This window comes from Ambystoma mexicanum, chromosome 3q (genome assembly GCF_040938575.1).
Source record: "Ambystoma mexicanum isolate Mex_15411 chromosome 3q, UKY_AmexF1_1, whole genome shotgun sequence".
Taxonomy (NCBI): domain Eukaryota; kingdom Metazoa; phylum Chordata; class Amphibia; order Caudata; family Ambystomatidae; genus Ambystoma; species Ambystoma mexicanum.
Genome location: NC_090926.1, coordinates 378,392,595 through 378,908,292, shown reverse-complemented (window position 1 = coordinate 378,908,292; position 515,698 = coordinate 378,392,595). Strand labels below are relative to the sequence as shown.

At 46.0% G+C, this 515,698-nt stretch overlaps 1 protein-coding gene across 4 annotated transcripts; it reads right to left on the bottom strand.

Moving 5' to 3' along the window:
* Positions 1-70,326: 70,326 nt before the first annotated feature.
* Positions 70,327-505,537, bottom strand: TNIP1 (TNFAIP3 interacting protein 1). Of its 4 annotated transcripts, XM_069654021.1 has the most exons (19): positions 504,906-505,537; positions 504,575-504,780; positions 350,481-350,642; positions 302,366-302,506; positions 289,511-289,605; positions 279,002-279,085; positions 238,815-239,015; positions 230,653-230,747; positions 229,470-229,605; positions 224,982-225,071; positions 216,885-216,950; positions 215,490-215,621; positions 195,768-195,896; positions 186,529-186,657; positions 184,233-184,358; positions 162,332-162,412; positions 144,625-144,819; positions 117,981-118,071; positions 70,327-71,395 (listed from the first exon to the last, which is right to left on the bottom strand). In XM_069654021.1, exons 3-19 carry the CDS (start codon positions 350,599-350,601, stop codon positions 71,352-71,354), a joined length of 1,956 nt encoding a protein of 651 aa, XP_069510122.1. In that variant the 5' UTR covers positions 350,602-350,642; positions 504,575-504,780; positions 504,906-505,537; the 3' UTR covers positions 70,327-71,351. The 4 variants fall into 4 exon arrangements, with proteins under 4 accessions (XP_069510122.1, XP_069510123.1, XP_069510125.1 ...); XM_069654022.1 differs by lacking the exons at positions 162,332-162,412; positions 504,906-505,537 and having other exon boundaries at positions 504,575-504,712; XM_069654024.1 differs by lacking the exons at positions 302,366-302,506; positions 504,906-505,537 and having other exon boundaries at positions 504,575-504,712.
* Positions 505,538-515,698: the final 10,161 nt, after the last annotated feature.

Genomic DNA, 515,698 nt, shown 5'->3' with positions numbered 1-515,698 from the left:
CTGATAGAATTGGCTGGCCCGGTTGTGCCATGTCTGGAACATTTGGTTCATCTAGCAGCACGTAAGCGCAGACCCAGGTGCAGGGAGATAGGACATGAAACGACCTCACAACCCAATTAGCCCAGCATCTCTTTTCGCCCATGCCTTCTGCCACGAAATTGTCATTGTACTTGCCCTTGCAGAGTATCCTTGTCTTTGAGAATGCAACGGAAGTGAGGGCATGCACTAGAGTGTCTAGAACTCCAAGTTCAGGGTCTATTTCTATTCTTGGCTCACGTGACAGGAGACCACGATTTGGTCAATTTTTCAGCTTTTAAATGCTCTAAATGAATTAAAGTTTGCTATCCTTTGTGTTCTTTCTTGCCCCTTAATGTGAGAAAGTTCATCCTCCGCATACTCGTCCTTCTTCAGAATAGATAGCGGACCTCACTTTCTTGAATCTTGACTCCAGGGCAGGTAGCCTCGCCATGCAGCTCCATGAGCCTATCATTCTTGCTGCAACACAGTTTTCCATTCCCGCTTCATGGGTTCTGGTTTACTAAATTCATGATACCAATGTCCAGCTTCTGTACAATGGTGGCTTTGCCTGCACTCTATTCACTACTCATAGCTAGCTTCTGCGGTGACTTAATCTATCTTGCGTTTCAGCATCTGGACATTTATTGAACGGTTGTATTCTGCAGCACTTTGTGCACGTGTAATCTTTTTCACTTGGTCCTTACTTCACCATTAACCCTCTAGGATCCATACATCATCTTCGGTCAGTGTCTTGAGTTGTTGTGCATACTTTTTTTATGACATCAGTTCACCCGTCCAGCTTCTCCTCGTTCTCCTTCAGGGTATCTATTTTAAAAACACTTTCAAACACTTGCTGCAGTATTGGTATTATGGCTGGTGTCAGGCACGGCATATGCATGATCTCATGTCTCCAATACACGTGAGGCAGCAGGGGCGGGATCTCCTGCTGATGTACATAGCTGCTCCTCTACATTGTCTTCAAGTGCATACATGGACTTGTCCCTCCTTATCTTTCTTCCTTGGTTCAATCTACATACCGAATCACTCTTTGGTCCCCTTCGTAATTTCTTCCAAATGTTTCTTGTCCTTCTGCACAATCCCGTTTCCATTCAAGGCTCCTAAACCTGTGAATATTTTAAATTTTTTAAATTTTATTAGTATATCTATAGTTTACATTTACATTTTTTTATTCTATTTACTAAAAAAGAAAACAAATTTCCATTAAATTACAGCCAGAATAAAAAGGTATATAAAATCAAGAAATCAGAAAAAAGGAAGAGAAAAAAAAAAGTAATAAAAAATAAAATAAACAACAAAAAAGTAACCCTTCCTAACGTTCCAATAAAAGCTCTAAATTTCCATCAATTTTTCATCTTTTCATCTCATTTTAGTGAGTCTCTTCCTTTGTCATTAAAATGGTCTGTAGACAGTCTAATACCCTGATTCTGAATGGGGTGGATGAGGGCAAAATATTGTTAGGCAGAATTATATGCAGTACCCTTTGGGAACACCACACACAGTTAAGACTACACGTGACAGTACAAATTCACCTTTGGTACAAGCCTGTACTACACAGTTAAAGTGGTAGCAACGCTGAGCAGCCAGACCTATCTCAAGTGTAAGTGAGCAGTGTCAGATAGTTACACAAAGGACAGAAATTAATATGATTCAGGCAAACACTGACTCAAGGTTTTCAAGTAAAAGAATATACATTTATTTCAGTCTTTAGTTGTATAACATTATACTATTATAATCACTCTGAAAAATCACACTCTTAATACACCACACCAAGTCCCTTAAATTCCAGACAAGTTAAGCTCACAAAATGAAGTGGGAGAAAAATGGCACTCCAGCATTTTAAAAGGGAGGGAAAGACAAAGTTAATAGAAATTAAATCAAACCAACAGGTAAGTACTCATGGCAATTGAACAAGAGGAACTACAGTGATAGAATCAGGTAGAAAAGGCTTAGGGCCAAAGTCAATGGGTCAAAAGTCTTTTGCTCAAGATCACACAGTTCAGGGTAATTCACGGTAAAGTTCGTGGCATGGATTCTGGACGAGGTTGGTTGATAGAAAAGTTAGTTCAAAGAGAAAAGAAGGACAAGCCCTCAGATTGGAGAAAGATTTCAAACACTTTCACCGCGGTTGAACGAAACGCACAACCGGATTTGCACAGTACCTTAGAATGGAGAGGAAGCTGTAGCTGAGGCGGACGTTCCCGATAGTTCCTGCAGGCTCACGGATCCTGAAGCGAATGTTGGACTGACAAGAAGTAGGAAGAATGGAGGGTCCTGCACTACCCAGTGAAGAAACCAGCAGCAGAGCAAAGCAATGAATAAAAGGTGCGCTCCTTACAACCCAAGTAGGATCTTACCTTCCTGGCTATCCAGCCCACTGTAGCTCTGTACAGTGAATTCAACCAGAGGAGGGGTCCTGGGTTGCAGTTTGGGCGAACCGGTTGGTCCCACCAGCTGAAGGGAAGAAGTTTCCTGGGGGATCTTCTCTGTCATCGGATTCTGAAGATTTGGACCTGCAGCAGGGCTTCACCGGGCGGTTCAGTCATTGTAGGGGTCCTCTTCCATCAGCTACTCATTGGTTCTTTCGGTCCAGTGGCAACTCTGCCTTTCCAGTCCCAGAGACCTGCTTTTTATGCAGTTTTCCCCCATTCATACAGCCTGGCTGTCAATCACACAGCTGGGTGGCTGTCCTGGCAAGGACAGTCCCCTCAGCCAATCAAACAGGAGTGCGACTTGGGTTACAAAGGGAACCCATGGCAGGGGTCCGAAGATCCCTCCCTCACCTCCTGCCTACATAGACTTTCAGGCACCTAAAGGAGGGCTTCTGTGCAGAAGCCCTTGAAAAGATGGCAAACAAAGGAATCATCCTCGGTTTGGCATGCAGAGTAAAACACGAGAAAGACTTTAACAAAAAGAAATGGTGAATAAACCCAACCAGAGCCAAAATAAAATGTATTTGGTCAAGTGGGTTTATGTTCCACCCTAATATAACAGCCTAAAACAATACCATGGTTATATAAGATAACCGCGGTAGAAAAGCTAGGGTAGTTACCACTGCCACCAGCCAAGTCTTGATGTAAAGGGAGTGAAACAATGCTCCAAGAGACACAGACAAAAAGGGATAAGAATGAACCCTTTCCAATACTCCATGTAAAATGGGGTGTACTGGGTCTGTGGTTTAAAGTGACTAAAATAAAGTTAATGGCAACTTTACCTTTTCTGGGGGACAGTAGTCAGCCCCAGAAAATGGAGTCAGTGGGAAGTCCCAAAGACAACCCTGTGTCATTGCACTGAAGGTGCTGTGTAACACACATGACAATATGAGGCCATGGAGTAGGTGAGGCTCTGGTGCCCAAGATCACACATAAAGTGAAAACACACACAGCAAAACACATGTAAGAGTGGGAAAAGGGCTCACACACTTACCAGGTGAAAAAATAAATCCTAGAAATCCAGCAAAGCTGCTGAGGGACTCATTAGGTAAGGAAATTCAGCCATTTATGAGAATTCTCCCTAACAAATATGAAATAAAATGCTTTCCACTCTTGACTGCATGCACCTTATCCTAATGAGGATGCTGAAGAGATCCTACTGTACGGAACTCCTTGTGCCAAGATGCATGGATCAGAAATCTGCTTAAAAAATGGTCAGTACCATCTACCACAGTAAAAATTTTTGGAACACATTGGACAACACCCTCCCACTTGAACTGCAGGTCTGAGCCATCATCAGAGGCTGCTTTTTCCAACACAGCACTCGCCACTTCTTGCCTTTCTTAATGTTTACCTACAAAACCAGGGCTGTGATTTCACTATTAGTGCATGGCAGGGGGCGGGGGAAGGGGAAGGGGTGAGGGGTTTGGCCTCACAGACAATCCGGAGGCTCAGAACGAAGGAAGGGCGAAACACACGCACGTGCCTCCTAGCAGAGTTATGTTGGCACCACTCTAGGCACAACTGATGACCTAGGCACAAAACTATTGTAAAATGTGTGAATAAATGCACTGAAATAAATGCAATAAACCAATAAGTACTATTCACTAATAAGTGTCCATTGAAAATGATTGGAGTAAGAAATTTGTGAACACGGTATATATTATAACACACAGGCTAACATAGAATTCAACCTCCTACTTGACAACATGTAGTTCCCTTTTACCTGATCCATGGCAGCCATCTTGTTTTTTAGTTTGTTTTCAAGTTGAGAAATGGCAAACACGCCATTTCTCAACTTGAAAAAAAAAACGATTAGTATCCCGGTACAGCATGCCAGGATACTATTCTAAATAAACCCCTCCAGGTTGGCTCATTACCGGATCAGGCAATGCACTAGGCTAAAGCCCTTGTTTCGCTCAGGCTTCTAACTTGCCTGGTGCATTACCTTTCCCGGTAATGCCCCCACCCATAAGGGTTTATTTTTTAAGTGCTATCTAGTCTAGAGTAGGCTGACATCTTTTATTTCAGACTCTCTGGCTACCAGATGAGGAAACTACAAAATATTCCAAAATGCAGTGGCAAGCGTGCTCCTCAGAATGAAGAGATTCAAATATATCATGCTAGCGCTATATATTCTCCACTGCCGGCCCTTCAAAAAATTAATACATTTCAAAACATTGTGCATCACCCATTACTCCGACCATGGAAGGGCCCCCCTCTCCTTCAAAAGGAAGTTCCAGTACTACACTCACTCCATAACTCTGCATTAGTCCTAGTACTGAACTTCAATAAGAAGCAAGAAGGCGGATCCTTATTCATCTTTCTGCCATCAGACTCAGAAATGTGCCAACTAAACATCTCCACTTGGTAGTGAACCACCTGATGGTCAGCAAGCAGCTCAAGACCTGACTCTTCACCCAACCAAGTTGAAAAAAGGAAAGAAAACGGCAACCTATCAAGAACTACATAACAGAAATCCTGCAGAACCCGGCACCATGCTGGGTAGATGGACAACAAGTCCAGCAGGTTGCGCAAAGGTCGTATATTTTGAGAGCAACATTTTTGTCTTCCCCTTATTGAAGAGTATTCACACCATGCGGATGCACCAAAATCACTCAAAGAAATCCAAATCCAAGCACCAGAAGCAACAATAACCAAACCCCTCCCTGTCCACCTACCTCTCCTCCCTCAACTACATCCTAACTACTAAAATCTTGCAATCTTGCACTTCTCTCCCTTCCCACCAGGTGTAGTGTACTTAACATACTCCTATCCTTCTCGTATTCTCCCATAAATTACTCTCAATCTATGCGCCACAACATGGTGGGTGCCCTTACTGCTAAACTGTGCACCTCTATACACATCAAAAAGAACAATGATTTCATATCCCCACACAGGTAATGGCTACTTCCGACCTTCAACCATCAACACTACAGGTTTTCCTCACGGGCCTTTCCGCTATCCAACAAACATTTCTTACCGAGCCATGCTCAGCAAGTCCAACAATATTGGCAGAAGGGCGCTATATAAGACCACTTACCTTACTTTACCATAACATTATTCTACTGGATTGTACCTACTTTTCCTTCCTCAGGAAAAAAGCAAGCGCACCCATTGGCTCAAAGGTGCAATGACAGCCGCCATGTTTGCCATGGCAGCCATCAGTCCAGATTTCTGCAGTGCATATGAATGCACAGAGGGAGAACCTCAAAGTGAATGATGGGTGTGTTGGAAGGCATGGGAATCAGGTGGCCCATGCTTACTTTGTCTATCACGGTATGCAGGTGATGAGGCTGTGCGCTGTTACTGGTCAGAATCCCACTGAAAGAGCATGCCTGAACTGATGTGCCCTTGGCCAGGCTCCGTCACACAAATTGCCAGGGACATAAGAAGGAGCATGTAGGTATTCACCAGAAGTTCTCAGCATACAGAGATTTTCACACAGGCTGGCGAAAAATCAGACCAACAAAATAGGGTGCCTCCCAACTTTATTCTTGAATTAATGACCTTGGCTTTTTGTAAACATTTCTTCGAATTCAACGGCCAATTCTATTTACAGATCAAGGGAACAGCGATGGGTGCTACTTCCGCCCCAAGCCTTGTGATCCTATATATATGTCTACCTTTGAGTCAAATAACATTCCGTGCAACAAGAATCCGTATAAAAACTGGATCTCATATTGGAAATGATATATTGATGACATTGTCTTCATATGGAGAGGTTCAGAAAATGACCTCAATCTTTTTTTGATCTGGCTTAATAACATTGATAACAACATCCAGTTCACCATGGAATGCAGCAATGATGAAATTCCCTTTTTGGACCTCAAAATCAGACATGAACATGGCTCCCTGAAATGTTGCCTTTATCGCAAAACCACTGCTCGTAACACTCTTTTACATTTTTCAAGTAACCACCCACGACATTTGAGAGAAAACATGCCATACGGCCAGTTCCTCCGGGTAAGGAGGAACTGTACTAACCTAGCTGATCTTTACCAACAATCTGATGACCTTGCCAACCGCCTGATAGTAAGAGGCTACCCAAAAAAACTCATTTCTAATGCCAAGAAAAGAGCAAGGTTCACTGACAGAGACATCCTTGTAAGCCAAAATACCACCCAGAAACCAGAGTCAGAACCCACCAAAATGACCTGTGTGATCACACATGGTTCACATACCTTTCAAATCAAGAAATTAATTTGCAAATATTGGCCCATCGTCAAATTAAGTCTGCCTGACTCACCGACACCACGTTTTGCCTTTAAAAGAGCCAAAAACATACGTGACACTTTGGCACATTCCAAATTCAAAAAACCAGCTCCCAGAACAGGTCTCTGGGACCTCAGGACGACTGTGGGACATTTCCCATGTGGGTCCTGTTCAGTAGGTCAATTTACCTGCAAAATGAAGAATTTCAACATTGGGATAAGGACCTGGAACCTGAACTCAATGACAAACTGCAAAACAGAACAAGCAATTTATTGCATTGAATGTCCGTTTAGCCTACGGTATGTAGGCCAGACAAGCCGATCGGTTAACATCAGAATTTCTGAGCACCGATCTCGTATCAGGTGCAAAAATACTTCAGCACTGTTAGTAAACCATTTTTTGGAAAGGCACCATACTTCCTAATGACATCAAATGGTGGATCCTAGATGTTGTCAAGGAATCTGCAAATATACTGCGCAGTCTCCAGCTCAAAGAAGCAAGATGGATCCACAGACTTTCTAGCCATAGCCATGGTCTGAACGAAGAATTCTTGCCCCTACTTTGATGCACAGAGGCCAATCCCCAACATGAAGTCGGAGATTGAATTATCCTATGTCCTATGAGATGATGCCATGTTTGTCATTCCATACAATGACATCCAAAATATCCTTAGCATTGAGAGCGCATACATATGACATCATTTTTTGTTTTATTTCACATGTTCCGCTCCCATCAGTTCCACAAGTAGTCCCACAAGGGAAAACACTTGTTCTTTCATTTTCTGTTTCAACATATTCCGCGCAACAATGCGGATTACAATCTTATGATCACTCACGCATCCAAAAATAATTTATACATGCCTTATGCATGTGCCCTGCACACGTCGCGGCTTCATGGCTAGTGAGGCAATTTCAAACCCTCATTTTGAAACCCCCCTTTTCCCCCCCTTTTTTCTTCCCACCCTACACCCCCCATACCCCCGCCCCTAACCCCCCCGCTCACCCCTCCCCCTTCCCCAGCCCCCCTCTTTCTTTCCGCATCGGGTCTACCAACACAGACTCACCTTCTCACGTTCGCAATCCTGTACGCACACTACATAACATTATCTGACTCTGGCTGCCCTATCAGATTCTGCAATGACGAGACACACCTCCCAGTTACGGCAATTGAGAAAAGCCCTGGACCAATCTGTGCGGGAGTACACGGGCCCACCAGGAACTACTGCTTATCCAATCACACTCATGCGTTATGAGACACACCCACGGGAGCGACGGCGGTGCCTTAGTCTGTAACGGTGACTCAGCTCTTCGGTGCTTTGGAGTTGCTGCACCGCACGAAGAGAAAGCTATCCATTGTATTACGGTGCACATTCGGTAATGTTCACTTCAACTGGCACTTCAAGACGATTCAATGTTCGTCTCCTCTCTATTTTATTACAAAACCTTTTTTTATTTTTCTGTCTCCCTTTCCCCCTCTTTCCTCCCCTCTTCCCCATCTATCTCCCCTTCTCCTCCCCTGCCCTCACCTCTCCCCCTGCTTTTCTTTGTCTCATCTACTGTTTAGGCAAAACAGTTGAGCCACCACAGCACTTTCTCACGAGGCATACATCGTATGAGTGCCTCTACAAGCACGAGTCTTACCGGTCCTAGTGCCATACAAACATAGCCGGCGGATACACGACACCTTGACTCATCAACCCGAGGGCCCTCCTAATTTGGTTTTTAACAAGCCCTCTTCAAAGAAGGTATGAGCCTTCTCATATTGGGGATTACCCTGTGCAGGTGCTTAATGTTCACAACTTTCTTGATATAGCCTCGAACCTTAGGGCAATATTTTATTTTTCCAGTACCAGTCCGAATGCTGAGAGGCCGATTCCTGGCTGCCCGGGGGTACGTGCTGCGCTCTCCTTACCAGTGGAGGGCTCCAACCCCAACCTCTGTGGGCTTGTTTTAGTCCCTACCTACGACTTGGGTAAGATAACTGAAAACATTCCCTAAATATTTTATCGGTCTGCCTTCACACAAGGTCAAGTTGATTCTGTCTCTCTCTGTTCCCGCCCTGAGGAAGGCTTCAATTTAATCAACTTGCCCGGCAGGGGGCTAATCCGAAACGTGATATGGATGTTTGTTTCCACTACAGACAGGAAGAGTCTGTTTTTTTTACTATTTTTTTAGCTAAATTCTGTTTGAGCTCTACACATATAGGTTCCAGGTTATCTTCCAAACACGCACACGTCGGCAGTCCTGCATTCATGGAACTGCAGAACCTGTAATACTAATTTAGGCCGTAGTATTCCTTTCTTTCCTTCATTTCTTTACTTACCTTTTTTGCATTCATTCACTCCAAAAGATTTGGTGCTTTATTTGATAAGTTTTTTTTTGTTTTGGTTTTTCTGTTTTCAAATCTATTTTGAATGTATGTGTCCTGATGACTTTTTTGACTTCTTTGAATGTTGCCTAATCTTTTGTTTTCAAGTTTTCTCTGCACTTGTGTTTAAATTTGTCATATTTTCTTTCATGTGATTTTGAGTCAAAGAAATTCTTAGAAAGAAAAATATTCTGGAATTTGTCTCACCAATTATGTACTATTGATGGTTGCTTATGTTTATAAAGATTTCATTCAAAATCTTTTTCAAAAAGAAGGAATGTTTTCAGTATTTAGAGTGGCGCAAAATAAATGTGATATCCGCTGTTAGGATACACTATAATTAAAACTGATTTAAATTATACTAGATTTTCCCCATAACAGCATAGTTGATACCATTGGTATAATAATATATTAATTTTTGCATGTCCCAATCCACATTATGCTGTAAGGGACTATCCCTCCCTCTTTTTTATGTCTGAAGAAAAATCAGACAGCAGCAGCTGGGCCTGCTAAGAAAATATATCTTGTGGTGGTCTTTCTGTGTATTGAGACCTCGCCTTCGGCTGGCAAAGATCAAGTGGGGAGGAGGTGAAGAGGAAGTACACTTTAAATGTTCCATAGTGCTTCTCAGGTTTGTAATTTCTCAGTTCTTGCTACCATGTACCAGGGTTATCACCACTTCTACAGACTTTCCGGACAGACGAACAATGCAACACGTTTCTTGAACCAGTGTTTTTCCTCTTGATAGATGTGGTCTGCGAGTACTGCTCCAAGCCCACCTCACTCCCAATCAAAAAAACACTTTTGCTGGCCTTTCCGTGATGAGGCAAACATTTGTCCAAGCTTACACAAATACAGACTGTACTTCCCTTGACAAAGGAGCAGCTATTTTACTTCAGAGACTGCCAAAGTGCTCCCAGCTCTAGAGGAACTCCTAGAGCAGAAGAAATGTTGACCTTCCCCAGCCAGTCCATATCCAAATAGTACACTAGGAGTTGCACATAGATGTAGTCTTCATAGTCTTACTTACTATGTATCATGCTTTTTCAGAATACATTTGATGCTCATCCAATGTATAACCTTATTTCGCTAAAGCAGCTAAATCCTGGGGGAGAATTGTCATGTCACATATACTTTTTATAACATCTCTTCTGCTTCTACTGGGCCTAATTCACATTCATGAACTAAAAAGACATTAAATCCTCGAGGTGTTCCCTTGGCAAATGAGGAACCATAACCTCCCCTCCATAATTACCCTCCCAGCTTTTCCTATCAGCTGAAGGTGGACTTTGAGGCACCACCAGTGTCGATGCATGAAGAAGTAGCTGAACTTTGGTCGGCTCCTGAGGTACATCACAACTGCAGGCAGGGCAGATGCCTCTCGTTTTGCTGCTCATGCTTCTCAGAGAAGGCTCTCAACGTACCCTCCAGGATCTCATTGATGCTCAAAGAATCTGTTGATCCTAAGGTTGTCGCTTGTGTTGTGCTGAGATTTCACACCACTGTGAAACATCATTGAAACCAATGCTGTGGCAGAGGCTCAAAAAGCCTACCGCCATGCTCAAGTTCCTCAAAATACTAAAAATGTGGCTCTTTCAACAGTATCTGATGGACAAATACAAATCCGACCCTCCTTCCACCAAACGTATTGTGGTACTGTAATGCTCTCCTACTCGAGAGCTAGTTTCACGCTATAAGCAATACAATAAATTCATATCACTGAGGCTGTGCATGACATAAACTGAGCCTTTAGGTCCAAGTCCAACACTTCTGGGCATCAGGAAAAAGATGCCCATCAAGGTCTCCTCCACCACCTAATTGTGGCTTCACCTTAAAGCTACTGCGTGCAGGTACCTTGCGGTTAAGTCCGCTAAGCGAAGTATGAACCACTTGGGGCTGCTACTCAGAGGATCCAGGGGACCGGCAATGCCAATCCCCATTCATGAAAACAGCACCCCCAAACTGGCATGGAGACAAAGGGTTCTGCAGATGTCTTTGCCTGCCTTGCTTGAGACTGTCAGCTCTATGGAGGTATTTCCATTGAAGAGTAATCCTGCACTTTACTGCAGACCAGAACACACATATTCACCAGTGCCGGAAAGCTGGAGGAGTGACTTGTTATCCCGCTGTCTGGGCCCCCAGATAAGCAATTTTGTGGGTTTTGCTTCAGCCTCAATTACTCATTTTTGACCTCCCCATCAAGAGAATAATGTCACCGTTGACTAAAACGTGCGTTTTACTATTACACAACATGTATATGAAATACATGGAAAAGGCACATAAGCCATTCTGTACAGAGGGGGCAGCAAATATGGCTAAGGTTTATTATCAGAACACACACAAATGATGTACCTTGAGGGTGAAAATGTCTTTCATTGGGGATTCTTGCAGCAACGCAACTCAAGGACTACCAGTGCTCTCTGTTTGCATAGTCAACCAACAAAGTCTCCCCATGTTTGGCACCATGGAAGAGATCAACACACCAACCAACGTGTATTTCATTAAGTGCATGCACTGCTCAACAAGGAGAGATACAAATGTAAGTAGGACTTTAGTATAGGATTTAATATGAATTTCAGGCCCTTTCACAGCGCTGTGGGGTCGGGGAGACCCGGAAAAGGGGAAACAATAAGGGGAGATGGGTGACGTTGGAAGAACAAATGGGGGGGTCGCAGTGAAAAGAAGCAGTGAGTTAGACGTTAGTGAACAAAGATAGGTTTTAAGGGAGTGGTCGCAGACCTGCAGTATAACCCCGCAATACCTGCAGAAAGGTGCACCCTGGATCATGAGTTCTCTACACAATGCAGATATTTGCTAGAGAAACCTGAGCAAATGTTAGCAGATGGGCGAGAGCAAAGAGCACAAGCAGGGATGCGAACCTCATTTCCCTATGCAGACCTGGCTTCTGGGAGGACCGAGATAGGTTTTGATACTCCTTATGCAGCTAAACCAGTTGTAGGTTGAAGAGCAAGGCAGACCAGACTTCTGGGAAGAAAAGGTTGAGGGTGGGCTGTGACACTCCTGGCAGAGAACAGCCAGTTGTAGGTTTAAGAGGGAGGCAGACCGGGCGTCTGGGAGGACAAGGTTGAGGATGGGCTGTGACACCCCTGGCAGAGAACAGCCAGCTGTAGGTTGAAGAGAGAGGCAGACCGGGCTTCTGGGAAGACGAGCACTGGGATAGGCCGTGGAAGTCCCTTGGTGCAGATCAACCAGTTCTAGGTTGAAGAGCTTAGGTCCTGATTTTATAATTATGGCTGAACGATAAAGACTCTAAAAAGGGCTGTCAGTTTGGAAGAGTGGAAGTCACGTGAAGGGCAAAGGGTGCAGAACTCTCTGGTTTCTCTCCAGTCCTAGGCCCTAGCTAAGAAAGAAGGGGAAGAAGCAACTGCAAATGGAAAATTACTCAGCTGGCATTGTGTCAGGACAGGATGCCACTATGTGTTATGCCACTAGGGCGTTTGCAAAGAGCTGAACTTTCACTGGTGGGCAGGGGTGGACTGGGAATCAAAAGAGGCCCTGGAAATATTTTCAAAGTGGCCCCATGCTGTACATTTTAGCAAGCCCAACCCTTTTCCTAACGGAACATTTGAAAATATCACACAAAAGACGCCCAGGGTGCAAAGGCCCAGAGGGAAATTTTTCACCAGAGTTCCCTATGGGCCAGTCCACCCCTGGGAACCAAAGAATAGATGCACCTATGAGGTCACACACAGGGATTACACTTAAAGTGGGAGAGTTTCAGAGGGGGTGGTAATGTGGGAGTTCGGAGAAGCTGAAGTGGGGCTATGAACAGTTGGCAAGATGTTCCTGGAAGAGTAGTGTCTTCAGGTCCTGACGGAAGTGTAGAGGTTCCTTGTAATAAGAACCAACTATAATGTAATGTATAATGGTTTTAATAAACTTGCACAAGTAAGCTCGCCAACCAGCCCATCTCATACTTATTCATCAAAATGCTGCGCACGCTACAACCTTAGGTGTCGCGATAGCTATATATGCCATCCTCCTCCCTAGGGTTCGAAATGGAGAGGAGCTGGAAGCTATTTCAAGCCGTATTTTTAATAACTTAAACTGTATACATTTCTGCAGCAGTCACTCAACCAAAAATGCTCCTTTACCACATAAGGGACCTGTGATTAAACAAAGGTCTCTTCCACTGGTACCTTAATGTGCTGCTCCATTTTACTGGGACTGGGTCCATGACATGTAACCTACGCCAAGGTCACGTCTGCAGGTGCATTTACTCCCCGAGCTATCCTACAGGCATTAGAAACTTAAACCAGCAGGAATTTATAGGGGCACTACAGTAGATAACTACACCACCGATTTATCAGTTGAAAATTGATTAAATTTGAACTGTTGCCAATGACACCATTACAAAAGGCACGAGCAGTTTGTTAGTAATGTGCGTTGTGGCTAGTCAGTCTACAGGGCACACAATATAAACAGTCAACATCGCTTTTATACGTTGAGCAATAAAAGGTATTGCTGGTGACAATCTTATGCATTATAAAGCCATTATCTTAAGCGTCTTCTAAAAAACCTCCACAACAGCCAAACTGCAACGCCATCGGATATTGCTTTTAGTTGGCATGGGAAAGCATTCTAGACCAGCACCACAATGCTACCAATCCTATAGACAACAAGCTATTTTGAAGCCACTCCTCCACATCTCAGGGGTGCTCTGCTAGGGAAGGATGTGCACTTTCGGACACATACATCGCGGATCTTCCAATGAAAACCTACATGTTTAATATACCACTGCCCAGAGTAACGTGCAGAATGCAAAACCCCGGAAAGATCTTCCTGGGACACTGCCCGTCAGCTGCATGTACCACATGTGGAATCACACTGGAACAGCTGATGAGCACATCTGGCCTACAAATTACACAAAGACCTCTGCAATATGTGCTCAATTTACATCTATGGTGGCACGCAGCTTATTTACACAGGCCACACGTCCTAAATTAGACCCTGTCAGCATCGGCCCTATATAAGTAACCTTCAGGATAATTTGAGGGACTCCACTGTTTACACCCCAATTACAGAGCCAGTGCTTTCAATGCACGTTTCTCTTATGGAATGGATCGAGCTTGCCCCCTCCCATCCATAGCACTGTATGGTCTGTGTGCCACAAGACTCGTCGTGCATTTGTTTTTGTTTTTTTAAGCCATCCCTCCATGTGTTCAAAGTGGCCTGCGGCCAATTCTATCCTGGGGGCCCTTTTAAAAACCAACTTGCAATTCAAGGAAGAGGCGCAGGGCTTTAGCGATACATCATATTAGCCGGGTTTAGCTACCCTTGACAGGATGCAGATGGGGAGGACTCCCTGCCGCCAAACCACTACTGCCATCGATTACATAGGCACTCACGACAGTGCCCGGGCCTTCCACTAGGCTCTATAAAGGGAGTTAATTAAATCAGCGGCAGGACACAAGGGTCTGAAACCAACCGGGTGGATAGCTGTACTTGTGGAATTCGAAAAAAAGCAGCAGCATTAGAAGTGTGTTTTGAATGAGAGCAAATGTGCTAAGTCATTGTATCTTGTAAGTATGTGTCATTGTGTGCAGGTTTTATGTGTCATGTACGCTCTTTGATGTCATTTTGCGTTATTGGGCCACAATGTTGTTATGATCGTGTAATATAATTTGTGTATACGCCATAGTGCTTCCTGCCCTAGAGGCGGTTGCGCAGCCATGGGCGGGGAAGACGGCACGACAAGGGGTCAGCTCAGTGAGAAAGACACAGGGGTGCAGGGGGAGAAGATTAATGAGTGACGGAAAAGGCAGAAATTGAGGAGTGACAGCGGGAACAAAGCTGGATCATGGTCAGCGGGTGAGTTGCTAAAGGCCATGGAAGAGGAGACAGTGAAAGTGAAAATGGGTGGGAGGGAGTTATTAAACGTGCAGCATCTTGCTTCTTACCTCATGCAGCCCGGGCCAGCTACCTGTCTGCAGCCCCAGCCTGGCCTGCTGACCTGCACAGCCTGCTAATGTGTGCACTGTGTGCGCAGCCTGGGCTGCAGCAGGGCACGTGGGGTTCCAGGAGGCCCTCGTGCGCAGGCACGGGCCCAGCCTGGCTGCTGGCAAGAAAAAAAAAACGTACAGCACCTGCCTCAGTCGGTGGTGTCAGCCAATTCATGGCAAACCACCTAGGCGGAGCCAAGGCAAAATCATGCGATATGTTTCTGTGAATGTGCATGTGTATCCTTCCGCTCAAAAAGAGGCCCTACAGGCCAGAGGCCTAGCGGGGGATATCCCGGTGTCCCGGTGGGGCAGTCCAGCCCTGCTGGTGGGTGGCCTTGTGATTCTAAGCCCCTTCTAGAAATGCATTGCTGCATATGAAGGGACTTCAAGTAGGCATGTGTTAGGCATAACATGCAAAAGTACCAGTGCAATCACAACGTGAAGTGGCAGACCCAGAGGCGAGTGGGAAGCTTAGCTCTATGTTCAACATGGATGCTGCGTGTGCGGGGCCGTGACTAATCCAGCAGCTAATGTGGAGTGTTCGGGTTTTGAAAACATACAAAATCCCTGACATATCATGCGCCAATACTATGTCTCTCTCCCTGCACTCTTTCCGTCTCTCTCCGTTTCTCACTCTGTGGGTGGGAGTCGTGTTGTCAGGTGCGTGTTTACTAGAGCCACCCCAGTCATTGCTGACAGCAGCACAACCAGAGGCAATGACACAGATATCTTAAAGGGGTGGACGAGGCTGCGTTTTATTTATTGTTCATAGTAGACAGAGAGCGCAGTGACAGAGTCAGCCCCCAAGGTACAGATTGGCCTGCGTTCAGCAGTGAATTCTCAGCAAAAGAAACTTTTAGAAAAAAAAATGGAAATTGTTTAATTGTACTAACATTGTAAATTCGGTTTTCTTTTTTTTTTTTACAATGTTCATTTCTAATAATCACTTCCATTATATATGGTAGTCATAATAAGAATGTTACAGCTTCCTTACTGAGAAAAATACGCTATCAAAACCTTGATTAACCATAAACATTAACCTCTTTTTGAAGATTATCATTCCAAGACGGACAGTCTGATAAATGCCTATTGTACTCTTTCAAAATACCCCTATGAGAAATGGGAACTGCCAAATATCAGGGTTTCTGGCTGTTTTGCATTGTGCTTGGACTTCCTTTACTGTTTTACTACAATCACCATAACATTAAAATATTTGCAACCATGACCCATGTGTACTCAATAGGACAGCTTCAGGTTTCAGATGCAGGGATAAAATAGCTGCGATACCCAACACCCCATTGGGGTCTGAGGGCTTGCTCGTAGAAGTATAGAAGAGGGGCTGAGAGAGCAACACTAAGTGTGCACATGTCTAGTTGCCAATGTAAAGACATCCTTGGAGAATTATATGTATAGGATGACACTGTAAAATAATACCAGGAATGACACTAACACAATATCACCAATGAACGCCTAAACCTATAAAGCAATACGAGCAATGGCACTATAAAACATCACCAGCAAGGACAACATAAAACAGTGCCAAAAACGCCACTGTAAAACAATACCTCCAAAGAAAACCAAAAATAATACTATCAATGCCTCTGTATAACAACACCAGCAAGGGCAACCTAAAACAGTGCCAAAAATGCCTCTGTAAAACAGTACCTCCAAAGACAACCTAAAATAATACCATCAATGCCTCTGTAAAACAACACCAGCAAGGGCAACCTAAAACAGTGCCAAAAATGCCTCTGTAAAACAGTACCTCCAAAGACAACCTAAAATAATACCATCAATGCCTCTGTAAAACAACACCAGCAAGGGCAACCTAAAACAGTGCCAACAATGTCTCTGTGAAACAACACCAGCAAGGACAACCGAAAACTGTGCCAAGAATGACACTTTAAAACAATACCAGCATTGCCTCTGTAAAACAAGACGCAAGGACAACCTAAAACAGTGACAACAATGCCTCTGTGAAACAACACCAGCAAGGACAACCTAAAACAGTCCAACAATGCCTCTGTAAAACAAAACCTGCAAAGACAATCTAAAATAATACCAGCAATGCCTCTGTAAAACAACACCAGCAAGGACAACCAAAAACTGTGCCAAGAATGACACTTTAAAACAATACCAGCAATGCCTCTGTGAAACAACACCAGCAATGCAGTATTAAATAATAGCAGCAATTACTGAAACAAGCAACATGAGTTTTATTGGCAGGGTAGGAAATATAAAAGCTATTTATGATTTTGGAGCTGGAAAGGTCAATGCAGTGCCGGCTTAACCAGATACCCTTTCCCTTATTTCCTCCAATTCAAAGCAAGTACCAAAGACAAGTCTGAGGCGTGCAGGCTCTGAGGAAGGTGCAATGCCAGTTGATCTCTATCCTCAGAAGTAAAAGGTTTAGGGTAGGGTTGTGGGAAGTTGCAGACTTCACATATGTATACTTTGTGAAGTTTATTGAAAAACTTTGAAAACTTCATGAAATTATGTGAAGTTCTTTAGAAAGGCATTACTGTATGCATAAACATTTAACAATCAAATAAAATAGGCGACTTGCATATTTATGTTGTTCTCTGGCGCCAAGTAGAGGTATGCCTCTCGTTACAGTCCATTCATTCCCCCACACCCAACTCACAATCACATTACAAAGTGCAGAGGAATACATGGAAATCCTGCCTTCTCAAAAACAGGAAGCAGGAAACTGGAACCCAGGGACAGGAGAGATTGTTTGAGATTGGGTTTTAGGAAGAGGTCCAGGGGGTGGGTGCAAAGGAGTACAGGGGTTCTGTGGGCAGGGAAAGAGTGCACGTAATTTGAAAGGGAGATGGGCACACTTGTTAAAGCCACAATCTGAAAGCTAGTATTTATGAAATGCACATCATGTCAATACAAAAAGTAAGTCTACATAAGTGTTCTTATGCCACCTGGGCATGCAGGGGTTAAGAAAAGCAACACACACACACTTGGACAATTGGCAGTGCTCCTGGGACAGAACACACAGAAGGCAGCACTGGTGATAAAAGGAATGAGATGTCAGCAGCAATTGCAGCACAGGAGATAAGCAATGCAGGAAGGTAGGCAATGCAGGAATATAGGCAATGCAGGAAGATAGGCAATGAAAGGAAGGTAGAGTCAGCACCAGTGGCAGCTGCCTCTGGCATATGCAGATAGAACAAATGCAGAGGTACTAGTCAGCAGGAAGGCAGCTCGGTGTAAACAGGAAGAAGGCAATTTTGTTCTGGGGGTGGTCAATGTTGCTCAGGCCGTCACCCCAAGCACAGTAGCAGGCAGTATGGCAGTAGTAGGCTCAGCTCGTCACCAATGTTATGGTGGGACTTTCAGAAACATACCAGGGAGCACAGGTACAAAAGGAAGACTTGCATTGTTGCCGTTATAGGAACAAGACAGGCCCCAGCAGAGCAGGAGAAGTATAGGGAATAAGGACTTCCACGGCACACCCTCTCTGCAAGCCAGCCTCTAAACAGCTGTCGCACCAACACTGCAGCTCGCTCACACAACATTCCAGACATAGCACTCTCATAGCTTCTTGCTTGCAATCAAGGACGACAGAGCAGGTGGAAAGCAACACACAAGACTGTGGATGCCTGGGAAATGTCTCGGATATTGTAACCAAAAACCCACATCCTGCATCTATATGAAGCCTCTTCAAGGGCAGGGCCTTAAAGAAAAGGGAGAAGGTAAGCCACAGAAGCCCCTGATTTAGGCTGGGTGATGAGAATGGAGTTACTCTGGAGACTGGGTGACACCACCCGCTCTGTAATGAAGAGCCCAGAGCAAGCACACGGATGATCTCCAAGTTTGCCCAGTCCATCACCAGCCCAGATCACAACTACTGTAGCATGGACATGGCTCCAGCCCACAATATATGAATTCCAAGGAGAAGGGGAGGGACCAGAGAAAGGATTGACATGGTGACCGTAAATCCTAAGGCACTTGAAAAACATGCCAGGATCCCAGAGTGGAGAAGGGTCCAAGCAGAAAACTCCTGCCATTGGTCTCTAACCCTGGCAGGCGAGAAAACGCTGCTACCCTCTCTAGACTCCAATGTATGAACTCTAGGCACATGATAAATAGTCAATAGCTCCCCTTTTTTAAAGGACTGATCATATGTGTCCACATCGTACAGTGTCTTGGCAGTCCTGCAGAGAGGGCATCTAATTATACTGTAAACCAACTAGAACTATAAGAACTGGTGGCTGTACATGACAAAACAGAGACCCCCGTTAAGACAGGTAATCCTAGATCGTGCATAGAATAATATGGCAAGGACTTCCCTGTAGCAGGACTGGTGGTTTATGCACATTGTCACAGAGTGAAGCTGGCATGGTAACCCCTTAAACTGCTGTCATCTGTAAGTGAACACAAGTGAGTGCAAGACTCTGTTTGTGCGCATAGCAGCTAGCCCAAGCAGTTTTTAAGCGGAGTCTGGGGGAGTCCAGTTGAATGGTGGTACAGTGAGCATGGACCTGAGAGAGGCGGTGCTTCGCAGCAAATGTAGACGTATTTGAAACCAAGAGGGCGGCTGATCGTAATAAAGGCTTCTGCCATTGACCCACGCCCCAGAGTGGAACATGCCAGCTAAAAGCAGAATTCACACACTGATCAGCCATCCCACCGCCCCAGAGACACTGACGTAGACAATGAAACCAGTAGGGAACACGCCTGGAGATGGTGCCCCATAAAAAGGATGAGGAAAGGTTGGTTAAGATGGGAGTTAGGATGTGGTGTGTGCAGGAGAGCGACAGTGTCTTATGGAGCAGCGAGGTGGAAGGAATAATGGTGCATTACTGTTGGAGTGGCATGGAGGAGAGATAACCAGCATGGAGGGAGAGAAAGGAGGTGTGGCGGAGGAAGAAATATCTAGAGGAGGAGAAGGGGTGCAGCTAGAGGAAGAAGGAAACAAGGGAATACCAATAAAAGAACAAGGGGAGATGGAGGAAAATCACAGAAAACAAGGAACAATACTTAAATGGAAGAAGTATAGAAAGAAAGAGAAGTACAGGAACAATGACAGAGAGATACTCGAGAAGAAGCGGGAGACAAGCCATCCTGAACAAAGTGGGTTCCTGAAAGAAGTAAAGGAAGCAGGGGGGGGTGGCAGACCAAGAGAACACTGGAGAAGTGAGAGCAAGAGAGTGAAGAGGTGGAGGAATCAGAGGAGGTCTCAAGATGGTCCCCCAGGAGAGTAAACTTAAGGGATGAAGAAATGATCAGTCCTGAGAGGGAAAAGAGAGAGTGCCTGTTATAAGGAAAATTCAAGTAGAAGGACAAAGGGAGAAGGAAGAGGCATAGGGGGAGGGGCACCGAAGATGAAGACAAACAGTATGCAAGTAGGAACAATAGGAGATGGGGGTGGATCACCAACGCCAGCAGAAAACCGTCTCACTCTAGGACATGGCACAGCATCAAGGAGACGAGGTAGGTCATAATAAATGAGGGTGGGAGCAAGAGAAATCCCAGAAGAAAGTGTGCAATTGTGCCAGGAGAACCTCCCGGAGAGGGAACAACCACAATCAAGAAGTGTGAGGGCCAGGTCGCTCTTTAGAGGGGTTAAGCCAGAAAACACCAAGCCAGTAAGGTGCCTGGCATCAGGGAAGATTTCCACCAACCACGACAAGAAGCAGCTGCACAGTATCCTTACCACAAGTGATCATCATCCAAGAAAGATGCTCAGGACACTTTGAACCCCATGGACTTGAATGACTCTCTTGAACATCGCCACAGAGAAAAGTAAAGATTGAGGATGAAAGGGAAGAAATGAAGAATTACTGTCCGACAAGGAAGGTTGGCGTAGCTTTCTATTGCGGAACCTCCCACACGCTCTCCAGCCTTCCCTATACTCTTACCTCTATGTTCTTCAATCAGATCGTGCTTAACCATATCCCTGGCTGTGGGCTGCCCGTTGTTCCCCCAGCTCTGAATAGCAGTCAGACAGATCCCTGGAGGAGGATTTGGTGAAAGGTCTGAGGGAGATGCCTTTCATAAGAGGCTTTAGCAGCTGTCCCGCACAATGTCCAGATGTTTGCTCTCATCATGGTGCTGCAACCTGTGTAAGAGACCTGCCGGATACAGTCGGATTGGACTCATGGGCACGTAGAAGTGGGTAATGTTTACCAGTTATTCTGTGTCCATAGATATTAGATTAACTAAATTGTCAAAGTATTGTGATTGCAGCCTGGAGTGTCTGTTATTTCAAGGCTGAGCGGGCTCATTGGTGCAGCGAAGGCCAAGTAAGCCAATGGCAGTGTAAAGATGTACATACAGGTTGCTGGTAGATCAATACTGTCTTTGGGTCCGTGATGAGTGGAATAGCCATTTCTTATGGCGTTTCCTGAGGCTGAGCTGGTCCTCCTGCTTGTGGATCTCGAGAGAGGGTTCTGGAGCCTGCCAGTTTACACCGAGGAAGAAGCAACACCTAGAAAAATGTTTGGAAACCATAGGTTTTTGATCCATATTTCAGTTTTAGAGTGCAGCCTGGGTCCGGGCGTGGGCTGGTAAGTTTGCTTTGTAGAAACTTTGACCCAATGCATTCAAGTGGCTGGTGAGTAGTACTTTTCAAGAGTTACGGTGGGCATTCGAGCATCTCCAGTTCCAAGTAGATGGGCTCTCAAGGGCAAAGATGTGGCCAAAGTCTCCCTGATGATTCGCAGGCACGCTGTGGATTCTGGACATGTCATGGTACATAGATAGAGCCAGTTGCATGTAACGCGTCACAGTGGACATCGGATGCTTTGCCCCTAGGGGGCAAGGTGTAAACAATAGTAGAGCTATGTTCCCATCTGCCCGCCATGCTCCCCGCAGACCCCATACTCGCCCTCACCTCCCCCAATTCAAACACCACATTTTTAAAAACAAGACTAAAGAAGTTAAATAAAAAGCATTTAAATGACCACCATTACTGTCCCCCTATTGTCCCCAACAGCATGCAGGTACCAATCACTCACCATTCGCACCTCTTACCGATTGGGGGGGGGCACAGACACAGTCTCCTTCTTTCTCTCTCTCTCTCTCTCTCTCTAAAACAAAGGAAGTTCCCTGGCAAGTGGGAATGAGGGGGGACACACCAAAGAGGCAGCTGATGAACATGCCCCCCCCGCCCAGTCGAGGGGCCACATAGGGGGCTGGAGGCACCAGGGGGCTGGAGGATTGGGCAAGTGTGCAGTAAGAGGAGGCATAATATGCCTGATCTGGTGATTTTGCACATTGGAGGTAACGACCTGGTGCCGATGGGTCGGAATGTTCTGAGGATGGAATTGATCTCCCTCTTCGGGTGGGCGGGCAATTTTTGACCGAAAGCAATAATTGCTTGGTTGCAAATCATCCCAAGGACAAGATGGGGCTTGCTGGGGTCAGCAAGACCAATCAACATTTCAGCAAAGAAACTAAACAATGAGTTGGCCCGGCTGGCAGGGGGAAGGCTATGGGTGGTGGCCAACTTACTGGTGAGGGGAATGTACAATATGCACCCCAATGGGGTACATCTGTCGGACAAAGGCACAGACTTTTGAAATTTCTTGGCAATAATGGACATATCTCGAGCAAGGGGGAATACCCCCAATCGGTTGGTTGTAGGTCCTGGGGCAGGCAGGGGTGGACCATATGGTCAGTGATTTGCCCCTCCTGGGTGGACCCTGAGGCCAGTTAGGCGCAGTGATGAGGGCATCATTCGCCCCTCACTGAGTTGGCTTTTGCCCGGCAGCCGGGTCCGATGGGAAGGTGGACAGAGAAAGGGGGGGGGCGGGGTGAGGAGGTGGAAGGTCTAGGACAAGAGAAGGGTGCCTCCTGGGATCACCCTCCAACATAGGGTATGGCACGGAGGTTTGCAACAGCGCAGGGGGACCTCACCACCGTACACCACCGAAAGGTGGTCATGCAATGATCAAAAAAAAAAAACAATTGGGATGTAAATGTGAGATATGAATTACTCTGTGGTGGTCATGCACTGATTGATGTTGTGGTGTCCTGTTTTAAACATGTCTTTATGATGCGTAGTTGTATTAAACGTAGCCAATTTTATAAATCTAGAAAGGTGTTTGTGTGTTTTCCTCTGGTCAGACTGGTACTGCCTCCCTGCTGTGCCCACCCTGTCAGAGCCGCCCGCCGCCCAAGTTCAGGGCCAGTGCAAGGGGAAGATGCCTTACAGGGACTTTCACTTGGCCGTTTAATAAGCACAACACCTCTTTTGTAATGATAAGTGAGAAGAACTGAGGCGGTATTAACAATTTGGCATCGGGAAACCAAAATAAAGCTACAGATACATTATACAAGTCTGTGCCTTTTTTCAAGACAAAACCATTTTAACTGCTTCTCATTTCCACTGTGTCACACAACACAAAATGCGAATGAGAGACAGTTAAAATAGGTTTGGTGTCGGGCGTTAAGTGTTGGGAGTATGTTTGCAAAACCTACAGGTCATTTTGAAGCTTACATTACTTTGCATTCTGAAATGTGTATTCCTCTATTAAAGGGTGGCAGGGGGAGAAAGATACAATTATATTGTTTTTGCTTAACATTTTTCTATTTGGAATTCTATATTTGTCAACCTGTTTTATCAGATTTCTTTACTCCACCAGTCATTTTTGTAATATAGAATAGTCTTAAAAGCAAACTATTAACGCATCCTCCAACCAAACACACGTGAGAAGATATGCGGTCAAGTGCTTAAATTGCCGACTGGTCTGAAATCCCGGCTTCACCCCCTAATTCAAGTGTGCGATCCTGGTCAAATAATGGTATTGCCCTGTGCCTTACCTATAGCTTTTTAATGGAAAAATGTGTAAGACCTGCTTGTGCCCAGAATCGATGATGATCTAGTAATTGAACACATCTGTGCAGTTTCTAATTATTAACCAAACCAGAATATTTAAATGTACACAATTGAAAATAAATTAGAGATAATGATAGTAAATAGCAATTGCCGCCTTATTTTTTTCAGATTCCCAATACCAAATGTTCATTTGGCGTGAGCATACGTGAGTATATGTGCCTCCTTTTTTTAACTGAGGGTCTAGTGAGAGCGGTGTTTACAGTACTTACAGGTGCTGCGAGACATAGAAATCTCAGGGTAAGAAATCTCATGGAACAAGACCAGAATTATACAAAGAGTTGATTGCTTACACGAAAAAGAGTAAGGTTTCTCTTGTGTCAAAGGCTTTTCCATTAGTTGGAAGCCAGGGAGCGCGGCGGCCCTTTGCCGACTGGAGAATTCCACTGTGGGTGAGTTGACCCTGGGTGGGAGGAGCCTAGACATTTCTCCTCAGCTAGACTGACAGTTTCAGGTGGCTAAGAACATGCATGATTGGTCAGTGCCTGTGTTGTGCCTTAACGCATGCTGTGTAATAGAAGCTTGCTCGTTGAAATCAGTCCTTCTCTTTGAGTCATCCGATTCTGCTTTGGTTCTTCTAGAGTGGGGGAAACTCCCTGAGAGTCTCCTCTCTGAAGTGAGTAAAGTGTTCTGCCACATGGAGGATATTGCCCTTCAATACACCCATCATGTAGGTCCCCACACGGACTCGCTGGTACCAGTCACCCCCCCCCCCTCTTCCCGGTTGGGTGTACTCACTCTTGAACAACACAGGTGCCACCAGCCTGTGGAGCCAGATTTGCATCTATAGTTGCACTGGGGAAATAAGGGTTTCACCTATAGAGGGCTATGTTGGAATTGTATGTGAGGCAGGGTTTGACCCTCTGGCTATCAAATTCCTGTTCTGCAAGCCCAGAATAATAATTTCTTTTCATTTAACAAGAAACGTGACTATTTTACCATTCCATTTGATGAATGAAGAAACAAGTTACTTACCTGTAACTGTTGTGCTCCAGCATGGGTCTGGCATGGATTCACATGCTCACGAATATTCCCAGCCATCAGGCCGGGAATTCTCACTAACAAAAAGAAAGCTTGAAAACTGCCTTTCTCTCATAATCCAATCACTGGAGCCCGGGTCATACTGCACCCATCCAATGATGGCCGTCTCCCTGAGAACCCCCCCCCCCTCCGGCAGCCATCTTCAGATTCAAAGCACATGAGGTGCCAGTATGAACCCAGAAGAGCACCACAGGGCAGGAGGGAAGGTTTGCATGTGAATCCATCCCAGACCCATGCTAGAGAACAACAGTTACAGGTAAGCAACTTGCTCCTTCTCCAGCATGGGGTCTGGCATGGATTCACATTCTCATAAATATGATTATACAGCAGTACACATACAAAACCACGGGAGGTGGCAAAGCTCAGACGTACAAACACTTACCCTTGGAACCGACTCACCTCAAGCAAATAGGTTGCACAGCACCACTTGGCTGACTCTGAACTCCTCCCTGGAATCCCGGTCGACAGAGGCGTAGCCAGGATTGTCTATCAAGTGGAACCTGACGCTAATGTATTTGGGCCCACCGCAGTGACATTTACAGCTGTAAATGCCCACACAGAGCTGCCGAGTGGACATTTACAGACTTTGGGTGGGCCTTGCCCGCTCACGACCTACCCAGTATACGCCTCTGCTGGTCGACACAGTAGAACCTGGTGAAGGTGTGCGTAGGCCACCATGTAGCACCCCTGCAAATGTCCAGCAGGTGAACCGCAGAGAGAAACACCATCATTTCAGCGACGGCTCTTGTGGAATGAGCTCTAGGCCGGACCGGGAGTGGTCTGTTGGCTGGACAATGACAGTGCATGATGCAGTCGGAGAGTCATCTGGATATGGAAGCCTTTGACGGGGCATTTCCCTGATTCACAGGACCAAAGCTCCCAAAAAGCTGAGAAGTCTTCCGAAAATCTTTTGTGCGAGCCACATAGAAATTCAATGCCCGAGCAATGTCCAGCATATGCAGTATTGAAGCTTGATTCGGGAAAAAGACTGGAAGCACCAACGGTTCGTTAAGGTGGAATGCAGATGGAACCTTAGGCATACAGGAAGGGTGGGTCGGAAGCACCACACTTGAAATGACAGGTATAGGCCTTTGCAGGAGAGAGCTTGCATTTCCCCAACCACCAGGGCCAAGGTGATGGCCACCAGGAATGCTGCCTTCCAGGAAAGAAACTTCAGGGGGTCCTGATGCAATGGTTCGAATGGTGGTCCCATGAGCCTGGTGAGGACGACATTGAGCTCCCACGCTGGGGCATGGGCCTTCACTGGTGGGAAGGACCTGAAGAGGCACTTCATGAATTCTTTGATGAGCCTGTGGGGACCACAAGGATGGTCTGTCCATCAAGCGGGTGTATTGTGATATAGCCACCAGATGCACCCTGATGGAGGCGTTGGCCAATCCAGCCTTGGCTAGTGACAGTAGGTATGGCAAGAGCTGTGGGGACATGACGCACAGAGGCATGATCTTCTGGGACCTGCACCACACCATGAGCTGCTTCCACTTGTGCCCATAGCACGATAGTGTAGATGATGGCCTGGCCTTGGCAAGAACCATCTTACATTCCATAGGAAGATCATAGTAGGCAAACTGTACGGCTGCAGGAGCCAGGCTGTGAGGTTCAATGATGCTGGGTCGTGATGCAGACTGGTCCCCCCTTCTTTGGAGAGTAGGTCGGGAAGAGGAGGCAGAAGGATGGCTGGTGCCACCGAAAAGCGAAGCAGGTCCGGGTAGCAGATCTGGTGGGGCCATGCTGGGGCAAAAAGTATCATCTTGCAGTGACCGAGTTTGAGTGTGTTGATGGCAGGCAGTATATGTGGAATTGGGGAGAGGCATACAGAAACCGTCCTTCCCATCTGAGCGAGAAGGTGTCCCCTAGGCTCCCCGGCTGGGGAAACCTGCTGGCGAACTCCTTGCATTTGGAATTCGCTGCCGTGGCGAAGAGGGCGATCTGGGGCCGGCCCCATTTGCTTAAGAGGAAAGACACCTGCTCTTGTTGAATCTCCCATTCGTGGCAGTACTGCAGCTGAGGGCATCCGCTACAGTGTTCTTGATGCCTGCCTGGTGAAATGGGATGAGGAACATGCCTTGAAGAATCTCCCAGTGCCACAGGGCCTGAACCTCAAGCAAAAGAGCAGGGGATCATGTCCCACCCACCCTGCTTCCTAATGTAGAACATCGTGGTGGTGTTGTCTGTGAATATGCTTACTACCAGACCCCTCATAAGAGGCAGGAATGACTTGAGAGCCCAGAATACAGCCCGTAATTCTAGCACATTGATGTGCAGATTCTTCTCCTCTGCCCGCCAGAGACCTGTGGGACTACCCGCTGTGAGCTCCCCATCCGTCCAGAGAGGCATCTGTGGTGACTGTAGCCTGGAAGAGTGGGACTTGAAACAGGGAACCCCAAGTAAGGTGTGAGGACACTCCCCACCATTGCATGGACTGTCTGAATTCCAGGTTGAAGGTAATCTTGTCTGTCCATTTCCCCGTGACTTGGCACCATCTGGCATCTAGAAACTCTTGAAGCAACCTCATCTGCAGCCTGCAGAAATGGACCAGTTGGATGCAAGAGAACATCATGCCCATTAGTGACTTGATTGCTAGGATGGTCGCGGATCGCATCATGGACAGCCGATGTACCATCCCCAGGATGGCCCCCAATCTCAATTCCTAGGGGGATGCCATTGTGTTGAGGCGGGCTCCTAGAAAGAGAGAAACTTGTGATGGCTCTATGCAGGATTTCAGATAATTGATAGAGAATACGAGTTCAGTCAGCACACGTATGGTCTTCTCTGTGTGTTGTATCGACAGGTCCCGAGAGCATGACCAGATGAGCCAGTCTTCAAGGTCAGGATACACGTGTAGCCCTTTGAGGCGAAGATGAGCTGCCACTGGGGCCAAGCATTGTGTGAAAACCCTTCGCACGGATGTTAGATTGAAGGGCTCGGAACTGATGGCGAAGTCCCAGAACTAAGAAGCGCAGGAAATGTCAATGTTTTGTGTGTATAGGGACGTAAAAGTAGGCCTCGTCCAAATCCAGCATCGTCATGTAATCTTCTTCCTCCAGTTGGATGAGCACTTGCTGCAACACGGAGGACATAGCAAAAGCACACTTTTTTGCGGAATATAACATCAGCCATAAAGTAAATGAATTACGTATTTCTTTGAATTCAAAAAAGTATATACTTTGTATTTGTTCGTCACAACAAAAACGATATACATAAATTGTTCTATCCGTAACTTTGCATAACTAATCATTTGATAAATACACATTTTAGTATTTATCATGTGTACATTTCAATGTCATAATTTCACATAAAAGCAAATTTCACATAGGTCTGATCAATTTCTAATCACATATGTAATATAATGTATTGACATATTCATTAACTACTGTGTTGATGCTCAGTGATCCTATCTCTAGACCACTCTTTTCTATTATTCTCAATCTAATTCAGTGCTGATATCTTGTGATTGATGTGAGACTGATGCTCAAAATCTGAGCCTCTAGGGTTTTCAGTACGTGTTTCGGGCCAACTGTCTGCCCTTCTTCAGGTGACAATATCAGTATCTTCCCCTCAATCTACACAAATAAATATATTTAAAAAAACTATGAGTTAGTCTCTATTTCCTACTCTGATTTTTCTGGATATGTAATGCACTGACGCTATACTAACCTTAATGAACAAGTGTAAATCGTGGATCAAGCTCTCACACGTCTGGATTGGACCACCAGGTTCTCTCATGAGTGTGTTGTGTATTTATTCTTCTCATGTGTTCTTACCTGTGAAGATAAAGCACTACTTTAATAGTCTGCAACTTCATATCAAGATAATAACAGTGTGGTGTGATCACGAGCGGGACCAGTTGCCAAAAAAGCGCTGGGTCCCACTCTGTGATCACGTGTATGTCAATACTCAGTTCTAATGTTACAACACTTACCAGAACACAAAATCTGGCTTCAACAAATTCTATGAAGTGACTCGCCGTGATGTTGGATTCTGAGTCTCTCTGAAAGAAATCATCAGGGTAAACTGAATTCATTATTTTCTCTATCCTGGTAACATTCTAGTCAGTTTGGTAGTAGGCCAAAATGTCTCGTACCTGTTTATACACGTAGTTCTAAGGGAACTTGTTGGACGCTTTAAGCAGGACTATGTTGGACACGTCCGGCAGAGCAAACGTCATTAACCAATCATGTGCTTCAATTCAGCGTGAGGCTCTGTGTGTGCTAGATACTTCTCGTGCGACGCCGTCGCTGCAAGAAGATATGTCTGTGTTAGGTTCTATATACTGCGAATTCAGGCTTATTTACAAAACCGCGGTCACCTCTCATCTATACAAAGATTCTTTACCTTGTCGGCTGTATTTTCGATCCGACCCGCTCGAGCTCAGCGTTCACTCTGTCTCTCGCGTGCAGCATCAGAATGTTGCTAAGCAACATTACGCACTATTCTTTCTGTTATGCTAATTCTGCTAGCGTACCTCTCGTCTTTTCTGTCCGCCATCTTGAGTGTATATATGTATTAACTTCAACCCTATGTTTAACAGTGTCGGGTAAACTTTCGTAATCATACTGACTAGTCGTCCTTAAGTTTTAGCAATTATATCGTAAGCAACACTCTGCCGCACACAAGTTAATACAATCATGCTCACATTTAAACAGATTGTAAATGTCGTAATTTGTAATGGTCTCATTCTTCACACATTAAGGTGTGTAAAGTTACAAAAGGAAATCGGACAGTCATAATTCTCAGTATCCTCTTATAACATTAAAAATCATTGAAGCGACCTTCCAAAGGTGATTCACATTGCATGATTTTACACAGTGCAAGGGTTCCCTTACATTTGTTTGACACATTTTATCTGGATCATGTGTTTATAGTCTTAAGTTCCCGCTTACAGTTGATCTAGACCCATTACTTCAATAAACACTCCGATCTCTTCTCTTATGTTGTAATATTCAGTAATGTTAGGCATATCGCCACCTTCAGAACAAATTTTGACTGTATGCGTACTCGTCTCATAACCTCAAGATTACTGAACCCTATTAATTGGGTAAGAACCCCTAACTCATAGGGTTTATTATGGATGTCAATTCTTTCCATTTTATGGAGTGAATTTGTTCTCCTTTTCTTCTTCCTGGTCCTAATGTGTCAGTGACTTTGTAAGTCAGTGCTAGGCAGAAATCTATTCTGACCAGTTCCTTCATAGGAAGCAATTCAAGTCCCATTCCATATTCATGCCTCGTGGATGCATACGGTCCAATTTCTCTATCCAATGATCTCTCTTTTTTGGATTTTTTTGGTCAAATCACCTTCTCTTCGTGGTAGGGTTACGTGTTCAAGAATCACAAACTTGATTTGTGCAATTGTGTGTTTGTTCCCCGAAGTGTTGTGTGACTGGTGATTTAGCGGATTGTTGTCTAATGTTTGATTTGTGTTCACACCATCTTGTTTTAGCCTTCTGTCCTGTTAATCCAACGTAGTAAATGCCACAAGGACATTTAGTTAAACAAATCACATTTGTAGTGTCACATGTCGAAGTGTGTAGTAGTGGTATTTTGTTTCCATTCGGTGGATGATTTGTTGCGTTCCCTTTGATTATATTATTGCAACAATTGCATTTATTACATGGGATGGTACCCTTGTGTGTTATGTCACTTTTCCTCTTGTTGTGCCCAAGGTCAGATTTCATCAACTGGTCACGAATCGATGGACTCTTACCATATGCAAATAATGGTGGTTTGGGGAATAGAGCTGGTAGAATAGGATACAATTCTAGTAATTTCCAAAAATGTTTTATTACTTTTCTTATGCTGTTACTTTGCTGAGAGTAAGTAGTCACATAGACACGTTCTGTTGCAGTGTTTTTTGTGTAAGGTTTCATTGCTTCAGTTCTTGGGGTCCCCTTCTCTTTAGCCACATGTCTCGATACTGAATCTGGGCTGTATCCTCTCTAGAAACTTCTTAGTAAGTTCCATCGCCTTCATGTCATGTTCTTCCTCCTTTGATATTTTCCTTCTGTATCTCAAAAATTGACTTAAAGGGATACTCTTCAATGTCGTTTTGGGATGAAAACTTGATGCGAGGAGTAGGCTATTCCTGTCTGTTTTTGTAAAGATTGTCTTCTCAAGCTTGTTGCAGTCAAGATAGATCATCACATCGAGAAATTCTACTGACGTGTTACTGCATTTGTGTGTACATTTAATTCTAGGTGCAATAGTGTTCATAAATGTAAAGAACTCTTTTAATTCTTCTTCCGTCCCATTCCATACTCCAAATAGATTGCCTATAAATCGCACAAGACATTTAAGTGTGTTCTTCCATCTAGGATTCTGAAAGACATGCGTCTCCTCTAGATACGTCATATAAGTGTTAGCATAACTAGGGGCAATTTCAGCACCCATCGAGGTCCTTGATATCTGATCAAACTAACGATCCTCGAACATAAAGTAGTTATTGTTCAAAATTATTTATTTTATTTATTTGCATTTGTTAAGCGCACTTGCAGCCCATAAGGCATCGAGGCACTGTTACAAAGGATACACAGATTTAAGATTACAGGAAGGTGCCAGGAGGGCTCTTAGTTACAGATTGGCAGGCATATATGCAGTAGATGGTACAATTTCGGCAAGTTAGGCAAAAAGTCTAGTTTTTATAGCCTTACGAAAGGCTAGGTGGGACTCAATGAGTTTTAGGTGAGGTGACAGAGCGTTCCAGTGCGTGGAACAAATTATTGTCAATAGTTTCAATATCAGTAATCGATCACTTCTGACAACTTCTTCCATATTTAGTAAGAGCCATTCCATGGCTTCGAGCCCTGCTTGATGGTTAATATTGGTATAATATTGGTATAAAGGCTTGTTACATCCATCGTGAACATAATATCTGTACTTGTCACCAGTTGCACAACACTTCGGGGAACAGAAACACACGATTGCACAAATCAAGTTTGTGATTCTTGAACACATAACCCTACCACGAAGATGAGGTGATTTGACCAAAAAACTCCAACAAAGAGATCCATTGGATAGAGAAATTGAACAGTATGTATCCACGAGGCATGAATATGGAATGGGACTTGCATTGCTTCCTATGAAGGAACTGGTCAGAGTAGATTGCTGCCTAGCACTGACTTACAAAGTCACTGACACATTAGGACCAGGAAGAAGAAAAGGAGAAAAAATTCACTCCTTAAAATGGAAAGAATTGACATCCATAATAAACCCTATAAGTTAGGAGTTCCTACCCAATTAATAGGGCTCAGAAATCTTGTTGAGGTTATGGGATGTGCCTGCATACAGTAAAAATTAGTTCTGAAGGTGGCGATATGCCTAACATTACTGAATATTACAACACAAGAGAAGAGATCGGAGTGCTTTTTGAAGTAATGGGTCTAGATAAACTGTAAGCGGGAACTTAAGACTATAGACACATGATCCAAATAAAATGTGTCAAACGAATATAAGGGAACCCTTGCACTGTGTAAAATCATGCAATGTGTATCACCTTTGGAAGGTCGCTTCAATGATGTTTAATGTTATAAGAGGATACTGAGAATTATGACTGTCTGATTTCCTTTTGAAACTTTGCGCACCTTAATGTGTGAAGAATGAGACTATTACCAAACTACGACGTTTACAATCTGTTTAAATGTGAGCATGATTGTATTAAATTTTGTGTGGCAGAGTGTTGCTTATGATATAATTGCTAAAACTTAAGGACAACTAGTCAGTATGATTACGAACGTTTACCGACACTGTTACACATAGGGTTGAAGTTAATACACATATACACTCAAGATGGAGGACAGAAAAGACGAGAGACACGCTAACAGAGTTAGCATAACAGACAGAATAGAGCGTAATGTTGCTTAGCAACATTCCAATGCTGCACGCGAGAGACAGAGTGAACGCTGAGCTTGAGCGTGTCGGAACGAAAATTCAGCTCACAAGGTAAAGAACCTTTTTATAGATGAGAGGTGCCCCCGACCAAGATTTTGTAAATAAGCCTGAATTTGCACTATATACAACCTAACACAGACATATCTTCTTGCACCCATGGCGTCACACGAGAAGTATCTAGCGCACACAGAGCCTCATGCTGAATTGAAGCACAAGATTGGTTAACAAAGTTTGCTCTGTCGGACGTGCCCAACATAGTCCTGCTTAAAGCATCCAACAAGTTCCCTTAGAACTACGTGTATAAACAGGTACAAGACATTTTGGTCTACTATCAAACTGACTAGAATGTTACCAGGACAGAGAGAATAATGAATTAAGTTTACCCCGATGATTTCTTTCAAAGAGACTCAGAATTCAACATCACAGCGAGTCACTTCATAGAATTTGTTGAAGACAGATTTCGTGTTCTGGTAAGTGTTGTAACATTAGAACTGAGTATTAACATACACGTGATCACAGAGTGGGACCCAGCGCTTTTTTGGCAACTGGTCCCACGCGGGATCACACCACACTGTGATTATCTTGATAAGAAGTTGCAGACTATTAAAGTAGTGCTTCATCTTCACAGTTAAGAACACATGAGAAGAATAAATACACAACACACTCATGAGAGAACCTGGTGGTCCAATCCAGATGTGTGAGAGCTTGATCCACGATTTACACTTGTTCCATTAAGGTTAGTATATCGACAGTGCATTACATATCCAGAAAAATCTGAGTAGGAAATAGAGACTAACTCATAGGTTTTTTGTTATATATTTATTTTTCTAGCTTAAGAGAGGAAGGTACTGATATTCTCACCTTAAGAAGGGCAGACAGTTGGCCCGAAACGCGTAGTGAAAACCCTAGAGGCTCAGATTTTGAGCATCAGTCCAACATCAAACACAAGATATCAGCACTGAATAAGATTGAAGAATAATAGAAAACAGTGGTCCAGAGATATGATCACTGAGCATCAGCATAGTAGTTAATGAATATGTTAATACATTGTATTATATATGTGATTAGAAATTGATCAGACCTATGTGAAATTTGCTTTTATGCGAAATGATGACATTGAAATATACACATGATAAATGCTAAAATGTTTTTGTCAAATGATTAGTTATGCAAAGTTACGAATTGAACAATTTTTGTATACAGTTTTTGTTGTGACGAACAAATACAGAGTATATACTTTTTTGAACTCAAAGAAATACGAAATTCATTTACTTTATGGCTGATGTAATATTCAGCAAAAAAAGTGTGCTTTTGCTATGTCCTCCGTTTGATACGGATGACCACCACTACTATTTTTGTTTAGATTTTAGTCTGGTAGCACAGACTTAGCAAATAGCACCTGAGAATGTACACACAATATAGAAACTTATGATACCCAGTAATAAGGTAACCTATAATAAGAGAGTGCACCACCCCACCATACCTTCCACTTGCTGCAACACGTCCATCCTGAACTTTTGGGATTTTAGAGATTTGTTGAGGCGTTGCAAATACAGGATCGGGTGCCACACGCCCAATTAACTTTGGACCAGAAAGTATCTGGAGTATACTCCAGAGGCGCAGAGGGGCGGGTTCCATTGCCCCTTTTGCCAGCATGTCTTGCACTGTGTGGAGCAGCTGGGCCATGTGTAACTCCTTCCTTGCTACATGGGAATAAAAGGGCACCTGTGTTCGAACTCTAGGGTTTTTCCTTGAAGAAGTATGTCCAGCACCCATTCTTTGGCTGTGATGTCCTTCCATGCGTTGATGAATTTGATACAACCCCCAACCTGGATGTCAAAGCGCTGGTCCTGGCCTGGGGCCATGTCAGGCTTGCTTGTGTGTTTGCATCTTGCCTTGTGGGCGTCAGCAATGCTGCGACCTTCCTCTGAAGGTTTGCAACCGGCCTCTGTATGCTTCCTGCGCTGGGGAGCGAGAGGGCTGATGCTAGGAGGTAGAGGTGTATCCTATGGAAGATCTGCTGAACTTTCCCCTTGAAGATCGTAAAGAAGAGGACCAACGCTGTTGCAGGGTCCTTAGGGATCTTGCTGTCTCTGTGTCTGTCTCAATCACCTGCAGCGTATCATCCACTACCGTTTTGAAGAGGTTATCCCTGTCAAAGGGCATATCGACCACCTTGGCCTGGTCTAAAGTTGGTGGCCTTCAGCCATCCTTGGCACCCGAGTGCCACACCATTAGCCATTTGGCAAACACCTGAATCTCCGACATCCATGGCTACTGTGATGGCGTGGTCGGAGGCACCTCTCATTCATGAAAAAGGGCAAGAGCCTCGATCTTCTTGTGATCCGGTAACTCCCTATCATGCCGGGACAGAATGGCCAGAGCGTTAGGGGTCTTGACGGTTGATCCTGTGGTGTATATGATCCGCTTTCCCATTGTATCCAGTTTCTTTCCTTCTTGATATGGCAGAACCATAGACTCGGAGGACGGGTTCGCAAACAGTTTGCTTGCTGCGGCTGAGACCATGGAATCTGGTGATGGCTGTGATCCAAGACACTTGGGGGCTGAGTCCGGCACCCTGTATTTTGTCTCTAGCCTGTCCCGTTTTGCTGGTGCAGAGCTTGGAGTTTTCATAAGCGCAAGGCCTTCCTCCCAGACCTCATCAAGTAAAGGGACAGACAATAACGTCTTCCTGGCCGATGTGTCCCTCGGATAAAGGAAACCCTCCTTTTTCTTTTCCTAAGGCACTACATTGAAGAGGGTATGTCAGGTGTATTGACCCACGTTTGAGTCATTAAGCTGCAACATTTGGTGCTGTGGGCTTAGAAAATCCAAGATGGCCAAAAAGCCCACATGTGCGCCAGAATCCAGGAGAACCGCGCAGTTTGTGCACACACCAAAATGGTCGCCTAACCTTCCACCCACCACTGCGAGCGTGATGGGCCAGGGGTGCCATGAGTGGAATGTGTGCCAAAGGAAAAACAGCAGTGCCTGTTAGCTTAAAAAGCCCTTTGAAATCACCTTGGTTTCTCTGAATGCAAGCTTTCAAACATTGCAGGATATTCAAAAATCCCACTGAACACCAGCAGACATTTGGCAGAATGAAGTTTTGTGTGCATACAAAATCTGGAAAGAAAAAGAGCCCAAAACCATGTTCATAACAAAACTGGCTGAGCTGTGGAGGTCAGCAGCTTAAGTTAAACTGAACTGAAAACCACTAAAATCGAAATGTTTAAATTAAATGAGGGACCTACTTTTGAGTGTCACATAGTTTGTAACTGTTGAAATGTCATAGTTTTGAACTTAGAATCAGCACTCTATCTGCATGTGTAAAAATTGTCAGTTTGATTTGAATGTAGAAAACTGGGAACAAAAAGTGACATTTAGCTGAAACCTGGCTTAATGAAACTGGATTCTGCCTGACAACTACCCCCGACAGGAGTTGAAACTGGATCAACAGCTGTGTTCCCAGGCCTGGCTGCATTCTGCTGCCCCACAAAAAGGAGGTCACATGGCCCTGTTGATTGAAAGGGATGTGGCAGCTGGGGACTGCAGGAAACTGAACAATGGGCCTTCTTTGGCTCAGGCAAATGTTGTATTGGGGGGGGGAGCGCGTAACGTGGCTTCCTGTTGGGGGAAACTGGGAAGGGCAGTGCCTCAGCTAGCAGCTGAGCTTGGGGGAAGTGGATAAACCAGTTATTCCACCCTGTGATGTGGGAAGCCACACCCCATTTTGACCAGAGCATAATTTTAAAAAGATAGATAACGCATAGTGCGGACTGGTCAAAATTATATAATTAATCTCATTGTTCTTGTGATTTTTCTATGCACGTTTTAAGAGGCGTTCGGACCCTGTGGTGTATTCCGGGGGGTTGCTAGCGGAAAATAGGGTCTCACTCCAAATGTATGCATGTTAAACATCTGACACTTTATCATCTGAAACCCATTTCCCTGGTGCACATTTGTGTAAAATCTGGAAAGGTTTAGAGGTCGTTATCTGGATGAAAAGGGGAGAATTCTGTCATCAGTGGACACGACATCGTACAAAGACAGGGATCGGATGGTTTGGTGCTACAGAAAATATGTAAACTGGACCTATAATATGAGAAAAATGGTACATAGATAAATATGTATTTGGATCAGAAATAGATTTGTGTGCAATTTGACAAGGGGAGGTTCCTCTGACCATAAAACCTACAGCATCACTCTGACACTCCATTTCTTCCTCCCAATCAAGGGAGAGAGGAAAGCTTGGCCAATGATAAGTGAGAGGGGCAGGCTTAGCTAGGTCCAGGCACATACCCATTTTCAAAACACATAAAAAGGGCCACAGAAACCCCGGTAGAGGACATTCAATTCCATTTTCTGCGGGACGCTCTGCCGGGAGACTCAGACTTCACATCCATCAATCTTCAGAGACCAGAAATTTACTTCAGAACTTAAAGCAAGGGCCTAAACCCACAAACTGAGACCTCTTCTCAGCAGGCCTCAGCATCCTTAAAATCATTTGCAAACTATTCCACAGCCGGGCGAGCTGTTTGAATTCTTTGCCAAGAACAATTGCCAGAGACCAGACCAGAGATCCAGAGAACCACAGGCCGCTGTATCCAGAGAGCTGACCCAGACCGCTGTGAGCGGAACCAGAGATCCGGATCGTGTGAGCAGAACCGGTGCCCGATTGACCCGCCGAACAGAGAGAACCGAAGTCCAGTCCAGTTGACCAGATCAATGACGAGGCCCATTAATTTCAAAATTAGGAGTGAGTATCCGCCAGAACTGTGCAGAACCCAATCTCTTAGTTAAAATAATCTAATTCAAGCTATTTTAACCTAATTAGAACAGCCTCCTAGAAATCGTGTCATCTGTCATTTTTAAAGCTGCACAACTGTCACATGTCAATTCTGCAGCTGCAAGCTTGTCACCTGTCATTTTGTGTTTTACTTTAAATCCGAAAATCTACCTTTATTAAATCATCCGTATCTCCGGAACCATTTGTGCTAGGAACGACTTCCTACTCCCTATACTTTTTCCATAATCGCGAGACACGCACTCGCGAAATTTACTGCGATTTGGCCCGATTTCTTCATCTGTAGAAATCAGCAGCTTTTTGCTTCTCTTTGCTAAAATTCGTTTGCAATCTGCTAATCATTCATAGAGTATTGTTAAAGTGAGCCTGAACTAAAATAAAGTAGCCATCACCTACCCTGAACCTCTAGAGGGAATTAAAAGCAATTTTAGCACCTTTTCACTTCCTTGCAAACCACATTAAAGTAATTCGCCTGTGTTTAAAACTCATCCCTGTTTTCCCTAAGCTTGCTGGTAGAACTGGAACTGTGTATTGCATTATAAAGTGTGATTTGTTGGGATTCTTGAAGACTGTGTGCTCTCCTTCCATTTCTTGTATTGCATAGGGGGCGGGGGGTGAATTGTCAAAGAAAAAGTGATTATATTACCTTTTGCTAAAATCATAAGTTATTTCTGTACTGCATTTTATTCCACCTTGCATTTCCCTGAACCATATAAAGCATTCTTTCCCACCTTATTCTTCTGTTCCTATTCATAAGTTACCACTTGCTGACTACTGCTCATATTCACAAGTGTAATATCCATTATCAATTTATTTATAGAAGTGTGGCTCAGTGGGGTCAGGGGGATTCTAAGAGGGGGGTGTTATACAAGGGTTGTCATCCAGAGTACTGAACTGGATATAAAAATACATCAATAAGGGTTTTCCTCAGCATCCCAGACTAGGCATTGACTTAGCCGTAGTGTTGATTGAATATCGCCTACAAAAAGTGGGGGCTCGGAGCCGGGATATTCTGGGTTAGATTTACCACTTGTGCAGATTAATACAGTGTGCCAACTGACCAGATACACATATCCAGTTAGATCACCATGCTGTTTTACACTGTGAAAGCATCCCTCAAAGGAACGCTCTAAGGAAACGGTCTGTTTTGCAAAATAAAATACAAACTTCTCTAAGTCAGGAAGGAACTCAAATTCCAGAATGACGACCTTGGTAGATATGAAAATAGCCAGAGAGCACTTCTTACATAAGCTATTTGTGAGAGGTGAGTGGACTCATCAGGACCAAACGGTCTGGTTGCAGGCAATCACGCAACAGGTCACTGAAACAGGGTCAGATACATGGAGAGATCAGGGTCCATTACATGTGGCCCTGAGTGAATTATATATGGCTTCTAAGGCCAAAGATGAACACAATAAGATTGCCAGGATAGCGGCATATTTGTATTTATGTATGGGAGCCATGCAGGACAAATGTGCTGAAGGCCAAGACCTGGCAAATAGGCAACGGATGGCGTTAGAAGAGGCCCAATCTGACCTGGTCTCTTCTGAGCAGAGGCTGCAGAGGAGCCAGGAGTCAGAAAATGATAGTAGGCAGTATATCATTAAAATAAAAGAGGACATGGATATACTGCAACACGAAAAGACAGACCAGGATACCAGAATTCTGGCTTTGCAGAAGGAGCACCAAGACAGTTTGGACTCCTTACTGCAGAGCCAGAAAAAGCTGGAGCAACAGATCAATTTCAACAGGGCATGCACAGAGCAGGTAGCCACCCTGCAAATCCAACTAGACAGAGAGAAAGAGGAAAGCAATAAATTGATTTTGAAAGACCTGGATACCCAGGCAGAGTTTGATGAAGAACGCCAGAAAGCTGGTGCCTTTCAAAGGCAGAGGGACGACCTGGCGTCACAAATGCAGGCTCTTGGTCAGGAAAGAGATACCTTAGGCCAGGAAGTCTGCTATTTAAAAAGAAAAATTGAAGAAAATCACGTGGCCCTCCAGGGGCTGGGTGACCTCCAAAAAGAGCATCAGGGCTTGCTAGATCACACCAGGAGGGTGGAGGAGACTCTGGCAAGAAAGGAGCAGGCCAGTAGGGGTGGGACTGAGGAGGTAACCCTCCTGCAGCAGAGACTGGCCCAGTACTCCAGGACCAATCAGGAGGCACAGAGAGAAAACGAGGCTCTCTGTCAGCACAATGATAGGCTCCAGCAACAGGTAGCCATGCAGGAGAGACTGATAGAGTCTAGTAAGGCCTTAACTGAGGAACTGAAAGCGCAGGCTCTTGCATTGCAACAGGAAGCAGGGGCGGATAGAGATGAGGTTCGCTGGGAAAGAGAAACTCCTGAGCATAACCTCAGGAGCCCTAGTACCAGAGGCCTTCATCTCTCCCAGTCCCTGGACTCTGCCACCCCAATGTCCCCTCGCGCACATGAGCCCAGGGCCACAGGGATGGCAGATTACTATCCAGCTAGAAGTATGGGGCTCATAGGCCAGTACCTCCCAGGAATGGATGGGCGGGCATCCGGGTATGGGCACCCAAGCACAGTGCAATTTAGTGGGGAACCCCAGGAGAGTAGGCCCACTAAGGGCATCCTGAAAACCTCTGCCCAGTTAGGTCAGTGGGGGAGATACCCAGCAAATCCTGGTAGCAAGGAGGGATCTGAAGACTCCTCTGAGTGTCACAGGACACAGGAGACCAGGTCCCCACATTCTGCCAGCCATTCCCAGGCTCGCAGAATCCAGGAAAACATGGAAGATCAGACGGGCACCTCTGGGAGCAGTGCTTCCGAGTCAGAGGATGAATGGACCAGGGTTACCCGAACCAAAAAGGCCAATAAGGCAAAAAGGGCCTTGCTTAAGGACCCATTGAAACAAATAAAGGCAATAAGGAGTGTCATCACGCCTTATCATAAGAACGCCAAGTATTCTGTTTGGGAACACTTGGAGCTCTATGAGCAAATGATGGAGACTTTCCATTTGAAGGACAGCCAAAGCTGTATTCAATATGTAAAGTGGACCTTCTCACCAGAATACTCCAGTTTCTTTGTGGGGCTGGAGGATCAAAACCATTCAAGGTGGTCCACATACAGGGCGGCCATCTTGAAACATTTTTCTGTGCACAGAAATCCTCAAGAGGCTTGCAAGGCAGCCTACAATTTGCAATGTGGGGAGGATCAGGCCCCACAAGAGTTTGTGCAAGAATTAAAGCGTGCTTTTGCACAGACCACCAGAAGGGTGCGCACGTATAGCAGAGAATTTATCAATACGTTTTTCCATGCCTTACCCAAATACATAATGACCCAGCTCGTGAGGGATTTTCATGAGAAAAGATCTTGAGACTGGTTCATTGAACAGGCTACCCGGATCTATGAGGTGCAGAAGCCCATCGAAAATAAAAATAATGCGCCGAAAAACCCCAAAACCAACAGCACCCCTGCTGGTGGCAGAGGTAAAGGTTGCCCCCATTTTAGATTTGGAGATGGGGGGGCCTAAAATCCTGCCCGCACCAAATAATTCACAGCCCAGAAGGCCCTCGGGCCAGTCACAGACAGGGAGTCGAGGAGGTAGTCCCACAAATGGGGTCCCCCGCTCCCCTGACTATGTAAGTCCCCACTACAAGGGAAACCGACCAATCCTGGGTTATGTGTGGACTCCTCCAGCCCAAGGGGGGTGGGATCCAGCCAAGCACTTAACCAAGGGAAGTTCCCTCCCAACTTCCCACAGGAGAGCAGAAATTCTGCAAATCCTGGGCAGAACTTTTTCCCCAGGTATCCACCCAATTTCCAGCCCCAAAATCATCCATCCTTCTTTCCCCAATTCCCTGAGCCCAGACAACCTAATCCGGGAGAGGGGAGGCCAAGGGTGGAGGGGTACCAAAATCTTCCCAACCAGGGGTACTACCAGAGAAGGGATAGCTACCCTTCCCGGGATCAGCCCAGGGGAGAAAACAGAGCCCCGTATCAGCCTGAGCGGGTTTCACAACTTGAGCGCCAGGTCTAAAATATGGCACGGGATCTGGGTCACATACTGAGGGCTCAACAGAACCCTCAGATGAGCATGCCACCACAGAATGCCCCAAACTCTGGACCTGGCGCTCCAGAACAATGACGGGGGCAGCACCCCGATAACCCACCGGTTCCCAAGGAGGAGGCACAAGGGGAACGGGGGGGGATGTAAAGCCTTGGAGGAAGCTTCCTTCCCAACTTGTAAACAGCCCCTGGAAAACCAGGAACCGGAAACAAAATCTCCTGCCCCTGAAAGCCTGCCTCCCAAGGAGCAGAGGGGGGGTAGGAGAAACAAAGGACCAAAACAGACCCACTTTGTGGAGGAGCTACAGGTCTTCCAATTTGAGGGAGAGGGATCCTCAGAAGATCCTGGGAAAAGGATCTTCTCCTTCAGAGATGGGAACTCCTCTCAAAGAAAAATGGGTCCCAAGGGATGCCAATTCAAACTGGGGAGATATGGAGACTGAGCTACCGACGCCCATCATCTCATCCCAGAACCCACAATACCGAAAACCCCTGGTTCAAACCCATCCTGGTGACTGCCTCCAAAAAGGGGGTGGGGGCGGCCCAGAACCGGAACCAGGGGAACCCACAATGGCTCTGATCTCCAGTTGCCAACTTTTTCTTTCAGATTCCCCAGGCTCTTCACAGAATTCTGCCCAAATCTGTTCGCTAGCAATGTCCAAAACCAGAAAGTTAGCCCACCAGTTGTCCAAAAATGTGCATTATCTGTGCACCCTTGAGGAGAAGGAGGGAAGATATTATGCCCCGGTACAAGTACAGGGGCAGGGTACAATTTTGGCACTGGTGGACACTGGATCCCAAGCTACCCTTCTGTCCAAAAGGGCATTTGATGAACTAAATGCAGGAAGGGGGGAGAATTACCGTATTCCTCTCACCTCTCTTCGTCGACAACTGCAGAACTTTGACGGGAAGGAAATTCCTGTCGAGGGGACTGCAGATTTGGACATCAAAATTGGGCGACACAAGGTGAAACACCCAGTCATAGTAGTGACTCCAGAGGGCATCCCTTGTTTACTAGGGAATGACCTCCTGAGAAGGTTGTCACCCCTAATAGATTGCGTAAACAAGATCCTCTGGACCCACACTAGCCGACCAATAAAATTAAAACAGAGTGTCAACCATGTTAGTTTAAATGGCACCTGCCACATGGTTGAACACAAATCTGACCAAGTAGAATTTCACTTCCAGAACAACCAAATTCCAGACGTGACAGTAATAGCAGTAGGACAACAGACTGGTGATGGGGGGTCCTCTCTATTTCTGAAAATCAACCTTCCTTCCAGTTTAAGGTGGTATTCCACGCTGGAAGGAAACACCCTGAAATTCTTTACTAATCCACAATCAGAAACTCCCACTCCTATAGTCCAGAAAGATGTGAAATCAGCTCAGAGCCTGGCTGATATTCAGTAAATTGGAGAGCAGTTGTTCATCCCTGTTCAGTTAAATGATGGGAAGGACTCTGTTCTCGCTCGAGTGTGTGTGAACAACGGTAAGAGCTTCATCAGCGAAGCCATGTTCCGCCAACTCCCACAAGATCCAGCCATTCCCACATTCAAACTGATAGACAAATGGGAAATGGATCTGGAAACACCCAATTCCAAACATCTCCTGCCAAGCAGGTGTATGCTCAAAATCTCCATTGGCAACAAGAGCATAGTCCATAATTGTTGGGTCGTGCGAGACGTCACTGCCGCCTTTTACTTAGGCAGTGACATTCTCAATCGCTTTGCCATTAGTTTGGACCTAATAAACTTCAAAGCTTGGTCCAGATTAACGGATAATCCCATGGGCTTTGATGATTCAAAAAAAGCATTTAGATCAGCTCAATTGCTACCTTATGCAGTTGAAATTCAGATTAAAGAGGAAGTCACCATCCCAGAAAGGACCCGACAATTCTCCCTGGAAGTGAAAGTTAAGAGGACAAAAATTGAAAAACCCTGATGCTGACATACATCTAAATGCTTCTCTCCAGCAGCAAGGGTTGGGGGTAAACCCAACACCATTAGTCAACATAGAACATGACACCATTCCAATAGAGGTGGATAACAGCAACTTAAAGAGTATTACTCTAGCTGCAGGCACCATTATTGGAATGGCAGTTGATGACTGACATTTTTTCCATTGATTTAGGAAATGAACTGTTAGGACTGATCCCTAAGGACTGTTTTGACAGTGACAGTGAGGACAATACAACACCTGACAGGATTTTCATCCGGCATGGGGGGGAACTTCCTGGTGTACACTTCTTGCCCTTATGGTAAGGAAGATGTGACTTGTGACTTCAGGAGGGATGAGGTGATTTTCCAGGTCCATGAGGGCTGCCTTTCCCACCTGAAGCCTCCAGTCCAAATCAGCACTCTGACCAGGGACTTCTCCACCCAGCTGGAGGAGGCCGCTGAGATAGCCAAACCAGAAGTCTTTCCAGGCTTCAGGCAGATGGTGGAAGAGAGAGTCAACCTAGCTGATGCCTGTGTGACTCTGGAACAAAAGCAAAAGTTGAAACAAGTTTTCTTGGATTTCCAAGATCTCTTTGCGGTAGACTCATATGACTGTGGTCGCACTGACATCCACACAACAACAATCCCCACGGACCCTGGCATGACTCCTGTGTTTGTGAAGCAATATCGCTTGCCTCTCGCATCAATGGAGTCCCTTACTGAAATAATTAAGAACCTTGAGTCCAGGGGAATAATCCGTCCCATCCACAGCACCTTCAATAATCCGGTGCTGGGAATATTAAAGCCAAACGGCCAGTGGAGACTCTGCGCTGACCTTAGGGAGCTCAACAAACGGGTCCATACTTCCCGATGGCCTCTGCCCTACATTGACCAAGGGCTGGCCCAGATCCAGGGGTCACAGGTATTCACTGCAATAGACCTGACCAATGGATACTGGACCGTGCCTGTCAGTAGGGAGGACCAATACAAGCTGGCTTTTACCTTTGGGGGCCAGCAGTATACATGGAACCGGACTCCCTTCGGATACCTTAACTCCGGTAATGAGTTCAATATTTTCCTACGTAAGACCATGCCCGACCTGGGTGCGAGGGGTAACCTGGCTTATGTAGATGATGTCCTCATCAAAAGTTCATCTGTGGAGGAACACATAGCGGAGATCCGTTATGTTATGACCCAGTTGAAGGCCGCCGGAGCAAAACTTTCCTTTCAAAAAGCACAGTGGTGTAGAACCCGTGTTAATTTCTTGGGGCATGAGATTACTCCTCAGGGTCTCTGTCCCCAGGAAAAGAAAGTGGAAGCACTTCAAAAATTGAAAGACCCCACAACTCTGCGGGAACTAAGGAGCCTCCTTGGACTGACTAATTACAGCAGAAAGTTCATTGAGGGCTACGCAGAGATCACCAGACCCCTGATTCATCTCTTGAAGGGGGGGGTCAAGTGGGAATGGGGTCCAGAACAAGCCGAGGCAGTAAAACAACTCAAAAGAAGCCTCTCACAAGCGCCCTGCCTAGCTTACCCTGTCAGAAACAAGGAGTTCTTCCTGGAGACGGGGTTCTCTAATACGTGCTTGACGGCAGTATTATACCAAAAGCATGACAAGGTCAATAAAGTAATCTCTTATGCGAGCAAAACTTTATCCTCTGTGGAGGAAAAATTCAACGATTGTGAGAAGGCACTCCTGGCAACGGTGTGGGCATTGAAGAATTACCGCCCGTTTATCCATGGGGAACACATCATAGTGGAGACTCCACACCAGCCTCTGCAATATCTCCAAAGTGACAGAATCCGGGCCGGAAATGTGAGTAATTCCCGAATTACTTCCTGGATTCTATCAATGCAAGGCTTTCCTGTGGAGGTCCGATATGGCCAAAACAAGAAGAGTCCCCTCGTGCAAGGTCTGGCTGACTTGCATGATTGTGCCAGAGAAAACTGTCTCGAGGACGAAAGTCTAAAAATCAAGGACAACATGGAGGCATACCTTAATTCCCCACACAAAGTCTTTGAAGAGGACAAGTGTGAGGGAATGCCCACTGTCTATGTGGATGGATGCCCTTACCATGTTGACAACAACGGGGAGAAAGAGCTGGTGGCTGGCGTAGGGAATGCATGGGTGAAGGAGTTCCCAGAACCCTCCGCTGGATACAAAATTGGTCCCCGAAGTAGTCAGGTGGCAGAATTGATGGCTGTGTATCAGGCCATCCTCACTGCTGTCCAGCATCAACTCCACGAACTGGTCATAATCACAGATTCGGATTATGTACGGAACGGGTTCGTGGAGCACCTGGTTAATTGGAAAACCAGAGGCATGTTATGTGCTAATAACAAACCCTTGAAACATGGGAAGTTGAACCAAAACATTGATGATCTGGTCACCTCGAATGAGATGACCATCCATTGGAAAAAGATCAAGGGTCATTCCAAAGTAGAGGGACCAGACAAAACTGGAAATGACTCAGCTGATCAGCTGGCCAAAACCGGGGCCATCCAAGGGGATCTAATAGAAATAGAGTCCCTGTTGGGGGAAATCCAGGTCACTGCCATCACTAGGTCCCAGACCAATGCTCACAATGATCTTTCAACTGCACAATGGAGTAAGGAGACCCCTGATGCTGATTTGATTACAGCTCAGAAGGGGGATCCAATAATTGGTAAGTTTTACCAACACATTGAGGACCCTGAGAACTTTCCGATAACATTGGGAAGGAGGCTCTTAGAGTGTTGATGAAATGTCCAAAAAGGTTCCGAATCCAAGACGGTTTGTTGGTAAGGAAATCCCAAGCTGGCCATGATCAGTGGGTGGTTCCTACCTCATTCCGAAGCCTGATGTTAAGTCACGCCCATGATGCGCCCACCGCCGGTCATAGGGGCTTTCACACAACACTGGAAATCTTAAGAGAGGTTGCATACTGGCCACACATGGGGCAAGACCTCGACCAATACTCGAAGGGGTGTCTTGTGTGTGCACAATTTCAGCCATCATCCCTCACACACCGTGCGCCTCTCCAAAAGAGGGGGATGACACTGCCATGGTCAGATTTGCAAATCGACTTTGTAGGCCCTGTAATCCTCTCGTCTTGAGGAAACAAGTACATGTTGACCGTTACATGCTTGTTTACCAAGTGGGTGGAATGTCTCCCAGCCCCAAACTGCAAGGCAGAAACAGCATCTGCCCTGATGATTAACCACATCTTTTCCCATTGTCTACCTCAAAGGATTGAGTCAGACAGGGGTAGCCACTTCACCAGTGAAGTAATGACAAAGATGTGGGAGATACTGGGGGTCAAAAGGAAGTTACATATTGCTTACAGGCCAGCTTCTTCTGGAGCAGTGGAGAGATACAACCGAACCATTGTGAGGATATTAAAAAAGTTTGTGGCAGATTCTGGGCCAAGTTGGGATATCCGATTACCTCTGGTCCTAATGGCCATCAGATCTACCCCTTCATCTGCAACCAAAATGTCACCATTTGAGTTGATGACTGGACGCAAGATGGTGCTTCCCCAGCATTTGCTCTACAGGACCCAAGAGCACACACTGATAAATGCCTCCACAACTCATGAGTATGTGGAGAATTTAAGGAAACACCTCCAACATGCTTTTGCCTATGCTCAGCGGAATCTAGAAAGATCAGCTGAGAGTATGAAAACGCACTATGATTTGAAAACCACCAGGAAGGAATATGATGTGGGAGACCGGGTCTATCTATACAATTTCCAAAGGAACCAGGCCAAACAGCGAAAATTCTTGCCTACATGGAAGGGACCGTTTGAAATTATAGACAAGATCTCCCCTGTTGCCTACAAGATCCGCATCCCCAAAGGCGGTTTGGCGGAAGGGGAAGACAAGTGGGTACATATAAATCAGCTAAAGTGTTGCCATCCCAGGCACACTCTGCAACAACTGGAGGAGTCCTCTGCAATACCAGAGGGGACCGCTCCAGAGTAATTCAATTCCAACCCTAAAATATCCCACATATAGTCTTTAAAATATTATGATTTGGAAAAAAAAAAAGGCGGGCCATACGAAATCCACATGTTTGGGAGCCTCCAATGTCAGAGATTCGCTGCCAGAGCTGTAGAAACATCAAGGAAAGCAAAATAGCCGCCAGCATCTGCAAAAGGGAAGCCGAGCTGCCGTCGGGAGCAGAGACGCTTCAGAAGTGCCAGCGGGGCTCACGGTGTAAAGCAAGCCAGCATGCAGAGCAGAAGGAAAACAATGCAGCTTCCCAAAAGGAATGCAGAGAACCAGTGAGTGAAGGGGAATGCCACTCAAAACCAGGGCGCTCCTAGTAGCTGTGTGAGAGGGAGACGAATGCCGAATGACCGGAATAATGTGTGCAGATTGCAACAAACCCAAAGCCACGGGTTAAATGAAAATTAAGTGGCAAAGAAAAAAAAGTCACTATTATTGAATACTGAACTGAACGAAAACTTTATGGGGAAAACTATGATCTGATGACAGATAAATGGGAAACTACCCACTTGAAAGCAATGCACGAAACAAGAGAGCAAGTGTGGAAGTTTGTGAAAGAGCAGGACAGAAAGGTTGGAAGACATCAAACCAGCAGCAATAACTGCATTGGAAAAGATGTTTGCTGTACATGGACTTCCTAACAAAATAAAAAGTGATAATGGGCCACCGTTCAAGGGGAAAGAACTGCAGGGATTCCTTGACAACCTGAACATACACTATCACAGGATTATCCCATGCTGGCCCCAAGCCAATGGGGATGCAGAGAGATGTATGGCCTTGCTAAACAAAGTGGTGCAGATAGCAAATGACCAACGCGTCTCGTGGCTGCCAGAGGTATACCGGTTCCTCCGAACATACCAGCAAACACCACACTCGTTGACACAAGTGAGTCCTGCAGCCCTCTTGTTCGAGGTGCCGATACAGGTGGGGCTACCAGTACACCCTAACTGGGTAGCTGCAGATATAGATCATGAGCAAGTAGCACGGTCCAGGCAAATCAGAAGTGAGAAGGAGTGCCTGACAAGAAGGGCCTACCCCAGTGACCTTAGCCCAGATGGTACAGTGCCAGCGAAAAATAGATCCCTGTCAAAGAAGATGGCATGGTCATATGAATCACAGCTATGGACCGTAACCGAAAAAGAACATGGAATGGTGACAATGACTCAAGACCATGAAACTGTGACGACAAAACGCATTGCATTTTCGAATGGTGACACACACAATGTTGAAAGAAACCCCCATGACGACACCAGAGATAACACCCTGCAGAAACAAACCCCTGGAAGAGAGGAGAGCAGACACGAGGACAGCCAGCAGACGCACCACAGCAGACTCGCCCCAACCCCAGGTCCCAGTCAAGAAGAAAGTCATTCCTGATGAGCCTCAAGATACCCACAGGGAGAACAAGTCGAGATACTCACTGAAGAATGTCCGCAACGGTCGACGAAACTGAGGGGCTTCGTCCTCCACAGCATATATCAACGAACTGTAAACTAAACATTGAAACTGACTCATTATGGTTTAATCTTATCCAAATTGGAGCAGGATGTGGTCTAGAGAAAAGGGCCCTGTGAGTGTCATGACTTTTGACTTAATGACGCAAATGAAATCACCCGATTTTGGTTTTGGCGGGGGAAACGCCCATTGGAATGAATGGGCGGGCAGGACGCTTGGCGGGTGATTCAGAACTTTACAAGGCGGGTGAGACCCGCAGAAAGCTTGTGAGTTGAGAGCTATGGAACAGGTCAGAGCCAGTTAGCACTTCAGTCTGTGTGCGTATCCTTTATGGAGCAGAGCTGGCCTTAGCAGGCCTCCGACCTGCGCCACTTCACAGTGAGTACTGACGTTTTGCTACAACTTGGTAGGACGGAGGAAAAATGGCGTCATGTTTCTGGCGAACAGAACATAAGTGTCCTGTCAGTATGGCAACGCCAAAGCCACGGGTTGTCTCTTCCAAAATGTCGGGCACGTGCTTCCCACTCCATGTGGTACTTCCAACATGGCAGCCTTGTGACACCGCTCGATGTGGTGACATCGGCTCTGCTAGGACCTCACACACCTATTTACTTGCAGCTAATCTCTGCATCTTCGCATCACATTGTCAAGTTTGTTCCCAGTTGTGCGTAAGTCGTTTCCCTGTTCCCCAGGCTCCGCTCCCTTTTTCCGTTCCTCTCTTGTCTGATTCCCAGCGCTCCTTGATCCCTGTTACTTCTGCACTCCGTGCTTTACTGAACCCCTTTTGCTTTGCTTCCTGCTTGACCCTTCTCCGATCTGGAACCGGAGTACCAGAATGTTCTTCAGCTCTCCCAAATCCACTCTGGCCTTCCTCTCAAGCCTACATCCCACTATCCCTCTCCTTTGGACTCGTCATCTGTGGGGTTTTCGTTGCGAGGGGCATTTTCCATTTTCCCAGCCACTTGATTTGCCAGATTGTGAGTTCTCTGCCATCACAGTAGCTTCCCGAAAGGACCTGCTTTTTGTTCTCATTCACTGCATTCCATTTCAAGCCAGGTGAGGCCATTCGCTGACAAATAGGGCAGAATCTCTACTAATTACAACCAGGACAAATGGTAAATTGTGAATATTCTGTACCAGTTACACGGACGAATTTATCAGAACGAAAGGCAAATATTGCAGGACCTCTACTATTAACCTATCCAAAGGGTAAAGAGAGCAGAATCTCTGCTATTTGGCAGGGCATGCGGGAAGTAGTGTAGGTTCTCAGCTATGTACCAGGACGTCACTGTCCTGCTAAATAGTGTAGTTTTGCTACCATTCACCAGGATGAAGGGTAAACTGTAAAAGGTCTACATGTTACCAGGATGGACGGTAATAGTGCAGACTCTCTACTACAGGATGAAGGGTATACAGTGCACATTTGCTACTATGTGCCAGGACGCCGTGAAAGAGCCTAGTGCAACTAGCAAGGAGGCTGGGTGTATACAAGAGCAATGGAGAGGCAGAAGGAGCCAAGGGGAAAAGAACAAGGCCCGACAAAAAAAACTCACCCTGGACGGGTCAGGGCTGCTTCCCGGTGTAGAGAAATAGTTGGGTAATACTATAATTGCAGGGCCTGGCAAATATCTATGCCAAGGCCATGCAAAATTCAAAACTGTTGGCTTTGCCAATGCTTGTTCCAGGATTGTTTGCCCCTCTGCTATTAGTGGCATGAAAGCTTTACATTTTGTTCTGTCCTTTCTTTGGCAGGATGAGTCTTGCTTTTTGTAGGAATTCTTAGCAATAACCTCTTTCCACTGCCTGCAGTGACAACTTGTCTCTGTTAATTCCATCCCCACCTCCACCTGTTGGCATAGTTGGTTATTCTTCCATCAAATGGGGTGTTATGGGTGGATACGTTGAAATGACGGTTATGGTCTTGCAGGGGAAGAACCCCTATAGCGCTCCCCTCCGTCTCTGCCTCGATATCCTTGATGGCTTTGTAAACCCTGTTGATGTCCTGTAGCCCGTGTCCTGTGTGGTCTGTGAGGGCAGGGCACATCTTCCATTATAAGGCCTGCCTGCAACAGCTCCCAGCGACCTACACGGCTCCTGTTCCTACTTTAGTTGCTCCAGTGTGTTATCCACATGGGGACAAATAGATGTTCTCGGACATAGAGCATATGACTTACCCTGGCTAGGGTGTCTGCTTTAAAGCCTGACACCCTGAGCCATGCATGACTTTTTACAACCAGTGCAGCAGCTGCTTGCTTGGCGGGAGTAGTGGTAGAGTCCAGGCTGCAGAGGCGGCTGTCTGGGCTATAGCCCCAGGTCCTGTGTTTGCAGCCCCAGATAGAAGCTCAGGGGCTCCAACCAAAAGGCTAGCCAGCCCGGAGTCCTAACATTAATGTAGACCCTTTCCCAGAGCTGGATTAAATTAGTGTATTTGACACCACCTTCCCCTCCTGAAGGCTTGCCTGTGCCTGGAGTTGTGCTTCCCCTCAATTGTTTCCGAATGGTTTCCAGTGCATCCTATTTTTCTCTGTCTTATAAGGCAAGCAGGGTACTACAGTTGTGGATGCATATACTGCATGCTGCTATAGTAGCAATGTTCCCTCCCCATGCATGCATGTGCTTGCTCTCCCTGTAAGGTGCTTCTACTGTTGATGCAGAATGTCCAAATGTGTCCTTGCGGTTGTGATGATTAGTGAGTCAAACGTATGGTGATGTTTTATCAGAGGGGCATCCGAGGGTGATGGGCAAGATTCCTTTTTGATAGGAGTATGCACATGCCTCACAGTACCGGGGTCTGCATTGGTTGTAGCCACTGCTTTTTGATTTGATCAGGACTGTAAATGCCAGGGTATCTTCCTTTGCTCACCAAGTGTCTCCATTAATAAATCCTCATTCTTCACTTCAACAGGAGGTTGGGCCAAAATTGGTCAGCTACTCCTCACATCATAGCAGGATTGTGATGAAATGACTACTGCTCTACAGGAATACGTGGGGGCTAAAGCGCCTACTCAGTCCCTCACTACTACTAAACCAGCAGTGATTCCAGTCAAAGGTAAAAGAGGCACAGCCCAATAGGTATACCTCCTTTGCCTCTTTGATAACATAGTGCGAGGGTCGGCTCTACTCCTCAGGAGGGATTGTACTAGTAGAGAAGAAATCCAAACAACAATGGTACTCTTACTCAACTTTTTTTAGCATTTTTGCTATAACAAAATTCAGGTAGGAATACAAACTAAAATAATGTACAAACAAGGAACTTTAAAAATAGGATCTTTTATTACACTAAGAAAAAGCACACCGCTAATAAAAATACTACTGGCCCACGCCTGTAACGGAAAACAAAGAGAAAGTAGATTTTAAAAGAAAGGGCACTCTGGTTTGGTAGACATAGGTGTCCAGGCAGACATTTCAGTAGCAAAATGTCAAAGTTAATGAATACGTCTTTCAGAAGGCAGAAAAGATGGATTGGGGCTTAAAAGTCACTAGGGTCCTTGAAGGGAGACAGGGACTCTTCAAATACCTTTCGTTTCTTGTTTATGGGGCTCAACAGCATCGAGCTAGGCTTCTAGATGTGTTACTGCAGTCTTGCTGGGGTTGAGATGGTTGAGTCACTATCAAGGCAGTTCAAGGTGAGGGTTCCCTGTGAATCAGGTGGTAGTCAAGACATATCGATTCAATGTCTCCCAACAGTTGAGTCCACACCGAGATGAGGCTTCTGCTGGATCGAGTCAGTGTTCAAAAGTCTGCGAGTCAGTGGTTTCCATGGCGTAGCAGTAGCAATCGTGTCGAGTGGAGGTGACCTGCTTGAATGGGTTGTGTTTGTGTCTGGACAACTCGAAAAGCAGGTAAGTAGTACCAAAGCAAGCATTGGTGGTCCTCTAGCAGCTCAATGTGAGCCTAGCATGGTCGAGAGAGATCAAAAAGCATCTTGAGGCAGTAAACAGGCCCTGGGCTGCTTTTTATTAACATGGTATTTATTGAGCACAAACCTAGCTTCTAGAAGCAAAGGTGTGCTTTACAGAGGTATACACCAATACAGATACACAACAGAAAGCTATACAGAGGGTATACAACAGTACATCTGCATAACGGTGCGCTTTTCAGAGGAAACAACAAAACAGATATAAGGTGGGGGTTTAGGATACAGCGGGGCACAGAGGAAGGGTACAGCTGTACAGGGTGTCGTGGATGGGTGGGGCAGAGGGTGTCTAGCCAGTCAGGTGGCATGAGGGGCAATGTGAGGGCCTAGATGTTGAGGAGGAGAGACTCCTTGAAGAGGTGGGTCTTGAGTTCTTTTCAGAATTGTAGGAGCGTGGGGGCGAGTCTGATGTTGACGGTGAGAAGGCTCCATAGTCTTGGGGTGTAGGCTGAGAGACTTGTTTTCTGGTCCTTTCCTTTTTGCAGCAGCAGATTTCAAGTCTGCATGTGTCCTGGGTTCTGGTAGTGCGCTGTCCACCGGAGATGCAGAGTTTCTCTACAAGGTAACTCGATGACTGAGTGTGACTGCCTCATAGATGATGCAGCAAGACTTGAAGGTGATTTGTGTGTGCAGTGGGAGCCAGTGAGGTTCGATGAGGGCCGGATGATATGGTTGTTATCTGTGTAAACCCTTGATGAGGTGCAACTTTCCGCAGGAGGGAGAGCCGATACCAAGCAGTCTGGGTTTTCTTAGCTATGTGTGTCTTGAAGAAGAGGCGTTTGCCAATGTGGAACCCTAGGGACTTGGCGCAGCAGGTGAGCTCGGATGTGAAGTTCTCAGGGTTCATGGTTGATAGCCAGGTCTGTAATCTGGAGGTTTGGTGGTGTTGGTGAGGAGTAGGAATTCGGTACTGGAAGGGTTGAGCTTCAAGTATGCACTGGAAATCCAAGACTGGATCAGCGCATGTGTGGGGTATATTTACCCACTCAATGGCATTGTCTTACATTACTGAGCTGCCTGTGCGCAAGAAACAGTAGCCTGCCTGTGCTGGCTCTTGTGCGAACCAGGACCTCAAAACTGCTTTTGGAAGCAACAACAGAAAGAAAAATGGCTGCACCATTTTGCCTCACACACTTCGGCAAACAAACAAGGGAACACACTGAAAAATATGCCAGGGTGTTCTGAAACATATATGGAATCAAGTGAAAAGGAAAGACTGCCATTGCTGCAAAAGCCAAAATCCCCTTAAAAATGCAACAGTTTTCACCCTTTCAAAATGCTGCTTTGATGGCAATTTCATCTGTCATTCTGAAACCACTGTGAGTAAAAAGGCCCAGTTAAAACCAACTCTCAGAGAAATCAAAAGCAACTTCATTTTCACTCGCACAGGAAACATGCGTTTATCTTTTGACAAAATGTATCCAGGCGCAGCAGTTCAAAGAGACTTTTTACCCTCTGAGCCAGGTCAAGGAGAATTGTATCTATAGTACAGCTGCAAGGAAAATGTCTACAGCTACCAAGACAGTGGCAATCTGAGGAGCCGCAAACCGAATTAAAGTAAGAAATTAAACAGTTTAAAACACATAGGCTGGAGTTTCAAGCTCTCAGAAACCTGTAATTCCAGTTGCCAGCTATGAAACTCCTCCTAGGAAGGGAGATGCACCCTAAATCCAGGACACTTAGGTGCAAAGTACCAGCTTGAAAAACCTTGAATGGGATAGGACAATGACAGTTTACATGCTCATCAGACATTCATCTTTGCTCCAGGCTGGGACAATAGCAGTCCTGGGACACTCACCTGGCAAGTGTAAAGGGCAATAAAACCTTCAATTAAGAGAGGCCCTCATCCTGCTTGGAAGAAACTGCCAGTTTGTGTCAGCTGACAGGAAGAAAAAAAAAAAGGTCCAGCCCCTGCCATTTGCTTTTAAAGATTATTTCATGAAGAAACTTTAAAGACTTATATCTTTGCAGCAAGACTTAGAAAAAGTGTGAAATTTCCCAGTTTAAAATTGATCGTGTGGGCTGTGTATGAATCCTGCCCCTGTCATATACTGTAATTATGTCCTCTGGCATTATAAATAAGGGCCCCTGACTAGCACTCAGACACACAACAATTCCCGATTCCTACGCTGGCGTCCTGTTCCTGTCTTCATCTTGCATCTATCCCTCTAAACTCCAGATCCCAACCACAAGACCAAGCAATTGCTGATCCTGCTTCAGTTAGACCTCAATTCTAAAATAATCCCCATAACCAAGGGAAGCACTGTGGTGTTTTTGGGAAGCATCCTGAATTTACCTGGCTTGCTGCCACTCACTGCATGCTGCTGCTATCCTGATGCCCTATAGTATCCAGTAACCAGAATTGCTAGACCAGAAGAACTATCCTTTGGTATCCAGTCCCTGCCCAGATGACTCTGCCCCGCTGAGTTTGTCTGGCTGCCCTGTGTTAAACCAGATCCGTGTTGTGATCCAGAGCGCCGACTGTCCCAAGATCCAAATTAAAAGTGGACTGTGAGTATCAATAGGAACCATAGAAACATAGTAAACCTTGCCTTGCTTTGTTCCATCCCACTCTCCAAGTCATCCTATCTTTATCCTGATAATCGTAATATTGTCATAATCATTCTTGCTACCCAGCTTTGATTCCTTGTGCTAGCGCCAATATCTTTAATAATTTTGTCTTGTGAAATCCTCGGGTAATCGGACTGGGTCAGCCAGGGCAGCCGTGGAGGTGCTCGGGTTGATTCCGCGGATCAACCCAGGAGCTTACTGTGTTTCAATCTGGTCACCTAGCCTGAATGCCCTAGCGTAAAGTAAAACTGTCCTTGTCAAAATTGACTTCTGTTCCTTTTTTGCGCCTTTATTTTTCCAAAACACACCTCATTCTATCTGGCATAACTCACTCAATGTAACAGCTAGAGACCTCATTTCACTTTCATATTGTACCTAGGATCCATAGCTACACCCCAATCCAGATACAATATTGCACCCGTTTTTATTAAAAACCGTTTTGGTAAATTCAGGCAGGATTTGCAAAAGTGTGTAATTTTACATGTCATTTTGGTTATAAACGGTTTTCAATCTTCCATTCAATTTCTAATTGTATGCTTTTGCTCAATACATTGCTTGTGATTGCTAGTATCTTTCCAGTGTTGCTCCATTAAAGAATTGTTTTTGTTTCAAGAGTTTTAGACATTCATTGTTTATCCATCCATTTCCGAGTGTCATTTTAGCATTGCCAGGGTTTAAATTCGTTTTTCTCTCTTGTTTGGGGAGGGAAAGTCAGATTTCTATTCTGTTTCTCATTTGTCATTCCGATTACCTGCTGATTCTGTTTATCCACTTAAAATTGATTATTTGTGGGTTGAGGGAACGTTGCAGGGGGAAATTCTAACTCCAGTGCTATCTTACCTAAAATCAAAAGTGCTCCTATTCCCTGGTGTTTTGTAGGTATCTCAATAGAAGGTTAAACTAAGTGCATTATGTACATTGAACAAGTTACTCTCTTACCTGGTAACGTTCTTTCGATGGGATGGTCCGACGACGTATTCCATATCTATGACAGTAATCACCACAGCTGTGCTGCTTCGGAAAATCTTTCTGCGTCTGCGTCCAATATGCTGTCCTCGAGGGCCTCCATCGAGCCGACGTCACCGGATGTTATAAGTAGGACGCACGATGCCCGTAGCCTCAGTTGTAGTTTTTTCCCAGAACGTGTGGCACCAATATTCTGCCAGTATCACCACAGAAAGCCTTGTGGAAACGTAAGCTGCAATCGCATAAGAAATTCTGTAGCGGGGAAGGCAGGGAGGGAGCGATATGGAATACGTCGTCGGACCATCCCATCGAAAGAACGTTACCAGGTAAGAGAGTAACTTGTTCTTCGAGGGGATTGGGTCCTCCGATGTATTCCATATCTAGGACAGACACCCAAAGCAGTACCAACGTAAGGTGGTGGGAAAAGAATTTAGAATATACAAATTTAGAATGCCCAATCAAATTGCAGAGTAAAGGATCGCCTTGCCAAAGGCCAGATCCTGCCCATGGCAAGAATCTAGGGTATCAGGTAATATTAGCCTCACATATATATATAGTTGCTGTATATAATATCGCCGGGAAAAGGTTGCGGCGATATTGTGTGGGTGACCATATATATAGGGGCAGCAATAATGTCCCCACAAAAAACGGACATTTTTCGGTGACATTTTTGCATGGTGATATTTTTGAGGGGGCATTATTACATGGATCCGAATCTAGGGAGTAGTGACGTACAAAAGTATGGACTGAAGCCCAAGTGGCTGCTTCACAGATGTTACGAATAGGAACACCCCTCTGCAGAGCAGTAGAGGCAGCCATACCCCTAGTCGAATGGGCCCATAAACCTACCGGAGGGTCCTTAGCCGCCAGGCGGTAACATTCAGAAATTGGCAAGATAATCCATCTAGACAAAGTCTGCTTAGTCACAGCTTGTCCCAAACGCCTTCCAGCATAACCAATAAAGAGCTGATCGTCCACTCTGACCCGGGACAAGCGTGAAATGTAGAAACTTAAAGCTCTCCTAGAATCCAGCCTATGGAGCCTCACCTCTTCTTTACCAGGATGTTGTAACGCTCACCTGATTCCCGTAGAGGCGCCGGTCTTGACTGGGCGTATACCGTATCTTCAAAGGTGATGTGTAACGCACGGCTGGCTCTTTGGGCTGGACATCTGTGCACTGTATGTCTGGCTTGAAGGGTAAGATGTCTGCAGATAGAAAATGTGGGATTACTGAACTGGGTTATTGAATGTCTCTCTCTTCTTCCCTTTCTCTTCTCCTGTAGAACCCCAAAGGTTAACGCTCTCACCTTAGGTAAGTGAACGCCGTGCTCTCCATCTGCCTCGAGGCAGGGTGCTGTAACCAGTTTCTTCACTGGATAAGGGGAGCAGGCCTCTTGACTTCAGAGGACTGCTGTCCGTCGTTTACTGCACGAACTGGAAGTTTCGAGTAATTCTAATGTCTTTAAAGTCTTTAATAATGATGTCTCTTGTTTTGCAGGGTTCCGCCGATGGCGGATGGCGGGCTGAAGTGAGTTGAAGATGGAGCCCGTGTGATGAATAGAAGCGCCTGGAAGCACGTAAGTAAGCGCTTGTTGCCTGCTTCACGATGCGCTCTAACTGTCTTTTTATTTTGCAGGTACAAGTTCGGGGCGGCTGCAGGGTGCCGGAATACCCACTGGGTTAGATGTGGAAAGGAGTAATGGCACGTGAGTATTAAAGTTCCCCAATGTCTTTAAACGCACCTTGTTTTGTCTTTCAGATGCGGGATGCAGCGCCGAATGCCTCCGCAGCGTGCGAAGAGTTGGTAAGCTTTTGTCTTTCAGATGCCGGAATGCAGTGTGAAGACCTCCGGAGCGCACAAAGAGTAGGTAAGCCTTTGTCTTTCAGATGCCGGAATGCAGCGCGAGGCGTTGGTGACAGCCGATGGACCAGGTAAGTGAAGAGCTGTCACTGAAGACCGTAATGCTAACCTGTTCTTTCTTGTCTTTATAGGCGTTGCTGAAGACTAGATTCAGAATGGTAAGCCTTTTTCCTTAGGCCCAGGATCAGATGCAGAAGACACGATGAGCGTTCTGCTGCTGAGGATGCAGAATAATGCAAAGCAAGATTCATCCATCGGGTGTGGTTTAAATAGCCTCCTGTAGTGCTTAGGTGTCTCCTTCCACAGCCACGCCTAAGAAAAGAGTTCCTGCTTTCCAGAAGAGTTCCAGTGTTCTGAATCTAGGGAGTGGCTCCTGCCCCACCCAACAGGAAAAGTAGTTCCAAACAGAAGAGGATCAGAGACTCAACTGGCAGGCAAGTAAGCAGCATGGTCTGCTGCAGGTAAGTCCACCCAAGCATTATGAGCCCGGCGCTTCCAGCGCTGGGACTGGGCATATTTATGAGCCTGGTGCCACTGGCGCCAGGACTGGGTCCAAAAGGTCCCAATTGGGACTGGTTGGCACTCGGAACCTGGGTTATGGATCTGCTTCCAAGGGAGTTGGGAAAACCCTGACCTTTTGGAAGCAGAGATCATGACAGATGTGGAGGAGGATAAAACACCGGAAGAATAACCTTCTGGCTTAAATGAAATTCCGACACGACCTTCGGAAGAAAGGAACGACGAACTCTAAGGACAACCCTGTCCTTATGAAACACAGTGAAGGGTGGCTTAACTGAAAGTGCCTGTAACTCACTCACTCTGCGAGCGGAAGTGACCGCAACTAAATACAGTTTTAAGGGTTAACAGTCTCAAAGGACAAGAATGTAAAGGCTCAAATGGAGCACCCATTAGAAACTTGAGAACAAGGTTCAAATTCCAACCGGGCACCTGGAAAGGTGACGGAGGGAACACATTAGTGAGCCCTTTCAGAAACTGAGAAATTAAGGGCATTTTAAAATAAGAACACTCCTCAGACGAGCACTTAAATATGGACAGGGTCGCCAGGTAACCTTTAATGGTATCCACTTGCAAGCCCCTGTGGGCTAAAGAAAGCAAAAAAGACAGAACCACAGGAATGTCACATGAAAAAGGATCCACATTCTTAACCCTGCACCAGTCGCAGAACTTTCTCCAACGGCAACGGTACAACGACTTAATTGCCGGCCGCCTGGCCGAAAGCAACACCTCCATCACGTCTTCAGGGAGGTCCCAATCCTTATACCTCAACCTTTCAAAAGCCAAGCGTGAAGGTTGAGGGATCTGACCTCTGGATGGAGAACCTGACCCCCCCCACTCCCGTGAGAGCAGATCATCTCGGTAGGGAAGACAACGTGGAGGGCAGATGGACAAGTCGAGAACGTCCGGGTACCACATCCTCCGGGCCCATGCTGGAGCAATGAGGATCATCCGGGAACCGAACCTCTGCAAGACTTGCGGGATGACAGGGACTAGAGGAAACTCGTACAGCAGTGGGAAGGACCACTCCACCACAAAAGCGTCTCCTAAGGCTCCTCTTGGAGGAAATTCCCGCAAGCAGAACCTTTCGCACTTCCGGTTGACACTGGAGGCAAAGAAATCCACTTGAGGGGTCCCCCAAAGCGCGTAGATCTCCAGGAGAATCTCCTGAGCCAACTCCCACTCGTGAGAGATCGCGCTCTGCCTGCTCTGAGTGTCCGCCGTCTCGTTTTCGTCTCCGGCCAGATGAACTGCAGAGATCAAAATTTCCTGCTGGATGGCCCAGAACCAGAGCTGCATCGCCTCCCTGCACAGAGGAAGTCACCTTGTCTCCCCCCCTTTTTGTTGAGGTAGTGCATGGCCACTGTGTTGTCCGTCAGAATCAGGACATTCTTTCCTCGCACAGTCGGCAGAAAGGCCTTCAGGGCAAGCCGGACGGCCCTCAGCTCCAAAAGATTGATATGGAGTCTGGACTCCAACGGAGACCAACGACCGCTGTCAGCTCGTTGGCATGAGCTCCCCATCCCGTGAGGGACGCTTCTGTCACGATCGTCACCTCGGCCAGGGTAGCCAAAACGGAGGCCCTCCTCATCAGATTGCCTTCGACGGCCCACCACAGAAGGTCCTGGGCGACCGAGGGCGGCACCTGAACGGGGTCCGACATCCTTCCGGAGGACTGTGACCACTGGAGCTTGAGAGCCCATTGCAGAGATCTCATCTGCAACCTGGCCTCTGGCACCACTCGAACACTGGGAGACTCTGGGCATGTTGAAACTTGTGCACCATCTGCTGAATGTAGTGAGCCCTCACCTGGTGAGGAAAACACCGCCCCAGGGACGTGTCGAGCACTGGTCCGATGTACTGGAGCCGCTGAGTAGACGTCAAGTGGAACTTCCTTAAGTTGAGGGAGAAGCCCAGCTTGTGAAGGGAGTGGCAGGTGACGGACAGATGATCGAGGACTTGCTCGGGAGAGCGCGCCCGGATCAATCGTCCAGGTAGGGGTAGACGTGAATCCCCCCCTTTCCTGAGATACGCTGCCACCACCACCATGAGTTTGGTAAAGACCCTCGGGGCGGAGGTCAATCCGAACGGCAGGACCCAAAACTGAAAGTGCGAGTCACCAACCGCGAACCTCGGGTACTTCTTGTGCTTGGGATGGATCGGCACATGGAAATAAGCGTCCTTGAGGTCGAGAGACACCAACCAGTCCTGAAGTTGAAGGGCCTGGAGGACTTGCGAAAGAGTAACCATCTTGAACTTGTCCTTCCTGAGGAGCCTGTTCAAACCGTGCAAGTCCATGATGGGTCTCAATCCCCCGTCTTTCTTTGAAATAAAAAAATAAGGGGTATACCATCCCTTGTTCCTCTCCGCTACAGGCACCAGTTCTATGGCGCCTTTCTCCAGCAGGGATTGAATTTCCTGCGCAAGGGGACGATCCGGACTCTTCAAAGAGAGATTCCCTGGTGGATTGTCGTGAGGCCTCTGCCGGAAAGGAAGACAGTAGCTGTGGGCTATGATCTCCAGAACCCACACATCTGAAGTAATGGCACACCATTCTACCAGATGCTGCGCCAGCCTTCCACCAACCGGAAAAGCATGGGCCTCATGACTGAGCTGAAGCGGCTGCGGCAGTGCCTGAGGCCAAAGAGGCAACTGCTTGCGCGGCCTTGGCACCTCGAGTACCTTGTTTTCCACCTCTGGCACTCCTACAGTTGCTCCTTTGACTTGCAGCTCCTCTCCATTTACTTAAGGACGAGTAATATCAAAAGGAACCTACCCTCCATTGCTGTCCCCTAGGACGAAAAGGCGGAGGTTGGCGAACTGCAGCGCCCAACCACTTCGCTCCAGTTTTGGAGGTCTGCAACCTCTCAAGACTTTTGTCAGCCTTGCTGCCAAAAAGATGTTCACCATCAAAGGGCATGTTGAGGAGGAGGGCTTGCACATCAGGAGCAAAACCTGAATACCGCAACCACGCAAATCTGCGTATTACGGTGCTCGCCGCCATGGACCGGCTGACGCAATCGACCATGTCCAGACTCGACTGAACGGATTCACACATAGCATCCTTGCCATCCTGCACAATAGCAAGGAAACCATCCCGTTCCTCCCCTTCGGGAATATGATCAGCCGCTAGGGAAATACAGTTTCACAGAGTGTGCGTGAAACGAGAAAGCGCAAATGGAGTTGGCAGCCTGAAGCGCCATACCCCCAGAAGAAAATACCTTCTTCGTCCAGCCGTCAAAATGTTTGTCGTCCCCATCAGGAGGGATGGTAGGGTACGACGCCTGCTTTGCTGGGGCTGTAGCTGCCTGCACCACCAAACTCTCCGGAGTAGGGTGCGTGGTCAAGTACAGCGGTCGCCACTGGCTGGGCGATATTTCTTCGGCAAGGACTTGCTCACTGCCGGGAGACTCTCCGGAGAAGTCCAAGCCGCCGCCACTCTTCTCTGCAAGACCATATGGAATGTCAGTTGGAGGACCTTGGTCCAAGATATCAGTCAGGTCATCCTGCTGAAAATCCCCGGGGGGGGGTGGGGCAGACCACCCCAGGTAATCCGTGACCCTTGACATGAGGCGCCGGTATGAGGAGACGGCATGCGTGCCAGGCTCCGGCCTACCAAACTCCACCTCCGTAGAGGTGTCTAGACCACTGGCGTCGTCCAGCAACTGACGCAGGTCCTCAAGTGGACTGTGACCAGAAACAATGTCATCAGGAACCCCTGCAGGAACCTCACCTTCCTCAGACCCCTCATCCACCTCAAATATAATCCAGAGGCTGGAAGGAGGGTACAGAAAAAGACACAGACATGTTTAGCCTTGGCCAGTGCCTTCCTGGGGGGTGCCACCGTGCACCTCCGACAAAGCCACCTCGAGAGGCGTCGATGGAATCGGCGTTGACGTTGAGCGTGGCACCGACAGCTTTGACGGCGTCAACACAGGCCTCGAGGGCGGAGCCCTGAGCGTGTCTCGACAGCCTGGGCACCGATGACTTCCTCAGAGGCGGGGCCTCGAGAGTCCGTCGACGACCTCGGCGTCGATTTCTTCCTCGAAGACTTCACAGGTTCTCGTGGTCTCGAGGGCATCGAGGACCGGGACCTGGAACGGGCATGTCTAGAGCGACATCCTTGTCCAACCGGGACCTCAAAGGCGCCCGGTGGTCGCGACGACTGCTCGCGCCCGAAGGTGGACGAGCGGTGTCTCTGGCACGACATAACCGGCATCCTTAGATGGCACGGACGGACCGGAGCCCTGCGATTGAAAAATCACCAACATCTCCATTCGGAAGGAATCCCATTCCTCAGGAGTGGAATGCTTGTTGGGACAAGCAACCCGCCGACGGGCGGAATCCTCGGAAGAGGACGGGGAAGGCGACCTGTGACGGCACTTCCTGGAGTGCCTCGAAGAGGCAGAGGAATGGCGGGACTGACTCCCAGACCGAGAACCCCCAGACTCACAACGACGATGCGGAGAGTCGCCCCTCGAATCGTCCATCGAAAGACCAGTGGAATGCGACTTCTGGGGCTTGGCCACCTTACCGACCGACAGCTTCTTCTTACGCTCCCGCAAGGCCTTCGATGTGAGCAATTGGCAGTTGACACAGTCGTCCGTATCATGGTCCTCCCCGAGGCACCAGAGGCAAGCGTTGTGCGTATCTGTCAGCGACATGTTGGACCCGCACACCCGACACTTCTTAAACCTGGACCGCGGGGTGGAAGAAGCTGAAGACATCATACAATAGCAATGAAGAAACTGGTTTGAAGAACCGAAAGAACAGGATTGAGTAGAATCGATGCGCGCCGAGATCTCCGAAGCGAACACGTTCGCGGAAAAAACGGAACTTAGGCTACGGGCGTCGTGCGTCCTACTTATAACATCCAGTGATGTCGGCTCGACAGAGGCCCTTGAGGACAGCGTATCGACGTCATCGACGCAGGAAGATTTTCCGAAGCAGCACAGCTGTGGTGATTACTGTCATAGATATGAATACGTCATAGGACCCAATCCCCTTGAACATATTGTTCTTATCACCCCATTGGTGATTGCTGCCCCACATTAAAATTTTTATTTTTTTATTTTAAAATAAATATTATATTTTATCAACCAGCCTGGTTCATGGTCCATTGTGACACGGGGTATTTGAAAAGGGGGTATGATAGGAGTGGTGTATCATCTCAATATAGAATCTAATCTATCACACATAAGCATTTCAATTGCGCGCTACATACTGGGCTGAGGTGTGTGTCGCCTGATTGAAATCCTAACACAAGACAGGTTTTGAGCCTGTGGATGTCTTCGATGGAGTTGATCTTGACGTATAGCTGTGGATCATCAGCGTATTGGTGGATGTGGAAGTATGTGGCTAGGAGGGCTCCCAGCGGCTCCATTCATAGATAGAACATCACTGGTGAGAGGGTGGAACCCCGTGGGATTCCAAAGGTGACATGTAGCATTGGCGATTTAGAAGAGTCCATCAGAACAAACTGCTGGTGTTTGCCGAGGTGTGATTTGAACCAGCGTAGGACAAGGTCACAGATCCCCATGCGCCAATGTAGGGTGTCTGTGAGCACCTACCTGGTGGTCTACTGTGTCGAATGCAGCAGAGAGGTTGAGTAGAACCAGGAAGCAGGGGTGGCCGTCATCAAGGAAGTTGAGGGTGTCGTTGACCACCTGTATGGTTGCTTCTCCATTCTGCATCTGGGTCTGAACCTGGATTGGTAGGTTTCTCGATGAGCTCACCTAGGAAGGCAAGATGGGAGATGGGGCGATAGTTACCTAGGTTTCGGGATCCAGAGTGCGTTTCTTTAGTAGAGGGAGGATTTCTCCTGTCTTTAGGGTCGAGGGGAAGCTGTTGATATTCAGGTAGGGAAGGAGTGATTCTGCAGGGAGGGCCTTGGGGATGGTTTCTCGGCTTTGCAGTCATTGGGGACCCATCCATGGGCCTATAATGCAAGGGGAATCCTTTCTTCTGTCCTTCCCAACCAGGAAGTTTGTAGAGGTCATTTGCGGGGTTCCCACACCTCTAGAGAGCAGTTCCAGAGTACCAGAATCTCAGATGCAGTAGGCCTTGTCCATCCAGTTGGTCACCACAAATGCGCCCCTGGGATAATAAGAACTAGCCTCTAACTTGGAGCTCTGCGTCTTCACCTCCAGGTCAGTGGACTTTGAAGCAGACTGTAGCCCATCAGAGTTCCAGGTGAATCCTACTTCAAAAATGTTCCAAATATAAAACTACTAAGGTGAGGCCACCTCTCGACCCCTTATGTAAGCAAAATGCTACAGAGGACTGGAACAGTGCAAGCCTGTTAAGGGTCAAATTTAGGCCGTTGAAACATGTGTCCTTTGCTTGCTCATGTCATACCCATAGTGGCATACCTGGAGAAAGTAGGGGAGGAAAGACAGGACATTTGGGAGTCTTCGACAAAAACAAGAGGAGACCTTCTGTGAACTAAAGCTTTCCTCCTGGCTATTATAACTCAACACCTTCTTCGGTTTGCCTACATCAAAAGGTCTCCAGTAATCGAGGACTCCGATGTGAGGTGGTCATTGTAACAACAGGGAGGACTATGAAGCACTGGTTCACAGGGAGTGTTCCTGTTCACTGGAGAAGGGGACAACCCCACTCAGGGGTAATCAAAGAGAAGGTGTCCTGGGATGATACAATGTAGTGGTTATTGGGTAGACCCCTGCCAAAACAGCTTAATACACACCGGGCCCTGCAATGAATAAATCATGGTTCAGCAACCAGACAATGACACCAAAAGCTTGTGGCTGTACAATTGTGTGAGCTCAAAAGCCAACATGGTAAAGCTAGACATGGCTTATATTTATTTATCTGCCACCAGACATCAAGGGTATACACTTATGATATTTTGAACCAGTGCTGCATAAAGTTACAAAGTGTCTGCTGGAAATGTGTATTACAGCCCCTCTGTTCAGGGATAGACACCTGTAACATTTGAAAATAAGCTACTGCCACTGCATGGCAGCCAATGTCAAGAGACCGCCACAAACAGATCCATGTGCATTAAGCTTTTTGGCAACAAGCATATTGAAAGTGGGGGTCTGAGTAGCAGATCTTACTTTCCAAAACAGAATTACCTGCATGATATTATTAAAAATGAAACATTTTGGCTTTCTCACCATCCCAGATGGCATTCCCTCACGATATTTTGCCGGTCAGTTTGTGACGATGACCGAGTTAAGCTTTATCATCTGAGGAATACATTATATAGTCAAACTAAACCATGTTTCCTCTTCTCAGAGCAGTTCTTCCACCGCTGGAAAGTAAGGCTGGTTAACATTTTCTAGCAAAGGTTCCACGGTTTTGAATTCATGGAATTCTGAAAGACGTTGATGCACTTGGTCCAGCTCCCTACCTTCATGGCATTTGTAGTTTCTCTTTCATCACAATGTTTGGTTTCAGTTAGTCTTGCTGGAAAGTGAGATTTTCAGACCAACTGCTCTTTGCTTTGTGTCTCTTGGTGTTCTAGAGTAGAAAATAAGGGTACCTGAGATACTGTATGGTCCTCCAGGTAAGAATATGGCATATACAAAAATATTGACTGCTAGGTCGAAGCCAGCAAGAGACTGGTCAAATATTTTCACAAAAAATATATGTATTCTAAGCTGTAACAATCATTAAGTGGTACTGGACAAACATAGGTTTACAATAATCATGCATCCATCGCACTCAATCATTCATACGCAGCTCCTATTTCTCCAAAGGATCTCCACTCGGGGCGACGAGGGCACCCGCCTCCGACACAGACCTCCTACCATTCCAGTCCACCTGCACCCATCCTAGTGCCCGCCTCGCTCTCGAAGCTTTAAGCTGCCTGTCCGGAACACCGGGAAATCCATGCCCTCCGGCTCTCCTAAAAGAAATACTGTCCTCAACTTGTGCAGGAAACATGGCAAGATCTATCATGAACTCCATCAACCACTGCTTAAGAAAAAACAAAAAAACTCTCTAGACCCCCCCCTTCTACCGTCCAATTACAGACCCATCTCTAACAACTGTTTCCAAGCCAAACTAATTGACCCAACAGCCTACTCCTAGCATTGCCTCTTCACCGAATCCAACCTCCTTCCGATCCCTCGCATGGTGTGGCTTCAGACCCCTGCGAAGAACAGAATCGTCCCTAATCTCCATCTGGGATGACCTCAAAAGAACTGCAAACTTGGATGGCTATGCCGCACTTGTCCATCGCCACCTCTCTGCAGCTTTTGACACTATTGACCACCGCATCCTCACGGACAGACTCCATTTGCTCGGAATCACAGACAGCAATTAATGTGGTTATCGCCCTTCCTCACTAACTATTCACAAATTACCCACTTACCTCTTCTCAACCCCACGCCCCGTCACCAACTGAGTGCCAAAGGCTGCCTCCCTACTCCACCTGCTCTTTATCCTCTACCTGTGACCCCTCCCTGCATTTATTCACTCACATGGCTCAACGTGCAACAACTGTGCAGATGGGGAGGGGTCAGGGGAGTCCTTTTATGTGCAGGCACCCACTATATGGAATGGAATTCCTCTTAGCATCTGCTGCTTAAAGGATCACTTTGTCTTCTGGAAAGGGCCTGAAGACCTGGCTTTTGCCCCCCGATTCTTAATGAACCCATTGCAGCCCTGGTGTTAATGTAACCCCTTGTCAGATAGATTGGGGCAGCAATGTACTGGGCGACGCAGAGAAAGGACTCCAGCAGACCGCAGGACGGATTGGCGACAGGTCAACGAAACAAGAAACCATCAAGGACACTTGGTACATATCACACCATATCGATGGAAGATAGCCTTAAGCACAGCTATCCACCCACGCTCACCTGCAATCATACGCTAATTGAAGACACACTACACACCTCCACCATTAGAATGCATTTAAGTCGCATGACAAACATGCAGTCTAGCTGGACACAATCAGTCTCCTGGACTTGCCTACTCTCCCGATAACCTCACAGCGCCCACCCACAAGCCAGCTCAAGGTGGGCCGCTAGCAGGGACTTGGCCACCCTACATACATTAGTACTGACTAAAATGCACACATGCATTCTTAACTCCTCTTACAAATCTCCCACACCATGGACTTCGGTCCCCTGGAGGGCGTTCCCCCTACAGCGCTTTGAGGACATACCAATGGTAACAGGCACGATGCAAATTCCATATTACATTACTTGTTTCATATTCGTCATTGTTTTCATTCAAGTTGCTTGTGTGTGATATCTCAGTATCTTCCCGTTTTGATGGAGAGAGTAAATATCTACGCACTATAACGTTTTCATTTGAGAATGTGACCCCTGGCTAACTACAACCAAGCAATCTCTTATTTTAAAAAAGGTACTTCCACAACTATACATGGACAACTTTTTCATCCGAACTTTTTTTTTGTAAGTGTGATACTAACCTCTAAAGCTATAGAAGTTTAAATACTTTTTGCATCTACACCCATTTGACGGCGTATTCGGCCAAACTCTGAGCACCCGCATTGTGGGCTATACCCGGTATAACATGCCTTCCGAGCCGAAAAGGGGCGCATGCATTTGGGTTGATAGTTTCATGGCAGCTGCAGCCTCGTTAGAAATCCAGCAGAGGGTCGGTCAAACGACCAGCCCCTTCTGAGCCAGAGGAAGGAAACCAATTGTCACGTGTAATTCACTCACTTCACCCCAAGAGAATTGCTCTACATGGCACTCATGTAAGGAACGTTAGGGGGGTGAACCACAATACAAGACTAACTTGTCCCCCACTCCTATTGGCATTTCTGAGGTATATGCCAAACAGCAAATGCACCCTGATGTATTGTAACCATACCAGCCTCGCTTTTGTTTTAAATTAGAAAGCTGAAACATTGTATTATGCAGGCTCACCAGTCATAATATTTACTCGCCTTAAAGGCCAATACGAGGTGTAGGTCTGATGCACTCTTTAGTGAATGAATACACACCTCAATGGTGCTCATTTTACTAACTTGTAAAAAAGATGCAGAGCAACCCGAGGCATGCCTGACCCGTGATGGACTGTCCTAGACCTGGAGGGGTGCAGATCTGCCATGAAATCTCACAATTGCTCCCCAATCATACTTCTTTCATGGACTGCAGTAGAATGTGGACGACTCATTCCTAACCAGATTCGAAAATGTGCAGTGCAGAGTACATACCAAAATCCGACAATGCATTGAGCTACTGGGATAGCGGTCTGCAGAGGTCAACACGAGGTCTTACCTGGTTAACATTCACAGAAGCACAGTACCCCCTTTTCCGCTTGCTGATCCACCCATCAAGCCTCATGGCTCACCTCCCTTCTTGCACACGTTCCTCTCTTTCTAATATAATTCTCTAGGTTGAAACTCGTACTACCTCAAGCCTCCGATCATCATGCAGGGATACATAGCTCCGAAAGGCGAATCGGGAAGATTCGGGCTGTACAAAGATTTTGTAGGTACTTGCAAAGGAATCTTACTCAGATTCAAAAGATCCGAAAAACACGTTTAAGCAATATAACCTACGTGCAGGGCCCTTCCTGGGCTAGCCAATGCCCCAGGCCAGTTAGAAGACCGAGCAAAACAACGGCTTTAACGATAGCTTGGGGCAGTACATGCCCCGGAAATGCCCCACCCCCGGGAGGGTTATATTGAACCGGGATACTAATCGTGTTTTTTTTTTTTAAAGTTGCGAAACGACAATATGCCGTTTTTCAACTTTAAAAACTACAAAACATGATGGCTGCCATTGATCAGGGAGAAGGCAAGTACACATAGTCCCTTCTCCCCTTCCATGGCAGTTATTGCAGCGTAAGGGATGCACTGGGAACACTAGTGTTCCCGCCGCTGGCAAGGGATCGGGCAGTGCACGGTAAGTGGTGGTGGGGTGATTGAAGAGGAGGAAAAGGGGGGGTGGGGAAAGGGGAAGGGACTCGGGAGAAGAGCACACTTACAATTTCCAGCTACAGAAGATAGTGGCCTCCGGATCAGAGGAGGCTGAAGGCAGGGATTTTACCACGTGGTAAAGCCCGTTCTGAACCTCCTGATTGACTGAGGCCAACAAACCCCCTTGGTACCAATTTAAAATAATGTCCTGGTACTCAGTCAGTGACCACGAAACAGTCATACAGAAATGACATTCCAGTTTGGTTATTTTAATGTTCTCACTTTCAGTTTGGGGGCGGAGAGGGGAGGTGGGGGGTGAGATTTCCAATATAGCAATCAACAGAAATCATCCTTCTGTTCTCCTGGGTGCTTCCTGCCCTCCAAAAGCCTTGAAACCTGGAACACTTCCATAAATTCAAAGCCTAGCATTGGTGCGGAAAGTTAGGAGGGAAAATGTCGCCATTGAGAGGGGAGCATAACCTCAGAAAAGTTCAAATGTGCAAGGGGGCACGTGGGCTCCCAGACCCTCTCTCTGTCGCAATGCTTTGCTCGTTGGCCGTTACCCGCATGCTTGTTCAAAATCACAAAACAGGATTCAATAGCAAAGGGCCGTTTAATTTATTTATTACATTTAACACACATTTTTGCCATCCATCCTGCTTTCGAATTAGGATTTTTGGGTGGTAATGTCTGTTGCAGTTAAGAGAAATACACTAAGAATATAAAATATCAACAGAGTTTTAACAATTAAATCTTAGTATAAAGAGTAGCAGTCCTCTTCCTTGCACGCAATGAAAGCAAAAAACAGCCAGACACACAGGATTGATTTCTTTCACTTGACACAATCTAAACGAGCTTCAGACCACTTAACATATAGTCATTTCTCCAATAACTAACAATGGGCACGTACAGTACCTTACTGGATAATCAGACGACCATTTTAAGGGGCAAACCATCTACACAACTAAAAGAGCAGACAGTTGCATTCTACAAAATGGAAAATAAATCACGTATTTCGCCTTTGAACTGCAAGGGTTGTGTTCTTGCCGGATGTGCTCAATGCCTTGCCTCTGCCAAAGGGTCCAAGTGGTAGACCGGCATGGGTTATACAGATCACAAGGCAAAGCAGGGAATCCCGATGGAAAGGATGCTGGGAAACTCACCTGCACCCAAGAAACAGCTCTTATTAACCCCAGTAGGATGGATTGCTGCGCCACAGGTTCACAATTCTCTGCCAATCTTTTCAATTTCGTAATCTGGTGGCAAAGTACTTGCAGGCCTCATGACGCGGGATGCATCAGATGTCCTGTTATGGGTACATCTAAAGCCCCCAAATGTGCTAGTCCTTCCTTAGCGAGCCAGTGACCAGCTCCTCATTGTAGAAAAAGGCTGTTCCTCTTTTCGGTTTGCCGGCTAGACAGAGGAACAGCTCTGCGCGGTACTCCAATGTTACCAATGGATTTAAACTGTGAATTCATGTGTGCACAAGTAGAAAATCACATTGTTCTATAATCTTTTGTTGGGGGCATTTCAGGAGAGGAAATATAAATATTTATATATAAGTACACATAGAAAATCATCACAATAACGTTCCTCTTCCAAGAACTTGTCCGCTGGCCTCAAATTGGCTGCTGGTTGCTAGGTGTTGCAACAGCTGAAGAATCTACGGAAAAAGACAGAGGGACAGATCAGAATCAGAAGCAACAGCAAATCCCAGAACAATTATTACACATACATTAAACACAACTCTTAAAAGGTAAGTGCTGCACAATTATCTCTGCTTTAAAGTCTTCCCTCTGTCAACTTCCTGGGGCTAATCATTAAATACCCTTTAAACCAGGGAGTGTTTTCAAAAATCACTTTTACACCCATTTGGTGCAGCTGTTGAGTGTTGGTGCCAGGGTTTAGTCACAGGTTTTTTCGTTAAGACACAAGCACAGTTTATAAGCAATGGATCCGTTTTCGCCATCAAATTGCCAAGGCTTTCCTTTCTCAAAATGTAGCATCCACTTAAAACAAAATGAGTGGGACTGGGACGAGTGCGGCCGTGTATGCCTCGAACATCACCCTGGGTTCAATTTCTAACACTTTAGTAACTCGGATGTTAAGCTTGTTTTGTTATTTGGGATTTTGTACAGTGCCCCCCACACCACTGCCCCAATGGCACCGATGACCTTTGGGTGACTTGTAGTTCTGTCTGGAAGTGTCATGGTGTGGGTGGACGAGTGCTGGAGAAGGGAACTCTCCGCCCGTCTCCCCAAGTGGAAGGGGTATATGCCCAGACATGGGTCCAGAGGCATTGCTACGGGGGAGGGGAGAGGGCGAGGGGGCTATAGCCACGGGTCTTTTTGGTTGTAGCTCCGGATAGAAGCTCAGGGGCTACAACCAAAAGGCTGGCTAGCACTGCATCCCGCCAGTCCCGACATTAGCTTAGCCCCTGATCTTTTCCAGACCTAACACCCCTGCATGGATCCCTTGCTCACTGTGCCTAGGGAAAAAAGCTGTTCCTAACGGATGCCTTTCAACAAGGCTGAAACATGGCATGGCTTACTTGTATGCCTGCTCAAAGGGGGTGTGGCATAGCAGTTCATGCTTGTCTGCTCTAGCTGGTGACAGGACCAAGACTGATTTGCATGTGGGTGAATCTCTTCCGCAGTAGTACAGACTGGGCTAAAATACAATGAAAGGGGTGCAGCCAGTAGCAATGCCAGTGATTGGTATTAAGTCATACCTTTTTATCAATCGCTTTCTGGTGTATCCGGGAAGTTGGGAAGTCATGGCAGGTGGGGTGGGTACCTATAGACCGCCCCCCCCAGTCCCAACAGCCCGCGTGTATTGAGCTTATTCATGAGCATCAGAGAATTTTCATCTATGCTATCCAGCAGGTGGGTCTTGTGTCCACTGGCCCACTTCATTTTCTTTCTGTGGGAGGATCATGGTGTATGTTCAGGAAGCTAAAGGCTCTTCCCATCACCTACCTGTCCAAGTTAAGAGCAGATTTGTTTTGGTCAAGCCACTAAGCCGCCCTGTTCTCCCATCTAAATGGGTCTGATATTGTAGGGTATTGGAGTGCTCGGTGGAGGGTTAGTTACATTTTGGACCGGCCCAAACCCCGATCAGTCGGGAATTCTTGGTAGTTATTTCAGATTGATGTTGTCAAGCATGCGGACGGAGTGCATAACTGCCTGTCCTGGAGTATGGAATGGTCAAGTATTGGAGGTCTGGCACATATAGGAGCTTCATATAAAACAGGTAGTGGTACCAGAATCAAGAGAGCAACTGAAGGATAAGGCAAGAGGTATCACATTAAATCAACAAATTCTTTTTATTATAAATTGAAGTAAACAAGTCATTTTATACATCTTTAATTAATTCATTTTTATAAAAAGCATCCTAAATCACATACATTCATACATTCATTCAGCTAAAACAACTCTAAATATAATGCATTTGGGTTATCTTAAGGAAATGTGAGACAATGCAACAACAATCCCAAAAGTGAACAAAAACGGATTATTTCGTTCATTCGAAAAGACAATTAATATGGTCTAAAACATTCGATTTGTATTTTTACGGATATAATTCCTATGTAAAAGAGAATACAAATACATTTCCCGTATTAAATGGTTCACTCCAGACAGAAAATATCAACTATTAGTGCCCAGACTATTAGTGCCCATAAACATGAATCTTCTTAATTGAACAGGCTTCTTATTAAATAGTTTCGACTTGATTGGTAATCTAGGTCTTCATCAGGATAGGGATGAACCTAACAACACTTCTAGAAGAAAAAACAGGATAGAATAAAACAATTAAAATATAATAAAAATACACAAATACCTAAATACCTTCATTCTCTCAGTTCCTCTCTTTTAATAACAGTAGTCCAAATAAGGGGAGAGAACAAATGAAATCTCTCTACAACCCATTCAAAATTTGGCTAAATGAAGGGAGCATACTCCTATTCATTTTGGCTCTACTGCCAGAGGAGCCGTATAGAGTCCGCAGGCCTTACATGCCCTCTGGACCTCCATCTCCCTCCAAGCATAAAAGGAAGATGGAAACAGTTCACTACACTGGAAAAGAACAATCATTTTCCAAAAGTGGAACACTGATTTCGTGCCACTGTGTTTCACCCAATCTGACAATCCACTCCCTCCATGTCTGCATTTAGGTATTAACTATAATCATACCTGGAACCCATATAGAAAAAGGTTAGAAATGGTTGGATGGTCCTCAATCAACCAGCGTCTCTTCTGAATTCAAGGTACTAGGTCAAATAGTGGATCGCGTCATAACGCATACGTTCCTATATGCATAGACGATTTCTACAAAACAAAACAAAAGAAATGAGAATAAAATGCCCATATAGCCACTGGGTCAACCTCTGGCTTTAAATATATTAGGCTATGATGGAAAAGATGGCACGGCCTGTGCCGCGAAAAACTATTGCCAGAGTTACCTCAGTGTCGAACAGAAACGTTTCCTTGGCTTTGTTTATACAGATTATGCAGATTAAAAACACAATCTGTGTCTAGTTGTGATCACCAGGTTTGTCATCAATTTCATAAACCTCAGGCAATAGACTCACTCTTTCTCTGAAAGACAGATATAAGGAAATATGTCACTTTAAGTGCCTTTTCTATTAGAAGAAAGGCTATAGCTGTGCCCCAAAGGAAAGAATTAGAGATGAAAGAAAAGAGAAAAAGGAAAGAAAAAGGCCGTTATATGAGGACGAGACCGGATCTTCTTACCCCGTATGAATATCTTAAGCTCTTCAGGATATCATCCGTGTACACCGTTTTAGACAGACTGACGGCATCCCGCGGGTCATGTCGCCTTCAATACGACCGCTACTATTCCATATGCGTGGCTATTTTCCTAGCAGAGTCAAAATCAACCAAGTAATACTAATGTTACTTCGGAAAGCAATTCCATGCGTACCACCATGACCATGTCACGATGAAATAATCTCTGCTCGCAAAATGCTTACCTCGCACACACTAGACAGAACGGACGCCGCCCGCGGTGACTTCCGGCTAGTAGAGGAAACCAAGCGTAATACGCTAGTGCCCCTTATTTCGGAAGTCTCAACGACACAAACAAGGGACCAATGCCACAAGCCTAACTCAAATGACAAACAACGGACCAATGTCACGTATGCGGCCAGGAACTAGAGAAGAAAAGGGAAAGAATCAAAAGGTCAATTCCTCCCTCATTTAATCTGCATGTAACTACTGGTTACTTATGATTTTCCGCATTCTTGGTAAAAATGGCAAACAGAATGCAAAAATCAAAGAATAAAAAATATAAAGAATATATATATATGAGAGAATAAAAAACGAAAACGCCCAATGCGAAAAAATGCAGAATAACAAATGAATATTATAAAAATGGTAAGGAATATTAGGGAGGCGCATGTATCCTGTACCCTAACAGAAATGCGAATGAAAACAGAGGCATTTCACATTTTCGGGCAAAGCGGATGCTGGAATAGAAATATATATCCTATAGCCCATTCAAAGGGCTCCCGAAGCAGTTGGATGTATAAGAATCCGACACTTCCCATAGCCATTCACGACTTGTGGGGTCTAAAAAATAGAGAGATCGGGCACGAGGAAAACAGCGATGAAAAAGATGGAATAATGATGGATCTAACTCCATTCCTCCTGCTGGTTCAATCCTATAGTAAGACTATTAGTGTGGTATATCCACCACTGTTCCTTTTGCGTAAGGCGAGCCGCCACATTAGCCCTATCTGTGACAACTACTTTTTCTACCACCCACCATTGCAGATCTTCAAAGCTATGGTTGAGTTCCAGGAAGTGTGTGGTCAGAGGGGCATTGTGTTGCTTTGTTCTAATCTTAGAACGATGTTCCCCTATACGTAATTTAACTGCTCTAGTGGTCTTACCTATGTACGCCTTCTTACAGGGGCAAATTGGTACTGAGACACGTGGTGTGTTGTCTAAGTTTCCAGTCCCTCTCGTGAATGTTCACAATAGAGGTGACTGAGGTACTGGAACAATTACAACAGTTCCCACATGGAAAATGCCCAACAATTGGGGGCATACCCCAAGATGTCGTGATAGAAGTTTGGGTCTCTTGAAGAGGATTCCTATCTGCTTTAGATACCCAGTTTTTGATATTCTTGCCTTTCTTAAAGGCATAAATCGGTCTGGGTAAATTATGCATATTTAATTGAAGTAAATGCCAATGGCTAGAAATAATTTTCTTGATTTGGTTATGCTGGGTATTAAATGTAAGTGCACAAACTATTTGGTCATCCTTCAACTTTTTGTCTTCTTTTGTTTCTTTTTCCAAAAGGGTTTCTCTGTGCTGGTGGCGTGCTCGTTTTTTACAGCGTCTAAGGAGTTGTTTGGGGTATCCTCTTTCCAATAATCTCCCTTCAATAATGGAGGCTTGCTTGGTATAATCTTCTATTTTGGTACAATTCCTACGGGCTCTAAGGAACTGCCCGTAGGGGATATTAGATTTCAGAGACTGGGAGTGAAAACTCTGATGGTGCAGTATCGTATTCCTATCGGAATCTTTTCTGTTCAGGTCCACTGCCAATCTCCTATTGTCCACCTTTATCAACAAATCCAAGAACGCAATCTCTTGGTTACTAGTCTGGATCGTAAATTTCAAATTGGGATTTAAGTTATTAATCCAGTCGAAAAAGGCGTTATAATCCCCTCTCGAACAGTCCCAAATAATGAGAATATCGTCAATATACCTCTTATAGAGTTTCAGAGCCGATTTGAATGGATTGGATTCTGTGAGGATATTAGATTCTTCAAAGTCCCACATATATAGGGTGGCATAATTTGGGGCAGAGGCATGCAAAGGGGAGGAAGGAGAGGAAGACGAAGACAAAATATCTTTTTTCAATACCCTCCCTACTTTTACCCGCAAGGGTTTGCCCCTCAGGGGCAGATGCAGCCTTATCCACCCCCAGAACTTCCTTTTCCTCCACCTCAGACAGGCCCTCCTCCGTTGGGAAACTTTTTCGAGACAAGAAGGAGGGCGTACAGAAGATAAGCCCTCCTTCTGCTGTATATAATTTGTCGGATAAGATTCTAACAACCAACGAAGTTTCTATACTAGAAAAAGGTTTTTCTTTCATTCCAATGAAAGATCCCAGCAAAATGGAAGTAGAAGTTGAATTAAGGAGCCTGTTCCGCAAGATTAGGCTTAAAGACTTCTTTGGTAACATCCAGATTCCCCTTTTGGAACCTAGTCCCAATACACCTTTTAAACCTCCTTCCAAATTCACTCCGTCATTGAATATGATTTCAAAAGAAACAGCCACCTTTGAGAAAGCGGTGCTCAGAGATTTTCATGCTATTTATGAGAGCAAGGATAAGAATAAGCCGGCTAAAAAGCACTTCAATTTTACCAAACAAGATTGGGCAGTACTTAAGCAATTACAGTCAGATAGAACGATTGTGATAAAAAAAGCCGACAAGGGCGGAGGAGTCGTAGTCTGGGATGCCTTGAAATATGACCAAGAAGTTATGCGACAGCTTGAAAATAAAGAGGTCTATGTGAAACTACAAGGGGATCCCTCGCTTAAGATCTGGAAGGAAATTGAAACATTGGGTAAAGACGCATTGGAAAGAGGGATTATCACTCAAAAAGAATTTAATTTCCTATTACCCACTAACACTCGGACCCCCCTTATCTATATGTTACCTAAGATACATAAAAGCATGAGCGCGCCTCCAGGCCGACCCATTGTGTCCCTTAGCGGTTCCATTTTGGAACCTATCGGCCAATACTTAGACTTTTTCTTTAAACCTTTGGCAAAGATCACCCCTACTTATCTTTCGGACTCAACGGATGTCATAAGGATGGTAGAGTCCTTCCCTTTCAGTAAGGACAATGACATACTGATCACATTAGATGTTGAGTCATTGTACTCCAATATCCCACAAGGGGATTCCCTTGGGATCATGAAGAGATTTCTTCAAACCAGGACGGATATTCTCTCTGTGCCCAGTGAGTTTCTGGTAGAACTTTTGGAAATTGCCCTTACCAAGAATTTTTTCAGATTTAAAAACACATATTACATGCAAATAAAGGGGACTGCAATGGGGGCATCCTTTGCCCCAAATTATGCCACCCTATATATGTGGGACTTTGAAGAATCTAATATCCTCACAGAATCCAATCCATTCAAATCGGCTCTGAAACTCTATAAGAGGTATATTGACGATATTCTCATTATTTGGGACTGTTCGAGAGGGGATTATAACGCCTTTTTCGACTGGATTAATAACTTAAATCCCAATTTGAAATTTACGATCCAGACTAGTAACCAAGAGATTGCGTTCTTGGATTTGTTGATAAAGGCGGACGATAGGAGATTGGCAGTGGACCTGTACAGAAAAGATTCCGATAGGAATACGATACTGCACCATCAGAGTTTTCACTCCCAGTCTCTGAAATCTAATATCCCCTACGGGCAGTTCTTTAGAGCCCGTAGGAATTGTACCAAAATAGAAGATTATACCAAGCAAGCCTCCATTATTGAAGGGAGATTATTGGAAAGAGGATACCCCAAACAACTCCTTAGACGCTGTAAAAAACGAGCACGCCACCAGCACAGAGAAACCCTTTTGGAAAAAGAAACAAAAGAAGACAAAAAGTTGAAGGATGACCAAATAGTTTGTGCACTTACATTTAATACCCAGCCTAACCAAATCAAGAAAATTATTTCTAGCCATTGGCATTTACTTCAATTAAATATGCATAATTTACCCAGACCGATTTATGCCTTTAAGAAAGGCAAGAATATCAAAAACTGGGTATCTAAAGCAGATAGGAATCATCTTCAAGAGACCCAAACTTCTATCACGACATCTTGGGGTATGCCCCCAATTGTTGGGGATTTTCCATGTGGGAACTGTTGTAATTGTTCCAGTACCTCAGCCACCTCTATTGTGAACATTCACAGGCGGGACTGGAAACTTAAACACACCACGTGTCTCAGTACCAATGTTATTTACGTTATAATTTGCCCCTGTAAGAAGGCGTACATAGGTAAAACCACTAGAGCAGTTAAATTACGTATAGGGGAACATCGTTCTAAGATTAGAACAAAGCAACACAATGCCCCTCTGACCACACACTTCCTGGAACTCAACCATAGCTTTGAAGATCTGCAATGGTGGGTGGTAGAAAAAGTAGTTGTCACAGATAGGGCTAATGTGGTGGCTCGCCTTACGCAAAAGGAACAGTGGTGGATATACCACACTAATAGTCTTACTATAGGATTGAACCAGCAGGAGGAATGGAGTTAGATCCATCATTATTCCATCTTTTTCATCGCTGTTTTCCTCATGCCCGATCTCTCTATTTTTTAGACCCCACAAGTCGTGAATGGCTATGGGAAGTGTCGGATTCTTATACATACAACTGCTTCGGGAGCCCTTTGAATGGGCTATAGGATATATATTTCTATTCCAGTATCCGCTTTGCCCGAAAATGTGAAATGCCTCTGTTTTCATTCGCATTTCCGTTAGGGTACAGGATACATGCGCCTCCCTAATATTCCTTACCATTTTTATAATATTCATTTGTTCTTCTGCATTTTTTCGCATTGGGCGTTTTCGTTTTTTATTCTCTCATATATATATTCTTTATATTTTTTATTCTTCGATTTTCGCATTCTGTTTGCCATTTTTACCAAGAATGCGGAAAATAATAAGTAACCAGCAGTTACATGCAGATTAAATGAGGGAGGAATTGACCTTTTGATTCTTTCCCTTTTCTTCTCTAGTTCCTGGCCGCATACGTGACATTGGTCTGTTTGTGTCATTTGAGTTAGGCTTGTGGCATTGGTCCCTCGTTTGTGTCGTTGAGACTTCCGAAATAAAAGAGGCACTAGCGTATTACGCTTGGTTTCCTCTACCAGCCGGAAGTCATCGCGGGCGGCGTCCGTTCTGTCTAGTGTGTGCGAGGTAAGCATTTTGCGAGCAGAGATTATTTCATCGTGACATGGTCATGGTGGTACGCATGGAATTGCTTTCCGAAGTAACATTAGTATTACTTGGTTGATTTTGACTCTGCTAGGAAAATAGCTACGCATATGGAATAGTAACGGTCGTATTGAAGGCGACATGACCCGCGGGATGCCGTCAGTCTGTCTAAAACGGTGTACACGGATGATATCCTGAAGAGCTGAAGATATTCATACGAGGTAAGAAGATCCGGTCTCGTCCTCATATAACGGCCTTTTTCTTTCCTTTTTCTCTTTTCTTTCAACTCTAATTCTTTCCTTTGGGGCACAGCTATAGCCTTTCTTCTAATAGAAAAGGCACTTAAAGGGACATATTTCCTTATATCTGTCTTTCAGAGAAAGAGTGAGTCTATTGCCTGAGGTTTATGAAATTGATGACAAACCTGGTGATCACAACTAGAGACAGATTGTGTTTTTAATCTGCATAATCTGTGTAAACAAAGCCAAGGAAACGTTTCTGTTCGACACTGAGGTAACTCTGGCAATAGTTTTTCGCGGCACAGGCCGTGCCATCTTTTCCATCATAGCCTAATATATTTAAAGCCAGAGGTTGACCCAGTGGCTATATGGGCATTTTATTCTCATTTCTTTTGTTTTGTACAAATCGTCTATGCATATAGGAACGTATGCGTTATGACGCGATCCACTATTTGACCTAGTACCTTGAATTCAGAAGAGACGCTGGTTGATTGAGGACCATCCAACCATTTCTAACCTTTTTCTATATGGGTTCCAGGTATGATTCTAGTTAATACCTAAATGTAGACATGGAGGGAGTGGATTGTCAGATTGGGTGAAACACAGTGGCACGAAATCATAGTGTTCCACTTTTGGAAAAGGATTGTTCTTTTCCAGTGTAGTGAACTGCTTCCATCTTCCTTTTATGCTTGGAGGGAGATGGAGGTCCGGAGGGCATGTTAAGCCTGCGGACTCTATACGGCTCCTCTGGCAGTAGAGCCAAAATGAATAGGAGTATGCTCCCTTCATTTAGCCAAATTTTGAATGGGTTGTAGAGTGAGATTTCATTTATTCTCTACCCTCATTTGGACTACTGTTATTAAAAGAGAGCAACTGAGAGAATGAAGGTATTTAGGTATTTGTGTATTTTTATTATATTTTAATTGTTTTATTCTATCCTGTTTTTTCTTCTAGAAGTGTTGTTAGGTTCATCCCTATCCTGATAAAGACATAGATTACCAATCAAGTCGAAACTATTTAATAAGAAGCCTGTTCAATTAAGAAGATTCATGTTTATGGGCACTAATAGTCTGGGCACTAATAGTTGATATTTTCTGTCTGGAGAGAACCATTTAATACGGGAAATGTATTTGTATTCTCTTTTACATAGGAATTATATCCGTAAAAATACAAATCGAATGTTTTAGACAATATTAATTGTCTTTTCGAATGAACGAAATAATCAGTTTTTGTTCACTTTTGGGATTGTTGTTGCATTGTCTCACATTTCCTTAAGATAACCCAAATGCATTATTTTTAGAGTTGTTTTAGCTGAATGAATGTATGAATGTATGATTTAGGATGCTTTTTATAAAAATGAATTAAAGATGTATAAAATGACTTTTTTACTTCAATTTATAATAAAAAGAATTTGATGATTTAATGTGATATCTCTTGCCTTATCCTTCAGTTGCTCTCTTGATTCTGGTACCACTACCTGTTTTATATGTATTGCTTCACCTCCAGGTGCCAGATGTGGGAGGTTCCCACAATTTTTTTCGGTTTACATATAGGAGCTTCACCAACTCATACCTGCAGGAGGGTCTTGCATACCTTCTGAGACCCTTCCCATCTTTAGCAAATCATGTATATTAAGCAACATGCCGGTGTCAAACAAAAACTATAAAACGGTGACCTTGTCACACAATAGCTTTTGTTGTGCGAGTCCTGAAAGCACATTTGGAAAACCCAGACAAATTAATTTAGTCTAACACTGGTTTGCATTATGAGAACCGTGGTCTTCCTTTTTATTACGTTTTAATTGTTTTATGGTGTTTGGTTGGGGAAACAAACCCTTCACACTCATACAGACGTCAAAATTATATTTTAAAAAAGCATGACATTAAATCACATTGAAAAAACACAAACAAAATATCGATTTACCATCAAATCAATTTACAGTTTATAAATGGAAATGTCATCATAAATTCATTGATAACAATCAAAAACGAAACAGTCATTGCATTTGTTTAATAGTTTATATAAATAATTTAAGATTGCTTATAAAATACTCCATTTAAAAATCTAATAGTGGCTAATGCTGATCTGGTAAGAGCCCTCTAGAGCCAGCAATCCTTTGGAGTCAGGCTTTCATATAGTCCCTGGAAACGCTCAAAATGTAGTTGTTGCAAGGAAGTTAGACCCGTACAATTTAACACGTCCCAAGGTTTCAATAGAGTACACAGTTACAACATCTACAGTTGTTAAGATTTCTCTAAATTTTTAGTCTCGCACCCTGAACTTCCTGTTTCAATCCAATCGTTTAACCATACTTTCCGTTTTACTTCCGCTGGATTTGAAACTAATAATTCAGCTGAAGTTCCCCTCTGTCGCGTTACACCGAGACACGCGTTTCTCCAATTAGCCAGATATTTGCCTTTTTTATTTAGATGGTTTTGCATAACTTCGAATGCATCATTTCCCTTTGATATCACACATTTTCGATATAATGACCATCTTCCAGGCATTTTTAAAATGCCTTTGTTGCACAACCTTCCTTCCTCCCTCCCTCCCTCCCTCTACCCACCACTTGCCAAAATCAGGTCAATGGACCAAAACATACACATTCACACAGCACCCATCACCATACACTCACTCATAACACAAGCATACACGCATCCATACATATATTTGAATACAAAATAAATTAACATAAACGTACCTTCTGCAGGGGCCTGCGCATGGGTGCTGAAAAGCCCTGCTCCAGGCTGCTCTGTCCGAATTTGTGAGGAGGCGCAGGAGCTCCCCCTTGCACATACAGACATGCAGTGCCACAGCCAGCATTTCCAATGAGCTATGCAAGGCTGGCGAAGCAAAACACCCCCAGCCTTGCATGGTTTAGTGAACATGTGCAGCTGGGGAACTGAACTGTCAAAGGGAAACAGTGTTTGATAGTTCAGCCAGCCCAGGAGCACTCCTTCAGCTGGAAAAAGCAGCTGAGGGAGTGCTCAGTGTTTCACTGGTTTGGCTTCCTCGGCTCCTCCAGAATAGGTAAGGGGGCCACTGGGTGCTTACATTTAAACAAAAAACACCCCCTTGTTTTACTATTCAAACAGTCTGTGACTAAAGGAATGAATATCCATTTGCAAGTGTGGGACACTTTTTCCAATGGTGCCCGAGACAGTTGTATGCTCCAGTCCCACCATGTGCGCCACATTTCATGCTGGGCTCTCGCGCCACCCCAGGGGGGAAGCACACCCACAGTTTGAAGACCTCTGCTCTAGTCTGTTCCTCATGACATCTGGAATGTTAAAAAATTTCAGCGCCATAAATTATCAACGGCACCATTTTTAACTGGTACAATTTTGGAATTATTAGTATTGAGAATTTGCCAAACTTCACATTTAGAGCGCACGCCTGGGATGCTTAAGCGTTAACTTTTTGCTCCAAACAATGATAGTATTTGGACTAGCAGTTCCTGAAAGGCAAAACCCCAAATAAGTAAAGGTGTTCACTCTTTCTAGCAAATCCACATTTCTTCCTTTCAGGAGGGGGAAACAAAGCTAGTCACGCTTTTTTTGCTGAACATATTGAAGGAGGTATACATGTCTTAGGCTGGTCTATACAGTGTCCGCCAGGTGATGCCCACCAGGGATTGTTGCAGTACTAGGCGGAGAATATTGGATCCGTCAACTAAATAGCTACGCAATTTGGATTAGAAAGTGTAAAAACGTCACAGGAGCTGTGAGGCAGGAAGGAACGTTATCAAACCGTTCTTCCAAGTTTCCCATTTTAGAAAGTAGCAGCCAGTCGGCTAAAGAGATAGGGCCCTGATCAAACTACAACAAAAATGACCTTTAACAAACGGTTTTGCGCGACTGTATATTGTGATTGGTCCCGAGGATAGGGTCAGAGATTAACACTGGTCTGCAGTGCCATTTATAATCTCCAAACTCCACCGGATATGCACCGAGGGACGGACAGCCTTCACGCAGAATGACCCTACAGGAAGTGCAAGAAGGGCTAACCAAGAACAACATCACATGATCCCACGTGCCCTGGCAGTTTAACTAAGTGTCGGTTTGAGAAAACTGCAACGTGTGTGTCACCCTGGCCGGGTTAACCGCAACCGTGTCTTTGCTGTTCAAATAGATGTGTTTGCAGGTTGTTGTACTCTCTATGTCCCACCATATGTAAAGCTGGTTCGTGTGCTCCTCTTCTACCTTTAAGTGGGCCGGGGCCTTTCCAAAAGGTGGGGCTGAGCCGGGACGGACCGTACGCAAAGCTTTATAAAAGATGGCTTGAATTGTGCAATATCCTGCTTCTGTGAAGGAGCGCCTTTGAGAACGCTACTATTGTGAACCATTTTTCAACTTCCTGCACTCCGAGCCAGGCAGGCTCTTGCTGACTCCCCAACCGCTTCCTGGAGGAGGCGGAGCTTGTGGGATCCACGTGTGCTGTCACGTGACTTCTGCCGTCCATAAGACTGCGCTCGAGTCGCCTGAGCGCGACATATCCTGCTTTTGTGAAGGAGCGCCGTTGAGAACAGTACTATTGTGAACCATTTTTCAACTTCCTGACTCCGAGCCAGGCAGGCTCTTGCTGACTCCCCAACCGCTTCCTGGAGGAGGCGGAGCTTGTGGGATCCACGTGTGCTGTCACGTGACTGCTGCCGTCCATAAGACTGCGCTCGAGTCGCCTGAGCGCGACATATCCTGCTTCTGTGAAGGAACGCCTTTGAGAACGCTATTGTGAACCATTTTTCAACTTCCTGCACTCTGAGCCAGGCAGGCTCTTGCTGACTCCCCAACCGCTTCCTGGAGGAGACGGAGCTTGTGGGATTCACGTGTGCTGTCACGTGACTGCTGCCGTCCATAAGACTGTGCTCCAGTCACCCTCGCAGCGTTAAGCCCGGCGGGGACAAGCCCATAGGCTGTTAAGCGGCTGTTAGGCGTGGTTTGTACGTAGCCCTTCAACTGGATTGTAAAGAGTTGCAAGTAGGCTCTACCAGGCAGCAGAGGGGCCTAGGTGAGGAGACAAGGACTTGCGCGGGGACCAAAAAACTACGCAACTTCTTAACAAAAAATACACTCACTCAGTGATAATCCCCCACAATGGACGCATCTGCTTCGCACATCCCGAAAAAAAAAGTCCTTTGGGCAGAGTGCTGAGAAACAGATTCGTGCAAGTGCAAAACCGAAAAGAAATGCTCAAAAACTCAAAACCAAACTTGAAGGGCAGCATGGAGAACGACGACAAGATCCACCTTAGCCCTTGCCTACCAGTACTGAAAACAACACTCACTGTCTCGGCACAACTGTGCCCCACTCATTCCGAGTGGACGCCTGGCCTTGTGGGGGACAATACTACAAGTTCGGAGGACATGGAGGAGGAAGGAGAGGAGAGCTACGAGGTTTCCAGCGGGGAAGATGTCTCCGCCTCTCCATCAAAGCCTTGGACATCCGACTCACCATCGCCTCAAACCCCCTCCAGGGCCCTGAAACAAACAACTGTAACAGTGCCCTCATCCTCAATTGCAGATGGAAGCTTACCTGTAGATTCTTCTCCGCCGCAACGGCTGCCATCGGCCGAGGTGTTGGCGGAAGAGCTCCTTACCACTCAAATCTCCCCACCGCTGCTCGCTCCTGGCCTGCAAGCCGCCGTTGCGGCGAGTGAGGTGGGACCAAACGGTGTCGAAGGACGCCGCGGAGCCGACCTCAGCTTGCGGGTCAAAGACACCTCAGGGGAGGGGGGACTTGGTACTATTCCGTGCATTTGCCCACAAGCTGTGGCCGGGGCAGACGAACTCAGGAACCAGAATCTAGACCCGTTTATGGCACCGGAATCGAGGGAAAAGGTGCCACGCCATGACCAACTGGCAGAGCTTTGCCCTGCTCTGACGGGAAACCCATCACAGAAGCACAGTACCTTAACAGAGGTGCCTTCTGCTGGCGCAGAAGACTCACCACAGTCCTTTCAAAATAACACACCGAATCTGGACGGAGAAATAATCTGTAGCCCATTGAACGCTTCTACAAATAATTTAATTCGACAAAAAAGAGATATAGCCCTCGCACTGTTAAAAAAAAAGAGCATTAACAAAAAAAGACTCAAGGAACAGGGAGAGCTCCTGAATCAAGACCGTCAACATCACAGAAAAGGGCCTAGAGCCATAGTACAAAAGGGTGATTCTGGTAAGCCATTTTTGCAAAACCCGTTGACGGCTCACTCACTGAAAGACTTTCTTTAAGCAAGCAAAAAGGAAATTGGATTCTGAGATCGAACTCTCAGATGCCGAAATATTAGATGCCACATCCGAAACTCCCTTAATCCCCTCAGTCTTAAAACAAGGGGAAAATACATCGGGACTATCTCTAGCCCTCGCAGAGCCCACCATCTGTGCTCAGGACCTTAACCCTGTACCTGAAACTCCAGCTCCTAGGAAGGAGAGGAACAACACCCAAAATCCATCGTTCTGAGGTACTCCCCTCCCTCAAACCAACCTGCTTGATGACGACGTTCCATTGTTCTGCCCAGATAAGCCAGGACTTGGAAATTAGCTACTTACTCCGTCAATCAACGTCTCAATTACAAATGGACGTAACCAGAGAAGTCCGCACTTATCAACCCAGGCCCAACCAGTTTCGGCCCAGTTGGAGCAAAGAACAAACAGTGACTCCCCACTCAGAAGACCTCTATCCCAAAGTGGCCTCCAATATAACATCTCAACCCCACTCAGGAATGAGAGACCTACCAATTTCGGGACAGTGAACAAAGAGACTCCATCAAAAAAACCAGATCTTGTCACTATTATGCCAGCAATTACGGTGGGTTTGGCCCCCTTTGTTAAGCTATACGAGTCAATCCACGACTCAATGAAAGACTTGCTAACTATAACTAACAGCCGCAATAAACACCAAAGTGATCTTTCTTGAGGGCTTCATCACAGCGCTAATCCAACAAAACGTCGAGAAAGAAAAACAACAGGATGCCAAATTCACCCATCTTCAAAATTTAATTGAAGCCAATTTCAGTGTCTGCTCCTCACAAGAAGCACTCCCGACGGCCCAAAAGAAATCAAGATCGCCGTCAATCGCAAAGGAGCGAAAAACAGTCAATGTAAACACCTTTTCCTCCAAGGCGATCCAACGTCCTGACTCAAAACGCCAACATGGGGGAAAAAAAACAAAACCAACTTAAAGTAGCGACAATTTTTAACATTGCAAAGCCAACTCTGCTAATTCTAAACAAAACAGCACCTATACCTAAAACGTCCAAGGCGTCCGAAGGTCTAATTGACCAAAACCTACCAAGGGAACAAGAAATAATTGAACTGGACAATTCTATTGCATCTCTAGCTGATTCATCTGGAAACTTATCACTCTTGGATTTAACAACTCACATGGATCCTGAAGAAGCTCACGACCCACAAGATGATACCAGCCTAAACCAAGATTTGCCAACCAATACGCCAAGTGTCACCGCTGTCCAGGAGAAGCCAAAAGAATTTCCTACAGTTATGCCTACACCTGAATCTCAGTGCCTCGAGGCTAATTTCTGTGAAGAATTAGCCAAAGCTCCTGTGGACCCGCGAAAGAAAGTTCGCCAAAACGAGAACCTTACCACAGACAAAATTGAAATCCCTAGACAAAGGCAGAAGCCGAGAAAGGAGCAAAACAAGGCCGCATCACAAACAGACTCAATAACGACTTCGAGACTTTCCCAAGCTCGATTCTTTAAGATGGTGCAACTGGCGACCGGAAAAAACTTTGTGATACTTGACAGAAAAACCATCCTCCAGATCTTAGCCAAAATTCCAAAACTGAAATCCCTGGATACGGCTGACCTGGTGCTAATTGAACCCTATCACAGGCACAAGAAGGCAAAGGCGTATCTCCACGTCACAAAGGCAGCAAGCAGCAAACTTAAACCTGACGTGATTCTAACCTTGAAGGAAATGGGGTTTGCCTTTGAGGAAATTACTACACCGCTATCACCTGATAAAAGCATACACGCCACAAGTAGATCAATAGAAAACTATCCGGCCCATCCAGTGGGTGTAGAGGTTCAGACTATAAAGAAAGAGATCACACAAACAGGAGGTATATGGAAAGCCGGGGAGATTCCCTTCAAGCAAATCAAACTTCCAAAAACAACAACGTAAACTTTAAGAGATCTAATCGCTCAGAATATATAAGAAAGAACGACAGATGGGTGAACAAGCGAAGGCTCAATTCTCTGAGCAAAGCGCTGATTGGACCCATAACAAAAAACGTGAACCCGTTGGCCCATGGAGATGGCTGAAAAAGGTGCTCAACCCAAATGCTCAAACATAACAACGAAATGCCGCATCAACGCCAACTAAAGAATTTCAAAATACCTCTAATCGGAAAGAAACATCTTTGTGCTCATGGAACACGAGAGGTCACGAACATCTAACGAAATCGAACGCATTTGACCTGGCCCAGTTCAACATCATCTGCCTCCAGGAGACCTGGCTGACGGATTTACCAACGATCGACGGGTACGACAACACATATCTCACTGGCAAGTAAGGGCCTGTTTGGCAGACCATCGTCCGGTCTTTTGACTGCAGTCAAACTGGCATCAGGCATCTCTATTAAAAAAAAAAGGTAACAGAATCCTACGGTATTCTGGCGCTGCAAAAAGAATGGACCCAAATAGAAAATTCTTCACAAAAGAAAACAAAATCCAGTTTAGCCATCATAAACGTCTATTGGAACCCGCAAAGAGCAACCACCACGGAGTTCTGCAACGCCGTTGCCGGCACCCTAGATAAATTTACTATTGGCCTGGCCACTGATCACATCCTTATCTGTGGAGACTTAAACGCGAGGTGCGACCAACTCACGAAAAACCTCCATCTATCGCCATCCCAAGAACGCGGTGAAGTATGGTCGAACCTCATGGACTCCAGAAATTTCCATAACGTGGCAGCTCTGCGTGGTCGTCTCCCAATGATTCCAACTTGGGAATGTCTGGACACCTCAGCCACACTGGATTATATTTTTGTTTCACACTCCCTTCTTTCATCTATCGATTTCTACGAAGTCTATCGAACCAAAGCCAGTGATCACAATTTGCTGTCAATGAACTTCGCGTCAGCAAACACTCCTAAAGAACTCTATCCTTTTGAGTTGGAGGTTTCCCGAAACTCCTCCCGAATCCATCTCTCAGCAGCAAACATCACGGATATCTCCCGGAAATTCGACGAGACAGATGTCAACAGCATAGCTTCACAGACTAGGCCAGACTATCTCCCATTATTCGTGAAGTATAGGAAAAAACAAAAACCAAGTTCCATCGACAGAATACAAGACCCATGAATACGACCTACAAGTGTGATGAAAGAAGAGTAGTCCGCAAACAGACGTCTGGCCAAAGTTTCTGATAAACAAAAAGAAACCGCCATTGCGGCTGCATAATCATACAAAACATGGCTGAAACTTCATAAAGCGACAATGTATCAGAACGACGCGGAAAAAATGCTGAAAACCCTAATGTCTAAAAATTCAAAAGACTTTTGGGCACTGATCAAAAACAAAAGCACTGAGTCAGCTAGCCAACTAGCAAATGTGATACCAGACCTGACTTGGACTTCCTTTTCAGCCCAATTTGCTCCACTGCCTGAAACAACTGAAGAAATCACTTTCCCTATGGCGACCCCATGGGTCGATCTCACAGATCAAGAAGAGATTTTGACCAGGATACTAAAATTGAAAACATCCATGGCACCGGGCCCTGACGGTCTCACCAATATGGACCTAAAACAACATCCTAAAGAATGGTCCTTCCTAATCTCCAAAATTTTCAACCAATGCCAGGCCAAGAAACAGATCCCTAAAACTTGGACAGAAGCACTTATAGTGCCTATTTTCAAAAAGGGAAGTAGAGATAATCCATCAAACTATAGGCCTATAGCCCTTTTGGACATTATGGGAAAAATGTTCGCAACTCTTCTTCTAGCCAGATTTCACAGATGGGCAAGAACAGCTCTATGCCTTGACGAACTCCAAACAGGCTTTGTTAAAAGCGCGAGCACAAATATCAACATTATGATATTAAATATCATAAAGGAAAAAGTAAAGAATGGCGCACCAAAAGTCTTCATCACATTTGTAGATTTGACACAGGCATTTGATAGAATTGGGCGTCGTAAACTCTGGACAAAGCTACTAAAGTGGAACTGCCCGGGTGAAATTCTAGGACCTGTAATTGCTCTGCACACAGATACAAAGCTACGAGTTCGGCTCAACAAACAAGGCCTGATGTCAGAGCAATTTCCGTCAGAACGTGGCGTGAAGCAGAGGTGCCCACTCGCACCGGCCCTCTTTATTACCTTTTTGGGAGATTATCAACACACTCAACTGGCAATCAGAGCTTTTCCGCCTAAAGTAGGAGACACTGCTATATCCAGACTTCTCTACGCGGACGATCTAATCCTCATAGATCAGACCCAAATTGGCCTTCATCGCCAACTTAACAACTTGGCCAAATACATTGAAGACAACAATTTGGAAATAAACACCAATAAATCAAAAATCTTGATCATGGGAAAAAAGTGTTCAGCTGCAAGTCACTGGTTCTTGAACAACAAGAAGATAGAGCTTGTCTCCAGTATAAAATACTTAGGAATAATGTTCGACGCAACACGCTCAGAAAAGGCTATTCATTTGGCCCTGTGGTCAAAAATAAAAACATTGACCACTCAGACCAAGCTTGTAGACCGGAAATATGGGAAATTTTCTCTTACCAGCGATCCAGTTTTATAAACAAAAGGTGGTTCCATCAATAACCTACGCAATGGATGCAGCTTTAAACATCCAAGATACGATCTGGCCGAAACTGGAAGGCTCTCTGTGGAAAGCAGTTTTGGGCCTCCCGAAATCAACACCAATTGCAGCTATCAGGCGCGAGCTCGGCCTCTTATCAATAAAAGCTTCTGTTAAACAAAGTCAAATAAGACTTATGTGCAAAATCATCTCTCCAGATGCTTTACCACTGTTCAAAGCAATCCGAAAGGAACTTATCCAAGGTAAATGTAAAGCGCTGAATAAATGGGAGCAAGAACTGCAAAAAATCCTGGCGGACTTAGCCGGCACATCTGAAGACTTAATCTACAACCCCGCCAAGATAAAAAGGAAAATAGCTCAGGAGGACTGGATCCAAACATCGAGGCAGTGATGGCAAACAAATTGCTCACTCACTTACCACCGACTACAAACCAGCTTAATAGACCTTTAAACTACTGCATAAAGTTTCCAGAAAAAGGGCTTCAGAAAAATTTCATGAGACTAAGGCTCAACCTCATGTTAACCCAAGAAATTAAAGCTATTCGGACAAAATCCACTTCCAAAACATGCAGACTATGTCCAGAAACGCAAGAGGTGGAAACTGTATAGCATCTACTACTGAACTGCGATAAAACGGCATTCCTGCGCGAAGCTTTTCTACTACCTCTAATGCATGGCGCAACGCTTCGTGAGGAGGAGACATGGTGGTACCGTTTGGTCGCAGGCGAAAAGACGAAATGGTCCACGGCAGCGGTAAAGGTTTTGGAGGCAGCTCTTAGCAACAGAGAGTGCAACCTCTCTTGGTACTCCATAACAACGTCCCCTCCTACAAGCTCTGTTCGGCTCTGCTGTCTTCCTTTCTCCTTTCCTTTTGAGAGACGATTTCTTGTAAAAATCACATTTTGTTTTGATTACAAACAAGTAGATAAAAAAAAAAGATGGCTTGAATTGTGTACTTTCAAAGCCATCTTTTATAAACCCGAAATGTTTTTTAAAAAATGGCCTGAAAAGTAGGCAAACTGTAAGGTATGCACATATATATACACATGTTATATATCTGTGTGCGTACCTTACTATGGTTTGTGTACTTTGCAAGCCATCTTTTCTAAACCTAGAAATATGTTACATTATAATTATATATAACATATTTCTAGGTTTAGAAAAGGTGGCTTGCAAAGTACATAAACCATAGTAAGGTACCCACACAGATATATAACGTATATGTATGTGTGCGCATACCTTACGATTTGCGTACGTTTTAGGCCATGCCCCCCCCCCACAAGTCACGTCCCCAAATGAGCCCCCCCCTCGATTTCTTTCCCCACTTAAAGCCCTGAACGAACCATCTCTCACGCTCACCTATAAACTTGCTACTACCGTACACCATATGCACAAGTCCCTACACACGCCAACACTGGCCCATCATTAATCTACTCTACCCACATCAGCAGCTAACACAGGTCCAAACTGCTATAAGCCTAAGCAGATCATGGGCCCGCTCTCCCCTCCAGATAAACACATAGTTAAGGGCCTTGCCAAACCCAAAGAACTGAAGGTGCAATAGGGATTCGAGTACTTCCGACCTGCACCCATCAACACAGGTATTTTGTTATGTGTCCCTTCTCCTATACGAATAGCTACTACCCATCACACTATTCTTACAGGGCAAAGCACATCAAGGAGAAGGCAGAAGGGAGCTAAAGAAGAAGAACATTACTTATATGAGCTTGGAAACTGGAGTTTGCTTTTAGCGCCATCTGGTGGCTTTTGCTGGTGCATTGTGAGAATCTGCGAGGCTCGGGAACGCGGCCGGTAACAAGACTTCAGAGAGTGCAGTCCAGGTGACATGCCAGAAGACGGTCACCCACAAACGCATTAATGGGAACCCCAAGGTGGCGCCAAACAGGCGGTGTGCTGCGTCAGTCTGATCAACGCAAACTACAGAACTGCTATTGCTAAAACAATTACAAAAAGAGCACATTCCGCCCACGGAATTCCCTCCAAAGGCGTTGACGCGACACATCTATAACACCAGATGTGATGCAGTTCTATGGTTTCAACTTCAAATTAAAATCACTAAGGGCTTATTACCTTAACCGGTGTAAGCTAGAAAAAAACGCCTTTAATGTGCGAGGGAGAGTGCGCCAAAGTGTGTGGGAGTGCACGTAAACGTGAGGATGTGCGAGTGTGTGTCAATGTGTCTCTTTGATAAAAGACATGGGGGGCGCTGATACAGCCCCTTTTGTAGCACTGCTCAGAAATAATGGTGCAGTTTAAAGTGCCCCAGCCGTACTTTAATGATGCTGTTCCATTAAAAGTGTATTTGCTGAGAAGTGCTACAACCATTTCAAAAAGAAAAACCCGGAGATGCAGGTCACCCGACGCCCCGCCCACATGCACACAAGACTCCGCCCACTTTCAGCACCCACATGGCGGGGAAAAAAAAGCAAACACCACGGTCTTATGATATGATATGATATGGTATTTGTAACGCGCCTATACACAAGTGTTTCAAGGCGCGACGAGGCGGGGAGGGAGGAAAACAAGGGGAAGACGGACAAGCGATCCTACTAGGCCAGGTGTCATTCAGATCGTGCAAGTGCAGAGGTAAGGGGAAAAGGAGGAAGTGCAGGGGGAGGAGGAGGGGGGAAAAGTGCAGTACAAGGTAAGTGGCGTAATAAAATAATAAATGATAAATAATAAATAAAAAGGGCCAGCTGGTGGCAAGTGCGAGGTAAGTGCAGAGCAAGTGCTGGGTAGGGGGCTGTAGGGATACAGTGACAGTCCCACAGTGCAGGGGGAGCCAGGGGGGGAGCCAGGGGGGCAGTGCAAGTGCCAGAAAAGGGGCGGGATTTGGTTGCTATGCTCTGTATCCGCCCATACCTCTATGTGATTGGATACAAACATACAGCTAGTGACAATCACATGAAGGTGGGGGGGGGGGCTATAGACCAGGCGAAGAGCCTGTAAACCCAGAGTCTCCATGAAAACCCTGGACTACAACTGTTATATTAAAGGGATAGCAGCCCTGTTGAAAAGGGTAGTCGTGTCTAAACAATAATAGTAGGCCTCTTGACAGGGTTGTAAACAGGCAAACATGTCAGGGGTGTGTGGTTGCTAACCCTTCAAATGTTAGGGGACTGTTGGGGAGGGGCCAATTTACTTGCGTGGAGGCATCCAACATTCTAATGAGACTATTCTACTGCAGCTTCAATGTTACACGCAGTTAACTCTCTCCATGACGTCTGAAAACACACGGACTGCAGTGAGAACGAACGGTCTCCAGACCATTTTTAACAGCGCCCTCCCTAATAGGTATACATGTTGGCAGCGACTTGATAAGACCGCGCAGCCCCACTACACTCACGGGTGAGGCATACACCCTTATCAAGGAAATCAAACAGTCGACTGGTACCAGCCAGGACGCCTGGGGAGGTAGAGGTATTGACAACAAGGACAACGATATCTTACATAGCAGCGGCCCTAATGGCAGCAGTGTGTTTAACCTCAGTCCGGAGCATGAGGCTACAGGCAATCCCCCAGCCAGCGATGCTCCAGGCAGATCAACGTCCGAGTGTCTGCGTAGTGCTGGAGGCGGCCTCAAGCTCTGTGATGGTGGCATAGGAGATTATAAGCCAATTACTCCAACTATTATACCCCCCTCCCACCCCTGCAAGGTTTCCTTTTCAATCAAGTATCTGGTGAATAGTATCGCCGACTCTGTCACTACCCACAGTAAAACTGTCAAGGACGACGACAATCTAGTCCCCGAGATGGACACCAACAAACATCCTGAACAGCATGCCATGGAGATGGGAAAGATAGACATTACAACAAAACATTAATTGGTGCACAATGAAATCAAGGGCCACTCTATGTGCTATGGTCAAACATTTCTACACCGTACACAAGCTTTTAGGCACAAGGATTTTGTCAAGTGACCGAGGCCACTGAGATGGAATGTCGTGTGAGGATCCAGAGACAACGGGAGAAAAAAACATGACTTCAACTTGCGAAAAGCAAAATGCATAGTCCGAAATGGATGCTTATTCTACTCTAAATGCTTTTTGGAAGTTTCTGGCTGCATTGCGAATTTAAGCTGTTTCAGAGCAGACTAAAATCAGTGACTCACCCCCTAAAGTGTGCCTGAAACAAACCTTTAATGAGTCTATCAATTATTGTATAGAATTCCAGAAAGGCAAATTATTTGTTATTTATTCCTCTCCTTTCTTATTTAGGGTCACTGCTCAAAATGATACACTTGTGGAACGCCCTGTTTTTTTTTTTTTTTTTAAGAGGCCGGATCAAGAATGCCAGCCATTTTGGAGACAAAGAGCCACATGCCACAGCCCATGAGCTGCCATTAAATGTAGTATTTTTTAAAATGAATATTTATTAGGGGTAGCAATGGAGACCACAGGGCTAGCAAGGGAGGCCTCAGGGGTCGCAATTGCGACCCCTGGTGACCCTCAAATGACATCCCTGGGATGCCCACCATGAATTTTACATTTTTATTTAACATTTTTTTTAAAGCACTCACACAGCCCGCAGGCATCGAGGCGCTGTTACAGGAATCGTTTGTTTTGTAGCTGCATAATTCTTTTTCTCTTAGTTGCGTATTTATAACGTGCTTAAACACCCAGTGGTTTCTAAGTGCGGACCTGGAGATCGAACCTCTGTTGCTTCGTGTTGTCTTGCTTCTAAAGCAAGCGCATTGCCGCTGAGCTATCCTCCTGGGACAATACTCCCAATCAGGTTGCAGAGGGAGTCTCTGCATCATGCAGATTAAAGTGTAATCTTCTTTTGGCAGACCTAAAGAAGCTGCTTCTGGCCCTTTTTGAGGCTCTAAGAAAAGGGGGAGTTATGGGAGGGCCATCCCCTCAGAATAGAGTTCTTCATGGGGGCCTGCCAACACTCAAGAGAGCTCTGCAATTCGGAGGCCCACCCAAATCCTACTGGCTTTAACCATGCAAATGGAGTGAGCTCTGGCCCCAATAGCGCTCTGGTCAATGAGGGGCCCCAGGTTCCAAATCCCCCAGGCACCTCTGCCCGATTTCCAAGTTCATCGAACCATGCTGTTCAGTCAACGTTGCAGACTGCTACCTGGCGGGGATAGGGTATCCAGGTCTGATCACATGGGTGCCAAGCCAGTCGGAGGGGCTGACTATGCTGACCCAATTTCCGGCTCCCAATGGTATTCGCCCCAGGGTCCGTAGACCAAGGCAGGGGCAAAGCATGGAAGATTATAAAGCAAGAGGAGCACATTAATACGTGTTCCCACTGGTTGCGAGATGTATGTGGCTGTCTGTCCGCAATCAGAGGACTTTACAAACTGTACCAGATGACATTACCAGGGGAAGAGTGCCTCCGATTTCATACAAATTGAACTATACAGATGCCAACGGCATCGACCTGAGACGCCGCCCACTAGTAGGATTGAAATCAGAGCCCACCCCCTAGCATACTAATGACGATCCTCTGGACATCAGGCCACAGCGTCCATTGCTTTCAGGGGCACCTGCAGAGCCACTGGGGATAAGGACATGGAGAACCATGCATGGAAGTGGGGAGTCTGCATACCTGGCTGACTCGAACAGAACTTCATTCAGCCATGGGCCTGCTGCCATTAAGATGGCAAGGCCACACCCCCTTGCTTCTTCATTTCATGGAAAGATGTAGTTTGATCTGTTTTGCTCCTATTGTGTATGCTTTATGTTGTTCTTTTATGGCCGAAATAACGTTACTAACGTGGCGTTAAACATGTATGCATGTGAATACAAGTGCCAACAACAAAACACTTTATATTAGTAACTGCAGGGCCTTTGTTAACTGGGCAGGCGCAAGCAATGTTTATTGTTTGTGTCCAGTCTTATCCTTTCACGGCCCTGTGTGTCAGCCAAGTCAACATAACACAAAAAAACACTTTGGGGGAGGTGGGTAGGGGTACGGGATGGTAGGGCGGAACAGGCTAAAGCCCAACAGTAATTACACCACTGCCCGTTTACACGTGGCAGGCATTGTTCCACTGTACCGCTGCCTTGTAGCTATGGGAGGATACTGTTCCATACAGGTGGAGCCGCTCCGCTGCTCAGTGGCATCACTGGCCAATGGGAGGTGTAGCATTTCCATCTCGAGGCATGGTCACTGCTCCATTTAAAATGTACTATACCCGCCAAGCTGGAAAAAGACAGACTCCTCCCAGATCCAGCCGTCTCCTTCTCGGTGTATAACTCGTTTACCAAATGATCTCCATTTATTTATTTATTTGTAAAGCACGCAAAGGCAACTAGGCGCTGGTACAGACTTAAGAAGACGGTTACAGGTTTATGGAACTTAATGTGTAAACTTGTAACTATTGTAACTATGTAAATTGCTGTAATGTGTAAACTTGCATTTACATAGTTACAAGTTTACACATTACAACGATTTTCATTTGCATTTCTTTTCATTTGCATTTCTCTGTACAATAGGTGGAGTCGTTGATCCATGGGTTAGGTGACTAATGTGGGGGGTATGTCCTGAAGAGTAGGGCTTTTAGATTTTTTCTAAAATGACCAGAATGCGGTGCCATTCCTCAAGTGAGTAGGGAGGCACAGTTTAGGAGATATAGTTGGGAAACTAGATCCTCCTGCTTTCTGTCTTTTTGTACTTTTGTACTTAGGAGTGATAAGAATATGGGTGTAGGGGGAACGGGTCGGTCCGTTGTATTGGACTTTGCGGATGAGGTTGCGGTCCATGTCGGGATACTTCGCTCCTCAGGGGATCTAACCACAGAACTCGTAGGCTGCATTGTGATATCGTACCTGTGATTAACCCAATCTATTCCACCGTATTTACATTCTACTGACTGGCTCAGACTGTGTATCATTACTATAGTATCGTGTTCTTTGTAACACCACCGTTGAACAGACTATTCATTTATTCGTGTAACATCGCATCACCTTACTGGCTGCCCACTTTGGTTCCTCTCTAACTAGCTCCGCTGCAACATTACGTCTTGCCTTGAAAAGGACCCGTTGTTCAGGGTCGAAACACGTGTCGGCAGTTCTGTTCAAAATTAGATTATAAAACTTCTTGCTTAAAATATTTAGGCTAATGACTGGACCATTGTTTCTCAGTACTGACATTGGTTGGGTATATTTGTATTTGCTTTAGCTCAAGTTTGGGTTGCACAACGTAATAGAGGTGACATTCTTTCTTTTGTTGCCATTTTTAAATTAAGTAGTTTTGGGGTAACTACCAGTCCCTCAAACGTGCAGCAGCCCAGGGTTTTCCTTGATCACCTTATCAATTGATTGCGAATTGTAATTTCTTCACAATTTCTTCTCTAGCCAGGGCCTCCTCCGTACGGCATACCTCATTTCAGTTCTCCTAAGGTATAAAGGTGCCTGGTTTGCAATACATGTGTGAGTGAGTGTGAGGATTTGGGGCCTTGCGCCTCATCTTTTGCCACCCCTGCAGGCCACTTTCTCGTCACATACCTCATCCACCACATACTTGCTGATCCTACGCTCCCGCTTTGTTCTTCCTTCCAAAATTCAATTTGGCTACCAAATGCCCTTTTTCCTTACTTAATGCGGCTTTGCTAATTTTATGTTTTTATCCGTTTGTTTATGTACAGATGTACCCCTACTTTCCCATCTTCTTCACTTGTTACGCAAAGTTGGGGTCTTAAACTCTATGGACCTGATTCATACAAGTGTTTTATAATGGTGCAATGCCATAGGAAAATGTTCTGTGAACCAGGCCCTATGTGTCGTATTCAGAAATGAACCTTGGCCAGACAGGTAATAAAATTGTGCTTTAGTGTACAACTTCGTTTTGCATTAAAGGGGGCGGCTCCACCCCCACACCCCACCCGCACCTTTGCTAGACTTCCACCTCTTTCCATTCCCGGGTTATAATTTAATACTATTTTCAAATTTAAATCATGTTGCAAAATTGAGATTCTTATTTTCTATCCAAATAGGAATAAGCAGAAAAGTGTTTGCCATCAGATCCCATGGGCGTTGCTTGAGCACACACAGGCCGTGCAGAAAGGCCTCAAAGCCTGTGCCCAAGGTGGCAAAGAGCATGTGTACACAGGCCTAAAATGGGCAGTCTCCCTCCTAGAGGACTGCCCTTAATGTGAAGGTCTCCTTTGGCCTAGTGAGCCAGCCATGCATTATTTTCTAACGCTAGCTCGAATTTAATCCTCTCAAACTGCACTCCAGTGGCTACTTTACCAATTCACACGCCAGAGGCATCGTCAAACTAACCGATTTACTAACCCACTTCCTGCTCCTCCATTATACAGGCCACTATACAGGAGTAGAGGGTAGCCACACTACATACACACACACAAATAACTTCATGCTCACACCCTGCCAACTCTCTGGAAAAACATTAGAGGGAACGCCCTTGCACATAGTCCTCAAATCCAGAGACTCCACAGAAACGCACACCGACAATACATTTAAACACCAAACGGTCATCCGCGACTCTGGACCCCTTATGGCTACAATTAACCAGTGCACACGACCACAACCCCCACCCTAACATCACACGACACACACACAAGACAAACACTAGCACACATCAGAGGAAGCGCTCACAGACACCAGTTCCTCCTGGTCCTGAACCGATCCTATTGCCAGTAACATACCCTGCCCTCTTTTCTTGCAGAACCACGTGAACGCCTGGAGCCTACACTTGAGTGGTAGCAGTGTGCGGTATAAATCAACAGAACACAACTACAAATAAGGTTAACACTCTTTCTCTCTTCTCCATCCTAGGCCAGTCTGGCATGGCTCGGGTGGGGGAGACCTTTTGTCAAATTCTCCTTTGCCCCCCGAACCCGAGAACACAACAGACAATTCCTGACTCCGACATTAGCGTGGCTCGGATTTACCAGGAGGGAATCCAATAGGATTATTTGATCTGTAGCCCCCACAATCCCTAGGCACCCCTGAGCACAACTCAAGGCCACACATTCACAACATGATTTAATGTAATATCACCCCCAAACCTTTAACTTCCGACAAGAAAGTGCTGCTGGCCAGTAAAGAAAGCACTCGCCCTTTCTTTTGATTAAATACTCTTCTGATCAAAACACAAAAAAACTCATCCGAAGGATCACCATCTCTCACCTTTATGTCATTTTGCGAGTTAAGGAACCTACCCACCTCACTGCAGCCAATTCACCGCATTCTCTGCTGCATATTTTGGGGGTTTAGGGGGTTAGGTAGTGGGGCTGAGGGGCATGGAGGTATGGCACCCCCCCACAAAAAATGCAGTGAACTGCCACTGTTGTGAGTCCTTCCTTCCTTCCTTCCTTCCTTCCTTCCTTCCTTCCTTCCTTCCTTCCTTCCTTCCTTCCTTCCTTCCTTCCTTCCTTCCTTCCTTCCTTCCTTCCTTCCTTCCTTCCTTCCTTCCTTCCTTCCTTCCTTCCTTCCTTCCTTCCTTCCTTCCTTCCTTCCTTCCTTCCTTCCTTCCTTCCTTCCTTCCTTCCTTCCTTCCTTCCTTCCTTCCTTCCTTCCTTCCTTCCTTCCTTCCTTCCTTCCTTCCTTCCTTCCTTCCTTCCTTCCTTCCTTCCTTCCTTCCTTCCTTCCTTCCTTCCTTCCTTCCTTCCTTCCTTCCTTCCTTCCTTCCTTCCTTCCTTCCTTCCTTCCTTCCTTCCTTCCTTCCTTCCTTCCTTCCTTCCTTCCTTCCTTCCTTCCTTCCTTCCTTCCTTCCTCCCTTCCTCCCTCCCTTCCTCCCTTCCTCCTATGGCTCAGTGCTTTAAGACAACTGCAGTGGTGATGTGCACAGTATAAAAGTCTTAATAGATAGGATGGCTTCAGGAACCGAAATGTTTACACCACCATCAGGGGCATCAGCAAGGTACATCCAGGGCACCACTGGACAGGATGTAGCCGAAGTGTGAAATGCTAGTGACCTATGGCTCACAGAGCAAAACTACACAGGTCTAATGTGGCCTTAATGGCACAGTTCCACATGATAACATAGGTTGTGCAGGTGCTATAATAAGAGCACAAGACTGGTTCCAAGTATTCACACTACCTCGATCAGTCGAGGTTTCGGTTGGATGGTGATGGGAAATTTGTGGGAAGATCTACCATGAAAAACAATAGCAAAACTTAATCGATTTCTTCTTTTTGTAATAGACACCTTCCTTCCACAGATTCCTCACCATTTTTTGAAAGATTTCCAAAACAGTACCACACAGACAAAGTTTGGAGACCTTAGGCAAACCAACAAAGGGGTTTAGTGGGAAGGAATTGGGAAACTGCTTGGCATTTGGAATCGCAACCTTGATCAGTGCGCCTCTTGAAAGCATCTAGGCGCTTCGTATTGCTTAATTGGGCTTTCATTAAGCCTCTGTTGACCAACGACAGCAAGCGCACTGGGAGAGTAGCAAGAGTTGCTTTTTCATACACAGAACCAACCGGAAACCTACTTGCAGCTACAGACACAGACCGCCTTAGACAAGGGCACACATGTTGGGTTTCACCACCTACACACAGCTTCATAATGACCCAAATCTTAGTACCACAGCCTCTCAATAGCACGACTTGAAGGTTGTGAGAAACCTGAAGGTGTCCCCTAGCTAGTCCCCGGGGATCTGTCATCCAGGTGGCCAGGACACGGCCATCGCCATTGGATCCAGTTCCTGGAGTAGACTAGTGAGGAAGGATCACCTGGCTAGGGGGTACCTGGGCTGTAGGACACCGATGGGCGAGACTCATCCACCTTCTTTCAACACCTTTTCCCCAGCCTACCACGTAGGATATTCCAAAACACTGCCCCTGACCCCCATTCCACACTAACACTGTCGCACAACGTGAAAGACAATGGATTAACACCAAGGCCGTTTAACTGACGTGTCCCAATACCAGGGTCAGGCAATTGACCAGAATCAGGAAATGGGCAAAATGACAGAGTTGAAAAGTCTGAATGCGCGATTTGGCTGAATTTCAGCCGTTCGAAAATTCTGAAAGCCGAAAGGTTTGACCAAATCACACATTCGGTACTGGGGGCTGTAGGGGTGCCCCCCGCTCCCTTGCTCACTATATTGTGAGCAGGGGCTGCAGGGTTGTCCCCCGCAGCCGTCCCCCAAAAAAAATAAAATAAAAAAAAGGAAAGGATTCTGCAGCACCGGTTCCCGGTCACAGAAGTGAAAGGGAACAGGCGTTGCCGGGACACACAGTGAGTCAGCAGCAAGGTAAGTAGGGTGTTGGGGGTGTGGTTAGGGGTGTGGGCCAAGTCGGAAATGTTCAGGGGCGAAAAGACCAAATGTTATTTCGGAAAGATAATCTTCAGTCTTTTTTCCCTTTAACATTCCTACCTCGGTCTTTCAACCCAGATTCCCAGAATTACACACACCTGACGACCCTTTCCCTTCCCCACAGGGATAAAAGATGTTGCACAAGAGCACAGGACGAGCAAGCAAACCGCATAACGTGAGAGCTAACTCAGCACGGCAGTTCAAGAGGAGGAAAAAGACTGTGCATACCGAGGGGGTGACGAGAGAAGCGACCTTGCCCTTTCTGACCAAAGCCTGTGAATTCTCCACAGAAGGAAGCCTAAGACCACAAACATTAGCCAGCGTACGTTGCAGAAGATGTCTACGGTACGCAAGACCGTCCTCCGCAGATAATCGAGCTGGGCAAGGACGCTGGTCTCGGTGGTACCAACCTTGACTCCAAGGAGGGGTCCTTGGCGTCATCCTTGGAGTCCTCTCGAGCCCTAAAACACTTGTGTATAGGCGTGCTATAAATGCCATATCATATCAGGGATAAAGAAAGGCACACGGTTCATCACAGCCGGTGAGTTGAGGGCAGAATCGATAAGAAACCAAACTGTGTTCAGCGAAAAGTAGCCAACGGCTAATTTGAACTTTGAAAGGCATAATGATACATTGATAAAAGAAGGGGAAAAACAAGAAACAGAGGAGTACGGCACCACATGGGTCCTCAAGCAGGAAACTCTGGGCGACTACCCGAAGGTAGAAACTACTGTAACCAGAAGTCATTGGGAAGAGGCGAAGAAAGGTCAAAGTGGTCATACATGAGTCTTGTAAAATCTTCTGTACTGTTGAAAGTCTTTGACCGGTAGATGATTGCGAAAGCTAAGGGAAGTGAATCCTGCATGGTGACAATGATTACATGAACTGTATATCGGAAAAGTCTGCGAGAGTAAACCCGGCAGAGGGAAACCGACAACGAGGGGAAGTGTCCCCCTTGTCATTTGGGATCGGAGCCCAGCTGAAGGAGATCCAGGGGTGGAAAGCTAGTACCCAAAGTTCATTGAGAAGGGAACGGTCTTGTGAATTTGTTGAATGCGATTTCTGAGGGGTCTGTGCCAGAAGAGGGGGACCCGGAGGTGAAGCCATCACCTAAAGTGTTTGTAGAACAGAACTTTTGTGTTTGTTGAGAGCATCAGGCCTCGAAGGTGAGAGACTTTTATTGAGGAGACTTAACCACCGAAGAACATGATAGCTGATACAGAACTATTAGCTAGTGCTTGGAAGGCTCAAGCGTGTGCTGTGCTCCAAAGTCCCACTTTGTCCCATGCTAAAAACGTGGGAAAGGGAGACCTCGAGGCAATCCCATCCTGACTTATTATTTGAACACTGTTTCCTTTGCATTGATACCCTATCCCACACTCTTTGTGATTAGTTGTAAGGATTTGGCAATAGGTTATTAGTATAGGCCCTTTTATTTTGACAACGCCACTAGGACTGCCTTATTTTTGATATGTTGGTTGACGCTTGATCCCATCTTAGATTTAGGCTTAAATTAGGCATTTTTCTGACTGACATTAATAGTTCAATAAAAACCCTTGAACTGTGATCACTTGCATCTGACTTTACCGTTGCCACCATGAGTTCCTTACAAGGTTCAGACTGAGCAAGATTCAATGAAGAATCGGACACTGTGATTGGCAGGAAATCCCATCTTCGTGGAAGCCTCATTGGATGTCAAAACGGCAGGTCCAGGATCTCTGAACATTCTCACCCAGTGTTGAACCAGAATGATCTTGGCATCCCTATACCATCTTAAACATATCAGGTCCAGTGGAATTCGAGGCACCGGTGGAAAGGAATACAAAGTATAAAATTCAAAATACCAATCCATAAGCAATGGTCTTCCCTCCCCACCCTTCAATAGATCCCCTTGGGGGAATCTGCCATAAGATTCTGGCTGGAAGTAAACAGACTGACCTCAGGGTGAGTCACACTCAGTTATTTAGACCACAAAGGCAGTCTGTAAACACCTGGTGCAATTCACAGTAAGTCATTGCACGTGTCTCATTGCTTACTCAGGCCATCAGCAAGGACCATATCCCCTTCCCTTCCTGATGGGTCACAAAGGAAACCCCCACCTGTCCCCCCTGCTTCGGGCCAAAAACAGAGCGTGCACACACTGCTCCACTTATTGGGGTAATGCATTGTGGGTTGTGTGGTTAGCATCTATAGAAACCCTCCTGACCTACACATGTTGGGAGGCGTGGGAGACAAGGACAAGTTGGTTAGACCTCAGTTGCAAGAGCTTTTTGTGGATCTCTGTACTGAACCTGATCTGCCCAATGCCGACTGTAAGGTCAGACAGATGGGCTCACAAAAAAAAGAAGCATATGTCATTAAGGTGGGCTGAATGGCTCCCAGCTGAGCTGATCCGAAGGGCAATGCCATGAGAGCAGCTCTTGATGCACACTGGTGCTAACAGTAAGGAGGCAATGCGGATCAGCAGGCAAGTGGCACCACTGAACCTGAAATGGCCATTGCAGGGATCTCATCCACAGTTACGTTATCATTGAAAGGAAGATGCACCAGGCCATAAGATCCAACAGGCAGAGGAACTTTGAAGCCTGCAGATGAAAATCTGGCTAAAACCGAGAAATGGTTTGCGAGATGTCTGAGCCATTCTTGATAGTTGCCAAGGTCTCCCCTTGCTGAAGTGGAATATCACTTCAATGAACTGGATGCTCTTCAACATACACAGATTGGAGGTCTTGACTTTCAGTATTAATCCCAAGAATGTGAGGGGAGTGCACATCCTCCTGTGATGCAGACAAACCAACTTTGAGGAGTTCACCTTACAGCAATCCGAGTCGAGAGACATAATGATCACTGTCCTCAGGTAAGCAGTCACTAGCACCAAGACCCTTATGAAGACTTGGAGGCCTGTGATAGGCCAAATGTCACTGAGTTACATGCATAGATGATTCTCTGCACCCCAAATTCCTAATACAGCACGCCATTCACATGGATAGGTAGAAAAATACATCATGGAGGTCCGAGAACAAATTTGGAAAGGACTTGGAAAACCATAGGCAAATGCATATTGACAATTTCGGTATGAATAAAGCAGCAGTTTTCCGAAGGAGCCCACCTTCTTAAAATGACATGCATTACTTACCGTAAAAGCATTTCTGATGATTGTATCTGCTTAGATTCACATGCTGTGCATACGGTCCGACATCCAGTGGTAACCGCGGAGTATTGCATCTTGTCTTTCTGGGGACCGAAAGGGGACATCGGCATAGGCGTGTCTGAAACACTATCCCTATCGTGACATGTGTAGTACCCAAAATCCCTCACACGCCGAGGTGCCTCCGATTGTATTTTTTCTGCCATGAGGGAGGCCAAGGCTATAGTGAGCGAGTACATGAAGAGAGAAAGTAGTAAGAAGTCTATGTTCCTTCCACCCCGAGTGGAGAGGCAGGGAGGGCGCATGTGAATCTAAGCAGATACAATCATCAGAAATGCTTTTACAGTAAGTAATGCATGTCTTCTGATGCTTGTTAATCTGCTTAGAATCACATGCTGTGCATAGACTAGCGAGCAGTACCCGGAGTTGGAGGTGGGTTGTGAGAAGGAACAGTAGAAAAAAGATGTCTTAGTACTGCTTGCCCTACTTGAGAATCAGACCTAGAATGAGTGTCTAGGCAATAGTGTTTTGTAAAGGTGTGTACAGAACTCCAGGTTGCCGCTTTGCAAATGGACTCGAGGGGAACATTTGCAATGAATGCTATGGATGCCCGAGTGCCTCGAGTAGAATGTGCTCTAGGCTTGAAGGGCAGTTCTCTCTTTGCAAGAGTGTAACATAGTGTGATGCATTTGACAATCCACCTTGATATTGCTGATTTAGAGACAGGGTCCCCTTCTCTACCAGCTGCCACAGAAACAAAGAATTGTTTAGTTTTCCTCAGTGGTTTGGTTCTATCTATGACATGACATGACTGCCCTGCGCACATCTACTGTTTGAAGGCTTCTTTCGGCCATATTAGTAGGTCTCTGGAAGAACGTGGGTAGTTCGATTGACTGGTTCACATGGAACTTCGAAATAAATGTTGGCGCAAATCTGGGATGAGTGCGCAGAACTACCTTATCTTTGTGGACTGTAACAAAGGGGTCCAAGACTGAGAGGGCCTGTAGTTCGCAAACTCTTCTGATAGAAGTGATAGCTACTAGAAAGGTTGTCTTGTAAGTCAGGTCTTTCATGCTAGCTTTATGCATAGGCTCAAAAGGGGGTCCCATGAGCCTAGTTAAAACCATATTTAGATCCCACCCAGGGGCTGGGTGAGTGATGGGGGGATAAATTATTTTAAACACCTTCCATAAAGACTTTAATCACAGGTACTTTCCACCACGACACCTTTTGCTGTGACGTGGTGTAGGCTGACAACGCCGCTAGGTGAACCTTTAAGGAATTGAAGACTAACCCAGAGTCCAACAGATGGGTTGGATATAACACAATGTGTGAAGGCGAGAAATCGTGGGATTGACGCCTTTGGAACTGCACCAGATGACAAAACGTTTCCATTTGCCTGCATAGCAATAACGTGTGTTGGGCTTTCTTGCCTCCCTCAGTATGTCCATGCATATTTGAGGGAGTTGCAGATGTCCAAACTCTATGACCTCAGGAGCCAGGCTGCTAAGTTCAGAGTTTGTGGGCATGGGTGCAGAGTCTCCCGCCCGTCCTGAGACAACATGTTGTATGGGCAGGGCAGCTTGACTGGTGGGGAGAGGGACATTTCCATCAGGTGCACGAACCAGGGTTGGCGGGCCCACATGGGAGCCACCAGAATCATGGTGACTGGTTCCTGGTACATCTTGTGTACTATCTTGTTCAGAAGGGGAGTCGGGGGGGGGGGGGGGAAGCGTAAACAAATTTCCCCGACCAAGTTATCCAGAGACCGTTCCCCTTGGATCGGTTCTGGGGGTACCTGGAGGCGTAATCTGGGCATTGGGCGTTCTCCTGAGTAGCAAACAGGTCGATCTCTGGAAACCCCCATTCTGCGAAGGCGTTGGATACAATGTCTTTGTGCAGACACCATTCGTATTCTTCTGGCAGAGGAAAATCTCTGCCGAGTACATCTGCCAGAAGATTGAGTTCCCCTGGAACATGTTGGGATATCAGAAACATCTTGTGTTTGAGAGCCCATATCCAGATGTTTTGGGACAGCTTGGATAGCCCTGGAGAGTGAGTGCCCCACTGTTTGTTCAGGTAATACATTGCTGTTGTGCTGTCGGTTAGGACCAGCACGGTCTTCCCTTGCAGTTGCTCCTGAAAGGCTTTCAATGATTTGAACGCTGCCAGTAGCTCCAGTAGGTTTATATGGTTGGACGCTACCGGAGGGGACCACACTCCGTGTGCTGTCTATTGAAGCAGGCGAGTCCCCCACCCTGTGAGAGATGCGTCTGTCGTGAGAGTGGCTTCCACTGCAGGGGTGGTGAAGGTTTTTCTCCTTCAAGAGGTTCTCCCTCGACCACCACTGCAGAGAGAGAACGAGGGCTGGCGAGACAACTAACAGATCTTCCCATTGTCCGTTGGCCTGATACCACTGGCTGTTGAGCCACTCTTGCATGGGACGCATGCGCAGCCGCGCGTGGGGGCCAAGTATATGCATGACGCCATCATTCCTAGCAAACGCATAGCTTTGCGTACCGTCACCTCCCGACTGGCTACATAATGAGGAACTTGAGAGAGCATGTTCTGGACCCTCTCGCTGGAAGGGAAGACTAGACCGTCTTCCGTACGAATTAGAGTCCCCAGGAACTGTTTTACTTGGCTGGGGACTAAGCTGGATTTCTTTTCGTTGATAGAAAACCCCAGGCTGAACAGTAGGTCTACTGTCTTTTGGGTGTTCGAAAAACAAACGTCGAATGAGTCCCCCGTGATGAGCCAATCGTCGAGGTAAGGGTAAACTGGAACTGAAAGTCTGCGCAGGTGTGCTGCTGCCACTGCCAGGACCTTGGTAAACACCCTTGGCGCCGAGGCTATGCCGAAGGGGAGTACCTTGAACTGGTAGTGTTTGTCCTGAATCACGAACCTTAGGCATTTTCTGTGCGCTGGCAGCATTGAAATATGAAAGTATGCATCTTTCATATCCAATGTTGTCATGAAGCCCCCTTGTTTTAGCAATGGGATCCTCTCTTGCAGTGTTACCATGCAAAACATCTGAGGCTTTATGAACTTGTTCGCTGGGCGCAGGTCTAGAACAGGGCGCATGGTGAGATCCTTTTTGGGTACAAGGAAGTATATTGAATAGATACCCTCGTTTACCTGAAGAATCGGGACGGCTTCTATGGCGTCCTTTTCCCAGCAGCGCCTCCACCTCTTGGACCAGGATCTGCAGATGTTCCAGTGAAAGGTGTCGATGTTTCGGCGGTCTGAACTGTGGGGGTCGGGCGAATTGTGCGAGAGACCTATCTGCTGTCTCTGCGGAGTCCAGGGTATTCTTTACAACATTTTGATTGGCAAGTTTGCCCTCCGAGACAATGGCGAGAAGCTTGGCTCTGGTTGGTTCCGGAACCTCCTGAAGGCCTTCCTGGAGTAGGTTCAATTGGGCGTCGACGTAGCTTGCCAGTAACGTTGTGTTATTGGCAATCCGGACGGTATAAGCCGCCGCCGACGTGACTCGTTTGCCTAAGGCATACAACCTTTTGGACTCCTTGTCCGGGGGTGACTCTCCCGTGGCAAGGGGACCCCCTGCTCTCTTGCGAGTGTTGGTCACCACCAGCGAGTCTGGGATTGCGTGCCCTTTGATATAAAGCGGGTCGGTGGGGGAGGGCCGGAAAAGTTTTTCGACCCTTGGGTTCACAGCCCTAGTCTGAGCGGGTGTGAGTAAGGAAGGGGCCAGCCGTCTCTTTACAGAGCTCAAGAGAGGGATAGACTGGCTTGCCGAAGGCTTGTCAATAATGTTTTCCGCGAAATCCTGTTCGGGCAAGGCTTCAAGCGTGGCAATTTTAAAGAATTCCGCTGCTTTTTTCAACATGTTGTTGAAAGCCATTTGATCATCCACCGGGGGAGCTTGTCGAACCAGTGTGGATGGGGGAGTGTCGAGGCAAACGATATCAGAATTGTGATCATCCTGCTGGGTGTCCTCCCAGTTTTCCGTTGCGCCTTGATCCTCCCCATAATTGTCCAGAAAAGAAGCCTCCTCTTCTTCTGTATAGGTGTCTCTATACGTGTCTTTCTGGACATCTTCTTGATAATCAACATAGTGTTGAACATCTAGGTGTTGGGCAACTTGTGTTTGAGGGTTAGGGTCTACCCGAGCTTTTTTTGGCAGAGGTTGATCAGAAGCCCTGAAAAACTGCTCCAGCCGATCCATATACCCCTCAAATTGCTCCGTGGTCCACTTGGATGACCCAAATGGACCCAGCTGAGCAGGAACCGGGTCCTCTGCCCTAAGGCATTGAGAGGATCTCCTCAGGGTGCTTGAGAGGGGTACCTGGCTTTCTTCGTAAGAGTCTTTGGGATCGTCTTCCAAATTCGTGGAAAACCTTTCGGCGGATTGGCCCATAACTGTGGGCGAACCGGTACTAGGCCCACCGCCGTAGCAATCCTATTGATGCTCTTACGATAGTCACCGAATCTTCGGGAGACAACGCCTCCGATGATGGCTTCTCGGGTAGAGGCCTACTCGTAGTTTTCGGGCCTGCACGGGCCTTGGAAACCTTGAAACTCGAAGTTTCTTGTTCAGAAACTTCGGCATGTGTAGTTTGGGGAGTAGCGCCCTTGTTATGTTTGTTAAGCCCAGTCGTCATGCGCTGCTGCAGATGCGGGGAAGGCTTCGGATTAGATCGATCCGATGGTGCTTTCGCCTTCTTCGACGAAGTCGTCGAGGAGGGCACTTGGGTTGTGTGCTTTGTGCGGTGCGATTGTACGCCCCTGTCACCGGGTGTGGTCCCTGTAACAAGACCGGAGTCGAGCCTGGAAGGGTCGGGGACGGGCGTGGCGGCTCTAGAATAGTCCGCCTCAAGGTCTATAACGTCCGCGTTGGACGTTTGGTCATCCGATGTACCCCCGTCACTCTCGGCTGGTGTCGCGGCAGGGGAGGGAGGCTCCATGCGTGACATTCCGTACGCGGTCCACCGCTTCAACCGGCGCTCCTTAAGGGTTTTAGGTATAGGAGTTTATACGCCGAACACCGCTTTAGTGCTCTAGGGGGAGACAAGCGTTACACAACGTGTGCTCGCCTTTTCCACAGATATCTGACCCTTCACACAGGGCAGAATCTAAATGGAGTCCTTTCCATAGCAGAAGGGAAGGGTGGCCAGACCAAAAAGGAAAGAAGTGGAAAAAAGGAAAGACATAGCAGTATCCAAGCCCACTCTCCCTACTGTGTAGGCCAGCCAGAAGGCCCGACCACGTGGAGGTCCGAACGCCGGATCTTAGGTGCCGGAACCCACAGCCGTAGACGATTCCCCCGTAGTCTTCATCGAAGATGTTCTTGATAGGCGAAGTGACTTAACGGGGATTAAACCGACAATTCGTTAAGATAAACAATGTCTCATTCTCATTGGCGACCAGTTATCTGGGTGGAAAAAAACAATCGGAGGGACCTCGGCGCGTGAGGGATTTTGGGTACTACACACGTCACAATAGGGATAGTGTTTCAGACACGCCTATGCTGACGTCCCCTTTTGGTCCCCCGAAAGACAAGATGCAATACTCCGCTGTTACCACTGGATGTCAGACCATATGCACAGCATGTGATTCTAAGCAGATTAACAAGCATCAGAATTTATGTTATGTTATTTCAACTTATAAAGCGCACGGTCGCCCAAAGGCATCATGGCGCTGGAGAGGAATACTGCTAGGTAGGGAGAAGCTAGTGAAGGAGCCAGGGTCTAGAATAGATTAGTTTTCAAAGCTCTTCTGAAGCTCAAATGCCTGTCCTGAAGCATATTAGGATATGCATTGGGCTTGGACAAAACACTGGAGGCCTGGATTACCATGCACACTTAGGGGTGTGGTGATCCAGGTCCTCTGTTATGAAGTTCATGTTATGTTATTGAAACTTTTACAGCGCACGATCACCCGAGGGTATCTTGGCGCTAGAGAAGCAAGGCACGGCCACAGCCAACGCTACTAATACAAGTGTGTTTTAATGGCTTTCCTGAAGGCTAAGTGATTGGACAGTTTTTTTATTGGTGAGGGCAGTTTATTACAGAGCAGAGCTGCTGCTATTGAAAAGGCTCGGCCCCCAATCCGCACGGCGGAAGGAAGGTACACAGAGCTGGTCAGCAGAGGCAGGACCAAGACAGCGGGTAGGGCAGTAGCGGGTGAACTTTCTCTAAGAAATTCTGCTCCTTGATCGTGCAGTGCACGATGCACAATACACAGTGCTTTGAAATCGATGCGCTGGGCCACCGGGAGCCAATGAAGGGAACAAAGGACAGGGGAGAAATTAACCCCATAGGGCGTACCTGTAGTAGCACGGGCTGCAAGATTTTGTAAACGCAGCTGGCGAATCAGCCCTTTAGGCTGTGCCAGGTTAAGAGAGTTGCAATAGTCCAGCCGGGATAGCACCAAGGCTGCTACCGCAGGCGGACGAAGGGCAGACTGAATCATGGGAAGTACTTTTTTTGTAACACTTTCAAGTGAAGGTGGCCTGACAGACAGCCGTCACTAGTTTATCCATAGATAGGGATGCCAACAGAACACCACCCAGGTTTTTCACCTTCTGTACTGGAACCTGGGAGAAGACCAAGAGAAGGGGGCCAAAAGGAGGATACCCAAAGTGAGGGGGCAGGAGGACAGTCCACCACGAGAATCTCAGTTTTGTCTCCATTCAACTTTAGCCAGTTGTGGTTCAGCCACTCTCCCACGGCAGTCAGGCATCTCCGCAAACACGACACCTCAGCCTGATCCAGATCCTGATCAGTTTAGATCTTGGAGTCGTCAGCGTAGGAATAGCACCTGAAGCCGAAGGTGTGGATGAGACATCTCATCGTTAACATACCCGACTAAATGTATCATACTGACTCTGTATGAGGGTCATTGTGTAAAACACCATCAAAACCTAGAGGTTTCTATGGTCACAATTTTTAGATGGTTGTCAATTTCTGCACTGTGGTAAGGAAATACATTCTGTCTCTACTTTGGCTGCTTATTGGATAATATGGTGTTTATTTGGGCTTAGACAATCAGTTGCCATGACTCTGATTCATCATGTCCAGCTAAGATGGAAACAGAAGTAGCGGACTGCTTCTTCTCGAACCAGTATGTGGACACAGAAGATAGATAAGAGGCCTCAGTGAAACCTCCACAAGATTTTTCAAGGGAGCATCACCCATGAAAGTGGTTTGTTTTCCTTTGTAGGCTTCACGAAACCCTGAATTATTTAATTAAGGACAGGTTGGTTAGATGCAGGAAGGGCAGAATAAACTAAACTAGGTTGGTTAACATACTGAGGGCTTTGATGGGATCAATTGAGAAGACCAAAAATACAACACAGACAATACGTTTTGAGATTCTAGGCAGGCACAGAAATTAGGCAGAAGGGAGCTGGGAGCAGAGCCAGGAGTAGCAAAGATGAGGGGGAGAGCTGTTAGAAAGAAAAATCTCCTTTTATTTAGATTGGGTATACCATGACCGAGCAGAATGAAATCATTACAACAGTGGAAAGGGGTAAAATGATTAGGGTTTAAAAATGGTAATGTACCAAAGAAGCCTAGAGCTCCAGAGACGAGTACAGCTGCATACCTTGTGTAAATTAATTATCAACCAGATGGCTGCAGATACTTCGAGAAATGGAGATGCATGGCGGGAGGGGAAAGACGGCATCAATTCCCAGCAGAAGGGACATCTGACCAGATTAAAAATGCATCATAAATAAAAGCATTTAAAGACAAGGTTGAGTAGATAAGACTAGCAGGGTCGGAAGTCTTATTGAATGCATTTGTGGAAGAGCGAAGGCGTAGCAGAGTGGAGGCTCAGATGAGTAGAGGATAACGACGTAAACAAAATAAAAATAGAAAACTATCAAAACAAAAGAGGGGGCAGGAGAGGAGAGCGAAGTCTAGTATGCTTCCTCCCTATAGCCAATTACATCACTAGACCACAAGTGACCGAAAAGGCCAAAGCTGGGCAGGAGGACAGACGAGGAAAAGGACCATTTTAGAGATGCTACCTGTGTCAAGGTTGATAAACAGAATGCTGCATGCTCGTCCCCAGCACAAGCACATCCCTATGGTCCCCTGAAAGTGAAGTTGCAGAGGGCATCAACTACAGGTATGCCACATTAGATCCAAGCTCAAGCCCCAAATGGGCAAACTTGTACGGCTGCCACTACAAGTCTGCCCCATACCCATGGAGGTGCAATCTACGGCGCACCAAACATGCAATTGAAAAGCCCCCCCGAGACAGTTAGCAGGAGTGGGTGCAAGTAGCCTAGAAACAGTACATGCTACGTGGCCATATGGGTATTTGAAGAATTTTTCAAAAGATTTTTTCCAATGTTTGGGAAGAACCAGAGCAATGTACTGAGAAGTTAAGGATGGTAAACCAGTGTTATATGAAGGTGATCATGCCAGCCGAGGTACACCAATGTTTGACTCAGTGGTCAGTGGCTGCTTCTGCACTTACAGTGCCAAGCTCAGATAGTCCCAGGATCGTGCCTCATCATGGCAGTGCCACATATGGTAACTGCACTGTTGCTCAAAACAAACATTGGTCAACATCCAGACGTACTAACTCATCTTACTGAATTCAGCCCATGTAACCCTTTCCCAATGCACATTGTTACATGAAGTCTCGGTTGCCATGTTGGACAGATGGGGAGCCCATGATGGCATGTCAACTACATCACCGCTCAGCCATGTCAAGGTTTGTTAAAGGTCCTGTTACCAAACTTCGAAGAGGAGTAGTATGCAGATGCATCTAACCAGAGGCCTAAAGAGGTGGCCTGAAATCAGGGTAAATGATCTGCACATCACACGAGAAAGGGCAGCTCCCAGATGTGTTCTTGGAACAAATGGCAGAACTTGTTACCTTGACATAAGCTTGCACTATAGCAAGCAACAAGCGGCTAACTATTTTCACAAACTATCCCTATGCATTTAGAAGAGTTCACGATTACGAGATGCTCTGGAAAGAAAGGGGATTCTTGACAGCTGCAGGCAAATGAAAAAGGCACACCATCAGTGGAGTAACTTTGCTGAAAATGTTGGGGGGGGGACATGCCATCTGAAGAAAAGGTGCCCCAGCCAAATGAATGGGGACAAAATGGTGTGCCATGAAAGTTAGGGGGGACAAACACCTCTGCCCCCCCCCTAAAATTACGCCCATGCACACCATGTAAATGCCTTCTCGCATCACTAGTGTTACCCAAAGAATTCGAAGTGCCTAGGGCAACAAGCTCCAAGAGAGGACACCAGCCAAGGAAATGCCCTTACAGATAAGGCAGTAAATGGGCTGCTCTTTCCCCTTCTCTCCTGGCATAAAAACAAAGGCTGCAACGTAAAGTGCAGTCCAGTATTCCGCCTTACACCATCAGTGATATTCAAACTCTTATACAGCGCGCCCCATTAACTAACCCCCACCCATAAATACAGACATTCAGTTACTGCAATTCCTTTTTACAGAGCTTCATGCCCCCCGAACATCCTTCGGGACCCTTAGGGGAGCCAGCTCCACAGTTTGAACACTACACAAGATGAAGACAGGAAGCCATTTAGGCGGCAGCTCCAGATACTGAGAAAAACGCATGGAGCAGAGCAGGGTGTTCCTGTCACAGCAATAACGTTTAGTTGATCCCAAAGTGGTTTGTTGTTTTATTTCTCATGCGTGTTCCACAGCGAAGCGCATGTTGCGACGGGGAAATATTTTATACTAACTATGAAAAGAGTGGCATGTCAGGTTTTTCATAAGGGCACAACAGTTACACTGCAAGTGTTTAATCAGCAGCAGAATGTGGGCAAAAGCAGGAAACATTAGAATCAGGGGAAGGCTCTATGCTTGATAACCTTCCTCACTAACAGAACGAACAAAAACTACTATTGGGCCCCCATAGACATCAAAGCCATAACGATTGGATTGTGGTGTACCCAAACATTCCACATTGTCGCCACTTCTTTTAAACATTTATATGACAACTACTAGCACTGCTCAGCTTATCTGGACTCACTTACTGCAACTAAGCAGACAATACCTAAATAATCTACAAAGTGGCAAATAACTCCTCAAGTACCTGACCAGGCACAACAAGAGGACAAACAGACTAAAGCTCAACACCTCCAAAACCTAACTGATGCTTTGCAGTGTGACCCCAGCAAAGACATTCCTAGTCCCTGGCCCATGCCTAGTACCGTGCTCAACAATAAGGAACCTTGGAACAAAGGAAGGCAGCCTCATTCTAGACCCACAAGTCAGAGCAATCGTTAGAAGTGGTTTCTACCAACTCTGCCTGCTATGCTGCATACTACGAGACCTTCTGTTCACCCACAGTACCATGTCCGTTATATGGCTTGCCCTAACAAGAATGGATTACATAAACAACCTTTATCTAGATCTCCCAACCTCATGGGAATGTTAAAGGGTACATAATGCTGAGGTGAAACTACTCATTAGGATGAAGAGGTTCCAACGCACCCCCCTGCACTTCGCATGCTGCACTTGCTCTACATGAAAGAATAATTCACTTCAAAACCCTCTTCATTGCCCACTACAGTTATCATGGAAAGGAACCAGCTTGCTCCACAAGAAAGTTTCAGGACTACACTCCCACCTTGTCTCTCCGATCCAAGATATGCTGCCCTAGTACTTGTCCCCAACTTCAAACGGAAAAGACAAAAAGCATAGTCTCTCGTTGTTTGCTTCCACATTTTTTCAAATCTCTACCCAAACATTGTTGCGTGGAAGCAAACAGCCAGACATTCAGTAAACAACTCCAAATATGGAGAGGGAAAAGGTGCGAAAACATCTCCACCAAATCTGTCCGATCAACCCCACAGAATCTAACCATAGAGATACAAAAGGCATAAAACAGCTGATCCACTAACATTGTATACCTCATCCAATGCAGGAAATGACAAGGAACATATGTAGGGGCAATTTACCAGGTGCTGCGTGAAATGATACACATTCATAAATACACTCTCTTCAACCACAAAACAATCACCAGTGCGTCAACACTCCACACAGGATAAGCTGCACATTTTAGTATCCATCTGTGATGGTTTTAAAAGATAACCTCTTGAACACCACACGCAAAGAAGAACACAGAGCTCAAGTACATAGATTTGCTGAGGCGTGACCAATAATCTAGGTTTTATGAGACACTATGACCAACATTGAGCCCAGGACTAGCAGGACATTGACAACAGAGGTCTTGTGCAACTAGGCTGACACGGTAGGCACCCATTAGAGCATGATGCACACGGAGACCAGTAGACGCGGCACCATTCAAAAAAGGGAAACATTTTGCATTCCCCACATGGAAAGCAAGTGAGGCAGCCATTATGAACCTTGAGGCATACCAAGGTAATATTGGAGGCTGCGTACCAGTCGAACCTTGAGAACATATGTTAGTGTTACATTGTATAAAAGTCAATAAATCTTAGCAGCTGCACTGAAATCACTACATGATCCCGACACTGTAAAGAGGCTGGAAAACCCACTTTAAACTGTGTGCGGAAAATGCTAAATATGCCCCCGGCTTTCCAATGTGCGTTTCCAAATCTTTCACTTTAATAGGTTTAAAAAAGAACATAAGTAATTGCAACAACTTATCGGGGCTCACTTTAAGACTTCCTATGCCCAACTCTGAAAACATATATTCAAATGTTTCATTTGAAAATGGTTTGTTTATTTAAAATGCACCCATCAGCTAGGCATATTCCCCGGTGTTATTCCCATATTCTCAGTTTCCAGCAGGTTTATGATCCTTTCAATCAGGCCGCCTTTTTAGACCTGCACTCCATGCATATTATTCCTTTACCCGGTGGAATTTGAACTGAAAATGCTAGGCTTGTTTTTGCTTTGAGAATTAACTGACTAGTAGGTGTTGCTTTTCAATGATTTCTGTCTGCACCATCTGATAAAAGTCTACGGAACTTTGAAAGCCAATGCATTGTTCCCTCTCCACATAGCAGTTCCAGGTAGTCCAATAAAAAGGTATCAAAACCAGCATTTTTTGGGATATTGGATGAGAGAAAAGGGTAAAATCTGCTTCCAACCCCCTAAACTAGAACAGCAGTACACCGAGTCACAAACGTCTCTGAATGGTGCACAACACAGTCTGGGCCAAAGCTTTCTATACTCCCAGAAACTCTACCCACATTACGCCAATAAGAGCTTGTCAAGATCATACAAATGGCTTCCTCATTGCGCAGCAAATGAATCGGAGGGAGACAGACCTGAAACAGGTCAAAGGACCAGAAGACGTCAACAAACCAGACATCTCACTGAGGAAACAAGAACGGCTACATTCTGAAAACACTTTTCTCTCCTTGCAAGACTTCACTCAAATATTGACTTTGATGGGTAGGAACCTTTATTTTCATTTTAATTTTTACATTTGTATAGCGCAAAAACAGCCTTGGGCATTGAGACGCTGTTACTTGCAGGGAACTTAGTTACAGGGGATGCAGATACAGGTGGTTAATGCATTTGAATGTTATACAATAGTACAGTAGGGTGCATCATATAAACATTTTGCAGGTTATCAAGAGATGCCATGCGGACTACCGATTTGACCTTAGTGTTTAAGTATGCACACTGGACAGCACTGAACTGTCTTCAGCAGCTCATGGTACTCCATGAATAAGGGGAGAGAGAGGACATGCAATAAGCAACCACTTCTGGGTTTGGCATACAACACTAAACATGACATTCTCTCCAGGGACACCTGGCAGGGGATCCAGTGTCGGAGACCTTTAGGTATGTAAATATGGCATTTGTTAGTATTGCCAAACAGTTTTCAGATCACAACAGTAGAACATTTCTTCTTACCAGAATCCTTCGGTGGTCCTCGTGCCATCTCCCCTCCAGGTGTGGGCAGATTCCGGGGAACACGACACGGCACCCACCAGGGGTATTCAGGCTGTGGAGAGGCAGTGATAAAGAAAACAGAGTTTCCGGTTAAGACCAGCTAGCAATCTCTTGAAGCCTGATATAGGGAAGACAAATGTACAAAGCTTTGTTTTAGTCCTCCGTGAACTTTAGGGCAAAATGTTGATGCGAGTAGAGGATGACAAAAGGAGAGAACCCATGTGTTGTGTTGGTAAAATGAACAATCTGCGTCCAATGAGCAGTCCTGCTGCATTTGATAGGCTGATCGGAGCATGCAACAGCATTTTATAAGCTAGGAAAAGTTATCCCCACCACTGTATGAGACAGCGGGCTAGAGAGCACCGAGACAGAAACAATGCTAAAGCGAACAATCTATGCATGCATCAAGGGGTGGGGAGGTAGATATTCAAATCTTTCCACTAAGCAATAGTATAGAGAGTGTCTTGTTATGGTGTGTTATTCATGCAACATTATCTGGTCATTCTAATGTGGCATAATGGCAATGCCCTGCCAGGGCGAGACAGCCTGGTGGGAGCATGTTGTCAGCACGAACTTGGATCAACCACTCCTGCTATGTGCACAGAATAAGGGGACGGGCACGGTCAGTGCAACACAGGGAATGGAAAGAATGTGCGAGTGATCTATGGGCTAGAGATACTCTGCACTGATGCAGCAAGCAAACTGAAGAATGTGGTTAATGTTCTATAGCCCAAGAGGTGCCCTACTGGGGTGTGAAACTATAAGCATTCCGTTAGTGCGCCAATAGCATCGAAAAGGAGAGCTCCGTCATGGTGTTACATTCGAGCCAAGGAGAGAAAGACTAGTACAAGCATGATGTCGGAGTGCTTTAACAGTGCCTGCTAGCAAGCGATATCCCCATTTAATTATTTATTTATTTTGGTGGTTAGTTGAGCGCTATATGCCTTGCAGCCACTCCAGAGTGCTTGTCCACCAGCTCAAAGAGCGGGATGAGGGCACGGTGACCCTTCCAGCCTAGACAGTGCTCCCCCTCTATATATCCTCTCCACGTTTTGCCCCATATTCCACTACGATGGGAAGTTGAGCAACAACTAATTGCTCCATTAGTGGAAGCGATACAGGGACTTTCTCAATGACAGAATAGCGGAGTTTTGGGTCCATACTTTGAGGCCACTGCCAGTCATAGGACAAAATCCACACTAGGCCCGGGAATTCCAAAAGAACTGAAACCACTGGTGCCCCTTGATGGACACCTTTCTAAGTGACAATGCCGGCAATGGAATGCCAGTGGGAAATCATGTTCAACTGAAAGTGGCACTCCCATTATAGGGGGCGGGGGTACCATGAGAGGAATATAGATTGGGGTCGGGGTGGGGGGGAGCGGGGGGGAGTTGCACATGGGGGAACACTCTCTGTAAATAACACTAACCAAACAGGAATGCGCCACTGGCATTTAATCCCAGAACCTGTGCTTATGCATGTGTTGTAGGGAGTTTGTTTAGGAAAAGTTAACCTTCGGTCAAAAAAACAGCCCCAGTTCCAACGATGGTTCCAAGACCATCATCCCAAACAGCTATTGGAGACACACGTGTGCCATGGTTGCCTCTAAAGCCAGGACCAAAGAAACAGTATACAGCTATAATTGAAGAGGTTTGGCAGCTGGATGCCCAGACCTGTGAAATAATGCATGGGCACATAGTTAAACCATAGAGACCTTTACTGGGAAAGACCGTCCCTCAAACTAAGTGGCAATACCCTCTTTGAGCTCACTCAAAATAACCCAGCAGCGACAAATGGGTGGATGGTACATGAAAGCACTGGCTCAAAGATGGACAGCAATGCACGAGGTGAACATATCTGCCCTATAGCTGGTAGCAGAACCCTCAAAATGCCATTCACTCCATTTGGTCACTCAAAGGCATGTCCCTCCAACAGAGGTTGTTGACTGGCGGTCAGATTTATCATCAGTAAACAAAAAAAAAGAAACCTACAGCCGATTCCGACATGGAATCTCCTTCATTAGTTGCACACTAATTCCATATCATGCAGTTACCTTTATTTAGTACAAAAAAGTGTTGCAACGTTTTAGGGTCTGTCCCGTTGTGGAAGACCAATACAGGGAGATGAGGGCGGGAGAGGGCAGTGGGGGGGGCAAATAGACATGGACTAAATTAAGAAGGGCTTGGAGTTCAATTTCCATTTATTAATCAGAGTTTATTTATTCCCTGTTTTGTTGCTTCCCCCACTTTGCTCAAGTCCATTCTTTCTCTTTTTAGAATTCCTTTAGATGTGCCCTATTGCAGTGGGCTGTCTCGGTATGAGAATAATAATTTTGCTTTAACAGTATTTTTGCAGCATGCATCTATTTTGAGGTCTAACGTTTGCATAGTCCACCATTAATTGGGTGGTCGAGAATTACATTTCATTTACTAGTAACTTCGCTGTCGACAGGGGTGGATGAGTAATGGGATCCATGTGGGATGTGCACATGCTACTCACAATGGTGCACCAAGTCAATGCCCTTCACAGAGTTTCTTTTTTGCCTGCATGTACTTATAAAAACATATCTAAAAGATACATCCATGGAAATGTACAAATTGAAGTTATATAATACATTACTCACCGCAATCGTATTTCTGATGCTTGCATCTGCTTAGATTTACTATGCATAGGCCGACATCTAGAGTATTAAATTTTTTGCTTACGAAACTCGAAAAGACGTTGACAGGGTGTGCCAGTAATACTATCCCTAGTGTGACGTCTACTGTATCCATGGACCTTCATGCATCGAGGTCCCTCAGATTGATTTGTTTCCGATATGAAGTAGCATGAAGTGTAGCGCGAGTACAGATGTAATAAAGCACATAAGAGTAGATAGAGTCAGATAACATCTATGCATCTCCTACTCCACAGGGGACGAAGGGTGGGCTCATGTGAATCTAAGCAGATACAAGCATCAAAAATACGATTACGGCGAGTAATGTATCCCTTCTGAGGCTTGTGGATCTGCTTAAATCACATGCTATGCAGAGATTAGCGAGCAGTGTCTGGAGAAGGTGGTGGGTTGTGAGAAGGTACAGCGGCAAATAGATGTTTTTGCACCATTTGTCCCACCTGTGAATCTGCTTTAGAATGTGTGTCAATGCAGTTATACTGAGTAAAAGTATTTATGGAACTCCATGTAGCTGCTTTGCAAATGGCGTCCAGAGGGACATTTGCAATAAAGGCCCTTTGGCCTTGTGAAAGGCAGGGTTTTGTTCGATAGGGAGTAGCAGAGCTGTATGCATTTCACTATCCATCTGGAGATGGCGTACTCTGAAACGAGATCACCTTCCCTGCCAGGTGCTATGGAGATTAGTTGGTCTGTTTTCTTAGTGGCTGTGTCTTGTGTACATAGTAAAGGACCGCCCTCCTTACATCTAGTGTATGGAGGTGTTTCTCAGTAGAGTTTGAAGGGTTTTGAAAGAAAGCAGGTAGTTCAATGGATTGGTTAACATGGAACGTGGATATGAACTTAGGTGAATACCTACGGTGTGCTCTTCGTACCACCTTGTCTTTGTGGATAATAAAGAAGGGTCTTGCACTGAACGCTTGTAGTTCACCGACTCTTCTCATGGAGGCGATGGCCACCAGAAAAGCTGATTTGTATGTTAGGGGTTTAAGGCTGGATTTGTGCATACGCTCAAAAGGAGGACATGTGAGCTTTGTGAGTATCAGATTGAGATCCCACCCTGGAGGTGGATTTTAAATGGGGGTGGGGGCAGGGGGGTAAAGCCATTTTACTCCCTGCATGAATGCCTTAACATGGACTTTCCACCAGGACACCTTGTTTTGAGAAGTGGAGTGCACGGGTAGAGGAACTAGGTGAACTTTCTTGGAGTTGAATACTAGGCCAGAGTCTAGGAAGTGGAGCATGTAATGAAGAATGTGTGATGGGGTATTCAATAGGGTTTACATTTTTTGACTGGCAGCATATTATAAATCTTTTCCATTTGTTAAAGTAACAGTGTCCGATGTTTGGTTTACGTGCCTCTTTTGAAGATTTCCATACAGCTTTGAGGTAGTTTTAAATGTCCAAACTATGACTTCAGGGGCCAAGCTGCCAAGTACATAGATTGAGGATGTGGTTTAACGTTGTCCCCCGTGTAGGGTGAGCATGTGGAAGGGGCACAGGAGATTGATTGGATTGCACATCGCCAGTGTGCGCAGATGCGGAAACCAAGTTGTCTCGCCCACATAGGAGAAACCAAGAATAGAGTTACGTGTTCCTGGTGCATCTTGTGCACTATCCTGATCAGGAGTGGCATTGGTGGTAAAAGCATAAGCCAATTTCCCTGACCAGCACATCCAGAGGGCATACCTCTTGGATCTGGGTTGGGGAAACCTGTATGCAAAGTCTGGGCGCTGTGTGTTTAGGCTTGTGGCGAACAAGTCCAAAGGAGGATAGCCCCAAAGGGAAAATAAATAGTTTAAAATATCTCTGCTCCACATTTTTTGGGCTACCCTGGACAGATTGAGAGGGTGCCTCCCTGCTTTTTTATGTACAACATGGTAGTGGTGCGGTCTATGAGGACTTGTGCTGTTTCACTTGTTAGGTGCAGTTGAAAGGATTGTATGGCTTTGAGCACTGCCAGCAGCTCCAAAAGGTTTGTGTGATTGTGGGATGTGATCTGTGTATACAGGCCATGCGCTGTGCGGTGAAGGTAATGGGTTCCCCATCCGTAGAGTGATGGGTCTGTTTTAACAATCTCTTGCACTGTGCGGTTGTGAAATGGTTTACCCCTTTAACAGATTTTCCTTTGTCCACCAAAGTAGCACTTGAATTAGGGTTAGAGAAACAACCACTAGATGGTCCCACTGACCGCTTGCCTGAGACCACTGTTTCGCTACCCACTCTTGCATTGGGAGCATGCACAACCGTGCGGGAAGAACCAGGTAAATGCATGAAGCCATCATCTCGAGTAAGCACATTGCTTTGCGTACGGTTATTTGGTGACCGGCTAGATATGGAGGTATTTGCAGCAGTATGTTTTTTACTCTTTCGTTTGACGGGAAGTCTAGCCCTGCACCCGTCTTTATGATAGCTCCTAATAACTGTTTGGTTTTGCTTGAAATGAGACTTGATCATTTCTCGTTGATTGAGAATCCCAGTTGGAACAGAAGATTGTCCGTCCATTGGGTATTTTGCTTGCAAATTTGAGGGGACTCCCCTGTTATCAGCCAGGCGTCCAGACAAGGGTATAATGGGGTTAATCTTCTGCATAGGTGCGCCGCCACTACCGCTAATACCTTGGCGAATACCCTTGGAGCGTAGGCCATGCCGAAGGGTAGCACCTTCAATTGGTAGTGTTGATTCGCTATTTTGAAGCGTAGGAATTTTCTGTCCGCTGGGAACATTGAAATATGAAAGTAAGCATCTTACATGTACAAGGTTGCCATGTAGCCCCCCTGTTTTAGTAGTGGGATTACGGCTTGCAGTGTTGTTATGCAAAATGTCTGAGGCTTGACATAAGTGTTCGCATGGCACAGGTCTAGTACAGTGCGCATTGTTAGGTATTTCTTTGGCACAAAGAAGTACACTGAATAGATACCCTTGTTTACCGGTTTTGCCGGGATGATTTCTATGGTGTCCTTTAGCAGCAGTGCTTTGACCTCTTCCAGCAGACTGCGCTGTTCCTCCTGCGTCGTTTGTCTTCGTCTTGGCGGGTGGTTGGGTGAGTGGGTGGTGTTTGTTTGAGTTGTATGCAATAGCCTCCCGCCACAGTGGAAAGTACCCAGTTGTCTGAAGTGATCCCCTCCCAGCCATGAGGAAACTGAGAAATGCAACCTCCTACTGGAAAGGCATGGGAGGGGAGTTGTAGTGGGTGGTCATTTATTTGGTGGAGTGGAGCCTCTGGTGGAGGAGGATCTGCCTCTACTTCTGTACCTTCTGTGCCCCCGTTTGAAAATTTAGTTGGGGGGGCTACCCCTGCGACGAACACCAAGATTCATTTTGTACGCCTTGGTTGTAGTTGGAGGACTGCTGGGAGTATTGTCCTCTAAAACAGTGTGTATTAAACCCGCCTCTCTGCACAAAGGGTTTGTTTGTGAGTTGTCCCAGCAATTTGAGGGTGTCGTACTCCTTAGCACTTTTCAGTGCGCCCTCAACCGCTTTATCAAATAAGGAGTTAGGTTCAATTGGCATATTTAAAAGGGTGGATTGGGTTTCCTGATTGGCATAGCCATGAATGGCGTTTGATGAGGGTACCCTCAGCTACTATTCAGCCTGCATGGTCTGCTGCATCGATTGTTCTTTGAATTGCAGTTTACCACCTGTTTACCTTCAGCTACCATTTGTAAAAGCTGTGTCTGTAGGGGCTCTGGGGCCGAGTATCTGTTGTGAGAGGTCATCCCACTTGGTGCAATTACAACTCGCCAGTAGCATAGTGTTGTTGGCTATCTTCACTTGGTAAGCTGCAGAGGAAGCTACTTTCCTACCTAGGGTGTACATCTTTTTGCTCTCCTCGTCAGGAGCAGCTTCGGCAGATGCAAAAGGTATGCCCGCTCTTTTCCTTGTGGTGGTCACTACGAGAGAGTGTGGCTTTAGCTGCCCACTGATGTACAATGGATCTGATGGGGCTGGTCTAAACATCTCCTCAATGCGAGGATTGACTGCCCTCGTCAGATTGGAGGCGAGTACAGAAAGCTGAATGCGCCTTTGAATAGATTGGAGCAGTGGAATTAACCGTGCTGCAGATTTCTCATCACAGAGGATGTCCTCTACAAAGTCTTTATCGACTTGTGCTTCCTGGGCATACATTTTAAAGTGCTCTGCAGCTATTAAAAGAAGACCATTATACTGCAGCTGGTTATCCACAGGGGAATCAGCCACTGATTTGTCAAAATGGTCTGGAGATTGAATGATTTTTACATTGTCATAGTATTGGTCTGTATCCTTCATGTCCTCTTGGTCTGCTAATGAGCCAGGGTTTTGCGAACATGCAGTGTCATATTAGTATAGGTCATCAGACACGTCTTGGTAGGTAGAGGTACTAGGTTGTGTCGTATGCATGCGGGCTCTTTTGGCGTCAGGCTGCCTGGTAGCTGCTTCCCCTTGAGGGGGCCCATGGAGGTTGGTAAGGTAATCTGGGTGCTGATCAAAAAAAGTTAACAAAGTTAGACATTCTCCTCATAACTCTACGAAACTGTTCCGGGGTCCATTGGGAGGAGCTTGGTAACACACTGGGAGCAGGGGCAGTGAAAGGTTCTGGAGCAGGGGGCTGTTTGTGGCGCATTGCCCCCGTGATGGTATCAGTAGGGGCAAATTGTTCCTTATCCTTTGTAACCTGTGATTTCGAGAATAGGGACATCGACGATTTTTGTTTGAGTTTTTTTACGTCTATGCTTTGAGGCGACTGAGATGTGTATTTTAATGAGTTCACTCATGTTTTAATTTTTTTTACAGGGGCCGTTGATCGGTCTGACGCTTGTTTGGCAGAACCCAAGTACTATCCTGATTTGCTCAGGGTGTCGGAAACGGACTTCGGCATCTGTTTCGGGAGCCTGTCATGGGGCAATTTTCAGACCTTCCCTTGACACTGCGTGTTGCTTATCGGTCGACAACGCTGTCAACTGTCAGCCATAGGCGAGTGGGTGCGGGGGGGGGGGTTAGTGTGGCATGCAGTGAGAGCTCCTGAGCTGCCAAGTGTCGTCTCCGTAGCAGAACCACTGGGCTGCCTGTGGAGTCAGGGGCTCGCACGCAAGAATCCATCAGGTCCCGATCGCCCTTGGTGCCACTTAGGACGCTGATGTGCCATCGATGGAGGCTCCTAACGCCCATGGCGGCCCCAGCGTGTGTGGCGTGGTGTGCCCAGCGTTTCGTTTTCTGGTCCTTCAAAGTTTTTGGCTGAAAAAGACTGCAGGACTTGCACTGTTTTTCAGAATTATACCTAGGAAGGCAGAGGTTACACACCCTGTTTGAATCCTTCCAGGGATTTACAGGAAGGACAGATTTTAAATGGTGTGATTTCCATAGCATGGAAAAATGGCAGCCTGGCGGGATAAAAGAAAGTATAGGGAAACGAGCATTCTCTAAATGAGATGAATTAGGACCCCCTACCCACAATACTCTGCAGTGCCGAGCCCCATTGGGGCCTAGGTAGGCAGCCGACAAAATTAATCGAGACGGGAGTCGTTGTCGACAAAGGTCTTGTCCTCGAAAGCCGTCACTGCAGATCTTGCGGTGTACTGTCGTCGAAAGGACAGAATGAAAGTCTAAATTTGAAACTTTGTATAAGTAATGACATTAGCCAGAAAAAGTAACTCTGCAACTTGCGTCCGACTATGATGGTGGAAAAAAACTATCTGAGGGACCACGCCACATGAAGGACCATGGGTACAGTAGACGTCTCACTAGGGATAGTATTACTGGCACGCCCCGTTGACATCCTTTTTCAAGTCTCGAAAACAAAAAATGTAACACTCTGTGGCTACCACTAGATGTCGGCCTATGCATAGCATGTGATCTAAGCAGATCCACCAGCCTAAGGGGAAAAATATATATATGATACATTACTCACCGCAATCGTATTTCTGATGCTTGTATCTGCTTAGATTCACATGCTGTGCATAGGCCGACATCTAGTGGAAGCTGCGGAGTATTACAGTTTGTTTTTTCGAAACTCGAAAATGGGCGTTGACACAGGGCGTGCCAGTAATACTATCCCTAGTGTGACGTCCACTGTACCCAAGATCCCTCACGCGTCTAGGATCCTCAGATTGTATTTTTTCTGACATGAGGTAGCATGAGGAGTAGCACGAGTACAGATAATCCAAGCAGATAGACAGAAAGGTAAGACTACAAGCAATCATGCGCCTTCTCTCGGAGGGGAGGAAGGGTGGGTCGCATGTGAATCTAAGCAGATACAAGCATCAGAAATACGATTACGGTGAGTAATGTATCCCTCCTGAGGCTTGTGGAATCTGCTTAGATCACATGCTGTGCATAGATTAGCGAGCAGTACCAGAAGAAGGAGGTGGGATGTGAGAAGGGTCATGAGCAAATAACCGCTTGTCCCACTTGTGTATCTGTCTTGGAATGGGTGTCAATGCAGTAATGCTGAGTAAAAGTGTGAATAGAGCTCCAAGTAGCTCGTTTTGCAAATGGTGTCGAGGGGAACATTTGCAATGAAAGCCAGAGTGGCCCCAATGCCTCTAGTAGAGTGGGCCCTTGGCGTAAAAGGCAGAGTCTTTTCAGAGAGTGAGTAACACAGCTGGATACAGTTAATAATCCACTTCGAGATGGCACCTTTAGAGACGCGATCCCCCTCTCTGCCTGTAGCTACGGAGACAAACAGTTGATCTGTTTTCCTTAGCGGTCTTGTTTTATTTACATAGTAGAGGACCGCCCTACGCACATCTAGGGTGTGTAGGGTTCTGGAAGAAAGCCGGAAGCTCGATGGACTGGTTTACATGGAATTTTGATATAAATTTAGGTGAGAACCTAGGGTGTGTGCGTAAAACCAGTTTGTCTTTATGGATAGAAAAGAAAGGATCCTGCACTGACAGAGCCTGAATTTCACTGACCCTTCTTATAGAAGTAATAGCTACTAAGAAGGCCGTTTTATAAGTCAGGTGTTTGAGACTGCTTTTATGCATGGGTTCGAAAGGGGGGCCCATGTGCTTGGCTAGCACCACATTAAGGTCCCACCCTGGCGGTGGGTTTGAAATAGGAGGGTGAAGTCTCTTTACTCCTTCCATGAAGGCTTTAACTACTGGTACTTTCCACCACGACACCTTGCTATGGGAAGTGGTGTAAGCCGAGAGAGCTGCCAGGTGTACTTTCAGTGAGTTAAAAACCAATCTTGCATCTAGCAGGTGGAGCATGTACGTAACAATAGTGGAAGGAGTGCAATCAACTGGGTTGATTTGTCTACTTTGGCACTAGATAACGAACCTCTTCCACATGTCAAAGTAACAGTGCCTTGTGTTTGGCTTCCTAGATTCCTTTAAGATGTCCATACACCTCTGTGGCAATTTGAGGTGTCCAAACTCTATGACCTCAGGAGCCATGTTGCCAGGTTCATTGAGTTGGGTTGCTGGTGCACTGTTTGACCTTTGACCTTGGTGCTGGGACAGTAGGTTGTACCAGGCTGGAAGTTTGATGGGCTCGCACACCGCCATCCTGCGTAGGTGTGGGAACCACGGTTGTCTTGCCCACATGGGAGCAACTAGGACGAGCGTCATCGATTCCCTGTTCATCTTGTTCACCACTTTCCTGATGAGGAGTTGGTGGAAAAGCGTACGCAAACATCCCTGACCAGTTCATCCACAGGGCGTTCCCCTGGGAGTCTGGTTGGGGGAACCTGGATGCAAATCCTGGGCATTGTTTGTTTTCGCTTGTGGCGAATAAGTCTATAGTGGGGAAACCCCACTGAGAGAAGAGATCTTCTACGACCTCTCTGTGAAGAACCCATTCGTGTTCCTCTGGGAGGGAGTCTCTGCTCAGAGCATCCGCTAGGGAATTGAGCTCCCCTGGAACATGTTGTGATGACAGGAAGATGTTCCGTCTGAGTGCCCATATCCAGATTTTCTGGGCAAGCTTGGACAGATTTGGCGAGCGAGTCCCTCCTTGCTTCTTCAGGTAGAACATGGCTGTGGTGCTGTCCGTCCGGATTTGCACTGACAGGTTTAGTAGATGGGGCTCGAACGCCTGAAGCGCTCTGAATACTGCCAGAAGCTCTAGCAAGTTGATGTGGTTCTTGGCCACTGAGTGAGACCAGAGACCCTGAGCTGTGTGGTGGAGATGGTGAGCTCCCCACCCCGTCAGACATGCATCTGTAATGACTACTGCCTGTACTTTGGGATCGTAAAAGGGTTTCCCCTTTGCGAGATTCTCTCTTGTCCACCAGTGAAGGCTTTGTACCAGTGTTGGCGAAACGACCACTAGATCGTCCCACTGACCACTTGCCTGAGACCACTGTTTCGCCAACCATTCCTGCATGGGACGCATGCGCAGGCGCGCGTGGGGGACCAGGTAAATGCATGACGCAATCATGCCCAGTAAACGCATTGCTTTGCGTACCGTTATTTGTTGACCGGACTGATAATGCGGAATTTGCAGAAGTATATTCCGAATTCTTTCTTCTGAAGGAAAGGTCAACCCCTCCTGGGTATCCAGGATTGCTCCTAGGAATTGTTTTGAGGTGCTTGGCACCAGGCTTGACTTCTTCTCGTTGATTGAGAAGCCTAATTCGTGGAGGAGGTCGATAGTCCTTTGAATGTTTGTCCTGCAAATTCCTGGGGTTTCCCCCGTTATGAGCCAGTCGTCCAGATAAGGGTACACTGGGATTGCCTCCCTGCGTAGGTGTGCAGCCGCCGCCGCCAGTACCTTGGTGAATACCCCTGGTGCTGAAGCTATCCCGAAGGGCAGTACCTTGAATTGGTAGTGGCGACTGTCCACTTTGAAGCGCAAGTACTTTCTGTGCGCTGGGAACATGGAAATATGAAAATAAGCATCTTTCATATCCAAGGTTGCCATGTAATCCCCCTTTTTTAGGAGGGGGATTACCTCTTGTAGCGTGGTCATAGAAAATTTTTGGGGCTTGACATACTTGTTGGCAGGCCGTAAGTCCAATACTGGGCGCATTGTCAAGTCTTTCTTTGGCACAAGGAAGTAAGTTGAATAAATACCCTTGTTTACCTGGTGTCCCGGGACAAGTTCTATCGCGTCCTTTTGTAGAAGAATGGCGATCTCCTCGAGGAGAATCTTCTGATGTTCTAAGGAGTGTACTCTGTCGTGGAGGATGGTTCCGGGGACGCTGCAGTAGCTCTATACAATATCCCGTGGATACTGTTGACAGCACCCATCTGTCTGATGTGATCCCTTGCCAAGCCTGGGTGAAGTTTGAAATGCGTCCCCCTACTGGGGTTGCGTGAGAAGGGACCCTGAACTGAGCGTCACTGCTTTGGTGGAGGCGTGCCGCCTCCCTTGCTGGGGCTGCCTCTACCTTTACCATGACCTCTCCTATTACCTCTGCCGTAACCCTGGGTAGACTGTTGGTTGTTGTTCCACTGTGTACCCTGCCCCTGGGAATAGTTTGATCCTCTCTGGGAATTTTGGCCGCATGGGCGACGAAAATTACTATTCCCTCTCTGGTTAGGGGGTTTATTGGTTAACTGGCCAAGGGATTTGAGTCTCGTATTCGTCCTTGGCATTTTTCAGTGCGTCCTCGACCGCCTTACCAAACAACAGATCGGCTTCCACCAGTTTGTCTAACAATGATGACTGAGTTTCAGCCTTAAAACCAGAGTGCCGTAACCACGCATGTCTCTTGATAACAGTAACTTCTGCTATCAATCTGCCTGCGTTATCCGCGGCGTCGAAGGTTGCTTTCAAAATGCAACCAGACATGGCTCTACCCTCTGCGGAAATCCGAGCTAATTGGCCCTTTAACGGTTCAGGAGCAGAGGCTATGAGAGCCTCAACTTCTTCCCACTGATGGCAGTTGTAGCTGGCCAACAGGGTGGTGGAGATAGCAATCCTTGCTTGATAGGCGGACGTTGAGGCTACCTTCCTGCCGAAACTATCGTTTTTTGCTCTCCTTGTCGGGAGGAGCTTCTGACGAAGTCAAGGGTGTTCCAGCCCTCTTACGAGTGTTGGTAACAACTAGGGAGTCTGGCTTCAGATGCCCTCTTATATAGAGAGGGTCAGACTGAGCTGCCCTGAAAAGTTTTTCAACCCTGGGATTGACTGCTCTGGTGAGGTTTGGGTTCACCAGGGACAGATCTATTCTCTGCTGAATGGATTTAAGGATAGGGATGGTCTGGGCAACCGGCCTCCTTTCTCCCACTAACTCTTCTGCGAAGTTCCTTTCCTCCTGTACACCGTGGGTGTCAATGTGGAAATGTTCTGCTGCGCGAGCGAGAATCTTATTTAGGAGGGGCTGATTATCGACCGGGGAGTCGGTAACCGGGGCTTCGTTCTCTACCGGGGAATCTACTCTGTATGTTTCCGGGTTATCCTCTTCTTCTTCCTGTTCCTCATCATCCCCATAGTAGCACGTCCCGGTTTGCTCTTCTATCATACCAAATTCTTGGTCTCCACAAAAGGAAGCCTCTTCTTGATACCGTGAGTATGGTGTTGCGTAAGGTTGTACCTCGAAGGGTTCAGACCTCATCGGGGTTTCAAACCGGGCCTTCTTACTCGGGGGGATAGGATCAGTAGAGCCTGAGGGTGTGGCCCCTTGTGGATCATACGAGAGGAAATGTTCAGGATTTTTATCATAAAAATCAGCCAAAGAAGACATTCTTGACATGACCCTATCTATGTCTTCACTAGACCATTTTTTGGAACTGGGAATGACTCTCTCAGCAAGTCTATGGGATTTATCTTGAGTAGCTTTGCTGGTTGTGGACCTATCAGCAGACCTGGGCTTGTCTGTCTGTTTAGGGGGGGTGGAGTGTTTCACAGGTGTGGAAGAATGTACAGGTAGTTTATTCTGCTGTTTTCCCCCCTCCCCGTGCGTAGAAAAATGTTTTCCCTGTCCCTTAGTGGCTCCGGAGTTTTTCAACGCCTGGCGTCGAGGATCGGAGAGGTGTCCCTGTCCTTCGAACGTGGGGCCTCGCTGGCTTTAATTGCGGGCTCCGTCTCCTGGAGCACGGCCTGGGGGTGGAAGTCGTCTTCGTCTTCCGATCGAACTTCTGTTAGCCTAGGGAGCGAGGCACTCTTGGCAAGAGTGGATGATTGCCTGGAGTCATGCGGCGATCTTGATCGAGAGCGCCCAGAGGACACCGAATCGGACCGTTCTGTCTGTGCCTCTTTCCGAGAACTCGACGTCGTCGAGTCTCGGTTGGACTTAGTGTGTTTAGTGTGTGTAGTATGTGAAGCGCTTGCGTCGCCGGGGGTCTTCCCCATAGCCGCCCTGCCGGACGACCTTCCGAGGTCGGGGACCTGCGCTCGGCTGTCTTTCGACGCCGTAATGCCCTCGCCGTCTGAAAGTACGGCGTCGCTGCCATCGCTGAAGGCGCCCTCCGCTGCCATGGACGCCTGCCTGGCGTGGTGGGCCCAACGCTTCGTCGAACGGTCCTTAAGTGTCTTAGGTTTAAACCTACTACACGCTCTGCAGTTCGCTTCGGGGTGGTCCCTCGGCAAGCAGAGATTGCACATGGCGCGCCTGTCGACCCAAGGGTATTTGCGGTTGCACTTGGGGCAGAATTGAAAAGGGGTACCCTCCATACGCACCTTGAGGCAGCGGGCTGTTAAGTGTAGGAAATGTATAAGGTGTACCTATATACCAATAGTGTAGAGTATGTACCACCCCCCACTCTCCCTACTTGCAGGGCCGAGGCCAGCGGCCTACCATGCCCGGGCCGAGGCCAGCGGCCTTCCGAGGCCCAAATCCGTCGTGCAGCAGCCGACGGTCGATTTCTTCTCCAGCCGGCGTCGAGTGTCGAAGTTCGACGTTGGGGTGGGGAAGGATGTCAATAGATTAATAATTTTAAATTTTAGCAAAAGTATGGCTAAGGCCAGGGGACTCCGCAAGATGCTTCCGACCAGTATGGCGGAAAAAAACAATCTGAGGATCCTAGACGCGTGAGGGATCTTGGGTACAGTGGACGTCACACTAGGGATAGTATTACTGGCACGCCCTGTGTCGACGCCCATTTTCGAGTTTCGAAAAACAAACTGTAATACTCCGCAGCTTCCACTAGATGTCGGCCTATGCACAGCATGTGATCTAAGCAGATTCCACAAGCCTCAGAAATATATATATATATCCAAACATCTAATTGTATAACCCTGCAAAGTGTTGTTTCACTGCAAATATAAAAATGAATACTGCAGAAATTGTGGCAAACTGAAGGATACATGGTACTATACAATATACATATTACATAGGGAAATTAGAAAATGTTTTCCCACTGAAAGTTTCTGGACTTTAAAGGTTCCCTAATTTGGCAAGCAATTCATCTGGTAACATTGATATGATATGGCGCACATATACACAAGGCAAGGAGAGGGGAACAGAGGGAGGACAGAGACAACGATCTTCCTAGGCCAAGCGACATTGAGGAAATCAGCAGGGAAGAGGAAGATCTTAAGGTGCTTAAGGAACTGGAGATGGTTCTCCTCATGTTTGAGAGAGGCAGGGAGGCCCCAGCCGAAGAAAGATCTACCACCAACTCGTTGCTTGGAGAAGCGACTGACCCTGAGGGAGTTGGAGGTGGAGGAGCGAAGAGCTTGACTAGGAAGGTATTTATGAAGAGAGAGTTGGCGGTATTGAGGACCCAGGCCTCAGAGCGTTGTGGACAATGCAGAGGGTGTCAAACTTAATCCTTGCAGCCACTGGGAGTCAATGCCGGGATCTCAGTGTTGGAGAGATACGATCCCTGAGCTAGAGGCCAAGGACAAGTCTTGCAGTCCTGTTTTTAGAATAGTTGCACAGAGCAGAACCAGTCAGAATTAGAAAGAGGTTCTTGCAATAGTCCAGCCTAGAGAGAACCATAGCTCTGGAGACAGTGAGCTTCTGTGGGAAGGAGAGGAAAAGAAGAATACCTCTGAGGAGGTGCAGTTGGTAGTTTGACTTCATAGACGTCAGAGATGTGAGGAGAAAAGGAGAGTATGGAGTCGAAGATGACCCTGAGGTTCTTAGCCTCACAGGTGGGAGCAGGAAGAGGGCCAAGGGAGGCTGGACAGAGTGTGACCGGAAAGGAGGGAACAAGTGTGCCGATGAGGAGAATCTCCATCTTACTGGCATTAAGGCAGAGATCGTTGGTGGCACACCACTCCTGGATAGCAGACAATCATAGATGAGGGAAGGAGAAGAGGTGGCAGAGGGGAGCCTGAAAACGAGCCGAGTGTCATCCACATAGCACTGAAAGTTGGAGCAGAGACCGGCAATGTGGTGGGCGAGAGGTGCCAGGTATTGGTTGAACAGCCAGGGAGAGAGTTTAGACCTCTGGGGATCACCACAGGTAGAGGGTGAGATAGAGGAGAGGAAGGACTCAAGTTGGACCTGGGAGGGTTGATCAGAGAGGAATGAGGTCAGCCAGGCCAGGGCCTGATCGGTGATACCCAAGTTATCATGGAAATGATTGAGCAGGATGGCATGGTTGACCGTGTCAAAGGCAGAGGAGAGATCGAGTAAGATGAGGACAGAGGGAAGATTAGATTTAAGGTTAGAGAGCATATCTTCATAGGTCTTCAGGAGAGCAGTTTCCATGCTTCTGGCTGCTCTGAAGCCAGACTGATGCTCATGGAGACAACCAGCAGATTCAGTGTGAGGATTAAGCTGGGAGATGGCCAGCTTTTACAGGAGTTTGCCCAGGAAAGGAGTGATGGACATCATTCTACCCATCACCATATCACTTCTTTGCAGATGAATTATCATTTTTGTTCTACACTAAGAGAGTCCATTTTTTTAAATGGCTTGTTTTTCAAAGGATTTTGCTCTGAGTGCATCTAATATGTGTGGAGCACTTTGCGCACTGTAGACTGTTTCACAGGAACACTGGTCATTTTAGATAACACGAAATTCAGAAATACATTTGGGGGAGAACCTTGCATGTGTCCTAAACACAAACTTAAACATGTTTATTGCGAGGGAGGGGTCTTCCCCGGAGACAGCTTGCAACTTATTTACCCTTAATATGAATTTGTTTTTGCCACACAAAAAAGCCACCTTGAAAGTTATACGTTTTATAAAGCACTTCTGTATCCGTTCAAGGGGTGGAAGAATTTTAGTATAAAATATTAAATCTCTGCTGCTTTCCCGTTTACACATGTGAGGAGGTTTTTTCTTTATCTCTTTCATAAACGATATTACCACGGAGGAGGTGTAAGCCGCTAATGCAGATGGCTAAACATGGATCTTAGTGTAGTTCAGAATCCATTACATAATATCCTTTTATGAACATTTAAAGTGTTCAACATAGGGAAATGATGCGTTTGGATTGCCTACAATCTGATGTGGCAGCCGTTTCATTGGTAATGCTACCACCACCTGTTAAAGCTGTACCATGAGGGTTCAATAAGTAGGACTGCCATGTGGGACCTGTGCATCGTATGTACTGCACTGTGTATAAAGGGTGCCAGTAGAAAGGTGCAGGCAAATATCCCCGATGAGCTGATCCAGAGCACAGTGCCCAGACACCTTGGTTGTGGGAATCTGGAGGGGAAGGAGAGGCATTTTGCAATCTTTCTTGTGACAAACATCTGTATGGGATTGCCCAATTTGGGAAAGTTGTTGACAGATTTTGGTATGAATCGCTTATTAGTGTTCCCGATGCATTTGTGGTCGGTGGTCGTCTGCAGGGCAATTCTGTATGCTTGGTGTGCGCTGTGCCACCAGGGGGATCTTTCTCTTCAGACACCATTACCAATTTGATGCACTATTTGAGATAAGGGTCGGAAGCGCATTGCACTCTTTTGATGTAACATTTCTGTTGTAATGTGTGTCCTGATTACTTATTTTTCTCCTTGACTTGTGTTTAGAACTTTTGAAGGGCTAAACCTATTGCCATTATTTCTAATGCATTGATGTGTAACATTTGTTGCAATCTACCCAAACCGAAAGATGTGCTCTCCATCCAGTGAGATGACATGTCGTTTTGGAGGGCTGGGGACTGAAAAGGTTGTCTGCGTCACAGTTGCTCTTTTCCACCACCCGAGGCCCACTTTGTCTGCAAGCATTGCGCATGGAGCAGTTCCTGGATTGGTCTCAGGAAGGACACTAGGTGGCTTGCTGCCATCACACTCAACATCCTCACATTGTTCACTGATACTGTGGCCTGTGATCAAGAGGATTCATTGCCACAAAGGCTTGTATCCACTAAGAAGGACAGGCCCATGCCTGTCAGGAGTGTAATATTGCTCCCAAAAGTGGCTTGGCCAGTGTTGGGGTTACACTTGATTTTTCCATAGCAATTGCGGAATCCGAGTAGTGCAGGCGCTGCACTGTGGCATTTCTGTGCATGCTGCATCGTGTAGCCGCGTTCATCCTCATCAGCCAGTCGTTCAGGTACGGGTGCACATGTATTACATTTGTGCACAGTGCTTCTACCCAAAGATCATGGCCGTCTTTTCTCTTCCTGCACATTATGTTGAAACATTTTTGCGTCCTTCCTTTGGCATGATGATGGAGTCTCGTCTTTGGAGTCCATTGTATAATCAGTTCACGTGCACTCTTTTGCCTCATGCAAGCGATCTGCAGCATTTTGCGCTTCGAGCATTGGAAAGTGACTTGGGGCGTGAATCATGAGCTCTGCTATTCTGGTCTCTTGCCCAGTTTTCCTTCATTAGGGAATTTAAAGTGTAATATGGTTGCTGAAGCACATGCACGTGCTGCTTTAGAGGTGGTCCTTCTTTTTTATGGCAAACAAAAATAGAAGCCTCAGTCGGAATCCTTGCAAGTTGGAGACATGCAGGACTGCGGCTCCGAGTATTTTTCTATTGAGGATTCTTTGGTGTCTGCATCACTTCGACATCATGTGTGTTATGTCCAAAATAGGTTTCCCCCAATACCCGATTTTGATCAAGCGTGTCCACACTGCCTTTTTTTGCAGAACAGGTTCTTTGAGTGCCGAGGGTGCTTTCGGGACCTAGCAATCCTTATGTGCAATGTGCCATTTTAGAGTTTGATGACTTTCATTGGTATGTTTTTTGTGCCATTTCTGTCTCGTAGGCGCCATGCCATCTTTTGGTGGCTCCATATTCTTCCTTTTGTGGATTGTTTTGGCGGTCTCTTTTTTGGACACCATACTCACTGGCAACCACCTGTTGACCGTGATATGCTTTCAGGTCCTTTGGTGATGCTACTTTTAGATGTTGAAGTCACCTTCTTTGATTTTGTTAAACCCCCCATGTGCTCCCTCGTGGGCTCATTTGATTCTCCACGCTGTATGTCTTTTCACAGAGTTCCTTCAGGATGTCCAACTATGGAGTGAATCTTTATTGGAGCACTCTGAATGGCATCTTGGCTGGCACTGGTACTATTCACCAGTCACAGAACAGTCTCTAAGAAGTAGGCTTCTGGCTCATACACCATTTTGTACTTCAGCTGGTCCAACTCAGTGAGTTGCTCAACCAGCCTCCTTTGTGTATGTTCTACAACCCTCTGCCTTCTGAATGTCTTGGGATGAAACCTTTGACGAGCTTGGCACTTGCTATTGCTGTCCAGAGAAGCACACGGTTTGCAGACCCTGTGTCTGCTTATCCACTGTCCCCTGTGGTTGCTGCATTGAGAGCATTTTCCTTACAATGGATTCAAGGCAGTGAAAGCACATGAGTAAACTAAAATATTTACGCTCCTCTTTTACACTACGGGCATACAAAAAGTCACGTGCAACACGGATTAGCGTATTGAAGGCTTGGAGGTCATGGCTTTACCACTTTCTTGTATAATGATGCCCACAAGATGGTTAGTGACTGGTTAAGGTTTAATCACTCAGTAACAGGCAATTCAATTCTCAGTTAACTAAGGAGAGAATGATTATAAAGGCAGTCTCTGCATACTGTTCTTGGTGCTGCGAGAGTCTCCTGCTTTATGAGACTTATTAGAGGAGCGCCGGGCAACTGCTCTTGCTCTGGTTATCACCCACTCCAGTCTGCGTGTCTTTTTCAGCTTGTGCTCTTACCCTGCGCTGAGTCTTGCGAGATCCCATTGGTCGCAGGCTCTCTCAAGACTCGCTCACCAGATACCTCTTTTTGTTGAGCAGTGTTGTCCCAATCCATGACATAATTTTCATACTTGACTGGTCTGTGCTGGTCTGTGCTTCTCCCGGTGGGGGTGGGTCTCCTGGTTCTCTCCACCTGGTGTGTCGGCAGCTGGTGTACTCTTGCTCACTCTTCTCAGTTCCACCTGGTTCTCCTCTCGGAGATTCTCGCTCCCACCTCTCATGCAGATTCTGTGTTTTACATTTTTTGGGGCAAGTTCTCGTAGTAGTTCTGGGTTTGTTCCGTTTGGTGCGCGGTCGCTGCATGCTCCCTGCCCTCTGAGCTTACCTGCCTGGGTTTCTCCTGGCACATCCCAAACCTTTTTACGTTCCAGCATTTGCCGTCCTGGTTACATACATAATTCAACCCTTTCTGCACTACTTGAATTGGTCTGCTGAATCTCGAACCAGCGTCTTGGTCTTCGTGGAGCATTTGGATTTTGACCATGTCTCCCATCCACACTTCCATTCTCCGGCAGCTCTTCTCATCACTTCTGCTCTTCATGGTTGCCCTGCTCTTTTGGATTCTCCATTTTATGTCCTCATGTCTACTGCCTCATCTTCTCTTATCCTGTTCAGCCATGGGGGTACTAGTGTGGACACCACCTTCCTGCCCTATAGCATGAGGAAGGGAGACATTTGTGGTCCCATTTGAAGTGAGGCGATGAGCTGCAATTGCCTCTTTTACAGTTTTATATGGGTCCAAATTTGATACCCTGACCAGCTGCAGCGCACCCTTGATCAACTTACTGGTTCTCTCAACCAATCCATTTGCTTGAGAGTGATATAGAGAAGCCTTAACTTGTTTGATATTGTTTTCCATCAGAAATGTCTCCTTGGATACTAGCTGAATCCCATTTCCTGCGACTATCAGCTTGGGCAATCCTTCCCTTTGGAACACTGTAACCAATACTTTGATGACCGCTGTGGTGATGTCCACTACGAACTCGGCTTCCATCCATTTGGATAAGTAGTCAATCATTACTATCCTGTATCTATGCTCCAGCCCCACGAAATCTAATCCAACTTATGCCACACACCCACAGGTATCTATATTGGAATCTGAAGGGCTTGTCGCACCTTCAGGCATTTGTCACAGTTTATGCACTTGTGACACCGGTCCATCATCATTTGGATGTTGTTATTCATACCAAGCCACCAGTATGCATCCCTGATGCAGTGTCATGTCATGCTGGTCCCAAGATGTCCTGAGAGAGCCCTGTATAAGATTATCTTCCGCATGCTCGCTGGCAGTTTGATTTGGTTGCCTCTAAAGAGCAATCCATCTGCTTTGTATATTTCGTCTTCTACTGTCGAACGGTCTCAGTCCTTCTGGAATTGTTTTCCCACCGGGCCATGCTTTGCAAACCCAGTCGGTTATCTCATGTGTCGCAGCATCTTTACCTGCCTCATCTCTCCAGTAGTTCTCACCCCCCCCCCCCTACCATCCATCTCCATGTACATCCTGCAGTTCAAGTCTTCCATGGACGCCACTACACACTCATCTTTCAGGAAGGGTGACCCCGGACCATCTGACTCCAGCAGTCTCGACATGCTGTCGGCCTGTGAGTTCCTCCATCCTGCTATGTGTCCAATGTTGTATGTGTACTCTTGCAGCTTCACAGCTATGCATGCTAACCTGGGCTTGGATGTTTAGGTTCTTCCTGGACTCGGCATGTGTACAAGTTGTTCTTTGGTTGGTAAGGAGCATTTATCTGATGCCCCACACGAAGGACCTAAATTATTGAACAACCCAAGCACAGACCAACATATCTTTTTCAATCATCAAGAAATTATTTTCAGCATCTGACGGAGCTTTTGATGCAAAAGCTACCACTTTTTCAGCGTTACCCAGTTTCTGGGCGAGGGTCACACCTAGACCAAATGCACTGGCGTCCGTAGTGATGACAGTGTTTCATTGGGGATTGAACGGTCGTAGACACGATGTACTTAATATTCTGTCTTTCACTTCTTTGAACGCCCTTTCTTGGTTCGAGTTCCACTTGTACTCTGCTCCTTTTTTTAGCAGCCCCCATGAGGGTTGCTTTTTCTTCTGAGAACCTGGGCACAAACTTGGTGTAATATTCTGCAAGGCCTAAAAAGGATCTCTGTGCTTCCTTATTGGGTGGTGAGAGCTTTCACTATGGCTTTCAGTAAGTTACTCTTAGGACCAATACCCTCTTTGGATTTGGTGTCCTAAGTATTCCACTTCCTCAACACGGATTGCCGTACCCCTGCGTCTTGTAATAAGGAGTACTTCCATTGACATCTTGCCATGCCTCTACGTGTCTTCTGCATACATGAGAATGTCATCTTGGAAGTAAGACTTCTGTATTTGGGCCCTAGGTGTGGAACCGTCCTTGCTGAGCTCTGTTACTTGTTATGATGTCCTTTTGTCTAGTGCAAGGTCACTGGATGTGTTTTTGAGGTGAAGCCCACACCTCCTTTGTTCTATGATCAAGGAGTATCCTGGATACCTCATGGTTTGTTAATTTTTCCAGAAAAAGATTTTCCACACCGTTTATTTGGTGAGAAGTGCAAAGGACATTTTTTATTCATCAGGTTGTTGCTGCGGGGGCTCATGGTCCCAGTTATAGTCAGCCGACACGTGTTTCGATCCATGGGTCCTTATCAAGGCGGATACATATAAATAACACACATGTGAACACAGTAAGTTGTGGAGGTGGCATATGTGACATAGTACATGTGTGCCAGTGCCAGGTGCATTGGGTGGTGCGATAGCATAGTTATTTAGTTCAGTGATGATAAAAATAGTAGTTTTCATAAATCACATTCGGTTACATATGGGTTTGTAGAGGTAATACATTTTTAACTTTCCGCACGCAACACGTTCTTACTGTGTTAACATGAGTGTTATATATATATTTTTCTTTTTAAAAAGGCTTCAGCCTTGGCTGACTATAACAAGGACCATGAGCCCACTCAACTTGATTAATACAAATTTCCTTTGCACTTATCACCAAACTGTGTGGAAAATCTTTTTCTGGAAAAATTCCACAAACTGCGAGGTATCCAGGATATTACTTGATCATCTTGGAAGTAGGCTACATTCCCCATGGTTTTCATAAAGGAGTCCATCATCTGTTGAAAGGCGGATATAGCCGAGGGCAATTCAAGTGACATTCTTGTGTATTGGAACGCACCCAACACGGTGATTAATGCCGCCAGTGTTCTTTCCTTGTGTAGCATGATTTGGTGGTACGCATCACGCATGTCCAGCTTTGAAAAGACGTTCTCTTTCATCATTAAAATTAACTCATTGATGCTGGGAAGCGGGTAACTATCAGTGATGACTTCTAGGTATACACTGCCAAAGTCTACGCACAGTGAAATCATTTGAGCCTTGATTCTTTATGGGCACCACTGAGCTTAACCATTTGGACAACTCTGGTCTCTGTCGTGCCCTCATTGACCATCTTCTGCAATTGCCATTTTAGTGCTTGCCTTGCTGTGGCCGGTACCGGCCTGACTGTTTGACAGGGATAGCATTTTTTGCTTAGCCTAATTCTGTGTAAAAAGTTTTTAATTCTGCCCAATCTCTTCTAGAAAACCTCTGGGAAATCCGATACGGTCACCCCTCAACTTGTCACCGATAGTACCTGATCATTTGGGCTGGGGTCGAGCTTTATTTCCAACTTTGCTTGACCATCCCACCCAAACAAGGCAGGGCCAGTCTCAGCAAAAAGTATTCCTTCCTTTGAACCCCACTGTCTTTAATGTACCCTAACAGACTAACGGATGTGCCTCCAAACACTGTGGGTTTGTTTGTCAAGACTTCCACCTTGTCTTGCTCGGCCCATCATCTCTTTGTACGTGCATAGTGGCAGAATAGTCAAGTCCAAAGAAGAGTCAGCCACGACTTGTTTCCATTCTGTAAATTATGTTTGTTTAGTGTGGCTTCTCGCTTCTTGCTGCAGTGCTATTGACCATGATGACAGTTGTCTGATTCCTCGCTTCTTGCACCGCTATCAACGTTTGCAAGCAGCCACTATGTGTCCGAACCTGCGGATGTTTGATCACTCTTTGTTCCTTGCTGGACACTCCCTATCGTTGGTTAATTGATGGGTGCTGGTGCACCTATGGCTTTTCAATTGTTCACTTCTGCTGGCTTGGTCATCTTTGTTATTCCAACTAGATTTCTTTGTGGCCACTGTATTGCATGGCATGCACTTCTAGGTTTGGGGCACCTCCCACCATTTCTTTGTGCCTGTTGGCAGTTTCCCTTAACAGCTCTGGCAATCTGAATTGCTTTATCGAGCGCTAACTCCTATTCCACAATTAATTTGTCTTGGATCTTTCTCGAGTTGGTGTGAACCACAAGCATATCACAGATCATGTTCTCTGTGTTTTTGCCAAACACACAAAAAGCTGCCAACTCTCTCATTCGTGTATCATTTGTCCACTGGCTCCAAAATTGCTTGCTTCCCATTATAGAACTTAATCCGGTGTAGGACAGTGTTCTATTTATTGGAAAACCTCTTTATTATGTGTCTGATGGCTTCTTTAAAGACGTCTTCATAGTCATCTCCCCCCCCCCCCGTTGAGGGTTTAAGCCCACTAATATCCTCTGCTCTTCCACCCCCATGGCATTCAATAGCATGGCTATTTTCCTAGTGGGGGTAGTCTGTGCCTCCCACTGCATCCAGGTAGGTGGTGAAAAGGGCTTCCCACTGAGGCCATGAAATTGCAGGCCTACCTAGCAAGTGAAGAAAAGCAGGGGTGGATTGGCGCCTTGCATCTCGACTGTGTGGAGATTCTCCTGATCCTAGTTGCCAATTATGTTATATAATGATGACCACAAGATGGTTAGCGTGACTGGGTAAGGTTTAATCACTCAGTAACAGGCAATTCAATTCTCAGTTAACAACTCGGGTGAGTATGATTATTAAGGCAGACTCTGCATATTGTTCTTGGTGCTGCGTGAGTCTCTTGCTGAGTCTTATTAGAGGAGCGCCGGGCTGATCATCTTGCTCCGGCTATCACATGCTCCAGGCTGCGCAACCTCTGCAGCTTGCACTCTCTCGCACTCTCTCCCCGTTGGTCTCGGAATCTCGAGACTCGCTCGCCACACACTTCTCCACTGCATGACTGAAATCTATGACAGAAAGACATATTCTGAGGAGGTACTGTGGGCCGCATGTACAGGTCATCCATGGACACTATTGCTTATCCGTCCCGGTCGATGCCTCACTTAAAGTTCTATTGGACTATGCACAGCAAAAACAGTTTCAAAAGCAGAAAAAACTTTTCCTACAGGAGTTATGGCAGAGATAATGAATTTCAATGGCAAAGAAAGGGTCTGCACCCATTTTGTGAAACAGGTTAAACAAGAACTTTTGGAGTGTGGACTCATCTTGCTCTTGGTTATCGGTGGAAGGGTAATGTAGAGGTGGTCCGACCACAAACATTTCTAGCGTAATAAATATGTCTGGCAAAAGTGAGGTCGAGGAATTGGCCCAAGGTTTTCCGAGGTGTATAGCAGTGAACTGGCTAAATTGTAATGTAAGCAGCTCACTCGTATATTGCTGCAGGTTGCCAATCATCATTTGGTTATTTCAGTGATGACGGACAGAACTGAAATAAGGGCATTAAGGGCTTCTTTGTTTTTGACTGGAAATTGTGAGATTGTATGCAGCATAAGAGTTTGTGCTCAGAGACAAAATGTATTCTTGAAGCAGTAAACTGTCAGAATTCGCAATTGGTGGGAGTTGGGTGCTATTTAGCCCCTGCTTAGCCCTGGAGAGCCTGGTAAGCTTGACACCAACAACTACCCGGAGCCACATTTGGCTCGGAAGCTGCCAAAACAAACATACATACGTGAGATTAACTTTGTGTTTGGGAATGTCTAGAAATAATCATTAGTACCCGGCACTCATGTCCACGGGATTACACTGAAAGGTGATTGGCTCATTTCCGAGCCTTACCTCAGTGTAATCCCGTGGACACACGTACATGCACTGCCTGCGTTCATTCCCGGCAGGGGCGTGGCAGCCCCTTAGCCAATGAGGAGGCTCGAAACGGGGCAATCCCCGCTCCGAGCCTCCCCATGGCTGGAGGCTGCCTTCGTCCCCCACCGGGGACTCGGGTACTTTTTTTTTCCACCACCCCCCTCCCCTGCAAACTATCCCCTTGCTGCCCTCCCAACCCCACTACCTTCTTTTTTCTTTCTTTTCTCAGTAGGGAACGCGCTGGGAACACTTCTGTTACCAGCGCGTCTGCTCCCGATGGCCGCCATGGAAAGGGAAAACGGACTACGTTTTCCCTTTCCCGGCGGGCATATTATTGGACATATTTTTTTTTAAAGCAGCAGCGTTTCGGAACACAAACAATGCTATTAGTACCCCGCTCTAATGGGACGGGGTACTAATGACTATAAGCACCGAGACAGCGGGCCAATACCGCCCACGGTAATGTCCTCGGGGCCTGTAGTTACAGGCCCGATCGTAGCAAGGGCCTGTAACTATGGGCCCCGGGGGCATTACCTGGGGTGGTTTTGGCCCGCTGTCTCTGGGCTTATTGCCACATTAGAGATTTCTGGAAGATCGTTAAAGCATCATAGATGTATATAACGGACAAAAAGTGCACGTTTGCATCTCAGATAAACTGTTAGATATGCAACACACTATGTTCTAGCTACTGCCTACTAGGTGATGCGAAATGCGCAGTAGCCGGTTTTAGCTCCTGTTCATGAAATCTTAATTTCGAACCCCGACTATAGATACCATAATAATTACTGAAATCAATTTCTTGTCGGCTACAATCAGCGTTGACCGAAACCCAGGGTCATTATTAAATATGAATAAAACGTCTCAGGTGACAAAGCACAGATCCCTCACACCCAGCGCAACCCTCTAAGCCATAGTTCATTTGCACATGCAGAGTTGGCACTTACCGGAGGCAGGTGCCTGGAATCTTGCACTGGCGGGCGCTCAGCAGGCCCGGCCCCAGGTGGGAAATGGATTTGCCAGTCCTCAAAGCCCTGGTACATGGGATGAGGCATGTGCTGGGTGAATGGGTACTGGTACGGTGGGAACATGGGGCCCAATGTGCCCGGGTGATGTTCCGATGGTAATCGCTCCCCAATGGCCTGCGGGTGTAAGGGAGTCAAACGTCAACCAGGTGTGTTGATTGTACGCATTGAAAAACAAACATCATTGGTAAATATCCCATCACTAATTATTGCACATGGAGGCAGAGACCACGATTGGCCAATAGAACCCCTCGGAAGAGCAAAGTATATAACCTTCGTCCAACACTAGGGGCAGCAGGGAATTGTCGCTACAATGCAAGTTTCAACGAAAACTTAATTGCAATCTAAAACAGCAGTTTGAACATAAACAAGAAGTTACTAAGTGGTTACACTAGTGATGCAGCACAGCATCTTGCATGCGTTCACATGCTGAAATCTTTGGCTACCTTGAGCCTGGTCCCAGTATGAAGGGCAGTAGGGCTAACTTAATTGAGTCTAGCGACAAGATGGCAGAGGAAATTAAAAATGTGAATCTTGGAAAGAGCCATGCAGCAGAAGGGAAAGCACCTTATTTGGCTTAAAAAAAAATAAGTCAAGGAGTTCTGCAGATTGGCATCTGTCACAATTTCACATGCTAGCATATTTTGCCAACTTGTGACTGGATCCATACACGAATCACCCACAAGAGAGCAGAAGTATGAAGCATGTGATCTATGAAAGTCACGAAGCAAAATAATGAGCTGGTGCCCTGTAACACTGGTTCTTCAGCTAACTATCTAGGGCCAGATGCTCTTCCCTGGTTTAGGAAATAAGTAACATTGGGCTTGGGGTAAAAGCATTCCAGGGCCTAGCGGCCATTGCTTCCGTAATGGCCACTATGCAAACAGTTACCATTTTAGTCCATTCCAAAGACTCGCACGTTTGCATTGTTCTGCAAACACATGGCTTAGTTTAGTCATAAGCTGGAGATTCACACCATCTTGCAAGCTCTTAAGCCACACCAAAGCCGCGTCAAACAGCTAGGAAATGGATGGAGAAGCGTACTATGTGCTTTTGTGCATCACACAGACTCCAATTGGTGCATGGATCAGTTTTTTGGAGAACATTGGTGGTGGTGTGTGACCCTGCTGATGGCTATCAGAGGCGTGGGTTGTGTGCTGCGAGATGATATTTTAGAAGCAACACGAGGATATGCTGTGGAGAACATTGGTGGCAGTGTGTGAATATGTTGAAGGTTATGTGTGGGAGGGGGGGTTCTGTTTACCATGTGATGCTATTTTTGAGCCAGTGCAAGGGTGGACTGAGGAGAACATTGGTAGCGGTGTGTGAGCCCACTGAAGGTTTTCAGAGGCTGTGCTGTGTGCTATATGATCATATTTTAGAAGCCGTGCAGGTATAAGCCGTGGGGAACTTTGGTGGTGGTGTGTGAGCCTGATGAAGGTATGGAAGGCTCTGTTGTGTGCTATGTGCAATTTTATTTTTAACCAACTTTATTTTCATTCATTTTTAAACGTAAGACAACAATTAGCTTTCGATTACAGCAGTATTACAACCATTATCATCTGTGCAAACATATTATTTGACCTACCCGAACTTTGGCCTTGAAACTATTATTGTCTTCCAACTCACCCCCTCCCCCCCCCCCCCCCCCCCCAAGTGCAGCCACCCTCGCCCGCCCTGTCCCACCCTTTACCCTTAGAGTAATTCTGAACCAAACTGAATCAAGGTTACAACCAAAGCAAAGCTGTTTCCTGAGCTCCTCCCTCCTCAATGTCTTCTGCTGTCATTATCTGATGTGAATGTTTCTTAAAGACCTGGGTTTAAAGAATTGGACCTCCCTCTCCCCCACATAATACCGAAGTGGATCCCCATATGGCTAGGAATTTCAGGCATGTCCCTGACTGTGGTGCAAATGTTCTCCATCGCCATAACTCCCCACACTTTCATCCACCACCATGGGGTTGTAGGGCCTTCCACTGTTTTCCATCGTTGGGCGACTGTCATCCTTGCTGCAGCCAGTAGGTGGGTGATGAGGGCCGCACTGTTCCCTGAAGCTGCGTATGTCCCTTCTGCCACTTCCCCCAACAGAATGACCTTGGGGGATTGTGGTAGGTCACTATGTGCTATTTTAAAGGCTGTGCATGGATCCGTTTCGAAGAATATTGTTGGCAGTATGTGAGCATGCGAAAGGTTATCAGAGGCTCTGTTATACGCCAAGTGATGATATTTTAGATGATAAGCCATGGGGAACATTGGTGGTGGCATGTGAGCATTCCGAGGGTATGGGAGGCCGATGTGTGCTACGTGAGGAACTGTTTGAGGCTGTGCATGGATCACTTTTAGAGAACATTGGAAGAGGTGTGTGAGAATGTTGAAGGTTATACGAGAGGCTCAGTCACCTGCTTTGTGGTGATCTGTTAGGGGCTAAGTAAGGGTCTGAATTTTTATCACAAAGTAAATTGTCACAAGGTCCTACAGTAAGGCGTAGACCCTGCAGTGCACGTTGAGAATGGATGAAAGGTCTGGGGTGTCTGCGGTGACCGGGAGAATCATCAGAAGTAAGGGATGTTTTAGGAGGGCTGACGTGAAAAACACTGTAAAACAGCAACATTTTCACCAAAGTAGGGGCACTCTTTTCCTCAAAAGAAAGAATTTCAAATATGGTCAGAAACGCAGAGTGACGGTATACATCAGACCTCCAGATCCGGTTCTATGATGTTTGCTCAAGATAAATTTGCTGGAGGCCCATTGTTTTTATTTTTTAAAACACATTTCTTCGCAAAACAAAATGTAGGGAGACCCCCCTATCCCACAACCCCCTATAATTAAATACCTAAACCCAACCCACTTATATTGGTGAGGAAATGGGTTTAAAAAAAGAGAACAGATGGGCCTGCAAGCAAATGGGCTAGAACGCAAGATCCCACCACTCCCACGCCATTCCCAGGACTTTCTCAGATGACTTTTGCCAATCTCTCGTGCACACTTCACAGGACAAACAACTGGGAATGATGGGAAGGTGAATGGGGCTGTTCTCCCTGGGGTTCAGAGGCACAGACTTGGCATACGTTGCCAGGGCTGCCAGTGATAGGTTAAACCTATTGGCTAGCCTCACCCTGCTTGGAAGGGTGCCCGGATGAAGACCTCAGCAGTCCTAGGAATGGGAAAGTTGTGCTCTTCCGTGGTGAAACAAGTATCGCAACTGGCGCAACCCAGACTTGCATCATCCTCCCCTACATCTGCTGCTTCTGAACCAGCATATAAGAGACAGCCTGCAAATCCAAAGTTCTGCTGTAAAATAGCCACAGTGGGTGAGGAGAGTACAGCAGGGAGGGATGGGGAGCATGGCTTTAAGAAACACAGCAAACCTACCCGTCACACCACCTACACAGCCAAATTAGGGCTGAAAGCATGTGCCATGCCACACTACACAGTCCCCCCACTTTTAGGATGCCCTGCATCATTGCAAAAAGCAAACCCATATTTTATTCTGCCATTTTGGGCCCCATCAATGAGGTGATGCTGGATTCCCTGAATCATGGATAATAAATAAAATTATCTAAAAGTGGTCAGGTCTTAAACAGTCGAATGGAACAGCACAAAACAGACAAACGCCTCGGGCTGAAGTTTATGTAAAAACCGAGACAGGAAAAGCAAAAGGTTTAAGAGTCTATGGTGGGCAAATGGGGTGTGGGCCCCTTTCAGGTTCTACTAGCTTTCAGGTGGTCACTGGGTCCATGTCCTTGGCCTCATGGTTCGGGAGGATAGCTCAGGGGCAGCGCGCTCGCCTTGGAAGCAAGACGGTGCAGAGCGACACAGGTTCGATCCCCGGGTCCGCGCTTAGAAACCTCTGGGTATTAAGCGCGTTATAAACAATGAATTATAATTATGGTTGCCCTATCCATGCTGCGAACGCACACATTCCAGCTTAGCGGGCTCAACCTAAGGTTCTCCCTGTTGTCATAAGCTTTTAATGATCACACATTTCTCCAGATGGCTGCCGCGCAGTCGTACATAGGCAGATCCTGCAGGTCAGAAGCAGGGACCTAGTGTGCCAGCTCACAGTCCTCTAATACTAGAACGCAGTGCAGGAAAAGGATTTTTATACTGGGCGATACCTCCAGGCACCAGAGGGAGGTGGAGTTGGGGGCTAATCTGTTTTATGATGGCGAAATCCCATTGTGAAACCATCTGTAAATCAGGCCCTAAATATTAATCATGAGTACCTGCAAAATAGCCAGTTTATTTTAATATTCTCAGCAAATATAAAATATGCACACCTTTTTAACCTAAAAAGATGTATTTCAATATTTCATGTAGAGTGTAATATTAACTAGGGATTTCCTGCTCAGACCTTCAAGTGGTCTTGTGGGGGAAGTGTCATGCCCCTGATCCTAGCGACCACGGTTCAAATCCTGGCTCTGTGGCATAGTTTAAACCAAACGCACCGCAGGATCTTTGAAAGGTCTTTCCACCTCCAGCAACAACAACTGCTCCCAGAGGGCACCGCTCCCAACATTCCTAAGGACCCGCCTCCATACTAACCACCAATTTGGGGCACTGGTATCAGATCACGTGACCGGGGTCCCGTAGCTAAAAGTGGCAGACACCTTAAGGTGACTTTGTCCCCCGGAGAGCCCAGTAACAAATCCTGCTCCCAGCCAGCACTGCTCCCAGTTTCCCACGGACCAGCCTCCATTCTAACCACAGGTTCTGGATTCAAAAGCAGTGGTCACCTTAAGGTGACTTTTCCCCGTCGCATAGTTTAGTAGCTCCATATGGGCTTGCAGCCCCCAGCCTTCTTCCCTCAGCCTCCTGCTTATCAGCCTTTGCTTTGCTGTGTTCAGCTACTGGTCTTCAAGTACCTATTAATGCTTCCTCTCAGCCTCGGCCTCACCATGCAATTCTCATGGTATCTGTACATTTCCATTCTACCTCTCTCCGCTCTCCTCCGCTCAGAACCATCTCAACTCCTCCCATCTATATCTTCTCTTCGACGCTACCCCTTCTCGCTCCACTACTCTCTCCATTCACAAAACCTACTCCTACCCCAGCTTTCATTAAATTTCCTATTCTTGCATATACCCCCAGTGCCTCTATTTCTCAGACTATGTCACTATGCTTCTACATCTCACTCTCTTTCTATTGCTATTTGGAATGCACAGACTGTTTGCAATAAAACCTCCTTTACCTCTGACTTCTTCCTTTCTCATTCACCTTCTCTTGACCTCATTACCCTTGTCGAAACCTGCATCTCCCCCTCCGATTCTGCAAACCTTGCTGTCCTTCATGATGCTGTGTACACCTTCACCCACTCTCCCCCACCTCACTGGTAGGAGTGGTGATGTAGGACTGCTTTCTCCTTCCAATCTTCCTATCTCTCCTACTCCACCTTTCTCACGCCAATTCTCACGCTTTCGAATACACTATCTCCACAATCACTGCCCCTTAACAGCACTCATAGTATCTCTCGATTGGCCACCTGGTCTGCTAGGTCAATTCTTCGATCACTTTTTCCAACTAAATGACTCTCTCCAACTTGATTACTACCTCATTGTCATTGGTGACTTAACCTCCCCTCGCTCTGCTGCTCTAGCCACTGACTTTAACTCTCTTCTCCTTAACCACACACTCGCCTATTCATTCTCTGCCAAGCCATTCAAATGGAAACTCCCTTGACCTTATTCTCATCTTCTCTCAACATCTATCTCCATCGCTCCTTCTCCCTCCAAACACCATTCTCTTTGTCTCAAACGCCATTCCTGCTTTGTCCTCACTCTCTCCGCCTAATTCACCCATTACTAAGAACAGGTTTGCTTCCTCCAAACTCCCTCACTATCTCTCTGACACACACTATTCTCTCACATCCTATGGTGAACTCACCTTTCCATCCACTGAATGAGTCTTCACTAACTTTAACACTGTTTTTAACTCTATTCATCTCTCCCTTCCCTCTTACCATAATTACTCCTAAATCCTCCCCTCCACGGCCTCAGATTACACCTTTCATCCGCACCCAGATAATGATCTGGGGAAAATGTTTCACACTTGTCAAATGGCAAGACAATCCTCAGATCTCCAACTCTACCTCACTGCTTTGTGAAACTACTCCTCTGCTCTGCACTCTGGCAAACAGGACTTCTATCGCTCTCTCGTTTCGTCTCAATCTCCCCCCTGCTCCCCAACACATAGGCCTCCAAAAATCACAACTCAATTCGCTCCCCTCCTAAACCCTCCTCATCTCCTCCACTCTTCTACAAACTATCTCACTCTCTACTTTGCTTCTAAAATTCTTCCCTCCTCTCCTGCTACTAAGTCTTCTTTTGCCTCCACCAACCCCAATGAGCTCCTTGCCTTGTTCCTCATGGCCAACTCTTCCTATGCCCCCACTGACCCTGAACATTGTGAAGCACATAGCTCCCAGTGTTGCTCTACATCTTACTTCCCTCTTCAATTACTCTTGATCATGGTGCTTTCCCCTCATCCTAAAAGTCAGCTACTACCATCCCATCCCTCTCCTTAGGAAACCTGGTCTCGATCCAAACAGTCCTGCCAACTTTCATATTGTCTCTCTTCTACTACACCATTCCAAAATACTACAGCGAGTAATATTCAATCGACTGAGTTCCTAGATACTCACAACCTCCGTGACCCTCTTCAATCTGGCTTCTGGCGTCTGCATTCTACCGAGACAGCTCTCCTCAATGTCAACAACATAATCTCTTCGGCACACCATGCGAACCGTTCATCTATTCTTATTCTTCGCAACCACTCTTCTGCCTTCATTACTGTCGACAATTCTGAGCTTCTCTCTACATGATCTCTCCTTTGCATCAGAGATGAGGCCTTTCCTTGGTTTGCTTCATGCATTGCCCCTAGACACCTTCAGGTGTCCTGGAACAGCTATAACTCCTCACCCACCCCCTCTCTTACAGCTTCTCAGTTCAACGTAAGGTTTATGTTTCCACCTTTCCCTGCAACATCTGGTTTTGAAGTCACATTATCTCACCCCTTGGACCCATGTCCTTCACTCCGTTATCAGTGTTACATTTTGTAAGGGTCTTGTGCCAAAAATGCATTGCTTTCCTGTGATTTCTATGATTAAGTAATTAAACAAAGGATAGATTAAAGCAATGCGAGCATTCTAAAATAAATGCCGAGTGCAAAAGTGTTTTCCTGTATTGGGGAGCTGCATCTGTGTGCAAAAGTATTTGTCTGTATTGGGGAGCTGCATTTGAGATCTGGGGAGACATTTTTGGCCCGATCTGGCACAATGCCAGCAGTACTAGAGCTAGCATTTGGCCCACCTTCACTCAGAAAGAATCCTTGAGACAACAATAAAAATATTCCAAAACGCTGGACCAACACTATTGAACCAAAAGGTTCTCTCTGGCGTAAACATTTCTCCTCTGACTCACTTCATCTCTCTCCACCTTACTCCAAATAACACAGTCGAACCGTAACATATGGCACAAAACACCTACAAAACGTACAACATTAACTGAGCCACACCGCCGCTTGCTTCTCTACTCCCACCATCACACCCTAAGCCCACTGCTAACTACTTTATTGAATCCATCAAATCGATCTTGGGTGCTTCTTTCTGGATGAAACGCACATCCGCAGCTGTCTCTGCCACTACCCACCTACGATCACAGCAACACACAAAACCTTGGTACATCCGGCATGCACACAACCACCACAGGATTCACAGAAGCATCTCCTCCTTTCTTTCTCATTAACAATCACACTCATTTATCTTTGGAGGCCTTACTAAATGATGCCCAGCAAGAAAAGTGGCAGAGGTCTGCTGTACAAAACTACTTTTCATGACACCTAGAAATCAGGTACTACCCACAAAGCTGCCAGTATCACCTGCATCATTCCTCTTGTCGTGGAGAGCTTCACCACCAACTTTCTGACCAGTGGCCTTAGACTTTTATGGAGCAGTGGTTTGGTTTGTGGGAACACACCAAATCTCTTGGAACTTCATAGGTTAATTAATTTGTTCCCTTCATTAATTATTTACATTTTGAATATTGGACGCAAACCTGGGTTCTGGGAACTGAAATGATGTATATCAGTAGAGGTTCCACGCACAAGTTAGATTAGGGCTCTTTAACAGGGTTGTCTTAAGGGGTGATTGAGCAGTGTGGCACACAGAGGCACAAGACAAAGGGTGCACTACATCGCCCCTCATGCCGGCCCTGTGCTTTCTGATATCGGCGCGCATGCGCTCCAACTTCAGAAAGTAACGTTATAGTTGCAGCATGGCGCTAGGCCACACTGCCCGGAACAGGAAACTAGCTTCCTGGTTTCCTGTCTGTGGAGCATGAGAGCCTGCTGGAGCAGAGGCTTTTCCTGGTGAAGACTGATTTGGATCCCAAGCAGATGAGAAAAAAAAGTGTGCGTACAGTTATGATGTATGCAAGGGTGTGTATTGTAATGTGGGTGAATGAGTACTATCTATGGGTGGGTGGGTGCAAGAGTGAATGGTTTTGAGTAAATGTGAATGGATGAGCGCATGTGAATGTGCTAAGCAGGGCCCAGAGGAGCAGATTTTGGCGGGTGGGGGTTCAGTGGCGTTGTGCCATAATGGCACTGCCATTTTTTAATGGCCAGCCAATAAATGATAAAGCAAGCATGTGATGTGGTATTGTTTGGGTAGACTGGCATTTTGGGGAAGCCACTCTAGCCCTTTCCTACTGTGGCAGAACTTGTTTGGGCATCTATGATCAACCAATCACGGTATGTTTTATTACGTGGCTAGACTGGCATTTTGGAGCAGCAAGTTAAGCTGTTTATCATGGCATGGCATTTTATTCTGTGACTACTATGCACACATTGGCCACAATGGTGCGAGGAGCACACCCAGAAATTTTGCACAGGGTGCTGGAGACCTGGGGCCGGCACTGGTTTTAACCTTTGGCTCTCCAGATATTTTGAACTACAACAACCATCAGTTCTACCCAGCATATATTGAATGGTCAGGGACCATGGGAGTCACAGTCAAAAAAATGTGAAGAGACAAAAGTTGCAGATCCATGCATTAGATGGTTACAAGGGGTGCAGGCCTTTTCTTTTCAAAATAGTATGATGATAGTCCCATTTCGAATAGCAGGGAATAGTTAATACTTAAAGTTTGTGGAGATCACAGAATACTATAGAAAGAGAATATTGGTGGTGGGGCAGTGGTTTAGGCAGCATAGGATGGTCATCAGGAGGGATAGAGGACTGTGTGCATAGGGGTGGGGTGTAAGAGTGGTAGGCAGCTATTTCTCAAAGAGGAGGCTCTTGATTTCTATTAAGAACTGCAGTAGAGTGGGGGTGAGTCTGATGACTCGTATAAAGTTCTACAATCTGGTTCAAGGCTTTTTTCCATAGAGATTGTAGGGGAAGGTGCCCTGGAATGTGTGTAACATTACCAGCAAGATTAGCAAGTATAACACTTTACTTTGTTGAACAAGAACTTTGCTGTGTGGAAGGGGCTGGGGGGAGAAGAGAGAGAAGTGACAGACCTGAATAAAGTCCCAGGGAGTGTAGAAGGTGAAACCATCACGATAGTTCCAGGGATGACAATTTTGTGTTTAGAATCGATTAAAAAGAAAACAATTCCTGCAAACCTTACCAGGCTTGATATTTTCTGTTGATCAATGCCCATATGACATGACGGAGGGTAGCCACATAATGCTAGTTTCTTGGCACTATTCTACGTGCATTTCTGTTGCTACGGTCTGGCCAGGACCTGCCTTCTGTCTGCAAGTGGGACCGGATGCTGAAATTTGTCACTGAAGGGGTATCAATATTTTTCTACTAAGGAGCATAAGCAACAGAGCGTAGCGAGGGTGGCGGAACAAAAAGCAGAGATTGCGGTGGGCAAGGGTTCCACCACAAGACTAAACGATGGAATAAAATTGCATCTTCTACCGCAACCTTTGTATGGAAAAAAAACAGGCAAACATCAGTTCAGAAGGATAAAACATGAACAATTCCATAAGATGTCAGGTCACAAACAGTGCATTTGTGCTCAATACTTAGCACTTAAAACACACTTAATGATGCATGTGTCAGAACATGTACCAGTATTCTACCACTGTGAGAGAACACGTATGCTGGTTGTGTCAGTATATGCTAGTATTAGCACTGTAAGGAAACAAAACTCCTGTTAGATGTGCCTAATAAGGCCAGTATTGTCACTGAGACCACATTTGTGTTAATTGAGGCCAATAACTGTCATGGTTACAAGTGAATGGTCGGAAAGCATTGTTGGCCATATTCTTCATTCTGTGATCAGCCCCACCGCATATCTAGATATCGTCCAGGCATCAATTCTTGTGTGCATGTTAAGTTCCGTGGGGTAGTCGACAAGGAACAGTCTAGATCCAGATTGTGTTGACATCTCCCCATATTATCACTAACTCCCATAGGAATGGGTGCAGTCTATCGGGGAGCTCCTCATAGATGGTTGGGCTGTCAACACTGGGGACATTTACATTCACTAGTGATACTCCCTTGCCCATCAGTATCCCTGCAACTATTCGAAACTGGCCTGGCGGGTCCGATATAATTTGCTCACATTACTTCTTGCGTGCGAACCACCCATCTTTCCCCCATTGTTGCCCAAAGGGAAGTGCATCTCCTGCAGCATCATAATGTGGGCTTAGTACTTTCCTAGCTTTGACTGGATTGTTTAACCCTCTAACATTCTGGGTTATAAATAAGATGTGCTTATAACTATTGTTACTCTATTTTCTCTTGGCCATAGTGATACTGATCCAAGCTTCACTTCGAGTGAGGAAGGTGGCAGCACAAAACATCCTCGCTGCCAGGCCTCTTTTTGCCCAAGCTTCTATCCATTTTAGCTTCGTCCGTCATTGCACTGCATAGAACATGGTCAATTAGCTTGCAGCTAAGGTGTTCACCAAATAAAAAAGTATCGTATGTATCCTCCACCCTCCCCAGTGATCTCTCCCCAGCTACCAGCGAGACTACCCTTCCCTTAGAAACAAAGGTGAACAATAAGGACATTAAAATATGAACATAGTGCATTGCAGTACTTAATAGAGTTGTGCTTACACCTCTAGATACCCCTCTCCCCCCACCAAGAATGAATCCTCTCTATTTGGGGGGCGGGCAGCCATCAATTTCACCAAAAGATGCATTTTGCAGGAGTTCGCCTGATTAAACACAGTGTGGGCAGTGGTCTACTTTGTCGGCTGATATAATGGCAGCACAGTTTCTGTACCCAAGGTCAGCGGGGCAAGGATGGGCCTCTGTCCTTCAAGGGCGAGGGAAGGTTACCGTCTAGATAGGCAGCCGCTTCTGCTGCATCTGTAAAGAACCGAGTCTTACCCCCATGGATTAGGAGTCGACTGGAACCGCATTTTGTATTTTATGCCAAACTCTGCCTCACCTTTTGGAAGGTCTTTCTCACTGCTTGCACGGCATGGCTGAAGTACAGGATTATGAAGATTAGCGCATTACCTAATTTCTTGTGCCACCTTTAGGATTACATCCCTGTCCCCCATAGTTAAATATACAAGCAATGATGTGTTTAGGTGGGTCTAGGTCGGACAACCGGGACAGGGCGAGCAGCGCGTACGCTCATTCAGAAAGTGGTCAGCACTGGTCAATCCAGGATTTCTCATAGGTTTTTGGTAGATGTCACTGCTTGTTCGTGTTTGGATCGGTCCTCCGTGTTGCTGATGTGCTTCTAAATAACTGACATGCAGCCACATAGCTGAGTATTTTGTGATGTGAGGCCTCAACCTTAATTGTGAGCATGTCCATTTTCTTATCTAGGGTTGAAGCATACTTTTCATTTCATACCTTCTTCTGCTTGTTCCATCTGCGTAGCCATATTGTGGTTGAGCAGCACTACTTCATTGCTTTCTGCATCAGGTCTTGGTCTGGCTACTAAAACAATTATCAAGTCTTGCTTAACCCAAGTTGTTCTTACAGTTCTGTGCCGTGCACCATCTTTGGCCTGCTGGCACAGGTAAGAGACAAAACTAAGATTGTTTTAAAGTTTTAGGCAGGATTTACTGCCAAACATATCTGATTTATATGTGTTACTGGAATGGGTTTCTTCAGATGTTTAGCAAATATTTAGGCTTGTCAGACTATTCCTCGCTGTGTCACTCTCAGGCACCTGAAGTGGAGTGGTGTCACAGCTTGAACTCCCCTCCGTTCTGTGTCCACTCCGGGGCTGATTTGGTCAGCTGCTCTCCAGCAGCCCAGGGCAAGCCGAGTGCTCAACCCGCATCTCAAGCCACTCGCCAGCAGCCCACCGAGCAGTACAACAGAGGGAGGAATCAGCGTTCCCTCTCTTGCGTCCCAGTGACGTCGCAACTCCACTCACCGCCTGGGGTGGTGACTAATCAGACACAAACTCAAGTTATCTAGGTCTGGTCTTTTGCGGCTTTCAGTCTAGTCCAGGCAGCCTACCGGCTGCTGTGGTTGGACCGATCACACCTCTTCAGGCATTTCTCCCATCAACGTGCTGCTTATCATTTCACCACTGGGAGCTTGGCGTCACCTCTGCATGGCCACTCTTTCTGCTCCAGTTATTTCTCAGCCAGGCCGCCTCGCGGCACGGTTACAATGGTGTCACGTGCATCTAGATGCTGCTTCCACCTCCACCCAGCCTATCTCCAGAAACCAGTGCACCCACATAGAGTTCACAGGAGCCACAGATAGTGGTTACAGGCTTAGGGCGGGACTGACATTTTTTGCAATAGAGGCAATAGAGCAGAGCATGCAATTAGGCAGCCATCTTGGTCACTTGTACCCCCCACTTCCCCAAAAGGAAAATGTTAGTGGGTGGTGGCACCCTGAGAGATCAAGACCATTTGACAAGTGGCATTCGTGATCATGAGACACCAGTAAAAGTCAAAAACATTACTGGCACAAATGGCAATGGCATGTGTATGTCAGTAAAATCGCCACAGTGGCTCAGTCACTACTACAACCATTGGTTTCCCAGCCACACATGCCACAAAACAATCATGTTCCACTTTTCGGTGTCAGACTTGTAGCGGGAAACAAATCATCATCATCATCCCAGCTGGTGTGTTGGTTATGGGAAGATGTTTCCTAGACTTCCACAAGTGAATGCACATTTTCATAAATATCAGTTCAACATGCGCAACTACAAGGTCTCTTCTGAAGTAAGGGACAATGATCTGGCTATACTCTTTGACTGCACACTAGTGTGGTAGAGGGTGGGGGGGAACGTCGCAGCTCAGCAATTTAACAGCAACTAGAGCAAGTGCTGCTGGCCGGCTTACTGCAGGCTTGCTGTGTCATTGCAGTATTGGGTAATCATCCCTTCCCATGGGTGAAGTGTCCAGTATCTAGACATCAAACACCTATTCAGATGATGGTCTGCTGTCTGTTCCTGTTGATGATTGGTCTTCAAGATGATAGAATTACAGAGGAGGGTGTCCCATAGTATCTCCTCTATGCAGGCTGTACCTGTACTGCTCACAAAGCCTTCAACTGGTGTCGGTGATGTACTGCCCCATTGATGGCATCTATTATCTTGAGCTTGACATTTCTGGTGTAGTTGTCAAAATGCGACATAGTTGGTGCTGCCAGCTTTCTTTTTCACTGATGTTGCAAGCACAGCAGATTTGCACAGTGTTTCCTCATGTGATGTTTGCTGTGAGTCCTCCTGCCCGACACACGCAGGTGACAAGTGGCCACTTTCACCTTAAAATTCGGATTCATAAAATGAAGCTGGCAGATACTTATTACCTTTAAATCCAACTACTGGTAGATCACCACACAAGGTTCAACACATGCCCCTCACCAAATGTGCTGCATTGGCACCACCTGAAAAGGCACGGGCCCAAACCGTGGTCATCAAGCAGATAAACCAGGGGGGGGGCCTCATTCGGACACATTGTGATGGCTAACCAGCTTGGTGGCCTCCGCGAAAGCTAATATTTCATAGACATTAGACAGCCACCGACTTAGCACCAAATCATAGGGCAGCAATGAAATTTGATCCACAGCTGGCTGCAACTAATTCCAAATGAAAATCACCGGATCTTAGCACCTTCATTGCCATGTAGTCAATGCTCCAATCACTGGCCCACAGCCAGTATGAAATGGAATTCTTTTCTTCCCAAAAACGGCTGTTTTACCCACCCCACTCTAGACATAACATTGTTGTACACATCCAGTGCCGCGTGGGGGTAGGGGGGGAGGGAAGAGTCTCCGCTGGGCTCAGTGATCAAACGTTCCTGTTAGCTTCCAGACTGTAGTGCTTTTCACAAAAGAATAGGGCAAGAGGTGTACTGCCAACATCAAAGCCAGGTTAGCATCAAGTAGGCACTGCTTTGACTTTTGACATTTTTGTCCATACTAAAACGCTCCCACAATACTGAAATGATACACAGCGTGATCACTGGTGCAAGGTTTGATGTACCAGTCCAAGCAGCTGCAGTACTTTTTAGAGGTGCAATTGTGCAGACTGGTGGAGGTATACTTCTGTTCTGATGGTATGTGCAGGGATGCACTTGTGATCTTTTGAGTTTTTCCACAAGTCTGTGCATGGTGTTGCTGCATATGAGACTGCCTAGTTGTGGTACTCGAATTGATCCATACCCACCCTCAGGACAAGGTTTTCCTGCATAGTGAGCAAGTGGAGGGATGAGGTTGCAGTTTATTCTGTGTGAAGAATTTCCTTAACCGGCATTCATTGTGGGCTAAAACAGGCTGGGTTAATCTGGGTGAAATAGTGCTGGCAGTGACTGTGCACACGTGGAGAGTGAACTTCTATTACTACTGCAACCTCGGTACCTGTGGTGCCATTCTCTTCCTCCTCAGTAGCCCCGCTTTCCAGCACCATGGCAAAGTCCAGTCTGGATTCTGCTGGATCATAATCTTTGACTGGATCATCATCATCATCATCATCTTTCTTGTAGAATGTATCCGTCAATGCGTGCGGCAGGGATAGAAATCCAAAATGTTCAAAATCCTCTCGCTGTTCAACTACACCATGTGCTTTTCCCTGATCTTCATTAGTCAGGGTCTGCAAACCTCCCACTTCTACCCCTGAGATAGCGGAAGGAACAGATGGTTCAACCTCCTATTCAGGTCTGGGTAGATGTGTATCTTTGTGGTCAATACCTGGGCATTTACTGGAACTAGAGATGTGCCCAGAGAGACATGCGATGAGTAGTGTGGATCGTGGGTTAATTGACCATATGCAATTCTTGCATCCCCTGTGGGCACAGCACGTGCTGCTTCAGAAGTGAAAAAAATCATCAACAGGGAGTCTCCTCCTGCCTGTAGGTCGATTTTGTTCACACGTCTCAAATGTGTTTCTCACTCACTGATTGGTGTGCCACCCACACCGCTCTGCTGCTCCTCCGACCAAAATAAGGCGAGCAACACTCTCACACAAGTTGCCCCCAGAGATTCCCGTTTCCTCCGGTTTCTTCTTGCAGGTGTGCCCGATGGGACATGCTTCATCAGTCACTTCAAGAGACGGACACCGACTGGCGTGTTGCATGCCTTCCTAAATTTCTGCTGCTGCTCCCACCAAAATTAGCAGTTGTGAATCTTGCACAAGTGGTCTACAGAAAAATCGAGTCTAACTTGCATGCGACTCTCACAGTCACACAAGCTGCTCTCCCTCGAAGGGATTCCCCCTACCTAAACTCACACCAGATGGCACTTGTCTGTTCTCCCATTTCAGAACACGGAATGCATTACTGTGCTTCTTAAGCACAACTTACACGAAGTGTAACTGAGTCCCCAATCACTCACTACCTCGCCCTAACCTCCTTTCCACACCACTCCTCTAACTTCCAGTTTTGTCCCCATTTCCTAAGCAGGCCTCCAGCAGCAACCTCTACTCTAAAATCCTCCTACAACTCAAAAGAACCTTCATGTTGTTTCCCCCTTTATGCCATATGGTTCAACTTTGGACGAACTAAGCTTGGCGGGCTCAAATCACCCCAATTTCAGACGATTCAAGGTTCTTGCAGTACAGTTCATCCAGGCATTGTCATACATGGCATATGATATCCTTGTATGACTCAAGGTCTGTCAGTGGCCATGAAAGAAATGATTGTGTTCGAACAACCAGCCAGGGCTAGATAAAGGCGACTGACCAAGTCCTGCCGACACCCCCGACTAGTAATATAATTTCTCGATACCGAAAGGTTAATCATTTTATCCACCACAGAAGGAAGAACACAGTCAGAGAGGGGGCTTCCCTCAGAGATGGCAACTCGAACACAACGGCTCATGGGAAGGCCTATTGTTATTTTTTGTAATAGTGGTTAAACAGACATTAACAGAAGGGTCTCACAAGTGCTCACAATTTGGCTGATGTTATCCTAACCCTTAGTGTTCTTACAGGGTTATGTTTGCAGTTTCACACACACCTAACAAATATCAACATGCTGGTGTTTCTCAAACAAATACTTAGCATGATCAATTATGACTATTGGCAGAACATAATGTGTAAAACGTAGGATCAGACAGAGGAAGGTTTCCAGGCTCGTCACACATCATTCTGAACCTTGACTCATTGCGAAGTTACTGGCCCCTCTCTGGTACACTATCAAAATAAAATACCATCCCACCATTTTGGTGCCACTAGCAAGAGGATACATCTTTCTCAATGCGGATGCTACTGGTGCTGTGGACACTTCAATTAGCACTAGTTACACTATGTTAATCAGCATTTACACCACTACCATTAGCAACGTGGGGGTCCTACGGAACTGGGGCTTGTATGCAAAGTGGCGTATTGTGCCCCTACCCAAGGTAAAACCTGGCCATGGTTGTGGGGAAAAGGGAAAACGAGAGGGGCTAAGAGAAGCAATTGTATAATAGTGACGAGCAAATAAACAATTGGAAAGGTAGAAGGGGGTTCAGAGGAGGGTGTATACTTGTCAGAAGGGGTGTTCGTTTAATCATTGGTAGTGGCTTAAACAAATGTTGATGGGGAAAAGAAGGACTAAAAGACACTCATTACAGCAAGCAATTGTCTTTGAAGGCAGTTTACAATAAGTGGAACTAGAATGTGTCGATGCATGCTTGCATGATCGACTCAAAATGTGCTCATGTGGGCCAACGAAGTGCAGACATTTCTTCACTTGAAAAACATTTAAACGCCCCTCTATGGCAAAGAACTAGTCAATACCACTGGGGTTATCACTCCATACAAGCATAGGGTGACATGATTTTCCACTTGAGAAAGAGCCATAAGGCAACCTCTTAGGCAAAACCCCCAAGTTCCATTACTCAGTAGAACCACAACACCGCCTCCCCCTCCCCACTTGGAGCCACCCAATGACAACTCCCGTCAGTTCCACACTGGCTCGCACACTCCTGGCAGTGCCACACCTGGTCACCAAGACGCCTAGTAAAGCCACCTTTCCCCACAAATCCCTGGCACTGAAATGCCAGCCTACCGACATGATTGGCAAAGCCAACCCCATCTCCCCCACTCTCCCGGCTATGCCAATTTTGCCTATACCCAACTCTAGAAGAGTCCCCTCTGACCCACACACCCCTTGGTTAAATCAGCCTTACTCGCATACACCCGTTTGCAGCCACCCTCTGCCCCCTGGCCCCTCAGGTGACAGATGCAGCTCTTCAGTACCTGCTTGTGCTGCCTCAGCAGCTTCCGTAGCTTCTCCTTCTCCTCCTTCTCGTGCCGAAGGTCCTCCATGAATGCTCGCAGCTGAGAAAGGCAGGTGCAGGCAGGTAAGACAGTAAGGAGGAGAGATGGCAACAGTAAGAAATGGACAGGGGATGGTGGGAAACAAAAGCAGAGGTCCATTGGAAGACAGGAAAGGGCCAAAGAGAAGAGGAAAATCGGTGGATGGGTAAACGGGGTGGGGGGGATGAGGAAGAGAGAGAAGCAGCACGTAAGCACACAGTGATATAAGTAGACAAGACTTCAGGTTCATCGTACACTCATCAATATAAAAACGAACTAGTACTAAAGCGTAGTAGAATACTACATAGTAACTAATACATTTACTAATTATCCTGTGATTCAATTCCATGATGGTTCCCAAGTGCATAGGTATTGGGCAACGGAGACTTCCTGGTGGAAACGTCACTGCATGCAACCCAGGAATGCACCCCACAAGGTGGCATGTGCTCTGCCAACCCCCCTCCTAGTCCATGGCCAGTAGAAGAGTCCCATAGGATGAACAGACTTTACCAGATGTATACCTTTGGCGAGGCCGGCAAAGTCCTGCTGTGAGCTGTTGCCCGTTGATGGTAGCTCGTTTCTCCTAGTGCTCTTCCCAATCTTCTCTCGACTACCTTGGTTTTATCTTTTCTCTCACGCTATCTGCACCCTTTTTCTGCCTGGATTGGATTTCTGCCCACTTGTGCGCTCCTCTGAACAGAGGTTGCACTCCTCTGTTTACATTGTGGCGTCTCCACATTCTCCTCTGCCCCAATAATTTCGGTTCCTCCCTTTGCACCTTATCTGCTTTTTTGTTCCATATGCCTTCTTATAACTCTCTGTCTCATTCCAGTCACTACTCTTCAGCCTACTCCTCCTCTCATAATTATATTACATTATCTATTTTCCTTCTGCTGACCACTCCGACTCTCAACGTGGCTCTATGAAATTCTCTCCCTTAACAACAAAGCACATCCTGCTCTTCATTTATCACCTCACTTTCATTTGTACTTCCTCTTCCTTACAGAAACCTGGCGCTGTTCCACCAACACCACTATTCCAGCCACTTTATCATCTTCCCACCCTTTTTCTCATACCCCCAGCGCTTCTGGTCATGGTGGAGGTGTGAGCATTCCTTTTTCTGTACCTCCTGCGTCAGCTACCTCGTCAGTGAACTTACCTGCATTCCTGGCTTTTGAATATCATTATATATAGCGGTGCAGACTAAAGTCCAGGACTGTCATTGGTCTGGACCATATGTCGCCTCTTCACTTGACTTGCGTCATTCTCCTTTTCTCAACCACAAAGTACTTTAATTGTCCCTTGGATTCCCTTTCTTCTCATCCCTGTCATTTATTTCTAAACGTAACTCGTATCCTTTCGCCTTCCCCTCCTGATCCTGCCTCTTTCTAGTCTCTCCCAGCAGGAGACTTTGGCAACAATTTTTCTTCAAAGATCTCCCTTCTTTGGTCCTCCTTTCTCACTCTACTCTCTCCCCCTCTCCATTGCCTGTCCCAGTCTCTTCCCCCTGTCTATCGATGTCCTGCTTTCATCAACAATCTGAGTCTGGTATGTCCTCGGCCCTTGCTATAGCGCACCCCATTGCCACGCCTCTCCCTACCTCTAATTCCTGCAGTCTACCATGCTCCTGTCCCTTATCTTGCTGCCCTTTTAATTTGGAACTTTCTTCCTATATTGTTTGTTCTCCTTCAAGCATGCCTCCATTCCACCCAATCTTCAAAAAGCTAACCTAGATCCTTCCCTTTTGAAGAGAGGGTCCAAGGAATACCCCTCCTCACGCCCATGAACATGACAGCCCGAAGTCAAGAACGCAAGATGCAACTCACTGTTTGGACAGCCCCCAGGAGGGCCAGTGACTTCACATATGCAAACAGATATTCTCTCAGATAACCATTCAAACCTTATGCAGTCAATGTCTTTATGAATGCAGGTGCCACTGCACTGATCATGGATCCAAATGCCTCTATGGATCAGCTGGCCTAATAACGGAAATCTGTTGTACCAACGTCACTCATGACACCACGACATAGTAACGTTCGTCATGAAGCAAACTCGCACCCATACAGAAAGTTACGACACACACGAAGCACATGCTTACACAGTTCTGTAGATAGAGGACAGATACATATACATACTATCGAAAGCCTTTATTATTTTTCTCATTAGCCAAACACAGAAACGCAGAACACAAGGCAAAGGAGAGCTGCAGAGTAAGCTTGCAGACGCTTATTGCAACTAACCATATAGAACTAGAGGGTCATGGAAGAGCCACATACGACTAACTTATAAGAAACATAGCACGATATAGATATATATAGAAATCATAGAATAACTATAGTGAGGTTACATGAGGCCACAGGCCTAGGGATGAGAGGCAAAGGAAAGCAGAATTAGGCTGCACGAAGCAGCATGGCCCGGGCTTGCAGCCAAGGTCAATGATGAGCAGAACATTCCTGGGCCTCGGACATGGAGCAACCTGCAAAATGCTAGCATAAATCCTCACACATTGCAGGCCAGAGAGCTCGATTTCGCGCCCCTCAACCATGTGGTATGGCCGAGCCAGACAATGTTCATTCACCTGTGGTGGGAAGACTAACAGTTCCCAGCGACACAGACATGAAGTGAAACATGGACTAACAACGTTGCAACCCTGTGGGCGCTCTCAAAGACAAAAGTGGCAGCATTGATGGTTACATTGGGAACATAGTCTTTCTCATCACCTTGATAAGGTGCACTGAGGGCTGAGAACAGAGCTGGGTCCCAGGCCTTGGGTGATCAGCTCCAGCCAATCGGGGAACACAAATCCAGCAGTGTATGGCATAGGGCAATGTCAATCCTGCGACCCTGCAACAATGTAATAGATCGTTTTTGGGTAAGGGTCCGGCAAGCTACCTGTCATGCAAGTACCAATAGAATAATCTCTTTAGGTGACGCGTATAGGCACTACCACCCAAACTACCCATTCCAGTAACCTTGTCGTTTTTTTGGTGACGAGCCCCATGTTGTGATGCAGCAACTGAACAAAATTGCCCAGCACGAGCCTGGAGCAGTGATTTCGGCAGATGCTCAATGTCCTGTATGATCCCTGTCTGTGTAATAAACAACAGTTCTAACTTGCCCTTGGCGGAGTCCTCAGTCTATGTACTGGTGGGAGGGTTTGTTGGGCCCGGGAGCGTGAACGCTGAGCTTGTAATTTGAATCCCAGTCCCTCTAGTATACCTAAACCAACACCTTCCATTCAACTTTCGTACTATTTCTCTCCTTCCTTTTCTCCCTAATCTACTGAAGCGCATTGTTTATGCTCAAGTCGTTTGCTGCCTGAGTTACTTCTCTACCCTCGTTGTGCTAAACTATCCTAACTTCTTGTTCTTTTAGACTTATCGACTGCCTAAAACACTGTAGATCAATCTATTCTTCCCTCTGGTCTTTCACGCCTTGGTTTTCGTGATTCAGTCCTGAATTTGTTTAATTCTTATCTCGGCAGCCACACATTTTCTGTCTCCCCGGCTGGTCAGTCCTCACCAGTTTTCCCTCTCTCGATTGTGTCCCCAAGACTAATTCAGCCTTGATAAAGACCCTGAGGGGTCAAAACACGTGTCAGCTGACCAATTAAATCACGCAAATAAAATGCACGCAACCCACTACAAACAAGAATGTGAAGATTCATTCTTTAAGTGCAAGATATACGGGCCCACTACGTTCAAGTCCAAGCACCAAGTGTGTGAAACACTGCCCCCTCCTGTGAGCTTGGTGCAAATATAACCATTAAAGCACCAGAAATATTCCAGTGCTGCACAACATGGAGTCACAGCCTAGTGCCCAAACATCTCTACTTACAACAGCCCATGTATTCCACTTGGAAACATAGTGTAGGTAAACCAATGTATTGCGCGTGGAAAAGCATGTAGGTCAGCCCTGTATGGCTCTTGAAGAATGGTGTAGGTTAGCCCATGTATTGCACTTAGAAGATCTGTGTAGATTGGCCTTTTAACTGTGCCTGGAAGAACAGGAGAATTGTATAGGTTAGCCCAAGTGCCACACATGGATGAACTGTGTAGGCTAGCCCATTTATTGCACTTGGAACAAGTGTGAAGGGAGCCATCCCATTTCAGTTACAAGATTTAAGGGTAGCCTATGCGCTGCACTTAGACTATGATGCTAGCCTATATGCCGCATACAGCATTTCCATGAGGATAGCATATACACTGCACTTATACATAAAATGAAGGCAGCCAATGTATTGCTCCTGGAAAGGTATCAAGAGTATTCTATGTATTGCGCTTGGAAGGGTTGGGAAGGGTGGACTATGTATGACAACTATTGTAAGGTTGGCCAAGGCACTGCTCCTAGAAACATGGAGAGTAGCCACTGCACTTAACCTTTGTGCCTTTAGAATTAGGCTGATCAGCATCTTGGCATATAAAGAAGGTAGCTATTGCATTGAAACCAGCAGACTGTGAGAATGTAGCCATACACTACATCTAGTTGAAGGCTGAATTATAAACTATGTATCGAATCTAGGTGGACGCTTGTTGTAGCCAGTGCATAGAATCTAGATTGTGGTCAATTTATTGAATGTAGAACTAGCAGAACCAGAATTTGCTAGTTCCAAGTTCAATATATGTGCTCTAAAATGTGACCGCTACAGCATAGCTGACTGCGTGCAGATTGAAGCCACTAAACAAACTAACTCTAGATGTCGCAGAATTTGGCGAAGGTTAGCAGGTGGACAATGAACTTAAATCCATCACACTCCATCCTTATGGAACTTAAGCCTAAGGCACGGTGACCATCCCGCACGCGTCTGCTCGTCTCACACACAACCCGAAAGACACTTTGCACAACACTTCTGCCATAAGCATGCAGCTACCTTTCACGACAAAGCATTCGAACCATAGCTACACACACAACTATCCTCTCAAATACCCCACCAAACCACAGTCTACCTCTCTCCACCAATACACATGCCAATTAGACAGTGGTAGCTAGCAGGGACTTGGCCAGCCCTTTTTATCCCCGTATTGGCTTTAATGCACACACGCATACCAGCACTACCTCACATTTACCGTACATTGGACTTCGGCCCCCTGAAAGCTGCAAGCTTAAGTTTTAAGTAGGTGTGCTGCCCGGGGTTGGGGCGATACAAAATAGTCATTGTGTACCGGGTGACTCAACACCCTAAAAGTGTGTTTGTGTCACCGACTAGTGACAGCTTTATACTGGTTTGGCTGTACAGCTGTGAGACCGTTACAACTTATTGTTAGTCACCAGCTCTATGAACAGGAGCAGCAGAGGTACCGGGGGGTTGGGGGGTGTGTGGGTCCGTTCCGTCCATCTGTGTGGTGTGTGATCATTATTCACAGGTTTTTTTTGGGCCTTTTTTCCCATGGAGGTACGCTCCAGAAATGAAACATGAAGAGTTGAAAACTGAAAAAGATACCATTTGTACTACTTTTAGGTCTGGTAATGGCTCACTGTCCTCTTCCCCCCCCTCCCAAGATCCCTACAGATCTGGTGAGCAACTGAGTGGTATATTAGCTTGGTTGTGTGCTTTTTAAATGGCTTGTGGTTTGCATGGTGTGACTGGAAAGAGCCTGGCGGTGGGCCTTCTGAGTAGACTTCCCAGGAGTACATGCGAGACTCTTCTGTAACGATATAGGCCTGAGCAAGGAAACTGGGAGCATGAAGACGGATTTAATGCCGACATGTTTTTGCGTGGGATATGAAGGAGGATAGTATACGCTGGGTGACCTCTACCTTTGGCCTGCATCAGTACATAACCAATTCTAAGGTTTTGGATCAAAGAGGCTAGTTACCCTTGCTGACAAGTGGGTGTCCCACAGATTACACCACAAAGAGAAGGGGGTTCTAAGAAAGCAGAGGGGGCATAGAACTTTGGTCATGACAAAATTATCTCCACACAGCTCCCTAAAATAGAAGTGGCTAAGCTGCAAGGGAGTGGGTCCCGTAAGGTTAGATTTATCACTACCAGTACAGACACCCCCAGGTTTCCAAGCATTTGCTGGGACTGTGGGAGTCTGACCACCCCAGGACACCCAAGTAGTCACGACTGATTGTGCAGAGGGATCCAATGGAGACCTCTGGAGTGAGCCTCAGCCTCCATTCAAGTTAGAGAACAAAGCCCAAATGTGGAAATTGAGAAGTCCCCCACCCTCCCCCCCGCCCCGTCCACATTACTAGATTGTACCTATACACCCCCTATATAGATCGTCAAATATGCACTGGTGTTACAAGGGGTTTTCTATACAACCACCAGTGTGGAGTTTAGAAGGACCAACCTGTAGTGGCCTGCAGGCTTCCACCAAAGGTTAGACCAACTATAACTGTAAGTGAGAATGACAGCTAGGCTTCATTCTTAGGGGAGAAAGACACTGGTATAGTGAAAAGATAAAGACCAATTAAATGTATCACTACACAATACAGGCTGGACATTATAATTACTTATTTAACCAGAACAATGTGATTTATGTTCAAATTGAACTATAAAAAGGTAAGGAACACTAAAACTATATATACAAACACAGCTAGGTGAACACCACCCACACTTTAAATGGGAATCCATATACAATTGTAGCACAAGCAGTTACACTGTTCAGATGTAAAAGTGGGGAGGAAAAGAACAGTTACCAAGTATCACAGTCAGTCAAAATAACTGTATTCTGCAATCAGGCCATCAAAGTACATCCTAACAGTAAAACAATTACTTAATTTAACAATACATCATATCAAGGGAGAGAGTACGCCATTGGTTTTGGCCCCCAGGTCCCTCAGCTCATTATCGGGCGCAATAGTAGAGGAATCTCCTTTTTTAGGATTTGCATAACAGTTCTGGATCCCTTGAGTTTAGAGCCCCCATAGTCACCATTTGACTTTGGCCCCATGGTTGTAGATCCACACCAGATAAAGCAGAATTGTGTGGGGTTTCCAAATAGGCCGACGGATTTCAAATACTGATAAGGGTTGATTGCAATCCTATTATTAACAGTCCTGCCAACATTTCTAGCTCTGCCCGGCCACTCTTTGGTCCCAAAATTCCAGTTTAACAGAGCAAAGGGAGTGGTCCCCAGATTTGCAGGTATCATGGGGGGCGATGTATAATGTGCATCTATGTTCTCCTGCCGTTTCAGGTGTAATTTATAACGACCCTTTATATTCAGTGGGTCATTTTTATAATCCTCCGTGGGTCCCCCACATCCCCTCCATTGAGGGGATATAAAGACCAATAGTAGCCTTTTGATGTGAAGTTCGTAGGGTGCTTGTTTATAGTTGCAACCCTGAACAGAGCGATCCTCTTTAGAGAAAGAGATTTGGTTTAATGTGTTGGAGGGTTTGCTTGGAGCCCCTTAATGGTCTGAACAGAGAAAATAGCTGTTCCCTGAATACGTGCTCATTGCGCGCATTTCAAAGTGCATGCTAAGTGCTGTTGGCTGTCCTGCTGTGTACTGCTGCTATTCTACACAACTTAGAGAAGATATCCTTTGAGTGAAAATTGGAAGAAGCCCCTGCCACTTACCCACAACCCCCTATAAAGCACAGGCAAGCATGCATTTTCATGCGCATTTCCAAGTGCATGCTAAGTGCTGTTGGCTGTCCTGCTGTGTGCTACTGCTATTCTACACACCTTACAGAAGATATCCTTGAGTGAAAATTGGAAGAAGCCCATCCCACTTACGCACAAACCCCTATAAAGCACAGGCACGCGCGCATTTGCGCGCGCATTTCGAAGTGCATGCTAAGTGCTGTTGGCTGGTCTGCGGGTGCGCCTGATATATTGTCCCCTGATTTACGTTCTTTTCTGTCACACAAATGTCTGTTGCTTACACTCTGACCACGGACATACCGCCGACAAAGGATGCGTCTAATCGCCTTAACAATTCAAAAATCACTCCATAACGTTCAACGCATAGCTTGAACCTCATAAGGAGCGGGAACAGGGTGATTCGAGCCCGCACAATTTCGCTACCTACAGACATTCAAAAATATTTTTGTTCCAAAAACAGTGCAAACGCGAGCCCGACTGTGTTGTCTGTAAAATCGCTGCTCCCGTACAAGGTAAATAAACAAGGTGATAACATCACGCCTCAGTCCATCAAGCTCCGCACGCCTCCGGATTCTCTAGTGGCAGCGGGGTTCTCTTTTAAGAGGATGTGATCGAGAATGCCGCCCCCACCACCACGTTGGAGACTACGGAGGAAGTGCAAGTGAGGGCACAGGTTCATAATCCCTCTTCCTTGCCTTTTGAAGTGTTGCAATCTCCTGCTAACAAACAAACGAATTCCCTTTCTTCACCAAGCATCGCATTTGAAGGTGCACAGGGTCGACACATTATCACCCATCCAGTTTCTACCCTGCTACCCTTGCACGACAAGGAAATCAGAGACGGTGGCTGAGGCCCTGCCTCCGTATGCAATTCCCAGCAAGCTCGCTCAGTACCCGGTCAGGATTTCCAACTCGGCACAAGAGTCTTCACTTGTCAATTTCTTTCACAGACCCGAAGCCTAGAAAATGCACTCGCCTCGGCTGCGTCCAGTTCAACAGAAACAAGTTTGCCTTTGGGTATCAAGACTACATTCCAGGCGAAGACTACAGCATTGGATTCATTAGCGAAAATATTGACACAAAACGCTATCACCAGGCAGATATATTAATACACCCGATGCAACTGGGAACCAGTCATTTGTAGGAGTGATGATTGCACGTCGAAGACTGCAAATTAATCTCTTGAAGAAACGCATAGTGTTCAGGACTCATAATTAATAGCATTTCACAAACGGTGGCTCTGAAGGCTATGGTGCCGCCACACCTGCTTGGTCAGACACATGCTACCTCGCCCTCGAGTTCTTAGGTGACACTGTCTAACAAAAAGAATAAAAACAGAAAAAAGAATAAACATGTTGCTCAGCAAATTAAGAAACTCATGGTTGATGACACTCAGTTGCGAAATACTTTGATCACCTTGGCATCTGCGGAACAAATACACTATACAATTTTTACAAAACATAACGCCACATCGGCCGTAATGACGAATATTATTAACAATAATAACGAAGAATAGAAAAGCAAAAATGTTAAGCAACTGATTGCCACCAAGCGGTTGAGTTCTCGCCATTTTATCATCAACTCTTTATCGATGCCAAAGAATAACGCACAAGTAGCTAGTGCGGCAGTTACAAAGAAATATGCAAACTTAAATCGCAATAAGAGCGAATCGCAAAAGAAGCAGACAAATGCAGTGGACACACTACAAACTGCACTGAGTCTGGCATATGAACCCCTAGACAATCTGTTAAATGTAGTTGAGTCCAACCAGAGTACTAAGGTTGCTCTGCAATCAACACAACCAAATTGCAATATGTCATCAGGGGAATCCCAGTCTTATTCCATCATAAGGGGCTTAGAGGATAGGAAGTTCTGCACATTGGAAGAAAGACGAGAAGAAATTGCCAAATCCATTGCATTATTTCTGGCTCGCCCGCTTCAAGTAATTCTATTCCAATCAATGAACCAATCAGATATTTAAACAGAAATCCACCCGATTGCACCAACATCATACATAGGAAAATAAATGACAACTCATTGAGCCAATAAATGAACAGTTTGCATGTAAAAGAGGTGGGTGCCCGCAGAGTGATATAGGCTGCATCACTATTTGATATTACAATGCATAGGTGGAATGTTTCCGGTATATGATCTCAACAGGACTAGCATTGAGAACATCCTGGGGGATATTCCGCTATTGGAAGACCTTTGCTCGGGTGATATCGAACAGATCAAATTCATGAATGAGCATGACTCTTCCATTCTTAAACTATGGATGCCGTCTGGAATTGTCATGAATATTATCTGGCAGGCTCGGGGGGACATTTACAACTTGGGCTTTCTATTGAGTCAACATTCAGCTTTTAATCACTCAATAGCTCCTGCTTCAGATAATAACAGCTGTCATTTGAATTTACAACCTTCAATGACAAGTCTCAAGGTAACATACTCGCAAGTACCACTTCAAACCGAGAGACTGGTAGCACACGTCCCTTCTTGTGAGCCACTGCATTATTCGAATTAACAACTCGCGTGAAAGAAATTGATCAGATGTTCTCTAGCCTCGTGGAATACCAGAGGCTATAAAAACATCCAACATTGAGACAAACCCTTTAAACCTCTATGATATAGTGGCGATGCAAGCGATACGGCTCACAACCCCTCCAATTTACTATAACTATATTCTTTCCTTAATACGGATTGCTGTAAAATCCTCTTCAGAATTACGAATTTCCCCATGGACCACTCCTAACATGTTCCTACAGCTAGTTCAAATTAAAACATATATATATATATATATATATATATACACACACACACACACACAACAGCTCCTGTGAATATATATTGGAATTATGCCGGCATTCATGATGATTTCCTAGAAGATCTGGAGTCTACAATGGATCTAATTTTCAGTGACACTTCAATTCATTATACAATCTTAACAGGAGATCTTAATATCAAGTGCATTAAATCACCACCCGCCAGATTAACTAAACTGGCTCAGCGGTGGTTTCTAATCATGGAGGAAAGGCAGTTAGTAATGGATCTGTCCCAGATGATATACCGCCATCCAATACCTGGCATAGAGGCAACGAATCAGCCCTTATCAATTATATTTACGTTGATTGAAATGTGTTTGCTATGGTAGACAAGTTTCAAGTCAAAACACAGACCCACAGCGATCACAAGCTCCTATCGTTATCTTGGTCCTGGGCAACTTCAAACGATAGCTCGATTGAGTTCTGCGCCCAGAATCTGTCAGGAACAAATGGTAAAAATCTGTTCAGGTGGACCCCAAATCTATTGCAAGTACTAAATATGCAGCTTAAATATCCCTCTAATATTCTCTATCGAGAGGTAATTTATTCCGAGGATCTATATGTTGCGGCCTTACATACATTTAAGATCAAGAAGGGGCGTCTTCCCAACTCCCACATTAAGCATTCTCACGTGTATGATCAGGAAGCCGTTAACATAATAGCAAGATATCGGGCATCTAAGCGTGCCTTGAGTAATCTGCCATTCGTAATGAAAAATGAGATGTTCTAGACATTAAAATTCAGATAAAAAAACTGGATCAGAGCTAGGAAAGCACGAATGATACAGAATGATGCTCAAGACATTTCTCTGGGCTCTAACATCCAAAAGCTCTGCCTTAATATGGGGCTTATTGAACAAGGCTAATAACATGCAGATACCTATTCAAATAAATGCAGTACCGGAGGAAACCTGGGAAATCTTCCATAAAACTATAGATGCAGCGCTTCCACTGTCCAGCCAGACTGAGAATAATATGCATAAACATATAGATATTAATTTTGAAGTAAAGGATATAGTCTACCAGATAGCTAAACTAAGTACATCTAGAGCCCCAGGGCCAGACGGCCACTCCAAGGCGATGCTAAAGTCACACCCAGAAGCATGGGCTAGAATCCTATTCACTATATTTAATCAAGTTATATATACTTGCCAGATTCCACCATCTTGGCGCAAGTCTACCAAAGTGCCATTTATTTAAAAAAGAGACCGTCAACTTCCAAGCATTTCTAGGCTTGTAGCGCTTCTGGCTTTCCAGGGAAAGCTATTTTCTAGATTAATACTCAAAGAATTCAATAAATGGACAGATGGGTTTTGTGCCTGCCTTAGGAACGGCTGTAAATCTCCAAGCATTGCATGCCATAAAACTGCATGAATCTCAGATGAAACAACCTGTATAGTTAGCCTTTATAGACTATCAGATTGCATTCGATATCCAGAGAGCTGCTCAGGGTAAAATTATCTAAAGCATCATGCCCAATGCACCCTCGTACTGCATACACCAGTCTCATTCGAATACGACCGTCCAAATAAGACTATCACTGGATGGAAAGCTATCAGCCCCCATTTCGGAAATAAGGCTTTGTTTTACTAAAATTCTTTCTGGCTGGCCAAAACTTGGCAACCATACAATCCCCTGGTTGTTTTATGCCCATGACCTTGTTTTGTTGGCAAAAACCCACAAGGGATTACAATTGCTTTTGCCTCAGTTCGCCATCTATATTGAAGCGAATTTGCTTAAAGTGAATCAATCGAAGTCTAAGATATTAATAAGTGCAACCAGGCAGCAAAGAAAGTCTTTTACATGGTTCCTCCAAGGGAAATCACTGCAGATTGTTGATGAATATAAGTATCTTGGACTGAATACCAACAATCATATATTAGACCAGCCGTACCTCTTAGACTTGCAGAAAAAGATAAGAGCGACTGCCCAAGCACATATACTACAAGAAAAGTATAGAAAAGTGTGCTTATTGCCAGTACTGATCTTTTATAAACAGAAGGTCGTCCCTATCATCTTCTATGGTGCAGAGTCTAGAACATGGCGACCTGAATGTTTATGGCTGCGTATGGAAGGATATTTTTGAAAACACGTATTGAACCTACCTCAGAGTCTATCGGTGTGTGTCCTGAGACATGAATTTGGTCTTTTGTCTTTAAATGTTTTATACATGTGAAAATTGTGTTAGGAAGTGTATATTGCCTGTGAAGAAGGGCTCCTTAATGGACACTCTTTCAACCTATATAAACACTACACCTCACAAAATGATGCAGTTGTGGGAAATGAAGGTGCAAGTTACTAGGCAACATGCTGCTAGATCTCAAGATCTGTTAAAAACTGACCCAGAGAGCAAAGAAAAGAAATGTGGCAGACATATTGGATAACTACAAGAGACCAATGCATGAAACATCTTTTACAAGAACATGTGTTGCTACCTAAGAAGTTGAATATTGTAGAATCGTACCTGGTTAAATTTCTTGCTCCAAAATATAGAGACCGATATTTGAGGTTTCGATTACGCTTATGGCACACTAATGATGTCTATAATTTTGCGCCTTGCTAATACAAGGCACAAAATATTTGTAGATTTTGCCAGAAACCAGACCAACCACAGACCATTAGACATTTGTTAACCTTGTTCACGCCTTTGGTAACAAGGCAACACATTTATTTTCTGTGATTACTATATATTAACACCTGATTTTCTATGGTATATGCTTTTTTAAGTCAACAAACCTCAATGAAGCTGGCAGTTGTGAACTATCTAGAATCACTGAAATTACCATAACTCAGTTCAAATTTAGGTTTAAAATTGTATATGATGTACCTCAAGGGAAAACATGCTTCGATAAATATAATTTTTCTTTTTTCAAATATGTTTTATTGGTGAACGTGCAGCGTTACAGCATACTTAAACAGTTTCTCATTTACTATCATGTGTCCACTTTATGGATTTTCTGTTTTTCAACCCCCCTCCCCTCAACAATAATTGAACACCCAACCCATCCCTCCCCTAACCCCCGTCTTATGTCCTTTCTGCGTATATGTCTTTTGTGGCTCCAGGGCTGCCACATCCGGTGCACCTTTGTATACCAACGTAACGTTCCATGTTTTCAGGAAGTTCACTACTATCTTCGTCAAGAACTGTCCTACCGTGATCATCTTTGGGGTCTCCAACCTTTCAGACCCCAGAAGGTTGCTGGAAGACAGCTGCTTAGACAACCCCTGCCCAAGCCATAAACTACAAGGCAAAGCTCTGTTCGTCTATGGACAATGGAGTCATTCCACAGTGCCTTCCTTCCTTGAACTGATGAGCCTAACCAGTTCAGAGTCATGCATGGTTGAATTCGTCATCGTCCTGGAGCTCTGGAGAGTAGTGGGCCTGTAGCAGTCTCTGAGCAAAAGTAGGTATGTTTCCTGTTGCCTGGGTCTGTGAAACTCGCAATGCATCATCCTCGTGGGTCCAGGCCATCACAGCTCTGCTGAAGCTCTCTGCCAAGGAGAGGAGCCTTATCAGAACCTGAGTCCTGTGGTCCTGAGTTGCCATGCCTGCAGTGCCCATGTGGGGTAATTCCAAATGCTCATAACGCTTGGTGCGTCTAGTGGCTACTCCAACTTTGTCACATATAAAGTAGAGCCTCTTTAACTACTTCAACCTGGGCCTAGCCTGGTAAACCTCAAAATCATTTGATTGCTGATGAAGACAAACTACTGAATCACTGGACCAACACATGCACCACTAAATGCTGGAACCTACTGTATAGCAGTTGTCTCCAATGGCCAGACTTACCTTGGGTTTTCGTTTGTTCGGATTAGGGTAGAAGCATAGGGTTTGCTTACCTATTCTGAAGTAACTCTTGTCTCCATTAGATAACAGGGTGTAAAGTCCTTCCCTGTAGCTACGCTTTCCTTGCCTTTGGTGGTGGAACCTGGACACAGGAATCCTGACTGGGGTCCCCCTGGATGAGAGATTTGTAGTGGCTCCTTATCTTTGCAGGAAACTTCCAAGTACTACTAGCTACCACACTGATCCCATTATTGCCTATGGGAGAACTTGGAATAACTTTTAAACTCCCTCAAGGCAGCCAAACTTGGGTACTTACCTTTAACTTTGTGAAAGACTTGCTCGTAGGTTAGGGATTGGACATAAAGTTTATCCACTGTGTACTGGAACAGCCTTATAAATCATAATACCTATAACAATCTGTATAACAAGTACTTCCCTTTAAACTGTGCAAATACTAAAGTGTGGCATGTGTTCAGTTTTGGGCACCAAACTAATTATGTAGATGTATATATTGATTTACTTACCTTTTAGAACTTTGAATTAATGCATCTGTGTTGATAAATTAAATGTTTGACAAGCTCTTCTGCATGCTAATCGTACTATACATCAAATCCCTGATCTAAGTCCAAGCCTTGCTGCTCAGCCACGTTACCAAGTCAGAGTATGTTTATACTTTTGTGATAAACCTTGGCAGATTCACTAAGGTTTATCACAAGCCTACACCAGTAGTGGTTCTGAAAAATAATGTAAAACTCCATACAGGTACACATTTCTCACCAACAGCCACGCTTAGCCTCACCTTTGGTGGTAGAACCGGGATGTAGGAATATTATGTGGGGTGCCTGTGAATCCCCGGATTGGCCTGCCCTCCCTTTCTCAAACCTGTAAGCTGGGGTGTGGCTAGGTCTGTAAAAGATCTGGGGATACGCTAATGTCAGGACTGTCGAGACTCTGTGCTAGCTAGCCTTTGGTTTTAGCCATTGAGCTTCTATCCAGGGGTACAAGCAAAATACCCGGGGCAATAGACCCCGCCCCCACCCAGCTACGCCTTTGCCTGTAAGTACATACCATTCATAACTGCACTTAGCCATTTGCTTTTCCATATGTTAGCCTAAGGGAGAGCCTTTCTAAATGAACTGTGTTCACCCTGATGAAGAGCGAGGCCTAACTGCTCTGTCAAATGTAGTAGCGAGAGTTTAGTCTAACTTGGTGGTAACCCCGCATTTCTGCTGCAGATGCAGATTGGTCTGTACACCCCTCACCAATGGAGGTATGGTAAATCACTCCTAACGCCTATACACATTAGAAATGCAGGAATACAAGTACAAGGATGTTATGTTAGTGGGATTTATACCACGCACCACTCCCATTTGCATGGTCTCCAGACGCTATGGCGGATCTGAAAAAAACAATGGGGCTTGTGTTTTCCTGGGAAGAGAGGAGGAGGGCACAAGTGCTTTTGCTGTGGTGTTGGTTGATTCAGATGGAAGAAACAGGTCACTATGTGTGGGTTTGCTTCTAGGTGGTCTGGGTTGGTGAGCGTGCAGTTGTTGAGGCCCTGTGTGCTAATGGCAAAAGGATGGATTGGTTGTGTTGAGATAGTGAGAGTTGTTGAAGGAGGTGTGGAGTTCTGCTGGTTGGTGTCTGGGGTGGGTTGGTTCTAGAGGTCTTGTGAATGTGGCATAGTTGGTTTGCATGTGGTATGTTAGCGGGAGCATGGAGGGGTTTTGTCTGGGTTAGTGTGGGAAGAGACTGAGACCCTCAGGGTGTTGACTTAAGTCTCAGTTGAGCAGATAATTGAAACCCAGTGTGTCGTGGTCAGCTATGTTTGGTCTCTTTGACAAAGGCTTCTTCTGCCTTGCGAAATTATTGGTCGATAGGAAATCGCTCTTCATAGCACCTTTCTCTCCATTTTTATGGACCCCCAAACATTTTTTAATCTGCCCTGAGCTTTTTACAGTGCGGTGAAGTCTTCAGCTTTACTACACTGGCTTTTGCTCATCTGTCATGGGGAAACGTGGATGTCCTTCAGTTTGTCAGCACAGGGGAAACATTGTTTCCTTTAGTCTCGTTACATTGTTATCCCATTTGGTAACATTTTATCATTGTACAATGCATCTTACAATGCAGTACAATGCAGTACACTTTTGTTTTACCCTAGACTAACGCGGAGAGGATTTTTGGTTACTCTAGGTGTGCCTAAGGGACAAGCTGATGGCAGCTGTTACTTTTTGCTATGTTTTAGTGTATTTTATTTTAGCCTTACCACGTTTGGCTACCTCCTGTGGCTACTGTCCAACCATGGCCGTGCCACAAGGTTGGTTTGTTTGTCCCTTGATCATCTTTTCACTAACCCTTCTTCCTGGCCTGTGAGGACAGTTCAATCCTTATATGACTTCCAGTGACCGGGAAAGCTGAGGCTTTTCGCAGGCTACTGCAGGGTCATGTGTGTTTGCTGCCAGGAGGTGAGCCTGGGCTGTCTGGTCCCAATCCACAAACTGATGTCATTGTGTCTGAATGGCATGCATGAGCTGTGCCACCAGGTATCCTGATTGGACCACTGCTGGTGAATGTGTGTGGCCAAGATCTTTGATTGGCTAGTGAGAGGTTCAGCTCGTACCTATTTTTGGATAAGAAGAGGACCCTTGCCCCCATTCCAGAGAGATCCTGGAAGAAACCTGAAGGAGCCAAGTATCCTGTTCAGCTGCAAGACGTGCAAGGAGAATGTGGACCTGTTGGAAGAAGGCCTGGCGACCGACTTCTGCTGCTGTCCTAGAAGAGCCTTGTCCGATAGGTGATCTTCAGAAGTCCTGCAAAGGAGCTTCAACCCTTGGAGTGAAGGGAACATCCAATCTCGAACTCAGCTCAGAATCCTGCAAAGAAGAGACGTCAGGGATGCATCTGGATCACCAAGTGGCTGCCCAGTGCAGAGTTTGGACTACCGTGCTCCAGATGTCGCCGTTCCGCATTGAGGCCTGAAACCTTGGGGATCGACAGCTAGTGCTACAGGACTAATCTCTGCCGAATTTTGTGGTTTCAGCATCAAGAGGACCCGAGACAGGAGACGAAGTCCGACTGCAACAAGTGTCCCCCAGTCTCAGAGTGCATCAGTGGCCCTCGTCCAAAACAGCTTTCTTGCATCCAGTCCTGTATCAAGTTCTGCACTCTCCAACCTGAAGACTTTGAACCAGCATTTGGTGCCGACTGAAGTGCTTGTACCTGGAAGCCCTGGGCATCAATGACTGTGGCTGACGGTGAGAAAATCGACCTTGGACCCTCTTCTGAAGATCTGCCAAGTCCTCAGAAGAATCGGAGTATTGGGGGTGGGGGGGAAGAGTTGTAACAGTACTTACCTGAACTCCTATGTCCCATTTTAAAGGTTTTGTAACTTTTAGAAACTTTTAGAACAGTTTAGCTTTGCCATTAATTGTCAGTGCAAGCATTCTGAAAGTGGGGGACAAATATTAGATAGAATAACTTGTCCTCTACCCCTTGGAACTCTTCATTGGTCCCCAGAAGCGCTCCACTAACTTTTTCCCATCTAACAAATCTGCGTGGAACTTTGGTGAACATTTGGTCACTAGGGCCCATACATCTTAGGGGTGGACTTTTAAATGTAGTGTTGTATCTCTGTGGACCTGTAGTGCTACACACTAATACTTAACCTTTCTTAGCAGGGGTTTGTTATGTATTTTGCCCTACTCCAATGATTGTATATATGTATCTTATATTTAGTCTTGTGTGGTTATATTGCATGCTAGTAGTCCTTTTTCATAGCGTTATATGGCCATAAATAACTATTTTTATAACTGTTTGCATAAGTGTGTTCCTTGACTTTTCACTGTGTGCACTCATTGAGGACACCTTACAGCTTCACCACCTCTTGAGACATAGCCTTGACCACTCACCTTGCTACCTTGAACTGGGTTAGCTCCCAGAGTTGAACCAGTCTCTAAACTAGGTTGACCATCTATACATCTGTCCATCAGGCCAGAGTATAGAAAATAAGTCCTAACTTCGGTATATTAAACAGAAAAGTTTTAATCGCTTTCCTGAATGTCAAGTGTTCCTCTGTAGTGCGTATTCCCTTGGGGAGGAAGCTCCAGTTTTGTCGACGCTTGAAAATGCTGATGCACCATATTTCATTTTCACTTAACGTTTGGGTTTAAGGAATAGGTCATTGCTAGACCTCGGGTTCTTTTTCGTCTGTCCATCGTGAATAATTTCTTGCAGGAATTCTGCTTCTTGGCAGTAAATTGCAATGCGAACGATGCAGCATGTTTTGAAATGGATCCTTTTCTTGACTGGTAGGCAGTGTAGTGATGTTTGTGCTGGTGCTATATGTTGTCTATTGTTAAGTGTAGCTGCTGCGTTCTGGATTTGTTGTTTTTTGGTGAGGTAGTCGGGCATACCACTGTAGATGCTGTTGGCATAGTCTATTCTTGACATAAGTGAGATAAATGAAACAGTTCTGTGTGTGAAAAATCATAGGGCAATATCCATCTGATCGATCGCAGGTGGAGAAGCCTTTCTTTACTATTATTACGTTAACTTGAGTTTCCAGTGTTCGCTTATGGCCCATGCGGATTACACAATTTTTAATGATTTTAAAAGCTTCTGGTCCAATTCGCATTTATCTAGGCCACGGGATGGGCGGTTGGATAGAAAGGTTGTTGGGTGTGATTAGGATTTCAGTTTTATTCGGGTCGAGTTTAAGTTTGCTGTTGCTCATCCATGCATTGATTTGTGAAAAGCAGTTGACGGTTTGATCGAAGTCCTTGCTGTTGGCTATTCTGTAGAAGATTTTAGCGTCATCTGCATCGTTGTTGCAGGGAAGCCCATGTTTCATGAGAATACAATGTGATGTGCATTAGTAAGCCAGGGCTGGTTATGTCACATCAGATATTATGCAATTTTGGATCACTGCAAACAGGCATATTGGTTATACTATTTGCGAGATTTAATGAAAACAGACCCCAGAAGAGCATGAGTGTTAAACATGCCGGCTTGTGGTATTGCGTATTGGGCAGCAGGTGCATTCATTTCCTCATACCCTCAGATGTTCCCTAGCACAACAATTGTTTGCCCTACAACCTCTGTACCGCACCAGTCAATCCTTTAGCACCAGGCACTGTCAGGATGTCAGCCATGAAGATAGCATGGCTGCAGATTGATCCAGCCAGTTTGCTTCTAGAGCACCAGTTAACCGCTAGTGACAGTCAAAGATCAGCAAAGACCAAAGTAGCAAGGGAGGAAGAGAATAGAGTCTGGAGTCCTAGGCAATAAGGTAAAGACAAAGAGAGAAGGCTAAAGAAACATAATACAGAAGGAAGACAGGCATGGAAGACAGTGGAGGGGGAAGAACAGCAGAGAATAGATAGAGAGGGGAAGAGACAAGGAAGGTGTGCAAATGGAGAGAAGCGAACAGAGAACGGGGCAGAGGGCATATACTGGAAAGGTTGCAAAGATCTGGAGATGAGGCAAGGGAGCAGTGAACACACAGAGGTGCGATAATGGAGAGATGGGAAAGAGCAAAGATTGGCACAGACAATGAGGGAGAGACAGAAAGGACAAGCAAATACAATGAGGCAGTTAGAAGATTAAAAAGGCAGTGAGGAGGGTGGAGAAGCTGAACAGAGGGGAAAAGGGGAGAAGAGATGAGGCAATTAATATGCAAGGAAGGTGGGTGAGAAGAGGCACATCCGGCGTGGGGCAGAACTGAGGAGGATGAGAGATGAGGGGAGACAGTGAGCAGAGGAAGATAAAAGTGGAGAGACAAGTATGGTTAGCAAAAGGAAGTAGAGAGGACAGATTACAGAGAGGGAAAGAGAAGTGAAAGAGGAGACAATAAGGAGCCTGAAGGATATAAAAAGGGGGAAGCAAGAGCAGGAAGTGTATAGTGCAGTGGGAGACAAACGGGTAGCAAGAGGAGCAGTACTTAATACTGACATTGAGCAGGTATACAGCGAAGGAGGGTCAGACTAGAAAAGAAAGGTGATCAAGGGGAGTGAATAAAAGGAGAGCGGGAACAAAAGGACATGGATTCAGAGACAGAAGGGGCACACTCCGGAGAGAAACACGAAAGAGGCCGGTGGAGGAAGAGTTACCTGGCAGGTGAGGCAAGAGACTGAAAGTTGAGATAGTGCTTAGGTTTGCAAGAAATGTTTGAGAGTTTGCGGTATGACATAAGAGGCTGAAATGGGGAATGTGAGAGAATTATTAGCTACACTTATTGGGTTAATGACGGGAAGGCGAGAAACTGGAAGCAATAAACAGGCCTTGCAGAAACAGTTCTAAATTACAGGAAGGAGCAGTGGCTGAGGAGTGGTGGCCCACCACAATTCTGGACAGCAAAGCCTCCCTACCTGGAGGCGCAAGGCTCAGGAGGATTGCACAGGGAAAAACGACCCAGAAATGTTCGCAGCACAGGACAGCCGATCCAGTCAGCAAGGAGTACCTGTGTGAGGAAGAGGAACTACCAAGGAAGGCCATACAGTGGCAAAACGACGAAACCAGGTTAAGAGACACAGGATTCAGGGTTCAGCCGTAAAGCCAAACTTGGCCCAAGAATTCAGCAGCTCATGACAAATGCTCCAGCAATTCAGGGAAGAATAAGCCGACCTGGGGAATGCACAGGGACTGCCATAGACATTCACATTCGCTCAAGGGCTGGCCTAGGTCAGCCCTCCAATAATACACCAGGCATACACACAATGGTTCTGGTGGCCAACCAATCATGCTGGCCCTAAAAATCGCCAAACACTCAGGTTCACCAACACAATGGTTATTGTGGCTGTTTGGAACAGGGACGAAACCAGTTCAAACCACTTTAAAGGGTGCATTGCTGGGGTGGGGTGAGAGAGTGTGTGAGAGTGTGAGAGTGTGAGAGTGTGAGAGTGTGTGTGTGCGCAACACAGCTTTTTTGGGCTTTCCTCGTTGGTCCAATAAAAAATGTCAGTGAGTAGGACTTAAAAAATACTCTAGTACCGCAATGGCTACCATACTGTTACACTGGACTATTAATGCGGTGAAATCTGCTGCACCCATGGTGAAGTCAAAACTAAATTGCAGTTGCCACCAGCCTACAACACAGCGCAAGTGTACAACCAAAATTTGGTGCTTAAAAAGCACCCCTCTTCTGGAAGCTGTAGGGCCTACAATAGGCTAGTTCATCAAAACAGGTTGCGGTGTCAGGGAGAAATTCCTCTGGCCACAAAAACAGGATGAAAGATTCACCAAAAACAAAAGGAACAAAAACATTAGAGGTCCGATACATTGGGACAGAGGAAGCCCCAAACGTGGAATTCTGCCATAACACTCATAGGGGTGGGTTTTTGATTAAGGTTTAGTTAATGCAAATGTAACAATATTAACTTACTATGGCAAAGAGTAATTCTACCAATAGCTTGTGTTGTGAAGCTGCCCTTTTTCTGTAATGCTGTGGAAAGCAGACATGGTAAATGGGAGGCTGCAATTTAGAGCAAGACCATGTGACAGCCTCAAGGGACCATCACAATGTCCACCCTTTCCATAACCCATTTGAAAACGATTTTTAGCCCAATGGCTTTGCAGCCCCTTGTGTATTTCAAGTCACCCGTTACATTGCGATGCGCCCTTGTAAACATGTTTGGGGTCTAGAGTAGGAAGCTGCGCAGCTGCGCATGCGTATCTACCTGGGCATTCTGCTGCGTGAATTGCGTCTGAAGCTTCTCCATCTGATGCTTGAGATTTTCCTTTTCCTCACTCATGCGCTCTCGGTCGCTGCGTTCCCGCTGAAAGTCCTCCTCAAAAATCTTTACCTGGGAGAGGTGGAAAGAGAAACGCAGTGCTGTTGGTGTTTTGTTCAAGAGCCAGAGCGCTAACATAATTCAATACTCTCTTCCTGTGAAAGGGGGATCTTTTACCAGAGTCCAAGCTTCTTACCATTCATAGGGATTTAGTGCACTGCTTCCACTGGTTAAATCCAGTCTCAAAGCACTTATTCTGGTATGCCTCGTTTTAAGGCCGGGACCTGGGGCTACTCTGGTTTTCTAAATATTACATTTCTAAACTAAGCACCTCAGGTACTCACCACCCCCCTTCTTGGGCAAAAATTACAGGTCAATGCCACTGAGCTGGGCAAAGACCGTTCAAAGTCCAGCATGGAAGATTTGGGGCACTCCATCACCTATAGCAGGTGTCCACAACTCATTGCTAGGATGGGTGTCTTGCTAAATAAGGGAAAGACTGCACTGCAAATGCTCTCACCAGAGGAGGGAGGCTCATTAAATGATGAGCACAGGGTCAGGGGCACTGACTTTCAATGAAAAAGCAAGGACTGCTGGGAAACGGGATAGTCAAAACAAGTGCTCCTTGCAGGTGAGATTGTCCCAGTGAAGGTTTGGTATTGCCCTGCTCTAAGAAGTCACATAAAATCCAATGTCTTGGAATTCTTTCAAAACATGAATAAGACTTTAACAGTTTGAACTTGTGTACATTTCTTAAATAACTTCTATAGTTAGAAAGATTTTTCTTTAAATTATCATTGTTTAAAAGATAAAACCTTTAAAGATGTGGGTCTGTTCTTTAACTACTCATTTATGGTATTATTTAAAATGCACCAACCCTTTAGAAAGGCTGACCAGATGATGCACAATAAGACGAAACCTACAAGGAAACCGATTAATACATGCAGTCCAAACGTTCATCATCATGCTTGTTCAAAAGCTATAAAAGAATGTATACTTGTAAAAAAGTTGGCATTGCTAAAAAGTTCAAGATGTTCTACAATCATCCCCCACTAATTAGAAACGGACACTCATTTAAAGAACACATTTTCAAGGTGAGATTTTCACTACTTAGATTCACAAATGGCGCCCGTAAAGGAACCCTTCCAAAGGATGAGGGTTCCATGTAATAATGTCGCCACAAAAATATCGCCGGAAAATTGCCGTTTTTTGTGGCAACATTATTGCATGGAACATGCGGGGGACACCCCCGCAATCCCCAAACTTGTCCCCATGTATATGGTCACCCATATAATATTGCTGCGACCTTTTCCTGGCGATATTATTTACGGCGACCATATGTATGGGGATAATATTACCTGATACCAGGATGATCGTGGACAGAGAGGCCCAGAGGGATCGTTGCCAAGTAGAACGAAGTCCCTTGCAGCAGCTGTTCTTACGGATCCACGTGTTGGCCAAGATCATCGCCGGTGAGGGTTTGAACAGCGTTGCAGCAGTGATGCTGTTTTGCATCTTTTGAATGAAGATCACCAGTCACAGAAATCGAGTTTGATGGGAGACAGCTGATTCTCTTTGAAATGAGGCGAGCTTGCTCCAAGTTTGTTTGAAAAATATGTGCATATATTTCGCAAGGCTAGTGAATAGTGTTTTAAAGATGCCTGATGTTAGAAAATTGCACACATGTTGTGAAGGATTGTGTGATTAGAAAAAACCACAGGGTTAGAGATTGAAAAAATAATGACTCTGTACCTTAGTAAACAGAGCAATACAAGGGAGATTGAGGCGTATGTTGGACAATTGGGATATGGTCCTAGAGTTGGTTACAGTAGGTGTAAGGCCCACACACAGACACACACACCTCAAGAGGTGATTTTTTTTTTGGGCAGGCGTAAGCCTGATTTGGTAATCAGAGGGTGCATTTATGAGGGCATTCAGATGCCCTTTGTGAATTGTGCACACATTTTATTTGGGCGAACATAAAGGCGACTCACTAGCACATCTCATCAAATACACCAAAAATGCTTTTGAGAATCAGGCTTTGTAGGTTTTCTGTAGACCTGAGAGGAACGTTCCCTCGTGGAGAAACAAATTAAACCAATGGTCTCATTCTATACACCTGCTGCTGTTTTCTTGAGGAAAGTAGACTGTCCCTTACTCTGACACACTGGCACCTGCACTAGGAGAGAAAGAGAGATCTCGCGTGCACAGTGGGGCTTCTCCCTTTCTGCCTCGCTCTTACCTGCTGCTTGAGAAGCTGTATCTGTGTGAGTTGTTCCTGGCGCCTCAGGTTGCCACCTGCTTCTGTCGCGGGACTGAACAACGAGGGTGGGGGCGCCGAGGCCTGCACGCTCAACGCCTCCTCCAGGGCCTGCAGAAACACGACATTCATAACAACTCTGCACCTTTTATCGCAAGCCCCACAAAACAGACACTCACCTGAAACGTTTAATATGGCAGATTTGCATATGTTGCTTTACTTGGCTTTCTTTTACTCAATTTGTTAAACTTATTTGCATCTCATTTACGATTCCACCCAGAATATTGAGCTCTCCTTTCAAGGTTTGAGTTGAACAATTGTGGCCGAATCTATGTTAGGATGCCTTTGTGAGCTGCCATAATTTTCTCAAAACCTCTGCAACAAAATCCAAGGAGGCCTCACAGAGGAAGAGGCTGAACTCACCAGCAAATCAACAATGGCGCTACCTGCCTCGGCCTCTGCAAACAGAAACACACGTACAAGGCATCACAAACTCCTCACTGGCCCCCACCTCAAAAATTAGACCCAGGTGCTACGCATCACACGCCGAGCATACTTGCAAATTTGTCTCAAACTAATCAACCAGCACAATGATTGCACTCCAGCTAGAGAGGTCTGCTCGTTGTACCCAGGCACTCAATCAACCAACACATTGGAAGAAAACACTTGGCGCCAAGAGGATGGCCATCTGAGGCCCAGAACTTAGAAGTAAATCCCATTAAGAGCTCACATGCAAACCACATCTTCCATTTAGGAAGGATCTGAAAATTTTGCTCTCCCGAGAGACATTCCCAAGCTGAAGACCTAACTAAGCTTATAGGTCATTTCAGAATCCTGAAAAGATTTGGTTTGGGATTCCAGAAGGCAACTAGGAAACTGTTCTGCAAACTTGGTTTCATCTCCTCCCATCCTTCCCACGCCTCCCCTTCCACCGAAATCCCACAGCCTCCTCTTGCTTGGCACTCTGAAGCAACTCGATCATGCATGGAGCACATCAGAAACACCAAAATAAATAAGAAATGCTCTTTTGTTGCCAGGGATATTCTAGACATGTGGGGGAAGACATGCATTACTTACCGTAATAGCATTTCTGATGATTGTATCTGCTTAGATTCACATGCTGTGCATATGGTCCGACATCCAGTGGTAACCGCAGAGTATTGCAACTCGTCTTTCGGGGACCGAAAAGGGACGTCAGCATAGGCGTGTCTGTAACACTATCCCCATCGTGACATGTAGTGTACCCAAAATCCCTCACGCGCCGAGGTCCCTCCGATTGTATTTTTTCTGCCATGAGGGAGACCAAGGCTATACTGAGTGAGTACATAAAGAGAGAAAGTAGTAAGACGTCTATGTTCTTTCCACCCCGAGCGGGGAGGTAGGGAGGGCGCATGTGAATCTAGGCAGATACAATCATCAGAAATGCTATTACGGTAAGTAATGCATGTCTTCGGATGCTTGTTAATCTGCTTAGAATCACATGCCGTGCATAGACTAGCGAGCAGTACCCGGAGTTGGAGGTGGGCTGTGAGAAGGAACAGTAGAGAAAAGATGTAATACTGCTTGGCCCACCTGAGAATCAGACCTAGAATGAGTGTCTAGGCAATAGTGTTTTGTAAAGATGTGTACAGAACTCCAGGTTGCCGCTTTGCAAATGGAATCAAGGGGAACATTTGCAGTGAATGCTATGGATGCCGCAGTTCCTCGAGTAGAATGTGCTCTAGGCTTGAAGAGCAGTTCTCTCTTAGCAAGAGTGTAACAGTGTGATGCATTTGACAATCCACCTTGAGATAGCGGATTTAGAGACAGGATCCCCTTCTCTACCAGCTGCCACTGAAACAAAGAATTGTTTTGGTCTTCCTCAGTGGTTTAGTTCTTTCCAGGTAGAACATGACTGCCCTGCGCACATCTAATGTGTGTAGGCTTCTTTCGGCCATACTAGTAGGGTTCTGGAAGAAAGTGGGTAGTTCGATTGATTGGTTCACATGGAACTTAGAGATGAATTTAGGCGCAAACCGGGGATGTGTGCGCAGAACTACCTTATCTTTGTGGACTGTAACAAAGGGGTCTAGAACAGAAAGAGCCTGTAGTTCGCTAACCCTTCTGATAGGAGTGATAGCCACTAGGAAGGCTGTTTTATAGGTCAGGCCTTTCAGACTTGCTTTATGCATAGGCTCAAAGGGAGCTCCCATGAGCCTGGTCAAAACCACATTCAGATCCCATCCAGGGGCTGGGTGAGAGATGGGAGGATAAATCCTCTTAACCCCTTCCATAAAGGCTTTAATCACCGGTATTTTCCACCACAACACTTTTTATATACACATAGGAGAAATGTCTACACAAAAATGTGCTATTTGCACAAAAAAACTTGTTCACAAAAATATATGTTGACTGGAAATGAATTGTCTTATAATTGTTCAGAAATGATGTATTTTATGAAATTGTAACAGAATAAAATGATATATTTTTAATAAGAACACACTCTCTGGTCCTCAGCATGCACTTTCTGAAACACATTTATTGAATTTTTCAGCACATAGGGCATCCTCTCTGTTTAGTGTAGGCTGACAGAGCAGCCAGATGAACCTTTAGGGAATTGAAGACTAACCCAGTGTCCAACAGATGGGTTAGATACAGCACAATGTGTGCGGGTGAGCAATTGATGGGATTGACGCCCTTGGAATTGCATCAGATGACAAAACGTTTCCATTTGCTGGCATAGCAATAAAGTGTATTCGGTTTTCTAGCTTCCCTGAGTATGTCCATGCACCTCTGCGGGAGTTTCAGGTGTCCAAACTCTATGACCTCAGGAGCCAAGCTGCCAAGTTCAGAGATTGTGGGCATGGGTGTAGGGTATCCCCCCCACCCCCTGTCCTGAGACAACATGTTGTACGGGCAGGGTAATTTCACTGGTGGGGAAGAGGGACATTTCCATTAGGGGAGCGAACCAGGGTTGGCGGGCCCACATGGGGGCCACCAGTATCATGGTAACTGGTTCCTGGTGCAACTTCTGCACTATCTTGTTGAGAAGGGGAGTCGGGGGGGGGGGGGAAAGCGTAGACAAATTTCCCTGACCATGTTATCCAGAGACCGTTCCCCTTGGATCGGTTCTGGGGGTACCTGGAGGCGTAGTCTTGGCATTGGGTGTTCTCCTGAGTTGCGAACAAGGCGATCTCTGGGAAGCCCCATTCTGCGAAGACGTTGGACACAATGTCTTCGTGTAGCCGCCATTCCTATTCTTCGGGCAGAGGAAAATCTCTGCTGAGTACGTTTGCCAGAAGATTGAGTTCCCCTGGAACATGTTGGGACAACAAAAACATCTTGTGTTTGAGAGCCCATATCCAAATGTTTTGGGACAGCTTGGATAGCCCTGGAGAGTGAGTGCCCCCCTGTTTGTTCAGGTAATGCACAACTGTAGTGCTGTCCATTAGAATCAGCACTGTCTTCCCTTGCAGTTGCACCTGAAAGGCTTTCAAAGCCTTGAACACCGCTAATAGCTCCAGTAGGTTTATATGGTTGGACGCTACTTGAGGAGACCAAACTCTCTGCGCCGTCTGCTGAAGCAGATGAGCTACCCACCCCATGAGAGATGCGTCTGTAGTGAGAGTGGCATCCACTGCAGGGGTGGTGAAGGTCATCCCCTTCAAGAGGTTTCCTCTTGAACACCACTGCAGAGAGAGAATGAGGGCTGGCGAGACAACTACCAGATATTCCCATTGTCCGCTGGCCTGACGCCACTGGCTGTTGAGCCACTCTTGCCTGGGACGCATGCGTATCCGCGCATGGGGAACCAAGTATATGCATGACGCCATCATTCCTAGCAAGCGCATGGCTTTGCGCACCGTCACCTCCCGACTGGCTACATATTGAGGGATCTGAAAAAGCATGTTCTGAACCCTCTCGTTGGAGGGGAAGACGAGACCGTCCTTCGTCCGAATTAGAGCGCCCAGAAATAGTTTTGACTGGGAACTAAACTCGATTTCTTTTTGTTGATTGAGAAAATCAGACTGAAGAGGAGATCTACTGTTTTTTGGGTGTTCGAAAAACAAGCGTTGAATGAGTCCCCCGTAATGAGCCAATCGTCGAGGTAAGGGTAAAATGGGACTGATAGTCGGCGCAGGTGTGCTGTCGCCACTGCCAGGACTTTGGTAAACACCCTTGGCGCCGAGGCAATGCCGAAGGGGAGTACCTTGAATTGGTAATGCCCGTCCTAGATCATGAACCTTAGATCTTTCCTGTGCGCTGGCAACATTGAAATATAGAAGTATGCATCTTTCATGTCCGATGTTGCCATGTAGTCCCCTTGTTTCAGCAATGGGATCACCTTCTGCAGTGTTACCATGCGAAACCTCTGGGGTTTTATAAACTTGTTCGCTGGGCGCAGGTCTAGAACAGGGCGCATGGTGAGGTCCTTTTTGGGTACAAGGAAGTACACTGAATAAATATCCTCGTTTACCTGAAGAATAGGGACAGCTTCTATGGCGTCCTTTCCCAGCAGTGCTTCCACCTCTTGATTCAGGATCTCCAGATGGTCCGGTGAAAGGCGCCGTGAGCGTGGCGGTCTAAATTGTGGAGGTCGGGCGAATTCCACGCGGTAACCGTGGGCGACCGTCTTTATGACCCACTGGTCTGAAGTTATCCCCTCCCATGCCATGAGGAAAGATGTTAATCACCCCCCGACCGAGGTCAAATTGGAGGGGACCTGGATTTGGTGGTCATTTCTGACCAGAGGCTGTGGCTCCTCTGGGATTGGGGCCTCTACCCCTGCCTTTCCCGTGTTTCTGACACCTTGACGGTAGTATGCAGGGTTTCCAGAGGTTTGTCTTGAGTTTAAGTTTCCCGTGCCGTAGTTGTTTTGACCAGCACGGGCTTGCCCTCGAAAGGACCGCCGAGAGTTATTACCCCTCTGGGTGGAAGGTTTCTGTGTGATCTGTTGCAGAGACTTCAGAGTCTCATGCTCCTTCTTGCCTGTTTCCAAAGCCTTATCCACCACTTTCCCGAAGAGGTTAGATTCCTCAATGGGCTTGTTGATGAGGGAGGCTTGAGTTTCCGGTTTAAAACCCGAGGTATGCAGCCAAGGGTGTCTTTTCAGTAGGGTCCCATGGGCCAGAGACCTGCCTGCAGTTTCCGCAGTGTCCAGGGTGTTCTTGATCACATGCTGGTTAACTTGTCTTCCCTCCATTACAATGGAGAGAAGCTTTGATTTGGTGGGTTCAGGAACCTCTTGGAGGCCTTCCTGGAGCAAGTTCGATTGGGGGTCAGCATAGCTTGCCAATAGTGTTGTATTATTAGCAATCCGCGTAGTGTATGCGGCCGCTGACGTGACACGTTTGCCAAGGGCATACAGTCGCTTAGATTCCTTGTCCGGCGGTGATTCCCCCATGGAAAGGGGTACCCCTGCCCTTTTCCGAGTGGTAGTCACTACCAATGAATCTGGGATGGCGTGCCCTTTGATGTATAGAGGGTCGGAAGGGGAAGGGCGAAATCATTTTTTGACTCTTGAGTTCATTGCCTGGGTTTGAGCTGGTGATACCAATGAGGGGGCCACCCTGCTCTTAACAGAGTTAAGGAGAGGGATGGCCTGGGTAGATGGAAGTTTCTCCTTAAGGATATCCACTACAAAATCCTGCTCAGGCACCGCCTCCTGAGTGGAAATATTAAAGTATTCAGCTGCTTTTTTTAACATGGAGTTGAATGCCATTTGGTCATCTACAGGAGAGGCCTGGTGAGCCGGGGTGGACGGAGGAGAATCCAGGCACACAACATCAGAGTCCTGATCTTGCTGTGTCCATGGGTCCTGGCCTTCCTGCTGGGTTTCTTCCCAGTTGTCCGTAGTATCCTGTTGTTCATCCTCATAACTTTGTAGAAATTAAGCTTCTTCTTCTTCTTCATTATAAATGTCCCTATATGTGTCCATGTGGACAACGTCCTCCTGCTGAAAGGCATGAGACTGACCTTCTTGAATTTGGAGATTAGGGTCTACCTGAGCCCTAAATGGGGGAGGATGATCAGAAAAACTGATAATCTTCTCCAACCGATCCATACACCCTTCAAACTTCTCTGTAGTCCATTTAGTGGACCCAAACGGACCTGCGGGTGGAGAAACGACATTCTCTGCCCTGCAGTGTCGGAAAGAGGCTCTTGACTATCTTCGTAAGCGTCGTAAGAATCGGGATCTCAATCAGCATCTGAAACCTTTTCCGCGGCTTGTCCCATAACTTTAGGCAGAACTGGGGTAAGACCCACCGCCGCCGTAATTCTTTCGATGCTGCTTTCGATAGTCGCTGAATCGGCGTGAGACAGTGGCTCCCATGGTTTATCGGTAGGTGGACTACCTTCCGCGGCACTAGAGGGCCTAGCGGTTGGTTTTCCGGGTAGAAGCCTACCCATAGTTTTCAGGCCTACCGCAGCCTTTGAGACAGTCGAAGCATCGGATTTCCGCGCGTTGACGTGTGCAGTTTTTGGAGTACCGCTCTTACTTGATTTAGATTGCCCAGTCGCAAGACGCTGCTGCGGATGTGGGGAAGGCTTTGGATCAGAACGATCCGACGAAACTAGTAAAGTTTTCGGCGGCTCTGTTGGCGTTTTAACCTTTTTCGGCGAAGATGTTGAAAACGGTGTAGGGGTTGTGTGCTTAGTGTGATGCGCTTGTACGCCCCTGTCGCCGGGTGTTGTCCCTGTAGCGAGACAAGAGTCAGGCCTTAAAGGGTCGGGGACCGGCATGCCGGACCTAGAAGCGTCCGCCTCAAGGTCTTTAACATCCAAAACGGATGTTTGGTCATCCGAAATACCCCCGTCACTCTCAGCTGGTGTGGCGGTGGGGGAATGGGTTCCACCCGCGACATACCGTATGCGGCTCACCGCTTTACACAGCGCTCCTTAAGGGTCTTAGGCCGAAGGAGTTTGCAGGCCGCACACTGCTTCTCGTCGTGCTCTAGGGGGGAGACAGGCGTTACACGTCCTGCGTTCGCCCTTCCAAGGATATCGAACCTAACACTTAGGGCAGAATCTAAAAGGAGTCCTTTCCATAGCTAAAGGGAAGGATGACCAGACCAAAAGGGAAAATAGGGGAAAGGAGGAAAGACATACCGACAATAGGGCCACCCCTACCCCACTCTCCCTTCTGTATAGGTCGGCCAGAGGGCCCGACCACGTGGAAAATCCGGCCGCTGGATCTTAGGCGCCGGAATCCACAGCTATAGACGAATCCTCCGTAGACTTCGTCGAAGATGTTCTTTCTTAACGGGGAATAACCGACAATTCGGTAAAAATAAACAATGTCTATAGTAAGAGCTTCGCTATAGGGTGACCAGTTATCTGGGCAGAAAAAACAATCTGAGGGACCTCGGCGCGTGAGGGATTTTGGGTACACTACATGTCACAATAGGGATACTGTTACAGATACGCCTATGCAGACGTCCGCTTTCGGTCCCCGAAAGACAAGATGCATACTCTGCGGTTACCACTGGATGTCGGACCATATGCACAGCATGTGATTCTAAGCAGATTAACAAGCAACAGAAATAACGTGTATGGAGCGCATGGTACAGAAAAGGTGCCCGTACCTTTGTAGGTTTACCCATTGCTACGATGCTGAAGGAGTGTGGGGGGTAGAAGGGGGAGGCCGACAGGAAGTCAGTTGGATCAGAAGATGTAGTTGGAAATCAGCCGATTTTACAGTGTTGGTGTTTAAAGTTCATTAAAAATAAAAGCAATCCATTCATTTTGTTGGAGGGATCAAGACCATGACTGGCTTGTGAGTGACGGAGGATGGGCGGGTGGGGTTGGAAGGTTATTTGGTCTTGTGGGAGGAGTTTAAAATCAAGGCCGGCCAGCCGGTCTGCCCTGGGAGTTAGGCAGTCCTTATTGTTGGGTTTTTGTTCAACTGCCTACACTTGAAGGATGTGCTGCACCTCAAATGAGCTCATTTTGGTGCCCCTCCTAAATCTGTGGGAACCTGTCGCGTGTCGACATACACGGAGGTGGATCCCTGCTGCTGAATTTTATTCATTTGCTCAGTGGAGTGCAAACGGGAAGGGCAAAAGGTGGTGTACAAGCATGTATGCCTTTTGCCCTGTCCTTTGGCATTCCACCATGCAAATTGAGTAAACACTGCCTGCCATGTATGCATGGATCCCTTTGGGGTTGGTCTGCTTTTTGCTTGAGCAAAAGGGCGTCTGACACCATAGGGATTCTGCAGCATTTGCACCAACTTGAAAATGCAAACCAGCGACAATGCTGGAGGATTTGCATGGTGAAATACTTTCACTTTTATTGACATGAGGTGAACTGGCAGGTGTGAATGCACTTCCTAAAGGTTCAGAGCAGAGGATGTTCGCTATTAAAAAAGTCTGCTATTCTTTGAGATCATGATAAACTGACACAATGAATGCACTCTCATAAAGGACATAACTGTCACAGTTGTTGCCAGCTAGGGCGGAGACATTAATGAATGTGTGGGATAAGGTGGTCTAAGGAGTTCCGAGGAGGGGTGCAGAGATGTCCTCACTAATGAATTGCTGGGGGTCCTAACATCTGTGCAAGATCTGTCAGTATCAGACTTGCACCTCATGACTTCAGTTACTTTTCTTGATGCTTAGTTGGTTTGTCACTTTGTGTTCGGTACACTGGCTTCCCTGTGTTCTGCTCTTGTATTTTCGGTCATCCATTTTAGCATATGGGACACAGTAAATAGTTTAAAAGTTATGGTTGGTAGGGAAGGGCCAGAACAGCACAGCGGGAAAAGTGTGGGGGCAGTTCAGGATGTTAAAAATGGTAAAGCAGCAAAACTGGCGCAATGGGGCCAGGTCAAAGGGATGGTTGAAGAAGTGATGGGATAGCATAGAGGGGGGAGATGGATGTACTTACAATGTATTCAAAGAATTGTCAAAGAATAACGTTTTTGGGTGGACACAGGTCAGCACTGCAGCGTGAGTAGAGAAGAGAAGAGGACAACATGGGAGGTGGAGAATGGTAGGAAGAGCTCGATGGTGTAGAAAGGTCAGGAGTGTAGTGGTAAAGAAAAAGGAACAGGCTAGGAAGCGCAAGGGCAGCATGGTGCACGGACAAGGGCTGGGGCAGCATGGCGCGCGGACAAGGGCTGGGGCAGCATGGCGCGCGGACAAGGGCTGGGGCAGCATGGCGCGCGGACAAGGGCTGGGGCAGCATGGCGCGCGGACAAGGGCTGGGGCAGCATGGTTGGCAGGCAGTAGGCAAGTCACCTTATTGAGTCTCTGAATCTCCTTCTCCTGGTATTCACGCTGCCTGCTGACTGGGGCCAGCTGGTCCTGCAGAAACCTGTTCTTCTGAATAAGTTCCTGCACTTCAACTTCCAGCACTTTCTTCTCACCCTGGTGAAGCAAATACAGTGGCTGGTTAATGGTTCCCGTAGTGCTCCTTTTGCCCCTTTCTGTGACTTATTTCTGAGAAGTAATACACTGGGCTTTAGCCACCACCTCTCCTGTAGACAGTGGTGCGGTGCTAAACTTCTATCACACTGTCCGGGTTCATGCTAGAGCCATATCTAAATCACATGCATCATATCAGTAGAATCGTTACTTTATGCAAAGGATCGGCTCTACCTTCACCCTCCTCCTACTCCTTGTGGTAAAGATCCTACCTGAGCAGTTGTGCTTTCCCCAGCACCCTCCCGCACCCACAGGAGGTACCAACACATACTCTACGGTTCTTCTAATTTCTACAAGCACAGGAATACTAGGCTGATGCAAGGCAGAGGGAGAAGGGTGATGTGAACATTACTATTATTTATGTTTCTTTAATTGATGAATCGAGGCAGTCACATTCCTCTGGGTCCCAGAACTTTGCACTTTTTCTCCATCCAAAAGTGGATGAGCCAAAGAGGAAAGTGCTCTTTTCTCACTGTGCCTGAACACAACCAGGAAGGAGAACATAACAGTCATTTGTGACCACCTTGCTATTGCCCCTAGCTCCTCTTCATTGTCCCAATCATCCTCCAAACCCCATATGAAACACTCTCGAAGAACCCAGGGCACCAGGTGAACTACACCCCAATCGAAAGCCTTTCTCTTTTTACCGGCATTGCCAAGGGAAGGTTAGCTTACCAGTGATGAACCTGCAATGCACCATGAGAAGTGTTAGACATGGTTTGTGGAGAAGGGCTGGGTTTGTCAGGGTCCAGTGGTGGCTTGGTTTTTTCCTGCCAAACCGTATGCAGACGGGTCTCATTGCCTCCTTTGTATGCCCCCCTTATCCCTACCTTGTGTGGTGTTCCACAGGGTTCATCCCAATCCCCGCTGCTTTTTTATTTTGATCTGCGGCCGTTGTCAGACCTCATTGCCTCGTCTGGTGTAGGTTTCTATACATACGCTGACAATGGAGGCATAGACAGGGTAGGGCCTGAGTGGGCAAGGACCACCCAAAAGCTGTAAATACCCACCCAGCAGCACTGCGTGGGCATTTACAGATGTCAATATCACTGCGGTGGGCCCAACTACATTAGCTTCAGGCCCCACTTGTTAGACAATGTTGGCTACGCCACTGGCTGACAACACGCAACACATTTTCAGGCATAACTCTGGTCAGTGGATGTCTCAAAATTGGTTGAGCCAAGGGGCGAGAAAACAGATTCTGGTGGTTGGTCCGCCGAAAGTCCATTCCTTCTGCCACTCTGATTTCTGGCCTGAATCCTTGGCACCCTGTCCAGCCCTTAGCCCTTCTTAAGAGCTTAGCGGTTAAGCTTCTCCCCCTCTGGCTCTAGAGAGGAGCAGATAGCAGCAATCTGTAAAGCACCTTTTTTTTTTTATACAGACCTTTGAGGAAAGTGCTCCTGTTCGTTCCCTCGCAGCCTTAGGCAAACTAGTCACAGCCTCTATAATGGAAACGTTGGACTACTGCAATGGCACTTATTTGGGTCAACCAGACTTTTTGATCAAACGGCTCCAAATAATGCAAAATTCGGCAGCACGTTTGGCGTTGAATGTTCCGGGACGCTCCTCTGCCTCACTCATATTAGATAGACTTCAATGGCTTCCGTTGAGAAGCTGCATAAAGTTTAAGGCATTGTGCATTGCACATTTTTTTAAATTTTTTATCACCAGGCCTATTTTTCTTCAGTCGAAACATACTTGTTACACGCCTCCTTGCTTCCTGCGTTCAGCCTCTGCTAATTTGCTGTAAGTTCCACGCTTTTGTAAAACTCAAGCAAGGGGGCACTCTTCTTTGGTCTTGGCCCCTACACTATGGAATTCACTGCCTGTATATTTGCAGGAGATCACGGATCAACTGTGTTTTCGGAAAGGCTCTCAAGACTTTGTTTTGAGGAGGGTTTGTGATTCGTTTGGCTCTTAGGTTGCTTTTGGCTGTTAGCACCCAGATGCCTTTTTGGCCTTGGTTGCGCTCAAGACATTCTTTTACATTACATTACACTGAGGAGCCACTCTTATGTGGCTACACCAATGTTTCCCACCTGCGAAAGTTCCGGAGACATAGGTCGGATAGACAGGTGCTCATCTGCTTGTAAGGAAGGCATGGTATCAAAGTGAGAGACACAAGTGATCACAGTTGAAGGGTGTGTATTGAACTATCAGGGGTGGGAATAAACTCCCAATAAAAACCTAAATCTAAGATGGGAGCAAACTACGACCATTAAATAATAATACAGTCCTAGTGGAGTCAAAAAACAAAAAAAAGGACCTATACTAAAAAAAAACTTTGACAATCCTTACTGCTATGCTACAAAATAGTGTGGGATAATGTTCACAAAATGATAAGTCAGGAAGTTTAGGCCGTTGACCTCCCTTCCCCACGTTTTAAGCACGGGACAAGGCGGGTCACTCCAGCACAGCACACTCCTGGGCTTCTCTGGCACGAGGTCACAGTTAATTTCACCAATATCAGGGCTTCTGTGTCCAAGTCTCTTTTGTGCAACGCCTCTAGCCTCAGAGGATTCGAGGTACCATAAACAACAAAGAAAGTTCCTTTCTCAATATTGAAGTCGGGCGATTAACTCTTCACCGTGGATCCCCCCTCTCAGCCGGGCATCGAGCCTTCTTTCACCTTTAGCCTCCCTCAGTCGGGCTCAGACCAACTTCAATTTTTAGGGTTCACATTTGCCACAACAATCTTCTTGGGTGTGTTACTTTTCACCCAGGATCCCCCTCTTCCAGCCACAGACCCCTTTTTGTACAATTAGTCCCCCTCGGCCGGGCTCAGACAAATTTCAGTTAAAGGCATGGTCTAGTAAAAATTTTTATTGTCCCAACGGGTCGGCCATGTTTTTTTAAGCTTAAGTGGCTCAATTTTAGAAAACTTTCCTAGGACCTTACCCGGGTTTTCGTCCATTAAACGCACGTGAAAACAAGCACCAGGGAGCCGCCATTTTCTGATAATCCTATCTTTTCCCTGATCGCCCTGGCTGACCTGCTTTTGCGGCACTAAATCAATTCCCCCGCCCCTGAGCCTGACATTATCAAAACATTCAAATTCCCCGCCTCTCCCCGTGACGTTACTGTGCTGCGTTGGCAAACGCGCCCAGTCGTCTTCTGCGCGACTCCACACAGAACCCGGAAACCAACACAGATCAACTCACAACACAGCGCGCCACAATTCGGAATATGAAACTGTACTTTAAAATGAAACAGCAACACAGTACATTTGGTAAAGTACATTTATTTGACATTAAATGTTTAGAGAATATTCAGCAATTGACATATGAACTCTGGAAGCCATTTATTTTCTTTTATCTGTATCCGCAATAACTGTTCCGTTTCATCTTGAGTCACGCGCTGTTCCTTTATGGTACACAGGGTGTTCATTTTCGTAAAAAGAATCACTTTGGAAGCACGGTGAACCGCAAGGCTGTTCCATCAACTAGGCATTAGTCCAGCCAAAAGGTGGATATGTTGCTTCTAGCCACTAGTACAGCATAAGGGCATGTGGGCCCTTGGCGATCGTCCCATAATATGGTGATCGTGCTCCAGTTGTTGACACGAAGCTGCAGGTGTCTGCTGAAGAATCCATCCGCCGGTGTCTCAAACAGATGGCAGTGGCAGTAAGGGATCAAATACCTGTTATGAAAACAAAAAAATGATAATTAGTCTCGCTAGCCGAACTTCATTAATATTACTCATTTTATTTATTACGGCCGATCAGAAACTATTTGCTTGCAAGGGTAGTTCAATGGAGTATGTTCGTCTCTAAAATCAATGCAAAAAGTAACGAGATAAATCGAGGCCAACACAATGATAAACGACAGTCTACATGCGTGAGGAATGATATGATATATGATATGGCATTTGTAACGCGCCTATACTCAAGTGTTACTAGGCGTGACGAGGCAGGTGGGGAACAAGGGCAGACAGACAACGATCCTACTAGGCCAGGTGTCTTTCTGATCGCGCATGGGATGGGCTGTACAAGGTTAGTTGAATACAAATTAAATAATAGGGCCAGCTGGTGGAAAGTGCAAGGTAAATGCCGGGAGAAGGGGCTGAAGGATACAGAGACAGTCCCGTAGTGCAGGGAAAAGTGGCTGGGCCAAGGAGCGAGATCGGTGAGACCAGTGGACCTGCATGCCCATGTGCCCACTACGAACAGTTTTACTTGCTTTTCCTAGCTCTTCATTCATTCATTTATTCATGCATCCATTCATTAAATCTTCATTCCGGTATAAAAGCGTGTAAAGATTTACTTACATTATATTTGAAATTTCCATTGTGTCTCTTCGTAATGCAGTCTGTAAAACGGACCGTGCTCTTAATGATTTTTCGTATACTGACCTAAAACTGAAACTCGGTCTAGTTTCTGAATTTTCTTCCTTATCGTCTTACGTTATTGCGCACTCCCTTCAAATGTAGTTCTTTCGGCATGGTAACTGTCTCAAGGTCAAAAAACAATAGACCCTTATACTTCCAGTGCGACTTGTGGGCCTCATCTGGGCGCAGTCATTCGCATTCTTTATTTGCAACATCACGTAGTATTGGCATCTGTGAGAACTTGAAGTTTAGAATCCGTCTATGTAGTGCGCCTCAATGTGCAAATGCGAACTGGCTTCTCTCCCAAATGCCACGGCCCGCTTGGCTGGCGCGTTCTCGTTCTAAGTGCCCCAATTTTGTCCCCGTTGTCTGCGAGCTTTGCAGCCCAAATTGAGACATTTAATTTTTGGCGGAAGGTCAGGGAAAGTATAAAGTACCACAGGAGTGGAGTTAAAAGTGAGATTTATTGTTTGTTTGTTTGTTTTATTATTTGCAATACGCAAGCCTCCCCTCCATTAACAGTGCGCAGCATTTACATTTACATGAGATGAGACATGAGAAAAATATATACATACACATATGTGAGGTGAATAGAGAGAATTCAAAGATGACACCCAGCTTGTTCGCCACCCATGATGGTGAAGGTAGGGGTTAGGTTTGCAGGTACACTGTACAATAACATTTATTTACAAAAAGACAATCATATTGCAGTTATTTAAACCGGGATTTGTACTTCACAATCAGCTGTGCATCGGGTGGGCATGGCACAGTCACAATGTTCGGTGGCAATGGATCACTGCTCTGCACAGAAACGTCCAAAATTCCATATCTGTGCTTCTCTAACACAGCAACAATAAGGCCTTTCACAAAGTCGAACCGCATTTCATCATAGACTGGTTTGATCATCCATTGCTTACTTCGTTTTGAAAACACCTTAGTGTAGCGAGGCAGCCTTACTTTACCCGTAGTCCTAGATTGTTCACGTCCGACATTGCTGTTATGGGCCAAGACCGCTAGTAGAGTGCGATGTTTCATACCCCGAAAGCTAAAATGCAAGCGCTTTGGCCTGTACTTTAGGCACATATTGTGGAACACCTCCAAATCTCCTGTGTGACAGAATTCTGTCAGTCCTCTCAAATCTCTTGATAGAGTTTTGTCGAAAACAATCTTCTCAATGGCTTTGTGTGTCGGTGAAGATGGAGTCAACCACTTCTTCTTTCGTGCCTCCTCTGGGGACAAAGGGCCATGTTCACATTGGTGGAAATGTTCATTTGCTGTCCAGCGGTGAACGTTGGTACAGTGGTGCATCAGTGACCGCCATTTTTCAAGTAGTATTTCCACTGACCCCTCACAAGTTTTTGAGCTCCACCAAAGATGGTTGGTGATAGAATGTGACCACTGCAAAATACTTTCAAAACCTTTTTTTTTCCTGCAGCCGAGATTTTCTTATTGATTGATTTAGCAAGATGCCATACGTCAAATTGATGTTTAATATGTGGGAACTGCTCTCATTGTCTTGGCAATTGAAACGTGTCTATCCGTGGCTATGAGGTCGATGTGCATTCCCCTCGATTGTAGATATTCCACTGATTTTATAAAACCTAGTTTCTCCATGGCCACTGACGATGTACATTGTGTTACCTGCACGACCACCGAACTCACAATTTTCTTACTATCTATGTCCTGAAAGTGGTGGCAGAAAAGCAAGGGCTGTCGCACTGTCCATCGCCGGCTAGCCTGAATCGTTTGCCTTCGAATGTACTTGCTAGAGACAATTGTTCAATTTTCCAAGCATCACTAATGGCCGGAAACAGATAATCAAGTTGGTATGTGTAGTACAGCGCTTTAGAAACGAAATGGGGTCCCACAAACTGAAAGAAAGCCTCTAACTTTCTAAAACTGGAGCCACTAAAAAGTGATGCAGCTGCACACAGTAGATTGCCTGCTGGCATTTTCCCCAGCATTGGTTGTGCAGACCATGAGAACCTATGATTTAATCTACAGGCGGCATTTATTTTGACGTTACTGCCTTTTATTTGACGAGTCACATTAATCAATGGCTTCCCACATACTTTCCCTCTAATGGAATGCACACATTTCAGCATACTTATAATTTCCATCAAACAACTGTCGAATACAATGTATTTGCTCTCTTTCATTAGACTGTCATCCTGCGTCAACGTTGTTTCGGCCTTTGACGTTGTGGAGATTTCAACACATTGGAAAGTAATATCGCTCATATCAAGTTCTGATGCGTCTATGGATGCTGCGGCTGGTTCTTTCACTGTCATTTCAACATCTATTACTTCAACATTGATGGGAGAATACAATAATGTCGACAGGTTTTTTGGTGGCAAATTTTTGGTGGGTGTAGATTGTGTAAATTGATCTGCAACTACTTCAGAGCTATCTTCAATACATTCAATAACATCTTCTTGTGGTGGTGCAGTCGCACTGTAGCTATGGTCCAATGCAACTTTGCTGTAGTCTCCAAACACAATTAATTCATGTTCTGGCCATAGGACATGAGCATCTCGAGCCTGAACACGCCTCGCCTCAATTAATAGTTCCTCCATAATATACATGGTCTGGCAAGCCACATCTCTCATTCGCTTCACTGTCTGTGTGTGTATAGTTCTGCCACACACGGGTAACTGGAGGAGATATTGGAAAAGGGATGTTCAGTTTAAACACAAGATGGAGTGTAGTAGAATTGACTGGAACAAAACATAAAATAGTCCCCAGCACAAACATTTTTTTAAAGTTATGAACTGTTTGTAACTAACCTTTTTTTGTTTTTTTTTCTTTGCAACTTTTTTGACTCGACCTTCAACATCTGCACGCTGTAGCTCTGATTCGTTTCCGCATGTCCTCCCTTCCTCTTGCGCTGCAAGGACTATATTTTCTGTATCCGCATAGACAGCACGGAATGAGGCTCCATCGTCTCCCTGAAACATAGTACTTTCATTACTATGTATCAAAATATTGTTAGCATAAAACACACGTGAGGACGAACACACAGGTACATCTCAATAGCCAAACACGATTTAAACATTGTGTGCAACAATCAAAGGACAAGTATTCGACCAGTGATTATCTATTTCGATGGAACTGTCAGTATCCATACCTCTGGCTCTGCATGGACTGCCATGAATGGTTGTATTGGAGAGGAGGCATCCGCATCTCCCTGAAACACAGTACTTGCATTAGTATGCTTTTCAATATTGGAAACAACACACACTTGGGGTCGACGGCACAGGTACATATAAAGAGATAACCGCAAATGATGCATTGTCCAAAAGAATCAAGGAAAATCCAAATATGATCACATTTCATCGACTTATTTCAACAATTCCTTTACATCTGCATCATCTAAATGAGATGTTGTGATTGTGGTGGAAGCTCCGTCGTCTCCCTGAAACACAGCACTTGCGTTAATAGGGAAGAAAGTATAGCAAATGGAATCACGTTATATGGTCACGCATGATGGAGCTGTCATTATCCATACCTCGTGCTGCTGAAGAATATCTATGGATGTTGCAAATGTAGTGCGCACTTCCGAAAGCTGTTGCGCCGATTCGTATACTTGAATGTCAGGCTCTGCATCAAGTGCAGGGGTTGACGCTCCATCAACTGCCTGAAACATAGTACTTGCATTAGTGAGGATTACAATTGTGAAAACATAACACACACCTGGGGTCGACAGCACAGGTACATATCAACGGCTAACCACAAATTAAACATTGTGTAGAACAATCAAACAACAAGAATTCCAGCTCTGATGATGACGCTCGGTAGAGCTGTCAGTATCCATACCTCCTGATGTTGAAAAACATCTAGAAATGTTGTAGATGTGGCGAACGCTTCAGCATCTGCCTGAAAGACAGTACTTGCATTAGTATGGATAACACTAATTATAACTGAAAACAAACACCAGTGGACGATAACTAAGGTGTATATTAATTGGAAAGCAGCAACCAAACATTCGGTAAAATAATAACACGATAGAATAAAACTATTACTTGACATGCATAAAACAAGTATGTAGCGGATTAGCCTAGTAAGATTACCTGATGCGCGCTAGAAGTGGTTGATAACTGCGACCAAGTCAAGGATGTAGAATGTTCTTGCTTCAGATTCAAGGGATAGTCAAGAAGTTGTAAAGGTCAATTAATGATTGATAATGAAATGCCAATATTAAAAATAGCCATGTAAGCCGACAGAATACTTGAAAAATGCTCAATACAGCACAGTTCCCTGTCCCCATATATATATATGGGATACATTACTCACCGTAATCGTATTTCTGATGCTTGCATCTGCTTAGATTCACATGCTGTGCATAGGCCGACATCTAGTGGAAGCTGCGGAGTATTACAGTTTGTTTTTCGAAACTCGAAAATGGGTGTCGACACAGGCGTGCCAGTAATACTATCCCTAGTGTGACGTCCACTGTACCCAAGATCCCTCACGCGTCTGGGATCCTCAGATTGTATTTTTTCTGACATGAGGAAGCATGAGGAGTAGCGTGAGTACAGATAATCCAAGCAGATAGACAGAAAGGTAAGACTACAAGCAATCATGCGCCTTCTCTCGGAGGGGAGGAAGGGTGGGTCGCATGTGAATCTAAGCAGATACAAGCATCAGAAATACGATTACGGTGAGTAATGTATCCCTTCTGAGGCTTGTGGAATCTGCTTAGATCACATGCTGTGCATAGATTAGCGAGCAGTACCCGAAGAAGGAGGTGGGATGTGAGAAGGGTCATGAGCAAACAGGTGTCTTAGAACCGCTTGTCCCACTTGTGTATCTGTCTTGGAATGAGTGTCAATGCAGTAATGCTGAGTAAAAGTGTGAATAGAGCTCCAAGTAGCTGCTTTGCAAATGGTGTCGAGGGGAACATTTGCAATGAAAGCCAGAGTGGCCCCAATGCCTCTAGTAGAATGGGCCCTTGGCGTAAAAGGCAGAGTTTTTTCAGAAAGAGAGTAACACAGCTGTATACAGTTGATAATCCACTTCGAGATCGCGCCTTTAGAGACGCGATCCCCCTCTCTGCCTGTAGCTACGGAGACAAACAGTTGATCTGTTTTCCTTAGCGGTCTGGTTTTATTTACATAGTAGAGGACCGCCCTACGCACATCAAGGGTGTGTAGTTTCACCTCAGCCGAGCTTTGCGGGTTTTGGAAGAAAGCCGGAAGCTCGATGGACTGGTTTACATGGAATTTAGATATAAATTTAGGTGAGAACCTAGGGTGTGTGCGTAAAACCAGTTTGTCTTTGTGGATAGTAAAGAAAGGATCCTGCACTGACAGAGCCTGAATTTCACTGACCCTTCTTATAGAGGTAATGGCTACTAAGAAGGCCGTTTTATAAGTCAGGTGTTTGAGACTACTTTTATGCATGGGTTCGAAAGGGGGGCCCATGAGCTTAGCTAGCACCACATTGAGGTCCCATCCTGGCGGTGGGTTCGAAATAGGAGGGTGAAGTCTCTTTACTCCTTCCATGAAGGCTTTAACTACTGGTACTTTCCACCACGATACTTTGTTATGGGATGTGGTGTAAGCCGAGAGGGCTGCCAGGTGTACTTTCAGAGAGTTAAAAACCAAACCTGCGTCCAGCAGGTGGAGCATGTATGTTACAACGTTGGAAGGAGTGCAATCAACTGGGTTGATTTGTTTATTCTGGCACCAAATAACGAATCTCTTCCACTTATCAAAGTAACAGTGCCTTGTGTTTGGTTTCCTGGATTCTTTTAGGATGTCCATACACCTCTGTGGTAAATTGAGATGCCCAAACTCTATGACCTCAGGAGCCATGCTGCCAGGTTCATTGAGTTGGGTTCCTGGTGCACTGTTTGACCTTGTTGCTGGGACAGTAGGTTGTACCAGGCTGGGAGTTTGATGGGCTCGCACACCGCCATCCTGCGTAGGTGTGGAAACCATGGTTGTCTCGCCCACATGGGAGCAACTAGGATGAGCGTCATCGATTCCTTGTTCATCTTGTACACCACTTTCCTGATGAGAGGAGTTGGTGGAAAAGCGTACGCAAACATCCCTGACCAGTTCATCCACAGGGCGTTCCCTTGGGAGTCTGGCTGGGGGAACCTGGATGCAAATCCTGGGCATTGTTTGTTTTCGCTTGTGGCGAATAGGTCTATAGTGGGGAAACCCCACTGAGAGAAGAGATATTCTACGATATCTCTGTGAAGGACCCATTCGTGTTCCTCTGGGAGGGAGTCTCTGCTTAGGGCATCCGCTAGGGAATTGAGCTCCCCTGGAACATGTTGTGATGACAGGAAGATGTTCCGTCTGAGTGCCCATATCCAGATTTTCTGGGCAAGCTTTGACAGATTTGGCGAACGAGTCCCTCCTTGTTTGTTCAGATAGAACATGGCTGTCGTGCTGTCCGTCCGGATTTGCACCGACAAGTTTCGCAGATGGGGCTCGAACGCCCGAAGCGCTTGGAATACTGCCAGAAGCTCTAGCAGGTTGATGTGGTTCTTGGCTACTGAGTGAGACCAGAGACCCTGGGCTGTGTGGTGGAGATGGTGAGCTCCCCACCCAGTCAGGCATGCATCTGTAGTCACCACTGCCTGTACTTCGGGATCGTAAAAGGGTTTTCCCCTTGCCAGATTCTCTCTTGTCCACCAGTGTAAGCTTTGTACGAGTGTTGGCGAAACAACCACTAGATCGTCCCACTGACCACTTGCCTGAGACCACTGTTTCGCCAACCATTCCTGCATGGGACGCATGCGCAGACGCGCGTGGGGGACCAGGTAAATGCATGACGCCATCATGCCCAGTAACCGCATTGCTTTGCGTACCGTTATTTGTTGACTTGACTGATAATGTGGAATTTGCAGTAGTATATTCCGAATTCTCTCTTCCGAAGGGAAGGTCAACCCTTTTTGAGTATCTAGGATTGCTCCTAGGAACTGTTTTGAGGTGCTTGGCACCAGACTTGACTTCTTCTCGTTGATAGAGAAGCCTAATTCGTGGAGGAGGTCGATAGTCCTCTGAATGTTTGACCTGCAAATTCCTGGGGTTTCCCCCGTTATGAGCCAGTCGTCCAGATAAGGGTACACTGGGATTGCCTCCCTGCGTAGGTGTGCAGCTGCCACCGCCAGTACCTTGGTGAATACCCTTGGTGCTGAAGCTATCCCGAAGGGCAGTACCTTGAATTGGTAGTGGCGACTGTCCACCTTGAAGCGCAAGTATTTTCTGTGCGCTGGGAGCATGGAAATATGAAAATAAGCATCTTTCATATCCAAGGTTGCCATGTAATCCCCCTTTTTTAGGAGGGGGGATTACCTCTTGTAGCGTGGTCATACGGAATTTTTGGGGCTTGACATACTTGTTGGCAGGCCGTAAGTCCAATACTGGGCGCATTGTCAAATCTTTCTTTGGCACAAGGAAGTAAGTTGAATAGATACCCTTGTTTACCTGGTGTCCTGGGACGAGTTCTATCGCGTCCTTTTGTAGCAGAATGGCGATCTCCTCGAGAAGGATCTTCTGATGTTCTAAGGAGTGTATTCTTTGTCGTGGAGGGTGGTTCCGGGGACGCTGCAGTAATTCTATACAATATCCTGTGGACACTGTTGACAGCACCCATCTGTCTGAGGTGATCCCTTCCCAAGCCTGGGTGAAGTTGGAAATGCGTCCCCCTACTGGGGTTGCGTGAGAAGGGACCCTGAACTGAGCGTCACTGCTTTGGTGGAGGTGTGCCACCTCCCTTGTTGGGGCTGCCTCTGCCTCTTCCACGACCTCTCTTGTTACCCTTGCCGTAACTTTGGGTAGACTGCTGGTTGTTGTTCCATTGTGCACCCTGTCCTTGGGCATAGTTGCCTCTTTGTGAATTTTGGCCGTGTGGGCGACGAAAATTACTGTTCCCCCTCTGGTTAGGGGGTTTGTTGGTAAGCTGGCCAAGGGATTTGAGAGTCTCGTACTCGTCCTTGGCATTCTTAAGTGCGTCTTCGACCGCTTTCCCAAACAATAGATCGGGTTCCACCGGCTTGTCTATTAATGAAGCCTGGGTTTCTGTTTTGAACCCCGACTGCCGTAACCACGCATGTCTCTTGATAACAGTACCTTCTGCCATCAATCTTCCTGCGTTGTCCGCGGCGTCGAAAGTTGCTTTTAATATGCAACCAGACACGGCTCTCCCTTCTGCCGAGATCCGAGCCAAATGGCCCTTTAACGGTTCAGGAGCAGAGGCTATGAGCGCCGCGACCTCTTCCCATTGATGGCAGTTGTAACTTGCCAACAGGGTGGTGGAGTTTGCAATCCTTGCTTGGTAGGCGGACGTTGAGGCTACCTTCCTGCCAAACCCGTAGAGTCTTTTGCTCTCCTTGTCGGGAGGAGCTTCTGACGACGATAAGGGTGTCCCCGCCCTCTTCCGAGTGTTGGTAACCACTAGGGAGTCTGGTTTAAGATGTCCTCTTATATAAAGAGGGTCAGACTGGGCTGCCCGAAAAAGTTTTTCGACTCTGGGGTTGACGGCTCTGGTGAGGTTAGGATTCACCAGGGATGGATCTATTCTACGTTGGATGGATTTAAGGATAGGGATGGTCTGAGCGACCGGCCTCCTCTCTCCCACCAACTCTTCTGCGAAGTCCCTTTCCTCCTGTACACCGTGGGTGTCGATGTGAAAATGTTCTGCTGCGCGAGCGAGAACTTCATTAAGGAGGGGCTGGTTATCAACTGGCGAGTCGGTAATTGGGGCTTCGCTCTCTACCGGGGAATCTACTCTGTAAATTTCCTGCTCATCTTCTACCTCCTCCAGGTCCTCATCATCCGCATAGTATTCAGTCCCGGTTTGTTCCTCCATAATTGTAAACTCCTGGTCCCCTTCAGGGAAAGGCTGTCCTTGGTATCTGGGGTGTGGAGTAGAGTATGGAGTAGAGTAAGGCTGCACCTCGAAGGGTTCAGGTCTTTCGAACCGGGCCTTTTTACTTAGGGGGATAGGATCAGAGGAGCCTGAGGATGTGGCCCCTTGAGGGTCATACGAAAGGAAATGTTCTGGGTTTTTGTCATAAAAATCAGCTAAGGAAGACATCCTTGACATGACCCTGTCTATGTCTTCACTGGACCATTCTTTGGAACAGGGTATGACTTTAGTAGGCAACTTAGAGGACTTATCAAGGGTACCCTTGCTGGATGTTGATGTCCCAGTAGATTTATGTTTGTCTGTCTGCTTAGGGTGGAAGGATGGGTTTACAGGAGTGGAAGGCTGTGCTTTCCGCTGTTTCCCCCCCTCCCCGTGCGTGGAAAAATGTTTTCCCTGCCCCTTGGAAGCCCCAGAGACTTTCAACGCCTGGCGTCGAGGGTCGGGAGAGGTATCTTGTTTCGAGCGTGGGGCCTCGCTGGTGTTAACTGCGGCCTCGGTCTCCTGGAGCGTGGCCTGGGGGTGGAAGTCGTCTTCGTCTTCCGACGATCGAACTTCCGTTAATCTAGGGAGCGAGGCACTCTTGGCAAGAGTGGATGATTGCCTTGCGTCATGAGGCGATCTCGATCGAGAGCGCCCAGAGGACACCGAGTCGGACCGTTCTATCTGTGCCTCTTTCCGAGAAGTCGACGTCGTCGAGGTTCGGTTGGACTTAGTGTGTGTAGGGTGTGTAGCGCTTGCGTCGCCGGGGGTCTTCCCCATAGCCGCCCTGCCGGACAACCTTCCGAGGTCGGGGACCTGCGCTCGGCAGTCTTTCGACGCCCTAATGCCCTCGCCGTCCGAAAGTACGGCGTCGCTGCCATCGCTGAAGGCGCCCTCCGCTGCCATGGCCGCCTGCCTGGCGTGGTGGGCCCAACGCTTTGTCGAACGGTCCTTAAGTGTCTTAGGCTTAAACCTACTACACGCTCTGCAGTTCGCTTCGGGGTGGTCCCTCGGCAAGCAGAGATTGCACGTGGCGTGCCTGTCGACCCAAGGGTATTTGCGGTTGCACTTGGGGCAGAATTGGAAAGGGGTACCCTCCATACGCACCTTGAGGCAGCGGGCTGGTAAGTGTAGGAAATATATAAGGTGTACCTATATACCAAGAGTGAAGAGTATGTACCACCCCCCACTCTCCCTACTTGCAGGGCCGAGGTCAGCGGCCTACTAGGCCCGGGCCGTGGCCAGCGGCCTTCCGAGGCCCAGATCCGTCGTGCAGCAGCCGACGGTCGATGTCTTCTCCAGCCGTCGTCGAGGGTCGACGTTGGGGTGGGGAAGGATGTCAAATAATTTTAAACTTCAATAATTAACAAAAGTATGGCTAAGGCCAGGGGACTCCGCAAGATGCTTCCGACCAGTATGGCGGAAAAAAACAATCTGAGGATCCCAGACGCGTGAGGGATCTTGGGTACAGTGGACGTCACACTAGGGATAGTATTACTGGCACGCCTGTGTCGACGCCCATTTTCGAGTTTCGAAAAACAAACTAATACTCCGCAGCTTCCACTAGATGTCGGCCTATGCACAGCATGTGATCTAAGCAGATTCCACAAGCCTCAGAAATATATATATATACATTGTGTTTGTGGGTTATGAAATCGAAAAAGAATATATTGATAAATGGCATTATTCAAAAAACTATACACTCATATCAATATCGAAATTATTACAAGGCATAGAACACCTACAATATCTATTAATCCATTCGGCCACATACTACCGCAAGGCCTAAAGCTAAATCCGGACACTTGACTCACCGGTGGCGGAATGTGGATGAATAGAGTGGGAATAGCGTTTTCGCGCAATTTCCGTGTCGTTCGCCGTTTATTCTTCTTTGTTACCCAAGAAGTTGTGTACATGTCCAAGGAAAAGTGCCGGCTGCAATTGATTGATAATTGATGTGACTGAAATCTGAACATGTGACTCATCCCTTGGATGTTCTGTCTTGCACGAGAAGGAAACATGCTAACATTATTGACTGGACCCCCGAAGGATGCAATTCAATCACAATAGTCACAGATGAAAATAAATAGATCTATTGATAGCATAGCAATGGAAACTCAAGTCAATACCAATGAGACCAATGAACATAGCACTGTTGTGTACTCTACTCGAAAATAGATAGAAATTTAAAAATCTGCGCAATATGACCAGGATACATGGCCTTACCTTGACCAACAAACAGTTGGATTCAGCAAGCAGAGCAGTATGTTGCGGGAGAATAGGTGGATGGCCACAGGTAGCGCACTGATGGGTATGCTCGAAGCGGTCACAGAAGTTCACGGATAGCACGACGACGAGCAGATTAGCATAGATCTCAGTGGTTCCCAGGTAGCACGTTCAAGAGTTGACTTGCAAAGCACAAAGATGTTCTCATGAGACATATTGAGTGGTTTTTAAAGTATTAGAAACTGGGGTGTGTTTGTGAATGAATGACGTATGTATGTCGTGGTATTAGGGGGACGGCCTGCCTCAGGGGAGGGCTGCCTGGAGACACAGGGTCTGAGGAGGCCATGTGACCGATGGCCCCTTGGCGTGGGACACCTTTTGAAGTGTACATGCAGTTTGGCACCTTGGCCTTTCGCGCCCCTGACAGCCCCCCATGCCAGCGCTCATCCCTGGGTGTGAACCGCCTTTGATAGAGGGGGGTGGGATGGATGGCCCTGGGGCGTGCAGATAAGGCACAGGAAGACTGCTGAATGGAGACACACTTATGTGGATTGCAGGGGGGCGGCCTGCCTCAAGGGAGGCCTGCCTGGAGACACGGGGTCTGAGGAGGCCATGTGACCGATGGCCCCTTGGCGTGGGACACCTTTTGAAGTGTACATGTAGTTTGGCACCTTGGCCGTTTGCACCCGTCACAGCCCCCCATGCCAGCGCGCACCCACCGGCGCGAACCGCCTTTATATCAATATACAGTATATCGACTTTATATCAAGAATAGTATATCGTTGCTTATCAATAACAAATGCCACATACCGGAGATTCTTGTGAGCACAGACCCACACTTCAACCGGTGTATTATAGTGGTCAAGACCCTAAGGCCTGTATAATCCAATGGTAATTGTTAGTATAGATATATGTGTGACTTTTATAGAGACATAACCTACTGAAAGACTTTGAACAAGTGTTATTTAGTGCATGCATTATCGAGAATATGTTATGTTAGCTTAGATAGATAGTGACCACCCTGCTTCACATCAACCAGACCTTCACCCATTGGGAGCACAGATGTCTGACGTCCATCCTTGAATGGAGACACACTTGATTCATTTAAAAAATCGAGACAAACATTGTTAAAATATATGTGGTGTTTTATTTTGTATCTTATTTTCATGACACAAAAATACAAGACTTTAAAGATTATACAGGTCAGGTTGCATGCAGCACAGCGAGAGAAAATCCCCTGTACTGACCGCTGTCACTCGGGAACGTTTCTCTAATGGCACGAACGACACAGGCGGGTATCACTCTTCGAACGCGGTGTCCAAGCCTCCCGTGAAGCCACCATGTAAAGGAACGATAGGCCACCAGCCTGTACCACCTGTGAAAAGGAATGAAACAAACTGTTTTTAAATGACCCAGATTAGTTTAATAAACGTTTGTTGTCAATGACAATTCTTGTAACTAATGGCATTTTACCCGGACAAATGCTATCTAGACAATGCACACTATTAAATGACTTACATGCGTTACAGTGATATGTAGATGTAATTGTGGATATAGTAGAAGAACATGAAATAGGAGTGGCATGACAAGCAGAGTATACTTACTCGTTACTCGGATTACGAGGACGAACAGTTGCTCGAAGTTCGTGCATAAGCACCATCATTATTCTCAACACGGCCCGTGTGAGGCAGGCTGCCCTGAAGTCTGGCAGCTTGGTGATGCATTGCGGTCGTGGCTCGCCTTCCGAAATGTAGGCCAGGCATCCCGAGTTTTCTCGGCAGCAGCAGTTCTCGTCCTCAGTTGGCATTAGCTCGCACCGATTGCATGTGCACTAGGTGGAGACGCCGTCCATTCGACTAGGCCCAGGCTCTTCATCTGTTGATTGGTCCTGCCAACTGCCGTCCGAATCCCCATCGTTTTCGCGTGCTTCCCTTTCCAGTAGTTCCTCCTCGGTATACTCGGGCTCGTACATGTAGGGCATTATTGTAGCCATTGTGTGTTAAACAAACTAAAATAATTGATAGCGGTGGTACTTGTATCTGTTCACACGGGCTACAAGCGGCGAAGGTAGCTGACCAGAGCACTGAAACGAGTCACATAATACTCAAAGTAACACAGAGAGAGGAATGGAATTGAAAATCGGCTGCTGTGTGTTGTGAAACGGTCTGTTTATACTTACTGAGGAGAGAGGCGTCCTGCCATTTCCATGGCGACACGTCATTAGCTGAAGCGCAGCAAATGTTGACACGAGACGTGCTTTGGCGTTGGGAAATGGGCGGTACGAGTCTGCTGATGACAGGCTCCGGGGCGGGGGAATTGATTTAGTGCCGCAAAAGCATGTCAGCCAGGGCGATCGGGGAAAAGATAGGATTATCAGAAAATGGCAGCTCCCTAGTGCTTGTTTTCGCGTGCGTTTAATGGACGAAAACTCAGGTAAGGTCCCATAGGAAAGTTTTCTAAAATCGAGCCACTTAGGCTTAAAAAAACATGGCCGACCCGTTGGGACAATAAAAATGTTTACTAGACCATGCCTTTAACAGACAATCAAAGACTTTCGAATGTGCACAAGGTTGAACGTTCCCGCTGCAGGACCACTTCTATTTCACAGTTCAATAATTCTTCCCTGTTCAGGGGAAGGGGGCACCAAATAGACCTTTGAGTGAGAACCCACATGGCGTCGGACCACTCTCTATCTGGTACCTATCTTGTTTTCACTAAGTTCATCAGTATTCAAGCTCTCTTTCTTCATACAAAGTTGCCGCTTGTAACCTTGAGCATAACACAGTCCGGTAGACTATCAGTTTCTGTGCTGAACTCGTTGCTGATGCTTTGCTGTCAGAGTCAAGAACAGTACCACAGTGGTAATCGCGACTCCCCACCTTGGCTATCAATGTATTAATGCGCGAGTCCCCTGTGTACCTTTGACACACGCTACACCGTTCGTCTGCTGCAATTCCTGGTCTTAAGTTTCTTTTCCTTGAGGTTTCTTGAAAATCACGGCTCTGTGTTGAAAAGGGCAAGGGCATTTCCCTCCTTGTCGTCCTCTCCGATCCCGCCGCCTTGCTCCTCGGTTTAAACTGCCATTCCCAAATTGCTGCTTCCTCATGCGTTTTGCCTTGTTCAGAGTGTGCTTTCATGCTCCGCCTTTCAACCATGTGGGGAAGTGTGATGTAAGTCAGGTGTGTGTAATTATCACTAATTGCCTGACTCTGCCTGACCCTTGTCTGGGGAAATGTCAGGTATACGTCTCGTTGTCGCTCACGATCAACTGGCCGCGAGAAGTGTTAATGTCGGGAAAAGGGGGGGGGGTTGAGCTTTTAGGTATCCTACCTGGTAGAATGAGGAAAAGGTTACAGGGAAGGGGACACCGCGTCTCACCCTTTGGTGTCCCACTCCCTGAAGAACTCACACCACCCCCCCACCCAGGTGATCCTCCTGCACTGGTCCACCCCCAGGAACTGGATCCAATAGCGATTGCCATGTCCTGGCCACGTGAATGACAGATTCCCGGGGACAAGCGAGTGAGACACCTTCAGGTTTCTCACAATGCCACACTACAGATGGGCAAGCAGCAGGCGCCTTCATCCTTGGATGAGTGGCATTGAGGCTCCTCTACTTGCCCACCCTGTCTTAGATGCATTTCTCCTCAGATCTTCCAAGGTAAGAAAATGCTATGCACCGTTCACAAACCTTATAAAACCATGGTTTGTCAAAGATCAAAAAAACGTCTTCTCGGTTCCTCAACCTTGCCTGCCTTTTCCATTTTAATCCTAACCTCTCCTAGTTTTTCATTCCACTCCTTTGAATCTCAGGTTAACCTAGCCTTTAAAACACTTCTATCCCTCGATTTCCATGCCTTCCTACTTCTTGTAGCCTTGGGATAGCTACTTATTCCTCTCTCCTCTCATCTCTCCATCTATTCAAGTCTGCCCCACCTTCCCCATTTCAAACTCTGATTAGCTCTCTCAATGGTATATACTGATCCCCCTCAATTTCGCCCTCTTACTTTTCAACTCCATAATCCTCTGAGTGCCCCCTCCCTCATTGGCTTTGCACCTTTCCTGCCTGCATCCCCCCTCTCCTTTGTCTTTCTCCATCTCCTCCTCACAATGATCACACCTCTTCAGTCTCAATTTTGGACTTGGCAAGAAGCAGCTTGCGTTCAAAGTCCCTCTGTTTCTGTTCCCGCTCTGCTTCCAAGTCAGTGACAAGTTTCTGGGAGTCAGACAGCTTCTGGCGCAGTGAGGTTATCTACAGAGGAAAAGAACGACAGAGGAAACCATTAAAGTGGTATTATGGCTCCAACTTAATGGGGCAGGAGAGAGAACATTGTGCAAAAATAAAAATGCATTAAAAACACATCAGCACACTATCAATATCGAGAGGTAATAGCTACACCCAAAAACACTGGTCTACAACGGACAAACAGGGACATAGTTTGTGTGCAGCCAACAGGGGAGGCAGTGCATTCCGGATCTACGTTGAAGGACCGTATTCTAAAAGCTTGAGTTACAAAATAGCGGAGCCAAATTGGCCGTATTTTGTAACTCAAGCATTTCCAAATGTCCCTTTTTGTGCCCCGCTTTACTTTTTATGTATGGGGGGGGACACCCCTGCAGCCCCTATTGCCAAACTAGGGGAGCGAGGGACAACCCTGCATCCCTTAATCAGCATTTTGGCTTACTTTTTTTTTTTTTTTTAACCAACCCAATGTGCACTAAACACACATTCAGCTTTTTATTTACGAGCTTCCGGTGCGATACCAGGCTTCCCACAGCCCTGGGGCTCTTTGACGGTGGACCCTGGGCAGAGAAAGGCACAGCTCCTCTAAGGGACTGGAGCCGAATGCAGCTGCACTTGGACCATGCAGGACACAAAACTCAATAGTGCATTTCCTTGCAGACCACAGCTGTCAAGCAGGTGTCAGTGTACAACATGGTAGAAAGGGGATAAGGAACTTGATTCACAAAACATACTGCAGAATTCGAGAAGCCGCTGTCAGCACCAGCTTGAGTTTCCTTGCTAGACATGTGTGGGGATTTGTGTAATTTTCCATTAAAAGCAATATTGAAAGGGAGCCAAAAAAAAAAGCAGAGGAGCTGGGGCAGTGGCACATGGTAGGGCATTTTATGCATTTTGGAGCCAACTGCATGGAGATTCGCCAAGTGATCTGGTACTGCCCTTCAGTGGTGGGACTTTTCTTCTCCAGGTTTTGAATAGAGGGATGTTGGGCAGAGGACGCGAATCAATTTAGCAAAGTTTTTTATTGTTGCTGCAATCTTTAACTTGCCAAGGTACCCCAATGTTGCATTCAGCTCAGTGCGCGTTCCAGAGGTCGCCATCTAACTCTGCTTTCTTCACTTTGTCCATGTGGCTGGGCAAGGATGAAGGGGCATTTTGGTAGGGATGGTTACTCTTCCCTCCCCTTCTCCCCCTTCCGTACCCACTCATAGCATGTGTGGAGAGTAGGGAGGGGAGGTTCGCTTCTGCAGCGCTACATAGAGGGAGACTCACCTTCTGTTCGTATTGCTGCTTCATGGAGCGGAAATGTTTGTCCCACTGCTTATTCACCTCCAGCAACTAGAAAACAAAATAAAACGCAATCAAAGACCCCTCCGATGCCCAAGGAGGCACTGCTGCCTGAGAATGATGCTATCTTCCACAATCACCACATTCAGCGAGAGGCGGGCGGGGAGGAGTGAGAATTCACGGTCAGCAAGAGTGTGGATGGGGAATGTGGGGTTTGCTTGGCTCTAAGAGCCAAAGACGACCCAAGATAAAAGTGTAAATACTTAGCATCAGGCTGCCACACAACACAAGACCAACACCTGGTGTTCCGCCTCCTCACCCTGCACAACAGAAGACTCAACGGTTGTCCTGCATCTCCAGCCTCACCTAACCCGAACTGGAAGATTACAGATATCAGATTGTAAAGTGAGCATAAAGTCTCTCTGCTAGGCTATGAAAATGTACCTTATAGGTACACAAATACAAAAAAATGCCTTTTGTTTTATATGTACTCCCCCATACCAGCTCACACCTCGCCGATTCATTTCCGCTACAAACTATGGTCTGAATATGTTTCTTCCAAAATGGCTTCGGCACCAAGAGACCAACATGGTGGCAAATTGCCAGGGTTTTCAATATTTCAGACATAATATACGGTAACCTACTACAGCTTATTAATAGGCCTGAGGTCAAGAAAGGAACAAGTTACTTACCTGTAACTGTTGTTCTCCAGCATGGGTCTGGCATGGATTCACATGCTCATGAATACTCCCCGTCAGGCTGAGTCATACTGCCCCCAATCAATGACTGCCCTCTACCTAAACCCCTCCTCTGGCAGCCATCTTCAGATTTGGTAGCATGTAAAGTGGTAGTAGGACCAAGAGAAGAGTCACAGAGGGGTTGGAGGGAGGGTTTGCATGTGAATCCATGCCAGACCCATGCTGGAGAACAACAGTTACAGGTAAGTAACTTGTTCCTACTCCAGCATGGGGTCTGGCATGGATTCACATGCTCATGAGTACAAGAATACATAGCTGTACCCACATGCACAACCACGGGAGGTGGCAAGGCTCAACATTAAGCATTTCAACAACTGAACATGAATCATCTCTTACCTTCTCAACAGGCTCACCTTCAAGCGAACAGGTTGCGCAGCACTGCCTGGCTGACTCTGGACTCCTCCCTGGAATCCTGATCGATGCAGTAGAATCTCGTGAAGGTGTGGGTCGACCTTCATGTAGCAGCCCTGCAGATGTCCATCAGGGGCACACCAGACAGGAACGCCGTAGTAACAGTGATCGCTCTGATTGAATGGGCTCTCGGACGGCCGGGCAACAGTCGGTTTGCCAACCGGTGACAGTGCATGATGCAGCCGGAGAGCCATCTGGAAATGGAAGCCTTCGAGAGGGCCTTCCCTTGGTTCACAGGGCCAATGTTCACAAACAGCTGTGATGTCTTCCGAAAACTCTCTGTGCGGTCTACGTAGAACTTCAGCGCTCTAGCCACATCCAGCGAGTGCAAAGTCCTCTCAGCCAGCGACGGGAAGAAAACAGGTAACACCAAGGGCTCGTTGAGATGGAAGTCTGATGGCACCTTGGCCATGAAGGAGGGGTGTGTTCTTAGCACTACCCTCGTCTTGTGGAATGTCAGGTATGGAGGTTTACATGAGGGGGCCTAGACCTCTCCCACTCGTGCTGAGGTGATTGCCACAAGAAACGCTGTCTTCCACGATAGGAACTTCAGTGGTGCCGAGTGCAAGGGCTCGAATGGGGGACCCATGAGCCTGGTCAGCACCACGTTGAGCTCCCACGCCGGGGCCGGAGCCTTCACCGGCAGGAACAAGCGGAACAGTCCTTTCATGAACTCCTTCAGCAGGCGGTGAGACCACAGCGACAACCGCCCGGAGTTCTGGTGTAGGTAGTGGGAGATAGGCGCCAGATGGATCTTGAGGGAGGCATGTGCCAGCCCCGCCTTTGCCAGCGACAGCAAGTACAGCAACACTTGAGGGGCCGTAATCCATAGAGGGTTGATCTTCTGTGCATGGCACCAGACAGAGAACCTCTTCCACTTATGTCCATAGCACTTCGAGTCAAGGACGTCCTGGCCTTTGCAAGTACTTCCTTGCAGTCCGCCGGGATATCGTAGCCTCCGAACTCTAGTGCTGCAGTATCCAAGCCTGTAGGTTCAGTGATCCTGGGTCGTGATGTAGGATGGTGCCTCCTACCTTGGCGAGAAGATCCGCGTTCGTCTGCAATTTGACTGGGGGGTACGCTGACAAGTCCAGAAGGTCCAGGAACCATATATGCCTTGGCCACGCCAGTGTGACGAGCATCATCCGGCACCGGGACCGTCTGAGTTGACTGATGAGTCGTAGAAGCAACGGCAATGGTGGGAACGCATACAAGAACAGGGCGTCCCAGGGGAAGGAGAATGCATCGCCCATACTCCCCGGCTGGCGAAACCTGCTGGCGAACCTCCGGCACTTGGTGTTCACCGCTGTCGCAAACAGGTCAATCTGGGGACTGCCCCATCGTTGGAATAGGAGATCCACTTGATCCTGCCAAAGCTCCCACTTGTAGTAAGAGCACAGCTCCCTGCTGAGTGAATCGGCGACAGTGTTTTTCACTCCTGCCAGATGAAAAGGTACTAGGAACATCCCCCTGGGTGACGGCCCAATGCCACAGATCCTGCGCTTCCTTGGATAGGGCTGGGGATCTGGTGCCCCCTGCTTCCGGATATAGAACATTGTGGTGGTGTTGTCGGTGCATATCCGTACCACCTTGCCCTTGAGGGACAGAAGGAAAGTCCTGAGGGCCCAGAACACGGCACGGAGCTCCAGGATGTTGATGTGCAGGGACCTCTCTTCAAGGCCTCTTGCGTGGAGATCTCTGGTGTGCGCTCCCCATCCCTCCAGCGAGGCGTCCGTCGTTACAGTCTCCTGGTGCGTTGGGGTCTGGACGTCCATGCCAGCCGCGAGATGCGTGCGGGTGCCCCACCACCGGATTGCTTGACGGAAAGTCTTGTTGAAGGAGATCTTGTCTTCGAAGCTCCCCGCCACTTGCATCCAATGGACGTCGAGGAACTCCTGCAGTGGTCGCATCCGCAGTCTGCACAGGCTCACGAGGTAGATACAGGATGACATCATGTTGAGCAGGGACTTGATGGACCTCACTCTGGCCACTTCCATGGTCAACAGCCGTTGTACCTTGCCCAGGATGGCCTTCGTCCTCTCTTCCGACTGTGAAGCCAACCACGCCACTGTGTCGAGTCTGGCTCCCAGGAACAGGGCGTCCTGCGACGGTACCAAGTGGGACTTCGCAAAGTTGATAGAGAATCCCAGCCCCTTGAGCAGGCGGATGGTCTTCACTGTGTGGTCGACGGCGAGTTCTCTTGACTGCTCGAATGAGCCAATCGTCCAGGTAGGCGTAAATGTGGATCCCCTGCAGGTGCAGCCACGCCGCCAGGCTCTTGGTAAAGACCCTCGGGCCGACTTCAACCCAAAGGGCAGGGCCTTGAACTGGTAGTGCCGCCCTTGGACCACGAAATGTAGGAACTTTCGATGTCCTTTGTGTATGGGGATGTGAAAGTAAGCATCCTCCAAGTCCAGCGACGATAGGAAGTCGCCTTCCTCCAGCTGTCCCAGCATGTGCTGAAGGGTAACCATCCAGAACTTCTGGACTTTGATGTATTCATTGAGGCGCCAAAGGTCCAGGATGGGTCGCCAGCCACCGGTCTTGACGAGGAAGTACCTCAAGTATACTCCTGAGCCCCGCAGCCTCTTTGGGACGAGTTTTATTGTGCCCTTTCTCAGCATAGCTCATACGTCTCATCTGGTTCAATCCTGTTTCGTCGAGGTCTTGCCACCCTGGGCTCCTTGGCGACGACGACGGTATCCACCGGTCTTGCTGCGGCCTCTGTAAGCTTCCTGCGATGAGGAATGGGCAGCTTGGTGGTACGAGGAGGAACTGCCGCCGAATCCTTTGGAGGCACCTTGAGACTTGCCTCCGGAGGTCCGAAAGGACGGCCGTCATTGATGGAGAGAACCCAAGGCCCGGGCTGTCTCGGTATCCGCCTTGATGGCCTGCAGTGATTTGACCACTGCCTTGCCGAACAGGTTGTTCCCGTCGAAGGGCATGTCCAGTACCCTGGTCTGCACATCCTGATGGAAATCGGTGGCCTTGAGCCAACCGCGCCGACGAAGGCAAATGCCATTGCTCATCTGGTCTCGGAGGAAGTCCAGGAGGGGAGCGATCTTGAACCACAGCTCCCTGTCGTAGCGAGCCATGATCGCAAGGGTGTTGGCCACCTTGATAGTCGGCGCTGCCAACGAGATGACCCGTCGTCCCAGGGCGTCCAGCTTTTTCCCCTCGCCGTCAGGTGAGGAAGTGGAAGTTGATGCCGTCGCCCCTGCCGATTTCTTCTTGGCCGCCGTGGAGACCACCAAGTCTGGGGATGGCTGTGCCCTCAGGCACATAGGTGCGGAGTCTGGGACCCAGTACTTCTTCTCATACCGGTCCCTCTTCGCAGGGGCTGTGGACGGGTTCTTCAGCAGGGACAGTCCTTCGTCCCAGATGTCGTCCAGTAACGGGACTGAGAAGACGGTCTTTCTCTTGGCCTCCCGTCGTTGGTAGAGGAAACCTTCCTTCTGCTCTTTGGTGCATAGCTGGAAAAGCTCCGATGCCCTGCCGATCATGGCGTGAAAGGAGCCAATTTCGTCAGGAGGGGAGACATGGGCGGGGCGTGATGGGAGAACCACTGTGTCGTCACCACTGTCGTCGTCCGTCGCCATCTGTTCTCGTCTCATCTCTCGGTGGAGGGGATGGAGGTGAAGGAGTGGGGAGGATGGATTCACCTCCTGCTTGTTCGGTGGGCTCCTCGACGGTCCAGGCACCGACGGATCGTCTGCTGGGGGTAAGGGCAACCTTGTCTTTATCTCCGTACACAGGGTCTGCAAAGCCATCAAGATTGCTCCTGAATTGTCCTGTGGTGTAGGCCCCGGTTGCGACGGTTAGGGCGCGGGGTCCTCCGTTTCCTCCACTGCCCGCGGCTCCTCGTCAGTTCCACCGTTGCTCTCTACGTACGCCTCCTCCGGATCCCTCCTGTAGCCGTGAACTTCTTGTTCAGGATAGCTTTGACGCCAGCCAGCTCATCCTCGGAGGTGGTATCCGTGTCTGTTAGGGCTACCATGCCCCCTCTTTCTCGTTCCAGGGTTTCACGGGGATCTTCTCGATAGGTTGGAAAGATGATTCCCTCTGGGATGGCAGGGAAACTCTAGGCCCGGCAGTCGTATCCACTGGGGTAACCTCCACAACTCCTTCAATCGAGGCCTTCGCTGGGTGAATCATGGCCTTCACGACCTTGGGCGCATCGGAGGTCTTCACCTTAGCGGGAGGGTCACCGCCTCGCCCCCCCTTAGCTTTCACTGTCGGGATCGACCGGGGCTTCTCCTGAAGCTTACCCGGGTTCTCAGCCTTCCTTTTCACCCAGCCAGAGCGTTGGCTCATGGATGATGGCGTTGGTGCCTGGCAGCCGAGGAGCTGAACCAACGGCGCTCCCGGACTCGCAGTGCTTTGCCTTTTGTTGGGCCCCCGTCGCCGGAGCGCCCTCAAAGGTCTTAGAAGACCACTCAGATGACTTCTTCTCAACTGCTGCTGGGCTCTTCGCCTCCAGCCAGTCCGCGAGAGGTTTACAACAGTCCTTCATGGTCCGGACGGACATGTTCTTGCAGAACGCACAGTCCTCCGCCACGTGCGACTTGTTGGCGTGTAGGCAGTAGAGGCCCCAAGAGTGCTCAGCCTCCTTAAAGACGTTCTGCAGTCCACATCCTGGGCAGTTCCTGAACAGTTTGGATCCCTTAGGCGTCGAATCTCCTTTGCCTTGGGCCATGCCGGACAGGGTAGGCCTCAAAGGTCTTCTGGAATCCTCCAAGAAGTGTAATTCGACGACAATCCACCCTTGAGGGGCTTAGAAAATTCCGAAACGGGTCCCCTTTGATTGGAAGAAGAATCAGTGGAGCTTGAGGCTCGAATTAACTGAAAAATAAGAGTAAACTCTTCGAAAAAACGCAATACGCAGTAAAAGCTCGAGAGCTACAGCGCGAGGACTCCCTACACTTGAGCGTGTGGTAAAAATCTGAAGATAGCTGCCAGAGGAAGGGCTTAAGTAGAGGGCAGTCATTGACTGGGGGCAGTATAACCCAAAGACCAGTGATTGGTTATTAGTAGAAAGACAGTTCAGAAACAAAACTGAAACTGATTTTTTCTTTACCGAGGATTCCCAGCCTGGCGACAGGGAATATTCATGAGCATGTGAATCCATGCTAGACCCCATGCTGGAGAAATGTGATGCTCCACAAAAAAAACGAACCCTTTGTGGGTGTTAAACGAGTAGATATCACTGAAATAAATTAAGAAGTTCAGGTTGTTTTGCGGCCCCTTTTGTCTTGAAAGCGCGGCTAAGGATTTGCAGGCTTTCCTCTGCAAATGCACCCCTAAAACCCATCCACAAATGTAGTCACTCGAATGTTCAGTGCCCGTTGCCCAGAACATTGATGGATATCACTGGCATGATGACCTTTTTATTAAAGATCGGCAGCAATGGATGGCTGTAGACGCCACGAACATAAGACTAGCCATTCTTTGCGCAGGGGGTTCAGGGTGCGGGAGCAGAGCCGTTATGTTATTAGCTTTTGTAAAGCGCAAACCTTCACCAATTAAGGCAACATGGTGCTACAGAGAAACCAAGTTGGGGGGTGGGGGGGGTACAGCCAAGCGAGAGAGAAAGGAATCTACAAAAGAAAGGTTTTAAGATGGCGACAGAATAAGAGGTGATTTTCTGTCGCACAAAGGGGACGAGAAAGCTCTTCCTCCTACACATGAGTGGTTCAATCTAGGCATCTGAATCAAGAGTGTATGCTCAGATCTTAGAGTCCCAGAGGGGACCTACGGGCGACATTTTTCCTTGAGGTATTCTGCACCAGTTCCATAGAAGGCACCCATAGAAGACACAGTGGACAATACATAGTGCCTTGAAATCGATACGATGGGCAATTGGAAGCCAGTGATGGGTACAGGGGGAATAGATGTGTGCAAAGGGGGAGGGGGGGTTGTGGCCACTCTCGCTGCTGAGTTCTGCAGAACCTGCAAGCGATTTAACAAATACTGGGGCTGGGCTAAGTAAAGTGAATTACAGTAGTCCATAAACCCTATGGATTAGAAGGGGGAGGAGGAGAGAAAGAAAAGGCAGCTGAATTTGTCATTTTTTTTGAGGGGCAGGCTGCGATAGAGGTGCTTGACCAAGGAGGCCATGGAGGTTGAGCCGGGGGAGCTGCACCATCAGCACCTGTGCAGGCATCTTGTTGGTGATGCTGGTGCAGGGAAGGGTGTGATTGCAGTGTGATCCTGGTCAATCAGCCACTGCCAGGGATTTTACAAGTTCATGGGCAGGAGCAGTGTAGGCATTGGTCTGCACCAATGCAGTACTTTCTACTTTGCGTCCGAACGGAGCACGCTCATGGCAAGGTTTATCGTTTACAATTTACTTTTCTGCAAACGGGCAAGGCGCCATGTTGGTCCAGGTAGTGGCTTAAAACTCAAGCCGAGCTCGAACCAGCCTGTTGTCCTGAGCCTTGCCTGGCTTGCCCATCTCTACAATCAGGAAGTGGGTGAACATCAATTACAACAGGCAAGAAGCCAGACTTCATGGTTTCTCCTGCCTCCTTTGAAGCTCTAGTGGGTTGCGACGATGCACCACAAACCAGACGGGCAGAAGCTACTGCTGTTCCAGGAAATCCTTTGCTACTCCAGTACTTCCACAACAAAACAGAGCCATGCCAACAAAGCAGCCCTTCTGCTATTCCATTTCTGGAAGGCACTCGCCCACCTTCACCAAAACATTTAATTCTTGCCATGAGGTATCGCGCCTCTCTTCTAAAACTATCTACAGCACCGCTAACCCCCTTACTTGGTACCCCAGCTTTGGGACCACGCACTGCTCTCCCAGAGCAGAATAGAGCAAAGCGGCAGAACCATGCATGGGTTTAACTGGGAACTTTTGAGAACACCCCACCGTTCCCCTCTGGGATTGCTTGGTTAGTTTCCATACCTCATTCCTCTGATGCTCCAAGGCCTTTACTTTCTTCTCCGTTACCCCCAGAACATCTTTCACCGTCACATTCTCTGCCAACTTGCCAGTCTGCAAAGGAATAGACAAACACGGCATTCACGCCAAGATTTGCAGCATGGAGAGGTTTAAGAAGTCCTCACGGTGAAATTCAGTAAGCTGTGTTAGCACATGGACATCATATCTGACCTCCTTTTAGCCACTCAGAATATTCAGAATGCAGTCAATGACTACTGGCACTGTCTGCATTCTGAATTAAGAAGCAGCCAGTGAAACCGAACGCGCTGCTCTGCATTCCAGAAACAGCAATGCAATTTCCCAGCAAGAGGTCTTTCAACAAGACATTGAAACCTAATTTAACATAACCAAGCTTAAACAGGAAACAATGCTTTCACTTTTGTCAAGAAAAAAAAAAACGTTCACATTGAACCGAAAGCAAGATCATGCTAAAACAACCTGCTTCTTTAAATATTAAAAACTAGTGTAGAAGAACCCTGTGTGCACGGGCCAAAGTGCATGTTTACATTGACACAGTAGGACCACTATACATCCTAAGGCCACAGCTCCCTCTAGCGGACACAACAGGCGAAGCTATGCAAATTGGCATGAACTATATATTTATTTATTTGGATTTGTAAAGCGCAAGGGCATCGAAGCGCTGTTGCATGGAATTGTCTTAGTTGTAGTTGGATATTAGGCTCTTGGTTACAGTGAGCATGTCTCCTCGCCATTGTAATACAGTAACAAGGAACATACAAGGTGATTGCTTTACATTACAATGAGACATACAGGCAATAATACTAGATAATACAGTCTTTCCTATGACAGTGGTGTAAAGAAACTTTTTAGACGAACAGCAAGCTTTTTATTGCTTTCCTGAATCCTAAGGCAACAGCTCCCCCTATACAGCACAAACATGCATCTGGCCTTTTATTTTATTATATTGTTAGATCGGATACATTAAAGCCACATTTAACTGACTAACACCATTTGTGCATTTTACTTTTTTATTTATTAAACTAACATGTTTTGCTTCAACCCTGCATCTCCAAAACTTTATTGCTACAAACACCGTGTACTAATTGCCTTGTAAATCGAGGGAGGGGTCATTGTCAGTTGGTATAATGACCCTTTGCCAACATGTGGCCTTTGGCTTCACCTTGGGAGCGGGTCATTATCCGGTGACAATGAACCCTCCCAGAGGTCATACGGCTATACTAATGCCAGGCTTTAAGGCCCAAACAATTATCACTAAACTGCTGCGTGTTTGGGATGCTTACCAAAAGTGGTGCTGTGTCTATTGGTGCACTATGCACCATCTTTGCCACGCCAATCATATTAATTATTTAAGGCAATGGTCTTCACCCCTGAGGATTTCTCCAAACAAACCTTTATATCCATTATCGTGGAAGAGACAAAACTAGAGGAAGTTTCCTGGTAGGACTACCTTGGAATTCGCTTTGCCTCCAATGGTGGTGGGCTGTCCATGTGGACAGGGTTGCCAGGGGTTTTGGCACAAATGGTGGTCACTGAAACAATTCTTCACTCAGGGAGGTGGTAAAGTCGGACCAGTGTTGGAAGTGCACAAAGCGCAAGCAAAAGCCGCCACTCTGTGGACATTTGGGGTATGTTTAGGGGCAAGACTGCCAATATAATTGAAAATAAGTTTGTAAAAAGCATCTTGGTACCAACCCCAAGGTGCCCTGGTCTGTATGGAATGCAATCTGTGCACTTTGGAAGAGGATCTTGCCATGAGACCTGCCTTCTGTTGGTTTAGAGTATGGGGGAAGCCAGCATTGAGTGCATTTCGTGATGCTCTTGCACGGGTGATTAATCTGGAAGGGTGGGAGGGGGAGGGTCTACTGTGGTTTATCCATGTTAAAAGCGATTGGGCAGCCCTAGATCTATGACGCTATTGGCTGAACCCAGGTTTGATTACAAAATCCACGAAACCTGAGATGAAAATAAGCCTGGGCAACACGGAGGGTCAACATCATGAAAGGATCGATGTTTGTCTCCATCTCGCTGCTTGGATTAGTTGGCTCTTAAACAGAGGCCTGGGTATGAACCCTACCCAGATTTGATTGCCCTAAATTATGCCCGGGTACTGTACAGAGAATTTAGAATGGGATATTTGAGGGTACGGGCATACACAAATGTAAAGATTAAACGGGGAGTGACTGTCAATTATGTGGTGCAACTAAGGAAGACACTACGCACTTTTCATATGTTTATATGCAAAGGGTGAAAGACCCAAGGATTAAATACCTCAAACCACTGCTTGTATTGCTAGACGTTCGCACTTTAAGCGAGGCCAACCAATTGTCAGAACATCAGATTTAGTAGTAGTTTTTTTGTGGCTACATACATTCACCGAGCCTGGTTAAGGACACGCGTAATGCAGCAAGCACTTTTGACGAAAGGGCACCACGTTTGTTATAGTTTTCCGCTATCCATGTCCACCTCAAGATGACATAGCTAGAGAATGTTTTATATTTTGTATGTAATGTAACTGAGAACCTTGATATATGGCATTTATAACGTACCTATACACAAGTGTTTCAAAGTGTGACGAGGCAAGGTAAGGGGAACAGAGGGAAGACAGAGAACAATCTTACTAGGCCAGGTGACATTGAGATTGTGCAAGTGCAGGGGGGGCGGGAGGGAAAGAGCGCGTAGGGGGAGGGTGTAGTGGAATACATAGGATAAGCAGTAAAAAATAAATAGGATAAATGAAAAAAAGTAGGTGAAAGTGCGGCCAGCTGGTGGCAAATGCAGGGGTAAGTGCAGACATCAAGTGTCAAGAGCTGGTGGGGACTGTAGGGATACAGAAACAGCCCCCAAGTGCAGGGATTGCCTGGGAGGCAGTGCAGGTGTGCACCTGACAGGGGAGGGGACCTGGGCCCGAGATCAGAGGGTAGCCAGGTGACCAGTGCAGTTTCAGTAAGGAGTTCAGAAGGGGAGAGGAGGAGGGAAAACAGAAGCAAAGAGGAAGGTCTTGAGGTGCTTCCGGAACTGGAGATGGTTCTCCTCAAGTTTCAGGGAGGCTGTTTCAGAGGGAGGCCCCAGCCGAAGAAAGCGATCTACCACCAACTCGTAGCTTGGAGAAGCGACTGACCCCGAGGGATTTGGAGGTGTATGAGGGAAGAGCTCGAAAAGGAAGATATTTAGGAAGAGAGAGTTTTAGGTATTGAGGCCCAAGAATGCCTTGTGGACAGTGCAGAGGGTTTTGAACTTAATCCTCGCAGCCACTGGGAGCCAATGCAGAGATTTCAGTTCTGGAGAGATATAATCCCTGGGCTTGAGGCCAAGGACAAGACTTGCAGTCCTTTTTATCGCTAGCCATGTAGAACTGGAAACATTGTTTTAACTGCTGATTTGAATGATTTAGGAGAATAATGGATTTTGTCTGTGTACACCCGGTGCAATGGCTACTCATGTAGAAATGGTAAAATGAGTTTTAACTGCTGTATTTTGGGATTAATGGAACAATAATTTTCATGTAATTTAATGTTTTTGATGTATTTTTCCTGATGACTATAGTTGCATAAAGGATTATCAATCATTCATTGATGTCAGGCAGCCTGATATGGCTCACTACACTCATGGCTAAGGTGGGTGAATTACAAATGTGCAGTGGGAAACATTATTTCTAGCCAATCCACATGCACACATTACGTGTGCTTCTAGGAGGCGGAACAAGGGTGGCTATGCCAGTGCCACACTGCAGTTGTGTGCCCCTAGTCAGCATAGGATATCCTTGGCCCATCACCTGTAGGTTTGTGTGGGTTCAGCGGCTTGTTGACACATCCTGGGACTATGTAAAGGACATGGCCATGAGATGGGGTCGAGGGAAGTGATGTGACATGAATGACGTGTCGAGTTAGGGCCAAGGCAGGGGCTGCAGAACCATTAATATAGGTTTCAGTCTGGGGTAGTGGCATACTATCAGGCACTGCTTTGAAAATGTGCCAAAAAAAGGGGGCCATTGTGCTTCCAGTATTTATACCAGGTGAGCAGTTTTCTGTTGGGAACATAAATGATTTGCGCCACAGAATTCCTCAATGCCATGTGCTGTGGCAGCCAGCATTGCCCTTCTGAACTGCCTGTGAATCTTAGGTTTTTTTTAAAAATCCAATTCCTTCAAGTGCTGGAAAATGACTATTTCAGTCCTTGCATTGATTCAGGGTAGCTATTTATGCCACATCCGGGTAAAAGGCCAATATCGACACTGGTAGCCGCTATGCATGTTAAAACCAGTAGGAATCCGGCCACGAGCTTTAAGATTCTGGAAAAGTAAGGAGATGGCAGCAATTAAATGGGCCAGTAGCTCAAGAAAATCTCATCGAAGAGGCAAAACCAAAAACACCAAACATTCTGGAAATTAAAACTAGCAATATAGTGGAAAAGGCAACGGGTGGCGGTGGGGTAGGCCATGGTAGCGGGCCTTGAGTAACCGTAGCAACGTACCTGCTGCAGCTGTATACGTTCCAGCGCCATTCCATCACCACTTCCTGGACATTCACCGTTCAAATCCATATCCACTTTCCTAAGGATATCTTTTCCAGCAAGGGTGACCTTGCGCTTCAGCTCCATGTTCTCCACCCTGCAAGTGTGGAAGAGAGCGGGAAGGCTGCATTACTCCAGGACTTAAGAACCAAGAGAGATGTCATGCAGAGGCTGCACTTGATTAAAGTGGCTGATTTTGGAATGCAGGGGACAGAACTCTTCCAGGGAATCAGCAGCCAATGTAAAAGGCCTCAAGAGATAGGTTGGCACTAAATATGGGTCAGGTGCTACACATAGCACCCAGCAAGCCAACGTGTGCTATGTGTAATTCTGACTTCATATGTCCACACTGCAAACCTAACCATAGTAATGTTGCGACACGAGGTTCAACGAGAAGGTGGGTTTAAGCTCAGTCTCCAGGCAGAGTAGGCACTACAGACATGGTAATGATGGTTGTGTGTACATGTTGCGGGACACACCCTGCACGGTGCAAAACTAGCACAATAACAGACCCGTTCAGGAAAAGGATCCTGCAGCGTGCCACCACCTGGCATGTAGGCGTAAGACCAGATTGAGCCACTATCAACATGCGTCTGGTCCCACAGCAACTTGGGCAGAAAAAAGGAAGTGGAGAAACTGTACAACCAAACACATCTCGATTACATGTATACTACATAAATATAGCATGCATTTCTCACTACAATGCAAATAGCCCATAAAGAGGTCAGCCACAAACAGAATCCAACTATTGAGGATGGTCACTGGTGACATTCGTGGTACAGCGGAAGTAAAGGGTCTAGATAGCGGAGCAATCCTCCAGGCAAGGACCTACACGCCGTGCCGATGACAGCAGAGCTACCCTTGATGATACACAATCTTACAGGGTCAGATCTAATAAAGGGCTTTCCCCATCAGCGACACAGATTTTACAGGCCAGGGCCTCATACAGGCACGTTAGCCCTCAGAATACACTGATCCCACAGGTTACAGCCTCACGCAGCAGAGCTATCCATCAGGCACCCAGCATTCCAGGGCAGCTATCCGTGTCCAGTGCAGAACTGAAACTGAAGACCATCATGTGCCCTGTAGGGGCTCTGGGGGTCTCGTCACTGGTTGACCTCCAAGAAGATTAGCTGGAGCTCACCTTAGGTTCTCAGTGTCATGACTTCTCTGCTCCAGATCCTTCTCAAGGTTCTTCCTCAGATCCTCGTTCTCCTTGCGCAGCTGCTCACAGAGGGTCTGCAACACAAAAACGGAAACACTAGAAGGAGGTGGTTACTGTGCGATTGCTCTGCAGAACATGACCAATCGACACTGGCATTGCAGAAGGAAGACGGGGAGGCGGGTGATTGGGAGCCCAGATGCTGAAAGCGGTTTCCTGCCTCAGCAGATCAATGCAGTGGTTCACTGGTACAGAAGTATGTAGGTTCCAACAACGGGGAGGGTGGTCCAGGTAGGATAGACGTGCACAAGCTGCAGGTGTTGCTGCATAATATGATGGAGGTGCACTGACCAATCCCTATGTACGGTCCAAGTACTGTGATAGCAAGTGGGTGCGGCCAGTCATTAGCAGAAATGAGAGAATGGCATGAGATAATGATAAAGGTGCAGCGGGGCAGGATCAAGGCCCTTGTGTGGTGGTGTGCAGGGGCCTGCAATAGGAGGATTCAGGGGTATAATGATGTTGTCTTCACCTTATGCTTATCACTCACCCGTAGCATGTATATTAGACCATCCACAACACACCCTCCCTTCAAATGCCAACTGGCTAGTAGGACGGAGGTTGTGGAACGGGTACATGTAAAGACCATTGTAAAGGGCTCCTGCCATTCCAAGTAATTCTATTTTTTGCTTCCGCTATTCCCCATCTGAATATCTGTGTGGCTGACACCTGTGTGGGGAACACCATGAGGAAGTGCAAGTCCATATCACTATGGACACAATGGGCTATAGTGTCCTTCAAAGTCTACATGAAACAGAATCTCATGGCCCTTACTACACTCTAATCCCAGAGAGTATTACTTCCCCCAAGTCCGTGCAGTCTTGGCCACTTGCTACAATCGTGGTGGAATGGGGAGAAATGCAGTTGTGCCTACAACCGAAGTATGGGCTGGTAGAGTATGACATTAGAGGGCGGGAAATAGCCTATGGGCATCAGGCACCATTTTAGAAACCTAGTTAGCTACAATGAGCATCCTTGTTTAGGTGGTCATGGGGCTTCGCAAGACTGATCATGTTTCCGTTGCAAGGAGATCCCTACACTGGCTTCCAATTGGAAAACGGATTGTTTTTCGGACCCTGTGTATCGTTCATGCCTGCCTTTACGAGAAAAGTCCATTCTACCTTTCAAATCAGCTGTCCTGGCTCCCTTCCAGGCGAACTCTGAGGTCAAACAATTCTGGCCTTTTACAAACGCCAATGTCCAAACTATCTCTTGTGTTGGAGGAATGTTTCCCTGTGGCAGCTCCATGCTTGTGGAATGCTTTGCCCACCCTCCCATCAGAGATCTTGCCCGTCCCGAATGAATGGTTTCTGTCCTATTATGCTGATCTATTTCTTAGTTTTCGACTCCCATTCTGTTTCTTGTGAGTTTGTCTTTGTTGTTAGCACTTCTATGCCTGAGGGCCATGTTCCATTGCTATAGAAATAAATTAAATAAATGAGTGGAGATCACAGAGAATTCTGAGGTGCTGAGGCATTTCTAGATCCCTGAAAACGGAGCCCCAGAAACACCAGAATCACTGCCTGCTTGTTTCAACCAGAGGTAGAGCTTCAATCCGGGCCCAGCAAAGACTGCCTGCCTTTGTCATTATGGGCAGCCATCTTGCAAACAGGCAATCTCCTGAATGGCCCATGTGGTCAGATGACCAGGGACCTGACGGAGGGGACCAGCTCAAGTAGCCAGATAGCGCCCCCAGTCGCTGCAGACCTTCACCAGCCCCAGAAGTGCCCCCCACTCCCTTCAAATGGAGCTGGGTACACAGAAGCCTAAGATGGCTGCCTGTGTGGACAAAGGGTAAGTAGACTGTCCCTTGATTGGCATGTGAGTCACACATCATTTGTCACACTCTCCCCACTTAGGTTGCCCATCACTTGGTAGCCACAACAAAGGCCTTTCAATCCAAAAGCAAGGTCTGTTAGGCCCTATCATTATCTAGTAGGTCCCAGGGCTATGCATGCTGCCCTAACGGCCACCTTAATCAAGTCGTCATCCGTGCAAAACTACCATGCAAGTCTCAGTTCATGCACATATACAATATGCGTTTCTTTTCAATTCAACAAAGAATTTATTTCATGTACCTTGTAAAGCTCCTTCTTCCCTTCTACATTTACAACAAAATGTATATTTGTCACATATGCTAGTTTTCTTTTCTTATTTTTAAAAAAAGCTTTCGGGTGGCTCAATCCCTGCACTTCTTAAATTGCAATCTTCGTTAACTATCGCTCTGTGCAGTAACTTCACTGTTCCTTCGACCAAATCCATATCTATTAACTTGCATTTTCTGGTCACCTAACACACCCATACTGCATTAGATCCCTAAACTGCATCTGTGCTCCACCAAGCCATCACTACATCGTCTCCCCTTTGACCTGCTTGCTTAACATGTTACTATAAATATCTCTCTCTCTCTCTCTCTCTCTCTCTAAAATAGCCTCCGTACACCCCTCCACACTCCATCCTACGCTCATTCTTCCACCGCAGTCACCATTCTCCATCAAAACAACTCTGGCTGCTCCTCTTTCTCCCATCCCACCCACTCCAAACGTATGTGCCCTAACCATTGCCCTTCATCTACCTCTCGTTCTGCCTTCCCTACGGACCTCAAACCTGATCTCTGCAACGTGTAATCCTCTGCAACAAACATTTCTCATTAAGCACTTCTATTTCCATCACCCCAAACTGACTTTGACACCCTTATATGATATGATATTGTATTTACATCGCGCTCAAACACAGGTGTTTCAGAGCGCGACCAGGCAAAGGGAGGGGAACAGGGGAGAACAAAAAACAATGATCTTACTAGGCCCAGTGACATTAAGAGTATGCAAGTGCGTGGGAAAGGGAAAAGTGCATGGAAGGGGAGAAGTGGAAAGTGCGGAACAGAGGAGAGAACAGAATAAATAATAATTAAAAAATAAGGTGATAGACAGTTGTAGTGTAGCCAGTGAGTGGCAAAGTGCTGGGTTAGTCAGATGGGGTGTATCTGATAAAAGCAGGAGAAAAGTGGGTGGAGGACTGTATGGGTACAGATACAGATCCCAGTGCAAGGGGTGGCCCGGAGGCAGTGCAGGAGGGAGACAGGGTGGCCAGGTACCTGGGCCCGAAGGACAGAGGGTGGCCAGGTGCACGATGCCGAGAGACCAAAGCAGCTCAGCAGGGGAGAAGAGGGGCAGAAGCGTAGAGGAAGGTCTTGTAGCCCCTTTTACAGGTTTTGCCTTTCACTCTCCTCATCTCCCATAAACAGCTGCTAATATTGATCTCATAATCAGCAAGACAGTTGGCATCCCTCCGATTTCACTCTATCACCACATCTCTGCCCAACTCCCTCTTATGATCATCACTACTGCCCCACCGTCAACCCTCAACCTCCTCCCAGACCTCAACCACCTACTCACAATTCTCTCAGCTAATGTCACTGTTGTCGTATGGGCAGCTGCATGCCTGCCAGCTCCAATTTGGCTCCCTCTGACAACTCACTATTCAACCTACATAACCTTCATAACCACAACCAAGGCAACTCTCTTGCTCTCATCCCCAGACTGCACCCCTGTCACCACTAACGCCTTCTCCTCCGACCGCTCACTCATTCATTCAATTTACTTTCTCTAACCCCCACCAACATCTGTTGCCTATCAAACAAATTCAAGGACGACCAAATCAAAATCTTGGTCCAAGCTCCTGCGCTCCTCCTCTAGCTCACTCCTTTACACCCACCTTTATCTACATCTACTATGCACTGTTAACCCACGCCTTGATCTTTCACCTCTCCCCGTGCCCTCATCCGTTGACCTCTACAGCAATCCAGCAGCTGAAAAAATGCATGCCCCACTGTCTAAGCGATTGGTGCAAAGACTGGTCCCTCCACTCTCCTCGCAGCCTACAAGGACTTGCTACTGGCCTGGACCACAGCTCTCGACGCAGAAAAATCTTTTATACCAATCTCATTTCCTCTCTCCGTTCACACCCTTTAAAACTACCAATGACCCACCAGGCAATGCTTTCCCCTCTAAGATTTTCTCCATTTTCTCCTCTGCCGTCACTAGCGACTTTGCCTTAGACTTCTCCAAGAGAACCAAAATATACATCCTGTCGACCCATCTTTCCCTCCAATCCCCCCCACATTGTTCCCTCCTCACATTTATTTAGTTATTTATTGTGTGCTTGCTAGGCGCTTATACAATAAGAATATACTGTTTCAAAGCGCCCTTCTCTCTCTCACACACTTCTCTTGATCCCATTTCTCCAACACTGAACATCTTCCCATCCTTCTGTGTGCCAAACCATCCTGTGCTTCAATCGACCACTTTTCAAAACAGGCCATTAAGGTACTTGCACGGGTCACCTCTACTAATCTCTCCACCTTATTCAACCTCATTCTGTGAACTGGCATCTTCCCAGTCTTCTCCAAAACAGCCACAGTCATATTACTTCTAAAATGGAATCAAGTGCTGACAGCCTCCATTTACAGACCCGTCCCTCTTTCCTCACCAATCTAAAGCGTCCCGAGGATCACCTTCAACCTAATAGTACATTTTCTTGAGGTGCACTCACTTGCACACCCCTCCTATCAGGATTCCGGCCCAGACCTTTGTGTTGTTGGCTCTACTGTTTGCAGACTTTACTTTTTGTTAGAGTAACCTTAACTCATTTTAAAAATAAAAAAAGGATTTTTTCAATTATATATTTATTTAGTCGACTCACTCAAACTGAGTTTACCAAATTGATCCCATTATAAAAAAGCACAATTTAAGCACTGCAAACCCGGGACTCGCATCACGGAAAGCTCAAAATCAAGGTGCTCTGTGATGTGCATTAGTAGAGCAGGTGCGGTGCTGGCGTAAGTTGTTCTGTGCATCTTATTTGCAAAAGTGCACAGGCAGTCACATCTTGAACCAATTGCAATTTGCTAATTGGTATTTTTGGTAAGCGCAAAGCTACATAATTACAATATGCCCTACACATTCAGCAGCATTGCCTCATTGGGGTAAAAAAAGAAGCAGGGATGCCTTTAAGAAACAGATGTTCAGAGAGTTTTAGGGACCGAATAGGTGGAGGCTGTTTTTTGCCGATGCGGTCCTGCACTATGAACATGTTTTATTTGGGGGGGTATTTTTCTTTGGTTAAGTGAAATTGGAACTTTCTGAACAGTTTTTGTTGGGTTTAAACGTTTCCTTCACTGTCCTACATGGGCTGGGATGCTTTCCCAAACCGCCAAGTTGCCCTGCACTCCCCTCCTATCCGCCACCCTTCCTTTGACCCTCCCAGCCCTACCTTTATCCCATTCATCATTGACCTTCCTAAAACCTGCTTTTCCTTGTTTGGACTTTAGAGAAGGTGTTTTTGCACAACAGTGTTTTTCAGAAGGTGTTTTCAGGTTACCCACCAGCCCAGTTGGATGTTCCTACCATCTCACAATCCACCTTCACGATGGACTTGTCAACCCCCTGCATTCTCGACTGTCCAGTCTGCTCTCCCTCTTCACACCTGGAGAACAGACATCCCATCCCACACACTCGTTTCTCACATACAGGAACAACACCCCACCGCCCTTTGCCTCGGCCTTGAGCTGGATGGACGATCCTGCCACTAAGATGGTTGTTCCACCCCTTCGTATCCACCGGCAGGGCTGCTAATCCCGTTCACCTGCAGCATGGCATCCTCTCCCCCTCTCCACAGGTTGAACATGCTGGGGGTTTGTTCTATCCCAAAGCAGTGTTCTATGGCCAACCAGGACGCCATATACAATTGCACAAGCTTGGGCCTCACTCTCCAAACCTGCCCCCATTTTAAACGAGACCTGCACCAAAATGGCACTTCTCATGGGGTGGCATAAATCCTTACGCTAGCAAAGATTCGAGTCGTTTGGATGAAAGAGGAATACTGTATACCAACTATGCCGACGACACACAGGACCTTATTCCCCAATCTCAAGGGACACGGTGGTTATCAATGAGATCTATACCCTCCATCATAAATCGATGGTTACCAATGGGATGGGACTGAACGACACGAGAACTGGGCTGATGTTGGCTGGTACAGTGAACCGACTGGCAAAACCTAGCTGCGAATATAACCGCTTTGTTGTAGCTGAGTGTTAGATAGCGATGCAAAGTAAAAGTCAAAGCCTTGGGCGTTGCCCCCGACTCCGAGCTAACCATGAACGCTCAGGTGAATCATGTCGTCTCTGCTGCCATTTACCATCTTAAACTGCTGAGGCAACTGCGTCATTGACTAAACAGAGCTGATCGCTAGTGGCCAGAGCGATTATTGGTGCCAAGTTGCAGTAGTCTGCTACTTGGGATCAATACCTAAGAAATCAGTAAATTGCAAGTGATCCAACACAGCGCAGTACGTATAAACGAGGGTCTAGGAAAAAGGGAATGTGTTTGAGAAGCCAGAGAGGGGCTACACTGGTTACCAGTGGAAGCTTGCATCGCTTTCCGAGTCCTGACTGCAACGCACATATGCCTGTTCGGCAGCAGGCAAGGGTATCTTTTTCAACAGCATTGCCTGTCTACCACCCCCTTTCGCAGGACGCTTTGTTCCAACCATAACAACCAGTTGATAGTCCCTCGAGTGAAAGTCAGGGCGCTTTCTTTGGTGCAGCACCCAAACTTTGGAACACTCACTCACCAGATCTGAGGGGTTGCAGTTCACTAACCATGTTTCAAATGCAACTTCAAGACGTATTTATTTGCATTAAGTATTTTTGATTCACTCCTCTTGGATTTCTGGCTAAAGTATTGATTCATTTGTGTTGTATGTTTTGAGCACCTTGATGCACCCCGTGCTTTGTCTTGGCGCTATATAAATAAATAAATGCCCCATCCTCTCACACATTTGCAGAATAGACGTCTCTGCCTCTAGCTATGAGGTAGAAGAGCTCTCTGGGTTGACGCCTAGTGGAGGGCTTCTGTGTACCATGCAAGCTGGCCCACCAGCATCTACAGATCAATATGCTGACCTAAATGGAAGAGGAAGAAGCAGTCTTCAGGTCCTTTGACCCCCCCTAAAACCGCTCACCCCTGCAATCTAACTCACCCAGAGATTCTCCCAACTCCATGAAAGGAAACAACTCCTCGCCTGCATAAAGAGATGCTCTGCCAGAAGTAGGTTCCAAAACCATGGAGGGGCTGAAAACAGCTAGCAGAGAAAACAGAGTGCTAAATCCACAGGAGTCCTAGCCTCCTGGTAGAGCGTGCAGAGAGTTGACCACCTGGCAGAGCGAGCACAGTGCTGTAGCCTAGAAAGCCTGCTCGATCTGTGGATCTCATGGTGTTTATTCATCTCCAGTTCAATGCCTAGAGTGGGTTCTCTAGAAGGTCTTTCATTTCCAACTGCTATAGTTGGGCTCAAAATCACATTCATGTATTATGTTGGTGTTCTATGTGCTCTGCTATATTCATGCTGAAAGTATGTCGCAGAAAGCAGGATGTGTGTGCGAGGCACCAGGTGGTTCACGTTGTAGACTTCAAGGCTTACACAGGGAGCAATGGAGTATGGAAGATGGGGATTCTGGTTGTCATCTGGACGGGAGGATTCTCAAAAGATCTAGGTCAGGTGGTCAGCGTGTTGGGGCCATCTGCATCAACAAAGGACTATTGCAATGTTCTGGAAAAGGCAGGCCATCTCTCGGACATTGGATTATTGTTTCTCATGCCACTACCCTAAACCGATTTCTGTGAGCTCTACACTGGACAGAGTTAGTATTGGGCTGCATGCCTAGTACGACAGAACAGCTGGAAGAGCAAAAAGCATCCGAGGCTTTATCCACCAGTCAGAGCGAGTAAAGGGATATCTCCCTAGGAGGCCCTACCACATGGCAGGACAAGAAGGACTCTATATACCCAAGAGGCCTGGTGAACCTGCCAGAGCAAACTGGGTGCTGTATCAATGGGTCCGAGTAGCCAAGCAGTGAATTGGATGCTATATCCCGAGGACTACGATTCCTGGGAAATACCAATCCCCATCCCTGCCCTAGTCTAGCAAACCTTCAGGAATCACGTGTGTGGCGGGCGGTGGTTCACTTTGTCATGCTGTACTTCACCTGCATACAGAACACCTTCACAGTCACACACCCTTACCTGCAGAACAGAGGTCTTCTGCTCGTTCTTGTGCACTTTGGCTGCCAGCCGGTTGAACTCCAGGGCCATTCGCCCAAGGTGTGTGAAGAGCTGGTTCCGGTCTGGTTCCTCTGCAAAATCACTGAGTGAGCTCTCCAGGCGCTGCAGCTGAAGGAGCAGAGCGCTGTCAGCATTCTTCGGGTATTGAGGGGGCTCCAGGTCCTGGAAGGCACAGAGACAAACACCAATGATATTATAACCAGCCACCAAACAGCATGGCCTCAGGCTACAGCAAACACATATGAACCGCAAACACCCCACACTGCAAACTATTCTGAGCAGCAGAAGTCACTCTCCCAAGGCCAGCTTTATTCACTTGAACACTCATGGAAGAAGGCGGCTTGATCAGCGTTCTCACAGTGTCTATGTCCTGAAATGCATTCGGACAGCTACCACATATTACAGTGGGTGCTGGGTGGACTGTATTTTTGCACCCCAAAATCAGCAAGTGTTTACCTCACTGAGCTATGCCCCGCCCATATTCCCAGCGGGCTCTTGCCGACTGTTATGATGCCAGTCTCGGCTTTCACATTTGTGACATCCCAGAAGAACAACGTGCCCAAGAGGAAGGTGGGGGACCCCTCTAATGGGGGCAAGGAGACTGAAATGGTAGTTTCTTCAAACGTTTAACCTTGGACATTAGTAAAAACAGAAACAAAGGAAGACGACACTTAAAATACGAGACTCTTTGTTAGGGAGAGATTTTCACAACCCTCAAGTAAACAGCACGTTATCCAAAAGAAAAGACCAGACTCTCCAATGTTAGCTCCAGCGGAGCAGTCAGGCTTACCTTTCGGCGGGAGAAAGGCTAGCAAGGAGGTCCAATTATTCCCAATAGTCACCGCAAAAGAATTCACCACACTGGTACACAACAAGTATACACTTATTACAAGATTACACGTATAATCTATTTCTGAGGAAAAATAAGTACTTGCGTGATACTACATACAGAGCATAGCGCAGACATAAAAACAGTAGATGGCCATTTAAGGCCTAACTCACTAACTTAAAATGGAAGCCCCATACCTAGTGGAAGACAGTATACACACACTTCCAGAAGAGAGTTAAGAGAGTACTCAAAGACAATAACAGAGGACTTATCATTTTCAGGATACAAAGATGCCACATTACACCTCGACTAGAAGGAAACCTGTACCAGGTAGCTAGCACTCGTAATACATGTGCTCACAGTGGTAAAACGGGTACACAATGCCCGATAAAGCCAGGAGTGCTACCAAACTCCAGACTACATTTCAGGTTTACTCTATCTCGATCCACGTGGGCAAATGACACTCCCAGGAGGGACACCAAAGTGACACACATTGGTAGAGAGCATCTATTTATCCTGAGGCAAAAATGGAACCCATAGTTTTAAAAGTCCCTAATTAATCATGGATAGTCCCCAAAAAAATCCAGGACTTGATAGAGAAACTCCAAAGACCCCAGGAGGGCCTGAACAAATTCCACAGTTCATTTAAGTACTCCACAGTGTCACTTGTAGGAGTCCTAATATTGTAAAAGTTCCCCTTAAAACCAATGGAAGCAAGCCTGTGGGCTGACATGTGGTTTTGATGAAAGCGCACGTTCCTGGCTGCAGTTGCTGAGATGAAAGCAACCATTCTGGTGACACCAGAGAAAGCCCCCGCGTCCCCCATGCCGCCCCCACTGCCAAGAGAAAATCCAGGGCCAGCGTCCACACCCAGCAGCCATGGGACAAAACAGCCAGGCATGGCACAGCTCCCAATACAAGTCAATGTGGAAATGTGGTTGCGGTCCACCTGCAAGCACCACCAGGACCCCTTAAAGTATCGGGAACATCCCTTGGAACATACTCTAAGAGAAAATGAAACCAGTCTTGCTAGTTTAAGTGGGGGTACAAGCAAGCCAAGAGGGGGGAGTGGATGGTGGCGGGGTGCTTTCCGTCCGTCCTGAACTATAATGATATGAGTTAATGTAACGAAGCGTTCAATGGTGCCATATTAGGAGAAATGCTGCTAGTATCCTTTGATCAACACTACAACTCGAAACATGCTTTATTTATGCCCTTGCAACCAATCTGATCCATTCGGCAGAGGCGTAGACAGAGTAGGGCCTGAGGGGCAAGGCCCAGCCAAAATCTGTAAATGCCCACTCAGCAGCGCTGTGTGGGCATTTACCGATATTTTTGTCAGTGCAGTGGGCCAAACTACATTAGCTTCAGTCCCCATTTGCTAGACAATCCTGGCTACGCCTCTGCCATTCGGTATGGTGGTCAAAAGCTTGCAGTTACTAGAAGTATTAGAAAGTAAAAAAAAAAAAAAAAAAAAGCAGAGTGTAAAATGTAAACAGTATCATCAGGGCACTCACGCCTCTGGCTTTCCTGGAGCTAGACTTCGTTTCTAAACACCCAGGAGCGCTCAGATAGCCAGTGGTTTTCTAGTTGCTGTTCACTTTTTTGCTCACTAGAGGGCACCGGCTTTCCACGAACAAGCTTGACGCGGCTTTTCACTGGGTCCGAGGTTCCTAAATGTTGACTTTATGACCAGGAACAACAGTAACCTAAAGCCTAACTGTACCTGGAAATGCCCTTACATCCGACAAGACTTGCCCGAGAGGTCTATAAAAAAAAGCCCCTCACACCGGATACCTATGGTAAGAAAGGGCATTTACATTGAGGAAGTGTTGGAAGTGTAAAGAAGGAACTAGTGGTACTCTGGCTCCATCCAAAAAACAGGGAGTGGGATGAAAAATGAAAATGATATTTTATTTATATAGCGCTCGTACACACGTGATGGTGCGAAGAGCTGCGGGGAGGTGGGCAGGGCAGGGCTTAACCTTTGGTTTGCAATCCTTTAAGGCTCTTGTTGCATTGGGGGTTTAATGAGAAAATGCCTAGAGTAATGTTAAAATGGCACTAGATTGGTTCTCTAGAGTAGACAGACATCCACACAATACATTAATAAATACAAAACTTTTATACAACTGTCCATGAAAGCTAAACATACTCTGACACACACATCTCTTTAGAGCACGTTGATTAGGATTATCTTTTATTCATCATGTACACACAAATACAATAAGGCGGCTTAACTATATTGCGATTGGCATTACATTAGAACCACATAGGGCTCTAGACCGTGCCCGTATGTATACGGGATACCTTCCTACATTCTCCGTACAGGACGTCCACCCAGGACCGGTGACTGGTTGATATTAATTTTATTACTGTACATTGATCTCTAAATAAAAATGTGTTCCTAACACTAAACAGAAATTCAAACCCATACATTCAACTCTGTACACTTTGCAGGTGCGTGTAACCTGGATTGAGTAGGAGTAGGACCCTAAAAGCAAAGCCCGGAGCAGAGTAGGGTGCCCCTCGCATGGCGTCATCTGGCAGCCCGAGCCCCTTGCGAAAGGATCCTCTGGTCCGTGGCCCCAGTGTTCCTTTGCTCCCTTGGGGACTCGCTCTCCCTTGGGCCATTGACCCTCTGGCCCTTGGCTGCCCTAGTCAGTCACTCCTGTGGTGCCTGACATCCCTCAAATTCGGATTGGAAAAAATACATGGCACCAATCACCATGTTAGAACAAACCTTAATGACCTCCCCATCCCCCGCCCCTCCCCACGACCACAGCCGACATCACCCGGCCACAGAGACCTACTCCACCACAGCTACACCAACATAACTCCGTAACCACAGCTCCGACAGTCACAACACCTTAGCAACCTGGAGCGCACATGAACCACTGCTCTATACAGCCACAACATAGCTAAACTTACACGCCACAGAGAGCCTTACAGCCGTGGCTATTCAGATCTGCACACCCTGTCTGCGCCCTGGGCACTTCTTCTCACCAATACTATGTTTTGCTGCATCGTTCCTGTTGTCGATACCCTGTGCCCACTCCCTAGTCCACTGTGATTGCTTTATCCCTTCCAGCCGTTACTCCGCTTTCCGTTGCACTCACCATGTCGTTTCCTAGCCCCATTCATCACTCTCCCCGCTCTCACCCTCTGCACCCCCACCCCCTTCTCGCACTGTTCAGCCTTCCCATTCTCAGTCATCTTGGTGGGCCTCTGGAATGCTCCATCCATTTGTAATGAAACCCACTCTATTCTCGATCTATTTTTCCACCTAAATCGTCCATTTTTGTGCCTCGCAGGAACCTGGCTTACTTCCTGTAGCTCCTCCATTTCTGCTCTGATCTCCTGCTGCCAGACTAGGTTCAGTCAAAACCTTGGATCCTGTGCTCAGAGTGATGGCACTGCCATACTCGTTCACTCTTCTCGGCCTGCTTCCCCTACGCCTACCAACATCTCGGTCGTTCCCTCCTTTGATTATCACAATGCCTCCTTCCCTAAGCCATACCCTCAAACATGTCTTACTATTCACTGTCTTCAGGCTCCGCTTCTTCCTTCGATGACCATCTAGATACTCTCCCATTACTACTCTTTCACCTTCACCCTCAACCTTCTACTAGAGGACTTTAATCTTAATCCTGCCTCTACCCACTCATCCTCACCTCTTCTGCCCCTCTCAACTCTTTCTCTCACTCCTTTGCCTACCCACTCTTCTCCCATCTCCAGGTCTTCTTTAGACTTCATATGTTCCTCTAATCCTCTTGAATCTTCTATCTCTTCTCATCCCATTTATTCCTCCCATCTTCTTTCCTTCTCTTTTCTCCGCCCCCCTTCTCCGGGCAACATCTCCTTCTCTACCTCATTTGTCCAACGGGATCTGTGCTCCTTTCCTTTTTTCTCCCTCTACTCAAATCTTTCTTCTCGGTTGTATACGAATTGTTCGTTTTACAACTGTTCGAATTACAATTGACCTTTTCACAATTGACCGAATTGTGAAGGTCAATTGTAACATATATGTGGGGGGAAACCCCCCACAACTCCCCACCTAACGCCAAACCCCCCAAAACCCTTATATATATAAATAAATATATATTACCAAACAGATATTTATATATATATATATATATATATATATATATATATATATATATATATATATATATATATATATACGGTCAATTGTGAAAAGGTCAATTGTGACCCTTTAAATTCGGTCAATTGTTCATTTGAACAATTGTAAATGAACAATTTGGGTAATACCTTCTTCTCAGGCACTTTGATCAAGCCACTGCTTGTCTTCACAAGTCTTACTGCCACCCTCAATTCTGCTCACCCTCTCTGACCCTTTGTCCCTTCTTGAGAACCTCCTCCTCAGCCCTGGCTGTCCCCCTTTCGCTTCTCTATTCACACTTCCCTGCGCTGTGCTGAACAGCACTTAAATACTTTCTACAATTCTTCTCTACTTGCTGCAAAAAAAAGAGCATAAATTGTATGCTCTCTTCCCCCCTTCTCCTGACCCCGCCATCACTTCTAATCTTTATTCCCCTGGCTTTGCTGACTTCTTTCCTTCAAAAGTTTATTTTCTCCATGCTGCCTTTCACCCTACCTCTCACCTTCCACCTGCATTCCCAACCTCCGACTACTCCTCATACCCTTCACTGTGGATCCTGACTCTGACACAGCTTCCATTCTCGCTTGTGCCCACCCTATAGCTCCCCTACTTTCCCCCAACTGACCCACTTTCCTCACTCCCTCCATCTATCCCGGTCCTATTCCTTAATTAATTGGACTTATCAACCTCCCTCTGTCTACTGCAACATTTCCTGCATTATTTAAATATGCTCTTGTCATACTAATTCTCAAAAAACCCTCCCTTGATTCCATCTAATTTCAGATCTCGCTCTTTGCTTCCCTTCCTTTCTACAGTCTTAGAAAGAGCGGTCTACTCCCAAATCTTATAAAACTTCATTCTCTACTGCCGCTGACCCAATCTTGTTTCCAGCCTGGTTACTCCACAGGACCGGTTTTCTTCAGGTCACTAACTCTTATTTCATCTTGGAACAATATATCTGCGTCTATACTCATTTTGCTTGACCTTTCCACTGAATTGACACCCCACAATTCTCTCTGCCCTCACTTCACTAGGATTTTCTAACCCCATTGTTCACTGGTTCCATTCCCATCACTCCGATTGCTCTTAGGCGGTTTTTTAGGCTGGCCAAACCCCTTCCCCCCTCATCGTCTCCTCAAGCTTCAGTGCTTGGCCCATTGATTCTCTATTTACATGGTTCCACTTTTTTCGCTCATTGAGTCCTTTAACCTATGATCTAATGTCTACACATTTTCTTCTCCTTTCCATCCTTCTCTGACCCTCTCCATTATACAATCTCGGACTGCCTTTTCGCTGTGCAATCATGGATGTCCTCTTCTTACATCTTAACCCCTCTTAAAATAAAGTTATTCACCTTCTCCTCCCTTGGACTGTACTTTCCCCCTTTTCTTGTAATATTTATTCCACAGGGTGCACTTGTCACTTTTATCTATACACTGGTTCTATGTCCCTTTGCGGACATGATTTTTTTTCGCAGTAATTTTTACCAACAAAATAACTTTGAAAAAACATAGAATTTCATTTTTTTTTATTTGGACCTCCAGTCCCCTACTTCCCCACCCTCCTACCTCTTTCCCAATGCTATTGCCCCTGTTCCAACCCCCTCCCCACCCCTTTCCACCTCTTACCCACCCCCTATACATTTTGGTGAGTTTTAAAATTCTCATAACATCCATTTTTCCCCAGTCTCGATTACTGCTACGCTCTTGTTATGGGTCTTCTTTCTCATCTCACATTCCTTTGCTCAGTCTATAACTACACTATTCGCTTTCTTTTTTTCTGCTTTCTTTGGTGGTTTTGCTGAGGACCCAAACGGATGAAGGCATCACTGCAGAGGCCCATACTGTGTGACCATTTTATGGGCGAGCAGGCACTGTCAAGGCCCTTATTGTGACTATTACATGTGGTAGTCTGGGAGCACACCATAATGTGGGGAGGCTTGCAGTGCAGCTGGAGGCACAAAAGAAGCACTGCAGCAGCCCATGCTGTGGCTATCCTAGCGAGTGGGACAGGTGTTACCAAGGCCCATATTGTGACTGTTGAACATGGCAGTCTGGGAGCATAAAATAATGATGGTGGGAGGTTTGCACTGGACATTGATACATGAAGGGAGCACTGCAGAGGCACACATGGTGGCCATTTCAACTGAGGGAGCAGGCATTACTAAGACTCACATTGTGAGAATCATATGTGGTAGTCTTGGAGCACAACATGATGTGGGGATGTTTGCAGGGAACCTGGATGCATGAAGGGAGCACTGCAGAGGCCCATGCTGTGGCTATTGTACATGATGAGTGTACTGCTGAGCTACATGCAATGCCTGTTACATTAGAGGGACACATGCACTGTGGAGGCCCATGCTACGTATGTTCTATATAGGCAGCACTTGAACTGCCACTGCGTATACCACTGTATTTTTTGTTGGTGAAACATGGGCTACAAGGCCCATGCTGTGAGGGGAGCAGGCACTACAAATGCCGACACTGTGATGAATATATATGGGGTGTGATTGCACTGCTGAGGCCTATACTGCACCTGTTTCACTTGTGTGGAGCCTACACTTGGGACTCACTTGCTGTTTTACATAAGGGGGGCTTGCACTGCTGAGGCCATTCCTACTATGACGGGTCTTCAATGCAGTTTGTACTGCTAAGGACAATGCTAAGACAATTGTGTGTGAGGGAAGCTTGCACTGCTGAGCCATAATGCTTGCACTGCTGCTTTTTCCTGGTTCCGCGTTGATGGGAGGTTACCATGCACCAGTGCAGCCCGCAACGTCCTTTCCTATTTGAGGGGAGATTTCACTGCTGAGGCTGAGGCGGATGGGGATTTCTTCTGTGCAAGAGTAGCTTGCACTATTACAGACCATGGTCATTTGTTCATGAGGGAAACATTTCCTTCTGGAGCTCATGTTCACATACTTGTTTGAAATAACATGCACTACTGAGGCCCATTCTGTAACCGACCTGTTTGAGGAAATTCCCTATTGAGGCTCATTGTGACATACTCTGTGAGGAACGTTCATGTTGACACATTCTCTGGGTGAGTGGAAAATGCTGTAGTTCTGCTAATGATGCTGTTGCACATGATGTGACCAGTTGTTCCGTTATTAAAACATTTGCATGTTGCTGCCCATAAGGTGCCTCTTCTGGGTGAGAGAAACGTGCCCTGATGCCCCACTAAACCCACTGCAATATACAAACGTTCAAAACTGCTTAAAGTGTGAATTGGACATCCAGGCCCACCACCCATTTAAAAGACAATTGCCACAGCCTCCATCAGCCCAGTCACACATGTTGGGGAGGATTTAGGCTAATATCATTAGTTGCCAAGGAAGAACACCACAGGTGAGGCTGACTGTTTCTATGTGAGAGAATCATGTAGTGTTGCACTGATGCTGGACGAGTTCTACGTGTGTGAGAAGTCTGGATTGCGGAGGCCCACATGGTACCTGGTCTATGAAGGTTGATCTGCTGCACCTGTAACTTTACCTCTTATTTGTGAAGTAAGCTTGCATTGTTGTTGCATGTGTTCTACATGTGCGAGATCCTGGATTGCTGAGGCCCTTGCAGTGCCTATTCTGTACCCCGAACTGGAAGATTGAGCTGCTCCACCTGCAACGTTACCTGTTACTTGGGAAAGAAGCTTGCTCCGCTTCCCATACCACGTCTGTTCTATGTGTAATGGAGCATTTATTTGCTAACCAGTTCGTCCTCTACAAAGAAGGTTGCATTTGTGTTGCTTATTCTGCATCTGTTTTATGTTCCCTTCCCAACTGTCCATAAAACCTAAACCCACTTGGCCAATGCATTTAGAAAATTATACTACAAAATCAGCCATTATGCCCATGGATATGAAACCTCTCAAAAGCTTCTAGAAGAAGCGAGTCTTGCTCGCTCACTGCACTCGCTCATGCGATTTACCCCTCCATCTTTTTACATGTCCAGCAGTTGTCCCTGCCTTTACTATGGCAAATATTATTATCCTTTTGTCCAATACCCACAGCAGGTTTCCTTGCGTGTAGGGCCACACTTGTGACAAAGAAAAATGTTGAGCACTGGCACTTATGTGTTTTTAGAAATTAAGCACTGCCTAGCCCCTGCCCATCATGCTGCTCTCCTCTCATCCTACATTCCTTCTCCACCTCTTCGATCACTGCACCGCCACCTCGTAGCCAGTCCTAAGCCTCTGTGTGCACCCTCTCGTTTTCTCTGCTTGAGCCTCAACTATGGACCTCTGCCCTTGAGGTGCGCGCTTCCTCTTCTCACCACATCTTTCATTCTCACCTAAAAGCTCATCTTCTCTCCTCTACTTTTTCACCCTAATCATTTATTGATCTCAGTTATTGCTTCATTGACTATTTCATTGGTTTTTATGTAAATTGTTTGTGTAGCACTTTGGTGAAAGCGCTTTCTAAAGCCCAATAAAAAACAAAAGACAAATACACACATCAATAGTATAACAACGTAACTGTGCCCCGCTTCTCCTGCTACACAATTAGTCCTCTACGGCCTACCACTTCCAGATTATGGAGCACCCAGAAACCAACCTAGCATAACAAAGCATTGACAAGTCTTCATTTTCCTCTGGGGGAGAGCCCTGGATGTCCCAACCACTTTCAGTGACTGGCAGAAATAGAGTAAGAAATTCCTATTGGCTCTGCCACAATCCAACCACAACAATGGAATCTCATGCATGGACTGGCTGATGAGACTACATAGCTACCAGTCAAATCAAGTGATATAGGGCCTGAGGGAAGGCTAGTGTAACAAAAATGCAGTTCCAGCCGACCGCTTTGGGGGGCCACTCACAGAGATGCATGAGGGTACACCATTTTGTCCTTAATGGCCTGGGGTACGGTTTGGGGCAAGGGACAGAGCAGTGACAGCCTGTTAAATCTCCCACCTGCGAGTGAAGCGAGTCTTTGCGTATGAACAATCTACAAGGACAGATGCAGGGGACAGACCTTGTCTGCTTAGCACTGGTACCTGTTAATGATGCAAAGTATTAAGCCATTGGCTGCATCGTGGGGTGGGGCAAGTTGGTCTGCCCAAACCATTTCCATCTACCACCATTGATGCAGCCATTGGGTTAAAACTCTACTCAGAGTTTATGAATTCTCCCATCTCCCAAATTAGCATCTCTCTGTGAAACTAAACACTCTTTAAGCTGTGCTGCAACCTTGCAGTGATACTTGCAACAGAGCATTGGCATGCCAGACTGTAGAGTTGGGTATTATGGTTTGACAAAAGAGGCTTTTTTCTGGCTTAATCGAGGGCTGAAGACTGCCAGCAGGAGTGGCAGGTTTTAGGGGTGGAGGGCCACATTAAATGGCCGAAGGAAGGCATTATTTATGAGGATGGAAGGAAATGACATTCATTTATTGTCTTGTAGCAGCTGACAAAGTTCATTTTCTTGTATGTGTGATTCTTGAGTTATTTTTAAAATCATTGCTTTCTGGTAGGTTAATCCATTTGAAAGAAAAAATACAAATGCATTGATCTGTTACATACAGGCCCAGGACCGGAGAACACGTGTTCAGGTGCGTCTCCTTCCCAAAACACGCAGTTTACTGGGAAGCAAAAAAAAAAAAAAAAAAGGTTTGTGCATGTGGTGAAAAAGCGAAATGGTTACCCCATTATGTTTATTCCTGCCCTTTAGCAAAGCAGGAGTTGAAAAATTGAAGGCTGAATGCATAGGGGACTGTGCATAAGGGGTTTACTTCCTTTGTTCTGTGGTGTATGTGTCAAGCAGCAGGTATGTGCGATTTACTGTGAGAAAATACATGTTCAAAGGTAGAAAACATGCATTAGCAAAAGCCAATAATTTTCACTTATGTGTAGGTCAAACGTTTTCTTTGTTGCTACTCTAGGCATTGAAATCGCATCCCCATGTACTTTCATGTTTTGTCAAGTGTTACAATCCCATATCCAAGTTAACATCATTTAATAGGTTTTACGTAATAGGTTAACAATGTCATACTACTGTACTGTACATTACAACAGTGCATTTTTGCTGAAAATCCTGGATAAGGCTGCCTATCTACAGATACAAGCCTACCTCGAATCTCACAACACCCTAGGCAAGAGACAGTCCTGCTTCCGTCAACGCCATGGCACAGAGTCAGCGCTACTCGACCTAAAAAACCAACTCCTAAAAAATATGGATAAAGGCAAATGTGCTATCCTCCTACTCCTTGATCTGTTGGCAGCGTTCGACCTAGTCGACCATAAAACCCTAAAGACACACCTCACCAATACAGCTTACTTCTCTACTGAAGCCACAACATGGATCTCATCCTTCCTGGAGGGCAGAGCTATGAGGGTCTACTCAGACCAAGCGTCAGCCACTCCCTCCCCCATCAACTGCGGAGTACCACAAGGTCCCTGCACCTCCCCCACACTATACACCTTATTCACACTCCCTCTATTCAACGACTTAGAACATTCACCTATTTTTTTCCCATTAACTGGTGATTACGAGCATGACCTAAAAACCCTACAAAACACATATGCCATCATCCAGGACTGGATGGCAGCCAACGGCCTCCGTCTTAATGGAGACAAGACTGAGATCTTACTGGTGGGCGCTAAAGAATCCCTCAGCAAGCTAGACAACGAGTACAGCACCTTCCTAATTGAGAACTCGGTAATCCCAGTCTCCTCTGCTGTAAAAACGCTGGGAGTATACCTAGATTCTACCTTGTCCATGGATAGACATGTTACATCTCCACTTCAGCAGCCCTAACAACTAAAATAATCAACGCAGTAAAGCCTCACCTATCCACTATAAACTGCCTCAACATCGCCAGGGCCACCACAGGTGCCAAATTGGATTACTGCAACGTCCTCCTACTAGGCACTTCTGCCAAAAACAATAATATACTTCAAATCACTCAGAACAACGCCTTGAGAGCAGCCCTAAACATTCCTAGGAGGGAACACCTCTCTCCCTAGCGAGACAAAATGCCCACTGGCTCCCAGTCAAAGAGCGCATCCAGTTCAAGACTCTCACCATTACCCACAGATGCATATCCCAATCTGCCCCTAGCTACCTGTCTGAACGTATACAACCAGTTCAGACACTCAGACCCAAAAGGGACCTGTACACTAACCAACTCTCAGTCCCCAACTTCAACAAGAGCGAAAGCTGGAGGCCCGAGTTTCGAAGTCCTAGCGCCAAAAGCCTGGAACCCCCCATCGCCCAAACTGAGAGCTGAATCATCCCTAATGGCATTCAGAAAGGCACTGAAAACCACTTTAAGTGATTCCTACTTAAAATACTACTGCAACGTGAACAATGTCTGTAATATACAACTGTACCCATGCTCACTGTTCCCTTGTAACCCCGGAACTTTAGCTATGTCTGTAATTATGTCTCCATCAACTTCGTGATACTCACCCATGCCAAGTAAACTTTCTTGTAACAGCGCCACAATGCCAGAGGGCAGCTGTGCGCTTTAAAAATGCAAATAAAAAATAAATAAAAAGGTACTCACATTATTGTGAGGCCCCAACACAAATTGCCAGATCTTGCCAATACAACAGCAATTAGCATAATTTAATAGTCCTTTCAATAAGTTGGAATTCTACTTGCATCAAGTTAGTGCTTTTTATAGAGCTTCACGTAGATGGACCACTTCTAAGCTCTGTGTGATCAGTGTTATTAGAACCCACTGACGGTACTATATTCATCACCCGCATCATGATAAATGGCCAAGTCGGCCCAACCAGGATTAAAACCTGTCCCATTTTCTAGATATTGCCATGCTATACTCCGGTACTGTCACTATATACCAGGATTTCACATTACATGCTCACGCACTCGCACCATTTGGCAGGTGGTATCATTTGTCTAGGTACTCCGATTATATGGCAAGATGAACCTCGTAGCCTACCTAATTCTATGGACGTCCTCTCTAGTGCTTTGAAGCAGCTTCAAGGCACCCTTTGTAACATAACCTTATTAAATATAGCTGGTAAGTACGTCCTTTGTCACCACCACCTAACTCTTTCCATTTAATTCACAACCATCTTCCATTCTTCGATTGTTGGGTGTTAAGCGCTCTATATAGTGCTCCAGATCCAATTCACAATGAGAGTATTTTACAAGTGGGTAAAAATGTTTTAACTGGAAAACAAATGTTTTTGAAATAATTACTTTGCACGTAGTTATTCATAAAGATCAAAAAGATACACGTTTACTTCATCCAATTGGGCAGTAATATTAGATTCTTCCTGTGTTATGTACATGACTGGCCCAGAAAACATGTAGCCACGTGGGTAAAAGCAGGGCACAAGGTCCTACGTGTTTGTTTCCTATTTTCTGTTGGGAGTATTTCTACTCCCCGTTTTACTTTTTTGGGTTATTTACCTATTTTTATGGAGTAAAAGTGGCTGATCCACCCCTTATCTGTAGGGCTGGCTGTATAAATAAAAAAAAACAAATACAAATTCTTCCACCAAAGCATTTTGAATAGCGCTGTGATCACCAATTTTGCTATGGATTACGCTGCAGCTTAGACACTTATGCGGCAGCAACATCTAGGAGAGTTCCTTTTTTTTTCGACAATTAACGGATATTGGATAATGAAAATTAATTCTTGTAATATTAATTTTAAACAAAGGTACATATGTATTGAGTCATTTGTATAGCGTCTTTCACCATTGGTATGGTCACAAAGTGCTGTAGGTTGAACGCCCTCAGGGGACCGATGTCGTGGTATGGGAACATTTGTGAAGTGCTAGTATGCGTGTGTGCATAATGGCCAGTACGAAGATATGAAGGGGTGGCCAAGTCCCTGCTAACCAGCCAGATCGAGCCGGCATGTAGACAGGTGCTGAGAGGCCGTCTAGAGAGGGTAGGCAAGAGCGGGATAGTCAGGTGTGCAGCTATCCATCACATTTTTGTCGTAACAGTAGCTGTATTTTTATGGCAGAAGTGCTGTGCGAGGTGATTGGTGTATGATAGCAGATGCATGCAGGTCAGCTGGCGTGCCTTTGGCTAATTTCCATAAGCATGGAGTGTGAAAGGTTCGATACATTGGCTACATTCTAACGATTACCTAGATAAATGCAAAGGCTACAATTAATACCCACTTATATTCAATACAATGCCTACCTCTATTCAAAAACCAGGCCACATCCTGCCTTCACTTGAATAACAGCGCGATGGCTACATTCTACAATAACCTAGATTAAATCCATAATATGATACAAGAGTAATACCATGGGTACCCTCGGAGAATCATCTTAGTGCAATATGTGGCTACCCTTGTAAATTCTCTGAGTGCAATATATTGGCGAACCTTCCCAATTCTTCTAAGAGCACTAGAGGGGATCACCTTCACAACTCTTCCAAGTGCAAACATTTGCCAACCTAACAAGGACATCAAGCGCAATACAGTGGCTAGACTGCACAATACCCCAAGTGTTATACCTGGGCTAACCTTCAAGTCAACAAATCATCATTTAATTTGCAATGATTTTGGAGAGAATGCAGTGTGAGATCGCAGAGGGAGTGCAGTGCGGAATAGCAGTATAGGAGCAATGTGGGGTGGGGGTATATTCTGGTTTCACCCCTGGCAAAATATCTAGAAACTACCCTGGAAACATGTAATGACAAACTATAATTATAGCTTTATTTTCTACATCCGGAAAAACAAAAGTATATGTCCCACAATGCAAAATAATGCACATCTAAAATATTTAACACCACTGCACTTTCAACACTTTAAGATACACCCTAAAATAAGTTGTGCAATACATTCAGTTAGGCATACACAAACTTGGTCACAATCTTCCTGCATGCTGCTATGCATGACATTAAGAACATTTGACTATCGACAGAAAGCAAACCTTTGTTTGTTTTGCATGTCAAGCACATGGACATCATGGATGTAAACAAATCCTTCAAAGTGTGGTGTATTCCGTTCCTTTTCTTTTTTATAATTATTTTTATAGATTTTATGGTAATAACAAAAAGGTAAAACTTGTAACAAAGAATCAAACAATTATAAATAAAACAATCAGTCGTATTAATGCATACACAGTTCATCCTGGTAAATTAAGCAAGTAAAAGCAAATTAAATCTAGTACATAAACATGATCAGCTTGCTTGCTGGTAGATCTTGTCAAATTTATAAGGGCACCCGCAGGATCTATACACCCGCTCCTCCAGTTTTCAAAATTGTGTTCCCATTCAGAGATTTTAGGTGTTTTAAAAAAAAATGTATTGCGATTTGGTTTACAAAAAACCTTACACAAAGTAGAACAGAATTCATCATCCAAAAAAGATAAAATCAAATAAGATTACATACACAATCAATCCAAATAACTTACAACATGACTTAAAAACTGGCATAATGCAATAATTAAAGACACATGTTCCCCTCACATAAATCTAGCCAACAACAGTTCAATGTATCAAAACATTCAGGATACCTAAAGAATCTAGCTCTACTCTGCTGGAAAATTGCAGTCCAAAACCCAATTGTGCAATGTCTCCAGGGAACCAGGTAGATTGCAAAAACTGCAATTCAGAGAAATCTCTAGTTACCTGGGACCCTCAATATTTAGTCCGTACTCTAGTAGGCAAGTGATTTAGTCTACATCACATATATAGTGATCTATGTTTACTATAAGGAAACCGGATAAAACACAGATAAAGATAGTCAATTTTCCTCATAAATTTTGCGTACTCACTGAGGGAGGAATACGATTTGATGACGCCGATTGTCTGCAACCAGTCATGCCTACAAAGTTAAAATTTTGCCCCTTCAGGACGATTGAGAAGTTCCTCCTCTGTGGAACTAATGGATAGATTTAGATCCTGCATCCTTAGAACATATGTATTGACTGAGGATTTGCCCCTTGTCACCTTACCTAGGTCGCAGTCAAGCAAGTTTTTCTCTAGCCTAAGAAATTTGGAGTAATTTAATAATTGTCTCCACCACCAATAAGCTTGTAGAGACACAAAGGCCAGCTCGTGACTAATTTACTGCATTGGGAATAGACGAGGCAAGACCAAAAGCTTCCTTCCGCAGAAGCCCCTGCAGGACATTCAGAGAATTACCTAGCTCCAGGAGGGATAGATCAAGACCATAAAGTAGAAAGATAACGTAGGACTGGAAGAATGGAAAACCACACACACTCGGGACAGTATGCGTTTCATGTGAGATGAGGATGCAGTTTAATCTTCAGAGACTCCTTACACATAGCTAAAGAGGCTGCGTTTGGAAGATTATACACCAAGTACCTAATAGAAGGAATATGGTCTATCCTCTCATTTCCCAAGGCCCACGTCATTACCTTTGGTTTAGGGCTACTCGAAAAGACAACTATCTTTGATTTGAAGCCATTGGACTGGAGATTGTTATTTGCATATTGGAAAAATAGGTCTAGTTTACACTGCAGGACAATGGGCGTACAATCCAAGAAAATCAAGTCCTCGCGAAAGCGAGCCAGTGCAGCTTCAACTAGCCTATACTAGCAGGGTAGATGTTATCCCATCAACCAAAACTCATCAATAGCAGTCAAATACAAATTGAAAAGTGTGGGGGGCTAAAATACAGCCCTACTCTAGACTAACCTGGGAGGGGACAGATCTAGAAAGAGCACCCTTCCAGGTTAGGCAGATATTTAATCGATGTATCCCCATGTAGAAAAGCAATGAGCTATATCTGTGTGGGATGAACTCTACAGCTTAGACAAGAGTTTTTCACGTATCACACAGTCAAAAGCAGAGGACATGTGCTTTTTCACTGCACGTCTGTACTGCACAATTTCAGTGCATTTGTGCCTTTTTCATCATGCGCTCAAATTGCATTTCTTTTGTTGTCCCTTGTTACTACTAGGCCACCTGTGAGATTAGGCCAGAACTGTGCAGTGCAGTCACCCTTCTCCTTTCAACTTCCCTGAGCCACCCTAATGGCACTCACCATCTCTCCCATCTTCTCCAATTGCTACTCTATCTCCTACCCTACCCTCGTTCACCAAGTCTGGAAGAAAAAAAAAACATCCTGCATGCACACACTTATGTCAGCGCAACCTCAGCGAGGTCTTCATGGATATCCTTTTCTCTGTCACCTCATCTATGGACTCCTAATCTCTACTCTCTCCCCTTTCACTGGCACCAAGTGGGAAGTCCTCTTGGCTGGCCTCTCATCCTCGTGTTGCATCGTTAAAGGTCTACCACACTGGCACTATCCTGGTTCAGGGTCCTCAACCCAACCTTCTCTTTGGCCGCACCCTGCCTTCCCTCATCAACTTCCTTACTTCTGCTGCCTCTCCCCTCACCACTCTTACTGTCCCTCCCCCTCTGACCAGAGTACCACGCCCCTGTACTCCTCTTCAGAAAACCTTCAAAGGCAGAGACATCCTCCACCTGGCGACTAATGCCCGCTCAGCCAACAAAAACTCTGCTGACATCCGCCTCCTTCTTGAAGACACTGACCTAGACATTCTCGCTCTCACCGAGACTTGGTTCACAGCCAGCTCAGTCACTGCTTTTGACTCCCTCTGCCCTAATGGCTTTAAGATCATTTTCAAGCCTCTGATTCACTGTGCTGGTGGTGAGGTCACCTTGATCTATCCTGAGTGGGTTCCTTCTTCCATCGTACCCACCAGACTCTATTCTTCCTTTGAGAGCCTGGTTTGCAGGTTGGTTATCTCTGCCTCCTCCACTCTGACCATTGTTACCATTTACCAGCCTCCAGGTGCTACCACCCTGTTCCTCTGAATGGGCTGATTTCTGCTCCTCCTCACTTTCAACCACCTCCAACCTCCTCCTCTTGGATGTCTTCAGCATCCGATTGGACTCCCCTGCGTCAGCATCCACTCTTTTCATTAACCTCTGTGCCTCTCTTTCCCTCTCCATTGTCCTCTTCCGGTCCTACCAACTCGGCTGGACACACCCTGGACGCCATCATCCACTCGGACCTCTCTCATGCTCTGCCTCCGGTCACTACTCTTGGTCAAACCATTCTCTCCTCCCCTCCCACCTGGGTCCCTTCGCCCCTTCCTACTGTACCCTCAAAAGCCCTGCAAACCTCATTCTCGAGCATCCGCCCGATGAACAAGTGTTAGCTGCTGCCTTTGCTTCTACCTTCATCCCATCTGCCCCACTACCACAGACTCTACCACTGACTCTGTTCTCAGTAACCTTTACTCAGCCATCACCAATAGTCTTGACACCAGTTATGAAAAACCTGACTCTAAGTTTAACACCTGGTTTGACTCCGAACTTGCAGCACTGAAACGAAAGTGGCAAACCTCAGGTTTGACAACACTCCAGTCTTTCAGACTTCCTGCTGACTCACTCGCACCTTCCTTCATCCCTGACTGCCTAGCTGCGATCCAGGCCTGGTGCACTTCAAATGATCTCTGCCTCAATGCCGGCAAAACTGAGATCCTTCCGATTGGCACCCGTGCGCCTTCTTCTGAAGCCAGAAACCTTGTTTTTTAAAGAAAAATCTTTTATTGGTTTCATAGTCAAACAACAAAAGTTAGTAAAACAAAAACCTTTAACATTAAACCACCATGTAGTCATCCTCAAACCAAACACTATCCAACATAATGCATAATCATGTAAAAGAATCCCCCTGCCATTCATAGCCCGAATCCCTCCCACATTGCCCAATTAAAATTCTTCCTTCACGTAGATTCAAGTACCTTCCCAAGATTATCCAATCATTCCAGTCACCGACCTCTCTGAAACTAGCCTAGTACTTACTCACTCCCTCTATGGGCAACACAAATTCCAACATTTTCATAACAGCAATTACCATTCGGGTTTGATCACCATTTTGTACCCATTTCCACCACTCCTCTGGACTAAGAATTTGTCCCATAGATTTAAATTAATCTAAAAAAAAAAACTTCTGGTCTGCAATACGGCTTCACATTCGACCACTAAATGCATCGGAGTCTCAATCGCGTCTCTTTCGACACTGTGCATTTTCCACCCCTGGTGCTTTCCTCAACCATTGAACCTCCTTTGTACCTAGAATGTTCAAACGGCATCTTAATAACACATCTCTATAGCTTGGGGACGGAAATGTTTTCGAATATTTAGGTAACATATTCAAACCATTTCCTTCCACAGTTGGAGATTTCCTCAATTTCAAACAAGAAAATTGCTCGATGGTAGTGATCCAATCACACAGCATTAGCTTCTTTTTCACCCTTAAGGTATCCTGAATCAACATTCCCAACTCTATATCCTTTTCTTTCAAGACACACTCCACTTTACGAGTCCATGTTTCCAGATGTTTATCTAGCGGTCTCTTACATAGATTCAAAATAGCAAAGGGCACCGTCATGGAGTCCATGAGACATTTCCTATATAAGGAGATTGTCTTCCATAATGCCATCGACTCCAGTGACTGCAGTCCGATTTCATATGTAATAGCACAGGATGGCAAGCTATTGGGGAGGCTCAACACCTTCCTCCAAAACTGTCCCTCCAGCTTCTCCCACCACAAACGTAAGTGAAGGGATGATTCCGCTACAAAAGTTAACATTTGGGCCACCTTTTGCTTATAAAAGGAGATTACTGGAATTAATGTAAATTTCCCAAATTTACAGTGATATAGTCTGGCTTGGTTTGTTAGCGTTACCAATCTCGACCTCAGATATAGGAGCTAGTCCATCTCATTGCAGTTCTTATTTATCGTTACCAGATCTACCATGGAGTCTATATTCAGCTGGGTCCCCTCCACCCACCCATGGAATTATTCATTCCTCTTCATTCCAACCCACTTCATAATCAAAATTAAATATTTTGCAGTATTGTTTTTCATACCATTATCATTTAGATAGACTTCATAGGCTCCCAAAGACTCCCAATCTCCTATGTAACCCAATCTGATTTTGGTCTAAAAAGACCAAATCATCTGCAAAGAGAATCCATGGTACCTCTTCTCCATTTATTTTAGGCAGAAAAGCTCTTATAATTTCCTGTGAATCAGCCAAATCCGCTATGTAGAGGCAAAAAAGCAAGGGCACCAATGCGCATCCCTGCTTTAACCCCCTGAATGTAAAGATGTTTTGCGAGAGCAGACCTTTAGCTGACAAAAGATTTCTGACAGGTGTCAGTGTACAAGGCTTCCATAGTCTCCACCAGGTCCCAAGGACAACCCGTGGTGCGTAATTTGGCCCAAAGTTTCTTTTTGACAACACTGTCAAAGGCCTGCTCAAGGTCCATGAAGGCCAAATAGAGAGTTTTCCCCTCTTCAAATGCCCTTTCATTTAGTAGATTGATAATAAAGAGGTTTAGGGCGGTTCCCACCGCCTTTACAAATCCCGATTGACGGGGATCCAGAATCCTGATCTTTCCAGCCCAGTTTCTCAAGTCCCTTAATAAGACCGTGACAAAGAGCTTGCCAAAAGAATCCAAAAGGGCAATAGGGCGATAGTTTCTAGGCTCCGCCGTACTGCCCGTTTTGAAAATGGGAACAATGTTCGCCTCCCTCAATGATGGCGGGATCATTTTATTTTTCATTATTTGGGTAAACATGATTACCAATATGTTTGCCCACTGTTCTTTGTTTTTCTTTAGTTCTTGATTAGAAAAGCCATCGGGCCCGGCCGCTCGAGATGCACTAAGCTTTCCGATCAACATAATGGCATTGTGTTCATCAAAGGCAAAATTCCATGGCAGCAAACACGTTTCCTTTACCCCTTCTGGTTTCCATCCTGGCTCAGCAAACAGGCTTGAGTAATGCTGAACCCAGTCCTTCTCCGCAACCATTGCCAGTGCTTTGGCTTGGCGAAAAACTCCACCATAATTAATAAACTCTCAAATGTTTTTGGAGCAAACCACTCTGAGTGTGGCCTCAGCATCATTCCAAGCACGTATTTGAGCTTTTGCACCAATTCTTATAAACCTGGCAGGTTTGCCTTATCTGTTCAGTTTTATACTCTAGATCATCTCTTCCAATCTTTGCTTATCATCCTTCTCATCAAACCCTTTCTCTTCACCACCTCTGGATCATATACATCATTGCGACTCCAATTTATTTGGGACCTTGGATCACCCTTCCAAGGGAAATCTTTCAAGAGATTCAAATGGTCAATATGAAGGGGATCTTCTCTAAGCTGGACCTGATAGTGACTACTAACTTTAGTGACCTCCTGTGATTTTAATCGTAAGCAAATTCCACATGAGTTAAACTCAACCGAATCCATCTTTTTGGGGCATCCCCCGCCGTCCATCCCGAGATGTGTATGGCCAACAAATCATGATCATGTAATTTCTGCAGCAGACCCGAGAAATTCTCAATTCTCCCTTTCAAATTGTTGGAGGCAAAACAATAGTCTATAGAAGATTGAAGCTCACCACATCTCCAAGTTGGACAACCCGGTTTGTCACCCTCAGTCTGGGCATTCAACATGCACATTTCTCTAATCCTCAGGTTGGACATCTATTCAGCTTCTCCTTCATTCCATTCTCTCTTTTTTTTAGCAACTGACCAGTTATATCCAACAGTCTATTATTTAAATCACCACACACCGCAAGCTTAGCCCCTTCCCATTTAGACAGTGCTTCGTCCAGGCAGTTCGTTAGAGTCCATAAATGTTATCTTTTTCCCCCATGTTCACACGCCAATATACATTTATGAGAATCAGCGACACATCGGAGGGGTCAATCTTTTCTTTCAGGAAAAGAATCTGCACATAGGGTTTAGGACAGCTGACTTCCACGGCAGACCATCCAGAGCCAATCTTAATCAATGCTAGAAGGTCAGCAAAGGGGCGACCCATTAGGCCCTTTGGTGCAGGATTCAAAAAAGCCGGATAGCCATCACATTAAGGTGGTTTCCTTTGCCAAGTCTCTTGGAACAATAAAATAGCAAATAAATCCAAGTCCGGACCTATCTCACTACAGAGGGACCGAAATTTCTAGTATTCCAGCAACCGATCTTCAAAGGGCAGGTGCCCTTTCCTCAGTAGTCTAATTTTTGTTAAGGCAGCTTAGGGCTCCCGCCAGCCAGGACCAGGAACTCCCCTCACAGGCCCCCTTACTTCAATTTCCACTAACTTCGTGCAATGAATTGATTTCATTTGCAATAGTAAACTTTATGGATACTAAGTTCTCTTTTGACATTTCCATCACCTCTTCATTCAAGTCCTTTGCCAACCTCAACTTTCCCTTTGCATCTTTACTCGATATACTGCAGTGGATCCAACCATTTTCTTCTTCCTAAGATCAGTCACCTCCGACCAATTTGCTTTGATTTGATTGTGGCAGTCACTGGTTTCGTAGCCCAAGCTTGATACCAACACCAGATCTTTTTTGTATTGGGAAATTAGATGCAAAATTACCAAATCGGTCTTTACCTCCTCCACAAATTTGACAATCTTAATGTCTCTAGTAGTGAATTTATGCGCTGGTAACATACAATTAATCAATTGCAGAATATTCCTTCTGTTTAGCGCCATCATTTTTTGGTCAGTCACAATTCTTTTTACACAAATTTTGGCGCTCATCCCTTCCATCGCCTTTATACTTTCTTCTTTGGGATAGGATCTGTTCTCCGCCAACATCATATTCTTCTCCTTGCCCACCACACTACTTTTATTCCCCAGTTTTGAAATCTTTTTGGAAGAGGGATAAACCACACCATTTCTTTTTTCTTCCAATCTTAGAAACTTCACTGGGGAACTATTTGATGTTACCACAGCCTTCACAGGGGCTAGGAGGCCACCTTCCTTCCTTTTTACTCCAGCTGTCCATAAATCCTTTAAATGGGAGTGCTTGATCCTTCCCCTTTCTTTTTTTCTTCCAGCGACTCAAATCTCACAGGATGAGTTTTAAAGCCTTCCAGTGTCTTTCTAGGGGTTGGGTGGAAAGTAACCTTCCCTAGAGTCCTTGGAAATGGCAGATGGTCTTCTAGGCCTTTCCATAACCTTCATCCCCCCCCCCCCCAAGGCTCCCCTTGATTTAATCGCAGTGTTGGGGGCAATATCCAAGAGGCTCTCTATTTTCCCATTCTAAGTTATTTACTTTTTTCCATCTATCATCCTCCTCCACTCTCTCGATTTCATCAATCAAGTCACTTAGATCACCCACGTGGGACAACCCAATCCCTGACATCTTCATTTCCTCCAGGGCAGTTGTCACCTCTGCTAGCACTTCTTTAGGCAGACAGTTCTTTTCTAGCCTTTTTAGGAGCAGGGAAATTCCTCAAAAAGGCCCTGGAGCCATTGGCTTTCCTCCTGGAATTTGACAGCATATTTTTTGATTTTTTCCTTAACAGGGCAATTTTATTTTTCTCACCATCACCCTGTTCTTTGTTTGGTACTCCACCCTTTGCAGATTTAAACAATGAAAACAATTTTTTTTTCCGTGGGTGCCATCAGTGATTTCACACCAACCACTCCCTGCATGTCATCCTCCGGCTCCTCACTTGCCGGCTGTGGTTTAGCCAGATTGATTTCCTCTCCACTAGCTTTGCGTGAGGGACCCTTTGCTTTTGTTGAAGCTTTAAAGTGGGCTCTCATCCATTGACAATCTTGGAGCAAAGCCTCCATCATCAAAGATTAATCAATGGTTTCACGCCTCGCCAGATGACATAACCTATTTTGCCAGACCATCGAGGTTTCCAGACATTTTACCTGATAGTCCTGGAATCAGTGCACACTGATCCTGGAGGTAATTTATTCCTTCATATAATTTCATGAAAGGGGCTAAGGACATTACTAAAGATGCAATCACTAGTTGTTGCAGCTGCATCTTGTCCTCGGAGTCCAAACCCCCCCCACAACTTCAGTACTTCTCGGAGTGCTCCCGGGTTCGGATGGAGTATACACCGAAGAAGAGGAGGAGGAAGGAGAGGCCCCAGAGCCAGTCCCAACCTTGAGAATTCGGGCATACCCCTTATCATCCGAAACCCTACTCTGATCCACCGAACATGTGCGTACAGTCGCTGATTCATTCCCACCATGTAAAGGGGATATTTCACTGCAAGGGCCATCCCGTCGGACCAACCACACTTCGGGATGGGCTTACAGGGTTTTGGCCCCGTGATGAAATACCTGAAGCTCTCTCTGTCTGACTTTCCAGATCTTTCTGGCTGGCGAGGAGCCCCCCTTCCTGTTTCTCCACTGCAGCATCTGCCTGCAACAGAGACACATCCAGCATTCTTAAACAGTCATTTACTCTGGATAGACTTAGCCTCTTTTGCCGTGCTATTTTCATTGTACGGTCTGCTAAATCTTTAGCTAGTTTATTTGCTAAACCTTCATTTATACCAACAGTGGTTGCGGAACAGTGCGAGATTTCTTCCACCCTGGTGGTAGACTGGTTTAAATCCCATACCTCTGGGAATAGATCACACTTGTCCACCATACCATCAGTAAGCTCGGAGTAGGACCCATTTTTTTCCTGAGAACCCCCCTCCCCCACCCTCCCAAAGATTGTAGTTCCTCCGTTCCACAAACACATGCATATTTCCCACGGAGGCAAGCTCAGATCGAAAAAAAAAAGTGTCCCTAGCTTCATGTTGCAGGAAAGTTAATAGCGGCTCCACCCGGTCCCTCCTACCCTTCTCATCACTCCGAATGGACTCATGTGCGAGTGGAATGGGGAGCGTAACCGGCGGAGAGAGATAGTCCTCGAGCAGAGATTCAGAGCCCACACCCCCTCTCCTTACCTGCAGCCGTGTCCTCACACTTGGAGGACAAGTGCCAGAGCTCATTTCTAATGTAGGAGACAGCAAACTTATGCCAGCAAAGGTCGCACACCCGGCACACACAGTCCCGCAACCCAGCAAACTCTAGATAACTCCACGTGCTTCTGCTTCGTGGATGAATGGAGGTTTTATAGAGGAAGTAGACACTCCAATCCGGACACGGTAGGGAGGGGAAGGGCTCACCAGGCGTTTGAGCCACAGCATGTCGTTACCGCGCCAGAGTTCCTTCTTTTTCCAGCGCTGCAAATGATAGAAAGCAGGAGCAGTAGAAGGCACACAGCGCTCAGATTCCTCCAGATAACTCCACTTGCCTACACTTCCAGCCAGAAACCTTGGAGTCCTCTTTGACTCCCCTCTCTCCTTCCTCCCTCACACTCAGGACATTACCAAGAAGTCCCACTTTCAACTCTTCCTTCTCAAAGGAATTCTCCCCTTTCTCACTTTCCCCCAGAATCTCAATGTTTCCCGAGCCCTGGTTCTCTCTAGGCTTGACTACTGCAACAGCCTCCTCAATCTACCTTATTCCACTTTGCAACCCCTTCAGCTAATTCAGAATAAAGCAGCAAGACTTATCCTTGGCCTTAAGCCCAGGGACTGCATCTCGCCTGCCCTAAAAAGTCTCCACTGGCTCCCGGTTGCTGCACGGATCAAATTGAAATCCCTCTGCATCATCCACAAGGATATCTGGGTCCGGTGAACACACCATCTGCAATTCTCTCTTACAAAATACTCTCCTTCTAGACCTCTACATTCCCCTGGCACCAACTCACTGTGTGTAAAGCATTTTGCCAAACAGAGAGCAGGAGGTAGTTAGCTTTCCTCAGCTGGATCCCTCCTATGCAACAGCCTCCCCCGTCCTTCTGCATCTGGAGCAGGACCACCTTGGGTTCCAAGAGCACTTCAAGGCTTTCCTCTTTTCCTCCTCTTTCCCTTCTTCCCAACTTTGCTAATCTCACAGTTGCTGTGATTGGCGTATTGGACACTTATGCATTCTCGGGGCCCCCGACCACTCAGTCCGAATCTCCACAGCTTCTGTCTACCTCAGCACTTGCCTCGGCACACCCTCGGCACTGGAGACTCACACTTTTCTACCTAACGCAGCTCCTGGTTGCAGAGCACTTACAATACCGTGCACTTCACCTGTGTCTCACCCTAGAGCACGGACACCTCAGCACCTACCCCACTGCCCTCTTCCTTGCTGCGCTTGCACGTTCGGAACACTCACAAGGCATAGTAGGTTCCGCTGTCTCTTCTCCCACTCTATTTTCTGTATATTTTAATTGTATTGCAATCCCATGTTCCCACCTAGTTGCCCTGCGGGCGCTTTGAAACAGAATTCATTTGCTGTATAAGCGCATAACAAGCAAACAGACAAATATAAACAAGTGAAGTCTCGGGGGAAAGGAACCCTGAGACTTGATGAACTTTAATGCGTTCTTGAGGACAGAGCCTTCAAGACCTTTTTCTTTGGAACTGTGTTGCCCTAAACGTGGAAAAGAAAACCCAAAGGAGTTGTGGAACTGTTTTGAATCAGAGAATGGTAATCCTGAGACTTGTGTGGAACTTTCTTGAACTTAACAGGAAGCTGAAAAGGAAGCTATGAGCTGGAAGAGGCTCGGAACTTTGCTTGATCACCATTTAATTTATTTCTGACATTCCTACACTTTTTTTGCTTTAATTGCGAGGGCAAGGATAGGTTTTGGACACAGACAGACTTGCGTTGAACTTTCTGACTCAGACTTTCCTTAGTTGGCTCAGGTAGGGAAATCCCACCTTAGCATAAGGCAGGTTAGGCCTTCAACCATCCTGACATTTGAGTTAATAAATCATTTCATTTTGAACTTTGATTCTGTTATCTGTGTCTTACTTCGTGATCTCTGCACACTTTGAGGAATGTTACCCAAAGAGTATGGCATGGAAATCACTAAGAGCTCCATTTTATCCTGCTTCTGAACTAGACGTTTTTCAGCAACCATTTCTCAATGTCTTGAAAGAGCAATTGTATGCGAGATTGCAGATTGGTAGTCTACATCTAGGTTGAAAAGCAGTGTCAGCAACATACTTCTGAAAAAACGTGCCTGGAGTTATCAGCAAATCATGCATATACAGATATAACATGAGGTAGGAGAGATGCAAGATCCCTGTGGCACCTGTGACATGGTCAGTTAACTGACCCTGTCAAAGGGGCATGGGGACCCCTTTCAACCAGAGGGAGGCTTACCAGGCTGGTTACCAGAGTCAGTCTCTCTACTGTTGCAGAACTTCAATCCAGAGATCCTTGCAGCAGAGGATGGAACATACAGACCACTGGCGAGAGGTGGGGAGAGCAGCACAGAGCCAGCTGATCGTTATTTGCATCAGAACGGCAATTAAGATGCTCCCTCATGGCAAACTACTAACCCTGGTATTGAAATTGCCTGTACTGGGCGCCATTGCCAAACACAAGTGCATGCACAGTGGGAACGAGAGTGGTGCTTAGAGCTCTTTATTTCTTCTGTGGTGAACCAGAAGGAGGAGTCGGAAAACTTAGTGACATGTTAAAAAAGAAATGTATTTAAATTAAAAGAACTCTCCCAACTTTCCATTTTAAAACTAAGGGTGCACGTCGAGTTCAAACAAAAAGTCTTCTGTCTGAAACCAAAGTACCTAACTGGCCTTAGCACTTTAGAAAATTAACTGAAAAGAAAACGGAGGCTTGCATAATAGGCTAAGTATGGGCTTCTCCCTGGCCCACTTGTATTCGACTTGTTCCAAGTCTCACAGTTCTTGCAGACTGTATTCGCAGCTTTAGTATCAAATCCTTATGGAAAATTACCAAATATCGCTGGTCTGGGTTTCACTCTCCCTTTGATAAGGAAACAGTTTCTGATATTTAAAATGTTCCTAAACCTCCAGGATGCCTTGAAATTACACTTCTTCCCTTCCCACCTTCGTAGTATTTGGACATCCCAAAGTCCAGAAGCTCTGGGAAGGTCTTATTTCTCGGTACAAACTTAGCTTAAGGCATCCGACCAGACAGGGAATACAGCCTCCCGTGATTTCAGGCACTTTGCGGTCAGGGTTCCAAAATATTCTCCTTCCCTTCATTCTGTATTAACATAGGCCCTGTGTCTGTGCTTCCTTGAAACTCTTAGCATTTATTTCAGCTTGGATACACTGTGTCCATCTTTTCCACTCTATTTATGGCAGTGTGCCAGTTTAGTTTCATGCGTTTGGCAGCTAGTCCATCTTTGCATCACATTCTATGACAAGACTGGAGGTGAGCATTATGCTTCAACTTCATTTATTTACTACTCTCCAGCAGTTCTACAAACTTCTATATATAAAACTCTGAACAGTGCTCAACAGTAACTTTTCCTTCTTTCAAAACTACAAAACCCAATAGCCTCTGTAGTCCATTTCCTCTTATCCAGTCACAACCCACTTCCTGTGCTTGGACTCCTCTTCCTTTACTGCTTTTTAAGCAGATAAGTATTTCATTCCCCTCTGTATGGCAGTTATTAGTTTGACTGTAAATTGAGTTGAGTGGACGTAAGGGTTTAGGCACTGATTAGAGGTGCATATATATATAAGCCTTTGTGAGAGAATGTATAGTGTGTGGCGCTTTGAAAGTCTCAGTTTGAGGTTTCGGATATAATATGCGCGCACATGTGAATGGAGGTTTTATCAGGTGGAGACACTCGTTACAGGTAAAGTATTAGGAAGGTTTCACACAGCAACCCGAGCGCGAGAGGTGCAGCACTCGCGGCACCAGGCCCCCACCCTTGGGTAGGTGGAGCATAGCATTCGCGGGGAGATGGGCGCGACGCCAGCCCCTCAGCGCACGAGGGGGAGTATACGTGCCGGGCCCCCACCCTTGAGAAGGCGAAGAGAGGCAGGCGCGGGTATCAGTGCATGACGCTCCAGCGCTCTGGCCCCCACCTGCAGGGAGGAGGAAGTCGGAGCGCTACGAGCGCAGCGCACAGGATAGAACGTCGCTATTAAGCGACAGAGGTTTTGAAAGGCAATATACGCACGGAGGATCAGCAGAGTTGTGCAATTCAAGAAAAAAAAAAAATAAAGCGATCAGAGCGATCGCTCTCCAGAGTCAATAAGATACAGATCAGCTGCTGAAGCGCAGTAGCCCACGAACACTATAGCAGCAAGAGCAATACAACAGAGCTCCATAGGCTCCCAGGCTGCTTGAGGGCAAAGAACAGAGCGCAAGTAAGTGAGGGTTCTCGCTGTAGCCTTCTGAAGGCAGTGAGACATTACAACAGGTGCAGCCACTAGAAAAAAAAAAATGTATATATATATTCAGTAAAAAAAACTTTGTTGTTAAAAGGGACGTTATGGTTAAGTTGCGCTACTAAAAACCTATGAAATTCAGTGAAAAAACGTTGTTAAAGGGACGTTATGATTCAAAGTAAAACCGAAGAACCTTTGAAATTCGGCAGTTATGTAAAGATAAGCAACCATAACTCGCGTCACCGTGCACTAACACTAACACCCAGGACATCAAAGATGACATCACAAATGTCATTGATGACATCACTGATGACATCACATGTCTGGCTCTCCCTTTTTTCCCCCTTTACTGACATATCTAGGCCACATAGTTTTCTTCAGTAACAGTCAGGAAGTAAAAATTGAAAAGGTACTGTATTTGTAGACTTAGGGTCAAGTCACATCATATGAAACATATACATAGCGGAAGACACAGGCTTGAAAGAGAGCAATCCTTTCTGTGCATGAAGATAATCATTAGGGTTATCAGCACTTTCTCAGTTTTATTTTTATTACTTTACCTTCCCTGTTTATGCTCATATTTGTATACATTGTACTCACTCTCATTTCCTTTGGGTGCAGTCACATCATGTGATACACATACATATGGTAAGTAGCAGCTTCGAAACAGCAATAGTTTCTCTGCATAAAGACAATCAGTTAGGTTATGAACTCTTTCTGCTACTACTTCTGCATTTTTGTTTCCTTCACTGTCCCTGTATATACTCATATTTGTATGTGTTGTTGTCTCTGTGTTTTGTATGTAATAATTATGTATTAAGTGGGTTTTATTATTTATTACATGTTTCACAGTACGCAAAACTCTAATAAGAAAGCAGTTATCATTTCACTATTCAACATGGCAAGATTATGAATATGGCACCTTCATCATATATGCTGCACACACTGCCTATGTTTCTGCACGAGTAGCTTAGTATACTGGATAGAACTTCATAATAGAATGCTATTTATATCAATGCATTGCGTAATGCACTAATTAGCTGATGATATTTATCCCAATGATCCTGGACAGTTTTTGGTCAGCATTATAAGAATCCCTTGTACAGAGTTTTCATGAAAAGTAAATGCACATGTGATGTCATCAGTGATGTCATCAATGACATTTGTGATGTCATCTTTGATGTCCTGGGTGTTAGTGTTAGCAGTGCACGGTGGCGCGAGTTATGGTTGCTTATCTTACCACAACTGCCGAATTTCAGGGGTTTTTCGGTTTTACTTTGAACCATAATGTCCCTTTAACAAAGTTTTTTTACTGAATTTCATAGGTTTTTAGTAGCACAACTTAACCATAATATCCCCGACTTTAAATACATGTAACATAGAACATACTGAACCCCTAGCTAGTGATTTCAATGTCCGCGGACTACCGCCATGTCCGCGGACATATCGAAAATCTGAGCGTGGTGAATGTAAATTTAAATAGTGTGCCCCATTTCCCCTTTGAGGTTGGCTCTGAAAAGAGATGTTTTTTTGGGTTTTTTGCAGATGCTTGACAGACACCTGTTATTTTGTATTTTTTTCTTACTTTACTCCTAAAATCTTCACATAACCTTCTCCAAAGCAACCCTTAAATTCCAAAACAGCATGGTATTTCCCATAAAAGATAAGGAAATGCCATCTTCTTTAAAATAAACAGCATTACTGGAATCAATATTCTCATTATTACAGAAGGACATACTGGCTCCAAGCATGAAGGCACACATGCCTCGGTTGATTACACACCTCGCATTGTTTTGCTGAGGACAAAAAACTGAACTATTGTCCCATATTGCCCTAGGTAGTAATCCAGAAAAAATTACTTTGGCATTTGGAAGGATGTTAATTACTGCTTGAACCAAGTGTTCCAAATCTGCCAACAGTAGGGGCACTGACATAGCCCAAATGGAAAGCACCATAGTGCAAAACTACCACATGGGGACTGTTCATCCTGCCCATATCTTCACAAACTTGTACAATTCCCTGTACATTGCAATCAGGCACAGTGCTCCACACCTGCTCCACTCCTTTAACATCAAAATACTTTGCAACATGCCTGCATTGAGCATACTGTTGTAAACCATGCACAAACATATCTCCAAGCACCAACACCCTGACTTTCTCCACTTCTGCCATCTTCACTACACACAGTCTCTTTCAACACAAATCCACAACCTCAACATCTGATTGGCTGGTCCCTACAGTCTTCTTTCCATGCTGGATTTGCTGGAAAACCCCGGATGTAGCACGCCCTGTCCACGGACAGCCGCGGACCGCGTAACTCTTGGACAGCCCTTCTTCCATTTCCACTTCACGCTCTGTGCCATTCCCTCATTGCATACAGCTAAGCAGTCATACAATACGGAGAACGTCTTCACAACACCCCCATTTTCTTTATGTACGCACATTTCAGGACACCGCGAGTGTTCTTCTGGCTCACTCTTTTTTCTTTTGCTGACATATCTAGGCCACATGGTTTTCTTCAGTAACAGTCCGAAACTAAAAATTGTATTTTATTTGTAGACGTATCCTACAAGTAGGTTCTTATAGTAATTCCCTTAGAGTTCAGTCACATCATATGAAACATATACATGGGGGAAGACACAAGCTTTAAAGACAGCATTATTTTCATGCAAATAAATGATGATTTCTCTGTTTCAAAGCTGCTATTTACCCTATGTATATGTATATTGGTATGTGTTCTTGTCTCTGTGTTTTCTCTATAGTAATGCAATTATGTAATACATGGGTTTTATTAGCTACTTATTACATATTTCACAGTACACAAAAATCTATTAAGAAAACAATTATTTCATTATTCAACATATTAACACTACGAATATTATACCTTCATCTTGTACGCTGCACACAATGCTATGTTTCTGCATTAGTAGCTTAGTATACTAGCTAGAACCCCATAAAAGAATGCTATGTATATCAATGCATTGTTCAAAGCACGAATTAGGGTATGATATTTATTGCAATGATCCTTGACACTTTTTTCGCAACATTATAATAAGAATCCCTTGTACACATATTTCATGAAAAGTACATACACTTGTGATGTCATCAGTGATGCCATCAATGACATTTGTGATGTCATCTTTGTCGTGGGTGTTAGTCTTAGCAGTGCACGGTGGTGGCACGAGTTATGGTTGCTTAGCTTACCATAACTGGCGAATTTCAGGGGTTTTTCGGTTTTACTTGGAACCATAACATCCCTTTAACAAAGTTTTTTTCACTGAATTTCATAGGTTTTTAGCAGCGTAACTTAACCATAACGTCCCGTTAAAGTTTTTTTATTAGCAGGCAAACAATATACAAAGATGGAGTGTAAAAAGCAATTTCTCAGAGATGGCTGTACACAGAATGTTGCAAACTAAGAATTTATGGTAGTTTACAGTGAAGGTCAGCTGCTTCCATTTTTTGCTCGCGTGCCGGAGAGGCCCACGACTCGCCCTATAAGGTTCTATTGTTTTTTGACCTTGACAGACAGGGATCGTGCTAAAAGACTTCTTTTGAAGGAGTGTTGCAAAAACGTAAGACACGATAAGGATGACATTTCTGAAACAAAACCACTTTTATATATTATATCACTATGAGAAAGATCGTTGGCACAGACAGTCGTATTTTGGGACTGCACTACGCTTAGACAATGGAAAATGCCAATATAATGTAAGTAACCCTTTAGATTATTTTATACTGGAATATAATAACAATAGCGTGGCGTTAAAGCCCGGTTAAGTTGTACTTGTTGGTTCAATGTGGCATAGTGTTTTCTACCGCGCACTATCACCGCCGAATTGGTCCACTGTCGCTTAGAGGGCTCTGAAAAAGGCAGAGGACAGAGGGTGGGTTAATGGGAATAAGTTAACATACTCCGTTGCACTATCCTCGCTAGCGAATAGTTTCACGTCCTAATAAATAAAATGAATATTTTTAATGAAGATCGGCTGGTGAGACTAATTATGTTTTTTAAAACAGGTACGTCCTTCCGTATTGTCAATGCCACGATTTTCAGACCCCAGCCGATGGTTTCTTTAACTGCCAGGTGAAGCTCCATGTAAGCAACTTCATGGCCCTTACCATTTTATGGGACAATCGCCAAGGACCAATATGCCCTTACGCAGTACTAGCGGCTAGAAGCAACATACCAACCATTATGGTGGTCTAATAGCTGAAGTAACTGCGTGAAAAGGCTTCCTACGCGCAATTAGCAGCTGTGTAGTACTTACTGCTCTGCTCTCTGCTGTCCTGTTTTCGTACTCTCTAATGCATCTTGCTACGCACCATTTGGTATTACTTGGAAAATAGGGGTAATGGACCGTAGTCGTCCCTGTCTTAGTCCGCCTGACTATAGAGACGGTTACTCCCTCCGGCCCAAAGGACCGTTTGTTAATCTCCAGGGCCTTAACGTCTGACACCAGTTTACATGAAATTAGGCATAACAGCATCGCTAGCTTCCCTGATAATTGCTTAAGGGAAAGGTACCTATCCGCTGGCCAGTTCTCTAATAAACGCAGTACTGCTGACACTTCCCACATCGTACTATACCTGGGCTCTGGTGGTATCTGTATCTCGCTCCTCTGATGAGCCTCACTGCTGCAGGATGTTCTCCTGCTGGGCTGCCTTCAATTGGCAGATGCCCCACTGACATTGCTGACCTGTACACTCCTATCGTACGGTAAGCTCTTCTGTTCTGCAATAGATTTGCTAGGAAGTTCAGTATTTCCACTACAGGTGCTGAAACGGGATGAACGCTTCTCCCTTTGCACCAGCTTGTCCACTTTGCCCAAGCTGCGTCATAGCTCCTCCTAGTGGATGGAGCCCAGGATTCAGCGATAAGTTCTGCAGCTTGTGCCGAAATTGCTCTAAGTGCCCAACGTTTCCTGATATCTTCCACACGGCTAGCGGGAGTGTCCCTCTCACTCTGAAGATGATACGACCCAGCTGGGTCCGTGAGCAGTTGTTCTCCTTTTGGGAGGACTCTGGTTAGATGTTACTAGTTCCATCAATGTTGGGAACCACACTTGCGACTTCCACAGTGGTACTACTAAAATCAACTCCGCCTTCTCCCTCCGACATTTCGCTAGAACTCTGCTCAAAATCACGAAAGGAGGAAAGGCGTAGTGAGGTCCTCCTGACCAATCTTTCAGGAAGGCATCGGTCCCTTGCGCTCCCGGGTCTAGCCTCCAGCTGAAGTAGTGGCTCGTCTGAGCATTGAGCAGGGACGAGAAGAGGTCTATGTGCACTGGCCCCATCTCGTGTTCAGGATCTGAAACCCTCTCGGATCCAGTCTCCAGTTGCTGGAGTCTTTTAGGTATCGCGAGTTCCAATCTGCCACTACGTTCAGTGTCCCGGGCAGGTACTCTGCCATCACCGATGTCTCTGAGTGTAGGCAGAAATGCCAAAAGTCCTTCGCTAGATCCGTCAGCATCTTGGACTTCGTTCCTCCTAGGTGGTTTATATATTGTTCTTCTGATATGTTGTCCATTTTCAGCAGAACACATGATTTCACTCTTCCTTTTGTGAATGCCTTGATCGCGAACGATCCTGCTAGGAGCTCTAGACAGTTTGTGAAGATGAAGCTCCTCTTTGCTCCACTTGCCTCCAGTCTCCAGTCTCCAGATTCCCACATCTGGCTCCCCAGCCCCTTCGGCTGGCGTCTGATTCTATTATCAGATCCGGCCTGTCTCCAAATATGGCATGCCCATTCCAAGCATCCATATTTTTTAACCACCATTCCAGTTCCGTAATTGATTCTTCATCCAGGGGCACTTGCTGGTGATACCTCAAGCCCTGCTGGAGGTGCTTTATCTTCAAACTCTGCAGTGCTCGGTAGTGAAGGGGACCTGGGAATATGGCCTGGATAGATGCTGCTAGTAATCCTACTATCCTTGCCAAGGCTCTGAGCGAAACTCGCCGTTTGTCGAAGCACGCTCTGATCTCTCTTTTGATCTCTTTTATCTTCCGGGCCGGAAGCTCTAGTGTCGCCTTCTTGGTATGTAGTATGAACCCTAGTAAGTCTAATCTCTGTGCTGGCATGGTATCTGACTTCTCTATATTCACAAGGAACCCCAGTGATCCCAATAGGTCCTGAACCCATCGTGTCTGGTACACTAGTACCTCTCTATCTTCTGCTAGGTTTAAGAGGTCGTCTAGGTAGATAATCAGCCTGATACCCTTCTCCCTGATCGCTGCCGCTACTGGCTTCATTAATTTCATGAATGCCCAGGGTGCTGATGCAAGCCCGAATGGCATCGTCTTGAATTGCCAGAATTGTCCTTGACAGTGAAAAGCTAGGAACGTTCTGTACTCCTTCAGTACTGGAACTGTAAGGTACGCGTCCTTCAAGTCTAGCCGTGACAACCAGTCTCCCTCTCTCAGGGAGTCTCGAAGTTGATGGATGCCCTCTATCTTGAAATGTCTATGTGATCCATCCGTTCAGCTCCTTGAGATTTATAACCGGGCGCACTTTTCCTTCCCTGTGCACTATGTTGCTCACCAACCTCGGGGCTACTTCGCATCTCTCTATAGCCCCTTTCCGAACTAACTGCGCTAGCTCGCTGTCTAGACATTCCTGTTCTGCTTGCGCTACCCTTTGCCTCTGTGGCCTGCGCAGCTGGACTGGGATCTCTATGAAATCTAGCTGCAAACCTCTGACGGTTTGCAATATCCAGGAACCGCTTGAAAGCGTGCGCCAATTCTCTAAAAATATGCGTGTCCTCCATCCTACTGGGGGATACTGAATCGCTCTCACCTGGTGTAAATCCTTGTCCTCGTCCCGAACCTCTAGACCTGCGGCCTCTCGGGAATCTCCCTCCCTCTGGACGGGAAGAATGTGTCCTGCTGTTTATTTTCACAGTATTGTGCTCTGGGATTGGGGGGTCTCCTGCCTCCCTGACTGCGATTGGCTGCGCGACCCCTGAAGCGGCCGGTCCCGCCAAAAACTCCGCTTGGGAATATTTTGCGGATAGATCCTGCGCTTTTTCTAGCAACGTGTAGGTTCCGAAGAATCGGCCCATCTCCTTCCCAAAGGTTTCTCCTGCTTCGTAAGATGCCAGGTCACTAAGTTTCAGGTATATTTTCAGCAGCAGACCCCTTCTTCTTTCCAAAGCGATTGCACAGTTTGCATTCCCGAGGAGCAGGACTGCCCTCTGCGCCCAGCCAGCGAGAGCATCAGGGTCCACTTCCTCCCCGCTATCTTTTGCCCTCTCTGCTAGATCCATGACCTTAGCAAGGGGTCCTGCCAATGTCCAACACCTTCTCCTGACAGCTCCTCCATGACCTGTCAATACCCTTGTGGGGGTCCTTGATTGTTTTTGACACGAAGGTCTGCATCTTTGGATCTAGGTCGTTACTGAAGAAAACCATGTGGCCTAGATATGTCAGCAAAAGAAAAAAGAGTGAGCCAGAACTTGCGGTGTCCTGAAATGTTCGAAAATAAACAAAATGGGGGTGTTCTGAGGACGTTCTCCGTATTGTGTGACTGCTTAGCTGTATGCAATGAGGGAATGGCACAGAGAGTGAAGTGGAAATGGTAGAAGGGCTGTCCAAGAGTTACACGGTCCGCGGCTGTCCGTGGACAGGGCGTGCTACATCCGGGGTTTGTGGAGCAAAGAGGAGCTTCATCTTCACAAACTGTCTAGAGCTCCTAGCAGGATCGTTCGCGATCAAGGCATTCACAAAAGGAAGAGTGAAATCATGTGTTCTGCTGAAAATGGACAACATATCAGAAGAACGATATATAAACCACCTAGGAGGAACGAAGTCCAAGATGCTGACGGATCTAGCGAAGGACTTTTGGCATTTCTGCCTACACTCAGAGACATCGGTGATGGCAGAGTACCTGCCCGGGACACTGAACGTAGTGGCAGATTGGAACTCACGATACCTAAAAGACTCCAGCAACTGGAGACTGGATCCGAGAGGGTTTCAGTTCCTGAACACGAGATGGGGGCCAGTGCACATAGACCTCTTCTCGTCCTGGCTCAATGCTCAGACGAGCCACTACTTCAGCTGGAGGCTAGACCCGGGAGCGCAAGGGACCGATGCCTTCCTGCAAGATTGGTCAGGAGGACCTCACTACGCCTTTCCTCCTTTCGTGATTTTGAGCAGAGTTCTAGCGAAATGTCGGGGGGAGAAGGCGGAGTTGATTTTAGTAGTACCACTGTGGAAGTCGCAAGTGTGGTTCCCAACATTGATGGAACTAGTAACAGATCTAACCAGAGTCCTCCCAAAAGGAGAACAACTGCTCACGGACCCAGCTGGGTCGTTTCATCTTCAGAGTGAGAGGGACACTCCCGCTAGCCATATGGAAGATATCAGGAAACGTTGGGCACTTACAGCAATTTCAGCGCAAGCTGGTGCAAAGGGAGAAGCCTTCATCCCGTTTCAGCACCTGTAGTGGAAATACTGAACTTCCTAATGAATCTATTGCAGAACAGAAGAGCTTACCGTACGATAGGAGTGTACAGGTCAGCAATGTCAGTGGGGCATCTGCCAATTGAAGGCAGCCCAGCAGGAGAACATCCCGCAGTAGTGAGGCTCATCAGAGGAGCGAGATACAGAGTACCACCAGAGCCCAGGGAAGTGTCAGCAGTACTGATTAGAGAACTGGCCAGCGGATAGGTACCTTTCCCTTAAGCAATTATCAGGGAAGCTAGCGATGCTGTTATGCCTAATTTCATGTAAACTGGTGTCAGACGTTAAGGCCCTGGAGATTAACAAACGGTCCTTTGGGCCGGAGGGAGTAACCTTCTCTATAGTCAGGCGGACTAAGACAGGGACGACTACGGTCCATTACCCCTATTTTTCGAGTAATACCAAATGGTGCGTAGCAAGATGCATTAGAGAGTACGAAAACAGGACAGCAGAGAGCAGAGCAGTAAGTACTACACAGCTGCTAATTGCACGTAGGAAGCCTTTTCACGCAGTTACTTCAGCTACCATCGCGTGATGGGTCAAGGAGACGGCAGGTGTGAATGTTAGCGTGTATGGGGCACATTCAGTGAGAGGAGCAATGGCTTCTAGAGCCGTGACGGCAGGGGTAACATTAAGAGAGATCATGATAGCAGCAGACCGGTTGAGCGATCGTACATTTAAAGAGTTTTATTTTAAACCAACAGAATGTGTAGCAGGAACAGTGTTGGGGGAAGCTTTGAACAAGCATAATGCTCGCGTCCAGTCTTGTCGTAGGATGAAGATTACCCCTGCTAGCTGCACAGGGAGTATTCATTCTATTAAAGACTAGGAGGCGAGCATTAAATTCCCGCCCGATTATGTACTGTCTCAGATTGTATTATATCATGTAATGAGTATGCTACATAGACACCACCCTAAAATCTTTCCTTGTATGTTTCATAGGGGAAGATCAGAAGAATAGCTGAAGGCAGAGTAAGAGGCAGAGTGGCTCAGGAGACCGGAAGAGCTCCGACAGTTGACTTGTCAAGTTCAAGGAATACTTCGCACCATTAGCGAGGAACAGTTATGGAGTTTTGATGGACTTTTCAGAGCGAGTTAAAGCAGAGGAGTCCAAGCACAGGAAGTGGGTTGTGACTGGATAAGAGGAAATGGACTACAGAGACTATTGGGTTTTGTAGTTTTGAAAGAAGGAAAAGTTACTGTTGAACGCTTTTCAGAGTTTTATATATATGTTTGTTGAACTGCTGGAGAGTAGCAAATAAATAAAAGTTGAAGCATAATGCTCTCCTCCTAGTCTTTAATAGAATTAATACTCCCTGCACAGCTAGCAAGGGTAATCTTCATTGTTCATATCCCTTTCTCCCTGGGTTGGTGGTGCAGGCTGCCAGTTCCATTCACTTTGTCTTTTGTACCTGCATAGGTTTCATTCCTTCTGGAAAACCGCAGTCCTATGTCTATCTTGCCTCCACACGTCCGGAGGGTCGCTTTTCCCATCCGTGCCTCTTGCGGCAGGAAAGGCGCTTGTCGGCAGGAATTTTGGAACCTCAGGCTCTTCTCTTCCTTCCGGTCTGGACGTTGGTTGCTGTCCACCAGGCCCACCACTGCTCTTCAGTGGTCATACCACCCACGAAGATGGTTGACTTTCCGTCCTCGCCTTCCCCTTGACCAGAGCAGCTTGCTCAGTCAAGGAACCCACTTCCAGCCAACAGGTTTCTCCCTAGGCATGTAACCACTGGCTCTGCAGCTCTGCCCCTCCAGGACATCGTGCTCCATGGGCTCGCTTCTGCATAGCACTTGCTCTCCTCCCAGCAGGGGAGTTGTACCCCCATTTACAGTTTGTTCTCCTCTTAGATACATCATTAGAATCAATTAAATGATGTCAGTCTTCCTTGATCTGAAGGTGAAGTATTGGTTGTTGAAAATAGTACGTGGGTTTGAGAGTGCATGTGTGATGGATAGGCTAAGTGAGATTTAGTGGGAGAGTATGGGAGCAAGTGACACTGACTGAGCAGTAAGTCTCGAAGGAGGGAGAGTGTGAGAGAAGGAGAGGTGGAGTGTGGAGTAGAAAGGGGAGAGTAACAGAGTGGTGGGGAGTGGAGAGTATTAGAATAGTGAGACCCACCATGCCTCGAAACTGAATATCTCATGATGCTTCACTTCGAGTCTCTGCCCACAGCAAATCTGCATAATACCTGCGGCGCAACACCCCCTTGTATATACTGTTGCTAGAGGTATCCATACATCCGATGTACTTCACATTTTAATGCATCAATATTTCCTTGCATCCTCTGCTATGTAACCATAGCTTAATCGTAGTTTTCTTTTTGCCAGTAAGACAGATGAGCCCACTAAGTAAATGCTTCAGAGGTCTGTGTACAACCTGAAATCACATGCTCAAATTCCAGAAGGGCTGATTTCATCCTTCCGATATCAATACTATGCGTACCATTAAATTGTACTTTTTTTTATTGATCGTTTATTAGTATAGCACCTATACACAATGTGTTTCAAAGCGCTTCAAGGAGGGAGGGCACATGGGAGAAAAACAAAACATTCTAAACATGTCCTTGAAGCAGATCAGAATGAAAAAAACTATCAATCATAACAGATAGTACAAGAAGATCTATTATTTACAGAGCTTGGATTGGTGCATGCATTGAGTGCAGGAGGAAGCCAACATGAGGCACTATGTAAACATTTGACTGTACATAAAACTTTGCTCTGTCTAACGCTCTGATGACCATCGCGGTAGGTTTGAGATATTTAAATAACCAAAACAACCAGAGTAATTAAAATCTGCTACCACAAACACTCACCAATTTCCCACTGCCAGGCGAGCACCCTTTCTCCCTCCTTTCACTCTCATCTGCTGGCACAATTTCAAAGTCTGAGGAGGCCCCCTGCGGAGAAAGCGAGAGTCAGATATTGTAGTGGAGACTGTCCTACTCCCACTAATTTGAAATACCCAGACAACTGCGGGCACCGGCGTTGACAACAGAAGATATGAAATAAGTCAGTTGCGACATCTCTAGAAGTCTATGCTTGGCAACTCCTGCCCTTACTGAGCTGGGATGCAGCAGTGTACTGACTTCAGTTCCGCAACTGGCCTCACCACAGAGCTCCAAAGTGCAGAAAACCCTGGCATTTCAGAGCGGTCAGGGACATTTCTCTCTTTTGGTGCCTTGCCAGGAGGGCCCTGCGGTTGGGAGAAAGTGTCACGGCTGCTCATTCTCTGGCATCTTGAGCAGCAGTTTTCACACTTGTCTTTGGGCCTCATTACACGGATGGCGGTGGACGGTAAAATACCGGCACCGCCTTGGTGGAAAGGGGAATTACCGCCCTATTCCAAGGTTGGTGGGGCGGTAATTCCCCCTTCCCCCATTGCCCTTCCCCATTCCCATTTTTGCCCCATAGGGCTCTATGGGAATGGGGAAGGCGCTAATTACGGTCCCGCAAATTGCGGGACCGTAATTAGCTCCGTGGTCCCTTTGCGGGTTGGTTTTTAACGCCTGCAAAAAGCAGGCGTTAAATTCCGCAACCCGCAAAGGGACCTCGTAGTAAGGCGGTAAGGGTTTACCGGTAAAATACCGGTACCGGTAAACCCTTACCGCCTACCGTGTAATGAGGCCCTTTGTTTCAATCAATTCCGTGCTATTGGGCAGCTGTTTAATTTAATGGCCACCCCATTTTGGGGTGTTGAACGGACATGCTCACCTTCACAGTGGTCATGAGAAGGACAATATGCAGATGCCAAAAGGCACCTTAATAATGGCCTCACAATAGCAGCACAAGCTTAAATTGCCAGTGTGATGGGACATTTCAAAATTTAAGACCTCAAACTACCCCAGCTACCTACCAAATCTGGGTCTGCTACAAAGACCAATTACATCAGGCAATAAAGCACCTTTTAAAGATTACTTTATATCGATTATGTCGACCAGCTTGACATGCCAAAAAAAGGTTTGCTTTTATGAGGATATGACCAATCAACCTCCGGGGCACCAGTGATCCAGGGATGAATATCGGGTTCTAAGCCATCATCAGCCCCACACCTCTAGTACACTAGAAGGGATCCAAACAGATTGCAAACAAGCAAATTATGAACTTCCTTGTCCAATTTTGTTAACGTGGACTGAACGGCAGGCTCATCTCTGAATGGTCGTGGATCGTTGGTTAGTTGCACCACAGCAAAAACACTATTTCCCAATGAAAAAGGGACTGTCCAGTAAAGGTTGTACAAAAATATCTACTTTATTATTATTATTCAACAGACAGTTCTAGCACACTATAAAACACAAACCACCGTGTAACGGAATGCAGAGGACAGAGTTTCGAAAAGGGATGCACTCTGAATACTGACAGGAGGGCAGTCGGTAAAGTAAGTAATCGCAATAGTTCAAGGATACTTGGTTCCAGCAAAAAGGGCACAATGGGTCGTAAAATGTCACTTCAGAGAAGGAACAGGGGCACTGAACCACAATGTACCTTGTGCTTGTAAAAGTTTTTGCTGCTCGACAGGGTCGAGTCCATTTCAGGGCGATTTGTGGCTTCTGCGATAGAGTTCAAGACGGGAGACAGCTGTGATTATCAGGCAGTTCGGCAAGCGAGGCTGGGAGGACGGCTGCAGGCTGGCCTACACGGCAGCCCGGGGTCAGGAATCATTGTCTCAGTGCTGGGTGGTGGGTCTGAAGCACTGGTCGACGCATCTCGGATGACATTGGTGACTGCAGCATGACAACAGTCACCAGTGCAGGCGGTTGTAGCTAGAGTGGCTCAAAAACATGCTTTAAGGTGGACGCTGGTTGATGCTGGACGATACACTCCTCCTAGCTTCTCCACTGGGCTGGTTTCCTCCTTTAAGGCATACGGCTCAAAGCTGAGGAGTGTTGCAGGCATTGGCCCGGTCCTGGGTTTGGTTCAGAGACTCTCTGGCACTTACCACCTAGGAAGTGTGAGAAAGCACATGGTGTTTTCACCTGCTAGTCCCCGGGGATCTCTCTATCAGGTGGCCAGGGCACGGCCATCGCCTTTGTATCCAGACCCAGGGGGTGTACCAGTGCGGGAGGATCACGTGGGTGAGGGGTCTTTGGGGAGTGGGGCTGTGATACAGCCGATGGCGAGACACAGTATTCCCCCCATTTTGTTTATCCAACCCATCCTTTATTTCAGGATGCTCTGAGGTCCCAACCTCCCTCCCCCCTTTTTACACAAACACTGGGCCGAGGAAGAGGGTGACAGAGTAACATTAACTTTCACACATCGCACTGTCCATGTCCGCTAATCGGGTCAGGCACTTAATTCTAAGTGCATACACGAATACCAATTAGCCCTCATCACACAAATAAAAGGCATAACCCAAACACTCTGAGGAAGGCGGAACACCAAAACGAGCAGGGATTCCGGGATGAAGGCAAGCCTATTGAAGCAGAGTGATGGACCAAAGGACAAGAGCAGCGGGTTGGAAAACCCCAGCGTTCCCTGCTGGAGGTTGTTGCCTCCAACAGGCACGAGAGACATGTGGAGAAGGGCAGTTCCTGCAAGTGAAAACTGCAGTGTGTTTCAAGGAGACCAGCGACCCTCCCGAGTGAAAGGCGAGTAGGGGAGGCGAGGACAAGCCTGTGCCTGTAGTACTAGCCTCGACTCATGCATTGGAAATCGTAAAGCAAAGAAGAAACACACAGCAGTTGAGTTGGCATACGACCTGAAAGACCGGTGTGTGTTAAAATTTTAAATAGCAACGTTTTATCACAATAGAAGTCTGCACGCGGGTGAATGAGACACGAGGTAAGGCAGACGTGTGAATGAACATTGAATAAAAGGCAGCTGCGAGTTCAGTGAAACTAAGTAATGGAGTGGTCTGGCGAAAAGAAATAGCCCACTCGAAAGTCTCTCTGAAAGGCAAGTTGTGTGATGCGAGAAATCTAATTTACAGCAAATATGATATGGAAAAGTTTGACTCCTAGAAAGGGGAAAGTAAAAGTTGAACTATACATTTTGGGTCAAAGTGGTCCTGCAGTGGTCTGAAGAGTAAACCACGCACATTCAAAAGCCTTCAACATACAAAAGTGGTCAGACCCACCACCCCAGGCAAGTTTGTGTTGAACTTTATCGTGAGAGGTCTGAGCTCGGCAGAGGGGGACCTTTGTTCGGTTGAAACATTATTTTTGGAAGTCGAGAAAAGAGACTAAAATGTGGAAGGCCAGACAGGCCATGATCCAGAACTGTTTTTGCGTTGGAAGCCGAGCCAAAGTGCGTCATCCTGCCTACAGGGACAGCCTTACTCTGTGAGGTCTAACGTGGGAGGAGAGCTGGTTCAACCACATTTGAACACTGGTCTTTTGCTTTTGCATACATTTCTCCTTTTTACACTTTTTTCTACAAGAGATGGGGCAGGCATTAGGTTTTGTTAGCATAGGTCATTTTGATTTGACAGACTCCACTAGGCCTGCGTTATTTATTATGTGATGGGCAAGACTACTCCCATCTTAGTTATAGGGCAGACTAGGAGTTTCTCAAACCCCAAACATTTCAATAAAGGTTTTACAAATTGTACCCATTGTGCCAGTGTCATACTTGTGATACCATGCCTCCCCTAAGTATGGTGTCAGCAGTGGGCTATAACTCAATTGAGACAAATTGAGGGACCTTAAACTTCCAGAAACTTAGTCACAGAGCCTCAGACCCCTCTACCGCCACTAAATAATCCCTAGGCTTTGACATTTGTAGAAGCAGAGAAGCAACTATCCCTCCAGGGAAAAGAGGGATGATTCCCACGGACTTAGTCCCAGTACCCCCTGCGGGTTGTTGTAAGATTGACCCCAAAATCTGGACTGGCCTGGAAGTTTGATCTAGATGGCAGGTGTCATAGATCCAGACTTTCGGGGAGACAAAGGTTCTCCTACAGAACCAAGGCAAACATGTGAAATACACTGTGGGGACACAATTGCACAGGGAACTCTGGAGAAGGCCCTATTTCCCAGTTTTAAGGAAGAAAGTGAACCAGAGGAAACAGAGCGGTAGCTTAAGCTTTGGAGAGGCTGATGAAACACCTATCCCTGAGGCAAAGAGGGAAGAAGAACCTATCATCCTTTCCGATCTAGCCTTCGCTCAGTAAAATGATCCAGCACTTGCAGAGGCTTTCTTACAAGTGATTCCTGAGAGAGGAGGACAAGAAAAGGGGAGCCCCTTTTTCTTCCTGAAACAGGGATTATTATATAGAAAGGAAACCTCCTGAGATGGCCTAAGTAAAACTCAGTAACACCCCAAACCAATCGCAAGATCATGCTAGAGATTGCACATCCTCATTTGATAGGGGGACATTAAGGCCAATCTAAAACCCAAGCTCACATCAGTGGGAAATTCTACTGGCCAGGTATCCATGCTGACATAAAGAACTTCATTCAGACATGTGAAGTATGCCAGAAAACCAATGCACATATTCCCTTTTACCTGCCCCTCTAACACCTTACCGATAATAGAAGTCCCTTTCTCCTGAATTGGGATGGATAGCATTGGACCATTGGAAACCTCTAGACTGGGTAATAAATATGTTCTCGTAATCGGTGATTACGGTACCCAGAGGCTTTCCCATTGGAAAACACAACCCAGCACATTTAAAAATGAATACTACCATTCCTTTCTAGGGTTGGTTTCCCCAAGGAAATTCTAACAGACCAGGGATCCAACTTCATGATTAAACTTATAGGTGAAGTCAAGGAATGACTACACATTACCATCTTAAGAACCTCAGTTTACCACCCCCCAAATGGACGGATTGGTAGAGAGATTTAACAAGACCCTTAAAATGATTTTGCGAACATTGGTATATGAGGTTAGGAAGGACTGGGATTGCATGATTTCATGGGCCCCATTTGCAGTAAGAAAGATCCCTCAGGCAACAACCGGATTCGCTCCTTTTGAATTACCTTCCGGCAGAGAACCAAGAGATTTTGATTTTTTATTATTGTTTTTTTGAATTTGTAACCCCGCACAGAACAGAATTAACTGTATAATGGCGCAGATGTCAATCATAGGATAGGAGATATTGCAAATCATACCAAGTCCTCATCCCATGGACAAATGTCTATTTGAACAGGAAGGTCTTCAGTGCTCGACAAAACTGAAAAAGCGAGCTCAAAGTCCTCAATTCAAGTGGCAGAGAATTCCACAGCTTTGGGCCAAAGACAGCGAATCTTCTATCGCCCTGTGACTTGTAAACTGAGTAAGGAATAACCAATTGCTGACAATCACTGGAGCGGAGCTGCCTTGCCGGATGATATAACTGGATTAGCTCCCTCCAATATGAAGGGGCAATACCATTTACACACTTGAAGACGATACAAGCTATCTTAAACCTGATACGGTCTTCAATTGAAAGCCAATGTAGCTCACGGCAAAATGGAGATAAAGGAGCTGTTTTCCTCAACTTAAATATCAGTCTGACTGCTGTGTTCTGTGCCTTTTGAAGTTGTTGAAGCTATTTAGCGGGAATGCCCAACAAATGACTATTACAATAGTCTAAGTGGGCGCTGGTTAAGGCTCCCACCACAGCCACCTGATCTTCCATGGGTATGTAGAAAAGCACTCTACGCAGCAGTCTCAGGACAAAATGCACCATTTCATTCTTGGCTCCAACCTGGGCTTCAAGCCCAAGGTCTTCCTGCCAAATGCAGGCCAGATTGTTTACTTTAGATGTGAACTTAAGGACTTTGCCCATAAGCAAAGGAATAGGTAAGTTCCTTGCAGTATTCAACAAATGCCTTGGCCCAAAGAGAATGAGCTCAGTCTTTGAAGCATTGAGCTGCAAGTAGTTATTGGACATCCAGCAACTCACTTCTTCCAGGACCTCCAAGAGAGATCTACGAAATGATCCAGGAGACCTGGGAAGAGAGAAAGAGGCACCTGTTCCTCTCTCACAGACAGCTAATCGGGTTGCGAGAACACATGAAACTCGTCCGGAGTCTAGTCCACGCTCGCATGGAAAAAGCTCAAGCCCAACAGAAGTCCACCTATGACAAGAAAGTGAATTTAAGATCTTTTTCAGTAGGACAGAAGGCATTAGTCCTCGTACCTACATCTGACAACCTTGTCTCAAAGTAACATGGGCCATATAAGGTGCTAGAGCAAACGGGAACCTGAACCTATGAAATCGCCCAACCGGATAGAAAACAAAAGACCCACCTTAACCACATAAATAGCCGAAAGGAGCGGTAAGAAAATCCTTCCGCTGCCCCCTCCTCAATATGGTCTGGTTTGGTACCGGAGGAGATATTGAGGAATAAACTCAGAGTTGTCCATCTAGAAAGAAACAAGAAGATTTGAACAACCTTATTATGGCATATCCCGATGTATTCTGCGAGAAACCAGGGAGTATGTTACTTATTATATCAGAACTCCAAAGGGAAAAGTGGTCCATTTGAAACCCTATATACTCCCAGAAGCACAAAAACAAATAGTGGTTGAGGAAGTGAAAAAAAGGCTGAAGGCAAACATTATCGACCCCGTTCAGGTCCATGGTCCTCCTCGATTAAGTTGGTAACTAAACCCGATCATTCTTGGAGGTTTTGCATAGACTTCAGGCACCATCTCCGCCTTCGATGCCTATCCTATGCCACGCATCGATGAGTTAATAGATAAACTTGGAATGCCACATTCCCATCAACCCTATTTAAGCAAGGGATATTGGCAGGTCCCAGTATATGGACCTGATAAGGAAAAGCCAGCTTTCTCAACACCCCTAGGACTATGCCAGTTCAAAGCCCTCCCTTTTGGCCTGCATGGGGCCCCAGCCACTTTCCAATGACTTATGGACAGGATATTACAGCACTACTCTGATTTCTGTGGGGCCTATATTGACAACAGTCATTTATAGTAAAACTTGGGAAGACCATCTTTTTCATCTTGTTACTATATGAGGCTCCTCAGAGTCCGGCTTAACTGCCAATCCGCACAAATGTAAGCTGCAATCGGCCATGAAATACCTCGGCTTCTTTGTAGGGAATGGCACTGTCCAGCCCCAGCAAGAAAAAGTGAAAGCTGTCCTAGATGCCCCCACATCCAAGTCCCAGAGAGTCCTCATGGCATTCCTAGGATTGATTGGTTATTACCGTAGGTTTATCCCAAACTTCTCAAACAGAACAGCCAGTTTAACAGAAAAACTCAGGAATGCGGAACCCCAGAAGATTCATTGGACTGATGAGGACGAAGCATATTACAACAACTTAAAACAAACCATGTGTCAGAATCCAAACCTAAAAGTAGCAGACTTTTCAAAAGAATGAGTCACATACTGAGGATCTCTCACAGGTTAGGAGCCATTTTTAATCACAAATATATGATAGGTGAGAACATCCCATCCCATTCACTAGTCGTAAACTCTTCCCACGTGAGAAGAACTACTCTGTGTTGGAATTTAGAGGCCCTTGCCATCAAATGGGCAATCGTCCATCTCTTCTAGGGAGAAAGTTCAAACTTGTCACCGACCACTCACCTTTAGCATGTATAAGCCAACGAAAGGACTCAAACCCGCGAGTGTAAAGCAATGGTTCCTAGACCTGCAACCCTACTGTTTCACTGTGGAACACCGAAAAGCTGAAGAACAGGGGAACGTCGATTTCCTTTCCCGGTTTCCCAGTGAAACCGATGCTGCAACATTGCATAGGGGAAGGGTATGTGAGACCCCAGAGGATGTCTCACCTGCTAGTCCTCGCGGATCTCCCTCTTAGGTGGCCAAGGCACAGCCATCGCCTTTGGATCCAGACCCTGGGGATGACCAGTGCAGGAGGATCAGCTAGGTGTGGGGTCTTCGGGGAGTGGTGGTGAGACAGCTGACGGGAAGCTGCGGTATTCCCCCCATTTTATTTATCCAACCCATCCTTTATTTTAGAATGCTCCGAGGTCCCAACTCCCCCACCCCCTTTTTACACAAACACTGGGCCGAGAAAGAGGGTGACAGAATAACAATATTAACTTTCACATATCGTACTGGCCATGTCCTGCTAATCAGGTCAGGCAAAGTCAGGCACTTAACTCTAAGTGCATACACCGGATACCAATAAACCGCCCTCACACAAATAAAAGGCATAACCTGAAGACACACTGAGCAAGGCAGAACACGAGAACGAGCAGGGCTTCCGGGACGAAGGCAAACCTATTGGAGCAGAACGACGGACCAAGGGACGAGAGCAGCGGGTCGGAAAAACCCTAGAGTTCCCTATTGGAGGTTGTTGCCTCCGACAGGCCCGAGAGACACGTGGAGAAGGGCAGATCCCGCAAGTGAAAACTGCAGTGTGTTTCAAGTACGCCAGCGACCCTCGCGGGTGAACAGCAGAGTTAGGGAGGAAAGGCCAAGCCTGTGGTACTAACCTTGACTCGTGAATGGAAATCGTGAAGAAAAAAAAAAAAGCACACAGTCAGTGAGTTGGCAAGAGATCTGAAGGACCGGTGTGTGAATTCGCAACATTTTAACACAATTAAAGGCTGCACGTGTGTGAGACGCGAGGAAAGGCAGACCTGTGAATGAACTTTTAAGTAAAAGGCAGGTGCGAGCTCAGCGATACTAAATAACGGAGTGGTCCAGCGAAAGGAAGTAGCCCACTCGAGTAGTCTCTGTGAAAGGTTAACTGTTCGATGCGAGAAAGCGAATATACAGCAAAAGTGATGAAGTTGAACTCCTAGAGGGGAAAGTAAAAGTTGAACCATACATTTTGAGTCGAAGTGGTCCTGCAGTTGTCTGAAAAGTAAGCCATGCACATGGAAAAGCCTCCGACATCCGAAAGTGGTCCGAGCCCGACAGAGGGAGGCCCAAAGTGAAGAAAGCTTGGGGAAGGGAGCCCCCCTGGCACGTTTGTGTTGAACTTTATCTTGAGAGGTCTAAGCCCGAAAAAGAGGGGGGCCTTTGTGAACTTTTTGGTTGAAACATTATTTTTGGAAGTCGAGAAAAGCGACTTAAATGTGGAAGGCCAGACGGGCCACGATCCGGAACTGTTTTTGTGTTCAAAGCCGAGCGAGAGTGCGTCATCCTGCCTACAGGGACAGCTTTACTCCAGGAAGTCTAACATGGGGAGGAGAGCTGGTTCAACCACATTTATTCATTTGAACACTGGTCTTTCCTTTTCCATACATTTCTCCTTTTTACACTTTTTTGTACAAAAGATAGGGCAGGCATTAGGTTTTGTTAGCATCGGTCATTAGCTGGTTCAACCACATTTATTCATTTGAACACTGGTCTTTCCTTTTCCGTACATTTCTCCTTTTTACACTTTTTTGTACAAAAGATAGGGCAGGCATTAGGTTTTGTTAGCATTGGTCATTTTGATTTGACAGACTCTGCTAGGACTGCGTTATTTATTATTTGATAGTCAAGACTACTCCCATCTTAGTTATAGGGTAGACTAGGAGTTTCTCCAACCCCAATCATTTCAATAAACGTTTTACAAATTGTACCCATTGTGCCAGTGTCATACTTGTGATCCCATGCCTCCCCTACAGAAGCTTGCTTGCAGAGCCTACCAGGGCACGTTGTGTGCTGGCTGGGTACTGGAGCAGCTGGAGTGTCCTCCGGATTCAGTATCTCCCTCCGTTCCCTGGAAGATGTTAGGGGAGGGTGTCTGCTTCCCTCTTTGGAAATCCTGGCCTTCCTTCACTGGGAGAAGCTGTAAGGCAGACTGTACCGTCAGGTAGGGTCCAATGCAGAGTTCGTCTTGTTACTCCTTGCAAAATCTTCAAATGATCTGAGGGTCTCTGCCCTCTTTTTAAGCTAAATGGGCCACAGTGATTGGTGTAGGCTAACCTTACCTTAATGAACCAATCCTTGGTCCCCACCAGACTAGCCTGTCAGTATCCAGAGTGCATCCCTTTTCCTTCATTGAAACGGTCTGTTCTCCGCATTCCTTTACAGGGTGGGTGGTATTATGTAATGTGCTAGAACTCTCTGTTGTGATAATAATAAAGTAGATATTTGTATACAACCTTGACTGGACAGTCCCTTTTATCATTAGATAAAAATTGGATAATTGTTGTGTTGCAACTAACCAACAATCTATGATTTATTGTAGTTGAGCCTGCAGTTCCGTCCACGTTAACAAAATTGGACAAGGTGGTTTATAATTTGCTTGCATTTCCAATCTGTTCAGATCCCTTCTGGTGTACTAGAGGTGTGGGGCTGATTGATGGTTTAGAAACCGATATTCCTCCTTGGACCACTGGAAGTTGATTTGTCACACTCCTGCTACGCTGAGTACTCCCCTGATGGGAACTGTTAAATGCAAGCCTTCCATTCCCCCTCATTTCCCACCCGCACGCCCCACTATTCCCTCAAGACTCACACTGCCTGGGGACTTCTGGTCATTCTTTGCATCCTGCTCCTGCGTCTTCTCATCTTGGTCAGGGAGGGTGAACGAGCCGACAGTCTGATCCTTTCCTGTAAGGGAGAAAACACCTGTAAATATATTGCAGAGAGGCAGTGGGGAGGAAGAAGAGCACATGGGAGGGGGTGGGGGGCCTTGAAGCTGAAGGTGGTCTTGGGGGGGAAACAAGAATAAGTCAGCCTCGGACTTGCTAAAATTGACAGCCAAAGTGTGATACAGGTTTAAAAAGAGTAATTAGCACGACAATGTCCTCACAAGAAAAAGCAACTATGCCCTTTGACTTATGATGCCCCAGGAAATGAAATCATGATGCACGACCCAGCTAAGACGACAAGAATGATTGTGCGGCCTCTGATATAAATGACATCATGAGGAATGTCATTAAAAGGAGCGAGTTGTGAGGAACGGTATTAAGCAAATTAGTTCATCATCTCATTAAAAAAGCATGTCAGTGCAGTAACCAAATAAATAAGTTTGCTGTCTGAAACGCCCCACTAACTTTGGGTGGCATAACATATGAAGGATTAGGAAAGCTCTGCTGATCTTTTAAAGATAATCATTACTTATACTAACCCTGCCTTCCCCCCAACTGACCTTTCAGAGGTACCAGCAGTTACCACTGTGAAAGAAGAACTAAAATATGTGCCCTAATTACTTGGGTGCGTTTCTAGAGCTCAAATGGTGGGCCACTTTCTGCCTAAAAGATAGAGAAACATTAGAAGGCTAACAGTAACGGATACTCATCCATCCCTTTGTGGTGCCCTAAATTGATATGGTTTTCTAGCTTTTCACTAAGTGTCATTCAAAAGATCACTATGTAGCGTGTTCCTGCATTGTTACTTTACTCTGGTGCTGGACACGGATCGGATCTGTAGAGGAAAACGTTGGTGGATTCAAAAAAGTTTAAAATAATATGAAAGAATAAAAAAGGTAATTTCAATCATTGTCATCCAAATGTAGACACTTCGCATTGAGGATTGTCAACCAGTGTCTGTTGGAACCAAATCACCAAATTTCATCAGGACCAAGACATGGTATATTGGACTGGGCTTGCTTTTAAACTTGGTAGTACATGTCACTTCATTCCGTCTATCCTGTGTAAAGGTTTAGGAGGCTCACCTGATTTGGGACTGGTCAAATGCCAGTCCCCCTCACCTGTCATGGGCATCAGCCGGAGGAGGAAGGCAGCTAATTTCCCTTTTGATAAGTACACATCGGTATGCTCCAGTTAACATTGCTCTGTTGGTTTCAGCAACAGCTGTTCAAGCAGTGGTATAATGAGGTTCAATTAAAAAAAAAAAAAAAAGAACTGGTTATTTCTTAAGTTTCGTGTTAGCTATGGCAGGGGCCGCTTGTTGTACCAGTTTTGTATTTCTGTAATATCTCTGAGAAATATAAAAGCGCTCTGGTTGTGTGTGTGGCAGATTCAAATAAAAAGGTTGAGGGACATTTCATATAGTTATACAAGAAATCCTCTCTTTCTAGGCCTCCCAAAGCTCTGCTCTCTAGCCTCCTAAGCAACAGGTACATCACCTGCCTGACCTCTCTAGCCAGTAGGACTTGAGAGCAAGGAAATGGCCTGGAAAGGCTGCATGGCCGGCACGGACAGACTCCTTTGTTACATGATCAATAAACTCACGAATAGTATTTTAAAATCATGACAGTTCCATAGTTTAGTAGCCGAACGTAGAGATGTCAAGGGGGCAACATTGGGCAAAGGTCCAACGCCTGCGGTGGTGGTGGTGCGAGGACTGTTGCTTAAGGGTGATGCTTTAAGGGGCGAGTTGGAATTTCAGCCTGAATTTAATAAAAAGTTCATTAGAACTAAAGTAATAAGAGCAGAGAACAAGCAGGAATGAAGACAAATAATGATGTATTGTATTATTTCACAGTGTCTCTTGGCTAAGGAGTGTAGTTCTGACCCAGTTATAGGGGCTACCTTACACTCCGACATTACTTTAGTGATTTTGACTGTAAGCCCACCTATAAAAACCGAGACTGATTCCCCCCCCCCCCCCTCCTCCGACAGCAGCATTATCCAGGAGGATAGATCCCTCCTTCTAGCACCTTGCTGCTCATCCTTACAGGAGAGTGAGGATTGGTGACTCAAACTCTGGATCTGTGACTTTACATCCAAGTTTTAGTAGGGAACTTACAATGCCTTTTCAAACGTCCCCCTATTAAGATCGTAAAAACTTAAAGAATGATGTTCGGTCTGAAATTTCGGGTACCATCCAACCACAGACCCTAAGATGTGCCTTACCGAATACCAGGACACTTAATAAGCATGCCATCAACATCCATGATTCTATCCTGGAGTAAAATCTAGATATACTTTTTTTTTAACTGAAACCTGGATCACAGATGCCAGTGGCTCCTTGACCTCTCTGTTAACTCCCGATGGATATTCCATTTTTTGCCCGAATCGGGTACTGGGACATGGTGGGGGGTGTTGCAATTATTGCAAAAACATACTTAAATCTCTTTAATGCTTCTAGTTCTTGTCACAATTGCAAAATTCTTCATTTAAAAATGACTCCAACTCCTTGTAGTTGTGTTAACTCTTCTAATTTATCGACCTCCCGTTGATATGCCTAGCTTGAACGACGATCTCTTACTAGTTTTAGGAGACTTGAATGGTCCAAACTGTTCCACCTTACTAGTTGGTGACTTCAATCGATGGCTAAACAATAGGTCTGATGAAGAGGATACCACACTTGTTGCAGTCCCAAATAATATTTACCTTTGCGTCTAATCGCAATCGTACCACAGTTAAAGGCAATGCTCTTGATTGGGTTGTTGCCAGGAACCTTGACGTGCATATCAACACCACCACTCCATGTATATGGTCAGATCATTATGCCATTGATTTTCAGATTCAGCTACAGGAAGTCAAAAATCCTTTAACGAAAGTAACGAGTTGAAATTTCAATAGAGTTTGCTCAATGGATTTGCAGACTTGTATTGAGCAGGTCATGATCTCTGCAAATGATTTAGATTATCCTGTTAACTTGGTCACGACTTTCAACTCAGTTATCGTTAATATGCTGGATAGAGTGGCCCCGTTTAAGCCCAAAGTGATTAGAAAGAATCCGGGTCATCAAAAATGTTTCACCCATGAACTTAGCCTTTTGAAAAAGGATAAAAGAAAAGCAGATGTCAGGTGGCTAAAAGACCTCTCAGAAGCGTATAAGAGTAATTGGAAGAACCTGGAAAAGGCCTACCGGACTGCTAATCCGGAAACTAAAAAAAACGTATAAGCATTTAGATGAGATGGATAATGACTCCCAAACATTTTTGCGATCCTTAATCATCTGGAGAAACCAAAAGCTCAACTGCCAACGGTTATCCCTACTGGTCTGGATTGCACTAGTTCAGACTGCCTTTGAAACGAAGATCTTGAAAGCTTGTGCAAAGATCCAGACTTTGTCAAAACATAAGCCTGACACCTCCTACTCCCGTTGCTGTGAAATCCTCTTTCGTAGGGCAGCAACATTTTGATTTTCATTGTCTCCATCCTTGACATGGTTTAACTCTTGTCCACAGTGCGCCCTTATTCCTGTCCAGAAAATGTTGTTGCGCCTAAACTAATCCTCGATAATAAAGAGATCTTTGTTCCCTTTTTTGTTAGATTAGTTAATTTATGTTCCATCAAACTAGTGCTGGAAGACATTAAGGTGGTTACAGTTACTCCTTTGTTGAACAAATCAGACTTGATCCTAGGGAGGCTGGCAATCTGAGGCCTATTACTAACTAACTTCTTGTTGAAGATCTTGGAGAAAATTGCTACGACCCAATTTCCGAAATGTGTGGCGTCTTCGGATATCTTGCATCCCAGACAGTCAGGATTTAGACCAGCTCATAGCACTGAGACAGCCTTGCTAGATCTCCTGACCCATATGTCGGGTATTATTGACAGGGATCATATGGGTATATTTATCCTCGGCAGAGTTAGATTTGTTGGATCATGAATGCCTGCTCCATACTCTGAAGGATGTGGGGCTATGCAGACAGGACTCAATCGACCGGGTGCATTCCTTTCTATCGCATCGGATGCCCAGAATGTGTTGGACGAAGGCGACTTCCTCTGATCTCCTGAGGTGTCCCTCAGGGATCCTGTAGGTCTCCCTTGCTTTTTAATCTGTACATCAGCCCCTTGTGTAGCAAGTTCGAAGGTATGGGTGTCTTCTTTACAAATTATGCTGATGACACCCAATTGGAGTTTGAATTATCCAGTGACTACAATCTTGACTCGAGTCATCTGGAGTACATCTATTCCTCGATTGAGTCCTGGATGAACACCAATTGGAGGTGCCTTAATGGCAATAAAACTGAGCTTCTGATTTTTGGTTGGTCTCAAGCAAAGGTTAAATTAAACCCCAAATAACAGTCCTTCTCCTGGACAACTAACATCCTGGTCGCTGAAAGAGTTAAAACGCTTGACATGTATCTCGACTCTTCGCTTACTGCCGATTTCCATGCCAATCAAGTGTCCAAAAATCTTTCGCACATTGAGGAAAATACAGCCATTCTTGTCAGAGAAAAATTATGCCTCTATTGCTCGGGCCATAATTCTGTCTAGACTTGATTATTGTAATTCGCTCCTGATTGAAGCCAACAAGAAATGCCTGTCCAAACTCCAAACCACTCCGAATGATGCAGTCTGAATTGTAAAAGGCAGATCAAGCGGGAGCACATCTCTACGAGTAGACAATATCTTCATTGGCTACCCATTGCTGCTCGTACATCATTTAAAACAGCGGTGTTGGTGCACAACTGGCTTTATGGTGCTTCACCTTCCTACCTTAAAGCTATGACTTTTCTCTATGTTCCGACTAGATCACTTTCTTCCTCCAGCACAGGTCAGGTGAAACCTCCATGTTTTAAGCAGACTAATGGTTTAGGTAAATCCTTTCCAGCCATATCGCCCAAAATCTGGAATTTACTCCCCCTCAATTTGAGACGAGAAAAATACTCTCCGATTCTGCCTCAAGCTGAAGATGGTCTTATTTGAGTAACTTATAACTGGGCACCTCCGTTTATATAGGTCTTCTTTTTGTCTTGTTTCCTGTGTTTGTGGCCTTGTGTTCATGTTTTGGTGCGCCATGATGCCTGCGGGTTTCTGAGCCTTATAAATAAATAAAAATACATTATTGCATAATTGTGCAGCTGTTTGTCTATTAATGTGACATCGGTTTCTTTTGTATGGAGAGATGCATTCTCTCTGGATGACAATATTTTCGAAGTCATTTTATTCAGTCACACAAATAAAATTATATTGATAAATTGCTACGTTTTCGCTGTCAAAATGTAAATCTGATTTGGAGAGTATTAGCATGTCTTCTTGTAAAAATAGATAAATGGATTTTCGACAGTTAATCCCAGAGCAAACAGATACCTTAATCTGTGGCAACACCTCTTTCCTACCTGATTGGATGTCTTGGCCACAACAGTCAGATACCCTAGTGCCCCTTCCAAAATGGTACACAAAAATCTCTATCCTTGACGCAGGTGTAACACGGACGACTACTATTAAAGCCGTAGCCAAAATCTCTTTCTTCCATCTCCAAACAATCAGAGAAATCCATCCTTCCATCGCCTTCCCATATGCCACAGCAGACACGGCATTAGTATTGCAATAAGCACAAAGAGGAGTTCCCACTGGGAATTATTCAAAACTTATTTATAAACTTGTGGAAGACTAGGCTTCCTGTACCTCTAGACAAAAGTTACGAGCTTCCACCCGTATATTGTTCCATATTGGAGAATAAATCAAAACAAAATGTGAATAACAAGCCAGAAGTAAACAGCTGTTTAGCATATCAAAATGATAGTTATGTACATCAAAGTATGGATTTTTGCAGGATTTAATCAAAAGAGATAAATTAATAAATACTACAATGGCATCAAATGTAATCTTCATAACCTGAGATGCTAACGAATACAAAAACACATAGAAGATACAAATTCATGAAACTTAACAATGATACAAGAATCAAATGACTGCCAAAACTAAATCAAGGACCATCTACTCGTATAGGTATGCAGGAGTAAAATGGCAGGCAACGTCTGTACCTACTGCTGAATAACAGATCAACTATATAATCTAAAGCAGAGATGTGGAAAAAATAGGGTTTAGGGTATTGGGATTGTGGCACCATCATAGAACTCCAATAGAGGTATAGTGAACTAACTATATAATAAAGGCATAAAGAAATGTGGGAAATGAAGGGGATTGGAAGACCCTAGCAGTGGGTTTGGGAGGATCTTGCTTGACAAAAGAAGAATCAGTAAGCAGTATTTTGGCAGACCTAGTGCTGAGTTGAAGCTAAACTATGGCACGCTCTGCCGATGGATCTCTGTAAAACTGACAATCTCGCCACTTTCCGAAATAAAAACTGAAGACCAAAATTGTTCCAATCTAGAGAGACTACTTGTCATAGGATCTCTAATGATGTTTGGGTCAAGCACTGTGAAACCTATGGTGGTAGTGCCTTTGTTTTTCCCAGCGTTCGCTCCACAGACCGCGGTGGAAGCCACACATAAACGGCGTCCTACCGGCTCGAGACCTCCAGGATCCTAATAATCCAGATCTACTGCATCCTAAACTACATTACTGTAACACCAAGAAGACGAAGTGTCTATTCGAAATCGAGTTACGTGCAATGAACCCCTGGGGACTGCTGCACTGAGACCCAATGCAGCTACCTAGAATTGCTTACTGACAGTAAGACGGTTTGGCCTGGATTCACCTCCTTGTGCTAAAGACAGGAGACTGTGGAACGTAGACCTTATTGAATTGTCCACTGGAAAACACTACTTAAACCATCACACTGCAACAACTGCTTCAACTTGTCAAGTCTACTACAAGACCATCACGAATTGGCTTGTGGGCGTTGGTCCACCCCAATTTACATATTCCCCTGAAGAAGTTCTGGAAACCAAACCCTAAGGGACATAGGAACGAAACATGTTGGGCATTTATAGATACTAATAAAAAGTATCTTAAGTGTTAGAAATACTGTGAAAGGTGCACTTTAGGTACTTTTTCGACTAAGGCATCTAGATTTGAGTCATCCCTTAACGAAGGTCTCGGATATTGTATTTGTGTGGCCTGTTTTAACAAAAAAATCAAGGTATAAATAATCTGATGTCATGTATATGTACACTTGATGTAATCAGAGTATCTAAGAGAGATACAGATTTACCGCATATTTTTCACATTGTCAGTTGTTTATTGATTAACACTTAGCACTTTTCTGAGCACTAGTCACTTGTTAGCTTTTATGTATTTGTTTTTAAACATTACATCTTTTATTAAAAAATATTCGTTTTAACAGAACTACCAATGAAGTCAGGTTGTATTTTCAGTGAACTTCTACTTGCTATTGTTTGAATTGCTTTTGCAATTGTGATAACCCAAGCACTATCCAGTGAATTGTATGTCCAAACCGATTATAGGTGTGGGAGCCTCGTTGTTTTTGTTCTTATTCAAGATATGTCAGGTTTGATCCCTCGGAACCTCTAGTTTCAATTGATTTCCCTCAAGTTATTTCTGGTAGTGCCTTTGCCACATAAAAAATAGAAATGTTATTTGGACTGAATATTTTCTCATATGACATTTCTTACACCGTGCTAAAAGAAATCACCCTCTGTCACTAGTGTTTATTACTGTCCTTTAAAACCCAGCAGACTTTTTGTTTGGGTACTCATATTTGTATGGCGCCAGGCAATGCCGCTAGCCAGCATGAGTGGTGCAGCCACATCAAAAAGTGACTCTGGTCTTTGAGCGTGTCCCAGGTTACTGGGGCAAGGTCGCTATCTCAGTGCCAATGGATCCAACTGGATTGAACCAGATCACAGAATGAGGCCCTTTCCCAACACCAGACACCGTCAAAGGGGCGCAGGCCAACGCCCCTGGCCTGAGGACTCCTCTACCGGCAATAGATCACAGGCACCATGTTTTACCCACACCTGATTAATCATGTGCCCCATCATGGACACAAATAAGGGATTTATCCACATTGCTAAATGTGATCATTGTTTTAGGAGAGGTGGGAATAAGAGAATGGATGGCCTGGCAAGCGCTTTTTAGGTCAATTGTCAGAAGCAAACAAAATCATCTCTCCTGGAGGGTGGAGCGTGTTAATCAGGGTTTGTGGGAGAGGAGGTGGTCAATGCTAGGATGTTGACAGTTTTCTCTTGCCAAAAGAAATTTGCAAAAAAATCTTTTATGCTCATCCTAATGAGAGAAATGAAGTATCATCTTTCCTGGCATTGACCGTATTCACCCATCTCGCTATGCAAATGGTCTATTCCAGGAAGTCACGGCCTACTTACCACCATCTTCAAAACACAGTGGCCATTGCTCCTGTTTGTCCTAGCGACTGCATCTCCCCAGCTCTTTATGTCTTTCTCTTGCTCCGAGTCTCAAACAAATTTTCAAGACACTTTGTTTTACCCAACAGTGCTTTCACACTTTCAACCCAAATTTCGGACAGGACCAACCTGGCAGTGATCAGCTGAAGTGTGATCCCCTTATAACCTCATGATGTGACTGAGCGGGTCCGGTTTCTTGGTAAATCTGTGGAACACTTTGCAAATGCGTATTCGCAGCACAGAAGCATGCCTCATTTTAGGTAGAAAACTGAAAAGCAAACTTCCAGCTACAGGGCTTCAATTTTGGCTAAAATCTAAAGCCAGAGGTGTTCTGGATACTGGATTCAGATTAGTACAGCAAGGTCAGCATCAATAACAGAAATAGGATAAGCCCTTCCTTAAACTTGCCAAACACTTCCGGACATGCAGCTCCAAACCTTCAGGGGTTCAGAGGTGGTCCGTGCAAAACCACAGGCCCCCAAATATCGACTGATACACTACCTAACAGAGTAAGCACACCAGCAATACAACTGCCATCCCTGATACATATTCATCAACTGAAGCAACACAATAGTCTGCAATGCCACAGAACCAAGCTGATCAACATGCAAGACACCCTTACCCTCCACAACATACGGCACACTCCTTCAAAGCACATCTACATCCCCATAGAGCGGCCATGGTGGCTAGAATATGCCCTATGCTATAATCACTGATCATTTTTTGCAGAATCCTGGTCCATGCCACATTGCAGACCATGAAGCAAGACAACCAAACATCAGCCCTCCTAGGACACACTAAATGTTTTCACTCTTTACAACTATGCATCTAAGCTCTCGTCTACTGGACCCCATCACGGTTCAGAGAACTCTACCAGACGTAAAATGCTAAGAAGTCATGACCGCGACCGATGTGCGCAATAAGACTTGAGAATGCCAAAAATAATATTTGTTGCTAACCTAGTAACAGGTTCAGAATATAGGGATTGCCAATGTAAATGCCCTCCTGTTTTATACATTTATTTTTTTCGTCAGGATTGACAGTGCTCATACAACTTGACTCGGCCCTGCTAAGACTGAATTAAATGGTAGCGCGACAAGTCTGTATAGTAACTCCTCCATTAAATGAGGCCTAGTGGTATACATCTACAAAAGGTAAAAACCCTAACAATGGTTAACAAACCTTTGTCCAACGGGACTCACGTGAAGGGCACCCAGTGCCCGTAAACAGAGACCAATATATAGTTGAATGCTGCACAGACATTACCAAAAGTCAAAAGGAACTTGTGAATAATCAGAACTAACTTCATGTGGCTATTTGAGGAGCGGAAACTTTAAATACATGAAGATTCATGTCCTTAACTTCCTGCAGAAGGTGTGAATGGACGCTGGCCATTTACAAGGAGACGGAAAATCAACGCTGGTGCCTTCATTGGATGACTGTCAGTTTAACAAAGCAAGTGTGGTCCTTGATGTGATCCTTCTCTGACAGGACGACTAACACCCGGTTGGCTGAGAAATGAATATCGTTCGCTTTTTACTGTACAGATAAATGGTAATAAAGCGTGCGCCTATAGTTCATTTCTTGGTCTGAAGTTGCTCCGTACAGCTCTTGTGTCAGTGGATAAACCACTGACCTATTTATATGTTAATTATACCCCTTCCATGTGGGCACCGCATCACTGCCAGAAAGCAGTCACCATTTTGAATGAAAAAAGATGCAGAAATTATATGACTGTTTGAAACCAAATCACGTATCAAACGAGTGCGCATTCAACGCACTTCCATACTCTGCTTTTCATGCCTCTGTGCGCCTCCATCTTAGCCGGATGGGAGAAGGGATGTAAGGTACTAGTTTGCCATGAGGTTCTAGGGAGGCAAAGGTAGTGCAATGTGGCGACAGAGAAAGACACGCGAGCTTCACTCTCACTCCCCCAGTCCTCAGGGGCAGTGGTGCCAAACATAAGGCCCGGGGACTCCATTATGCCACTGAAGCCACTTCATGAGGCCCTCATCACATGCGACTCTGCTGCATTGCAGTGCAAACGGCCTGAAATGGATGGGATATTAATATTGCGTTAACATCCCGTTCCGAGGGCTGGAACGGGGGGGGGGGGGCTGGAACGGGGAGGGTAACAGCGGGCCCGGCAGTCCAAGTTATATGCCGAGCAAAGAGCCTATAACGAGGGCACCGGGACGCTCCCCTGGAACGGGGCGGTAATGCTATTAGCACCTCGGGTTACCAAAGCGGTAACTGGGGTGCAAAAAAACCAAAAAAAAAAGTATTTTCTTTCATTCAACGGGACACTGGGCCTCATTAGGACCCTGGCGGAGAGGGTGTTACGCCAGCGTAGTGCATGGCGTACCTCTCCGCCATACTACGAGTTCCCGTAGCGCCATGGCGGCCTTTTCCGCCTGGTTTTACCAGGCGGAGAAAACCATGGCGCTACGGGACCTCGTTGTTAATTACGCCACCGTATTTTACGGTGGCGTAATTAACTCCTTCCCCACTCCCATTATACCCTATGGGGCAAAAATGGGAATGGGGAAGGGCAGAATGGGGATTGGGGATTTACCGCTCCGCCGAGGTCGGAATGGGGCGGTAAATCCGCCAACCCCCATGGCGCTATCGGCGGCTTTCCGCCATGCTTCGCGGTGCATTTAGCACCGCGAAGTCCGCCTGGGTCCTAATGAGGCCCACTGTGTGTGTGTCCCATTGAATGAATGAAAATACTTTTCCAAGATGGGCGCCATGGTCATAGAAGACCATGTGGAGCCCCTCTTCTATGACCATGGCAGCCAGAAAAGCGAGGCTGCTGCTGCAGCAGGTGGCACAGCTACCACAATCAGCTAAGTGGGTTTGGGAGGCGGTTTGGGATTTTTTTTTCAAAAAAGATTTGGGAATGTGGAGGGTAAGATGGTGCTGAGGGGCGGGGGAGGCTGCCAGTGGGTTCTGTGGAATGCATACTGAGATCAGAGGTTTCAGTTTGCGATTAACGGAACCCGATTGGTTTTACCCAAACCCCCACTCTAGGTGCTAAACACCACAATGACAAGCGGACATGTGTCCAGTTGAAAAAATATTTAGAAATAAACAGTCACCTTCCCGTTTATCTGTAGTTTTCTGGATGTGTGCGTTTCTGCAGGCACCTCTTAAGAATTTAGTATTAATAAAACAGAGAAAACGATTTTTCTAACCTAAAAAAGAGGCACAAAAATATCCTATAAAACATGAATGGTGCCTTGGACATAACACAGCAATGAACAAAGTCTGAAGCCTGTTCATTAACTAAATAAAACTGATCTACAATCATTCCATCTGGAGTTCAGCGAAATGTTGTTGGTGCAGCGTCATTTTTCACCCTTACATTTTTTTTTAACGTGCTTAACAAGGTCACCTTCCATGAAAAACTCACATCATGCATTAAAAGAAAATTAAAATAATGCTGCGGTTCAGGGAACAGGTTTTCCAAACCCTGCAACATTTTAAGACGGTATAATAATATTTTTCCACAGTGTGGTAATGACAACTGGATCAGGCACTGCTCTCAGTGATAAATGGCAAATCTTGATTTTTCTTCTATACATCCATTGTTTCTATAGGACGTACAATTTTCTGATCATCACATCCGCTATTTGCGGATGTGAAAAGTTCCTTTTTTGGAATGGCAGTATGGCATCTTAAGTACTTCAATATTTCATGTATTAGCCTAGAATAAAGTTTGGTAAATCCTATAGCATTTTACCCAAATTCTCCCGAAATGTATGCCCCAAAAGACACAATATCGACATGGTATATTAAAAATTTCCCCGAAAAGCAAATCCCCTCTCGAATGGTTTCAGGTGGGCTCAATTTGCTTGCTCACTTGACCTAATTTTGGGGAAACAATTATGCCAAAACCCTTTAAAAAGGCTCCAACCTGCAGTGTATATTGTTAAGCTTTCACTTTCATAGATCTAACGGTGTGGCCCTCCCTTGAGAGATTACTTTAAATCCAAAGCGCCCACCCCCTGTGCGGTTGCGTTTGACACCCGTACTAAAAAAGTGCATGCGATGGTGTGTATGCCATGGAGCACCAGAAGCGAGCTGCAAGCACCGGAAACAAAAGACTGCAGCAGGGCGAAAGGGTGTCCCAGAACACTGAGAAGGTTCAGATAAGGGGTCGGGAAGCAAGGCCTTGATGGGCAAGAGAGCACAACATGGTGGCAAAGAACAAAGGAGCAGGACCTGCAGTGGAGACAGCATCAAATAATGGAAGAAGGAAGGCACAAGGTTCAAAGGTGACAAAAAGAGCACAGGCAATCCATAGGAAGGAAAGAATTCCTTGATCAGGAGTGAGGGGACAGGTTGTGTCCAGGAGAGGCAAGATCATACAGGAAAATAAAAGGCGAATTCCAAGATATGGCATCCACAGATGGTTTGGAAGCTGCTCACCTATAGGGAGGGCTGCCTGCTGGGTGTCCTTGCCAAGTGAAGAATCTGGAGAGGAATCCAAATCTGTGTTCTCTTTAACGAGATCCTCCACCCGTTGGCGCAGCTTGGAAGCCTCTTGCTGGGACTCCTCCAGGAGCTCACCTACAAGAAGGAGGAAAAGGTCAAAGGTTACAAGACACCCTTCCATGTAGAACATCCCCAGCATTGAGAGGTTATTAGAGGGGTGTAGAAGACTCATTTATATATATTGGGGTTACTTGGCTTTGGATTCAAATCACCCTTCCAATCAAATCTGACTCGCAGCACAATACGCCTGAAAATTATTTAGATAATGTGACGAATCGGAGGATGTCGTCCCTTCTTCCCTAGGGGGAAACCTCTACCATGTGACCAGGATGGTGCGTCCACAGTACAATAGTTCCCCTGGGGGTGGTGCAGCGAGGAAGGATCGCATGGGGAAGGAATCCCCTTATGGGATTGGGGACGACCATGAAAAGAGAATGTGGTATCACCCCGCTTTACCGTATGCAATCCCTTCTCCAACTCTAAATCCTCCTGCCCCCTCCCTGGGTAGAGCAGATATATTTTGTTGTCCAGTCAGTCAACCTAACCTACATGACAACACTGAAAACCCAGAAAGTACAGAACATCACATATGTAGCTTTAAGGCCGATACTGTGACGAAGCAGATAGCCGAGAGTTTAAAGATCACTCGCAAGAAGCAGAGCGAGCGGTCTAGTTTCTAAAGGCCAGTGATTGGCCCAAAGCAATACACCAATCCCATGCAGGAGTTCGAAGTCAGTTCAAGCTCAAGCCGAAGCACAGAAGAGATGCGAGAGAGCCGTCCCACGAAGAGGAATTGTGGAAGCCGTCCATAGAAACAGCTGGCCCGAGCCGGAGCAAAGGGAGAACCGGAGCGTGGACCATCAGGAGACTGCTACTCTGGTTCGTGCCGAGTGAATTCTCTCTGCCTTCCAGGGCACTGCGAGGCATGGAAGAGACAGAACAAGCAGCCAGAGAAAGGCATCAGACTGCAGAGCCGCTGCAAACCCTGCTGGCTACCCAAAGGTTACTGGAACCTCCTGAAGGGACACCGCTGCCCGGGAGCCAAAGCAAACAGGTACACGGGTTGCCGGGAGCTGTTAGAGGTCAGGGGGAGCAATGGGGTGAGCTTTGGAATTCGAAAGAGGGTCCGGGACCCTGAAGCAAATGAAACAGTTGTATACTTGGCATGAGAGTGAACCAAGAGGATACAACACATCAGTGCAAGTCTGGGAGCCGCACCCATATGAGAAACCAAAGTTGAAAGCGAAGAGGTCTGGGACCCTGTGAGAGGGAAAGAGACAGGCCATGGGAGAACACTTGCTTGGCAGGAGAGTGAACTAAGCCGTGTAAAGTATTGTGAATATGGCACCCGCAACCGCATGAGAGGATAAGAGGGTCAAGAACACTAGGACTGATAAAAAGGAATCCTATGCTTGGTGGCAGAGCCTGCCAATCTGGTAGGATACACGATCTGTGAAGCTATAGAAACAGTTCCTCATGAATTATCCAGTGATTAAAGATAAGAAGTCTAGGGGAAAGGAAAACAACCCTAGCATTAGACTCTTGTATTTTGGAACATTATTTTGCATCACTTTTATTACCAGTAAAACTGGGAGCTGTTCTGTTGGTTGAAAACAGGGGAACTTTTTACTTTGAGAAGAGACCATCCTTGCACAGTGGTCCCATATTGTTAGTGTTAGGCACAGAAGTAGGTTTTGGGACAAGACAGTGAGACTTTAGTTCCAGACTTCCTGACAAATGTACTAGTTTATTCTGAGGTAGGGAAACCTGCTCTTAGATTTAGGGATAGAGAGGCATTTTCCAACCCTCTTTTTATTACTAAAAGTCTATATCCATTGTGTCTGAGCCTTACTTCTTCACCCTTACATTAAACATACATGTAAAGTCTTTACAATGTATACAAATAAACAGAGTAAGTCAAGGGCAAAAACATTGACACGTGCAATGTATTTTTGAAAATTATCGGTGAGCCTGAGATATTTTTGGTGTTTGGCATGCAACTAAAGAAGACCTTTTCCTATTTCGACACTACATCAATCAGATAGGTATACGTAGTCAGTTTACCGCAGATATAGGTGATAAATCAGTAAATCTTTAGATGATGAAGTAAAGCATGAAATACACAGTACTTGGTACAACACTTTTCCGGAAACCTTGCATAGAACTCGTTTTCATCCTTCCTGTACAGTTAGAGGTTTATCATACAGCCACCTACTACTTGTTAAAACCAGAGTGCAAGATGAGCAAAAAAGCAACATACGCTTAGATGAGATGTCCTCTAGATTGTTACAAACAGGATACTCTGAACAAGATGTGTCAAGGGCTAGAGCATTTCTGAACAATCAAGACAGACGCTCTTAGAAGGCAAGAAAGATAAGAAACCCCCATCATTGGTTTAGGGTTCCAAACGTTCAACACATACTTCTAAAATTAAGAACATCATACGTAAATATTGGCCAGTTCTTTCACAAGATAAAAATGAGAAGACTATTTGAGGAATTTTGAGTATTTGCATATAGAAGAAGCAAAATTCTTAAGGACATGTTGTTACAGAGTGAAATTGTGGTAACGTCCTCAAAAGGGAATTTGATATACCATCCGAACTCTGGAGAGAAGAGATCATCCTAAAGGATTATGAGACTTGGGACAGTATGAATGTGATTGGTAGTATTGCTTACATATGTGCAAAATATTATGTTGGACTCTTCTCGGAAAGCAAAGTTACGATGGGATGAAAACTGCCCTAATTGCATGCTAAGAAGCTTAAATCACCCGTAGTTCAACATTTCCTAGAAAGACATCAAGTATCTCAATTGAAATTCCAGATTTTGCAAGTAATACGTCCTGGTAAGCGGAACAGATATTACTAGGATAATCAAAGAGAGACTTAGTGGATTGACCAATTTAATTCATCATTCCCAGGAGGAATAAAGAATGCAAACTTAATTGCTTTCTGTGAAGTATTTTCTTCTTTTACTAGAGAGGCTTACTCAATGTGTGCTTCTGGTTGAATGTAATGCTTTTTACTGATCATCCTAGAGTGTTTTTTTACAAACTCTATTGTAATGCAGAATGAATTAGTTATAATTAATGCAGCACTATATTTCAGAAGAATTATCATGGTGCCATCATATTTAGCAGGAACTTTAGGAATGCATATTATGTATAGGATGTTTCTTGGTTATTGTTCATGGATCTAATTTACAGCAGTAGTTTGTGACAATAAGAGGCTTTGTCTGTATCTAATTAGTATAGCCAGCTCTGGCGTTTACACAGCTGATCCGTACTTCAAATGATTACATCATTCTTTGCATGACATCAACACGGAACTGAGCATCCTCTAGGTGCATTTAACCAGGAGAAAGCGTCTCAGTGTTTGTACAAGCATTCTTGCATATAGGGGGCTTTTCACCACCCTCAAACATTGAGGTTTACAGTTATGAATGTGCAACACATGTTTTCTTTACATTGCAGTATCTATTTTAAAACAATTGCAGTATCTATTTTAAATCACACCTTCAAAAAGGTATGTGGTAACCACATTAACTGTTTAAATTATATTTCACTATGCAGATCAACAGTATATGTAGATGGTATGAATGTTGTGATGTTTATAAATGTGTTTGACACTTCAATTTGAGAGTTCTATATTTCAGTTGGATTAGAAGGAGGCAGGTAGAACACACTTAACTATTATGTTGTCCAGGAAGAACATTTTCAAACATATTTTTACTTCTCTTCATTTTGTTGTAATTTTGATGTTTCCCGGAAGATGGACATTGTCCAGAATGCATTGGATTAGTATCAACACCTCTTTCCTGTGCTTTAAAACCAATGCACGTATGTATATTTGGTTTGATCTTAATACAAAACTTGATTTTACTTTTTTGTGACATTGATTTTTGAGCTTCTAGCCAAATAACTAACAACCAAGTGAATTTATCGCAATCATTTCATGTTATTTCCACGAGGGGTACTTTCAATTTCCTGACACGGATTGTCCGGAATATCAATTGTTTAAGGTTTTTCCCCCACTTGCAGAGGGTGTCGTTTTGGTCATAGGAGCCCATATTGATACTTAATAGTTCAGCAATCGATATCCACACCTGGTGCCCACTCTATCCTCAGTTTGTTTAGATGATTCTGAGAAGTTACCTTGACGTTTTGCCAATATGCTGCATTTGGCCACTTCCCAGGACTTAATACTAGAGTAGAAAGCTGAAGAACTTCACCTTCACACACAAAGCAAAACTCTGCAGAGTTCATGAAGTTTTAGGTTTTTTCGTCGTCACCAGTAGATAACTGCAAGCCAGGTTTTGCAGGAATATAAATACTCCTGTGTAATTAGCACAATAAAGGTATACTCGAGAGGCTTCATCTTTACCCTCCACAGACAGATGTAACCAAAGAACTAATTCCACCAACGTTACCCACGAATGAAGCGGGTTCATATAAATATTCCTACAAAACTCCGATTGGTAAAAATATGTATCATAAATCTATTCATTCCAGGTCATAAGAATGGCAGAGATGAACATGCCATGCATTGTTAAGCGGCAAGCAGATTTACATTCCCGTTTTTCTCTTGTGGGTAGCCCCCGCTGTGAGATGGCACTACATCCTCATTATATGAAACATCTTCTACATCATCCTTTGATCTGCTCTGTGAGCCTCACATTTTTCCCATTCAAAAACACAGGTAATTACTTGCTAACTGGCAATCAGTGATGAACTTTTATTTTTTTAGGTTTATGGATGGTGGAAGTGGAGGTGGCTACGGCCCCAAAACATTTTATCTTGCCTTTGCAAAGTAAGGTTTGAGTTTTGCACAGTGTACAGCACAACATTGGAGGTAGGGAGTGCTGTGCAATGGCAGACATGGCTGGGTACTGGGGGATTGGGAGTGGTAAGGAGTCATACGTTGAATTCTGAATTGGAAGTGAGATACTAGAAAACATTTTGTTTTAGTCATTTTGGTGTGCTGGCAGGCAGCGTTTTGTTTTCCGTTTGGTGAGCCGAGGCCTAAAAGCCGCAAAATTAAAGTATATAATTATTTAAAAACCATAAAGTTGTGCAACAATCAAATATGCAATAATGCATTTCTAGGATCTTTAGATTTTTGTGAGCCAAGAAAAATGTGTACAATTACAATACATCTGACATTTTACACTTTGCAAAGTTTTTTCATTTGTCAATGAACATGTGCGCCTAATGTAAAAAAGTTAATCTATTTTTAAAGATAAATTATTCATAATGTATACGTTTTTCTTTAAAATTTTGAATAGATAATATTGTTTTGCATTCTTTTTTATTACTCGTTTAATATCTGTACACACATTACTTCTGAGCAACATTAATATCTTTTGTCCACTGTGGCAAGTAGCTTGAATTACTACATTTTTTGTTCACCTTGATTATTATTTTTACTGATCAATATCTTTTAGTAACTTCTATTTTTCATGAATTTACTAAAACGAATTTTCACCTTTATTTCTGATCAATTGTCACAGATGTTTTATGATAGGCTACATTGTCAATTCACATAATTTCTGATGCATTCATTTTCAGTCGCTGTTACGTTTCATGAATAACATCTAAAATGAATGGCTACATTTCTGGACTTATGTTGGTGTAGTAAAGAATCACGAGAGAATGGCACTGAAAGAGCAACACAGCACAAGATTATGCAACGATTGCGACATCAAAAGTGAGATAAAAGAAAAATCCTGAGTGCCAATTTAAGAAAAATTTAACATAGTGCACAGTGAATACACAAAATGATCGCAATCAGAAATGCTTCCATTTTGTCTTTCATGCCACCTTTGCTCCATTCAAGTCCACCAGCTCAGTGAGATTCACCGGCATATGTAAAACATTTACCCCTTCAACAACAAACCCCTTCAGAGAAACTTTGTAACGACCTGGCAGACCACTTCAAGAACAAAATCAACGACATCCGACTAATCATACAAAACAGACCAACCAACCAACCAACCAACCGAATCTAACACATAACCACAGCATAAACTCCAAAACTATCCCGAAATATCAGTACATGCTTTCGTCTTGCTGGTGAAACACAGCAAGAAATCAGGTTCATCCATGGATCCATGCCCGCCTGACATCTACAAATCAATCCTCGCACAAGGAACACCATCAGAATATTACAGATACCTCCTAAATCTCTCACTAGCAACAGCAACCGTACCAAGGTCCTTCAAAACAGCATACATCAAACCACTATTAAAGAACACAAGTAGAGAAGGGGAAGACCTCTCCAACTACAGGCCGATCTCAAACATTCCCTACGCAGCAAAACTCCTGGAAACCTACATATACAAATTAACCCAAGAACACATAGAAAAACACCACCTGCTGGACCAAGCACAAGTCGGCTTCGGACCCGCAAGAGGAACAGAAACAGCTCTACTATTCATCTGGGACGATCTAAAGTGAGTGTGGCGATTACAGAAATTGTGGTGGCTGTCCAAGCACAAGAGGAGTTTGCAGGGAGAAAATGGCCCGAGATTGGCATTTTCCTAAATCAAAAAAGCCAGTCCCGGGAATTTGATTTTCGCAAAACCTGCCTACAGGAAAAAATCATGGACCACAACAAATACTTTCTGCTCACTCAGTGATCAAAGCATCAACCCATCACAATCTTTGGGAAAAGAAGGTGACTGAATTGCTTGAGCCAACCTTCAGTGGTGAGATTAAGTCCCAGAAGGAGGAGCAAGCTGTGAAAAAAAATAAATAAATAAAACGACGACTGTATAATACATGGCTGTGAGGAATTCGACCATCTGCACAGGGAGAGTGCGCTCGCCTGAGCTTTTTGATTTTTGTTTATTTTAAAATAATGAATGAGAAGGGAGAAACCTCTGGAAAGTATGTGGGGCCACTCCCAGACACAGCTTACCAGCGCCACCCTCCCCCGTCATGTATAGCAGACACCTGACAGATACAGGTACATCAAAAGCCTCTGGACGTAGGCAGCCTGATTAGCATTTCAAGGCCCCATGGATTTGCATCTCCATAGCTACGCCTTGCTGGTGGCGGCGAATACTGAAGAATGTTAATTAGAAGGCCTCAGGGAGGCCTGGCTGCAGGAAGTGACAATGGAGACCAGAGACCAACACCTCTTTTTAATGCAATGTAGTAACACCTCTCATGGTATGAAAGGGCAGTGAATGTCCTGTCTGGAACCACTCCTTTCAGAGCAGGGAAGTATGTGAATTGTAGGAGACGAAAGTGTGCCTGCAACCCCCTACTTCAAAGGAGGCCCATGTTGTGACCAAGCACCAAATAGGGCTCCGTTAATTACAGAGAAACTTTGATGTACAACTTCCCCTGTCTGTTGCCAAGCGCCCTGGTTCTAACCTGAAGCATCACTGAAGGATGTTGGTGAGGACCCAGGATTGGTCCATTAAGGTGGGCTTAGCCTACACCAATAGTTGGGGCCCATTTGGCATTAAAAGAGCGCTAAATTCCTCACTGATCAGATCATTAGAAGACTTCACCAGGAGTAAGGAGGGCTCATTTGGACCCAAGCTGAAGGTACAGTCTACCTTACATCTTCCGCCAGTGAAGGAAGGCCAGGAGTTCCAAGGGGCAAGCAAGACCCCTCCCCTAAACATCTCCCAGGGAACAGAGGGAGATACCGGACTCAGAGGACCCATCCAGCAACTCCAGAACAGGTACCCAGTCAGCACTCAGAGTGCCCTGCTAGGTTCCGACAGCAAGCTTCCTAGGCGGGAAGTGCCAAGGAGTCTCTGGCCATCCGCCTTGAAAGGACACAAACCCTGCGAAGAAGCTAAGGAGAAGTGCCACACAAGGATCATCCAGCGTCCATCTTTTGAAGGACAATTTTGAGACCCACATCCAGCTGCACCGCTGACTGTCATACTGCAGTCACTAGAGCCGTCTGAGACGCCTCAACCAACATTCCAGATCCGCTAACCAGCAGAGAGATAACAATTCTTGGCCCGAGCCGCCGCGCCGGCCAGCCTGCAGACTACCGTCCAGCCTCGCTTGCCGAACTGCCTGCCGCCTGGGACCCGCAGCTGTCTCCCACCACTAACTGTCTCAAGAGCTGCAAAGCACCCTGGAACCGCTTTGATGCGGTCGAGCACCAAGAACTTCTTCAGCACCAGGTACATTGTGGTTCTGCCCCCCTGGTCCTTCTCCAAAAAGCCCCTAGAGACAGTTAGAACCCCTTACCCCTTAGGTGCTGAAAACAAATAATCTTAACTATAAGACTGATTACTTTACTAACTACCCTCCTGTCAGTATCCAGAGTGCATCCCTTTTGTTTGTGAAACTGTCCGTCATCTATGTTCCTTTACAGTCTGGGTTGTAATTCTAGTGTGCTAGAACTGTCTGTTGTAGTAACAAAAAAGTGGATATTTCTATACAACCTTGACTGCACAGTCCCTTTTATCATTGGGTAATAATTGTATTTTTGCTGTGTTGCAACTAACTGACGATCCATGACCTTGCAGAGATACGCCTGCCGTTCCATCCCTGTTACCAAAAGTGGACAAGGTCGTCTTATAATTCACTTGTATTCCAATTGTTGGGATCCCTTCTGGTGTAGGCGTCGGGTTGATTGATGGTTTAGAAACCAATACTCATCCCTGGACCACTGGTAACCCGGAAGTTGATTTGTCACAACGGCAAACCTCTACATCTGCTTTAACACCTTTATTTCACCATCAAGATAGTCAAAGTGGGGATACACAAAAAACCTAAAGGAACCAAGGCAAAAACTAAAAGGAGTTTCACTATAGAGTATCAGGATGGGCTAACAAAATATTTAGTTCTACAGATCCAGTTCTCTAAAATAACTTAACTCAAACTAATGCCTAATCTTCAAAGGTCCCTGTGCCTCCTGTGACACAGTAGGCTACAACGGGAATGTTCCAAATATGTGGCCAATAGAAAGTCTTCAAACCTAGTCCAGCGTTCATAGCCTCCTGGGTACCCTAAGCGAATAACTGTCACATATCGCCCATGGAAAGTATGGAGGAGATGGTCGATAAGGAAGAATGACCGATTTATTCCATGCAACGCACAGCGCATTCTAGTCTTCCAGTATTAGCCGCCTTAAAGACCAGCAGATGAGAAGCACCTGTGCGTTGCAACTTCCTTACTTTGTTCCGCGAGTAAGTTTGCTTACGCTCCCTCTTGTGTTCCCTTCCCGGTTTCTGCCTACCTTGTTGGTTGTTTGTTAGTGGGTTGTTTCCCACTCGATCGGCTCCTTGCCTCCTTCCGTTCTGGACTACTTTCCTCTCTGCTTGTACGGCGTCTGTCGCCGTAACCTGTTTGCATCTCTCTCAGCCCCTCCTGCTACTGCTGTACTCTCTCCGGTGCTAGACGGTTCCCCAGCTTTCATCGTTTTCTGTGAGCGGTGTCTACTGTTGGAGCTGTGTGTTCCCGACACACAGTCCTTTCCTTGTGTACCACTATCTCTGCATGTTAACCGCACGCCAGCTGGACCTCTACCCGGACAACAAGCAATCGCCTACTACGACAACAACCAGTGCATTCTGGTACTTGTAGGCAATACTACTCTTGCCTTCATTCTTACTGGATTTCTCTACGGACTGCATCAACTACCATCCATATCAAGATCTACCAGGGTTTTTTCATACGGTTTTTCCCTGGTTTGGGGTGGGCTCCCTGGAGTCCCCCCTGCCGGGCACATAGCCTCTTTGGCAAAGTGGACACTAGGCGAGCCCGTCCTATCTTCAAATCCAAGAAGATCGAAACCAAGTCCACAAGAACCACCTGGAGAGAAAAGAAGAAGGAAAGTTCTACAGACGAATCTACTGCGTCTCCAACAGATTCATCAGGTGAGGAGTGGGCTAGTGGGGCTAGTTGTGTAGATACTGTACTTGATCAACCTGTCAAACCTGAGAATAACCTAAAAAGTTCTAAAGATTGGCCAAAGCAAACAGTACTTGCATTCTATTCTTAAAGTCCATCCCCACAAAAACAGACTTGCTCCTTAGTTTTCACCAAATTTACCACAGCTTCCTCCTGTTCCTTGAACTTCACGCTTCACACCAGGCCTCTACCCAGACCTTGATTTTAGGTATTAGGATTCACAGTAGACCTTTCTCATAGGCCTGAAGTTACAGGATTCACAACATGGCTCTTTCATAGGCCTGGATATCCTGAATTCGCAGCAGGCTTCTCCTAGACCTGGCGCCATCATGATTCACCCGACTGTACTTTTAACAGAGTGGCAAAATCTCCTTTCTCACCTCTTTGTGTCACGGTATTTGGCTTCAGGACTTGGCTCAGTCTCTGGTCCTTACAGGGCCCCTCAAGCATGGGCTGTATACCAGGCAGCTCTCGACTCCTCAGGCCTCCTCCCTGCAGCCAGAATCTCCTGGTTATCCACTACACCAGCTGCTTCCTTGTGTTGGCGCAGCCTGGTAAAGGTTCCCCTTTCTCAGCACCAAGGAGTTGGAGCCTTCTCTTCCCCTTTCAGAAACTTGAGAACTGGAATCCCACTACTCCATCCCGGAGCAGGCTATAGTGAGGTGTCCTTCTGCGTGTAATATATTTCTCTCACCCTTTGTTCCCATTTTAGATTTAAAATTGTACAGAATCCATTCCGGGGGTTTACTTCCTAGTAACTGGTGTCAATCTGGAATCCAATATGGAATAGTTCCATCTTTTTGACTTAAAGGCGAATCGGGCATAAGCTACGGGGGTTCCCCCACTACCTCACGGTCATGTCTCCCCCACCTTCAGGGACATGGTCAAACCGAGTTTCATGCACCGCTTACTGCTTGAAGCTCATTGAACAGGACTCCCCCCCCCCCCCCCCCCCCCAAAAAAAAAAAAATACAATTCAAAAACACAGCGGTTGCCAATGTACTGGCCATGGTTTATAGTCAAATGTTTGAATACATAGTTTCGAACTACAATACATTCGAACCAAAAGGATCGGAAAAATTAAAAAAAAATTAATGCACTTTTTTGGGGGGGGGAAGGTGTTCCCCCACCAAACCCCCGTTTCTGCAGGAAAACCCACAAATTTTTCCTATACAAAACCCAAAAAATATAAATACATAAAAAAAAAAAAAAAACATTCAAACTTTTTTTTCGATCCTTTTGGTTCAAATTTATTGCATTCAACCCTTTTGTATTCGAAATAATGACTGGACACCACGGGCCATATGTTGCCAAATGTGTGTCTATTTCAGGCATTCTTTGAAAGCCCAGAAAAAGATTGGAAATGCTGAATTACCTTCCGCAGTTTAGCCCCATAGATTATGTTTGCACCAATGCAGTGGAGCAGGGTTATCTATGCTGGGACTCCTAGGCAATGGGGTCTCAAACCAGATCATCCATCTTCTAGCACATTTTGAATATGCTATACAGGTTGTCATAAATGACGAGAACTATCAATGAAATTATGTGATCCCTGCGCCTCATCTGCTGAAAGACCAGCTCGAGGACATGGGGCAAGTTTTTAGGGAAGAACATGATTTTCAATGTCTAGATATGCCCAAAATCATAGACCAGTGCCGAGAAACAAATTCTGGGATCAAAACAGACATAGCTGACTCAGAGGAGCCCACCCATCCCACAATTTTAATATCCAGGCTACAGATCTCAGTTGGGTGATCTGCTTTTTTTCCCCCAGTGAGTGATATGGCAAGATACAAGAACATGGACCAAATAGCAGAACACAAGAGTGAGATTTCTCACTTGCAACTGCCCAGCAAAGGAACTGGAGAAATACCCATTTCCTCCACTTCCACAGAGCAGCCCCAGTGGCACCACCACGCCAGCCACCACACCCCCAAGACAGTGGCAATCACGGACCTTTCTGTTTGCTCCATCTGCTACAGGGAAACACTGCAGTTCATTTTCAAGTCTGTTATTTGACAGTAGCTTCCCAAGGTCAGTCCAAATTAGAGGCTTATCTGAATTTGGATAGAAAACAAAGCCATCAAAAGAGTTGCCACATCAAGAAATGGCAAAGGAACTGCTTGTGCAGTTTCTTGCAGATAACAAGCGGCTGACCAGACATGGCAAGTCTCAGCTTTATTGGCACAGAAAAATTTTTGCAGGGGTTATATTAATCAAATATCTAGAGTGCCATGCTGCCAGCGTCAATATTGAACAAGCATGTTTTTAGTGAAACCGAATGTAACGCCTTATCCGAGAGCTTGTTGGGACAACAGCGGTCCTCATAAAGGATGTAGCCAAAGACAGAAGTGATCACCCAAACTCCTAACTGGGTCTAGATGCAGCATTGGGATAGCCGTGCTTGCACAGAGCCTCCGGAAGGTGCAGGATTAAGTTTGCCAACCTTCTTGCGCTGTGTTCCGAGCTCTGATCCCCGCCGCCCGCAACGATTTGCCTAGTGTCATTTCGGCAAAGGGTTCCAGTGTCATGCTGGACAGCACATGGGAATTCTGGAGGGAAATTAGACCTGCCACGATGTAAGGTGGTTCACACAATCCACGCCAATCCGATGTTACGTCACACTGAACTTGGATATTGGGATATAAGTTCCTGGCCAAAGGTGGTATGTGTTGTTTTGCCTTAGCTTTTCTCAGGTAGTTCATTCATAACTAATATCCTCATGCGCAGATGAAATGCCCCCAAAGACTCATGCACAGCTAAATTTTGTTTTTTCCTCGTGAATAATTATCCAGATCTACTTTCCCTGCACTGCTAATGTGAGTTAGCCATGGTTTTCATGCACTGGTAAATTCTTGTGGTTGAATGGTGCACGCCGTTAGTTGTGGTAGTAATTTCCTTATGCTTTCAACATGCAATGTGTTCCATTAATTTATAAATCATGTCACTGCCACAGTGCTTCTCGCACTTAACTGAATGTTTTCGTCTTGCGTTTTCAGGGTCTGATCGACACCCTCTTGTCAGCGTACGTGAGCATCAGAGGGCCAGCGGGGAAACACGGAGAGACAGCAGATGCCCAGGAGAGAACTTCACCAGCTAAGACGTCCTCTCGGGAAACTGAATGGAAGCACGGAACCGTGGGTGGGTGTGGCCTTTATAGGCTTATCCCAAAATTGCAATCAATTGCGCCTGCTGGGTTATGTAGTTCTTTTCGTGGTTGTGAACTACTGCAGCCCAGGTTCTCACACATAGAAACCCTGTGCCTCCTGTTTGCATACAGATGCCTGAAGTGTGCAATATTGCTTTCTTGGTCTGTGGCCCTTGCGTACTTGTCCGTTCCTTCTGCAAAAGGTGAATCGTGCGTCCCTGCTTTTGAGCCTTCTGTGGGCCCAAGTGTGTGGCTGAGCTTGTATCCTATGTGCTCCAACCTTCCTTACGCGCCCACCCCTGACACAGGACAAGTCGGTCAGCCAAAAATGGATGCATCCTAACAATGCTGGAAATGAACCAGCCCTTCCAAACATGCAGGTAGTCTTCTCAAGGTGCAGGGGATTGGAGGAAGAACATCTGGGAGACTTAGAACATGTTCATGACGCAGAGTTAGAAAACTTATGCAGAGGTCGGCCCCATCATGCACTGGTGCTGCTTTGGTCTGCTGCAGCACTCTGCACTGGAGCAACCAGGGTGCAGCAAATATGGTAGGAGTTGTTAACATCTACATTGATTCAACCCAGATGCATACGTCCCCAGGTATCGTTGTTACATATAAATCATTTACATTTTAAGAAATGCTTAATTCATCTAGAGAAACACAGGGAGTAATCAGTGGTCAAAGTGTACAAAAACTAGTGGAACTATGTTCCCCAGTGGCCTGCACCCGCTCCCAACAAACCAAATTGCCACGCCCCCTCTCACGCACAATACAAACATACAAACACATACACCTGCTGTTTAAGGGAACGTTCAGTGCGTTTAAAGTGAAACCATTCAGAACAGTTCATTTTAAAATTAAAAGTATAGGAACAGTAAAACTTAATTAAAAGAAGTAGAGGAGCACCACTCCCAACAAAAGAGAATCGAATACATGACCTAGCGTGTATGTCTTACTTCAACACGAGGTTAAAGGAGGACTTCCTTGTTCACTTTATTTTGAACATGGTTCCAGAAAGACTCATTAATGCACTTAATTGTGTTCTACATTGAGATCATTTGCCTGTCATTTCTTTTTGATGATTTTTAATGCACTCTGCATTTTACCCTCAGGCAAGTATTTCACCTGATATACTGATGTTGTGCAAAAATAGAACTTTTGTTAGTAGCCAGCTTGCAACAGGGGCATTTTAGCCTTGAGAAGCTACAAAAGAGACCGTATAGACTGCTAGTGCAGTGCTGTAGCCCACGTGGCTTAGGCCCTACATGACCCTGGCATTCTACTACCACTCATCTGGACACTGGTCATGGGACTCCAGTGAGCGAAACAACATAATGTGGTAAATGTCTCAAGAGGGGGTGCAACACATTGGTCTTCCAAAGAATTGAATACATTAAGGATGTTCCTTCACAGCAGAAGAACAAGTTACTTACCTTATCTGGTAACATTCTTTCGATGGGATGTTCCTCCGACGTATTCCACATCTATGACAGGTAATGACCACAGCTGTGCTGCTTCGGAAAACTTTTCGGCAGAGGGCGTCCTGCGTCGATGACGTCGATACATTGTTCCTCGAGGGCCTCTGTCGAGGGTCGACGTCACCGGATGTTATATATAGGACGCACGCCGCCCGTAGCCTCAGTTGCAGTTTTTTCCCCAGAACGTGTGGCACCAATCTCCCGCCAGTATGACTGCAGAAAGCCTTGCGGAAACAGAAGCTGCAATCGCATAAGAAATTCTTAATAAAGGGGCAGGCTGGGAGGGTTCGATGTGGAATACGTCGGAGGAACATCCCATCGAAAGCACATTACTAGATAAGGTAAGTAACTTCGAGGGGATGGTGTCCTCCGACGTATTCCACATCTATGACAGACTCCCAAAGCAGTACCAACGTATGGAGGTGGGAAAAGAATTTACAAATTATCATTTTAGAATGCCCAATCAAATTGCTGAATAAAGGACTGCCTTACCAAAGACCAAATCCTGCCCATGGATGGAGTCCAAGGAATAATGTCTCACAAAAGTATGGACCGAGGCCCATGTGGCTGCTTCGCAAATATTGCGAATCAGAACTCCCTTCTGTAGGGCAGTGGAGGCAGCCACACCCCTAGTAGAGTGAGCCCGTAAGCCTACTGGAGGGTCCTTTCCCGCCAAACGGTAACACTCAGAGATCGTCAAAATTATCCATCTAGACAAGGTCTGTTTGGAAACAGCCTGACCCAAGCGTCTACTAGCATAACCAACAAAGAGCTGATTGTCCACTCTGACCCGGAACATCCGCGAGACATAGAAACTCAAAGCTCTTCTAGGATCCAACCTATGGAGCCTCTCCTCTTCTTTACCAGGATGTGGAGGAGGATAAAACGCCGGAAGAATCACCTTCTGGCCCAAATGGAATTCCAACACAACCTTCGGAATAAAAGAAGGACGCACCCGCAGGACAACCCTGTTCTTATGGAACACAGTAAAGGGTGGCTTGGCGGAAAGTGCCTGCAACTCACTCACTGCGTGCGGAAGTAACCAGTACTAAAAACACAGTTTTAAAGGACAACAGTCGCAACAGACAAGAATGTAAGGGCTCAAACGGAGCTCCCATTAGGAACTTTCAAACCAAATTCAAATCCCATCCCGTCACCTGGAAAGGCGACGGTGGAAACCCATTAGTTAGCCCTTTCAGAAAGTGAGAAATCAAAGGGATCTTAAAAGAAGAACATTCCTCAGACAAGCGCTTAAATATGGACAGCGCTGCCAGGTAACCCTTAATGGTACCCACTTGCAGGCCCTTGTGGGCTAAAGAAAGCAAAAAAAAAAAAAATAAGGCAAAGGCACATTGGAAAGGACCCACATTCTGTACCCTGCACCAGTCACAGAACTTTCTCCAACGGCAACGGTACAGGGATTTTGTTGCGGGCCTTCTGGCCGAAAGCAACACCTCCATCACGTCTTCGGGGAGGTCCCAATCCTTATACCTCAACCTTTCAGATACCAAGCATGAAGGCTGAGAGACTTGACTTCTGGATGGAGAACCCGACCCCCCTCCCGTGAGAGCAGATCGTCTCGGTACGGAAGACGACGTGGAGGGCAGATGGACATGTCGAAAAGGTCCGGGTACCATGCTCTCCTGGCCCATGCCGGAAAAATGAGGACCATCCGGGAACCGAACCTATGTAACCTCTGCAACACTTCCGGAACGACGGGGACTGGAGGAAATGCGCACAGCAGTGGGAAGGACCACTCCACTATGAACGCGTCCCCCAAGTCTCCTTTTGAAGGAAATTCCTGCGAGAAAAATCTTTCGCACTTCCGGTTGACACTGGTGGCGAAGAGATCCACTTGCGGGGTTCCCCAAAGGGCAAAGATCTCCAACAGAACTTCCTGAGCCAGCTCCCACTCGAGAGACCGTGCTCTGCCTGCTCAGAACGTCTGCCACCGCGTTTTCGTCTCCCGCCAGATGAACTGCCAAGATCGAAATTTGCTGGATGGCCCAGAACCAGAGCTGCATTGCCTCCCTGCACAAAGGAAGTGACCCTGCCCCCTCTTTTTTGTTGAGGTAGTGCATGGCCACTGTATTGTCCGTCATAATCGGGACATTCTTCCCCCGCTCAGACGGCAGAAAAGCCTTCAGGGATAGCCGGACAGCCCGCAGCTCTAACAGATTGATGTGCAGTCTGGACTCCGACCGAGACCAACGGCCGCTGGCTGTCAACTCGTTGGCATGAGCTCCCCAGGGATGTGTCCGTCACGATTGTCACCTCCGGCCAAGGTTGCCAAAACAGAGCTCCCTTCATCAGATTGCCTTCGACGGCCCACCACAGAAGATCCTGTGCGACCGAGGGTGGAATCTGAACGGGATCTGACATCCTGCCGGAGAACTGTGACCACTGCATCTTGAGAGCCCCCTGCAGAGATCTCATCCGCAGCCTGGCCTCTGGCACCAGGAAAATGCCGGATGCCATGAGGCCGAGCAACCTCAAGAACTCTAACACCGGGAGACTCTGGGCACGTTGAAACTTGTCTACCATCTGCACAATGTGATGAGCCCTCACCTGGGGAGGCGAACACAGCCCCAGGGATGTGTCTAGCACTGCTCCGATGTACTGGAGCCGCTGGGTAGGTGTCAAATGGGACTTCTTTAAATTGAGGGAGATGCCCAGTTTGTGAAGGGAGTTGCAGATGATGGACAGATTATCTAGGACTTGCTCGGACGAGCATGCCCTGATCAACCAATCATCCAGGTAAGAGTAGACGTGAATCCCCGCCTTTCCTGAGATACGCTGCCACCACCACCATCAATCCGAACGGCAGGAACCAAAACTGAAAATGCGAGTCGCCAACCGCGAACCTCAGGTACTTCCTGTGCTTGCGATGAATCGGCACATGAAAGTTGGCATCCTTGAGGTCATGAGACACCAACCGGTCCGGAAGTTGAAGGGCCTGGAGGACTTGAGAAAGAGTAACCATCTTGAACATGTCCTTCCTGAGGAGCTTGTTCAGCCCACGCAAGTCCATGATGGGTCTCAATCCCCCGTCTTTTTTTGGGATACAAAAATAAGGGGAACACCATCCCTTGTTCCTCTCCGCTACAAGCACCAGTTCTATGGCGCCTTTCTCCAGCAGGGATAGGATTTCCTTCACAAGGAGCGGATCCGGATGCTTCAAAGAGCTTCCCCGGTGGATTGTCGTGAGGCCTCTTCCGGAAGGGAAGACAGTAGCTGTGGATTATGATCTACAGAACCCACACATCTGAAGTAATGTCACGCCATTCTCCAAGATGCTGCACAAGTCTGCCCCCAACCGGCGAACCATGGGACATGGCCTCATGACTGAGCGGACGCGGCTGCGGCAGTGCCTGAGGGCAAAGAGTCAATTTCCTGAGTGGCTTTGGCACCTCGAGTACCTTGTTTTCCACCTCTGGTACTCCTACAATGACCCCTTTGACTGGCAGCTCCTCTCGATCTACCAAAGGAAGTGTAGTACCGAAAGGAACCTCCCCTCCATTGCTGTCCCCTAGGACGAAACGGCAGAGGTTGATGTACTGCAACGCTCAAAGACCTTGTTGCAGCTTTGGAGGTCTGCAACCTCTCAAGGCTCTTGTCAACCTTGCTGCCAAACAGATGGACACCAACAAAGGGCATGTTGAGAAGCCGGGATTGCACAACAGGAACAAACCCCAACTACCGCAACCATGCAAACCTGTGTATCACGTTGCTCGCAGCCATGGACCGACTGACACAGTCTGCCATGTCCAAACCCGACCGAACGGCTTCACACATGGCATCCTTACCATCTTGCAAGAGGGCTAGAAAACCATCCTTTTCCTCCCCTTCAGGAATATGCTCAGCCACCAAAGATGCACAATTCCACAGAGTGAGAGTGAATCTTGCCAAGGCACAAATGGAGTTGGCTGCCTTCAAAGCCATACCCCCCAGATGAAAATACCTTCTTCCCCCAACCATCAAAGCGCTCATCGTCCCTATCAGAAGGGACGGTAGGGTACGCAGCCTACTTTGCGGGGGCCATAGCCGCCTGCACAACCAAACTTTATGGAGTAGGGTGCGTCGACAAATAGCAGGGGTCACTACTGGCTGGACGGTATTTTTCGGAAGCAACTTATTCACTGCCGGGAGACTCTCCGGAGCAGTCCAAACCACTGCCACCCTTCTTTGCAAAGCCATATGAAATGGTAACACCGGGTCAGTTGGTGGACCTTGGTCCAGGATGTCCTTCAGATCATCCTGATCAAAATCAACAGGTGGAGCAGATCACCCCAAGTCTCAGACACCCTCGACATGAGACGCCTATAAGAGGATTCGGCATGTGTCCTCGGCTCAGGCCTACCAAACGCCACCGCCGGATAGGCGTCAAGACCACTGGTGTCATGCAGGGACTGACGGAGTTCCTCTAACTGACTGTCCCCAGACACAAGGTAATCAGGAACATCAGGAGGCACAACCATCTCCTGCTCAGACCCTTCCTCCACCTCTGAAATATAATCCAAAGGTTGGAACAAATCCAATCTGGGAGGAGGAACAGAATAGGGCTAAAAAACAGGCCTCACAGATTTACTGAGACCCTGCCTCGGAGATTCCACATCCCTCCCAGACACCTCCGGCAAATCCTCCACAAATGGCGTTGAGGGTGCCAATGGATTTGATGTCAACCGAGGTGCTGAGGACGTCTACAACCTCTTTGAGGCCGGAGCCTCGAGAATGTCCCTCGATGGACACGGCGCCGATGGAGTCGACGCCTTTCTTGAAGGCTTCACAGGTTCCGACGGTCTCGATGGCATCAAGGACCGGTAACTGGACCTGGCACGGCTATGTCGATCTTCCTTGTCCGAGCGGGACCTCGATGGCTCCCGATGATCGTGCCGACGGCCAAGCCCGAAGACGTGCGAGTGGTGGACCAAGCCTGTTCCTTTCTGGCTTCTTTCGAAGACATGGACGGTACTGTGCTCTGCGACTCGAAAATCACCAACATCTGCCGGCGGAATTAATCCCATTCGGCAAGCGACGAAGACTTGGTTGGACAAGTCAACCGTCAAGCGGAGTCCTCCTCCTGCGAAGACTGGAAAGGCAACGGTGCTTCCTAGAATGCCTAGACGAAGCAGAGGAATGGCGGGAATCACTCCTAGACAGAGCCCTGGACTCGCTGACACGGAGAGACACCCCTCGAGTCATCGGTCGAAAGCCCAGCAGACTTTCACTTATGGGGCTTAAACACGCTACCTACCTTCAATTTCTTCTTCCGTTCCCGCAAGGCCTTAGACGTCAGGGACTGATACTCCTCACAGTCGTCGGTGTAGTGGCTTTTGCCGAGACACCAAAGGCAGATGCCGTGCGGGTCCATGATGGACATCTTTGACCCGCAGTCCCGACACTTTTTAAAAGCTGACTTCGGGGTAGCAGAAGAAGACGAAGACATATTCGCACAGAAGAATCGAGTGCGCCGAGATTCCGAAGCAAACACGTTGAGGAAAAAAATGGAACTGAGGCTACGGGTGCCGTGCGTCCTATATATAACATCCGGTGACGTCGACCCTCGACGGAGGCCCTCGAGGAACAACGTATCGACTTCATCAACGCAGGACGCCCTCTGCCGAACATTTTCCGAAGCAGCACAGCTGTGGTCATTACCTGACATAGATGTGGAATACGTTGGAGGACACCATCCCCTCGAAACACAAACGATAAAGCAAAAGGAAACTATGAATAGCCCCACAATCCAATCATAAACAACCATAAACAATAAATTAGAAACATGGGATAAGGGAAGCAGAAATTATTTTTAAAAAGGCCACCTCTGCGTAAGGCTCTGTGCAGTCCCTCCTCAAGAACACTCAATCATGGTCTCTTTATGGTCCCGCTGGATTTTGAGTCCCTAGAACTTCCAGTGTATTTTCTTCTACAGCCCATGAAGGGTGTGCAGGTGGCGGGCCCAGTAGGTTGGTGCCGGTGCCACTTGGGCAGGGGTCACTGCAAGCTGCGGTTTGTCCTGAAGGTACATTTCCTGAATGTGTGCAAATTTAATTTGCTGCAGTGACGTCAAACTCACCACTGAACCTCCATCTAAGAAAAAACAACTGGTATATAGAGTATAGGTAAGTATATATTCCAGATGAGTATACAGCAAAGTTTTGTTTAAAGTAAGTTACAAGTTAAATATGTGACAGATTTTACAAGTAACTTGCTCACATTGCCTTTTACTTCAGCTACAAGCCTGGGTTTCATAGCCTCCCATTTAGTATTTAGATTTCTTCTTTTAATCGAATTAGCCCTTTTGCCAACGTGCAGTATATACATGGACAATACAATTAGATGAAAAATAAATGTGCATGTTCAGATCAAAGAAAAGGATTATATTTTTTTTGTTGTAAATTTGTTTTTATTAGCATTTGTCAAAGTCAAGAAACAATCAAACCAAACAATATGGGGTGATCCGCCCTTTGACCATCTTAGTGACTACAATTCCCAACTTTTTATTAATCCTTCCCCCCACTCCCTAATGTAAATGAAGTCTTGGGTTGAACAGATCTGGGAGCAAAAGTTACTCTACTACCTGGGGCCCGAACCGGGCGTTCTAGTATCAATCAAATTACGACTCTTTCAATGTCTGGCTCCCTTATTTGGAATGCGTATCTAGCGGCCCGAGTCCCTGTCCCTTTCTTCCCCTATTGGCTCTTTCCTGTGGCACAAAAGTTATGGAACTGCAGCCATTCTGTCTCCACCGGTGCACTGTTTCCTTGAATCGCTGCCAAGATCTTTTCCTTGAGGTATATGTCCTTGGCTGTCCCGGCCCATTCACGCACCGTGGGGAGGAGCCCCCTTTTCCAGTGCCTAGCTCTGCAGGCCCGCACTGCTAACAATAGAAAGTGCGTCAGTAGCGGCAGCGTGTTCCACTGTTCGTTGCTTCTCTCCAGCCCAAACAAAACTAAGAAGGGGTAGGTCCACCAGATGTGCCAGTAGTAGGCTCTTTCTCCACATCCGTGCCAAAAGTGGGGGTCAACCCTGGGTAACATGAAAGTGATACTGGGTCATATTGCCAACTGTGTAGCAGTTTTATTGCGTGCATTTTATATTGGCAGGAGATTGACGTTTTAAAAGCCCTTCCATGAAGTCGTCCCCACAGCTCCAGACCCAGGCCTCTCTCCCATCTCGCTCGGAGGCCTCTGGCAGCCCCCCCCCCTCTGGATTCTAACAGGGCTTTATAGAGGAGGGAGATGAGCCCCCTCATGTCTACGTGAGTGTCCAAGACCTTCTCGACTGGGGTGAGGTCCCTCTGGATGTATGGCTTCCATCTTTCGGACTTGAATATCCCCTTTAGCCTCAGGTATCGGAGTGGAGACAGTGTACCAATACCCAACGCTTCCTCCAGCTTCTGAATGCTAATTAACCTTTTCTCTTGTATCAACTGGCCCACCCTACAGAGACCTGCGTTGAATCAGGTCCGATACTGCCAGACTACTGGGATTATGTCCCAGACCGGCGGTGCCCAACTGTGACTCTTCAAAGAGGTCCTTCTCCCTTTTGCTCCCCCTGGCCAATGCTTCCCACATGGTCCCCAAGAATGGGCGCCCCCCTAATGTGTTTCGGGAGCCTAGCTAGCTGGACCCAGAGCCACTCCGCCACTGTTGCTGGGCGCAGGTGTTGGTTCTCTAGGTAGACCCACCGTTTATCCTTGTCCTCCCGTAGGTGGGGCATCAGAGCCCTGAGTTGGGTTGCCCTATAATACACCTGCACATCTGGGAGGCCTACCCCTCCCTTCTCCTTTGGGAGGGTAAGTGTCACATATCCCACCCTGAGTTTCCTGCCCTGCCAAATGAATCTCACGATACGCTGCTTGGCTTCTTTCAGGAACTCTTCCGGAACTTTAATTGGAAGCATTTGAAACAGGTATAACACCCTAGGAAGAGAGTAAATTGTGATTGCATTAAGTCTCCCCATCCATTATAACTGCCCTTTGTTCCACACCTCCATTTCAACAAATGGCCTATCAAACAGCGGGGGATAGTTGGCTTGACCCAGGTCCCTGTCTGGTCTAACAATGTTTATCCCAAGATATTTCACCCCTTGAGTCTGGATTCAGAGGCCCATGGGTTCCAACTCTTCTATGTTCCTGTCCGAGTCCAGGGCGAAGGGAAAGATCACTGATTTACCTATATTTACCACAAAGCCGGAGAAGTACCCAAAGTCCTCGATCACCTTCAGGGCTGCAGGGACAGACTTGGTGGGGTGTTGCAGGTGCAGCATTATGTCATCTGCATAGAGCCCAATTTTAAATACTCCATCCCCCACCTTAATACCCTTCACATCGACAAAACCCCTCAAGTACTCTGCCAATACCTCCATTGTCATGGCGAGCAATAGAGGGGACAAGGGGCAATCCTGTCATGTCCCTAGCTGCAGTCCAAACGTCCGGGACAGTCGCCCGTTAACCATGACCCTGGTCTATGGACTCACATAGAGGGCCTTGATGGCCCGCCAGATTCCTTCGCCAAAGCCACATTTCTCAAATACCCCATTGAGGAACCCCAAGTTAACTGGGCCGAACGCCTTTTCGGCATCTATGGGCACTAGGACCGAGTTTTCCCCTCCAGCTACTGCTTTCCTCATAAGCTCTAGGGTCTTTCGCATGGTGTCTGCTCCTTTTCTGCCCTGTATAAAGCCCACCTGGTCTGAGTGGATGAGTTTAAGCATAACAAGAGCAGAAGAGAAAAAAGGATGACAGATCAGACAGAAAAGGAAAGTCTGTTCCAGTGTTTGAGGGCCAGCAAGGGGAAAGAACAAAAATCGGACTTGGCACAGTGCGTGAAGGACAGATAAAAGAAAGATTAGGATCCAGGTACAAGCTGGAGAGTAAAAATATACCAAAGAAAAGTATGGTAGAGATAGAAGTGCTTGTTGCTTATTGTTTCAACTGTAAAGGTTATCAATGTATTTTTAACAATTTCTTTCCTGTATAATGTGATGCTATTTGCACTTGTGTTTTATGTATATGTAGTTATCCAAAGTAACTTAATTGGATTGGTATGGTAGAGCCAGTCAGTGAAGGCATTAGAAGACAATGCAAAGAAATGAAAGGCTAGATTCAAAAGTGAGCCAGTGAGAGCAGAGCGGGAAGTGTAGAATCGGGAGGAGTCATATGAATGAATGGGGGGCAGTTGGTAAGCATCTAGGCTAAGACAACCAAAGCAACAAGACAAAAAACATTAAGAGCTGATAGAGCAGTTTGGCAGCATGAAATGAAAGAAAAGAATGGGCTTTTTCGAATATAGAAAATACCAATAGATAGATATTTGAGAGGAAAAGGAGAATGTCGTATCAAAGATTACCCTAACGTTGCAAGAAGAATATGCAAGAGGAAGTAGTGATGAACTAAATGGCAGAAGGAGATGGGGATGTAGTAGCATGGAAGAAGAGAACGCTTTAGAGCTATTAAGATTCAGGTAATTATCAGACATCCAAGAATGAATAGCAAGTATAGCAAGTATGTGGTGGGTCAGAAGGAGAAGACAGACCAGGATTTGCCATTTCAAGAAAAGTTTATTATAATAGAATGCCAGACCTTTCCTGCCCTAAGGGTTTCCCTACCTAACAACTAAACTATGGTGCTAGTTGTCTGCTCTGAAGTCTAAAGTAAAAGGCTGTCCTCCACCCCAAACTAATCTTCATTGACCCCACCACTTATCTTAAATAACAAAAGACCAGGAGAAGAACTCTTCTCCTGGGATTGCTTTTCAGCAAGTATTTCTCAGTATAGGAACTTAAAATAGCTCTGAGATATTTCTTGCAGCATTTCATTGTTCTTTTAGTGGACTTTTCTGCGTCCCTTGGTTTAGCTCTCCTTGGCTTCTCAAGTGCCTCTCTCTAGGCACCTGAATATTCTTTTACTCTGCTTCTCTCAACTGTAGTTGACAGTTTCTTTTCCAAAAACCAGTTTCACAAGTTGTACAGCTTCTCTTTTATCGCTTAACATACCTTGCTGAGTTCTTGTCTCGTCATTGGGATCTGTGTGATGTACCCAGTGACCAGTCCCACTTTTATGATTTTTCCCCCATTTTTTGGGACAAGTGGGCCGAGTCCCTGAATGATTCCCACGCTTCTTAGTATATAAGCATTCACTGGGATGAGTAGGCTGAATCCCTCAATGCATCTAACCCTTCTTAGGCTTTAACCATTCACTGGGACAAGAATGATTATCCCAATCATTATATTTGTTTTTTGTACTGTGATGAAAATATGATTGTACCACTCGTTATCTGCGCCTCTTTCACCTGGTCTTACCATCTCCCAGTTACATGCAATGCAATAGGGCTGCCGCCTCATCGGGTCGGCACCCGACTTCGGTGTTTCTCTGTAGTTTATCTGAACAGCAGTCTTACTCACTTCCTCTTCTTCCGAATGCTTCGGTGTCGTCCTCTCAGTGTGGTTTTGGCCTGGGAAGGGGTTTCCACTCCTTCTCCTTCCCAACAACCACTTCTCTCTTGTGGTTCCCTCCTGGGACATCCTTCAGGTAGATAGGCTCTCACAGTTACTTGCTGCGGCTCGGGCACTTCCCCCACCACAGCTTCTCTCCAGCCTTCCTTTAACGTCCCTCCTGGGACTGTTATCCAACTGGCAGTCTCCTCTGGGTCTGTCCCGTAAATAGTGCGACTCTGGCACTTCCTCCTCCCAGCTGCTTGCCTGCATGGAAAGCAGAGTTCTCTCCGGGTTACTAGCTTCCCTCCTCCAGCTGGTTTGAATCTCTCAGGTCTCTCTCGACCTCTCCCTCAGTGGAGTCGTCCTGTTTCTCACTTGCATTCATTAGAACTCCACTGGTCTTCATCCCAGTATTTTCTCAAGTTACATTTGTTATCAGTCTATTGATCTTTTTCATCCCAGTATCCAATAGGAATTGGTGGGTGTCCAAGGCATCACAATAGTAGCTAGAAAGGGTCTCTTCGTGTTTTCTCTCAATGAGATTGTTGCCCTTGGTCTGTTGAGGGTAAAGGGAAGGGATTTCCTCATCGGGAACAGGAGTCTGTCCCCAGGGTGTGGGGGAAATCTCTCCCAGTGAGGTCCCTCTTGCTGCAACCCCTAGGGAGGGTATCACATTGCGGGCACATTACCCTATCCTCACAAGGAAAAGCTCCCCCTTGGGAGAAGTGATTGAATCCTGTGATTCCCCACATCCCTTTCCCTTATGAGATTGGTTTCTCCTTCTTGAGGTTTTATTTCTCTTTGTTGATCGTTTTCCGGGGGTACACAGATTTTTTTTTCCTTTCTTACTAAGGTCGGTCCCCTTTTTGTGGCTGCCATAAACTAGGGTTTTTATCTAATGGTCTATCTGGGTGACCCGAGACATCCACTGATGGAAATGCGTGACGTTGCTTTCTATGTTTAACTGGACAGGTAGCTTGGGAATTACTGCAACTGTTCTCCATATTTCTTTCCCCAGAATGACCAGATCCGGGGGTGTCAGTGTGCCTACGGATGCACCAAACTTCTTACTTTCATGTTCCTTTCCATCCCAAGGGTATTCATTCTGGACGTATAACACATCCTTTGCTTCCACCATCTAGTTGGGCCCAGACTTTCTTTGTTGGATGATGGATTTTTGGTTCCCTGTATAGAAAACGGTCCCCCCCCCATTGTCCTCTTATTTCTACCCGTGGGGAAAGGATAATATGGTTCCCTTTTCCTGAAATTTAGGTTAGGGCTGGGCATATAGGGCAGTGGCAAAAGAAAGCAGGGGTGGTTTGTCTGGCCTTCTTTGATCTTTAGGGGACTTTGTCTGGATGGTGAGGTAAGAGGAGAGCTCAGATTTAAGGGGCAGTGCCTTGTATGAGGATCAATTCTCTACACTAATAGCATGGGTATCCCTTGATCAGTGCGGGGTGCCCCCATGCAGAATTCCACGGGCGGTGCCAGCAGTTGCCCCCTAGCAACATCGCTGTCTCTGCTGGGCAGCAATGGGCATCATGGCAATTATGGACAGCGGGCCGCCCTGTGTGTGCAGTCAGTGCTCATACATGCTGACAAAAAGGGCAGACAGTGGTAAGGTTGCTGCTGTCAATCAGTGCACACGCTTCTGGGGAGGCTACCACACCAGGGCTGCAATAAGTGTGGAAGCTGCAGGAAATGGCGCTTTTTCCTACTTAACATCGTGGACTTCAAACCTGAATCAAATGAAGGTGCCTCCTTACAAATCACCAGTGCGGAGATTACCATCATTTCCATAAATTATACCATAAAACCTGAACCGCGTATTGCTAAGCAGTAAGCCCAGATGCACTCCTAAACAACCTAAGTTCAATTGTTCAATTGTTCAATTCATACAACATTAACTCATTCTCTGCCACCAAGGGCTTGCATTAACGCGGCTAACTTCAAAGATAATGTTTCAAAATTTAAGTAAACATTTCGGAAGTGTCTTCAAAAGAAATTTTAGGTTCAATAGACCAGAAATGTCAAACAGCATTTAATATATAAACAAACGGTGTGATGAACACATTCAAGAGCATGACATAGGACTTCACATAGTCATACAAATGTTACAGTGTGTCATATCAATAAACAATAAATACACTTTTCTCATGTGCATATCAGTTCCCTATTCGGGAAACTTTTTTTGGGGAGTTTTATGGAATAACAGCTCCCTCCATGGAAGCCCTTACTTAGATATTGCAAGTGACCAACGAGTTTCGGATCTTAAAGATCCATCTTCAGGGTGGGAGCTTCGCTGTTCTTGTATTCAATTGGTAATTGGCAGTGGGTATATTCTTTAAATCTTTTCCTGTGGGCAATTCAGAAGGGACAGGTGTTTTAGTCTGATTAATTGGATGGGTTAACTGAAAGGCAAAGAGAGGTTACTGGCACTAACCTCTCCTGGAGGATTGCAGTGGTTCAAATTCAGACCTATCAAAAGGAAGGCAATAGAGTACCTCGAATGAGTAATTTCAATACAAATGAGCTAATTGCTCACAATTAAAATGCCCAAAATGAACTAGATCCAAGCACTCACCCAGTCTTCACGTGAAGCTCACAGGAGACTGGTAAGCGGCGCAGTACGGCAAGAGAAACCCTAAAGGGATTCAATGTATAACAAATTAATGTGTTAAGTTCATCATAAGTAACCAGGGAACAGGCTGTAAGGCCGATCCGAGGTAGACAGAATGGGCCGCGTGCATCACGATGTCAGGGGCACGTCAGGCGACTTCCGTGGAAGATCACTCTTTAAGATGCTGTCAAGCAGAGTCAAGAAACTAACCTGTAACCAGAGGCTTCGCAGTGCGTGCCAGCAGCTACAGAGTCCGCGGCCCGAATGCGGGTAGCGTTCAGTGTAGTCCCGGCAACCTCGCGTCTGGGAGTCGGCCATATTGGTGTGGGAACTAGGTGTTGTCATAGGGACGCCTCAAGCTTCTTTGTACAGCGAAATAGGTACGGTATGGTCCGCATCCATCTATATTGGAATGTACCCGGTCACAAAGTTCCAGATGCGTTCCAAGGACTTTTTTTTAGAAAAATCGGGACTCATAGTAGGTTTTAACCAAACACGATGGTGTCATGCGGTCCCATTAAGGTCCAAACACAATGCGGAATAACTTGTCTCTGGACTGAAGGTAACTGATGCGAGTGGGGGCACTACCGCGGCTCATTATGAATCCGCGGGGTGCCCCCATCTCGCATCCATATAGTAATCGTAAAAGGGGGGTTTCAGAAGTGCTGTTAGACCGTCGCTAGTTCAAGTGGTAGGGGGTCTGTCATCCAAGGGCAGATAATCTACATAATCAAATTTTACATCTGAAGTACAATATTCCTATAGCAACATTCAAGTAGGTTACTTCACACCAACGTTAAAACTCAGACAGTAATTCGAAAACAGGAAACAACAGTTAAGATTGAATGGGATCACAGGCCCAGTTAGCTCAGTCGTTGCATGGTATTGAATAGCATTCTAGTTGACCAAATTCACAAGCAGATAGCAAACATAGCTGATCAAGGTGATGTCATAAGAGATATGAATCTCTGTAAAACAAAGAGGGAATTTCACAAAAAACACAGGAGGTCAAACTCGGAGTTCATGCCACTAGGATTCAAAGAGTCCAGCAGTTCAATCCATAGAATTTCTCATTGGGCTAGTTTACATTGTACAACGCCCCCTCTGCTACCCGGTGTGACCTGTTCTAGAATAACGCATTGTAGCTGTGCTACTGTGTGTCGTGCCTCTGTGAAGTGAACCGCAACAGGAGATTTTGGACTCTTGGTGCGAATGTTGGATTTATGCTCGGTCCATCTCGTTTTGGCTTTTCTAGTAGTCATTCCTACATAATAGAGTCCACAGGGACATTTCAGTGCATATATTAGATTTTGTGCATCACAGGTACAGGAGTGTCGTACCTGTATGCGTTTCCCCGAGTGTGGATGTGTAATGTAATTGCCCTTTATGATATTGCCACAATGCTGGCAATTGTAGCACAGAATTGTTCCTTTGTGTTGGGTTAAGGTGCTTGGGAAAGAGATCTCTGCTTTCACAAGACTCTTACGTAGGGATTTACTATTTCTGTAGGCAAATGTTAGAAGGTCAGGAAAAAAGATGTTGTAGTTGTGGGTCCAGTTGTAACATTGGCCAGTTCTTTTTATCGCTCTCTTAATCCTCATTCTCTGAACAGAGTAGGTGGTGACGTATACCAATGGTTCACCGGATTTCATTGGTTTAGGTACCAGTAGAGTATCTCGGTTAATGTTTCTGACCTTTCCTGCCACACCAGTAATCAATGTCGGATCGTAGCCTCTTGTTGTAAATTTGGTTTCCAATGTAGTCGCCTGGCGTTCATACTCAGTGTTTTCAGAGATGTTCCTTCTATAACGTAAAAATTGACTGAGAGGTACGCTGTTGCAAGTAATAAGCTGTTCCTGTCGGTTTGTTTGGTGTAGATCCTAGTCTCCAATTTCGCTTCAGCTACATAAACTTCTACATCGAGGAAATGAATAGTTGTCATGCTTGTCTCTGTTGTGAACTTGATGCGCGGGTTCATCCCGTTCATCATTGTGAAGAATTCTTCCAATTCGTCATGGGGGCCTGTCCAAATTCCAAAGATGATATCGATATACCTCACGTATAGAGATAGTTGTCTCATCCATCTAGGTGATGTTAGGAAGTGTTTGTGTTCCAAGTAATACATAAATGCATTAGCATAGCATGGTGCCATAGCGGCCCCCATGCTAGTGCCGGATGTTTGGATAAAGAATCTATCCTGGAATTTGAAGAAATTGTTGCCGAGTACCAGTTTCAAGAGGGTAAGGACAAATAGTCTGTCACCTTGGCATTTGTCAGTTTTAAGTATAAATCATTCAATTGCCTCTAGCCCGGCTTCATGGGCTATGTTAGTGTATAGAGACGTGACGTCCATTGTGAATAGTGTGTCTCATTTACAAACTGTGTATTCTTCAGATGTTGCAAGAAGTGCATCGTGTCCTCGACGTATGTTGGTGTTTCTTGGACCAATGGTTGAAGAATTTTGTCCAGATATTGTGCTAGGGGTTCAATAATACTATTGGTGGCTGCTATGATCGGGCCTCCTGGAGGTTTTAGCAACCTCTTATGGATTTTCACCCACCAACACCCCACCCACAAAACCTAGATTACCCCAACAACTCCACCGCCCAGCTCACCTCTCCCTCTCCACAAGCTCACCCAGCACCCCCAACCCATTACATTTCACCCCACAACTTCACCTACCCAACTCACAAACCCAGGATGCCATAAAAATGGAACAGCAGTCGAATGGGTTAAGTAACTGAGCATATGATGGCAGTGGTTGTCACATATCTAGAAAATTAATAATGCCTCTAAAAAGAGCCCAAATTATTAGATCTTCTAATGCCGGTTTCTTTAAAGGTACAGCACATGCTGTCAATAGCCACTCGTACTCAAATGCACTTTCCAATGGACCACGCCTGGCTTTGTTTCTGTATTCATGTGGCCAGGAATCCCCACTACATATTGAATCGTCTGTGCCCGATCACACGCTGAGCAAATGTACTGCATATGCTCCTACACTACTGTGCTATTCTACCCCTATTACCACCATCATTTGCTCAGAAAGATTATTGTATTCCTTGAAATCTGTGACAGAGTGGAAACTGTGGATGTCGTAGCGCTAAGGTGTGAGGATAATTGAAAATATGTGCACGCAGGGCTCCCCAAAGAATACCTTAACGCAAATCCAGTTGGTTCAGAACCGAGCAAGACACCCGCTCCTTGGCTTCACAAATTTGAAACATATCTCCCAGCACTTCCATCCCTACACTGATTCCCTAATAAACAATGAGCAACCATTGAAATCCTGTGTATGGTACACAGGGCAATGTGGTATCCTTGCCCCATGTATATATTAACGTTGTAGTACATAGACAACCCAACTAGACCACTCTGGTCATCTGGATCAGGGCAGCACTGTATGGTCAACCAGAAAGAAGCACAAACTAGTGGACACATGTTGGCATGTGTCAGACACAAGCTGGGGAACTCCTTACTGGAGATACACAGGCTTTAAGGAGACTGCCTTCAGTTCAGGAAAACACAGGACATGCACCGGTTATTTGCCTCCCAACTAGTGTCTTGAGCAATATGGTACCTAAAAGCCATACTTCTCTTAAATGAAATGTTCTCATGGCTAAACCAATGCAACTCCTAAAATAAAAAAAAAAACTTTAAATCCTGACTCCCTCTTCCAATTCCTCCAAATTGCAACCCCAACCTTCCCACCTAGAAGTTAATTGTCCATCAGGTCTCCTTCCATGCGCTAGCACAAACAGTTCACTCTGACCCCACTCTAACTTACCTCTACCACTTGGAAACCCCACTATTCTCCTCGGTGCATGCACCATATCTGCCAAACAGTGTTAGTTTAACATTACTGAAAAATATCCCATAACAACCAACTCTTCTCTACAAGTAATAAATCACCCTTTTGCAAACATCACTCAGTGAAACCTTAATCTTATATATATTCTCCTGCCCCACAACTCCCTCTACTGCCTCCTCCTTTTTCCCCCAGCACATCTACTTCCAGCATACAGTGCGTATTCCCATTCATCTATATACGTACACCACCCTAACGAAACATTGGCATAGCCTCATGTGTTTGATCTCGGGTGCAATCTCACTGTCCCATCCCTGTTTGTGGGTCAGAGTCAATACCAGTTAGCCAGTGGATCTCTTGAATTGGCTTAAACTTAATTTATATGCCAATGGAGGGCATGGAGGCTCACACCACCCTCGTACCCATCCTCCCCAACAGACCCCACCACGCCCTACAGTGCCACTTAATGATGTACTTTTTAATATGTATATTCCTCTTTAGTTTCAAGTAATTGCTTCTCCCAGTTGTTGTTACCTTTTTAAAGACCTCTTCTATATGTATTTTTGTTTTGTCCCTGATGTATGTTCCTCTCATCACGCCCTCATAAAACTCACCACTTGTGGTATTGTATAGGCATTCTTTAGGGGAATGCCTCTGCCATCTGTAAATGTGGTGTTCCAAGTTATTTCTGATCGAAATTGACATTCTAAACAAAAACAAAAAAACAATCAACCCAATATCAAGCCAATCTATACTGATCAAGTACCTCATGACTTTTTTTTATCAGTGCCACTCAGCTCCCCACAATTCTCCCTCAGGTATCTGATTATCAATGATGGTTTACAGTGACCTCCTCTCATCTGCAACAACTAAGGGATCAACTGAACCCATTTGATTCCCCTATAGCAGACCCTCTCATCATTGAGTCCCAAATAATAAATTATAACTGCTTGACAGAAAAAGTCCTGTCTGCTTGATCCACTACCCATTTCATCACTGAATGGAAGTAAATGAAGGAGTCCGGTATCCTGCCACTCCATTTACCTTCATGCCCCTCTTTCCTCTTCACAGTACTTACTCAAGAATGGGTGCTGCCCTTTCCCCGCCGAAATACCAAAACGACTGAGTGGAGCAAATGTTATGGGCGGGGCATATGGTGGTAGGCGTGGTCTAATTTGGTGGGCGGGGTGGAACTATGTTGTGGTGAAACCTAGGTGGGCCCCATATTTTGTGTTACGCCACTGCCCTGGTGGGAGATAGAGGTGGTGATGCTATTATCTGGTCGCCCTTGATTTCTCCATCAGGAGTATCAGAAAAGGGTTAATTGTCTGGCAGGCTCTCCAGGGGTTCTATTTCCCCCAGCAGTTTGGAGGTTTCAAACCCCTTTGAGTGTTGTATGGTATTCTCTGAGCTAATTTGTTCTTTCCCTGCTTCGTGTGCCACAGGAAAACTATTCCGGTGGGATGACAAGAGAGGATGTGGACTAAAGAGTCCCATGGTTTTTTTTCTCTGTTGGGTAGGAGATTTCCCTGGGTACCTGGGAGTTTGAAGAAGCTACATTTCTAAAGGAGATGGTACACCCGGTCTTAATGGTAACGGGGTTAGGGTCTAGCTCACGCTCCAGCTTAGAACGAGCTGAAAAAACAGTGGCCCTGGCCTTTTTCTTAAAGTCAGTTTCTCTGGGTCGTTTACACCCCTGTTCTTCCGCTTTGATTAATTTTTCAGGAGAACCTCATTAAATACCCCACCAAGCCTCTCCTCTGAATTTAAACAGAAATGGAAGAATAATTGAAGAGTATAAACTTTAACTCAACCTCACAAAACAAAAGGGGTAACACCATTTTTCCTCCCATAATTTCCAGGTGAGGTCCAGGAAGTTCCAGCTTCCCGACTGTGGCAACGATCAACTGGAATGCCCTCCCACATGCACGAAGAACAGAAACCTCTTACTGGCCGTTCCACAAAGCTCTAGAAACGTGGCTATTCAACCTAAGACGCAGTATGACAAGCAGAACCTGGGCCAAGACTCAGATTTAAGCCATAGGAGGATGGACGGTGATCCTCAGTACAGGGAATATACTCTGTCATATGTTTGTATGCTCTAATGCTTGCATGTAAGTGGTTCCGCAACAGTGCCCTGATGCCCCCGGGCAGAGGCGCTTTAAAAATGGAAAAATAAATAAAATATGTTAATCAACAGGTAGGAACGGTCACATGAAGAGCTAACGAAATTATAGGCTTATCTCCAACAGGGATCAAGTAGTCACGAAACTAAAGAGTTGATCATTATTCCCACTCTACATTTTTCCTGACAGGGAAGATATCCTCAGAGGTTAAGGGGAAGAAGGTGAGCCCCAAACTAGTACCAGCGATAATATGGTGATCATAAGACTCATGATGTCAAGGTCCTACATTCACTGGGAATTTTACTGGGTCGGTCTGTCCCTACTCTATCAGGTTGTCGCCATCCCACCACGGACACCATATGTGGTAGGTCAGAAGGGTGAGACAGACCAGGATTTGCCAAATAGATGTTAATAATAAATAGGAAAATGCCAGACTTTCCCTACTATAAGGGTTTCCCTACCTAACCACTAAACTGGGGTGCTTGTTGTCCATTCTGAGGTCCAAAGTAAAAGTCTGTCCTTCATCCAAAACTAAGCTTTACAAATGGAAAAATAAATAACCCCACCACTTATCCTAAATAACAAAAGAACAAGAGAATTACTCCCTTTTCCTCGGATTGTTTTTCAGCAAGTACCTATCAGTATAGGATCTTGAAATAGCTCATAGCCATTTCTTGACCCAGTTCATTCACTTCTCTTAGACAACTTCTCCACAACCCTTTGTTTAGTTCTCCTTGGCCTCTAATGTTGCTCTCTCTAGGTGCTCTGGCACCAGAGTATTCTTTTACTATACTCCTCTCCATTGTAGTGGACAGTTTCTCTTTTCCAAACACCAGTTTCACCAGTTGTACATGGTCTCTTTTGTCACATTATACATTGCTGAGCTCTTGTCTCCTCACTGGGATCTGTGTGGTGTACTTCGTAACCAGTCTCACTCCTTTCATGATTTTTCCATTCACTGGGATGCGTAACAAAGTCCCTGAATGAGTCTCACTCTTCTTAGGCTTTAAATATTCACTGGGAAGAGTAGGACTACTACAATCATTATATTCGCTTTTCTTACTATGACGAGAATAGGATTGTACCACTCATTATCTGTGCCTTCTTTCCTGGGTCTCCAGCTCTTCCAGTTACCTGCAATACACAAGGGCTGCATCACCAGGTCGGGGTTTCTCCATGCTTTGTCATAACGGCCGTCTTGCTCGCTTCCTCCCCTTCCCAGACATCACTTCTCTCTTGCGGTTCCCTCCTGGGACCTCTGTCAGGTAAGTAAGCTCTCACAGTTATTTGCTGTTGCTCGGGCACTTCCGTTTCTGGCTTGTATGCATTATATCTCCACTGTTCTTCATCCCAGTGTATTCTTGAGTTACATTCATTATCACTATTGATCTTTTTCATCCCAGTTTCCAATAGGAATTTGTCAGCGTTTTAGGCATCACAATAGTAGATAGGAAAGGCTCTTCATGTGCTCTCTCAATGTGATAGTCACTGTTGGTCTTAAGGGTAATGGAAAGGGAGTTCCTCATTGGAACAAAAGTCAATTTCATGTGGGCCAGGGGCGGGTTTGTCTCTTCCGTTGAGGTCCCTATTGCCGCAGCCACTATATCACGCGGCGGGCTTGGTATTGAACAAAAACACTGTATCTAAAATCCTGCAACACCCAAAGATCCGCATTTTGGGACTACAAAGATCTTGTATTCCAAAATACTGAATTAGGTGTAGCGGGGTTTCAGGGGTGTCCCCCGCTCCTCCAATTCAATATTTTGGTCTGTTGGGTGTCCCCCGCACACACATGTGTTGCAGGGGACCAAAAAAGTAATCTCAAATTACAAAATGCAAACCTATTGTGTTCGTGATTTTGTAGTTTGAGATTTTCATTTTCTGGATATTAACGTACATCCAGCGGGCTCACCTCCCTAGCCTCATAAGGAAAGGCTGCTCCCTGGGAGAAGTGACTGAATTCAGCAATTCATCACAATAGGCACAAAGAGCTACATCAAGAAATTCAGAAAAGGGTTGTCAGCAGAAAAGCGATAAAGACCAATGGAAGGGATAATAGAAGACAACAGAAAAGTGTAGAAAGAAAAAAGAAATAGTCCATGAACAGAGCCTTGAGGTAATCCATATTGCAGAGGGAAAGTTGGAGGACTGGCCTGCCAGGAGACTGATCAGCAATGTAGGAGCAAAACTAAATCAAGGACAGACCCTTTGAGACGCAGATAGAAGAAAATGTAGGGAAGAAGGGAGCGATCCCTGGTATCCAAAGCAAGAGGTGTAAAACAATAGGAAGGCTTAGTAAACAATCATAACGAGCAGAATGAAAAATCCTCTCTTCATCCTTCTTGATTTGTCTGCTATTTTCGACAGTTGATCATGACATTGTACTTCGTGCTCTCTCTTCTCCTGGTTTTCTGGATTCTGTACTCTATTGTTTCACTCATTTGGCCAATCACACTTACTCTGTCTCATGGGGTGGACACTCTTCCTACATTGTCCCTCTTCTCTTTGGTTCCTCACGGTTCTGTTCTTGGTCCTTTTTTTTACTTATGCACGGTTCAACTTGCTTTGATTATTTCTTCTTTTTGTAGTTCACATTTTTACATGGATGACTCAAATCTAGCTCTCCTTACTCGAACACAATTCAATCCAGTGTATCTGTGTATTTTCTGTCTATTGATTCTTGGATGTCAGATCATTAACATCATCTCAATTCATTTAAAAATAAAAAACGAGCTTGTCTGTCCTCCTACCACTATTCCTCCTCTACATCCTCCTTTGTCCATTTCCTTTCCTCAATCCCATCCCCCCGCCCCATTTCTTCTACAGCCCGTAATCACGGAATCTTCTGTCTCATCATTACGCTTTTCCTCTCACATTTCTTCTGAGAACCATTCATGCCGCCATCAACTTTACTAGGTCTACCGTGCCCAGCCCGGTCTATCCATTCATGGCACTTTTATTCATCTCATCCTTCATCTTTTCTTACGTATTCCATTTTGCTTGGTCTCCCTGCCTATCGGCTTGCTCCCCTTAGGTCAACTTCGGATTCTTCTAGCTCTTTCTCCTCATGGCTATGCTTCCTGCTCTCCAATCTCTTCAATTATGCTTTTGAATCCTGGATATGATTTCAATTTTTGTATTGTGTTTAAAAGTCTTAAAGGAGCAGCCCCTTATCTTTCCTCTTTGATTTATTTATATTCCCCTTCCTCTTTCCTCTGTTCCCAAACCCAAGTTTGTCTTTTTGTTCCTCATCTCCCCTGTACTTCTTCCCGCTTTCACTAATTTTCTCTTTTAGCACCTACATTCGAGAATATGATCCCAATGCACATTTGTTCCTCTCTTTCACATTCATCTCAAGACACATTTGCCATCTGCCTAATGTTTGGTTAATTGATTCAATTTTACATATTTGTTTGAACAGTTTGTTACAGCATTCTGGCGTATAGCGCATTTAACTACAATCAGAGAGTAGTCAGTTAAGAGACAAAGTAAAGTGTAAAGGACGAAACCTAGAGTTGTATAGTGGTAAGAGTGAGAAATGATGTAAGTGAGTACATAATTGGATGTAAACCACACGTTTAAAGCTTGGAGAGAGATGGAAGAAGTGAGATTGGATGAAAGTTATAAGCTAAGGAAGGATCGAGTGTTGGTTTCTTTAGAATAGGAAGAATCAAGGTAGGTTTAAAAATTCTGAAAGAAACTTAAAAGGAGAAGTTACAGAGGACAGATGGATAAGAGAGCAATAAAGGGTAGTCTTTGGGAATCAAAGATGATGATGATGGGGGATAGGAAAGGGAGCCTGAAGTATGGGCCCTGAAAAGATAGAAAGCAGCATCTGTATCAGAAAGAGGGAGAAAAGTAGTCATAGATGTGGGAGAAAAAGGGAAGAGGTAGGAGAGGAATAATTAGATGAAGTCGTGGACTAGAAAATTAGCAAAGTCAGGAGCAGAAATAGAAGAGGATGGAGTGGTGGGAGTAGGATGAGAAAGAACATTGTTTAGCAACTCTAACAGACAAGGCCCTTGCATGCCGAGGCCAGTTAGCAGCTCTGGCTCCCAGCACGACACATTGTCCCACTTATGAGCCCATTTGAGGGTGGGTTTCATGCCAGCCGTCTCCTCCATCTTGAATACCGCCTTCCCCCACACTACCATAGTTACCGAAGGGGAATGGGAGAGGGCGGGGATTCCCTCCTATGCCACTCCAGCATACGTGGCATGTAATGTGCAACATAATGCACAGGAACATCTGCATAACTAAATTGTGTGTTCCTAGAGGCCATCTCCTACACCACAAACACCCAGTAAGTTATCAAGAGAAAGCTGAAGGCAGTCGGATGCCAACATTATGTGCGTTGTATGCACACTATCCATGGATACACTTCTGAAAATGTAGCTGTGCGTTTTGTTTGCTGCTAAATTTATTGTAGCCAGTAATAATGTCTGCAAATGTAGTTGTGTGTTTATTATCTTTTGCTAAATGTAGTTTTGCATACAATACATTCAAATGGGTGTATACTTCCCAATTCTTCAGCACATCTCTATTGTTAACTACTTCAGCTGCATAGACAATTGACAAGACATTTGTCTGCTAAATGCATAGTGCAGGCAAAATCTTTGCCACTGTCATAAGTGACAGCCAGTAAACTTCGTGTATGAACCAAGTTTGGGAATTTGGCAGAACTCCACCAGCAGAATAAAAACCTTGCACCCCCTACTTGATAACCCCACAGGAATGAATGCGGCTTAGTGTGAACCCAGATTGCATGGAGCAGAGCGGGTGGTGTTCAGTTGAGTAATCCAATGGTTGTTAGTGGGTCCTATCCCCCAGTGTTTCACTTTAGTCAACAGACTTGTGTTCGATGAGGCACCAAGCTGTTCTCCAGTGTCTCAAAGGGATGTAAAAGTGGCCTACAACTTTCCTGAGGTCCCTACACTTCACCGGTGTGATCAATATTTAGTAGTGATTGTGTTCGCCAGAATTATAATATTAGAAGTGAAGTGCAGTCACTTGTAGGATGAAAGAAAAAAAAATAATAAATAGCCAGTGCATATTTGTTTTGCCCTCCAAGCTAAACAATTTTTTAGTTTGAAAAAAAAAAAAATGAAGTCACACACTGGAAACGTCCCAGCGAGCAAAGAATGCAGCATGGTTTCATTAAGCAATATGGCCCGAGCGGCGGGGACATTACTGACTCAGGTAGTGCCTCGGGCCCATAGTTATAGGCCTGAGCAAAGCGTGGGCCTTAACGAAGGCCCCAGGGCATTATCTGAGTCAGTAACGCCCCCGCCGCTCGGGGCATATTGCGATTAGTACCCTGGCCCACAATATCTGCGTGACCAGGGCACTAAAAGCATTTTTTTCTGTCCCAAAACGCTGCAGCGTTTCGTGAAAAAAAAAAAAAGGAAACGACCAAGAAAATGGCTGCTGGGAAAGTGAAAACAGTCTGTTTTCCCTTTCCATGGCAGCCATATGGAGCGGACATGCTGGGAACAGAAGTGTTCCCAGCACGTCTGCACCCAAAAAAAAAGGAGCTTAAGGTAAGCGGGGTTGGGGGAGGGGGCGGTCGGAAAAAAAAGAAAAAAAAAAGCCTCCAGCCATTTGGAGGTGCGGAGCGGGGATGGCCCCGCTCTGAGTCTCCACACAGCTGGAGGCTGCCATCGTCCCCCACCGGGGACGAAGGAGGAAGAAGGTAAGTGGGGTGGGGTGGGGTGGGCAAGGAGGAGGGGGGAAGGGGGAAAAAAAAAGATGCCTTACCCGAGTCCCCGGCGGGGGGGGCCAAGGCAGCCTCTCAGCCGTGGGGAGGCTCGGAGCAGGGATGGCCCTACTTCAAGCCTCCTCATTGGCTGGGGGGCAGCCACGCCCCCCACCGAGGACAACGCGGCTGGAATCCTGGCCGAAAATCGAAGGATTCTCGTTCGGGTAATGACCGGCGACAGCCGATCAGAATGCGTGTTGCATTCTGCCTCACTCTCGCCGGGTATTAAATTGCAATATTTGGTGGCAAAACGATTTTGTATTTACATAGCCATAAGAAAGCTCCAAAAGGGTCCAGAACTCTGCAGCTAGGCTCATCCTCACCCTCAGCCTCAGAGAGCCCTCAGTGTCCCCCACTGGCTCCCAGTCGGACGACGAGTCATTTTCAAAGTCATGCGCCATCACTCACCGAGCAATACACAAGACCGGCCCAAATTTCCTTCAACAGAAAATCACCCCCTTCTTTCCCAATAGAAACCTGCGGTCAGGCACTGTCCTCCACCTAGTGATGCCCTCTTTCAAATCAAACAGAACTGGAGGATCCACCTTCTCCATCTAAACCCCCCACTATGTGGAATTCAATGCCACTTAGCATACAGTGCCTAGAAGACCACCTGGCGTTCCGGAGGGCCCTCAAGACATGGCTAGTCTCCCCTGGACCCTAACACTGTCCTCCCGAGTTAGCTATTCACCCCAGGATGACCAGGGCAGGAACAAGCTTTCATTCACTCACCGAAGGACGATAAGAATTAAGAATGAACCTGTTTTCTCCTGTGTTCTACTGAATATTGGTAGAGTCCACACCACAGAACCAAATCCAAAAATCCTGCAACAGCATACGGGTATGTCTCCCTGCACACTTACGGAAGTTAGCCAAAGGCAAGGCCACTCTCGCGCACACCCATCTGCAACCACACACCTTTTCCAACGACACATTGCAGAACACCTCTGCCATTAAAATGCAGCTATGGTCTAGCTGGACACAACTTATTTCTACTTCCCTCACACGCTCTTATTTTTCAAAGCACCTATCCATACATACCTGCCTAAAATTTAACTTTGGCTAAAACGCACACACGCGCATTCCAAATGGTATTGCCCAAAAATGGCAAATTTAAAAATGGTCAAATAGACCACGAATGAGAATATAGCCTGCATGAAAATATTGTATTTCCGAAAAAAATGCAGTTTACTTTTTAATCCTTGCCCGTTGCTGCTTTCATTAAAATACCTTTAATTTCCAATCTTGTTGCGTTCTCATTTGATTGCCACTTTTGCATTATTTATTTTTTGCCAATGTCGTGTTCACATTGCAGCTTTCATGTGAATAGCTTTCAATTTCAATCCAGACGCATTTACTGATTAAATGCTGCTTTCTATTCTACACTAATTGCTGTATCACTATGTCGAACGGAAGTTGAAGGGGTGTCCCCTGCCAAACGGGAGTTGCAGGGGTGTCCCCCACTCCTCCTGTTCAGTAAAATGTGATTGTATTTTAAATAGGAGGTACATCAGGGAGACTTGTTTCAACGGAACCATGTTTTTTTCATGGATGATCAGAACATGGTTAGTGGAAGGGTACTTTGTGCATTACTAGGCAGATGGACGCGTCAGACGTTCCGAGTAACAGAGAATCGATACAGATGCGTCAACACAATGTCTAGCTGATCCGGAAAGGTGGGAATCAACATTTTCACAATGCAAAACTTTCCGCTTGCTAAGGATTCCAAGGGGGCTACACTCACCAGACCAGGACTCTTGATGTTGGCCTAGGCTGCAGCGCACAATCAAAACACTTTTACTTTATTTACTATGGATTCAGATTGAGATGGCACTCAACCCGTCTCACACCCCCTGTTACAAACATGCCGGGCCACAATGGACCATGAACCAGGCCGATGGATGGTAATATAAGATTTATTTTGAAATTCAAATGAAATCACCCAAAATTAATATTGGGCAACAATCACCAGTGGGGTGATAATTACAAGGTAGATCGATGGAATGCAGTTACTTAAACTTTTTCATGTAAGATAAACACTACACACTTGAAAGAAAGCAACATTCACTTTTGAGTGGATTTTAAAAATGGTAACACAGGAATGATATCCCCTGCAAAACTCTAAAACCCCCATTAATCAAACTTTGCATGTATGGGGAGGTATAGCAAGGAGTCAGGTACCTATGCAGCAATCAGAATTAAAATCCGACCTACCCCCCACTGAATAGGCGGCAGAACCCCGGATTTAGCTCCTCGAAAACTGACCAACACGGACTGTGAAATTACTAAATGTTTATTTCCAGGCGCGGTTGAATGAAAAGAGCACAAATTTGGTATAACCGTATCAGGACACTAGCACACTATCAATCAATGTCCTAAGCAGTTCAGAAATCGACTTAGAAATAAAAAAAACACAGTGCAGCCAAATCACACGTTGAAAACGTGCATTTTCTTATTTTTACAGGTTGAACGGTTTGAAAAACGGTTTGAATAGGCAGAGTAGGAATGTGGTTTTTATGCTAAAGAATAGATACACATCACAGGAAAGATAGGCAAGTAAAAGGGTAACTCTAGCTGAATGCAAAGATGAGATTCTTAGTAGGAAAGGAAATTCGGCTTGAAAATAAAAGCAGTGGGCAAGGAAAAATTGGTTTACAAGGAATTACAAGTTTTACTTACACTAGATTTTAGTGACTATATTGTTAAAGAAAGACACAGTACACCCAAAGGTTACTTTGCAAGGTTAACCTTCACGCCACGTTCAGCTCTAAATGGAATTTCTTACATTATTCAAAATATGACTAAGGATTTAAGCAAAGAACGGTAAGGAAGGGAAAACCGTCAGCCCTAGTCCTGTGTTGCCATGGAGTTGCCTTTGAAGCTTCCCAGTTTGAGTTTCAGGGGAGGTGCTGCTACAAAAGTCACACCTATGTGTCCCAGAAATCCATTTTGCCAGGCTGGAGCACAGCCACAGAGTCTGACGAGGGTGCGAGATCCACCACCATTGTCTATTCATATGCCTAGGGGGCTGGTCCACTGGGAAGCAAATGTCCTTTGAAACCAGGCCAGGAAAAATCTGTTCTTGGCTTCTGCACAGTAAATGCCTTTATTTATTTATTATTTTTTTCTGAACCAGAAAGCAAATCTGTTGGAATTAAATAACCCATATATGTTTTTCTGGTATCTTTATTCTGAGCATTTCCATGTCCATGGTTAATTTCTACTACACAAGAATCTGTTCCACACACGGATCCTTTGAAACTGACATGCTAAGAGAGAGAGGGCTTCTTATGAAGAATTTAGCTTTGATATGTTGTTGCAAAGTAAAGCGTTTTTGGTTTTTGCGTGTGGCTGAAGTGAAGTCACAGATCGTGCCTGGCACAGCCTGTCATTCAGTAAGACATGCCCCCTTTTGCTGGAGCACAACCTGAATATGAATGGACCTAGCTGGGTCTCACTGAATCAGAACTGTGTACTGTTGAACAGATAAAGGGCATCAGGGCGCAGTCATTTTAAAAAGGCAGAATATTTATTTTTAGTGAAAAGCTTTGGGCTGGCAGCTCTGCCTTTGAATTATTTTCTTTTTGGTGCAAATGAACTTTTCTATGGAGCCACTGAAGAAAATACTGGCAACAATTCTCCGGATATTTGGTGTTTCATCTCGCCCAATGTGTGGCTGGTAAGACAGCACAGCCATTATTTTGGTGACTGCAAAACGCAGTTTAAGGCAAGGCGAGAGTGCTCAACAGCGCCAGCGCATTCATTCTGATGGTGACTGCGGAGATGTGGTTTGATGATGTAGGGGAGTTTTGCTGGGCGATAGATGTATCCCACACGCTCCACAGTACTGCTATTTGTTGTTTTCGGTTTTTATCATTTAACATACATTCTTCCAAACTCCTCAGACAAATCTTCCCATACCTAGACTCCGGTCCCTCAAGGGTGTTAAACCTACAGCACACGTTGGGACTTTATCAATAGTGAAACATGCTATACAAATGATAAATTACAAAATTGGCAGAAGATTTCTGTCCAACTTGGATCACCTGTTCAGCAACCGATGGAAGACATTTACAACCCTCCTCAGATTCCCTGGATCCAAAAGAGAAGACTAGTCCCTCATTCTGTGACTGGATATCCTACCCTTCCCTTCTCTTCTAAAGAAATACCTATTAGCAGAAGTCTTTCAATTACTGGAACTTCCCAGTTGAATTGTAATTTGACATTAAGACCAGCTTTTTCATCCTACAAGAGTGGCTACCCAAACCCCAATTGGTGCACACCACTGGCGTAGGATCTCCCATCCCAAACGTATTGTTGGGGGATAATTATTTAACATCAACACATTCTCATACGGGGATTCTAAACCCTACACAAATGCAGCTAAAGCTTCAAAAAGAGATACCCTTCTCCTAGCAGTGAGCCGACGTTGTCCCACTTTTAACTTTGCAACAATGGAAAATAGTGTTTACTTTCAATTACACGTGGTTCTGTTCTTTTTGGGGTTCTTCTAATCATCTTATAAAAATGGAAAACTGGTGTTTCTTTAAACAGACTGTTGTGTTACATTCCACCTCAGAATTAAGAGGAGGACTTCCATACGGCACGCGTTTCCCTTCCGACTTTGGGTATACCCACTTCCTGTGCTGTAGCGCATTCTCCCCAAACACCCCTTACTTGGAGTCATTGCTCGATGAGCATTTCCTTTCCTTGTGGGTCCGATTTAGGCCAGATCTTTCTCCTCTCAAATGCCTTGGATTCCTGGAGCATGCGCCTCCTTTTCGATTGGCCTCAGGGAATGGACCAATTCCATGTTTCGGTCTTTCCATCTTGAAAAGTAAAAGCTGGCTTTTATTGGTGTCCAACGCAGTTTGTACCACTTGAATTTTCTTCAGCGTAGCTCAGTTTATGCCGGCTATGTTCCACTGCCACTTCGGAAAGGAGCACTTCTCACATGAAGGGCGCTGCGGACTTCAGTTCTTCCTTGCAGTCAGACTTTGTACTTAGAATTTCTGTGAAGTCAATCTTTGGTAAAGTAAGTGTAATGCAGAAGGCCCCATGTGCATCTTTCAGGATCACCATCATATTCCCATGCCCAGTTGTTGCATGCTATGCTGGGCTAGTTAGGTATTGGAAAGCATCTGAAGCGGACTGTGCAGTTTTCCTGATGCAGAGAACACACATAACATATCCATGGATGGGGCGAGTAACTTCCCCCAAAATAAAAAATGTTCATGGCGGTTTCCTGAAAAGTTTATGGTATTTGAAAGTGTGCATGGAGCCAAGCAATTCTTTCCAGTGTACTCACTTAAACCAAATATCTTTTGCCTCCTGGGTAAATGCTTGCAGGTGTCTAGCAGGAAAGGTATCCGTGTAAAGGGGTTGTGAGATGGTCTACAACAAGGAAACATAGTGCCATGAAAAACAGGCTTTACCCCATTGGAAGCCCTGCACATTACACTCAAATGAAAAGCAATATAGGTTATATGTCTCTGGGAACTTGTTGCTCGTCTAGGGGCTCACCCTGGGTTTGTCTGGTCTGATGAATCTTTTCCCTTCCTTTATAAGTGTGTCAAATAGTTAGCATACCTGCAGATTGTGGCATGGTCCGGTGGTCTTCAAATGTTTTCCTCAAGGTGGGATTGGCATGAAAAATGTTCAAGTCGGGTGCCCTTGTTCATGAAGGTTACTGGTAGTGGGTTGGAGAAGCACAGTTTCGCAGAGATCAATTGAACATGGTCAGTGAGGATAGCAGAGACCAGGTAGCATGCCAAGAGACCAATATGCCACACTTAGGCGTGCCACTCAAACAGTTCAGTCTTCAAGGGGGAGGAACAGGATTTTAACCTCCTTTCATTGGGAGCCAATGAGGCTGGTAGGGTTAAACGAGTTCCCCAGTCTATCCCATTCTTATCTATGTTTCTTTCACTTTTATGCTCCCTTAGAACTTCACTTTTTCTCCCGTCTTGTCCTCTCACTTTACATCTTACACGATTTCTTCCATATTGTCCTCTCAAATATCCTTCTTAGCCCCTCAGATTTTGTCTCTTATTTTTCCAATCTTCCTTTCCATCTTTGCTTTCACTCTCCCGTTATGTCCTACTCTGGTTGGCTCTACTTATGTCACCATCCGACTAGGTCTCCCTCATTCTTGATGGTCTCATGTTTATCTCCTTCTGGTATCCCCTTCTTTCCACCCATTCCCTCCCTAGTTTGTCTCCCATCCTGCATGTTCTCTCTTCCGGTTCTCGACTCCCTCTCTTATTCTCCATCTCATTCTCTCATGTCCATCCTCTCCACCCTCAATCTCGTTTCCTCTTTTACTCCTCCATTCATTTCTATTTCACAACCAGTCGGTCTTTCTCTTCTAATCCTCCTCGCCATCTACTTGTCCTTCGCTCTCCTACGTGTTCCTCCTCTTCCATTAGAGATGTCCTAGTCCTGTTAGAGCTCCTCCTCTCTCCTTTGCTCTCTTTCATCCTCTGCTTTCCTTCACATTTTGCAAGAGCATCTGGTAATTGTTTTTACTGATGTGTGTAAATATTTCCCACAAATGTGCATGCGCAAGCAAGCCTTGCGAGATATCCCAAACAAAGAAAGGAGTATTAACAGGAATGCACGCCGAGAATTATTTTCAGTGTGTTAAAACAGTAGATCATACAGCACAGGGTCTGTGAAAAACTGGGTAAATAGCTAAGCTACTTACAATTAGTATCATAGGGTGACACAAGAAAATAAATAAAATGGATGCAATGCCACCAACTGTAGCCAGACATTGCCCAACAGATTTACATGATGCCTTGCGCCGCATCTATGCAAGTTACGACCCAGTGTAACAAGACATTTTCAAGTTTGCTTTAGAATAATGCCAGTATTGCCACTGTATGAAAACATGTCCCTGCCGACAATGACATCATAGGATGGTATGTCCAAGTAATAACTCTTGTTTGGTTGACGCAAGCTGGTAATGCCACTTTAAACAAAATTGGCCTTGCTAGGGTAGCTAATAAAGGCCAGTTTTCCCACATAATTGCACATTCACATTTGCTTTGCCCTTAATGCCACTGAAAGAAAACTTGTCCATGCTGTCTGCACCAATATATGCTGATTTGCCCAGCTAAGTATGCACTCCTCTTTATTTTGGCCTTACATTTCAGTTATTCTATAGTAGAAACAGATGTATTCCTCATCTTCCAATATATGCCTGTATTGTCCCTCACTGTGGCACCTCCTTTATGCACCTTTCCCATCCAGTTTACCATCCCTCAAACCCCAGGGCTCCACCACATTCTCCAGCCTCCCCCACTCCCACCCAAACACACACTACACTGAATAAACCCAGTGCCTTGCATGCACGAACGCTTGCTAAATTCAATGTTTTTTTCTTTACTTAACTGCTTGGAGTCGCGATAGCTCCGGACTGGTGCAACCTCCTTGCTCAACAACCAGATCACGCACATCATGTATGCTTATGTCAGAGAACAAGGGGAGGGCCTCAGTCAAATGGCTGGACTGGAGTACTGGTTCTTAGCGTGTGGAGGAGCACCAGGAACTCACCACCCTAGACAGCCCACATCTACAGCGATGTGCAAGAGCATCCCCTATATGATTTTTGCCAGACGGTACCCCAGCAACTATGACCAATGCAAGACAAGGGAAGCAAAATGGCCCCTGCCTTGTGTGGCTCCTTGGACATACACAACTGGGCATCTTCAAGCACAGAATCTTCTCCCACAATATAGCAGCCCATGAGCGCTTTCTAAGCTGCTCGCTGAGGGCATGCACAGGATTTTCATTGAACTGGCTTTGACCCCTCCATAATAGGTGGCAGGTTGGCACTCTGTCACCCAATACAGACAAGCCATCAATGATGTTCTATGTGACATTTTGCTCTGTATAGCATTCTGTGGCTCGGTCAGATTCCGCCAAAGCAAGACCAAGAACATCCCTCGCTAGGTTTGTTTTTCTGGGGCACCTTCCAGTCCACATCAGAAGCGGCCTGCCATGTATCCTACTGCTGCATTTTTGCTAGAGCGAGTGCCAGAGCGAATGTTCAATTTTAGTATGCGCCATTCTACCATCAACTGCAAGACAGGCCTCGCCAATATCGCCCAAAAGGGGGAACTCAAGTGAATCACATCTGTATCTACTGTGTCAGATGAAATGATGAGTTAGGTTAGCCAGGATCTGAAACTGGGACCCTTAATGTACAGATCGTACAACTAAACTCGCCCAGCCAATAATAACCTGGATGGACATATGCAACATTAAGTGTTCATTGTTCGAGGGGCAAGAAGTGAAAATAAAATGGAGAGCCAGCTGTGATACAAGTGGAAGAGCCTCTAGGAGTTGCATTACCTGTAACTGAGTAAGGGTGAGCAGTGATGTGGAGCTTGTCAATAGGTTAGGTTCAAGAGAAATACACAACCAGTGGTAGAACTGTATCAAAAAAGTAGTGGAGCTGTGTGTGACCCTGGCAAGGGACAGAGTAGGCAGGAAGGGATCAACATGCAACACATTTTTCAATGGTTGCAGCCCTGCTGGTTGACAGCCAATTGAGTTGAAAGAAATCTAATTTGAACTGCAAATGCTTTTGGGTGTTAAAGTGGAGAAGTGTGAAAATAGTGGATCTAGCGCAGTAAAAAAGAAAAGTAGTGGAATGCCACTCCCAACCATTCCCTCTCACTTTGACCACTGTACACAACCATTACAAAAGCTGTGGTTATTTTTCCCCAATGCATAATACATACAGGTGAAAATAAAAGGCTATCCAGTGTTACCCAAGCTCCGAATGCCTTTCATCTTCTCCTTCAGGGCCGCATTCTCCTCCGCCAGCCGATCCAGGGCAGTCTCCCTCGCTCCTCCGGGGTCATAGATTCGATATGGCCCTTTACCTTCCATAGAAGCAGAGCCTCAGACATAAATTTCAAGGACAGCCATCTCTGCAAAATAGACAACAAATCACATTATGTTGTGGCAATACGGCAAGAAGTAGGACTAATCTCACTCACACCGAGCCATCCCCGCGAGATGAAAAAATAAATAAACTCGATTTCTAAACTCTGACCTGGTTGTAAGAAGTTGAGGAGGCCATACTAGTTTAGTGGAACAGGAGAACCTTCTGGACAAGCAAAATCAATCTATTGTAGCTTGGCAGATGGTCAAGACTAAGTCTCAAGAGGGGTGAGTGATCGGAAGCCCACAATGAGCACACAGTAAAACTCCACAGATTACTCTCAAACAGATGCATCAAAAATACATGTCTTATAGGCCTTTTAATCAAAACACAATTAAACCACAGTTATGAAGAAACAATACCACACACGTTCATATACTATGAAACATGCCTAGACGACAATTACAAAATCACACTCCACAACTGCCTCCCTGACAACTTCAAGAGCTCCCAAGCAAACAGAAAAAAACAGAAGAGGAGGAAGACTACTGATGGCATACAAGGAAGACCTGAAAATTAAAACTGAAGAACCACTAAACATTGTAAACTGCGAATCCTAAATGAGAAAATAACCGTCTACCATCCGACAAGACCACTCCGATCAAGCAAAGACATTCGCCTATAACCAAAATTATACAATAAAAGAAAATACAGAGGATCATTTTTCTCTCACCTAGCTGCAATGACCTGGAATCACCTACCAAAAAATATACGCAACACGAGGGATCATCTGCAATTCAGCAAACTACTCAAAACCTGGCTCCTTGCTCCAGAACCAGAAGGAAACGACTAGGAACATACACCCAGCGGGAAACAAGAATCCCAGGGAGGCACCCATGACACCTACCTTAACCTTCCCTAACCGGATGGTGGGGAAGGACCTCCTGACCACCCATGTCCACATGCCGCTAGTTCACAGAGGAAAGTTGGGTAGATAAGGACCCAATGCAGGATGGGCAGGGAGGGACCAGAAACCTCTATCCTAAACATCAGCCAACCCCAGGGCGGGGAAGCACGCCTGCATCAGCCAGATACAAATAGCAAAAGAGAAATACAGAAGAAAACTGCCACTCCTCAACATGCCCGCCAACTAGGCGGACACACTACGATACCAAACACACAGGATAATCAGACGTTTGAGCACAGAAACGCAAAGACAAAAAGAGGTAAGGAAAACAGCCTAACCCACTCTAAAACATCAAGTTTCTGCATACACTTCTCGTACAGAAACTCACACAACCAGCTCTCTGCACAGCAATCTGGACAGCAATCTGGACAGCAATCTGGACAGCAATCTGCACATACTTCACCACATTGCAACAACAGACTAACACATAACCCAGCACAACAACACATGGGAATTTGCACCGACCCAAAAACTGCACTAAAGCTTAGCGAACGGTGCAAACCGAACTGAAACTACCAACAGGTCATCACAACACTCACTCTCCTATTCCCACTACGCCCTACTAACCCCATCACTCCCTCCTTTTTCCATACCCTCCTTTTCAGATCCACCGGAGTACCTGGGGACCACTCCAGTGGTGACGGCGTGCAGTACAAATACCGTTAACATTAAAAATTACACTGCACAATTACAAGTGTTGAGCCATGCCATCAGCACAGTACCAACCATGCAAGGCAGACATATCGTACTTCCATTGTACGACTATCTTTGCGAGCTGAACACAACAGTCAATCCATCTTGTGCCTTTGCTGTAGGGAAAACAAACCATACCCACAATGTACCATATGTGCAAAACAGACCCCAAACTACAACTTTACTGTACTATTCCAGCTAGAGCAACACACAGTGCAATATCCACAAAACGAATACACCTACACTGCAGAATATTCAAGATTAACAAGAAATCACGCCCACACCAGGTGAAACCAATACAAGACAAGCAGACAAGCAACAACTAACAACCACTACCAATTGTGCACGATTATCAATCGTACCATTCCTGCCAGATGGATAAAAAGTTCAAACTTCATTCCACAAGAGAAATAAGTTAGTCGCTCTATGCTATCCGAGCAAGACATTCATAAGAAATCACTCCCATACTGTATAATACCACTGCCCCCCCCTTCAAGATGCTAACACATCCCTTCAATAACGTGCAATACATTTTCACCGTGCAATTACATTAAAACGAATGACCAAACACAAGCTCCCACAACCACCCCATAACACCTGTGAAATAGCATCAAACTACAGCTGAATTGTTAATTTATGCAAAACACATCACAAAGTCACATCAGGAAAACCGCGCCTCGGCACCTTATGAAAAAGAACCGGTCGGACCACGTTACAATCACACTGTTTCCCACTACCCAAACTTATTACAGTTGAAGCAATGTTCTGCAGCAATCCATTAACCGGAACTACATATTCATCCTACCATCATAGTACCACTCTGTCTATGTCGATGCAGGATGAAGTGTGGAGGCTGGATAACAGGGTCTAGATGGTAGGCTGCTGGCAAATGAAGCATAAGGCTGGACAGTTTTCTTCAGGCCTTTTGCTCTGTTCTCGGATTCTCACTAATCAGGATAAGCAACATTTGGTTAGCTGCATATTTGATAATCAATGTACCTTTTGGGACGTGTATGCCCAGACGTGGGTCCCTGTGCCTGATGGGCCTATAAATCCAAGCTACTCCTCACTGAAAAAGCCCAACAAGGGCTGAAACATGTTTGGGGATGCCTGTGGTCTCGTATAGAAGGGATGTGACCAAGCAGTGTGGGCTGCCAAGCCTGATTTGCATTTGGTCTTTCCCCTTTTGCAATGGCTTGGCCTGCGAAGAACGATGGTCTGGAGGGTTGCTCAGAGCAATGCCAGAGGTTAAGATTAATGCTAAACCGTACAGCCATCACCTCTAGTTTTCCTGTTCATTTATTAAGCCTCTGCTCTGCGTAATTACTCAGTTCCTCAAATACAGCAAGCAGCCCTTTATCTAGAAAGCATCCAAGGTCCTGCCTTTCCTGAAGTTATGTTAATAGATGTTTAATACCACGCCAGTCATGACCTACATGGTCTAGCAGCACCAAGGCTTGCCTGGTGTGTTAAGTATGGTGCTTCCACCTGGGGTATCCAGAGCTCGACCGTCACAGATGGCCTCAAGAAGACATTAATTCTTGCAGAACGCTCAAGGGTTTTTATCAAAATGCTTGAGAAGAGGCTCAGTAAGGGCTGCCGATCCCTCTGTGGTCTCCTGCAGGCTTTTACCTCCTGAGCCGAGGTTTCCATAAACCCCAAGATGGTTACTGGAGATCGCCAACCACCCCCATTATCTAAAACTCTAAATGACTAATGATTATGGCATTAAGGTAACCGCCTTCTCACCAACTCCCTTCAGGGCCAATGTAGGTGGATCTTTTCCAGGTACCCACAATACGAAGTGGTACCTTCCAGTCCTCCAGGTGCCACTCGATCTTCATTTACCACTTCCTCATCTGATGTTCTTTCCTGCCTTTCCCTTCCTTCTACTCTCCTCCCTTTTCTTCTCTTCCTCCCACTTTATTCTTCCTCTCCATCGGTCCCTCCGATATTCCTCCATCTATATTTATCCTCCGTTGCCCTTCACTTCTCTCCACTTCCCCTCTGATACTCTGAAAGAGCTGTAATACTGGTCTCCCCCTCGTTGTGCTGTGTAGATTTTAAAATCTGAGGACTGAATGTGTGGCTTACATAAAAAGAGGCAATATAATATTGGTGAGACATGGAATTTCTCAGAGCATGGAACGATCACCCTAAAGGTGACAGAATTCCTTTCAATGGGAAAGCAATTCTGTCACTTTTAGGGTGATCGTTGCTTGCTCTGAGAAATTCCATGTCTCACCAATAGTACAAATCCTCTTTATGTAAGCAATGTAGAGTTCTCCTGCAGAAGACAGCTTGATTATTGGATTATTCTCCTACTGGTTAAGTGGAGCGGATTTCCCCTCAAGAGGTTGTGCTCCCCTTTAAGCGGGGGCTGGAGTGGTTGTTCATTCCAGATAGTTGGTGCCTGGCATGGCAGCCTCCTCCCAAGGGTGTAGTGCCATACCTCAGGCGGGTCTCTCCTGTGTAACTTGGTGTTATAAACACTGTGCAAGTAAGGAAAAAAAAGTTTGTGCTAAAACGGATGTCACTTTAAAAATAAATAAAAAGTTAGTCGTGTTGTACCACAGAAGAGGGGTGCAGTGGGGGGGGGGTCTCCTCCCATAGAGGTGCCTACATAGGCTGGCTAAAGTGTGTGTCACATCCCACAGATTAGGTGTATTCTGGCAGGTGTGCACTGTGGCTGTCTCCTATATACGCAGTGTTTCCGGAGACAGAAAAACTAGCGGAGCGCAGCCGATACACAGATGCACCCTGGCCACTAATGTATCTTTTAGATCAATTGACACTGGAGATCTACATATATTTAATTGCCATGACAAGCAGCTTCGGACTGGGACAAGAAATAGGCCCGGTCACCCAGAAAAAGTGGCCCACCCCTCGCCTCACGACCCCTGGACCTCTGATGACATCACCGGAAGTGATGTCATTTGATCCCACCCCAAAGTGACATCCAGGGAAGCGATGAAACACAACCTTTCATCCCTTCACAAAACAAAAGTGGCATCAAATAGGAACAGTGCTGAGTACACAAAGTTACTGTGAATCCAAGCAGACGTCCCGTGTCAAATAATGATATGTTATTGTATAGCACTTACGCTTAAGCTCTTTTTATAGAACAAATATTCATACAATATCACCCAACCTGTGTTGGTACTCATTTAATCAACCTAAGAAGGTTGAAAGGCTTTTTGAAAAAAAGCAACAAAAAAAAACAAAATGTGAAAACTAATTTAATTTAATTTTATTTTTTTTTCTTCCAAACCAGCCCGGGCATGGCCAGAAACCGGCCCCCACTCCCTATTGACGATTTCGGCCACACAGAAACAGAACCACTAAGGTATTCAAAGACGTTTATGCCGAGCCACTCCCCCTCCCCCCTTTTCGAGCACCCCTCCCTGGAGTTTAAATAAAAAGAAAACAAAAAAAAAGGTTTTGCCAGTTCCCCCGAGCTGCGATTTCTGCTCATATTTTCTATTGACAGTCATCATCCCCCTACCCCCTTCTCCACTTGTAACCCCCCGTAGCCCCCCTCAGGGATGGCCAGCCCCTCGGTTTCAATACCACTGCCCTAAGGGAAGGCAAGGCACTAGAATTAACACTCCCCAGCAGCGGATATGTTTTTCATCTATTCTGATTTTTTCAATTAAAAATATTGCTATTGTTCCCTTTCTCCCGTCTACAATTATTCTAGCCAAATACAAGCTCCTTACTCCCCCCTTTCCGTGACAAAACCACTCTCCCAGGTGCTTCAGAATGTTGGTATGTAGGCTATTGTGTTTTGTGCTATGTTGGGATTTGCATGCCAGGCAAACAACAATTGTACAATATTAAACTCGCATCAGAGCATTATCCAAACCCCGTTGCCTCGGATGAAGAGTTGAGGGGACAAGTTCAAGGAAGGGCCCTAAACTGTCCATTAATATCCAACAAACGCCCACACTACCACTCGGAAAACCTTTTGTCTCAACTATAAAAATTAAATTTAAAAAAACGGTCAGCAACTTCGTTCTCAATTTCCCTCGGCGAGTAACGTCATTGTGATATGCGCCTTGCTCAAATGTCAATTCATCGCCTGTTCACCCATCCCTTACACACGGAGTGAACAACGATTACAACACGCGGGCTCCATGTTGAGCAAGACTGGAGTATCCCTTCACGCTGAGCGTAGCCCTCCCTGCAGGACGTGGACGCGATCAACACCGAGTCTTCGTTGCCCTGAAAGGGAGCCAATGAGGACGAGCATTGGGCGGGATTTCGGTCATTGCACAATCTATTTGGAGATGACGAAGTTTTTGTTCTTGAAAAGCTGGAACTACTGTGGTAAACCACAGAGCCATCTGAACGGAAAATTCTCCTAGATTACGTCAAGCAGCGCGAACGGCTTGGTAGCGCAAGCCAGTAATGTGTGGTGTGTCCCCCCCGCCCAGCCGTGCCGCAACCCCCCCCTTCTGAAGACTAAGTAAAAGACAAAAGATTGAGCAAATCAGGAAAACACTTAAAATGTGCCGTTTTCCAGCATGCGCAGCACAGCAGTTGTGATAGAAGCCCAATAGCAACGCTTGTATTAAGCAGGGTTTCCTCCTTCCATTACTTATAAATTGAGGACGCCCAAACCTCTCTGCATAACATTTATGAACGAACAATGTATCGTCTCCTCTTTGAACCTTTCAGGCTCTGCCTCATCCAACTCCTGTTGTAGTTACACCCCACTGTGAAGGCTTGGAGCCGCAGGGCCAGCCTTAGAAGCGACAGCACCCTGGGCAGCAAATCAAGAATGTGGAGCACTTCCCATCCCCTGCGTGCCCCTAGTCATGCGGCAAGGGTTTAGAGGGGGAGCTCCACATATTTCAATAAGCACGGCAGGTATTGTTATTAAATACGCTCCGCTCCAGAGAACACATTTAATTTCAATAGGGCGCCTGCCATGCCTTCTCCCACTGCAGCAGCTAGGGGGAGATGCTAAAAGATTATCCCGAGCTGGTGTGGCGGGGGTCTAATGGCAGGGTGCCCGGGGCGGTGGCCTGGCCCACCCTGTCCCAAGGCCGGCTCCGCTTGGAGGGTCGCAAATACTTGGACGAGGAAGGAGACTGCGCAATGGTGATTGACATGAATACTCAAGGCATCTTTCCTTTTCGAAATCCTCACACATTGAGGCTATACCCCCTTATAAATCTATGTGTCACCTCACAAGACTTGCAAGTTGCAACTGATTTTATTCCAAAACCCTGTATTTTAGGGGTGAGAACACTTCTCAGCCAAGTATAGGAGATCGACGGGTCAACCAGAAGCAGTTATACCCCGGAGGTGGATGGTGGCAGAAGAGAGGACCCAATGTCCTGTTGCAGCCCCCTTGTGCTAACATGTTTGTTTGCAGACCCCGGTCTTCAGCCATAACTCAGATAATGGCTCTCTTCATTTCCAGAGCCTACCAGCACAGAGACGAAAAAGAACAGACAATCCAAAAAGGAAGTCCGATTTAGCAGCCCACAAACAGAAAGGAAGAATAGAGCCCAGAGAAGGCACCAGAGGAGGAACACCAAAAATGGAAGCCAAAGCCCCACAGAGACCGGACCTCAACAGGGCATTGATTATAGAGAGGCAGCCATATACAAACAGCACATGGCAGGACCGGAAAAACCTCCTAGCGTTCTCCCGCACAGATCACCTGCTGCACCAGACCACCAAGTACAACTATTCGGACCCTCCCTACCAACAAACATACCCAAGGGTGCCATGAGATAAAGTCCCTAGACACAAACTTGAACACTGAGCCTCATGGAAGTTCCCAGCGTACTGAGAAAGTGGGTGTGGCGAACGGAAAATCATATCGTGCCTCCTATACTGTATGGAAATCCGTGTTGCAAGGTCTTGACCTTAGATAGGTGTAAGCTGCCATTTTAGGTCTATCCGCCATTTTAGATTCTCCCTCTAAAGTCACCCTGTGTTCTAAGATGGTGGACAGTGTCATTCTGAATGTAACATGGCCGTCTATACCTCTGTGTACAAACTAATATGTAACTTGCCTGCAGGCCACATGTTGGGGTCATGAAATGAGACCTTGTCCTTCGTTGACCTGTGTGTAGAGGATTACCTGCGCCAACAAAGCTAATCCGCGAACATATGTTAAACACAATACATTCAAATACTGTAATGTGAGCACTTGTTTGACTACATTGTATAAAACTGTTTGAGAAGGCTTAACGAGAAATCCTAAGACATACTGTTGCCATTGTGACTTGTTAGTGAATGTATTAAAGGTAAACCCTAAATGTATAAATGCATGAACTCGGCACGAACCCTAGATCCGTGATGTATTAACTCATAGGTGGGTTGAACATCATGTTTTCGATAGTATAAAAGGTGCGACTATTCTAATGTACAGTCCCACTCACTGAGCATACCGAACCAAGCTGGAGTTCGCTTTGCTGTACTGAGGGCCGATAGCTATCTGTTGCTTTGTCCTTTGAAACTGTACAGTATAAAATAACGATCTTTTTACCTTTCTTTGTAACCCGCGTTTGGTGCATTTCCTTTTGGGGTACTCAGCCTCGATATCTTCTTTTTGTTTTCACAGGTGGGGATTAAACCACTTTTGATGCCTTGCCATGCACATCCACTTCTTGAGAGGAGGAGATGGAGCAGGATTGGGTAAGGAAAGGAGATCAAACTCCACAGAGGTGGGCCATAAAAAGAGGGAACAGGAAACAGGCAGTTTGGGTGAGGTCAGAGGTGGAGGATGGCCAACAGACCAGCAAGACGGAAGGGAGCGGTGGCTTGTGGAGGCGATTCATGGAGACAGTGAGGGATTGGTTTAGGTGTGGAAGTGGTTCTGCAGTGCGATTGTTTGGGGTTGGGGAATGGGTGATTAGAATTAATGTAAGTTGAATTGAATGATACAGGCAGAAAGGAGGGTGCTGGAGTAGTTAGTGGGTGGAGAGTAGCATTGGAAGGAGAGTAGCAGTGGGAAGAGGGGGAGAGTAGCAGTGTGGAGAAGGAGGGGAAGTAACATCAAGGGTAGAGGCGAGACCACCAAATGGTGGAGTAGAGAAACACTGAAGGGACATCGGAGAGGAGGGAGGAGTATACAGGAAGTAAAGTAGAGAGAGACGTGAGAGTGGACATGCAAGAGTAGGCTAACAACTCAATTAAATACAAGGCACAATCCCCATTCCCATTAAAACACTAACCCCCTGGAAAAAATAGAGGCAGGAAGAAAGTCCTGAGGGAGATCAGACCACCAGCATTTCAGATACCACCTGGACCGGAAGGCAGTTTATAAGCTACAAGGAATCAACATTCAGTAGCACTAACCAGGTGTTACAGATGCCTGCGTAGGAAGGAGGGCCATATTCAGACCAGAGCAGTGGGGGCAGTCCTAGGGTACACAAATAAGAAATAAAACCCCTAGAACTGTCTACGACTCAGTTATTTTGCGCTGTGACATTAACCAAATTCAACTAGTGTACCCAAGACAAGCATTACCATTTTAGGGCTATTACATACTGATGCTCATCCTCCCAACAAAAATGCTACTTTAAATGGGACATACAAAATGTGTTCTGGATGCCAATGTACCAGCCACACACAAAACTTCCAGAGGAAAATGCAGGGCCTCTCCCAGGATGCTCACTACCCTGGTGGATCTGCTTTGTAAATGGGTGTACATCTCAACTAACAATCAACCACATCCATGTGCTTCAAGCCCTTCCTATTCCTGCCACGGAAGTGGCAAACTGATTGTCATACTTCCTGTATAATGCCTCTCTCCATTTGTAGACCACCATGGCCGTCTAACATACTTCTATTCCCAAACTCCCTTGGCATGATTTCCCGAGTTGGAGTTAGTAAAATTAACTCATATAGGAGAGTTTGAGGGTTGAACAGATCTTGTGTAGGAATTTTGGACCCGGTCAAAGGATAAACTCATCTACATGAACATAGAAGTAGGAAGGAGACAGCAATTCCTCCAAGCTGCCTAGACTTCTAATGGAGGATATAGGCACTAATCGTAGCCTTTTACCGCCCAAGAGTTAGATCAGCAAGAGGCTCATAAGGAAGGGAGGTGAGGGGGGGGAGCTTGCAAATCCCATAGTTTAAGTTTGGCCATAGCAGGAGGATTAAGAAGCGAGCAATCCTTCGGAAGTCTAGGCACTTCCGATTCTTCTGCTTCCCAACCACCACCAGGGGAATCCAATTTCTTGGATGTCTGCCTCTGAAACCTCATAATGGACACCACCTTACACTTGTGGAACCCATCAAAGAGGACATTTAGGATGATAGAAGGAGAACAAGGGATGCCTCTGTCTGAGCTCTACCCTTGAATAATGCCCAATGTTGGTTCTAAGATGTCTGGTTGACAATCTTCTGGATAATTGAAAAGCCTCTGCAACGCCATTCAACAACCAGTGTCACGATGCCCGCTCCCGGGGAGCCGGCTCAGGCCCTGCATCCCCGAAAGCGGACATCAAGTCCCCGGGGAAGGTCCCAGCAACCCCTTATAGGGGCCCTTTGGACAGCGTCCTGGCGCCTATGGCGCCAGGCTCATTATGAAAGTGTTTGGGTGCACTTACCTGATGCAGACCATGCTGCAGAACCCCGGCCTCCTTGAGGCCTGAAAGGAACTACTTTACCTGTGGGACTCATTTACCACCCGGGCGTGGTCGGGGAAGGATACATACCTGATTGGAGGAAGGACACATTCTAGGAACTTCTTCCAAGGCTATTTAAACCACACCCGATCAGCCACACGGGCTTCGCGTTGTTCTGCATCTAGCAGCTGGACGCTCACCGTGTCTGCTCCTGCATCTTGACTTCTGCCACACCTGCCAGCATCCTGAATCACCTGCAAAGGAAGGGAACAAGAGAACAGAAGAAGGAAAAGGCCTCACCTGCTAAATCTGCATCCCAGAGACATTTCGCCGACAATCCTGAAAAGGAAGACATTTATTATTAAAAGCACATCGCATCGATCGCTGCAGCGCCGCATTCTACTCCCCTTTACAGGGCGCCTCCATGTTCAGCAGCGACCATCCAGATTCGCAGTCGCGCCCCCGCGCCTAGGGAGAAAAAGACAAGAACAAAGGTGAGAGAAAGAAGGGAAAAGGGAAGCTAAAACTCCATGTCAAGACTTACCTGTTGGGTCATTCCCTTTTCATTTCGGGTCCGCGCCGCATCCAGGCATTTTCGGACCCCAGCCCCTAAGGGGAAAAAGACATCAGCGTTAATGAGTGAATGAAAAGACATTACCAAAACACTCATTAAAGACTTACCTGATTTCCACAAGGATTTCACTGCTCACCTCGGGTCGGTGCCTGTTCCCCGGCATTCCGTACCCCGGCCCCTATGGGGAAAAAGACACTAGCATTAGAACATTAATGCATGGACACAAAGGGAACCACTTATAGAAAAACTTACCTGGAAGCCAAGCAAGTTTGGTTCTCACCCATCCGACAATCCAGTGACGTAACTGGATACCAACGCGCCCCTGCATCAGAAGCAGGATGGAGAGCTTTTCCTTCCAGACCCTAAGGTGAGACGCTATGGGGAAGCACGGTAGGGTTTTGAGGAGGGTGAGAGGGGTAAGTGGGAGGTCGATTGCATTACCCCGCAGACAGTTAACCCCCTATTCTCACCTACAGAAGGATACTTCTGCGAGTCAGACAAGCCAGATCTGGGGCCCGGTCCAGTCCGTCTTCCGAACCCTGCGCATCACTCTAGACGAGGTCACAGCAGCGCGAACCAGGCCAGCGCCCCCGTGGGAGTCAGGTGAGCATTACAACCAGATTCTCAACAGGCCCTGCCTTACAAGCTCCAGACCCCCAGCCTGAGAAGATACAGTGCTCCAGTTGTCAAAGGTGGGCTGCAATACGGGTTAATTGCATACCCCCAGAAGCCATAGCCATACTGGCCCAGACTTCCAATCCGGTTTGATCAAAAAGCAAGGACTAATGGTCTAAAAGGAGGGGACTTTCTGCATTTGTCAAGGCCCTTAAACAGCAATGGAATTGAAGTAGAAGGCATACAAGAAGGCTTCCCCTACCTCAGAAAAGGGTATCTACCCCACATGCCAGATGGTCACTGAACCTTCAGCATTAGATGGGAGACTTGACATTGAGTGCTCTGCAAAACAATTAATCAAGGGGATCCCATATCTCATTGAGCACCTTCCCCTTGAGAATATAATCCAGAGAAGAGGCGAAAAGCAGACTCTGGCGATCTGTCCCTTTGTTGCATATGCCCAGGATGCAGACATCCTGGAGGGCGACAAGGTGTCCTGCTGCCCACTGTATGTGCTTTGAGGATTGAATGCCCAGTGAGTGAAACCACGTCCCTCCCTACTTATTGATGTACGTTTGGTGACCCTGGTCGGTCTGGACAACAACGGAGTGTCCTGCTGGGCTGGAAATGGAGTAGAACTACTACATAGAGTTTCTTCCAGTTGGAAGGATGCGGGACCTGATCAGGGGCCCATCTGTGGTAAATACTACTGACAAGGGGGATGCTACCATTATACCTCTCTCTAGAAAGCCACCCCACCAACCACCACTGGAGTCTTAGAAGGACTTCTTGGAATACCAACATCCGATGGTAAGTGTCTCACTGTAGGGGTTGCCATTGGTTTATGAGCCCTGTCCCCTGCTGATGTGGAGGACACAAGGAGTCTTTGCCGCCTGTGTAGCTTTGTAAGATATATTTTGGTAAATGTATGGCTTCTACACTGAACAGGCACCCCATATCCAATGCCTCCTAGTACGAAGTCCCACCTCAAAATTTTGGGCATGACACATGCAGTTTGATCAAAACTCAAATTTACTTAAGTAAATTAATTGAAAGGTGGTTCCCAAGCTATATGTAGGTGAAGTCACCACAATATTTCACAATGACATGCAGCTTCTCCACAAAAACGAAATTCGTCACGCCTGCTTGAATCCCTCCGTCTCATAATATATATATCTCCGTAATCGTATTTCTGATGCTTGTATCTGCTTAGATTCACATGCTGTGCATAGGCCGACATCCAGTGGCAGCTGCGGAGTATTACAGTTTTTTTTTTTCGAAACTCGAAAAAGGGCGTCGACACAGGGCGTGCCAGGAATACTACCCCTAGTGTGACGTCCACTGTACCCCTGATCCCTCACACGTCTAGGACCCTCAGATTGTGTTTTTTCTGACATGAGGTAGCATGAGGAGTAGCGCGAGTACAGATAATCCAAGCAGATAGATAGAAAGGTAAGACTACAAGCATCCATGCGCCTTCTCTCAGAGGGAAGGAAGGGTGGGTTGTATGTGAATCTAAGCAGATACAAGCATCAGAAATACAATTACGGTGAGTAATGTATCCCTTCTGAGGCTTGTGGAATCTCCTTAGATCACATGCTGTGCATAGATTAGCGAGCAGTACCTGAAGAAGGAGGTGGGATGTAAGAAGGGTCATGAGCAAATAAATGTCTTAGAACCGCTTGTCCCACTTGTGTATCTGTCTTGGAATGAGTGTCAATGCAGTAGTGCTGAGTAAAAGTGTGAATACAGCTCCAAGTAGCTGCTTTGCAATTGATGTCAAGAGGTACATTTGCAATGAAAGCCAGAGTGGCCCCAATGCCTCTTGTAGAGTGGGCCCTAGGCGTGAAAGGCAGAGTTCATTCAGAAAGTGAGTAACACAGCTGGATACACTTAATAATCCACTTAGAGATGGCACCTTTAGAGACGCAATCCCTCTCTCTGACTGTAGCTACGGAGACAAACAGCTGATCTGTTTTCCTTAGCGGTCTGGTCTTGTTTACATAGTAGAAGACCGCCCTGCGCACATCTAGTGTGTGTAGTTTCACCTCAGCCGAGCTTTGTGGGTCTTGGAAGAAAGCCGGAAGCTCGATGGACTGGTTCACGTGGAATTTTGAAATAAACTTAGGTGAGAACCTAGGGTGTGTGCGTAAAACCAGTTTTTCTTTATGGACAGTAAAAAAGGGATCTTGCACTGACCGAGCCTGAATTTCACTGACTCTTCTTATAGATGTAATTGCTACTAAGAAGGCCGTTTTGTAAGTCAGGTGTTTGAGACTGCTTTTGTGCATGGGCTTGAATGGGGGGCCAATGAGCTTAGATAGCACCACGTTAAGGTCCCATCCTGGTGGTGGGTTTGAAATAGGAGGGTGAAGTCTCTTCACTCCTTCCATGAAGGCTTTAAATACTGGTACTTTCCACCACAAGACCTTGTTATGGGCAGTGGTGTATGCTGACAGGGCTGCCAGGTGTACCTTCAGTGAGTTAAAAACCAGTCCTGCATCCAGCAGGTGGAGCATGTATGTAACAATAGTGGAAGGAGTGCAATCAACTGGGGTGATTTGTTTATTCTGGCACCAGATAACGAATTTCTTCCATTTGTCAAAGTAGCAGTGCCTCGTGTTAGGTTTCCTAGATTCTTTTAGGATGTCCATACACCTCTGTGGTAAATTGAGATGTCCAAACTTTATGACCTCAGGAGCCATGCTGCCAGGTTCATTGAGTTGGGTTGAGGATGCACTGTTTGACCTTGGTGCTGGGACAGTAGGTTGTACCAGCCCGGAGGTTGATTGGGTTTGCACACCGCCAATCTGCATAAGTGTGGGAACTACGGTTGTCTTGCCCACATGGGAGCAACTAGGACGAGCGTCGTCGATTCCTTGTTCATCTTGTTGACCACCTTCCTGATTAGAGGAGTTGGTGGAAAAGCATACACAAACATCCCTGACCAGTTCATCCACAGGGCGTTCCCCTGGGAGTCTGGTTGGAGCAACCTGGATGCAAATCCTGGACATTGTCTGTTTTCGCTTGTAGCGAACAGGTCTATAGTGGGGAAACCCCACTGAGAGAAGAGATCTCCTACGACTTTGCTGTGTAGACACCATTTGTGTTCCTCTGGGAGGGGGTCTCTGCTCAGAGCATCCCCTAGGGAATTGAGATCCCCTGAAACATGTTGCGATGACAGGAAGATGTTCCGTCTGAGTGCCCATATCCAGATTTCCTGGGCAAGCTTAGACAGATTTGGCGACCGAGTCCCTCCTTGCTTGTTCAGGTAGAACATGGCTGTAGTGCTGTCCGTCCGGATTTGCATTGACAGATTTAACAGGTAGGGCTCGAACGCTTGAAGTTCTCTGAATACTGCCAGAAGCTCTAACAGGTTGATGTGATTCTTGGCCACTGAGTGCGACCAGAGACCCTGAGCTGTGTGGTGGAGATGGTGAGCTCCCCACCCCATCAGGCATGCATCGGTTGTGACTACCACCTGTATCTCGGGATCGTAAAAGGGTTTCCCTTTGGACAGATTCTCTCTTGTCCACCAGTGAAGGCTTTGGCGAAACGACCACTAGATCGTCCCACTTGCCTGAGACCACTGTTTCGCCAACCATTCCTGCATGGGATGCATGCGCAGGCGCGCGTGGGGGACCAGGTAAATACAGGACACCATCATGCCCAGCAAACGCATTGCTTTGCGTACCGTGTCTGGCGACCGGACTGATATTGCGGAATTTGCAGCAGTATATTCCGAATTCTTTCTTCGGAAGGAAAGGCCAACCCCTCTTGAGTGTCTAGGATAGCTCCTAGGAACTGTTTGGATGTGCTTGGCACCAGACTTGACTTTTTCTCGTTTATTGAGAAGCCCAATTCGAAGGGGAGGTTGATTGTCCTTTGAATGTTTGCTCTGCAAATTACTGGGGTCTCCCCGTGATGAGCCAGTCGTCCAGGTAAGGCTACACCGGGATTGCCTCCCTGCGTAGGTGTGTTGCCGCCACCGCCAGTGCCTTGGTGAATACCCTTGGAGCCGAAGCTATCCCGAAGGGCAGTACCTTGAACTGGTAGTGCCGACTGTCCACCTTGAAGCGCAAGTACTTTCTGTGCGCTGGGAACATGGAAATATGAAAATAGGCATCTTTCATTTCCAATGTTGCCATGTAATCCCCTTTTTTTAGGAGGGGGATTACCTCTTGGAGAGTAGTAATGAGAACATTTTGGGGCTTGACATACTTGTTTGCAGGCCGTAAATCCAATACTGGGAGCACTGTCAAATCTTTTTTGGCACAAGGAAGTAAGTTGAATAAATACCCTTGTTTACCTGGTGTCCCGGGACGAGTTCTATCGCGTCCTTTGCTAGCAGATTGACAATCTCCTCAAGGAGGATCTTCTGGTGGTCCAAAGAATGTATGCAGTGCTATGCAGTAACCTGCGGATACTGTGGACAGTGCTATGCAGTAACCTGCGGATACTGTGGACAACACCCATCTGTCTGATGTGATCCCTTCCCAAGCTTGGGTGAAGTTGGAAATGCGTCCCCCTACTGGGGTTGCGTGAGAAGGGACCCTGAATGGAGCTTTACTGTTTAAGTTGAGGCGTGCCGCCGCCTCTACCTTTACCACGTCCTCTTATTACCCCTGCCATAACCCTGGGTAGACTGCTGGTTGTTATTGTTCCATGGTGTACCCTGCCCCTGGGAATAGTTAGATCCTCTCTGGGAATTTTGTCCGCATGGGCGACGAAAATTGCCATTCCCTCTTTGATTAGGGGGTTTATTGGTTAGTTGGCCTAGGGATTTGAGTGTCTTATACTCATCCTTGGCATTTTTCAGCGCGTCCTCAACCGCCTTCCCAAACACATCCGGCTCCACCGGTTTATCTAACAATGATGCTTGGGTTTCAGCCTTGAATCCAGACTGCCGTAACCAAGCGTGTCTCTTTTTAACAGTCCCTTCGTCTATCAATCTGCCGGCGTTATCCGTGGCATCAAAGGTTGCTTTTAAAATGCAACCGGACACGGCTCTTCCCTCCACGGAAACTTGTGCCAATTGGCTCTTTAAGGGTTCTGGGGCAGAGTCTACGAGTGCCGCGACTTCTTCCCACTGGTGGCAGATGTAACTGGCCAACAGGGTGGTGGAGTTGGCAATCCTTGCCTGGTAGGCGGAAGTGGAGGCTACCTTCCTGCCCAACCCATATAGTTTCTTGCTCTCCTTGTCGGGAGGAGCTTCGGACGATGACAAGGGTGTACCCGCCCTCTTAAGGGTGTTTGTAACTACCAGGGAGTCCGGCTTCAGATGCCCCCTTATGTATAGTGGGTCTGATTGGGCTGCCCTGAAAAGTTTTTCAATCCTTGGGTTCACTGCCCTGGTGAGGTTGGGATTTACGAGTGAAGGGTCTATTCTTCTCTGAATAGACTTAAGGATAGGGCTGGCCTGTGCAACAGGTCTCCTACTAACTCCTCAGTGAAGCCTCTCTCTTGCTGAGCACCCTGGGTGTGAATGTGGAAGTGTTCTGCCGCTCGGGACAGAACTTCATTCAGGAGAGGTTGATTGTCGACAGGGGAGTCGGTAATCGGGGATTCTTTCCCTACCGGGGAATCTACTCTGTAGGTCTCAGGGTCTTCCTCTTCTTGGTCCTCATCATCCCCATAGTAGCCCGTACCAGTTTGCTCTTCCAACATGCCCAAATTTGGATCCTCACAAAAGGATGTATCCCCTTGATATTGAGAGTAGGGCTGTATATAGAAGGGGTCTGAAGACCGTGTTGGGGCTTCAAACCGGGACTTCTTACTTGGAGGTATTGGATCCTTAGAGCCTGAGGGTGCTGACCCGTCGGGAGTATAGGAGAGAAAGTGTTCAGGGTTTTTCTATGTCATCACTAGACCATTCACTAGAACTGGGAATGACCCTTTCTGGGACTTTCTCCGCCTTATTCTGACTAGACTTACTGGTTTTAGCAGGAGTCCTTGGGATAACAGAAGACTGGTACTTGTCTGTCTGTTTATGTGGAGTGGAAAGTTTTAGAGGTGTGTAAGGAGGCTGAGACTGCTTCCTTTATTGTTTTCCCCCCTCCCCGTGGGCGGAAGAGTGTTTTCCCTGCCTTTTCGCCCCTTCGGAGCCTTCCGACGCCTGGCATCGAGGTTCAGGGGTAGTGTTCCTATCTTTAGAACGTGGAGGTAGGGACTTGGGAGCCGCCGTTATGCGGTCGCCGACTCCTGGAGTGCGGTCTGGGGATGGAAGTCAGCTTCGTGTCCCGATGATCGAACTTCCTTTAACTTGGGGAGCGAGGCACTCTTGGCAACAGGGGATGATTGCCTGGAGTCATGCGGTGATCTAGATCGAGAACGCCCAGAGGACACCGATTTGGACCGTTCTCTATGTTCCTCTTTCCGAGAACTAGACGTGCGCGTCGAGTCTCGGTTGGACTTCATGTGCTTTGTGGAAGTGCTGTGGGTAGCGCTTGTGTCGCCGGGGGTCTTCCACATAGCCGCCCTGCCGGACGACCTTCCGAGGTTGGGGAATTGCGCTCGGCTGTCTCTTGACGCCACGTTGCCCTCGCCATCTGAAAGCACGGCGTCGCTGTCATCGCTGAAGGCGCCCTCCGCTGCCATGGCCTCCTGACGCCTGGCGTGGTGGGCCCAACGCTTGATCGAACGGTCCTTAAGTGTTTTCGGTTTAAACCTACTACACGCTCTGCAGTTCGCATCGGGGTGGTCCCTCGGCAAGCAGAGATTGCACGTGGCGTGTCTGTCAACCCAAAGGTACTTGCGGTTGCACTTGGGGCAGAATTGGAAAGGGGTACCCTCCATACGCACCTTGTGGCGGCGGGCTGTTAAGTGTAGGAATATATAAGAATGTACCTATATACTAAAAGAGTGTAGAGTAATGTCCTCCACCCCCTCTCCCTAATTGCAGGGCTGAGGCCAGAGGCCTTTCCGAGGCCCGGGCTGAGACCAGAGGCCTTTCCGAGGCCCGGGCCGAGGCCAGAGGCCTTTCCGAGGCCCGGGCCGAGGCCAGAGGCCTTTCCGAGGCCCAAATCCATCGTGCAGCTGACAACGGTCAATTTCTTCTCTGGGCCAGCGTAGAGTGTGGAAGTTCAGGGACTCGACGTTGGGGTGGAGAAGGAACAAGTTACTTACCTGTAACTGTTGTTCTCCAGCATGGGTCTGGCATGGATTCACATGCTCATGAATATTCCCCGTCTTTCGTAGCAGTAACCAATCACTGATCTCTGCGTCATACTTACCACAGCCAATGACTGCCCTCTCCCTAAGCCCCGTCTCTGGCAGCCATCCTCAGATTTGGTAGCCCGCGAAGTGGCAGTATGACCAAGTGAAGAGCCGCAGAGGGGTAGGCGGGAGGGTCTGGCATGTGAATCCATGCCAGACCCATGCTGGAGAACCACAGTTACAGGTAAGTAACTTGTTCCTTCTCCAGCATGGGGTCTGGCATGGATTCACATGCTCATGAATAAAAGAATACATAGCAGTACACACATGCACAACCACGGGAGGTGGCAACAGGCTCAACATTAAGCAATAAAACAACTCAACATTAAGCATCTCTTACCTCCTCACCAGGCTCACCTTAAGCGAACAGGTTGCGCAGCACTGCCTGGCCGACCCTGGAGTCCTCAGTGGAATCCCGGTCGACGCAGTATAATTTCGTGAAGGTGTGCATCGACATCCACGTAGCAGCCCTGCAGATATCCAGCAGGGGCACACCAGATAGGAACGCAATGGTAGCTGCGATCGCTCTGGTGGAATGGGCTCTCGGAAGGCCGGGCAGCGGTCGGTTTGCCAACCGATGACAGTACATGATACAGCCGGAGAGCCATCTGGAAATGGAAGCCTTTGAGAGAGCCTTCTCCTGATTGACAGGTCCAAAGTTCACAAAAAGTTGTGACGTCTTCCGAAAACTATTCGTGCGGTCCACGTAGAACTTCAGCGCTCTAGCCACATCCAGCGAGTGCAAAGTCCTTTCAGCCGGCGACGAAGGCGAGGGGAAGAAAACGGGCAACACCAAGGGTTTGTTGAGGTGGAAGTCCGACGGCACCTTGGGCATGAAGGAGGGGTGCGTTCTGAGCACTACCCTTGTGTCGTGAAAAGTCAAGTACGGGGGCTTGCAGGAAAGGGCCTGGATCTCTCCCACCCGTCGTGCGGAGGTGATGGCCACAAGAAACGCTGTTTTCCACGACAAGAACTTCAACTGAGCTGAGTACAGAGGCTCGAACGGAGGTCCCATGAGCTTGGTCAGCACCACGTTGAGCTCCCACGCCGGGGCCGGAGCCTTCACCGGCGGGAACGATCTGAACAGTCCCTTCATGAATTATTTCAGCAGACTATGAGACCACAAAGACGTCCGTCCCGTGGTTCTGGTGTATCGGGAGACCGCAGCAAGATGAATCTTGATGGAAGCGTGCGCCAGTCCAGCCTTGGCCAGCGTCAGTAGGTACGGCAGTACTTGAGGAGCCGTAATCCGTAGAGGGTTAATCTTCTGTGCGTGGCACCAGACAGAGAACCTCTTCCATTTGTGTCCATAGCATTTAAGAGTTGAGGACGCCCTGGCCTTTGCAAGAACCTCTCTGCAGTCGGCTGGTATGTCGTAACTTGCAAACTCTAGTGCTGCAGGAGCCAGGCCTGCAAGTTCAGCGACTTCGGGTCGTGATGGAAGATGGCGCCTCCTTCCCTGGAGAGAAGATCCGCGTCCACTGGCAGCTTGACTGACAGGGATGCTGACAAGTCCAGAAGGTCCGGGAACCATATCTGCCTCGGCCACGCAGGTGCGACGAGGATCATCCTGCACCGTGACCTCTTGAGCTGGTTGATGAGCCGGATCAGCAACGGCAATGGAGGGAACGCGTATAGAAACAGGCCCTCCCAGGGGAACGAGAAAGCATTGCCCATGCTCCTCGGCTGGGGAAACCTGCTTGCGAACCTCCGGCACTTGGAGTTCGTCACCGTCGCGAACAGATCGATCTGGGGTGTGCCCCACCGTCCGAAGAGGCAGTCCACTAGATCCAGCCGTAGATCCCACTCGTTGCACGAGCGCAGCTCTCTGCTGAGCGAGTCGGCGATGGTGTTTTTTACTCCTGCCAGATGAAACGTCACCAGAAACATCCCTTGGGCGACGGCCCAATGCCACAGATCCTGCACCTCCTTGGACAGGTCTGGGGATCTGGTACCGCCCTGCTTCCCGATGTAGAACATGGTGGTGGTGTTGTCGGTGAAGATCCTCACCACCTTGCCCTTGAGGGACGGAAGAAAGGACCTGAGGGCCCAAAACACTGCACGGAGCTCCAGGACGTTGATATGGAGGGACTTCTCCGTCGGAAGCCAAAGGCCTCTCGCGTGCAGATTTTTGGTGTGCGCTCCCCACCCTTCCAGGGAGGCATCCGTGATCACTGTCTTCTGGTGGCCCGGGGTCTGGAAGTCCATGCCCGCCGTCAGATGCACGCGGGTGCCCCACCACCAGATCGCTCGTCGGAAACTCTCGTCGAGTGTGATCCTGTCCTTGAAGCTGCCGTCATCTGGATCCAGCGAGCGCCCAGGAACTCCTGTAACAGGCGCATCCGAAGCCTGCACAGGCGGATGAGATAAATGCAAGAAGACATCATTCCGAGGAGGGATTTGATGGACCTCACCCTGGCCGAGTCCGCAACCAGCATCCACTGCACCTTGCCCAAGATGGCCCTCGTCCTTTCCTCCGACGGCGAGGCCAGAAGCGCCACTGTGTCGATTTTCGCTCCCAGAAACAGTGCGCCTTGCGCGGGCACCAGGTGGGATTTGGCGTAGTTTATGGAGAATCCCAGGTCCGTGAGTAGTTGGACGGTCCTCGCCGTGTGCTCTGCGGCGAGCTCCCTTGTCTTTACTCGGATGAGCCAGTCGTCCAGGTAGGGGTCAACGTGGATCCCCTGCAGGCGCAGCCACGCCGCCACCGGTGCGAGGCACTTAGTGAACACCCTGGGTGCCGACCTCAATCCAAAGGGAACAGCTCTGAACTGGTAGTGACGCCCTTGGACCACGAATCTGAGAAACTTTTGGTGTCCCTTTAGGATGGGGATATGGAAGTAAGCATCCTCCAAATCCAACGACGACAGGAAATCGCCGTCCTCCAGCTGACCCAGGACGTGCTGGAGGGTGACCATCCGGAACTTATGTGCCTTGATGAATTTGTTCAGTGGTCGTAGGTCCAGGATGGGACGCCATCCTCCTGTCTTCTTCACGAGGAAGTATCTTGAATAAACTCCGGAGCCCCGAAGCCTCTTTGGGATGAGCTCGATGGCGCCTTTCTTGAGCATCGCCTTTACCTCCAAGCGAAGTTCAGGGACGTGATGTTCCTTCCTGGCCACGGGGGGGACGCGCGGGCACTTCTTTTGAAACTCGAGCGCGTGACCCTGGGCCAGGGCGTCCAGCACCCAACGGTCGGTGGAGATGGACTCCCACACGCTGACGAAGTTCGCCAGCCGGCCTCCCACCGGGGTGCTTCGGTGGGGGCCCGACCCCATGGCCGGTTCAGTCCTGCTTCGACGAGGCTTTGCTGCCTTGTCCTCACTGGCGACGACGGCGGGGTCTGCCCGACTTGCCTCGTCCCCTGTAGGCTTCCTGTGACGACGAACGGGCCGCTTGACGGTAGGTGGAATATCCACCGCCGGAACCTTTGGAGGCACCCTGCTTGCCTCCGGCGCTCCGAAAGGGCGGCCGTCGCTGCTGGAGAACACCAAGAGCCCGGGCCGTCTCCGTGTCCATCTTGATGGCTTGCAGGGAATCGTCCACTGTTTTCCCAAACAGGTTGCTCCCGTCGAACGGCATGTCCAAAACTCTGGTCTGCATGTCCTGCCGGAAGTCCGTTGCCTTGAGCCATCCACGCCGTCTAAGGCACACACCGTTGCCCAACTGGCCAAACCCAGTGTCAGCGATGTCCGTCGCTATCGTAATGGCGTGGTCCGACGCCACTTCTCCTTCTTGCAAGATCTCTAGGGCCTCCGCCCTCTTGTCGTCCGGTAGGAAGTCCAGCAGGGGGGTGATCTTGTACCACAACTCCCTGTCGTAGCGGGCTACGATAGCCAAGGCGTTGGCAGCCTTAATCGTCGTCGCTGCCGATGAGATGACTCTGCGTCCCATCGTGTCCAATTTCTTTCCCTCGCCGTCCTTGGGGAGGTTGACGTAGAGGCCGATGGCCCCCGCTTTCTTCCTGGCCGCCGCGGAGACGACCGAGTCCGGGGTCGGCTGTGCTCGAAGGCACAAGGGGGCCGCATCCGGAACCCGTTCTCATACCGATCCCTTCTCGCAGGCGTTGTGGATGGGTTCTTGAGGAGGGCGAGACCCTCATCCCAGATATCATCCAGTAGAGGTACAGCGAGGACAGTCTTCCTCTTGCTCTCGCGCCGTTGATAAAGGAAACCTTCCTTCTTCTCTTCCGGGCAGAGCTGCAAAAGCTCGGATGCCCTGGCGATCATGGCATGAAACGATCCAATCTCGTCGGGCGGGGAAGCCTGGGGAGGAGGTGACGACGGAAGATCCTCGTCGTAAACTTCGTCATCTGTACCCGTTGCGGCCGTGTCCGTCCCCGTATCATCCCCACGGGTAGTGGACGGGGAGGAGGGCTGAGCAGGGCGTGATGGCTGAAAAGGAGGTGGAGGATGGATCCTTCTTCTCTTAGGAGGAGGGCTCCCAGAAGGGCCTGGCTCCGGGTCCCCCGTCGGGAGCAGTTCCTCCGTTGGTGGTAATGGCAATCTCGTCCTCATCTCTGAGCATAAGGACTGTATAGCCAACAAAATGGCCACCGAGTGGTCTTGCGGCACTGGTTGAGGGGGTTCCGACGGGCGGTCAGGAACCTCGTCGGCACCCTCGACGTTCTCGTCGTCTCCTTCGTCGGGGTCCCTCCCGACGGGCTGGTCTTCTTCCACGCCAATGCCATGGCTTAAGACTTTGATCAGCTCCTCTTCAGAGGTTGAGGCCGAATCCACGACAGCCTCCTGCCCCCCCCTTTTTCTTCTCCGTCGGAGGTTTCACAGGGGTCCTGTCGATGGGCTTGAAAGAGGACTCCCTCCGCGGTGGCAGGGAGACTCTGGGCCCCGAGGTCGCCTCCACTGGTGTAGCCTCCACAGGCTGAGCCAGGGCCGCCGCGACTGTCTCGATAGAGGCCTTGGCAGGGTGGATCAAGGCTTTCACCACCTTAGGTGCGCTCACCGCCTTCTCCTTGGGGGGAGGGTCACCGCCTCGCTCCCCCTCCGATGGGGCCTTCGAGCTCGACTGGGGCCTCTCCAGAAGCTTCGCCGGGTGCTCGGACATCCTCTTACCCGAGCCAGAGCGTTGGCTCGTGGTTGATGGCGCTGGGGAGGTTGCACCCTGACTGGCAACCTAAGAGCCCGACCGTTCGGCGCTCCCGGTGCCAGCGGACTCGCGGTGCTTGGCCTTCTGTTGGGCCCCCCGTCCTCGGGGTGCCCTCAAGGGTCTTAGACGACCGCTCGGACGCCTTCTTTTTCTTGCCTGACGGGCTCTTCCCTTCTAGCCAGTTGGCGAGACGCAGATGGCGGTCCTTCATGGTCCGCTCCGACATGTTCCCGCAAAACGCACAGTCCTTCTCCACGTGCGTCTTGTCCTCATGCAGGCAGTAGAGGCAAAGGGAGTGTTCGTCCTCCTTGAAGACATTCTGAAGCTGGCAACCAGGGCAGACCCTGAACAGCTTTCCGGGCATCGAGCTTCCCTTCTCCTGGGCCATGTCCGAGATGGGCCTGAGAAACTTCTGGAATCCTCCAAAAGCGTGGCTCGCCGAAATCTTCACCCTTGAGGGGCGTAGAAGAATCCGACACGGGTCCCCGTTGATCGGATAAAGAAACGGTGGAGCTTGAGGCTCTTTTGACCGAAAAAGAGAATTTTCCTATGAAAAAGCGCGAAAACGCACTAAAGCTCGAGAGCAATAGCATGAGGATCCCAACACTTGAACGTGCGGTAAAAATCTGAGGATGGCTGCCAGAGGCGGGGCTTAGGGAGAGGGCAGTCATTGGCTGTGGTCAGTATGACGCAGAGATCAGTGATTGGTTACTGCTACGAAAGACAGATCAGAAACGAAACTGATACTGATTTTTCTTTACCGAGGATTCCCAGCCTGACGACGGGGAATATTCATGAGCATGTGAATCCATGCCAGACCCCATGCTGGAGAATTGTTTTTTCAATGAAAAAACTTAGTTAAGGGGACGTTATGGTTAAGTTGCACTAATAAAAACGTATGCAATTCAATGGAAAAACGTTACAGGGATGTTATGGTTACAGGTAAAACCGAAAAACCTCTGAACTTCGCCAGTTATGGTAAGCTAAGCAACCATAAATCGCGCCACCAACCTTTGTCAAGATTTGGCAAATGGCTCCACATTTACAATCCTTTACATTATTTTGGATCCCCCAATCCCCCTGTCTAATTTCGCCCCACTTTACAGAATACCACCAAACTTTGCAAAGACTTTCAGTACCAGGTCTAGAAAAGAACTCCAAAATTCCATGCAGTTTCATGGAGTGGTTCCAAAGTTATAAGCCATCCAAGAACTGCTCCCGAACATCTTAAGTGTCCCCGAACTTCACAGGACTGTTTGCGAACATCCGGACCATTTGCGCACTTTTACGGTGAAACACACCCGTTTCTGGCTTCTTGTGGCCATATCCCATCCCATCCACATCACCCCAGAGATTGCTTGATAAGTTTGACAAGTGTAATGTTGTGTAAGTGCAATGTTGTGTTTTTTTTATATGTTTTTACCGTGATGTCCGCGGACATTGGCCAAAGTCTGTGGATCCAACATGGCGGGCGCTTCCAAAAATCCAACGCACTGCACGCTTTTCACCATACAATCAGTGGATGCATCCGATGTCCGTGGACATCACGTCACCCTCTAAGCCAATCGGATGCCTGTCCGTGGACAAACCAGGGAAATGGGTCCGCAGCCCGAATCCAGATTCACAAATTTCTTTACCTACATTTTGCCTCTTTTTTAGAATACTACCAGACGGATTTCCCACAAATCTACAAAAGCACGCTTTTGGGACCAAGCTGCCACTCCTGCTGCAAATCTGGTGAAAATCCATCTAGTGGTTTGGGCTGTATGCGTAAGAAAAGTTTTTCTCCATTCAGTATATGGAAAAAAAAGAAATTGGGACCCCCTATAACTTTGCCCCCCTTGACGAAACCTCGCCATACTTAGCAAAATAATTCAGAACTTTTTGCAAAGTTTGGTGAGGGGAGCCAAGTTATAGGCCGCCCAAAAAGTGCTCTATGAGATCAGCAACTTGGCCACTACCGCAGGCTCTGTAAAGAATCTTTTTTTTTTTTAAGTTCAAGAATAGGTCTTATTTCACTTCTGCCACATGTTGGTTAATAGCTCAACACTTCCTTATCCATCAAAACTTGACTAGACTACCCATACATTTACATCTGCAAATGATATGCAGACATTTCTTTACACAATAACAGCAATTTATGGAATCAGAATTCATTACCCCTAGTGTGTTTGGGTTTCTAGCTTGTGTGTGTAACTTAGGCTATTAGGCATTGCATGCATGTCGTACAGGTTGGGTTTGGGAAGCAGTGTTATCAATTTAGAATGCACAGACTATTTTTGACCTACCCAACCTGGGAGAATGGTTTGATACTTGTATTAAACAAATTGAAGTGTCCCTCCCCTCACACCTCAATAATAGTGTGCCACTGCGCAGTTTCAATAACGAGGGGTATATGGAATTTACATTTGCATGTGTATGGGAGTAGAAATGGCATAATTAAACATTGCTCTCATTTCCCATTCCTTATCAAATAGCTATGACCTTCACAGAACTCATTGTATCAAGCAGATCTTCATTCGGATATGGTATGGATGTATTTATATCACAGCTTAATGTTAACTATTTCTGTGAACTATTTCTGACTACACAAAAATGTTATATGTATCCCTGCGCAGACAGCTCAAAATGTATTTTGGCATGGATTGAAAGGACAGCTCACTTGATTTTAAATGCACATTTCCCATTAAATCTTGAAAAAAAAAGAAAAAAAAAAAAAAGATCAACTTCCCAAATCAACCCGTTCCTCGGTAACAAGAAAAATATAAATGGTGGAGGGAGACCAGATATGTGATTTTGGGGAATTCTCATACTGGTCGATTGATATTTAATGGCGTGGAGCCAGCCGAAACCCAGTCTCAGTCAGAAGATCCCTCTTGGTCTCTTCCTCCTTTTTTCAGGATAGAGCAGGCCTGGCTCAAGTTAAATTGGATCCCTCAGACAAGGCTTTCAACTGCAAATAATATCCACATTCAGCACTCATCCAATGATGAAAGGTAGCATTCTTTCCTGCAGCTTTCCCAGAATCGGCCCTTCTATGCCCACCGTGCTCCCACTTTTTAAAGTGGGAAATATTCCCATGCTCATAACACAATTATTGCACTGTGATTGGCCTGATTTTCCCATTAGCATTTCTCAACATCACACTTCTATTGAATGCATACCCTCAATCTGCATTGGATGGTAATTTCTCCATTTGTGACCCCAAAAAATGTGGGGCCCTATCTGTTCTTCAAACATTTTAGTCTAAAAACATGTTACTGCAAATTTGTTTTTGATCCATAATTTATGGTAGCAACTTGCTACCTTAATCAGATATGGATTGTTGTACTCTGTCAATACAGACATCTGGATATGCAACATAGCATATTCATAATGTTATGAATTTTTATAATTCTAATAAATGTAATGAATGCACATATGGTATCCAATTAAAGAGGAGTGGATTAGAAACATGGCACTGGGTGTGTTTCGAAGGCAAGTCATATGGTTTAAAAGTTATGAGCAAAAAGCATTTAAATAAATAATGTAATATTTTAATCTTGCCCTGCATTTGAACTGTGGGCTAAAGCCTCCTGGCTTCTGCACCTCACTCACAATATGTAATAGTTTCAGTCAATGATTGAATCAAAACCAGATGACAGGTCTGCTTTATTCAACTTCATTAACCCAACAGGTAGTCAGTTGTATTGCTATGCAGAATTCAAAAGGTGCCTGCTAGTGGAGAGTCGTCTTATAAGGCTGGCAATGAAAAGAGAACAGGATCTAACCATCCGAGAAATTTAGATGCAATGCATCCGGACTGCAAATCTCCAGTTTTTGATCTATTTAAAGAATCCTCAAGAAGTTCCTCTGAAAGGTGGGAGCTGGATTGCTCTGGGTTGAAACCCTGGTCAAGTTGAAATCAGCACAATATAGGGCCTTTGAAATGAATAGCAGTGTTATTTCAACCCATACAGAATCATTGTTTTTCTATCATAAACTTTGTAAAATAATCTGACAGTTGTGGGAGAAATTAATACACTGTTACATTAGAGAACAGTTTTGACTCATTGAGGCTTTGAATACTGTTGCGAAGACATCGACAGGCACAGGTAAGTCTTCAGAAATAAGTTTATTTAAGTTAACCAGGGAAAAGACCCCCAGCATCAACATGGGCTCCCTACAGAAACACTAAGCAAGATTAACTGACAAACTTAGAACACTCAGAATAGCGCAGTCCATTGCACACTCTATGACCTCATCAGAACAAGAGGCATACAACATTCCATTCCACCCAGCTTTATCATGCCAGGTAGCTTAGGCTGCTGTATGAGCAGCAACATCATAACACACATCTCCCTTTCTTTTTCTTTTATAAAGCTTCCCCGCAACAACACGTTTCACACATCACCTCTTTTCACTGTGGTCACTCTATTTTTATTCCAAACTTGGCCACCAGCCACTCGCACTGCACCCTTCAATACAGCCACAACTCTAACTGGGTCGGAGTACAACATGTCTCCCTTCTTCTTTACCAATCCTTTCCTTATCCTCACCCAGTCGCCACACTCCACACGCAATTCCTTTCTTCCTCTCTTCTTGTTTTCCCGCATGACCCATTCACTCTTCTTTTTGAGAGACCTTCTCACTTCGTCAACCACCACATCAGACTCCCTGCTTCTGCCCAACCAAGGTGGACATGCCATGGAATAAGGTTTCCGACCTCTCATAAGCTCAAATGGACACAAACCAGTGGTGGCATGGGGTGCCATACGCAAAGCCCACATTCTATTCTGAATGGTTGCCAACTTGCCAAAACCACACTCTTCCCCCAATGCGAATACTCTCCATCACACATCTATTGAGTCTTTCAACAACTCCATTCGTTTCAGGGTGGTACAAAGCTGCCCTCTTATGACTCACACCACATTTTTCTAGATACTTAGGAAAACATCCACCTGTAAATTGTGTGCCATTGTCTGTGAGAACACTTCCTGGAAGTCCCTCACTTGCAAAAATTTCTTGCAGTACCTTGACCATACTTTCACCCGTTATCTCCCTTACAATTCTAAAATCCACCCACCTGGAGAATAGATCAGCAACCACAACAACACATTTTCCACGACCATATCCCAAATCAACAGGTCCTAGTATATCCATGGCAATATCCCTCCAAACTCCTGAAGGCACTCCAACATCAACCAGGGGTTGCTTCTTAGCTTCAACTCCCTTACAACTTCTAAGGCAAAATTGACACTGCCCAAACGAACTTCAACTTCCTTGTCAAAACCTGGCCACCAGTAATCCGTTCTCAACACTCCTTTTGTTTTCGCAATACCTATATGACCACTGTGCGCCAAATCAATAATCCTTCCTCGAATCCCAGCGGGAGCCACTGCTCTTTCCCATCTAAACAATATCTCATCTGCAACTGATAACTCATCTTTTACCTCCCAATGAGGTTTTTCTTCCTCTAGTAACGCTGATTTACTTGGCCAAACTGCAGAGACAACATACGAGATCACTTTTCTCAATACCCTGTCCTTCCTCATCTCATCCAACCACTCTTGCTTGGAGACAAAACCTTCTGTACTCACAAACACCATCTCCATATCATCATCCTCTATCCTGTCCTGGGAAAGAACCGTTACTCGCGACAAACTATCCGCTAACGTGTTCTCTTTCCCATGAATTACTTCCATTACAAATTTGTGGGTTTGCATCCTGGTAACCCATCCAGCCACTCTGCGTGATATTTTGTCAAGACCTTTCGTTTCAAAAATAACTTTCAAAGGCTTGTGATCTGTACGAATCACAAATTCCACACCCCAGACAAAATTCTTAAACTTCTCTACAGCCCAATAACATGCAAGTGCTTCTTTTTCAAGAACTGAATAACGCACTTCCGCACCTTTCAACCCACGTGATGCACGAGCTATTATTACCTCCGATCCATCATCTTGTTTCTGAGCTAGAACCGCACCTATGCCGCCCTCACTAGCATCCACCGTAATAATAGTTAACTTCCTGGTATCAAAACATCCCAACGGCTTTGCCATATCTATTTCCTCCTTGATCCTGGAAAACTCAACATCACATTCACAAGTCCGCACAAAGTCTGCACCTTTCCTCAATATCTTTCTCATCTCCATGACCTTAGCAGCATAATTCTCTACAAACGTTTGATAAAACTGTCATGCCCAAAAATGACCGAAGTTCACCTTTAGTCGTTGGCCTCTCGATTTCTTTTATAGAGTTAATAATGCTTTCCTTTGGCTTCACCCCTTCAGACTACACCTTGTGACCCAAATAATCTATCTTGGATACTGCAAATTTGCACTTCTCTTCCCTCAACGTGATGCCTCTCTCTTCAAAAATCTTCAACACTGCATTAAGACTTCTATCATGCTCCTCCAATGTCGCACCACATATTAACACATCGTCTTGGAAACAAAACACTCCTTTTATACATCCAAGTAACCGATCCATAATCTTTTGGAACACCGAGGAAGCTGACGCCAAAACGAACGGCATTCTTCTAGAATTGGAATACCCCCTCATGAGTTATGAAAGCTGTGACCTTCCTACATTCTTCCGTCAACTCAACTTGATGATATGCACTCGCCATATCCAACTTTGAGAATATTCTCCCCTTTCCTACCATGGTCAACATTTCACCCATATTAGGCAAAGGGTGCCTGTCAACCATGACACACTTGTTGAGCTCACGCATGTCAACGCACAACCTCAAATCACCTGAACTTTTCTTTACCACAACAATCCGTGACACCCACTCAACACCTCCCGCTCTCTGAATTACTCCCATTTGCGACAATTTCTTTAGCTCATTCCTTACTCCTTCCCTTAAAGAGAGAGGTATGGTCCTAAGTTTAGCAACAACTGGCACGCTACCCCTCTTTAGTACAATCTGGTGCTGAAACCCCTTCACCTTACCCAAACGTTCCTCCAGTACTCCCTTATGCTTTGCCACATATTTGCTCGACTCCTCGCATGGCAACAACACTTGGAGCACTTGTTCGGGATGATTGGGGTCCAAACGAATACCCAGGCTTTTCTGTTCTCTCCATCTCAGCAAAGATTGTCCCTTCCTAGTGACATATACTTTGCCTTTACACCTCCTGCCCTTGAACTCAAATTCACTCCACTCATAACCCAGGAGCTCAATTCTGTCCTGATTGTACCCCCCCGGGATTGATATCCGGATGAGTCAAACGATCTACCGCTCCACACATCTCCTTCTGAAACACATTTCTGGACACTAAAGTAATCTTTGAGCCTGAGTCCGCCATCATAGAGACCTCACAATCATTCACATTCACAGTCGCATACGGTCGCTCACAATCATCTTCATCGCCCTCCATCACAACATTGACTGTATTGACAATGACATTCTGCACAGGAAGTATCACTTCTTCATCCGACGATCTGCCGTCCTCTTCATCATTGACAAAGAATTTTTCTCTGATTGGACTGTCCAAACTGATAGTTCTTACAACAGTTCGCAAAATGACCTCTCCTTTTGCACTTTGCACATGTCGCTTTACGGCCTGGACATACGATGGATGAAGCAAAATGTGTGCTACTGGAGCATCGAAAACAGTCGGTCCTCTCTCTTCTCAGTTCTCAGCACTGTCTCTTGGTGGTTCTTCTCCTCCCCAATTTTATTCGACTGCTTGCTCTTTCCTCTTCTTCTGCTCTTGCTATCTCCCACATTCAATACTTCACTCTTGCTTTCTTTGGACTCACTTGTCTCACCCTTTGACAATTTCGCGACACATGCTAATGAATGTTCTACGCGTTTCGCCAGATTTAAGACTTCATCCAGATTGGGGTCATCTTTCAACCATAACTCCTCGCGTATCTTATTAGATCTACAGTGCGTCATAAACTGATCACGAATATGTTCGTCGAATGTTCCTTGGAATTTGCAAGTTAAAGCTAAATGCCGCAGGGCTGTCACATACTCCTCAACTGACTCACCCTGGGCTTGCATCCTCATACGAAAGTTATATCGCTCTAATATTGTGCTGGTCTTGGGATTGAAATGCTTGTCTAGTTTCAACAAAGCAACGTCAAATTCATTCGTAGTATCACCTTCGCCACCATCTCCTGTTGGTTGAGGAAGTGTCTCAAATTCTTTGGCCTTCATACCCCAAAAAAATGCAATAGCAGTGCTAATTTCCTCTCACTAGAATATGACGTTCCGCCGGCAGCCTTTAAATAGTGTGCAAATCCTTTATGCCACTGAGCCCATGGTATTTTTGGAGCTCCTGGTAACGGCATAAATATCGGTGGTCCAGCTATCCCCGGCAGACCTGCCATGTTTGGTATTAAAACAGGGCTTACTGCTCAAGGAGACACTCCAAACCAGCCTTCAGCTACTGTCACTCCTCAGGAGACACCCCAGCCTTCAGCTACTTTCACTCTTCAGGAGACACCCCAGACCAGTCTTCAGCTCCTCTCGCCCTTCCTGCAACAAAATTGCTTCCTTTTCGTGCCTCCCTTTCTTACTTGTGTTTTTTTTTATATATATATATATATATATATATATATATATATATATATATATATATATATATACACATATATACAGATAGTGTGCCTCAGGTAAGAAACAAAATATGCCAATCCTCTTCAGGTCAAGATGAGCCCATGCATTAGTACGGTGGCTCTAGTGCGCTCCAACTAGCAGCTGTGTGGTGCCTTCCCCTGGAAATTACAATGCGCCTCTGCTTGGTACATTATGGCATCCAATCACTTGCCTCACCGTGCGCATTAACCAGCAGCTGTGTGGTATTGTTTCTTTAAGAGTCTGCATGCACCCGTATTACGTGTCATACGGCGCCCTTCCCCGGAACAGCCCCTCCTCTCCCGCTTCTCCCCTTCCTTCAATTCTTTCGTATGGGGTCGTGAACACCCTGGCAAATGCCGCGTCTTTATGCTGTACCTTGCCAGGTACTAGCAACAACTTTCCCCACGCAACGGTGCCGGAGAGACGACAGGGCCTACAGCCTCGTAGGCATTCCAACAGCAGAGCAGATCGGGGCTGATTACGGAAGGAGTCAGGGCCTGCGGACACACAGTTCAAAGCGGCACACTTACTTGATACACGGCTGCCGGACACAGTGGCCGCTCGACGCTGGGACAAAGTGGAGTGGCCAGCACACGGTGTGACTGACTTGGGTTCAGTCCAAACTGCCGCTACTACGCCGGGAGCACGGCGGAGCGGCAGAGTCTTCAGGGTCCTTGCTGAGGGTCTTCAACATCCCATCCTCGTCGCCATTGTTGAGAAGACATCGACAGGCACAGGTAAGTCTTCAGAAATAAGTTTAAGTTAACTAGGGAAAAGACCCCCAGCATCAACATGGGCTCCCTACAGAAACACCAAGCAAGATTAACTGACAAACTTAGAACACTCAGAATAGCGCAGTCCATTGCACACTCTATGACCTCATCAGAACAAGAGGCATATAACATTCCATTCCACCCAGCTTTATCATGCCAGGTAGCTTAGGCTGCTGTATGAGCAGCAACATCATAACACACACAAAAAGTACATTTTCTTCACTTTTCATGTACAGCAGGGACACTGCATAAGTGTACCATTCAACATACCTGGAAATAACCTTTTGCTTTACTTTTGTCATTTTAAAACAAATGCCTTTGTAGTACCGACTGCGTCCCCAAGCTGGATTGATTGTATTTCTGACCCACTCGGGTCACTATGTGCTTTTAGAGATGGCGTTTCATTTTAAACTGGTGCTCTTTGCATCTCCTTTTTTCACTTTACATTGGTAAAAGCTCAGACTGTGGGTGAAATTTACTCAAGGACCTATATGGTTCCTGGGATGCTAGTATTTGTGGTAAAATCCACACTATCAAGTGCCGTCTTTGAGGTGTGCAGGTGAATACCTGCATCCCACAGGTGCACTCAATTAATAGCAATGAAAGAAATATATTGCAAGTGAAGAAAGGAAAATGTACCATTCCAGCACCTCTCACTTTGAATTCGGGTGGACTGCATTTGCCTTTGATTTCCCCGCAGCCCCCGAGGCCACTTTAGTGGTAGGCCATTCTTTGTCCATAGTATCATGGAAAAACAGTTGTCCATGTGTAGACACCATCATCCCTAAACTTTCCTCCGATTTTTGACAATGGTATTTTTGTCCATTGGCCATCCATGAATCTCAGTCATTATGTATCTGGTCTACCTCCTTGTAACAGGGGTGTCCACGGACAGGCAACCTTTGGTTATCCATGGTCATCACTGTTCTGCCCGTCCCAGTTATTTGTGTCTGTACTCTGTTCATTCATCGAGATATTCATGCCAATGCTCCCTGCCATTGTAACAAACATAAAAAGGACAAGCAACCAGTGTGGTCCATAGTTATACATGTTGAGCCTCGTTTAGGTTAAATGTAATTTGGCCATGGTTTGTCCATGATCCAAGGACATGCAACTTCGATTTTACTCATTTTATTTCATGGATAATTTGTGCCACTGTTTTGAACAAAAAAAGATATTTCCATTCAGCACCACCTTAAAAAGGAACCCAAACTCTGATTCAACTTGCTGTCAGTCCAACCATTAAAGTCTAGCACAATCCTTCTGAAATTAGATCAGGCGGCATGAATCTTTTACAATCCAGGGCAAAGTGGGGACTTCTAATACCAGGACAGAGAACGGTTCTGTTCCCCAGAGCTTAGCCTATTTGCATAGCCACAATCTTACAAAATAAAGCAGATTATGTTTTCATTCCAATATGAATAAATACATTCCTAAAATATTTCACATGGCACGTATGCATAGATCTTTTCACTGTATGATTAAAGTCATCCTGATAATGTGACGGTCTTTGAAGATATGGACCTGCACTAAGCATCTATAGGTTATTCAACAAAATCTGATCATTTCTTTTTTAAAAAGTCAGTTTGCCCAGGTGTAGTTTTTCTGAATGGACTCTGGTATTCCCGAAAGGAATTTAGTGTGGGGCTAGCTTCTTCGGCAATACTGAAGGTCATAGAGCTGTGCTGTTCAGACATCATCTTTATGATGTCATCAGTGCCTGAAACACTGTATATCCATGGTCTTTCCCACAGCCATTACCAATCCATGGTTATGAATGGACATTGTCCATGGAAAAACCATAGACAACTCTACCTGAACCTAAAACAGGGAAGAAACGATCATGCCCATATTCATCCAAAATGTTGTGCTGATAAACTCCAGTTCTTGTGAAGGGATTTTTCAAAGTTGACCAGTAGACCATTGATTTAGGACTTTACAGATGTCTGCATACATCTTCTTTTCTAACAGTATACATCATGCAGTCGCTGAGACATAGGTGGATGCATAAGAATTTCAAGAGGAGCAGTCCCAGTACCCTCATTTGCGTACCATCATTTGCTTAAACACCATGTGAGCAGATGTTAAGCAATAGGACTATTTAAGAATTGAAATTAAGATACAAGCCAAGGGGCGTGGCTTGGTGGCCATGCGGTAGGCAGCAAGGCTTCAGAGCTGTGAGGATCCTGTAAGCAAATCGGTCAAGCTGGCGAGATTGGCCTATGAACACTTCTAAAACTCAACGAGAAGGTGGCCAGAGAACAGCTGGGGGGATTCTCGTTGAGAAACGGAGAGAGAAACGAGGAAAAAAGGAATTCAGAAGGTCCTCGCCGCCAAATCCAAAATGGCGGGCTCATGCAGCGCAGCTCACCAAGGAAAACCCATGCAGTGAAGGAGCCAATGACGACACAGCAAGGGACGAGAGGCGCGATGGCACGACTAGCGGGGGCGGCTGCACCACAAGCGGTGTCCAAATAGCACGCCAGGAGCACAGGAACAACAATGGTAACCGGTCCACTCAGGGAGCGCAGGTGGCACAGAACACCCGAGTAGGCCGAATGAGGCGGAGAACATGGGTCTCCAGGACACCAGGCGAGCGAGAGCCAGTACTGGGGAAGTGGCTCGACAACTACCCCGAGAGCCGGAGAAGCGACCAACCCCTCACCAGTGCGGACCCCGCGGTGCCCCTGCCCCCGCAGGAAGCAACAGCAAGCCAGGGCGACCCCAGCGGTGGGAGACAGTAGCCCCCCCAGTTGTGGAAGCAGCCCATCACCCACCTGACCCAAAACACACAAGGAGCAAGACATCATCTACTCCCCACAACAATCGGTGGGAGTAGACGGGCCAGGTGGCCCACCAAGAGCTGCAGCGACACCATAGAGGAACCCACGCCCCCCGCACAATACCCATAATACCAACAGCCCCTGCGCACGAGAGAAGCGAGCCGCGCTCGTGGGCCATAGCAGTGACTGCGATGTGAATGGAAGAACCAACGGGAACCGCACAGCCCGAGCAGGCCCATGCAAAGGTGAGTGGCACTACATCATAAGGTGCCGGAGGGCAACACAAGCTCAAGGCCTAGGTGGGTAAGGGGGAAGACACAGCACCTAGAAGATTTCAGATGCACCCAGTAATGTTGGAGACAACAATCCACCGCCATTCTACACTGGCGCAGACCTTGACCAAGACAAGGGCAGACAACCGAGGCAACACTGTGCTTCTTGGCCCGTTCAGAAAAGGCAGAAGACACCATACGGGGGAGCTTGACACATCTACCAGCCTGCAGGTGCCGTCATTACGTGAAGCACCCTGAGGCGTATGCGAGTACGCTGGACATAGCGCAGATCCCACATGACACGGGGGTAGTGCGAGAATGGAATAGCCCCGTACAGTGGAGGAACACCAAGATGACCCATTGAACAGGTGAAGCGCATGCTACAAGCTGTAAGGGATTTCAATCAGGTACACACCCAGGTCCTGCCTAGCAATGTAGTGCGCAATGAAATCCTTATTTTTTTTTGTCTATAAATTCAATATTCTGAATGATATACCACTCATATCACACCCTTCTCAAAATACCCACAATGTCACACTGAACCAGGAATCAGGCTAGTTTGTAACAGTAAAGATCGATTTATTTAATATTCAATCACACATAGTTTTAATATAGATATATATGGGGCAGCAATCACCCAAAGGGTGACGATACAATTTAAAAATAAGCAAAGCAATTGAATTCACTTATACTAATGCAGAATAGAAACACAGGAAAGAGAACAGTTTTGTGCACAGATAGCGTTTAGGTTACTATTTCCCCTTGCAAAATTTCTTTAAATACAAATGAGCAATCCTACAGTAATGTGAGTAATCAGCAGGTATTCAGGAAGGAAATAAAATGTCTAGAGTTATAGGCACTCTTCCCTCCCTAAAGAAGAGAGAAAACCGTTTTGACAAATGACACTTAACTGACAGATGAAAAATGGCTTTGTGAAATACTGCAAAAGGGTGCAAAAATGTTGAAATGGAGACAAGTTGTAAAGAAAGCAACACTAATCAGGTCCTAACATACATGAGCTATAATATAAACAACAATACACACTTGAGATCAGGATGGGATGGAAAAAGCACTTTGAAATGGGGAAATGTGTGAATTTTGGAAATTCGCGGCAAACATTTACTATGCAATATTGAAGGAAAACGGGTCAAATACACTGATGCAGTTTTTAGTTGTGGATGTAGCTAAGGATGTTAGGTATCAGTGAGAGTTGAAATTCTTTTTCCATCTTTAGAACTGAAGGAGTTATAGAGGTTTTAGTGAGAGGCTTTTTTGCAAAATAGGCGTGAAAATGAAAACAGAAATGCGCTTTTGAAAATGACAGATGGTTTGATTACACTTTATGCCTATGAAAAAGAATGCCACATATGGATCTTACAGTCACATGATCAGCGTAACCCGTCCAGTTGTGGATACTCTACTTCTTCCTGGGATTTACTTAAGTTATTCAAAATCACTAGGGAGTTATGGTTTTGGAACACAGGCGAGACAATCAGCGCAATAAGGATTCTAACAATACTAGAATTCTGAATTAAAGTTGGGATGGTTAGAGATAGGGATAATACAATGCAGATATATTATGGGTCACTGTTCTTCCTGTTAATACTTACAGAAGAAGTTATTAAATGGACCGTCGGCTCTGGTCAATGAATTGGATCTGGTCTACCGGCCGCAGGGCACCTCTAACGGGATTGGATCAGCAAGGCGGTTCTGGTCAATTTGGACTGCACCTCTGACTGGATTTGGATGGGCTCCTTCTGGTTACTGGACACGGTAGACAGCAGGATGCAAGTTTTCAGGGGGAAATCCTTAATGGTAGCAAGGCAAGGTGAATCAGAATTAAATCCTTTCAAGTGTGGGATGTTTGCAATTGGGATCAGGCTAGCAATAATTTTGCAATGCTAGAGTCTGGATTCTGCTAAGAAATCCGGATCTTTCAAAGAATTCTGGAGTCAGCTACAAGATGAAAAGTTCTGAAATAAGGTGCTGCACGGACATCTGGGTGGCTTCTGGAAGCAGTGTGTCTATGTGTAGTCAAACTAATTTATTCATTACATAGTTTATGGCATGGGCAAAACTTCAAAACACACCGCCATGGTTGTGAGTGGTTACAGGCATGTGCTTTGTTTTGGTTGGCAGCCTGAACAGAGCTGTCACCTTATGACAGGATTTAGGAACTCCCACCTGGATTTTTACCCAAAATATACTTTTGCACAAATGTACATTTCTACCATTATGTACCCTCATAAAATTGGACCCATATACTTTATCTTCGATTGTCTACATTAATATTTACTTCCCATCTTTGTGAGAGCTGTATTGGTCATTCTATGGATTTTAATCAATTTTACCCATAACACTTTGGATTATTTTTTCTAATATGATACATTCTGGGCACTTATCAGTGGATTGTGTACATACAATTGTAAGTTTGCAACATTAATAGTTTTGCCACAATCAGACATTTTTCATAACTTTGGTCCTTAAATGGTACAAGTTTCACAAAACTGAAATTAGTTTAATGTCTACCAAGTTTCAGAGTTATCCCTCTGTGGGTTGCTCAGTTAAAGAGAACTTCAAAAATAAGGATTTCACATCAAAGTCCTCCTGGGTAACCTGCCCTTTTCAGGCAGCAGCTGTCCAGTCCTTTGAAGTTCACTGAGAAACCTCCTCCACATCCTGCCCCTCCTTGCAGAGGTCAATGCTCAGCCTATCCTTTGTTCTTTGGTCAGCCAGCAGACGAATGTCTAATGCGGCCCCATTGAGTTGCTTGCTGGCATTATGCGGGAACCATTAACAGCCATTAGCCTTCCTGTTCTCAAGAAAGTGTCAAGCGGAGATGTCAGTTTTCCCAGGCCAGGCTGTCAGATCAGATTTACATAGTAGATTGGTCCCAGACTGGGCTCTTTGACATTTAAAGTCTTTTCATTGCCCATATAAAATAAGCACAGTTTATAAAGGATTTAAACATTTTAAAAGAATTAGCCCTTCACAAACGGGCTTCAGATAGTGGATTTGCAATTTCTTCCAGAAAAAAAACACCTTTAAATGGGTTTGATAGCTAGTTTCCTTAAGCAGCTGTCAGGCAGGGAGGTCTGGATTCATCAGACTGCCTGGAGAATCCATGATTTCAGCACACTTTCCTTTCCATAATTCTCTGGGAAAATGACTGAATTTTTAAGGGCATTTTCAGATTAGGCCCATCCATGGCCTTGTTTCAGGTGACAGATGACAGATGACAGCAGTGATTCCTGCTTTTACACCCCTTTGCCTGTGTATGTCGCAGGGCGTGCAGCTCTTTTGGTGGTTTATGAACTCTGCACAATTCTGCAGATTTAGTGCGCACAGGGGTTATTGCCTCCAGTTTTAGCAGTTTTCTTTCCCCATTGACAAAGGGGTGCAGTGTGGCGCATTGGCTTGGATAAAAATACTGCAGAAAAAAGGGGTGGACTCTGGCTGCCTCTTCCTCTGAGACACTAACAGGTGTCGCACTGGCATACATGAAACCAAGTCTACACTGGTAGGACTTGTATTTCTTATAGTAGAACCCAACAACACTTTTTCACAGGTGCTAAAACTTCTTGATTTAACACACAACAAGTTTTTCCTTTTTTATAATAGACAAACTAAAAGTCCACTTTCACAAATTGCATTTCCATTATATTGTATCGGCATATAATGTCAACAACACATGATTGTTAATACAACAAGGTTATCAAGTGCAATATTACTGCGCATGCACTGAAAAAGAGTCGACACTCAAATGTGTTTCCAGCTATGTAACAACGCAGGTGTTGGTGGTGGGTTGTTCTATAGCTTTCCTCAGGACTGTAAAATGAGAAGGAATCGAGTAGTCTTTCGTGTGTTGCTCAGAAAAAACTGTGGATAAGGAACAAGAAAAGGAACGTGTGTTTAAAACGTTCTACTAGATAACTAAAATGCATGATGCAGTGCTCTGACATACCTGTCTTCAACAGTATTTTGTCTCAGGGCAAAATGATGCGTGGGGAATGGCGGATCCAAGTGTGCCAGACCAAGTAGAGATCGTTCTCTTGAGTTGCAGAAGAGGCATGCACTACAACACGTAGGACACAGCATGTGTTAGAGAAAAGTGTCCTACTTGTGTCATGTAATTGACAACAAAGTGCACGTGAAAAATAAGTGCTGGTGACTTATTATTGACCGGTGTGGAGATCGTGAGACAGTGTGGCTAACTGTGCGAGGACGAGTGTCCTATTTGGTAATCTCTATTTATTATAGGAGAAACGCAAATTTCTTATGTATGGGGGCTGACAGTCAAATGTAACAGTCCCTATGGTGTCAGTACTTGTAGTATCCCGAAGGAGAGAGTGGTATGCTTACCTTCACGTACTGGGAAGAGCTCCCGAAGTGAGCTGTGTGTTCTGTTCGTCGCTGAACGTGCACCGCACATGCATTGTGTCTTGCCGGGGACACGAGCGATCAGAAAAAGGCGAGAGCGAGTGATTTGCGCATGCGCGAGCGAATAGTGGTGGAATTGCCGCGCGTGCGTGGGAGGAGAAAGTGAGAGCCTATGTGTGTTTATGGCTTAGTTACTGTTGCTATGTCGCATCAGAGGAAGGCGTGGTCTGTGTGTGCGGGGAACTAGTCCCGTAATTGAAATGTATGTAGAGGGTCTGTGTAGTCCGAGTGTTCATTTTGAAAACAACAAAAACACAACACAGTATACATTATGAGCTTGAATCTCAACAATGTAAAACTGAACATGTACATTCATTCATAGAGGCATGTTCATGTTTAGATAAACAGACTTTTGATGCTTTGAAAAAACATTTTTAAACATATTTTTAACACTACGCCCGAAGTGGTTTTAAAAACCAGGCGTGCTTCTCCTTGCTGTAACCTCATTGTACCACTTTCTGCATCTTGATTGATTAATGGTGGGAGGGGCAAGGTTGGGAAGTAATTGTATGGAGGTGTACATCGGTTGGTTATGTATTAGAAGAAGAAGTTCCACTCTATGCAAATGTTTAATCCATTTTTCACCGTATACAGTCTGTGGATCCATTTCTGTTCCAATTTCCTCAGGGCTAGGTCTCTGTCACCTCCTCGTTCTTTTTCATCTATGGTTTGGATGATCGCCCACTGGAAGTCTGTATATTTATGTTTGAGTTTACTGAAGTGGGCAACCAATGGTTTATCTTCAACCGCGTTTTTTACACATGATCTGTGTTCACAAATACGCTGCCTCACCTCTCTTTTGCTCTTGCCGATATATAGTAAGTCACAGGGGCACCGTATGACGTATATACTCCACTTTGTACGGCAGTTGGAGAAGGTTTTTTATTTCCATTCTAGGCCATTTAGCGAGATGGTTTTTTGGTCTTTCGTGAGGTTACAGACTAAGCATTTGCCACATCTGTGATGTCCATTGACAGGGGGAAGGTCCCACAGGTTAGTTTGGTTGGATTTTTGTAAGGAGCCTGGGTATGTATGTACTAGGCGATCTTTTAGATGTTTACTTCTTTTGAATGCAAATCTGGGCTTTTCGGGGCAAAAATCCACTGTTTGTAGAAGGTTCCAATTTGATAGGACTGATTTTCGGATGTAGTTACTTATTGGGGAGAAGGTGGTGACGCATGTATTTTTTCAGCGTGTTCCACTCTCGATCTCTTTGTAAGACATGTTTCCCTACTCGTATGCCTTGCTGTCCTTCGTGCTCTTCGTATGATTTTGGGTGGATACCCTCTTGCTTTTAGGCGGAGTTCTAGGTCTTTTCTATTTTTATCGTATTCTGGTAAGGTTGTACAGTTTCTCCGTATCCTCAGAAATTGGCCGAAGGGGAGATTTTCCCTGAGTGATTGAGGATGAAAGCTTTTAAAATTTAACAGTGTGTTTTTGTCTGTTGGTTTCCTGTAGAGGGTAGTGACGAGAACACCTTTGTCTGCAGTTTGAATGTTGAGATCCAGGAAGGGTATGCTGACTTTGTCTGAATGCATGGTGAATTTGATACATGGGTCTACGGTGTTGAGCCATGTGTGGAAAGATTCTAATTCTAAAAAAGTACCTCTCCAAATGGTGAAAACATCATCAATATATCTGACCCATCCAATTAGGTTCTTTTTGTATATATTGTCTTCATTGTAGATGTTCTTGTTTTCCAAATGGTCCATGTACAGGTTTACTATATCAGGTGCAAACGTTGAACCCATGCTTGTTCCTCTTATTTGTTGAAAGTATTTTCTTTGGCACATGAAGAAGTTTTCCGTGAGTGCTATCCGTATACATTCTAAGATGAAGGATGTCGGTGTTGATTGGTTCCGTCTGTTTTCCAGATAGATCTTGAGTATTTCCAGGCATTCTCTCTGTGGAATGCTGGTGTATAGGGCTTCTACGTCAAAGGTGACCAGAATGTCATTTTGTTCTGTTCTGATGCTGGCGAGGTGATGTACCATGGCTGTAGTATCTTGCGTATATGATTTAATTTTTTGGACGAAAGGTCTTAAGAAGATATCTTTATAGATAGATAACGGCTCTAGAAGTGAGCCTATTCCAGACACTATCGGTCTCCCCGGTGGTTCTGTGGTGTTCTTGTGTATCTTGGGAATACAGTAAAAAGCCGTGGTAATTGGGTGTTCCGTTGTGAGAAAAACGTTTTCGTCATTGTCAATCCAGCCCTGGGATTCCGCAAAAAGCATGAGACTTTTGATTTCATCCGTTAGACATATTGTTGGATTATGATCCAATTTTTTGTAGAACCGTCCATCTTGAAGGTGTTTTTGTAGTTCATTTTCATAGAGGTTGTTGCCCTAGAGCACAATGCCCCCTCCTTTGTCTGCTGATTTGATGCAGAATGTTTTTTGGTTTTCCAGATGTTGTAGTGCCAGTCTTTCCTGTTTAGTGAGATTATCCCTTTTGTGAACACAGATCATGTCTAAAAAACGCAGTTGAAGATAAACCATTGGTTGCCCACTTCAGTAAACTCAAACATAAATATACAGACTTCCAGTGGGCAATCATCCAAACCATAGACGAAAAAGAACGAGGAGGTGACAGAGACCTAGCCCTGAGGAAATTGGAACAGAAATGGATCCACAGACTGTATACGGTGAAAAATGGATTAAACATTTGCATAGAGTGGAACCTCTTCTTCTAATACATAACCAACCGATGTACACCTCCATTCAATTACTTCCCAACCTTGCCCCTCCCACCATTAATCAATCAAGATGCAGAAAGTGGTACAATGAGGTTACAGCAAGGAGAAGCACGCCTGGTTTTTAAAACCATCTAAAACCACTTCGGGCGTAGTGTTAAAAATATGTTTAAAATGTTTTTTCAAAGCATCAAAAGTCTGTTTATCTAAACATGAACATGCCTCTATGAATGAATGTACATGTTCAGTTCTACATTGTTGAGATTCAAGCTCATAATATATACGGTGTTGTGTTTTTGTTGTTTTCAAAATGAACACTCGGACTACACAAACCCCCTACATACATTTCAATTACGGGACTAGTTCCCCGCACACACAGACCACGCCTTCCTCTGACGCGACATAGCAACAGTAACTAAGCCATAAACACACGTAGGCTCTCACTTTCTCCTCCCACGCACGCACGGCAATTCCACCACTATTCGCTCACGCATGCGCAAATCACTCGCTCTCGCCTTTTTCTGATCGCTCGCATCCCCGGCATGAGACAACGCATGCGCGGTGCACGTTCAGCGGCGAACAGAACACACAGCTCACTTCGGGAGCTCTTCCCAGTACGAGAAGGTAAGCATACCGCTCTCTCCTTCGGGATACTACAAGTACTGACACCATAGGGACTGTTACATTTGACTGTCAGCCCCCATATATAAGAAATTTGCGTTTCTCCTATAATAAATAGAGATTGCCAAATAGGACACTCGTCCTCGCACAGTTAGCCACACTATCTCACGATCTCCACACCGGTCAATAATAAGTCACCAGCACTTATTTTTCACGTGCACTTTGTCGTCAATTACATGACACAAGTAGGACACTTTTCTCTAACACATGCTGTGTCCTACGTGTTGTAGTGGATGCCTCTTCTGCAACTCAAGAGAACGATCTCTACTTGGTCTGGCACACTTGGATCCGCCATTACCCACGCATCATTTTGCCCCGAGACAAAATACTGTTGAAGACAGGTATGTCAGAGCACTGCATCATGGATTTTAGTTATCTAGTAGAACCTTTTAAACAACACTCGTTCCTTTTCTTGTTCCTTATCCACAGATTTTTCTGAGCAACACACGAAAGACTACTCGATTCCTTCTCATTTTACAGTCCTGAGGAAAGCTATAGAACAACCCACCATCAACACCTGCGTTGTTACATAGCTGGAAACACAATTGAGTGTCGACTCTTTTTCAGTGCATGCGCAGTAATATTGCACTTGATAACCTTGTTGTATTAACAATCATGTGTTGTTGACATTATATGCCGATACAATATAATGGAAATGCAATTTGTGAAAGTGGACTTTTAGTTTGTTTATCTATTATAAAAACGGAAAAACTTGTGTGTTAAATAAAGACGTTTTAACACCTGTGAAAAAGTGTTGTTGGGTTCTACTATAAGAAATACAAGTCCTACCAGTGTAGACTTGGTTTCATGTATGCCAGTGCGACACCTGTTAGTGTCTCTGAGGAAGAGGCAGCCAGAGTCCACCCCTTTTTTCTGCAGTGTAAATTCGTCCTCTAGACTCGGGCCCCTCTATAAAACACAAAGAGGACCCCCCCCTTTTCCCTTTCTTAAAAACCTTGGATAGAAATAGTCCACAAAGGCCATAACGGGACCTGGCCAAGGACAAGGAGGGGGGGGGGGGGGGGACACTCTCCTCCCGACGATAGTTGGTGTTAACACCCAAATAAAGTGCAAATACAAAATGTTGATGCGTGGGAGGGCACAATCCATGGTGTCCCCTTAGGCCAACTGAACTACACCCACACCGCCTGGCCCAGCAGATACAGGACAAGTGTACCCAGCGAGTATATACCTCTCATGAGGTGGCGACAAGTACGGCTATTTTAACCACGAGAGAGAGGGAAAACGTATTGCACCAGAGAGACTCATCTGCACCAGAGGCGCCTCAGAGAAGGGCAGGACAATTGTAAATGTTCTCAAGAATGAGACCTGCTGGGCCTATGAGAAAGTAAAGGGGTGAGAGGAGACCCCAGTCTGGTCCAGCAGCAGAAAACCCATACCACGTAACCTTGCAGGAGACCCCATAGCACTGAATAGATTCTTTTAGACATCCACGTAGTGGTACCACCTGTGGGTGTGGCCTTGCTCCAGACGCTAAGAAGGTAGCCGAGTCTCGAATCACCCCAAGGAGAAAAGAATACCAGACAGATCAAAAGGAGGGAAGGATAAACAGACCAGTATGGAGGCATTTGCTAAAAAGCACGACAAAAGTTAACCCACCACTTCAGACGCAAACATGACTGCGACTAACTCAGAACAGCAGGAAGGAGGTTGAGGCGAGGGGCCCATATTAGAGGCTATAGCGTCCCTGAAGGCGTCCCTAGAAAACAAACTAGATGCAGTTATGGTGGATATGGGCTTCCTTCGGCAGGATGTACCGACCCTGGTGGACTGAGTGAGTACAGTTGAACAGCAGGTACAGAATAACACCAACATTGTTACTACCCAATCCCAAACGTCAGATGTATTACACCAGATAAAGACCCTCGAACACAGGGCGGAAGATGCAGAGGGGAGGGCTCGAAGAAATAATGTCCGGATTGTCGGATTGCCGGAGGGTTGCGGGGGGGGGGGTGCAGAGACCCCATGAACTATGTTGAAAACCTGTTGCTGCAAGAGATCAGGGCAGGGGTGCTGTCCCAGGGCTTCGCAGTGGAGAGAGCCTTCAGGGCCCTGACCAGAAAACCTCAACAGTGTCTGAGCAGGGGCAGGGAGGCTGGGCATTTGTTCACATTTAATGTTTGCTATTCAGAAGAAGGAACTGGAAGGGGAGGGTACTGTACATGGATAAGGCATTACGAAGAGGCAAGAAACAAAATGAATAAAAGGGGAAAAAAGAGGAAGGCCGTGCGTCACCCAGCTGTAGGAACGCTGCAAGACCCACATGGCATCGTGAGAGCATGGACACTCGGGGATTGACCACGACAGCAAGAACTACGCTCAACAACATGAGGACAAGTGACCAGGAGACAACCAAGAAATTCAAAATAGGCCTGTGGTGACAGAAGGGACAAGACAAGACACAGTGATATGACGTCAGAAGAACTCGCAATAACTACCTGGAACGTCCGGGGGCTGAATGCCTGCATTAAGAAGCTGAGGGTACACACTTGGCTCAACAAATCAAGAGTTAAAATAGCGATGCTGGAGGAAACCCACTTGACGAGACACAAACAGTCCAAGATAGTGACCGAGTAGGGGAGGATAAATGTTCAGCTTGACCTATTCCACCTATGCCAGAGGGGAGTTAACATAGGTAACAACTGCAACAGGACCCCCGGTGCTAACGCAAGAACAGGACAGAGGGCAGGTGGGCCTTGGTGCACGGGATGCTGGAAAACAAAGAAGTGTGCTTGGTTAACACATATGCCCCGAACCAGGATGCAACAACGTTCTTTCAAAACCTGGAACCATGGCTGGCCAAATACAAGGAGGCAGCATTCATTTGGGCAGGAGATTTCAACTGTGCATTGAACCCGCTCCTAGATCGATCGGACAACAAATACAAAAAGCGTTGCAGAACATTTTGGAGCAGCTAAAACTGGAGGATGTCTGGAGAAGGCAGCATGCAGATAAATGGGGATACTCCTACTATAGCGCCCCACACGATACGTTTACACGTATAGATTACCTCTTTACTGGCAGCAAGACACTAGAGGAATTCACCAGTGTGCACCTTAGAGCAACAAGGACACTCACAGACCATACCCCGGTGAAAGCAACATGGGCGTACATGCAAAGAAAGGCCCCCATACCGACCTGGAGATTGAGAGCAGAAACACTGCTGGAGGGGGAGATCCAAGGGCATTAGCAGGATATAATAGACAATTATTTTCAACTCAGCACAGGTAGCGTAGACAGATGGGCAACGGTGTGGGATGCCTTTAAGGTGGTAGTCAGAGGAGCAGCGATTGGGAAGACAGCGGGACTTAAGGGAGGGTCCTGACAGAACTTGGGGAGATCGAACAAGAAATAGAAAGGATGGAATCGCAGGCGGGCTCATTGGGGGAGGAACCAATTGTGTCCCTTAGGATACAGTGCAACACAGTCTGGGAGAAACTAGGGAATATAAACTATGAGAAATACACACAAAGACTGCATGCCGAAGGGGATAAGCCAAGGAGGCTCTTGGCCTGGCTAACCAAACAGGAGGTTAGGAAAGTTCCGATCAATGCGGTTAAAGATAAGTGCAATGGGGGGGTTTTGTTGCAAACACACTGCGCACACAAGCAAAAATGAAAATTCAAGTAGTTTGAAGTTTTAATCCAAAAGGTTGTGCAGCCTGACACGCGTTTCAAGCGACTGGCTCTTCCACTGAGGCTGCATTGAAATTAAACAAACAGTGAATCAAGTAAGAACATGTGCCATGGTGAATATAACAAACCAAACCGTAGCGCAGAGAAAAAAGGGTGAGCATTTCCGACCAATATCAGAAGAACACAATTTATCATACATAGAATTTGTCACCAATTAATGCAGATAATTGCATTGCGACAGTTGCACCAATTTTGTGAAAAAGGATATGCAAACCATACGGTAGATGTATTTCCATTACGGTCATTGCCACAAATCCAGATGAAGGAATATGAACACCAGAACCAAATCGAGGAACATTTTTAGAAAGAGAACTAAATTAACAAAAGGGAAAATGTTGGCCATGCAGCTAGTCCAGTAAAAAACCAAGGCTTTAGGAAATACCTGAAAGCTGAGCTTGTCTTTGGAATTACTGTGAAAAACACAATGAATTTGCAAGAGCAAAGTGTTTTGTAAATAGAATCAAAGGTGAACCAATGAAAAAAACACATTGTTTGGCAAGGATAAGAGGAGGTGTAGCACTTATAAGATATAAGGAGAGCCACACTTAGCCAAGAATGGTGTGTAATTAATTAGGTTTATAACATGGGCTCCTAAGAGAACAAAAGATGAATTGCATTTAATAAAATTAATGCTTCAGTGAGGATAGCAAAATTATGCAGTGAAAACCCTATTTAAAATAGTATTGTAAATTAAAGATCGTGGTCACATACCTGCGATTGCAGTTTGCAAGGTGACGTATATAATTGACAAATTCAAAGGGACTTGCTATGGTGAGTATGTGTGTCCACGTGGGGGTAGCCGTTGCGAACGAGAAAGAAAGAAAAAAAAAGAAAGAGAGAGAGAGCATACACACTAATTAGCTGGGCTGGGATACCGTCTAGTCACCCAGCTGCATGCGCGTAGACCCTTCAACCAAGTTAGGGGTCTGCGCGAAAGTGATGTTGCTTACCAGCATTTCCGCTGTGTCAATGGAGCAGGAGCCAGCCGAGCGCGGCTCCTACTCTGTGTTTTGAATGGCGGTTGCACGTATTCTCGAAGACGTACGCACCCATGCATCCAAGCGAGAGCACCATCTTGGAATATGTTAAAGGTGCGGTAACGTTGATACAAAATCAATCTGCTGCGAAGTAAAAGTTGCATTAAAACGCAAATGAGGCAATTCCCCATAGCTGATTGGTGAGATTAAATTTGAGAGTTATATTTCTAAGTAAATCTTGAAAAACAAGGGTTACAAATATATAATCCTAGACGGTCAATCCCCATTTAGAAAAGATGATATAAAATACAAAATGTAAATCCGAGCTAATGAGCTGCACTAATGAGTGCGTTATTCTAAGAGTCAAGTGTGAATGAAAAATGTCAGTACATTTATCGCACAGCGATGGAAAATAATTATACATTAATGATTTGGTCATATTTTGCAGGTGTTGAGAGCTAATTATGCGTGCATGATCATCCCGTCTGTGCCAATAGTAAATGGGGACTTCACTGGGATTTATTGAGCTAAATGCATGACCAACATGAAGAACAACAAACAAGGAATTATTGCATGTTTGATAGAATGCGACTAACATGTTGTTGCAGTTGCACATTTAACACCATCATAGAAATGCAGATAGTTCATGGTCCGTATTGAGACCGTGTGAGACAGTTCGGTATTGGCAGATAAGACGGGCTTCTAATTGCCCGAGTTTCAAAACGAGGTTGCCCCCTCGTTGGGGTAGGGACACATTTGCCATGCCTGCAAAACAAATCAATGCTTTATCATCCATTTGGTGCGCTTGTTGCCAATGTACAGATAATGGGTATTTGGAGTCAATCTGCCATGGGCATGGAACACCTTAACTCCCCTGGATGTTATGAGAAAATGGTATCCAACCCTACACCTCATTTAAGAGCTACAGTCCACAGCATTGTGTCTAAATGGTATATTAGAGGTTTAATAGCGGATGTGGAGAAACAATGTCTAATTGTGGATGGCCCAATCATGCCGACAGCCTACTTTCTACCCAAGATGCACAAAACTTTTATGCAGATTCCAGAAAGGAGACCTATCTTGAGTGGTGGGGGTGGCATCTTTGAGCCCATCTCAATCTATATCAATTAATGTCTTGCAACCTTGGTAAATACCATCCCTACTTTCATTCGGGATACTATGCATATCCTACATATTCTTGACCAGCTATCAGTGCTTCCAAATCGGTTATTAGTGATGCTTGATGGGAAAGCCTTATATGCTTCAATCGACCACCAGAGGGCAATTGCAAGTGTTGATTATATCTTCCGCAAGCATTCGGCTTCACTTTTTGAACACATAGGGTTGGTTAAAGATTTGTTATCATGCGCACTTTCCAACAATGTGGTTTTATTTAACAATACCTACTACAAGCAACTAATAAGTATAGCGATGGGAGCTAGTTACGCTCCCGCACTTGCCAATATATTCATGCACCACTTTGAGCAGCAGTTTGTCTTTACTAACACTACATATCTGCCGCATATATATACGTGGAAAAGATATATAGAGGATGTGGTACTGATTTTGAAAGGTTCCATTGCATGTCTGAATGAGTTTGTACTTTACTTAAATACTAACGCTTGGGGCATACAATTCACACATACCTTCAGCCATACTAGCATTGATTTTCTGGACTTATCGGAAACTTCATCGGTCAACACAGTATTACATGCGTCAAGTTGTCACAAGAAATCAGTTACAACCAACATACCTAAAGACAAATTTATCCATGCTAGACGTAATTGCTCATCAAATGAGGACTTTGCCACAGAATGTGCATTAATACGCCAAAGATTCCTGGCAAGAGGATATGGTCAAAGTCTCCTTGACAAAGCTGAACTAGAGGCCAAACGGTTGAAGAGAAGGTAATTGCTTACTCCTAAAGTATGTACACACAGTACACATAGCAACCAAGTTAAATTCATTACCAGATATAATGCAGACAGTTCCAGTCTGTACAATACAGTCAAAAGACACTGGCACCTCCTCCAGCTAGACAGAGATATTAGCCCATGGTTAGATACTGCACCCTACTTTATCTATACCAAAGCTAACAATCTCAAAAATATCCCTTCAGCCTCCTTTATGCCAACCCAAAAACATCTACACACCTGGCTACACCAAACACCTAATAATGGCTTCAACAAGTGTGGGGAGTTTTCAATGTGTGCCTACGCATATGTAACCTCAAAAATTGAGTTTGGTCAATTTGGTACAAATAAAATCAATGCATTTATAAATTGCAATACAAAATTCTGTGTATATTGCATCTTATGTATATGTGGGCAGCGCTATATTGTAAGCACCATTCGGCCTTTGAAAATCAGAATACGGGAGCACTTGTCATTCATTTCCCAGATTGACTCCAAATACCCATTATCTGTACATTGGCAACAAGCGCACCAAATGGATGATAAAGCATTGATTTGTTTTGCAGGCATGGCCAAAGTGTCCCTACCCCAACAAGGGGGCAACCTCATTTTGAAACTCGGGCAATGAGAAGCCTGTCTTATCTGCCAATACCGAACTGTCTCACACGGTCTCAATACGGACCATGAACTATCTGCATTTCTGTGATGGTGTTAAATGTGCAACTGCAACAACATGTTAGTCGCATTCTATCAAACATGCAATAATTCCTTGTTTGTTGTTCTATATGTTGGTCATGCATTTAGCTCAATAAATCCCAGTGAAGTCCCCATTTACTATTAGCACAGACGGGATGATCATGCACGCATAATTAGCTCTTCACACCTGCAAAATATAACCAAATCATTAATGTATAATTCTTTTCCATCACTGTGCGATAGATGTACTGACATTTTTCATTCACACTTGACTCTTAGAATAACGCACACATTGGTGCAGCTCATTAGCTCGGATTTACATTTTGTATTTTATATCACGTTTTCTAAATGGGGATTGACCGTCTAGGATTATATATTTGTAACCCTTGTTTTTCAAGATTTACTTCGAAATATAACTCTCAAATTTAATCTCACCAAGCTATGGGGAATTGCCTCATTTGCGTTTTAATGCAACTTTTACTTCGCAGCAGGTTGATTTTGTATCAACGTTACCGCACCTTTAACATATTCCAAGATGGTGCTCTCGCTCGGATGCACGGGTGCGTACGTCTTCGAGAATACGTGCAACCACCATTCAAAACAGAGTAGGAGCCGCGCTTGGCTGGCTCCTGCTACATTGACACAGCGGAAATGCTGGTAAGCAACATCACTTTTGCGCAGACCCCTAACTTGGTTGAAGGGTCTACGCGCATGCAGCTGGGTGACTAGACGGTATCCCAGCCCAGCTAATTAGTGTGTATGCTCTCTCTCTCTTTTTTTCTTTCTTTCTCATTCGCAACGGCGACCCCTACATGGACACACATAAGTCCCTTTGAATTTGTCAATTATATACGTCACCTTGCAAACTGCAATCACAGGTATGTGACCACGATCTTTAATTTACAATACCATTTAAATATGGTTTTCACTGCATAATTTTGCTATCCTCACTGAAGCATTAATTTTATTAAATGCAATTCATCTTTTGTTCTCTTAGGAGCCCATGTTATAAACCTAATTAATTACACACCATTCTTGGGTAAGTGTGGCTCTCCTTATATCATACAAGTGCTACACCTCCTCTTATCCTTGCCAAACAATGTGTTTTTTTCATTGGTTCACCTTTGATTCTTTTTACAAAACAATTTTCTCTTGCAAATTCATTGTGTTTTTCACAGTAATTCCAAAGACAAGCTCAGCTTTCAGGTACTTCTTAAAGCTTTGGTTTTTTACTGGACTAACTGCATGGCCAACATTTTCCCTTTTGCTAATTTAGTTCTCTTTCTAAAAAATGTCCTCGATTTGGCTCTGGTGTTCATATTCCTTCATCAGGATTTGTGGCAATGACCGTAATGGAAATACATCTACCATATGGTTTGCATATCCTTTTTCACAAAATTGGTGGCACTGTCGCAATGCAATTATCTGCATTAATTGGTGACAAATTCTGTGTATGATATATTGTGTTCTTTTCATATTGTTCGGAAATGCCCACCCTTTTTTTCTCTGCGCTACGGTTTGGTTTGTTATATTCACCATGGCACATGTTCTTACTTGATTCACTGTTTGTTTAATTTCAATGCAGCCTCAGTGGAAGAGCCAGTCGCTTGAAACGCGTGTCAGGCTGCACCACCTTTCGGATTAAAACTTCAAACTACTTGAATTTTCATTTTTGCTTGTGTGCGCAGTGTGTTTGCAACAACCCCCCCCCCCCATTGCACTTATCATTTAGTGGCCCTTGGTAGGTGCCCACTGTTGCATTCGCATGCAGACCTTCCGCACTGCAATAATCCTGTAGTCATTGCGCTGAACCTCGCTGTCCCTTTCCTGCCAACTCCCCCTGTGCAGTTAAAGATAATACAGGGGATGAGGAGAGGACCCAGGTGGGGATTAACCAAGTTTTTTCATAATTTTACGAGGCCTTATCCTCTAGCACTCATGAAGCAGATAGCTTGGATATTGCAAACCCCTTAGACCAGATTGAACACCCAAAGTAGGGTGCAGAGCAGGTGCAGATACTTGAGCCTCCTCCACCCCCCAACGGTGGAGGAACTGGAAGCAGTCATACGCAGCCTTTCGACATCCGAGACTCCGAGACCCCGGGACCCAACAGGCTACCCAGAGAGTTTTATAAAACATACAAGACGGCTTTAGCTGCTAAATTACTAGATGTGTTTCAGGAGGCGTTTGAAAGGGGCCAGTTACCAGACAGCATGCGAGACCCTGATAATACCTATCCTGAAACCGGCAAAACCGCCCCTAGAATCTGGCTCTTACAGGCCCATTTCATTGATAAATCAGGACTGTAAAATCCTAATGGCAGCTCTCGCTAATAGGCTCAAAATAGTTAAACACGCTGGTGCACCCAGACCAAATGGGCTATGTCCGGGGTGCAACACTACGTAGAATTTGCAGAGGCTACACCACGTGGTGGATCAAACTACTGATAGACGGGGGGAATGCGCAATAGCGTCCTTAGAAGCAGTTAAGGCCTTAGATTCCGTGAATTGGAATGAGTTGTTGAGGGTGCTGGCCCATTTTGGTATAGGTGAGGGCTTTCTCGGCTGGATCGGGCACTGTATAAAGACCCCAAAGCCAGAGATAAAATGGGGAGGCATATCTCGGAAGCATGAAGGATATATAGGGGCACAAAAAATGGCTGCCAGCTATCCCCAATGCTTTATATATTAGCTTTAGAACCCTTAGCGTTCTTCCTGCGAGCAGCATATGCAGATAGAGGAATACGAATTGACAACGTCATACATGTAGTGTCAGTGTACGCTGATGCTATGCTGTTTGTCACAAACCCTTGTGAAAACCTCCCTGACCTGCTGGAGGCAATAGATGCATATGCCAGACTATCGGGCATTTCCATAAATAAAGAAAAATCCATTTTGTAACCCCTGGCAGAACTCAGACATAGAACAGTTGCCACGCCTGGGCCTCACGTGGTCACCACGCGCCTTCCACTATTTGGGTATAGACATACATCACAATCCTATAGACACACACACACACACACTGCCAACACGCAAGTGGCCCTAGGAAAAAACAGTGAAGTCCATGGAGTTCTGGAGGACATTGCCACTGGGGATGATGGGGAGGGCAGCCCTGTTGAAAATTACGGTTCTGTATGTTCTATTACTTTACGAACATACCCCACAACATACCTGGGACATTTAAGAAACGGAACACGATAGTGCGGGAAATCCTGTGGGGAGGTGGGCGGAACAGACTAGCTCTACAAAGGGACTACCAGTCTGGGGGAATCAAAGTGCCGTATTACGAGAGATACGATCTAGCAGGGCAGCTGCAATTTGTGGTCCAATGGCTGGGGGATGAAAAATCCATAGACTCACTACTATTTCAACCAGCACTACAGAATTGCCATTTTCGAGAACTTATCTGGATGGAAAAGCCCTGGACCAAAGGCCTGCCTACCCTGCTCAGATTGGGGCTAATGTTATGGAAGACCCAAGGAACACAAGACCCATGCTCCTTGCAGATTCCCCTGGAAGGACTCGCGGGCACCCGGCCAGAAGCCCTGACTGCATATAGGACTCATTGGGAAGCAAAAGGAGTAGCACAGGTGGGAGACCTGTGGAAGGAGGAGAAATGGGTGGACTTCAACATCCTTAGAGAAGAAAACGAAATACACAGAGGACAGTTCATGCTGCACAATAGCATGATAAAAACTATCAAGAAGAGGTGGCCGGACCTAACCGGAGATGATGGACTAAAGGAAGACCTAGACACATGGTATGACATCTCCAAAGAAGGGCACACGACATCCAGGCTCTATGAACAGCTTATGAAAACCATTAACACCAACTGCACGTCCGAGACCAATGGGAAACAGAACTCCAAAGGCCCTTCACAGATCAGGAATGGTCAAGGGTCCTGCGATACACAAAAACAGTCTCGAGAAACGTAAAATTCAAGCAGACACAGCTCTACGTCACCCACAGAGCGTACCTCACTCCAAAAAGATTATCCAAGTTGGGGAATAAAGACACTCAAACTTGCCACAGAAAATGCAGACATGCTCTACATTTCCTGGGTGCAGCCAGTAATACAGACAGTAATACAGACATTTTGGGAAGGCATCAAGGCAAGGGCAACAGTGGGTGGATTAAAAATGCAACAATGGACGCCGGAAAGCTACTTGTTAGGACTGTTCCCAAGGGGTGGCAAACAAAAGACACATATAGCCAAGATGAAGGACTTGATGTGCATCCTGGCAAAATGCTGAATTGCAATGTCCTGGAACGCCGACACAGGGCCCAGCATAGGTGCGTGGTGGGCCGACCTGAATCGTTGGGCACTGGCAGACACAATGGTATGGACCAACGCAGTACAGAGAGCGTCAGGATATTGGCTTGGAACACACTCCTACAGGATATGCTGGGATCCAGAGAAGATGGGGACACCAAGGCCCCTGACAGGTCGGAAAGTGTGGTTGCTAACCCGATAAACCAAGAGGAAAGATCCAACATAGGCGCCTAACCAGCCGTGGCTATTATTCGAACACCAGTTCACTGGGTTGGGCAAACAGACAAGCCACTGGAAAATGGAAACCCGAGTTTTGTGCATATAGACACGAGAAAATGCAAGGACAACCGCAATTGTGCGAGACTCCCCGCAAGTAGTGCCATTCTGTATGTTATTTTATGGTGTTTGTTGTGTTGTTTACTGTTGAATGTTGTAAAACCCAATAAAGAGTTAAAAAAAACAATTTTTTAAAACTAAAAAAAAAAAAAAGATGCAAGCCAAAAATATTTCCAGTGACTGCTTCTCATGTATATCAGGTGATACGTTTTGTGCATGTCCAGTTTGGATAAGATTCTCCAGGGAGTATAAACCCAAAATCTGTTGCACCATCTCCTGTTTAGCATCCGAGGATTGAGCTTTTTCAGATTTAGAATAAAGTGAAATCCAATTTAAGTCTTGTCCACTAGAAAGACAGTACCATAGAATCTCGTCCCCTCTCGTTTAACAGTACATCCAAGATTGACTCTTTGCCGATTAGCTCTTGGATCATTTCCAGCGGAGCAAGTCCCTTTATTTGGATTCTGGGGCATGCACGTTTTCATCATGCCCACTAGGAGGATTCCATGCATTATCCTGATCTAATCACATTGATGACTTTCATCAATGTCTTCCAGAAAACACAATCTGCATAGTCTGTACTTCACAACACGCATGTTTCACTAAAAAGGCGTGTGTACATGTGCATCAAGCTCATCTTCAAAGAAACTGCCTCCCACAAAAGGCTTGTGTAGGACGATGTCTTTCTGACAGTTGTCACTTTGCCAACCTCTTACACAAATGTTGCATCTTTTTGCTACAGTTGTGCCCATTGCCGTTGCAGTAATTCCATTAAAGCCATAACCTATTTTAGTTGTATTTGGTCTTCCGTGTGTTAAAGCCATAGAAGCAGGTTGGCAGGTGCATGCAGTGGCGTTTACAGTCCACTTTTCGATCAATGTGTTTGTTCCCTTGGGTCCATTTCCCCCTGCTGACATATGGGTTTTTGTCAAAATTAGGCATAAGAGAAGCCACATTTACCACCTGAAAGGTATGCATTGCACATCTTGGCTCTTACTTTTTTTATAGAAATGTTGCAATTTGCCACTCAGAATTCAGCACATTTTGAATACTTTGAAAGACCCATTGCAACAGCCCTTGTGTGAGGTGGTACTAATGTTATTGGAGATGTGCAAAACACATTTATATCTAGTGGCATGCGATTCGCCATCGCTCATTTTTGTAAAACAAAGTCCTTAAACAATATGAACAAAGTCCATACAATGTACTGTATAAAAAACGATAAATAAAAATGCCTTAAATTCAGAGAAAGCCTGGCCAGGGCTGTCCCAAAGTCCTTGGTGTTCTTCTGTGTCTTGAGCTCTTTTGTGGTGGTTCTGTCAGGCAGTCCTCGCTTATGGGTAGGCAGAAGCAGCATTGTCTGTGTGGGGCCCCTAAGGTCTATTCTTTGGATGGGCTGTATATGCTAGGAGCATCCCAGAAGGTAGCAGCAGCATGGCGAGTCCCTTATTGTAAATTGGCCGAGCTGCATAGGTCAGATCAGCCTGGAGCTATCTGCAGCAGTGGAAGGTGGCGGGGGTGGGGGGGAGCACCACAACACTGCCAAACCTGGGCCACATCTGCCTGGTGTGGCTCCCGGAGTCCAGATGCACTACTCATCAGGGCGCAGCACCTTCAATTAATGTACGTGGACCAGTAGGCTGATAATCTTCAGTGCTCCCCGCTGTGGGGAGTATCAGTAATGTGATGAACGTGATGGGGTCATCGCTCCTTTCCCAGAGATAACCTCTTCTCATGTGGTGAGGGGACGGCAGCCACTATCTGATCCCAACCCTCAGGGCAGCAGGAGAGGGCCACATGGGGGAAGGCGACCTTTAGGGTGCGGCGGGGTGGGGTGAAGCGACATCCTTGGGTGAGACATGGTAATCCCCCCATTCCCTTTTAGGGACACCCATTCAATACCTCAGACCCTCATGGCATATGGTGGCAGTAATCCTCAATAGTCCCAGTCATAGAACTCTTAAACACCTTGCTGTGTTATCAGTAACAAAGACTTACACGAGTAAGAGAGCAACCAGAATGAAGATTACTCAGCTAGACCAAAGTGGAGCCAATTAAATTCCTCCAACAGCTAGACCATTCAGTCAGCTCCCTTTATTAGCAATAGAGTTTTGTTCTATGTTCATTTTTCGACATTCATTTTGTCAATGGGTTTTTTGCAGATTTTTTCTTGAAAAAACCCCTTTGAAAAATGTTTTGGGGGTGGATTTCATCCCGCCACAGACCCCTTCCCCTATTAATTTAACTTTATTCCTGACCCCCCCTTCTCTTATATTGCCTTCCCCACCCTACGCTATGATTTCTGATGGGTTCCTTCAAGAAAAAAACTGGAAAAAACCATTGAAAAAATGACTTTCGGTGTATGAACGTTGTACTGGGAGTTCAAATATGGATCGATGCAGAACTGGAGACAGGCCCCAACCGGTGAGTATTTGCCGGAGACCCGAGTCGCCAGCTGGACAGAAGAGCGAAGACCAGGCACGAGACCAAGCCGATGGTGGGAGCGAGACGCAAATCAGGAGAAACTGGCAAGTGTTGGAGAGGACGCTTACCAAAGCATGACTGATGCATAGAGGAGAACACACAGAGGATGCCGCAGCCGCCTAATACCAGTGAGCCTGAGAAAGCCAAACAAGAATAACGGGACACTTCACAGCATGGACAGCAGGGACACCCAGAAGGGAAGGCTCAGTTGCAGGCAGTGAACAAGGTAACTGGGACATTATAAAAACCAAGTGGTGTGCGAGCATGGGACCCGCACCAATAATCACATATGGTAGAAAGGAGTCTCAAAGAACCTTTGAGAGGTTGTCCTGGCAGGAGTGTATACCAGGACGACAGCGAGAGTGAACAGTATAATTAAGGCCTGGCAGGAGAGAATGCCAGGCGTTCTGCGAGTCTGAGACCCATACCCGTAAGTGTAATTGTTGAAGCATAACATCTCAAAGAAGCTTCATGCCTTAGAGATATTGTTCTGGCAGGGGAGTATACCAGGATGTATGGGAGAGCAAAGTAGACATTGAAGAACCTGGCAGGAGAGTATACCAGGCATTTTGTGAGTTGAGAGAAACCTGGCCAGAGAATATACCAGGTGCTTTGCGAGTCTGGGACCGGCAACAACATTTTATCAAGAAACTATGTGAGAGAACCTGGCAAGAGAGTATACCAGGTGTTTTGTGAGTCAGAGAATTCAATGAAAGATTCATGCCCTTACGATTGTGAACTCCATGGACTGTGGAAAAGACCTGGGGAAGGGAATCATTTCCCCTAGAGCGAGTTGCAACACCAAGAGAAGGGGGGCATCCTCTTGGGCTACAAATAACTTGATTATTCTTGTGAACATTTGTTTTGCTGGAGAAAAACCTGGTGAAGGGAATCATTCCCAACTGTGAACCTTATCCATTTGTAACCTTTGTTGGATATATACCTTTTTGTTGAACTTGGTGTACATTTCAATCCAAAGACAACATCCTTAACACCTTAGAGTTACTTTTAGAATGAGAGGGCTAGGATAGGATTTTCGGACACAGGACATTTTTGCTTTGGACTTTTTGACACAGGATAGGCCCTTAGTTTTTGGTTGAGGTAGGGAAATACCTCCAGGATTAGGGACAATGAGACATTTTCCAACCCCTTTATTATTTAAATAAAAGTTTATAGCAATCATCATGGGCCCTCTCCTCCATGTCCGTGTGCTCATTCCTGGTTCCTTACAGTAATTAGAGTTTCCGGTGCCAGCATGCACAACAGGCCACCTGGGAGGCAGCAGTGAGCATGGGTGCCCCCCTGCTAATCAGGGGAGCCCCTTCATAATGGGCCTGCAGCAGCAGTAACATTGCATGAGCGGAGTGCCCGTCAACCCTCTTGGGAGGGGGTTGAAACAGTTGTCCCCAGTGCTCCACTGGTGCCGGAACAATGTTATAAAAAAATATTGAGAGTCACGGATCCTCGCACAATCACGCAAAAGGGTCCTTTACTCTAAAGTGTTTGCCGTTTTTGGATCCCCACACAGCACTCATGCCGGGGATCTGATCCTTTGTTTTTATTTTACTCCGAAATGGGGTAAAATGCTCCCTCCCAGTTGAAATATCCTCGCCCCATTGGATCGCCTTGGCCTATTCTATGAACTTACCCAACCATGATTTTGACGGACTGGCCACCAGTTGCCACCCGGTACCCAGACTCTCTGGCAACCCCAACAGTACCCCATAACTCCCACGAACCTGGTCTAAGGAAGGAGGAATTGGAGACTGAGAGAACAATGGGCAACTCACACTTGATCCCTGGTGACTTCTATGATAACTAAATAACGGGTCTGCTCTTCCTGGTGGTATGACAGCTGCCGGGGCCTCTTCTACGGTTTCCGCCCGGACTCTGTAGTCCACCCTGTACAGAGTCCCCAACTTCCATTGGATGAATGGGTAAAAGGTTCCTCTACCACATCCAGCGTAAATGGAGTGATTGGAGCAGGATCAGGAATGGATTGTAAAGGAATACTCTCGGGTTGGAGTTCAGGTTCCATAGGAGTGTGATCTAGATCTGTGGGTTTTGACAGGGTGGTCCCCATCACAAATAATCACGCGGAGACTAAAAGAAAAGTCCTAGGATGTTAAAAACAAAATGGTCGGAACGGCTGGTGATCTCAAGTTCATTGGTTTTCTGGGTTCTTTGGTGTTGGCGCTGGGGCTGGCCCTTTCCCCTCTATTCTTCCCTGGGCCTGGGTTCTGCCTCCCAACTTCAGACATCCCTACTGGGTTGTTAGTAACTCAATGATCGGAAACCCCCATCGGTCATTAATTTCTCTACACCTCAGGTGCTTACCCCAAGACGTTGGCTATCTGACTCTCTAGAGAACTTCTAGCTTTCCCTCTCCTATCCCTGCTTAGTAGTCATGGTAGGGAATGGTGACGCCTCACCCGGCGTCACTCACTTCTTACAGACCCTCTCGCTCCCGACCCTTTGCTATACTAGTGCTTTACGCTGTTCTCCCACCACATCACTGTCAAACTCCCACTCTACCTTCCTACCTCCACCCTTCGATTTTACTTCCTTTCCCACTTGTTTCCGCAACTCGTCTCTCGCGTGGCCGCTGTTAGGCTGCTGGATCTTTGCTGCACCAAAGTATGAATTGCTGATGCATTTTGGCTTCCCACTGCGGCTTTCCCTTGTCTGTGTTCATCATCATTGCTGTCTGTTCCATCTGTGGACACCCCAAAACACATGTCTACGGGGGGGGGGGGCGGGCAACTCTTCCAAACATCAAGAAATATGGTGTAAATCTGTGGCATTGTTCATTGTACAGGTGTAAGCATGGGTCAGGGCGACCACATGCTGACTCCATTTGTTCTTCTATGACCGAAGGGTGCCCAGCATTGCCAAGAGGGTTCCATTAAACCTCTCCACTTAGGCATCCCCCTGAGGGGAATAGGGAGTTGTACGGGTCTTCTTGATGCCAACCAGCTCCAGCATCTACTTCATGAGAGTCGATAAAAAATCTGGTTCCAGTTCCTGGTCGAAATGAATCTAGCTGGCCAACCGTAATGCACAAAGTATTTTTCCCACAACACACTGGCAACGGTGGTGGCACATTGATCTTTCATGGGAAACACCTGCGTGTACCGAGTGAAGTGGCCTGTCATGACCAGGATGTTCTGTACACCTCGTCTGTCCATCTCCAACTTGAGGAAGTTGGTGCAGACGAGGTCCATGTGCCCAGGACTCTGCAGTTGATGAAGATAGGCTGCAAGAAAAGCTCAGGTATTCCTGGCGAAATCTGGCGCAGTGCTGGCAATAATAAATGGCCAAGAAAAACCTTGAGCGGACCAACCTAAAGGTTCTGTCGCTACCAAGATGTCCATGCTAGTCGTGGAGTACATACAATACAGCTCTGTGGAATCTGTATGGCAACACAAAGCAATGAAGAAGCCAGTCTCCAACTTTGCTTTCCTTATACAGGATTCCACCCTTCTGCACAAGCGCCTTCCACTCCTTCAGCATCGCCGCTTACACAGGGTCATGAGGGACATCCCTGGACACATCTGCTCCCGTGGTCTTGGCTTTCAGGTACCGAGCGATGCCGGGATCCTATAGCTGTAACAAAGATTTCATCTCGTATCAGACGCTGTAGCTCAGATAACTCCAAATTAGTGATGTTGCAGTAGATGGCGGATTTTGCCTCAAATGAGAATCCCAAGCAATCTACACTCCTAACACCTGTCTCTGTCCGGGCCCTGCTGACGTGCACTATCAAAAATGACTGAGTCAGCATCTAACCCAAATGCACTCGAAGGGACACTACCCAATCATCTCTGCACAGAACTTCTTAAAGATGTCATGACTCAATTAAATCATCAATTTTACACTATCTCAGAGTTTTAAAGAGCAAATTGTATGAAAATATTTTAGATCAAAAGAAACTCGATGTTGGTTACATCCAGTTGCATTTTAAATGTCCACAAAAATATTTTCACAGATTATGGTTTTCACCAAATTAAACCAGAGCATATAGTGTTGACAATAATCACAATTTTCATTAGTCTTCCCGACGTATTTAGGATAAACCAAAATATTGTTCCAGGGAACATATTTTTGCTGTTTTCTTACAAATAGGAGCCAGTGGAAGGTACACTATTGATTAGATCTGGGATCTTCGACCCAGAAGACCCTGCACCAGAAACTGAACAGCCCAAGTAAACAGGCATTTGTTTTAAATATATTCCTTTGAGAAAATACAGAGGTACACCTTAACGTTTATGTTACTACAAATAATACCAGAAAGGGGCACTAATCCACCTAAATAAACTACACTAACATTCATGCACAAGTCTGCATTACAGTGACCTCAAAAGGCAACATTTCTCAAAACATCATTGATACCTAGAACAGAAAGTTCACTATCAGCAACATCATATAAAAATACTAAGTTAATCCACTTTCACAAACAAGCAAGATTATTTTCTTACCCCAGTTTGTTTAAAAGTACCACTTCGCCAACAATACTTCAGTAAGGTGATACTCAAGGAACTTGTCTCCACCTAAAAAGACATTGTAATCAGACCCATAGGGAACAGTTACACCCGTAAAAATGTGCCAAGGATAAAAAATAAATAAAATATATCTATAGCATTCTTACCACAAATTAGTATATCCCGAGCAGCAGGGCACAGAACTGGAAAACCAGTTGGGTGCCCCGCTGTTACACTTTGGCAGAGAAAAACTTCCCTGCGGCGTACGTCCGGGCTCCTTTTTGGAGCAGATACAGGTTGCCATGGCGACTGTACAAGCTACGGCGGAACCCGTGTCAGCTGACACGTCTCGTACGTGAAGGACATACAACAAGGCATGCCCCCCTTACGGGTTTAAAACTGCTGTCTTTCAGAGGGCGTGTTGCTGCTAATTAGTGTTTCTTACTATTTGCGGTTACGTCAGTTTTCCTTCGTGAAATCTTGGCACGAAATCCCGACTTGATCTCCTGGTTCCGAACCACGCTCGAACTTTTGGATTGTTACGTCTTCTATTCCATTGGCACTTCTTATAGACCGCTACAGTATCGACCCAGAGTGCCCCTGGTCTGCCTTCTCTCCTTCCTTATCATTGTCGCAATGTTCTGGTATTCGATGCGGAACGTTATTTGGATTGTCCTTCCCTGCTCCTGCTGTCTTTGCAACTCATTCTTCAGCGATTACTCGGAACACCTCAGTTGCTCCAACCCTCGTCTGTGTTTCAGGTAACCAACTGTGTTTGTTTTCTGCTATTTCTGCCAGCGCCACCTTTGACTATTGTACCTCATTTACCTGCTGCTTTGTTGGTATTCCTCTCTACTGGATTTTGGGACATTCATTGAACTACAAAACTCAACAAACTTATTTTCAAAGTGCATATTGACGCTCTCCTGATCCTGCACCAACCCGGCTCTAGCGCAACCCTTGAGCTGCCCGGGTTTACTTCCCTGTACCAACTACCTGTTTATTATTTTCTCCTGTCGTTTTCTCCACTCCTGGAAATCGTTAACCCTTGGGAGTCCCACAATTCAGGTCTGTTGTTTTGGCTAGAAACTCTCTATAAGAAGAATCCATTATATTAATTCACTCATTTGGGTTTAATTCTTTACTTGTAGGTCCATCCCGGGGAAAGTTCCACTCCAATCCCTCCCTAAGTATTTCCTGTCCAATACTGTGCTTGATTGCTTAATTGTTTCTCTCAGCACTGTTTAATATCTTTGTATTCCTTTGCAGCATTGGTATTGGCGGTGTGTGTTCTCCCCGCTCTTTTATTCAACCGACACTTCTGCTGGTTCCAATAGAAACAGCAGGGAGGTACGTTGTAAAGAAGAGCCCCTCTTTGAGGGAGCCCGAGTCTTGTACTCAAGGGAGCTGGAATTGGAGGCTAAATATCGATTCCTGTGTACATATCATCTCCAAGTTCATCTATCTATCTTCATGACCTGTTTACGGAGCGGTGAGTAACACCTGCGCTCTGTATTTATCGTCATTGTGGCCAGGAACATACACAATATCATGTTGCGTTCAAGAACTTCGGCCATCTTGGAATGGTAAGCTCGCCTACATAAACCGAACAACTACAGTTCTTTTGGTTTGTATTTCAAATCATTTACAGATGTAATCTAAAATCAAGAACCTTCAAGCCTGAAATCCATCTACACTATCCTCTCAGAGTCTGAATTCCACTCACAATCCCAAAACTCATTCCCAACATAAACCCATCCGGAAACTTGAAGCACATACCAATGTCAGGTACGACGTACATTGGAAAACCTGCTGGTGTACTGGAAGAGAATAGTATATATGAGCATACAACTAAAAGAACCGTACACCTGCGTTCCTTGGTCCGCCTTTCCTTTATGTGCCGGTTACTTTAATATAGCGCAGGGGTCAGAATTGAGAATTGATAAGCAGGAGCTAAGGAATTGATAAGAAGCAGCTAAAAGCAGCTCCTGGGTATTGGGCATCACTCGGTAGACAAAAGCTACCTCAGAAGGAGCTGGCACACAGCAAGTCGAACCTCCGGCACGAGATACAAACACTACATTTCTGTCCATAATGTATGCTCCATTCTGCTTTAAATGTCCCCTTAATTGTATTTTTTAGTCACTTTTGTTCATATTACCAAACATATGAGTTAATATCAGTTGGCCTGCGGAGTCAAACGTAGCTCCTGGTAACCGATGGTTTCAAGCTAACCAATCTCTCCTCAGCTGGAAGCAGGAGCTAAATAGCCCCCAGCAATTTTGAACCATGTAGTGTCTTTTTTCCTTATGGGTATTTGAGGAAAATCCTACCTCATCTTTGCCGTTTCCTACCTTCCCCATGTCACAGCGGGGCTCACCTGGGTGATCTGACCCAGATAAGCGGGGTTGTAACAGGTAAGAGGCGGGTCAAGTATTCAGTAAAGGTATTAAAATAAGTATACTGTGTGCTCGCCAACACCCATTTCCCTGCAAGGTGCATGGTGCGATCCCTCTGCTACAAACCGTTGCAACACCCACAAGCCACCAGGTGCCCAATACCCAGGTTTAAGTAAATCACACTCCAGGTACTATATTAGCAGAGTGCTCTACTCCTTGACCCAAGAGCCAACAGCTTCGTCAATATTAACCAAGCTGCCATCAAGCAATACCTACTCTGAAAGGAATGCATCCCCAAGTCACCTGCTTCCAAAATGGATCACGGTATTGCTGGACTGTTTTTGTTTTACGTCTTGTACTGAAAACCTTCCAATCACTGGTCTTCCACTATGTCCTACGGTTCGGTCGCTCTCACTGTACAGCTCTGAAGCGCAGATTGAGGAAAGCTCAGGATAGTTACTCATACACACAAACATAAGATATGGCTTGGTAGGTCTCCAAAAGAAAGCAGATACTTCCATTACGATACGCTTGCAACAAAGGCATTTAGATAATAGCCTTCCAGTGGCACTAGATAGAAGAATTGTTTAACCGACGACTCTGCACCTTTGTGCTCGCGCGAGACAATTTTTAATGTCAACCTATCCATTTTGCAGACCTATTTCTCGTGCTTGCTCCAGTGCTATATCGCAGTTCAGCAAAGAATGAATTTGTGATCCGTTTGAGAACTTTGACAAAAGAGAGTTTAAGACTCTCGGCCTCTCAATGCAGAAAGTTGGCAATAAGGTGTAAAGTCCTCAGCATACCAATAACATGTTGCTTGTTCCTGCTCATTATGCAGTTATAACTAACTGCCACAGTTTTGTATAGACTGATTCTGGGATAATATCTGCCCGGCTCCCATACCGAGTCTTGTACTGCGAGGCCTGGTCCCCTTACTCCAGGCTCGAGTGACACACATATCATGGTTGGAAACTGGAGCCTCTTTTTGGAGGCAGCCAGAAAAACAAGTCTAAAAATCAAATGGCAGCCTCGCGCACAAGAGCGACCCAATCAATGCCCAGGCCACACACCCTTATTTCCGGACCATCAGCTACCTATCTACATTATTTTTGTTCGTCTCTGCTTACGCCCCAAAGGGAGGTGTCATTATAGTCAAGGGGGCGGTGGGGAGAAGAGGGTGGGTCCTTCAGAGGAAAAGAACAATCACTACATTGAGTAACGTGTACTTTCCGGTACATTCGGTCTTCCTTCTTCCAAATTCGTGGAAAAGATTATACAAGAATTACCTGGAAAAGAGGGAGGTGGCAACCCCCATAAAAAAAGATTTAACCAAACAGGTTCTTCAACACAACCTGGCCAAAATCTACATGAGCTCTTGTGCACGCATCCAATGTGCAGTGCTTTGAGAAGCCATGCAAACTAGCCATGGTCATGTCCTTGACTTCCAGAGCATCACTGGAAGCCACCTTTGCCTTGAAGTGCCACAGAAGTAAACACACTTCATACATTTTCAGAACAGATGTTTCCCTGTGGAACCTTGTGCCGGGTTCCCTGGAAGAAAGCGCTTGGAATTTCCTGACAAGTTGCACCTTGGTAACAGTCAACATAAACACTGTATTCCAGGTCACTAGCTGTGCTTCAGCAGTAGGCGTGGCCTCGAACGGCTTTTGGTCAAATAGAGCACCACATTCAAATGCCATCTGGGATGAGCCCTTTTAAACCAGAGTAAACGACTGCAGAGACAGCTAAAAGTGCTGGTTATTAACTAGACTTAAAGTACGATCAGACATGTTTCTGTAAAACAGATTTCCGGCAGCCATTACCTGCAAGACTACACCCGAATAGGAAAGATATTAAATTAAAAGAATGTATTGGGAGAGCACGCACATGGATCCACTGCCCCCCCCCCCCCGTGACCCCTTTAGTGTCCAGTGGCAGTAAATGCAACAACTTGCTCTTATGCTGGATTCTTGTGGAACCCCAGTGGGTCGCCTAAACGGTCACAAGCTTTGAATTGGAGTGACCCAGAAAATTCAGGGTCAACTACACTGGAACCAAATGGCCATGCTCCTGCGGAGGACAGTTGCATCACCTACAAGAAATAGAAGTTGTTGGGCCCAACTGGTGCAAACAAGGCCATCGAGAAGCTCTGGTTCCGGATCGGCTTCTGCAGCAACTTAAGTAATCATAGGGCGGGGAATAGCATATCAAAAGAAGCCATCCCTGGGAAACAAAAACGTGTTTGTGTTGTGCTCCCAGTGGCCAAACTCGGTTTCATCCTGAACACAGCAGCGGTGGGGGTAAAATGTAGCAGCCCTTTCCAGTTCTGCACAGAGAAAGTAATGCTTTCAGAGGCAGGAAGATGGTCTCCGGCATGTTGATATGGAGTAGACTTTACTGCAGCGGTCGCAGATCATGCTCATCGAACAAGCCCAAGGTGGTTCCACAGATGTATTCAGAACAGTCAGTGATCAGAGACTGGGTTGATTCCATGTAAAGACCCGCCACCAAGATGTTTGCATCTTCCACCCATTGGGAGAGAATGAAGAGACTCTCCTGGGGAATGGGTATGAGAACTGGAGAGTCTCTCTGCTGGCACCAGAGGATGTCAAATGCAGATGCAGCAAACACATCTGGTTGGGATGTATGATGCCACTTTGATGCATTTGAGCATGAATTCAAGCTCTTTTGACTCACTCCGCTGGAGCCTCACATTGCTGACGAACCAGAGCATCTGGTGCAATGCCAGAATCCTGTCCACCAGGGAGCAAGTCTCAGCCTGGGCAGCATCCCATTTTGTGCCAACTGATAGTTATCCTGTGTCCGAATGTGTGTGGACTTGGGAATGTAGACCGAGACCCACGGTGAACAGGAGAGGCATTACCCATAGAAAGGACGCTTAATCCACTACATAGGATGAAGCGCTCACTTGCTACTGGTCAAATTACTTGACTATATGCAAACCAGGACGTTATAGGTATGCCAACATGACCGCCATTACATTTTCTGAAAACCCAGTGGGGCATGGCATGTCCAAATTCTCATGGGGAGGCTGGTGGCCACTAAAAAAACAATTAGCATAGGCATCTACGAAAGATGCAAATACTCAATATGATGTGTTCTACTGGCCATTACCCAACAGATTTAACTTTTTTAAAATTGTGTTTTGGTTTGCACAAGTAAACCTTTCACAATTAAACTACAAATCTTAAATGTATGAAATAAAGAGCTAAAAGTAGAAAAGAAAGAAAAAGATAGAATTCACTATTTCATAGTACATTATGATCCTAAACGTCAGCAAAACATTTTTGCAAGTCGTTTATAGCTATAGTTAACAACGTTTGCCTGCCACGTAAGACCCACTTCCAAAAGTTCACGGTTCATAAACTAGAGTTACCATGCATGAACCGAGCAGAATACAGGTTCCTCAAACAATGCAACTTCGAGCATTCAATAGATACTCAAGGGTCTCAACATTATTCTGCTTTAAGCAAAGGCTGCACGTATGCTGTGCTTGGTCACATTTTTCTCTTACACCCAGGACCTCCAAAGTTGGTATCAAATTAAACCTTGTTCTTGTAAATACCTGTGAGGCTAACAACCTCAGAGTCATATATGACTCCACAATTTGCTTCTCCGCACATCTCCGACGTCTCTAAAAAGTCAAACTTCTTACTGCACCTCCTTAGGAAGTACTCTTCCCTTCCTTTCCTTCCCTCATAAGCATACTGTCTCTCAAGCTCTGATTCTCTCTAGGTTGGACTACTGCAACAGCCTCTTTCCAAATCTACCTGCCTCCACTCTCCGCCCTTTACAAATAATCCAGAACAGGACTGCAAGACTTGTCCTTGGCCTCAAGCCCTTGGGATCATATCTCTCCAGCTCTGAAATCCCTTCATTGGCTCCCAGTGGATGCAAGGATTACATTTAAAACCCTCCGCATTGTCCACAAGGCTTTCTGGGTCCTGGGTCCAAAATACCTTCAACTATCCCTCCGTAAATACCTCCCTTCTCAAGCCCTTCGCGCTCCTCTACTTCCAACTCCCTCAGGGTCAGTCGTTTTTCAAAGAAACAATCTGGGGGTAGATCTCAGTCTTTGGCTGGGGCCTCCCTTTGGAACTGCCTCCCTGCCACCTTAAAACGTGAGAAGAACCATCTTCGGTTCCCGAAGCTCCTCAAGACCTTCCTTTTCGCCTCGGCCTTTGCCCCTCTTCTCCCCCGCTGATCTGCTTTCTCTCTTGCCACTGTGCACCTGGCCACCCTCTGTCCTTCGGGCCCAGGTACCTGCTCACCCTGCCACCCTCCTGCACTGCCTCTGGGCCACCCCTTGCACTGGGGACTGTATCTGTACCCATACAGTCCCCCACACACTCCTCTTCGGCACTTATCAGATACACCCTATGTGACTAACCTACCACTTTGTCACTTACCGGCTGCACTACCACTGTTTATCACCTTTATTTATTCATTTGACTTATTCATTTTGCTCTCTCCTATGCTCCACACTTTCCAATGTCTCCCCCCCTTCCATGCACTTTCCCTTCCCTTTTGCCTTACCTATGCACTTGCACATTCTCAATGTCACTGGGCCTAGCAAGATCATTGTTTTCGCTTCTCCCTCGTTCCCCTCCCTTCACTGGTCATGCTCTGAAACACCTGTGTATGAGCGCGATAAAAATAAAATAATATATTATATCTTGCGTTAGGGAATTTGACTAAATAATTAGACAGTTGGTTGATCTATTTTTCTCTTCAAGAGAAGTGCAAGTGAAACATGTATATCATTCTAACAGGTCTCTGGTAGTGGCCCAATCTCGAGACCCTGATTTCTTCTTCTCAACACTTGGATTAGTAACCAGAACCTCCACTGGCAAGTTCAATTTGTCTATTAAGCCCTTACAATGGTTAAGTCAGTTATTGAGCACTGGACAGTGCGCCATCTTTTTTGGTCGCTTTGCAGAAGACTTAAAACGTACAAATCCCAGGGTTCGAAACGGAGGGGAGCTATTGAGCTCTTGCCTATAGCCTAGAAGAGCCTGGTTAGCTTAAAACCAACAGTTACCAGGAGCTACTTGGCTCCCCGGGCCAACTGATGCTGAAAAAGCACAACTATGTGAATTTAACTCTGCACATTTGGAACAATCTATAAGTAAACATTAGGACACATCTATATGGTATTTAAAGTATAAGGGGGTGTCATACATAATAGAATACAATTGTATGTTTGCATTTTATGTGGAAGTTAGATTATTGTAGCTCCCCGTTCCCCAGTGGTGGCTCCTGGTTACTGCTGGATACCCAAGAACTGCTTGTAGTTCCTGCTTATCCAATCTTAATGTTGAGCCCTGAACACCTCATGTCTCCATGCTGAAAGTCGCTGCTATACAATGCTCATCTAGTTTACGGATTATATATTTACTGTAGATTTCTCAATCATTTATGTTTCCTTAATTCAAAGTTGCCAACATACGGTTTTCCTTTACAAAGAGTCATCGTTCTAGGTTTGGGAGCTCAGACTCACTCCCACCTCCCTGAGATTTTCCCAATTGCGGTCGGTTTCAGATCTGGCTGCCAAATCGCAGAAATATCCACTCAGTTGCGCTCATTACGCTTCTCCACTTTCACAGCACATTCTTGTATCAAGAGCTTCTCTGGGTTATCAGTCCCCATTATATAAAAAGGTGCAGCTCATTCTTTGGGTTCTCTGCCCCTCATAGGCACAAATGCTTCCTGGGGATTCAGAACCTTTTGGGTAAAGTGCCCCCAGGGTTCTCAGGAGTAAATAGCTTCTTGGGGCTCTCAGCACCTCGTGGGTTCAAGGTGCAGGTGCTTCTCAGGGGGATACCAGAACCTCTGAGGTTTAAGTGCTTGTCCAGGTGAGGTCGCCTGCAGGCCTCTATGAAACTTGTCTGTCTTGGCCCAGAGATCAGACTCCGACATTTCAATGCAATTTTCATTTCAGGCTTGGACACCCCACCATCACCGCTCCATGCCCCCTCCTCCTGATAGGCTACCTCTTTTCGCTCATTCCAGTATCTTAATGGATTGGTACTCTTTATACTAGTTAATCTGCTTCCCATCCAAGCGTTTGCAGCATAACAGGAAGTATCCTAACTTGGCACCATCTTGTTTTCTCTCCCAGAGCATCAATCCAAGTGAGCGTGCTTGCTCTTCAGCATCCCCTGAATGCCAGTCCGAACCCATAAAGGGCGAGCCCCCCCTCCGTCCTGACGAGGACCATGAACCAGCCTTTGCAATGGACAATCAGCATTCGCTTGCACACTTCATTTGACCCACCATGATGGTGTGTGCCTGCGGCCAGCACCCACATTGGGGTCTCGGACCCCAAAACTTCTCGTGCAAGCCTGTGAGCTAGGGCAGGCAGCACACTATGGGCCTCATTACAACTCAGGCGTTAAGAGTTAACGCCGTCGTTAACCCTTAACGCCTGATTCCGATTTTAACGGCTGCTTTTAGCAGCCGTTAAAATCCATGGCGCTAACCCGCCATGATGCTAATTACGCCACCGTAATTTACGGTGGCGTAACTAGCGCCTTCCCCACTCCCATTATGCCCTATGGGGCAAAAATGGGAATGGGGAAGGGAAAATGGGGATTTACCGCCCCACTCACCTTGGAATGGGGCGGTAAATCCGCCATCCACAATGGTGTAAACTACGTTTACACCATGGTGGTAAAGTTGGCGTAATTACCGCCTGGGTCGTAATGACCCCCTATATATAGGAGAAGCCTGCACCACGGTCACTAACGCAATAGCTTTGAAGCATGTATGTGCGAGAGACTTTGTTATTGGAGACTGTCATTATGTTAACTGTCTTTTGGGAAAGAGGTTTGTAATCGATGCGCCAGTCAAATCAAAGTGGGAGTGCCACTATAAGACTCCAATTAATTTGATGAACACCATAGTGTTGCATGTTCATGGTCTCATGCACACACCAACAAATCTAACATATGATTGCCACTTCCCATTAAGTCCAGTTGTCACATTATTCTAAGTTTCCAGCATGCACACACTGAACATGTCATGGATAGCTGTGTATTATGCCCAGTTGCACATAACTAGGCAGGTCTGTTTCCATGCTGTTCACTTCACCCAATAGTGCCCGCATGCTCCCAAAGGATTTCACCTTCTCCTGAAGGGCGGCCATAGCTCGCCATGGTGGTCTAGGGCCTTAACAGACAAGGTCGGAGCAACTGGGGTGGAAAAAGTGACTCAGCCACCGAAGAGGTGTCAGATATTGACTTTTATGTGTAATGGGATGGGCTGCAGGCAAACAAATCCGGGTGGAGCATCTGGCAGCACATCACTAACTTCTTTATGGTACAGGAACATCATTCGTCATAGCACTGGGGCAATGCCACACCCTAGATTGGGTTAAGTGCTCGAGAGGCGATTGGATTTCACCTGGCTGTACTGCCAGTACAATCCCTAAATATGGTCGGGCTAGGGTCTGTACCTTTGAAAGCATCAGTACAACTGGGTCACTACAACCTAGACTTCTAATTGTAACTCCAAACACGGCTGGTCCCTGTGCTGCTGCAATGACATTGCCACCCACAGTCACTAGGACAGTGCACATGTGTTGAATTTTGTTTACCGAACATTTGTGCAAATCGTTTCATTGTGCCACTGGTAGGGCTCACTGGATAGACAACCAGTTCTTCAAACCGGTCGTAAAAAGGCTTCATTCCCGATGCAGACTTCGGACATCCCCTTTCTGCTAGCATAGAAACCGCGTGGGTGTGCACAGTTATACAGCAGCCGGACATCGCCTTCTTCTGCCAAAAAGTGTTTTTATTACTTTCATTTCAGCGGGTAAATCCACTCTCTTTCATGACCAGGTTAGGCAGTACTTTCTTCAATGTATGTGTTGCATTTGTTGACAGCGAACAATCCCCGAGTATCACAGTGCTGATACAGAAGTAGTAAAAATAAACACAAAAAAAAAGTAATGGGGATAAACCAATTTCACATTAGTAAAAATAACAAAATAAAAAGGTACATAAGCATGGTAGTAAATGCTGTGGAATAGTCAGGTAATGGGGATAAACCAATTTCAGGTTGGTCATATCTGTTGAACAGCCATGTTTTTAGAAGCTTTATGAAGATGAGGTAGGATGGCTGCACTTGGATGTGGAGAGGTAGGGCATTCCACAGGTTGGGGGCAATGACCATGAAGCAAGTACCACTAGCTATTTTTCTTGAACATCTGGGGATGTTAGCGAAGGAGTGGAGGAGGACCGAAGGCAAGGGAGTTTGGTTCTTTTGGAGATGCGTTGGGCGAGGAAGGAGGGTGCCATATTGTGAATGCATCTGTGCGTCATGGAGAGAATCTTGAAATCAATCCGTGCTTTGATTGGCAACCAGTGAGCATCACGTCTCACATGAGATGTGGTCCAAGCGCTTGAGGCCCCAGACAGCCAGGACAGCGTTGTTTTGGACAAGTTGAAGTTGGACCAGAATGTCTGAGGTGGTGCCTGCACAGATGGTGTTGCAATAGTCCAGTTTGCTGCCTATAATTGCTCTGGCGAGGGTCAGGCAATTGTCAGTGGATAGGAATTTTCTGCAGAGGTTGATGATTCTAGTGGCATAGGCTGATGAGGAGCCGAGGGCCTTGACAATTTTGTGCATAGATAGTTCTGCATTTAGGTGAACACCCAGTGTTTTCACATGGCTTGAGACGCTGATAGTATTTCCATCGATGCAAAGGCGGGGTCTAGCCATTTAAGACGGTACGGGGAGCCTACTATGAGGAGTTCGGTTTTGTCGTCATTCAGGCGGAGAGGTGTTCCGCCATCTAGGCCTGAATGATGCTATAGACTTCATGCTGGCAGAGTCGGTGGCGTGGTTACCAGTAAGAGTAAGCAGAATTTGGGTGTATGCGAAATTTGTATGGAGGATCCCGAGGTGGTCAAAGAGGGGCTTAGTGTACATATTGTACATGGTGGATGAAATGAAAGAACCTTGAGGGACCCCATAGGGTACAGGTAGGGGGTCAGCAGCTTCTGAGCCTGCAAAGACCCATGAGGTTTGTAGCAGAGAAAAGCTTTGATCCAGCTGGTAGCTTCTCTAGAGAAGTTAAATTTGGTGACGAGGTGTTGACAGAGAATGTCATGGTCGAAGATCAACGGCTGCAGAGAGGTTGATCAGGAGGAGGATGGTTTGTTAGCCAGCATCACGGATACTATTGAGATAGATTTTAAGATCGAGGAGGGCAGCCTCTGCCCTGTGTCTGAAGCTGGATTGGCAGCTTCCCAATAGGTGGTTGGACTCAAGGTATGCTTGGAGCTGGACGTATGCGGAGCGGTCTAGGATTTTGACTAGGTAAGGAACGGTGGTAATGGGGCAGTAGTTGGTAGGGAGGGTGAGATCAAGGGTAGGTTTTTTGATGAGGGGGTGACCCAGGCTTCCTTGATCGAGGCTGGGACAGAGCTTGTTTGGAAGGAGGCATTGATGAAGTCAGATGATGGGGGTCAGGTACTCTGCACAAATTTTGTTGATGTGGGCTGGGCAGAGGTCACCCTTACAGATAGAAGGTTTACGGTGTTGGATGGTGTAGAAGACGTCTGAGGGGAGACGGGGGAGAACTGGAATGGGGGAGAGCACGGGTTGGGGTTCTTGGGGGAAGAGGATGATGACTTTGGCAGTAATCACAGTTTTCTTAAGAATGTTTTTGTTATGCAATTTGGTTGTTTTGTCCGAGAGGGCTGTTTGGATGGTGGTGCAGCAGACTTTTTCCTTGGTAAAGTTGGTCATAGGGGGTGCAGGGTCTTCGAGTTCTTTTAAAATTTTGAAGAGCTGTTTAGTATTTGAGCTGGCGTCACTAATTCTGGAATTATAGATTGAAGATTTGGCGGAAATGGCGGCAGTTTTATATGTTTTGGCTGCGGTGTGAAAGGCTACTTTGTTGTCGGTAGAGAGGCTTTTTCTCCATAGGTGTTCTAGGGCCTGTGTGTTAACATAGGGAGATAGGTTTGTCTGAGAACCAATTGTGGATGTGGGGATTCTTTTGGATAGTAGTTTTGATAGGCATGTGCGCGTCAAGTGTGTGGAATATCAGGGTGTTGTACGAAGTGAGGATGGATTTGGTGTCATTTTGGGCAGGAAGAGTGGTGAGGAAGGATGAGATGGTAGGTTGGAGCAACTCAGCTGTGAGTTTGCGTGCGTGTCGGGAAGTAATGGGAGGCACGTGGGGTTGTGGTGGGCATTGGAGTGCTCCAGGAGGTAGGAGGAAGAGGATCAGTGTTCAGTCCAAGGCACAGGGTCAATGGCTGTGACCGAGATGGGCATGTTAAGGTGTGAGACCCAGTCCAGGGTCCGGCCCTTGAGATGGGTGGGAGAGCTAATGGCTTGAGCAAGGTTCATTTCTTGTAGCACGGGCAATGGTCTTGGTGTCGGTTGTATCACGGAGGCCAAGGTTGAAGTCTGCAACGAGTAATAATTTGGTTTTGGGTTTGTTAAGTGGAGTAAGGAGGGGGGGGGTACCTGTGTCCTTGGAGGTAGTATGGCCAGGTTGACGATGGAGGAGGAGGAGGAGGAGGCTGATGTTAGTCTGTCGATGAGGTTCTAGTTTGGCAAGGAGGAGTTTGTAGCCCGAGAGGGCTTCAAGGGGGAAGGATCTGATAGGAATTGAGGCTTTGGCAATGATAGCGACTCCACCACCAGGTTGGGTTGTTCTATTGGATCTCAACAAAGCGTACCCAGTGGGGATGGCTAGTGAGAGGGAGGGTCCTGCAACTTCGTATGGCGAGTATGTCAAGGTCATGTTCCAGTAAAAGATCGAATACGACTTACGCGTGTGTGTAGAGTGAGTGTGCATTGAAGAGGGCACAGAATAGGGTGTGTGCTTGAAGGGGTGGTGGCAGAGGTTTAGCGTGTAGTGGTTCATATCAGGAGGTAGAGGGGTGTGGGGGCCAGTGCTGTGTAAGGGGTGACGGTACGGGACTTGTGCGAGCACTTCGGCAGGGACGTCTGTCGGGGCCAAAGCATGGTGCGTTGGTCCTGGTGGGAATCCGTGAGCAAAGTCGCTCATGTATCTGAAGACCTATGCAGGCTATCGTGTGTGTGTGTGTGTGTGCTGTGGGGGGAGTGAGTGATGTAGCTTGGCTGATGTGGTGGAGGTGAGGAAGGGGTAGCATGAATAGGAGTGCTGGCTTATCATGCACAATTTGAAGCTGTGGGGGTCATATATGGGAGTTTCTTGGCATATGGCTGATGGGAGCAGCAGGGGGAGAAGAGGTGGGAGGAAGGTGGTGGGTATGGGAGTCGGGTTGTTGCTGTAGTTGCATAGTGTAATGGCGATACCTGGGGGCAGCTGAGTGAAGCAGGGGATGTGTGCGCTGATGTGCAAGTGCGCATGCATGGCATTCTAGGGCTTGCAGTGAAGCAGTGAAGATAGCGCCTGTGCGCTTGCATGGCATTCTGGGGCTTGCAGTGAGGATAGTGCCTGTGCGCTTGCATGGCATTCTATACCATGCAAGCGCACAGGCGCCATCCTCACTGCAAGCCCCAGAATGCCATGCAAGCGCACAGGCGCTATCCTCACTGCAAGCCCTAGAATGCCATGCAAGCACACAGGCGCTATCCTCACTGCAAACCCCAGAATGCCACGAAGCTACTCGCAACCCGCGAGCACCACTTGCAATTGAATTACAAAGGACATAACCCCTGCCGTGAGCCAAGCCAGTGCACTGCCCACAGCCTCCACTCTGAGGAGCAATCCGGGACCGCTACTACAAGAGACGGTCGCCTATATTTGTGCCTAGGGTTAATAATCCCTTAGCACTCTGCGTATTTTCATCTCATACAGCCCCCGTCCTGATGAAAGCTGTGTCAGATACGAGGCTCATTTAGCCCACACAGATGGCTGAAACACCCCAGTGTCGACGCACCTTTTAAACCACAGTGTATGGTCACTGTTCTCTGAAAGAACATTCTGTTATTTGTTTTGTTGTCTTTATTAGAAATGTTCATTAGTTCACTCTATTACACCGTCTACCAAGTGAACGATTCATTTCATGTTCTGATACACAATTGGACTAATCAGTGTTTATGTTTTTTTTGTGTTCTATCACACTGTATAATTGTTATTAAAAAAAAAATGGACTAAATGCAACCTGCAAAATTATTTTTAAAAAATCAAGAAGTTACCCTTACTGGGTACCATACATGGAGTGTTGTGTACATTCATTACGATCATAGGGCTAAAGGAGAGTGCAAAAAGTGATTTTTCTTGACCTATTCAAGTGTATATTTGTCTGAGGGGTAGCAGAAGTGACATCACACAGCCCTTGACCTCTAATGATATCACAGGAAGTGATGTCATTTGACCCCACCCTGAAGTGACATCATGGGAAGAGATGCAACACGACCTTTCACCCCGTGACAAAACTGGAAGTGGCATCCCATAGCATTATTCCTAAGAACACTTCGAAAAATATGGTTACGATATCACTAATGTGAGAAAAATTTCATACAAGAATGGATCACCATATGTATCATTAATAGTGTGTATAGGCCTATATTACCAAATTACTGTGAATGCAGGCAGACGTCCAAGGCTAAATGCTAATGATGCGTTTTTATGTAGCGCTTTAGTGCTTTATATAAAACAAACATACATACAATATCACCCAACCTGTGTTGGTACTCATTTATCAACCTCAGAAGGATGAGTTGGCCTTGCCGGGATTTCAACTTGCAACCTGCAGATCTCACACATCGCAGCAACAAGCGGTTAACCCACTGAGCTATTTTACCACCTATTGCTATCTTACCGCTATGGTAAAATGAGCAATTACATGTCTGAATGTTCTCAAAGTCAGAAAGAAAATGACACACTGTAGCGGATACCATTAAACTGGTAACTGAGATTTAACAGCAGGCCATTTCATCTGCAGGTCTGGTGCAAAGTTGGCCACATGTTAAGCCTGCATGGATTTACTTGACAGGTTTCAGAGGGTGGCAAAGTGCATACAATTGGGAGGGTTCATAACTGTGTCTTAAAGAATTTAGAGTAGCACAGGGAGAGCAGCGTACTCAAACGGCATCCCATACTCTGGGCACTCGTAACCTCATACATGCAAACAAACATCCTGAACAGCATGTCAGAGATAGGAAAGAGACATTACAACAAAGCATTAATTGAGGCACAATGAAATCAAGGGCCACTTTATGTGCTATGGTCAAACATTTCTACACTCTACACAAACTTAGGCATAAGGATGTCAAGTGACCGAGGACACAGAAGGAGTGACTTGTGGTGATCGTAACAGACAACGGCAGAAAAAAAAAAACATGCTTTAATTGCAACTTGCGAACAGCAAAAATAGTCTGGAACGGATGGTTTTTCTACTATAAATTCTTTTAGTAAATTTATCTGCATTGTCAATTTCAGGAGTTTAAGAAAAACCAAACCAGTGAATCACCCCCTGAAGTGTGCCTGAAATACACCTAGCAATTATTGTATAGTATTCCAGAACGACAAATGATGTGTTATTCCTATTCTTACCTATTTAGGGTCACTGCTGAAAGCGTTCCACTTGTGAAACCCCCCTGTTTTTTTTGTTTTTTTGTTTTTAAAAAGGAGGCCTGAACAAGAAAGCCAGCCACTCTAGAAACAAAGAGCCACATGACACTGGCCACAGACCAGGAGTTTCAATAAAATAAAATAAAATTTAAAAAGTATTTAATTTTCCAAATGTCTTTTTAGGGGTAGCAAGGAAGACCACAGGGGTAGCAATTGCAACCCCTGGCGACCTCCAAATGACATCCCTGGCGTATGTGCTTGGGAGCTGGCTCTAAAACGCAGCCAGGTGTCTGTGTACTCGAGGGAATGACCGAGAGGAAAGGCAATGGATTCCTGACCGTAGAGAGCAGGGCTTTAATTGCATTTATATACACGAACACACACAGCACGGAATACTCACAGCTACAATGTTTGGCTTGTATTCACACCCAAACCCGCTTTTAATCCCGCCACGGGTTCGGTCAATCTTGATAAGCATCACCAGGAGAATGCTCAGAATAACTGGATATCACTACGTTGTTAAATCAAGCGCCCATCTCCAGGGTTCGAAACAGCTGGGAGCTATTTAGCACCTGCCTTTAGCCTAGGAGAGCCTGGTTAGCTTAAAACAAACAGTTACGAGGAGGTACTTTTGGTTCCCCAACCAAACTGTGCCTTTTTAAATTTGAGCATTTTAGAAAGCAACTAAAGAAGAAATAGGACACACCCAATATAATGGATATCAAAGAATGGCCTAAGAGTTAAAGTGTGCATTTCATGTGCAAGTTAGATTTGCAGTGCACTGTATACTTGCTTTCGGTTACCCAGCAGTAGCTCCTGGGCACTTGGCGATGCCAGACAGCATCATAGGAGCTCCTGCTCATCAAATCTTAATTTCGAACCCTGTATCTCACACCTGGAATCCCAGTCACTTCAACTCAGGCAGCACATAATCCCCCCACGCATGGATTCCTGTGTAGTACCTCATATTCAAACACCACTTCTCGTGCATTTTTCCTAAAAACAATTAAAATTCCTTTCTTCATTCATCCACCAAGGGCAGACATAATTACATAAATAAACACAATACGTTTCTCACTGTTATAACTATTTCAAATCTGTCACCTCGACTCCTCAATACCTCCCACCCCCACATTTCACTATTATACTCCCTGTTGCACAGGACATCAAAACCAGACAGAGAACATACCTTATTGGTGTATGTAACAAGGGCAGATCTCATTGCACGCTGTCTTGTTATGACACAAGATTCTCAGTAACTTCCCAGTTTGACATTCCTAGTAAGCCTTCAGTTTACACAACTATGTTATATAAGGTCAGCCCAACCAAGAGCACATTTCTACTGTTGACCAACAACACAGAACACCCCGCCACCCAGACCTGGCACTCCACGATGAACCCCAGCTGACGACCAGCAGCACCACATAGACAGCCACCTCTCCTTCAAGAAGACTATGCATGAAGCATTCCTCCAAAAACATACCCCCCACTATGAATTTCTTATTTTTAATTACGTTTTATGAAGCACCATCCAGAGGGGATGAACGCAAGGTCTCAAATCTGTCAAAGCTCATTTAAACTCCCCTCAGGAATGTTTACTCTTACATAGTGCAAACACCTCTAGAGGAATGACAACCGACGCAGATGAGAAGCTGGTATCTAGTCCAATTCGCATGCTTTGCTTGATTTAATGAAAACGTGTATGTATCAAGCAAGATAGAGATCTAGGCTCGCACTGCCAGGCCCGAGTTTTATTAAAATGTGGAACCCGACGGGAATTTACGCTGAGGTGTTCTGACCAACTTTGTAGGGTCCGTGATGCAGCTAAAGTAAAACCCTGGATGACTTGCAGGCTTGTACAGCAGGCAAAGTTCCCTGGAAATTTGCTCCCTGGCAATTTCTCATCCAAGTTTGGCCCCAGTCCAGCCAGCGATTTGTTTGCTGTACACTTTGGCTACAATTCCCTGTGGGGGATGTCTTCTGGGATTTGACCACCCTAATTATTAAGTTTCAATTAATTACATGAACAAGAGTCAAAGTTATAAGCTTTTCAAAATTGCCTGTACCTAATTTTCGTAGGGTGCAAATTCACTTTACGTTTGTCGAGGGATGAATAACATTGAGGAGGCATGCCAATAGTTTCACAGGTTTTCCCCCTTAGTTCACAAGCACAGGAGGCACATTTGACAGTTACACAAATCTAAAATGGCTGCCAGATGACATTTTCAGCCTGGAATCAACAAGTCACATCCTTGGATTATGATCGGAATAGGTATGTGCACTGTTAAGGTAGACAGTCTGGTAAGAATGCCAGGGGTATTTTGTTAAAAAGGAAACATATATTTCCTGCAACTTAGAGAATAAAGAAAGTAAAGGCTCAGCATTAACACCAGATACAAAGTAGGTAGGAACATCCACCTGAACACCATCTCACTCAGCCAGTCTCTCCAACTGTCATAGAAAACTCAGTAGATCAGCATACACCTAGCATTCCACACTCAGAACTCTCATGACATCACTCATACAGGCAGGGAAGACAGTAGATACAAAGCACACCACATCTCCCCCTTATCAAATGTCTGAAAGGGAAACCCACTGAAGAGGGACTGAAAAGCAAGAGGTAGACTAGCACAGGAAAACCAAACCCCACGCACAACAGTCAACAAATGTAAACCCTACATCCACCAAGCAGGTCCCTAGTCTACCTCCACAAGTGCGTGGCACACTCACGCCACAACCCATAGGGGTCCAACAACTTCACAGTCACTAGGAAGCACCTCAGAAGCGCCACACAATCTCCGACTGCAACCCTTAGAACGACCTCACGATTCACCAGCGCGCAAGCTCTGCATAATTCAGGGACAAACTCCACAGCCGCCATACCCTCGCATCAAGCAACCATATAACAGATACGGGGAGGGCCACAAGCCAGTCAAACATAAGGATACCCTTCTACCCCATTGATCCACTCCAAGTCATTCAAGGCACAACCACTTACTGTCCAGTAACCGACCCAACAGACAGCAAGTCACAAAACATACAACAGTAACCACAATCAACTAATTTCACACGAGTCAGCCCCCCGCAGCGGGGATGATGAAATTAGCTCATGCTCAGCCAGCATACAGCCCCCCACGTTACCCAGACCCAAGGCACAGCTCATTCAGAAGTAGGTGAAACGCACTATGCAACGACCACCACAAAACATCTGACCCTGCACGAGTGCCAGCCACCTGCAGCGGGGCCGCCTAAATGAGGTCAACATAAGGGCACACCATAGCTCAACCCATCAGCAGAACAAGCATACAGCCTCCCACGTGACACAGTCACCAGGTGCAACTCCTCAGAAGCAGGTAAAACGCAATACAGTGCCCAACACTGCATGCACTCCGAAATGTATTAACAAGGTGGCAACATAAGTAGCGCAGAGCCCCAAATAGCCTATCTCACAATATCATAATTAATCTCGTTCTGCCACCCCCACTCTGGGCCAGGGTTCTCTAGGCCACAAACCCAGTAGGGCAAAGGTCATTCACATAAAATCAATACATATAACCCAACAACGCTGTCCCACCAATCCTCCGCCAACAGGTATAATAGTGGACATGGTTATCTAAGTATAACCATTTTGGGCTGCAAAGCCCATAGTCCCAATCAAACGTTTGCCTAAAAGGTTTCACCGGTGGCGAAAAGGAGGTTATGACAGTCGCATTCAGCTTACAGAAGAACACTACCACACTTAGTAGAACAGACCTTAACATCCCCTACTATTTGCCCTATACATTTGGCACTTTACCAGATGCATACCATTACAAAATAGTTTCAATACACTAAAATTCCTGGCACAAAAAAAGGCAGCATTGAAGGAGTTTCCAAGCTGGCATTTTCCTAGTGTAAACACCCATTCACTTTCTTTCATTACCCCATAGGCCAGTGTATGCCATGCCTGGGAGCAGTTGCCCCAACAATACTGAAAGATGCCAACGTTTCTCCAAAAGTCTGAAACCTGCTGGCCATGAAACCACTACGATAAATATGTTGAGCATTGACAACTAGTATCTCCACAGAACAGTAACTCAAATGCATATTACTGGTGGATCAGGCGATCTTTCGACACGTTGACAGTTCAGGACGTTGCTGCAACATGCCATTTTCAAAAAGCTACATCGAACTGACTCCATTATGGCACTCTCCTTCGCATGATTTAGTGTCATTATGTTAGTGTTGTGAAGGGCAGGCCCCTGTCCTCTTTCTATTCCTATGTTTGTTGTAGGTTGCAACCCACGTAATGGTTAAGGTGGAGCGCGCTAATTCCATATATTGATTAAAGAAGGTGCATCCGTCTTTCATGTGTGTGCGTCTTATTGAAATGTGACATCATTGCATTCCAAGTGATCGTGAATCCCGCCTACTGAGTTTCAACACATAAGCCCATAGAAGTCTGGCCTCCCTACAGTTCGCCGAAAGGCTCTCTCCCTAACAAGTGACGTACAATGTTCCGCAAAAAAAAACGCGTTACTCAGCCCCACCCCTTCACACGTAATGTTTTTGAAGGACGCCTGAGAGAGCAGAGCTGCAGCAGTTGAACACGCACCAGGAGCAACATGCAGGGACCGGCCACATTGGCACGGGAAGCATTCCACGAACACCCTAATCACTTCTCCCATAAACTCACTACAGAGGGAAAGCCGGCCAGGGCCCAAGGTGGAACAGGCAAGACCGGCCTTTCTCTGTTGATTAATATGGCACAATGTCCCCTGGCAAGAGATGGTTGCACCCAGCATTCTTGGAAGTCACAGGACCACAAGAACCCAGACCGATCATTTATCAGCACAATGCTCTCAGCAGCCAGCTAATCACTTCATAGAGAAGAGCCGCTCAAAACCACATGGGAGCACTACCAGCCAATTCAGATCTGCAGACAAGGCACTGCAGTAAAGGTGGTACTTCTCTGGGAGGCTGGCACGTTATCACCCTAGGCAGGGAGAGGGTACTGCTCTTCTTGCTCCCCCTAGCACAGGCCAGTAGCATTAGGTTCCTTAGTAGCCAATGCTAAGTTAGATCTTCTGGTAAGAAGTCTAGGAGCCAGAGGTACAAAAGGAAACTTCTTTATTCTCCTAGTTGCAGGCATAAGTCGGGCCCCAGCAGTAACTGATGCACAGCGGGGCCATCCACCGGCACACATCTCACTCAGCCATGCTCTCAGCAACTGTCATACATAGAGTACTCAACAGAGCTTCATGCACACAACATTCTATAGAGCCCTCATGAAATCATGCATGCGGGCAAGGAAGAAGCACAACACACACCCAACTGAAACAGAACGATTTATTCAAAACATTTTTTTAAAAATGGTATTTTTAAACACTATACATATTTTTACCAAATCATGGAAAGGGATCGAGTTGGACTAGATGCAAACTTTCGTCCAAGTTGGTGGTCAATAGGTCTAGTGGTTTTTGCCCCATGTAACAGTAAAAATTCCTTTGGAGGAGTTCAAAAAGCCTTCTGGGCCTTTGGGACCCCGTTTCCGTCCTCCCCAGGAGGAAATTCACAAACCCTCAGGTCGAGGGTAGGCACAGGTTGGACAGAGTCCCTCACACTTTTTTCAGACAGCAGACACGGTCTCCCAGGATATTTAAGAGGCCATTTGACATTTTTTTCAAATTATGATTCTAAATGCAACCTGGGGATTCGAACTGCAATCGCAATGTTCATAGGTCGGGAAACCTGGGGATTCGAACTGCAATCGCAATGTTCATAGGTCGGGCACTACACCATATAACCTGGGAAAAACAAAGAACTAAAGGTGAAATGTCACATCACATGCACTTTCCAGGGAAAACATTGGCATAGATATTTGAGTTTTAAAAAGGTGCACACTTAACCTTTTCAAGCCATATTGGGAGAACAATCTCACCTGTTATTTCGTGTGTATTGATTTTATGAAAAGGCAAATGCCCATTTGTCCTTTGTAATTTGTATGGTTATGCAAAGCCAATTGAGTGAAATGTGCACATTTCACCTTGATATGCTAAGTTCTGGCGACGTCACATCCCATCGCATATGTTAATGATTCCTCCCCCCCACACTTTATTTTTTTAAGACAGCTCCTCTGCAAAACATAACTTCATAGTGAGATGCACATATTTGAGGAATATTTAATGAATATTGCTGACAGGGTTTTAATGCACCGCGTTAAGCCTCCCAAATTCACCTTTTTCATATAAACCTAACTACAAAGGCACAATCATCGCCTTTGTGATAGACTATATGCCACATTCTTCAGAAGAATAGGACTAGACAAATTGCCCTACAGAATCAAAGTAACGTCAAATGGTGGACCACATAGGAAAATGGCCATCAACAAAAGCAGCAGTCGAGCGCGTTAGCAAACTTTACTAGTCACAGAACCCGTTTGGACAGTAGCGGTAGCAGAAGTCTCGAAGGGTAGCCAGGAAAGTTATATGCCCCATTTCCTGAAGAATGTAACAGAGGCTGCCTTTTGATTATTGGAACACGACTTCCTGGCCTCGTGAAACGGGTCTTTCCAAAGCCAGCAACAGACAATGCTTAAAATGTTATATTTTCTGGCAGCATGCTTTGTTATGTTATGTTAGAATCAATTGTAGAGCGCACATTCACCCAAGCGCATCTTGGAGCGAGGATATCCATGCAACAGGATAAGGCTGCCTTAGGACTGAACAAAAAGTTCAGTTTTTAATAGACGATGGAAAAACAAGTGATTCTCGGTCATCCTGAGTTGAACGGGAAGACTGTTCCAAAGTTTACGAGCGGCCACTGAAAAGGCCCAACCACCCATTCGCTGATGGCGAAAGGTGGGGACCTGGAGCAGACGAGCAATGCCCGATTGCAGACCTCGATGGGGAATATAGTGTTGAAATTTGTCCAGGAGGAAATCCACACCAGAACGATGGTAAGCCCCATGAACCAGGCAGAGATTTAAAAACAATTCTCTGCTTCACCGGGAGCCAAAGTAGACAGCGTAACACTGGGCTAATGTGAAAGCCATACAGTGTACCTGTGTCAATCAGAACTGACAGACGTTGGAGCAGCTGTAGGTGGTGGATTAGGCTAGCTGGCTGGGCCAGATAGAGAGCATTGCAGTAGTCCAATCTACTGGAGACAAGAGAGGCAACAATCACTGGCCAAAGGCACAGAGGCAAAAAGGGCAGAGTCTTCCGGAGCACCCTCAATAGAAAGTGCCCAGTTTTGAAGCCTGCACGGACTTGCGTGGTCATGGATAAAGATGCCGAGAGATAAAGCCCCAGATTCTTCACAACCATCACTGGAACCGGAAAAACACCTAGTGTGGAAGGCCAAAAGTCAGGTGCTCAAAAACAGTGTTGAGAGGGGGCACCCACTACCAGAACCTCAGTCTTGTCCCCGTTCAGCATCAGCCAGTTGGCACTCATCCGGTCCCCTACGGCCAATAGGCACTCTCGCAGACGACCCACCACCCCTCCTCCATGCTTCGTCAAATAAAACAGTAGAACTCTCGGGCTCTCCATCCCTTCTCCTCCTCAACCTCCTCCTCTTTGTGCCAAGGATCTAGCCATTCCTCAAATTAAAATCCCAAAAATCCGTTACAACTTTACTATGCCTCCATGTCACCACACACTATTTTCACTGCTCCATTCTCACTGAATTTAACCCAACCAAAAACTCCTGCAGACATCTTTGCACCGAAAACCATTTAGGAAAATGTGTTCTCCTCGTCGCCTCCAACCTCTGACTGCCCTCCTTTGATCTTCCCAGTCTGCTGCAAGGTGGCCAACTTACTGCTAGGAGAAGAAAAAAATAAATCTATAGCAAACCACAACGTTCCTGATAACTATCGACCCTACATCCTCAATCTAAAATCCTACAGTTCAACTGCATAATGCCACCTTGCCCCAAAAACAGCAAGAAATCTGGGCGATTTTGCAACAAAATTTTGAGACCCAGAAGAAACCTCTGTGACCCACAATTATATTTGGTAACATTTTGGGATCCCCAACTAATCACATTGCATGTTCCCGAGTAGCCAACTCGTTCATTTTGTCATCTGTTATAGCACCTTTCACCATAATTATGGTTCCAGCGCACTTTTAGGTGAATGCCCTCGCAGGGACTGGAGTCCAAAAATGTGTTGGGAGATGGTATTATGTGTGTGCATTTCAGTCACTACAACAAACCACCAACAAAAACCCTGGACGAAGCTGGCCTCGACAGCAAAACGGAACTACTTCGTAACTGGACCGCCGGAACTATCGACGAAATCTCCAAGGAAAAACTGCACAGTCGCAATCGCGCAAAAGGCTACAGCTAAATAGTTTACCCCACTACTCAACTCCATGTAAAGAAACAACAGGAAACACTACAAAACGACCAGGCGACGAAAATACAACTCCAACGACAAATCCACCCATACATAAAGGAAATCCACAACAGAATCACCAAATCCGCCAACACACAAAAAGAGCTATTTAAAATCAAACTAAATGGGAAACCCGCCTGGCTGCATAAACACACCAATACCCTCCACAAAACTATGGAATGACCTTGCAGACTACTTCAAAAACAAAATCTACACCATACAACAGATCATACAATCCAAACTGAGCAACTACAACATGCAACCGAACCAGCTACCCGAGGATTGACATATCAAACTCCAAAGATTCCCCCAAATATCAGAGGAGACATTAGTAAAGCTGGTAAGCAATAGTAACAAATCGGGTTCCCCCATGGATCCATGCCCTCTGAACATAAACAAGTCAATCCTCACACAAGGAATGCCCAAGGAATACTACAGAAACATCTCAACCAATCACTTTAAACAGGGAAAGTACCGCGATCATTCAAATCATTCAAATCATTCAAATCAGCATACATAAAACCACTGCTCAAGGATACAGCAGGAAACGTGAAGGACCTTGCCAACTACAGACCCATCTCCAACATCCCTACCCAGCGAAAAATACTCGAAACATACGTCTGTAGAATAACACACAAATTCATAGAAGAACACCAACTGCTGGAACAAGCACAAGTAGGTTTCAGACCAATGAAAGGAACAGAAACCATGCTGCTTTCAATCTGGGACGATCTTTAGGCCAACGCAGATGCTGACAAAAACACACCGCTAATACTCCTGGATCTCTCTGCAGCATTCGACACAGTCAACCATGAAATCCTCATCAGGAGACTGGAAGAAATATGAATCACAGACCTAACCCTATTATGGGTTAAATCCTTCTTAAACAGAACAGAATCTGTATGGATCAAGCCATACAAATCCACCACAAGAAAATCCACATGTTCAGTACTGCAAGGATCCTCCTTCCCGCCACTGCTCTTCAATATATACCCAATGCCTCTAATCAAGGTAATTGAAAACACCTCACTTGCTATAACTACACTGATGACACACAGATCTCTACAAAATACAAGACACACAGGAATGAAACAACACTAGAGGAGTGCCCACAAGAATTCTACAGTTGGGTGAACACCAACAGCCTCAAACTAAACCCAGACAAAACTGAAATAATGATCATACCCAAAAACAGGGAAAACAATCACTACATTCCCATGGCCGTTGGAAATGGGAACTGCACAGACCCAGACAAGGATATTAAAGAACCTGGGAGTCTGAATGGCCAACGACCTAACTCTGGAGCCACAAGTAAACGCTATAATCAATAAATAGGTCTTCCTTTTTACTGCGCGTAAGAGGATCTTACCATTCCTCTCATTCACCCACAAAACACTCAACATCATCGCACTCATCATGTCCAGCGTAGACTATGCCAAAAGCCTATACGTAGAAACGCCAGAACTATTTAAAAAAACTCCAGCGCATCCAAAACGCTGCAGCAAGACTACTGGTCAAACTACCAAAAAGAGAACACATTCCGTCAGCGCTGAAACTGCTACACTGGCTACCAATAGACCAGCGAATACAGTTTAAAATAATGTGCATAACACACAGGGCAATCCACGGCCAAGGAGCAGAGTTCCTAAAGGAGAAAATAACCGTCTACCATCCGACAAGGCCACTAAGATCAAGCAACAACATACGACTAGAACCAAAACCTTAAACCAAGAGACCATTCGGGGATGTTCATTCTCTCACCTGCACCTGGCAGCAATATCCTGGAATCACCTACCTAAAAAGGTACGCAACACAAAGCATCATCTGAAATTCAGAAAACTTCTCAAAACTTGGCTTTTTGCTCAGGAAACGGGATGAAAGGACTGCAAATGATTAGAACCTTTCAGAAACAAGATACACAGGGAAGAAACAATAACCCTAAATCAATTCCTCACCAAATCATAAAAGTGGAGGGACCCCCTAACAACCCACCACACAACGCTAACCCACAGAAAAACATAGGTAGGGTGAATCCCTGCATGGGATGGGTTGGGAGGGACCAGAGTCCTCTAACCTAAACATCTCTGACCCAGGACGTGGGAGCACAAAAAGGCAAGTAAAAGCGCGAGAGAGAGGAGGAGAGGAAAGAAAAAAGAAAAAAAAAAAAAGACAAAAAAAACCAACCCACAGAAGAAACGTAGCTAGGTAAAATCCCCACACAGGGCGGGTAGAGAGGGACCAGAGTCAACTAACCTAAACGTCACCGACCCAGGATGAGGGAGCGCAGAAAAACAAAGACGATAGGAGAGGGAGAGAGACAGAAAAATAAAAAAAATAACACAAAAACCCGCTAACCCAACTTTCCTCATAGAGCTCTCATACAGACAACCACCTCTCTGCACAGCAATCCACACACACACACACTCACACTTCACCACACTGCAACAACAGACTAACACGTGACCCGGCACAACAGCACATGGGAGTTCACACAGATCGGTTAACCATGCTTGAGCTCCACCAACATCACAAATCTCACTTTCCTATTCCCAAGTACACCCTACTAACCCTCCACCAAAGCCCCTTTTTCCACACTCTTCTTTTCAGATCCGCCAGAGCGTCTGGGGACCCCTTCGGTGGCGACAGTGCACGGTACAAATACCTTTAACATTAACAGGTCTAAATGGAGCGTGTATGGGTGCAGCAGAAGTATACTATGTACTAAAGGGTGGGTATGTGTTTAAGAGTTATATGGGAAGCTACAGTTCGAATTTGTCGTTAAAAGTAGCTTCATTCTTATGGCATAGGTGATGTGCAAATGTGTGTTATATGTGAGTGCAGGGTGTGTGGAGTGAGACCATGCCTTCCACTAAGTTGTGGTGTGGTGTGGTGTGCGAGAGGAGAAACAGGTTGGCTGTACAAGCAAAGTCTACTTCCTGGGTTCCATCGATGTACGCGTAGCAGTGCTACGCTTCACAGGCGATCCTCACTGCTAGATGGATGCATAATACTCACCTTCTGAGAGGATCATAGAGGGAGAGACTGCCATCCCTTGTTCCTTCTGAAGAACTAAGAATTGAAAGCAAACCTCACTAATTTGTTTTTGGACATTTTTTCCAGATTTGGGGAAAAAAAAAAAATAAAAAAAGAAAAATCGCTGAACTGTTTAGCAACATTTGTGAAAACATACTATCGGGAAGCAGAATGCCACCTCGCACAAAAATTTGATGAACATTCAGTCAGCAGTTTGCCCAGTAGGCGCAACAGATAGATGTTAGGTATGGAGAGTTAAACACATTGTGCGACTCACCTTTACCACCCCCTCATAACTTGACCCTGCCAAGATGAAACAGCACAAAACTTTCCAAAACAATTCAGTCTGGTCTATCTTTTTGGGGGGGAATTTTCGTGCCAATAGGTTGAATGGTGAATAATACAAACTGAAAGAAAGGGCCCCTGGAGTAAGCTCTACCTATTGAGGGAGCAAACACCCAGATCCAATCCGGTAATAGTACATACCATTAACTTACAAGGGATCTGTGCATCACAGTGTTTGTTGAAACAAGCGGGTAGTAGGCCTTCATTATAAAAAAAGTATGTGTATTTTATTCATGGACACGATCCTTTTTCTAATTATTAAATTAACAAGTTCTCCTAAAATTGAAGTTCAGATATACAAAATAAATATTTCACACAGTTTTCTTTTCTCAAAATAACGAATAGACAAAATGTCCTACATTACATCCGTGAACACCTTCACCTTTCAAAACAGTTAAATCACTGCCTAATAACAAAAAACATTATTTTAAATCAACAATTTAAGGAACACCATATCCCTAAAAATTACTTCAGGGTTGTACCCAATTCTGATAATTGGAACTCCAAAAGGGACCCTGTTGATCGAAATTCAGAAACAAATACAGTAAAATCCATACACATTTTCTAGGACAAGTTATCCATACATGTCTATTGAGCCCAAGAGGTCATGTTTCAGTTTCATAGTCTGTTAATGTGGACTCATACTGCTTATAAACATTACTAAAAATGACAAGTTCACAAGTATTGGTGTTCATCACAATTGAACTCAGTTGATTCACTCCAACCAAAAGGGGAGGAAGCTGTCCAGTTTATATACGACCAAGCTGCAACAAAAAGAGCTTTATTTTCATAGGTATCTCAAGTTGCATGGACACGTGATCATATAGATCACCCTTTCCGTATTATAATTTGTGAATTTCTTTTGTGACCATGGTTTGGGCAGACCAACATCTACCTGTGTGGTCGTCTTTGCTAATTTGCAGACACTGCATGTACCACATGGATGATGTCCGATGACTGCCAGCAAACCTCAAAGCGGGTATGGTTCGAATATTTTGTTGTGGTTGCATGATCCTATTCGTACTCGCCATATTCTGAATGGACATACATTTTTTTATAACCAAAAATTGACATTTTCAAAAGGTTGCCCTTCTCTCTGGAAAACCCTCCACTGCTTACAGATGAGGTTTTTCATTTTTAAGCTCAAATCTGTGAAGGATGGAACACATAGCATTTGATAAGTCTCTGATGTTTTAGGGGAGTGTTCCAAGAGAGCCTGTAAGGAAATGGGGTGTCAGGCAGAGGAGAGACCACTGTGTGAGGGCGATGAGACATGGAGGCCTACATTTCCCATGAGACTCATGGTGTTTGGTGGGCACGCGTGCGCTCCATGACAATGCCTATAAATCTTGTCCATGGCCCGCGCTGCTTCTTGGTGATTTGGGCGTCTGCAGGCAAGGGCCAGAGGAGAGCAGGAAGGAGGGCTGAAGGACAACAGATTTTGGCGGGGAAGAGGGCGAGAGGCAATGCAGAAGATGCACAGGAGGATTTCACTGCTCTCGCTCTTCCTCGCAGCACGAGAGGCATGCTTCGCCGAGACTGCGAGCTCGCCCGCTCAATGCAGATACATAACTGCCAGGGAGATGCCATCCGGCCCCCCCAGGCCTCAGATAAGTGCATTACTGGGAGTTTATCTCAAGGGAAGTGAACAGGGAAATGGGAAGACGGTGCTTGAGCGCCATGTGTGAAGGACGCTCTTGCTACACATGAACGCTAATTAGCGACAGCTGTGTGGGACGGGTGGAACGCTTCTAAGGACATGTGTGTGAACATTGTGTTCAAGGGGACGCTATGTTTGTTGCTGCTTGCTCAAGAACGCATGCAGACAACATGCTTTGTCTTTTTGTGTAAAGAACTGTGGAAACAACATATTTCAGCCGGTGTTTAATGACTAATGTCATGTTTTGTTTCATTCTGTTTCATGTCTGTGTTCTTGCTTGTCCAGGAGGTTCTTGGAAGCCATGTGCGTTTGTTAGTCGCCGCTCATAACCAGAGTAGGGCATGTTCCTAATAAAGAAGGATGATGCTCTGCTGAGTAGGGAAGCGGTCAGAAGGAAAGGAACCCCAGTTCCAAGAGGGTTACTATTGTTGTTTATGATCAATGTGCTGTGTGCTTTTCCCTTTGAAACCCATTACCCATCCATTTCACAAACCCTAACCCTCTATAGGGTTACCCTAAACAGACCCCTTCCCTATCCACAACTTCCCCCCCCCCCCAACCCTCTTCCCCCTCATTGGCTGTCTCGATGTCACCCGTTAGCAAGAACCAGGAGCCTGTGCCAAACAGGTGGGAGGGGTAAACTACATTAGGCTTCCGTGGTTGGGAAGGAGTTGTGAGATACTCCTGGGGTGTGACGGAGCCTCACAATGATTATTAAAAGTGCTGGTGGCTGATCTATGGGTTAACCGTTTAGGGTATCCTCTTTTTTGCAATTTTCTCGACAGTATTGCCGCTTCTTCATCAAAGGACTCTTTCATGCTATTACGCTTCAGTCGAATTAATTGGCCGAAAGGCAGATTATCCTGCATATGGTTAACATGGTGGCTATTATAGTGTAGTAATGTGTTCTTAACTGTATCTTTGTGATACTGTTTTACCAACAAATTTCCCATTCTATGATAAATGGTCAAGTCAATAAAATTCAAACTAATATTACTCTTAGCGAGTGTAAACTTCAAATGAGCATTTTGATCATTCAGCCAATTCACAAAAGGCTAGTGCTTCCTCTTCATTACCTTCCCACAATATCAATATGTCATCTATGTAACGCTTATACGGGTTGGATTCTAGATACATCAGAGACTTTTCAAAATACTCCACGTAGATATTTGCCAAGCTGGGGAGCCATAGCGGCCCCACCCATGGCAGCCCCTTCTTTTTGGTGATACAATGTCCCATTAAATTAAAAAACGACTTCCATTAAAGCTAACCCAGCAGACCCAAGTAGGAACAAATTAGGAACAGGGTCCAGATGTTCTCGACACCAAATGACTACTTTGATCACCTCTAGTGTAACAACTTTCATTATTTTAGTGTAGAGGGAAAGGAGGTCTAGACCTAGAAGAAAGTTAGTACTAGGATCCAATGTTTTGTTTTCAATGAGCCAAATGACATACCCGGTGTCTCTGATCTGACACTAACAGGGTAATTCATGGAATAAATGTGCGCCAAAAAGGGGAGCGCAAGCGTGAAAATTGCAGCGCACGCATTCTAAAGCCGCGCACGCAGCCGTTTGACGATTCATGGAATGTGCTGCGCGTGAAAACCCTTGGATGTGCGCCAAATCTGTGGGTGGCGCACACGGGCGCAGACGTCACTAAACGCTGTGCACAACGCGCACAACGTTAGCGCACACACCAAAAAGGGGGCGGAACACGGGGCAGAACACGCTGAATGGGGAACAACGCGTGAAAAAGAAGGCGTAACTAGGGAAGTATATCCAACATACAGTGAATAGTGTTGCTTTTATACTTACTCTTTATCTTAATTCAGTAAAGGTATTTTCCAAAATTAGATCCTTTCTTGTAAGGCATCAATGGATGATCGTGATTCTATGAGAAAAAAAAGGGGGGATGGTTGCCATTAGTGTTGTAACGTTATATCCATGATTAAAAAATCTGTGTTCTGAATTTTTGGTATATTGCTAAAGGTCCTCAGTTTTTTGCTTTAGTCCCATTTGTGCCCAAACAGAAAGAGTGATGGCTGTTCTCTATATGGGAGTCATACGCTACATGTTTAAATTCTTCATGATCCAGTTTTTGCTCACTGGCTTGTGCCAAATTAGCTTGGTCAGCATCTGCATTCAATTCACTTTTGTTGTAAAAATTAAAGGTTAGTTTCCAAAGAGAGTGCAGTTCTGTCTTTAAAGTTAAGAAGAGCAAGCGGTAGCTACATTTACAAAGTATCTTTGCTCCTGTTCACTTACTTGCTATTTTGCCGTTTGCTCCGCCGGTCTTTCGCTGTCTATGGTGAGACTTGCGTTCGTTTGAATGTGTTTAGTTTTGTTTTTATGTCCTTGTTAGTGGGCATGTGTTAGTATGACATCATCACGTTAGTCATGTGATGCGTGGTGTGTTGAGTACAATTCCGTCTGCCATCTTGAAACGGGATAGTTTTGCAATCATTGCTTTTTTAAGCTCTCTGATTAGGATTTGTGATAACCTGTTGCTTTGTTTTGGAGGCATATAGTTTTATAGTCTGCAAGTTGTTTAGTTGCTGCTTATGTGCATAGCCTCTAGTTTGGGTCAGTTATGCATTTACTCCAATTGAAAAGATTTGTTGATACAAATTGCGGTATCTACGTCCTTTGCTTTGTATATAATTCAATACATTATATGTAGAGATCTTGCTGGAACTGAGGAATCTTGAGTTCGTATTAGGAATTGGTTTCCTTGGTAAGAGGCAGATGTTGTCATGATGTGTATTAATAAAGGCAGCTTTACTTATTGTCATTTTATAGGAAATGGTGCAGTTCCTGGTCCGAGGCCTGTATGGCACGTGTCCAAGTCACATGTCCATTTTGCTTCTCTCTGGGATAACAGAGTTTCAACATTACCACCTCTGGGTGGTTGTTGCACTTTTTCAAGTCCAAAAAAATCTAATTTTATTTAGGTCTGCTTCATGATGATTGATAAAGTGCAGTGCGATCGGAGATTTGGTGTCTTGGTTTTTTATTGCCCTAAGGTGTTCTCCCATCCGCTTCCTAATTGTGCTTCCTACATAGGTTTTTTTGCATGGACATTGAATGGCATAGATTACGAATGTACTATTACAGTTGACGAGTTGCTTTATTTGTCTTGTTTTTCCAGTTGGTAAGTGAACAACTTTCTTTCCATTGTCTGAATAGTTGCAAATCTGACAGTTGCCACATTTGTAATTTCCTTTGGTTGGTGCCTGTAGCCATGTTGATATTGCTGTTTTGGATGTATCTGGTGGTGCTTGGTAGTGAGACGGACTAAGTGTGTTTTTAAGACTTGGTGCTTTCCTGAAGGTATTGTAGGGTGCTCATCCAATGTATTTAGTAGATCTTGATCCGTTTGTAGAATTCCCCAATTTTTGGATAATATTCTTTTGATGAAAAAGTTGTCCATACTGTATGTGGTGATGAACCTTGTCTTGGGAAAATGAAGGGGCGTTTGCGATGCTGGTCTGTCTTGTAATAGTTGGGTTCTTGGTAGTGCTTTGGCGTAACTTCTGTTGATTAGTTGTTTGCTGTATCCTCTATTAACAAAATTGCTCTTGGTATTCTGTACATGTTTCTCAAATTCTTCGTCAGTAGAACAGTTCCTTTTGATGTGTAACATCTCTCCATATGGAATATTGTTGATGACGTGTAGTGGATGGTTGCTGGTTGCGTGTAAGGTGCTATTGACTGCTGTGGGCTTGATGTAAAGAGTGGTCAGAATCCTGTTGTGAAAATATAAATCAATGTCCAAAAAGTTAATTCTTGTTGTGCTGCATTGCATTGTTAAGGTGAGGTTATAGGTATTGGCGTTAAGATAATGCCGGTAATGATCCAGTTTGTCTCCATTGCCATTCTATAGGAGTATAATATCGTCAATGTATCTTGCCCAGAAAGTAATGTTGTTGTCTTCTGTGAATGCTGGGTGCCTCCATGCGTGCTCTAGTTCGAAGTGCCCCATGTATAAATTTGCATACGACGGGGCAAACTTGGCACCCATCGCAGTTCCTTCGGTTTGCCTGTAAAGTTGTTTGTTGAAGGTGAAAATATTATTTTCCAAAGTAAATTGGAACATTTCGAGTATCATGTTATTTTGATCGTGATAGGATATGGATCTTGTCTTCAGAAAGTAGTTGGTGGTTTGGAGTCCTTTTTCATGCAGAATACTGGTGTATAGTGAGTTTGGGCACAAATGGGACTAAAGCAAAAAACTGAGGACCTTTAGCAATATACCAAAAATTCATAACGCAGATTTTTAATCATGGATATAAAATTACAACACTAATGGCAACCATCCCCCCTTTTTTTTCTCATAGAATCACGATCATCCATTGATACCTTACAAGAAAGGATCTAATTTTGGAAAATACCTTTACTGAATTAAGAGTAAGTATACAAGCAACACTATTCACTGTATGTTGGAAAAAGCTAAAAATATATAGCTACTCTTGTGCACAACAAACGTGCTTATTGTAACAGACCATATATATATTTTCTCCGTTAGATGTAAACCAAAGATTCACCTCCGCAAAACTTGACTACAAAAAGACAAATAATTAGGACAACAACCTCCTCTGAGGAACCGTCCCCAAAAGGACGGGGAAACACGTGTTGGGATCTGGCATCTGTCACAGTGACATAACTGTGACCATTGGAACATACAACAAATAACAAAAACATCAAGGACCAGTCACAGTGATTGAACATTGTATGCCACCTCACTATGTACCTTGCCTGGCATCACAATACACCAACCTCATACATCCCCAGATAATGCGCAGCACTATATGCGCATCTTTGCCCCCCACGGGCCCCTTCAGCGCCCGTGGACTTGTATGCGAGTATTACTCAAACAACACACTTGGGGGCATTGGCACATTGCACATGAGGTCTCCGGCCCACGTGCCCATGTGACCACCAAGTCTGTCCTTTAGCCCCACTCCTCTTTGTGCTGGGACACACTATCCACAAATCATATTTCCCCCCTTTTTTACCTGAAATCAGCCCCGAGGGTTGAGTGCAGCGACAGCAGCCGCGTGCCGTCGCCAGTTCCCATATTTACCACCATAACAACAAACGGGAACACGCGCCTCCACCCCTGCCCGACACTGCTTCCGTGTTGCAGGGGATTGGCCAGCGTCACGGAGCTTCGGGCCCCGCGGTTGCCATGGACGCAGTTTTCTTCTACTACGGCACCCAGCGCTCGCGCCTTCGTTTGCAACGCGCACTCGCGGCCTCCTTCCAGCCAGACAGCGTTCCTCACTGCGCGCGGCTGGAGTGTTTGAGCCGCTCCACAAGGTAAGCTATCTGTCAGAGTTTTGAGTATGTATACCCGTGTACTCACACACATCGGGTGTGGCAACTGGTCCGTTCACAGATCACTCTAGCCAATAATTGTATACTGTTCACACGGCCACAAAGGTTTCACCTACAAGCACAATAAGGACACCTGAGGGAGAGTTTAAATTCCCTCTTCTTTTTTGTACACCATGAAGCGAACGCAACAAGCGTCTGCTGGTAGTCACTATTTGTGCACGTGACAGCAATATTATCCCGCACCGTGCTATAATGTCTTAAACTTGGACAGCGCATGAAGCATACACACCAAATATTGATGTATTAGTTAGCCTTGGTTCCCCACCTCACTCTGGGCTGCTCTTCTCTTTCGCTGTCCCGGGTTTTCCCTAGGACTAATTCCAGTAATCACGCCAGATGCTGATGAAGAATTTCAACGCTTCCATCCCAGCTCACCAACCACCCAGTGAACTTTCACTTGCCACCCTACAGGTACCTATTTCATGTATCTGTTCTACCCTGCATTGGTGTTTACCCGCAAGCCACTGTAGCCCATAGCATCCATACAACACCCCTCGGTATATTTTTCCAACCTTCATTTTTGTCCCCTGCGCAGAATAACGCTGTACACTACGACTACTGCCTTGGGCCCGCCTACTTTTCAGCAGGACCCATTTGAGTACCTTCATTGCCCAGCCCTTTGCCCTTTGGTGATTGAAGACCGAGTCTTGGGGATCACAGCACCGGCAGGTAAGCCGCCGCTTCGGTGCTTGAGAGAACATACATATTGTCATCTATGCCAAATGATTATTGGCATTCTTTTAAAATTACTCACTGCAGTTCTCTATACTCATTGCAGGGTCGCCCCTACGGAGCCCTGATGAAGGCGGACGCTACCCTACTGCATTTCCGCCAAAACATCTCAATCCGGGAATAGCCACATGCAATTGTTCCTGTTTGAATCAGACCCTGTTCACTCAGTCTCTGCCACGTTGGCTATCAAGATATCTTATTCTCCATAGGACCCTGGAAACACATATTGTTGTAAAGTATTATCTGACTAAGAAACTTTCCATTAATAAGGACACCCTTATGAAATTGGGCGAGGATATAGCCTTCCTCGCCTTTTACTTTTTGACCTTGGGATTTATTCACAAAGGACCTGTGTGTCCACATGAACTGGTACACTACGATGTAAGAATGAAAATAACCTCTGTTCAAGATTGATCTGTATATTGTTAATACAGCATTTTTTGTTCACTTTGTTGTAAATACTGCACTTCTCTCCTTTTTTTGAGTTATATCGATGGTATCATACGTTGTCTTTTGTTTATGTATGTTGCATTTTTTCAACACTTTGTTTCAAGTTTTATGTACTGAATATCTGCCTGTATGATTAGCAAATAAAACTCTTGTTTGCTATTCTCTGGTTTGTTTTAGCTCAGTGAGAGGTTAATATACCTTTGACCTCAGGTTTGGATCTACCACTTTACGGACCAACCTACACACTAATTTATGGACAGGACCATAATCCTGTACCAGTAAAGCACCATAGCCTTGAGCTTTGTCCACTAGGAAGGGTACAAACTTTTTTGTTTACACCATTTGAACATTCAACAAATAACAAAAGCAACAGTTAATCAATATGGGATCAATCACAATGATGTAATTGCGACCAATAACAAACTTAGTAAATGGTATTACAACTTGAAATTGTGAGATATATGAACCAGAAAATCAATTGGAAGAACAGCAAAGACATTAGCACAACTTTTCAAAACCACAGTGACGTAACTGTGACTATCTGAGTAACCTAAGTACTCTTGAAGAAAAGTGATTTATCAGTGAACAGTAGGCAATTAAATTGGATACAATTAAAACCTGTCAAACAAAGCCAAATAGTGCAAATTGTATTTCTTTCATTTGCTTTTCCAGTGGATGGCGCCAACCAGGGCTAAAACTTTAATAGTAAATACTATCTCATCATCCTGACCAGTCACAGGATATAGCCCAGGGGGCAGCACACCACACATTCTAACAAAACAATAATTGGGTACCGCGCCTAGCTGTTGAAGACTAGAAATTATTCGCACACTGTTACTAGCGAAGTACTGCAAGGAAATACACGGAACGCCCACACGCACGCGAACACCACGTATTCATGGAATTGAATACGAGAAACCCGCGCACGGCAAAAGACGCGCACAGGCCTAAACACACCCGAAACACAAAGGCAGGCGGTAGTGTCCCTGCGCATTACAAAAGTGTGCGCAAACAACAAACACGTATATACAGCCAAGATAAATGTCCCATTCTGTGTCCCCCTAGGAGAAATGACATGCCACGCAACGCACAGGCATCCCATAAGCAAGAAAAAGATAAGCGACCCCGGTAGCCCACGTGCGTAAAATTCTTTTTAAAAACCACACGCAGTACGCTGTGGCAGCCAGGAACCCAAAAAATACATACGTGATCAACACGCAGGCTAGTATGGCCGGACAAAAGGGGTATGCGACAAACTGACACCCGCAGTGGTAAAAATAGCGTGTGCAACTCACTGTCTGCCTTGCGTGTAGAAGAACGCGTAGCCAACACCCACCCGCTGTGAAGTAATCGCGTGTGAACCCCAACACCTGCAAAACACACGCACCGCTTTCCACGAAAAGCACATACAGAGCGATGGAAACCAATGTGGGACCCTCAACCCTTGCCAGGGAAACGCCCACGTGTATTACATCACTTACGCGCTAAGGGACTTGCCTCGAATTACATGCTGACGTGCAGTTTTTTCACGTGCCAAATCACTCCGTATCAAGCTGGCCACGCGACAACACATGGAAGACCACGCTCCTGCCCAAAAAGCCGAATTACTGCCCCCCAGAGCCCTGAGCAGCCTCCCACGAGCCAACTGCTGCTGCCTGCCTGCCTGCTGCCACCGTGCCCTGCCATTTGGTGCCTGCACATCTGCCATCTGCAGGGGTCCAGTTGCTGTGACCATCCCTGCTGGAACAGAAGACTCCCCACTGGCGTTCCATCACTCCACAGCCCAGCTCCAGGTCCCATTTGCCCACCCACACCTGCCTCGGGGGTTGCCATGTCAGACAACACCTTCCGGCACCAGTGGCAACCCCCCAGCACAGAGGTAGAGGGCTACCAGCTTCAGTGAAAAGGAAGTTGGTATCCTGGTGGAGCAAGTTCTGGGGCATTATGATGCCCTCTTCACACCATCGCGCACCGACAAGGAAGGACGGGAGAGGATCTGGAAGGACATAGTGGGTGCCATCAACGCAGAGGGGGTGGCACCTTGCAACATCAAACACGTTCAGAAGCGCTGGGAGGACTACAAGTCCAGGACCCTCAAGAAGGCCTGGCGCCACTTGGAGGCAGCGGATGCAGTGGGGCGCCGGGCCCCGCTTACCACCCAGAAGATGAGGGTCCTGGAGCGCATTCACCCAGTGCTTCACCACCAGATCCTCAGGATGCAAGCCCGTCTGGAGTCGAGCGGTAAGTGCCCATGCATTCACGTTTGAAATAGTGCATGTTGAAGCGTGGTGGTAGTAAGCTACTCGGCTGCATGTGTGACATGGGTCATGTATGGATGTGTGTGTGCAGGGAAATGATGGTGCTGCATGGGAGTCTAGTCAGGCGTGACCCACATGGATGGTGTATGTGTTACAATGCATCATGCTAAGCAGCATGCGGAATGCACACATGTATGTATGCATGCCTGTGCCTGTGCTTTGACATGTTTGGGGTGTGAGAGATGTGTGCTGCTGTCATGTACATGCATGATGTACATGTCCGTTTGTCAGAGTAGTGTGTGCGCCATGGATGCATGACACATGTCCGTGACGATGTGTTGAATCACTGATACAGCCTACTCATCCTTGTATCCACTGCGTCTGTGGGCCTACGGGGCCAGATGCATGACCCTCTGGTGATGCGTGTGCATGTGATCAGCATGTCCCATGATGCATGTGAGTTTCAGGCCACCATTGGATGCTTATACGGTGCGGTGGACATGGATGCAAATTGTTGTTGCATGTTGGTTCCTGCATGTGTGTTGCCTGCACTGACCCATGTGCTGTTGGGAGACATGATGGAAGTGACGTTTGGCAGTGCCACTCATGTGCTATTGATTTCTGTCTAGGGGACTATTGTACAGTACCCTGATGCTTGTGTTCAATGTCTCCCTTTAAACAGCGGCGAGTGAAGAAGAGGGCGGAGACGGCGCTGTGGAGGAAAGCGGCAAGGATGCCTCCACCGGCCCGCGACGCAGGGCAAGTCACCCTCCCAGGAAATTTCATCATCCGGGAGCGAGGAAACTGGTGCCGCGTCTGCCACTACGGCTGCAGCGGAAGGGCCGGATGAGCTCCCACAGGGGCTTGCTACGGCGGAAGACGGTGTGGAGCCATTCAGGTTGGTGGTGTGTATAGAGGAGGAGGAGGCTGCTACAGAGCCGCAAATGGGGCCTGGTGGGGGGGGTGTGGTACCATTGGTGCAAGTGGTGCAAGTGGTGCAGTCCAGGGGCAGGAGGCAGCACAGGTCACCCCGGAGGTGCCTGTACATGTCTGTCCCTGACACTGTTACTGCATCACCATGCACCAGCCAGGCCCGTCCGCAGGTAGGGGGGGAGGTCCATGTCATCTGGCACTCCTACCTGTGGACAAGGGGACCCGTGACCGATGGAGTCCGTCCTGATTGGTGTCGCGTTGCACACACGTGTCATTCGTGATGACGTGCGTGGTTCCTTGGGGACCACACACGTCATCATGAAGAGCTGTGTGCCAACGCAAACCAGTTGGGAGGGGCCATGGTCGGGGGTTTCCTCCATGTGTCGGCCAGTCTTGCGGCCCTCTCCTACTCTGTGCACACTATATGCCAGTCGTTCTCCGTGCCGTCTTCTGGCCCAGATGCCACCAGGGCCCCCTGTGGATCTGCCCAACCAACTCAGCCAGCCAGGTGGAGATCCCATCCCTGCCGCAGTCGGGAGTCGGAGGTCCAGCAGGGGTGGCCACCCCACCAACTGGACCCCAGCAGATGGAGGATGTGCTGGCATCATCAGGCAGGGCACGTGCACGACGGCGCCGGGGGATTCCATCAGCCCGGATTCCGTTGTGGTGGCAGAGGCAGTTGCGTCGGAGGCAGCAGCAGGCTCAGCGTGGGAGGCATCATGGCTCGGGGCCATCAACACCCCAGGGGCAGGCATCGGCCGAGGGGCAGGAGGATCCCGGACCAGGAGTGTCTTCCGTGTGGCAGCGTTTGGGCCAGAAAATAGATGCAGAGAGGCGGCGGGCGGAGAGGGCACGGCTCAGGATGGTCAGGGTGGAGAACTCTATGCACCGGGCTTTGAGGCGGGCAGAGGGCCTCGAGAAAACTCGCAGGGATTGGAGGGATTCCATAGCTGCATCCCTGCGAGACCTCGAGTCCAGGGAACAGGCCCGCCTCTGGAACATCGACATGGAGTGCGATGATGGCCTGGGCCGGAACATTGAGCAGTGAGCCGTGGGACTAGCCTGCCTCCTTTGGAAATAGTTATGTAGTTGTAGGTTTCCTTTATTTATTTTTCCTTTGGGACGCATGGACTATGCCCCAGCTTTTTGTTAATAGTTATTCATTAGGTAGGTTTTTTTCTTAAGTTTCCTTTAGATTGTTGGGCACATGGACCCATGATTTTTACATTGTATATAGTTATGGACCCGATTCCTGATTTAACATTTTTTTTTTACCATGGTGGAATGTTTTTTTTTTTTTTTTAACTTTGGATTTGGTGCTATGGACGGTCACTTTGGAGGCATTTTTCTTTGCATTTCATTCAAATTCACCATTAATAATTTTTCCTTGATTTTGGACATCTTTATTTATCATTTAATTGTGTAATTTCGTTTCATTCATTCATTTTTGTATTTAATACATTTTTATTTTTTACTTCATTTGTGTGGTCTTCTCTCATTTGTTTCGTGCATGTCACAATGTGGGTTTTCTCAGTCATGTGTCGCCATTGTGTGGGTCTGATGGACCTGTACTCCTACGCATACTGGTTATTTGGCATCTATCATGACATGGGGATTTCAATTTGGAGTAGATGGAATGCTTGGTTGGGTGTTTGTACTTGGGTGGCGTGGGGTGGGATTTGGGTGGCCATAAGGTCCATGGATCTGGATTGTGATGACGTGTTGGGTGGGGGACATGAGTCGGGCCTGCTGACAGGTGCCCGTCACTGGGGGTGGATGGGAGACATGAGTCAGGGCCTGCTGGCAGGTGCCCATCACTGGAGATGGGTGGGGGACATAAGCCAGGGCTCACAAGTGCATGGTGCCATGTGGCCTGCCTGTGGGGCATGCCCAGGGGTGATGGGCTGCCTGCAGGGTATGCCCAGGGGTGTGGGGTGGTCCCCTGTGGTGTTGGCTGCCTGAGGGGCATGGGGGGTGGGCACACTGGGAGGGAACACTCTGCCGAATCACGTTTGAAAAACTTCACACGTACCCCGCTCGCGCTAGGCCAATAGCGTGTAAAACTTCACACGCACCCCCGGAATACGCGCAGCCAGCCCATCCACCCTGGGCATGCCCTGCAGGCAGCCCATCCACCCTGGGCATGCAATTCTAGCGGCTGCTTTTAGAGGCGAGAGAGAAGGCGTATTCCGGGGTTTCCACCTACGGCTTTTCATCTACGGTTTTTGCAATTGTTGGCCTCTCCCTCCGGTTTGATTTCACACCGTTTAAGATTTAAAAATTTGGAATATTCTCGATCCTTTTGCAGAATTGAGTCCATTGCGGCTTCGATTAAGAGTTTGAAACATTTTAAGATGTAAATTCATTTGCATCATCAGTCCAGCTCGGGTGGCGGATCGAAACAAACATATTTTTCGGCACCACTTTTGGACCAACTTAGGGTCAATGTCTCCAACAGACTTCCAGATCTACAATCAAGCCTTTATGAATTGTACAAAGATTTTACCTGTGAGAACTACTGAACGATAGATCAAAATTCAAGCATTAGTATGTTCTAGGTTCATATTTGCAACATTTAGTGCGCCCTGAAGAAGGCGACTACTGGCTCGCTTAATTGAGCCAGATAGGTTGAATTCGCCGAAACTGTTTTGATATTTGAAGATCATGTATGCACAGTATGCACAGTATAGCACTTTTTTTGCATTCAGTACTTTATTTCTTTGTTAACAATTTGGCACTTAGCACTTGGTTGCATTTAGCACTTTATCCAATTGTTAACGATTCATTTTCTCTACAGCAATTCCATTTTTTGAATGAAATTTAAAAATGAGACAGCGATGCTTTACCTTGAGTAATACAAGGTTATGAATTGTGGCAACTAAACTGCGATTGAATGTTTTGAGGCATGAGATTTGACAAGAATTTTATACTAAAATTAATTCATCTATTTTATTGTTGTTTAGATGTTGATATATTATGCAATTTTATAATGGTAATAAATTAAAAATGAAAATGTGAATATTTATGTCTGGGCTTCCTTCTCTTCCTCGCCTCTATTTTTATAATTGAGTACTCAAACTAATACAGTACTCTTCCATGCGAACCCCCTTTTTTCCCTTTGGGATTTTTTGAGCCCTTCACCCCTGGGCATGCCCCGCAGGCAGCCCACTCCATAGGGGGGACTTTTTCCACGTTTTACATGTGTTTTCGCTGGCGCGAGCGGCATACATGTATTCCGAGGGGTACGTGTGAAGTTTTACACGCTATTAGCCTAGCGCGAGCGGGGTACGTGTATTCCAAGGGGTGTGTGTGAAGTTTTATACGCTATTGAACTAGCGCGAGCGGGGTACGTGTATTCCGAGGGGTGCGCAGGGAGTTTTACACACGTTTTGGTGGTTGGGTGGGGGCTGTATGCTGGTCCACTGGCCTTTGCGCCATGTACTGGATTTGTGCGATGTTTTTGGCACACGGGGCGGGGTTGTATAAATCCATTAATATGCTGTGCGCGTAAATGGGTTTTGGCGCACGCGACTGGCGCAGACTGCCGCACGCGCACTCTTGTGTGCCAGCCGCGTGCGCCATTTGTGCGCCGATTTCTATGAATTACCCCTGAAGTTTTAGGCACCAGAGAGTTCAAGTAGTGGTCTGCAAATTTGGACAGGGGCTCAGGGACAGAGTTAATACCAGAAACTATTAGTCTCCCTGGAGGTTGTGCTAAGTTCTTATGTACTTTCGGGAGCCAACAGACGAAGACGACTCTGGGGTGTTCATTCACCAGAAATTCTGCTAATTGTTTTGTAATCCAATTCCGGTTGACTGCTTTCCAAGTCTTATCTTTTATTTCCTGTAGTAAAATCTCTGTCGGCTCTACATCTAATCTCTCGTAATATGCTGTGCCTGCGAGTTGTCTATAACATTAACTAATATAGTCATTTATATCCCAAACAATCGCTCCATCCTCATCAGCTCTTCTGGTTAGGATATCCGAGTTCCTGGCTAAGCGATTAAGGCGAGTCTTTCTGTTCTACTCGATTACGAAATGGCCCAAAATTTCATATAGTATGGGATACTATAGTAATATGGGGAGCTGTGAGGGGGGTCTCCACCCATCTATGTGGTGTCAATGTGGTTTAATTAAAAAAAATAAAAGTCCGCATTTTCGGCCGTCGCAATTATGTGTGGTCGCAGTGATCACAGAGATCCCTCGATTACAATAAGTCTATTTTAGTGGATTCCAGTTTAGAAACGGACTCCAGTACTTTCTGCTCAAACACAAGTGATGCTGCTGACTACGTTGGAAGGGGGCAGGAAGGTTTTAAAACTGGTGGGGTTGGTTACAGTCTGGGTGGGGGAATATCCGAAAAAATTCCATTAAATGGATTCTTCTCAGGAATTCCACTCAGAAGTCAAAAGGATTATGAGGTTTCGAAACAAACCACAGCCCTTTGTTCAGAGACTGTTCTTCAATTTGGTTTAAGGGCTGGTCTGAAATATTAAAAACACAATTGTGTCTTGCTCCTTGTCCATCGTGGTTCTATATAAGTAGGAATGTCCATTTCAGCCAAGTCACACATTCCACAACGCCACATAGTAGCCATCACTAGAAGTTCACCTTCAGTTCTGAGCCACAACAGCAAGCCATTGTGGGTATGCAAATTAGCTCAAATGCAAACCTTTTTCTCCAGGAAATTGTCTTCGTCTAAGAGGGCAGTGCTACTTTATACATAGCTTAATCAACCCAAGACAGACATTTTGCAAGGATTCCAGGATGACTACATACCTGGTTTCACCGTTATTAGGGATCATCAGTGCAGTAGGTTCCTGGCAGGGATTTAACCACAGGGCTGGTGGAAATTGAAACTGAAAGCTCTAGCTGCGTACATTTTACAGGTACTACCTGGCTCACGCGATTGATTAGAGCTCATTATCAGACGTGCGATGGGCCAGCATATACATTCAAATAGGTGATGTGTCTCCCTTTTTAGGTATACGTAGGAGAGGGTTAATGATGCCGTATTGTGAACTTCTAGCAGGCGAGACGCCCCGATGAGGGTAAGAGTTTCTTGGTATCTCAGGCAGTTTTAAAGAACAGGCATGTTTGAGACTGATATGCAGTCTTAGGTTTGACTTTTGCTAGCGGAGGAGACTTCAGAGCACAAAAGTGTTGGTTTTTAGAGAGGTTGGGATTTATTCCTATGAAGACGAAGATTAAGAGCCATAGGAGCAGTATACGTTACAGGTAACAGCCCCATTGACCCTAAATTAGTGTAAGGTAGGGCATTATACAGGATTGGCATTTATAGCTAATGTTTGTCGTTTTTGTTGCAGTTTGGGCGTAAATACACGGGTCAGCGTCCTTTCTTCTTCCCCCTTTTAGTTGGGATAAAACAAAAAAGTTAAAAATTGTGTGATGAACAACTAGTTTTACTAATGTTTACCACCAGTACGAATCCAGCTCATGTGCGAAAAGTGTCTCTTTCAGTTTTGGCACCTGAAGAATGTTCCACATTTACAGACCATGGAACAGAAACATGACCTGTTGGGCCCAATACGCAGGGGTGTTGCTAGGTCTGGAAATAGACAAGTATTAAGAACTTGTCCTAGAAAAAGTATATGGATTGTACAACATTCTTTGTAAATGTTGATGAACATGCTCCAAAGGCAGGGTTGGAAATTGCTGGGAGCCATTTAGCTCCTGTTTCTACCCTAGGAGATTCTGGTTTGCTTAAAGCCAACAGTTACCAGGTCGCTCCCCAGGCCAACTTGTGCCTTACAAACATGCAAATAGGTCATACATTTTGAGTGTTTTATAATGTAAATAAAGAAGAATCAGGAAACATACATGTAATGGATCCTACATAATGGGCAGAATGGTAAAGTGTGCATCTCATGTGGAAATTAGATTTGCTGCGCGCGGTGTTCTTGCTCCTGGTTCCCAAGTGGTAGTTCCTACCTGCCAGGAGCTGGTTTTAGCGCCTGCTCATCAAATCCTAATTTCGAACCCTATAAGGAGCTATTATAGTGCTCAGTAAATTGTTGATTAAAATATTTGTTGGGGTTATTGGGCAGTGATTTCATCGTTTTGAAAGGTGAAGGTGTTCATGGGTGTAAAGGACACTATGGCTATTAATTATTTTGAAAAACAAAAAACAGTATGAAATATGTATTTTGTATATAAAATGAACTCAAATTGTAGGAAAACTTGCTAATTTAATTTTTTTTTAAAGAATTGGTTCCATCAATAAAATATATTTTCGTATACGTTGTTGTAACACACCGTGATTATACAAACACAAACACACACACAATTATTTACTGGGGTTTTAGATTATCTCACAGGAGCAAAAAGGGAAGGAAGGGAATTAACGAGTTAGAGGAAGTAGATGGAAAAGGTACCCACTTGTGTTGCCATGGTTGCACTGCCGGAACTAAAACATAGGTAAAAGAGTTGTAATTGGTAGTTTTCGGAAGAGCTTCATACAAGATGTAATAACAAAGGTCACTCCAATCTTCACTGACTGGATGAACCAGATAGGGCCCAGCCATGACTGCGACCAGTCAGCAAGGAAGCACCTGATACTCCAGCGCAATAAATAAAGAGTGGGTGAACAGGAACATTTTAAGATCCTTTCTGAACTGCAATTGGTCCACGGTTCCCTGCTAGCTAGCATAGGTCATCATTTAAGTGATACGAGTCATTTATAACACGGCTGTACACAAGCGTCTCTTGTGCGACAGCGACTCTGCAGTAATGCCCAAGCAAAGGAGGAACACAGTGCAAGGTGCTGACGTTTGTTACCATTCAACTGAACCGCACCAAATACAAAACACACAGCCAACTCTGAATTGTATTTGAACGTTTTGCAAAGTTCTGCCCTGTGGTGCAAAATGATATCAACTGTACCAAAATACGCAAATCCAATTTAGCGTGCGATAGAGAATGGTTGCTCCCATCTACAGCTTAAAATGCTTGACGGATTTACACCAAACTTCGAAGAGAAGTTGGCGCCTGGACACATTTGTACACTTTTCTTGGTTTGGTAAAAAACCCGTCCAGTGTTTTAATAACTCTAAAAAGTGATTAAAAAAATAGATAAAATAAAAAATAAACTGTTGAACGCACAGCCAGTAGTTTTATTCAAATCGAAATGCAGGAAAAGTGACTGATGGCGGAGAATAAATCATGTTGGGTCTAAGGACCCGAGCGTATATAGTCTAGAAAGCAAACACTTTAGAAAGGGGCATATGCACCCCTCTGGGTGGCATGTCTCGGAGGATTGAATTGTTTCCACCAAAAAGGCTGTGTTAATAGGCAGCCATGGCCCTGTGGTTGAATCTGGCAGCTAAAGTTGTAAAAGGCACCTACTGAACCTCTCTAGGACAAGTCTAGACCCCAGAGGGCAAAACATGACCCAGAGGTGTAGTATATGGCTCCTTCAGGAAATAAAGCCCTCACAAAATGTGCCCGTGCAATCAGACCCAGGGACAGAGCTACCCACACACATTTGACAAGGTTAGAGGGACGTTAAACCATAGGAGAATACAATTTTGGAAGCCTCATCATTTTTCGGCCAGGACAGAACTTCATGAAACTAGCCTAAAAAACCATACATCCGAATATGTTGGACATTTTTGTGAAATTACCCCCTTAAGGGCAAAGTAAGAAGGTGGGGTGCCTTAAAAGAGACATTTGCCCATTCAACATTTAATGTTTTTTTTTTCTCTCCGTTTAATCCGTTGGTGGCGGGTTGGAGGGAGAGACGTTTTGTGCCGTACCTTCCAAGGGAGGACGTGGGGAGGGGCGGGGGTAAAGTTGTACAGGGGTTCAAACTAGAACATTTCCCTTTCAAATTCTCACAGAGAAATTGTGCAAAGTGTAGCACAAAATGGGTGGGTGGATTGCCATCAAAGTAGCACAAGATGTTGACAGGTATGGACACTTTAGCCAAAGATGTTCAAATGCAATGTCCTGGCAGAGTGACTAATGGTCATATATACAAACAGTAGAGCATTCAAAAGACCAGAAAAAAGTCACTGAAAAAGTTCATTAAAATTAGGGTTAAACTTAAAAACTAAAAAAAAAAAAAATCAATTGGCTGAAAAAATATAGTTGTAATGAAGAAATTCTTACAATGCAAAATACACAAAAAAATACTAAAATTGGCCCATTGTTGTTAGTTAGCAACAGACAGACTTGATGAAATGTATGACATGTCAAAGAAACCGTTAACCAAGACTTTACTTTGACAAATGTTATTAAGGGTTGTCACATTGATATGATACGGTACGTTATTTATAACACGCTTAATACCCAGAGGTTTATTAGCGCGGACCTGGGGAACCTGTGGTGCTCGTGTCGTTTTGCTTCCAAGGCGAGCACATTGCCCCTGAGCTATCACCCCTCCCCCCCAGACATTAGTTTCAATGTCATGTCGTCACTGGGTTGCAGTTTCCCAAAGATTAGTCTTTCAGCCTCAAAGTACCAGCATATATTATGTTCTGTTACTGTCTCTTTCTCAGGGCGTTTAGGAGCGTGGACTCCAAATTCCAACATGCACCGCATTTCATTATGTTCTCTTTGTCACCGTTTTTTTGTAAATTGGACTATCAGACCCACTCTACGAATTTGTACTGCAAGTCCCAGTATGGAGTGTGTCTTGTCCTGGTGACTTGCTCGGTTTGCTCTAGGAACGTCTACACCAAGTTCCCACTGGCAGCAGGTGTTTCCAATGTTGCTTTCTTAATGCATTCTATGAGTTTTTACTCGACTCCAATTTCCCGTATCGAACGGTCTACTCAATGAGACTTGTAGCATCAGACTTTGGCCTCAGTCACTTCTCCTCAGCCTCGTGCCATGCTTTATCTACACTCTGACATAGGGTACGTAGACCCCTAGAAAAACACACAAAAACAAATACTCCCAGGAAAAAGAAATGGAGTAAAAAAAAAAAAAATTAAAAAAAAATACTGTCCAGTGGTACCAGACAGCAGTGCCAGAGAAAGAAGCTCTAATAAGAGTGTGATCTGAAGAGGAACTTTAAAAAGGTACAAATACACATTTAAATATGCAAGAATTACTAGGAGTAAAAAAAGTATGGAGTGCGCTAATAAGAAGGGCAATGAATGTGCTCAGTACATGCCAATGAGCTAAGCCCCAAAACAAAAACAGAAAAAAAAGAAAAAAAAAAAAACACTACTCGCAGCAAAGCTGAAGGCTACGGTCTTTAGGTGCTATGGAGGAAAAGGTAGGGCGTAAGCCATTAGCAAGTCTCTATGAAGTGCAATTGTCATGACAACTTTAATGTCAATGGTGATGCCATCAGCGACACCCTAGATGATCCCGGTCATTATATCATCAGTAACGTCCAACGGTTATGCGCTGTACATGGTGTAGGGTGAAGTTATTGTTGCATTGTCGACTGGCAGATGTCAATGATGTTTTGGTTTTGCATTTTTGCCAAAAAGTTCCTTCAACTCAAGTCTTTTCAAGTAACATATCTCCGAGGAGCGGAGCTTGTACGGCTGGACATGCAGCTTTGCAACAAAGGTTATATAATGCAGTCGGAAGCAAACACTTACTGCCTATCTGCATGACAACAGCATTGACTCCCAAACAAGAGGTGACCATGTGCAGATATTGGCAAATCTGTAGCACACAATAAGCAAGCATGGGCAGGACAGTTCGTATAAACTAAGACTCCTACAATTTCCAGGGTTCAACCGAGAGCATTTAGTAGGCAGAGGAGTATGCAAAAAATAGGGAGAGCCACCACATGCTTGTTGTAGATTGGGGAGAATGTAAAAGCACTGAGAACCCAATGCACATTTGGTAGGAAAAACGGCAAGGCTTGAGAACCCCATGTGCATTTAGTAGATGGAGGGGGGGAAACCCCAAGCAGGGAGAACCCGCTGTGCATGGCAAAATCCATTTGATTTTAGAAGATGAGGGAGAAGGCCAAAACATTGCGAACCCCCTGCGCTGTGCCATAAGTGCTGGGTTGGAAAGACAGCTAAACTGGCTCAGACTCAGTGAGGCATGCTGTCAGTGACCAATGAAGAGCCAGAGTATCATCAGACAGACAACCTGTAGCCACTGCTGGAGGAGTGTGGGGTCTGTGGAGCATGACGTGTGCTCTCCGACCACATCATTGTGCTCAGCCTACAGTCCGGGTTTGCCCATCAATGGGCCCATCGCATTCTTACTTTGGTTACCCAGATAAACTGTCTTCTGGCAGAGCTTGCACATTACTTTGCCTGCTTACCGCCGATAAGTCAAGCTGACTTCGACCTAGGCCCATGACCAGATGAGCAGCGAAGCCAATGGTGGGTTGTGGAGGGGGCGTTTTCCATCCTGCCTTTGCCCTTTTAAAGAATGCCTGAGCTCACCTTGCCCCCTCTGCATGGGAAGAAAATGCTGCAATAAACCCAGTCGCCTACTCTTGAACCACCTGCTGGTGGACCATCTCTAGATCACCCACATGGCACTCTATGGTCTCCTGTGGCACCAGCACCTCCCGTCTACCCCTTGCATCTCTATGGCTACATCTCCCTGCTACTCCTGAAGTACAACCTCACCTGGACAAGCCCAAAGTGAAGGTACTCTCCCACCTTCTGCAGGTAGACCTTGAGTGAATCTGCAGCTACCGCAACCTCCGCCAGATCGGAAGCCACATCCGCCCCACACCAAACTTTGAGAGGGGTCATCCAGCTCATCTGACCCTCACCAAGCCCGCCGCCCACCAGCCCTTATCCCAGCACACACTCCAAATAAAAGGACGCATTACCAAAAGGTGTCAATATGCAAAACACAAATTGCCTAAGCTACCAATGTGCAAAAGTATAAACCAAGTGACAAAGACGAACAAAGGGATTCAAGCAAGACTTGCACAGTGGGAAAGACAAACACAGTGGGGAAGGTGAATGAACACAGCACAAGAAGGCTCATCAGATTCCCACAGAAAGGTTTTGCTGCAAGCAAAGGAAAGTAAAAAAAGGTAAGAGGAAGCTTGTTTTTTTTACGTTTTGGGAGAGGCAATGGGAAAACGGAACAGGGGTGAAAATGTTTTCTAAGCGAGTAGGGATGAAAAAAGGGAAAATTAGAAGAGGAGCCCAAAGAACACACACAAACAGATAAAAGGGCCGAAACCCAACAACAGCACGAAACAAACCCGTCCAAAAAGTTCCTTAACTCAACAAACGCACTCCACAACCACCAATCTGTGAGCCTAGGTCTTGGCAGACATTCAAAACCCACAAAGGAAGCATGAGACATTTAACGCAATTGGCCTTCAAACCAGTTTTAGAAGGGTCTAAAGTCTCAGATTGGCTACTCGAACACCCTTTAAGGGTCCAAGACCTTCAAGTGGACTGCAAAAACCCACCTTGAGACCCACGGAAGGTATCGACCCTTCAGAAATCCCTCATGAAACCCATGGAGTGAGGCAAGTCCACCCAGAAAAGCAGGACCTTGTTGCAGGCATATTTTGAGAAGAATGTGCAGGCCTTCTTCGTAATAACTGGTGTTTTTATTTAAGCTGTGGATTATCCCTCCATGCACCATCCTAAAAACCAGGATACAGAACCCACAAACCTCTATGCGCCCAATATCCCTACACTCTCTGCAGGAGCCACTGCCAAGTGCAGGATATCTACTCACAGGTTAATGCCATTGGGGTGGGCGGGGTGGATAAATTCCACCAATGACGTCCCATAATCATGTCCCAATACCTCGCCTCAAAGGAGTGAAAAATCCCTAAAGGTCCTGATGTGGAAGCGAAAATGAAAAATGATTGGAGCCTTCTTTAAGAATGTGTAATTGTGTTCGACACTACCTACTGTGAAAATCCCAAGGGACTTTCCCTGCCTACTCCCCGGGGATCTTCCGTGCAGGTGTCCAGGGGCAGGCCATCGCTTTTAGATCCCAACCCTGGGGATGGACAAGCGAAGGAATATCACCTGGGTAGAGGGTCCTCTGGGGTTGGGAAAGGAGGGCCTAAAGGCAATATCTCCCCCTTTCTAGTCGTGACCCATCCTACCCCCCCCAGTCTACTGTCGTGGGGTATTATGTTATGTCCCATCTTACCCCAAGACCTTCCAGCATAAATTCACTTTCGGAAGTAAAGGGAGGTGAAATCTCAGGACAGCAAATCCCTTCTACTAACTTACCCTCCATTCCCTCGGATAATAAACCTGATGGGGAGACCCAATCTTTTCCTTCCCTATTAACCCATCCACTGAGAATACCAGGGTGAAAGAACTGAAGCCACCAATCTCTGGTTATCATCATTCTGATTAGATAAGCTTTACACCTCATTCCCTAACATTGAGAAGGAAGAGAGCAAGTTAACACCAACACCTCTTTCCTATCATAAAAACACCCCTAGACTAGTCCAGGGAATTCCCCCTTCTTGATAATGACTCGTCTAACGCCTCCTTGGCCTTCATGGGATCTATTCTTGTACAATCTGCTCTTTCCCCCAAACACCACAAGTACTGGGACAAAGAAGAGGAGACCAAGAGGACTACAGATTTCCTATGAGAAACACCATTATAGTACTGAGACGAAGATGATGCAGATCAAGGAACATTAAAGGAGAGTTCCGGGACTTTTTTTTTATTGTCCCTACGGGTCGGCCATGTGTTTGTAAGCATAAATCGGTAGATCGTAGGAAACTTTCCTATGGACCTTACCCGACTTTTCGCCCCTTATCGCACTCGAAATCAGCCTCCATTTTGTGATAATCGTATCATTCCGCCGCATCGACCTGGCTCACCTGCCTTTGCGGCACTAAATCAAATCCCCCGCCCCTGAAACAGACTTTATCAAAACATTCATATTCCCCGCCTCTATCCGTGACGTGACTGTGCTGCGTAGGCAAACGCGCCCAGGCGTCTTCTACGCGACTCCACACAGACCCCGGAAATCAACACAGATCAGCTCACAATACAGCGCACCACAATTCGGAATATGAAACTGTACTTTGAAATCAAACCGCAAGATTGTAAATGTGGTAAAGTACATTTATTTGACATCAAATGTTTAGAGAATATTCAGCGATTTGCATTTTTATTTGCTCATGTTCCAAAAAGTTCGTATTGAGGAACGCGATGGTCCTTTGCTGTACACAGGGTCTTAGAGCATCTCACAATACAGCACCACAATTCGGAATGTGAAACCGTGGTTTAAAAGCAAACGGCAAGATTGTACATTTGGCAAAGTACGTTTATTGGACATCAAATGTTTAGAGAATATTCAGCGATTTGCATTTTTCTTTGCTCTCGATCCAAATTAGTTCGTCTTGAGGGAAGCGATGTTCGTGTGCAGTACACAGGGTGTTGGTTTACGATAAAAATAAGCTCTTCTGTCGCACTGATAATCGCATGGCTGTTCCAACAACGAGGCACTAGGCCACCACAATGGTAGGTATGTTGCATCTAACCGTTAGTACCGCGTAAGGGCATACTTGTACTTGGCGATCGTCCCATAAAATGGTCAGGGTGGTAACGTTGTTCACGCGGAGAAGCAACTGGCGGCTGTAGAAGCCGTCCGCCGGTGTCTGGTACTCGTGACACAGACAGTAGTGAATGATGTACCTAAAAACATAAAAAATGAAATTAGTCTCACCATCAGATCCTTATTAAAATTATTCATTTCATAGCGAGGACAGCGCTACTGGGTGTACACAAGTGTTTAAAGGCGTGGCGAGGCATGGAGGGGGGGGGAGTGGAGTACAAGGTAAGTAGCATAAAATAATAAATAAATAGGGCCAGCTGGTGGCAAGTGCAAGGTAAGTGCAGAACAAGTGCTGGGAAGGGGGGGCTGTAGGATACTGAGACAGTCCCCCAGTGCAGGGGTTGACAGGGAGGCAGTGCAGGTGGAGAGTGGAAGGGCCCAGGACCGAGGTCGCAGACAGTGGACCAGTTGTAGCAGTGGATAGGGAGAGAGAAAGCAGAAGCAAAGAGGAAGGTTTTGAGGTGCTTCAGTAAAAGCAGATGTTTCTCCTCCAGATAGTGCGCGGTAGAAAACACTATGCCACATAGAACGAACAAGTACAACTGAACCCGTCTTTAAAGCCACTGTATAGTAATGAAATTGCGGTATAAACTCATCAAAAGTTACTTACATTATATTTGCATTTTCCATTGTGTCTCTGTGTAGGGCAGACCCGAAACACCACTCCTTCTTTGCCGACGTTACTTCTTCTAATGAACGTGGCTCATCGTTTTGTTTCTGAAATTTTATTCATTATCTTTTCTTAGTCTTTCAGGATGGTCCCGGCCTGTCAAGGTCAAATCACAATAGAACCTTATATTGGGTCGTGGGCCGTTCCGCCACCCGAGCAAAACATCAAAGCAGCTGACCTTCACTTTGAGCGAGCACACATTTCTAGTTAGCTCCAGTTAGTGTAAGGGCATCTTGTCTGCGTGCCTTTTTTTTTATTGTCCCTATGGGTCGGCCATGTGTTTGTAATATGGAAACATTCTATAATTTTTGTAAAAATGATTTATATTACTGTTTGGTTTAATTGCAATGGGCCTGCAACATGAGGAGACTCGAGAGAACAGACAATCGAATTACAATCATTTAAACCGTGATGTGTATTTCTCAATGAGCTCTGCTTTAGGTGGACATGGAACAGAGGCAATGTTGGGTGGCAATGCAGTTGTCCCCTGCATAGGTTCGTTCACCACTCCATGTATGTGCCTATCGAGGACATCTACGATAAGTCTCTCAATAAACTCATATTGCATATCCTCAAACACTGGTTTGATCACCCATTGTTTACTTCTTTTAGTGAAGGCCTTATTGTAGCGAAGCGTCCCTAAAGTTCCGGTCGTCCTACTTTGTTGACGGCCAACATTATGGTTATGTGCCAAGACCGCTAGAAGAGTCCGATTTATCATGCCTTCCATGCCAAAATGCAATCTTTTGGGCCTGTACTTTAGGCACATATTGTGGAACACCTCCAAATCTCCTGTGTGGCAGAATTCCGTGAGTCCCCTCAAATCTCTTGTTATAGTTTTATCAAATACAATCTTTTCAATGGCCTTGTGAGTGGGTGATGAAGGAATCAACCACTTCTTCTTCCGTGCCTCCTCTGTGGACAAATGGCCATGTTCACATTTGTGGAAATGCTCATTTGTCGACCATCGATGTACGTTGCTACAGTGCAACATTACTGACCGCCATTTTTCCAGTAGAATTTCCAACGACCCTTCACATGTTTTTGAGCTCCACCAAAGATGGTTGCTGATTGACTTGGACCACTGTGAAATACCTTGCATATCTTTTTTTTTTCCTGCAGCCGACAATTTTTTATTGATTGATTTTGCAAGATGCCAAACGTCAAATTGGTGATTTATATTTTTGTACTGTTCTCTCATTGTCTTGGCAATTGAAACGTGTCTGTCCGTGGCTATCAGGTCGATCACCATTCCCCGCGATTGTAGTTCTTGCAATGATGCTACAAAGCCAACTTTCTCCATGGCCACTGAGGATGTACTTTGTGACACCTGCACGACCACCGAACTCACAATTTTCTTACTTTCCATGTCCTGAAAGTGGTAGGTGCAGTACTTGGCTGAAAATCCTGGACTGTCGCATTGTCCATCACCGGCTAGCCTGAAGCGTTTGCCCGCGAATGTACTTTCCATTGACATTTTTTCCATTCTCCAAGCTTCGCTGATGGCTGGAAATAGATAATCGGTTTGGTATTTGTAGAACTGACTTTTCGCAATGAAATGGATTCCCACAAACTGAAAGAAATACTGTAACTTTTTAAAACTTGAACCACTAAAAAGTGCGGCCGCTGCACAAAGTAGATTGCCTGCTGGCAGTTGCCCCAGCATGGGTTGTGCAGACCATGTGAACGGATGATATTGTGTACAGGTGGCATGTATTTTAAGGTTAGTGCCTCGAATTGCACGAGTCACATTAATCAATGGCTCCCCACATACTTCCCCACCAACCCAATGCCCACATTTCATCATCATAATAATATCCATCAAACAGCTATCGAATACAATGAATTTGGCCTCTTTCCTTATACTGTCACTCTGCATCCCAGCTGGTTCGGCCTGTAACGTTGAGGACATGTCACTCGCATGAAAGGTACAATCTCTGATATCGTCTTCCGCTATGCTGAGTGATATTGATGGTGTTTCATTGTCGTCCACTTCATTCTCTTCCATTGCAACATCTGTTCCTTGTCCGGAGATGGGAGAAAAAAACAATGTCTTCAACTTTCGCGTGCTCTTATTTTTTGCGGGTGTGGATTCTGTGAATTGATCTACGACTGCATCCAAACTACCAGGAGGACATTCACTATCAATGGCTGGTGGTGGTATAGCTCCGTTGTCAATCACTTCATATTCTTCCCATTGGCACGATGCATCTCCAGTCTCAAGTCCCTGCCAAAAGGTTTGACAAGCAACATCTCTCGTTCGCTTCACTGTCTGTGTAGATCTAGTTCTTACACCCACTCGCAACTAGAGGACAGATTAGAAAAGGGATGTTCAGTTTAAACACAACTTACAGTATTGAACTATTGACAGTGAAAGACAACATAATATAGTGAACAGGACACTAACCTTCTTTTGCTTTCTTTTCTTTGAAACTTTCTTTCCTCGAACTTCAACATCTGGACGCTGTTGCTCCGACTCGTGTGTGCATGTCTCCACTTCCTCTCGCGCTGCAACGACTATACTTTCATGATAAGCACATCCATCACTCACTGAGGCTCCATCGACTCGCTGAAACATAGAACTTTCATTAGTATGTATAATAATATTGAAAACACAAAATGTACTTGGGGACCAATACCCATACGTACATCTCAATAGCAAAACACGAATGAACGCATTGTGTAGAACATTCAAACGACAATAGTTCACGCATTGTTGATCTAGTTAGATTGAACTGTCAAGATCCATACCTCGGGCTCCGCATAGACTTCCATTGATGATATTATTGAAGATGACGCTTCAGCAACTCCCTGAAACACAGTAATTGCATTAGTATGCTTTTCTATTTTGTTAAAAAGAACATAAACTTTGAGCAGGCGTCAACGGCTCATCTAAATAGACCTGCACAAATGATCAGTTGTCTAAAATAAATAATGGATATGTAAATATGATTCGATTTGCTCGATCGTTGGAAGTGTCACCACCCAGAGATCTGCATCAACTACTAGGGGTGATGTTCTTGTAGAAGAAGCTCCGTCATCTCCCTGAAACATAGTACTTGCGTTAATAAAGAAGGAAGTATAGCGGATGTAATCACGTCATATGATCTCGCTTGATCGAACTGTCAGTATCCATACCTTGAAATGCATAAGAACATCAAGGGACGATGTAACTGCGGTGCAAACTTCTGCAAGCTGTTGCGCCGACCCGTAACTGCATGCTCCCCCTTCTTCTTGGACTAATGCTCCATCGACTCCCTGAAACATAGGACTTTCATTAGTAATGAACACAATATTGAAAAAAGAAGACACATAGGAGGGCGACGACAGAAGGACATATCAATGGCTAAAAACGAAAGAAACATTGTGTGTAACAATCACGCTACAAGAATGCAAGATCTGATGATCTCCATCGATGGAACTGTCCGGAAACGTACCTCGAGCATCTGAGTGACATCAACGGTTGTCGTCAATACGTTGGACTCCTCAGCATCTCCCTGAAAGACAGTACTTGCATTATTTTGGATAACAATAATTATAACTGAAAACAAAGACTAGAGGACGAGTACAAGGGTGTACCATTAGGTAAAATAATTACACGATCAATTAAAACTATTGATTTACATGCCTAAAACAAGTCAGTGTCAGAATAGCTAAGTAAGATTACCCGATAGGCGCTTGAAGTGGCTGATGACTGCAATAACGACACGGATGGAGAATATTCCGCCTTCATATTGAGTGGATACATAAATGGGGAAATTATTGTTAGCTAATGCTACACACTACCGCAAGGCCGAGAGATAAATACGTAAACTTGACTCACCAGTGGAGGGATGTGGACGAATAGAGTGGGAATAGCGGTTGAGAGCAATTTTCGCCTCGCTCGCGGTGTTTTCTTCTTTATTAGCAATGATGTGGAGTACATGTCTGGGCTAAAGTGCCTGCTGCAGATGCGGTATCGATCACCCCTCTTGTCCGCAAAGACTTCTAGGACTCTACTTTCTAGCTCAGAGGCTGGATATCCGCAATATCGGACCCATTCTCTTATCTGATCTATTGTCTTAGGGAAAACATGCATTATAGTACCTTCAGATTTGTTATGGGTCTTCGAAGGGCAACCGCCAATGGAACAGGCAGGCATTATGGAAAGTTCTGAAAAGTAAAGATCAACAATTCTCTATGAATACCAATGTGTTAAAACAGTAAATGACACATAAAAGGTTCAATGCAAGGTCCGTTTTGGTTCTTGGAACTATACACGTTATTCACATGCGGATAAGTATTTCAATAACTTTCAAAAAATAGAAAAAGTAATTTGACTAAACTCAGAACATGTGACTAGTTCCTTGCATGTACTGTCGTGAACGAAAAGAAAACATGGATGCAATTTGATGACTACTAGCAAATAGATATAAATTAAAAAATTGGACGCAAAATGATTATGGTACATGGACTTACCTTGACGAACAAACAGTTAGATGCAGGGATCAGAGTAGTTTCTTGTCGTAGAACAGGGAGCAGTTCACAGGTTGCAAACTGACGAGTTTGCTCAAAGTGGTCACGGAAGTTCACAGAGACGAAGAGCAGATAACCAGCACCTTCACGGGTTGACTAGCAAAGCGCAAAGAAGTTCTCATTAGAAATATGAGGTGGGTTATAAAGAATTCGAACCAGGGGTGTGTTTGTGAATGAATGACGTGTATATGTCGTGGCATTATGTGGATTGCAGGGGGCCGTCCAGCGTGAGGGGGATGCTTGGCAGGAGACACGGGGTCTGGAGGTAGACATGGGAACAACAAACCCATGCTCTATAGACCACTTTGAAGTGTACATGGTCTTTGGCACCTCTTGGCCTTTATCGCTCCCTGACAGCTCCACTTGCCAGCAGCTCAAGTACCCCGGTGCGAACTGCCTTTGATAGGGCGGGGGGTGGATCGGGGCGGTGGTCGTGCAGACAAGACACAGGAAGACTCGTGAATGGAGACACACTTATGTGGATTGCAGGGGGCCGTCCAGCGTGAGGGGGATGCTTGGCAGGAGACACGGGGTCTGGAGGTAGACATGGGAACAACAAACCCATGCTCTATAGACCACTTTGAAGTGTACATGGTCTTTGGCACCTCTTGGCCTTTATCGCTCCCTGACAGCTCCACTTGCCAGCAGCTCAAGTACCCCGGTGCGAACTGCCTTTGATAAGGCGGGGGGTGGATCGGGGCGGTGGTCGTGCAGACAAGACCCGTTTGCCGCAGGGCCTCACCAAGGAGAGGCCATCTAACTGAATGTAAGAGGATGGCTGCAGGATCTACTACATGGAAGGCAGGGGGGTGAGTTTATAAATACCTCACCCTCCCAGGAGAATATACACTAGATTCATTTAAAAAATCAAAACAACCATTGTTAAAATATATGTTGGGCTTTATTTTAGATTTTAATTAAACATAAATAATAAACATTACACATTGTAAAGTTGAGGTTGCAGCACATCGAGGGAAAATCCGCGGTATTGTCCACTGTCACTGGGGAAATGTTGTCTAATGGCAAGTACCGCACAGGCAGGTATTACTCTCCGAACGCGGTGTCCGAGCCTCCCGTGAAGCCACCAAGTGAAGCAACGATAGGCCACCAGCCTGTACCACCTGTGAAAAAAAAAGATGCAAACTGTATTAAACTGACCAAACTTTCTTATCAATGTCGATTCAGGTAACACATGTCATTTTCCTTAGAAAAAAATTATATCTAGAAAATGCACTATATGGAACCAATTTACATGCGTTCCAATGATATGTAAATGTAATTTTATATGTGGGAGACGACCATGAAATAGTGGTGGCATCACTGACATCACAAACAGAGTATACTTACTCGTTACTCGGATTACGCGGACGAACAGTGCCACGAAGTTCGTGCATAAGCACCATCATCATCCTCAACACTGTCCGTGAGAGGCAGGCTTCCCTGAACTCTGGCAGCTCGGTGATGCATTGCGGACTTTGCTCGCCTTCCTGCTGACTTTGCTCGCTTTCCGAAATGTAGGCCAAGCACCCGGAATTTTCACGGCAGCAGCAGTTCTCCTCCTCAGTTGGCATTAGCTCGCACCGATTGCACGTGCACCAGGTGGAGACGCCGTCCATGCGACATGGTCCAGGCTCTTCATCCGTTGACTGGTCCTCCCAACTGCCGTCCGAATCCCCATCGTTTTCGCGTGCTTGCCTTTCCAGTAGTTCTTCCTCGGTGTACTCGGGCTCGTACATATACGGCATTATTGTGGCCATTGTGCGGTAAAGATAGTAAAATAATTTATAGCGGTGGTACTGGTATCTGTTCACACGGGCTACAAGCGGCGAAGGTAGCTGACCAGAGCACTGAAACGAGTCACAGAATACTCAAAGTAACACAGAGAGAGGAATGGAATCGAAAATCTGCTGCTGTATGTTGTGAAACGGTCTGTTTATACTTATTGGGGAAAGAGGCGTCCTGCCATTTCCATGGCAACACGTCAATAGCTGAGGCGCAGCGATTGTTGACACGAGACGTGCTTGAAATGGGCAGTACGCGTCTGCTGATGTCAGGCTCAGGGGCGGGGGATTTGATTTAGTGCCGCAAAGGCAGGTGAGCCAGGTCGATGCGGCGGAATGATAGGATTATCACAAAATGGAGGCTGATTTCGAGTGCGATAAGGGGCGAAAAGTCGGGTAAGGTCCATAGGAAAGTTTCCTACGATCTACCGATTTATGCTTACAAACACATGGCCGACCCGTAGGGACAATAAAAAAAAAGTCCCGGAACTCTCCTTTAACCTCTCCATTTTCTATGTCCCATTAACGAGGCCAGGCAGAGTCAGCAAATTGACTCATTGTGCACACCTGCAGCCTGCAAGACCTTCAAACCAGTATAAAAAGCACCCAAGCACTCAATGGTTGAACCGAGTAGGAGGGCGGATGTAAGACACAGCTGAGCCATAGTATACCAGGACCAGAAGGCAGAGAGCAGGACGCAGAGACACTTGCCCCTGCAGACTAAGGCAAGGAGGAGGAAGCGTGGCGAGGGAAACAGTCTGAAATTGGGAGCCAACGTGATTCCTGCAAGACCCTGTGAATTCCTCATTCCCCAGTGCAATGAAAAGGAGCCCAGGTGTGTCCGAGGAGCAGGGAGCAAGATCCTGACCTCAGTGGTTGAAGACGGAGCCAGCCGATGCAGTCACGTGACAGTGACTTTCTCGAGTCAAAGAAACCCAGTACGCAAGTCTGTGCTGCTCTCACTACAGTGTGTCTGAGCAAGCACGTGCAGGCGGCACACTAATGAAAGCTATTACTGGAATCAATGCAAATGAATGCAGGAACGAACTAGTGACATGGGAAACAACATAACAGAGTGGTCACGTACGTAATCGTCAGACTGAGGAGCTCCTGTGAGGAAAAGGGGAGCTGTGTGAAAAAGTCCCAAAGTAAACGGAAAAAGACTTTCCATATAAAACAAGAGTGTTAAGAAGCATTGGGGTGCAGCCCAAGCAGGAGGATGATCCAGGATGACTGCAGAGACCCCACAAGGAAAACAGAAGAAACATTGAAGTAAGGCACCTGGTTGCACGACCAGTAGAGGGTGGCCTGTGCGGTCCAACAACTGCGCCGTGACCAGGGGAGCCCTAAGCTGCATGAAGTATTGTGAACTGAAACGTGATATTATACAAGAGGCAAGGGTGAGCCAGTTACATATTTTGTGGAGTGCAAAGCAGTCAACACGGTCACACTCGGGGCGAGGGAAGCCCGAAAGACCCGCTACAGAAGAATATCCTGACCAGAGAAGGTATGCTGAACTTTTGTCCAGCCAATCTGAATTGCCAAGAGAATCCTAAGCCTCTGTGGAACTTTCAAAATCTGAGTGCGTTGAACTTGGGGGAAGGGAGCTGCAGAGGAGCTCCACGGTCTCCCTAATTTTACTTTGAACACTATCGAGTTGGCCAAATCCCATTCACTCTCTTATGCTGTAGAAGTGAGGGCCAGCATAGGTTTTGATACAGCCAGATTTGTACATTCGACTGACCCACTTAGACTCCCCTTAGTTTTCCTTTCGTTAGGGAACATACCCACAGCAGAGTTAGGGCAAGTTAGGTATTTTCCCACCCCGACCACTGAAATAAAAAAATAAAAATAAAAAAATAAAAAACACTCATCTCATCTTGATAACAAAAGTAAAACCACTTGAGAAGAAACACAAAATAAAAAAATAGCCACAAACTGCTGCAGTGTCACTTGAGGTCAGCCTTTTGCTCCGGTTCACAAATGCTGGCATTCGGGACTTCAATGCTACAGCACGATCCAAAACCGTCTCCAAGCGTCTTCTCTGCGTTGTTAATTACAACAGGTGGCATTAAGCTTTACTTGCGAGGCTTTGAAAATTAGCTCCCTTTTGTCACAGAGCTGCTAATACTATATGGGGGTGCTCACTTTTATGGTTGGCCAAACTTGTCAAAATTCTTTTGCGCTATACTGCTATAGGTTTTAATCGTTGAACTTCAACAATTAAAACAAATGTCGCAAACCGCAAAAGTATTCGAATTTTTTTAATTTAATAAATAAATAAAGAATGTGGGCAGCGATGTGGTAACATTACACAAAACACTGACATTTTATGTTAAATGTTTGCCCAAAAAGTGTCTCTTGTGGCGTTTGGGGTCCTGCAAGAAAAAAAGGTCGTGCTGTGCATGGTTAAGCAAGAGACTATAGAGCAGAGGTTGCCATTTGATTGGCTGTGAGGAGGAGGCCGGGAGTTACCGTTGCTTGCATCCAGGCGATTGTGGAGCGCGTGAATGGCGAGTCAACATCACTGACTGGTCATGTGGTGCAGGCTCCTACACGCAGATTGACGAGGTGGTATGAATCGGTTTTAGGTTTCGGGAGATGCAATTAAAGAAGTACTTTGATTGTGTGGAGCTTGATACGTTAAGAGGAGAAAGCAGAGGTTGTGGTTTCCATAGTTGCATGGGTGTCGGTTAGGGTACGAGCCTGGCAGCAAGATGTCAGAATAAACTCGCATACATGTTATAGGCCAGCATGGGTCACCAACATTGCCCCAACCATCAGCATTGAGCCTGCAGTCCTGTCCAGGTACAGCAGCAATACGTGTGCAGCCCTGCATGGAACAGCAGATTGCGCTGTAGTACATATGCCATTGATCCGTCGTTTATAAAGCTTCTTGTTGAGGACAGCCCCCGGGGGATAGTGGCTGCTTTCTCGCTAAGGTGGGCCCCGTTGGAGCACTGGTTCTTGTGAGCTGCGCTAATGTGACAAAATAACGACTGCTTTGCTCTGTAGAGGCGGGAGTTGTGGCTAAACTGCCAACTCAGCTCCACACTACTACTAAACCAGCAGCATACCCAATCATAGAGGTTAAACAATCATAAAGGTTAAACAAGCGCAGCCCGGCAGTTGTACCTCCTTTGCCTCTCTTGGTAATTTGCGCCGAGGGCAGGCTGCATCTTCAGGAGGGCTGTGAGCTGATAACAGTAGCCACCCAAACAACCGATCCAAAATTAGGGACTGTATATATATATAATAAAGGCTCTAGAACAATAGGATCTCAAATAAAACCATCAAACAAAGCAAACAAATAAAAAAACACAACTTGTTGTGCAAGGGCACTCGGGGTTGATAAGCAGGGGGGTTTTAAACAAAGAGGCTTATCAACAATGTTAATTAATCAAGGGTAGGTCTTTGGAAGGTTTACAAGAGGGGTCTTAAAGTCACCACGGTCCATTACAATGGACCAGGGGGACAGGCCCTCTTTAAGATACCGTAGTTCTGGTCTTAAGGTACTCCACAGGGTTGAGCAGAGGTTCTAAGTGCTTTTGCTATGGTTGAGCCAGAGTCGTGCAGTACTTCTGGAGTCAGCGTTGAATTGGTTCTAAATGAAGACTCCCACTGGATATAGTTTGAGTCGAGACAGTTCAGTCGATGCCTTACAATGCTTCGAGACAGCAGTTGATATGGTGGTGAAACAATGCTTTTGCCGAGTTGGCATACAAGACTGGCACAGTTGATGGCTTCCTGAAGGTAGGGTTGGCTCTTTAGTCAGTTGCCTTCACAGCCATCGATCGGGTTGAACGATGCAGTCCACTGCAATGGGTAGAGCTGGTATTTGGATGGCTCAAAATGCATTAAGAAGTTTGAAGGTTTGTAGAGTGCCAGACCCAGAACTACAGATCCTGTAGCAGCCCAAAGTGAGTTGAGTGCAGTCGAGCCAGATTGCAGCGGTTTTGAGATCATGAAATAGGGTCCATGCTGCTTCTGGACTTCTGGGTTACTACAAGGCCCTATCCAGGGTCTCCAGGACAAGGTGGGTCCTTAAACAGTTCTGCATTTCCACTCCAGGATGTTGACTGGCACCTGCAGGAGGTTCTTCACCTCCAGTGAGCAGGGTCCTGTTCCAGTGCACCACCCAGCAGAGAGGCCGTAGTCCAGCAGAAGTGTCACCCCCCCCACTGTTCCTTGATGTGGTGGGGTTAGGGAGCAGAGCTTGCCTCTGCCTTGGATTCCTTCTGTTCTGTCTTGACCTCTCTGGCAGAGGCCTTTGCAATAGATTATTTTCCTAACACAGACCTAGTGAAGCCTTCTGGTCTTTAGAGTCCAAAGATGAAGAGGATTTCCTCACCTTATAAAGGAAAAATGTCACAGGAAATTTGGTCGAAGAGAAAGCTTGCTGTATGGAATCCAGTCCAAATTGACGTATTAAGTGTCCTTGACCTTCTGACATACCCAGAGTGCCTTGTCTACAGGAAATGGATTTGGGGGGGGGGGGGGTAAATCAAAGAAGGCATCTTTGAGGACATTGTCCCATTTTGCAGTTGTGGATACATCAAGGCCAGACAGCTAACACACATCAGCAATGTCATAGCTGAAGCCCTGCTCACAGAGATGACACTAGCAGAATATAAAATCCTGTGGCGCAATTGTATGACCGTAGCAGTCACCATGCCACTAACAGGCATGCCTTAGATTTACAGTTTAGTGTGCCACCAAGCTGACTAGTTTGCGCAAGTCATAATTTGAATCAGAGGTGTTGACAATTAAAATGCCTCCTCTGCCTATTACAACTGTGTTCCAATTGCTGTCAGGAATGCCTATGTGACCTTTTAACCTGCCCTGCTGGCACCACAGGGATGGTGATATAGATGTCAGGAGACTGCTACTTCCAAACCACATGAATACACTATACTTCTGACTTGGAGCTTTATGAAAAGGAGGCCTGAATAGCACACCACCCTTCCAGAAACAGATTTACCTGTATCATTTTATTAAATACAAAACAACAAAAAACAAAAAGGTTTTCACACCCTCGCAGATGGTAATACATCACACCAGCATCTAATATTACAAGTTATGCTATGCATCATTTGTGAAAGAACAGGTTTGCCATTGTCAGGCTTCTTGACACAGATGTCTGTGGTCCAGAAAGCATTTTAAGTCATTTTAATCATGCCCAGTGGAACGAAGACAGGGTTCCCCTGTAGGTCACTCCTAATTTGGAATCCATGTCTCCCACCTAATGACCTCTGCAGACATCTCTCTAAAGGTGTCTGGGTACCTCAAGACCTGCCATTGCGCCAGCTCTTGAATTTGGATGGATGATGACCTATGCATGACCACTTGTGTCAGCTGGGTGTGGCTTCCACACCTATGCTAATGACATGATCCCACTAGGTAAAGGATGCTGCAGGCATCATGCCCACTCATGCCACTGCCACAATCGGCCATTGGATGGGAAATTTGTTTAACGGGAACACTGCTTATACTCTGCTTTTGCTCATTGGCTGCAAGTGTATGAATCAAGCCCCCAATACAACCTCAATTCCCTCGAAGGATGGAGGCCCTGTCCAAGAGACCAAACAAGACAAAACGTGCTTTTGGTACATCCATGGACATTTTGCACAAGACAAGGTGTAGTAGTTCCTACAGGAGACTCTTCACCCATGTTTGTCATAGCCCCCATCTTGCAAACTAACAGCTAGCAAGACAAAGAAAGGAACTGCACTTTGGAACTCACTGTCTCCCCACTTTCGACACAACCAAGACTACATGGCTTTCCGTAAAGCACCGAAAACCTGGCCTTTTCCCCCCCAAACCATGTAAGGGACCGTTAAGGGCCGCTAAACCCTCCACCAAATGGACCCTCCAATGGGCAGTTGTTGGCTAAAATGCCATGATCACGGAAGGCCGGAAAAGTCGGGCCACGGAAGCTGGCTAGAACAGCATTATCACAGACAGTAGAACAGTCGGGTCACGGAAGCCAGTTTAGGCATTAGTCTGCTCTGTGCCCGGTAGCTGCTGGCTCAACTATAAATGGCAGAGCTCCTCTCCTCCCGCCCCCTTGTGCCAAAAAAAAAGGTGACCATGCCCCCCTCTGCGCTCCAATCATAAATGATCCCAACTCCAAACCTGAGACATAACAAGACTATAATAGGATGCTATGACCAGGCACGCTCACTGTCAACCGAGCAGACTGGCACCGTGCTCTAAGACCGGAGATATCTGTCTGTATCTATCAACCTGGAAACTAATGCCCTGACCCCAACTAGAGCCCAACAGCACCTAGGTTCCCCACCAAAAATGAGCTTAAACATGGTCTTCACCTAAGTAAGCATGACGCTATCCCTCCAGGAGATGCCAACCACTGTCATGCCAACTTATCCGCAAGCTACTGCGCATAGCTACAATCCCAGAGTGTAATAGCTCCTCAGTCCGTCAAATACGATTGGGCCTGTTCTTATTAACCTATGTCAAGCTTAACTATCTGGGAATTAGCACTCAAGCACCACTATCGCAGAGCCTAATAGCACTTATATTTCAAACATTACCATTGGGCCGGATCATGTCACCCATTGGATACACTGAGCGGTATCTCATCAGGCCAGGGTACCCTGGCCTACCTAGCAATAATGCCAAGTAATCCACCACCCGAGGCACGTTAGCAACTACGCTTGGTTTATTCTTGCTCTTATCTCCCCAAGAACATGAACTACGTCCTCCAACCGGTCAGCTCTTTAGCACTCATGCTCTCAGAAAGGACAGGAACAAGGTTGACGGGATTCCACAACTCAAACCATAAACGTGTCAGGAATACCCATGCACCCGCTATAGGCAATGACCAGGGAACTGAAAAATGGGCCCTCAAGCACCTACAACCGAGCTTCTGAAACAAGGACCCTCAAAGCGAGTAATCACAACTCACTCTGCACTAGTCAAGGAATTTCTCGAGGAGCCCCATTCACCTGAACCACCAGGACAGGCACAGGGTCAGCTCAGCAGGCTCTGGAAAGTAACCATGGACAGGGGCCTCTCACCATTAAGCACAGACACTCACTCATATGAATGTGCACACTCTCTCTCCTTCACACCAACAAACAATAGAATGCAGCTACACCCCTCGATCAATTTCGGTCTAGCTGCACCCATACCTACACTGATATATGAACTCCTCAACAGTCTTTACAATGCAGTTATACCCCACGAAATAAAAATCGGCCTAGCTACACATAATCTTATTTACAGGTTCCACTGCCACCAGAATGCAGACTCGGAGACCAACTACCTTGCTGCACACATTCCACCGATCTCCCATAACCATCGCACCGCGCCCAGCATTAGCCTGCAGCCACTCAGCACGTAATCTGCACTAGCTGCACCCATACCGAGTGCCCTCAAGAACTATATACTGCCCTACTCTCTCCACTGACCTCGACTGCGGTCCCCAAGGACGTTCAACCCACAGCACTTTGAGATCTTTTCAATGGTAGATAAGGCGCTATACAAATGCATAACATAACTTCAACTCCCTTCAAATGGCTCTGCAGACGAAGTTCGTCATATAGAAATTGAAATTACACTCCAGCTAGACCTTTTGTAGGGAAGAGCAGGTTTACTGACACTTTTGCAGATATCAGAAAGCTTTGATACCGAACTGCCACACAGGTAAACCGTTTTCCCTATAAGCCAGTTTAGTCCTAGGTACAGCTCCTGCCAGCTGTGCTTCTGCTCTCAGACTCCCAAGCACTTAGGTAAACCATTGGAGGGGTTCCCTGCTCCCTCCCTTCTTCCTTACTTTCAGCTCTGCGGTGTGCAATGGTTATAGGTCAAAGTATCGAATCAAAAGGATTGAATGACAAAAGGGTCGAATCAAAAGGACCGAAATCAAAAGGGTCGAATATTTTCCCCTTTTTTGTGGTAAAAACCACTTTTGTTTTCCTATACGGAAACCAAAAAAAAAATATATATATACCTAAAAAAAAAGAATAAAAAAAAAAAATAATTCGACCCTTTTGTTTTCGGTCCTATTGACTCGACCCTTTGGGATTCGATCCTTTTGGATTCGAACCTTTGACCGGACACAGTGTGCAATGACATGTATAGAATTAGTGGAGCCACCTGCTCCCTAAAGCTTCTATCATGCCATGGGTCCTGTCCACCTTTCGCCCCCATTCATGTCCCCCTGAAGACAATGCCTCGAGACGCTCACTTTATAGCATGCAGCAATCCACATCGCATATAAACTGGACCGAAACAAAGCTCACAAGCCAACGAATGTTCACCCTCCATTAACAGTGAGAGAACAACTGGGAGCTATTTAGCTCCTTAGCGCAGCCTAGTACTATCGTCTGTTCGCTTCAGACCCAAAACTACCAGGACACCCCAGGCCAAGTAGAGCATACAAACATACCGATCTGCCATGAACTCTTTTGAGAATTTGTATATAGGTTCTTCTTAACCGTATTCTTGAGCCGCATGACTTCTGGGTTAAAATTGGGAACCAATCAAGGCTGTTTTTGGGCATTTGCAGTACCTCACATCCAAGAGGCGATTAAGGCACAGTGCAGAGTAGTACTGTCCTTTGCTTTCTAACTTTACAGTAGTTCAGGAAACGGCTTTTGAAACTAGGTAACCGCTACACGAATATTAAAAAGGCATAATGCGTCATATCCTAGGACTTTGCAATGAATACAAAAATATACTGTATAGAAAGTTAGTTTGATTCCAAGTGACAATTTGTGGCACGCCATTTACTAGCTCTTCGCTCGCCAGGGTTAGCTCCGTTTTACCGGATCATGCCGGATACCCAGGAGACACTTTAAGCTCCCGCTCAAAAACCCAATGGATACAATTCCAAAATAGGCGCGAGTTAGCTGCCATTTTGCTCATGTCGGTGCAAACAATTCAAACAGGCCTCATACAAAGCAGACCAACATCTGCCAACCTACCAGTGAGCGTGCACTAGAAATATTTGTATTATTCTTTTTTTAAATCACTGGATTCAATATTATTTTTGGAGTTGGGCCCAATAACCCGTGGCTAGAGATGGCTCAGTTCATGGCGAGCACTCTACAAAGGAACCTACCACAACACAAGATCATTCTAAGAGTGATGCCGGCCTCCCTTTAGGGGCTTGCTATACTGTGACAGCACATCTACTTGGAACTGCAATTAACCTTCAAGCTGTCGATACCTTAACACGTTGCACCTACGTCCATGCATCCAAACCTTTAAGAACCGAGGATCGGAACTTCTGCAGCAAATCCCTCGCAGGACACGGCCGCAGTGTTGTGCGATGCAGGTGCGCAGGAGATGCTGCCCGTCAATACGCAATACATTGTGCCTACGTCTACGCATTGAAATCTTACAGAACCGAGGATCGGACCCTCTGCAGCAAAGCCCTTGCAGGACAAGGCTGCAGTGTTGTGCGACGCAGGAGACGCTGCCCGTCGATAGGTTAATAAGTTGCACTTACGCACACGCATCCAAACCTTTAATAACCGAGGATTAAACCCCTCTGCGGCAAAGCCATCGCAGGAAATGGCCACAGTGTTGTGCGACTCTGCTGTTCTGCGAAAAAGGGGTAGCAGTGCAGTGCGAGAGCACGCAGCCCAGCCATCAACCAGCAGCAACCGAAAAAGGAAGGTACAGGAAGTGGGAGCAGCTACTGCTCTCTATTAAACTTCCGGCCTTTGCGAGTAATTCCACCTGTCTGGCATAATGTGCTTTGTCCCTGTGCAACCCTAGGCTTTCCCCTTAGCGGTGAGCTGTACTTGTGTCCTTTCTCTAGGTCCCCTTTCAATTGCAGTCATTGTTGCTCTGTGTACTTTGTCCCATTAAGCTCTCTCCCACTCGTTAGATCCCCTTCTGTGGTTACTGTTGTGCTGTGTGGACTGTGTCCCATTAGGCTCTCTCCCACTCTAGGTAACCTCTCAGCTGTGGTTACTGTTGTACTGTGAGCCGTTTCCCTTTTGGCTCTCTCCCACTTTGCAGGTTCCCTACTAGTGCGGGGTACTGTTTCTACTGTTGTGCATCACCTGTCTGCTCCTCCTGTGTGCTCCCTTCTGTGTGATTCCGACCCCCCCCCCCCCCATCTGCATACACTGTGCGCCATGGTGCTAGCCTGTGCAGTTCTTCATTCTCCCACTCCTTCCTCCTACTTTCCTCCTTGCACACCCTATGGTGCTCTCCGTTTCTCAAATCTTCTCTAACTGCTACTATCTCCTATCCTATCCCTCTCACTAAATCTGGAAGGAAGAAGTTCAAGAGGGACATCCTGGTCTCCAACCTCTTTGTCGTTCCCTCACCAGACCTATGGACCCCTCATATGGTCTTCGCTCTCTCTTCCATCGGTTCCCCATTATCGGTGGGAGGGCCTCTTTGCCTCCTTCCACTCCTACAAGTTCATCATTAATATCTACTTGAATGGCACCATCTTGGTCCAGGGCCCTCAGCCAAACCTCTTCTTCGATAGGCATCTCCTGCGTCTTCTTAATTTCCTTCCTTCTCCTGCTAGCACCTCTCTGGCTCCTCTGTCACCTCCATCTACCTTCCTCCTCCTCTCTGGCTACTATGCAACCTCCTGCTTCCACCTCTGCCCACTGTCGGGCCCCTGCACCTCCTCCGCAGGGTGTACCTCAAGCCTGTACCCCAACACAGAAGTCTTTCAAATGTGGCAGCCTGCTTCACGTCACTACTCTTACTCTTGCTCTGCTGTCAAACACTCCTCTGACATCTTCCACCTTCTCGAAGAACTTTACCTGGATATCCTCGCTCTCACCGAGACATTGTTCACAGCCAGCTCTGTCACGAGCTTTGACACTCTCCTCCCGGATGGCTACAAGATCCTCTCCACACCCAAAACCAACCGACCCGGAGAGTAACCTGACCTTTCCAGAGTGTGTCCTTGCTTCTGTCATTCCTACGCAGGCCTACTCCTCCTTTGAATGCCTGGTCTGTAGGCTCTCTCTCCCTCTCCTGGACTGCGAGACTTTCCCTTGGCCTCAATCCCAGGGATAATATCTCTCCAGCCCCGATATCTCTCCACTGGCTCCCATTGGCTGCAAGGATCAAGTTCAAGACCCTATGCATAGTCCACAAGGCTTTCTGGGCCAGTGGTCCGCACTACATTCAAATTTCTCTTCCAAAATACCTTCCCTCTCGGGCCCTTCGCTCCGCTACCTCAAACTCTCTGAGGGTTAGACTCTTCTCCAGGCAGAGAATGGAGTGGAGGGAGGCGGGGGTAGATCCCGCTCTACTGCAGTGGCCTCCCTCTGGAATGGCCACCATGCCCCGCTCAAACCCGAGTCGGACAACCTGAAGTTTCAGAGGCAGCTCAAGATTTATTTTTCTCCCTCTCCTCTGTCTCCCGCCCTCTCCCTCTCTCTTCCCATCCCCCTCTAACCCACCCATCTCCTGCGCAGACTGGTTGCTTGGCTACCCTCAGAGTCTACTGGGTACCAGGTTCCTCCATGATCAGTCTCATCTGCACTGGCTCCGGGCCTACGACGCACTTACAAATACCAACAGTCCCTTCCTGCTTGCACTTACCCAGAGTCGTGTTGCCCTGTCTGCACTTACTCAGAGCAACGCTGCCCTGATTGCGCTTCCCTCTTTCCTCTCCCTGGCACTTAACCCCCGCCCCCCTCTGCTTCGCCCCGCTGCACTTTACGTTGTTGCACTTGCATGGTTTGAATGACAAGGCCTAGTGTAGTGTAATGACATACATCAACTCTGGGGACATTTTAAGCAGAGCATGTGCTCCCGGATGCATCCAGTCAGGATAAGAATGTGCTTAAGAAGGGGCAAAGGTCCTCTCCTTGGAAAGCTTTAGCGCAATAGGTCAGTGTTCCAATAACCAGAATGGCACCGACTTCCAAGCACTAGACAAGTGAGCGGCAGTCTTGGGTTCCAACAGGGTAACCGCCTTGCAACCTCTGCGACGTTGCATTGAGTCGAGTGAATCCAGGATAAGCAGAAGAGTCCCGGGCATGTGGAAAAACGCTGAAACGTAAAATATCATAGAACAAACTAGACCTAGCCAACTCAATAAATGGATGGCAGGGTGAACCATCTGACCACCCAAGACCCTCTAGTCACAGAGACGAGGTTGCTTTATCCCCAGATGCAGAAGGCGTTTATCTGGAATGTAATGGTTTACAGGGCTTGCAGTATCGAGGCTTCAGGGTTGGGGCAGCAGTGCAAAGTCCAAGAGAAACAAAAAAGGGAAAGCGATGATGGTTGTCGTACCCCTTCCCAGTGTCCTTATACCAAGTAAAAAAACAGACCTATGAAAAACTGTCAGTTACTTTACTGATCTCACCACTACGATCTCCAGTTCAAAACAGCATGAAAATTAATGCAATCCACTGGAAAGTGCCTGCGCACACAAAGGAGTCCCAGCAACCCTCAAAAACCCAACCCTCCGCCACCCTCCCCTCCAAACTTCCCCCCCAAAGTGTACTTTGTGCCGCTTAGTCTAGAAAACAAATAGGGCTTCAGAACAGACGAGCCAGCATACAATCGATTTTGGTACATGGCAAATAAAGGGAATGCAATAGGAAATTAATTATCAAAATATAGTAGGGGGAAGGGGGATAGACTAGGAAAACTGTTTTTTAAAAGGTTACGTGAAATTTCCAGAAAAACGAAAATGACACTCGTTTTTACTACGGCTGCAAATGACAGACACGCTTTAAGCAATGGGGAAATCACTATAGAAAAATCGGTTTTCAGTTAAAATGACAGAGCAAGGAGATTACCCACAATAAGAAAATCGGTTTGGGTTCAAAATGACAGATGCAAACAGAAATTCGTTTTGTAAAAAACCATTTAAAACACACAGACAAATTTGTTTTTAGCTCATAAAGAAATTCATTATTTGGGGAAACGCTTTAAAACTATAAGAACTCGCAAGACTCTGAAGAGATAGTTTCGAATTCTAACTACCTTGAACCTGTGAAATAATGAGGAAATTAATTGATTTACTAAACAAAAATATACTAGGAATCTAGACAAGCAACTGGAGATTCTTCAAGGGAAATGACAGAAATGCATAGGCAAACGCAAAGGATTTTCACTGGGAACAATTGCTACAATGCACAGACAAGTGAACTATCTTTCAATGGGAAAATGACACAAAGAAGATAGGGGGTTTTTCCATGGGGGAATCTCTATGGCAATGCTGACGAAGAGATGGCTTATTTAATCTATTGCTGGGAATGTATATACTTACAGGGGAGGGCTTGATGGAAATCAAGGGAGCACTAGGGCATCATGGCAGGGACAATCAAAGGGTCAGTCAAGGTCTCTCTCTGTCCTCCAAAAAGGTCCCACTCCAGCTCCTGGCTTCACTCAAGATTTAGGCCCAACTCTACAAGCATGGTTCCAGATTTGGTAAGCTGCACACCTCAGATTTGGTAGGGCGAGTCCTGATTTGATGCAGAGTGACCTATTTATAAGGCAAGTGGCATCACTGATTTGTCATAGTTCTCACAAAATTGATAGGGCAGTGTTCAGAGCCTCTGCAGCCTTCACTCCGGTCATACTATTGTGCAGATGCTCAGCAATGACCACCAAATTATGGCTGTCCATTCCTGCAGTGAGATTCACCGCAGAATGCATGCTATCCAGACCCTAAAATGAGGTTCAGCTTGAGGCCTAATGCGGTCCACGTCCTCCAAGATTCTCGTCTTCAGATATTGCATTTTGGAGATGCCAATCAATTACCCAGAGTGAGGTTCAATAAGGACCTGAGGCTACCAATATCCTCCATGAGGTGCGCTGACAACCTAGTGATGTCCAGTCCTCTGGGTTTCACTGAAGGTGTAAGGTGCCCAGACCCAGAGATTCAATGTCGAAGTAGTGCTGTACAGATGCTCACGGAGGTTCATAGTCAAATTGGACATCTCCCTCTCGGGATACAAGATACATCTATTAACCACAACTAAAAAGAACCTACATAGAAATAACATTCTGAAAAGGGTTTAAATCTCTTACAAATCAAATTAAGTTCAGCTGGTTATAAATCATTTTTAACAAACGGCAGCATGCTATGAGAAAGTGTACTTGCCCGATTGGGTAAAATGTGCGCTTGTGGTGTGAAGGACCATTTAGACAACATTTGTGTCTTATGTAAATGGGAGACAAACGAATTTCTCAATTTTTCGATGCACAATACTCTAAATAAATTGAGTTGTGCACTTACAACCAATGTAGTGGTTGAAGACGGGGAGATACATTATCATTGCGACCAGGTTTGAGAAGAACTAGAGCAGCGGAGTTCTGATCCATAGGAAGGTTTGCAGCTAAGCACCGGGCAGACCAAGTTACACTGCATTATAATCATCTATACTTAAAGATTTTCAGTAGCTAGCGAGAAGCAAGGAGGCAAGAGAAATATTGTAAAAATCATAAAAAGGATGTCAACTGAAAAGGCAAGATTGTGTTCTTTAGCAATATGAAGAGTCACGGGCAACTACTAAGTTGTAAATCTAAGGGACTATGATAGGTAGCCACATTGGATTACACCAATGCCAATTCCTGCACTTGCGCAATCTCAATGTCACCTGGCCTAGTAGGATTGTTGTCCGTCTTCCCTCTGTTTCCCCTCCCTTGCCGTATCGCACCTTGAAACACTTGTGTATAGGTGCGTTATAAATGCCATATCATATCATATATAAACCACAGACTAAAAACACAGTTTCAGTAGGTTTGAAGATCAACCAGGTGCTTATTGCAAACAGACAGTCCTGCACCCAGAACTCCAAAAAAGAAGGAGACGAGGGAGAATCAGATTGCCTTCAATATGTAGCGAAAACTCCACATCACAAGTATTTGCGTAACAAGGCAGCCAAGGGGCTTCCATAGAGGTTAACAGCAATGAGATCACCAAACCCAGAGGAATACCACAAGCAATATGGGTGTCAGAACAAGCATGGTCCAGGCATGATTTAATCAAGGCATAAGCTCATCACCCACATAAAATGCAGAAGGGTTGTGTCGTTAACGGTGCCAACTGCTACAAGGGAATCAAGAAACAACAGACATCCTGCACAATTGTGAGGTTATCCATCCCCACTAGCATCACCCACTTAGTACTGCATCCGGGGCGTAGTCCTGCTTGAAAGTTATCCAGGAAACTACCCTCCTCAACAAAATTCTTGAGTTGTTGCCTGGATTTTCTCTAGAAGAGTCCAAGGATTTAGACATTGAGAAACATTTGCTAGATCGGCTATATCCAAGGATTTTATTTTTTTAAATAATAAAAAAGGCATCAACACTGCTGTTCAATGTGCTTGATCAAACCCCGTGGTAAGTGAGGGAGTGGCAATCTTTCTCAATTGACTCTAGAATACAATTTCTTTCCACCATTTTGGATAGTTGGATCACAAAGCCCTACACCAGGGGGCCCGGTTTTACCAATCCACAAGGAAATGTAACATAGGTGAAAAACAATGGGTAGCACAAACGCCGAGTTACGTCACTGTGGTGCTAGTGCCATGAAGACCCTAAGTGAGGTTCACTGAAGACCTAGCGTTCACCATACCCTCAGTGAGGTGCTCTGTAGTACACGTCAGGTGCCCAGCAAGATGTATTGCAGATAAAGGTTTTTCCAAACCCTCAGTAGAGTTTGCTGCTGGCATCGTTCTGCCCATAGCCTTGGTGAGGTTCGCTGCAGGCAAAGTTCTGCCTAGCCCGTTGTGAAGTTCCCTGCAAGTATAGTTCTGCCAAACCCGCGGCGAGGTTCACTGCAGACATAGTTCTGCTCATAACCGTGGTGACATTCCCTGCAGACAGTTCTGCCCAAATGCCCAGTGAAGTTCACTACAGACTTAGTGCTATCCAGACTGTAAATAGGTTCACTGCATAGCTGGTAGTGTTGAGGAAAAATAAGGACAAGTCGAAGAGGTTCCCAAGCATCCAGTGTACACTACACATAGTCATACTGTACCTGTCTCTGAGCTGGCAGACAGAGGGCTAATGTGGACCTACATAGCTTAAGAGCTGCATTCATCAAACGGATATCCTGCTACAAGGTTATCAGATCATTGGGTCAAACACAGTTTGGAGATGTGGCAAGCTAATAAGTAAAATCACTGAAGAGAGGAACCTTCCATCTACTTATAAACCTGTGAACGTAGATAAATGTCCCTGCAAAGATTCCAAGTATCCCTTCTGGGCAAGTGTGCTACCCGTAGCAAACGGTGATGGGCCACCTATCTACGTGAAATACAGAGAGAGAACGGTCCCTAGCTGCACTACCTGGTTTGTGAAAATCACCCACTCGTATATCACCAATGTAAAAATGATGGTTGAAGCTGGTCATAATATGCTTTATTCTTGACTGTTTTTCCACCATGTAGGAAAGACATTTAAAAACCTTTTTCTGCAAACATAGGAAAGGGGCTGCTATGTACTCCTATTCCACTATGTCTGCTCAGTCCTATTCCTAATATTAATAGTCATCTTCAATGAATGGATTTGCAAAGGAAGCAAGTGAGAAAGAACCTTCACTTGGAACTATTCTAAAATGGTAGTTTGCTGGGTGTACCTTATACATCCATTGGTATCATCAACCGGTTTCGGTGGGAAACACCAATTTTCACCACCTTCATCAGGACGGTAGATCAGTGTGAAGCCATGACCCTCCCTGCGTCTTGTTCAATTGCCAAAACAAAAATTCCACAGCAAAACGACTTCACACTGGATAGCACACACTCTGTTGGAGACAAACAAAAATAGAAAGACAAATGGTACTCTATTGAGGACAAAAACAACTATTGGAGGGTACACCGAACAACTACACGATTGCGAGTGCATCATAACAAAAGGAGAGAGTCACTTGCATTGCCAGATGTTTCAAAACTGACCAGTATGGTGCTTCGTTGGACGTCAACTGATAGATTGCAGGACGTGTCAGGCGGGGCATCACCGTGTGTCCCCATGACGAACAAGAACCACAAGTTTCATATTGTTGTGATAACTGGAAACATAGCTCTCAATATCACACACCCCGGAGCATTGGTATACATTTTTATCTGATGTATGGTTTCCTTATCTTTCAGTGCCTGGGAGTGAACGAGTCTATATAGTAAACTGCCTCACACTATCGTTAGTGTCAAAACAAACTATGGACAAGTTTAACTGCCAAAACCCTACTGCACGTCTCAGGGCTGCTCTCGTATCGACTTTCCTATGGCTGTGCGAATCGCTCTGCCGGAGCACGTAGAGGACGTGGCTACTCGTGATCGTCTGAAAACCAGCAAGGCATCTAATAGTGAGTCTATCTCTTTTAAGCTCAATGTTGGTGGGCATACAGTGTACTATTACGCTCTCTTGGCATGCCATATTCGCCCAATTCTTTACAAAAAACACGAAACTGAACCCTGTGGAACCAACATCCCCAGGGCACATAGATAACTCCTAAGTTGGTGAAAGGCAACATAAGCCCCTCCTGGGTTGGGCAATTTGTATGGGCCATATATTACTGCCTAATCACACTCCAGTCTGCATAGCCACTTTACAGACCACCATTATGTCCGCTTTGTAGCAAGCCAAGCAGTGTTCTTCAACTTCAAATATGGTATTGATGTTGTGGCTGAAGGACATGAGCCGAGTGTCATAACCACTCATCAATGCCATCTTGAACTTGTGTCTAGATCACTGGGCATTAGCTATGCCAAGCCTAGTGGCCTTGGGCTGGGTTTCCTGCTTCATAGCTAACCCCTTCTTAGAGTAGATCTGGATCATTCTACACTTGCCCATAGTGCAAGACAGACATATACAATTGTGATGTTTTATCTAACACACCAGTTTGGAGGCCACAGCTGTATCACTGTCTTATTCCATGGAGTACAATGATATTACAGCACACATGAGCTACAGAGTGGATAGATATTGCCAATCCCTTCATGGAGGCCTTCGTGTCGGTCTTCAATGTGAATATCCAATTTATTTTCTCTGAGCATGAGTAAACGGTGGATATCGCCCCTTCATTCGGGTAGTTTTCTTGCTCGATAATGGTCCACTTTAAATCTTTCTCCGAGTGTGTTTTTTTCTACAAAGTGCATGACCAATGGAGCTGTTATTTTCCTGGAGCGGATACAGGACTTGTGTTCCACAATCCTTTGTTTGATTTGTGTAGCTACCATGCCCACATAACGCAAGCCACATGGGCATGTGATCAGATGAACATTCAATTCATAAACGATTTTTGCACCCCCTGTGTTCTCCAGCCAAGATCTATGGATTTACTTTTGAGATATCGGAGGGGAGGTCGGGGGGGGGCAAACCGAGCATGTAGCACAGTGCATGGCCCGTGGTAGACACCATAGAGTGGTCTGTGTTGGTACTGCCTGTTGTGGTGCAGTCTGATGACTCTGCACTAGGTAGTCACTGAGATTCTTCTGTCTTTTTATGGCAAAACGTAGGAGACTGATGTTACTACTGCCCACGGTCAGAGGCGATTAATTTTCTTTTTCAGTTGGTTCACCAGAGGGGAAGTGCTTAGATCTGCTGTCAAATTTTCAGGAGAGTCACTTTGCTGATGCAAGGCGCTGTTGTGTGGTATGTTGCGTGTCCTTTTGCAGGCATGCCGGATAGTCTTCCTCAGACATCCTCAAGCTAATATTTGACAGAGCTGTTTTCCCTGCACTTCGTATCCTTGTCGATTGGAACAGTTCCTCCTGCACAGTAAGAAAGGTCCCAAAGGCAGATTCTCTTTGAAACTGCAGGAGTGATCTATCGAATTGAAGCAGGGAATTCAGATCAGTGGGGTTATAGTATACTGTAGTATGTAGTCTACCCTTGTGTACTGTCGCCCACAAGTACAGAAACAGTATCGCTTGTGTAATTTTGGTCATCGTGAAGTGTGAGTTGTTCATTTCATGTATTAAGCCACTGGTAGAAAAACTGAATTGGTTTTCATCTCCTTTAAAAACACATTAATCATCAATATACCTCTTCCATAGTTTGAGGTGTTGTGTATAGGGATTGTTGGCGCATGTGGTCATCCTCGAAGTCACTTGCATATAAATTGACTTGGCTGGGGGCAAATATAGGCCCCATTGCGGTGCCTGCGGCCTCTTGAAATAAATGGATCCTAAAAAGCAAAAAGTTTCTTAGTCAGTGCAATTTCTATGAACTGCAGGATCAGTTGAATCGGGACCTGTGGTGGAGGTGTGCACCCTTTCAGAGATTTTTGGATCACTACCAAATTTTCTTGCTGGGGTATTTTGGTATAAAGCGACTAGATAAAGTTACCAACCACTTTGTGTCATAGTCAAAGTTTTTCTTTAAGCAAGTTTAGCATGGCCATAGTGATGCAAGACCTACTTTTGCGTACCTCTCCTTTAGAAAGAACTCCACAAATTGGGATAACGGCTCAAGCAGCAAGCCGATCCTGGACACAATTGGTCTGCCCGGCAGGGGACTCAAACCCTTATGAGTTATGGGCAGTGCGTACATCATGGGGGTACGCGGAAAATGTGGCTTCAAACTCTGCTTCCTTTCCACTGATCCAGCCCTCTGTCAATGCCTCGTCCACAATTGGGTTAATCAAATTGCACAGTACTTGTGTGGGTGCTGTTGCTAGTTCAGTGTTACAATCCCTGTCCTGTATTAAGTCACAGACCATCTTGGGATAATCCGCTGTATTCATTACAACCACAGCTCCTCCCTTATCTGCAGGTTTTATAAAAAACAACGCTATAAGTGCTGTTCTCTGTTCTCTACTACAGTCGTGGTTTCCAGTTCACCTCGAACTTCTCTAATGATTTGAGTAGAGCTTTTTCAAATGTCAATGATTCAGCCGTTACATTACATGCCGGAGGGTAAAATATGTAGGGGTTATGTAGACCTGTGACATCTGTTCTAGATATATCGTCACTACTCCCAAAATGTTGTTTAAGTCTGATTTTTCTCATCAATTTCACCACTTCAATCCTAGTTATAAATGGGTCGTGGCATGCCGTAGGCATGAATGAAAGGCCTTTTGGTAGTACACTCACCTCAGTACTATCAAGCTCATACTGGAAAGGTTCACTGCTAGTAATTCTGTAGCGGGAAGCGGCCTTTCCCCTCTCCTCTGCGTGACCCGTGGGGAATCGGTCTGCCATATGCCTCGCGCTCAGCCCCCTCTGTCGTAAAAAAGGGGCAGTGGGATTCTGCTAGTTATTTTGGTCACCTGGATCATCCTGAAAGTGTACACTGCGTTTGCCAAGCCTACCTCTACTTACAGCCTATTCCTGGTTAGATGTACTGGCTCCATTTCTTCCTCCGAGCCATTTCTAGAAAAGCTCCAACTCCCAGGGTTAGGGTATTTTCTAGATCTCTTGTTACTAGATGTTCTATACCCTCCCCGGTAGTTGCCTTTAGCCTGTTCCTGTTGGTGCACTTCTGTATAGTAGGCGTCTGTGGTGTATGGGTATATCCTCTTGTGTGAGAAAGCAGCTGTGTCTTTTTTAAACTTCTAGATTTTCTTTGTCAAGTTGAACTCTTTAAATTCCTTAAGAACAGCATGCAGTTGCTCCAACTTTTCCTTAAAACTCTCTAGCACCACCTTAACCTTCAATTCATCTTGTTTCTGCAAGATTTGACCTACAAGGTCCTCGGATACTTTTTTGCTGTGTTAATTATGAGGATCAACCAATCCCACGTACACCTATTGGCTATGAATGATCAGTCTTTTCTAAACTGAAGATTTTCAAGAAATATTCTGGGCCCTATAGGCATAATCAAGCCATTGGGGGCCGTATGTGAACGTAGATATTCCGTCATGAGAGCGCCTTGAAGTTCAGCCCTCGTCAGGCGGTTTCTCAATGCTTCAAGTTCATTGCACTTATCACCCTATATGATGGTTTGAGGTATAGTGGTAGTGCCTAATAAGGAAGGAGATGCAAGGATTCCTGCTACAAGTTCCTCGGCAAATGCCAGATAGTTCGTATCAGACATCACTGAGCTTCGCTCTCTCCTAAAGTATAGTCATGACCCCTCAATGCATTTACTGTTGATGGTCACCAGGGTGAACTGGCTGAAGAGACCAAACCAATAGGCCTGTTGGGAAAAAGCTTATTTCCTCTCTAGCTAGTACGTAAATCAGCACGAAAGGAAAAATGGTTTGACAGGCGGAGTGGGGTGCTACGAGAAGGGTAGTATGGCAGCACAGACTGACACACTTGGGGCAACAAACAAATCTATCGCTACGGGTCGCTAGAAGCAATTCACAGGGGCTGCTAGGCAGTTTATAGGTGCAATTCACAGTGGGGTGGCTGGCAGGCAGGCCACAGAAGCAATGCGCTGTATGAGGTCAAAGGTTTGGCGAGGGCTGGAATCAAACATTTAGTGTGGGCCCCTTACTACTTTTGGCACTGTAGCAACAGGGCAGCACCACCACCACACCACCAACAGGAAAGGTGGGAACTCTCCTTTATGGAGGAACCTCAATTTGGTTTGTTATTATGACTGCAAATAAAACAAAGCCACTTAAAATGCAATAATCAAGGGACATGCTACTCGCTACATATAAAATGTCAAATCAATACAACAGTAACCAGTTCCTATGGAGAATACCATGGAGTCTAATGTGTGTTTCCATGGTAATGTAGAAGATGGCAAAAACACACATGCCACCAAAGGGAGCCAGTGAAAACCATTTGGAACTCGTTGGCAAAGATTTCCACAAAGATACAATGTGGGCCAGTCTCTCAAAAAGGTTTCACTCGAGAGCCACGAGTATATCACTGTAAGGCATCAAGCATAGTCTATAAGCAGTCCCGTGCACCCTTGCCAAGCCCACGAAGCACCGCCTTTCTGAGAGGACACATCTTGTTTTGCCAGGTAAGAGTCCTTCTAAGCCATACTTCTTTACGTTGTGCCAAATTATCGTCTGCACCCCGTAATGATTGCCTTAGAGGCAGATCTAGCTCATTTGGACTCAAATATCCCCAATGCTCACTCAAAAAAAAAAAAAAAAATAATAAAAAAAAAATAAACTCTTTTGGTCTCTTTTGCTGCTTTCTTTTGGCAAACTGATTGGCACATTTATATAGTGCACTCATTCTGGATGTTCTCCAGGTGCTGAACCTTCAACTGCCTATGTGAATAAATGGGTTTTCATCCGGACTTGAACAGTGAGAGGGATTTACCCGAATGCCTAGAGAGGGGCAGAGATTTAGTTATTGTTATAGTTGCCTTTCGTTCAAACAAACTTTTACAACTGTACATTTATCTTTCGCATAAAATAACCTTAAAAATAGATAAATATAGTTCATCATTATCCATGTCACTTATCACATGTATTATTTTACACATGTCATTCATTCAACTATTTATCAGTTCATGTTCAACAGTACTTATTACTGCTAAAATTATTTTACACTAATTCACTGCAAACTTTCCAATAGGTTTTCGTAAACTACATACTATTAGCATAACATTTTGTTTAAATTCTATCACATTACCGAGGGTTAGCCCAATGTTCTACACCTCCTTATACTCTAAAGAATAATCTGCATGGGAAGGTAGATTACATAAAGTGCAAAGTGCTTTAATTCTTCATCTGATTTGATTCACATATTGGGGGTTCAAAATTGATTCGGCTATAGTCCACACACTCTACAAAGCAATATGCATAGATTCAGACAGTGTATTTAAACAATAATACCAAAAATGTATGTTGGATATGGTGGCATATTGATATACATATCGTCCACACATATACTTATATAGGGAACAAGCATTGGACACTCAGTTAAGATATGTCTGACTGTCTCCAGATTACCCGCTATTTTACAGATCCAACAATGCCGTTGATTTATAGCTAGTTTCCACTGAGTACCTAAGTAGCTCTTACTAGCAGTTGGTTCGTCCTCATCAATAACCAAAATCTGCATACTGCTGGACTGGGACATCGTATTAGATACTTGTGTGGACAATACCCTCTAGCTGATGGTAACAGACTGCCCATAAGGCTAAAGTTGTTTTCCCATTCTTTTTTCTGTAATCTCTTTTCAAAAGCCATTTTGATGGCTTTATATCGACCACAACAAGAGCGATCAGCGGACCAATTTAATTCTGTATATAGATCTATGCACAGAGCGTCATGTATTAGGAGCTTTGGTTTTTATTTAGCTGGATTATGTTTTTACCCATAATACTTAACATCTGGCTCACCGGATGGCACAATGCTTTCAACGGGAGAAGGCCTCTTTGTTGCTGAATAATGGCTTTAAGGGATGTCAATCCAAATTCTACTCTGATATATTGGATACGGCAAGATGGTGGGAGACCCAATATGGTTCGTCAAAAGTGGCCTTCTATTTTGTCTAACCAGGATAGATTTTTAATCGTTAGAGCCTCTAACCCGTAGGCCAGTACAGGGACAAACCACTGTGTGTATAACATCATTATGCCCTTCAAAGAGTAGCCTGCATAAAGTAATACAAAACTACGTACAAAGTTATTTACTTAGCACGGGGGTCTTTCTTACAATTAGTGGTCAATATCCTTCTTTGCTGTCCATATCTACTCCCAAATATTTATAGGAGTCAGTGTATTCAAGGATTCCCTTAATACCATTTTAGGTCTATTCACTTTACTTGATGTGAGCAGCAATCATGCTATGTTCATGCCTTTGAAAGTGTTGTCTACAATGACTAGGTCAACAGCATACAATAATGCTGTGCCCTTTGTCGTTTAATATTTAACAGGGCAATTTGCATGGTTTTCAAGTCGTCTAATTAATTGTGCTATATAAAGATTGAAAAGTAGGGCCGCTAATAGGCATCCTTGTTTAACTCCTTTGTTGATTTTAAACGGTCTGGATAACCGCCCTTCGTTGTCAAGGCGTATACGAACAGTGTAATTAGTGTGTAACTTCATCAGTATCTCGAATAGCCATTTACGGAACTTCAGCTCAGACAAGATTTCCCATAGCTTCTTCGATTAACCCCATCGAAAGCTAAGCTGAAGTCCACAAATGTTACATAGACAGAAGGATTTGGACCATTTTTCGCTCTTGTTATAATAGCATCAAGGAGACGTATATTGTACAAGGTACTGGAGCCAGTACAAAATCCTGACTGAAATGGATGTAATAGATGGTTAGCGTCGGACCAGCTTTGCAGGTGGTCCAACATGCAGTGAACACTTTACTGGTGGTATCTAGTAAAGATAGTATCCGATAGTTTTCGGGCATAGTTCTAGTACCAGCTTTAAATACGGGTATTAAAATAGAATTAGTCCTGGAGACGGGGATTTGCGTTTCCTTGCAAACCTTTTTGCATAGCATATATAATATTTCGCGCCAACTAATACGGTCATATTTAATGACTATAGATGCTAACCCGATTGTGCCTGGTGCTCTCGAATTTTTAAGCTTACTAATAATTCTTTTGATGTCTCTCCTGGAGAACTTCAACGGCCATTCATCCGAGGTATCTCCCGCTTTGGAAACTTGAGTTCTTCGTACATGATATTCGTAAGGTATTCCACCCATATATCTTCACTAATTGCATTTAGGGGTTGTGGAAGTGAGTTACCTCTAACTTCGTTTAGCATATACCCCACCGATCTGGTGTCTCCTCCTTGCAAAATGCCTATCATCTTTTGCCATTTCATATTTATTTTCTCACGTTTTTTTACTTTTACACCAGCCCCTATATTTGTTATTCCGTTTTTTCCTTTGTTGTGTGTATGCATTCATTGGAAGAAGCTGCTTTTTTAGAAGTTCCCTATGGTGGATTCGCCTTTCCATAAGCATCTCTCCATTATAAGATATGTTACAATTTTTTTTCACAGAAGCAACGATTGGAGTGCCACAAACTGAGGCTACTTCCATTGTAGTTTTCTTGATCAATGTCATCACATGTCATGCTATTAATATCCAGTTCGAAATTTTCAATTGACAGATTTTTTGACATTGTCTTAATTTTTTGAACATTCCATTTAACTCTGGTCCCACTATGTTACCCCAATGTTTGTGGGACCCCTCTCCTTGTATTCTGGGTTAGGTATGTTTACTTTAGCATAACTAAGTGAGTGGTCACTATATGGCATAAGAATCACTTCAAAATCAATTACTTGTAAGTGCTGGCATATTTCCGCAGATATTATCCAATGTGGCAGATTTACTGCAACTATTCCATCTACATTTCCCTGGAGTATCACCTAAGGTTCTCCCATTGAGCGACCACATCTGCCAGTCAATCAAAAAAAAAAAAAAGAATGTAACCATACCATCCCCCCATCCCCCCATCGTTACGCTTAGATTTATCCATCACATTAGTTACTGCTATATTGTCAAAAATTACTTTCATTGAGGATACCCCACACTGTGCGTTAAAATCGCCGCCAAGGATTATCATTTTGTTACCCTCTTGTATGAGCCATTCTGTCATTATTAAATCTATGGACTCAAGTATCTCCTTCATGCAATCTCTAATAGGGGATCAAATATATTAATAATTAATATATTAGGGGCAGCTGACCAATTTTTGGCTTTTATTTGTATGGCTAGTACATGATCGGGAGCATATTGAGATGGAATTTCACTAGCTTTGAAGTCATGACTTACCCCAATTATCAAACCACCATATGGCCTACCCTTTACTCCTTTTTTTACATTACGTTGGAATATACAGTGGGTATTGATGTGATAATCCTTAAGTAGCCACATCCCTTGCAATAAAAATATGGTGAATTTTATATGAGGTAATCGAGGGAGGCTCCTAGTCTGAGAAGGTGAGCATGGCCTCTCATGTTTCAGGATGCAATCATACTCTCTTCATGGTTGCGCCATTGCCATCTGTCCCAGCAATTTCTTTAACCATTTCCACCCAGCTTGATTTTCGCTGATGGTTTCGGCTTGCACGGGGGGCTTGTTTAGGACTGGAAGTGCCACAATGTTTACATTGATGAGAAGTAGTCGACTCTGGGATCCCTTTATCTAGTTTGTATCCAAGAAAGTCTAAGGACTCTTCTTGGGACCGAATCAGGGAGGCTGTTGTGTGAAGAACACAATGGATTAATGTTATGGCTCCGAATTCATGCTTCACTGGCTGGATAAATTCAAAGTCACAGGACTTTAATATTCGAAGTGCCAGTATTTTAGTAAATAGCTAGACCAATATAGATCCGTTTGTCGTTTTTTGTTCCCTTAACTACTCTTTCACCAATAGTTACCACTCCGTTATATATGGTGGGCACTTATGATCATTGGCTAGATTTTTAACATCTCCTTCTGCTTCAGATATCACCTTTATATTTATGCTTTCATTTACCGCTCTTGCATTATCCTTTTTTCCAAACTCAAGGACCGTCTGGTCTTTCAAAGGTAAATTGTCCTTGTGGATTTAGTATCGCTTGTCTTACTGTCGTGGATTTAGTATCGCTTGTCTTACTGTCATGTATCAGCCAGCTTGTTAGTGTTCCTATTTTCTGAGATTGCCTTTTTTTCCTACGATTTTCCTGCTTTCATAGTCGTCTGGATTTGCATTTGGGGCACTCCTCGAGGTAGTGGTGGAGTTTAGTGGTTGACTATGTCCTTGTATTACATCCTTGATGCAGATTGGTACAATTGATTTTTCAATGTGTTGTTTCATTTTTTTTGCCCGTCTTATTCGCTTGCGTGTGGGATACGATAATGGAGACTTATGTTATAAGGATTACGGATTACGTGATTCATCATGATTCGCAATGGGTGGATCTCCTACTTGAACATGCTTTATACCTCTAGATGCCTCCTTCAGTTCATTTTCAACATTTGGTGTTAGTAGGTCTTTATGTTGAAGGATAAGCGACTCCAACATCTCGCTATTTTTTTCCGATTGGTAATATATTTGGTCACATAGTTTTATTAGGATTTTCAATGCAAAATGCATTAAACTAATCGATGGTATCGAGTTATTCTCTACCGTGGCCCCTTCTTATTCTTTAACAGTGTTCGGGGTCCTGGAAGCTGCACTTCTCTAGCTTAAATTGATCACTTCATTATGTAATGATGTCACGGAAGACTGGTGACATTTGGGAGCCGACATGGGAAATAAACAAGGCGTGCTAGATAGGCGAGGGTCTAATATTATGACAGGATAACTCCTGCCTACGAATAGCAGATTTGTCATTTAAATATTCAACTCGAGCTTCCTCCACTTCGACTGCCACTCTGTTTGATCCGCATAAGCAGTGGCAGAGAGTTATCAGAGATAGCCCCTGTGGAAGTTGTGGGTGACATACTGATATTCGCATTCGCTTTTGAAGTGCGATTTCCGCAACCACCCTAGGTAAGGCTATATTCAGCAGGTTACCCGGCTCCTCATTGCCCGGTTTTAAAAAAGTCGCTGATCTGACCGGGGGCTCTTATTATATGTGGCTTTGTGGTTTTAAATGCATGTTTACCCAGGGTTTTATTCATTTTGCCACATTTCCCATTATTAGAGGCATCTCGTTCTTCTCGTTGATAGCCCAAACATTTGCCATATGGCTTAGATTTTCAAAGATTGGAATGTTTAGTTTTACTCATAGCTTTGCCAGGCATAATTTCAGACAGCGCTGCAGCCGCTTACCTCCAGTAATTGGTAACAGTCATTTCAAAGGATCTTGGTCGGCTCGCAGGCAGGTGTTGATTAGCACTTTGCTTTTCTTTACCACGCCAAAGGACGAGGAGTATAAGTTTAAAAGATACATAGCCGCCGCTGTCCGCCGAACACAGCCAACCACACTCTGCCTCACACTCCGCTTCACGCTTGGCATGGGCGGCTATGAGGATAAAGAGTTGGCGATTCCTTGCCTGACATCCAGCCAGTAGAAAGAGTAGAAAGACTACTCGCACAATTGCAGATGCAATATCAGACAGAGCTCGGGTAAATGTACACCGCCAGACACACTCTGCCTCACACTCCGCTTCCAATTTCCAAATTTTAGCAGCCTGGACTGAAAGCCCTCTACCACCTTTAGAACATACGACCAAGGAAGGGATGTGCAAAAAGATGTTTGATTTACACTTCAAAGACCTTTCTCCGGCACATACGAGATGACTTTGTAAGAAAGATAGGCCAGGGAGTGGACAGATTTCACAGCAAGGCAATTCAGAAAATCACTATGGCGTTCACGTCTAACCAATGCAGAGACTTTGGCAGCAGAGAAGTAATAGAGTTTACCTAAACCACAGATAAGAGCGGCACTAAAGGCTTTGGAGTTTAACAATGAAGGGCCAAGATGGGCCCACATAAAAAGCATTGCAATAATCAAGTCCATCGTTGATTAAAAGGAACCAACCACTAGTTTCCCCAAGTGATACTAATTGCAAAGGCACACTTTTTCTTAGTTTCCTTAGCTCAGGGCTCTGCAACCTATGCTTCGCCAGATGTTTTTGACTACAACTCCCTAACAGTTAGGGGCCATCTGGACACGTAACGACTAATGACAAGATAGGGTGTCAAAGGCGGTAGATAGTGTGTCTACACAATTTAAACCTTGCTAACAAAGACTTATATGAAGGTATCTGGATCTATAAATCTAGCCTTCATAAATACTATTTTCTTAGTTACCTCAGAAGGGCTGTTTTCTTTCCACACTTGTAATTTATGTATCTATGTTTTAGTTTATATGATGTTGTAAGGTAATACTGAATGTTAATATCTGTTTTCATACATTTTAATAAAAATGTGAATACAAAAAAAAGAAAAGGCGGTAGACAGATTCTGCACCTCATGACCTGCATCAACATCAGCCCAAAACCCCAGAAAGTGTTACTTGACCTCGATGGGGCAAAGCTAGATTGTAATGGGGACAAGCATTGTATAGAGTAAACGCTGAAGCTGCTGGACTACCAGTTTTACATCACCGTAGAAAAGATCGGAAGATTAGTTCAGAAGTTGGCTAATATTTAAAAGGTCTAGACAGGGTTTCTTCTAAAGTGCCAAATGGTTCGGGCACCATAACTGAAACATAATACGATTAAAGCTACTGACCACAGACAATAAGATTCCTCTGCCTATGCAAGGATGGCGCTTAAGGTTATTGGCAGATTAGCGCCATTGCCACCCTTATTCCTGCGGGAGTGGCTGACACGCTTGGAATCCTTTGCTATGGCGTGGAGGGTTCCGTGTCTAAATGAAAATAAGGATCTCATAGAGAACAAGTGCCACAGGAAAAGCCGATGTGTATTAGAGCCTCTGCCACTCTGGGATTCGGGGAGAAATAAAGCTTTTCCAGCAACTTCCTGTGGAAAGGTGCCCTCCAAGCTGCGCATTATGGAAGAATCACCACAGGCGATGAAGGCAGCCGTGCCTCTAGCAACACCAAAACAAGTGACATTGCCAATGCTCCTTCGGTTTTGGTTCCCGCCTTTTCCATTCTCATAGCCAAACTACGGAACTGGATTCTGAAGGAAATCAGGACGACGGAAGACCATCTTAACTTCTAGAAAGGGCCAAAAACCTGGTCACTCGAAATATAGGAAAAATACACTTCTCAGATTTCCAAGTTAAACAGGGCTGTATGGTCTTCCCATGTCTGTGTCCGTGTGTCGCCCTGTTCCCTGCCATCCTGTTCACGTGCCTGGTCTCGGGCGCTTTAAAGATAACCATCATATCACATCACTACGCTTACTCTCCATTTTACACCATCATTCAACTAGAACACAGCTATACCACCGACTAATCGGCCTAGCTGTTCACATACGAATACTACCCCACGAACACCTTATCACCCTAATAAAACTCTGCTAGCTGAGCACATTCCGGCCTAGCTGCTCACATACCCGTCCTTCAGGCCTAACGCCGCCAGAGTCCAGTATGGGTGTCCACCCACCAGACACCAGACTGCACACATCCAACTGATATCTCCAGCACCGAACCAAACGCTGGGATGCAACTACCATCCGGCAACTACACCTGCTGCACACATATCTGGTGCACCCTACGACTCCACCTCTCTCTACTGACGTGAACTACGGTTCCCGAGGGCGTTCAACCTACCAGCGCTTTGAGTTCATACCAATGATATATAGAGCGCTATATAAATGCCAATTAACATAACATAGGGAAACTTGAAAGCTCTGGTAAAAAAAATAATGTTATAATAGATTGTTTAACCTGTGGGGGCAGAATGCAACTTGCCTGTCATCGATTTGTGTTGTCTTTCGGCGAACAACCCCCCAGTGAATCGCCCCCAACAACAAACATTGCAGCCTTTTCTGTGAAAAAACGGGGGCTCATAAGTAAACCTGACAATATAGATTATAACAACATGTTAGCTTCACTTTTAGAGGAGAAACAGACCCCAACGGACAATGCATATTTTCAAAAGTGAATGCAGTCAAACAGGTGATTTGAATAATTAGAAATGCATCTGTGGTCTTGTGCAAAGTGGATGGGCACACACACACTGAATAAAGATTTGAGAAGTTAAACTTAATGAATCAATACTGTCATACTTGCAGATTTTAACAGAGGTAACAGCTTAATTTCTAAATGAAAATGAGACCCCCTCATTTAAAATCCCGATTTAAGCTTATGGGGCTGCACTTGCAGCTTCGCGACACTGTATTGTGCCTCCTGCAGTTTGATGTGTGTAGGATGGCCTGCCTATGCTATGTGCCCCGTTCATTAAAAGAAAGCTACACATGTACGAGAGGCGGCACAAAGTACAAGCAGATCCAGGTGCCGTGTCTTTTTTGGCACAGAACACCAACGCAAGAAAAAAACAGTACTGGTAATGGCAACAGTGTGGACTTTTGTGTAAGCAAGGAAAAGCCACTGCTGTAGTGGCATTAACTGGATAATTAGCAGGTGCAAAATAGAGTACTTGGGCATCTAATAGCAGTAGCTGGCAAACGCGTAATACTTATACATAAGCGGTTGGCATTGCCAATGCATGTTTTTTTACAGGACTTCAGTGAAGTACACACATAGTGCTTATACATTGAATGGCTGAAGGCAGGCCTGCTTAAGAAATGCTTTATAACACCCGTAGCCCGTTTACAGCTCCAATGAAGTCATTAACTCCTAGAAGACTGCTTTGAAAAAGCACTGGCATGCTGTGCAATGTTGGATAGTAAGGCTTGATTAAAAGCGTACTCAAAGAGTTCCCATGAAGAGGCGGGGGGGGGGGGGGGGGGGGGGGTGCAGGAGCCGAGTGGGAATGGCCAAAAGAACACCTCATATGTCATTTCTCCAATGGTTTCGGCTTATAGGTGGCGCTAACAGCAAAACCTAAAATGCTCACATCACCCTACCAGCATGGCCTCCTTCAAGGAGACCTGAGACAATTGCACACCGAACGCTACGGCCCTGGAAAGTAGGGGGAGCAGACAATGCACAGCAGAGGAAGCGGGCAGCCCCCAGGGGGTATGCACATGCTGTGACGGTGAAACTATATATTTTGCAGGGGTTAGACAGGCGGACTTAACACATCCCACCCATGGCGGAGAGGCAGGCTGACAGCACGCCCGAAAAAGGGAATACGAAGTTTTGGGGGGGGGGGGATCTGCACTTACCAAAATCTTCAGAGGACGCCTTCCTCGGTGTCCCTGGCAGTTTCCACCAGAGCAGACACTGGCTTCCCCGCAGCTCCAGAGTGTGTTTTCCTCCCTCACCGAGCCGACATCATCACTTCCTCCTTCTGTCGATCGCCACCCCTCGCCCCTCCTCTGGGGGAATTTCCCAGTGGCTTGCGATTGGCGGCCCCGGTTGCAAAACAATGCTATGCACGATGACAAAAAGAGGAATTGGATAGCAGGACTCGTAGAGGTAGGATGAGTCGTGCTCGTAGAGCACCTGTAAGGCGTAATTCGTGTCTACCTTTCTACGTCGTATGTTTAAACGTACCTGGTTTCCAAAACCCCGCCAAGTGTATGCTGGGATGTATAGTTCTTTTGCGAAATCCACTTAGCAGATTAGTTACAACTTTGCAATCATTGACCATTCTTACACCAGAGAGGTTCGATTAGGTTTGAAGGTCAGAGTTCATATGTCCAAGACACGCACTTATTCCGGCAATGTTTTTTTCGGATTACACTCTTCGGGCCAGGGTAGGAAAGGCCATCTGCCTAGTCACAAACTTCCGGTGTGGGTATCTTTATTTTTTGCGAACACGTGTGGTGTCCACAGTTCTGTCCACTCCGCATTCACGAGGCATATGTTGGGGGTCGCCGGCCATGGTCATCCGGCGGGCGGCCCCGGGCGCTGTCTATGCTAGCGCCGGGGAGTCCCACTATGTGTGGGGGTGGGGGCCTGCCATGGACATCCGGCATGGCCCCAGGTGCCAGGGCCTCTGGTACCCTGGCGTGGGGTCACAGCCTGCCAGGCCTCTGACCGAGGGGACCTCGACTGCCATCCTGGCAGGCGAGTCCCTCAGTGTCTGGGCGTGCAGGCCTGCGCCTCCACGTGTAGGCCTGGGGCCTACATGGATAATGAGACACGGACTCAGTCGTTCCTCTTTGGGAGTCTGCAGCCGCTCTGTCTCACGTGCCTGCAAGAGCTCCTTTTATTACATTGGGCCATGACACCGTCATGGCCCATCTTAAAGGGGAAATACACATGGGAGGGACACATCCCCTTAAAGGGGCAATACACTTGGGAGGGTCCCACCTAACACTCCTCCTTTTTCATAACGAACAAACAAACGTTGCTATCCCACACATGCGTCCCACCCGCTTCAGAACAACAAACTACTTATCACTCCAAACTTACAGAATAGACCAACCATGGGATATGCCACGGACCCATAGATCGCTAACTCCAACAGTTACAAACATAACATATACTAACCCATTTCTAAACACACTCAATAGATGACCGTCATGGACAGTGAGCGGCCGGAGGAATAGAGGCAGCTCTCCCACAGCTTGCACAACCCTTTATTAACCTGGGGTTCGGCACGGCCACTACACAACACCTCATGACTGCGGGATCACAGTCTCACCTTATTATTCTTTACTAAGACCACTTAACACATGAGGTTACTATGCAGGTTCACAGCATCAAAACACACCGGATTACTGAGTCCTCTTTAAGCAACTGCAGGGCAGCAGGAGACCAGTTCATCTTCCATCAGCACCCGTTTAGGGGTCACTCCCCGAGTCCAGGCCCATGGATGGTACATTTCACGGCCGGCAAGGCCACACCTGGCGGGTACCGGGGCCACCTCGGCCTCGTCTCCTGATGTGCAGAGCCGGGCAGCGAGACGCAGGTGTCAGGGCGTCCAGGCTGCTCCCTGTGCTGTGGGTCGGGCACGGGTGACAGGACATCACTCACCCCTTCTGTGTGATGCTCCCCCAGTCAGGAGTGTCTCTTTCCTCCTGGGGCCGCAGGAGGGCGCACGAGCACTCAGGATGAGCCGCAACCCATACCCCGTCTGCTGCACCACTTCTGGGTGGTGGTTTGGTCGGACACCATTTGTTGGCTGAGTTCGGGGGCTGGCAGGTACCTCCCCCAAGGCCACGCTGGACTCGCCTTGTGACGACATGGCATGAGGGGCGACAACCGTGGCAGGTAGTTGAGGACCCTTTTGTGGCTCGGTGCCAAAGCCACCTGTGGGACAGGCAGGGTATCCGTGGCGGTCCAGTATTAGGTTTGCCTGCTGCTTAGGTCTCTCCACAGCAGTGGGAGCGTCCTCGGGTTCCCAGATGGTACAGAGCACCCGTGGTCCAGTGCCTGGGGCCTTCACAAATGACCAGTCCTGCGCATGCAGCACCTTTTATGGTGACCCGTTGCTGCCTTCAGTGTGCAGAGTCCGTCCTTTCCTTTATTTCGACCCGGAGGCCCGGCACATCAATGTCCCCTTCAGTTCCGGTGGAACGGGCAGCGTCTTGCTTCCTGGTCCAGATGACCAGGGCTCCTCAATGTCCTTGTGCTAACATAGAACACTTTTCAGTTGGAGTGGCAGGGCTCTTTCTCTGCCACCCATGCTTGGGGAGTATAGGGGGGAAAAACTGCATGCCTCGGTGTAGATGTGGGGATAGGGAGTCACAACAGACGTGAAGCAGTCGACAGTCGATTGGCGCGTGATAGCTTCTGACCACTTGGGTTTTCACACTCCGAAACCAACATCTGAGTGCCCATGTGCATTGGCCACGGAAGGTTGTTTCTCCTTTGCTGCTGGAGCTACCCACAGTATCTGGCAGCAACTAACACAGCCCCCCCTAGAGGTCCTCGTGACCCCAGTCCCCTTACTGATGTGCTAGGGCTTTCAACGACCACCTCTTATTAGCTGCGGCATAGATATGCTGGGGCAAAAGCACAGTCCTTGCCCCTGAACCCTGAAGTGGCAAAACGAAGAGTGTCCCATCATGCAGCGACCTGCCTTCATGCCGTGGGATATGCTTGAGGGTGCCCCAGTGGAGAGCGCTTCAGCTCAGTTGGCAGACGTGGGTGGCCCACGGTCTACCACAGCAGGAACTCAGTGTTGCCAATCCAGCCCACAAGGGAGGGTGCTTTGGTGGGATGTCTGGCACCAACTGCCCATTTAGGACTCCTCCAGCCCCTCTGAGCCTTGACAAGTTGTAGAGAACTGCGCGCCTCCAGGATGCGGCAGAGCGTGCCAGCTGGATCAGCTATTGGCAGCATTTATTTATTTATTTATTTTTCCACGCTACAGCCGGGGTTCCTTCTGTTTGATGCACACACCTCTAACTGTCCTTTAAGACTTCACTGCACAGGCAGCCAGTAGACCGGGAGTGTCGGCACCGCAGGGTGCATGCTTGGGGCCAGTTGTTTTTCTGTTCTTTTGAGATTTGCTCCCAAGTTCACAGCAGGAGACGAATGACGAAGGCACTGTTGGGCTGGCGTTACACTGACCTTGAAGATAGTTTTGTTTCTTAGTAGTGGCCATCCGAATACTCCTCTGACTAGCAATGCGACATGCGTTGGTGCTGATGGATGGCCCTTTTCGATCCTTCTTTGCCTCTGTTGTGACCCATGGCACTTCATTATTCTGCGCTGGTGGGGCTCAGGATAACTGTGAGGGCCATGTGCTTCTGTTTGCAAAATGCCAACCTAGAGCGCCGCATCTTGTCACCACCGGGCATAAACCTGTGTCCAACCTCTGACATGGAGCCGCCAGGCACTTTACTGCTGATGGTCCCGGGACATGGAGGGGCAGCAGGCTCTTTGTTGGTGTTTCATTTAGCTCTGACACAGAGCTGTTCATTTCCACGCCTGCCCTGGGACCTTTACAGGGACTTCAGCAGGGCAGCACGCTGGAGGATCCTGCCGCCGCCCTGTTTTCACTTCGGTTTGAAGCACGGTTTTCTTTTTTTTTTTCCTGTTCACTGGCGGCTGCCCAGGACATAATTCTCTCCCCTGGGGCAGCACGACTTCTTCCCCATCGGGAGGTCAGTCAGTTCTTGTGGGCCTCTCCCCCATTTCCTTTCTGGCAGGCTTCTGGCTTGGGGCTTGCAGGGGCGAGCACCCACCTCTTTCCTCATTTACTTTCTGTGTGGCAGCGGATGCTCGCCAGCTCTCCCTCAGGGGTGCGCCGTTCCCACAGCGGTGTTTCTCCTTGGGAGGGCGCACACCCCTCCTCATATTTCGGGCGGCAGGTGCTGCCTTTAAGGCGTGGTGAGTGCCGCTGTCCAGGCACATACAGCCGCCGCAGAACCACGGCCTCGGCGCTCCGCACCGGAGCATTTCACTTTTTTTTTTCTTTTTTTTTTCACTGTTGTTGCGGCCGCTGCCGCTTACTTGCTTGCTCCCGACTGGAGCAGCATCCGCAGTCGCCGGGGCGGGATGACAACGGGGGGGGCCACAGCGCGTCACAGCGGCCCCGCATAGCGGACGCCGCAGGGGTTCGGGTTCGCCATCGGCCCCTCCTTTCGCGGCGGACACCGCTCATTGCTTTTCCGGGGGGGCGCACACACAATCATTCTCCCCACGGCGGGGATAATCCGCAGCGTGACGGTCCTCTCTTCCTGCAGCAACGAACGTCGCAGGAGCAGCAAACATCGCAGGGGTGCCGCCATGCTCCGATCCCGGCCGCACGAGCACCCCCTTTTCTGAAGGCCGCGGCCGGGGCGCAGCACGCAATGGCTCCCCTGCACTTTCCACCACGGCAACGAATCGCCGCTCCTCCTCCATCATCCTCTTTGCGGCGGAACGCCGCGGGGTGAATGCCTCATCGCTGGGAGGCCCGGGCCTACACCACGGTGGTGAGGCGCAGGCCACGCCGGACCACGATGGGGTCGGACGTTCCTCCCCCCCCACCACTCACAGGTAGCATGGGGGGGGGCACGTGGACTCGTCCTCGTCGCCATTGTTGGGGGTCGCCGGCCATGGTCATCCGGCGGGCGGCCCCGGGCGCTGTCTATGCTAGCGCCGGGGAGTCCCACTATGTGTGGGGGTGGGGGCCTGCCATGGACATCCGGCATGGCCCCAGGTGCCAGGGCCTCTGGTACCCTGGCGTGGGGTCACAGCCTGCCAGGCCTCTGACCGAGGGGACCTCGACTGCCATCCTGGCAGGCGAGTCCCTCAGTGTCTGGGCGTGCAGGCCTGCGCCTCCACGTGTAGGCCTGGGGCCTACATGGATAATGAGACACGGACTCAGTCGTTCCTCTTTGGGAGTCTGCAGCCGCTCTGTCTCACGTGCCTGCAAGAGCTCCTTTTATTACATTGGGCCATGACACCGTCATGGCCCATCTTAAAGGGGAAATACACATGGGAGGGACACATCCCCTTAAAGGGGCAAAACACTTGGGAGGGTCCCACCTAACAGCATATATCGAGGTAAACCTTGTTTTTGCATTACGTTTGGTTTCCAAAGGCATTCACTAGCAACTGGTTTTTACAAATATTTTCTTGTAGTATATATTGATTACAGATAAGAAATTGAGGATCATGTGGTACCACCCACAAAAATAATCGGTAAGAAAATGGCACAATTGGCCATTTTAAGTTATAACGCAGAGTTTAGTACTGATGTGGTTCTACATATGCCGTACAGCAGCACACCATCACTATCTGTTTTTCCTCTAAGACAGATACAGAATATTGAGGAGCATTCAAGGTAGACTATATAATTCACATTTATTTAAAAACATTAGATGTGACACAGAGCACGGAACTACTATGCCCAATGACTAATTCCTTGTTTTTATTGTTCTCTCTCTCGCTCTCCCTCTCTTTGTTTGTTTGTCTGTGAATTCAATTGGTACATAAAGTGGTTTCGCTAATATTTAGGACATCATTGTACATGGGTTTCTATATATGTTACCCATCCACGGACGGCGTTCATCCAATGTGATATAAAAATCTTTGTTTTTCAATTGTGATAACATATTGGTACCTATCCTTTGGTTGTCACTGGATGTGACACTGGTGTGTGCATGTACACTTATGTACTGTATTCATTTTATTTGTATATATCTCTGTAATTCAGCCTCAGAAGAAGATCACGTAGCTCGAAACACGTGCTAGGCTGACTATAACAAGCTGATTTGTTATACAATAAACTACTTGCAGTATTAACGTTGTGACATTTGCACAGTGTAAATGTACCCCTGTGTTCGTACATTATTTGACTGCGGTGTATTGAGCAGCATACCCACAACACAACCACATTCACCTGCTGCATTTTGTTAACTATCTTGTATATGCCACAATTTTGAGGCAGTTACAGTGTGTGCATTAGCGCTTGGGTGTCAAGTCTTTTTCTGCTCTGGTTCTGAAAGGGACCTAGAGCAACTCCTACAGATGACAAGAATGGCAGCAGCCAGGTACGCAGACAACTGGTTACAAAAAGTAGCAAGAGAGCTGGAAGGTGATGTAGCTGGACCTTCAAGAGACAGGTCGCAGTTCCATTGTTATTTCCAGCCTCTACAGAGGAGCTGGCGATGCAGGAACTTATTGCAATGGGCGAAGAGGAGCCAGGGGCCAAGAGGAGAAGGACACTGACGGCAAAAGCAAAGGCAATCGGGCAGCAAACAGAAGCCGCCAAGAAAAGAAGAGAAGTAGGGAAAACAACTGTGGGAGTTAGAGGCAGAGGGAAGAAGCGGTGGCCTGTTGGCACCCCGGCAGCTCCTCCCATAGATGTTCCAAGGGCGAGCAGCAGTGGACCCAGCACGCATGCAGCCATCACGGCAGCAGAGGCACCAGAGGGACCTGCATCCTTGGAGCAAGTGAAAAGTATAGTGATGCAGTGCTTCTAAGCATGGTGCGGTGGGGTTAATGGACAAATGCTGTGTGGGAATGTTAAGGCTTTTAACCAAGTAGGGAGAACCAAGTTTGGGGGGCATTGCAGAATCTGTTCACTAGCAAGGGGATGCTCAGAGATGGGTGGTTAATGGCCCAGAAGGGGCTTTTGGGGCTGGCACACCGGGGCAAGCGGGTAGCGTGCCCGGGATACTGCCGCAAGGGGTAGTCACGCAGCTACAGCAGGTAACCACAATGGTGTCCAGCGGTCAGGAACAAGGGGAGGTGTCAGGGCATTGTACCAATTATGGGAGAGGGATGCCCGGGTTTGCACCAGCGTGGGCAAAGGAGAATGCGTTAGTGTGGCATATCCCAACACCGTTCAAAGAAAGGATATGGCAAAAGGAGTTTATTGATATTTTCACCATGCTGGATAAGGAACAAACGGGCTTTGAGCTGCACCAAATTTCAGAGAAGGATAGGGAGAAGGTTAAGAAGGAGGACACCATTCACAGTTGGTTAGCAGGTTTCAGAATGCTGGCATCCATTATGGTAGAAACATTCCCAGCGGATGCAGGGGCATGGAATTATGAACAATACATTCAGAACGCTTACTTAACTTATGGGGGGATGCATGGTTAAAATATGAGAGGGGTTTCCATATAAAAATGCAGATTTGGCCAGCTATGTCATGGGTGGAAGTAGATGTTACAGGTTACTTTGAAAAGATGGTTGCAGCAAAAGAAGTGGGGGAAAGGGCACAGGTTGAGAGGCCTTACTATAAAAAAGAGAAATGGACATATAGGGACAGGAGGAGGGAATCCTTTTGCGGGTGCTCTTCCTGGATTAATAGATCCAGCTATCAGCAGTGGGAGCAAGAAACATGCTGGAAATTTGAGCAAGGCTATTGCCCCTTCGGCAAAATCTGTAAACTCAAACATGCATGCATCAAATGTTCAGGGAGTCATAGCACAACGTCATGTGATGGGTGCGGGGGAGGGGGGGAGGAGTGAGCACTAGCACAAAGCCAAAAGAGAATACAAAGGGATATTGACACCTCATTGCCTACACCCATACTCCTTGCCAAAATGATGTCATTCTTCAACTCTTACCGTAACAGTGCAGATGCAAATCTAATTTGGGAGGGATTTAGGGAGGGGGGTTTGTAATCCCTTACACTGGTCCAGTAGGCAACAGGGAGGCGGATAACCTGAAGTCAGCGCTAAAATTGCCAGAGGTTGTGAAACAGAAAATTGCAAAGGAAGTTAGTTTAGGAAGAGTGGCCGGTCCTTTCGCCACACCCCCCTTTGAAAACTTAAAGGTATCACCCTTGGGATTGGTGCCCAAGAAAGAGGAAGGCCAGTGAGACTCATCCAGCACCTATCCTTCCCAGAGGGACAATCAGTGAACAATGGCATTGCAGAGGAAAGCTGTAGGGTGAACTACGCCTCCTTTGAGGATGCAGTGGAGTTGGTAAAAGCCATGGCGGAAGGGGCACTAATGGGGAAAGCAGACATTGAATCCGCCTTCAGGTTATTACCACTCAACAGAGGAAGCTATAACTTGCTTGGCTTCAAGGTCAATGGAGAGTATTAATACGACAAATGCCTGCCCATGGTTTGCTCATTTTCCTGTGCATACTTCGAGAAACTTAGCACATTTTTGGAATACACACTAACGGAGAGGTCCGGAGACGGGAAAGTGATGCATTATTTGGATGGCTTTCTGTTCATCTGCAGGAAAAGGACAGAGGAATGTGGCAAGTTAATCGACAAGTTTAAGGCATTGACACATGAACTGGGGGTTTCCCTAGCAGAAGGAAAGGCATTTGGCCCACTCTCGAGGCTAACATTCTTGGGAATTGAGATTGATTCAGAGGAACGGAAGACGAGGTTACCAAGAGATAAAGTGGAGAGCCTAAAGGACGCTATCAAGGGATTGAGGGGCAGGAAGAAGGTGACATTGAGGGAGCTACAGTCGTTGGCAGGAAAACTGAATTTTTCCAGTAGGGTTATCCCAGCGGGCAGGGCCTTCGCCAGGAGCATTGAATTAAAGACAGTGGGGCTGCAACATGCATTCCAACACGTACGTCTGGGTGCAGAAGTAAAAGAGGATCTGAAAACGTGGGACGGTTTCCTGGATAGGTGTAATGGGGTGCTACTATGGAGGGAGCAGTGGGCAAGTAGTAAAAGTATGAGGCTTTTTACGGACGCATTAGGTCCTCACAGGTTTGGGACAATCCTGGGGAAGAAGTGGTGTGCGCACGCATGGCCGGCATCATGGCACAAAGAGTGCGTAACTCAAGACATCGCACTGCTGGAGTTGTTTCCCATCGTGGTGGCATATCGGCTATGGGAGACATCACTGGCTAATAAAAGGGTGATTGTGTGGTCAGATAACCTAGCAGTGATCCAGATCATAAATCGGGGGACATCAAAGCAACTTAAAGGTTTGAGGTTACTCGGGTAGCTTGCCAACAAGCTTGCTCGCTTTAAACTCGGAAGTGAGAGCGAGACACATAGATGGGCAATCTGAACGTTTTGCTTGATGTTGCTCATGAAACATTCCACTGTTCCATTGCCTTGTGGCCACAACGATGTGATCTGCCTGTGTTTGAACCCCATGTATTTAGCAAATGTTTCAAAATCTTGCCCTGTGAACGGGGGTCCATTATCCGATTTCACTACTCTCGGTACCCCGTAAGCAGTGAACATCTTATCCAGCGTTGGTATGATGTGATACGCAGCTGTCAAGCTCACCAGTTGAATATCTGGGAAGCAGGAATGCTCATCCATTGCTACTAGTATGTATCCACCCCCCAATGGGTTCAAAGAAGTCTGTGGCTATCTCATCCCATGCTTTCTCCGGCAGCACTGTCCTGCACAGCGGTTCAGGTCAGGTGTGAGGATGGATGACCGCACAACTGGGGCACTGCTTGAGGAGCAGTTCCACTTGTGCATCCAGTTGGGGGAACCATACCCTTTGCCTCGGTATTCTTTTTGTGAACACTATTCCTCGGTGGCCCTCGTGTGCCTCCTCTAGTATTTTTCTTTGTAGAGTCCTGGTAGTCAGTATGCCATCTTCAGATCTGATTAGTTCCTCTTTTACCAACGTCAGACTTCCAATGTCTTGCTGTATTTCTGGCTTGGGGCCTTCCCTCGCCAGGTTGGCCTGTTTCCACCGGCCCGACTCAATACACCGGAACATAACCTGGTTGGCTTGGTCTTTCTTAGTCTCCTGTGCGACAGGTCAACGCCATTTGGCACAGCCTCCTGGACGAGGTAGTGTATATATTGATCCGCAACCAAAGGTTTTGAGGCAGCTGATGCAATGGGGTGTCGGGATAGAAAGTCTGCAGGCGCCTCGTCTTTCCCTGGGCTATACGAACAGAAATCTGTAGCCTTGAAACCTTAAACTCCATCGTGCAATCCTAGGAGGTATTTTTGCCTGAGGGTTCCCGTAGATAAACAACGGTGCCTGGTGGTCCATGACCACTGTGAATGACTTCCCATAGAAAACCAGTGAAAGTGTTCCCAAGCCCATACTACGGCCAGTCAGTCCCTCTTTCTCAGCCTGCGAGTAAGCTTGTTCTGTTTTTTAAAGGCTCCTACTGACATAAGAGACAATGTGGCGTTTTCCTTCATCAGCTGGATCAACTTGCGTTAATGTTACTCCCAGTCCCACAGGGCTGACGTCGGCAACAAGTTCTGTCTCCCTCGCTGTATTGAAGTAGGCCATGTTTTTGACAGACGAAATGCGTTGGCAAATAGTTTCGAAGGCTCGATGGCATTGTTCGGACCAATCAAAGAGTACTTGTTGTTTCATGAGGGCTCTCAGTGGTTCACTCACCAACGCAAAGTCTTGAATATAGTGGGTGCAGTAACCCAAGAACGATTGCAGGTCTGATACTTTGGCCGGTGGCTTTTCACTGTTGAGTGCTGCGACTTTCTCTGGGTCTGGGGTCCTTCCATGGGCCGAAAACACGTGCACAAAAAAATCAAAGGGTGTCTTTTCTGAATTCTCATTTTTCCCTGTTGAGGGTGAGATGGCCCGCATCCAACACCATACACACCATGGCCAGTGTGTTGTTATGTTGTTCTTGATCTTTTCCGAACTCCAGGATATCATTGCTGTAATTAAGGCAGTTGGGGATGTGTTTAATGATGTTATGTATCTCGGCCTGGAAGATTTCTGCCGCTGATGATATGCCAAAACGGAGGCTCTTATATCTGTAAAGGCCCAGGTGAGTGCCAAAAGTGGTAATGTACCTGGACTCTTCACCCAGCTCCAGCTGGTGATAGCCCTTATTCAAGTCCAGCTTGGAGAATACAGTGGCCCCATTTAGCAAATGGACCATGTCTGTGATCTGCAGGGCTTGGTGTCGTTCCCTCATGATGGCCTTGTTGGGGCATCACATGTCTACGCATAGCCTGATGTCATGTAGGGACAGACAGGTGGTGACACCCATGGGGTAGGCCTTGCCGCTGGCTCAATAA

What these genes read in the sequence shown, in the direction of transcription:
- TNIP1 (XM_069654021.1), bottom strand. Translation starts at nt 350,601, where the DNA reads ATGGAAGGTAAAGGGCCATATCGAATCTATGACCCCGGAGGAGCGAGG. An exon ending in ACCAGAAGTCCCCAGGCAGT is followed by an intron (nt 279,086 to 289,510) that starts GTGAGTCTTGAG and finishes CTTTCTCCGCAG; the next exon opens with GGGGCCTCCTCAGACTTTGA. An exon ending in CCAAAATTGAGACTGAAGAG is followed by an intron (nt 195,897 to 215,489) that starts GTGTGATCATTG and finishes TTGCTTCACCAG; the next exon opens with GGTGAGAAGAAAGTGCTGGA.